Consider the following 576,716-nt stretch of genomic DNA (forward strand, 5'->3'; position numbering starts at 1 on the left):
TGTGGATAATAAAATAGTAGTGTGCATTTAAATGGCATATTTTATCTATAGCTGTTGAACTGCTTTGGCATAATGGCTTAAGGGACAGTACTGCCTTAATTAGCAGGAGAAACAGATTACCAGTGACTTCCCCAAGGTCATGCAAGGAACTGCTGAAAAACTGGGAATAGAACCCAATTAAACTGGCTCCTAGGTCTATGGTCCCATTTATGGATCAGTATTAAGCCAGGTCCTGCTCATCCAGGCAGAGGAAGAAACATTTCCCTGTATGCTCTTGCCTGGGCTAAAGTACATGGAAAAGCCAATAACCAGCAAAATAAATGTTACAAGTTTTTCCTTCTCTAAAGCAGGCTGTCTTTCATTAAGGTAGGAAGGAAAAAGTAGAGTCTCCAGTTAGCTGGGTTAGGATGGATACCACTGTTGGTTAGGAGAAGTCAATTAATTACAGGTGAGACGGAAGTGCCTGCAAAGAGGAGGCTGGTTGACCCAAGTTCCCTTTGCTGGCTGTGAGGTACTGTGACTATGTGATTGAGCTTTTCCAGGATGGACTACATTTGTAGGCTCCCATGCACCCAAACTTTGTGTAGCCCTGTAGGTCAGTATTTACTGTACTCATGGTAACACACATTGCTGTTGTTTGTAACAGCCCAGAGGGTCTGCAGGAGCTCTGTAAGGCCTCAGGACTTATGGCTTTGTCTGGGCTTGTCTTGGCCTGTCTGGGATTTTGCATTAGCTTGTTTAGCTGGAGCAGCAATTTCCAGCTGTAACCAGGTGACTATTACACAATTTGTTCTGCTTTTGCTTAGCACATAAATGGTCAATGACCAATGGTTAAATAAAGGCAGATCTGACAACTGGGTGAAAGTGCTTTAAGGAGTAACAAAGAAAAAGGATCCAGTATATATAAAATCTAATATATGGTAGAAAGGCCAGCCACCTTAGGATCAAGGTGGGCAGTGGCAAGGTGAGTGTAAAGTGGAGAAGGCATATAGGTACTATGAGTTTTGTGTTCCAGTTTCACCTTTATCACCATTGAGACTTAATAGCATTCTCCTTTTTATTTATTTCTTAAATAAGTAAATCAAGATTAAGATTGTGTGTTAAAGATTCAGTGACAGTAACAGTTGGTTTCACTCTTAAGTTGTGTCTTTTTGGCCAAACCAGGACTTTTGGACAAATTACATCCAAATTCCTTCCTAAAATGTGGTCATCACACATTGCAAATTCTAAGCAAAAAGCAGTGGGGGTGAACTAGCGCAGAAATTCCCTAAAGTTAATCCTGTGTATTTTCCTTAGCCATTTATTTGCAATAAAATAAATTGCTTATTTGATCTGTAGGAAGTGAAACAACATGATAAAATTCTGAAAAGGCATCCCTATGATTTAGCTGTTTCAGTCAAATATGAATCTTTTATTCAGGATGATTGCTATCAGTACATCAATAAGATTTGGGGAAAGTTGTTTACACCTTATGTTTTTGAAGGAAAGGAAGGTGAATGGATCACTGGTTATTAAGAAAAAAGCTGAGAAGTTGTTTGTTAGTGATTCATCCATTTCATACAGTAAATGTTTCATTCAGTTATTTCATGAGGCTTTATTCAAAATGTGTTGTATTTTGGTTTGCCTTGTAACATGGATATGCTACAAGAAACTTGCAATAAAACAAGATATGTTGTTATTTTTAGAATATGATTTGAATCATATGCCTTTGTAATGAGGTTTGGCACATGTACTTGTGACTTTATTTTCCCTGAGCAAATATAAATATTACCTTACCTTATCATAAAACAAGCCTCTAATTAAAAAAAATGTTTGTAATTTACAACAATCTCATAGTTTTATTAGAATATATCCTGATTTTTTAGTTTAGTTTAAATATACATTTTGACAAATGTTCTAGTACATCAGTCAAATTTGCCGATATTGAAATTTTCACTTGATGAATTTTAATGACAAATTTCACTCAATATAAAGAGATCTCCAAATGAAACTGTGGTTCTAATTGTCATAGTGCAGCTGTTGGCTATCAAGTAATTTTCCATTAAGATACAACTTGTATCCCACACAGTTACACTGTGAAATAAGCATTTTGAGTACCCGAGTACTCTGAGAAATAGAGTTCTGGATTGATTTCTGATGTCAAACTTGTAAAGATCTTGTAATGTGATTTTTTTTTTCCCCGTCAAATATTCCCCTTATAAGCATCTTGGGTTTTGAGCTGCAGCTCATATTTCTTCCCTGAATTATGATACTTGGCTTGCAACTTCGTATTACAGTACTGAGACTTTGGCCCAGAAAGTAGGACAAGCAGTGATGGGAGATTTGGATTTACCAACAGCATATGACTGTTTGCAAATTCTGGGATTGGGTAAGTTACCTTAAAAGCCCATGAAGATAAAAAAACAAGGTCAGACAGTGGCCATCCATCCTCATTAGCTACTGCTGATGCTGCATGGCAGAATTTCATTAGAGACTCTGTAGTGGCTGGTTGTACCAAAGTATCTTGCATGAAGTGACTTTTGTTCCTGCCTGCCTCTAAATTACTTGTCTGATTGCCTTTGGAAATGGGGTTTATAAACTCTTACCTGGCTCCCATGTGCTGACCTACAGAGTGTAGCTGGAAATGAGGACATCATTTGAGGAGTTTCAATTTATATTTCTCTGTCCTGCTGCCCTGTAGGTTTATGTGGCCTGCGAACATTCATGTCTGAAGAATATCTGTACAACATCTGACATCTTGCTTTATGCAGAGGAAAAAATATGAGCCCTTTACTGCTAAGCAGAGATGGCAACTTTTCATTTACATATTATCCTGGGGACCCATGTGTGTACTCTTGAAAAAAACTTTTATATACTCCACTTGTCTTAGCAAGAGCATTAAATTATTTCTGGATTTTTGCTATACTTCCCGTTTGCTACAAAAACCTACAGGTGATCAAGTAATGATAGAAAATGTAACTTAATAGAAGTATTGAAGCAGCGTACAAGTTAAGAAAAAATATGCATTTTATCTTCCCTGCTGCCCTTGATGGCATCTCCTGTGTGGATCCTAGCTCTCTCCCTCAGACAGTGTCTGCCACCATGTCACCTCTTGTTCTTGCTGAACCACAGAACAGTTCTGTTGGAGGACAGGAGTTGAATCTCCTCAAAGGGCTGCCCACACTTCAGCCTCATATCACATGATCGAAGGGCCTTCCTCCAGTGTAATTGGTACTCACTGTAACGGCGGCCGCTCTGTGACTCAGGAATCCTGCTCCAGACTTGACAGTGCCTCTCAGGGCTCACAGGGCACTCAAGGCAGCCCTTACCTGCAGGCTATCATGAACTTCATTGGAGACTCTAGTCAGCTCCATAGTTTTTTAGGGCAGATACAACTGTGAGGTGAGGTGCCCACAGCATGTGGACTGCAATCCGTAACCAACCCAGACAGAGATGTAGCTTTGAGGTAATGGGGGATAAGAACCAAAACAACTGAGCTTCTTGTTGCTGTGGCATTGTCTGAATCCCTTCTTCCACCAGCTGACTTCGCTATTTAAATTCCCATTTCCCTTTCTCCTACCCCTGCTTCTCCTTCTGCCATTGGCAATATAATAAACTTCAGTCCTGATTCTTGTCAGTGATAGGAAGAGAGCTTCTCTTTTTTTATGGGCCAGATGCAGTAGGACCATAAGGAAAAAGAGAAGGTTGCCTCTTTCTTTTGTTCTGAGCATCCCATGACAGCCTAGGATTGACTAAACTGTTGCTTGCTTCTTGCTGTGTGCATCTGTCTGTATGTGTGTCTGAGTAACATTTTTTCTGGTCTGCCTTGAAAATGGAAAAGGCTGGCAGCTTGTCTTGGTCTCAAAGAGAAGCTGCCTCCTCCTCCAGCACACACTTGCTTTTTGTGAAGGCATGTGGGCCCCCGTGCTTGCCTGCCTTGTGAATTACCTGGAATACACGGTCGATGGATAGTATCTGTCAGCACATTTCACCAGACAGTTCCAGAGGGGAAAAAAAGAGTTTAAATAATCATCTCTCTCCTCTGTGCATCAGGGAAGAGCGATAAAAAATTGGAGATAAAAGACTATTGAAGCCTTAGGACATTTCATCTCTTTTCTTTGGGGAAAATGCAGGTCTCTTTCCTATAGTAAACACATTTCAAGCTGTTCAGTTTTAAATTTATTTAGTGACAATACTTCTGAGGTTTCCCTGGAGAGGTTATTTTGTAATTTAATAGATGCCACTGTTGGAGAATATTTTTTGTTCTAACTTTCTAAGCACTCAGTGGTTTTCTTCTTTAAAGCATATTAAAGACATTAAATAATCTGCAGTTACTGAGAGGTAGCTAAGCCATCACCTTTCTCACCCTGAGCCTTTCTGTAATAACTCTGTGGGAAATCCATTCAACTTAACATATATTTCTGTAGTTAAATCAGAATTTGTAGAATGGTAAACTAGCAGGTCAGGCATAGATTTTTTTGTTTGTATGTTTGCTTGTTTGCTTTGTTTTCATTTGTCAATGTGCTACTTATAATTTCAGATATTTCCTAACATTCAGCATTAATGATATTTTTGGTTTCTGTCTGCATCTCATTGTTTTTAGCTCTACCCCAAACAACAATTCTTTCCTAGCCTGTTGAGTTCACAAAGTGTGCATGGATAGTTCATTTAACATTGCCTTGTATTTGCAGGGCTCAGCTCCCTCTCCTGGTGCTATCATGCTTACCCTCCTTCTAGGCCATCTTCTGCACTGACGTCAAACTCATCTGGCACCTCCAAGGACCAGCTTGTGGTTGCAGCTGTGTTTCCTCTCTCCTCCCAGCAGCAAAAGCTGCTTCATTGCCCAAAACCCCTAGAAAAATTGCTGCTGACTCTCCTACATGCCATTCCATGTAGAACGACAGCTCCACTGCATCTCGGAACCTCTGTGCCTAAATACTGGAAAAACTTATCAGGAGGACAGAGGTCTCTGGAGATGACAACAGTGCCCAATAATGTCCTTATGGGAAGGAAAAGTGTACAAAGACCTTTGATTATGGATGGTCAACAGATTGAATACCTCTAGTTAGCCTGTTCCCCAAAGTGTTCTAGAGCTGGCTTGGGGACCTGTTCACATGGCCTTGGTGAGCCTGTGTCCTTGAGCTTTTACCCTTGCTGCTAGGCTGTAGGCAAGGAGGCTGAGGTGGATGTTGACCTGCCTTCTGAGAGTCCTTCTGCATGAACCCAGAGCCAGTGCCAATGCAGAATTTAAAACAGATTGGTCAGAACTAAATTTTTCAGATCATAAAGGCAGGGAGGCTTCCTTGAGGGTCATATGGTGGCCTTGTTTCAACCCTTTGCCTGCTTAAACAGAGCCCCAGATAAAACCTTCCATTCCACTTGGCTGCTCATGTTGGAGGGCATATATATTTCCACTAGATTTTGATATGGAGATATTATAAACCAGGACCTGGCCAGGACTGTGGCTCTCTCTGTTCAAGCAGCAGTTAGAGGCTTGCATGCTCTCAGGGAAGAATTGCCTGTGCTGTGCTGGTGTGAATTGCCCTACATTTCTGCTGCCCTGCAATGTGTACACAGCTAAAAATAGCGCCGGCCTTTTAACCGTCACACTGCACACCCAGCACTTACCTGAGAGTAGGCAAACATGGGCACACGGAACTAGGAAATTCAAGGCAGCTTTCAAAAGAGCATTTGTCTGCTTTTTCTCCTCATAGTTCCTCCTGTGGATTGGGCTGTCATTTTAAATGTAGCAAGTGCCTGTGTATTCAGCTCATACCACTCCAGATGGCAAGTTTACCTGTTTTGCATTTTATAGTCTTGTATTGAAGGGCAGTGCCTAAAACTGTTGCCTTTTTAATAGTTAACTCTGTGACAGAGTTACATACTGCCTAAACCCCAGTAAATGGCTTAAAGAAGTATTTGCTATAGGACCATGGCTTTGTAATGTTCTAGTCCGCCTCCCGTTTTCACTTGGGTTGGCCTGCACAATGCAGAGCCATATGTTATCCTGACACATCTGACAGAGCAGATCAGAGTTTAGTCTGGTGTTAAATTTCAGGTCAGTCAGAAAACAAAGTTTCAGTCACTGTCATTGATGCATTTAAGTCAAAGTCTGAAAGAAAAACCCTCTTTATATTTGTATATTACTCACTAATTTTCTCTGCAGTATGGCACATAATGAAGTACTACTCACCAGCTTACTGGCTGTAAAACTGACATTTCACTTTTGGGGTGATGATCTTGGAGGAAGGCTTGTATCCTGCACAGTTTCACTGATAGCACGTGCCTTCCCCTGGCACCTGCTCTAGGAAGTTTGAACTCCATTTCATATTTGTCAGCAAGACTAATGCCAGCCCTCCTGAGCATCATGAGTCCAGAGACAGTATGTTCCCCTGACAAAATCCCCAAGTCATGCTACATTACCTGTTGTAAACAGACCTCCAGAAGATATTCCATAGTCTGTGAGTGTGAATATCTGTCCTGGGAGAATGTGATAGCATGGGACAGTTTTTTGAAGTGTTAGAAGTGGACATCCGAAAGTGCACCTCCCTATACAAAGCTGAAATGCACAACTGGGTAAAAACCCTGTTTTATTTAGCAATGTCAGGCATTTTAACATTGTATCCCCTGATTTGGAGTACTCCGAACTCTTGCTTCCATCCTTTGTCTTTACTACTCTCAAAATCTGTGCAACAAGGCAACAATCCCTTTTGGAGTAATTGGTTTACTTCAGTTGTTTACATTACCTAATGAAAGCAAAAATACGGTAAGCAATATTCAAATGGTCACAAGTACTTGGGGGTTTTTGGTGTTATTGTGATCTAGGGTAGGCAAAGAGTTATAGAGATATAAATCACTAGAGATATAAATCAAGGCATTGGAAGTAGCAGAAAATGTATAGGCAGGTGATCATTTGATTAAAATGCATGGTATTATAAAACATAGCAAACCATTCTGTTAGCATTCAGTCTGTATCAATTTTACTATTAACTTTGTAATGTAAACATGAAAATTGCAGTGTTTTGAATTTCCATTGAAAGTTACCAGAACCAGCAACCTGTCTGTTGCTCTGTGGTGCAGGGTTAGAAGGAGAATACATGATATTTTTCTGTCTCAAGGGACTTTGAATATGCTTGCAGAATACACTATGGTCACAAACATTTCCCCAGGCTATTTGGCCTGGTTGTGTCTCTTACTCTGTGGCATTTTGTTAAAGATGTTTTTAAGTATGTATTTCTAAAGTATGCCTGCTTTGAGAAGAGATGCTTTGATTTTTCAGTCCTTTAATTTTCTTCCCTTTTCTTGGCACTCCTGGGAGGGAATAAAGGGGTTGAAATAACCACTACTTGCATTGAGTTTTGCAAGTACTGTTATAACATCTAGACAGAAAGACTAGAAAAGGCCTTAATAAATCTCCCTAACACACCAGCTGGGACTGCTGAAATTCACTAAAGGAAGAACTACAGATGCATGACTGGGTCATATCTGTTTATCATGTCTGGTTTATCCTTTCCTAAGATAAACTTCCTACGCCAGTCAGTCTCTTTTCAAATAAAAGTGTCTATGCCTCCTGTTGTTCTCCTTACCACCTGACCATGTGGTCTAACTTTTGATCATAAAACCCAGTGAGTTAACTTAGATATGAGAGGTAAGAGTCAGTCTTCAAACATGAACCATACCAAAGCTTGAACATCATGAAGACGGATGTTTAAAAGGCTCAACACAAATGAGATCTAAATGGACACTTTTGTTAATGGGATGATAGCTAGTAAAGGCTGAGAAGGGACCTTTACACTTACACAGCATGCACGTAGGTACACAGGTTGTGGTTATTGGGAGAGGGGCTGCGGCAGAGCCTCATCCCCAGTGGGCTACAGCTGTGCAGGGCAGGTGACCAGCATTGAAGGTAATGAGGCATGGTGTGCTGAGGTGCACTGACCATTCACCAAAGGGAACAGAGGGCACACAGGTGCAGTGCATCAACATGAGGAGTATAAAAGGTTGGGCTAAAGAGCAAGAAGGGCAGACTCTTGCAGCCTTCTGGGGTGGAATGATGTTACTCTGTATGGGTTGGTACATGAAGCCTTCTGGTGTGGTGTTGCTCTGTATGGGTTGGCACATGAAGCCTTCTGGTGTGGTGTTGCTCTGTATGGGTTGAAGCTTTCTGAAGTTGTGTTGTGGTACTCTGTGTATAGTGGCTGTCTCAACTGCGACGTGTGCTATGGTGTATGCTGCGGCACATGCAGCTGGAATGTTCCTGTGAGTCTTCAGAACTTTTGTCTTCAGCAACTGTGGATTGCTAGGTAATAGATCTGATAGGAGCCCTAAAACCATTACCTAAATGCCCGTTCCCTCCTTGGTATGTCAAGCTATAGAACATTTCTGTAGTAGATAACAAAGTGACTCAATCAGTATCCTGCAGGATGAACCTTGTCTCTAGAAGAAAAGGCACAGTGTTGTTTTGCCATGACTCTTGTCCTTACAGCTGATTTTTCTCTGTGCCTTCCTTCTGGCCCAGGAATTACCTACAAAGGGAATGGAAAAAGAGGAAGGGACCAAAACCCTATACACCTCTAGTACAAAGACTTCCAAACTTCATGTACTTTATGTGCTAGCTGAACATAGCGTTAAAACAGCAGAGTATTGCCAGTGTGTTATATGAGGCATGCATCTTCAAGCACTGTGTTAATAATGTTGCTATTACATTTGGTAGTGCAGCTTAAATTTAAGAGCTAGATTTGCTCAGAAGGTCAGTATAAATAATTTAGAATAAATATTCTATTAGGGTAGTCACGAGAAAAGTATTTAGTATTTTTTTTAAAACTACACAGCATTTATTTGTTGCTGTATTAATCCCTCATAAACATTTTTTCATTAATGTTCTTTTTTTTTTTTGAATGCTAAGATTATTGCAAATGAAGGTCACAACAAAAGTTTTATGCAACACAAAATTGCAAAGCAACCCTGATAATTACTGCCAAAATTTTAGCACATGCATGCCAAGGAAAATATCTAGCAAGACTGCTGGAACAATGTCCTGCTGACCAAGTGGATCTCAACATTGCATGTATAGGCAATGAGAATGTCTCAGGGCTTCCCCATGGCTTGTGTGCAAGTAGCTAGGAAGAAGTTTGAGAGAGAGGAGAAGGTCCCACAGTGCATAAAGCTGTCAAGTTCACAGTGGATGTGGCTAGGATGGAGCATTTGTCTCCCCAGAAGCTGAGTGTTCTGTTCAGGGTAAAAAGTTTTGTTTTCATTAATTTCAACCTCTTTGTATCTCTCGGCTTTAAAAGTTGCCAAATGACTCTCCGTGAATTCTCTGCAACTTCATGCTTCACCCAGGATTCTGTGTGTGGAGGGCACTGTTCAGGAAGAAAATGCATTTCATTTGCTCATTACTGGATGGCCATGTACATATAGACAGATAGATAAAGAGGTACATGTCTTTTCTACATGGAAAAATTAGAGACATTTAAATAGACTATTGAAATCAGTTTTGTTACAGTAACACAGCCCTCCTGGATGCACATAGACAAGATAACACCTGGCTAGTACTGATTTTTTGGATGTCAGTGATGGGATGAAACAGGTAGTTTCCTATCTTGCAGCATAGTACATGTATGAATTGATTTTTGTAAACTGCATTGAAAAAAACCCATGTAATACAAATATATCATTTATGTGCCTTTTCCTGTTAGAGTTAAAAACATAAAAACTTGCTCTAAGACTAAAGCTATAGTGGTTATAGAGCTTTTTAGCTTCTTAGGGGGCAAAAGGATGGGTTTATTTTTTAAATATTAAAATTATTCAATTATTTTAATATTAAAATTATTCATAGGGTTAATGAAATACAGTGGTTGGATTTGATGATCTTAGAGGCCTTCTCCAACCCTAAACACATCTATGATTCTATGTAAGCTGGTTCTCATTTCCTGAACAGACTGAGGCATTTCTGAGATTAACAAGCTGATGCTAGTGGTGCTTAATAAAGTGCGCATTTTCTGATGGAGCAGGTATAGGTATGTAAGTTGTGAGGGAGAAAATGCAGCGATTTCCTTTTGGTGTGTGCAGTGCTTTTATTCATCCTTGCTCTGGGTGTGTGAGCCTATGGGAATCAGGAATGTGGTGCTTTCATGTATGAGATATCCCACATTTCTAGTGGGGGAGAAAGAGAAGGAAGGACAAGAAGTTTTTGGTGAGGGTAAAATATCATGGCCCTATCCAAGTACAAGTATTTTTTCTTTATTTTAAAAATCTCCTCCATCCTGCATTGATGTCAGAAGGCTTTGGCAGTAAGGCCACATGCTGACCTTGGACAGACACAGGATCAGAGAGAAGTTAAATGGCCTGCCTGCAGTCAGAAAGCAGAGTGTTTCATTCCCAAAAAGTTCCTGTTCTTCAGTCTCAAGACTATTTCTCTTTCCCGAAGGCAGTTGCCTTGCTGCCTAGGCAGGAGATATGACTACTTTGATGTTTACTGTTTGGAAAAAGAGCTTTTCAATGTGTACTTAGGCTGCTGGATTCTGCTGGTGCTTTCTAATGGCTCTGTGGTATGTGTGGAGGAAAATCAAAGTTGTTATTACTAGGCTAAACTGCAGTATATTGGAACCCTCAATCATCATGGAAAATTTTCAGTCCAACATACTTAGGAAAGATGGAAAATCATTGTCTTGAGATTGTAATTTCTAAGATCTGGAATAATATTTCTTATGGGTAAAAATCTGCATAGTAAATGTATCTCCCAAATACCTCATAATGCCACAGGAGATTCAGTTCTAGATGCTTATTTTTATAAATATTAACTCCTCCAATATTAGGTGTTTCAATCTTTGTAATGTAATATTATTTATATATTATAACTATTAGTTATATAATCCAATAGTATGATGATATATTTATTTCAGATGCAATATCCCAGTGACAGATTACATTTTGCATTCTCAGGGATGTAACTTTACTATGTGCTAATATTATTGTGCTGAAAATTTACTATCCAAAGCAAACAGCTTTCTGAGTACATCTGAAGCATGGTCAGCAGTTTTTAGTCTTTCTATTGAATTCTGGTTTTTAAAATTTGTGCAGTCTCTAATCTGGGGAGTTTAAATAGACCAGGATCCTTTGGAAGTGAATCTCTGGACAGCCTCCCAGATAGCAAGGTAAAGTTGGGCAATGCTCATTTCTTTTGTTAACATGGAGATATGCTAAGAAGGCAGTAATTCATTCTTTTACCCCAAACACTGTGTTGGTTGGGTTTCTTTCATTCAGTTGTGAAATAAAATCTTCTCTTTCTACAAAGCAGCACTAGCTCAACATTCAGGAAGAGTGGACAGAATAGTCAGTGAATGCAGTAAATGGCTTCATTTCCATCAATATTTTGAGAGTATTTTTTAAAGACTGGTAAAATTGTTTGGTTTATGGGTTGGTTTTTAAAGTTGCTGATGTCAATAGAGATCAGAGTAAGAAAATTAGTATAGTCTGACTTGAACCACAGAATCTGAAACAGAAAAACAGCCTTGAAAGTTTTTATATTGTTTATATTTAGGGCTCCACATCATTCAGTGGTAGTGAGGGAGGGTAGACACCTGCTTGGATTTCCTGTCAGATTTCTTTAAATATGAGAGTAATTTTAGCTCTGGGAGTTTGATTTGGGCCCATTTGGAGTTACAGGAGTACACAGCTGTGGAAGAGCATTGACAGAAAGGCAAGGGTTACATGGAGGAGTAATTATTCACGGCTACAGTGCAGGAATAGACAGGATGTTGGTAAGGTTGTTTAGCAGCTGTATTCTCTGCTGTGTTTCCATTGAGGATCTAATGTGCTTTCTGTTAAAGTTAAGCTGTTCATGGTGTAGGGGGATATATTTAAAGATAGAAGAGCTTTCTGGACTTTTCTTATAATTAAACCACAGTTGCTGTCCACTTACTGCTATTGCTAATACTCAAATTGAAGCTGACCATGTTAGTCTGCTTTTGAACCAGTGCTCATTACAAGAGACTGTGTCTCTCTTTTTGCTCTAACTGGAATCTTATAGCCTTGCTGGGAAGACTGATGGCCAGGTCTGGACCACTACATACACTGATGTGACTAGAAGTGAGGTTCTTGGCAATTTCCACCTGAGTGAAGCATTTGCTGCTCTCTGTTGACCAATGCTCCTCATGATTCCCCCTTGACAGGTAGCCCACAGGGATCCTAAGCAGAGATGTCTGTAGTGGATTCTGTCCCTGGCAGCCCATCCTATCCCTTCTGATTTTCCCTGCTGCTACTTGTCTAGCAACTGCTCAACAGCAATAGTTACAGGTACTGAGACAATTGACACTGATCTAAACTGCCAGTCTGTAAAATGAAATTACATATGCCAGGAGCTGTTTCAGAAACTGTAGTGGTGCCCAGGCAGCTGTGGGGCTGGAGTATAAGCTGTCCACCCTTCAACAGCTAAACTGTGCATCAGGTTGGGAACCTCCAAGAAAGGAATGAAGCAGATAACTGGGATGAAGATAGATTTCAGTCTTTGTGTTTGAAAACAGAGTTAGCAATACCAGCAGGAATTTTGCTGGTGGAAAGCCCTTTATTAAAACCAGATGTCACTATAGAACCTGACATATAAACAGTATATAGACTGACAGTTAGAAAAAAGTTAGTGGTGAAGCCACTGGCACAAGTAAGGTTGTGTCTCCAGTTTTTCCATGTGTAGCTTTTCAAAGTTCTGATACGTAACAGTTTTCTCTTTGTTTAAAATAAGCTTTGTTCCGACATTGGCTCAGTGTATGTGTGTGAGTGCAGCTTCAGTAGGCATGGAGGTATCACAGAAAGGCTGTAGGGAGAGACAGACAGGTAGAACTCCTACTTTTATTAACGACATTTTTCTACACTGCAATTCTAGCAATAAAGGTAATAGTTATCCTTCTTCTATTGCCTGGCATAATGGGCTCTGGAGTGTATAGAGCAAACAGTGGTTCTCCAGAGGGCTTGGATACAGCTCATCCACAGCCTTGATTACTGCTCTGAATATTGCATATCCTCTTGTGTGGCATTGTATCTCATTGTTCCTGTGCTGGCTATGCATCACTTGGGCTTTTCCTCTTTATTTTGCCCCACACCATGCACCAGACAATAGGTCTTACGCATCAGAAAGTGATGTGAGAAATGGTGTCACCTCTTCCTTCAAATATTAAGAAAAGCCAAACCAGTGAACTACCTTTAAATCATGTAGGATGTAATTGCTCCCTCCTGTACTTTTAGCTGTCTCATCTTCCACTAATGCTTGTAATCCATGCATGCTCTGGCCTGTGGGACCAGGAGAGGCTGGGGATAGGAGCATGGGCAGTGGATGCCTCCGTGTCTGTGTCATTGAACTCAAATTATGAGAGGCAGAGAGGGTTGCCTGTGCCTGGGATGTGTGGAGGAAAAGACAGGTCTAATTAAAGATGTACCCATCCACTGCAGCACTCTAGTTGTACAAATTCATGCCACCACATTTTCATGACGGCAGCTATGTCATAGTCTTCCTGCTGCACAATGCTTTAACAGAAGATCTGCTTTTCCTCTGTGATGTCAGGTGTGTGATCTCAGACATCAGCTACTAATGACTTGCTTTCAAAATGCTTGCCTTAATTTTCTGGTTTTGGGCTCATATTTAATGCCAAGACATCTTTTATTCATTCACTATGTACACAAGTGGCTGTAAACAACTTCAGCATTTTTCTCATGTCTGGAGAATTTGCTGCTATTCTATTATGGAAAAACTCTCCGCTCTTCATCAGTGTTAATGGTCAGATTTCACTCTAATGTTGTTTTGGCACGTCTCAATTTTTCCTTGCTAAAGGAAAATATTTACTTGTTTATTGTCAGCCATAAAGTCAAGGTTTTGCTGTTCACAGAAGTAAATTGCTTATTATCGTTGCAATTCTTTTCTTCTAAAGCCTGAGGAAAACAACTTTTAATGGAAATTAGCAATGGCTATTACTGATGAGGGGAACAAAGCATTTTCTTTTTATTATCTGTCTTACTAATAGTTATCAAGAAAAGTCAGGTGACAAAGTAGAAAAAGTAGATAATAATCAAGTCATGTTTTAATCTTAGTCTCTTGTAATGATGAACCAGAAGAAACCTTAATTATGCAGTTACATGACTTAGTCTTGCTATAGCAGATAATTACATTTGCAACATGCCTTGAAAATGTTAGTGGAGCTGATTCTAAAATAAATTTCTCATTTAATACTTCCATACAGAGGCTGTTACATCTCTGTTTGAAAATATGAATTTAATTTCTCAAGTAGTGGTAACACCACTTTTTTAAAGTTTAAGGTGATGTGTGCCTCAGAGACTGTTTATGTCTGTCTTCACATTTTATTCTGTTGGGAAAGCAAAACAGGAGGTTTTCCTATGTCTCCCAAATTGGGGAGTTCATCTAGCAGATTTACCCAAAGAACATGGTGTTTTCAACAAAATTACAGTTTGTAGGCAGAACACTTCACCAGTCTCCTGATTGCACTCAGAACTTAGTAATTTCCATTCCAGTAATTAGGAAAACCAGATATGGTTTTATATTATTTTATTTTGACCATGTCAGAGCAGCAATTTGTTATTTCAGTACTGTCTCACTAGGAACCTCCTCTGTCTTTTGTGTATTGTAGGGAGGATGGAAGTGCTAATGTGGGAAAATTTAAGCAAACATTTTGCTTCCAATTGTAGCTCTCACTCCTAACACTTCTGAATATTTATCCACGTGTATCTTTATAGCTTGAAATTACAGCAATTTTTAAACAATTATTGAATGATATTTTTTTTCTCAGAAATCTTTTGCCATTTATTGTATATATTGTACAGAGAGATCGTGGAATGCCAAGGGCAATGGAGAACTCGGAAATATAATATGTAATAAATGTTAAAGTGCATAAGAAATCATAGGACTTCAGCAGAAATACAGTGGGATTCAATGAGAGGGTCATCTTCTCAGCTGCTTCTCACATTATATTTTTTGTTTATCCTGGAAATCACTTGCAGTCAAATTACCAACTTGTACATAAGAATTAGTTAAAGGAGATAAAGAATATTTTCAAAAAATGGGATTTCAAAATTGTCCCTTGTTGATTGTACTTACAGGGACTTGAGAGATGCATCCTTATGCAAATGCTTTTTCTTTTATTTTCTGAGGGTGTCAACACCTCAAACTTCTAGTGAGTTCAGAACCACACTTTGTTCTCATTTTCTGGCATGTCAAAAAGATGGGTCAAAGTGCTGGATCAGAATGAAACTGTGCACCATCTGTTTTACTGCAGCAAACAGTGCTAGGAAAAGGTCATAATCTGTATAAATAGAATCATGGAATAGTTTAGGTTGGAAGGGACCTTTAAAGGTCATCTAGTCCAAACCCCCTGAAATTAGCAGGGACAACTAGATCATGTAGTCCTTGTAACTCAGTGAGAAGAATAGATGCAAGTGTTTTTCTTTCATGTGTTGTTTTTCCTCAGTGTGCCAAGTGCCGCAGGTAAAAAAGGCAACAGCATTTCAGGGAAAGCCAGGGAGATTAAAAGGCCACCACACTCCTGCTGTCATGAGGATGATACTTTGTCACCATATTCAGTTTTATGAGTAAAGTGCTTCCTTGTTCTGTCGCTGTTCACTTATTCAAGCCTTTGAGCAAACCAGCATGAGAGGCTGCACATCAGTATTCAAGGCACACCATGATATGAGGAATCTGGAAGGGGGGCTTGACTTGTTGCCTTCTAAATAGGATTGAAATTGCTGAGTATCTGGTTCTCACAGATCCCCTTTTTCTAAAGGGCCTGAAAGGGTTTCACAAAATTAGCCATATTTAGGGGGCAATAAACGGCTTGTTGAAAGAAAAGTGAAGGGTTAACCCCTGGCAGAGCCAGTACTTGCTTTTTCCCCTGGGCAGTACTGCCTCTCAGGAATGCCCTATGCACCATGCCTTGTCTCACTGGGAGCTGTGGAAGGAGCCTGTTGCACCAAGGACTGGGATGGCAGGTGCTTTCCCAGGGGCTGTCTGCTGTGTGCCTGTGCCAGCCCCTTGTCCTGCTGGGCTCTGCCCAGGTCTTCCAAAACTACCCTGCAGGCTTCCTGCATACCCAGCCACCATCTCTGCATTCCACATTATTAGCAGGATTGTGTTCAGGACTGTGGGAGGCAGCGGTTCTTTTCCAAGAGGTTGTGATGGATTTGCGGCAGGGGACCTGTGGCAGTTGGTGCTTGGCAAGTGCTGTTAGAGGCTGTGGGTCAAACGACTCAGGGAAGCTATTAACAGTCTCTGTTGAGAAGCTTATATTGCCCCAGTAACATGGATCATTAATTTTGCTTTTTAATCATTAAGAAAATGCCTTTGTTTGATGGAATGTTTGGGACAAAGTTAGATGCAAGAAACTTTTCTGCTTTTCTTACTCATGTGGTGCTAGCTATTAACTAATTCACTAAGCTTTTAACTAACTTATTTTTCATAATTTAAAGCTGATAGAATGATTGTATTTGTATGTATACAAATTAGTTGCTGCTAAATCATTATTTTGAGTTGTCTTGCTTCCTGAATACTCGGTGTCTGTTGATGAGAAAACTAGAGCAATAGAAATGTAATGCAAGCAAATTAAAGGAAGTGTTATAGGGATCTAGCCAAGACATTTATCCTGTATAAATACCAGTTACTAATGAAATTATGAGGAAATAAGTGAAATTTATTCCTGCTAATATACATTATTTTCTCCTTTTACAAAATGTTCACTACAAGATTAAGATGTCTTCTCCTTAAGTTCCCTCTCTCAGTATGCAGGCTGTTGTTCTCTGCTCAGTGCCATCTTCACTTGGTTCACTCTCCTAAAAATCAGACAGGTAAATAATCAGTCTCTGGGACAGGCTGTGATTCATAAAGGAAATAAGCAGTGCACCATGCACAAAAAATTCAGTGGATGGGTTAAAAATAAGATGTGCATCTCTCTGACTATTTTCCTACCACCACCCCCCATGCAATGAAGGACATAAATAGGTGTTGGTGGGCAACCTACATCCTTATTTTGTCTTAGATATATGTGGTTGTACCAAGAGTCACCAACAAGAGCAGGATTTGCAGCTCCTCCCAAGGGTCTTCAGCAGCTGCTGTGGTGCTTTACCCACAGAGGCAGGGCTGGAGCCCAGGCAGCTGAACCAGAGCACCAAGGGCTTGTGCCACAGTCTCCACAAGCTGACTGCCACCAACAGCACTCTGTAGAACAAAGCGACTGTGTGGTTTTTATGTCAGTTGCAAATGATGATTACTGCATCCAAAGATGCACAAATGGCAGCTGCCTATTTCTAAAGCCAGGTGTGACCTTGAGCAGGTAGGAGTGAATGCCTCTCTGGAGACACTTTCTGATTTCTGACCCAGTACAGGTGCCTTTTTCCTGCCCTTGTTCCCCATTAGGCTGACAACACCTGCTATACCACTGCCAGCTTCTTTCCCGGATCCCAGTCTGTTCCACTTACTGAGGTCTTCCTTGTGCCAGATTAAAAAATGTCTTCCATGTGTACTAGGCTTCCATGTGTACAACTTTCTTGAAAGTGAACACTTTACATTTAGATAACTGATGTTATTAATGCAGAAAATCAGTACCAGTTTGTCATGTTTGGAGCCTTTTCATGCTATGTTCATTAAAATATCACTGTGATGGATTTTTTCAGTAAATTCTTTGGGAGGCTTTTTATATCAACAAATTATAGAAAGCTTTTTAATATTAAAATTAATGTTATTGAGTTTCTTTTACTATCCGTATAACTCCTGAAGGCCTTTTTAACCATAAAACAACCTTGCCAATCTAGTTTCTAAACTTACTATGAACCGTAGAAGAGTACGGTTACGAGGAAGCAGTGCATTTCAAAGTATGACTTACAAAATTGTTGCTGTCTTAATAACCTGAAATGCTAAAAAACTCCAGTAACATTGTGGTGAACCTTAAGGACAGCCCCAGAGAATACAAATGGTAGTGTTAGAGGCAGAAAATGTCTTAACATGGACACAACTCTTACAGGACAGGGATGAGTTTTCCTTGGCCTTTCTAAAGGCTCATGCTTTCCCCACAGTGTAAAACATCAAGAAGCACAATGATGAGTAAAATCCATTCATATGGTTCATGATTCCTCACAACCTCCAAAATTGGACTTTATATTGCTGTTTTATCATATTTAATATAGCTATGCTCCAGTGCTGACAGCAGGGCAAATGCAATTACAGTGCATCTATATCTCCCATTGCCTGTTCTGCTGCTGCTCCTTATTAGGCTCTTTCCCAATGGAGTCTGGCAATGTACAGTTTTTGGTGTGGTAAATGAAATCATAAAATCACAGAATAGTTTAAATCAGAAGTGGGTCATCTAGTTCAACCTTCATTCAACATAAATGCAACAGAATCAGGTGATACTGGGCCTTCTCTAATCAAGTTTTACATTTCTACAGAGAAGGAATTTGTTTCCTGTTTAACTGGGATTTTCATTGGGTCCATTGATTCTCATCCCATCACCATCTGTCCTTGAGATGATTCTGGCTGTTTCCTCTGTTGAGCCTCTTAAGGCTGAACAAACCCAGCTCTCAGTGTCCCCTTGCATATGCTGAGCTCCAGTCCCCTGACCAATTTGGTAACCCTTTACCAGACTTATGTCAGACAGGCAGCTTGCAGTGAGCTTGATTGTGCTGTGAAGGAGAGAGATTAAACACTGCTGTGTAGGAGTGAGAATGGGAGGAGAGGTGGAGAAGAACTTACTTTTTCCAGGTTTCATAAAAATAGGAAGTAACTCTGGAGATGCTACATCCAGACTGGAGGGGGGAAGTGCTGTGGCAACTGAGTGAAGTAACTTCTCTGCTCTACAAGGATACCACTTATATCAACCTGTGCCAATGACTACTCAATTCATGAAAAGCAAAAGAGAAGAGCTAGTAAAGTCCTCTTTGGCATGAGAGGGTGGCTCAGAAAAGTGAGGAGTTCTTGAGAAAAGAGAAGGACAGGGGTTCAGAGGGCAGGATGGATCGAGAGCTTTAAGGGATATGCACCCTGATTCACCAGTTTTGATGAAGCCTGAGAGGCTCGTGCGCAGTCTTGGGGCAATGAATGAAGCTGATTGCCCCAGGTGGGTAATAGAAATGGATGAGGATGTGCAATGGACAGAATAAGCCACCAGCATGGACTGCTGGAAGACATAATCTAAAGTTGCTTTTGGGCTCTAAAATTCCCTGTTCAAACACAACACCAGAAGGATCACCAGCACCAGGATTAGAGCCACATGAGAGGGGAACTGTTACCTTGTCAAGCTCATTTTCCTTGAGCCAAACTATTGGGTTGTGACAGTGATGCTCAAGATCCAGTTGTCTCAAAGAGAAAACATTTCTCCTATGGCCTCAGGTCAACTGCAGGTTCAACCAGAGTCTTTAGTTCTCCTTCAGTGCTCTTTGCTCTGCTTGCACAATTCACAGCGCTTCAGACTTTGTATTTTGCACTTCTAACTCATCTTCTTTGATGGTGCTTTAAGGATAATGCAGTCAAACCCATACTGGTAGGTAAACTTTATTTTGCTAGCTGAGAGACTGCCTCTAACATGCATGACATAAGTCATGCATAGGCAAGGAGCCAGCCATGGCCTGTGGTTTTGAACTTTCAAAAAGACTGAACACTAAGCTGCACTAGAGATTGACAGTGGTAGAAGTTCTTGGAATCTTGGCCTGTGTTCCCCATGTCTGTCACATGCAGGTCCCCATCCTTTCTCTCCTTACTCATCCTCCCTGCCAGGTTGCCTCAAGCAGTATGTCAAAACCTTCTTGTTTTTTTTTCCATAAGGTAGATGTAGATAAACATGTTCCTGATACTTATCACTGCAGGGTGTTTAGGTGGTTGAAAGTGGTCTGCAATTCTTTGAGCCTCTGCCTGCCAGCTCTCAGCCTGGTCACTGTGTTTACAGCTGGTGCAGGAGAGAAGATGCCATCTTAATTCAATGTGGGTGTTGGCTCAAGCTTTCTGTGTAATGCTGGCCATTTACTCCTAAAATCAAACTTTACTGTCATTTTGCTTGCATGATTGTTGAACAGGTCTCCATGAAATGCAGCTGTTCTGTAAGAAATGTCCTCATATGGCATGGTAAAACTTACACAGACTCTCTCAAGATGAAAGATGGGGTGATATTACCATGAATATCCCTGTTGTTGGTTAGACTGACAATCTCTCTCCCTTCTTCATAATTTTTTTTTTTACTTTTAAGTACTGGTTAATACCCTTGATAATTCCAGTATCCAAAACATTTTTGGGACAGGCTGTGCTACTACTGTGTTCTAAGGGCAGGACTGCTGTTGGAGGAAGTGACCTCTTTCCGGTTTAGACGCTCCATGACATTCTACAGGGAATGAAGGGGCAAAAAGAGATGCTCCAACTGACTTGCTTTCAGTACCTGCCAGTGCATGTAAGTGGCAGTGCAGGCCCTCTGTATTTGGTATATTCACACATTGACCAGAATTGCTTTCTATGTGACTCAGGAAGAGTTATTTTAATTAAAGCATGTTAGTGAGTATTGAGGTATAAAATCTGACCATCAAAATTGAAGGATTATTTCCTTTTCATTTACCTTGTGTAGGCTTCAGGACATCTGAAACCTTAAGGGCCACATTTTGATTGCTGTCTATGTTAAATGGGAAACTTGCAGGCTTGCATTTCAGTAAAAATGGCCCAGTTGTGGATTTCTCCTTTCACAACCAGCAGAACCACAGCTGCTCTAAGCCTGTGTGAAGCACATTCCTTCTTGTCTCTTAGCTTGTCTCCTAGCAGCTAGCTTGTGGGTGTGTGTATATTTTAAAAATCACTTAAATGTGAAAAAAAACAGATTGATTTTGTTAAAGGAAAAGAATTCTTTTTCTATTTTTCTTTCTTCCTCTCCCCTAACTGGAACAGATGTGTAGAGGTGAGGAAGGCCCATCCCTGCAATCACAGCAGGATGTTGGGATAGCTTCATGCTTTCCCTGGAAGATCCTGTATGCATGCCAAGGCATTGTGTAGTCTACCAGCTTGTGAAAATTCAGTTGTGAAATCTCTGCCATGACATCGCTGCCAGTGGAAAAGGCAGCCCCCATTTACAGTACAAAAATATGTTAACTGGCTACTGAGATGTCGGTAGATTTTTGCCGCTTTGAGTTCCTCTCAGCACTTATTATACATGAGAAAATCTCTGCAGTAGTTTACATCGATCTTCCTGTAAAATTACATTGTTTTATTTTTCAGGCAGTTTCCAGTCTCCCCCACTTAAACTAGCACTTTTGCTGTGATATGTGTCCTGCTTAAGAGATGAGGGTTTTTCCTATTTGATTCATGTAATTGCATTTTGGCTTTGAATTTTTAAACAAGTGTAATAAATTGTGACAAAGTGCAGTGTTCATTCAACATCTGGATACTTTTGTACATTTCTTAACTCATTATGATAGTTAATACCAATTTACTGTGTTTCCAAGATTTTTACAGGCCATCTGCATTACTATAATTTCTTCCCTGCAACTAAATGAGGAATTTTAAAAATCCCTTTTCCCAGCTAGTGTTATAGGTGTATGATATTATAAATGTTGAGATGACTGTGGCTTAGGGTGAGCTCCTGAAGCTACCATGTATTCCTGTGGTTGCTCTGTCCTGCAGACCCTTCCTGTGGTCCCATCACAGTATCTGCCTCCCTACTCCCAGCAGTGAGGCATCTCCAGCTAGCAGCTGTGCAGGGTTGTGCCAAATCCTGCTGGGATTTTGTTCAGACTTAGGCACTTGAATTTGCTCTGTTTGTCCTCTTAGATCTGTACATGAAGACAGCACTCTGAATACAGAAAGGTCACTGCTATTTGCAATTCCCTCTGAAACTAATTATTATGGCTGTTTTCATAGAATCATAGAATTGTTTAGGCTGGAAAAGAACTTTAAGATTATCAACTCTAAACATTAGCCCAGCGCTGCCAAATCCACCACTAAACCATGTGCTTCAGTGCTGCATCTACATATATTTTAAATACCTCCAGGCATACTGATTGCCCCACTTCCCTAGGCAGCCTGCCTCCAATATATGAACATCCTTTTGGTGAAGAAACTTTTCCCACTATCCAATCTAAACTTGCCCTGGTGCAACTTGAGGCAATTTCCTCTTGTCCAGTCACCTGGGAGAAGAGGCTCACCTCCACCTCATTGCAACCTTCTTTCAGAAAGCTGTAGAGAGTGATAAGGTCTTTCTCAAGCTAAATGACTCCAGCTCCCTCAGTTGCTCCTCATCAGACTTGTGCTCCAAACCCTTCCCCAACTCCATTGCCCTTCTCTGGATATGCTCTGTGAGAACACTGTGGGAAATGGTGTCAAAAGCTCTTCTAAAGTCCAGGCAAAGGACATCCACAGTCTTTCCTTCATCCACTAAGTGGGTCAACATGCCACAGAATGAGATGAAGTTGGTCAAGCAGGATCTGACTTTTATAAACTCATGCTGGTCGTGCCTGACTCCCTGGTCGTCCTTTACATGTTGCATGGTGGCACTCAAGGTTATCTGCTCCATGACTTTCCCCAGCACTGTAGTCAGGTTGAAAAATCTGTCATCCCCCAAATCGTCATTCTGATCCTTCTTGTAGAGGGGTGTCACGTAGGCTAACCTCCAGTCTACTGGGACCTTCCTGGTTAGGACCTTCCAGGACTGCTGGTAAGTGATGGAAAGCCTTCAGGAGTTATACTGATAGTAAAAGAAACTCAATAATATTAATTTTAATCTTAAAAAGCTTTCTATGAAAAGCTGTCTCACTGAGCTCTTCTGGCATCTCCCTCAGTACTCTTGGGTAGATCTTCTGTGCTCTCGTAGGACTTCATTGCAATGTTTTGTAAGCTTGGCTAAAACCTACATATATATATATGGAAAAAATAGTTTTTTGTTCCAGCTGAAGCCCTGAGTCTGTGTTTTGAACCATTTGATTGGAGTGGGGACACCTTTTGTCCGCAGGTATGGAGGACTTCTTTCAGGAGTAGTGCTTAGCAAACAATCAAATCTCTGAGCCTCTACTGCTACGTAGCTCAAGAGAGATCCAGTATTGTCCGTTTTAAAGGTCCAGACACTGGCTAAATCATGACAGAGAGAGAGACAATAAATTCCTTTAAAATCTCATTAGGACTCTCCTTTTCCAGAAAACACAGTGAGGTCACTTTGTCTTCATTGTCCTGTCTGTTTTGACTGCTGTATATCTATAGTAAAATGTAAACTAGGGCTATTAAACTCATCACCAAAAATAAATAGCAAGGAAATACATTAAAAATCTAAGTACTCCAGAAAACAATGACTCCCATTTCAAAGACTAAGCACATGCACCCATTTCCCAGAACATATGCTTCAGGCAGACAAAATGGACAAAGTGGATAAAGCGAACAAGGGCAAAATTTACCTTAGAGACACTGCTGTCCTGAAGCAGAAGACTAATATTAGGTCTATGAACTGTCCCAGAATGGAGCACCTCTCCTCACGGGCGTGTGGCTGTGAACCTGAGACCAGCCTCCCCAAGGAAGAGCTACTATTTGTGAATCACACTCTTAATGTCAGCTGGACTGTTGCTTTCCTCCACATGATGTTTAGTAACAGCTGTGTAGAACATGTGCAGAGTTGTTGGATGACTACATATTCTTTAGTTTAAAACTGTTCCTTATTCTTTCAAGTGTCCCTGAGAGTAATTACAATTACTTCTCTCCTTTTTTTATGAGTCAACACTTCATCTTTTGCGTAAGTAAGAGGCAAGTTGACTCAACTCAACATTTTCACAGCCTGATAATATATTGATTAAGTCTTGTTTTAGGGCTAGAGAGACCCATGGTCATAAAAAAAAACCAAGAGAAAAATCTCAGATTTTTTTTTCTCCATAAGCTGTCCTTAGACTTCATTGGATTTCACAGAAGTAGGAAGAGTCACAAACATGGTTTTGTGTTTCTGGTTTGACTATTAGACATATATTCATGTTCTATAGATCATGAACAGCTAAAAGGATGTTGCATTCAGAACAAAAAAATCACTTATGGGAGTGTTTTTTTGCAGCCAGCAAATACTTGAGTGTTATACATTTTATTGTAAGATGGATTAGAGGTACATAAAAAGTTTTTAAAGTAAAATAGCTTATTATCTTTTTCTGAATTTGCCTGATTGTTCCCAGGTAGACCCCTCAGCAGTGCCCTGTGATGATATCCATGCAAATTTAGCAACTTTGAAAAAGAAGGATAGTGAACTGTCATGAGCTACTTGGTACTGATCGGAGGAGCACTTTCAGCATTAAAGCAGTTGCAGGGGAAAATCTTCTGAGTCCTGTGGTAGAAATGCACTGATAGCAGTTTTCCCTTGAAGCTAACCATACAGTCCAGGACTGAGTTGCAGTTCAGGAGACTTCTGAGGGGAAGAAACTCACAAATAAGTTGAATGTGAGGGACTCACTCTGACTTCGTTGGAAGTCTGCAGTGTGAAGATTGAATAGCCTGGTCAGAAAAGGATGAAGATTTGGGAATGGTTGAGAGAAGTAGTGCAAGCTGTTCCTCTGGAGGGAATTCTGAGTTATGTTTGCTGAAGGCTATTATCTTCACAGCAACCCTGTACAAAATAAAGTTTGCATACTTGATCTCAAACATTGTGATTTATATGAGATATGCACAGATAATGCACCCTAAATTTCTCTAACATATGGATATATGTTCTATTGCCTGTGAAACACAAAATGATACACCAGGATGAATTTATGGGAGAACTAAAGTCTACCTGAAAGAATTACAGCTAGAATTTCAGAAAAAGTACTATGAGAGTACTCTAACTTTTGTTAACTGAAGAAGAGCCATCATATATATCACTAGGGAGTAAATAATAGCAGTGTGGGACACAACACTTGGGGCTTGTTCACTCAATATGCATCAGGATATAGCTGTCAAAGTGATAATCAACTAAATTTGTGTCCAGCTATTGTTCTTTTATGTTTGATCCTTTGAATTATATTTTTGCATGGTCTGTGACTGTGGTCTGTAATTAAATCCTATCAAAAAGGAAAGCTATCCCCTTGCATCTAAAAACATGCTTTGCAACTTATAAGTTGCAAAGTTGCATTAATGAGTAAAGACAGGAGGACTGTCAGATCAAAACCAGTTTGTAAACACTACCCTGGACTTCATGAGAGAAGGCTTTGGTCTCTTCAAGGGTCTCCTTGGTAGAGCCATAAGATAGAGCCCTGGAGGGAAGTGGGGCCCAAGAGAGCTGGATGGTTTTCAAGGATTGTTTCATTCAGGTTCAAGCGCAATGCGTCCCTACAAAGAGGTAGCTTACAGAGGGTGAAAGCAGGGGAAAGGTAGCCTGAGAGGAATACAGAGAAGTTGTCTAAACAGCCAGAGATCTGGTAAGCAAAGCTAGAGTACTGGGAGAAGTAAATCTGGATGAATATAAGGGTAATATACATCAGCAATAAAATAAAAACTATTGAAACTGTGTGTTCTCAGAAAGGGTGTGGGAGACCTAGTTACCCAGGACATAGAAAAGGTTGAGGTACTCATGACTTGATTGCCTCACCAGTGAGCATTCCAGACACAGCATCCAAGTTGCAGAAGGTGATAGAAAGGAGTGTGAGAATGAGGATCCTTTCATTGTCGGAGAAGGCCAGAGATAGGCTTGTGTGAACCTTATGGAGTTCAACAAAATCAAGTGCACAAAGTCCTGCACTTGGGTCAGTATTGCATCCCGGGTGGGTTCAGTTAGGGGTTTTAATAAATGTTAGATCGGTTCTATGTACCCCTATTTCCCCCTCATAATAGTTCGCTCCTAGCTGTCTGCTACAGGAGCTTACATATGTCAATCTTGTAACCACTCCCTTCTTCCCCTTGGAAAGTTCTGTATCAATCACCCCACCTCTGTAATTCCATTTGTCCCGGAACCCTGTACACACCCCTGTTGTGTTCCCATAGGATGCCGTGTTCCGTGTCACTCCCCTGTTGTCCATCCCCAGTGGGCGAGGGGGGCTTCTGCCCCTGTCTGCCTGCCCCTTATTTAATCCCCTGTTCCCTCTGCCCCAGCGCCATTTTGACCGGGCGGGCTTGAGAACAGCGACATTGTCCACCGCTGCAGCCATGCGGGAATAAAGAGTTCTCAGCTGCGTGGGCAGAATGCGCCAGCTCTCACCCTTTGTCTCGCCTCAGCGTCTGGCTACGGCGTGGCAGACCCACGTGGAGGCTCAGCCCTAGAGCTCTGCACACACGCGGAGGCCCCAGTCTCGCCGAGAGCAGCGTGCTAGCCAGACACCCCCGCTGCCTGGGACTACGGTGAAGAAAAACCAAACGCCGCAGGTCAGGGCAGTCCCAAGAACAATTACAGGCTGGGTCAAGGTTAGCCCTGGGGAGGAAGACTTGGAAGTGTTTATGAATGAAAAGCTGGACATGGGCTGGCAGTGTGCACTCACGGCCCAAAAAGCTAGCCGTATGCTGGGCTCCATCAAAAGCAGTGTGGCCAGCAGGTCAAGGAAGATGATTCTCCCCTTCTACTCTGCTTTTGTGAGACCTCTCCTGGATTGCTGTATCCAGATTTGTGTCCCTCAACAATAGAAGGCATTGACCTGTTGGAATGAGTCCAGGGGAGGGGTACTGCATTGGTCACAGGATTGAAGCACCTCTCCTATTAAGATAGACTGAGAGTGTCTGGGCTGTTCAACCTGGAGAAGAGAAGGCTTCAGGGACACCTTATAGAAGCCTTCCAAAAGGTTAGAGAGGGACTTTTCACAAGGGCATGTAGTGACAGGACAAAAGGGAATGGCCTTCAGCTGAAGAAGAGTAGGTGTAGATTAGATGTAAGGAAGAAATTCTTTACTGTAAGGATGGTGAGGCACTGGAACAGGTTGCCCAGAGAAGTTGTGGACCCCTCATCCCTGGAGGTGTTCAAGTACAGGTTGGATGGGGCTCTGACTAAACTGGTTTAGTGGAAGGTTCCGGACAATGGCAGCAGGGTTGTAACTAGATGATCTTTAGGGTCCCTTCCAACCCAAGCCATTCTATGATTCTATAAATGCAGATTATAAAAATAATTTTACTTTTAAGAATTAAACTCTTGAAATATATTTGGGTTTGTATTTATATTTTGCTACTAGAAACAACATCATGACTGGTGCAGAAGCAAGAGAACTGCATTATAGAACGCCAGATATCTCTGGATATCTGTAGGTCTTCAAATAGCTATCACTTGGTCATGACAGAAAACTTAAAAGTACTGGTTTTTAGATTCATCCACAGTAAAAATAATACAGTGCAAACTGGAGTTACTGACAAAATAGATTAGTTACTTTTTTCAACTGAGAAAGCAATTAAAGGGTTCACTGAAAAATGTGTGTTACCTTTTGTGGTTCATGACTCCTTAAATTAATGTCAAAATGATTTTTGTAGCTTGTTACTAAACAGTCAAAAGAGAAATCATCCATTGTGTGTCTATTTTAAAGACAACAATGAAGCTGGAGAAATAAAATTAATATTTACTTTCACCCAACTGCTTTTCTGGCATCATGAAAGCATATCAGTGAGCAACTCATCATTTTACCTTGAAAGCTTTGCATCATAGCATCATAGAACCATAGAACAGACTATCCTGTGTTGGAAGGCACCTTTAAAGGTCATCTAGTCCAACCCACTGCCAATGAGCATCAAACTTTTTAATTGCTCTTTTTCTTGTCTACCAAAGGAGTTTTAGAATTACCAGGAGTTCTATCTTATTTTGTTAACACAAGTACATAGAAATGTTGAGGCATGTCACCTCTACAAAGTCATTGAAGGGATATGAAATTGGTTTTCAAACTGTGAAAGATAATAAGTTATACAAAAACTTCCTGGTTGACATAAAAAAAATTATATGAAATTTTAAGTTATTATAAAGGGGTAATGATGAAGAGAATGAAGTAGCTAAATACCATTTAAATTTATTTCACACTATATTCTGAATGTTGGGGATACATCCTTAAAATGAGAATCAACAATTCCCATATACCTCCAAATTTATGACTTAATACGTTAAGTGAAGAATAATAGTGAATTACTAGGAAGCCAAAGACCTGTGGGATGATTCAGTGATTTTTTTTTTTGGGGGGGGGGAGGGAGGTGGAACCCAACCAAAAAAAAAAAAAAAAGAAAAGAAACAAAGGTGCCAATTCTGTAGAAAGACAGAGAAATAGATTTATATGTTGTATTGGGGTTGAGGGGAATATATGAGCCTCTGTAACCAGACTTGTCTTAGAAGAACTGTTTGATCTTTGATCTTTGAAGAATAGTTGTCTTGGTATCAATAAGCTCACCAAGATTGTGACACTTCTATAGACCTTCATCCTTAAATCCAACAGCAGAATAATTAGTTTTCTTATGTACATAGGAGTTCATACTTTGAAAATGTGCTACATGTTGTTTCTAAGGCCAAACTTTCAATCACACAATTTCATCTGTATGCATAAATGCTTTTATAATCTTACTTAGAAAGAGATAGTGAAATAAACAATATGTTAAATTGATGTTAAGCACAGTTTTAAACAGCCTGCATCCCAACTGTGCCCTTTGCTTTGTGATTTCTTTACTATTTCTCCACAGACACTACCTTTTTAGTGAGTGCCTCTTTGGTAAAAATAGCTGAAGACAGATCTGAGGTCAGGGTATTCTTATAGACTGTCAGGGTATTTTTATATACTGTCGAGACAGATAAAACTGCAGTTTCATTTTATCTAACTTAAAAGACTTAACTGAGATATCTAGGCAGGCTCAACCTAGGTCAATAGAGAAAGCACATCCCAGAAATGAAGAGACATGTCATGCACCATAGTTCATGCTATTCTGGAAGTGGATGAAACATGAACTACTTATCTGTACATGAAGAAGTTAATACACTACTATCTGTGACACAACGTTTGATTCATATATATTAATCTATTAAAGATGTCTATTCAGCCAACACTTTTACAGTTTAGTGGCAGGTAAAAAAACTCCATCCAAACAGTTCTGAAAATCACAGTGTAGTAAAAGATGGCCTCAGGAGGATGTTTAAGTTGGAAAGTGGCTTTGTCCAAGAAAAAAGGACATGTGTTTAAGCAGCCTTCCATCAACCTGACCTCTGGATATGCAACCAGTGTTTCAGGTGTGGGCATCATGGATGCTCTTCTTCAAAACATTCTATTCTTGCATGCACATGGGCACAACATCTGAGGAAGAGCTGTTAGCATAGGATAAATGTCTGTTCTTTATCAGCATGTACATGCCTGTTTGTTCATGTCTTTGCAGTAAATCAGCTTAGCATGATATTAAAAACTGAAAGACGAAAAGGTAAGCAAACTGAGACAGAAAATGCCAGCTCACCCAGATTTACTAGCAAATCCAAAGGACCCAACAAAACAAATACACATCAAACTGTGCCTCAGCAACAAAAGGAAATTAAGTTGAACAGCCCGTGCAGCTTTGCCAGTCACTGCTTTCATGGCTAGCAGCAGCACAAGACCTTGTAAGACATATGAGAAAGCATCAATCAGGGAAAAAAAGAGTCCTAGTCTCAGCACCATGCACTTCACGTAAGGGAAAACTATTAAGGTGTGCCTGAATGTTCTGCACTTGAAAGTAATATGTTTCTAGAAATATATGTTTTATAGCACTTGATCTTGAGGCATCACTAGCTATTGCATTCAGATAATTTCCTTACCATCCTGGAGGGGCTGCTGACATTACAACAGATTGAGCATGAAGATCTGGCTAATTTTTCAGAAAGAAATACACTTTCCTACACAATACAGCTGAAAGCAGCAGTTACACAGGGCTAGGAGGGGAACAAAGAGCTGCCGGAGTCCAAGAGCTGACAGGTTGGACAGGAACCAAGGTCAGCGTAGTGCAAATCCATGCTGTGATCTAGTAGCAGATGCCTCATGAGGAAGGCACCAGAAAACAGCACATTGCAAGTGTGGCATACTTTCCACTCAGAAAGGTCTCTTGCACTGGCGGTGGAAACTGCAAATCTGTGTAGTTAGGAATCCCCTTAGCCACAGAAATAAGGAGGACTTCCAGATCACCTTGCCATTAGTTCGTGATAATACCAGGTATTCTTTGTCTAAAACCTACAAGTCTTCACATTATTGTAAACTCTTGGCCACATATTCTAGTCTTTTGTGTTTTGGCACAAGAAGAATCTTGCTGAAGTACCTATGGAGGGTGCAAGACACGATGCTTTTTTAATCAAAGAACAAAATATAACATTTATCTCATAATGAAACTAAGATGGAAACAGCATGTGTCAAGAATGATTTTTGAGGAAAAATTGTATTCTGTCTCAGTAGTAGATTCAGCCAATTAATAGGTTACCAATGGACAGTCTGCATTTGTTTGATTTTTTTTTTTTAATTTAGGTATTCTTTGTATCTCTTACTAAATTTGGAATGTTTTTTTGATTTTTGTCTTCCATGACTTTTGCGGCAGTATGCATCTTGTTGGTGATAGGGGTGATGATGTTTAAAGGAAACAGTTTATTTTTCTCATGGATTTAGTTCAGTCTTGATGGCAGTTATTTTCTTACAAAGATGCTGGGTTTGCTGGAACTTGTTCTACTGAAGTTTGTGTTTTCTTTAGGCACATTCTATATTTACCTTTTTGTTGTTGTTGCAATTTTTAGGACATTCACAGTATTATGAAGCAGACCATTTTTCTTACTTTTGGGCTTTTTAGATGTATGTACATAAACAGACAAACATAAATATTCAGTATGAATTATGTACATTGTGTGATGCATATGTATAGCTTGCATAATATTTCCAAGAGAAGGTGTACTGGATATTTTATTAGACTGTATTACCAACACAGTAAAGTGTTAAAAAATTATTTTCAGCATTTTTTATTTCATTTATCCTTTATTTAACTTCAGGACACGTGACTGAAAACCCTTATGTTAAAGGCTGCATCCTGCCAGCAGCAGAGGCCATTCAGTATCCTCTGAATTCATTTGGAATTTAGGACCTGAAGCACCTTGCAAGAATGAGCCATAGTCATCACTTACTGGCATCCCACACCATAAACCCACAAACCAGAAGCGGCCCCTATGGCTCCGCACAAACTGATGTGAAAGTCTGGAACATTTATGGTGATGGGTTGAACCAGCGCAGAACAGAGTGGGACAATCATGTCCCTGGAATGTCTGACAGTGTCCTGATGCACCCCAGGATATAATTGGTTAAGCATTTGCATTCACCATTAAAATCAGGCAGGCTATTAAATTATTTTCTTGTTTCAGTTTCATAACTGAGTGGTTCTGGTTTTGCAATAGTAGAAATATATCCCCTGCTGTGGGCTGTGCCATGATGAAGTGATGAGGTAACTGAAAGGTGAGCAGAGCCCTGTGTTGCAGAGCCAGCAGAGGTACAGCCATCATACTGACAGGTGGAAAAGCTCCACTTCTGCCTGATGTCTGGTCTTTGGTGTGGATTTTTTCCCCCTTGATTCTTGTGTGGAAGATTCTTTAGAGATTAGCTTAATTCTCTGGGATGTAGAAGTGCTTTCATGGTCTGTGTTGCCACACCACAGGGAACACAAGTTTGGCAAGATGAGATTGACTGAACATAATGCAGTGAAAAAAAGAGACTGACAGTGCTTGAGGGAGGTGCGGCCTGATCTGCAGGTTCTAGGATGGACATGGTATGGGATGCAAAATGATAGGAGCTTTCAGATCTTTTTATCAATTATCCTGAAATTGCCTCAGTTGTTACAATGCAAGCCTTTTAATTGTACATCTTTATAAACATTCCCAATTTTAGAGAGAAAATATATTTCTTTTAAATAAATTGTGAATTAGAACCCAGGAGAAAATTCCTTATAAGTGTGAAATGCTGGTGAATGATGCCATTTGGAGTTAGAAAATACATGCCACTCTCTGCTGCCTGGTGAGATGGTAGTTCTGGGAAGGGGCAAAGTGCTTGCACTGGAGCAGGGGTTTTCCTCCTCCTCTGTTCCATGGGCAGTCACCTGTAATGGGGTGCCTTTGTGCTCTCTCAGAAAGGGGTGCAACCCAGACCCAAGGGAAGGAGGGACAAGATGAGGAGTGTAACACTGACTGGCTGCAGCACATTGCCTCTTCACCTGCCTTGTACTGGCAGCCTGGCACTGCTCAAAGCTGTTGTCAAATGTGCTTGTGCTTCTGCTCTCATGTTGGCATCAGGAGAGGAAGACCAGAACAGTGCCCCAAATAATCTCTGTCTCTGTGATTGCTTCTGGGGTTTCATGAGCTCAAACCTCTTGTGATGATATCTCTCAGCACTTCTGAGACTCAGGATGGTCATGACTCTTGCATTGCAGCCAACAGAGCTCTGCTGCTCAGGCTTCTGTTTTTATTTTTATGGTAAATTACTGATATAGAAGATGCTGAATAATTCACTGGACTGGCTTCAAACTTCACTAGAAATTAAACATTAGGTAATGCCACATAATTTTGGCTTTCCTGCTTTGTTTCAGAATTGGCCAAGCTGACATAGGAGAGTTGGCAGGTGCCTGGGGCTGTGATGGGGTTTGGGTCAGAGTGGTTGGTACCTGCAGGAAGGACTGTGCAGAAGTGACTGGCCAGGTGCTCCATTATACTGCTGTAAAGGCCTGTGGGTGTGCATCAAGCCCACAATGGAAAAGCTCTGGATTAAAAATAGAAGCAACTTTCACTTTCTGCCAGCAGACTTTTCCCTAACCCCTGTCTTTTCATGGTTCCTGTTTGCAGTGTGGTCCCACAGACACCATGGCATATTGAGGAAAGTGAGTTGCAGCACAGAGGTGGAAAGGGATAGGACCTTCCTAAGCATTTTTTTTTAATTTTTTGGGTTTTTTAATTGGTTGAAGAATTAATTTTTAGCTAATTTTAGTTTAATTTTTTCTCAGTCTGGGGAAACAGGCTAGTGTCAAACACTACAGCTTACAGCAGGTCTCCTACTCCTTTAAACCTTGTACAATCATTGACACCAGTGTCAAGGGAGTATTAAAAAAAAGTGTAATATGTGTGGTTTAACTGATTACATAAGGACAAATTAAATGAAAATCAAACACAAAGTTACACCCTCACTCTTCCTGGCACCTTGCTCAGAAAAATCAGAGTAGACTTTTTTTTTCAAAGATTGTCGAAATATTACATAGCTTGAAAAATGGAAGATTGGTAAAATCCCTCATCCTGAACTAGAGAAATGCTGCTGTCTTCAGCAGGGATGCCTTCATCATCTTTTCTGTGCAAAGCAACAGCAATTTGCAAGTACATGTTTATTTTCTCTTAGCAAGGACAGATAGCCCACATTTTCACATTTCTAATGGTGAAGAAAGGGCCAAACAAATGAAGGAGAAATTGTCCATCTAGCAGAGCTACTGGTCCAGACATGCTGGAATAGGAAATGGAGCTGGGGAAGACTGGTTACAGTATCAGCCTTGTGTTCAAGGCAGAGACTTGTCTTTCAGACTGTGATTTATGGCCCACTAAAGACATGGTTATTCATAGTGCACTTGACTAGTCCCTGTTTAGTTCCAGGTGCTAGTGTGAGATAAGGAAACAGTTAAAAAAATTTCCATGTGCTTTTCTAGCACATTTTCCCCTACTGGGGTCCTTACAGTTGACAAGGTTGTTTGCAGTGAGTGAGGACAATTTCTCAGGCTGTGGCTAGTGAGGGAGATGGCTCTCAAGATTTTCTCTGCCTTGAGCTGCAGCTCTGACTGTGGGGAGGTTGAGAATGTGAAGTTGCTGACTAATGACATTTTCAGGTAGAGATGCATCTCCAGAATGGGTTTTTTTTTAAAAGCCCTAACATTTATTTATTCATTCTTTTACTATGTGATAATGCATGCAGTTAATGTTGAACTTCAAAGGCACTTCCATGCTTTAAGGGAGAAGTGTCAAATAACACCGTAGAGAGGTATTTTTCTATCTGTTTTTACTGTGTTTATTTTTATGTTACTTTTTTTTTTTAATGAAATCCAAGCTATTTCTTAACTGCAGGATCTGTTACTACACATGTTGTGTCTTTGGAGGTTACTTCTCTGAACCCTTCTACTATAGTCAAAAGCTGAAAAGAGAGTCTCACCAACAGCAAAGTAAGTAGCCACCTGAGGTAACCTCTGCAGGGGAAGCAGCTCAGAGTGTAGCACAATCCAGAACCCTGGGAAGAGGACAGTGATGCTGGTAGTGTGATAGAGGGTGATGCTGGTAGTTCACAGCGCACATGTACTAAGTTTTTTGTTATACTGTGAACATCCCACAGCAATCTCTATTCATCTGAAAAGTTGACCCTTTCCATGCTCCCACCTAACAGATGCCCAGGAGGAGACTGTTACTTTATGCTGATTGTCTGTGATTGAGGCCACAGGATCCGAGCGCTGGGGAAGCCTGTAAAGGAGCTGTGAGACAGGTGGTTATTTCTTCCAGCCTCCTCTGGTGCTGTTTCCATGCCTGGGTCTGACATACAAAAATCTCTGGTGTTAGAGTCTTCCCTATATTTTACTGTTTTTTTCCATTCTTGCTGCTACATAATTCCCCTCAGCTGTTCCTTGGATTTTTTTATTTTGAGAGTCAAATCCATTTGTTTTAATTTGACCAGCCCAATGCAGATATGGACAAATGATTGTTCTTTTTCACTTTGCAGCACCCATTTACATACTTGAGAGTTTTATTATATTTCTCTCAACCTTCTCTTTAGGCTAAACAATCCCACTGCATTCAGTTTTTCTTCATATGATGTGATTTATAGATCTGTGACCGTTCATAATGCTCTGCCTGTTCAGCTCCTCGTGAATCACTGTGCCCATGACCTTGTGCATCTTCAAGATGCAGTTCTGTTTTTATAATTGAGCATGATGATGTCTTTTTCGTTACAGAAAGGACATTGCTGAGTCAAGTCCAGCTCTTGCTCTGCAGTAATCCTTACATCACTCCAGCACAGTGACTGTGGTGTAATTAATTAATGGTTTCACATTTTGTATTTGCTGATGATCATTCCTGACTGGGTAAAGCAACTTGCATTTTCTTCTAGAGAGGCACATTTTTTGTCAAAAAGATCTGACCTTTGTCCTCTGCTGCAATGTTCCTGAGGAAGAATGTCCTGTTTAACCTTTCCGCAAATCAATTAACATTGTTTGTCAGTGTACTTTGGTTGTATGGGAGACACTTCTCTTTCCCACTGGGAGAGGGGCTGACTACTTTGGTCCTGCCCAGCTGTGAGGTTTCTGGATTGTGCTAAGGACCTTTGGGAATCTGCAGCGTGCCACAGGGTAACTATTCACAAACTGCAAGCTATGCTGTCAGTCATTGCCAGTCACCACAGTATTTACTTCCCAAACTGTTTTGCAGTAGACCTTAGCCAGTTACTTTACAGTCAAAAGACAGAAGTGAGCATCCTCCAGACAGCAGGAGACAATGAATGTCATCCTGAGCCAGGCACATAAATCACATCAGCTGAATCATCCTCTGAAAGTACCTGTCCCTCAGAACTGACTTCAAACAGAGCACAGGGTGACTGTCTCAGACATAGTCATGGCACAGATGAATCCTAGCCCATCTTTTTAGTGGTCATTTTACTCAGTGGAGTGAAAAAGGTTTGTGAAGAGCTTCATTTTCCAGTGACCTGTGAAGAAGGCTCTGTTTCTGGTTGTGTAGCCAAAATTATTGTAATAAACTGTCAGCTGTGGGAAACTACAGCTTTCATTCAAATCTGTGACTATAGACTTGATATCAATGCATCTGTTAGTTCTCTTTAGCCTGAAAAAAGGTGATCTATTCAGTGGACAATCACCAGAGTATTTCTGTGGACTCCAGAGGCTAGTATTCCAGCAAAGGAAAGACACATATTCAGACAAGGAGAGAAAACTGCTTCATGGGTGACATTATATTTGGTTCTTTGATATTTATTTGGTAAAACCAAGTTGCATTAGTGTAGCTCACTGCTCTTGTTGATGTATTCAGTGCATTTCCCTGGTATGCATTCTGTCCTTAGGAATGGAATTTACTCAGTAACACTCTACTTCATGAATATTCTGATTTCAATGTAATGGCTCATGGACTGTGGCAAATGCATATAGAATAATCTAATATTGCAATAATACCATAATGATAGAACATATTTTATATATGTATGTGTGTCTCTCCCTCAGAGCCTTTCCTATACTAAAATTTTCATACCATCTATAGTATTGTTGTGCTGGAGTAATCCTGCTGGGAAATTCTCAGGCACTGTCTCACCAGCAGTGTACATTTTTCCTTGCTAATGCACTCACTATTCACTGACCATACAGCAGTAAGCCTTCCACACAGCACAATTCACTAGAGACTCTTGTTTTCCTTTTGTGATGAATTCTTCAGGAGTTGAGAAGCTGCAAGGAGAGATACCTTGAAACTTGGTTTTCTTTTTGTCAGAGGGTTGTGCCTACCCTATTGACAGCAGTCAGTATGAACAGATTCCAAGAACTCTCTGTGTTGTTTCCTCATGCTACTTGGAGATGTGAGACCCTGTGAAACAGCAGAAATGAAAATGTTTATTTGTAATATTCATAAAGCTATATAAAAAGAAAATATTTTTTCTGGAGGATAACTGACTAATTTGAGGACAGAAAAACTCTCCACAGGGTAAACTGAAATTGTTCCTGAGCACTAGTAATGCTATTATGTTTTTGTGTATTGCTTTTTAGAGAGCTTAATGACCCTGTGGCACCAGGTACTCCATAACTATTAGGTGTTGTCATTGATTTCTACAGGGATGATGCATCAGTTAGCAAAGCTTCATCTATCATAACTATAAGATATTTCAAGTTGTAGCATGTGAAGTGTAAAGGCTTGAATCTATTCGTTATCCAGATCTTGCACAGTGGCTGCAAAATCCTCTTTGACCTTGAGAATCCCTGAGTTTGGGGTTTCCAACCCAAGCTGTCAGCAACAGGGGTGGGGAATATGCGGGTGGGATAGTAGTCCATGGGAAAACTTGCACTGCTCAGTGCCTGATGATAAGATCCTTTCATCAAGAAAAAGAAGTCACTGATATCTGATATCTTTGTTGTCATGTAAAGCAACAAGGAGATCAACAGCCCATACAGGTGATTAACTTTCCCTGCTCCCCCAAGGTCTGGCTGCTCACAAGCAAGGTCAAAAGCAGAAGACAGCATAGCCTGAGAAAGCTGACCCCGTCACTTGACCTGTATCTGTATGGTAGATAAATGTATGTTTGGGAATGCAATGTTTTGTGTTCTCCACTGAAGCATACCTACTGTTCACATTTGATCCTGGGCAACTGGCTCTAGGTGGCTCTGCTTGAGCAAGGTGGTTGTATTGGATGACCTCCAGAGGTTCCTTCCAACCTCAGCTCTTCTGTGCTTATACCTTAAAACCACACAAGCTGCTTACCAATTTCTCTCTGAATTGAAAGGATTTTGACTCAATGCCTAATAAGTGTTTCTTCCAGCATCAGCCTGGGATTATACCACACTGTGTTTGCATGCTGACAAGGTGCGCAGTTGGTAAGTGTCATGTTTGCTTATGGCACCATGACTTTTACTAAATGTGTGACAAATGCACTACAATATGAAATACTGCAAACCACATAGCGATTATCAGCTAAAATGTTTTTGATGATGTTATCTTTGCTTTTTATCTGTGCTTGTTCATTTGCAAAATGCAATCATTTGCAATCGGTCTGCCTATTGTTAGCTCAAGTTGGTTCTGTTGAATATTGAACTCAAATAATTTGAGAGTGTTATTCAATATGATGCCTGGTTTATTAGTTTCATTTTAATGTGTTGGAAATCTGCATAGAGAGCTTAGTCTTAGTGGCCATTACAAGGGAAGATCAGTTTCCAAGCCAGCTGCAGTGCTGCAAGCTACATTTTCTGGGAAAATGATAGAAAAACAATTTAGGAATATATATAGCTTGTCAATCTGTGCTTTTTCTAGTCTATGACGTGAAGGGTCTTGTAAAGACTGAACTCATCACATATCAGCTGGTATAAACAGGTCATGCTATATGCCATGAATTTTAGATTGTGTGTCATTTTAATTTATTTTTCTGTATTTTGAGTGCATCCCTGAAGTTTAAACATTAAAAAAAGACTAGTTGAAAAACCTAGTGGATTTATCACCCAGCAGGTATTTGGTGACAGCTCTTGCCATAGGGATTATGATTCTTCTCTTGTCACTTTCTCCTTGAGCACAAGATAGACAGCCTGGGAATTTAAAACACCAGCTAATGAGGGATTAGAGACATGTAATTTTTAGAACCCTTGTACTGTCAGGAGAAAAAATAATAGTAGGTTTCCTCGGTCATTCACACCAACCTGATCTAAATTAGCTGGAGAGACTTCAGTGAAGGACACTTCAGTTTAAAACTCTTATTTTCATGTCAACTACATGGCATTTCCTGGTCAACCTCTTTGCCTCCCATGAGGAATGACAAGGCACATTCAGCTCTAGAGGTGGCTGAGAGGATACTTGATTGCTTTTTGGACAGTAGTCTGAGATGCAACACAAAGTATGGTCCAGATATGCACCATTGTGCTTGTTAAACTGGGGGCTTTAGGCTCTTCCTGTGCACAGCTCCTTGGTGGTCAGAACTTTGGATTTTGGAGTTCGTGGTTCTAGCTGTCTTGGTTTGTCCTAACCTCCAACACCAGTTTATCCTAAAAGGATCTTAGAGATGTACCTCGCCAAACAGCAAAGGAGATGGCAAAAAGAGAGTGCTCTGGCCAGAGTTGAGCAGATCGAGTACAGCTGGTTTTACCCACACCCCAGTGAAGTTAACTCTTCACATTTCCAGGATGGGGGGGAGGTGTAGTAACTGTGCTTCTGCTTTTGAAAACAGGGTCTAAGGTTCCTATTTTTTTTTTTTTTTGTGTTTTCCCAGGGCTCTCTTTAGAGAACTGATGTGAAAATTTATGGAGAGGTTATGCCTTGTGAAGGCTGTCCTAGAACAGAGGCTAGACGGAGTTAAAGAATAAAGTAGATATTTATTGAAAGGCCTCAATGGATACACCTTGGGCAGTACAAGAGCCCAGCCAGGGCTATATCCAAGATGAACCCAAAATGGTCACCAAATGGACGACTGGTCACAAGGTCTCTCACATTTATAAGTTGTGGTCCTTTAATATATTGGAGTTAATTGTCCAATTATAGCTTTAAATTATGAAGTCACATCCTTCTAGTTTTTATGTCTTCAGTCTGCCATTGTTTATGCTCTTGAGCCTGAGATTTGGATCAGTTGTCCTTGGTCCCCAGCTAGAGAAGGAATTGTTTTGCCTACCTACTCTGTGAAGAGAGCTTACTATCCCCTAATATAAAGCTCAGAACTACACACTAAAGCAGTACAGAATCTGAAAAATATAAAAGCTAAAACTTAAGGCATCACAGGTTTAGACATAGTGAGACTAAAAATGTGTAAAATGGTGGAGATGATGTTTTAAAATCGTCTTCCACACTGATAAAGAAGAGGTTTGTTAACAGAGGAGTAAAAAAATGGTCTGGCAGCAGTGGGCTACTTTGACCTTGAATTCATATATCATTCTTAATACCATGATTCAAGCAAGTAGGCTAAATAACTCCATGCCCTTTGGACACAGATTGCTATACACAGCGGGTACTTTCCAGCAATGCGGATATTCTGTCCAATCTCCTTAGAGACAGAGAGACTTTGGGCCAAGCTCAAACCCCTTATAAACACAGTTGAGAATCCGTCTTTGGTATTCATCTATTTTAGCTGACATTTGTACTAATTTATCTTTTTTTAAGTCTGTTCAGCTGGACTGCTGCCTACATCTAGAGTGTGGAAAGTTGTTACAGAGGAGTGCTCTGAACAGACAGATAAACAACCCCAGCCACCAAAAGCAAAGCCCCTTTGACAACTTCAGCATTTTCAGGCACTGATTACTGACAGTGACAATCACTTCTAATGTACTCCCTGCCTGTAGGTATTGACATGTTTGTTCTGGTTCTCAGTCTTTGTTTAGGGCTTATTACTGTGATCACTTTTTCTGTTCTAGGTTTGCACATCAGCAGTTTAATTACAAAGACAGTTCTCTCTTAAATGTCAGCTTGCTATATTTTTGCCGTCCCTGTAGCCATTAACTCCTTTGTACTGATTCATGGGCACAGTTTTACACAGTAGACCTTGCTACCAACCTTGACGTCAAGTTTATTTGTCCTTCTCATTTAAAATGGGAAAAAAAAAAGAGGTCCCATTTTTCCTCTGATGCAGAAATGTTTGTGTCACGTTTACGTATGTACATTTACAGTTGCACGTGAGGAAGTTATATACTCATGAAAATGGAGGACATTTATTTTGATGAATGGCAGTATGTTGCTTAGTGATACATCAGGTCATATCAAATTGTCACTAAGCAACTAAATGTGATCTGACAACATTATGAATTCCTTTTCATGTGTTTACTGGTTTCTTAGAAGTGCAAGTATTTTTTTTGCACTCATCACGAGTAATTAACTGTAAGAATCTGTTTAATGCTTTTATTTTCACCAGTTTTTGGTTATTATTAAATCTCTTCAGTTTGTCATAATTTTTCTCATCCCAGATATCCCAGGAGGCAATGCACTCAGTTGCTCCAAATGTGAATTACAGCTAAGTGAAAATAAAAATAGTGTCTTTTTTATCATATTAGGTTTTGTGCCCTTCTAACTCTCATCACTTACACTAGGAAGTGACAGTCATCCGCTGTGTCAATTCGCTTACCAAATTACAAAAGTGTTTTTAGTTTGGCTCATGGTTTATTAGGTAGAAATAACTATGTTTTCATATGGTACAGACTGAAACTGAAAAGAAACTAGTGAACCAGAAGGAGCAGCTAATTGAATGTAGAATTACAGAAGCAAAGAATGACCTGAGTTGGGAGCAACCCACAAGGATCATCAAGTCCAACTCCTGATCCTGCACAAGACACCATAAATCACACCATATGCCTGAAAGCAGTGTCCAAACTCTTCTTGAACTCTGTCAGGCTGGTGCTGTGACCACTTCCCTGGGGAGCCTGTTCCAGTGCCCAACCAGCCTTCAGGTGAAGAACCTTTTTCTAATATCCAACCTAAACTCGATCGCTTCATGGTCACTGTGGCCAAACAGCCACCAATTTCCACTTAATTAATGAGATCCACTCTGTTGATAAGCAGATAAAGGAGGACATCTGAGTTAGTTTCCCTTAGGAACTGTTCCATAAATTTACCATCCAGGTATTTTAAGAATCTTCTGGCCTGGGCTGTACCAGCTGTGTGAGGCTGCCAGTGAATTTCTGCCAAGTTGAAGTCCCCCATTAGGACAAGGGCAGTTGACTTGGAAGTGTTCCTTGGTTCCTCAAAGAATAATTCATTGGTGTCATTGCCCTGGCTGGAAGGCCTATAGAAGATTCCCAAGGTGACATTTACATTATATGTTACTTCTGTGATCCACTTTGTCCTTCTTCCAAGCCACACCTTCTAAAAATTTGGAAGATATTTTTCTCGTATGAGCATTTCCCCTCTTCATACAAGCACCAGACCATGTACTTTTTGGAGTGGCTGGCTGAATCAGGTGCTACTCAGCCTTTTGGGTGTCCTCCTGCAGGAATGTCTTGTCACTCACAGCAGTGACCATTATGATCCAATTGTTAGAGAGATACCTCTGTCTGAATTGAGGTACAAACAACACCATAGGCCCAAGTCAATAGCACAGATTTTATTAAACAGTAAATGAGGGGGAGAGAAAGAGAGAGAGGAAGGGGTGGGAGGGGGGAGAAAGAAACACATTAGGTAGAAAAATGTGTCACCACTTTGTAGATTTCAATGATACTCTGTTGCTCCTCTTCTTCTAGTCTCAGTGGTTGCAGACTGTATTCATCAAGTTGTGGAGGGAGAGTCCAACAAACTTCCATACTGGTCCATTAGCACCAGTTTCTTACAGCACCTGGGTGGATACTGCAGGTGGTCAAATGTTAGCAGTTCAACCCCTTACACTTGTGGATACATTCCTGTCCTTTGACCTGGGATACTTGGACAATAGCACCACCTTATCTTATCTCAAGGTTCTTTTGCCATCCAAATTAGGAGACATATTCAGGGAGGGGTGGGCTTCAGTAGATGACCAGCTGTTTCTTTGCAGTTTGCTACAGTGGACAAAAGACTTTTGGTGTTCTTAACAATGATTAAGCCGTTAACCATTTCAGTGTCTGGCAGTGACTCCAATGTAGAGCCATCAATTGGCTTGAAACATTTTGAAAATGTGAATTATTGGGTAGGAAAGCTAAAATAGCTTTAACTTGCTCAGAAATCTCCAGCTATCTGTCTCTGCTTTCTTCTGTGCCATCTGGAGTATCAGGACAACAGAAGCGCTGATTTTCTGTGGTGGACAGAGACCAGCATGGGGGCACTCACCTCTCTTTCCTAGCTTGTGGATTTCACAGAGCCTCCTTTGGCTTTATGTCTATGTTTCAGGGAAAAGTTGAGAAACAAAAGGGAATGTTTCACGTTTGGGGTCCTCTTGGGTCACTTGGCCAGAAGACACTTGCTCATCTTAACTGAGACTAAGAATAAGGTAAATATTAATTCCAGGTGTCATGGTGATGAACCATGCATAGAATATGGATGTTGCTAAGAACAGAATTGTTGCCTTCCAGAAAAAAAAAAAAAAGAGAAAAAGATTAATAAAAGTTTTGAAGGGCAGGAATAACCATTAACTAAGCTGGCACCCTCCCAGACTTTGCTTGCACAATTTCAGTCTTAGTTTTGGTCAGGCTTTCTGAGCATTATTGGAATATAAATGTCACATAAATGAGTAGCAAATCAGGCAGCCCCTGCTTGATGAGAAGTAGACTCACCTGTCCTAAAAGAATTTGCTTGAAACTAGGGCAATTTCACGTTTCTTTCAAACATGCAAGCATTGGCATTGCCCTCAAATGGTGCTGTCTGTGTGGGCGATTGGCAGTCTATTTGTATTAGTGTTGCCAACATGATTTCACTGCTATGGTCTGCACTGCTTATCTTGCATGCCCATGTCTGCTGCTGTGTGAAGCTGATCCAGGTAAAGTGAGCCTGCTCTGCCTTTGTCACATGTCCCTCACCACCTGCATCTGGGTCCTCTGCTGCAAGCTGTGAAGGTGAGGGATGGTGGCAACTGCCCTGAGCGTAGCTTGGGTGGGAGTGCAGGGTGCAGTAAGAACCAGGCAAGGAGTGCCATCAGCTTGGATGGATGGCAAACTTCCCCTGCAGCCTCAATGACCCTGGGCTGAAGAGGTTAATAATTGCAAAAGGGCTGACTGCATTTTGCAGGGAACACTGTTGTGAATGCATCAAACAGCACAGTGTGGTAGCACTTTCCATGTGGTCCCAGGGCAGTCACTGGTTCCTGGTCCTCCCTCATCCCCCACAACAATGTTTTTTTCAGGACAGCTCCTGATATATATATATATATATATATATATATATATATCAGGAGCTAGATATATATATGATTTGACTTGTTCAGTGCAGCACAAGCAAACAGCTTCTTGTGGGGAGGCATCTCTTTCTATACATTCCCTCCCTGAAAAAACATTATCAATACAGAATTGCCGTGTTTTACAAAATCATGTTAACTGCACCATACATCTCTGAAAATAAAAAAGAAAATAAATATATTGGGTACAGAAGCCTTGCTATACAAAGTGTTGTAAATCTGAGGGTATCTGTCTCTTCCCATGGATCAGAGGGGAAATCAACAATGCTTGACTTATCTTACACTCTCCTTCTTGCTTTATCTACCTTCTCTGCTTTTCAAATGATGAAAAATTAAATCCTGACTGATTTTAAGACCCATGTTTTAAACTTATGTTTAGACTCCTTAGATAGGCTCTGTTAAGCTCCATTTGCCAAAGTCCTTCTCAATTTCAAGAGTGCTCAAAGAAGTATAAACTCTTGTAATTTAGATAATTGAAATTAATACAAATTTTTTTTAATGTTGTAGGCAGCTCTAAGTTACTCCATCATGGGTTCATTTCTACATCCATCTCTAGAGTTCAGAATATACACCTCAGGGAGGGAGGGCAGGAAATCCAGACTTTGCTCTTTTACACCTGCTCAGAAAGGGTTGACTTGGACTGGGTGGCATTGGACTAAACTGTACTGGATGAGATTGAGAGTACATAGCCATCTTAAAACAGTAGGGTTTGTTCCAAAAAAGGAACAGAAATGCAAAAGCAGCTGCATCAGCTGTAATACTGTTAATTCCATAGATGTCTGACTGATGGAGAATGCTACGAGTTCATGACCCACCAATACTGCACTTACGAAGTCAGAAGGAAATTCTGGGTGCAATTCTGGTTCCTGAGGCTTGCTGTCTACACTGATAATATTAAATCAGTGTCAGGCCACAGGCTCCAGCACCTGTAATCACCCATCCTGCACAGTCATTACTGTTTTGGCCAGGGCTGACTTGCACTCTTACCCTAGTCTAGATTTAGTGTGGGCTGGGGATGATTTTCAGCAGTCTGGTGTATGATACCCCATCATTGTGGAGGCCAAGGGAGTGGTAAAGTGGCTGTAGGCTGCTCCAGGGCCAATGAAAAGTACCATGAACATTTAATTTGCAGGAAGGAATGCAGTTATGGTGTTGGAAGCACACCTGATTTCTTGGAATAATTTGCATATTTGATATAATTTGATGTAATTACCAGTATAATTAACATTGATTGAAAGCATGTTTACATTTGCTGGGTCTTACACATTAAATATTGCTCACCACCATCTATCTTCCAAGAGGGAGCAACACTTTGATGACCTGAGCCAGCCAGATGCAACAACAGCTCTCATGAAAGACAAGCAACCTTCCTTTTGGGCTGTTTTTGCAAATTTTAATAAAATGTTTCCCCTGCAATACAGCTTTCTGGCCAGGGGTGCAAGTTTCTAGCATATATAAAAAGAATCAGTCAGTGGAGTTTTATCACTTCTCCTGGGGTTCTATACTGAAGAGCATTGAAAAATATTTAAGAAGCTACAGCAGAAAAGAAAGAGATGGTCTGGTATTTTCAGCAGCCCAAGGAACTGCGTGAATCCCTCTGCCTGTGCTTCAGGACAGACTGGTGCCTAAATTCACCCTGGAGCAAAAATTTTCTTGTGTCCAAACAATTTCAAACTTGGAAGGAAGAGGAAGAAATTGGGCAGATCAGCAAAGGACCATTACTTGATGAATAAGGCAGTAGTGGTTGCAATGTTGAAATTGTTTTAGCTGTCACCTATTCATGAACTAGAGGTGCTGGTCAGCCACCAAGCTGCTAATGGGCACTTCCTGTCCGTGTGTGAAAGAAGCTCCCGCTGGGATTGCTAAATTGCAAAAGGGTTTCTGTGAAATATATCACTGTGAATGGCACATAGGGATTTTGAGAAAAGTGCCATCTATTTTAATCCAACTTTCTTCTTATATTTTAGTGAGTTCTAACCCCTTTTTACACCTTTAAAGTCACAGCTTTTGCTTGTGGTTGTTATTCTTTATCCTGAAGGAGCAGCCACCCGAAAGAGCCCCACAGCTTTCTGTCCTGAGCTTAAATGTTTGTGAAAGCTAAATTGCCTCTGATATGTACCTCCTTAGTGTTACAATTGCTAGGAAATATATTTTCATTTAATTTCTAAGAAGAACTAATAGGTAATGGAGATTAGTTGGATGACACAGAACCAATTAACAGAAACATCCAAGAATTCAGAGGTCTGTTAGAGCAAGGATATTGGTTTGTAGCTGATAACATTTTGTAAAGTTGCAATTAGGATAAGACAAAATTATACAATTTCAAAAATATATTCTTAGAGCAGCAGGTATTTTTTTAATTCACACACAACTGTAAAAAGACTTTTTGATACAACCATTCAGGAGGGATGACTTACCGTGTCTTGTGTGCATGTAGACAACAATCCACAGCCACATGCATGACAAGTTGCTGTGCTGTGCAACTGTGTGTGTGGTTGCTGTGCAGTCTTGGTCAAAGTGGTGGTCACAGACCAGATCTCCCAGCTGGTGGGGAAAGATCAGAGAAGTTGTGGGGAAAAATCCCTGAGAAAATCCAAGGAACAAACACCGACTGAGTTTATATTCACTCAGGTTCAGTTGGGAAAGCCCAGGTACCTCACCCAGAGCAGGGGCTTCACACCGGGTGATGTAAATTGTAGATCATGTCCTTGACATCTTCTAATGCAACACAGCTACCATTCACACCAACTCATTATAGCCCATTGTGGTTCACCAGCAGATATGAATGATCTCAGGCCACACCCCAGTGTCCTGGTACTTCTCCAGGGAGAGGAGAGGGAGTGTCCCACAAGCCAGTGGTTTGTGCAAGGGAGGGCAACTCAGCATTAGAAGAGGCACCACAGGATCTGTCTCCTATCTCACTCATAGGCCATCATCTACCCTCTGCTTTATCAGATCAGAAGCTCACCTCCTCCATTTCAACAAAGCACCCTGGCTCTCCACAAAAAAGGGAGGGCTTTGAGTCATTATCCCTAAACAGTTTGGTCTCTCACAGTGGTGCCAATAATTTGACAGCCTTTCCAAGATGAGCTGTACTTGCTTGGAACTCAGACTGCATCCCATAGACCACTATAATAGAATATTGTAAAAGAAAATACATTAAGGAAAGAAACATTAATCAGGTTAAAATACAGAAATTTGTAAGGGGTCCATGACAAGGAATGGTGGGTCAAGTGTTACTGGGGTAACCACATGTCTCTGGAGGACTGAATTTAAATCTTGCTTTGGTTTCATCACAGGCCCTATTTGTTTGTACCACAAAATAGCTGACAAATACTGCCTAGCTGAGGTCCAGAGTTGGAATAATAGGAGATCTGTAAGCTAAAAGCACAGGAAAACCTCCATGGACACCATCTTTGATGCACACTTGGCACTTGCTAGTATTGGTAAAGCAAGTGACTCATCACTGCACTCTCAACCCCAGGAAAATAAATGGAGGTTAGAGTTTAAATGTCTTGTGTGAACCAGTGGAAAACCTGATTCATTCAAATGTAGAAAAGGAGAAGGCAGTTTAGTCATGCAAGAATGGCTCATGTTTCAAGGTAACTGTCAAAGCCTGGCAATAATTGATTCCCCCAATATTGGAGACAGGAGCCCTCTGTTGATAGGTCTGAAAGATTTGACTAAAGGAACAAGGATTATTCTTCTCCCAATGGTGTGCCTCTGTTGCTATGAATGATTTGCTCTCTGTCACATTTGAATGCTTTATATGAATATTCAGTTCTGAACAGATACAAACTTGGTATGAAAAAGAGAAGGGGAAAGTAGCTGAGGAAGTCTCTTGAACAATTTGCATCTCCTACATGTAGTCAGAAACTACTTGCTGTGCTATACTGAGAGTAGTGAATTCCTATTGCTGCATTGTGGAAGCAGAAATTGGGAGTTCACAGCTCTTTTCTCCCTTGGCCTCAATTTCAGGTGGAGCCAGTCCATTCTTAGGTCACATGGAGCTAGCTGATGTCTATGGCTATGCCATGTATAGGCTTTTTCATTTCCAGAGGCTAGTGGGAAAAAAGCCTATTGTGTATTCTAGATTTTTAAAATATTTATTCATTTTTTTATTGCAAATACTTGTATAATTTTATAAGTATGTAAATGAATCTATGAAACTCCAAAGTATACTTTCATTAGTAATCTAACAGTAACTATTTAGTGTAAAATGTGATATTTTTGCATTTATTCACAAGTAGAAGTCATTAAGTATTTTCTATTAAAAAAACAGATAAAAAGTAATACAAAGTCCCAAAATTTCTACATACTGTTTGCTTTATAAGCAATGCAATATTGGTAGTCAGACTATGCCCTCCACAGCAAGCATCCAGACAGCATTTCTCTTAAAGAAAGGGACATTGTGTTACGTTAGATTTTTGAACAGTGCAGGAAGGGCAGGTACTCAGTGATTTTCCATGCCTACCTTCATATTCAGCTTATTTACTGACAACTCTCTTAAGATTTGGTTGAGGCTAGAGAACAGTTCAAATGTTTAACTGCTTTCTCAGAATTTAGCCCCAAGTGTGGCTGTAAATCCGTGTGGTGATGTGCCCCAGAGGATTTTGTGCCCATCTCCTTGCAGACAAACTTTGGCAGCATACACCAAGAACAGCCTTGGCATTTATGTCCTTGGCATTACTGATTTCAGTCCTAGGTTTAAAACAGATCTGAAATATCGTGGAAATATAAAAAGTTAATAAGGGTTTCTCCTCTCTGCTGTGTGAAAAGACACTCAGTTTCAGCATGCATGGCCTAATAGTCTCCTCTCTGGACTGAAGTGGGTCTGGGAAGGTCAGGAGACTCCTGTGTTCTTTGTAAAGTCCTCTAAACACATCATGGTCTGTGGTCAACCTCAAACTGCTCTCTATAGCTCCACAAAGAAACTCTAAATTTCCAAAATTGCTGAGAAAGGAGGTGCTCACATCAATGGCACTGCACTCCAGTGTGTCATGGTTGAGTTTTCTCCTCTTTTAGCAGGGTCTTTATGTAAAAACACAGATAATTGCCTGTATACAGGCAATTATACCAATTTACATTGGTAGTTAATTTAGCCTTCCAAAACCAAAAGGGACCTACAGAAAAGCTGCAGAATGACTTTGCATGAGGGTATGTAGTGGTAGGATTAGGGGTAATGGCTTTAAACCTAAAGAGATCAGATTTAGATTAAAAATCAGGAAGAAATTCCTTTCTTAGAGAGTGGTGAGACACAGGAACAAGTTGCCTAGAGAAGTTGTGGATGCCCTATCCTTGGAAGTGTTCAAGGCCTGGCTTAATAGGGCTTTAACCAACCTGAAAGCTGTCCCTGCCCATGGCAAGGGGGTTGGAACTAGATGATCTTTAAGGTCCCTTCCAACCCAAGTCATTCTATGATTCTACACATTTCTATGGATTTCATAGGCTTCAGTAATCCACATGCAAAATAGGACAAAATAATACTGCTTTCCTCCTGGTGTTTGTATGTTTTATTGATTTAAATTTAAAGCTTTCTGATCTGGGACCATCTTTGCAATTTCTGTGTACATTGACTTTCATAAAGGGCTTTAGAATCTATCTGGGTTAGAGACATTGCTGCACTAGAAATATTTACCAATTATTGGCAATAATTATGCCTTCACAGAGATACACTGAAACACAGCAAAGACTGTTTGAGGAAAGAAAATCTCGCTATCAGTTGGCTAAATTGTTTGCGTTGGCCTGTGTAACAGTGTAGAGAGGAATTATTTTGTTTTACATGATTGTTCTTGTAACTAAGGAAACTTCAGAGCAGCTGTTGACTTATTGTTGATTTGTTTGCCAGTTAAATTTTCTAGAAAAAACAAAGAAAATAAATTTGGGGAAACTAGAAGATCAAAATGGGCACATGAATTATTTCTCTCTCTTTTCTTTATAACTGAGATACCCTGCATGCCTCAGCAAATTGTTGTTGAAGTATCTGAAGTACTAACATAAAAAGCTTTAATTGAAAATATATCTCCTGAGAATTTCAATTCTTTAGTTGTGGGCTCAGACCTCCATGATTTTCATACATATTGCTGAAGGCTAGTGCACTGGGACATACAATCTTCAGCAGCGGATGATGCAAGTAATTAATTATTATAAAAAGTACTCAGTTGTCAGATTTTCCTCCCCACTGAGCTTGGTAAAGCACCAAAGCAGATATGTTCTTGCCCCAAAGAACCTTCTTTTTTATTAGCATGAAATATGGAGAGAGAAAGCTTACCAGAGCCATGAGGATTATTTTTTAAAGATAATCCTCACAGTGTCTTCTTTCTCAAATATTTTGCAGTTTTGCTTTATTCTTAATTCTTGGATTTTATTAAAGAAGTAAAGCTTAGGAAATTGTACCAACTTTCTTTCAGTATGCCTGCTTACAGTATATAAAAGATACCATGTTTCTGAAAGTTTCAGAACTGAGAAATTCTGAGGAGAGCAAAGATTTAGTTTTTGTCTCTGTGAAGAGGAAGGCACGAAGAAGAGAGAGACAACATGTAGCTGTTGGGAAATTTACCATAAAAACACATCTCAGGAAAGCTATGCATATTTGTGCGGGGCTTTTCAAGAAAAATCAACAATGCATCTGGACATGGAAATATGAAAACTCTTCTTTTTTAATAATTAAAACCTCACTGCTCTGTGGTTTTGCTCTTATTTTATTTTATCTAAACTCATAAAAAGTTTGGATCCAACATGGATTAAAATTTTAAGGGCTGAGCTCTGAAACTTTCAATAGGGTTCCCAGCAGGACCTGATGGATTCAAACACTGTTGAAAACCCAAACAGAGACTGATCTGCTCTGAAAAGTCATTATCAGGATCAGATGTCCTTATTCATCTGGAATGTAGGTCCTCATCCTGGCAGCCCAAAGAATATTTTCAAGGGCTGCTTTAAAGATTTCCCCTATTTTCTTCCTGCATTTCTGAGAAGAGCAAACTGTAGACATCAGCTCCCTACTGGACATAACTGAAATAATCTCCACCTTAAAATCTGGATGAGAAAATATTTTCACAATGGGACTTTTTGATCTCCCACAGAGGTTTGAACCTTCAGATGTATGTAAAGCTAAATCCATGCCCTAGATATCGCAATGATGTTTTTCTCTCTAGTTCATATACTGTGGAGGAATGTTTTATAATACCTGACAAGATAACAGAAAGAGCAGTTTTCAGCCATCAAATGGTGTTTTTTTCTGATTAAGTTCCTCAGGAATCAATAGCAGCCATGCATCTTGCCAACAATTTTATCAACATTCTGAAAGTAAACCACAAATAAAATTTAAACGATTTGTAGTGAAAACAGGTCAACCACTTTTAGAAATGTGAGGTACTTGGTGACTGCAGGAAAGGATCACTCTAAAACCTGTTTTCTTCTCGGGAATTCAAAACTGTGTAACTAGAAATAGGAGCTGTGAAAACATTGTGGAAGTCATCAAAGAGCTGATAGGGAACATGGCAATGTAGAAGGCTAAAGCAGTTAATGAACATGGATGGGAAGGGAAGAATGAGGAGGTGTTTTGGTTTAGCATGTGGCATTATTGAGACTGATATAGGAAGGCTGAATCCTCTTGGCAGTATTTTTAGCAGATCTGAAAAACTGGAAAGCTCCAGAAAGATGCACAAAGAAAAGAACAAAGGGCTCTATTTTTCAGCCTCAGCAAGGGACATTTTTTTGGCTAGGCTGAAGGAAATGGGTTTTTTACAGTGGTAAAAATTTGGAGGAAGTCCCTTCCCTTCTTTTTCTTTTTGCATTCAATGTCTGTCAGTATTCTATCAAATGGTAGGATTTAAGCATGACAGACATCTTCAATAAAGTTCAGGGGTTGGTGCTGTGTGACCCCAGAGACAAATCTGATTTAATCTTTTTTGTTTCATGCAAGTATGGATAATTGTAACACTCAACTCCCACAGGACATTTTTTATCAGTAGACCTTGGAACACGTTGCAAATTATTTTTTGTCATCTCCTCTGTTTCTCTTTCATAGAGATTGAAATGCAGAGGAGTCAAGTGACAGAGTTTTCTAGGGGCAGGTGTGGGAATAGAGTCTGTACTCCCTCAACACCTCTGTCCTGAGCTGCTTGCCTGACTTCTGTGCCTCCTGCCTTCTCTGAGTAATACCATATCTATTGCAGCAGCTTTCAGCCCAGTCATTATCAACTCATTATTTCTAAGATTTAAAATGAATGGAGCTCAACTGCCCATTGCAGATCAGCACCGGATCACGAATGATATCCCACTGCAAAATTGGTAGAATCGCTAGTGCGTCTAAAGGATGGTTTTCTGTGAAACTGAAAGTGAGCTGGACAGATCTTGTGAGAAGGCAGTGCCCAGAAAAAATGTCAAAGTTCTGATCTAAAACAGCTGATAGCTCATAATTATGGTAAATATCCCAGTATAATTCCAGCTACATATGGGTATCAGATGTTAACAAGAGCAGTGAAGGTGAAAAGGTTTACACTGTAGAGACAAGACTATGCTTGGCTTCCTTTCCTCTATCTTGTAGTGTAAATGTGAACCAGCATTTTAACCTTCCTATAACTGTATTTTCACACTGAAGAAATGTGAATAACATTTCCCAAATTTTTATCAGCTCCTTGAAATCCTTCACTTGTGCGGTGTCAGAGGTCAGTGATTGTGTTTGTTGTTTGGTTGTATTTTTCCACAACAATCCATAGAGGAGCAGAGGATAATACAAAGCAGTTAATTCTCTTAAATATGTAGCTCATAAATATCTAGAACAAAATAATAAAAGGGAGATTCAGGTTTATTGAAGACCACAGGAATAATAGAATGTACATATAATCTTTGATAAATTTATTTAAATATAAATGTGATGGTTTAATTTGTGTGTATGAAGTATGCCCAACATTTTCTGTTAATTCAAACTGTATGATATAAAACAACAATAACTCTCTACTGTTTTGAGATTTAATTTTTCCAATTTTAGATGTGATGATCTGGGAAAACCTGAATCTATTTGCTAGAACCATTTTGTTTAGCTGCTCTTATAAAACTCCTATCACAATTCACAGGTTTTATCTCACAAGAAAATACTATTAAAGTCTGCTTTAAAAAGCATCTATGCTTAAGAAGAAAAAGAAATACCAAATAATAACAAATACAACAACAAAGCACAAAAAGAAAATGGTAGAAGTATGTTACTTTTTGCAGTAATGTGCCATAGAGTAATGGCTTAATTTCCTGAGGATCAGCTGAAGTTCAACATTTTGAAGATAACTTATAATTTTCAGTGACTTTTTCAAAGTAATACCTTGAAAAGGTACCCAGAAATCTTATCAAAAATTGACTTGAAGACCAGATAGCTATAAAGCTCCTTTTGCATTGTAGTCAGTGAACCAGGACAAGACTAAGAAAACAGGACCTGTACACAAAGTGTGTACAAAGTGTGTTTAGCTTCAACGATTACTGGGACTCTGAACCACTGTCATCCCATTAATTGTTAACTTGGGTAAATACATTTCAATCTATCTCAAAATTAAAAAAAAAAAACCCTCCCAGACTTAGAAAGTTTATAGTGGCCTCTTGGAGACCCTTTGGCCTCTATGCCCCAAATATTAAAATTTATATTTGGTGGGTATGGTGGGATCCTTCAGGATAGTCCAAGCCATGACCAAAGGACTGTCTGGTTTGCTTTGGAGGCTGTGCACTTCCAGATAACTTTGAATGTCCCTTGGCTGAAAGCAACATCTGTGTTGTAGAGTGCTCGATGCTACATATGGACAGTGTATTTGCAGAGCCATTACTTTAACGTTGCACTGATTTGAGTGGATGTGGGACTGGGGTCCTCAGGAAAAAATATTTTTGAATCAGTGCTTTGTGTGTGCTCTTTTCTTCTACAAAATACGCAAATGCATTTGATTGTTTTCTTCATGAAGTAAAAGTGAGAATTAATGTATTGTCTAAGGCTGTGTCTTGTTTTCTTGTAATCAGTAATGCAATAGTTAATAATTATTGTGTGTTATTTGTTATGTAAGTTTTCCCTTTGCTTTCTTTTATTTTGGTGAAGCAAATATTGTTCCAGTTAAAATGGAACACTTTATTGTTAAGACAAAATGTGACTGTGAATGTTTTTCTACATTTTTAACATCATTAGTATTGATTTACTAATTGTATACTAAATTTCTTCAAGTGAATTTACTACCATGGTGATTCTTGTTCCTTCTTCTTAGGAAGGAACATCTGGTTTATGTTCAACAGATGAAAAAGTATTCTGATTGTAACCAGTCAGTGAAGAAAGATATATCTATATATCTACATCTATATGTCTATATATACATATGGTACTGAAAAATATGAAAAACAAGTATTTGAAGCAAAACAATGTAAGAACAATATGAATATACTATAGAAGCCCAATTTTTAAATCTTTTAACTGTACCTTACCACAGTGCATATTAGTGAAATGATCTCGCTAGTCCATGTAGAGAAGTATATATGTTGCAATACTTCTGCTGGCAGCCACTTTGGCCTGCCTTATATTGGCACTTTTTAAAAATTTTTGCACAACAACCCTCTAAATAATAACAAAAAATAAATCATCAGCAGTTCAGTGCATCTCAACCCCTGAAAATGGCCAGAGCTCACTGTTCAGAGGCAAAACCTGTGAGATCAACAGTTTTGAAGCAGCCTGCACAGATGAAGTGTCTTGATGGACTATGTTTTGAGGCTTGAGATTGTTCAAATGATGTTATATCCCTAATGTGATTCTGAGTGCTTCTTTTTCCTTCAATATGTAATCATCTGAATTTCAGTTATGTAACATTTGTATGCAAAAATAAGATGCCCTCTCAGACTTGAGGTTTTTTTAATGCTAGATTTTCCTAGGTTCCAGTTAGATAGTTCTGAATGTGAAGTGGGCTAGTTTCCATCTGCTGCTCGGCAAGGTGGAAGAAGGGAAAACTAAGACATTTTAAATTTTATTGTTACTTCTCAGACATCAGAATACCAGATTAGAACTAAGGTCTTAAATTTAATAACTGCTTGCCCTGGATGTCAAAGTTACCTGAGGGCCTCAAAATGTTTTTCTATTCCTGATGATTGTTTACCAGCTCTTTTAGAAAGAATTGCTTGTGAACCTTATGCTTCCAAGAGAGTAGATCTAGATACTGTCCAGATGTGTTTTGTCATCTTGTCCATGCTGATCACTGTTGCTTTTCCCAGTAATCTTAAGCTTCAGGAGGCACAAGTTGAAAGTCTCACCATACCAATAACATGGTTGCACCATGAAATTCAAGTTTATCAGAACTTGCAGGCCAGTTTTCAAAATCTTTTACCATGATGAGACTGAGTGAAATCCAAAAGGATCACAAAAATAGTAACACAAGTGGCAACGTAAGTAATATCAGGAAACTATTTCAACTAATGTTGAAAATTCTGGTATGGAGATATGTCCTATTTTTCTCATGTCAGTCCTTTTTCAGAATAGCTAATCATGATATGGAAGAAGGAAGTACACAGAGCCTAGTTTGAAAAGTTTAATTCTCTAATATCCTTATCCCAGGGATACTGAGTACTCTCTGCTTTCTATGCAACAGCTTTTCCAGCTCAAATAATAAAGAAATGGCAATTAAGCTTCACTATTGAATCTTCTCTTCTGCCACTCTCAGACACAGCCCAGAGTATGCAAAACAAGAATGCAAAGCAGGAATTGTCTTGCTACTAATGGAGCAGGCAGGTGGTAACCCCGTTCTCAGCTCCTAATGTGTATGGGTGATGGAGAAAGGCTGTAATCAACCAAGTCAGAATAAAGTGCCTTTGCACGAAGCGATCTCTGAATGATGCAAACCCATGGTTGCCTGGCAATCTTTTTCAGCTTTTGATACTGGTAATTTGTTATGTATTTTTCACACAGCACCATCCTTAGATGAGTACTGTAGCTGATGCCAAACAAAGAAACCTTTAAATTGTCCATGTTAGATGGTTTTGCTGATAAGATTGCCTGCTAACAGTCTTCTTAATGTCCTGTGATGATTTAAAGTGATTTTTTACAGGGCATGAACATGAGCTGGAAGCCTGGGAGTTATTGGATCAGAGTTCTGATCTTGGCAATAACAAGACATATTGCATGGTGGTATGTGAATGGCAAAAATCCACTGTGTTCCCGTATCACTGGCTGTTCAGTGGAGAAATGACAAGTAATGATGCCTACCTCAAGCAGATGCTGGTAGACTGTATTACTGTAAGGGATGGCAAGAGTTCCTGCAGTCAAGCTGTGAGAATACACAGATGGTTATTTGGACATTTTATTAGTTTTCCTACAGGAAGTATTGAAAGCTTTGCTCTAACAGATAATTGTCACCTCTGCTATTGTTGCTTTGAATTTCCTCACCTTCCAGATGCTGCTATGGCTGACACACTTTTAAAAATAAACTTCATTTTTCACTTTTTCTTTCTTGTCACATGCTTCCATCTCATTTTACTTTCCATTTTGCCATTCAGATCTCATCTCCTCTTCTCCTATTTTTTCTTTTCCCACACCTCTGTTTTTAATCCTTGTGTCTCCCTCCTTTACATTGTTTTTCTTTTCCTTCACAGTATTTTGTCCTCTCTTCATTTCTTGTCTTTTATCTTCTATCTTTTTTTTTCTACCACTAAATTCTTTCCTCTTTTTCCTTTCTACTCAGTATGTTAATAAAACATTTGACCATTCAAACATTTTATGTCTCTGCTCTTCAGGCTTCTGAATTATTGCTATAGTTCTACCAAAACTTAATTAGCACATCAAAGAAGAGCTGTCCTCATTTAGGCAGGATTTCAGCCTTTCCAGATTTTTTTAGCATGTTTGACCTAATTAGAAGTCCCATTTAAAATGACACTTCTACAGAAGCAGGATGAAATTGTACAAGTTGTTTCCAGGATATTGAACAAGTCTTACACAAAATTTGAGAAATACAAAAATGTTAGATTTTTTATTGAGGTGTTAAAATAATACTGATGGTTAGATATAATAACATCCATCTTTTATAATAATAGCACATTCTTTCCCTATCAAGTAAATATATCCATTTTAATATAATAAGTAATAATCCTGTGTCAAGACCTGCAATTGCTCCATTTTATGACAGAAGCCATTATGCAATGAATTATGTGCAGGAAACCCACTTTTTTCATCATATACTTTTTATGGCTTTCTTGTTCCTAGTGAGGTAAATTCACTTTCCACAGAGCCTTCATAAAAACTGTATATAAACTGGTGAGTGCTATGATTTCCCTTCTGTAAGTATAAGTTTTTACATTCTCTAACTACGAACTCTTTGTATGTAAGCCTATGCTGTAACTGCTTGTTATTTTAATTCTGAATCATTACTGGTCCCTTCCAACCCTATTTCTGAGATGGTGAGTCTGCAGTTATTAAATCTGTTAAAATTAAGATTGGCAGTAAAATGAAACAAGTTGACAATCACACTGATTAATAAATCAGGAGAATAATTCACTTTGGAAAATGGAAAATTCAGAACTGCTTGGGAATTGTAATCAGGAGCACACATCCTTCTGAAATGCACAGGGATACTCAGGCTGGCAGATGTAGCTTGTTTAGCACAAAAAGAAATTTCTTCTGCAGGCAGGATATTCTGTGCTCTGTGTCATATAAGAGCCCAACACACTGGGCTCTCACTGACCTTAAAAATTATAAGCAGCAGCTTCTGCTGGCTTAGTTCTGTTGACTTGGAGGGAGTTAAAAGAGCAGAGAATTTATTACTGCATCCAGTTTCCTTAAATCCCCAGGAACATGCGGATGCCTCAAAGGTGTATCTTAAAACTCCACAGCAAAACTTCAGTGTATAAATAAGACAGGCTGCTGTGAGAATGAAGTACTTTACCTGTTCTCTCCTTCTGCAGCTGAGCTCCACAGGGCAGTAAGGATCCTGCCTTGCATATTTGCAATTATCTGAGATAATCACTTATAAACCCAGTATTTTTCAGACCTACTTTAATCTCTGCCTAGGGTTCATTAAACACTGCTATGACAAAATGGTAAAAAGTGGGTGTGTTTTTTTTTAATGAACTGTTCTATATCTGGAATGGCTTGGAACCAAAGGCTGAATGTGGGAGAAAATTAGAACCAACTGAATAATGTTCTAACTCTGCAAACACTAACCTTGAGTAGGTTATGTTAGGGTATGTTGTCCATTATAGTTTCTACATGTACAATAGCTATTTAATAAAAAATGCCCTGTGAAGGTCAGATTCAGAAGAAAGGCAGCCTGTGCTGTGTAGATGTTTGTAGCTAATTTAGCTACATAGGAAATATGCACTTTGAATAGTGGAAGATTTTGATGTCACAAGTCACTTTCATTTCAGTGGTCACAGTAGGGTCCCTGCATCTTCCGATGCACGAGATCAATAAATCAGAGATTGAATAAGTCTCACTGAATATGTTCCTTGGCTCTTTTTCATTTTCTCATGAAGTCCTTGGCCATCTGTTTACTGACTCCAGCTCAAGGGGGAGCAGACCAATAACATAAAACAGAACTTTCATGCCAAATAGCCTGAAACCAAATGGCTCTAGATTATGTATGGATTATGAATTTACAAGCAGAATACTGATTTCTTGAATCAGTTAAAACCTGAAAGAAATGGGCCTTCATTTTACTGGAACCTGCAGATATGACAATAATTTAAGAGTGCAATGATGCATTTCAAGATGACATTCAAAGTCTTGGGCACCTTCCCATATAAATTTGGTTATTTTCAGTATTTTCTAGGTGTTTTTCTGTGTGATTGATGATGTAATGTATATTCTGATTAAGGAAACCAGTCCAGAAATGGCTGCATTTTGGTCATCTCATGTTTTATCTGTGATCATTGAATTTACTCCACATCTTTCAGGGTGATGCAGAGTTAAGTTCCAGTTATTACAGTAAAGCAACCACTATTGACCAGTGGCTGTAGCTGTTTGTCATGGGGTTGGAAGATCATTGTAATTTTGGAATATACATTTTCATAATTTCCTCTATTCTTGTTCTCTTAGAACAAATGAGGGATTTGTGAACACCATATTCCCTTATACTAATGTATTTCTGAGCATCACACATGGCAGCGGGAATGCTGACAAAAAACAAACAAACAAACCAAAAAATAGGCAGCAAAATTCCACAAATTCTATAAAGCCACCATCTTCTTTTGCCATATAAGATGCGTATCAATAAAGTCAGATCCTGTGCTGTATAGTAGACTGTCAGATTTCCCAAGAAGTACAGAGCAAAACTAAATATCTTTCATTAAATACCATTAAAAATAGTTTTTGGTATCATTTCGTGCTGTAGCAGATTAGCTGTGTGAAGCGACTTACACAAGAAATGATACTGCATATTATGGCAGCCATTAAAGTAAATGTTGCTACTATTCCATTAATTTAAATGGGAAATTACGAGTGTAATAAACCATTAAGAAACTTGTCTTGCAGCAAACACACAAGGACATTTCTTTTAGAAACAAAGGACCTTTGATTGTTCCAAGCAGAATTCTGTTTGGGAGACTTACGGTCATACACAGAGTACATTTATTTTCTATGGTTCACCATCGGCTGGAGGTGCTCAGCATGCCCCAGTGAAACATCAGGTATGTGTAAAATGAGGCCTTGTGCTCCAGAGATATGTTAGGGACATAAGTCTTTTCAGATCTGAGTCAAGCTATTCATGGAATTTTCCAGGAATAAGCAGTTTTTGGTAGTGTGATAATCCTGATTGTGTACACTTTTTGGACTTAAACAAGTGCTGACTCAGCAAAATGGTCCCAGAAGAGCTTACTTTGAAAGTTATTGTCTTAAAATATAGCCTTTCTTTCTTAATAACCAGTATCAGAAAAAGAGATTTTTCAGTGTCATGTGAATGAACTCTGGGAGCAAGCAGTGGATATAACACCACAACAGAGAGAACTCATAGGCACAGGGAACAGGGCAGAACTTACCATTGCTTCCAGTTAAATCTTGAGTTTCTCTGTGGTAAATATGAGAAAATGCAGTAGTATATAAATAATTAATGCATTTGATTGCATTTTCAATAGCATTTCTATTGTGTCTTGATTACTTGTAGGAAAAGAGCATCCATACACTAGAAGTGTACCTGTGCTAGATACTGTGCAAACACATGAAAAAAAGTTAGTTCCTTTCATATATGCATTTTCTTTTAACTGTTAGAACAGGAAAACAGATTGCTCTGTTGAGAGCAAGTGGAACGTGCCTCCATGGAAGTATTCAAATCTCAAGTGGACAAGACCCTGTGCAAATTGCTCTCAGTTTGAAGCTCTGAGCAGTAGGTCTAGAGGCCCCTTCCAACATATAAATATTGAGTGATGCTACTCTATACTTTGAGTTATAGACACCTATGCACTTCTGCTATAATCTCAAGGGCATATGAAAAGATACTTAAAATGTATTGTGTTCCACGGAAGGTGTTTGAGGTGTACAGGAATAGTCAGAACACATTTTTCTGTTTACTCAGTGATACTGATCATATTCGTTGACACCTTTCACAAACTAAGTTCCAGTCAGGCTCAACAAAATTCTACTGAATAAACTTCATAAGGTGCAGAAAATAGAGCAAGCCAGAAAAAAAAAAAATAAAAAAAATTAATCACCTCTCAGATGCAGCTGGAATTTTCTCCAATTTGTAGCTTAAATGCAACTGTAAACTTTGTTTTGTCCTGTTTAGGGTGTTTTTTTGTTTTTGTTTTTGTTTTGTTTTTGTTTTTTTTTTTTTTTTAAGTGAGGTTTGCTGCACAGGAATGTCCAGCAAAATAAAATCAGTGTGAAGAGAAATGTGCTCTTGACCTCAGGTATGATAAGGTTCTCCTGCCATGAGGCTGTGCTGTGTCCCACGTATGCTTTTTGTATGTGTTTGCACTAGTTGAAAGGATTTGTTCTATTTGCAGTACCTTCAAAAGATGAGGACAGCAAGACCACAGAAACATCATATAATTAGGGATGCTCTTAGATTTGGAAGTGTTTTATCTCCCAGATATGATTACAGTGGTACTAATTCTGCTTCCATACCTGGCAGATATTTAGTGCTGAATATAGCCAAGAAAATACTGCACAATGCATGAAGAAAATTGCACTCTGAACATCTTCAGGACTATCAGGTTAGTTTCGTGTTAATGCCAGAAATCTGATTTTCTGAACTGTTGAGGAAGAAACAGAAAATAGGAATAATGTGTGAAAAAAGTAATGAAAACTCTTATTTTGTTTTAGATTGCCAAAGAAGATTTTCCATTATTTTTCTCCATTGCTTTGGGGAATAGAAAGCCTACTTTTAAATGTAAACTACACATTTCATTGAATTTGTTGCAAATTACAAAAAAAACTCCATGAAGTTATTCTTTATAGCAATTCTCTCAAGTGGAGCAGAACTGAGAACTCCCCCTTTGTCAAGTGGTCTGCAAGTCAAGCACTTCCAACAGGAAGTGCAGAAGCTTATACCCATTCACTGGAGCTAACTGGAAACACCAGAGCTCCCTTATGTATTCTCCTACCTCCAGGAGGTGTACAGATGGGATGTGTGATGTTACATCTCCTCAAGGTCACTGCCAGCCACAGGCTTCACACACTGTTCCTAGTTCAGTGGTGTAGTAGTTCACCTCATGCACATTTTGCATCCAAGGAGAAATCATATTCTCACTGGGCTAGGCTATGAAGTTGCAAATATGAGACTTTTTAGTGCTGTCTTTTTGCTCATACAAAAAGACACAATCTCAAAATTTTCCTCCTAATTTCTTGTTTCATGCTGATAGTGAATATATGTAGAGTATTTTATGCAACATAGAAAGGACTTTATTGTTCCCACAGCTCTAAAACAGGTGACCAAAGTTAGGTGACTTTAGACTGGAATCAAAGTTGTCTGCAAATACTACTTGTTTGCTGTTGTTTGTCAGAGATACAAGGGTTTTTATACTTTGATGCATTATGGAAAAAATAAGCAAACCTGCAGAATATAATGAAAGACTCAAAAAAAAAATGCACAGATTGCACTTCAATCTCCAGTAAGTTTTTCTACTGTACATCAAAACAAGAGTTTACAGGAAATGCTTCTTCATGTGGCTTAGCTATTGAAATTAATAGGGCTGCTATACAATTCAGAAACTTGAAAATGGAATTTATCTTATCATACTCTTTGGGTGTAAAGAAATGTATCAGGCAGACGATGTCTTCCAAAAGCTTCTATTGTAATGAATGTGGTATTCATAATTTTTCCTATACAATTTTATTTTAGAAAAAGAAAATTAATAAAAATGGGTTATTGAAAGTCATTTGTGAATTCACTCAGTATTTTGAAAATATAAGAAAAATGTCTTGGCCATTGCTAGATAAAATGGATATCTTTAATATTACAGAGAGATAGTTATACAACACAGACTGATCTCTTTCCTGTCCCTTGCTACAATTTTTCAAGTTGCTGGGTACCTGCATTGTGGCTTTCTAGCTCATCTAAGCCATGCATTGCAACTCTTCCTCAGAAGTGCACTGATAAAAGACCTGTCTGCATTTCAGGTTTGGCACAACATGGCTTTCATTTTCACACTCTCGCCTTTTATCCAGGCAAGTCAGGAATGGAGGGAATGCACCTTGTGTCTGTCACCTCAGTCTGAGCTGTGGTAGCTGGAAAGGGAGGATGCCTCATGGGCTGGAGGACAGCCATTAGCTCCCTGGGAGAAGATGGCAAATGGACCCTCTCCTAAACCTTGTGCTCTGTGCAGCTCTCACACCTGCTCACAGTCTAAAATGCATCCTGTCCCACATAAAGCTGCAAAAATTAGTATGGGAGGAGGGGTGTAGGGAAGGAATAGGAGGAATGAGGAAAAGGTGAGATAGTCAGAAGGTGGCAAAAGACAGTCTTCTGTAGGCAATTAACATTTTTCCATGATTTTGTATGAGTAAATGAGCACTTGGAACCCAGTTGTGTAACACACAGAATGAAAAGAAGGTCCCTGACTGTTAAAGCTTCTTCTTGATGTGGGATCTGCTCTGTGGCATTAGGGGGTGAAAAACTGCTCCAGCAGAGGCTTCTCTAGCAACTCACAGCTATGTTTTGTCTTGACAATGCCAAAGGTAGAACTGCATAAATCAAGCAATTTGTTGGTTCAGAGCTTAAAAAGGTACAGAAGAGTCATTGGTTTATATCCATCAGAAAAAAAGCCCCAGCCCCATGCCACCTTTTATTCTTTTGTTACTGAACACAATGGGTCATATGTAACAAAATCTAAGGAATGAGGCCATCAATTCACAATAGTGAAGGGGCTGTGGGCCTTTGTAATTTTCCAGTGGCTGAGTCTAATGAAAAAAACCAACCCACCTTCAAAGCCCTTCAGCATTTAAAAGCATTTCTCTCACTCTTCCCCTCCTAGAAGCTCCAACACAATGCTATTGCATATCCCAGGAGGACTGCTCTGATCTTGTCAGAGGTGTTCCATGGGTTGTAACAGGTACTCACAGCTGCTGAAGTAAGATTTGGAACTCACATATTCTTCCTTTTAGGTATGTGTCTTACTTACTGGGTCACAGGGAGTGGTAATAGCTAGGTTCAGCAAAGTAAAATATCTTAATGTGAGTGTTGTTCTTTTTCCTGAAAATTCAATAAAAAGCTGTTTAGAAACTGCTCAGTATTTTTGGTTAAAAAGATTCTTAGATGGCTTCGTAGAAAGCTTCTGCCCTCTGGGGTTTCCATCCTTTAGCCATCACACTTTCCACTATTGCTGTTATTAAGTGTTCTTAAGATAGCCAAGCAGCTCTATTTATGTTTGAAAGAGGTCATCTTTTTAATTACATACTTCCTATTATTGATTTTGCATGAAAGAGCATGGTAAAATTTGAAGTACTATGTTCGAAATGTTGCACCAGAAGAAACGGGAAAAAATGAACTTCCTGGGGATGTGGTGCTATCATCTGACATCAGCTCCCCAGAAACCCTGTTGTGATTTACACAGAATTATAAATGCCTGTAAACTTGGCCTTGAGCATTTCCAGGGATTTGGCATCCACTACTTCCCTGGGCAACCTGTTCCAAAAAAATTTCTTCCTCATAGCCAACCTAAATCTACCCTCTTCCAATCTGAAACCATAACCCCTTGTTGTGTCACTACAGGCCCTTGTAAAATGTTTTTCTCTCCCTTACAAGCCACCTTTATCAATCGAAAGGCTGCAGGAAGGTCTTGCTAGTACTTCTCTTCTCTAGGCTGAACACCCCAATTCTCATAGTTTTTACTTCACAGGACAGATGTTCCAGCCCCCCTGATCATTTGTGTTACTCCTCTGGATCTGATGGGTGTCACTATGTGCTACTCACCTCACAGATTGCTCTGATTCTTCCTTCTCTCTATCTTCCTTTAAAAGCAATTGTCTCCAGGTGTGCCTGGATTCCCTCCACAGAGATGCTCTGCTATTCAACCTATTCTCTTAAACTTTAGAGAAAAGCAATACAACAACTAGTAGACACACTGAAACATGGTAATGACATTTGATCTGTTTGTGCATGAACAGAACTAAAGCCAGGACATGAATCATGCGACTCCTGAGCTACAGCCCAACTTGTAGAAAAACAAACTAATTTGAAAACTAATCCAGTTTCCACAATTGCCATTGATGGAGACCCCAACACAAACACTTTTTCAATGGATAAGTATTTCATTATTTATTAAGTGTACTTGTCTAGATTCAGCTTTCAACACCAATAAACCTTTTCTTTGCAGGATTTCTGCTGGTTTCCTGTTTGTGCAGATAGTTAATCTGTGATCCAAACACCTTATAATCACTCTTTTTTTTCCGCTGTGCGGTCCGAAAGGCTTGAGTTTTTTTGTCTTCTCATCCGTTTTAATTTTCTTAAGCTTTTTTGCCATCAGTTTCCTTCTTGGATTTCACACACCGGTCTGTAGTGGGATATTCCAGGACCAGTTGTGGTAATGCCAAATACAGCAGAGAGCTCCCACAAGATAGGAAGTTTTCTGGACACTCTGATGGAGCCCAGCTCACTGGACTTTTTCCTCCTTAAGTCTCCTGGTGCTGTGCCATGATCTGTTATTATCATCTCCAGCAGCTATCACCTGTTAGCTGGGCACAGTTACTCAGGTTATTTTTTTTCTGTGAAGTACGCCCCACCAGCTCAGCCTGCTGATAAGTGTCACCTCTCCAGCACTTTATGCACAGTGACTCCCCAAATTTCTCTATAGTATACAATGAATTATTGCACACCTTTGGATAAGGATAGCAAATTGTCAGCTTAGACTTTGTATGGTATTCTTAAACACATGACTTAGATGTTGGAGGCAATATATTGATTGAAGCAAAGATTTTTCCCTGTTTACTTTCATTTACTTTTCTCAGTCTGGTGATATGTCGGCTGTTCAAAGCTGAAAGAGAAGTAAAAACCATTTGGAGCTAGGGCAACAATCCTTATATTTAGAGGAGAAGCAGTGGCTATTTTATGTCTTGTGTACACAGAATATTTGACACAGGCTCACATTCCTTCAAGCAAAGAAGGGAAAATTGTCTAGATAAAACATCTGTGGAATAACAGCAAAAGTGTTTGGAAAATTTTATTCTCAAAGTCATGATCAGCTTTTCCCAGCCAGAGGAGGAGGAGGAGGAGGAGGAGGAGGTATTGACTGCTGCTCTGCAGAAGGGCTGCCCAGCAACTGACACTCTAATCAATGGAGCAATTGAGTGGAAACCACATTTTTATTTTCCAGATGATATTAAGCTTGGAGGGACTGCAAGGCTACCAGTGAAGTGGCTCAGGTTTCAGAGTGGTCCTGACAACCGTGTGGAAGCCACCTGACCCTTCCCTTCTATGCCAATTCAGTTCAGCAGAGGCAGGCACATTTGACTGGGAACATGTGCAGGAAGGAAGATGAATGATTTGGCAGCAGCTCTGCAGAAAGCGTTCTGAGAATCACAGGGGACAAGAAGACCATGAATCAGCATTGTGCAAAAAAGGCAAACATCATACGGGGATGTATAAATAGAAGTCTTAAATATAGACCAGTTAAAATAGTCCCCCTGCTCCACTTGGCACTTTAGAGAACTTGGCTGCTATAAAGCTGTTCCTGAATTTGTAATTACAAAAAGACTCAATGATCAGAGTGTGGTTGGTTTTTGTGTTTGTTTTTTTTTTTTTTTTTTTTTTTTTTTTAATTTTTTAAATGAATAGGGAAGAAAATGCAAAAGATAATACAAAAGTGATAGAATTAAGCAGAATCAAAGAAGTTTACTGTATTAACTCTTGATGCATATCCTAAAGATAAGAGTAGTAAACACTGGTAAGTAAGACTGGCTATGAAATGATGGAGTCTCTTCTTGGCTATTTTTAAAAATAGGTAGGACAAACTGATATTAGGACTCCAGCTTGTAGAGAATGTGATCCTACCTTTTGGCAAGAGGGTGGACTTCAGGGAGCACATGTACCACCAAGAGCCTTCCCAACTCTATCTCAGCCTTTCACTGATTTGATGCTGGATTAATGACATGAGGCTGGAAACTGAAGCATGTGGGAAAGAGTAACCATAAACCTGGGTTGTTGTCAAGACCTCTCTACCGGCCAGAAGATTACAAGGAGACGTAGAAAATATGAAAATGATTGCATATCCATGCCACACATGACACCATTTTGTTATAAATAAAGATATGCCAGCTTGAAAATAAATTGCATGACACATGTTGTCTTTTGTACTGCATTAATAGCGCTGTAAAAAATGGACACATGTTAATATCAAGACATTTTCTTCGGGGCCTTGATCTTAAACAGCTTTAGGACAACTCATTCATCAACAGATTGTCAAGCTAAAAATTCAACAACTCTCCAAATGCCACTTGCATTTCCTAGTCTGCAGAAATCAGCCTAATTCTTCCAAAAACCTCAGTGTGTTGATATGCAGATTCACTTTTGTGCAAGGCCAGCAAGAAAATTACAAGCTCTCTTTATCCAGCCTAAGTATAAGAAAAATGGATTTGACAGCTGGCCTTAAACACTTTCTCCTTGATGATTCAAAGAAAATGGAATCCATCTAAAGCTGTTGATTAATTATTCAAATACAGATGGAGAGCAATACCTTGAATATCTACCCCTTAGAAGTATAACAAATGAATGCTTGGGGGTGGGGGAAGGGCTTTCTTTTACAAGATTTTCAAACAGCTCTTTCCAAGGGACCTAATACCTATTTTGTATTACAGGACGACTTTGCAATTTGTGAAATGTAAGAGAGGAACATTATAGATTCTCATAAAGGTGGTATGTACTACACAGAGTCTAGACTTTGAGGAGTTATCATGGATCCAAGCTAAATCTCTTCCACTTCATACAGTCCAAGTAATTAAGAGGCAAGAGGCTAGCTAAAAGACAAAATATTATTTCAGATAAAGTATCTTCTAAAATATATTTCAACATTTGAAAGAATAGCAATTGCCACAGACTGCAAGGCACATTTCTAGAAAGTACGAGAATATTTAATCAATTAATTCAAATCTATTTCAACGTATTTGAAACTATTTAATAAATTACATTATCTCTCTAAGTCTAGTTTTAGCACACAGGAAATTTTTACTGCTGCTATCAATAAATAGTACACACTGCAGAGTTAACCAAACTAAAAGTTTGAGAATTCCTCTAAATTCTTACAGCTGTATCAAAGTTTTCCAAACAGTTGCATGGAAGCAAAACTGAGCTTTTTATCATGACTGAACCAAAATCTTCCTCTAATTTAAAAATATGATAATAAATTTGGTGAAATGTAGTCTGTCATTCAGTGTTTATGTATACCTTTAAGAGTGATGAGAGCAATAAGAATTTTATTGAACACCCATATGTACACATTCAGTGTGCTACAAAATATCTGATTAAATCTAATTAAATGAGAACATTGCAATTAGAAAATCCCTCTTTTACTTCTTCTGAAAATTGCATATTTTTATTAAAAGGAATGCTGTAGAAATGTATAATTCGCAGGAATTAATTTATCTTCTTTTCTTTTATTTCTTGCAAAATCATAGGAGACTTTTAGAAGTAATTTCCTCCCCAGAAAATAGGAAATAAAATAAAGTAATTTTTGTTGCATCTGGAGGATATAGTTTCCCCAGTTGTGCCATTTAATGGTAGTTACATGACTCTTCTAGACATGCTGACATATAAAAACTAAAACAATTTTTGAAGGGTGAAAAAAAAAAACTTCAGAAATATGTTTTTCAGGTTGTCCACATTGAAGACTGCAGTACAAAACCCCAATATTTTTATGAGCCATCATTTTTAATAGTAAAACATATTAACAAAGGAAAGAAGCAAGTTAAATATATTCTTACAAGGCAAGGCACACTGCATGCAAATAAGATCACATAAAATCCCAAGTCCTTTCTTTTGGTGAAATATTGCATTGGAACTCTTACAGAATATAAAGTAAAGAGAAGCAAATATTGCATACATATGCCCTCTAAGCAGAGAAATCTTGTTTTCCTTTTAAAACAGGGATTTTAATCAGCAGTGATTAATCCCCAGATAGAAATGAAATTGATATTCTCATTCCAGTAATTTGAACAGTAACTTAGACTACTGTTGTAGTCATTGTTCAGCAGAGGACCAGAACTGTCCAAGAGAAAGTTGTTGCTGGACACCTCCTACACCAATACACTGAGCAGGACATTATGGGACACCTGTACAGGTCCACCAGGTGAACTGAGCTTGAGATTTGGTTCCAGTTCATTCCATCTAGCAAATGACACTAGAGATGAAATCCCAGTTTGAACTGGATGTCAACTAAGAGGTCATCTATACCTTACAAACATAAGATAAGGCAAAGAGCACAAGTGGTTTCAAAAAACACCAGTCCCCCATGCTCCAGCCCCAGCAGCTACAAACCAGCTGGCTTCACCTAACATAATCTCCTGCCACTCTGACTGTATAACTGGTAGGTGAGTTTACATTAGTGATGAAGTATCTGGGGTCAAGTACAGTCTTGGGCCAAGGCTCAGTTCAAGATCTGTGCATCATTTAACTCCTTCCTATAAGTGAGAATTAAAAATCCATAATCTATGTTTTAAATTTGTGGTGTGCATTCCATGCATAAAGAAGAAGCACCAGTTAAAAATTCTCAGAAGACTGATGTCTGTTTGATAAAAGGGAATGGTAAAGAATAGAGAAATGTTATTTTTTACACCAAGTCTTAGAGGCTTAGTATAAAGAATAAAAATAAATTTATAAGGGGCTAGTTAATGATTAATGAATGCTATAAACATGTTACATAGATACAGAAAATTACTATATTGTATTCTGGGAGACAGCAAACAATGTTTTCAAAGCAACCTATCAGGCCTCATGGTAGGATTTTGACTAAAGTAATAATTCTAATCTACTTAAAGCCATTTGTAATTGGATTTTAAATATAAAGTATGACTAGAAAAAAGATTAACATCATTATCTATAGCTATATCTGGTACATACAACAGAGTATGTCTGTGAACACTTTCATATATAAGGAAATGAAAGCTTGATTGGAAATACTTGAAAAGTGTTCTTGCTTTGCTTCAATATGAACTCTGGACTTTCTATATTAATCAGACAGAAACCAAGCAGACAAAAGAATTTGAAGTATTGCAGTGGGGAAGGGCTTTCAGCTGTTATCGTATGAATATATTAATGTGAAGGTCAGGTGTTCCCACAATACAAGGTACAAAAATCACACCTGTCAGGACAGCTTGTAGTGGGAAACAAAGCATTAAATTACCAGAAGTCCATTCATGGCAGCATGATTGCAAAAGGTATTTTTGCAGCACAGAAAGAAAGTGTGGGTGACCCTTCTCCACTAGGTATGAGGCTTCATGTTTTATAAATGTAATAAATTTCATTACAATTTTCATATTTAATTTCTGTCTAGATGTATTTTTCAAGGGGAGTGGCTACATTGCAAGTGGATGGATGATAAATCAAAGAGTGTGACTTACAGTTTGTTATACTCTTTGCAAAAGGCACATGTATACTTAGATTATGCTATCTACTCTTGTGCCTGGCCATACGAGATAACACAGTTGTTAAGCAAGTCACATTATTATCTTGCTACAGCGTGTTCTTTTATTGCAATGGCATGCTTACTTAGCTGTTCTGGATACCTGAAGAAAATCTGAAATGGCTGAATTCCTGCCAAGAGATAAGATATGTGGAAGCAAAAGCCTCATATTTTTACAGATCACAGAGTGTTTGTCTAGAATGTATCTATGCTGTCATCATCAGTCACTCCCTTGGAAAGATGAAATACTTTTCCCTACTTGTGTGTCTTCTCCATTTGTAGTCCTTTATTTCACTGGAATACCATGTTCTGACAGTGTCTGCTGCCAAGTGTATTTTCCATGCATACTGTGTCTGGCTGCAGTCACAAGATGCAATTGGAACTAAAATGGGAGAAGGCAGATGACTGAATCTTGTCTGCTATTATCTGACCAGAGACATGAACTCCCTTTGGTTTCTTTTCTTGTATGTGGGTGCTATCGTCACATTGCATCTCTGGCAATGACACTGCACATGTGAGTCATGACCACTGGGCTGCAAAGCAAACCTAATTTTCTCACTCTCTTGCTTCTAGATGAAAAACAACTCAGCACAGCTGGGTGAAAGGAGTACTTTCCTTGAGGGTAGAAAACAGATCTTCAGGCAGAGTCACTCACACCCAGAAATCTCAGTCTTCCCCATAGCTAGATAAGTGAGCCAAGCTAGAAGGCTGTTAAGACTTAGGCTTCTCTACTTCTTTGATATTTTGATGTGAAAATTCCATCTGTATCAAAGTTGGCATTTACATTTCCATTAAAAAACCCATGGTTTTGATAAAGCTGCATTTTCCAACCAAAAATAGTTTCTGCTGGAAAATTCCCAACATATCCTACAAAATCCCATTTGGATGACAAACTCACTAAGATAAAATCACCTTAATAATAACTTAGAGTTTAATATACATTTACCAGCAAGGAAGGCTAATGCTCAAAAATGTTCAACAGTCATTTAAAGAACACTGTGCCTCATCCATTTGACTTGTTTTTGAACTAGTCTTCTGAACTTGAATATTTAATGAGATCCTTTCTGTAGCATAATTAGGGTCTTGCACTCTGGAGACAAATCTCTGTTGGAAGCTACTGATATAACCACTGCAAGAACTTGTATTATTGTAGTGCCTTTCATCCCTTTCTAAAGCATTCACATTCACAATGATGACATCTTCACTTTGCCTTCTTCCCCCGAGTGCCAAGGAAAGCTTTAGGTGAATGTCAAAATGATTGTAGATTAAGGATTTTAAAGAAGCAATTAAATATTATTAATGACAGACAGTGTGCTACATGCTAGCAGCTCAAGTATAGTCAAGTTTTGGGGGCTTAAAAACAAATTTCTTTTTGTGAGCAAGGTAGGTAAACTTTGCAAATTTAAGGCATGGGAATAAAAGAAGCAATGTTCTACTGTATAACTGTGATCTAATGTTATCACTATTTAGCACCAGCTTTATCACCAGTGTTTAGAAATACGTCATGCATGTGTGTACACACTGAATTTCCTCCCTATCTAGTTGACGGTCATGTAAGTTTCTCAGAAGTGAGAGGATTGAAATGTTTGTAAACTTGTCTGAGATAAGGTAACTACACTATTCATTTAGATCATGAATATAAAATACATTAACTGCTATAAATTTTTCTCCTTCTCTTAACATATGTGAATCAGAGCTCTTGTTTACACTCCTGAGCCCACCAGCAAACATTTCATGGAATCAACAATGTGCAATTGCCCAGCTGGCCTGACAACTTTTCTTATACCTTCCTTCCCTCGCAGTTCCAGGAACCATGAGTCTCCTTGGCCTTACCTAGACAAATCTTATCCCACCTGACAAGAAGCACTCAAGATTTTAATCCTTGATGTTTCTGAATTTGGGAAATTCAGTCACTCTGTGCAGGTTGGCATCACAAAGTGTCTTGGAGCGAAACAGAGAAGAGTAAAGGGTTTCACATCACAGCAGTAACAGTGGTAGGCCTGTGTGTGGGGTGTTGTAATTTAGGCAGCAGTATGAACATAGAATCATATAATTATTTAGTTTGGCAAAAATCTTTAAGAACATTGACTCCAGCCATTAACCAGCATTGCCAAGTCTACCACTAAGCCGTGTCCCTCACTGCCATATCTACATGTTTTTTGAATAGCTCTGGGGATGGTGACTCAACCAATTTCCCTGAGAAGCCTGTTCCACTGCTTAACAACCCTTTTAGTAAAGGAATTTTTCCTAGTATTCAATCTAAACCTCTCCTGATGCAATCTGAGACCATTTCAACTGGTAAAACAAAGTGCAACAGCTGGCTAAAAGCTGGAAACAAAAGTTTGTAAGCACTTACATAGATGTTTATACCAACTTTCAGAAATCTGCACAGAATTTTGTGTATGTACAGATGTGTCCCCTGAAGTAGGCTAGATAAGCTACAGAGATGTTTTGCCGGTTATTGCTACATTTGTAGATTAAAAAATAAAAAATGCTTTTACCAAACAGAAAGGGCTAATTGCACTTTTAGCTATTTTCATGCTGCTGAAGAAAAGCAAATAAAAGAGACGGATTCCTGTGCCTAGGGCTAAACAGCACCATTTGGCTCAGGTCTGCAGTGGTTATGGCTGCTCCCCTTTGTAGCAGATTTGTCTCGTAGAGAGTTGTGCAAATGCAGAGACAGTGGCAATTAAACAGATTAGGTGATGAGTGTACATGCATGCCACAGTTCTCTTTTATTTACCAGTACAGTTGGACCTGTAGGTTAGTTTAGGACAGTGTAGATCTGGAAGGACCACTCTTGTTTCATGCCTATATGGCTGCTGGATTACTTTATTCAAACAGTGGGCCCATGGGGGACCAAAACATTTCCTATGTCCAAATAGGAATAGAAATTAAAATCCTATGCAAAAATAATTTTTTCTCCTGTTTATGGGTCATGTGTTGCCCTGACCCATGTCCCACTCCCTGGCTCCATTTGAGTGCATCAGAGGAGGGGTTACTGGAAAAAGAGGGTGCATGTGAGGAAGGACAAAAGTGGTTGGATTATTAGTCACATAATTTTTATTTCTTCTCATTAAAAGATGCAGGCTGCTCTGCTGAAGCAGAAGGGCTGAGTGTTGATGAGGAAGAGTTTGCTGTGGTTGAGTGCAAGTCCCAGACTTTGGAGTTAGGAATTTGCTCCAGAAGCCCTTATGTGTGACCTCCCTGGTCCCTGGAGTAGCAGCAGTACTGACTACTGGGGTCAAGCAGCTGGAGGAGGAGAAAGGGAGGGGAAGCCTTTCATTTAAGGCATGGCAACTTCACAGTTGCATGTGCCAAACACACCTGGACAGACTGCTACTGCAGATCAGATAGCACTTGTCACCAGACTGAGACCTTCTCATGCATCCATGCCCCCTGTTAGAGAAGCATAAAGATGCTTCTGTTGGTGAATATAAGTCCCATTTTAGAAGAGGCACAAACTAAGTCACCATTTACATAGTTATGCCCATAACAGAATTTTTACTAATATTACTATTCCATTGTATATTAAAGAGAATTTGCTAAAAGGCTTCTTCTTCTTTTTATACTACCTTAATATCACAAAATCATAGAATGGTTTGGGTTAGAAGGGACCTTAAAAATTATCTCCCTTATACCAGGGTGTAGGTGAAGCTGACACTTAAAGAAAGGCAGTCCTTCCAGTTTACATATGTTTCACAGTTAAGAGCCTTCCTAGCTCTTCTTTAAGGAGTGGTCACCACCTCATGGGTATTTAGCTGATATTTGTTGTAGAGAGAGTTCACTATGCAGCCCCATTTAATACTGCTCAAATGTAGGTCCAACGCAATGCTGACCAAAGAAAGCCTGAAGAGTAATTTGAGCATAAAAATGGAAATCCTTAACCTGAGCTAAAAAGGTAATGTGAGAGTATAGGCAGCACAAAAACAGTAATGTGGAGTGTAATGTCCTTCACAGTAATGTGGAAGTATAGGCAGTAAAACACTATTATGGAGTGTGATGTCCTTCCATGGTAGGAGTAGGAGAAGGGAATGTATTATATGGTCTGGGACCTAGGCGGAGAATGGGAACAGCAGAGGATGCAGCTGAGCAATGATAAGTGTAAATGAGACACCTGATCTGTTTTGAGCACTGCAAAAGAGGAGTTAGAAATCAAAATACATTGTGCTAGTCCTGGGGAGCTACAGAGGGCTGTGTGAACACCTTGTTACAGGCAAACATAAAATGCCTCACCAGGCAGATCATGAGTGTGTAAGGGACATGGCTTGAAGACACCAAACCAGGCAGATCCTTTGCCACTAAACCAAGCCTGTCAACATTTTTAAGAGGCAAGAGTAGTGCTGCAGTCTCTGGAGACCAAATCCAGTGACCTCGAGGTCTTCCAGTGCTGACTGCACTGACACCTGTGATATGGATCTGGAGGATGCCCATAGCTTTGGGAATCATGCTCTCCCCATGGTGTGAAATTTTGCTGAGCTTTTTTTGGAGACACCTGCCTCACTTTGAAAAATCTCATTTTCTGGCTTTCATTTGTGATCCTTGTGAAACTGCTGCTGTCCTGCTGAAATAATAATAGCAAACATGCTAAGACAAGCCTAGCACACTGCAGGCATTGATGCACTGCCCTCACAGCACATCCACTGTAAGGGAACATCCAGAAAAGCCCTTGCATACACAAGAGGGATTCTTGGATGGCAATGAAAAATAGGCATGAAAAATAAGTGGATGTATTTAGTAGATCACCTTCCCTAAATTTTCCAGCTTTTTAAGTTAAAAACTGATTTGAACTGAAGATAGAAATAATAAAGAGAAATGGACACAGATACCTTCCTTTCAGTGAACATGTGTTTGTCAGCTGAAAGCCATGCCTAGAGGAACTTAAATGCTAAGTTAATAAAAAAAGACCAAATTAACTTTTCTTTGTATCTATGACTAAGCATCATAAATCAGACAGAAAAGTGCCATATCAGCCTTTGTGACTATAAATTGCCCAAATGACACCTGATCTGACAGCATGCCCCAAAAATTGTAGCTCACTCAATAGCTACTCCTTGGTACCTAACAGAGAAATCAGTCTGGTAAATACTTTCTCCCCCATTTTCCTTGCAAAGAGTTCCTTCCCTATTTCAGTCTAAAGAAGGAATTGCTTGATGATGGCTAACTGTAGTACATTAAAAAAAAATTCTAATACATTTAAAAGTCACTTGCTGCTGCCTCTTATGAAGCATGTTTCACAATGGCAAGGGTCTGCTTTTCTCTCTAGGGGTGGACTGCCTCACTGTGTATAGATAAATTATTTTTTGCTACAAGGAAGTTTTTTTGTAATTTAAAAACAAAAATTTGTTTGGATGAAGCATACATGCACCATACTGGTAAGGGGGTACATTCTTCCAGCAAAGAATGCATTTGAACATAGTTACAGGGGCTGCAAACCATTTTTTTCAAGCTGAATTTTTGCATGGGTTATATTCTGTGCACATGTGAATGAACATTGTAAATCAAAGATTTACACTTAGAAAATGCTTGCTTTAGATGCAGCTCCAAATAGCAGATAACCTTTCTAGTGGCCCAACAATTCTAGAGAATAAGCATGCTTAACTTCCTTACCTATATCTCAAACATACGTATATCAAAGCTTAATCAATATCTCCTTCAGCCACAATCTGGGAGTTTCCTCATAACCAATGAGGAAATTGAAATACAAACCACTTTTTTCTTTAGAATCCCTCAGATGCTAGTATTTTCTGGAGTTACCTGATGGATGAGGAGGACTGAAACACTGATGTGCCAACATGGTACTTCATTGCTGTGGCACTTTTGTTAGTTGCACCTTAAGCTACCCACATTATAATTGCGGCATAGCTTGTCCCTCCTTATTAGATTGCTCATCCTTCTTTGATTTGCTGCAGATATGCACTGTAGAGGTGAATCAGAGAGGCTGGTTAAAATCTAATCACTGACTTTGAGAATATTCAAAATAGTCTCACAAACACTTAATCTCAGAGAACAGAAGGCAGTGGTAGCACACATGGCTTCTTGTTTTGCCCTTGATGGTTTGGTCTAAAGAAGGGGTTGTAAGTCCATCACTTTAAGGGGGACAACAACCTAAACAGACTGGCTCCTGCTCAGGAAGAAGTGTTAAGATCCTGACACTATTAAATGTTATCCTTTGTCTAATTTCACTCTAAGAAATAGATGGACATCTTACTGCTCAAAAGAATAGATCTCCTTAGATTTCAGATGAGGCTAAAGCAATCCATATATTAATGATAGAAGTAGATGTATGATGTATAGGAATATTATAAATGGTGTTAAGATAAAAATTTCTCTCAAAGTACTGGTAGAGTGAGACTGTTTGAGATTCAGACACCCACATGGCTTCAAAAAGAACTGGATGATGCAGAACTCACAGAAATCTGGCAATAGCAGATTGTGTAAGTGGAGAGGCAAACAACCACTATGGTCAAGGCTCCCATCTTTACACATGACACTGGGTACTATTCTGAACGTATGAGGGTATTGCTTGACTTGCAATGGCCATTATGACTGGACAGGGATCTCCCACATTTGGCTGACCACAGGAGGGAGATGGTGTTGTTCCACAACCATTGTGTCGTGCCATAGAGTCACCATATCGTTTACCCAAAGCTGATGGATATGACACAAGATCTACATGTGATTTGCATTGTTTTGGAATATTAAGTGGAAGACAGGTGAGATACCTAGCCAGAAGTAATTCCAACCATAGTAGGCAGATGAAACCAGCCCTGTGTGCAATATCAGCAACTCCAATGTGGATGTGCCAGACGCCATGGGCTGGCTGCTAGAGATGGGATCAGGCATACATGTTTGGGCAGGTGATTTTCCTTGGTGCTTACTTTAGGCTGACCTGAATCACTTTCTAAGCTGCACATATTACATTGCTTAGATCTCCTTGAACTGACAAGGGCTGGATTCAGTTGCTTGAACACAGGCATCTTTTGAGATGCCCTGAGGCCCCCAGGACATTAGCATGGAATTACCAAAGTATTGGGTTTTTGTGGCAAGGTTTTGGTAGCAGGGGTGGTTTCTATTAAAATTACCAGAAGCTTCCTACATGTTCCACAGAGCAAATGCAAATGGCTCAAGATGGACTTGGCACTGACTGAGCCAAGCCAATCAGTGATGTATGTAGAGCTCCCAGGACAATGGATTTAAGAAGGAGTTAATGTGAAGGAGCAATTGCAGCTGGAGAGAGGAGAAAGAATATGTGAGGGAAATATGTGAGAGGAACAGCCTTGCAGACATCAGGGTCAGTGAAGAAGAAGAAGGAGGATGTTCTCCAGGCATTGGAACTGAAATTCCCCAGCAGCCTGTGGTGAAGACCATGTGGAGGGCCAGCTGTGCCCCTACAGCCCATGGAGGTCCACGGGGAAGCCGAAATCCACCTGCAGCCCATGGAGGAGCCCATCCAGAGCAAGTTTCCTAGCAGGTTCCTACAGGAGACCCATGCTGGAGCAATCTGATCCAGGAGGATTGCACCTCACAGAAAGGACATTGGAGCAATTAATGCAGAACTACAGTCCATGGGAAGGATTCACTCTGAAGAAGCTGGAGGACTAGCTCCCATGGGCAGGACTCCACATTGGATAAGAGTAACTGCGTGAGGAGTCCTCTCCCTCAGGAGGAAGGATCAGCAGAGACAATGTGTGATGAACTGACCATGAACTTTTCATTGCTTGGCTGCAAAGTAAAGTACAAACCTTAAATTTCATTGCTGCAAGCCTACTTATTATGGAAATTATCAGACCTTCAGTTATTAAAGCAGTGTATTAGGTAGCAGCAGAAATGCTTAATGCAAAATGTTTACTGGCCATGCATCTATACTTTAATATCTCAGAGGTGAAGTAATTGCAATAATTGTAAAGGGTTTTTTTTTTTTTTTTTTTTTTTTTTTTTTTTTTTTTTTTTTTCCTTAGAAGAGTCTACTTTTCAAGTCTGGACTGTTGCAGCATACTCTGTCTTGGTTGGCCTAATCTGGTTCAGCTCCTCAACCACATTTGAAGAGGCAGACCCTGTGTAACTGTGCATACTTACTGTTTTGGTAATAAATGTCTTGACTTTCTGATGGTTTTCAGACAGTCTTGGAAATACAGGAGTAAACCCTTGGTAGACTAACTGGAAATGGCTCCCAAGTACATTTATGTTAGTAGACAGCAGCACTAAAAGACTAAATGACTTCTCAGTTACTGAAATAAGTCCCATTTCAGGTCTACACACTTCACACAGAACTTGGACTAAGTTTTTGCTCTTCAGTTGATTTTGTGTAACATAATAGTTGTGTTTATTAAAGAACATCATATACCTGTCACCTTGAAAAATAATTATGCATTTGCAGCCAGAGTTGCCTGTGCATTTAGTGATGCAGCAGCTTAGTGCAATATATTTAAAATTACTAGTTTACAAAGTTTAATCTCAGTTCAGTTTAATGTGATATAACTCTTAACTGCAAAAGAGACATCTAGGCAGAAAAAACTTACAAAGAATTAACACACTACAGTAGTTTTTTAAACCAATCTTATTTCTTTGTGAGCCAGCCTTTGACTTGTAGTAAATGAGACCAATATTTTAATGAGCTGAAACCAACAAGAAATAAGTATCTGAACTGCATTGTCATTCAAGTGCTTATTGAAATACAGACTAAGCAAGTACAGGAGTAATTCCTATCAATTTACCTACAGAAAGTGATCTAAAGATAGAAGCAATTTTGCAACACATTCTTCCCTTACTGAATTTAATGCATAAAAATTTCAACTTTCATGTATGTAAAACTCAGCATTGCATTTTCATTTTTGCATAGTAGTGTTTTTATTTCTTCATTTAAGTCCCCATGGATCTTTCTTTTCATAGAAGACGTGGCATTTTGGCAGAAGTTTTAAAATACTGGGAATTTGAAGAGTGAATAGAAATGCTTCAGTTGTGCCTGAACTGAAGAGATAGGATGTCTGTATATGAAAAGTCACCATACACGTCTCTAGAGTGCTATCAGCTCTAGACTAAGACACAGGATTCAAGTTTTTGAGCCATCCTGTGGAGACGGAATGAAATTGGTTCCAATATGATAACAGTGTATCACAGTGTATCACAAACAGTAATTAAAACACCAGTGAGAAGAATGAAATTATTTTTCTGGTCCTTTTTATACAGAGACCACAGACAGAATTTTCATAGGTCTGCAACAGTTAGGGTTGAGATCCAGTTCCTTCAGATCCCTCATCTAAATTGTTAAACCTGTTTCACCCTTGTGAGTGATCCAGTCACTCTGCTTTCCAGGATATTCTACCCTAAAAGAGCCAAAATTCATTAGGCAACTCCCTTTTTGGCCTGTAATTTTCCTGGGCACCCACTGTCACTTACTCATACAGGCTCAGCAGACCCTATGGAAATGCATCTATTTCTTCAGCCACTGCAATCAGGGTTCCACTCCCATCTAAAAACCAAATTAAGCCTGTGTTTCATGAGCTTCATGAGCTGCATGGCTGGAGGTGCCAAGGGGCATTCCTATCCTTTCTCTTCTCCCTCAGCTCTGAACTCCTCTTGCCAGACAAATCCATGTCTCCTGCCCAGGACTGGAAGAGCAAGGCTGTACCCACCTTTTCAATACCCCCTTCTTAGAAGAGAGGCAACTTCTTTTCCCTTGTGTCTTTGTCCATCCCTTCTTTCACCCACTCATTGACAAACTAGAGTGCCCATGATTCAGAATAAGGCATTGGAAAAAAAGAGTTGAGAGTGACTTGGTACTTACAGATAAGAGAGAGGAGCCTTTGACATCTTCCCAAGCATTCCACAGCATTGCATTTAGTTTATCAGCAAGTTTATTTTGACCCTAACAACACCCTGTTTCTAATTTCAATACAATGTCACCAGCTGTCTCTAAGGTAATTCTGAATGTACAGCGAATGCATTTAAGTAGTGTGATCATGTGAGAAAGAAGGAACAGGTATGGAAGGCTGCACTTTTCCAAGGAAACTGGACTTGCAAGAGAAAGAACTTATTTGCCTTGTAGTCTGTGGTGTTTGGGCAGGGATGAAGAAGGTAAATCTAGAATGCTGTTGGACATCTTTCCAGTGGAAACAGCTTTGGTGAGGAAGTGGAAGTAAAATTTCACAGCTCAGCAGTTTGCATTTAACAGACAGAACAAAGAAGTAGCACTGTTATGCAGTGATGTCAGAAGCAGAGAAAACACTCAAATCTAAATTAGGTGGTGATTTTTTTTAAGCAGTTTTCCCAAGTGTTAGTAAATACTTTTGTGTCCCGAGAGGAAATGCTGAGACTGGAAAATATATTACAGAAGGCTATTTTCAACTGGCTGTATGGCTGTATGCATTTGGAAGTATGTTTGTGAACAGAGAAGGGGCATTAAAACAGGAGATGGTGGTTTTAGGCACTGAGATCACTTGCTCCACCACAAATGCTACTGGCATATCGCTTCTAGCTCTTCTCTGGAGATCTTAAAATGATAAAGGGGTTTGCTGCATTGAAGCATGGTATTACTTCAGGGGAAGCTGTTAAATGAATCTAAAGCAGTAATAGAGTAATTTTACCAAAAATTACATATCCCAGAAGATCCAGCCCCTTTGGGATGTAAACAAAAGTGCTCAGTCAGAACACTTTTGAGTTTGATTGCATGTACTGACTCTATACCGAGCAAAGAAAACCTCAGCACAGCCTGAAGGAAGATTATAATGACACAATACTATACATTATACATATTATCAAAAGTTGAATGTTCAGTAATCACCAATACAAAGAGGCTGAAAGTCAAATCCTGATCTGCTTACCTGGGGCAGAATTGAAAGCGTGCTTGCTCAGCAACATGGACACAATGGAGACACACTTTGAACTCAAGGAGCAACGAGGGAGACATGGATGTCTGCAAGTGTTTGGCTGAGCTTTCTGCATGGTTAATATTGCACAGAGTTTGTTGGGCTCTCTGCTAGGAAAATAAATATATTGGCTCAGAGCAGTTGGTAATTGTATTGTCCTATGACAGGAAAACAAGATTTCTAAGAAAAAAGCCCAAAAACAACACATGGAACTGGAGGCCACACCACACATTTTCTGTCATTTACATACATACACACACAAAAAAAAAAAAAAAAAAAAAAAAAAAAAAAAAAAAAAAAAAAAAGCTTTCATCTGGTAGACATGCAGGTAAAGTCACAGATGAAGTGACAGCTTTGTGCCACCAGCTTATGGTGAGATTTTGTCCCACAAAAATGGGCTTCTTGCTTTGGGAGTACAGTCCCAAAGAAGTTGTCTAGGCTGACTTAGAGTAACACCAACACATCATTTCTTTTCCTTGACTGTTGAAAAGCTCTGGAAGAAACAAGTGAAGGAGCTTCAATTCAGTGTCTACTTATTGGTGCTGTCAAAGTACAAATAAGATTGATCTAGGTTTTAGTTAATAATTAGGAAATGAAAAAAGAATATACCATGATGTATTTTAAAATCTCTCAATGATATATTTTTCCTTAAATATTACCAGTAGACCTACCATCACTAATACCCTGATTTAGGTGATGGTGTTTCTGACACAAGCCTGTACATTCCTATTTTTAAAATACTTTGTCAGCAAAATCCAGTGAAGACATTATGCTTCCCTTGAAATCAGGTCTGCAGCTGAACTGGAGCCTGGCTCTCCACTCTTTGCACAGGAACAATTGCAGCAATGACCCAGTGTACTTAACAATTAATCTCCAGTTCCTGCAAGTACCTAGCAGCTGATGCCAACACTTTTTTCTGTTGTTGTATCTGAAGTTGTCATGTACTCAGACTGTAACTGAATTTCAGCACCTTCTCAGACTGTATCCCAAACTCACTCCTGGAAACCAATGTCCAGCCTTGGTTCTGGGCCTGCCACCTCCTGTTCCTGCTCTACAAACTTTCTCCTTTAGGGAAGGGCTGTCGATGGTCCCCTGAACTGTTCAGACCTCCATCCCCCTAACATGGCAATTAATTAATTGCCACAATGAAAGACTAATTCCAATCATCTCTCCTACATTTTTGGTCTCTTTAAAAACAGCACAAATCAATCCCCAAAACTGATCTGGATCAGTGCAGAAAACATGGAAGTTGGAAGTTATAGAAACGGGCACGGGCAAGCCAAATGCCCTGCCTGCATTTGGGAGAGGTGAGAGCCCATCCTGTGCACAAAAAGAAATCTTCATTAGTTCACAACTGGCATTTAAATCCATTGACTCATTATAAGCGATTACCTGTAATTTTTCCCTGAGGGCGTTTATTTTCTAAAAATAAAATGCAATTATCTAAAGGCCTTCATTGAGTAGTTAAACAACAACCTTATCTCCTGGGAACATTTCTCTGTGCTTAACAGCCTGTCTAGTAGCCGTATTTTATTCTTAGGTGTCCCAAATCCTGTTAAGAGTTCACACCACTGAATACCACGTTCTACAATGTGTTGTGCTGTTTCTGGCTTCGGCCCGGCTGCCGCCCCCGGCGGCAGCTCTCCCCGATGGTTGAATGGTTCTGTCCAGAGGAGACGCAAAGGGCAGTTTCAGACCTGCCTTTACAGAGCAGTCTGTGCCTCACGCCTGCTCAGCTGGTTACTAAATGTAACTCAGTAATCAAACTTAACTCGATTTGTTTTCTCTCCGTAAAGATCCGTGAGGCATTTCTAACTGGAACTTGTTTTTTGTGCAGCAAGCAAGCAAATATACCAACCTCCTACTCCAGGAAAGAAAAGAGTTGTTACTGGGAGGTGACAGCCCATGAATTCCCGGGGAGCAGGCGGGAGGAGTGAGTGTATGATGTCCTTGGACAACGAGTTCTCTGCAACTGCTGCTACATGAGAGATCGCAGGTGCGATGCGTCCTGCCAAAGTACCACGACGGAAACACTGAGGGAAGGGAAAAGCGCTTTTATTTCCTCGCCTTTCCCTCAGCCCAGCCCTGCCCCCTGATCGCTCCCCCCCGTCTCGGTCCGGCGCAGGGGCCGCTGCCCCACGGACTCCCCGACGACGGCACTGCAGCGGGGCACGGGAAGAGGGTACGGGAAGGGAGGGAAGGATCCCTCCCCTCAGAGGGGACGGATCCAGCCGTCGAGTCTCTCCCGGGGCTCTTCCGATGGGAAGAAAGGCGGCAGGGCAGCGGCGAGGGTCCCACTTCCGAGGGGACAATGTAGTCGCAGCGAGGTGCGGACACCCGGCGGGGAGGGCGAAGGGCTGCGGCACCCCGCCTGCCGCCCGCGGACCGGGATCCTTCCCTTTCAGAGGCCATGGGGGGTCCCACGGGCACCCGGGGGGCGACGAGGTCCACGTCTCCCCGAGGAGTCCACGCCCCGCTTCCCCCCTTTACTCCCCGCCCGCCCCGTCTCACGCCCTGGCTCCCGCGCCCGGCGGCAGCTCTCCCCGATGTAAACCGGCTGGGGATGATGCAGGCGGCAGCTCCGAGGTAATTATTAATGGCCGTGCCCACCGGGGCGGGAAGGCGGGGGCGCAAGGTGAGATAAAATGGGGCGGCGGGGAGCTGGGAGGCGGGAGCGGTCGTCGCGGAGCCCCGCCGGGAGCATGGCCATCGCCGCGTCGCTGCTGCCACTGCTGTTGCTGTTGGGGCGGCCGGGGCTGGCGGCGCCGGGGCAGGGCGCGGGCACCTGGTCCCGCTTTGCCCGGCTGCCCTACCCGCAGGACCAGCTCTTCCTCCACGACACCTTCCCCGACGGCTTCCTCTGGGGCGCGGGCAGCGCCGCCTACCAGACGGAGGGCGGCTGGCGCCAGGGCGGCAAGGGCGCGTCCGTCTGGGACACCTTCGTTCACCGCCCGGCCACGCCGCCGGGGGCCGCCCCGCCGGGGCCCGTGGGCGGCGACGTGGCCAGCGACAGCTACAACAACCTGTTCCGCGACGTCGAGGGGCTGCGGCGCCTGGGGGTCTCGCACTACCGCTTCTCGCTGTCCTGGGCCAGGCTGCTTCCCAACGGGACGGCGCCGCCCAACCCCGCCGGGCTGGCGCACTACGGGCGGCTGCTGGCCCGCCTGCGGGAGCTGGGCGTCGAGCCCGTGGTCACCCTCTACCACTGGGACCTGCCGCAGGCCCTGCAGGACTCCTTCGGCGGCTGGGCCAGCCCCGTCCTGCCCCGGCTCTTCCGCGACTACGCCGAGCTGTGCTTCCGGCACTTCGGCGGGCAGGTGCGCTACTGGCTGACCATGGACAACCCCTACGTGGTGGCCTGGCACGGCTACGGCACGGGGCGGCTGCCGCCCGGCGTTCGGGGAGGCCCCCGCCTGGGCTACCTGGCGGCCCACCACCTGCTCCAGGTAAAAGGCGGCTCCTCGGCCGTGCCAAGGTGCCGGGGCGCAGGCCCAGCTCAGCTTGCCCCACTGGCACACCTGTCCCCTGGTCCGACACTGGCATGGAACACAAGTCCATGTGCCCGACGGAGTGCGGGCAGCACATCTACGGGCAGCTGAGGCAGAACTCATGGTGTACGGCAGGTGCTTTGCGACTGAGCTGCTGGAGCGTTCAAGAGCTCTGTTTTGCAGAAATGTCCGCTTCTGCCCGCAGCAGTTCAGTTGCCATTCTAGGTGGGTGAGGGTCTGCAGTCCCTGGACTGTGCCAGTCCAGTGCTGCCTTTCTAAGCTGGAAATGCTCAATACGCCTGTAAAGGGAATTTGCGTATTTGATAAAAAAGGCTTGCTGAATTAATGGAGGTGGTAGAGGTGGCCAGTATGTCGCACAGAGACATTTTCTTGACAGAGTATGATGGTTTTTTTTGAGTGTGAGCACTTTTTGGAGAAAGACCGTTAGTCTTGTAAGTGGCACGAGTAGTTTTGTATACTTAATTTTTATTCTGTGTACTATATAGTGTAATTGTAGTATTTGCTGGGTGCAACGCATGGGGATTTTCTGAGAGAATTAAGCAGAAGTGTGTATCCCCTCACTGATAGGAGTAAGGATTCCTAACTGGAACTGGGTGGTCATTTAGGCATGATCTCTTGTACTTTAATATACATTTACAGTTCTGCTAATATTTGTCTGCTTAGCACACTTACTGGCAGGAGTTGTATCCTAATAAGCATTGTGTATTAGATGTGGGCATGAAGAAAACATTCAATGCATGCCTTATTTGACTTTTTTTCCACTTTCCAGTATTACTTCTGCATTCTTTAATGCTACAAACAAGTCAAAGGGAAAATAGAAATGGAGAAAATGTGGGTAAAATTTCAGGTTAATTTCCTTGTCCTGAAAACTTTAAGCTCTTCATGTAGTTACCATGGTATGTACTTGGCCATGTTTCATGCTTGGGTATATCCTGCATCGCCATAGTATTAGAGACCCTCATAATCTCAAGCATGTGCTTCTTCTTATAAAAGCTCTGTGAAGGAAGATACTTTTCTATTTAATAATTAGAAATTGAGGCATGATCTTGGCCACACCATGTCAAAAGTGCAATTATACCAGGAAGGTGTACCAATACTTGCTTTAGTGACAGAACCATAGTATTTAGTTTTGTCCCAATGACTGTCAGTCAGGATTTGCACATTAGTGACCATTTCTTTTTATGTGCAGTGGAAGGCAGCAAGAGACCACTTTTTTCCCCCCACAAGTTATGAAAGAGGAGCTGAAACACAGATGCAGTTAAGAGCCAAAGTGGTCACTAGTTGTCAGTGTCCTTTTCCTGGTGTGTGATCTTTGTAGCTTACTGGTCAGTTACATTATATTTCAGCTCTTCTGCAAGTCATATCCCCAGATCTCAAATCACCTGCAGAGCAAATTAGCGACATAGATTAAGTGCAGAGGACCTCACATCCCTGACTTCTCCGGGTAAGAGTCTTCATGGAGGCAGAGGTAGAGCCTAGCTCTTCAGCACAGAGAAGTGAACAGCTTTCATCTGTTTCTCCTTCTCCTTTTTACTTCTCTGTAGCATATTAATATTAGACCTTTCAACTTGTGCATGCAGTGAAGTAGGAGGAAGCTACATAGTATGGCTTCCACAGCCTAATATCACTAAAGTATATGCATTTGTGTAAGAAAAGATTAAAGTTCTACCATATATGGTAAAGAGAAAATTACATTTCACATGGAGATTAAATTGTCTTTTATAGGTCTAGAGTGATTGACTTTGCAACTTGAATGTTGTTCTTTAATATGTGTCTGTGGGTTGTATAATTTTGTAGGTGAGTTTGCTCATTTTTTGAGACTGCACATGTCTTTGGTTTGTATCAGAAGAGTGCACAGCAGCACTGCTTTATCACATGAGCTGCAGGTTGTGTGCAGCACTGGACAGTGTTGCTGAGAGAGAGAGTCCTTTTAAACCCACTGCAAAAGACGTGGCTGAATCCTCTCATGCATAGAAAGCCCCCTTTCATTGTCTAACCTTTTGCTCCTTATGTCATAAGATCTGGTCCCTGATTTCTTCTTAATCCTTTTTCCTTCTCTTTGCCATTTTTGTATTTTATTTTTTTCCAGGGAAATTGAATTTGCAGAACATGTTTGGTCTTTCTTGAAGTTAGAATATGTTGTCATAATTGTTTCTCAGAAAATGTACAGACTAGCTCTTAATATGCATGACTTCAGACTTTCCCCCCCCTTATTTACAATATGCAGGTAAAGCTGATGCCTCCTAATTTATTTTACTGGATTCTAATTATGTTAAAAAGCAAAATAATTTCCTTTAAGTTCTTTAAAATTCAACAGATATAAATGTGGATTTGGGGCTTTGTTTTTCTGAGTGACTTATTTATTATCTGAAGAAATAATCAAATAAGTATTTGATTCAATTTAGGTTGTTCAGTTCAGAGCTGGTAAAAACAGGGCAATGAAGTTTGATTTCAGTAATGATGTTTGAATTCAACTTGAATGGATTTCATCATATTGTACTGAATTTTTTAATTACCACTCATTTTTCTGAACTTCCTTAAGTGAGTCATAACAGATGCTAAATTGTCAGAGACATTTTTTTATAGTCAGGACCAAATAAAAATAATGTAAAAAATTTGTAAGGAAAAGTGATTTTATTAATGCATCCTTGGTATGTTTTTGAGGGGTGTTCATCAATATTCAGTGAAACTTTCACCCTTTTATAGTATTTCCACTGACGCTTGTCGCTTTCTAGATGTCTAAGCCCTTCAAACGTGGTAAGAAATGGAGGAAGCTGTTCATGTTTATTCACAAAATAAATGGAATAGATCAAGTATATTTCATAAAAGCTGGCATTCTCTCAAGTCAACAGCCAGAAAATGTAATGCCAGCAATCTGTCATGTATATGATGCATCTCTTTTCTCCAAATAGGAGTTGAGAGAGGTCAGTGTTTTAAGTTCTGGTTTTTGCAAATGCGTTTTTTTCATTAATGGTTTGCAGTATGTTGTCTGAGTTGAACATACTTGGATTTACTCAATATAAACAGCATTTGCAGAAACAGAAGAACATGTTGTTTCCCTGAAGAAGTGAGTGGAACTGCTGCCTGGAAACCAGTCACATAGCAACAGACTGATTTCTATTCCCAAACTTTCCAAAACAGAAGGTAAGTACTCTTCTGTTGACCTTCAGTGCTAAACCTAATAAAGTGTCAGTAATTTTGGCCTAGGAGAGTGGTCTTTTCTTGGTGTGTATTGTTTCTTTCAAAATTGAGACAGCCCTCAAACTTTCACTCAGTGCAAATGGAATGTTTTGGGATTTTCCTGAAAGTAACATAGCTCATCACAGGTGTGAAGGCATACCTAATTTTTAGAAAAAAGGACTACTGCTAAGTAATGGTATTTTTTTCCTATTCTTGCTTTCTTAAGGCATAATTCAAAGAAGAACAAAGAAGAAATTTATTTTTACCTGGGTTTGAGAATTAGTTGGGTGGCATATGTTTACACTAGTGATTATTCTACTCATTAATAATTTGAATCAGGTTTCTTTCAAATAACAGATTTGACAAAGAAGTGCAGTCAAGCTGTGGTGCAAGTTCTGGTCTGATGCTGCAGTTTTCTGTGCCAGTAGCTGCCAAAAGTTAGGCTATATTCTCAAATTATATTAAAAGCTATAGCAAGTTATGTTTAAGCTTTAATCATGAAAACAAAAAATGTGGCGAGTTTAATTTTAAAATGTGATAAACAGAGGAGTTTGGGTTTCAAGAATACTTGTTTTATTAAACTTATCTCCAAAGATAGATTACATAACTCTTACCTGATTCAATACAAGTTTGCAAAAGGATTGTTTTTTTCAAAAATTCCATTGTAACAAACTTTGTTACAAAAACAAAAATGCATTGTAAAAAATGATGGAGATTACAGGAAATTTTGGCGAAACTAAACAGGCAGGACCTGGAAAAATCACACTGAAATGGAATGGAAGCAGAATTTGTTCTCTGTGTGGAAGAAAATGAGGTCAAGCCTGTAGGTATGTTAAATCCCACCTCAACTCTTTTGCTGTTCATTATGAGGATGGGGATTTCTTGAGAGTCAGTTCGTTGTGAGGTTTAGTGCTTGGTAGTTGTGGCTGTATAGCTGTGAATCTCAGTAAATTCTATTGGCAGCCCCAAATCTACATTTACATGTCTTATTTTAAGTGCCACATGCCTGATTTCTAATTGTTGTAGCTGTTGCTGGAGGCATCTAGGTGTTGATATTTCTGTTTCCTGTCCAAGGTAGTCTAGTATGCTTCCTTTTTAAATAGCAGTTGTTCGTGTTGGGCAGGGCTCTGCTCAGTGGTGGGAAGATAATGACTGCTGGTTAACAGCAGTTTGATGCAGATAGGGGCATTTAGATTGGCAACACAGGATTCACATCTGGTAAAATCTCACTGGGTGCATGAGTTTAAAGCTCCTTGATACTGTTCCATTTTGCATTAATAAAGCCTCATAAGGTGTGAGAGATTCTTGGTTCTTCCCTTCAACCTCTCTCCTCAAGCAGAAGAGATTCTGTATTTGTTGTAGTTTTGGGGATTCCAAAATGAAGTTTGTGGTAGAACTCATGTCACTCTTTTCCTTTGTTACAAGCTTTTCCAGTTTCCATTTCACCTTGTTTCTGTGGTTGATTTCCAGTACTTAAAGGTAGTTGTTGGACATAATTCCTAGCTGTACTTGGGACCTGGGAAATAAAGCTAGTGAAACATCTCTTGTAGTTCAAGATAGTTCACAATTTTTTAGTGCCTGCATTTCCCTTCTGACTGAAAGCTAGGAGCTCTTAGAGCTTTCTTCCTCTGATAGGTCCGGTAGAAACCTCTGTTCTGCATCCAGCAGGTTGGAAGTGCAGAGATTGTCCTTCCTTTTGGAAATGTTGTCTTCTGTAAAGAAGAAATGCTCTCTTGTATAAGAGGAGGTTGTTTCAGTCATAATGTAACCATCTTCTAGAAGGTCAAATTCTGATTTCTCTTGCTTTGGTTGAAATTGTGCTTACCTTAGGTTTGTTCCTCACACTTACTAACTCTTTCCTTAACAGCATCTTCTTCCCAATGTGCTCTGGGGAACAAAGTGTTTTCCCCTCCATCTTTCATTATTTCTTCAACCAGTTAGAAGCAGTGAATATGTCAGTAAAGCTGCTGGCAATGTTGGCAAGCAGTGACCATTAGGATAGGATGTAGGCATTTAGAAGCATTTTGTTTTAATTATTTTGGTTACTGTGATGCATATCCTTCTAAGTTTGGGAGAAACAGGAAAGAGCAGATGTGTATGAAGACACATCTGTAGTTTGCTTAACTCCAGTTGTAGAGTCCTGTGGCTTTCAGTTAGTAATTGTCAGAGTTTAAAGGCAGTTTGATTATCCTTGCAAATGAGTGTGTGATTTGTGTGTTTTGTTGTTGGTGATGAACATATAAAATGCTGAACTTAATCTGAAAGTCCAGGGCTAGTGTTGGCAAAGTTTTAAAAAAGCCAAGAAGCCAGCAATCAAAGGAGTCTGCTTGTAGAGACTTGTAGGTAAAGAAATGTCCACAGGAGAATTTATTCTATTTTTTTTTCAAGATGGTAAAAATAAAGAGGAAATTACAAAGTCGTGCTTCTGAAGAAGTAGAGGGGGTGACCTGCACCTACAAGGATGAAGCCTGGTTGAATGGGGCTTTGGGCAACCTGGTGTACTGTAAAGTATCCCCCCTGCCCACAGATTTGGGGATGGAACTAGGATGGCTTTTAAGGTCCTTTCCAACTCAAGATATACCATGGTTTTATGACAGGTTTTAGCAATTAAAGGATGTGTGTTACCAGTTTTAAATAATAAATAAAAACTACTCATGCTTGCATATTTTCTTGCCAAAGTGTATAGAAAAATATCATAGTCAAATCTGTGGTTTTAGATTAAATCAGAAGAATGGAATAGAAGAATATGGTTGTAGGCAAAGTCTTAGGATTCTTACAAAATTACTGAAATGAGCATTGGACAGATCTCTCAAGGAGATGGTGACTCATTGAATATGACCATGAAAGAAGAGACTGGCTTCTGGAGAACAACTGAATTATTTCATATGAGGGAAAAAGTGTCAGCAGAAGGAGCAGGTGAGTTGTCAAGAAGAAAGAATAACTAAGTAAAAAAGAGAAAGGGATAATTAGCCATGGCAAGAAGCTGGAGCCTTTGGTAAAATGGGATGAGTAGAAGATGAACGATACTAAAGAAAGGAAGGAATTAGACTCACACTGTTGCTCTCTGTAAATACTCTTGGACATGAATATTAATGACAGGAAGAAAATTGAGGATTTAAAAACATGCATACACACACAAAAGGATATAAATACAGTTAGATTGATTGACTCTTAGAAGTCATGGATAGCTTTGGAAGAAAGCTGCTGGAATGGCCTTTCAGTATTAATGGTAGGAGCAAATATCTTAGGAGACAGTGCAGTTAGGGAAAATAGACTTGTTGCATTTGGTGGCAGTGGAGGTGACAGTAGCAGTAAATATGAAATCTTCCTCTTTGCAAAATTCTTAACAGAATTATATAAGACATGGGCTAAATCTAAGAACATCATTCAATGTAAAGAACAAAATGCAGTCTGTATTAACAGTAAACAGTTTAGTCAATCAGTGATGGCAGCTTTTGGCTTGCTGTAGCTTCAGCTCTAATCTGAGAGCACAAAACTCTCATAAGAAGCCTGGCCTGCTAAGTTTGTGGTGTGTATGCCTGGAGATTTGTTAGGGAGGATCCTTTGAGATGCACACTGAAATAAGAAAAAGGACTTTGAGAATATCTGAATTTGGCCACATTGAAGCCCATTTGTGTTGCTGCTTCTTTGTATGTTTAGTTTGAGAAGAGATAGACTTTTGTATTATGAAAACTGGCAAAAGTTTAAAGCTTAATGTTGTTTTGATTCTAAAAAAAACCCAACTCATATTCTAAATCCCCCCAGTTACTGAAATCTTTACAGATGCTGTTTACAACAGTTGATACAGGAACTGAGAGACTGGGGCCACAGGTGGTTCCAGTGCCATCTGACAGCTGGATCTTTGTGACATCTACATGATGGAAAGCATGGGGACTTTAACCCATCTGAGGATCTGGCCAGCCTGAGGGGCTGAAAGGCTGGGGAATGCTGCAAGATGCCCTGCAACACAATCTTCAGCGATGGGGGAGCTGACAGGGGGCCATGCACATTGCCAGGGGACTGTCATTTCAGTCTGCACATGATCAGTTTGTTACTTGCACAGTAGCTGTCATGCTGACAGCTAAGATTCGATTTTTGTTTTCAGTCACAACTCTAAAGACAGCCGAATGGTTCAAAATTGGCTGGGAGAGACTGTCTTATGGAAACGCCTTGCAATTTTGTGAGTCCAAAAGTCAACCCGAGGTATCCTTTTGTAGGTTTATCAGCTTAATGCTCTTACTAAAGGCTAGAAAATATTTGTACCACTGGGATTATATTTTACAAGATACTTGCTTTACAGTTGGGAAGACAGTAGCATCTGTTTTGATCCTGCTCCTAGGAAAGACTTCAAATGGTCGCATGGGGGAAGGGGACAGACTTGTAGCTGCTGGTCACACATTCTGGTAAGAGTTCACAGTGATTTTCCAATGCCTTTTCTCAGTCAGCTTTTTTCTTGTTCTCTTGAATATGTAGTAGCTTCACTGGAACAGTTGTTTTTCAGAGCTGAAGGCAAAGTTTACTCAGTTTGTTTGTTTAACTTCTAGCATTTTAAGAAATGAAATAATTTTTTTGCTGCAGGCATGGAACCGTTGAACATAGTTACTGATTAATTAGTCTAATTATGGTTCCTTAGATATATATGGAAATGGTAGAATTATGCAGCATGTATTTTCTTTTGAGAAAGTAGGTTGGAAAAATATTGAATTGTCAGCTTGGTGATTTTTTTATTAAAACTAATTTTGTAAGTAAGAACATATTGCTTAAAAATCAATTGAACAAATCTAACCTTACGGTTGAAAAGAAGGTTCAGCTGACACCTGGCTGTACAGTGGTGACATCCTTGACATGCTCTTTGTAGCACACTTATTTAATTCCTCATTTGTTTTCCTGTCATAGTACAGTGTTAACCCGGGTACAAATGATGCTTGCAGAGAGAACAATCACCACACCAGAATGTCCATGACCAGTTATGTACGCCCCCAGGAGGCAAAATCCAGGCCAAAAAGAGTTGTAACAAAGCATGGGGTGTGATAGGAAGGAGGAGTGTTGAGAAAACAGATAACGCATGAGGATCTGGTGAGATGTGGGGGTGACTGGCCAAAAGTAGGAATGCACGAGTTAGGTTTGTGAGGCAATACTCCATTTTCATGTGTGTATTTAGCATTAAAAATTAAACTTGGTGTGAAATGAGATGGCCTGGAGTCCTCAAGGATGAGTTGTTTGTTCCCTGTTTCATTTTTTGAAATAAATGCCATGTGAATTATTTTGAGGAAGCTGACTGGTGGTTTATGGAAATCACAGACCATGCTTCACAAGTATAGGGACTGCTTCAAAGTCTTCTTGGCTTATGGTGTCCACTTGCGGCCGGCACTGGGGGTGGGGGACACCGTAAGTAGCCTGCTAAAGAAAAGAGGGATGATACATTAAATCTGGGTTTCTCAAAGGAGCTTAAGGAAAATAAGTGAAAATTGATTTTCCCTTTAGCTTTTTGGGGAACAGTATCATTTTCAAAGAGTTAAGTAAATTAACAAACTGAATAGATGTATTCCTCTTATCTTGAGGAAAATGTGCATTCCCATATTCAATCAGCATCTCTGCATATGAAATGCAAGACCTTGGAAATACACTGAAGGAGCTCTTGACCTCAGTTTACCATTGTACTTCCCTTGCCAGCTATGAACATGTCTCTTGTTTTGAGAGAAGAGAATATTGGGGTATATCACACAGGGAACAGAGCTGTGGGCATATGATTCAGCTGCAGTTTTGCATCTTAATGATATGCTTGGTGGAAAAAACAATCCCTTTTTCTTCATACCCCCCTGTCATATCAGTTAGCTGGTTCTAATCTTCCTCATACCTCCCAAATTCACAAGTAATACAATGTCATTAGAGCAAGTTAGAAAGATCTAAAACCTTTGAAACTAGAATTTGCTGATTCATTGAAACTAAAATATTTGAGACTTCAGTTTTCCAGAAAAAGTTGTGAACTAGGGGAAATAAATATCAGTAATTTTATTTTGCTGTAGAAATTTTTTGTTTTCCTTTTTAATATGATGCTGAAAAAATAATTTTGATGTAATGAGTTAGTCAGTCATTTCACACTCTGCCTTCTGTATTCTTTCACTGGATGAGTGCCCACTGCTTCAAATTGGGTCAGTTTACCCTTGTGAAATTGCTGTTTAACCTGCTGCAATATGACTGACTTATTGAAGCTGGAGATTGATGCTTTTTATTCTTTGATGAAAAAAATAAAATGGAGCTGTCAGGACAGAATTCTTGCACTGTAGAGGTTACTCTGTGTCTCATATTTGTAGCTGGGCTGCTTGTGCCACTTTTGTGTGAAACTGTAATTACTCAGTCATTTATCCAGCTCCTCTTTCCTATTTCTGGTAAAAAGAAAAGTGGTACTTAAAGGAGGCAGTTGCTTAAAAGGGGGGAAAATTCTAATAAAAGCAGCATCCATTTGGCACAGTCATTCTTATTCTGAGTATTAGAACCAGCAAACTGTAGCACAGGGAAGTTCTGAAATAGCCTTTTTCCATAGCTCAGCTTAGGATAATGAAATAGAGACTACTTCAAAATTGTTTGGTGGTGAAATGCTTACAGCAAGAATATTGTAGGAGTAAGCCATGAAAGGCAGGAACCCTAAATCACACCAGTCAGATCTGACTTTACCCAAGCTGCACTCTTCTGGAGAGTGATGTTTCCTCTGTTACTGGTAATTTGGAATAGGTTTGTAGAAACCAGAGGGTGTGAGCATTGGTCTGGATTAGATAGTGATGCTGGCCTGTGGGAGCTGTTTTGTTGACTTGTGGTCAGGAAAGAATTTAAACTGTCAAGGAACAGTGTAGTTTTTTTCTTAGGCCTCTCTTTTCTCTTTCTGTGTGCTGTGGCCAGGTTCCCAGGCTTCCACTGAAAAAATTCTTTTACCTAAATAATTTGCCTTCTGTTGCAAGGGTTTGGCATTGTGGTAATATCTTTGCTTTTCCTGGTTTATTCCTGTGGCTCGCTGTGACATCTGGAGCATTTGGCATGGGTTGTTAAATATCTTAGAATTGGCTTTTTGGCTCATAATTCTACGAACATAGAATAACAGAATCATGGGATGGTTTGTATTAGAAGGAGCTGTAAAGATCATCTAGTTCCAACCCCCCTGCCATGATGTGTCATCCCACCCTCAAGGGGGAGGGAGCACCCAAGATCATGGATGCTCATCCTTGAAAAGGAATGAGAAAAATCACAGGGTCCACAGCTTATCTTCTAGACTTGTGCACATGGGAAGGGACACCTCCTGCTAGATCTGGTTGCTCAAAGCCCTGTCCAGCCTGACCTTGGTCAAAGGAATGGCACATCCAAAACATTTCTGGGCAGCCTGTTCCACTGCCTCACCACTTTCGAATTTCTCCTGAATATGTGATCTTCATCTTCCCTCTTTCAGGTTAAAGCCATTCCCCCTTGTCTAATGCCCTTGTGAAAAGTCCCTCTCCAGCTTTCCTGTAGGTCCCTTTTAAGCACTGGAAGGTGCTGTGAAGGGAGCCTTGGCTTCTCCAGAAGAGAGCATATAATAGCCATTACTTGTGTAGTGTTTGGGGCTAGAGGCTTGCTACAGTATTGCAGACAACGAAGCTTGGTGATTCTTGTATCTCTTATTTTTTGCTTTGGAAGTGTTCACTTTGAGTGAGTGCTCCTGGAAGATATGTTTGTAGGGGTGAAGTGAGTGTGGAAGACTGAACTACAAAGAGAGTGAGGATTAAGGAAGGGTCAAATGTACACTGGAGCAACACATTCCCAATATGGGAAAGGACCTGGAGGGTCTGGAAGGACCTGTGTGACATTAGCATTTTGTAGACCCAAGATCACATAGAAATGCCTGTGTGAACTATTTGAGTGTCTAGGAGCAAAAAATATACTGGGAGGTATACAGAGACAAGGCAGTTAATTGGTATGTGAAAAACAGAGTAATTTACCATAATAAACTGTTAACTGTCAGGGAGGGTTGCTGTGACACAAACACTGACATTGGACATAGAATAGAAACAGTAGCAATGACAAGCTGCCAGGCAGAGTCAGGTTTTTTTTTTTTTTTTTTTTTTTTTTTGTTACATAATAAAGTAGTTCCAGACTTTTGAGTGACTGGTGCAAGCAGCTGAAGATTTTTCTCTGAAGCACCTTGTTCTGGAACTGCTTCAATGATGATGAGATGGGCTGGACACCTGCTGTAGTTAACTCTTCTGTTATTCTTGTACAAGTGTAAGAAAATAATACATTCTCAGTCCCTACATTATGTTTCCAGTAAGATTAATTATCGACCCCACCCCTGAATAATTCACTATTGTTTTGTGCAGTAACTATGCAGAAGGTTTGGAAGCACCATCCTGGACCATCAGGGCAAAGGTTTGGAAGCACCAGCCCAGAGCATTTTGTGTCTCAAAAATCTTCAAAGACTAGAATGCATAGAGAAGACATATATATGTATATAAGCAGTGGGTGTCATTCTGGAATGTGGCCAATGAAAGCACTGCAGTTCTGCACCAGAGGAATGACACTGCTGATGTAAATGCTGAAAAAAATGTACATTACTGCAACTGTATTACAACATGGTAGTTCAGACACAGCTAAATACCTGTTCTAAGTGAAAAAATAGTATTTTGTTTTGTTGACTATGAAATGGATGGTTTAACTGAAGAGTAGTCTGGCAGATATGCAAGTTATTTTTTTTTTGCAGCTTGTGTCATCCAGATTGAGAGCACAGGACAATATGCAAGGCAAACCAGTCTGCCTAACCAAGGCTGGATATGGCCCATACAGAATGATCTGTTTTGGTGCCAGTTGGCCACTAGCTCTCCAGCCAGGTTTCATGGGGCTCATAGGAGAGCTGGGTGGAGATCAGAGCCTGCAGAATCCCTGCACTCATCTTTGTGTATCCTGTACAGCATGGAAATAATTTCTGGGTACATCTGGGACAGTCTTGAACCTGTAAAGATTATCAATAGCAAATGGTACATACCCAATGGCTGAAAAAACAATGTTAAAGTACCTGGAGTTCACCACCCCCAGCTACAGCTGTCAGTAGCAGGATATTTTGCTACTTTGAGTGAAGCTGTAGTATGGAAAATTACTCCAGTCCCACAGTTTAAAAGTGTCATCATTGTGCTGGTCTTCCAGGCAGTGTTTGCATCAGCTCTGAGACACAGTTTGGCATCTGCTTGGCCTTGCTTTCCAGTAACCATTATGAAATGTTGTTTAGCATAAAGATACTTCTTTTAAAGTGGTTTGGCAGCATTCCCAGTGATCCCAGAGGGAAGAGCAGCTAGAACTTGTTCTCCAGTTCTGAGGCAGCTGTCCACTGGGCTGACCAGGGTGGAGCTGGATGTACTTTGGCTCTGCACCACAACTAGTGAGTAAAGACATGGACTACGTTGTCCTTGGCTGCCTGCAATCCTTTTGCATAGGGCTATGTAACATGAAGTGATGGGCCAGCAGCTCCAGGGTTGTGCAGCGGCTCTGTGAGGGCTTGTGATGGCAGGGTGGAGAGGGAGGAGTGCAATGCATGGGCTTTGCTATTAGATGCAGAAGAGCCATCTCCCTTGAAGACTGTGGAAGTAAATGCAGGGGATAGCAATCACCCTTGAGCTAATTTTAGGATGTGTTCACCAGAGAAACCTACGTTTGAGCTTGCCACCCTAGGTTCCTTTTCCAGGTAATGGACAGTAGTGAGCATGGTATCTCTTGTTCTATGGCCAAAAAATACAATAATTGTCCCATTTCTATCTGTGCAGTATAGGTAAACCTGTGGTGACAAATTCAAGCCCAGACTTCTTGTAGACAGACTTTCACCTTTAGTCTAATTAGTGTGGAGAGATTCAGTAGATGACAGAGGAGGGAGTACTGAGGGACTAGTTCAAGAATTTGCTTAAGGTGCTTTCAGTTCCTGTCACTTCTCAGAGGATGAGCTCTGACATATAATCTGGATCAAATGTAAATTTTGCCTGAGTCTCCCCTATTTCATGCATGTGGTATCTCCTGCATGTCTGTGAGGAAGACCTGTATCACATACTCTCCCCTGGTTTTCCTGGGCAGGGAGCAGAGTCTTTCTTCTGACCCAGGAAAACAGCTGATGTACCCCCTTGCAAGCTTGGTCAGTAGCATCTGTTTGGTCCTGTAAAGCCAGAGGAGGCAAAGTGCCATGGTGTCCCGTGTAAGATGTCTTGGACATTGAGTAGCCCCATCCTGCAGCTCTTCATTCCTTTTTCCAGTCATCTGCTGCTGGCCCACTGTGGCTGCTGCAGGCATTTTGTGTTTTTTTCCAAAATATAAAGAGAGCAATCCTTGTAAAATATTGTTTAAAACATAAAAAAAAAAAAGAACAAAAAAACCAAACAAAGCAAACAAACAAAAAACCCTTTAAAATTACAGTCTTTTTACCAGTAGTTGGAACTGATATGCAAATGTAAACATACTAGATGCCACAATCTCCTTCTGTCTGGAAACAGATGTGTCTCCTTTAGGAGCTCCATTACTTTCTGAAAGGGCATTACTTAGCCCCACATCAAGTAATGGAATAGGTGTTTACTAGCTATGCTGAGGAGAAAATTTAAAAATGTACATCCAGTCTTAAAAATAAATAAAACCTCATTATTGCAAAACAAAATGTAGATATCTTCCAGTCACCTAAGAAAAAAGCAGCACAAGGAAAGACATACAGCCATCAGGTAGTGGGGAAAAAGAGAGTTAAAAAAATTGTACTTCCAAAATGCTTTTTGTCAGATCTATCAAGAAAACTGATCATGTTGAGCACTGGGATTCATAGACAGGAAAGGTTAATGACAGTGAGGATTAGATAAATGTCAGTAACTGCAGGTGCAATGAACACAAAATGCTATGAATTTACAGTACTGAAGCCAGGCCCATCTCATAGCTTTCTGTGATAACTGATTGTCTGGAAAAAGAAAATATGATAAATGTAATCAATCTGTATTTTCAGTAAGACCCTTGAAATGGTGGCACAAGGAGAGTTACTGTTTCAGTGGAGAAGGAGGAGAATGTTCAGCAGCAGCTAGGAAATTGCTAAAGCAAATGTCATAGTGAGTTGTGCTGAAAGTAGAAGCATCAGTCTCAAAGGGCAGTTCACAGCTGAACTTCTTAATGTATTTTAACTCCCATGCCTTAGCACAGGCTAGGATTGCACTACTTAGAGCATGAGCTAAAATTGAGGAAACAGTGTCAGTGCAAAGGATAATCAAAATAATAAACACATGGAACAGAAAGACTCATTTTTTTTTTCTGTAAGAAGAGAACTTGCTGATCACAGCATGACCATCAGATGCGAATATAATCCAACTGTGACAAAGACACATTTGTTTCTAGTCTGTATCAGGTGATTTTTCCAGCAGAGATGAAGAGAATATGGTTTATTTACCTGAGCAAGAACACTAGGAGAGGATATACTTTGTCTATAAATAGATCAGTGGTAAAAAAAAGTGAAGGAAAATAACTAAGTGCAGGGAAAGTTTTGCTGCAAGAACAAGTGTTTGGACTGACATGAATAAATTCAACCTGAAAGTCAGGGGGAAAAGAATACCATTTGTGAAGTGTGATTCTGTAGTCATCTTCCAGAGAGAGTAGTATGAACAAAATACCTAGCCTATGTTAAAGTAAATCTGGATCAGGTTATAAATAGGATTGTGTCATATATTGCCCATAGAAGCACTGTATTGGATCTGATACCCTTGAGGCTCTTCCTAATTTTATAATCCAGTTTCCTAATACCTGGCAGATAGTAGACACAGGATCATAAATATGGTAATGAATTTTTTTTCAGTAAGATATTTTTTGAATTTCTGTTAAAATTTCCTGAAAGTCCAAGTTATTCTAACATGGTAATATCACTTATCATCGTCTCCTCTTTACTGTATCACTTAAAAAAGCATTTGCAGTGTCTTACTTAGAATGTTTCCTGCTTTTTGTGACATCCATTGTTGGGTCCACAATGAAAATACCATATTTTAGGAACTTAGGAAGATTGACAATTAACAGGACTAACTCCTGGTCTGCAGTAGATCGGTCTTGTGAAAGGCCTCTGCTTTCATTCCTGCTTTTCTCCTGCAGCACAGTTACACCTGAAAGGAGGGATTATGGAGGCAATACTCTCAGAATAGCAATAACCTCTATATATGTATCTATATATAAAGTGTATACATATATATGAAGTGTACCAAATATGTCCAGTGACTCATTTGATAATAAACATCTAATGCATCTTATGTACCTGACTATAAATCGTATCCCAATATTCTTATTTTATGTTTCAAATTACGTACATAAAATCCCTGATGTTTCTTCAGTATTTCCAACATCTCTGCTTTCTTCCTTCTCAGTAGTATGAGGAAAGTGGGTTTTGACTGCTATAGGTGGAACCTTGCTTTATTTCCATGTGCTCATTTCTACAGAGATTATTTTTCCTCCCAGTAAGGCAGTAAGGACTTGTGTATGTGTCTTTTGCAGAGTATCTTAGCTCTTTTCTAAGAGTATTCCTGTATAAAAGAGTTTCCAGTGAAATAGTTCAGTTTATACAATGAAATTTCTTTGACTTACTCCCCTCCTTTGTTCCTGCCTTTCTTATTCCCTTCCTGCCTTCCTCTCATCTCAGCAAAGACATATGGCTCTTCAAGCCCTTCACACTCTAATTCAGGCCAACAGTTTGCTTTTCATCAGTGTTTGGGCAACTAGTTAATTGCTGCACTGCCCCCTGCTCTGCTTTCTCTAGCATCATTGATTGAACCATGATTCCACTTAAACTGTATAACCTGTGAATTTCTTAGTATCTAAAGCGTGATCCTGATTTAATGCCTGATTTAATGTATCTTGTCTTAGACCCATTTTTTTCAATATCCTTTGTACTACATACTTGTTGAAGGTTGTGTTGGCATAGCTGTGGCTACTGAAAGCCTTTGTCTCTAGGATAAAATGGCTGGCCAGCTCTCACTGCACTGTATGGGATCTCTCCAAGTCCAAGATTATTTTCCTATTTGATTTTGATTAAAAAATATTAATTTCTGTACTATGGTTCATAGCCTGAAATAGTTTGGGTTGATTTAGGATAAAGTTAACCTGGAAGCTGCTCTTCAGGAGCACACCTGGTGTAATCTAGCTGTCCATCACCTTCTGGTCCATGGGTTACTGTAGATATTGGCTCCCTAGCTCTGCTGTTTGCTAAAGTACATGTAGGTACTGTGTCTGGAAATTCAACAGCTACATATTTTATTAGTGATACACTTAATCTCCTTTTCCATCTAACAAGCCTGGAGTATCTCTAAGTCATCTGGTGGCTTACATGAGCTTGGTCTGGTCTAAAAATTAAAGAGGGTATTTAAAAAAAAATTGGGGCGCTTGATTTATGTCTGTTCCTGTCCTTCTGCATTTAAGCCTGAAATGTCGCTGTTCATTCTGTTGTCTGAGAGTGGGGCTGTAACAAACACTGGCCACTTTTACAAAAGCCTCTGTGGCTCTGGAAGCATTTCAATGGATGTCTTCATAGAAATCTCTTGGAATTTTTTGCTGTACCTGCATAACTCTTTGGTCAGTTTACTTAGAACCAAAGCATCTATACAAATTCTTTCCTTTTAACTGCCTTTCTTTAAAATAGGCAATATTTAAATGACAGGCATATGTCTCATGATTAGATATTGACCTAATTTCCACATTGTACATGGCCTCCTGAAAACTGCCGAGGTACCTGCCCTCATGGTAACTATGAAGCAGAGCATTGCTACATTCTGGAATTTCTATACCTTGACAAAGGAGGATGAATGATGCTGCTACAAGATCTATGTGATCATGCATTTCCGTTGTTCTAGTGTGGTTTGATATTAAAACTGGGATTTCTCCCAAAATATGTTTTCTTTAAATAATGGAAAATAATATTTTATTTTGATATAGTATATTTACATGCTGCAGTATACTGGCAGAATTTCCATGGTTATGCAGAAATAAAGGCCAACCTCTGACAAATTGCTTAAAAAGTGTACCTGAAGCTCTGAGTTAATTGATAAGTTAAGGTTTCAATGTGTCCTTATATTTTTGTATCTCTATTTAAAATAGCTGAGGAGTGAAAAAGTATTTAGTCATATCTGAAATCAGTAGGAATGAAAATAGGTAGATATGCATGCGTTTCATTTTTTATATTCATAATACAGTGATGTTTCTCATTTATGTATACAAGTGTCTTGTCATCACTGGCTTTATACTTTGTTCTAGAGCAATTTAAAGTTTAGTATTGCACTTTGATATAGTAGACAAAAGATTAAATTTGTTGGTTTCCCCTTGTGCCCATTCCTTCAACTGAGTAATTTTTTTAACAGTGTCAGTGTTAGCCAAAGGGAAAATAATATTTTGTTGGTTTCTTATGTAAAGAAACCCCAATATCAAAGAGAGACAACTGCTTTATCTCCAAAAGACAATGAGAACAGTGCACTGTCAGAGAGCAGTGAAATATGTTAAGTTGCACTTTAAAAAAGAACATGTGCTAGGCCCCCAGGAGTGCTCATTGTGCTGCTAGAGTAAAGTCTAAACTTTAAATTTTCTAAGCATGTTTAAAATTTATCCAGTTGACAGAATATTTATGAATACCTCAGTCTGTTAATGTGATGTTAATTCTGGTTGGAAAGTGTCTAGTACGGCGGTGGTGAGAGCACAGAGGCTGAAACAAGGATTGCTGAAAGAAGAGTAGCTAATTAGCATATTCAGCTATGTATTAACCAGCACACCCCCTTTTCTGTGTGTCTTAGACTAAGCACTCTAACAACACACCTCCTTTTCTTTTGCTATATTCTAGTTTCTTTTAAAATTCATTTTATTTCTCTAAGAACTGGATAAAAGCAGCTTTAGGTGTTTCACTGTGATTTTTTTCTTCATTGCAACAGCTGAGATTGCAGTACATTGATGTAGTAAATCCCCCCTATCCTATATTGCTTAATATAAAAGTATGGGATATGGCTTGAAAAAAAAGAAGAAACAACTGTAGCTGGTATTTTTATATAAATTTTTAACATTCAGCTTCTTATCAACAACATTTAAACATCTACTCACTATTACATCATCCAGACAAGTTAGATTCTTTGTACACAAACAGGCGAAACAGTTTAATTTCAACAGGTAATCAACAATATGAAGATTTTTTTTATAAATCAAGAGTTAGATATTTAATTTTAAATACTTTTAGTTTGATGCAGTTATCTGTTCTATAAGAATCCAGCTTTTACTAGAAATGGTGATTCTTATTCTGTTTGCTGGCTACAAGAGTAAAGCAGGAAAACTTTTATGTGTACATTTTTGAGTTAACACTTATCTCTGCAGTAAAGCAATTTTATATCTACCATTAAACATGTGTTTAGAAACAGACATAAAGGGACTTATTCATACCTCAGAAGTGTATTTTCATGGTTTCAGCACACTTTGGATGAGGTTCTAAATGTATTTCCAAAATCAAAGAAAGTATAAATTGAATCCAGTTTAATCTGTGACTGCAGTATAGTCAAAAGCTTGTAGAAAAAAATGGATAGATACATATAAATCATCCTTGCTGCTGAAGAAATGCAAAGATTCAAAGCTTGTTTCCAGTCTAAAACTGGACACCCCATTTTGTCTTCTGTCTCTTGATTCTTGTTGTTGCTCTAATTTAGAAAACTGATACCCCAAGAGTTTCACTTCTCCCAGTTAATAATTTTCCTGCCCTTTCCTTGCACTGGAATTTCTCTTTCCTCTTCTGAATTTTGATTTGAATAGGTGCTCTTTATCTTCTTGGTGGCTGCTGAGGAGTGTAGTGATTCCTCAAAATAAATATGTCTGACTAAAGTCTGTTTCCTTCAGTGACTGTATCCCCACTGACAAGATGTGAGTTTGCTGAGTAACCAGCTTGAATTCCTCCTATAATTTCCCAGATCTTCCTTTCATAGCCTAGCTTAGTGGAAGCAATAACATTAAGGAAGATTTATAGCTAGTAATAACCATTGTATTAATTAAAGCTTGTCAGTTAGCCCTGTGGTTCACTGTGCTGGTGCCAAGACAGACAGACCACTGAGATATCCAGACCACAAATTACGAGTCATTCAGTTCTGCTTGACTTATCCATCTGCAGGGTCCTATGATTAATCTTGTCAGCCTTTTGGGAATTGGTGCTGGTGTAAAACTTCTGGAGTGAAAAACTCTTACTTAGATTCTCTTGGTTTTCCTGAATCCTTTTAGAATTTCGATTCATTCTTATATATTGTTCAAGAGTATATGTCCTTCTCACTGTCAGAACTTCATGCATTCACAAGGCTACCTCTTAAGAAGCCACTAAGAGGAAAAAAGTGGCACATATAATAAATGTGTACCATTTGAGAAGCCTAGAGTATCCTGTCTTGCCTCCAGTTGCTAGTCCAAAAGACGCAGGTTTTTCAGAGGTCGTGTGTTGTGCAGGTATCTTGATAGTCCAGAACATCCCAAAAGGTACTGGGATGGCTCTGTTTGAACACATGGACATTAACTCTTCTGACTACTAATGCCATTTGTCAGGGTCAGGAGCTGCTTTCTTCTTCATAGGGGTGGGATTCAGTGTCTGGAGGACAGGTACCTGCTGCCATTTATGTTGTGGAATTCCCATAATATTTGCACTGGCTCACAAATTTGACAGAGATCTGCAGGTGACCCATACTCTTTTGTAGCAGCTGGTCCTGGTTAGGCAGGTTCTCTGTGGGATCTGAGTTGACACAAAAGCTACTCCAAAAGTTAATTTACTGTACAGTTTCAGTGAGTTTGCAATTGAGCATTCCTTTTAAAAGTGTATAATTGAAATCTCACACTTCAGTCATTTCTGTTACATGTGCCCAAGCCATAACATTTCAGGCAGGTTACACACAATGAGATAAGCCTGTAGTGGTTGTTTTTTATCAAGTGTGTATAGAAACACAGCTGGATCTGACAGAAACAGTTTCAGACTGACTGGAAAAAGAAGGAAGAATTGCATGTTCACATCTAGTCAAATTGTAATCTAAACAGTTTTCTGAAAATTGAAAAGTGGTACCTTCAATTTATATTGCTTATCCTGATGTGCTGCTTTCTGCATCCATCTAGAGGGCTGAATAGGACATTCCATCTTATTCCATAGCCTGTTGTCATTGATGCATACTTCTTATCTCAGAATGGTTAAATTTAGTGGCCAAGGTTATAGCAGAGTAAACACAGGTTATCATGTAAGTGACTGAACTAGATTATGGCATGAGTAGTCCAAGTGTTTGGTTTAAAAAGAATTTTGCAGCAATTGCTTCTAGCAAGTCTCCTTCATTCTGGTTTTCATTTGCCTATATTATAGCACAGATCTGTTCTAATATATTGGTTCCATATATTATGACTAAATTTGCAATTCTTATGACAACTGTGTTGAGCTGAATGCCTTCATATTACTCATTGGTACCCTCCAGTGATGGAGACTCTTCCACTTCCTTTACTGTTGATGTCCACTGGTTGTTTCTTTCTCACAGAGGAACTCGAAATAGGAAAAGCTATCCACCATCACATTTATCTGGAAATACATTCTGAAGCCATTTGATGTACCTGGGCACTGCAGTATTGGTCTGTTGTGAAACTGATTAAGGATCTTTCATTTTATATTTGCAACCATGGAACTGATATCTTTGAGTGCTGAAAAGAAAGAGGGTCTAGTTTACCTTCTAGAAACATTTCTTGTAATACACATTAAATAATTCTGTAGCAGTTGCTTAATATCTTCTCCCAGAGGGAGCTACCTTTCTCCTGCTCTAGCCTCTTTGAAGTGACGACTCTTGTGAATAAATTGGATGAGATCCCTATGATATGCTCTGGAGACCACCTATGCTTGTAGTTCCCTCTTCTGCTGAGCCCACCCTGTTCATGCACTTAAATGTGCAGAGCTTGGTAATTGCACCTTTCACCCACTCTGTAGTTTCTGAGTCACCGCATTAAGTCTCCCAGGAGCACCATGTGCTCATTTTGTACAGTGAACTGACTGACTTCCTTTGGTTTTGCAATAACACAACCTCTATGGCTTCTGGAGAGGGTAACAAAGTGCAAATGAAATGGCCATGCTGGAACATCATCCCCAGTGTGGCTACCTATGCCAGCCTTTTTGAATGCTGCGGAGGTCAGGTTTTGTCCTGATCTCCACTCCCATTCCTGCACCTTCTTTAAAAGCTCGGTTAAAGGCTTAATCATATCTGCAAACACTGATACAGAATCCTGGGGAAGAATAAAATTTGCAAAAGATTGCAATTTATGTGAACTTGTAGAGCAAGGAGCTTCTTACTAATTTTTCTCATTCATCTTTCTAAGGTCATTAGTCTATTCCTAAATATTTTTCTGTTTAATGTACCACTTGACCTGTTCATCAGCTCACTTAGAAGTGAACAGCTCCCAAAGTTATGGCTTATATTTGTATAATTCACTCTTTCAGTGGTGTTTGAGTCCGACTGTAGGTTAATGCATCGTCTGTTTGTGAAATTACATGGATTTGATCAGCCTCTGATAAATGTTTCCATGCTTGGTTGATATGAATATTGCATAAAGCTAGAGCACAGTGAAATCCTGGGGCAGTCGATGATTCTAGAATGCTATTGCTGCCCTGCAAATGTAGGGGGAAATTCTTCTCATCCTTGCCTTCATAACAAAATCCCAAAGACAGCATATGCTAAATCTGTTCTGCCAGACTGGCATTTTTTCCTACAACAGGTGTGGTTTATGGTGTAACAGAATTAATTGCTCAAAATCCAACCATTACCCAGTAAATCCTGCTGTCTGCTTTTATAATAGGCCAGATTGGAGCATCGGAAATGCCTCATCTTCATGCAATTATTTGTTAGTCCAGTAAGCTTTTTTTCTGTGGTTTGGGGTTATTTTTACTTCTTCTGTGGTTGATGGTCTGGACTCAAAACGCTTTGCCATACTCTTGCAGTCTAATTTCTTTTGAGACTCTGATTAGGGAAAATCCTCTACCTATTCATCTCTAGTTGAACTTCAGGAGCTTTTAGGGCAGCAGATTCATGCACCTCTGTCAGCCTTTCCCAAGTCTATGAACAGGGACCTTCCAAATCCAGTATAATTTGATGTTCTTGTAATAATAACATGACTGGGATTTTTTCTGTCTGTCTTTTGGGAGCCTTAAGTCACACTCAAAACATTCCAGTACCTCTCCAGAAGCAGTAGGGTGAATTTATTTTTAATCTACTGATGTGGCCAAGATAAGATTCAGGGTTAATTGCTAACACCAGAGCATCAGAGCATCTATTCTGGGTTCTTTAAATGCAGGGATGGTGGTAATGAGTAACCTGGTTTCTGTACCCTATAATATTCCTGCCAAACTGTAGGCTTTCTTCCAATCTGGGTTTTTGGTTTAGCTAGTTAGATTACATCCAGCAAGCTAAAATCTTTTTGTCACTTCCTTATCTGTCAGGTACACATATTGATGATGGACTTTAGTCTTATTTGTGTTTACCTCTTTCTCTTGCTATGAAAATTTTTCTTTCTAATACGCTATCTTGTTTGTTTAGCTTCTGCTAACCACTCAGATTTTCAAAGCAGTTTTCTTCACATGCTTCCACTAAACCATCAGAAGTACATTATTTCTTCCTATGAAAAACCTGGCTTAGCAAATTTAGAGAGGTGTGTTGAGGAGCTGAATATGAACAGATGAGTATTTGGCTTCCCTACATGCATCTACCAGAAAATCAGGTGATGCATCAAACATACATGCTTGACATTAGGCACCTCTTCCAGAATTTTTACCCTTAAAAGTATTGGCAACATTTGCCTTTTATGTTTATTTAGTTATTTTAATTCTGCATTTAACCAAAAGTAGTTACTTTTTTTTTAAGACTGATGTCACTAAAGATTGTGTGTGCTACTTTGGTTGTTCTCCTCACTATTGCTTCGGAGGGCAATAATCTCCTTTGGCTTCTACCTTAGCACAAGGAAAGTCGTGAATCCTGAGGCTTTGGCTTCTAAAGCTGTGTTCTGTAGTTTGAGAGCTTCTGTGGGCAGTCCTCTTCTTCCTCCTCTGCTGGTTTTTACTCTTTCCATTGAGTTTGTACAAACCTTTGTGAAACCGCAGGTTTGAAGTCTTAATGGATGCCTTCTCCTTGACAGTACTATTACAAGGACTGGGAGTTTCAGGTTTTAGCATTCATTTACTCTCAGTGATCTGACTGGGCATTGCTTTATCACTTTTATATATTCTGTCAATGTTTTTGATATATCAGTTTTATGTGAGTTTTATGAGAATTTTATATGCTTAACATTTTTGCTCACTGCTGATTCTAGCATCCTTCTTTCCAACCAGAATGTGGCTTAAAATCCACTAGTGTTCCATTTGTTTTTCTGGCTAATGATGCATTCAGTTGTTGTAACTGTTACCATCATTCCCATTATGAGTTTCTCTAAAGTCATAGTGCTTTTTTTTATCCTCCTTGTTCACGTGTCTGAAAATATCAGCTCCTGCAAAGTGCTGTTGTCTTGGTTTGTGCTGTTTACTTCAGCTTGGGCAGTTCTGTGTGCTTGCTTTTCTGGACTACAACTAAGTTCTTCATGTGTTTTCCCTTCTATCTATATTTTGTGTACTTGAGTATCATCATGATGATTGGAGCCTGGCCTGTCTTCCAAGAGTTTCATGTTTTGGTAGAGGACTTTGCAGGTCATTCTCAGTACTGGAGCTTTTGTATGTTTATGTATCTCCAGTAAGCCTGAAGCAATTTTGATGGCAATGATTTAATCTTGGTCTTCCCCTAAATACTGCCTGAGCACTGTGTCCCAGATTACAAGTTTTTATCAGTGACTATTTAGTCCAGTACTGCACAATTGTCTCTAAATCACTCAAGAGTACTGCTTTGTACTTTTATCTTCTTTTTGTACTCTGTTTAAGAATCTCTCATATCTTTAATATTCACATGGGTCACAACATTCCTTGAACTATTTTGGTGCAGTTCCGTAATTATTCTTTTCTGTCAGAGGTGAAGGAAAATGATTAAACACATCAAGTGTCTCAGAAGCACTTGTTGTCAGAAATAAAGCTATTTTTATCTTGTCTCCCATTTCTCCACAAAGTCAAATGCTGCTTAATTCTTTTATGGATGACCTTTATCTTTTCAGAGACTGTTTACATCTCATGAGACTTGAAACTGCTTTCCCACTCCACTTGTCTCTTGGTGCTTTAGTTTATTTGGACAGGATGTCGACTTCAGTGGTTGTGCCAGCCTGTGGTGAGTGGAGTGCAACAGGCACTTTTTCATCTCATTACTCGTCTGGGCATTAAAAATGGCTTCAGTGAGTTGTGGCCCAGAGGTGTCCCTGCCTGCACTGTGTGAGGAGTGCTTCAGATGCAGGTGATGGCAAAAATGGGGTGAGTGGAGTCCCTGCCAAAGAGTGTGTCCTGTGTTTGCACAGCCTCCGATGGTGCTGGTGGGGTTTGCAGAGTGCTCTGTGCAGTCCAGCTGCCTTCTCTCTGGCTGCCATGCCATAGGGTGCTGGCCCAGGGGGTGGCCTTTCAAAGCAAGGTGAGCCTGAGAGAGGTTTAACTCAGGACTTGTGCCATAACATCTTGGCTTTCTGTACTTCAAAGGAGAAGTTTCCTGCAGCAGCCACCTGACACAGTGGGATCAAGGGGTTTTTGTTTCTTTCCATCATGCTGTGGTCACTGTGTCTCCCTGCTGCGTATCTAACTCTGATAATGTTCATTGTGGCTGTGCATACAGTGTGTGAAAGTAAAATCCTTCCAAGACTTTCATCTGCTCTAAAATCCAATAGCAAAGTGTAAAAATAACTCTTACTAAGCCTGTGGCTTAGCTTCATGCTTTCAGGCTGCCTTCTCTCCTATTCTCATGCTAGCAAAACTCTGTTTTGCTTATGATGAGGAAAATGGTGTTCTATCTAGCCACTGTGCCTTCAGAAAAATGTGTAATGCTTTCTTGGGTATTTTTTTTTGTAGACATGAGTATCACATTAAACAGAGGCACTTTTTCTGGTGTTAATACACTGGTCTACAACTTGGGGTATCTGGTTTAATTTGTCTTTTTCTGTGCATATTTTAATATCTCTGTCTTTCCAGTTCCTAAAATAGGAATGGTATTGCTTTGTGCCTAATGTGTGGCTGCCATAAATTCATTCATGTTCATGTTCCAGTGACCAGCACGGTGTAAAAAACAGTGGCTAATGGTTATTGAGCAAGGAACTGGAACAAAGGGTGTAGTTCAGATGTGCGGTCAATACTTAGAGCTGTAATTCTAGCAAATTTTACATGGATTGATTGTAGACTGAAAAAAATTCACTTGGGATTCTTTGTACCATTTACATAGCCTAATTCTATTACAAGGTTGTTGAGATTGGTCAAAAATACTAAATTAATTGAAATTATCATCTGTGTAAATGTTTGCTAACAGATTGTAAAAGTAAAACTGGAACACTACATATTTGGGAAGGAATAATTGGGAAAAACCAGAGTAACTATATAACTAATGTATAAAAAATTCCTCTGCTTCATATATGAAGATGTTATTTTACTAGTTTTGAAATATGAGTAAAAAAAAAAAAGCAATTTCTACATACCTGTATCTGTTACTCAGTATTAAGAATATAGTTTGATTGTGAAAGAGAATGTTTGCCCAAAGACTGTGTGGGTCAAGCTAACTTAGGATCTAAGGGTGAAACTTATATTTAATGTGTCATCCTTTTGTTGTAGCTTTTGATGAAAATACTTATTTTTGGTGATATGGGTGAAAAAATACATTTTCCCCTTCCAGGTACAAGGCCCATTGTGGCTAATACATACTAGGTTCCACCATGTCATTCAAATATTATTTCCATTTCAGAAGGGCTTTTGATGTGGAACTGAATAATGATGTTATTCAGTATGATGTATATCATCCCAGTTTCTACTAATCAAAACCTCTTTGTACACCTTTTCCAATTAACTCTTCTCTTTGTATTGCTAAATCATAGAATCATAGAATCATTTAACTTGGGAAAAACCATCCTCTCTGGGCAGCCTGTGGCAGGGCTTGACAACTCTTTCTTTCAGTGACAAGATTTTTCCCACTGTCCAATCTAAACCTGCCCTGGTGCAACTTGAGACCATTTCCTATTGTCCTGTCACTTGCTACATGGGAGAAGAGACTGACCCCCATCTTGCTACACCCTTGTTTTAGGTGGTTGTAATGAACTGTAAGGTTCTCCCTGTCCCTCAGTTTCTCCAGGCTAAACAGCTCCTTCAGTTGTTCCTCATCAGACTTTTGCTCCAGACCCTCTGCAAGCTGCCTTGCCCTTCTGTGGACATGCTCCAGCACCTCAGTGTCCTTCTTGTAGTGAGGGGACCAGAACTGTAACACAGGATTTGAGGTGTCACCTCACCAGTGCCAAGTACAGTAACACTTTCCAATTCAGTTTCATTAATATGCAGATAGACAGTTAAACCAAGATAATTCATCTAAGTGTGGAAAACAAGGTAGTAGTGCAATTTATTTGTGAAATGAATGGTGTTATTACTGGCTCAGAAGATACAGAACTTAAAATTGAGAAAACTTGTTCTGGAGGAATGAACATAAATTATGGAATTGTGATGATTCAATTAAAATTCTTGATTTGCTCTTGTGAAGGCTGTGCATCATGATAGATATAAATACGGAGAACTTGCAGAATAATCCATATCAGTGCCAGATTAATGATCATGGAACTTAGGGGAGTAGTCAGGCAAACAAATGTCTTAGTATTACTACACTGTCTTCACATAGCGATTCAGACTGTATAGGTCAGTCCTGCCATAGAGTGGACAATCTCTGACACAGTAGGACTTTGTCAGATTATGAAGCTTGTGTGCCTGTGTTGAATTACTTCTGCTGTCACTGCAGGACTTTGGTAGGACCTGGCCCATGCTATGACATTGCAGGTTTTTTTTTCCCTGCCTTGGAAATGTGTTTGACACTTCCCAGGCTATTCAGGTCTCCATTTCTGCATGGAAATGGCAGGTGTGACCTTAGTCTTTATTATTCTGGGGTGGCAACTAGTTGCATGTATTAAGGCAGCTGGTGGAGCCAGAAATCTCCACTGGCTGTAGTAGGAGCTTGGGCTTACATGTGGACAGTGAAATATAAGGTGTCTTCAGCTCAAAAGGAATCCTACCCTAGAAATAGGATTAATTTGCCTGAAGACAGCTATGGGTGCAAATTATGATTTGATGTGTTCTGCAGTACCTCAGGTATCTCTGTGGGGATAAGAGATGCAATTTAGGGTTTATTGGGAGACTCACAGCTTTCTGAAACTGGCTGGAATTTGGGCTGGAAATCCAGTTGGCTCTGAAGTCTCTAAAACTGTATTAACCACCTAATTTTAGTCAAATGAATTCTGTTCCAAATTTCCATATAGACTCTCTGCTTTGTCACTGGCTTCTTCCAGCTTTATTTCTATGCAGTTTTTGACTGTTTCATTAATCTTCATCTGCAGGGGACTTTAATGCACTGTTTCCTACATTTAGCATTTTTTTATCAAAATAATATAATTCCGCTTCATGCACACTCCAGAGGGTAGACATTTAAGTGAGCTTCTTCTTGCCACCTTTCATCTGCCTATAGAATATGTCCTGTCTAAACTGAGTAACAGGTTTTGTCTGTCATCAGTGGAGAGAGATGGGCTTGCAAAGAATCAGATGGTCAGGCTCCATCATGTTTATTGGAGCTATTGATGTATTATAAATGAGAGCATCTACACTGAAGTCTGCAACTCAGAGCTTGATTTACATACATGCACATAGGTGTGGACTGTGATTCACAGTTTCTGAGATTCTTCTCTTTGGCTTTTGGTGACCACTCTGAAAGGTCTCTAGTCTCCTGTAGGGCCTGTGTCAGATCCATGCAGATGTTTTATATACCCCACAATGACTCAAAGGCAGCAGGTTTCTGTGTGAGGGCTGCTGAATTGAGCCTTGATCACTGATCTTGCCTTTAGTTGTGCTTTACTTCCAGTGGTTTTTCTCTCAGCAATGATAATTAAAATTCTGCTAGAGCAGTAAAATGGTAGAATTTGCTGTTTTCCTGGGTAATTAACAATGTTGATGTCAAAAATTATATTCCTAGTAATGCTGACAACTGGAAGTGATTGTACTTCAAAGCTTAAATGGTAAGAGTGTATGAAAATAAAACTGAACAGCAGCTATCAATAAATTAATGATAAAATTTGCCAACATGCCATCTGCATGGACTGGAATTATAAGGGTTTCTATATTATTTATATTTCAGGGAAGGCTAAAAATGCATGTGACATTTTGATATATGTTCATTTGATTGGTGACTCTGTATGGTGAGGGTGGAAGTTCATGTCATCACAGCACATATGAATGAATACTGAGTGATGAGTCTCAAAATACAAATGTAAACTGTTAGTAGAGTTATTAGGTAGGTTTTTATTCTAATGAGTGGATCTCAGAATTACAGAATCACAGGATGTGTCAGGCAAGAAGGGATCACAGTGGTTCATCAGGTCCAGCCTCCCTGCTCAAGCAGGATCATGCTGGATCCCATTACACAGAATTGCAACCATACAGTTCTTGAATATCTCCAGTGAGTGAAACTCCACAACACCTCTGGGCAGCCTATTCCAGTGCTTGGTGGTCTGTACAGTAAAAAAATTCTTCCTTGTATTCAGGTGGAACTTCCTGTGCATTAGTTTCTGCCTATTGCCTCTTGTCCTATTGCTCAGCACTGCTGAGCAGAGCCTGGATCCATTCTCTTGGCATGCTCCTTTAGATACTTAAAGACAACGGTGAGGTCCCATCTCTTGTGGCTGTACAAGCCCAGCTCCCTCAGCCTTTCCTTGTAAGAGAGATGCTCCCCTCCCCCAGGCATCCTTGCTCTTCTCCCTTGGACCTGCTCCAGGAGCTCCATGTCTCTCTTGTCCTGAGGAGCCCAGAACAGGACACAGCACTCCAGATGGGCCTCACCAGGGCAGAGTAGGGGGGCAAGATCACCTGCCCCGACCTGCTGGCATTGCTTTTCCATCCTAATCCACCCCAGGACACCAATGCCCTTCTTGGCCACAAGGGCACTGCTGGCTCAGGGGCACTTTATTGTCCACCAGGACCCCCAGGTCCTTCTCTGCAGAGCTGCTTTCCAGCAGATTTCCCCCAGCATGTCCTGAGATATAGGGTTATTTGGTGCAGGACCCTGTATTTGCCTTTCTGGAACTTCAGGCAGTTGTTCTCTGCATCTCTTCAGCCTCTTAAGGCCCTTCTGGAGGGTTGCACAGAACTCTGTTGTACTGGCCACTCTCCCACCTTTGTGTTGTCAAATCTCATATTTTTACCTTTTTATCAATGACCTAGGCAAAAAAAAAGGCAATTTCTACTAAGGTATAGTTTACAAAAGATTGAATATGGATTCACAGAACAGTCAACATTCTTTGATAAGCTAGGTTCAAAGAAAAGATATGTTTTACATGGTGAAGGGCTCTGGAGAAATGGTTGTTTAGATGTGCATATGCTCACACTGTACTTCTGTGGCCACATGAGCAGAAGTAGTATGGTAAATTGTCTCTGATTTTACTGCTGGCAGGACTGCCACTGGCATATTATGTCCAGTTCTGCTTCTGTAGTTGAAAGACAGATGATGACAAATTGGAAGAGAATCAGACGGGGCAGTGAGAGTGGTTAAAGAACATGAAGGTAGCGCCTGAAGATAATGTAAGGCTTCAGGAACTTAATATTTAGCTTTTGAAGGGAACATCAAGAGACTGTTATAACTGACATCTCAGGAAAAGATCTCAGGAAAGAAATTTGGTACAAAATATGTTCTTACGGTAAAAGATAAAATTATACCAAGATGAGTGCTTAAATTCTGATGCTAGGTGTAAATAGTACATTTTAATAGATTAAATGGAATTATTGGAATAATTTTTCAGGACCTGTGGCAATTTTTTTTCACTAGACTTTCTAAAGCCCAGATAGGTAGTCGTATATTCCTGTGTTGTGTGTTCTGATTCAAAGAGCATTAAGTTCAAAAGTGTTTCTTTGTTTAGTATTGTTTCAGAGTTTTGGGCAGTTTTTTAAGGTTCTTTTTTTATATATCCATGAATCTGCAGATAAAGTGATATTCCTATAATGAAAACCTTTTTTGAAACATATTTGGTTAAATGCATTTTCATTTTTGTAAATACTGGCAGTATGTCTGAACTTAAGAATATAAGTTAATAAAGCCAGAAGTGTGTTCAGTGCTTGTAATAGTATCTTATGGAAAACTGAGATGCTCTTTTCCCCAACCAACTAGCAATTTCTGGTTGATACGTGGTATTAATATGGTACTAAGAAGTAATTTAGGTATTGTAAACTATTGCTGAATTAATAAGACTGAGCCCCAGTACTTGAGAATAATTGTGTTACTTAAAATGGATTTTTGGGTCCATTAATTACAGCCTTTCTTTTCAACAGGCCCATGCTAAGGTCTGGCATCTCTACAATGACCATTTCCGTCCAGCTCAAAGAGGAAAAGTGTCCATTGCCCTTAGCTCTCACTGGATAAAACCCCAGCGTATGACTGAAAGGAACATAAAAGAATGCCAAAAATCACTTGATTTTGTGCTCGGCTGGTTTGCTAAGCCCATATTTATCGATGGTGACTATCCAGAGAGCATGAGGAGCAACCTCTCATCTCTGTTGCCTGAATTCAGTGAGGCTGAGAAGAAGTATATCAAGGGAACAGCAGACTTTTTTGCTCTTTCTTTTGGAGCTACCCTGAGTTTCCAGCTTTTGGACTCCCACATGAAATTCCAGCAGTTGGAATCAATAAGCCTGAGGCAGCTCCTTTACTGGATAAACAGTGAATATAACAACCCCCAAATATTCATTGTGGAGAACAGCTGGTTTGTTTCTGGTACCACCAAGAAAGATGATGCCAAATATATTTACTATCTCAAAAAGTTCATTATGGAAACTTTAAAAGGTAGGACTTACTTTGTATTCATACATGCTTGAAAAAATTGTAATGCAATATATCCTACAGAGGTGTGTTTAGGCACCAGGCTGAAAACTGATTTTAGTCTGTAGCATTCATCTTGGCACTTACAAAGTGAGATTTTAAATCCCTTTCCTGGGTTTGTTCTTTCCTTGAAGAACTCTCATATCTGCAGATAGTATTTGGTGAGCTTCATGCTGCTGTCCTTGAGGTCAGTAGGAAAATTTCTACTGTCTTTGGTAGGAGGAAGTGCAAGACAAGTAAACTATATTCTCAGTGGCCTTAGGAGAATTTACTGTGTTATATATTAATAGCTGCTTTCCTTATCTGAATGCATATGTACAAAACGTAAGAATATATATATGGGAAGGTAAATACTATGCAGTAGGAATTCCCCTGAAAAAACCCATAAGGCTGAAATAGTACATTTTAAAATTAAATATTGGAACCTTTTCATTCTGCATCTTGCCCTTGCCCAAATTTTACATTCGTACAGCTGTGGGCATCAATCACAGTAATTTGAATTTCCATCAGTTAAAGGAGAACTGAATGGTTGAGGATATATAATCAAAATAATTTAATTTGTTAACCTATTATTTTTTCCAGACAGTAAGGAATTACACCACCTTAGATAAGACTTATTTGCTGTTTTCCCATTTCCTTCTGGCAAAACATTTTTTCAATCCTAGTAGTAGCTGATAAGTTGTTGGGGTTCCCATTTCCACTTTCATTGTCTTCTAATTTCTAAATTTACAATTTATCAAGTGATTTACTTGTCTACAGTTTACTGTTCTTGGTTTAAAGAATATTATTGTATCTATTAGTCCAGATGAAACAGACGTTGTGTTACATTGCCATTTTCATATGGTGAATGAGAAAAAATGGCTTCATTTTATTCTCAGCAGTAATGAAGATGCAGAAGACTTCCAAACTGGTTTCATCTGCTATTCCAGAAACCTAATTATTGCAAGTAAATTAAAAGGTGAATAAATACCCAAGCAAAACATTAACTAACCGTTGCAAGTACGGTATCACTGGTTAGCATAAAGTCAGATGAAGAGCTCATCTTCATGAAGGGGTCATAGTCCAATTACCCCTTTTTCTGCTTAGATTTTAAATTGCTGGAAATACATACATGGATCTGTCTTTTAATCACAGCTGGTTAAAAGCAATCTCAATTTACAGTGTCCTTCTATTTATTATGTCATTCAGTAAATAATAATAACAGCAACAACAGTATTAAAGACTTGTCATAAGACACTAGCACTTGCCTAAACCTTTTATAGAAAAAAAAAATCCAACAAAGAAAGCAGAGACAGGCTGGGTCTGCAGGAGGGACTTTGGTATCATTAAAATGGAAAGTATTGCACCCAAATCATCTTCTGTTGTTAGAATCTGCAAAATCCAATATAAATACCAAAGTTCTCTATGCAGTACCTTGGGGAATTTAGTTGAGAAAGATCCAAAAAAGGCATCATGCTGGCTGTGAGCAGAGTTGTTGGACAGCATTAAAAACCAAACATAAAGGCACAAGCATTCTCTCTGAGACATGTAGATATGCCTATCCCATGCAATAAAGTATTGTAATATGAAGATTTTTGAGATATTTACCATGAAAATCACTCCAGTGGTGAAGGGACAGTAAAATGACACTGGAGCTGTAGCACTGAGAAGCAAGGATGATTAATTTAGACACAGGGCCGCATAACTGGGATTTTGCTACTTGCTAGATCTTGCCAGTATCTGTGCCTGGTTATGTGTATGCACTGGTTCAGACAGAGCTGCTTATTTCTGCATCTACTTTAACAAGTAAGTGCAGCCCAGTTGGAGCAAACCTAGAGTAAAAAAGAGTTGGTGTTGAGGGTCAGGTGTCCACACTGTATGTATTCCTGAAGCCCGTTTCTGGATTAGTTTCACCCCAGAGGAACCCAGACCATGCATTCTGAGTCCACTGTGTGATGTGAACTGAAGCATGTTGAGGGAGATTTGCTCAAAAGCGTGCTCCTGATTTCCCTTGAAGTGCTGATGGAGGTGTCCATTCTACTACTGCATGCTGTAGACAAGCTCTGTACATTTTTAAATTTATTTTTTTATTTTCCTTTGGGAAGAGATATTTTTTTGGGATTCATAGCCCTGTTTGCTATTTTTGGTATTTCTTTCTTTCTTTTTTTTTTTTTTCCCAGGCACCATTTAGAGTTGATTAGAGTAAATAGAGCTGTAATATAAAGTTGTTAAATATTAATTAGAGCCATTAATTGGTTGGACATGTCTTCTCCCTTGTGTGGGGATCTTACTCTGGGGTCATATTCACTTCCTTTGTCTCTGGTGCAACAAACAAATGGACTGGGCCTTGTAAATCAGAGCATGTCGCTTGGAAGGGCTCCTCTGGGTCATGTTGACTGGTGGAGGTCAGGTCATTGTTTGGGGGGTTACCAGGTCTGAATTCAGAGTCTTAAGCAGAAAAGGAATAGCCAGGCTCATGACAGGTAGGAGCAAGCTATTCTCAAGTATGTCCAGAGGTGAAATATAGATCCTGGGCACCTTCCAGATGGAAGCATGGGCTGAAGGCTTCACACACTTCCCCTTCAGGCACTGGGGTTGGAGAGGAGCTGAGGAGAGGGTTTTAAAGATCTGTATTTGATGCTTATGGGTCTGCTATGTTTCCTTTCATGACTTCTATACTATTGAGCCAAACAGGGCATGAGCTGAACTGCTGTTTAATTTTTAACCCAGATTTGGTCTGTACAGTATTAGACTTGTAGGCATGCCCTGGGGGATTGCTCAGATCAGGAGTCACTTCCAGTGGTAGTATGGACAAGGCCACTAAATTTCAGAAGCAAGGACAGTCTAGATTTCAGTCAGCCTTGCTTGGTCACCAACAGACATAAAGGAAAAAAGGGAGATGAAAAGAAAAAGAGAAAGAAGAAAAGAAAAAAGAAAGAAAAGAAAAGAGATACATTAATTTTCATTGTAGTAATATACAATCTGTGTGGGATACGGTGTTTGAGACTTCCAGACCTCTTGGAACTTCCAACCATTTATCAAGTTGCTTCTTTCCTCAGTGACACTTAAAAGTTAATACATTTAAAAAAAATAATTTGAGGAGGATTTTTACAAGGTGCTCAGGAAGTGTGGGAGTGCTGTGTGAAGTGATGACTTACAGAAGGGTGAGATGCTGTTCAAAGAAGTTTTCACTGAGACTGGTTCACACAGTGGACCCGTACTGGCTTTTACTCTGCTGTATGGCAGATGTCATCATGGGTGCATGCAGAGGTTAGAAAAATAGTGACATTTGCCAAACACAAAAGAATGATGCCTTTAGGAGGAGAAATATTCCATTTCCTTAGACATTTTCTCATGACCTTTGACAAAGACTGGGCCAAATTTGTTCCTTATTTAACTGCATTGTTCCTTTAATTGATTCAAACAAGGTTACAATCAAGAATCCATGTGGTGCCTCATAACTGATTGTAATGATGTACATTAGTAAATGTACCTCAGGAAATTAGGGTCTTGTTATTCTACTTGCCTGAAATAATGCTTGCAGTGTTACTAGGCTGGTAAATATTATCTTCAGTCAGTATCCAGTTTGGGCTGACAGAAAATGGTGAGTAATAAAGATAAACTTTGCTGGCTACAGAGCCAAACACCAGTTCTAAAGAACGCTTAAGAATGTGCTTAAATGCATTGCTGAATTAGGGTGGGTCGAATTAAGTAGTTAGAATTAGCACACTCTTTTGTGCTTTCCTGGAGCTGAGCCTTGACCAGGAACATTTTGCTGGATCTCAGTGTTTAATACAGCTAAAAGTATCATTTGGAATATTTTAATAATGCTGGTAAAACTAAGAGATGCCAGTAGATCCTGACATTAACCCTTAAAGCATGTGGTGATTTTAGAAGGCAAACAGTTGACCTAGAATATGCACATATTTTTAGAAACCCTTAAATATTTGAGCTGGAAAATGCTGTGCCATAGAAGATGTAAAGAGACAGAATTTCCAAATAAACAGTCTTTCTGTATTATCACTTCTACTTGGAATCTGTGATAATAAAAATTCATGTGCACACCAAACGTGCTGTCAGGTTTTTTTCAATATGTATTTGGAGTGGAGGGGGAGGAGATGAAAAGGAGTACAGCTTTTGTTTGCATACAGGGTAGTTAGTGCTGCAGTAACAGCTACCCTGGAGCTGCAGCATGAACAGAGCAGGGGGCAGTGCAGGGCAGTCACCAGCTCCAGGGCTGCAGGTGTCTCAGGCTCTACTCTGAGGCTGAGGTTTGGCACGTCTGATGAACAGCACTGCTCAAACCACTGCTGCACGGCTTCTCTTTCTAGATCTCGCTGCTTTAAAGCCAAGCCAGGTACCTCTGCTGCCTCCTACCATAATCTGGCAGCTCCCTGAGTGCAGCTGAAATATGTACCCTGAACAGGCTTTGAGGAAGGCCCTGAGATACTTATCTGACCTGTTGCATTGTTCTTACACACTAATGCTGCAAGCATTGCTGATAGGGTGTGATCTAGAGAGGAAAAATGAGCACCGTGCTAAGTTTGTGTTTGTTCTTTCCTCAGCTATCCGGTACGACGGAGTGAACGTGTTTGGCTACACAGTCTGGTCCCTCCTGGATGGCTTTGAGTGGCATAGGGGGTACAGCATTCGGCGTGGACTGTTTTATGTAGATTTTCAAAGCCATGACAAGAAGTTGATGCCCAAATCTTCGGTCTTGTTCTATCAAAAGCTGATAGAAAAAAATGGCTTCCCACCTTTGCCTGAAAACCAGCCCATAGAAGGTATTTTTCCCTGTGGCTTTGCTTGGGGAATTGTTGACAACTACATTCAGGTGAGTCTGATAATAAAGCCGACGGGCTGTCCAGCCAGATCAGTGCACAAGTTCACAGTGACATATTTGCTGAATAGAGTGTCTTTGCCACAGTGCCGCAAGGAGATGGGTACGCGGCTTTTGTGCCAAACACTGTGTCTGTCATTCTTCACCAGACTTGCTGTGTGTGACCAAGGCGAACCAGTCAGATTGAGACATTATAACATTTTAGAAAAATATATGGAAATGGAAAGGAGTCTGATGCTTGTCTTCCCTGAACATACGCAATCAGTTATGGGAAGCCAGCTCTTTTCAAAGGGAAGTCAATTAAATCTGCTAAACTGTAAAATACATGTTTTAGAAAACTTCCTGACAACTCCTAAAACTCCAGTGGCATGTTTCTTTATCTTATCCAAATACATCCTGGTACTGTTCTTAGAGAGATTTTATATAAAAGGAAGTGAACAATACTGGATTTAAATGAAATTTCTGTATTCCTTCTATTTCGTTTTATGTCATACTGTGTCTGATGAGGGCCTGCAGTGCCCCTGCATAGAACCTAGCTAGTTCACAGCCCTCAGTCTTTATTTCAACTGATTTGGTACTTTGTGAGAATTTTTCAAATTATAATACTTTACAACATGAGTAAAAATTGTACCTTAGATATGATTGCTTTAGCTGTTGGGCTCTGTAATTCTTGGATGCTATTTTGGGTTGCAGAGCTTCTCTAACCACAGTAAAGAGGTGTAAATTCAAAGCCAAGGCTTCATCCAAACCAGAATTTTTAATTTATATTTCCCACAAAGGCAGAATCTTTCTTAAGGCTTGAATGTGAGGAGCTTGTTTGTTTCTTCTCACTCCAGAAGTATGATTTGGCTTTGTTCTTTTGAGAAACACTGCAGCCTTCTTACCTCATGCACCGTTTTCCAAGAAAATTCAAGTCATCCTCCTAGCTCTCAGATAGATTAAGAATTGGAAATGGAATTGCTGCTTTTGGAGTCAGTAACAACTATAAAGTTGTGGAGTCAGTTAGCCTACAACAGCTAAAAAATCCTTCCCACCCCCAAAACCTTCAAAGCCGAATATTTTAGTTTCAAAAGGCCATTCAAACATTTTGTGCTGTAAGGCTTAGGTTGTTTGATTTGTAGATGCATCACAGTAGAAAAACTGTTTTGACAGCATTCCCACAGTATTAGTGGCAATGCATGCTTTAGTAATCTACAAGGGACAATTCTCCAGAAAAGCAATTTCCCTCAGACATGCTGTTTTTTATTACTTTCTTCTACAAGCACAGTACTGACCTCTCCAGAGAAAATAGCAACTGGTTTTCAGCAGGTTCTGTTATACAGTCTGCAGAGCCTCAGCTACAAGTTGAACACTGGTTGTAGGCTGACACCTGCTTTTCAAACAGAGGGCAGGACAAGGAATCTGAACTCAGGGAGAAGCCACACACCAAAGATTAAAAAGAAAGCGAAAAGGACAAATAAAGACCATGATACCACTATCCTGTGGTTTGGATCTAGGAAAAATTATAAAGAGTATGAATGAGGAAATTTCATACTGCGCATTATTATAAGTAGTTCAGTTTTTCATTTTCTAGTCCTTACTGTGCTGGTGATTTTCATTAAAAAGTGAAAGTATAATTCTGAGTGACCCTGAGAAGCTCATCTTGTACTGTGTTAATGTGCCATACAGGCAGTTCTGACATCTGAAACCCTAAGGCCTTCTGGGGAATGCATTTTCTGTTGGAGTAACATGCAGTGGGTTTACTCAGAGGCCCAAAAAATTGATTCAGACATCAACAGCCTGCTGAAATAACATGGAAATTATTTCAGTATGAAATAAATAAAAAGGGATGTCTTCAGCAAGAAGGAAAAAATTTGCTTGTCCACTGAATTTTTGCTAAAAATCAAGTGCAGAGCATTACTCATCTTTCATCATAGTTAGGAAAAGAAAAGAACACAGAAATTATGTTGTATTCATTATTTCTTCTCATGCATTCAGGAGTGGTCTTGAAACTGACTGTACTGTGTAATTCAGAGCAGACAGTCTCTCTGTAGACCCTCCTTAATCTTGAAAGAAAAACATTTTAAAAATTACTGTAGTCTTCGCTGAAGATCTTCTCTAGATATCTGTTGCAGACTTAGTGCCTTATCCCTGAGCAATCCCTTGTTTCTTTTGGAAACTGGAACAGCTTAGAGAAGACATAAACATGTTGACCATTAGCATAAATTTATTTGGAAAGTAGGGTGAAAATAATACATAGATTTGGTGCTTCTCTGACATCACTTGTTAACAGAAAAGTCATTCATACATATGAGCCCAAGATGCCAGTATCAGAGATGCTGAATGCAATGTTTTGACTCAGGATATTCTTTCACTAGGATGTGCCTGATGGTTAAGATGTTCCCGCCTACCTGAAACAAACAGCTTGAATCTGGTGTGTTTCCTGTTCCTCTAGGTAGACACGACACCCGCCCAGTTCCTTGACTCCAGTGTTTACGTGTGGGATGTTCACCAGACTAAGAAGCTCATTAAAGTGGATGGAGTTTACGCCTCAAAGCGCAAGCGTCACTGTGTTGACTTTGCTGCTATCAGGCTCCAGATCTCTCTTCTGCAAGAAATGCGTGTCACACACTTCCATTTTTCACTGAAATGGTCTTTAATCCTTCCTTTAGGTAACCTTTCTCTAATCAACCACACACTTGTACATTACTATCAGTGTTTTGCTAGTGAACTTCTCAGGGTTAACATAACTCCTGTTGTTGCTTTATGGCAACCTATGATTGAGAATCAAGAGCTTCCAGTTTCTCTTGCCAAATATGGAGCTTGGGAAAACAGAGAAATTGTTCAGGCTTTTGTTGAGTATGCCAGATTCTGCTTTACAAGTCTTGGGAACCATGTCAAATTTTGGATCACCATGAATGAACCATCTGTGAAAAACCTGACATACTCAGCAGGGCACAACCTGTTGAAAGCCCATGCAAAAGTCTGGCATCTTTATGACAAAGAATTCAGGAGATCTCAGAAGGGCAAAATATCTATAGCTTTGCAAGCTGACTGGGTAGAACCAGCTTGTCCTTTTTCCAGGAATGACCAAGAAGTTGCTGACAGAATTTTAGAGTTTGACATTGGCTGGCTTGCGGAGCCCATCTTTGGGAATGGAGACTACCCAGAGGTAATGAGAGCGTGGCTTCACCGAATAAACAGTGTTGACCTGTATAATTTCCACTTGCCTTACTTCTCAGAAGATGAAAAGAAGTTAATACAGGGCTCATTTGATTTTTTTGCCTTGAGTCACTACACTACTACCCTTGTGGGCTCAGAGAAAGAAGATGCAGTAAAATATGACCACTACCTTGAAGTTCAAATGATCAATGACATCACGTGGCTTCACTCTCCCAGCAGAGCTGCAGTAGTGCCCTGGGGACTGCGTAAATTGCTCAAGTGGGTGAAATCAAAGTATGGCGATGTCCCAATTTATGTTATGGCTAATGGGATTGACGATGACCAGAATATGGTCCATGATAAGCTCAGAGTGTATTACATAAAGAATTACATCAATGAAGCTTTAAAAGGTAAGGAACCACAGATGGTTTATATGTCACAAATCCCACTATCAGTATAGACTGTGTGATAAAGTATGCTTAGCTTTATTATACATGTCCTCTGTAGAATACTCCATAAATGAGATGTTACTACAGTGTAACAGGTAATTTTCCCCTTGATTTATAATTGATTGGTGTTACTAAACCTAAGATCTTGCTTATATTCTGCATAAGACAGCAGAAGAAGATTTTTATGCATTCAACAAATTTAAATAGAAGTTGTGTGAGTAGCTCCACATGTGTTTAGTCAGATTTTTATCTTATTGCACTTCTACTGTTAATTTGCTTTGTTGCTTTGCTCCACCGATGTGCCTCCGAGCTGGGTATGAGTTCTGTTCCTCAGTTGTCTCTGTATCTTATCCAACAGTGATCTTATCCAGCAGTGATCTTGATAATAATTCAGCTGTCTATCTCATTATGCCATTTCCTGGACTGTTTCCTGCTATTCAGAACACATACCAGTCCTTTTCTCTGTCTCAAAGATTCATAAATTATAAGGCAAAAAGCATTTTGAGTCATCCTGTCATACAGCACATACTGTTTTTTCAGGAAAGCACAAGACCCAAATGAGATAATTTTTACTAATGAAGAATCTTTGGTACCTCCCAGCGTGTGTGTATATATATATATATATATATCTTCTACTATTAATTGCTCTATCTTCAGCTTTAAGCAATTTTTTTGTGCATTTCCACATGTATTTTACCTATGTAGGTATTTGCAGACACAAGACAAGCTATCTCTCATTTATCTCTTTGATAGATAATACAGACAAAGCTCTTTGTGTCCCTTGCTATAAAGCATCCTTTCAAAGCTCTGAGTTATTAGGTTTTTCCCTGTATGCTATACTCCTCATGAGAGGGGTAAACCCACACCTGGACACATTGTTCCTGTAACAGCCACACTTACACAGGTATACTTACACAGGTATAACATAACCTCTTACCCTCCTCATTTCTACATGCAAGTAGGCTGTTGGCCTTCTTGGCCATGGCAGCAGGTTGGTTACACAGATTCTGTGGTGATTTACTGATATTTTAAACTCAGTTACAGATTCCTTTTCCCCATTCCAAGCAGGACTGCCTCTTCAAAAGTAGGTCTGCTTGTTCTTTGACATCTTCACATTTCATCATGTTCAAATGCCTGCTGCTTGTTTGTGCTTGCTACACTAGCTAAGTTATGTCTCTAATCTTTGTGACTTGAAGTCTGTGAGAAAAAGTTTTACATTTATTTCAGGTTGCTGATATATTTAAGATCATTAAATAACAGTACTAAAAGCTGAGCTCGTGATCATGGTAGAAATACACATACTGTGACACTTACCTTCAATTACATTTCTAGACTTACTTGTAGTTCTATTACTTCTTAATTCTACTTGAGACTAGTTGAAATCTGTTTATTATGGGCTTCCTTTGACCTCATAACATTTTTTTTCTGGTTCCAAATGCCATATAATATCAAGTCATTTGCCTTGTGAAGCTCTAAGTATTTAACGTCAAACATCATTACTTTTATTGATCTGGTGGTTTCAGAAAAAAAGATGTCAAGTTATTTTGACAAGACTTATTTTTCTTAAAGCCAAGCTGATTGGCATTAAATGTGTATTATCTCCTAAATTTTATATTTATCAAGCTTTATATAATCTGTTCCAATTTTTTGATAGGTAGTGAAGAATGGTTGGAAATTCCTGTCCACTTTATTAACTACTAGCTTTAATTTCCTCCTCTGTAATTTCCACCTCTTTTACAGATTACAGAACATCAATATTAAGTGCCCAAGAGTTCATTCTCCAGCGTTTTGTAGCACTGGATGCATGTTTTATAAATCTATAGTTTAAAAAATATTTTGGCTATATTTGGGCTTGTGGTTTCATGCTGTTTTTTTTTCGGTATTTCTTGTCTCCTTGGCACTTCTGTTGTCAAAGTGTCTGTGGATATGGACTTTTCTCTCAGTTCCCATTAGCAAGAACACCTACATGCCTCTGTTTTTTACAGAACTTTGCCCTTTGTACTGTTCTGGTACTACTGTCCCCCAGTCACTTCTTTCTCCGTCTTCTGTCCAGCCTGTCCAGCTCCTGTGTTTTTCAGCTTAACCTATTTTCTTATCTTTTCACCTTTTTTGTGATGGATAAATATGTCTCTGCTAACTAGCAGTAATACTTTTCCTAAAGCTTAATCTCCCCCTTTAGTCACCATATGCTCCTCCATAGTGTTTGGTCCATCAGCTTTTTCATTTCTTTCTTCTCCCTCTCTGATACTGCACTTTTGTCCATCTTGTTGTTACATAACCTTGGCATCATGACTAATTCAGGTTTCTCCAAAACATGCATTTCTTTTTTGCAAGACCTTGTGCAGTAACTAAGATGAATTAGAAATCTTGTGTCCTTACCTCAGTGTCACAGTGTAGAGGGGGATTGGTATGTGTATGCCCTGGCCTTAAAGTCCCTATTCTGCCTTCTTCCTCCAGCTGATTTCAGGTACTGCATGTAGCAATTTTTGTGCATGTAATATTGCTCACCTGCATTGTTCCAGGGGAGCCAGCAGTTTTGTGCAGATAAATGATTCCAGGATACAGTACAGGACCCTTTGGACTGAGGCTATATTTTGAAAAAGTCCTTTGTACTCTCTTTAAGTACTTCTTTGCCAATTGAAAACAAAGAACTGGAGTAACCATTTATGTAACACCATTAAATCCACCTGCAGTTCTGCAAACACAACTAATTATCCTGAGCAGCAGCTCTGTAAAAGGCCAGGTAAATATTTTTTTCATTTTACATGTGAAAAGTAGGTTAGAGGTGCTAAAGTCTTGCATGTGGCTTCAGAAAGAATTGTTTCCAGAAGCATATGAAAATTCCCTTCTGTGTGCATCTGCTTTAATTTGTTAAAACAGTGATTTTGAGAGATAAACTACTAGAGTTTGTGTTTATAACTTTGGATTGATTTTTTTTTTTTTTTTGTCAAGTAGGACGGATGGCTCAAGGTTAACACTGTAGCTGCTGGGCCTCTTCCAATAGCTGAGTTAGCAGTATGGATTGTGGACATGTTCTCAATAAAGGCTAATACAGATGATCTTGGATCAGAAACTCAGGTTAATAACAGGAGAGGGCATAAACTTTTGCATAAACTTTCCCCTTGCACCAGTGATATCCCAGTACACAATCTCAGTGTGGCTGTGTGATTTTTCTGGTGTCACTGTGCCTTGGCTAGTGAGAAGTGCAGCCTGACATCCTCTGTTTCTTCACTGTCCCCATCATGACATGCACTGCAAGGGAGAAGGAGCAATCAGAGAAACAGGCTGCAGAAAACTAGGGGCAGGAAACCTAAAACCTGTATTCTTTCATACATAACAAAGAGAGCCATCTTTTCATGATAGGCTCCATGCTGATCATTAAACACAGTCAGGCACTCACAGCTGTGTTTACCAAGCACAAGGAAATAAATTGCAGGATACTCACAGATCACACTGTCTGGCAGTGGCTGACAGATTCTTACTGTTTATGAAAAACACTTCACAGATGTGCATGTACCTTACCTAATTTTGGAGAGAAGTGCAGATGTGGGTTTAACATTCCCCTGCCCCTCCTTTACATATGGACATATGGTACTGCTCTTGAATGCAAAGTGACATTGATTCATTTCTTCAACCCTTTGTTTTCTTTTGCAGCTTACGCCTTGGATGATGTTAACCTTCAAGGATATTTCGTCTATTCTTTTAATGACAAGACTGCTCCTAAGTATGGTCTCTACAGCTACGTTGCAAATCAATACGAACCAAAGCCTTCTCTGAAACATTACAGAGAAATAATTGGCAATAATGGTTTTCCTGGTCCTGAAACTCCTGAGTTGCTGTGTCCAGAAGAGGTTGCCTCATGTCCCGAATGCCACTTCTTCCGAACAAGAAAATCGTTATTAGCCTTTATCTCTTTTGTATTTGTTGCTTTTATTGTTACTATAGTCTTCATTATTTACTACTCCAAGAGGGTAGAAAGAAGGTATAAATAGTGCTTCTCCTTTAAATACATCACTCACTGTCCTTTTTCTTGCATCCACTTGGGAAATCTGAAATAAAAATGCACAATACTGTGATTGTTTCAGCATCAGGAAGGCATTTACATTGCCTGATACTGCATGATGTTGACATTGAGAAGCTATTGCTTGCCTATGGCTTCCAGAAATAATTTTCTCTGTTATAGTACTTTTGGTTTATAACCAATCCTTGATTCCTGTGGTTGTCTTACAACTTTCCCTGGGACCTTTTGTTAAGCAAATGCTTTCCCCTTTTTGGATTTACTTTGCTGAGCTGTACAGGTGAAAGTAAGTTTTGAAAACATGGTGTGATGGAAGAGCCTAAATGTCAACTTCTCCAAGACTGAGGTGAAACAAGAATTTACTTTTCCAAATTAGGGTTTAGCACTGATGTTTCTTAACCAGAGCTAGAACCTAACTGGAGCAGGGATCATGACTGAGAAGAAGGATGGAGGAGAGCTGCAAAAAGCAGTGCCAGGGGAAAGATTAACCCCTTTCCTAAAGCAGATGCAGGAGGAAGAACAGGGGGAAATGAGTCTGTACTGTTGGGAGCTCTTGGTAAATCGCTAACTGGTACTGTGACTACATCTGAGTTCAGGATGCCATTGGGGAACTTAAGTTAAAGGAACTGTGTCTTTCTCAGGGGGGTAAGAAGCAGGAATATATCCAGGGATTGCAGGGGTCATGCCATCTACTGTGAAGGGATGGGATGGGTGAAAGGGCTTCCCTTTGTTTTGCTCAGAAAAAAAAAAAAAAAAAAAGACAAAGAACAGGAACTGGGATGTCTTCACTCTCACTTGGGAGAAAGCTGTGTGCCTGACCTCGAGCCTCTTGCCCTGTACCCAGGGACATGGCACAGCTGGGACACCCCATTTCTGCACTTCTCAGAGCCAGCTGAATTCAGTTGCCACTGCTGCTGCCTGGCTACTTACCTGCTGGAAACTTGTGGTAACTTAGCAGGGATGGTCTCTGCATGGTATTTATGCTGAGTGCGGAGACTTCAAAAGCCAGCATTTTGGTGTAATAGTGCAGCACTGCATTGCTGCCAGGGTCTGAGACTGTGGAGCTGTTGGGCCAGATCTCTCGCAGATTGGCTGGAGGTTCTCCTTTGAGCAAGTGGACCTGGCAGCATTTCATCCCAAAGTATTACTGGATGTCTGAGGGCCTCTTGTTTTTCTCTCAACAAGGTAAAATAGCAGAATGTTAGCACCATTGTTTATAAGTAGAAATAGAGAGAGAATGGGGAAAAAACCTGCATAATTTTGCCTGCCTTGTGAATTGCTGCATTCAGAGGGTCCTCAGTGTAAAGCAGTATGGTCATCTTTCTCTGCTCGCTAACTCTAGGCCTGCATTGCCTTCAGCTGTAATTGTATTTTTATTGTTATGTGAACAATGTCACTCACTGTAAAGAACATTTTCAAAGAAATATGTTCTGTGTTAATCAAGAATTACTTACCTACTAAAGCTGATTATGCTGTATTAAATGTGATGTTTATCTACTAGATTACTAGAAGATGACTAAATTACCTCCCAGGGTTCTTTGCAACCTGAACCCTCTATGATTCTATACTGTATATTAAAACTTACATATTAAATGTGATTTTAATTTGTAATTTAAGATTATATTTTTCCTTAAATAATGTATAGGAAAAAAATAGTGTCTTCTCATAGTGATTCATATATTTTTACTCTGGTTCCATTCTTCAAATGGTCTCTCTTTGCAATTATGTCTATTTTGGTATTGAGATTAAGGTGCACATTTCAGGGTAAGTGATGAAGTATTAAAAATATGTGTAAAAATTATTTATAGACTGATAGGACTTGCTGTAGAAGAGAACATTTCAAACTGCTGTATATTTATGCCTTGGTGCCTGGTGCACTGAGGATTATGAAGAAATAGCTCTTCCTGAGTGTATGAAATGTGGAATGGCTTTTCCCTGGCACAGCAGTGAATCACCGTGCAATACGTTATGCCAGCTGCCAGATGCCTTCGCAGCACATAACAAAAAGTGACGTTCATTTAGCACAAGCTGCACCCAGGTCACGCCTAGCTTGTGTGTTTTGTATGTGGTGTGTGTGTGGTGTGTATTTTTGCTGTTGGTCAAACATCGGGCCTGATGTTTCTGAGGAGCCAGGTGTACCTGCTTTGTACCTGCACCCCTGGGTTTGAGGGGGGCTCAGGAGGGAAATCCAGCAGGGCACAGGTGCCTTGGGCACAGTGCTGATGGACGCTGGCCTGACCTGATACTTCATGAGCAGTTCCCATCATTCCAGCTGCTGCCAGAAGCTGTGGAATGGCCCAGGCGCAGCACAATATGTGAAACAGCAGTCCCAGCACAGAGGAGACACGGCAGGCTCTTCCCATAGAGGCTGGGTGATATGTAACCACTGACAGGCAGATGGCACCAGCTGGATAGCTAATTTGTAGGTAAACTGGGATTTGTTGCTGTGTGATCGTATCCACTCATGGAGCCATGACCCATGGAGCTAACACAGCCTTTGGCATAGTTGCCTTCAGAAGAGGTTTTAAATATCACTGCAGAGCACAGCTGGCTTGAGCAGGGCACAGTGGTCACCAAATCCTTCTCCCAAGCATCCTGCCTGTGGTTCTGCCTGGGCCAGTGAATTGCACAATGATGGGCTGTTCTGATGGAGATAATGGTATAGTTTTGCCTCTGAAATCTGCTTTATCTTATGTAATCAGGGACAGTGCAAGTTTCCTGTCAATTGTCTTGAAAAAAATCACTCTTCAGTAACAACAAAGAAACCCTTGAACAGGGAAAGATTGGTTACCTGTCCAAGGTGTGCTTATGCAAACTGATGTGGCAATCACCTCCTTTGGTCCTGCTGTGGGGCACTTTCTGCCTTCGATGCCCACATGAGAGCTGAGAGCAGTGATCTGGCGCTCCCAACCCCATCTGTGCATCCTGAGCAGACTTGCAGGCAGCAGCAGCAAGGACTTGGAGCAGTGGGGGCTCCCTACTCAGGCTGCAAAGAAGGCTTGGTGGTGGCTAATGGTTTGTTTTCTGAAGAACAACAAGGCTCAGCATGTTCAACTTGCAGTTTTTTAGGTAGACCGCTTTCTTGATTTTTAACTATGTTTATAGAATGAAATATCGTTGCCAGTTTACTCAATGCTCCAGATTAAACATTATATCTGTTCAAAATATTTTTATGACATGTATGCAAAGCTTCTGGTTTATTTCTTGAAAAGATTGTGCAGAGTGACTGTGGGAGGGATGTCTTCGCTAAATGAAAGGATGAATGTTATATTGTTTTTATAACAGTTGCAGAAATGAACTAAACATACTGAATGTAACAAATTGTAACATGATCTTACTGTTTAATCTGTCCAGTTTTTTCGCCTGCAGCATGAAGTATAGAGCATTTCAGGAGAGGCTATTGTGATAACTCTGCAAGGAGTTTGTGTTGTTTGTTTTTCCAGTGACACAGAAATAACTCTAACTTTCGTTGGAGATTTCTGGGGCCTGTGGCTAAACAGATGTTTTTCCAACAGACCTAGGAGTTTGGAGGGTTTTTGTTATTTGAGGATTTTTTTATTATTATTATTTTTTAAAGTGACTGTTGCTATTTAGAAAATCTCTGGAAGTAACCATACCAATTTAAGAGTGCCTTGGTGCAATAGCTTATTCCATAGTAACACTGCAGTAAATCAGAAAACTCTTCTATTCCAGTAGAGTTACTCTCAGGTTCAGGGATTATGTCAGCATAGTTCAGCACTAAGCAGTCTGTTTGTGGCATTGTTGTTAAACATCCTAAGGAAAGTAAATGTCAAGATTAAGGGTAGTGGGAACAGAATGGGACAAACCCAATGAATGGAAGAGGTATCATACAAGCCTCAGCATGTCTAAACACACAACTTGTCCTTTTCTTCTTGCATTGTATGTGTTGCTTTCAAGTCACTTAGAAAACTCGATCTGTCCATTCTGCTTCCAGAGACTGATGAGGTGAAAATTCCCTTATTCAGGGTGAAGAAGCCAATTCTAGGTGCTAGACTTTAGCTTTGGCTAGGAAAGTTCAATAGTGTTCCTTTTTCTCTCAAACAAAGCCAAGAAAAAGAGGCATGGAAAAGAAAAGGGAAAGCTCTTCCTGTCTTTGATGTGCCACTCATGAATTGCCAAACTACTCTTCCTCAGCCCTCTCAAGGCTATGGCTGGTGCAGGCTTGTTAAGCCCACCCTTCTTATTAAGCCTACCCTTTATAAGAGATTGGAAAAAAGGAATAATGAGGTGAGAAGGAAGTGCCAGGGCCCAATGTATCAGAGCCTTTTACTTTGCTTCATGAGTTCAACAGAAACACCACTGTCAAGCAGTTCTGAGAAAAACTAATATTTTTAAGAAATCAGAAAATTGAAATAACAGCAGCCTGCAGCCAGGATGCTTGTGGGCGCTGACATTTCTCTGGCTATTATTTTGTGATGCTTTCTGTGTTTCTGAAGGAGTAGCAAGAGCACCAGTGAGGAAGAGAAGCCAGGGAAAATACTAATGAAGCAGGGCAGAAAAGCCACAGGCACAAGCAGATGTGCAAGTTTCTCATCCTGGGAGCTGAGTGAGCAGTCCCCTGCTGTGGGGATGGGCCCTAGGACTTTGAATATTCTTTGTTAAAATATGATTTTTTTTCCATATTTCCCATATTTCTCCCTCAATGATATACCTCCTTCAATGATACACCTCCTCCGTGAAGAATTTAACTGTCAAAAGCCTTTTTCTTGTCACAAGAATTATTCACAACATGGTGAAGCCTCATTCTCTGATCGCAGCTCTCCTGAGGTCATCAGAATCTGGCCCAAGTCCCAGGAGACCCATGGGAGTCTGAGGTGCAGGAGGGGTGGTCAGTCACCAGCACTGAGCAAAGCAGTGGGAATTACAGCAGTGATGTTTTCTAAATGCTGCAAGTTCACAGCAAGTGGGATTACTTTCTGTGTTAGTTCTTTTCTGTTAGTGGAAAGAGTTTCTTCCTTACTGAGAGTAACACACAAAAGGTGTTTGGAGGTTTTTGGTTAGTTTGTTTTTGTCTATTTTTGGTTTTTTTTATGGGAAAGGGTGAGTTTTAACATTTCCCCTTTAATCGGGGATGTATGGTGGACTTCTTCATGATGTTTTTTATAGCATCAGTCCTTGCAGGGGATGAGAGCACCTTGGTAGTGACTTCTCAGTCCCACCTGTTTGGTTCTCAGGAGCTTCCAAGCCAGAGCTTCCCTTGGCGCTGTGCCTTATGAGGTGCATTTCCAAGCTGAAGCAACACCTCCCAAGTGGGACACGTGCTGGGGCCTGGAGGCCGAGCAGGGCCAAGGGCATGTTCTGGTGAGATCCTGGCTGAAATAGTGGTTTGGCTCTGGGCACTCAGCTGGCCAGTGCATTGCTGCCTTCTGCATTCAGGGCTCTGTAAAAGGCCTTCAGCAGCTCTGTAAACCAGCAGGGCTGCACAAACACAACACCTGACCCAAGGAATCTGTTTTTTCCTCCTGCCAGAGGAAACTGTGAATTGGCTGAGTGTTCAGTTCAAGAGGTGTAGTGGTATAAACTACCTGCACTGTAAAGTTTTACGAGGTGACAAAGTTTTGTAGTTTGGCAATAGTGCAGTTGAGCTGGAGGCTGTCGGGTGCCCTGCCAGGAAAGGGAGGGGAGGAAGAAGGAGGAGGTCTTCCCAGCAGGCTGCAGCCTCTCTGGGCAGCCTGGAGGATGCCTTGAGGGGTGCAAGGCTGCTGCTGCTCCAGTCTGGGACATGCGTGGCCCAGGCATTTAGTGCTGTGTGAAGAATGGGGCAGAGAAAGCTCCAGCTCTCTCATCACCCCTTCTTTCCCCTTTGGGCACATATTTATATACACTTGGTCTATGAAATGGGGAGGTATGACAGAGGTATATCAAGGTGTATCGCTTACTTAGAAGGCAAAATGATGTTTACAGGCTTTAGAGATTTTTTTTATCGATAGTTTTCACTTTGCAGCAACTCTTCTGCCTCCCCCTGTCCACTAGGATTAGATGAGTCTTATTTCCAAAAGCTAGAAAATAAGTGCTCATAAAGGAAACTGCCAGTGGTGCAGCTGCCTCTCCCAGCACTTTCTGAGCTTTTAAGTCCAATTCTGATGCAAGTTTGTGAATTTTATAGACATTTGTAACTAATTTATCTGCCACATTGCTGCAGGATCCTTGAGCGGATATTGCCTTTCCTTGCACCTCACAGCAGGAGGCAGCGGGGTCCTGCTCTTGGCAAGACATGGTTGCTCCTGCTTGGTATTCATGGGCACATTCCTTTGGCTGATGATATATTATTATTGGGCTGGAAGAAAAATAATGCAACTAAGCTCTTATTATTTTCTCCTTTTATCTGTTTGGTCATATTAATGTGGGATCATCGTTACATAAATGAGCAGGAGATGCAGTCAAGGACGTTCATTTTTAGAGTTCTCCAATGCTCTTCTACTTCAGTCATTCATCTTCTGTCTTTAATTACAGCAAGTGATCTCAGAGGCACTTAAAAGATTAAATTACTCAATTATTTGAAAAACCCAAATGTAATAACTGTATCTTTTTGCTGATAAATACCAGCCATTGCTGGAAAAGGTTGCCCAAGGCAAAACATACTGGGAGGCCAAGGAGGCCATATTGTAACATTTTGTCTTAACCCAGTGATACCCTTTTAATTTTTCATCATTTGCAACCTTTATTTGTATTGATAAAAACCACAAACTTTTCCATCACTGTCCTGGTGGCTTCAGCAGTGTGAAGAATGTCACTGCCCAACACTTTACGAATGTCCTGGTACCTCCTTGGAGTGTGGAGAGAAGGACATGAGGATAACCATAGGTTAAAAAGGCATCATGAGCATGGCCAGGCAGTGAACCCCATCCAAGGTGATGCTTGTGGATGGGGGATGGTTCAGTGTTTGGGAAGGGGGGATGTAATTAAAACACAGGTGGTGGCTCTCTCCCTGATGAGGTGGGTGGGTTCCCTGTTGGCAAAGGTGAGCATCCATGTTGTGCTAAGTGGGACCCTGCTTGTCAGCATTGCTGCCAATACTGCATCAATGCATCTGCAGCAGCAGAGTTTGTCCTTCCTGACCAGCAGCCCCATTGCTCACTGGAGATCCCGAAGTACAGCCACTGAACAATGGGAAGTTTTCCCTAAACTTTTTTTCTTTTTTTTTTTTTTTGCATCTTTTGCAAGCAACCGATGAGGTTGAGCTAGTTCTGGAGCCTGGCTAAGGCGCTTGTGTGATCCCTCCTCCCTGGGCCAGGAGAAAAGCAACATGACTCTTCAGGGAAAGAGAAATCCAGGGTAAAGAGTTAAAATCCTTCATAGGTCCAATTCTGAGTTCCTATCTCACTGGGCTCCAGACAACACTGGGCAAAATACCAGAGCAGCGATGACCCCCAGAGTGCTCTACACTTTGGTCATGGTGGGCTTCTTTCTTGTGCTGCTTTGGCCAGCAGCGAGGCACAGGGCTGGGGTTTTGGTGTTGATGAAAACTTCCTGCTTTGGACTACTCCCATGGTAAGTCTCTAAACTTAAAGAATCTGGGGGCAAAAAAGGACTCTCTGTTTGTTGTCGAGCCAGACCAGCTGTACTGCTTCATGTCCTACTGCTGTGAAGAGCAAGCCTGGCTGGTATTATGAGGGAGCAGTGGGGTGGCCACGTGGGCTGGCAGACCCTGGGTGGGTCTGGGAGTCAGGCTGCCCTCAGCCAGCATCTGTCCCACACGCGTGGTGGGGCACTGCTGGCCCGCAGATGCTGCTGCTGAGAGGGTTACTGTCCTCTGCTCCACCACCTGTGGTTCCCATATTTATTTAATTAAAAAAAAAAAGGAAAAAAACAAAGGAGTAAGTAATTCAATACACATCCATCCTCTCAAGGAACAGCAGTCATTCCAGCAAGGAGCAGGCCAGTGGTCTGGGGAAGGACAGATGGCCCTCCGGCTAATTTGCTCCCATAAATCGCAGGCTGTTGCAAATCCTCCCTGCAGTAAATGCTGGCTCTGTGTTTGCGACCATGTGTCTATCTTGGGGTTGCTATGAGCAAGAGATAGAGCAGAATCTGTAGTTTTAGGCTGTGTTTCCCTTGTGTGTTTTGCAGAATTGACCATTTTGGATAAGAAATGAGCTGTAATCCTGTAGGTGGCTGCCAGCAGATCTCCATGCAACTGCTCTTGCAGCAGAACCAGGTATTCTCTTGTTGAAGCTCCAGCACAGCCAGGAGCTCATCCTGTCCGCTTGCAAACTGCTGCTAAGGACCTGAACACTGCAATTCAAGCCTCTGCTCAAGGCAGAGAGCATTTCACTGCTTTTAGCCTCTCCATCTTGCAGGATTCTCATCCCTGGGAGAGGATCAAAAACCCCAGTTTGTCATTGCAATGGGACTGAGGCTTATGGTTTTAGTGCTCTGGCCTTCCTGAAGAGAAGCAGAGAGACTCCTCACCCTGGTGTTTTGTCCCTATTGTGGGACACAGGACATTCTGTGCTCAAGGCCTGGCAGGCTGGCCACGACTGACTCCCTGTTGCAGCTGGAACTGGGACCACCTGGCCATGGTCACACTGCTCTAAAGGCTGTGTTCTCCTGTGCATCCTGGGCTGGGTTAGCAGGTGCAGGCTGGAGCTCAGCCTGCAGGCAGGCATGCAGGGACTGAGTGGGACAGAGGGCATGCTGTGCTCAAGGACTGGGCTCAGGCAGTGGAAAAGAGCAGTGGAAAAGAACTACCTGTGGGAGGTCAGTACTAAGACTGGGATAGAGATCCTTGTTTCAGAGTCGAAGGCGTGGAAGCAGCTAAGTGTCCAGGTTACTTTTTGTGCAAGAGATGCTGACCTCTGTCACAGGCGTAGAGGCTCTGGTGTCTGGGACCTGCTGTGGGGTTAGGGAGGTGTGAGACCTCCCCAACATCAGCCTATGTAGGACAGGCAAGTAGTTCTCTGCATTGTTGGGACATTTTCTCTTGTTTAATCATTAACCGAGACCCACTGCTCTGGCCTGCGTTTGCCCTTGAGTTCCACACGTCCTTGTGTTTGCTGAGCAGTCTTGCACAATGGAGCAGGGCAGTCTGCAGTTGCACAGTTTGTTCTGCTCCGCATCCATTGCTGCTCTGGGGGACTTGTTGGCTTTCTACATTGTATTGCTGAGTGGCCCAGGATATTGAGGGTCACAATTTGAAATGTACATTTTAGGAAAATCCAAACGGCTACCTTGTTGCAAATCTGTGGCTTGATGCCTTGTATTCCTGGTCCTGTCACACCCTGATGTGTAACCGCATTGTAACAATAGTCTGCCTGGTCTAGCACCCATCTAAATGAAGCCCAGGTGCAGCTGTGGCTGACACACATCTGGCAGGGAGACCGTGACATGATCATGCTGAATTCCCATGGGATTTTGAGTGGGTCATGCTGCTTTCTCTTTGGCAAGGTCTGTGTTCACTCCCCAGTGTTTTTACATCATGACTGAGCTGGAGCAGCAGTGTTTTCATCCTCTCCTATCTGATTGGCAGGCCCCAGCAGTCTTCTGGATATTTATTCCAATATTTTCACCTCACAGTCATCTCAGGGTACTCAGCCTGTGCTCTTGTCTAACAGCTACCAGCCATTTCAGAGAGCAACACCTTTTAGGCCTGCCAAAATCCTCTGGGTGTGACACCGATTCTGCAGTGTAAATGCATTAAGCAGAGGGATTGCCCTGCTGGTGACTCCTGCAAGTTGTTCTAGAGAGGACAGGCACCCAAGAATTCAACACTACAAAGTCTGTGCATACTGGGAGCTGAAACATCAGTGCTCCTAAGGTTAAGACAACCTCATTGCCCTGACATTGCTGCAGGTGGGTGGGAGGGATAAATGGGAATGAGAGCGCATGACATGCAGCATTTTTTTGCAAGAAAGGATGGACTTACACAGCTGACCATCTCTGCCACGGCAGACAATTGGAAAAAAGTTCTTCCTTTCAATTCAAATTTTAATACAGAGCTTTCTCTGAATGGTGGGACATAAAGGCTTATCCCCTCCTAGATGGTCTCTCATAGCTGACTCTGCTCAGCACCCTGTTTTCTGAGACTCTGCTTCTTTTAGTAAGTCAAGAGAGTGTTGGAGGGATAGGCAAATGACCTGCTTACATGTGCAATAGAGCTAATTTTCTTTTTGCAGTGCTGTGCTTTGGATTCAGTATGGGAATAATGTTGGTAATACAGTGATGGTTTGGTTATTGTTAAGTAGTTCTCACCCTAAGTCAAGGACTTTTCAGTTTCCCATGCTCTGCCAGTGAGGAGCCGCACAAGAAGCTGAGAGGGAGCATGGCCAGGACAGCAGACCCAAACTGGCCAAAGGGATATTCCATAACTCAGAACATCATGACCAGTATATAAACTGGGGGAGTTGGCTGGGGGAGAAAATTGCTGCTCAGGGATGGCTGGGCATTGGTCAGTAAGTGGTGAGCAACTGTATTGTGCATCATTTGAGTTTCTTGGATTTTATTCCTCTCTTTTTTATCCCCTCGTTATGATGAATAATAGCAATAATAATAATAATAATTAGTAACAACAATAACAATTTTGCTTTATTTCAATTACTAAACTATCCTTAGCTCATAGGTTTCACCTTTTTCTGATTCTCTTCTCTATCTCTCCAGGTGGCAGGATGAGTGGTACTTAGTTACCAGCTACAACACACATCTAAAGGAATATTTAATCCCTTGGTAGAATGTGTATGACAAACTACAGAAATCGCTATCATGCCACTGCACCTTTTACTCTTTTGCAATGGCTTGATGGATTTGAGATGGCTGATATCTGACAATGTGAACCCAGCACTCACCCAGCTCCAGTCACTCCTGTGAACCTAGACCTAAATTATTAACAAGAACACAGATGCAGAAACATGGCTGAATTTGGAAAACATAATCTTTGCCATGAAGCTCATGTATACATAAGGATACTACAGGCTAAGTATAATGAACAGCAATATAATTTTGAGCCTGCAGTCATTAATGAAGTCCCACACCAGAACAGTTTAGTGTATAGAGGCTGCAATAAAGAAATTGAGGGCTTAAATTCAGCATTTCTTGAGTCAATGGATAAAAAAAGAGCACAAAGGAACATGATTCTTTAGTGTATGCAAATTTATTCAACTCTGAAATTATTTATTTACAAGTAATGACTGATACCAACTGATGAGGTAAAAATATGAGGTATTGATATGAGTATAACATTTAAAAATGCAATTATCATAATGTATCAATGTAACAATACAAAATACTGTGGTAGTCGAACGGTAGACATGGCATAATGTGCATTTTGAAGAAATCTTATTTCAGCAATACATGGCTTGGAGATGCCAAAAGCTCACGACAGAGCTTCTGCAAGGAAAACAACCCTACCTTGCTACGGGTGGCAGATGGGCACAGGGCCTTTTCCAGCTGAGCAATGACTTGTGAGACAGGATAAAACCACTGTCCAGGTTTTCCCTTCTTTTCCTTAAGACATTGTTTATTGCCAGACACTGCCATTCCCAGGGCTAGAAATTCTGTGCCTGTTACTGCTGAGGCGCCGCTCTATTTATTTATGTAAACTAATGTAGCAGAAGTACTCTAATTGCTCATGTTTTGGAAAACAGCCGGCATGAAATCTGCTGCCATGGCCACAGGCATTTGGGAGGAGGTGCTGCTTTCTGGAATGGCATTCCCAGCTGGGGAGGCACAGTTTGCTCCTAGGAAGGCTGAGCCTGGGCAGTGGTGATACCCTGCAGCCAGCAGGTGACTGCCAGACCCCACTACGGCCACATAAGGGTCCTGTGAGTGCTCCCCTGTCTGCAGGACTTAAAGCTCGTGAAAGTTGCACATTGCAACTATTGCTGGCCAGAAACTCTGAGGCAGGAGCTCCCAGGCAGCCAACATCCCTGATGCTAGGACTTGCACAACAAAACATGAGTGACACAGCTCATGGGTGAAGATGACAGTGACTTTTTTGGAGTCCTGCTCCTTCACAAGGACATGCTGGAGCACTCTGGGTCACCTTGGGTTACCCTGTCCACCCTGAGCTCTCACAGGTGTGCTGCCTCAGCTCACAGGGCTGTCCCCTGCCAGCACAGCCCCATGTGTGTGCAGGATGGCATGTGGGGTCATGCTCTAGTAGCTGTCACCAAACACAGTGGCACAGCTCCCACACCTGGGGAATCTCTGGCTTGGAAGGGACTTCCTCATTCATTGAATTGGGGCACAAAGCTGTAGCTTTACATAGGAAATGCATCCTGCTTAATCAACCTCATACTAATTTTTCTGGATTTTGTTGGAAGGACTGAGCTGAAACACCGGCTGTGAGTGACTCTGCTGGTTTATGCAGCAATAAATAAAGTCTAAGTGAACAAATACGATTAATGAAGAACAGTATTATCAAGCTTGTACATTCTTATTGAGTCATAGATGTAATAACATTTTGGTTGTAGGTTAGTTAAAAACAAAATGGAACCCTGCCTCAAAGGCAATGTTGACAAATTATTATTATTACTTTTAAAGCATTCTTCCATTAGCAAAATAATAGGTCCCTGAAAATGAAATTATATAATAGGCTTAAATGGCTCCTACTCCTCATAGTCCTAATCCTGCTCCCACCAATGCCTACAGAGTTGGGATCATGCAGAACAGTGCAATATAAGATGAAAATTCTTGCTGTTACTATAAAAGCGATCTTTCCAAGAATAGCATTTATTTAGTCTCTTAAATCTCCAAAATGTGTTTAAAATTTTAAAAAAGCATAGTTATTTGTATAGTAAGAATATTAAAAGGCATGGTGTTCATCTGCATGTCTTTGTGTTCACTGGATGTGGAAAACCTGCTTTGGATTAGCCATCTCTACGGGAGAAGGAAAGAACACAGAAACACTCAGAACCTAGACAAAATGCATACAAAAATAATTAATTTACAGCTTAATAAGTTACCAGTCTGATTTCAGCCATCTCAGGACACACAGCATTACTTTGTGCTGTCCGAGGACGAGCTGTTACCTGGAACACTGCACACAGTGAGGTTCTCTACTGACAGACACCAGTCATTTAAGGCAACAGGTAAGTTTTCAACACCTTCTACTAAAAGTCACAATTCTGCAGCTGAACATAAATGGCCTCCACAATGTCTGACTCAGATGCATCTCCATGTACTTTATTTGGTGAGACTTATTCCCTCCTCATTATTTTTAAATGCACTATAACATCCTTCTTCCTTAGTTCCTGTAATTCTTCCCACATCTATTTCTAGGTACCTTCTCACAGCACACACACAACACGAAACATATTTGGGAACAGGCATTTGTTATCACACAAATTAGGCCTGGTAGCACTGATAACAGCAAATACAGCTTATGTAGCAGTGACACACTAAGAAACAAGTGACAAGTCCACTTAAGTTCCAGCTGATGCAAGTGATTTGCACTGAGTTATATACAAAATAATTAATTTGTACATATACATATATATATATATAGATTATAGATAAATATATACATACTGTACATTACTTATTTACAATTAAAATATGCTTCTTAGAAGCCTTTAAATACCAGAGTTATGTAACATACAAGTAATGGCAATAATCTGTCTTTAAAGTAATAAAAGCTCTCTGAAGAAATGTTTAGTTCAATGATCAAAATTAATATAGAGTGGATGTGGGGGAGGGGGGAAGGTGAAGTCTCCAGAATAAAAGAACTTTCCTATAAAATTCCTTTTTCAGCTTTGTATAGACCCAGGTCTGGTCAGATTTCTGCAGCTTAAATCAGACCTTTGCTTTCAGTATTCCTGTTCCCTGCCAAACCCTGATTTATGCTCACATGCTCCCAGGAACACTTCATCAGATTTTTGTTTCTGGTCCCTCAGCAATCAGAGGTTGAAATGAGTTTCTGATCCTGGCAACTTCTGCTGCACACAGATGTCCAAAGCCTTTGTTGTACCACTCTGGGGAATGTCCTCTGAAGAAAGGAAAAGAGAATTATTGAGAAAAATACTCAAGAAACATGCCCCACAGAAACGTGCTTGCCATGCTTCCTGCTCCGCACTGCCCACGGTGATGGTGGCGATCCAAATACTTGTCTTTTTAAGTGTACTCTGAAGTTCTCCCTTGCAGTAATCAAATAAGCAGATTCTCTTTCTAAGATCACATTTTAACAGTGGTAGGCACTGAGTGGAGAAAAAGCTGCAGGAAAACTCTGAAGCAGCAAAGCTACCCTAACCATGCCCTCTGCTCCCAGCGTGTGAGCTTGAGGGTTTGTCCTGCTGAATGGGCCTTACCTTGTGCAGGTGGGATACTTACTTTAGGTCAATCCTGCAGATGTGGGTCAGCCTGGCTTTTCCCGAGCCACAGGGCTCTATCAAGTACTGGGAGTCCATTACCATGGCTCGCACAGCTCCCATGAGCGGAGCCTCTTCATGCTCCACAGAGATGGCAACCAGCATGCACATCCCCTTGGGCAAATCCGTCCTCCATGTCCTGCAGGAATGGATGCAAGATGGAATCACGTTAGTGATGAAACTTTTGGGCGCACGAGTAAGAACCAGAATTGAAGTTAGAGTTTGCTTGTCTGCCTGTCCTTGTTGCCTGCAATGCTAGTGGACTGTCCTAGGAATTCTTGGTGGAGTTTCATGGCCATGTGAAATGGCCACCCATCTATGTGGCTCCAGGTGGAGAAATTTTGCTTCTCCACAGGAGTATTTTGTAACCATTATTGTTCTAGAGCATGATAGAGCCTTTTGCAGTCAGACAAAAGGAGAAAGGCCTTTTGGAAAGGAGAAAGACCAAGGATAAGCCATCCAGCAAAAGCTGAAACTGTGCATTGCACCCAGGCAGGCTTACAGAGCAAGAAATGCAGTTTAGCACAGCAGAAATCCTCACTAATATGAGGATATGAGGATACCCAGAATATGTTTCAAGGTTGTCTGAATTAAAAACAAAATGTCCTTCCATTTCTTTCCTCTCCCATGTTTCTAGCCTCTCGTACATGCTGGAGAAGTTTTCCACCAAGTTCAAGATTCCTAGACTTTAATACTTAACATTTTTTGTTGTTCTGTAAGCATTCTCTACGTACCCTTGTGTCTCACATCTTTCTCATCTGCACTGAATCTCAGAGGATAGGTCTGCACTCTTTCCTGTGCTGTGAGAAGAAATGAGAAATTCCCACTGTGCTGTGCAACATGCATCATCTTGCTGTGGATTGTCTGAGACAAGAGTTATGCTGCCTTGGTAAGTATCATATTTTAGCAGGTAAGCTGATTTCAAGGACTGTTGAAGTTAGGACTTCAGCAGATCATTTTAACATTCTGCATTTTTCTTTCATGAAACCGAGCTGTTTCAAGACACTGCAGGAAGATTCTGACCAGAAGGTTTTATGTCCCTGGGCATTAATAAAATTGATGAGCTATCTTGGCAGATGAAACATATGGGAGAAGGAAACCACAGCTCAGATCCAGGATGAGAAATGCTGAACCACCTCCTGCGAGTGCCTGCACAGTGTTTAGATGTGCTCACATAATTTTGGTAATTACCAAGCACTCCCTGAGCCATTTGGGAAGTGAAAAGTTCTCTATCCCAAAGATTTCAGAAGACTTAGGTTTCCTGTTCCCGTTTGTATGGATTTAGGCCAGTTTCAGTAGTTCTTTAAATACCTTACAGTAGTAAAATCAGGCATGGCACACCTAACTCACCAAAATGCGTTCATACTTAATGAAGATGAAGCACTTGTGACTTCTTTAATAAAAGTGATGCCTGTGCAGGGCAGATGAGACCTGTGTCATATCCCAGGCATATGAAATATTTCTCCTCTCATCTTACCATCAGAGTCTTCTCTAGGGAGCCTAATCTCCTTGTTATGACTGTCACATTGAAAAAAAAAGGGAGCAACTAAGTTGATCCTTTCACAGCCCAAAGTTTGACTGAGAAGAAGAAAATTGCAATCTGTTAAAATATATTTATTCATGTCCCTAGAGGTGTATTATAATTTCACTGTTCACTTCCCACCAATCATAACATATCAAATTGACTGCGGTATTGCTGGGTAACCTTGCTCTAGACTTAATGATATCAATCAAATGAGATAAACAACAGAATCTGACAGATCTGCTGGATAGCTGTTTTCAGCCCTTAAGAACCCACCAGGATTCATTTTTATGATATGCATTTCAGTCCTCGGGGGTCATTCTGCCTGGGTCAGTGAAAAGAATGAGAACTCGATAGCAGGATTTTCCTTTAACTGATGTGACTGCACAGCAGGTCTTTAAAGAACATAAACCACCACAAAACCTAATAGTAAACTAAGTGGCAAATGAGAGGACCAAATTACAGTCATCAAAACCTCCCCACCGCTTGCAGACCATCTTCTTGGTGCCATGCAGAGGGCCAAATTTATCACTGGTTCAAGCTAATGACATTATATAAGAAGATTATTTATAAAATAATGATAGATATATTATTATATAAAATATATAATATGTATTTGATTATAAAATAGTTAATTTAGCCCAATATACTGTGGTAAGGCAAAGGAAATAGAGTAATGGGAGAATTGGTTACAGAAAGCATTTTTAAAATCTTCCCCTAAGAGTTCCAATAATTCTTGCCTTATACCAACAATATCTGCATGTAGTCATCCTTTAAGAGACTACTGAAATTCATAAAAGGGATGTACTTTCATAATTATATTTTATTTGGCTCATCTTTTTCCTTCAATCTTCGTTCCCTTTAATACAATTCTGACGTCCTTGTACTACTTCCTTTGTCAAAACTGCTTTGTATTTCTCCGGCACATCATTTCAATCAAAGAAAACAGGGACCAAAAGCAGGAATGCACAAAATCATCCTACAATAAATAACTGTAGGACTGATCCTGTAAGCGAAATATGTCAGCAGCTCCTCAATAGCTCCTAGCAGGCAAAGGCCTGGATTTCAAAGACAGAAGAGGTTTGTTTTTTTTTTTTTTTCTTGACTATTCTGTACAAGCAGATAGACAATGGTAGAACTGGGATTGGTTGTGGAATACTGATACATAGCTATACATTTATTTGGGAGAAGTCATCCCCTGGAAGAGGGACTACAAATCTACTGCCTCTTTCTGTTCATTTCCACACTAGGATTTTTATGCATCAGCATTTCTTCATTTAAAAAGACTCCAACTGAAAATTTAAGATAATAAGTTATATAGACACTGTATAACAGCCTTAGCTTAAAAGCACCACTATCTTCTCTTCTAAACATTTGGCTCTTAAACATCAAACATTCCCCAGAGAACAGCAAAAGCAGCGTAAAAAACAATTGGGCTCTATTTGCACTGTTTTGACAACAAACAAAGCTAAGAGAGAAGAGCAGCCATTATCAGACATCTGTTCTGAGGAAGAAATTATATTTATGGCCTCAGGAGTATGTGCTGCTCAAATTACATCAGAGAAAAGGTCAGCATGCTGTAGGTGTATGACTAATTCAGTTTGAGAAATCAACAGTGCTGCACAGAAGTAGAGTTCCTGGAGAGCAATTACACAGTTGTGAAGGCTGAGAGAAATCCACATCTTCTTTAGGCACTGCAGGAGGCAAAGGTACCAGAGAACTGCCCTCAGCTTACCTGAGAACAACAAAGTCTCGGACGGGGTGAGGAGCCATGGTGTTCAAAACATACTGGTAAACTTCTGTCTGCTTGTCCAGGCTCTCCACCACCTTCCACTGCAAGAAGTCCTCGTCCCAGAGGTGACGTTCTCTCAGCACCCGGTTCAGGACAACTGATGGAGGGGCTTCAACTTCAACTGAGGCTTTCCAAAGCCTTAATGGGTTCCCATCCCCAACCTGGAGTGAAGTGACCAAGAACACAAACCCTGATAATTTACATGCCTATGTTCAGCAGATGATAACTGAGGACAAAATCTCAATGTGCGTGTCTGACTTCAGCTTAAGAGCATTCATATTTCCCTGCTAATCCATTACTATTATTGCTATTGCTGCTGCTCTACTAGTCCTGGGTGGAAATCTAAAGTGAGTCATTACTGTGGTCTCACAACAGAATATATCTGGACCAGTTCCCATAGTGCCAGTGAGGTTCTACATTACTTCTGGTGTGACAGACACTTTTCCAAGTCCAAACATCCTAAGTGCAAAGACAAATATGTGTCTGCAGAAGTAAAAAGAGAGGAGAGATTGAAACCCTGGGCTGAAATAAAGCAACTGCCTTAGGCAATCTTATACACTACCTGGGACTGAGGGCCCATTTACCCTCCTGGTTAATTCTGGGGGAGCAGAACATACATTGATTCAGTTATGTGTCAGGTACACAGATGTTTGCTCCTCAAAACAGCTGCAAGGGAGGTGTTGGGAAAACACCTTTCAAAGAGCACAGACTATTTGCTAACTCCTCCTTGCTCACAGATCCTGTTTCTTGGAACACCTCCACAGCTTACAGTAAAGGGAGCAGAAAGTGCTGGGCTATGCACAAGGTGAATATCCTAGACTGCACACATGCAGCTTTTCTGCATGGTTTTAGGGGTCCTATTTCAGGCAGTAAACAAGTTAACTGTAATCACTGGATCTTGCAAGCCCTGCTTTTCTAACCCTTCCCTACCCTACCATTCTCATATACCAATGTATACTTCGGAAACCTCTAGTACCTCCCACACACCCAGGATTGTTTCCCCAGAAACCCACCTTCCTCACATCCCACCTTAAATTATTTCATGTTGTAATTCTTTCTCCCCAAAGCTTTCAGTCCCCCATTTCCCCTGCCCTGGAGCCCCAGACTCCCAATCCTCTCTGTAGTCTTACAGGTCCTTGACCACCAACTGTAAAGGCCTCTCTCTATTCCCTCTCTCCCATCTCCCACATCTTGCTCCTAGCTGAGCTCTGTTACTCTCTCCCCAACCTCTCACAGTCCATCCCTGGAGAGGTCACTCACAGAAGCTGGCTACAAACCCCAGTAACTGCAATTTCTTTGCCCTGACAGAGGGGTTGCACTTTCCCAAGCTGGGGTAATGCTGCCTCCTGCCCCCTCACCATCCAGATCTCACATTCCTCCCAGTGGTCTTCTCCTGCCTAATTAGTGTCACCTACCCCTAATTCATCCCTTCCTCTTGCTAGCTGCTGCTGGTTTGGAGACCTCTGCTTTGCTATTCAATTTTCCAGCAGCCCTGAACTCCACTCTCTGCAGGGACCCTGCAGCACCCTCTGCCTCACTGCAGTGGTCTGGCTTTCTCTGAAGAAATGATGGAGCCTAAAACAAATTCAGAAATTTTAATAAAAGCTTCAGTATCAAAAATCCACATGAAAAAAAGGACAAAAGGATCAGGGATAAAACCAGCCTGCTTAAAAAAGCATAGGAGAGCCTGAAGAAGTTTTGGAATTACCTATGTTCTAGCTGTGTTCTCCAAACTGCTAACAAACATCAAGAGCTGGTCAGAAACTTTTCATGTCCTCCAGTCAAAGAGCTTGTCCAGGTAATGTTCTCTGTTGTTTAACATCTCAGCTCACTCTCTGGTTGTGTTGTTTGCTGTGTCACTTACTTGATCTATTTTGAAGACCCCAGCTTGCTTTGTGTGCCTTTTTCTGGAATCTCATACTTGAATCACTATTACATTACATTTTAACTGCTTTTGGTAATCTTTTAAAAAATAATAATAAAAAAGAGTGCCTTGCCAGAAAGAAGGGTGTGAGTTTTGCCATGCAACATGCCGGAGTGCCCCATAGCTGAGCTGCATTTTGCTTGGTTTCTTTACTGCTTCTTTCATGTCTCCCCAAATTACCTTTTTGTAGGCGAGTTCTGTGTTCTCTACACTGGAACATGTGACCCATCCTTTGAATTTCTCTTTTGCTTCTTTCTGGAGATTCTGCATGAGAGTTTCCAGGTACATCTGATAGTTCCCTCCTTCCTCATCCACTCGTTTCCCAAGCTCGTCCAGGGTAGGAGAATGCACTTCTGCATCAACATAGGAGTTTCGGGATTGGGTGATCATCTCGTGTGGGACCTGTGCCACAGAAGGGAGGGAAAACACACAGGGAAAATCTCCTGCTGAGAACTTTTCCTTAAGGCAATATGTTTCTAAGCTGATGGGCCATTCAGCATCCAATTGTACGAACCTAGGATCTGTAAAATGCACACCAATTTCTGTCTTTATGCAAGGTGAAACACCAAAGTAGTCTAATGAAACAGCCCATGGTTCTGAACAGCACTACTCACGCAGAACTATGTTAGATTGATCAGCTGGATGTGAATACACCACTGTTACTCCGTTAGCCCTCAGAAATATTGCCTTGTGCTTCTGGGGAAAGAAGATATCAGCATTTGCTCTCCTCCAGCTGCAGTGTATGTAGCTGCAGGATTGACTGCAGGTCTCTATGTGATTTTTTACTTTATTGCATGACACACAGAAATGAAGTGTATAGGCAATTATTTTTAAGATGAATAGGTTTTAATTGAGGCCTTAAAAGCATTGTAATAAAATTTTACACTAGCAGATTTTGATTTGAATTAGTCTAAAATTTCCTAATCCAGTGGTTTGGGTTGAAAACTGTAACAGAATAATTACCCTCCATCTTTTGAATACTAAAAGGGAACCACCATAAAGAAATGAGATAAATAAACTTTGGATGAAGTTTACAAATAAGTGAGGCACCAGCTAACACAAGACAGAAAATATAAGCATAAACATAAATACTTCAAAGGGTACTGCATTATGTGGCCATGAATAATGCTGATTGAGTCTCTCACTCACCTCAAAAAGTTTGTTGCATTCCATTATCATGTGAGCAAGTCCCTGAGTAGCTGCCAGGTTTTCACTGAGGTCCTTCTGATCTGGCTTCCCTGTTGCATATTTCTTCTGTATTACTCTGTAATTGAATTCAGTATCTCAGGTAAAGAGCTGAATCTTTTTAATATGAAAGCAAAAACCAGCAGGATACTCCCAACATCAGAGAGAAAAACCCCCTATCTTTAGTTTCTATTTATCAACAAGACTGCTCAAACTGTTGGGCCGTTTTTAAAGGAAAAATGTTTACCTAAAATATTGCTCAGCCAAAGGTAAAAGCAGGAAAGGTTATGCGTATCCTGCATGATGTGTTGTACATTTTGAAATGGATTTTTAACAGACATGATGTTAAGTGGTTTACATTGTTACTTCATAAAGCCCTTATTCAGACACAGGTTATACATGTACTTGACCAAGAATCTCAGTGTATTCTGAACCAGATGGGAGGGAAAAAAGTCAAGAGGGACCACTAATGTTTAGCTGGGCTATGCCCTGTTTAGTCTACAATCACCATGTTACAATTTTAATGTGGCCTGAAATAAACCCTGTTTCCTGAATGGCAGAATGTAGACAGTAAATTGAAAGTGAAAAAAAACCCTCATTTAAAATCTACATATCAAAATCCTTTAAAACATGGTTAATCTTTGACTTCAACCAGAGCAAAATCAACCCCTTTTCCTTTACAGAACATTCAACATTACTCATTAAAAACTCACTAGTGCCCTATTGAAAATTGCACATGGAAAGCAGGCACCGCATGTTCGCAACAGACAACCAGAAATGCCTGCTGGGCTTGTGAAAACAAGTGTGCTTCTGGCTCTGCAGCAGGGGTTTTCCCCTCTTACTGAAGCCATGCCCTGTTTAACATGTGCTGGAAAGCAGATGGCTTGGAAAATTTTTCCTGCATACCACTGAAAGTATTATTCCGTATTCAGGATGTGACTATTTATAATGCTGAGAAGAAACATACCTTGGTGAGCTTTCTTTCTTCACTATATTGAGATGGAAGAGGGAAGGGGCCAGGCAAACAGCGATGTTCATGGGAGTCATCTGATTTTCCTCCACGGAGGTGACGTCGCTGAGGAAGCAGAGCAGAGTCTGCAGAACCTCCCTGTTCTCGTCGGCCATGAGCATGATTGCTGCCTGCACCGCCTGCAGCCGCTGCTCCTTGGGGACATCTGGGAAGGAGCAAGTGACATCCAGGGGGTCAGTTGTAAGATCATGTAAGGAGCCAGAAAGATAAAGTTACCACAGACATTCACAGTCCCCCCAAGTGCTCAAAAACTGCCCAGATGTGGTGCTTAGGGATGTGTTTCAGTGGTGGACCTGGCAGTGTTAGGTTAATGCTCGACTCACAGAGGTCTTTCCAGACCTTAGCGATGGCTTTGTGAAGAGGCAGATGACAGGAGACCAAGGGGAAAAGATCAGCTGGCTTCTGGAGAGCTGGGTTTTGCTCCTCCACAAAGCACAGCTTCCCTTGCCAGTGTTTGGCATTTCTCTGTTTGTTTGAAGGGCTGCTCCCAAGAAAGGCACTGGACTTCATTTGAAGTTTATGAAGGGAGAATAGTACTCAGTACTCATAGCTTTAAATGGTATCTTTCAGGTTTTCTTTGTCCCCTGGCAAGACAGAACTTTAAGTCTTAGGGAAGGTTCGGGAACACTTAGATTTGTGTCCTAAACCATAGAAGAGTTTAATGAAAGAAGTAGTGGAAATGCTTAAATAGCATCTCAGACAGATTCATTTCTAAAACTACCATAAGTTCTCTCAGTCTGGACTTTGAGTCCTCCTCTGGGTATTACATACTCTCTGTAATTGAGTGGAAGAAGAACAAAAGCAGATTTACAGTAGAGGGAACAGCCAGCTTTTAAGATTTGACTGCTAACCTTGTACAAGCACTTTATTGTAAAAGCTTTCAGACATGAAAGACAAAATGAACACAACTCAATACTTCTAAAGTTTCTGAAAGCAGCAAGGCCAGGTTTTTCTGAGAAGTCAGAGGAGCCTTTGCTAAATCCATGCAATGTGTCTTTTCTTCCCACAACACCTCCTGGTAATCCCTCCCTCCCCTTTATTGTTGCTCTGATGGGTCTGGTACATGAAGCAGAAGATCAGCCAGTGCTTCAAGTCACAGGTAAACATTAATCAACTGGGAGTCTTAGGAAAATGGAGAAAGTTTCACTAATGCTATGCCATATAGACTACTACATTAATCTCATCCAAAATCCTATGTGTTACAGCAATTCAAGCCATTCTGGATATATGAAAAATATCTTCAGCGAGTCCCAGAAAATCAGAAATCTCCTGCCAATAACTAGGAGAGGAAAAATCCTTCCTGACTTCACATTAACAATTTGTTAAACAGAACAAAGGGCAAGAAAAAGTCTCAGCTACAGATTAGTTTAATTGCAGATGTTATGAAATACAATTGGTATCTCAGAAATTTTCAACTTTTTTTCTTTCTATGAAAGGAGTTTTGTCAGTACTGTCTGAAACAGAAAAATATACTTGTTGTTGGTCACATGGAAAAAAAAAAACCTTGCTACTCATTCTTAATCCAAACAATATTTTCTGGTGTCTACAGAGCCCATCTTTTCTTGTTCCTACCTTGGTTTAAAGAGACTCATCCTCAAGTCTTTCTGAAATCCTTTAACTCCTGCTGCATTTTAGCAATCTTAGCTCATCTTTTCCCCTTCTGACCAATGGAAAGAGAATTTCTTCAGATTTCCCACTGCAGCACCAAGCAGACATTACAGAGTCAGCCCATGCCTCTTTTTACATTTTTTGTTGGCCGGTGTCAATGTTTCCCCATTCAGCCTGATGTCTTGGAAAAGGGGAGCCCTTCTGACTACAGACCTGCTTATGCTGATGCCACTGGGATCTGCCATCTCTCTCTTCCTGTAGCAAGGGGGTAATTTACTTGCAGTCTCTTCTGTGCAAAGAGACATCCCCAGTTTTCATCAAGCAATGGTTTAGTGGTGATTTGTTTCCAAGGATATGCAGAACATGTCCTTGCAGTGGATAATCTTCTCCTTGGCCACCTCCCCATGGAAATGATTGTGACTGCCATTTTATTAGTGGCCAGAATTCCTGTTGCTTTTCTCAACAAGCTTATTAATGTGTGTGCAGGCAGACAACTTGTGAGCAGGAAAAAAGAAGGGGAAATGATGGTCCAGGGCTAGGCACCAACTCTTGCAGTTAACTTATGTCCCAAGACATTGTGTTCAGCCAAACCCACTGAATTTATTTGCAATGCTGTCTCTCACATGCAGAATCTCAGCGTTCTCTACCAGCTACAGACACTGTGGTGGTAAATTCATTAGTGACTGCACACCACAGACAGATTTTTACACTAAAGGGAAGCAACGGAAGTATCTGAGATTCTTAAGCACTAGGATTACACAGTGTTTTAAAATGGCTTTCTATTGTTTTGGCAGCTGAAACGTCTGCAAGTGAAAAGACTAGACATACTTCTCTTTAGTGCTTCCAATTATTTGGCTTAGGCTGGCTGAATCTGCCAGAGTGCTGGCTGACTGGCCCTCATAATAGACATTGTCAGAAAAAAGCCTCTAATTCCTCTGGCTGTTCAGTGTTTTCCTCGCTGTTTATTTCTCCCTCAGTCTGGAGAAGATACACAAAGTCATTTCCTGATTCACAGGGACTTTCATTATTCTGATGCACCTGAGTCTCAGATTTTTCTGAAGATTGCTTATGCTGGAAAGAAAAGAAGAAATCTTTCTTTCTCTATGAGTTCTTTACTTAGAGCTTATGATCCACATGAAGACAGCTTGTTTTTTCATGTACATTTTATTGACTTTAATGAAAAAACAAATAACCAAAAGTCACAGCAAGGAAGGGGACTACAGAGACACATATTCTCATGGTCAAGTACCACTTCTCCATGCCCAGAAGACTCACTTATATTGAGATATAAGTGCATGAAATGGGCACACAGTTGAATGAAATCTGACAAAAGTATGAGTCTTCATGCTTTTTGTGTCCAGCAGTCTGTTCTTCTGTCTTCTTTCTGATTGTGGGGCTGGTATGAACATTGTCTTTCCATTAAATTTGACACTGAAATGTTTAGGTGGTCCTAAAGACCTGTTCGTGAAAGATTTTGAGGGCAGATGGGTTTTTTATATCTCAAAGGCCAGCAGGAAGAAAGCTATCCAGTGTTAACACGCCAAAATCATTCACAGTATATTGCTATATAATAATTTCTAATTGTTTATAATAATATAAATATGTAGAAATATCAACTTACATTGATAGATGTGCAGAAAAGTCTCTCCTAGTTTACTTGTGAGGAGAGGTTCCGGTAAGTCCCTGAAGAATTGCTTGACCATGTCAGCCACATCGTACGCGGACTGGTCTTCATAGCTGACGTTTTCTGGGGAGCTCTCGTTCATCTGACGCAGGGCCTGGATTCGGGATTTCACTCCAGATTTCCGAAACAGACCCACCTAAAAATGTTCCAAAGGGAAAATGGCACTTGAAGAACATATATGTGGTATATACATTTATATGTGGGGACTTGGATCATGACCAAAGTTTGGGTTGCTTATTTCACTCTAGGCAAGAAGGAGGAAAATGTGCAAATGCAATTGATGGTCCTACAAGGCTTGCAGGCAAGCACAGGCCCCCACAGAAGGATTGCAGGGGTTAATAATGCTGCTGCTCTCTGTCCCATCCTAGAGAGAGGGTTCAGAGTGCCTTGTGGTTTCTCTGCTGCCTGAGAAGTTTAAGCAAGATGCTCTGCTGATATAAATCAGCCTGGCTTGCTTGGCTTGGGTGACTGTCTGTTGATTTACTCCAGCTGAGAATCTGGCCCCTCATGTTTATTTGGGTATATATGTTGAAGACTAACAAGAAAATATTATGCTTAGCTAAGTAATAAATGCTGTGGCAAAAGATTAGTACTTCCTGGTAGAGCTTTAAAATCAAGATTAAATGCATTTTTTCCCTTTCATGCTCTCTGCTTCCAAGAGTTCTCCCAAATCCCACTGAAAAGTACAGTTCGAGAGTGGGGGCCACAGAGGGATTACTTGTGCAGTGTCACTAAAATACATTTTTATCCTGTTTGCTTTCTATTTTGAAAGGAAGTGGTAATTCTTCAAATTATACCTTCAAGGCAGGGCTGCCCTTTCTTGTCCTTCTCCACCCTCGGAATTCCCCCTGGGGTGAATTCCTGGGCCTCAACTACATTATTTATTCCCAAGTGAGTTTACAGTGTTTCATTTGGAAAGTGTTAACACTGTTTTCCCCTCAGTTTTGCAGGGAAAAGGTGAAACATTGAGAGAGACCTATGGGAAAGGCACATTTCCCTTTGGGAATTATAGACCCGTTTTCCTCTGTGATTGCTGTCTCTCTGGTGATCTTGCATGGCATAGTCCATCAACAAGCAGAAAAGGCAAGGGGATAATGCCTTCTGGCCTTCTCCCCCTTACTTCTGAGTAAGAAGCAGCACAGAGTTCACAGAGGACCCTCCTCTCTCTAAAACACCTCCCATGCTCACCTGGGGGGTATTTAGGACTTTGGTTAACTTGCACGTTCATGACACTAATTACGTAGATCACAGCTCTGTGAGGAGGTATATTTATTTAATTAATTAAATGGATACTAACTGCTGCACCAGACTGGCTGTGAGGCAGCTCTTCTAGATCTTCTTACTGATGAATTTAGTGTCACTTGAGAGCTAAATTTCTGTACAGGAAGTAGAGAACTGGAGTGTGCTCTGTGTTCTGTATTTATGATGCCAAGTGAAGCTCTACTCTTCTTCCTGACAAGAACATACAAGAAAGAGCATCCAGCTCTTTTCATCTGGTTTTCCCTTTCTCTTCTTCTTTTTATATGCCTTTTCCTCTTAGAAATGTGTGATGAAGATGAAGAAGACAGACTTGCTAATTCTGTCCAAAAAATAAAGTTTTGGCCTGTGGTAGATAAATGTCAGACCAGAGGCTCAGTTCTCTCCTTTTGATGGAAAGTGTCCTTGCTGGTATAAACAACCATTAAAAACTTCTAGCTAAGTCTGATTTGAGAGGTCAGATGTCAAATCTCACCCATGCAATCTCCAGCTGTACATCATTCTACTACTCTTGATTTCTGTTTAAAGACATTTATCCAAAGTCCTATTTCCTTTTTTTTTTAATTAATGGAAAAGATTAATAATTAATCAAAAGAGTTCTTCACTCAATAAAAAGAGATGTTTTCGCCTCTGTTATGCATTATTACAGACTTGTTCTGTAAATAAAAAGGGACCAAAAATCCAGAGGTTAGTCTGCCCCAATCTCTTTACTATCCTCATGCTGTGTGGATCATCTTCCCTACAAGCAGCCATATGATGCATGACAGAAATAAAGATGCAGTTGGAAAAGGCAAAGCAGTTTTTATTTCACGACATGAAACTGAATTACACGTCCTACAAGTAACTGTGGGGCTCCTCCTGCAAGTTTAGGGATTTCAGTGGCAGGAGCCAGACCTTGCAATGGTTTAGAGCAACTTCAACTTTACCAAGTGTGTACAGTAGAAGCTCTGACACCTGTTCTGAACTCTAGCCCACCTTCTGCAGCGCACAGGAGAGGCACATAAGCAGGATGCTGAGGTTACCTGTGTCTCTGTCCAGGCATTAACAGACTTTGAATTAAATGGGAACAAAGGGAGTAACTGTAAAGCAGAGGAGCTGAACTGCCTGGAATGTTTTTGTCTAGAAAGGTTTTTGGTGGAAAGATATTTTAAAGGACCCCAATTTGTACTTCTCCTCCTTCTTTTTTTTAATCAGTATTTCCTCAATTTTACTCCAAGGAAGAAACCAAAGCTGAACTGAAATTCACAGAGCTCTGATGCTTCCCAGCCTGTAAACACAAATGGAACAGATAGTTGTCTGAGGCTTCCAACACCTTTTAATGGCCTCAAATCTCTCAAGAGCTTTTTCTTTCTTCTTTATACTCCCTTTACATTCTCTCCAATTAATCCTCTCTTTTTCTTCCTCTTGCTTTGCTTCTTAGCTGACAGGCCCATCCCTATCCTTACATCTCCTATTCCTCTTATTTGGGCGTCTCCTCCTCCAATCTCATCACTAATTCCAGGCTTGCTGCATCACTTTTCTTCCTACACTGGCTTTCCCAGCTCAGTACACAAACCCAGATGAGCACCGTGGCAACCAGGTATGTTAGCTCCTGAATATATCACTTCTATTTGTCTCTATGCATCTTTCCCTTTCATCCTCTCTTAATAAATTTCTGACAAGCTGTTCATCCCACCCCTCAGCTCCCACATTGCACATGGCTGGCAGAAGTCATCTCACCTCACTTTTGACACTCTGGAGTTAGATGTCAAGGTCTGACCACTACAGGATCGCTTTACAGAGAGAATGGTAGGAAGGACCTGTGTCTTCCTGACAGGAAGGACCTGTGTTTTTCCCACTGGCTGCAAAGGGAAATGGTTGTGATTCACTGGAACACCTATAATTTTCAGATTTCAGTTTTGGGGAAGATGACTGTCACCCAACAAAAAACCTGAACAGCAACTAGAATAGTGATTAGAAAATGTGAAGATTCAGAACAGACTAATTCCACCCTTTTTTGTGTGCTCAGAGCTAGGAAAGCAGCAAAGTCTGCACAGCAAAGTGCTGGTTGCTCCTTTCGAACTTACAACTATCTAAAGGCAGTTATGAAAGAGGTCCTATGACATGAGGTCAGTAACAGTAGAGGACTGTACATAAACAGCCAGGGGGCTTCTCCCAGTCCTATCTTCATAAAAATATACATCCTCATCCTTAGGGGAAGAACAATAAAAATATGATTAGTATGTCCCTCTGTAGCTAAAGGGAATAAAAAAATCTGAAATACTTTGAGCATGAGGGTGTCCCAGCTGGCTTGTTGTAGCTAAGAAAACTATAAAAGGCAATGTACCATAATGGCTTTGGCATTGAACCCCTGCTGACCTAACTATCTGGATGTATCTGACTCTGTCAACAGAATACTTGGAATATTTTGCTGAGTTTGCTCTCTTTTCTCTCTTTGCTAAGTAAATAAAACCTTTTGTACCATATCTTGTGAAATGGTGAATGCAGTTAACCCTCAATGGCAACAGTCAAGCATAAGCAGTACAAATACATGTAGAAGTGGGGAGTCCTGATCCCTTCCCGGTTTTCATTCAATATACATGAAGATCTCAAAAATGTTCTTTGAAGTAGAGTGTGGTATACAAATCAACAGGCCTGTTACAGCTACAAAATTTCAACAGAATAGCTGGATACAAATCTCAAAATGGAAAACTTTTAGTTTTGGCCCCAGCTATCAAATCACCAGAGGAGATTGAGGCCCAACATGAGAGATAATAATCTTCAAATAATCCTGGCACTTAGTACAGAAATGCTCACTGCTGCTTGCTTAAAGTGGCTTTTCAGAAAAGGCCAACGAGTCCATGGAGTAAAGCTCCTACCTGGTCTAGACAGTTGCTCCGTAGGTAGCGCAGGGCTTGTTGTATGCTCTGGGGCAGAGGCTGCCCTGTTCTCTGGACGTGAACTATCAGGGGAACACCAAAGACATTCTTGTCCTTGTAGTCAGGGACTTTCATCCTCTTCATGAACTTTGGCACAGACCTGAAAATTAACATGAACAGGCTGCATGAAAAAATCAGGGTATTTACACACCTTCTGAGTAACACTACTGACAGAAATTGGTAACTGGGGTCATTTTAATAAAGATGGTGAAATAATGTTTAATGTACTATACACAGACACTTTACAATTTGCATAATTGATTAATTTCTTAAAAAGTGGATAGCCTCTAATGTATAGCATTATAACCAGTTCTAACAAGAACTTTTTACCACTCAGGTGTCATCCAGCTGAAGCCAACAAAGTTTAAAGCATCTTTTAGGGACTCACAGGAATGGCAGAGCAAACCTGAGTGGAGAGGGTATCTGAGGGAAAAGGAGGTTCAGTCCTCTAACATGCTGAACGATCTTTGTACTACCAGTTACATGATTTAGTATTTCTATTGACTAAAACTTTACAACAAGAAATGATGGTGGGAAATCCCTATGTGTCAGATTCTTCCCTTGTGTTATATGATTTATTCTAGTTGAGTAACTTAAGTGAAGCTGGTGAGCTTGCTTTCTTCAAAAAATTGTAATGAAAACAAGAATCAACTGGATTCCCTTTTTGGGAGTCATGACTGCCATGGAATTAAAATTAAAAAGATGAATATGACCTGAATGTGACTAAGAGTTTTGTCATCTGTGTGGGAAGAAGTAAAAAATTTTAAATTACCTACTGAAGAAGTACAGCGTGTAACTCTACAGCTATTTACAGCTCCTCTCTTAAAAATCCTTAGAGACTGATTATAAAAACGGAAGAAATATCTCTCAGGATGAAAACCTTGTACAAACAGTAGGACCTAGAATTTGCTGTATTCTAGTCTGCTTATTTGAAGTTGGTAAGGTGAGATTCATTTCAGCACAGATACCAGCTAGCCAAAGGGAGTGCACCAAAGGAGAACAGTGAAATGGGGATTAATCTTACTGAATTTTAGTACTCTTACAGAGATTTAGAAAGAGTCAGATGTCTGCACTACCTCTATACCCACTTTAGAGAGAGACACCTCTGGAAGGTGACCCAAACCCTCAGCCTTGGATATAATGGGCTGCTTTGGGGTTGCCTGTCTTTTTTCTTCTGACCACAAAGAGCCAACCTGACTTTCTCAGATTAGATTTATACCAGATTACTCTTTTAACTTTTCCTAATGACTGATGTCAGTGAGGTGGATCTCACATGTATCAATTGTATCTATTTTTTCTATTTCTAAAGGAAAACTTGTCTGAACATAGCTCACAGATGAATTTAGTGGGATTCTGGGGAGGTGCTTTCAGCATAAAAATCACAATATAAATATCAAGTCATACTGTACGTGGACTGGGTGCCTTAGTGTATTAGGGAAAGATTCTGTCATCCTTTTGAATATTTCTCAGATAGTTTTATTATATCTCAGATTCTGTCATCCTTTTTTATTATTTTCTCAGATACTCTTAGCCATGCCCATTTCCATTTCTGGTGTACCTCAGTCTGTGGGGCCCACCAGAGGTTTTGTACCATGAAGCATACAGGTTTCTGTAGCCAGTTGCTAGAGAAGGAGCATTCACATCCATGCTCTCTTCCCTCCACTCCCTGAGTGACTAGGTAGCTGTCACAGCTGCCAGGGCTGCAAGCTCCCTCTAACACAGGTCCAGGCCTAGAACAAAGCCTGCATCTTTGATTTCTAGAGAAAAGTCCCATAACTATTCTAACCCTTCTTTCAAAGCACAAACAAAGCAATATCAAACACATGAAGCAGCAGCTGTTTCTTTTTGAATCACCAAAAGAATACTGGATAGGACTTACTGTAAACTTTTCCTACTTTATAGTCACTCTCTCCTATTCCTGTTTATTATTCTGGAACTGTAGCATTGTTCAAAAGGCCGGGGTTGTCTCTCTGTTAGAGATCAGGAATGAACTCAGATTCCTACGATCTATTTCTCACTTTGTCAACGAGCCACTAGGCAGCAATGGATTAAAAGGGACAGTTTCAAATCCCACACTTGAAGTCAATGGTTCCTTCTAATTGCATTTACTAACCAACAAGAGTAACAGAATTAGGAGAAACTATTTTCTTCTAAAAAGTCTCCTCCCAGTTACTAGTGGTACTCACCAGGTCCAGCCATGTTTGTTTGACATGGAGTACTTTTCCATGATGGCAGTGAGACGAAGCAGAGAGAATTTTTGCAGTAGATTCAGCTGGGCTGCTGACTGGTTGCTGATGTGAAGCGACGCAATGGAGCGGCTCAGGCGATGAGAGATTTGGAAACTCTGCCATCGTAATTGCCTTTAGCAAAAGAAATGATAGAAAAATCAGACAACTGCTTTGGTTGGGCAGAAAAGATGATGTACTGTGAGATAGGGCTGGGCAATGTATAAAACATACATAAACACACACATATGTGATGGCTTGTGGTGTGAAAAGAATGAAAATATACCTTGGAGATAAATACAACAATTTAGATAATCTCTTTAATTTTGGAAATGCCCAAGTTTTGTAATTTTAACATTAGATTCACAAGTGGATGTGGGTCCTGTCCATATACTTGGGGAAGCAGTGCTGCCTGCTGTGGTCTTTAGCCCACACACTTCCAACAGGATGTGGGAGATTTAGAGACAAATGTTCTTTGCCTGACTCAGAACTGGTATTTGATGTCTAGTCCCTCCTCTCCCAGGGGACTGACCTGACCACTGAGGTATTTGTAGATGAGGTTCTCCAAACAGATCTATTATTAAATGCTGAAGGATTTTTTTTGAAAAGGATTAAACCCTATGTCTCCTTAGCTAGAGCTATAACCACCAAGCTATTGAACCATTCACATCTTTTTACTTCAATGCACTTTCTCTGTATCCTGGATTCATCAGAAAAAAAAAAAACCAAACCAAAAAAAACCCCAATTTTACTTTCTTGTTTCACTAAGTATAAGTTCTGACTCAAATTCTAAAAAATTTGGCACTGCTCATTTTCTCAATAGTTCCCTCCAGTCCACTTTCACTTTTGTGGCGGTGGTGAGCAAGCACAGGCAGCAGCAAACCATGGCATGGCAGAGTCCTCTATGAGGGTGTGACAAGGCTGACAGCAGATCAGAAAATACCAGTATTATCAGAAATACCAGTATCACAAAATACTAGGTATGTTCTCCCTGCTTTTGCTACCCTACAAAGCTACCCTACAGTAGCTGCCGTTTAGACCCATAAAAGTTCTTGCCCAGGACCATTGGTACTTAGCTCAACAGGAGCTCATCACTCTGACTTAAAACAGGTCTGTAAACTATCAACAAAATTCCACTTTTCACTTTATTAAGAAGTCAATCATTCATCATAATTTCATCCCACCCATGTAAGGGGCTGGGGCAGCGTAGGGAAGTTCTCTTTGAGCACAAAGGGGCACATTTTTAAAGCAGATCAGTGCATTAAAAATGTGCATAAAGCTACAGATTCATAAAGACCCGGGTGCATAACTTAGAAGACCAATTAAAAATACATCCTACAATATATACAGGGTCCTGCTATGTAATCAATGGATCAAGGGATAAAAAATGCCTTAGTTTGCTCTATTAAACCAATTCTGCATCTATTCCATGTAAAAATCTCCACAGCAGGATGTCCCTTCCCTCAAAATCCCACCTTTCCCTGGGAAATCCCCATCTCCATATAGGATGAATACTACTGTAATGGTACTCTGTGCCTTCTGACTCCCAAGCTGAGAACCTCTGCTTAATTATACTGCATTTCACAGTCTGTGGATTTGTATACAAAAATTTGCTACTTACCTGCTTGGCCTTGTGAGCGATGCTCCCACCCCAGAGTCCCTCCTGTCCCTAACTCCAGTGGCTTCGGATTCATTCAGGGATGTTCCATCTCTGTCCATGTCGCTTGGGGTGGTCCGGCCATCAGACACGGAGTTTCCTTCAAAATCGAGAGTGATCTGTGTAGGTGACTGGAAGGGCAATGATGGGGATTCCCTGACTGACACGTCACCAACCGGCAGACCTGGCAACACCTTCTTTGACCAGCCGTCGACCACCTCCTGCAGTCCATTGACATGTTGCAAAATGTCATCTAACTGAGGAAAAAGGACATCTTTCTCTATGTCCAGGAGGTCCCCAGTACTAGCATACAAGTGGGAACCTGGCACATTGTCATAAATACTAATTCTGCTCTCTTTAGGACAGCAAGCCATCAGTCCGGATTCCTTTGGAGTAGAGCAGTTCTGCTTTCCCAAAGAGATGCTGCCTGTCCTCCAGTTTACACTGTTACTGTTGTCTGTAGGTGAGAGGCTTTCAATAGAAAGTGCCTTTGGGAAGGTCCCTGGTTTGTGATCCTTGGGAATGTGCACAACCAAGTTCTCCTGGGAATGAAATTCATTTTTGCGGTTTTGGTCCACCACTTGCCGTAAGGCCGTTCCTGCCAGAACATCCAGGTCCTCCAGGTACATCCCACCTCTCTTGTTTGCTTCATGGCACTTGCGTTCCTTCAAACACGGTGTGCTCACCCCACTGCTGCTGTTTTCGGACTGACTGCTGTCACTGCTGGATTTGGCAGAAAAGGGAAGTCCTCTTTTGACTGAATCTTGCCCCAGACTTTGGAGATCGCCATTGACTATCTGTACACAGTGCATGTCTTTCAAGGATTTTGGCTCAAACTGGAGAACCGGTCCACTGATCTCTAAAGGACCTGTTCTTCCCGAGCCTTTTAGTTTTCCATGCACAGCTTTTGCTTTTAGCGTCTCCATGCGTTTTAGAAAGGTTTTTGCTCTGGCTCGTGTTGGATTTTCATTCTTCAGGCCGTCCTTGGGGGACGGGGCGGTGTTTATTGCAGCGGAGTCCTGCAGCAAGGTGCTTTCCACATCATGATGGGCAGAGCAGTCGCAGGCCTCCCTGGCAGCACTGGTGGTGCCAGATTGGCTCCTGTTGTCACTGCCCCCACTGCTCTCGCTGTGAATTGATGAGAGCTCAGGTTCACTCAGATCTGTAAGGACGCTCTCACTGCTTGTCGTGTTTTTCATTTTAATGTCCCCAGAAGAGCCATGTCTGTCAGATCGGTGAAGCAGAGTGTCAATGTCGTCCACCCGAGACCATCGTTTGCTGGTTCTTTGGAAAGTCCATTTATTACTGATAGCACAGAGATCTTCTTCATCTGAATCTTCACTCTGGAAAAAAAGAAAGTGGCACATGTTAAAATTGTGTGCTTGAACTTGATATTTGAATTAATGCGATTGGGCTGCTCCAGATGAGCAAAAGGCAAGAAAGTCTCTCTGAGCCAAGTTTATGGAAGACTGGTCATCAATCATTTCATAACACCCTCTTTCATTTAATTGTAAAGACTGCAAACATCTTAACAAGAAAGGAATAAAAGCCTGCTCCATGTTAGGAGTCCCACTGATACCTCTTGGCTTCCATGGACTGCCTGTGCACTGAATTGTGTAGGGCTGATGCTCACAGTGACTGTTTAGAAAAAAAAATGTTTTGAAAGGCCAAAGCAAAAGAATCATGATTTGCAGGGATGGTGTTAAGATAGACATGGTAAAGACAGGGAACTAGTTGGGTACTACAGCAATGTGAGCTATTTAAAAATCCAAGACAGCAAATATCTGGTGCTGCACGTAGGTTTGCAGTGAAAACTAAATAAACATCTATAAACTTCACAGGCCAGACACATCTAACAGGATTTATGTTTTAAGAATATAACGACAGATAAATAATCACGATGCTTAAAATAACAATAAAAAAAAAAAAGATTTGGCAGTATTGCTTAGGGTGTGCCTGAGTAAAGGCAAAAGAGAGCAGAGAAGGCAGCCACAGGGGTGTGTGGGCAGGAGGAGAAGCCAGGCTCAGGCTGGCATGGGGCAGCATCTGCAGCTGAAGTGAGCTTTCCTACAGTGGGCAACCACCATCTTCACTGTCATCAGTAGAGGCACCCCAAACTTGATGACCTGCAGCCTGCCTCACTGTTTCTGGCTTCTACCGAGGCAGCAGCAGCCCACAGCCCTTCCTGGTCTCATCCCTCAGCCTCAGGCGTGCAGAGCTGCGCTTATGTTTAGGAGCTACTCTGCAATGCAGAGAATGTGTACCTTGAAAAAAAAGTTAGATAAAAATCCTCACCCTATGACATTTTACTCATCTGTTTGCTCAAACAAAAAAGATACATCTTCAGCATGAAGCCCACAGTTGCTAATGAATACCCTTTTCCTGACTTTGAACTGGACTTGTATTGTATTATTCTTGTGCATTTGTTTTAAAGCAGAACGAACTAACTTCACCTACATGACATCCAAACAGCTCTTCACATTCTTGGAAGCAGTATGAAGGCAGTAAAATATGACAGGCTGTCAGACTAAAACGAAGTGCTAAACCAGAAAGACTATTTTGGGACTGGAAAAATTCTCATTTTAAAAGTCTATTATTAGAAGTATTTTTATATGAAGTTTCGAGGGTAAAGTTATCTCCAATCTCTGACTAGATCTTTGCTGGCCTGTCTAATTGAAAAATGTAAACCAAATTTTACAAGAGCACCCAAAACCTTAAATAATGTGAAACCTCAAAAACTGGAGATTGGGATCAGTAGCGTGCCAGGTCTCACTGATGCCATAAACTTTTGCTAGTTTATCACTTCAAGTCAGCCAGATGTTTTAGATCATGTCCAAACCATAAAATAAAATATAGCTGTGAAATTTTGGGTTTAGGCATTCCTCTTTCTTTTGTTAACATTGAGGTGTGCAGTGCTCCCGTGAGTTTACAGGAATGAATGGAGATCCTCATTCTGTGGCTTGTTAAAGAGAAAAATTGGGCACATAATGAAATATGAGGGAAGGGGCTAGAAAAGGCTAATAATACTGCTTTGGCCATTTTGTCTGCAGGGAAGAAATGGCACTTCAGACAGTTCTACCTTTGTTTTACCTCCACAGCTTGCTGTATGCATATATGGACCAAAGGACTGCACAGCCTCAGGAACTTAAAAATCCATTTATTGTGGTCTTAATAGTGCCACAAAGTGGATATTTTAAAAACCGCAAGGGTACGTACTTTTAAATATTTAGCAGTGGTAATTATATCTACAAAGCATACCACTGCTGAAGCGTTGGTGGCACCAGCCAGCAGGATAAACATATTTTTAAAATTTGTTCTACACTGCAATATGCCAAAGGGACCTTAAGGAAGATTCTTGGCTGACATAAATCCCTGTAGCTGCACTGACATTACTGTATGAGCTGACAGGATTTAGCCTGTATTTTCTACAAGCTGGAATCGATTAAAGTAGCCAAAGTGGTAGAGACATTGCAAAAAACACCAAGAAGAGAGCACAGAGCAGAAGACAGAAATAAAAATAAATTCAGTGGTAAATATACTTTAAATCAAAGGTTTGTGGGGTTTTTATTTTGTGGGTTATTTTTGTGTTTTTGGTTTTTTTTTTGTTTGTTTGTTTGTTTGAGTTTTGCTTTTTGCTGTTTTTTTTTTTTGACAAAGCAGAGATGAACAGAAATGGATATTGGCAGTAAACAAGTTTTCCCTCTAACCACAGCAAAGATAGGATTACATTCTGCCCCAAGAATCTCTTAGAAAATACAGAGCCTTTTCAGTGTCAAAATTTGCAGCTCAATTAAATAAAGGCTTAGTTTTGGGTTCTTTTTAATTGATAAACAAACATGCTTGTGTTTCATCAGAAGCAAAATCAGGCAAATATGAAATGAAATATCTGGATGCCAAGATACTGCTATGGTGACTCACTACAAATTCAGCTGCACTGTGAGTCCCATGACATATTGTGCTTTTCTTTCGATGAAATCAATAGAAATTCTGGAAGCCATGAACATCCTAAATGACCCACTGTTCTTGTCAGATATCTGAGTGTCCTGACAAATTAAACTGTCAAAAAAAAAAAAAAATGTTGAGAGCACTTAGGCCACCCACGTGTCACCAGCTAGGGGGACAGCGGATCAAGAGAAGGTCTGAAAGCAATGATTCATCTGACACAGGCAAAGCAGACATTTTGGAGCAGTGACTGTATATTTCTTCGGACCTGGGGTGAAATCAAGTGCACGGCTTTGGAGCACATTCAAAAGTCCAGTTAATACCATTATATTTGGGAAGATGAGAAGGGGCAAGTTTCTTGAGGAGTGACTGGTAACATTTGCCAAAGAGAAAGAGGTTTTGATTCACAGATTTGTCACAGCTGATTTAAAATAGTACAGCTTTTTGACTGAGGGTGTACTTGCCTGAAATACAGAGGCATGCTAACAATAGGCAAATAGTGGATTTATTTGCAGTGGAATTCTGCCACATTTTTCCAGCTGGGGGCAGGAATTCTCATAAATCGACAGCTGCAGAAGGCAGTTAATCCAAAGGCTAATCTCTGTCTGTCCAAACCGCTTACGGACATATTTGCAACACATACATAAGGATTTCTGTTTGCATCTTGATGAAGCCAAGGGAAGACAGCAGCCCACAGTGGGAATGGTCCGGGTGGGAGAGTGGGCAGTAGGGAACGCTGATGCTGAGCTGTCTTTCACAGGAACCCTGCCTGGCAGCTTGGTTGGCCATATTTTTGTGAATCACTCAAGCAGCTGTGCTTGTCCTGTGTATGCCTGTTATGCGGAATCTCCAAAGCAGGCTGATTTTGCATTTCATTGTTCAGATCACCATAGATACTATTAGGAAAGGCAGTATCTGCAGCAAAAGATGGATTTAGTTCAGTGATCAATTTCAGACCCAGTTTCTGGCTTTTACATTTGTGTTTACATTTTCTCCTGTCAGCAGGCTCTCCCTCCTCTTCTCTCACTCACATTTTCTTCTACTTTCAGTTGCTCTGTATCTGTGGACTAAAATCTCCTCCAACTCCTCTTTGTCTACATTTTTCTGTGCTCAGCTTCTCTGTGGCCTTGTGCAGGTATGGACCCAACTAGCTTCTGTTCCCTTGAAAGAGTACCAAGTAGGGCCATGTCTCTTCCACCACAAATTAGCGGTCATCTGCAAGGAGAGCATCTGAGGACTTCAATCCATTCAGAACAGGGAGGAGTGGCAGCAAAAAATTAATGAAAAGCCAACATAACAAAAAAATCCTCCCTTTCTAACACAACATAAAACCCAAGAAAAAAAAACCAACCCTATATGCAGTGAAGAGAAGTCCCTGTAGCTCCAGGGAATGGACAAAATAGAAGCTGGTTAGTACACAGAGGAACAAGCAGACATGTGCCAAAGCAGGCTATCTGGACATTAAAACCATCCTCTGTTTATGTTCCCTCAAACACTGAATAGATTATGATGAGACTGAATTTGCAAAGACATCAAAAATGCAGCTCTTGGAGTCAGTTTTTTAAAAGCACTAGAAAAACACTCTAGGAAGGAAAAACAGGAACTAAGATTTCTCAGAGCTGACAACTACCATTGTATAACATTCAAGAACTTTGGGGAATTTATGACCAGAAAACCAAACATTCAACAGTTAATGCTGGACATGTTACAAAACTCTCAAAATCAACAAGCTTGTTCTGCAGCCCTCACTGAAACCCTTTACGCTCACATAATTCCCATGTTACACAGGAGCTTGTAAGGATGACAGAGTTTATTTTCATATTCTTAACTGGGAAGAAGTCAGTATAAGAAACAAAGAAAGGCTGTTGTTTTCATCTGAGCAGCTTCCATTTTTTCTGAGCAGGATTTTCCACTGTGTACTCTTATGGCATTGACAAACAAGCCAGTCTAATGAAGCTTTACTGTCTTTTCACCCACTAACTTTAATTGCACACATGTAGAGTTTAAGTACTGTGTGAGCCCTTCTAACACACCTAGTATTTACTCACAGTTTCTATTCTATTTATAATTTCAAGATTCAGGAATTCACATTATCATGCATCCAGATAATGCTCACATGCATGTTCAAAGTAAAACAAACTCAACTCACTTTTAAGAGCATTATTGAATTAAAGGCTAAATTGGGGTGGTCTTATCACAAAAGCCAGGGCATATTTAATGAGGTTCCCTTACCTTTTTTCTTTGGAAGTTCACATCGAGTTTCATTGAGGCGCACTTGTTCAGTGTGTTCAGTCGTCTACAGGGCAAAGCAAATTCAAAAGATTAGCAGCCTCTGACTAAAGGGCATGATTTTTGCAAGTTCAAAACATGTTCTCTTATCTTACTGTAGGGTGCCAACCACATATAACAGCTTCAGAAAGGATACTGGTCATCTATTCCAGCTATATGACCACTGTATGAAAAGGAACCCTTAGTTTCACTTCACTTGACAGCCAGGTTTGATAGATTGTTTTTCAATTTATAGACATTTCTGTACTTAGCACAGGAAAAACTATAAACAAACATCTGTGATAGCTGGGGAAATGACAAGAGAGGAAGGTGAGTTGCCTTATGCAGGACTGTAACATAATTGGTCTAAAATGGGGATTTCAAAGCACTAGTGAAAGACCAAATGAAAAACCAGCCGCAGTTCCTCACTTCTGGAAATTGGCACGGCTTTAAAATGTTGACATAAAGAACTGCTAACTGCTACTTATAGTTTCTCCAAAGCTGATAGTTTCTTTTCTCCTGTCTGTGGATCTTACACACAGGTTAACACTCCCAACGTGTAACAAATCTAGCATTTTAAAACAAATATTTTTAGCTATTTATGACCATGTTCATACTGATGTTACCAGAGTCTCTGTAAGGCTTCTGCTCCTTAAATCCAAGGATATCCTGTGAGTTAAAATGACAATGTGTGTGTGTGTGTGTGTGTGTGTGTGCCCATGTGCAAGGACAGCCAGAGGACAAGTAAACATGCTCTTTCAATATAGAACCTCCTGTGGTAATGATAATTGATTTGATTTGATTTATACTTAAAGATCCCGATACATGAAACTGTCCAACTTCTAAAAGCAGAGGCTTAAAGTTAAATGTGTTCAACTTTGAAAATTTTCCATATCTATTTCAAAATAAAGGGAGGCAGAGTGAGAGAGCCACATGCCCATAGCACTCCTCTTTTGGCTGCTTGCATCTCCTGTGTCTTTATGGCAACACTTGTCCCTGTTGCTTTTGGGTTGCAGGGAGAGACCTCCAATTTCCAGAACTTAACATTTGAAATGCATGTGACAAGTTACAAGGACACAGGAAAAAAGTATCAGATCAATAATATAATCTCTCACATAACATAAGAAGATTATGGCATTAACACATTCCTCTGCAGAACTTCTAATATTAGCATACCTTTCAGATTGCCACCACTAAAAAAAGAACCGACCCACCAAATGTGGATCTTCCTTAAAAAAAAAATCACCTGCTCATTTGTAGATCAAATATTCCTCCCTAAGTCAAGCCAATAAATCTGTTATGCTGCATCAGAAGAGTCCTGTGCTCGTGGTATTAATTTGGGTATAATGTATGCACAAGCACACCCTGAATGCATGATAGCAATGTTGAAATAAATTCCAGGGTTTGTGGCTGTGCAGCTATATCTGCAGCCTTCTGCCCACAAATCTTCTTCTGGGATTACATCTATTATTGCAAAACTCCTCTTTCGCCCAAACACAGAATTTCTCAACCCAAAGTGGCATTTTCTTGGGGCCCTGAGGCTGAAAAATGTTCAGTGCTTCATTCAAGCACAAAATGTTTAAATGTGTGTATTGATATCAATTTCAAGTATTCAGAGGCACATTTTCAAAGGACTCCAGCCTAGCTTTCTATCTCTGGGGACAGCTCCCTCTTAGTGCTGAATATTGGCCAATATTGGAGTCCTTGCACCTCTTTGTCAGCTGGCCTGTGCTGAAGGGAAAAGTCTAGCTACATTTCCACACTTGCTTCACCAAAATAAAAACTACTTTTTGCTGGGCGCCAGGGAGTTCAACCCCAGGTTTTAAATTCATAACATTGTTATGTTTTTAGGGGGCTTTTCCAGAGCTGTGGAAAGATTTGCCAGTGAAATTACAGAACTAATTATCATATTTGTGAGTTTGTCTGGTTCTAACAGCTCAAATCAGTGTCAGTCTGTTTCAGCTTCTTTCATCTTGTTGATGTGCCAGTGGTGGCAGAAAGCTTTTCTCATCAGTTTAAAGTCGTCAGATGACTGACAGTCAACTCCTCAGCAAGTCTTTTGAAAAGAAAAAAACCCAGAAGTTTCTGCTACAAAGGCTGTCACCAATGTCCCAGTTGAAGTGAGAGGAGCACTGCACTTTTATGCGACTGCTTAAATAGCATGAGAAAAGAATGCCTGTTTGTAATGTTAGCAAAACACAAAGTCTGGAATTGAAAAAAGGCAGGGAAAAATACATTAACTAAACACAAGAGAGGTGGCTATATAAAACCCAAATAATCTAGGATGCATTTGAAACTGCATCTGGAAATTTCTGCATTGTTCAGGGAAAGACTGCAAAACATGTACTACAGCAGGTGTTTCAGTGATGATAATTTTATTTCTTCTCCAGAGCATCAAAGGCGGTTTAAGACTTTGAAATAATTCTTTAAAAGTCAGCAGAGATATTCAGGTGCCCAAACAGATGTTTCTGGTACTATTTGAGATCCCCTGGAGTATCAAACCTGGCCTTTAGCTGCTGCAGGTACCTCCAGACAACACAGAGAAGTCTGGGCTGTCTGAGGAGATTTAAGATGGCCATAGACACAAGTACTTAGGGCTCTGAATCCCAACCCCAGTGCTGTAATTGTTAACTCTTATGATAGAAGCTCTTCAGAAGCAGGAAATCTCTAACTTTGGCATCCTTTACAGCACTGAGCAGTGTTTACAAATAAATACAAGCTTTAGCTATGCAGGCTCAGGCCAGCTGGAAAACCTTGTAGGGGACCTACTGTCCTGCTTTAAGAGCAATGCAAGTGATAGGGAGACAGCTCTGAAGTGAGTTTGAGTTCCAGGTGGATCCATGGACCTGTTCTGTCACTGCTTTCAAGCAGGTGTTTTGGAATGCAGCCATGAAGGAGAGGCATCATGGGGAGGACAAGCATGGACAGTACAGTGTCTCCTGCATCAGCAGATCAACAAATGCCCCCTCTTATGGATTTTGACCAGGAAAAAATACTATGTGGTTCTGTAAATGCCTCTCTGAGGGAACCACAACACTATTTCTTTCTTTTACTGTTATTCCTAACCAAGTTTAGGTGCTACGTACACGTCCGTGCCTGGCTTCTTCTGGTGCTGTCAGCTTTGGGAAGAGGATATCAAGCTCTTGATGCTGGGCTTTGCTGAGGTCTTAACACTGAATAAGAGTCCTCCCAGTATCATTAGGGCTGGTGTGCAAGGCTGGCACCGGCATGTCCCTGCTCCACCAGTTTTGTGCATGAAGAGAATATACTGTTTTCCAGTCCTATCACCTTTTTATCATGGCTGCTACTGAGGGAGTTGCCTTGTAGGCTCCAGGCTCACATGAGATGAGTAATCTCTTCTGGAAGTCAGTGGGAGCCATTACTGCCTCCAGAGCAGGACTTTCTGTCCTGCATGGGGAGAGTCAGGCTTATTCTCCAGCAGCACCTAGAGCAAGATAACTCAGCAGTTGGTACTGACTGCACACCCATCATTTCAGAACTCCAGTGGGAGGATGTCCCATCCCATACAGCAACTTTCATTTTGTTTACAAGCTGTCTAAGAGAAAACAGCTATGGAATAAAAGGCTGCTGACTGCTTGGCACAGCTCAAATTTTAAGAGCTTGGTTTAGGGAACTATGTATCAGACTGTTATATACTTGTTCTTCATGTTCTTAGTCACTGTATTTACGTGAATACAAAAAGTACAATGTGGCTTGGCTTCTCCTTCTCACCCTCTTATCACAGCAGCCACAAGAGTTCCCAGAGCAGAGTTGGTTGCTGCTATTTTGGAAGTGACACAGCTATAAAATTTTCATGCTCAATTATTGTTTTGGCAGGATGACAGCATTTGCCTGCAGATTGTCTGGCAATTCTCTATTGTTCATTACTATAATAAAATCTGAGTGGAATCTCTTGATAGATATGCCTCTAACCCAAAGGCCTCAAATTTGGTTTCTACTCTGCCAAATTTTCAAATTATATTGTAAACAGCAGGGATGTTAGAATATCTCAAAAAGGTCACTGAAATCTTTTACAGCAGGTAGTCTTAGACTTTCTGACTAAAATACTACCATCTGCCTTATAAAAAGGTTCCTCCTCATTTGTGCCTCGCGTTGTCTGGTATACTTCAATGCCGTAAGAAAACTGGTTATAAAATGAGATTGAGAGTCTGATTTCAACCCACAAGAGCAGAGAAATTCAGTGTTTATGCTATTACTATTCAGAGCTAAAACTGCTCAAACTGATTATCCATGCTGGCATTTCAGCTTTAAAATTATCTTCCAAAAAGAAGTGAGAAGCCCATTTTGTTCAGCACTATGTGCTGAATGCACTATTAGTCAGTGTGACGGCTTGGTCACGCACAGCTTTAAGGGCAGCTTTGAATGTTAGAAGAATGGAAGTTTGGCTGCCAACCTGGGAATCTGCACACAGAAATAATAACCAGCCTTTTTTAACTTTCTCTTTCCTCAAAGTGCATTACAGCCTGCAGCTCTCATGTGGCACATTGGCATGCACCTTGCAGTAACACCATTGCAGAGCAAAGGAAGGGCAGAGAACTGGCCACAGTGGTCAGCTGAGCTGCGAGGATTTCCATTGCACTGGACAACTTGGAAGATGCTGGTTTGATAGCTCATAGAGTAACAAAGCTGGAACTGGGGTCAGCAGCTGACACTGTTCACTGTTTCTGATGAATCTGAATCTTGGCATTTGGTACAATAGCTTTTTACAGCTTGCTTTCAGTGAAGGGTTTGAAGCTGCTGAGTTATATCCAATTAAATGTCTGCAATCTGAAAACATAACCTGTACATAATACTTGTATTTCTAATATTATGAGGAGCTATTAATTTTTAAGATCTAAGCTGTTTAAAAGCTCCCAACAAAAATTCAAGTAAACAGGTGTCTTCTGAATACAATAATTACAGAAGAATTTGTTACAGTCATAAACCCATTTATCTTTAAAGTGTGGAAATATCTGTGTCTATGCTTTTTTCTATAGGTCTTATCATTGTCCTTTGATTTAGGCTAATGTAAAGCATTTTTTCCCTTAAGTGCATCTATCTAGCTGCTAGTTAATTTTCCAAACCCTCGTATTTTAATAAAAGAGAAAAAACCCCAATGCAACCAAGTCTCTAGTTTCTCAGCTTCTAAAATAATCCTCATAAATATATCAACATAGTGTAACTGTAGGTATATCTGTGAGTCTACAGAAAGTCTGGAGGAGCAAGAGATGAGCTGTTCCCCATTTTAGCTGTGTAGGTGTTGGAAGCCTGGTGACCATGACTGTAGCAACACCATTGCCAATTACTCCAGAGAAGAATGATTAGGGAGCATCACAGAGCTATGAAATGACTATATCTCACTGTTTTCTCTCACAAGAAAGGGGCAGGAACAGACATAATTACTGCATTTTTAATGGTCCTTCAATTTTGTGGTAAAGGGCAGAGGGGAAGAGATCTCAATCTCCTATCTCTATCACTTTCCAGTTCCTAAACTGCAGCAAAGTATGTCTTCCATCATGCCAGACTGAAGCAGGGGGGTGTACTTATGTATGGGAAGAAAGCATCTCCCACGGAGCAATCTCTCTCAGCAAGCAGCACAGAACTGCAGTGTCTGCAGTTAATTCTGTTCTCAGCATCTGTGAGAGAGATCACTGGAGAATCCAAGTCTTTCCTACTGATTTACCTTCAGACACAAAGGCTATTACATAGAGAAAGAGAATATTCTATTCCCCAGAGCTATAACAGACAGCATGAGAAGCAACAGGTCTCGCTTGCAGCAGGGGAATTTTGGAAAAGCAATCTGACAGCTATGCCCAGAAACTACCTAGATCTGCCAGGAAGGGGGGCATAGCCTGGGACTCAGAGGTGGACTAGATGAAGTGTCTTCCAGCCCTATTTTTGGTGATTCTCAGAAACCTTCTCTGCATTCTTCCACCACAAACTCAGTAATCCTTACAATGTACAGTATGATGTCGAACAGCATCTCCTAAAGCCATCTCTGCTGACTTTAGCTGCAGTTGCAGAAGGGGAAATAGAGTCTTGTCCAATTATCTTGATGCTGGTGTTGTGAAAGTTTCCATAACATGTAATGAAGTCTGCTTGGTTAAGGGCCAGACGCTCCTTTGTCCTGACTTGAAGAGGAGAGGAGCGCAACCCAGCTTGAGCTGAGCATAGGGGAAAGAAGAGGGGAACAATGTCTCTGCAATGTGGTTTTGCAAAACTGCCACAGAATTGCTGTGTCTTGAGTCCTGGGGGACTGGACTTGAGCAATGCAGTACAGTATATTCATCACAGAGTATAAAAAGCAAGATAAACAGCAAACACGGGACTGCTGGGAGGGGCAAAGCACAGATCAGTTGTAGCATCTGTACTGCTGGGGGGTCTGTAGTACTGGGTCTGGTCCCACTTCTGTTACTGGTGCCAAATGAGAGTACCAAGGGAATCACAGCAGCATGAAAACCGTGCCTGCTACCAGAGAAAAGGGCTTGCTGAATTCTCTGCAATGAAATCTCATCTTTTTTGCTGGACTTAGATGTAAGAGTTATTAATGTGCAACTCAAATGTTACTCTCATTTATTCAAGGTTTCTTGCACTACTGCTAGTTCTTAAAAAGCATCTGTTTCAAATCCATTGGATTTGGGTCTTCTCAAATTATGTGATGCTTTCTGTGAGTGTAGTGGGTCTCCTACTGCAGCATCTTCGGTAAGAGAAATTAACTCAGAATGGTGGCATTCTCGAGCTCATCACTTAATGCACCTGGACAAGCACACACCTCAACTGCTGTTATGCCAACAGTTAAAAATCATCTCATGCTTTTAAATTATCAGAAAAGAAACTTGGAGTGTTATTTACCTGCAAAGAGGTTCTACAAGGTCCTTGTCAAGAAAATCATGATCTTTCTTTACTGCAGCAATGTCAATGGGAAACTGGGAGTCTGTAAAAGGAGACACAATATTAAGATGGCTGCTTGCTACTCAAATGAAAATACGTTGTCTACATTTAAATTGCTTTGCATGTGCTTGCTCACTGAAATCTAGTATGACCAATTTCACTTGGCTCTGGTTTCCTTCCAGCTGTATTTGTGACCCTTTCCGACACCATATTGGGTATTTTTTCTGTTAAAGGTACAGCTGAATGTCCACTGCATTAGAGTGACAGCAAAACTATTTCACTTTGGATTTAAAAAATACTCAACTATTAGCTGTTCATTTTAGCACCTTGCACAAATTGATGAGATCAGGGAATTACCACCACACTTACTTTACATGAGCATCAAGGTTTTCCCTTCTCATTACAGTGATTTAGTGAGTTATTTGCTAGATAGACTTTGCCAAAGCCCCAGAAATATTCTGTGCTTTTTGTTTTTTAAAACAGATCCAAATAACAGTGTTTTCAGACAGAGGGTTACTCAAATAACAGACAAAAAAAAAAACCCCAAAACTGAATTATAATCCCCAATATTAGCTAAAAAGCCAGAATAGTATGCTGGAAGCTGATGTATGCAATGAAAAGTGACACAGCTCTGTAACAGTGGGACGGGTTCCAGTGCTGGGGCTGCTTTCCAGACTGCTCTGCCATGCTTAGGTACCTCAGCAGGACGCTGGGATACAGGAACTTCAGCCAGCATTTTCAGACACTACTGCTCCACACTGACATAATAGATGCCTGTGAAAAACACCTTGTTTTCAGAGATGTAGACTGTCTAGAGCACATATTGACTGCATGGGAACTGTTGGAGCCCAGCACAGGTTGTTTTTTGGAGAGAACATCCTTTTGCATTAAGCAGACAGCAGGTGCTTCTTTCTCTGGTGGAGTCAGTATGTGACATACTCCGAATACAACGCAGACACAAAATTACTGCTGGCTACCCAGGGACTGTGCTAGATACACACTTGTGTCAGTTTTGGTCTGGCAGTCTTATTAGTCTTAGTTTCTTGCTGGATTTAACAAAGTATGCCAGCCTCCTGAGGCACCTGAACATCTCTGAGTGGTGCTCCTGTCTCCAGGCACCTGAGCAGCCCAACAGGACCCAGCACCTGAGCCCTGATGGAGCTCAGCTGGCCATCGGGGTGTCCTCAGCATCCTGCTCCCTGCCATTCTCAGCCCCACACGAGAGGAGGGATGGCATCCGAGCTGACTCCCTGCAGACTTGGCACTGACCCCTGAGGCTCCTTGGCCCTCATTCCATGTGTGAATCTGTGCTGCTTCCAGACTCATGCTGACCCTGGAAGGTGTCCAGAGGTGTTTGGCAGAGCTGCCTTTCAGCTAATAAGCCTGAGTGGGCCTGAGCTGGGTGTCTCTGGCAGGGAGAGCATGCACTTTGGGAAAAATGAGGCTCAGTTTCCCTCTCAGCATTGAGCTGGGGAGAGCAGAAAAAACTCAGCTCCAGTCCCCAAACTACTATGGAACACAACAGCAGTGCAACTACTGGCCCTGCCCTCTGGGACACTGCTTCCCTGGGCATGAACTTAAAACCTAGAAAGGGGACACCACCATTTGCACTGAGGTAGCACTGAACTATCAGCTTTTCATACTTTGCAAATGTGAAGTGCAACTCAGATTATTCACTTTTGGTAACGCTGCAGAATTTTCAGTCTTACTTTCAGCATGATTGAAATTTTCAATAACTTCTAGTGTTTTAATCTTTTTTCAGGCATGGTTCAGAAAGTTTTTAGAAAATAGACTCATGCTTTTAGATATTTTGTAGTTGTTTTTGTTAACCTTTGATGTTTACACAAGCTATGTCCCCCCCATTTTTTTTAACTTCCCATGGTTACGAGAGTAAGAATCTTTTCTTTATGCACTAGTATGACTCCAGCAGCTGAGGCTCTGAGAAGCATCGAGCCATGGCCATAACTCAGGCAAATGTGGAGTTGGCCGACTGCAAGCTCTCCTGGCGAGGGCCCAGTACACTTCAGAACTGCACAAAGAGGAGAAAGACCTACTTACCCTCATAGAACTGAGCATATTGCGGAAATCCAGCTGCACGTAACCAGTCACACGCTTCCTTTGCTTCGATTTCTGAGCAAAAAGAGGTAAGAGAAAACAGTTCACACTTTGTTATTTTGAATTAGAAGTTCTTTCAATGACAAAGAAATAACAAAGATATTTGGTAGGATCTATTTGCTGTTAGGGTACTGTCATCACTGTGAATCACACTTTATAGCATCAGAAGAGAGTCCCTCTAAGAAACCTGCCTGTCTCCACAGGACCCTGGGGTGCACAAAGCCACTTGGTGGCTGGGACAAAGTGTTAGCCATCTCCTCGTGGCAGAAGGTGTTCAGCCAGGCTTGTGGCTCTGTGATCTACTCTCCCTCAAGGGTAAGTTGCTGCTAAGATATGAAGATGGAGCAGGGTGAAAATGGGGTGACAGGGAGCAGGCACTGCATTCTTTCCTGTTCTGACATTTCTTACGGAGCAGAATGAAACATGAAATCCATGGAAATCTCTGCCAGGAAAACCCCAGTGCAGGTGTCATGATACTGAAAGGACAATTGCAGGGGCATCTCCATTTTTAGCAAGCTCCATGGGCTCACATTCTGGAAAGCAGCATGCTGGCTTCAGCTCTGCCCAGCACATGTACTGCCTGCATGGGCAGCTGCTCTCAGACCAGCTGGGGGAACAACTGAAAACAGAGGCTCATCCACACAAATGTGGGCTTCAGAGCAAACCTGGGAAACACCTCATTGCTGTCCAAACCTAGATCAGGATCTACCGCTTGAACAGTCTTGGTTTACAGGATCCAAGTCAAAGCACATATCTGTACCTCTTACATTTGCAAGACATAAAGAAACACAGCATGCAGGTGTTGAAGAAAGCAGACATTTTATGTTGTGTATTAATCAACCTGAATGAACCAGTCAAGGGTTTTGGCACATTTGTGGTTGTAAAATCTAGACAGTCATAATACAAAACCCTAACTATAAAGCAAACAATGGAACTGGAAGAAGATGATCAGGCTCAGTTGATCTTCTGCATATTTTGCCTTGCATGCGAAAAAAATTCCAGTTGTAAATCAGTTTTCTACTAAATGCATTTTTATATGTAAGACACGTTGTCATGAACTTTTGCCCATGTAATTCTGTTCAGATCACTCATCATACCCTTAATGACTTTACCCACTGAAGCTCACTATAAAATCTGCTTTGAATATACTCTGCAGTGTGTGACTTGCACACCTTTCTGATCCCCAAAAAATGAAATTCACCAGCAAATTCTGTAGCAGAAATCAAAATTCAGAATACAAGGTCTGTGTATCAAAAGCTCAATATCCCAAAGACAATTAGACAGGCAGGAACAGCTCTACAATGGTCACAATCATTAGCAGTGCTGAAAAGGATTTACCACCAGGTCTTCATTTGCTTTGACATTAGTTCATGTCAAGGCCAAAAAATGGAGTATGAAAGTACATTCAGTTCTTGACACTGCACAAAAGAATAAGCAGCTTACATAAAACGTGGCTTCACTACAGCACATCTGTGCTGAAAGCACATCTCTATTATGTTCCAGTTAGACTATTTCTATTAAATGCTTGGAAAAAAGACAAGTCTTTATATTTTTTTTCTTTTGCTTAATTCAATCTCATGAAACACAGACAAATCAATCCCATTTCAAAATGTATTTTACAACTCAGAACAGCTGTACGTACATTCTAGCTTCATCGGGCCTGGAAATACAACTGACAGAGGCTGTGGGTGATGGAGAATGCTACCATTTAATGCTCTTATACGCTTATCATATTTCAATGTTTTTTTGCAGTTGGCTACTCAGAGGAGCTTGCTGAGAAATATTCTTGCATCCCAAATGAGATCTAAAAAATCTCAGGTTGCAATGGGTGAGTAATTATGGGGAATAACCAGGAAAGTAGATCTCGCTCTTTTCTGAGGTTTTGTTTTTAGTTTTTTGTGGTGTTTTTGGTTTATTTTTTACTTTTTTGGGTGCGATTGTTTGCAACACACTGCATTCAGTCAAATATCATTGACTGATTAACTTCTGCCCTCAAAACTTTGACTCTATATCCTCCACGAAGGCATTTCTGGGGAGTATTCTCGTTTTCTGAATGACTACCTCAGCCTTGAATAAGATTTGCTAATCTTCCAGAATACTGAGTTTCAAGACAAGTATCAGTTCCCAGTTCCCTCCCATATCTCTTTTTCTGGTTTTACTTAGAGTACAGCTGGAGGAGAGAAGTCACCAGGCTGCTGGCACAGTCAAAAGCATGACTTTGCTCATACAAGTGTGTTCCTGCTAGGCCACCTGTTCCAGTCATTCCACTCTTGGTCCCTCCTACAGTTTAGGTGAAAAGACACAACAAAGGATTCACTCCTCAGCAGACATCAAAGGTGATTTCTACTATTTTGCCCTGGGCATGTAATTCAAGTTATAGTTCAGAATGCAATATAGATGCTTTTATTACTGCATACTGCAACGTTTGAACAATAATTTGACATGCAAAGTTTAACCTTCTTTTTTTTGTGCCCATATCCTAATATTTGCTTTTTCTTACTTCGTAGTGAAACATTAGTGAGGACTTTGGGACGACATGAGCAGCACCAAAAATACCTCAGTGGCTGTGTCAGTGGAGGGTGGTAGAAATACTTTTAGCAGTGTTGTCCCAGTTCTGTTCCCATGTCCAGGTTAATACAGGGGTTTGATTCTGCCTGCAGCAGATGCAGTGTCTTGGTGCAATACTGAAGGACTTGGAAACCCATGTGTGTTCACAGGTGTCACCAAGGCAGTTTGTCAACAGCACAGAGAAGGGCTGTCATGGTGAGAAAGTGATTTCAGAGAGGATATAGCTCAAGGCTGCCAGGAGGCACAGTTCCTCCAGCTCCTACCAGAAGCACGTGAGCAACCACTGACCCACAAGCAGCGTCTCCCCTGGCAGGACCAAAAAGGCTGCTTGCCCCAGCAGACCTGATGGTGGGTTTGTCCTTATGCACTACTGTTCTTTCTGCTCTCTGGCTGGAAAAAAAATGCCTACTGGTTTCCACCTGCTTGGGCAGGAGTTAAAAACAATCATTAATTATTAGGCTAGATATATAATTCAGTCCCAAATATTGGCAACTGTCAGTATGTCTCACAGGACTAGAATTCTAAGGAGTTTTTTCAGTTTCTAGTTGAATCTTGGAAGAAAACAAATTTCTCTTTTCCATTTCATTTTTCTACTGGTAGTGAGTTATAATTCAGAGCAAAATGAGGAGAGAGGTTCACTCAGGAAATGTGACAAGTATTCAGAACACAGCTGGGTCTTGGCTTTGAGTCCATCTTTAGTACTAAACAGGTTTGAGCTTGTCTCCCACAAACTGTGTGGGTGGCTCTGGCTGTTGTGGGGCTGAAATGGAGACAGTTGTTTGCCTTCTCTCCTGCTCTTCCAACACTTTCTCTGATTCTTCACAAACTGATTTGTTTCTGCTCAACACCAGACAGTCTAGCAACCAGCTGCCACTGAAGGGGACATCCTTGCCCTGCCTATCCAATGCCAGCTGGCTGCTTCTCCTGCTTCCCTTCGTGCCACACCAGCTCCTGGCTAACCCTTCAGAGACCCAGCTCAACCCCCTAAGCTGGTAGAAAACTAACCCTCCAAATTGGGAATGGTCTGGATTAGCAAACTGACTCAAATCCTCTAAGGGTTCTGTTTAATCTATATTCGGTGCATTTTAACCAGCTCAAGAAAGTCAAACCAATGGAACAGTCCTTCCCTCATGAAGGAGCACAGGAGAACTAAAAAGTCTAAAAAGCTGTTTGGTGAAAATCATGTAAATAAACTAATTCAGGAGAAACTCATGTAAATAAAATAATTTTCTGGCTTGGAATCTTATCACCATCTAAAAATATCAATGCTAAGACCTAGTTACTATAGTCCTTTCCTTTTTCCTGTCTAGATATCAGTATTTCATCTTATTTCTGCCTTTCTGCCATTGTCCCTGTCTCTTCTGTCTTCTTTTTTGGTGTTTCTCTCCTTTTTTTTTAAACTACATTTTTATTTAAAATGCAGATGTCCCTTTGCACAATGCACTGAAAGATTTAGCAACTAGAATAAATAAGGTACACAATTATCCCATCTATTATGTTTATGTCAACTTTATGTGAAACCTTTATTGTTCACCTTCTGAAACAAATCACTGTTGATGTTCACTTTAGTATTCCCCCCGTATTGCTCACCACTTAAATCTAATTTACTATATTCAGATAAAATATCTAGGAATGTTAAAGTAAATGATTAATCCATTAATTGGAAAGAAGTGCATTTGACTGTGGAGTCACATCAGTGAGCAAGTGGTTAGTCTGGTTACATCACCTTTTGGTCCTTGTCTTACTCTTTCCTGCAAGAGGAGGAAAACTGCTGGGATGAGTTTGTGCTGTATCTTCCAGAACAAAAGTCTAGGCTACCTGGCATTCTAGGGTCAGTTTGGAGGCTCAGCTGAACCCAGGGTGGTAAAATGCCCTTTGCTCTCAGGAATAGCTGCAAACCTCCATGAAAGGTAAACTCCTTTACTTTTCTGTAAAAAGTAAAACTCCTTTTTACTCCTGAGGAGTAAACTCCTGAGGAGGAAACACTGATGGTGTCTTAGATCTGAGGCATGCTCCAGGCAGCTGTAGACACTCAGACTGCCTTGTCTCACAGGTCCTGCTACAACCCTTATGTCCCATAAACCTGTCAAGTCAACAACAAGCAATGTCACCATCCTGATGTCTTCCCAGAAGAGCACTCATGAGGGAAGATGGTTTCTTTGGAAAAGTTCAGTTCAGGCTGAAGCTGTATGAGAACAGCTCTAGCACGATTCAGCTTCTTCTTGCAGCTCAGTCTGAGATACTGCAATGGCTGCCATTACTCCCTGGCCCCTATATCTCACAGTCTTTAGGACATTTATCTATTTTACTCTTCTTATTTCACAGATGGGGATTTACAGCACTTCAGAACTACATAAGCAGGTTAGAGGTAAGGTTTTTGGGAATTAGATGCCTGACATTTATCTGGCCATAAAAATAGGATTATGCCACTCCTCAGTTACCCTCAGCTATCTAGTCTGGACAATCCAAATTTCTGATACTTAAATGCATCACTCTACCATCCTTCTGCTATGATGTACCACTAAATACTAACAGGTTTCCACTGAGTGGCATTTGCAAAGCTTCTTCAGAGCTCTGAAATTAGATTACAGTAGGGTATAAGGATGCTGAATTGGAAAGAACATGAATATATTTGTAAATATCAGAAAAGATGACTTTTCAACTCACACAGGAAATTCACAGCAAAACAAGAGCTCACATGTGAGCAACCTGGTCTAGTGAAAGGTGTCCCTGCCCATTGCAGGGGGGTTGTAACCTTAAGGTCCCTTCCAAGCAGCACCGTTTTATGTTTTTATGATTCCACGATCTACAGCTTGCAATGAACAGGTTAATACCTTAATTACTGTCTTATCATCTCACTTCACTAGTGCAAGCAGCTGGTGTAGAGCATGGAAAAATTAAAAACTTGTCATATTCCCTAAGGAAAAATCCCTGTGCAATTTAATAAAAACAGATACAATTTTCAGCAACTGTTCATGCTTTTAGGTAGAGGTTTAATGGTTTACCCCATTCCCATCCACTCTGTAGGGCTTTTCCAGAATAATTCCAATAATAATGCAACAGCATTTGTACCATGCAGCCATAAAATTACCATTAATAGTACAAATATATAATAAATAAAATAAACCATAAGTATACAATGAATTTATATATTTTACTGCACTGTGGTGCACATGTGTCAATAAATCCTGATAATAAGGTTTTCAAAAGTGGAATTTCATTGGAATTATTTTATATCATGCCATATAATTAGTGTTAGAGACAAGGTTATGTTTTGCAAGGAAGGGACAAATAAAACTGTCAAAGTGTTATTTTAATAGTCCTAAACCTTTCATGGAATATTGCGGTACTAGTAATATTAAAATAAAATATGGACCTTTTAAACTACTTTGGCTGAATATAATTTAAATGTCAATAGAAAGAGATCTTTCATGAGTAGTTCCTTTATGTGTAATTCCTTACCCTTGGTGAGTAATAGTCAAATGTGTCCATTCATGCTCTGACTTCTTAGAGAGGTTGAAAGTGAGAAGCCTGATTATTTATGAACATGAAAAAAAAAATCTTGTATGCTGAGAGATTAAAAGAGTGTGACTGTTTACCTTGGAGAGCAGGTGAATAATGAAGGGTTATGCTAAAAGGGTATAAAATCAGGGGTAATAAAAAATAGGAAATTGGGAACTACTAGTCACTCTACACACAGCACAAAAGCAGGGAGACTAATAAAAAAGAAGGAATGCAAAAAGAAGGAAGGCACTCTGAACCGATATTGCCACATGACACTGGTATAAGGAGATGAGCTGGAGTTGGAACTTTATCTGACTACTCACCGCTACCACCACAGATTTGCAGAAGAATTCTCCAGAAAGGAATAAATGAAACTAAGCTAAAGACAGTGTTATGAAAAGGCTTTTTCCTGGCTAGATGATCAGCTTATTCAGCTTTTCCTTCTGAGCTGCTGACACTTCTCTTACTCATAGACAGTCTGGGACAGTATTAAATGTTTCTTTCAATGACTACAGCAATTGTTTTGTTCTCTACTGCAACCAAATTCTGTACAGGCCATCTGGGAGACTTCTCATTAGTCTTTTATCTTCAGCAAGGCTGCATTTCCCAAAGAAAAAATGTGTGTTATTCTAGCAAGGAGTTAGGAAGCCATGTCCCCCTTGGGTGAAATGATTATGCTGAATTCCTTTCCCAAATAAATGGAATACTGGTAAAACTGGTAGATCTGAGATTTATAGCAGGTTCATCAAGCACAAAACTTTACAGGTCTGGGAACAGTGTCTGTATTAGTATTTTGTACATCTAGGTATAATCAGAGCTAGGGGTACAACACAGTGAGTTTTCTCATGCAAATAACAAGAAGGTGGCTGTGCAAACAGTAACAGGGAAATCAGAGTTTGCGGTGCAGGAGAGACCTCTGTGCAATGTGCTACACTCCGCATGCTTTTTAAGCTGAGAGGTGACTTCCAGGGCCCACCACAGCAGGCAGCACACCAAGACAGCAGGCATGCAGGGACATAATAAAGACCCTAGGAGTAGGAAATGTCCTGAGGGAATCCTACTTCAGAGCAATTAGCCACTCTATCAGGCAGCCATTACTGTTCCTGAAAGTCTAGCATAAAATTGACTCCCTAGGGAATTCTCCCATTATATAGATTTCCAAGGAACTCCTGGTAACAGGGTGTACAGCACAATCATGGATCTAAACATAAGAATGCAATGAGATATGGACACCAAGTGGTTTAAACATTTGAACGTTTCAGAAATAACATTAATAACACTGCAAAGATGTTTAACAGATCCAACCAATGCTGAAAATCCCATCCATGTTATATGGTCCAGTAATGTGATAAAAACAAGAGATTCAGGTCTTTTTTTGAGTGTCCTCTTGAGATTTTTGGTTGCTTCTTATCATCATCATAATTCTTATTTACTGCTGGTTTCCATTTCCCCTTTCCTTTCCATGTCTTCCTCTCTGAAGCCACTTGAACTTTCTGTCATTCATTTCCCTGACATCTTTGCTACCCACTGTCCCACATTCCCACTTAGTTTATACAACCTTACTTCACGTTAGTTGGTTTCCCATTTTTTGCCATCTTCCTTTGAAATTCCTGAAACAGGATTTTAAATCCCTCCTAATCCCAAAAATCTCTCTCTATCTTCAAGTATCACTTCAAAGCCACTTTTCTTAGCTTACAATTGATTTGTACAATACAGCACTTTGTGACTACCCTAATAAAATAATAGCTTGCAACCCACATCTCATCTTGAGGCCCTTTAAACAGTTAAAAAAACTGAAGAGAAAGTTGTATATAGGGACCACTTCATCCCTGGGTGAAATGCAGCTGCATTAGGATGAAATGTGGCAGCTGCACAAAAGAATGCTGCAGCAGTTTATGACAAGAAACAAGGAGAATACTTTACCCAGCTGAAACCACTAGCAGGATTTAAGAGATAGAATAAATTTGCATAATATATATATATATATGTGTACTGGGAGGTGACAAGGACATCAGGCTCTCCTCCCTTTAGTCTTAAGAAAAATACTCTGGTATTGCTAATGGACAAAAGTGATTAAGAACCTGGTTCTCTTTACATCCTCCTCCTTCCGCATTAGGAATTATATTCTTTTTCTTGCCTTCTGACAGTGCCCATGAGTCTTGGCTTTGTATAGACTTGGAGGACAGAGTACCATCCCCCCAGTTCTCCAGTACCACACTGCCCATCCCACGTATTTGGCTTGTCATTCAAAAGCTGAGAACTGCTTACTTGAGAATTAACAGAGCTCTAATACATGAGCACTGTATACCCACTGAAAAATGTGTTTGGATAATGGTCTGGAAAATGTGAGTTTTTAAGGACTCTAACATTAAGTATATAGTATTTTTAATGTGGAAGAAGCACTATCAAATAGGTATAGAAGAGATAACAATCCCATCTCTTGGGATCTATTTCAAAATTTCTGGTGACTTCTAGAGTCACTATGGGACAAATTTTGAAAACAGACTCTTCCTTTAGAAGTTTCTGCTTTGGGTTCCTAAGTTAAGGGGATCTAGGCAGCATCTAAACTTCCACGTATTATGGATGAAATAGTGCCCTGAAGATTGGAATAGCTGCTGAGCTCACATTGAAAAGGGAAATATTGTGTCCAGCTGGTATTTAGAAAACATCTTGCTCCCTGGATGTGTTATAAAGCGATTTTTGCAATGTACCATTGGTAGTCCAATACCTACAGACATTATTAATAAGCAGTCAATGAAACTGCAGCTACATGTACCTATTCATGCTATATATGTCTGTCATATATTCTTGTCATGTATCTTCTACTGAATCACTATTGTTGAAGAGTGAAGAGCCCAAAGACTACAAAGCATCTTTGCAGAAAACAACATGGGTGTCTGGTGGACACCAACAGAACACGAAGCAGCCATATGCTCTTCTGCCAAGGAAGGCAGACAGCATGCTGGGTTGCACTAGGAGGGGTGACAGCAGGTAAAGGGAGGTGATTCTTCCCCTCTTCCGACCACTGGTGAGGCTACATCTGGTGTGCTGCATCCACTTATGGGTTCCCCAGTAAAAGGAAAATACAGATTTACTGGAGTGAGTCCAGCATAGGGCCACAATGATGATTATGAGCCTGGAGCATCTGAGAGATGAAGAAAGGCTGAGAGAACTGCAGCTGTTCAGCCTGGGGAAGAGAAGCCCCAGTGGAATTTCATCTGTGAGGATAAATATCTGAAGGGAGGGTGCAAAGAGGGCAGAGCCACGATGTTCTCAGTGGTGCCCAGTGACAGGCAGTGGGCACACACTGTCACACAGAAGGCTCTGTACATTATGAAACACTTACTTCCTGTAAGGGTAACCAAGCACTGGTACATGTTCCTCAGGGAGCTGGTGGAGGCTTCATCCTTGGAGATACTCAAAAGCAACCTGGACACAGCTGGTTATAGGTGGCCTTGCTTGAGCAATTGGGTTGGACAAGATGACCTTCAGATGTGCTTTCCTACCTCAACCATTCAGTGACTCTGACTATTTCAAGAAGTGTGTAAAAATAACCCTGAACTGACCCAACAGTAAGGAGGAAGGTATCTCCATCAGCAACATCATACTTTCCTCAGTGAACAATTTCAGATGAAGACTTGCTGTAAGCTCCTCTACACCTCTTTTCATCTTGAGGAAAAATAGAACTATTGATTTTTGAACCCAGAAAGGAAGGGCAAGAACAACACCAAGGAGAGGAACAGCTATTAGGAAGTATATTTGTACCAATTCCAACTGTGCCATTACTGGAAACTTGCCATAACTTTATACTTGGAATTATAAGTGTTATTATCTTTGTAGCTGGACCAACTCTTTTATTAGATTGCTAATAATTTAATCACTAGAGCAGTAAATTCTTCAATCTGTACACAAGGTATGTTTCTTCACTGCACATAAAATGCCCAAGGTGTTTTGTCTGGCACTCAGCCCTTGAGATCTGGTTTGAATTTGGATGCAGCAGATGGACCCCACTACATGTAGCTTGCAGCTACCCTCTGTCCTTGCAATGTTTTGAAAAACGTAATCTCTTGCAAGGCTAGGGGAGACTTCCAGACAGCCTGAACTCAAGCCGCATACTAGATGTCTCTGGAGTGCCCTGACATTCAGAGGGCTCCCAAGAGAATGTAGTGCTGGTCTGACCATTAGTTTTTGACTCTCATGTGTACTCGTAACTCCAATTAAATACAAAGATTTAATGTCTCTGGAAATCAGGGTTTTAAAGCTCAGTATCCTAAATGGAGGTCAAGTCTCAGACTTCAATGACTTGCTTAGATTTTCCACAATACCCAACATGGTTTGCATGTGTGCAATACTGAAGTTAATTGGTGAGACAGTAATTGGAGCTTGGCAGATGAAAGGTGCTATGGAATGCAGGAGAATGCTTCATGTTATAATCTGAATGAAAATATAAACAATACCCCAAAAGATAGATGTTGTCATCATAAACTTTCTCTCTGAATTGCGAAGATAAGTAGAACAAAATGTAATTCCTTATCAACATATTAATTATTCTTTGATTATGCCCTTCATATTCTGTAGATGTTCAAATTACATATGGGTAATCAGATATACATCAGAGAAACTCTACCTATCTGAGGTGGTCTTCATGCTGTGAATTTATATTAAACACTGAACATTAATATGAAAGTAACTCCCCTTGGAGATAATACTTTGATGTATTAATAAAAAAGACTTCACAGTTCTTGTTTATCATAAATTAAGATTAAAAAACTTTATTTTGCAGTTCTGTGTGAGATGAGTAATTTGTATTGCAAGGAACATTGATAAAACACAGCCCATACAGCAGAGTTCAAATATTCTAAACTGAGGTCCAAATCCATGTCTCATGCAGAGCAAATGCAATGCAGAGTGCTGAGATCTCACCTGGTGTTATCAGTGTTATCTGCTGTTATCAGCTGGTTAACACTACAAGCAGATCTGGCTTTAGATCTGTTTCCTTATTATCTCTTTTCATGCAAGGGCCTATGGAGAAAGATGTCCTGTATATTTCTTCCAAAAAAGAACCCCAAACAGCAGATGGTGACTTATTCACGCAGTTTCTAAGAAACTGTCATCTACATAAAATCCAGAAGCAGGAGGGCTGACATTATCCTGAAAGTACAGGCAAGACCCGTACCTACAAACCCAGATGTCTTTTTCTGATTCACAACCATACCACTATTGTTGCCACTGAAGTATATAAATATTATTAGCATTTCATCATGCTTCAAGACTAATGAAAAATCATTTATAAAATGTAGGTTAACTTTATTTGTGGATAGCTACTGTTTTATTATGATTATTTTTGAGAGGATCAAAATCCATATCTGTTTATTGCTTTATTCCAGCTGCTATTTTTCGTAAGAACATTACTAAAGAAAGGTACCATGATGTCTTTTATGACTCTATAAGGAAATGAAAAATCAGTAAATTAATATTCCGTGCAAATTATTATTTTGTTTTATTGGACATTCTGAACTTGGAATACCTTCCTTTTTGGAGCTGGATTGATCCTCTGGCAGTGCCTGATGTGATGTGGTAAGCTGGCTCTGCCATGAGGAGGGGTTGGGCGAGATGACCTCCATTGTTTGATGGTTCAACTAATTTTTAAAATTATTTCAGTGATGGAAGAAATAACATGTGCTTATGGAAAGACGTTATTGTGAACTAAATTTTAGCCTTTGCTTTAACTATGCAGTGCCTTAAGAACAGTGGAGTCACACCAGTGGGTGTTTCAGCATGATCTAGTCCAGAGCCACTAATTACATGGCTGTGCTGATCTTTGTAGAGTCATGAGAAAAAACAAAGAGATTAAAGGAAACAATTGCTCACCTACTAAAAAAAGAACATCTTTCCTCACTCTGTTTTCACAAAAGCACTCATTTTTACAAAAGTGCCTTTCAAACAATTTTCTCTAACATGTAAACAGTATTAACGTGGGAAAGTCAATTTAAGGTTCATTTTTAGAGAGCAGAGGAGCTACTGTTCAGACAGCTGTTTGGTTTCCATCATCCATCATGTGATGGAAATTTTATTTAATTTTACTGAATAGATACAGATAACTTTCAATATCCAGGGCCAGAATTTTGAGGATATTTAAATTTCCAAACTGCTAGGGTGCAGATTTTCAAAGATGTTCAAAGCATGTAACTCTCATTTACCTTTTCAAGCACAATGGATTATGATTTACCCAGTCCTGTCTTCTACTACCAGGTGGCTGCAGACATTTTTGTGTACTCCAGCACATACATATCTAGATGTTTTTTGAACAACCAAAGGGATGATACAGAAAAAACAGTTTTACCAATGAACTCAAATGTTTTGGATAGGTGACCTAACAAACTTCCATAAATTTTCTTCACACAAATAATTATATTTTTTTTGTTCATTCCCCTTTACAATGAAAGCTGCAGTCCATATGGCTACAGAGCAACACACAGAAAAGCTAAACCAATTCTTACATGATAGCTGTACATAAACATTTATTCATTCATACTGGAGGAAAGAAGGAACAGACAACTTGGCTATGATGGCACAGTTATTATTTTTAGCCTTTTGGCTGAAGCCTTTAGTTTCCTTTCCATACATTTTTAAATAGAAGGCCGTGGGGGTTTTATGTGCTCCTCCCAGTAGAGAACAGACTTCTAATGTGGCAAAAAAACTGATTTTCCATTCTGCAGCTCACCTAGGCCTCTTTCCATCTAATAAGCCATTGTACAAAATAACTGTTTCCTATAACAGGAAATTTTGCTATGACAGAAGTAACACTGGGTATCCATAGTACTGACACTTCTCATTTCCTCATCCCTGCTACACTGCAGAGCAAACGGGAGCCAGAGTCATAGGAACCCTGTAATTACTTAACAGTAATCATTGCCAGCAATGAAGCAGAGTTAGCAAAGAAGTAATTAGCGCACCACCCAGGACTAACAACTCTACACATTTTCCTCTTATTTTTAGCTACAAGCAGGAAAGACATAAATTGTTCTTTTATCAAAAAGCATGAAAGAGCTTAGATAAGTTAGATGTTTGTAGTTATCACTCTATAAAGCCAGACCCTCGCCTTCAGCTATGTTCCATATATTAGCCTGGAAGGAGACAACAGAATGCTGGAGACCTACCAGTGCTTGCCCCTTGCCGATGCCAGAGAATGGATCTGTGGGGTACCCATCAGGAGACACCAAAGCTACCAAAGAAGCACAGACCTCCTGTTTTCATGTCAATGTCTCTTGTTGGATACCAGGAGGAAATACAGAAGGGTTGGCTCGACAAATGTCAGTGAAATACAGACCCTGTCACTTTTTAAGCTGCTGGATGAATTTTAACTATTTCTTAATCTTCCCATAGTTAATGGGAAGTCACTTGGATAGTTTCAGTTGCCATCTCATGGATGGAGTCCCTTTGCTCTGACTGCTGGAGAGCACATTCCCACTCGTCTGAATCATTACTGGCCTGACAGTGGGCAAAGATGGTTTGGTCTCTAGACAGTGCTAGCAGCTAGATATTTGGAAAGTAAATGACTAATCCCTTGCCCAGCTAGACTTCCGATGGGAAATGAGACACATCACTTAATGCTTACACTTCAGTTTAAAAATGGAAAAATTATTCTTCCCTCCTTAGGAAGCAAAATTGTTAGACTACATATGCTGAAGTGTGTAGTATGCTCAAAATATGCCCCAAATCCATGAGGGCCGCATAGTTAGCTTCCATGAGCTTGTCTTCTTTTACTGCTTTAACAAATCATGGCCTTTTAAACCAGAGATATTTTTTTTAGTGCTACTAAAGATTTAATCCAGCCATTGGCTGACCTCTAAATTTACTTATTTTACGGTATCCTCTGCCCACAGACAGACACAAAACACATGCTTTTCCAGCAGATATTACCTAGTTACAGTCGGAAGTTGCCTTAAGCCATGACCTGATTCTGGACGAATTAGAGAGCATTCACCAGGAGATCAATGAATATAAGTCCATGTTATAATTTAATGTCAGTTTACTCCAAGAGAGAGGCTAGCAAAGGAAAAATAAACAAATAAAGACCATGGGTTTTTATAAAAAACTGAGAAGAGTGCTGAAATGCATATTTGAAATATTTCCTCTGAACTCCAAAACACGGCTGGCACACCTCAGGTTCAACACTTGGTGCCTGTTCAATGTGTGCTACGTGGGTGCACCAAGCCTGCACACACACACTTGCCAAGCAGAATGACAGAGTTAATGTGACTATTTCTGAAAAATGAAGTGCTTATGGCTTGTTCAGTTTCAGAGTATGTTTCATAATCTTCAACACTCACAATGTGTCACTCATGGGCTTGCAACATATTCCTTCTGAACAGAAGCTGCTTTGTGCTCATCACTGAAGAAGCATGTGCTGTGCAAGTGCCATACTGTATTTTGGCAGTAGCTGTTAGAAGTAAATTTACAGAGGATTAAGGAGATGGAAGGCAGCATGCCTCACTCTGTAATTCTGCAAAGCATTAAAACACCCTGTTTAAAGAAGAGATGAGAGATGGCTGCTATTCAAAATCTTTGGGCCTGAGGTTCAATTTGTTTTGACCAAATTTGCATTCAGTCCTTGAGAAGTCTCTGAACAACAATAGCTGCCCTTGCCCTGAAGTAGTGTGTGAGGACAGGTCCCTCCTTTGGAAGTCACCTTGAGTGCAAGGTGGGAGCTGTCCCCAGGGGCACAGAGCCACTCACACCTGCTCCAGAGGGAAGCTCCTGCCAGCTGCTATGCTGCCTCTGGGATCAGCCCTTCCCCATCTCCAGATGTACTCCATGAAGTACAGGATTCCAGGGCTGCCCTGGGTTAATGTCTCCTCAAGGCCAGAAGAATGAAAGTATGTGCTGAGGACATGAGACATTTTTGGCTATTCAGAGCTACAATAATGACATACAGACATGCAGATAAACACAAAGATTGAAATTTGGTTGCGTATGCTCTGAAGGAAACCTTTTTTTCCAAGCATATTTTTTTTCTAGACTTGACCTTGGTCTGCACTTTTAAGAATCTGACTTTTTTTGATGGTTTATTTCACTTTCAGATTTTGGCAGGGTGTAGCCTCAGATATGCCAGAAGTATGATGAGATAAGTTATTCTCCAGACAGAAACAGAAGCAGAAAGCAGGCAGTTGCCTACAAAAAACCGTCTCTCCTACAGATTTTACCATAAAAAATGCCCAGCTCAATTTCTGAAAGAAGACTAAATCTGACTATGAAATTTCAGCAAAATAGCAGTTAAAGACAGCAAATAACCACCTCAGAATCCACATGTTGCTCTGAAACCACTAGTTAAAACTGAAGGCATGATAAAGGTATTTTGATTTAGGAGATGGGCTTTGTTTGGCAGGGAGTGTTGGGGTTTTAAAGTTTCTCATGTTGTTTTGCCTGATGCTTTGCATTTTGCAGTTGATTTTTATGCTGTAATGGTAGTTAGAAACCCATTACCCACAGTATTCTGTGGCCATGGCACTAGGCTCTGAAAGCTTATTTATTGCTAAGGAATCACATTGGTGTACTGAAAATTACAGTTCTGTATTTTCTGGTACAACTTTATCTTTAAGGACAAACAATAACCCAAACAAATCAGCCTGGAAGTCACTGCTTTACCTGCACTGGAGGATGTGAGGGAAGGCAACACTGCAAAAGGTGAAAATTATAATTGTGATGCTCCATTGGCTGACGCTGATTTTGAGAAGAGAGCTGGGGCTTTCATTAATCTTTCCATAACTCCAAGCCAAAGCCACTTTGAGGCTGCTAAAAGTAGCCTCAAAACTGAGACTTCAAAGCTCCTATTTGTTAGATGTATTTCAAAGAATTTCCTTCATTTATTGTTTACCAATCTGGCCTTTCCTCATTGGGGGTAGAAAAACATAATGAATGCTTATCACCTGCAAGCTCAAATCCCACTGGAAAGCACTTTTTCAGAAAAATGTTATTGTGGTGAGGACTTTCAGGGAGTGTTAGAGTTTTAGTTTCTCATGATGTTTTGCATTTTTCTTCTAAATGAACAGGAAAAAACTCATCTGGCTCTCATTTAAATTCTCAATAGACTTTAGAGAGGAAATTCCAACCAGAGCTGTATTCCTACACCTAAAATCTACATGGGAATGATGCAGCATGCATGTTTCAAACCCACAGCAGCCAGAAGCAGCAGAGCTGGGTCAGTGACACACCTGCATGTTCCATACAACAGTAATGGTCTCAGCAGAGGGGCAGGTTTTATAAAACAGCCTTCAATAGGACATGTCAGAACTTAAATATGTAGATGACCTGCCTTCCATCACGCATGCAGAATATTTATTAACATACATGGGGATTTTTGGACATAAAGAATGGAAATCATCTCACCTATCTGCAACTGCAATGGAACTATTAATCCTAGGTGCTACTGAAGGCTAGGGAGAGAAGAAGGTACTTCCTTTAAAATATTTCTCTTATCTTATTGTGTGTAAGAGGTAAAATGGCTCATGCATAGAAAGAGCTCATTCTTCTTGTGGTCTATACAGAGAATATGGGATGTACAGGTAAACAAAGCCAAAGACATTTCCAGTGAGATTCTTCTTTGAGGCACATCCTGTTAACGGATGGTGTGACTTGAGGTCCCGAATTTCACTTATTTGCACCTCATATTCACCATTTGCAGTGGTGGCATAGTGATCTGTATCCATGTTTGCAATGGGATTTGAGATTTATGTAGGAACATTCCTGTGTAGGTGCTCTGTGTTTACCACAAACAGCATGTATTTCCCACACAAAGCATATCATGGGATTAGCTACCTGACCTCAAAATCCACTAATCTGAAACATAAACAATCAAGTAAGTACTTATGTTGTTCACCCCCTAATCACCACAATGCCTCATTGATGAACAATTCATCTGCTGGATTCCATATATATATCTATGTATATATTCCATATATATGTATGTATACATGTGTTATATATATATCTCACTAGAATTAAGCTCCTATTATCAAGATTCCCCCCTGCAGTTGTTGCTATGCATTCTTGGTATCCAGGTTTTCTTAATTGTTTTATAAGATGAAGTATCTGAAGCTTATAAACAATTCCCAGTACTTTAAACTTTTAGAATTTGCCAGCAAAATGCTTTTCTTTCCTTAAATATAGGGGCAGCCTCTAGACCAAGGTGTTAGCTCAAAGCACAGGGCTGGTTCCAAGTTCAAGTCAGGTTGAGAGCAGGTCTGCCCAGACTGAGGGGTAGGTATCTCCACTTTCCAGCTCCCTCAGAGCCCTGTTCCTAGTTCTCCCTAGACATGACAAGGGAACTAATTGCTCAGTGCACAACAGAGACTAATGAGAGAACGTGATCCTGGCAGAGCTTCACCAGAAGATTCTTGTAATTGATGTGAAGACAATATAACTGATTTGTAGACACATCACTCTGCATCATGCTTCCTGTATCAGCTTCCCACAACTGTTGCTGATTGCCTTCTTCCCCAAGCATTTTCTTCTCTCTCAGTTTTGAAACTCTGGGAAGACACTTATAATAGCAATTTGTTTGTGCTGTGCCTATTTGGCATGCTGTGCCGCACTCTCACACAAATAAACAGGGAACACGATGTAACACCACAGCAGCAGATTTAACTAAGATCCAGTTGTGCTCAGTGCCATCTGAATATAGGAAGAATGTTCCCTTAAATGAAAAATCTTCAACAGAAAAACAAGTTCACCCTTCACAAGTATGACATGGGACACATAACCATAACATGGGACAAAGTTTGACTTACGACTTCATTGGTAAGAAGCACTTCTCCTCCAATAGGCAGCACTGCTCTATATTGTTCCTTCTGCACAGATCTGAATTTGGGGTGTCTTTTAGAGCTAGTATGAAGCCAGTCTTTGCTAGAAAGTGGTAGCCTGTCCAAAATCACCTCTCAAATAAGTTACCTTTGGCTGAACCACCAGTGTTTGGCTGCTGGAGGCTACTGGCTCCTGATTTATATTATGAGATTCTAAGCAACTAGAACAAATAGTTTATATTTCAAGGTGCAATTTATGAATTTAACTGTCCCACTTTTACTGAGTTCCTCATACCAAAAGCTCAGTGACAGTCTGAGTAAATGCTCTGACTTGAAACACAAATCACCTAAAAATTAATGATGAGTTATTTTCCCAAAAGTCTTAAGGACAAACACATTTCCAGGGCCTCTGAAGAGGAAACACCTCAGGGAGAATATTGTTATTAGGTGACACTGAGCAAATGCCTAAGCAGGAGGGATTGAAGCAGGCTGTGTACCCTAAGAATTTAATGAGCAGCTTGAAGGAGTTGATGGCCTGAGGCATAGCCTCAGGTCATTAAATCTCAAATGGCTATTAATCCCTAGGAAATGCTTTCTGTCAAGGTCATTAGTGCTATTATACAGTGGAAATTGAGGATGTATCAAGGAATTAGCATATTGCCTGTTTGCAGGAAAAATGTTCTCAGAGAGCATGGGCAGGTTGTTTCCAGGAGGATGCTGCAGTGTCCACTGGCTTGACTGAACTTCCATCTATCTTTCTGCACCACTTCTAAGCTGAGTTGCTTGGAAATTACTTTTGCAGAGTGGCACTACAGGAACTTTACCATGCACTGAGCACTTGAATTAGCAGTTCGGCATAACTCCAAGGGATAACATTAGCTAAAATCCCTCCTACTTAGCATATGATTTTAGGTTGGAGTCCTGCCCTACTGTTGTTTCTTAGAATAAATCCAGGAAATCTGAGTCAGTTGATGTGTACACTTTGTAGCAAACATAGCATTTGACCAAAGGCTGAAACTGTACAGGTTACTGCTGGGATTACTGCCCTTTTCTCAGAATTTCCTAGTCTAAAGGAAACTTCACTGCTGTCAAGCAGAAATACCTGAAACCAGAATAAATATATAACAACTGGCACTTGTGGGGTTAGGGCCAAGAGCCTGACCGGCAGACAGGGAAGGGCAGGAGGTGGTGAGATCCCACTCTGGTGTCTCCCTTTTTGATCCCATTTCTACATGGGGCACCTTGTGAACAAAGCCTCAGTTTCACAGTCACTGCTATCACCTTCCCATTAAGCATGGAAAGTGTTGGTGCACAGATCCTGTGACTTTTCATAAACAGAGTCTAGAGTTCAGGTAGTTATTTGATGCATTTTATGTAGCTAAAGTCATGATTTGGTGTCAGATTTAGTGATTATTTCTTTCCAGATTCTGATACTGCTTTGTGATTTGATTCTGGCAAACCAAATCCTATAATTCTGTTAAATTGTCTTTGTGGATCAGACTTCCTACACTGGAATTGTATCTACTACAGTGGTTATTCTGAATTTTGAATTACATTTATTTACAAGTGACCTGGAGATCTTCTACAATATAACTATTGTATTATAATGATCAGTGCTTGACTTTTAAGGTAATACAAAAGATTGCAATTACCAAAATCTGTCCCTTCTCCTCTAAACTAAGTAGAAAACCCAGAGAATTTTGACATAGTAGAATAATTTTGATTACATCCCTGAGGATGATTTAGCACCCCAATTACGCAGGTGTCAAAATTAAGTGAAGAGATCTTTCTTTATTAAAGACCCTGAGGAGATTTAGAAAGCAACAGTATATTATACTAAATAAAGAGAAAGAACCAAAGGACATCATGATCTATTTAATTCTTCTGACAATGTCTGCATTAACTGATCAATGCTTAGACATGCATTGCTATTTACTGTTTGATTAAGTGTCCTCACATTCACTGGCATCAGCTAATGCATCCTTAGTAAATGGAATTTATGCAAATGTTATTTCAATTACACATTTCTACATAAGTGTCAGGAACCTGCTCATATATGGAAAGCTGAGGGCAAATTCACTCTTTTTTTTTTTTTGTCTGATCGCTTTCTTGAGAGATATTCATTGAATGGAATTGGTAAATTATTGAAGTATAAAAAACTACTTTCACAATGATATCAAGAAAAGAAAACGCCCTTGTAGGATATGACTTCATGGGTTTTTTTGCATGTATTGGGTCCTTGATTTCATTAAGCATATCATAGATATATTTGAGCACTGATACTGTACGAAATGAAGTTATACTTTTAAAATGTAAAAGATGAAATTGCACTTTAAAAACATGACTATAGCTGAATATTTTTAGAAGGAAACTTTTGTTTAATTTAAATGTTAGACATCATTCCAAATACCTTAAAAAGAACTGCATACATATCACAGTAAAGAAAATTTTATTTGGCACTACTGGCTTAGACATAGCTGTGAAGCCATAAATCAGATAAAGTATGTATTTGGACACTAAATTATTTTTGGACTTGGAAAATTCCAGTAATGCTATATTTTTACAGCAGTATATTCCTGTAACCTAGGTCACAATCAAAGGATACATGTAAAGTAATTTTCTTCTGAGGAAAAGATAAATTTAAACTCCTGTTGTAAGGGGTCCAACTGTGCGTTGCACACTGCTTAAGGAATAAGGTTGTTCTCCTGATGAAAATTTTCAACAGATTTTTGTCATTGAAATCACTGCACCTAAATATGTCTTACATGTATTTCCATGCTTGCTTTCCTGGATTGTGCCATAAAGCATGCATTGTACTATTTACGTAAGAAGCAGATCTGAAAAAGAACCACACATCCTTCATCTCTCCTGTATTTTCAACAAAATAGAGAATTCCTTACTGCTGAGCTCCTTTTGGGTTTTATTTTCACAAGTATCTTTTCCTTCTGGCTCTCCAACTGTGTTTTTTACTGTCTTAGTTTTCACAGCTATCCCACTAATGCTCAGGATACTTCAGTGAGTCTCTGTCAAATTTCATTCCTCCATGTGCTCCGTCACTGAATTTAGGAAAACGTTGAACTCCATTGCCTGTGAGGGCAGTCACATTCTCTTCACTGGATCTTATGCAAACACAGAGAAAGGAATAACTTGATAATGCCACCATCCGACTCATGTACTGGGACTGATAATAACTGCAGCCACATCCTGCAGAATGACCAATTTAAAAAACATTAAAATAAAGAGAGTTGGCTTTTTCTCCTCCTAAGAATGGCCATGCTAATTTTTATTATAAAAAAAACTTCATCTAAGAAGATGAAATAAACCATGGAAAATAAGGCCAAAGTGGAGAGTGAAAGTTCATCTAATCCACTTCCTGTCAAAACCTGCAGGACTAATATTTACACTTCCTTAGAGGAATCTTGGATTAAGGACAATTTCTGAGATACACCTGACTAAACAGATTACTTTGGTCTCAAACTGGCTAGGTGGCAAATTTACAGCTCTTTGCTGAAGTCGATGTTTTGATGATACAGTTCCAGCTCTGTTTTCAGGAGGAGACATTGACTTGAGGAGTGTGTGCCTGGAATGCAGGGCTTACTTTTCCAGACCTTGCACTTAACCACCTCTGGATTGTCACACCTGTAGCAGAAACCCCATAAACTTCTCCTTTTTCTTGCAAGCAGTATTTCATATTCCTGCCATACTGGCATCTCAGCACCATTTGCATCCCTGCTCACAGAAATAGTGCCATTTCATGAAATGCTGCTTTCCATGGTGTGTAAGGGGTGCTGGATGATAACCTCACCTGTAGTGGTCAGATTCATTAACCCTCACTTCTTCTGATTAATACAAAAGTGCAGATCTCCCCAGACTATCACAGGTTTGTTTGGATCAGAGGTCTGCACAGCTGTGAGTTTCAGAAGGCAGAAGAGTGGATTCCAGGAAAGCAAAACCACCAGTGAAGGAAAAGCTAAGAATATACTTTGGGCGAAGCATGGAAGAGGGAATTGCCAATTCCTCAAATAACATTGTTTATTTAACAGTATCCTGCTGGGGGGAACTACGTAACTGCAATGACTCTGAGTAACTGTGTGTACTTATGTCATGATAATGTGATGGATTATTGTGAAAGTCTGCTCTCAAGGGAGCAATATTTGTGTCAGGCAAATACTGTCTTCTAAATAGCCCGTGGTTATCCCACACAGGGCACAATGAACAAAAAGTGTGTCTGACCAGCCAGGAGTATGTTCTTCCAAAAAAAAAAATCCCTAAATTATAATCTTATTGATAAATGCCTCTCCAAAACAATATTTCAGAATGAATATTTTTATCAAACACCAGACACTCTCACTACTAATAAATAACCTGAAGAGTACATTCCGATTTAGTATCCGTAAAAATACCAGCATTTAGCCCTAAAATCTTTTGCATTTAAAACCTTGTGAATAGTTCACAGACGATGACTGCATTTCTCTGCTTTGGCAAAGAAAGATATTCAGTCGAATATATACTTGCTTATTTATAGTTCTTTGAAAAAAATTAACAGAATTCGAAGAACAAAATGTATATGTATAACCAAGTCTCTACATTTAGCTGGTGTCTGCAATCCACAGCACATGTAAAGTAGTAGAGTAGCATTAATTAGTATTACTTAATTGCTTTTTTGTCAAATTATTGTTTTTCTTCAATCTCAGTGCCTGAGCACTGATATTCCCCAATAACCTTCCAAAGCATCAATGCAGAGACCACACTCCTCCCCACTGCTGGCTCTTTTCTACTTTCTTTTAGAATATTTGAAGGCTGAGGTAGTAGAACACAGAAAAGATTATATTTAGTCTCCTTTCCAATATAAACAGGCTTGAAGGAAGGCAGTGTAGGCTTATCCCAAAAAAAAGGTTACTTTTTGGAAAATGTTTCAACTTGCACACACTGAGTGTGAGCTTTACCAAAGACACCTTCTGTGTCTTCCGTGTCAAAGCACTAAACAGCAGATCTCCTTCCTCACATAATACCTCAGTTTCATGTTTCAGTTTACAGTCTGTCTTGATAGTTCATCCTATGCGTGATGAACAAAATTCAAACAGAACTTGAAGGGAACTGCATGAAAAAAATCCTCAAATGTCCTCTCCTATTGTTTTCCATTTTTAATGTTAAGGAAGATGTCATTGTGGTCAGACGAAAGAAAAATACAGATGCAAAAAGAGTCATTTAGAAAAGTAGTCTTAGAAAAAGCAGTTACTCAAGTGTCTGTCAAGGGGATGAGGTACAATTGTTCTGTTCCATTAATTTTTAATCACATCTGGCAATTGGCCTCAAAAATCTCCAAGACTTTATGATGCCTCAAAATGAAAAGGGCAAAATGCTCTCCTCCATCATTTTGGAAGACATCAGGGCATCTTCCAAAGCAGCCTTAAGGGCTGAATGCTAAGGGAGCTGCTTGAAGGACAGCAATTAGCCATGAGACCAGTAGCATCAGCTCATTTTTATCACAATGATACCATACCCCTGAGGCAAATACTGCTTTCAGGAGATGAAAAAATGAGAAATGACAGCATCACACATGAGACCTCAGGAATGTTAAGACTGAAGATCCCTAACTGAAATATAATAAATAGTTTTATTGTGGGGTCTTACCTTTATTTATTTAATATTTATTTATTGTTTCACCCATAAATAAACAAAATTTGTAAGTTATTTAGATCCATTCTGCCATACACCTTCTCAAGGAATTTTCTACTGGAAAAAGCCTGCACTAGCCACTAACTAAAATTTAAAATCCTAAATATATCTAGAATTTTTTTCTAAAAAGCGGAGTCTGGACTTCCAAATCTGACTTAATCTATCTCTTAAATATTCTTTAATAAAATGGGCACATAGAGTTGATAACACTTATAATAGTTTGCCACTTTAAAAACTTGCAAAGTAGTAAATGACCAAAACAACTGTCATTTCATAGCTGCCATGTACTGATATAATATTAACCATCTGTGAGCTGTACAGGTGCTTACTACGCTTGATAAGTTCAGACCAAATTAATCACTGCTTGGGCTGGAAGATATTAAGGATGAACAGGTAGGGTGAGTCCCACATTTTCCTCATGATGGAGAAGCAACTCAATTGTTGAATTTCTTCAACAATTTTTCACTATAATAATTAAAAACATTTACAGGAAACCTAAAAATATATTCATTTTATGTCTTCCTTCACAACACAACTCACAGAGTTTCACCCATTAATTTCTTCACAAGTCCTTTAATTTCTGCATGCATTACAGTATATTTGTACAACAGCTTCTTAAATAATATTGATACCATCTGTCTCTCTGGGACACTCTCCTGCCTCCCAAAACAATTTCAGAATTTACTGGCCAGTTTAAGTTGAATCTCACAGGAGGAGCCATGTCTCAAAGATATTACATTTTAGAAAAGCTGGTGCTGAGCAGAGGAAAGTATAGATAATAGCATTCCCGTAAGGGAAAGGCATTTGTGAGGTGACCCACTATGCATGCTGAGAAGCAGCAGACAGTTGGCTGCAGAGTACACAAAATTCTGCATCAACATCAGTGTCTGTACCACTTTTCTTGCAAATATTTAAGGGATGAGAGAGAGATCTGGGAAGTGACATGGAGGAGGGGAAGGACTTGTTTTCAGTGAGGTGGGGGAAAGGAATCCAAATTTGTAGGAAACCAGGCTGCACTGATGTCAGAGTTCAGAAAGCAGAAATTCATTTAGCTCAATTTTACAATTATGTCTAAGATGGAAATAAAGGTCAACCACTAGTCATTCCTGGGTAATGGGCTGTTCCAATTTTCGGCAGCTCCAGGATGACTCATGCGAGGAACACATCACTGCTGCATTCTTCGCCAGTGTTGCAGGAGTGACCACGTAATGTCCCCACAGCACAATGTCCTCACACTGCTCTCAGCCCCATCTGTCCCTCCCTCCCACTGCTTTCTTCTTTAGAAATTCCAAGAGAAAAAGATATCGAGGGGCTGTGTCACTGCATAGGAGCTCTTCAGCCTACCCCTGCTCTGAGATACATATATACTTGCCTAGGTCCAAAACATCTCCTAAAAGTAATTTGCAAGAAAGGGCCTTGGAGCATCATATTTCCCAGTCCTACAGATCTACCAAGCTCCAGAATGAATGTCTCTAGAAGAGACCACAAAAATGAGGACATAATCATGGCCCTATCAAAACATCAAGCAACCAGCAACTCCCCAAATACACATCAAATTCAACATCTCTGCAGACCCATCCACTGTTTCACAAACCATTTCACAATGAAAGGCTGTACAAGGCCCAACTTTTATCCATACCAGCCAAAAATATGTAATGCATTCACGAGAACCAAGCTTTTACTCAGCATTTTTGTGGTGTGAAGAGACAAATCTGCATAACTGTTGTCATCATTTATATTTCACTACAAAGCCAAAATCAGAACCTTGCAACAGTCAGTGATGCTCAAATGTTTAATGGCAAACTAGCTGGTGCCCTACAAAGCTTACAGTCCTCACAGACAGGCAGAAAAGGAAAGGATAAAAAATCAAAAGCATGGAGACTTACGTATGGTCATCCTACAAAGGGAGGAATTTATCTCTTGAATTAAATGCAGGAGATGTGAGCTCAGCACACTCAGAACAAGTAGAGCCCAGGACTGCCTCTCTCTGAGGGGAGTGCTCTAATTCTTGGGCTATTATGCAAGAGGAAGATAAGTCACATCCATCTTCTAATGAGTAAAACCCAACTGTGTGGATGGAGCTGCCAGCATTTATTTCCTATTGTTCCTCTATAATCCCAGTGGAAGAGGCATTTACTTGGATGAGGCAGACTGAATCATCCTTGGGTGGGTGGGTGGGTGGGTGGATGGATGGATGGATGGATAGATGGATGGAGAGGGGGGAACACATCTTCTTCCTCAGATCTTCAGTAAGCAACTGCTGCTCTCCTTAGACTGTACAAGCAGTTGTGACAAATTTACTGGACCATCTGCTTAACCCCAGGTACCTAAATCTTGAATTAAATGGAGTGGCTTTTCCACAATCTTTCTAGCAAATGCCATTGTTTCTTGGTTTTTCAGACAAATACCATGGTATTGCTAATTACAGTGGGCCTGACTTTCATCTGGAATAAATTAGTGTTGTTGCTGCCAATGACTGACCTAGAAAATCTATGTAAGACTGCAAGATCCTTGCAAGAAAATAAGTGTGTTAGGTGGGGCATTGTTGCTAGGAAGACCTGTTGCTGAATGTTTTAATCCAAAAGATTAAAAACATTATTTTACATTATGGTCTCTGACTTAGCACAGCAAACAACCTCCAAAATTGCAATCTAGTAACTGTGCCTTTGTCCTTACTTGCCATCAATGGCAGACTCTTTCATCTTTCTTTTTTTTTTTTCAAAATTATCCAGAAAAATACAATAGAACAGACCCAGGAACCAAGCACTTTTTAAAAAGTAGAACATAATTTAATCTTTAATCTTTTAATCAGAGAATAATAATAATTTAATTTAATCTTAATTAAATTAAATCTTTTAATCAGAGAACAAAAAAGCATGGGTTTTCTCTGACTGTCGACTTCTTGTAATTTCACTGAAGATAAATATTTAGATAGCAGCCAATGGGCTATTTAATTGTCAGGAACTATTATATTTAAAGAAAGTGCTAGAAATTTTCAGACTTGTTTTCCTATGTGTGTTGACAACCCATTCCCATCATTTGCCTTCTGTATGACATCTAAATACAATCACTGCTGTAATTTGTAAATTGTTAATATTAGAACTGTAGGGATGGCCATGCTTTCAGTTGTACATAAAAAAAAGACAGCTTTTACAGCAACATCTGGCTGACCTTCACTACTTTTCCATCCATTATTTGTACTCCTCCTCCTTCTCCTTGGCCTATTTTTTTCCTGTTGTGCCCTGTCTGATTTCATCCAGGAAGCTGCACACCCTGACAGCTCTTGGCTGGCTCCTGTGATACTCATAAACCATGAGACAAATAAACACAGGGGGAAAGGGCAAAACCAAAGCAGGAGGAGATCTGGCAAACCTAGATATGTGAATCCTCCAGCTGTGCACATAATCAGTCCATGGCACCATGTGAACCGAGACACAGCATCCTGCTTACTCCTTCCATCCTCTCCCCTGCTCAGTTTGTGTGAAAATCAAAGTTCTTCAGGTTAGGACCAAAACTTCTCATAAACCTGACCAGCACTCACAGAAATAGGACTGGCAATGGGACAGCTGTTTGCTAAATGACACAGTCCTCTGTCAGGAACTAGCCCATAGTTCTGACAAATGCACAATGGGTAGAATAAGGGTGTAAGAGTTCAATTTCAGGAGCTATTCTCAGTACTATTTACTCTTTAGGGGAAGCTTTTCACATTGCAGCTTATCTAAGTGTCATATAAATTCTATATTAATATCTAGTTCAAAGAGATCCTGAGAAGTGTTACTACTTGGAACTTCAGATCTCTGGAGGAAAAGCACCCTGAAGGTATGTAATAACTGGAATTGCATGGATAGAGTCTCCAGTTGGTTACCAGTGAAGTTACAGATTAGATACCTGGTTAACATATGCAGCAAAAGAAGTTGAGTAAGAAATGCATGTATCAGTAGAAATGTATTTAATGACTTTATCAGCATTTGTCAAATTCTGTTGGGTTTTAAGTACAGCCTCAGAAACACCCCCAAAAGGATCAAAAGAACGTTATTTCTCATATCAGAAAAATAATTCTACACAGAGAATAAGAAAATGAAACAACTTCTTACGAAGAAAAATGACCTTGTAAGATGATGCAGCTCTGAACCAAATTACACACATTCTACTAATCAATAAAATACAGTTGTCATGGCAACAATGACATGAAAAAGTGAAATACAGAGGTCTGTCTTACATAAACACATACACATACCAATATGTTATGTGAACTTCTGTAATCTAGCAATGACTTCAAGGAAAAATATGTTTTTACAAAAGAACACATATTTTCCCAGGCTTGATAGAGTCTTGTGTAAGAGCTTTTATGAGATTTTAGACAAGTTGCATTTTGTTTGGTAGTCTTTGTTCTTGTTCTTTCTTTTTTTTTAACTGGAAAATAAACATTTCAAAAAAACTGCTTTCAGTGAAAATTTATTCTTGCTATAAAAGTGATTTAAAACAGTGACAACTGGATGGGAGTTAAAACTCAATCAAAGCATTTGAATATTGATCCTGAACATAGTTTAGACTAAAAAAAATATTGAATTTGTAGATCCTATCTGTATTATATTATGCAGACTTTAAGGGACAAGCTCTGAGTACAAAGACTAAATAAGAAAGGATTTTCTTTTCACAAGTCTTACAATTCTCATTGTATGTGTTTTTCACCTGCAAGCTCAGTTCTGCTGCCTTATTCAACAACTGTTATAATCTCAGTGATCTGAGTGTAACGAATCAGAGCAGGATGTTATTAAGCATGACTATATGTGATACCAGCCAGCCCCCCTCTAATCTCTGATTTTGTGTTTAATTTTAATTAAATTATTTCATAGCTTACCACCAGAACCTCTCAGTACATGTGCAGGCTTCTGGTACAGGCTGTTTCTTTTGCTGTAGCTAAATAAAGCACAGGTGTCCCAGAAATGTTCACAACTTCTTGCCCCTTTTTGCAAAAAACGTGGACAATACCTTCTGGTCACAGGACACCACCTCATGGCTCCCTAAATTACTGCTTATGTTTCACCCACCTGTGTACTCAGCCACCTGGAGCTGGCAGATACTTTCCCAACTTGGATGCCATAGCAACCAGGGCTGAATAATCAAGGCAGAACTATAGATGTCTATTGAATTTGCTCAGGAAGTTCGTGGGGACAATACAAATGTAATATAAATAAATAATATGAAGCATGAGGATGTTTGACTGCTGCCTTAGAGGTCTGCAAGCATGCTCATTATAAGTACCAGGCTTTCAAGACTCTATTTTCTGAAAGATGGTTTTCAAACAATTTTTAAAAATAAACTGGTTTAGCTCATTTAGCATCTAAGTTCACTGAAAAACTCCACTGGAGATATTCCACTGAGATCTGCCTCCTAATTTTCAGTTCAGTTAAAAAATGAAGCTAACTCATTATACAGCTGTCTCAAATATTCTTGTAACTGCAAAGCCATGGTGTTTTTACAAATAACTGAGAATATGGGATGGTATTTTCAGGTATGTACAAGCAATTATAATCCAAACAAAATAGTGTCTTCATTTCTCATTGGGTTAAGTGATGAAAAGACTGACTGCTATGTGTGATTACCTCTATTAATTTGGATGTATAAATTAGACATGTTCCTGCAGGCCTATGGAGATTAAATGCACTATGTAAGTGCTAAATATTAACATGAATCTACATTTTGAATTCAGTGGCTCAGAAGCACAAGAGAGGTGTACATCATTGTGCCTCTATCAACCACATTCACATCTGCTTATCTTGTGTACATATTCTTGCAAACCAAATTAATACAACAGAGATGCTCATGCACGTCATTAGCCACTGGTGGAGGGATGCGACAAATTAAACATCTCCTGAACAAATCTTCTAAATCTTCTGCCCGGAGAAGTTGTGGATGCCCCATCCCTGGCAGTGCTCCTCATTGGGTAGGGCTTTGAGCAACCTGATCTAGTGAACGGTGTCTCTACCCATGGCAGGAGTTTGGAATTAGATAATCTTTAAGGTCCCTTCCAACCCAAACCATTCTATGCATCTATTAGTCATTTGAAACCTTCTTCTGTGACAAGTGAGGGCCCATCCCCTGCTTTTGGTGCAGCAGCTGGGATGTGCAGACACAGGAGAGATGCAGAAAGAGCAATGCCTCAATGCTATGCTCTGCTGTGCTGGAAAAGAAGACACAGAGGTTCTTTTTGGAACTGGAGTTTAGGTACAGAAACGGGGGCCCCAAGGACATGGGCAGCAGAAAGTAGGTGCAGTCTCCAAGTATTTCCCTGAAACTAAACCAGTGGAGACCATGTTGTGACTTTTCAATGGCACAAAAGTGCTCATGGCTGGCAAAGGACTGCCATTTGCAGTTTTTGTCCCTGCTCAAAGCCTGTATAACAAGTGCTAAAGCACATAGTGCTCCTATTTCCCATAAAGTCACCCCCAAATGGAAAGCGACATGTCACACTGAAGGGGTGAGTTCAGCATCACTTCTCCCAGCAACACCCCATGAAGATGCTCCAGCCACCAACCCCTTTTGCAGGATTGCTGGTTCCCAGGCTCCTTCTGCCTAAACTTTGGCTGCACTGGCAGATTTCAAGAACTGAGACACCCCTAATTAGTGATTTCACAAGCCCTTCCATTCATTTGCAATTCAGTAGCTCAATTCCACCTTTTAGAGACATCTACCAGTGGTTTTACCATCTCCACAGAAGTTCCCTTCATCAACCCTTTCCTTTTGTCTATAATGTCCACAGATATAAGAGAAAATTTTATGTGACACAGAATGATTCTGTTTTACTGAGTCTACTTGCCTTCAAAAGCATCAATAAATCAACAAAGCAGAGGTAATTAAGGAACAAAAACAATGCTAAGGGCTTGATTTAAATACATAAACCCTGGAACATTCAGGACTCAACCTCAGCCCATCCTGTCTGTCCCTGGGCAAAATGTTTAAACAGCAAGTGAGCTTATCTCTTCTAGATGCGTTTGGTGGACGGAAACTGAATTTAATGTAGCTTCCCTGTATTTTATCTGCTTACATCAGAACCGTATTATTATTTTAACCTTACAATGACTTAATTAAAGTAATGTCCAAGCAAAAAAAAAAAAAAAAAAAAAAAAAAAAAAAAAAAAAAAAAAAAAAAAAAAAAAAAAAAAAAAAAAAAGCCTGGGTGGCCTGAATATTATACCTCCATATTTTTTTATGAGGTGACCTTTCTGAGTTCAAGAAACCATGTTTGATCACTGGTTTTGGGTGGGAGTTTTGCTTGTAAGGATTATGAGTGCATTACAAGGAAAGCCTACTTGATTTATGCATAATTTTTCTCTGAAGGTACAAAACAAGTAGCCATCAACTTAATGCTACTTAATGCTGAAGGCTTTAAAGGGTCACATAAAGCCATCCTTTCTACGGAACAGCAAACAATCACGATTCTAGGTTAGGGTTATAAATGTCTAAGTAAATCACTTATGCATTGCATTCAGCTGGCCCTCACTCTGAACTCATTTAGCACATAAGAGTTTGGTTGTTGCCGTTTGTCTTGCGCAGACATTCAGTGGGTGGTTCATAATGTTCCACAGCCTACAGTGCTCCTTTTTTTTTTTGTTTAATCTAATTTACTGTTTTTATCAATATCTGATAAGAAAACAAGAGGCAGCTGTAGTTCTACCACCCTCCTTGTGCTTGTCACGTGCTATATTACAAAGTACAAATGGACAAAATTTGTTCAAAAATGGGGTAATACGGCAACATGTCTAAAATATGGTCTAAGATATTTTATTTGTAAGAACTTGCATGCTCAGGAAGGCCCTTTTGTGGTGGCCACATGAAAAATTATTCCATGTAACGAAGAGATTTAAGAGCTGACTAATAAAAATGTAGGGACTGCATGGGCAGCAGACTAAAGGGCTGGAGCCTGACCACACCACCCTACCAATCCCTACTAAAGAGGAATGATTAGTGGCTAAAAGTCCTCAAACACGCTCCAGATTACTAGGAGAATGCAGTCCTATTGGATGGAAAGACAAACTTGAATCAGCTCAGACCACTCTTTTGCCCTCCTGCCCAAATTCAAGATTAAAGGGAGACACTGGACTTACAGCAGAGTTGTTTACCAGCATCCTCTCTCTAAAGGAAGAGAGACCCCATCAAGAACCCTTTGATAAAGACAGATCTAAAAAAAGTAACTGGGACATTAAATTTGTTCTGGATCATCAGGCAGTTCAGTGGCATAACCAAGGAAGGTACCAAGGTAATTGGTACCTTCCTCTGGAATCCATGGCACTACCCACTGTCCTCTTGAGTTAGATATGCCAAAAGGCAGGAAAGGTTCAAACTAAATTAATGAGGAGAAAAAGCAGCTATGCCTCTGTGAGGATGCTGACAAGGAACAGTTCTGTGGGAGGATAACCAAAACACATAGTGTCTGAGAAGGAAGTGAAGGAAATTAAGAAAATAGAAAAAGTAACAACTAATCTAAATTTCTGTAAACTTACAAATCAAAATCAGAGGTCAACACATGAGTAAAAACAAAATGTCTGATAGCCATAAGAACATCCTCAAAACACAGAGACAGAAAATGAGTGCACATCAAGATTGCATGAGGAGCAGTGAGAACGAAGTACCTGAGTAGGCTGAATGATAGTGCACATCAGGATGCTGTCCAGAAGAGAGGTAATGCTGAGTTTATTCTTAGGATACTGTTCAAGCACAGTGCTTATCTGCTCCTACTGCACTGATAAAAATACTTGGTAAATATAGGATACTTCCTCAGCAGTTAGGGTACATTACACAATTTTCTCTTTCTTTCTTTTCTTTTTCTCTTTTCTTTCTTTCTTTCTTTTCTTTTTCTCTTTTCTTTCTTTCTTTCTTTTCTTTTTCTCTTTTCTTTTCTTTCTTTCTTTCTTTCTTTCTTTCTTTCTTTCTTTCTTTCTTTCTTTCTTTTTCTTTCTTTCTTTCTCTCTCTCTCTTTCTCTCTTTCTCTTTCTCTTTCTCTTTCTCTTTCTCTTTCTCTTTCTCTTTCTCTTTCTCTTTCTCCTCTTTCTCTTTCTTTCTCTCTCTTTTTCTTTCTGTCAGTGAAAAATGTCTTGACTGTACTAAGTGGTTATGTCTGGGAAATTGAATGTGAAGGGGGACACACACAATAATTTTTCCTTTCCCCAAGTTTGTCATGTAATCCTGCATTGGCATTGTAATCATTAGTAGAGGACCCTGTGAAGAGCCTAAAGGGTACCAAATGAAGTAGTATTGTCAACTGAAAAATCCATTTTCCTTTCCACTCTTGTCAACACAGTAGCAGTGTACTTACTGACTAAAAACTATATCCCCCACCCTTTCGTTTCATCATATGAAAATCTTGGCACTCGTTCCCTGCAACATGAAAGCAAATGCCTGTAGACATGCCTGGTATATAACAAGTGCCTGTCATGCTGTGATGTGAGCTGAATTGATTTGAAGGCAAACACCTTGACAGACAGGCCATCAGAGCACACACAAAAATAACAGAGAGATAAATGAATAACACTGATGTACAGCATATCCCTGTTGTTTCTAATGTTCTTGGCAAACTCTTTATTCCATATAAATAAAAAAATCACAGGAATTGAGGCTATTTTAGCAACAAACATCAGAAAAAACAGTATCATCACCCTAGCATACTAATCTCTTGTGCTAAAGAGGGACAAGCTGTTTCTGCAAGCCTCACACACTGAAAACAGACTTTCCCCAGACCTTTCACAAAGTCTTTCCTCCCTCTTCAGTAACAGCACACACTATCAGCCAAGCTTTTAGCAGGTTACAGAGACCTGTACCCATTTCTGTCCATTCCTCTTCAAACCTCTGCAAATCATGATTTCCAAAATGTGCCTGGCAGTAGTGGAAGCACAACTTGTAACACTCAGCTTGCTGAGACCCAGAAAAAAGCAGCAAACCTCTGGCTGCGTGCAGTAGCAGATGCAGCAGTAAGACACGTCCAGCATGGTCCCTTCAAAAGGTGCCAATAACCCCAACCAGAACAGGATGTCAGGATAATGCAAAGAATTCACTTTTTGCCCCAGTTGTCCCTGCCATCAGTCACTGTGACCCCTCCTCCTAAGTAAATGAAATCAATCAGCAGGGATTTCTGTAAAATACATAAAACAGTCATCTTCCAGACTCTACCAGAAGATAAATGGTTCCAGACATTGGACTGCAGCCATTTTCCCACACATGCTACAGTGTTTTGTCATCCATATTGGGCCATAATAGTGAGTGGGTTTTACTTTTTGTTTTTTTTTTCTCAGTCAGCAGCCAATGCTTCTGCTTCTAACTCGTACACTAAAACCACAGCAACAAGAGTAATTTTTCTGTACAATTTGTAATAGAACAGTTTCACTCCCAATCAGACAGTCTGGGGTCTTGTACAGAACTTTGACACTTCTGCGACAGATATGATCTTATTACTCTCAGCTGGAGCTCCACAAACCTTTTTAGGATTAAAGCATATCACCCCAAATACAAGCCACTGAAGTGAAAAAACCATGAAATTAAGAGCAATGCAAACCTTATCTGAGAACCTGCTAACAAGAAATAATACGATTGCTTACAATATCTCACGCTGGCTTTTGTGCTAATTCCAAAGAAGAATACAAGTATATGACAAAAGATGCATCACAGTGTGAGTTTTCAATTAATTTTAACATATTTTCAATCAAGTCCTTAATAATCTGTTAACATAAAATGCACTTTAGAAAGAACCATGGGGCTTTTTCATTATTAAGAAATGTGCAACCAAATTCTATCCTTAATTAAATCAGGAGTAATTTTATTAACTACAGTAGACTTAAACCTGACTTACATCAGTGTAACTGAGGGTAGGATTTAGCCCCGGGGTGTTTATACACTGTAGTTCCAGTTAGTTTAGATCTATTTGGGTGGGAACTCCTTTCCCCTTTCCAGAAAAAATATTCTTGCCTACCCTTTTTCACCTCACAGCTGGGGCCAAAACAGCCTTTTCTTCTAAGATATTTTTCTGAAAGGTTACGAATAAATCTTATCCTCGATTGGAGGTGACCTTATTAAATAAAAACAATGCTCTGAAGTAAGGGGCACCAGCAGCTTTAAAGTTTGTTTACAAGTTTTGAAACATGCCACCTCAAACAGATAAGCTTATTTACATCTTACAAATAAATAAAAACTTCAAGTAAAAGCTATTTAATACAGGAGCTACGTATGTCTGTTCAAAGCTGAAAAGCCCTTTCAAACAGTATTAGCTGTTGTATTAAACATCCCTGTTCCAGTATAGACACTTACTGTCCACAGATATCCTTGGGCTCCACTGCACCTCTGAACCAAAATCACTTTCCTCTTTACTTCATTTTCTGCTCTCTTGAAATCGGATTCCCAGTTCCTGACAGATGGCTCCTCTGTCACCGAGCTCTGCTTCCGCCTCCTTATCGCTGCCAGCTAATACTTCCACAATGCTTAGCTGTTGTCTGTGGAGCTGTGCTCTACATCATTTCTACTCTGATCAATGCTCCGCTTGGTTTTAGGTTGTTCCTAGTCCCGCCTCCTCCTCTTGAAGAAACGAAAACTCACAGCTGGATTTTCTATAAATCATCCCTTTTAAGAGTAGCTGGGTAAGTATGGCAAATGCTACAGCTAAGACTTGCTGCTCTATTTGAAACTTCAAAAACAATTCCTCATCTTAATGATGCACACATGAAAGTTAATCATGTACTAAAATCACTAATACTGAAAAATAGTGGCCAGATAATTGTGACCTTCAGGGCTTAGATGCTGATTAATGTAATACAAAACTCCTCTCTGTTCCACGGGGAAAATATGGCAAAACCTTCTGCCTCGGTGAACTGCTTTATAAAGTGCTGTGCTTTAAAAAGGAGCTTGTTCATTCTTACAAAGATAAATTTACATTTGCAATACAGAGCTTTCTGACAGACCAGCCCAGTGTACACAGTGTTTAGGCTAGCAGCCCTAAGCTTGAAAGAGACTTTACCATCACAGCAGCTCTTCTAAATGTGGGCAGGAAATATTTTTATTTTCTGCACAGCACTAAGTGCACTACACAGCGCTGAGCTCATTACCATGTTTAACAAAGCATGGAGTATAAAAGCAAGGTGGCACCATAAAACCAGCACTATGAACTTTTTCCCACGAAAACAGCAAAACAGAGCTGAGTTTCTGTAAACTGTTAATTGTTCTAATCGTCCACCTTCCAGATCTTCTTAAGAAACTGTGCTGTGGAAATGAAAAATGACTGGACAGATCTGGATACAGTCTGAATAGGCTGCAAAATCCTGGTGTTTTCTCTTGGATTGTTCTATGGTGAGAGCTGCATTCCAGCTAAAGTATGGTCAGGGCTAAAACAACTCCTTCCTTACTAACAGCTGCCTGTGTCCTGGTGGCCCGTGAGTTCCCCTGACTGCTGCCCACACTGAAGAGCAACTGAGCTGCTGTTGGAGTCTTGATAAAGAACTCCTCAGGTTTCCAATCAGGGAAGTGTGCAAGAGCAGCGTGTGCCAACAGCAACTCTTCCCCAAGTGTGCTGCTCAACTCTCAGCAAGCTGGGACCTGTGGGCTTCTCCTACCAGCTGCTGGAGCTGAACTATTGCATCACTGGTCTTCTATGAGTGGATGTCATCCCTTTTTGAGTCTCGTCTACCCTACCCTACAGTGTTCCAAAAATGCAGTGGAAAAACACCAAACAAAGCACTTTTTGTCTATTTATTCTGACTCTCTAACCACTTCATTACATGCACAACAATTCTCCCAAGTTCAGTTTTTCCACATGATAGATGAATCTGTGCGCTTCTGTCAGATCCAATTTGACTTTTTCCCCTAAGCTGAAGAATCTCCTGTTTCATTCTGGGGCTGGTCAGCCTTTCTGCTCATCCCCGTAGGTACTGCTGCTCCCATAAGCACTGCAGCCAGCCCTTTTGTTCACCTGATAGAAGCTGATGCCACAGCACCCGAGCTCAAGCCTTGCTCCCAGTCCATGACTGATACTGTTGAAAATACTCTAACTTTCTTTGCTTTCAGTTCTGCAGACAGTAAGTGAGGACAATCAGTTGTCACCTTGTGATCTCCACCACCACGGCATGAGTGACCTGCACACAAAAATTTCAGAACAACCACACCAGACTAATTTCCAAATGGTTACTAGCCTGGCAGCCCAGGAGAAAGCAGTATGGATTAAGTAGCCAGGAATGCTCTGAGCCAAGGACAACACCACTGTGATGCAGCTACTAGTCTTTTAACCAGCAGCCATAAGACACAGGTCCTGAGCCCCTGTCCAAGCTGTGACTCAGATCTGAAGTGCTGCAATGACAGTTCTCTCCTGTGGATGCATTGGTTGATCAGTGCCAGTAATTTGATGATGGAGAGTGAAATGAGTGTGGGCAGAGCACTATCCCTGCACCAAATCCAAATATGCAATGGTAAATATAGCAAATCTGCTTTCCAGGTGCTGTGGTACATTCAGTACTTATCAGCTGTCAAAAACCCCCACATAACCGCTTAAAATTACTTGTTTGACCTTTAAAGTGTACTTGAAAATCCATAAATGAGACCCATCAGTAGTACATATCCAGTTGACTAATAACAGAATTTTGAATCTCTAGCAAAGGTTTCCAAAGAGATTAAATACTCAATAAAACAGTGTGACATGCACTATAAGATGGAAATCTTCCAAGGACTTTTATAGAGCATTTATTTTAATGTCTGGAGTAATGTCTATGGTACAGACGGCAAGATTTGCTCTTTCTCTGCTCTGAGATTGCTGACCATCACCTGAACAACAAGAAAATGTTTGCTGCAGGTGGAAATAAATATATTTATTATACATTGTCCTCCATGTGGTGTAGCTCCAGAAAGTGCACTGAGTTCTTTGGGGGTGAAAGGGAAGATCTGCTGCTACCACGACTGAGTGTTCAGTTCACAGGCTCAAACTAGAGTAAATCCCCAATAAGGCAGCAAAATGTGGTAGCATAGATGATGATTTATCAGGACTTTTTCAGGACTTTATCAGGACTTTTTCTCTCTGCAAATCTTTTACTGGGCCACAATACTTGCTAATTGTGAACAAAGTCCTACAGCAGCCCAGTATGGCTGACCCCAAGGCCATGGAACGATCCCCTGCATTGTTGGTCCCTGTTCTGGACCACTTCTACCAACTTCTTCCTAAGCAGTGTGAACATGAGTCCGTCTGTGTTCCCTGGCTGGGGGATCCCTCACTCTCCCTTGTTTGGTAGTACATATGCTGTCCCAGGGATGAAGGACATCAGGATAGTTCCTCCTGTCACTGTTGTGCAGCCTTCACTTCCCCCTCACCTGGAAATGGTTGTGAGATTTGCTGAGACCCTGCTGGCACACCAAGCTCACAAATGGTTTCGGCTCCCCATAACTGCACTGGGAAAGGGAAGGAGAAGGAATAAATAACTTGCCATTTCCCTCCAGTGACTTGTAACTCGAAGAGCTCAGACTTCTCCATGCAACCAGGATAGCCATGCCGGCTTGGCCCTGAACTCTTTTTGGGAATTGGGTATATTTAATATGTCAAGCCTTCTACCCTGAGTTTGTCTGCTGAAAATTTTTAACAGTTTAAAGGCACTCTGACTATAGCGTATTTGCCTATAATGTGGTAAATATAATTGTTAAAAACCTCACCTTTTGTATCTTAAAACTCTAAGGTACTCAAGAACACATGATTTCTTCTTACTGTCAGATTTTGCTTTGCTAAGACAGAATGCATGAGACACTAGACAGATGTGGGAAAGTCTTGAGTTCTTTGAGAAGAAACAACAGGTATGAGGATACTGATGGAAAGGTGAGCAATATGAAGATGCTTATGTATGAAGACAAGCACTTGTGTCTGCCTACAGATCCTCTGTACCACTGCTCTGAAGCTTTCCTTCTCTGATAATTTGAACATCCCTGTTCAGCTGAAACTTCTCCACAGATGAGCTACACTTGGGTCCTCCAGCTCAAGCTCTCCTCATTAATTTTCACCATCCAGTTGAAGGCAACAAGACCAGCCAGGAGATCTTTCGATCCTGGAGACTACAGCACAGCCCTGTTTCAGTCTCCTTTGATAAAACAAGCCACTTCCCCTCTAACAGCTTTTCTGAATCCCCTGGTGCCAGCTGAGTGGGGGCTGGATCACAGGAAAGGAGAACTGAGTGCAGCATTGCAGATGTGCCCCCCAGTGCCACGTACTCAGGGTCCCATGGGAATACACTGCCAGACAAACCCAATGGTTGGGCTGCACTGCCAGCCCACATTTCAGGAGTGACTTGCAATTTTTCTCCAGTCTGCAAACGCACTCAAGCCTTTGATCTCCTCTGTTGCTTCTAACTGCCAGCCTCCCAGATTTTGCCAGCATTTCCTGCTTCTGTTCCCTAATCACGCTACCACGCCACTGATAACCACGGTAAACTGCAGACTAGCTAGCTGCAGAGGAAGGGCACATGGAGCCAGTGGAGCCAGTGCCTCACTGTACGACCCCTTCCTTTCATCCCACTTTCTTATTGCATGTCCTCTGCTAATCCTGGCAGATTCTGGAGGAGAACTTGAGGCAAAGGTTTTACTTTTGTGCTTCCAGGAATGGATGAACCCTGTTTTCAGGTTTCACTTAGAAACGCACTCATATTTTCTCCTAGAGATGATGGAATTTGATCAGTTATAGAGACGAGGGAACATAAAGTGCTGCATCACTTTCAGCAAGAAGACAAGGGGGAAAGAAAAAATAATCCTGGGTTATTACTATTTGAAACTCTGAATCAAAATGAATTTTTTGAGGCAAAATCAAAATAAAAAGGCAAATTGAAAGCTTCCTATTTAAAACAGAAAACTTTAATAACAACATGTTGTCTGGGGGATTTTCTCCTGGGCAGCTTTCATGCAGCAGATGCTCCTACCTCTGACTGCCATTTCCCAAAGAGATCCTGAACTATTTGTCATTCATTTAGTATTGTGGTTGTTATGTAAAGTAGGACAGTTGTGCTATCTCCACCTGATGAGAAATCCATACACTTTTGCATTTTAAATCAAACACATTCTTTGAAGAATCAAAATATGCATTACCTAACTTACTTTTCAGAAAAACCTCTCTCATTTACACTTGGTCCTCATTTAGTCTTCTGCTGGAAAATCTCTGGAGTTAAAATGGCATATCTCTGTGCCACATGTGTTCCCTTTTAATAGCCAATATAAATGTTTTTCAGCTCTGGAATATACAGCTTGAGTCTCACTTGTGGAAGCCAAGCAGCGCCTCTCTGCTTTACTCATCACGCGACCAAAGGACTGCTGATCTCCCATTTGTCTACGGGCAAAGCAGGGGCTCCCAGAGCCCAGCCCAACACCATTCCCTTTGGTTTGATTGAACTGGTCAGCTGATAAACTCCATCCTGATTCCAAACACTCTTCACCAAGCTCTGCTTTCCAATATTATTCCCTCCCCAAGGACCAGCAGTGCCACGCTCAATTCAATGGCACCTTCCCCTTGCTCAGTGCTCCTGCAGGCTGGGCCTGGGTCAGTGTGGCTGTATGCTCCCACTAAGGAGACGCTGTGTGACAAGGCATCTCAACGGCCCTGAAAATGGCACTTGCCATGCTTCAATGACAGCAAGCCCTGCTTAACATGAGGTTCACTTTGTGGATGACAGAGGTACAGTATTTCCTTAGTATATTAAAATGCTTCAAAGAGTTCAGAAATAAAAATTATTGGAATTGCTGCATGAGTCAAAACTTTAAGAAGTTGATATTAAAATATAAATCACTGTCTTGCTTCAAGGGAGGAAAAAAAATCCTTGTTTTCAGCAGAAAGTTAATTGGGTGTCCTGAAAATCAGTAATTAAAAACACCATTAGTAGACAATAATCATCTGCAGTGCTAGTTTCCTTCTGTACATAAAAGGCTTTAAAAGGACAGAGTAAGAGAGAAATGTTCAGCATCAGCATTTGCCTCAAGACCCAATGCACCCGGGGGCTGGTCCAGCATCCCTTATGCAGGGAAATGAGAGCTAGAAAAGATATTTTTGTTGCTGTGAATAAAAGTTGGATTTCTGAATCTATATGCCTGCACCATTTAAAATTAACTGTTCACAGACAAACCTGAAATGTCATCCTGAGGATCAGCACCAACATTGCTATCATCCCCCATGCACATGTCAGAGAGAAGTGCCACCACCCGGTGCAGAAAATGCAGTCACTCCTTGCTGTGTAGCAATACAAGGCTGGAGGCAAAGAATATGGTTTCCAAATTAAACAGCGGGAGTAATTTCTGCCAACAGGATGTAATTACTCCTCTTGTAAAAGAGCTGTGGAACACTTAATGGTTTCGAGCACTAATACATATGGAAACAGTGTTCCACAAATACCCAGCCAAGTGCTAGAGCACCACTGGCTTGAGGAGCAGTAAAAGGACGAGAACACATCCTGTACTGCCTAAGACTTCAAGGGCCTCCTTCCAAATGCTGCTCTAGTGGGACTGCTGAAGTTTCTGTAACAGGTATGGTCACTGCCCAGGGTGAAATTTCTTGTCTCTCACAGCAGCCGTAGTTAAGGCAGCTGACTGTGTCAGCACTAAGTATAGATTAATCACCATCAAATCTCAATGCCAGGTCTGTGACTATTTCAGGTAATTTATCTGACTAGACTGCTATCTTCCCAAACATCTCTTTATGAGCAAGAAGGATCTGAGACTATGTCAAATAGATCAAGGTTATTCCATAGGATATATGGAATCTCAAAGTTGATGTGCTACTGATACTAATTTTCTTAAGGCCTGACCAAAATACATTTGCAGATCAGAAATAAATAACAGCATCTAAATGCAGACATTTTAAAATTATGGCCAGAACATTCCCGGCATTTAAGGCCTAACATCCTTCACTCAACAAATACACTTTATTGTATTTGTTGAGTGAAGGATGTTAGGCCTTAAATACACTATGGCAACTCAGCTCCTACATTTACATGCAAAAATTCATAGCCTTACTTAGGAAATCAGACAAGCAGATCTCTCCACAAAGCACCTCTCCTGGTACAAGTTTTTTTACTACCTTTACTACTGCAGACTGGAGCTTGGGAGGAAACAAATGTCCCAGTACCTCCTCTTTCACTTCCACTGAAAACATGAAGTTTTCACAACACATCCATATACATAAATCTCCTACTACAAAACCAGCTCCACTCACACCTCTCACAGAGTATCATGCATTTCCCAGAGATTTTAAGGCAGGATTTGTTAAAATTAAGAACAGTACTTATCATAGGAGAAAACTGTCCCTAACCAAGAAGAAAAGACAAAGTTTTTGTGCACATCCCTGCCTCAAACATCAGGAGAAAAAAATGCTTACATGCTGACAACTCATCTGAGGAATTGCTCTGAAGCTTAATAGGCTATAATCAAGACAGCAGAGGTTTATTTTGAACAATTGCTTAGGGGAATGGGCATGAATTCTCCTTGTTAATGATGCCCCTCAGTGTGTGATTCTCTCATCCTCACACTGACTGAAGAGAAAGCAAATGAGTCTGGTTGGTGACTATTTCACGATATAAAATTTATTTTTTAAACATGCAAAGATTCTTTTTGAGCAAAACTCAGCATGATCGAGGTATGAAACCTTGTCTTCCTGACCTTTCAGAAATCCAAGAAATCTGACTTTGGTTCTTTGGTCAGTTGTTCTATTGACAAATTCATTTTCTTTCAATGCACATAAGCACAAAAAGCTTCACTAATCATATTTCTATTACCATCATCCTTCAGATCTTTTAGCATGATTTACAGAGGGGGAAAAATGAAAGAAAAACAAAAACTGGCAGTACATTATGCAGCTTTGGGCAAAGAAGATGATGGATTCTCCCAAAGTAATTTCCTGCAAAGTGAGATTTGATATAAGGATCTTGATTATGTATGTCAGTGCTGGGAAGGCACCCAGACATGTGAGACTATCATTTACAACCAATGCAGCCAAGGCAGAGGCCACTACTGGGTTTTAGAAATGAAGAGCATTAGTACAAGGGATCAGAAAGAAAGGATTTTTCAGAAGAGTTGGAGACAGCAATATTTGATTTAACTTACAATACACTACTACCTCCTAAGATGGTCCCAATTAGACCTATTTCTGCATACCACATTTGGTGAATGATGCCACACTTGGTCTTGTCCTTCTCTAACTCTCTTGGCAAATTCAACAAAGACTTCCTAGCACTAAAAGGCCACACTGCGGTTTTGTTTACAAAAATCACTTCTAGGAAAAAAGAGAGTGTAAAAAAAACCTCTGTGAAATACTCTGTATCCAAGGACAAAGCAGAATGGTTCCATGTGAGTCATTTTCAGTATTTTCAGGCTTGGCATTTGTGGTACGAACTCAGAAAAGTCATTACCAGTAATTCTGTCATTTCAAGTGTTTGCAACACATGAGAAGTAAGTGCTTCTAAAATGAAAATCCCATCCTAACCACTTCAGTAACACTTAGAGATCAACTTCCTACAACTTCAATCTAAATCCATCTCACTATATTTAAAAATATTTTTGGATGCTCTAAAACCAAGGCATTCAACCTGTGACTTGAGAAAGAGATTTTCAAACACAAATGTTGCAAGAAGCAAGTCATGATTAAGGAGACAACACATCTCTGTTTGTTCACTTGAAGCACTGCTTGTTGGATTAACCCAAAGTGAGCCTGCAGTCCAGCCATATCTTTTCTCCTATCTTTAATACAGCCAAGCAAAAACAAAGAAAAGAAAATGCATCACATGTGCAGCCACTTTGCAGGACAATTTTAAGTGGTCTAAATTAATTCCTTTGTTCCTACTGACATATGGAAACTGCTTCTCTGAACTCTGATGAAGAATCCATCTCTGAGCTTCATTTTAATTTGCTATATTTAATGAGTGCTGTTATAAACCAGTCTAAAGAGGGAAGCTAAAAAAAAAAAAAAAGAAAATACAAGATTTGGGTCTTTCAAGCACCAGTTTAGTTTATAAGCAACAAAGCAGGCAGTGCGCTGTGATGATCTGGGTAGTCTCAGCAACATGGACTCTCCCCTCTCCCTTCCCAGCAGGACTATCTGACAGTGTCATGGAAAAGACATGTTCTTGAAGTCTCCAATAATCAAATTATCAAACAAAACTAAAAGTCAGGATTTCTATGGGCACATGTACTAAAGTGACTCACAAGGGATTTCAAAGCAGCTTTTCCCATACACGCAAACTCTCTCTGATGCCATTATTTTTGGTGTCTTGTACTGTGTGAAGTTGCACAATAATAATCCTGCTGTTAGAAAACACGTTAAAGTTCCCCCTTGGCACAGGCACACCCACTGACACAAACGCTGGAGGCACTGGTTGCGAAATCCCCGCACCTCTGTCAAATCAACCTGAAATCAGGCTCCGGAGCCGCCGAGGGCGTGGAGCCAGCGCACACAGAGGGAGTGTTTGCACAAGCCTTGTTTCCATAGGAAACCAGGGTAAACATATCCCCATTTCCAGAAAACACTCCGCTCCTTTCCATGCTAGCGGCTGGCAAGTCCTGCAGCTCTGGCCGTTGCCCACTAGAGGCCGTGAAGGCCTTACGCCTGCCCTGGCCCGGCTCTCACAATCCAGTGAAGAGGAGATGAGGAATGGGAAGCGCCAAAAAATGAGACCTATTTTCTTCTGACATTAAAATATTAACGCTTCCTCAGTGCAGCGAGGCACCCCAGTCCTGGCAGGCCAGTGGGAGCAGCGGAACCTGCTGTGGGTAGCTCTGCTCAACAACAACTGGAAACCTGAGGAGGAGATGGATGAGGAGTGTGATCAGAAAAATGAGAAGCTACAGCTGCCCGGAGGGAAGCTACTCCTCTGTGACAAGCCCAAAGTAAACAATGAGTAGCCAAATGTAATGGGTCACTTTTCAAATTAATTGTGCTTTTTGAACATCACTCACTGGAGCCTGGCAAGCCGCAGCAGTCAACAGCAAGGATGCCAAGCACGAGGGGGACTTAATGAGCAGCGATTGCTGGAGAACTGCAGCAACAAACACATGTGCACAGAAAAACACCGTGGGGCTGCTTTGTGGGGAAGAAATCCGAGGGTGTTTCTCACGCCGAGAAACACAGAGGGGTAGTATAACAAAAAAAAGCAATATACAGTTTCTCCAGTTTGACTCCAAGTGGGGCTTCACTGGTTATTCAGGGATTATATCGCACACCTCTGTGAGGGACACAGGGAAGCAGATGAAAATTAGGAGAGGAGACCTGCCCAGAGCTGTGCTGAAAGGGAATACATCAACCCTGGGCTTCCACAGGAGGCACAGGAACATGGCCCTTAGAGAGCCTAAGGCTGGAAATCACATCTAAATATATTCTTGCAAGCTTGTGACAGGTTATCTAAAAAACTACAAAGGGTCAATGTAGATCAGATTATTCTTCACAGCTATCGATTGCCCTGCTTTTTGCAATGTTGAATTTCATCTCTGCTGTGAACACACCTAGCTTAATTATGTCCCTTTTTTAAGTTCCTTTGTGTTCTGCCATCTGGATTAGTTAAATACTTTTGTGTCTTCTACAACCTTTGTCATGTTCCATACTTGTGCCACAGATCATTAAACAGCATAAATGTCACACAATTCCTAAAATGACATTTTAGGGCAGCCCAATAAAAACCAGTGACCTTAGTAAAAACGTGTATTTATTTGTCTTGTATTGCTTTCAAGTACTTGGCAACCTTGTGGTGAAACAGTCTATTAAGACTAGAGAATGTGGGTTTAAGTACCTTCTGGCTGGTAGTCATCCATCTCAAAAGCATTAAGGTATGACTCAAAATGTGAGTGCCACTGCATCCTTGGATGGCCATTTTACAGGAAACTAGTGATCAGGTAGTTTGTGTCCAAGTGTACAACTCAGGCAGTTCAGTGTGGAAGAAGAGGATTTTGGCTTTTGCATTTCGTAAGGATGTTCAGTGGTAGCTGTTGCTAAGTGCCTCAGTGCTGTTTGGGTTGATGCCCCTTGCCCTGGAGGAGGCTGACGGCCCTCCCAGCACAGTGTGATGGGGATCCTTGGGCTGTGGCACTTGGCTTGCCCCGAGGCAGCACGCAGGGATGCCACAGTAGAGCTCATGCTGTGAGAGCAGCTCCAGAGCAGGAGGAGACCAACACACAGTTTGTGAAGGGTGCAGCACACCTGCACACCAAACCAGTGTGCTGGGAGCAGTGTGCAAAGCAGTGTCTGGGTCTCTTGCTGGGGACTGGTCCTTTATCAAAGGAGGGTAAATAAATTTAAGACAGATCTGGCTGCATTCATGAAGACAACTTTTTTTTTTTTTTTTTTTTTTTTTTTTTTTGTTGCTATTAAGAAAACAGAAGTCTGGTGGTTTGCTGGCAAAAGAAAAATGTGGGAAGTGGCACGAGTGTTTTTCCACTTTATGAAGGCAAGTATGAGGGAGGGGGGTGCTGGGAGATGTGGAAGCACATTCTCACCTCACACTTCCAGCCCCAGCTCCACTGGGCAGCTTGCAGTCCTGCTGGCCAACACTCAAGTCAAAGCTGGGTCCTTATCTCTAATGTGTTCCAGTTAGGCAGCCCTGAGAGCAACCCCAGGTGTTCATACAGTCTCTAATCCCATTAAAGCTCTTTTAAAGCAAGTGGTTTGGTTGGTTTTATTTTTCTGGTGTCACAGAATTTACACTTAATGGGCTTGCAGTTATTAGGTAGTTAGAAAAGTTATTTGCACTTTGCAGTTTGCTGCCAGAAGTGTAGCAAGAGACAAGCATTGAGGTCCTTGTGAATCCCACAGCTGCTGTGACTTTTCCATGTGAGGAAGGAACAGTTGCCGGAGGCATTTCAGAGAAATGCAAGAACACAGGAACAGTTCATTAATACTGGAAGTGAATTTGCAATTACAGAGAGCAGATGGCCAGCTCACATAGTGAATGAACCTTAAACCATCTAGACTTACAAGACTACAGCAAACATTGAAACACTACCAAATTCACAAAAAAAAAAAAAAAAAAAAAAAAAAAAAAAAATTCCTGTGTGCTTGTGTGCTCACAGTCAGAAGTCAGCTCAGGTTTGGATCCCATATACAGTGGCTTAAGTCCAGATAAAGCTGTCAATATTAAACTGAGTCAGTGGATTTACCACAGAGTTCATGCCCCTTCTTTTTACTTGCATAAAAAACCTCTCAGAGCTGTCCAAGATAAGCAAAAATAACAAGAACCTTAATAAAATAACAGTATCAGCATCATTAATAAAGCTAGGAATCAAGCTAATCCTCCCTTGTACAACTGCAACTCAGCTCTATCAGAGATGTGTTAGCAGCATTAATAAGAATGGAAAACAAAGCTGAAGTTACATGACTAAGTTTTTCATTACTTTATAGTCCACTAACAAAAACCACCATACACACACTGCTTTAACAAACGTATCTGTGATGCACTCCAGAGCTGTTGAATTCTTTCCATACACATGCTGCTTGTAAAGGCTCTGTGAAGGAGCTTAAGAGAGATGTGTATCTTGAAAGAACTCCTCAGCACAGCTCATGGAGAAATCAGACTTATTATTGGTATAGGCATGTAACAGTACATATATGCAAAGGGAAGGACTTGCTTAGCACCACGTGCATTTCCCCCTGCCAGGTCTTCATTTGGCTTGGCAAACAAGACCATTATTACTGGGGGGAAGAGGGAGGCTGTAAGCAAAGTGCTCTGTTTCGTGGTCTTTCCTACATATGTCCACAGACTGAAATGCAATGGCTCCACCAGCTCTGAGAAGGCCATGCAGTCATCCTCCAAAATCTTTTTCCCTATGACATGGAGTTTCAGCAGCCAAGCTGTGTACCTCTGGACTGCAAACAGTGAAGGTTAAGATGCAGTTTACAGGTCTTTGCAAATGGGTGCACAAGAGCTGCAGTGCTGTGTGGATGTCAAGGCAGCTGGCAGGTATAGTCAACACATTAGAATTGCCAAAGCCCTGTGCAAGAAGATAACTGTAATTGGACTGCACTCTGAAGGCCAGCCGAAAGGCTGCAACAGCAACAAAGGACATAGGCAAGGTATGTGACTTTAAAAAGAATGGTAATTGGATTTTCAGCTCAGGAAGGGATGTTGGCTTGGTGGCACTTGTGATCAGTGCAACTTGCTGAGCAAGGAATAGCGACAACTTAAGAGACAAATCCCTCTAATCAAGATAGCTGCTAACAAGGCATCCAAAGATTTTTTCCTTGGTTTCCCTCACAGAGTTAAGGGTGTATGAATTTTTACTCACACACAGGATAGAATTTAAATTTTCAGGGATGTACTTGTGGCAAAAAGCTCAGGTTTATTTCACACAATCAACTTAATTCTTCTCTTAAGTCAGAAATCTGCATAGCACGTCAGTTTGTTTGTAGATCAGATTGTTTGTGATGTAATTCAGTAATTTTCTTGTCTGGCTTCATGGCACAATGTGAAAAATATGTCAGTGCATGTGATGATCTTATACTACCAAAAGGTTACTCCCATACCTGCAGCAACAGGAAGTGTGAAGTGTTTTAGCTACTTTCAGATTACTTCCCTTTACACTTCCTTTTCTAACACAAAAAGCAGAAAGCACAGGATACCTGAAGTGCCAGATATTACATTGTAAAGACCTTGGTATGTTGATTCAATATCTCAGAACTGCTTTAAAGTTTTCCAAAACTTTAGGAAAACAAAGTTTATATCAGAAGTTATTTTGACAGAAGGTGGTTTACATATGCATTTATTTAGTATGCTGAAATATAGCATTCAAAAACCTGTTGACTATAAAAAGCTATTTCTAGCAATATCTTAGTAACCCTGGTTATTCTTTGAAACTTTTTGCATTTCCCTGAAATTGTGTGATCCCAGAACTATTTTAAGCAGCCTATGCTATCGTATATACCATAGCAATTCCACCTAGCTTCTGGGTCCAATTCTGCATCTGGCTTTGGCCATTAAAAATTAAATAGAAATTCTTTTTCTCCAACAAATATTTATCCCATTGTAGACTGATTAAATATATGGTAGCACTTGTAAACTGTTGTGATGACACAATACTTGGACCTGTCTCCATTAGCAAAGACAGATCTGGAGCAGACACTGGCAGACACAGACTCAAGGATTTCAGATTTCCAGACACATTTCTAATTTTGTATAAATTTTTTTTTCCTTTCTAAATCTGACATTGCTCTTCATTAAGGACTGGGATTTGGAAAAAAAAACCAGAAAATCCCACGGGGTTGAAAACAACAGATGTTGTCTGTTTTAAGCTTCCTTTATTCCAAATCACTGAATTTCATGCTTTTGAGATTTTCCTGCTTCTCTTTTCAGAGGCCCATGATTTGTTCTTTAAATGGATTTTCAAGAGGCTGACTCTGACTGGAATGAATGTGAAAGAGATTTTCCACTTAAAATACATCTTTTTTCCCCATTGAAATAACTAGAAACATACTAAAAATATGACAGAAGCACTACCAGGGCAGTATCACTGTGTATCCATACTGTGAGCAATGAAATCTACAGGATACCATCCCAACAAAAAGGAGGCACATGCTACTCACTTCCTACCCAAAAGCCCTTGTGCTTCCTGCTCCTCCATTTCAACACTGATGAACTGCCAACCTCAAAATCCAAAATACTGCCCCAGGACAGCCACAAAGGGATTTTAAAGCTTTCCTTAGAATCAATTTTCTTCCCTATAATCAGCAACTTTCCTGCATTTGCCTGCCCTCCATCCAGGTGAAGAGCCCCTGCCCTTAGGATGTAATCTCATTCTTTCTTCAGGTGAGTGACAGAATCTTTTGAAAAGATGATGTGATCATGAAGTCATTGATTCCAAAATGGCCTGGGTGAAGAAATAGCTGTGTAATGCTGTGGAAAGAAATGCTGTGTAATTTGATCCCTAAGGATATGTCAGGGGAATAAAAAACAGGCAAGGATGTTGGGGACAGATTTGACATCCTTTTTTTAAAAATTGAGAGGGTTCAAAAAACAGCTATAGGAATTGTTTACATACTGGATTAAGTAATAGCATAGTGAGGAGCAGTAATTTTGCCTATCTAAAAATCTCAAACTTGATAAATAGTTCTATCAGAATGTAGTTATATCTGACAGTGAAAATCTCTTCATTCCAGAAAGAAAGCACAAATAAATGTCTGAAATGTGAGGACAGACAAATTCAAATTAGAAGTTAAGCATATGATTTTCATACATTATATTTTTTAAAATTTTTGTCTCCTAGTCAATACAGGCTGAGTTTCTGGGAAGGATATTGAAGCCAAACAACCAAATTCTGTTTTCAACACATTATATAGACAGGAGGCCAGGTTAAATAAACTAATGGGTTTAAGCTTTACAAGGTCAAACCTTTCTATTAAGTGTCAGAAACTCTATGTTTACAGTGTTTATATCCATGGTCATTAATAAAAATAATTGGAAGTGACTACCCCTTTAATTTAATCAGATTTTCATTGGTACAAGTTCATTGAATTGCAGATGGAAGAAATATTAAACCTCACCCCTTCACAGATGGCAAGATTTTAGCAATGCCTTCACAAAGCCTCAACTGATACTTTATGCCTTAACTTCCTCTTGTATTCCAGCTTTTTTGCAACAGCACATGCACCACAGAAGCAACAGAAGTTAAGCTGTAATACAGTTTTGTTTGCCAAGCTTGAGTGGATGCAAACATCCTTCCATTTGTAGTTAATGTGCTATTCATGTTCTTTTATAACTAAAAATCTATTTTCAAGTTAGAAAATAGGAAAAAAAGAGATTGATTTTCTGGTCTTCAGTAAGGCCATCTCTACTTCTACCTTCTGTAAGCTTTTGTTGGTCCTGAGGCTCTCAGATACTGATTTCTCCTGTTCTTCCATTTGCTCTGGCCTTGTTGACAAGCAGGGAAAGTTATGTGTCTGCACTACTTGGGACATGCAGGAGATGCAGAAATTCAGTTGCATTTTCTGTAGGATCAAAGGTGATTTTTCTAAATTTTCTTCCAAAATGAAATTCTAACTTATTCACCTCTCAGAAATGCCAGAAAAAGAGTGCTTGGCTCTGGCCTTTGCTAATGCCTCTTGATTTTCCAGCTAAAGGAAGGGCATGCAATGACACAATCTTTGATATGAAATCAAGACCCAGGTCATTGACAACAGCTACAACAGGAGCAGCCAGCACCTGTCATGAGCTCCAATCTTGGCACTTCTGAGGTGTTTTGAAGTCACTTGAGTCCATGAACTCAGAAGACCCTCATATGAACAGAAGTGCTCTGAGCTGCATGTCGGAAACCCTTTGCCATGATTTCCAAGATCATGAATAGGGCACAGGGAATCTGGAAACTTGGCCCTGTACAGCTCAAGGGACTTTGGCAGCTCTGGCTTCCTCAGTTCACCAGCTGAGATACTGAAAGACACGTTGGTTCACCAGAATATTGTCAAATATGGTAAGATTTCACCAAAAGTTTCATGCCCATCACATGTCTCAGCCACAAAAGGCCTGAGAGAGTTTAAGTCTGAGAGACTGAAATACCAGGGTGCCCAGCAGTACTCTGGTGTGTGTGTTTGGACTGAGCTGGGGCAGCTGAGGTGGTTGAAGTGTTAAGTAGCAGAACAGAGGGCAAAAAGACTTCAAACTTACTTTGAGCATGTATACCTAGATTAGACAGGAGGGGGAAATGCCCATTCAGAGATATGAGATATGCCAGCATAGTATAGTACTGGCAATGGAACCACAGCAGCTGGGGGGTCAGGAGTGCACAAAATTACACTGGATAACTACTGGTAAGGGACTTAGCAAATATGCAAATTTCTGATTTTCACTAACAACTGAGGAAACCCTCAAATACATGAGGCTGTTATCCCGTTACTCAGAAATTGCCTATGAAATGAACTGAAATTTGGAAAATTGTATAAAACCAAAAATACTGAAGTTCAGCACTTGTTAACACATTCACTCCTGATGTCCCTTCAGAAAAGATGTGTGGGCTTTGACATGTTCCTTCTTTCCAGCATTTTTTCCTCATCCATATAACTTATCGTCACAGCTCTGCAATTTTATTGACAGCTCTGATCTGTGAATTGCAGACTTGCTGTAGTTCTAAGGTTCATGGCTCATCTCTTGGTCTGGACTGTTTTTGTCCTGCAGAATATGGAACAGTTTTGGAAACAGCACATGCTGATAGTGATTATGATTCTCCACAGTAACTTCCCAGAAAACTTTGTGGAAACTGTATTTTACCTGACAATTCATGTGGACAAAGCATGTCCTATAAATTTCCATAACTGAACTTTATGAGAAGTATGCAAAGGTTTCATAAACCTACTTTGCAGTAAGGGGAAAACACAGTTGTAAAGAAAAAAAAATGTAAATATCTGTCAGTTTTAACACACTCTTCTGAGGAAGTCAGCTACTTAGAGAGAAACATAATGGTTACATGTTTTCAAGAAGCAGCAGCAAGTTGTATACTCCAGCCTGTTCCTGGGAAAACCCTAATGAGTGCGAAGAGAACAACTGTGAAACACTAAACATGCTGCTAATGTGCGAAGCCCTATGTTTTGGGGAGAGAAGAGCATTCAGAAATAATTGAATCATCCAGGGCTGTACTCAGTGCATACCCTAAGGTTATTATGTTCAGAATAGAAGCTTTTAGAATGTCATTTAGTAAATGAAAACAGAGTTGGATACCAGTAATAAACCAGTGCCCTCAAGCTACTCATTTTTTATAGTGACTTAATTGAAACTTACAAATCACTGACTGCCAGATGCCTGGGAAAGGGGGCAGCACTGAGACCAGGACCAGAAACACTGAGATCCAGCAACAAATCATGACTTGGCCTCCAGTAAAGAACTGTTTATGGGTATAATTTTCTTTCTCTGGTGATAAAAATGAGTCTGTCGTGCTCTGAGTGCGCAACTATACTCCCAAGATACGTACAGAGCTGGGTACCAACTTGTTTTCTACTTTCTAATTGCTGATTAATCCATTAAAATGAAACCAACCACGAAGTTTTGTTTTCTCTTTCTTTTTGTAACAAGAAGGCTTTTTAAAACTGCAGTAACTCCTTAATCTCATTTCAATTACTTAATTTGCAAGAAGCACAATTCTATTATCTTTAAAAAGTAAGCATATATTTATAACTCATGCTATTGTCATTCAAATGATATATAACCATTACATTTGGGATTTCTGCCTTTTTATATACAGTTAGCACTTCCTTATAATAAAAATGAAATAAAACTTAGGCAATATTTCCAAGTTTTTCAAATTAGTATTTCTTCTTGCAGAGAGATTTGCCTAACACAGTTGTTCTATTAAACTGTATACCACAAGAACTAAATTGGCTTTGAAAATGTAGCATTGTAGTTTTCCAAAGCTGAAGCCTAAGAAGAAAAAGCATTTATTTGGATATAATAAATCTTCAGTGATGAGTAAAACATGAAGGAAGCCTCTCTCTTCTTGAAAGCAGGGGACACTCCCTTCCTTTCTAATAACGTACTACAAGGCAGAACTCCCAGCCTTTCATTTTTCACACAAACAACTCATCGGAGTGGTTAGGAATGATTTGGACATGGGTCTGAACATGAGTTTGGGCACTGACATTACCTGCTTAAACCCGAATTAAATCATCCTGGGAGAGAAAAGTGTGTCAGAGAAGATCCTCACACTCCAAAGGCAAAGCACCACTCCCAGCCTGCCTGTGCAGCCCTTCCTACCAGGCACTGCTTCACGCAGGAGTTTTGGCTGCAAGACTTCTACAAACCCGAGTCTCCAGCCAGTGTCCCTCACTCTTATCCTACTTATTCTCAGCTCATTTTTCCATTGCTGAAGACTGAGCATATCGTACAACTGCAGTTAACAGAGGATTTTGCAGCCTGCCTCTCCCATGCAAGAGAGCTTCATCACTTCCTGCAGAAGATTAGTTTAGTGTTAGTTGCTTTGAAGATAATTGCTCAACAACAAATTCAGTTCTTAACCCTCATTTACATTTCCTAGAAGTTCTGTCAAGATAGCCTTTGAGGCTGATGCTTTCTGGGCTTAATCTCAGTCCAAAGGTGATCTTCATGCATGTAAATGTAAATTCAAACACTTTAATTGTTCTCAAACCAGACACACATATGACATGATTTTCTGCAGGACCTCTATCCAAAAAAAATCTGTAATTGTTCGGTATTAGGAAAATATTTCCCAGTTCTCACTGAGCTCTAAGGAATACTCTAAGTTAGAACAAAATCATATTTCAGAGACATGAAGATATAAAATAAGAAATAAAAGTAATGCAGAACAGCATTGAGCTGCCTGATTTTCTCACTGGGTTAGTGTGGGAAACTAGAGTGACATGGAGTATCCAAAACAAGTACTTAATTTACAGTCTGAGATGCTCAGTTCTGTCCCCAGCCTCTCTGAAGGAGCTGTGACAGCCTCTGGCTCTGCTCAGCACCCCTAAGTAGTTACATCTGCCCTAGCATGTGGATGGCCTGAGCAGCATCTGGATCCTGGGGCCAACAAGCCTCATAAACGTTCTTAGTCACCACACACTGTCAGAAAATAATAATTACTCAGGTTTTCAATACTTCAGACTCCTGTTGCATGACAGCAACACAAACATCCATGTCCATCCTGAGTTTATATATATACATATATATATTATTCACTTTCACTAAAACGTGTGAGCTGGGGTGTAAAATTTGTGTTTATTCATTGCACATCAACCCCCTGCCTGTGTGGTGTGCTATCACCTACTCAGGAGAAAGAGCCTTAATTATGGCAACTGGTGTGGAGAAATTAATCATCACTGAACAGTGAAAAATAGAAATCAATACTTTTGTGTCTTTGCGAAATGGTCTATTGCTAGATAGATATTCATGGCTGTATTTCTCTCATCCTGTGAATATTAATAAGGTAGCAAAAACTATATATATATATATATATCTCAAAGGCTTGGAAACAAGGCTACTGCTAATGCAGGTCTTTAGCAGTAACAGGGTATAGCTTCCAGCTAACTGATTTGTGGATGCTAAGTAGCAGCTCCAGTACAATACAATCCTTCATTTCCTATTCTGAAACTTGTTTACTTCTGTCTCCATTTATTAAAGTACTGTCCAGCTATAATTAAAAAGGACAGGACAACAATAACCTTTAGTACCTCCTTGCTGTGATAAGCAAGATGCTTAAACAAGAGCTTAGACAGTTGACAGGCAAGTACAAATGGGGCTAAATTCACTTAGATGAGCTGTGTGATGGCTTCTTCCACAAATGAAACACAACAGAGAGGCAGGTCATTAGAAATCACCCTGCCATGAGATGACTGGCACGTACAGCTTTTGCAATCCTATTAAGCTCTTGCAACTGAATGACAGCACCTGCTCATTGCAGGGGTAGGTAAGAGATTTTGTTTATACCTGGTGTGAGGGGCTGCCTGTGCCTGAGAAACCACGCTTGGATAAATACGCCCAATGCCTCTGTCTGGATTCAACCTGGGCGGTGATAAAGATCTTAAATGAATTTCCAGGCATGAAACTATTACAAAATGGATTTAATGCTGAAAGGCTGTCTTACTGCATCTGTTCCACTGCGTTGTATCATAATTTAATGAATCAGAAGGCACAGAGATGACAAACAGGTAAGCAGCCCAAAGGGCAAAGTCTATATTGGGGTGTCACCTAATGCATGGGCCTCTATGGTCCTGACATGGGGCCCCAGTGGCAAAGAAGCCCCAGCTTGCTTCAACCTCTGACCAGGATATTTGATCCACATACGAGGTATTTGCTATGTTAGCCATACCCCATATGACAAGCACACACAATGAAAATTCTGATTTTTTTGCAGCACCAGACTGTTTCTCAGATGCCCAGAAGTACCACCAGTGCACTTGGTGACCTGTTTCATGGGATTATCAGGCATTCCTAGTCAGCCCTGGGTGTGGGCTTTCCATACGGTCATGAAGACTTCCCTGCTGCAGTACAGTAACATAATGAAGCAACTATTCAGTTATGACTCAAGTCCATTGCTATTTATGCCCTAAGAATATTTTATCCCTATTATAGGGAAAGTGGAGACAAATGTTACATGATTGTCTCATTTTACCATCTAATGAAATCATATATAACTTTTTTAATGTGAGAAACCTACATTTCCCACTAGGCAATGTTTTAGTTTTTTTTAAAATTACTGAGTGTGGAAGAAATACTGCGTATGTACTCATACAGAAGCCATATGTACATATCATTTGCCTCTGGCCTTGCTATGTTTTCAATTGCTGATAGTAATATCTTAGCATGTGCTCCTCCCATCTGTTGTAACCAAATGTTGTTCCTAAGCCTATGCTCATTTTGGAACCTACAACGACTCACTCAGTTGCTCAACATTACCTCCTTTGTTTGGGTGGAACTCTACACAGTGCACAAAGATAAGGGTTAGAGCCATTACTGTAAGCTTTTTGAAGCACTAAAGTTATTCTGTCAAATGACTATTGAAACCCTGAAGCAATGGTACTCTGGCTGCAATGCAAATAGCACTGTTCTCTGAGCTGACATGGGCTGATTTAAGAGACTTACTCAGTGTGAGCAGATTTGAAACAGGTAATGCCAGAGCTCCTGGACAGATATGACAACATGAAATGTAAGTGATGGCCTTGCAGAAGAGGTCTGCGAACTGGCAAGTCAGATGTCCATGCCCATCAGGTGCAGGTTTCTGAGCAGATCCCACTGCCACAGCTGGACAGCTCCTGTAACTGAGCAGGTGGTTTTTGAACCACTTCTTGGTCTCAGGCCTTGTTTTGGTCTTTCTCTCATGCTGCATTTGAAAAATAGAAGAAAGCTCCCATTTATAGGGTGAAATTCTCTTCTACCTATTTTTATAAGCCAATTTTTAATTAAAAACTTGGAGAAACTTATATGAAAGGGATCTAGTCTACAAAGACTTTATGTAAGATTTTTTTGGTGCAATCTATGTTTAGACTGATTTCCTAAGGAAATGCCTCTGACATGGCCAGGCTTTGTGGTTTTGGTCTGTCTCCCTTTCTGTGTCAGAATCCTTATCACCTCCACCAATAACTTTTGAACAAATTGGCTGATTTAAAAGAGAGACAGATGGCTCAAAGGTATTAAACTCTTATAAGTTTTGTGAATATAAGCAGCAGGGTAATGGAAAGAGAGCCTCTTAGTGGCTCACTAAAGAAAAGGCTTCAGCAAAATCAATCCTTATTAAGCCAAAGAAAATCTGCACAAAGCTGAACCCTGACGTGCAAACTCACCACAAACAAGCCTTTATTGGGGGTGGTGTTCAAGAACTAGTTTGTATTATCTATTATCAATATAGATTGTGTTATATATTAGCAATAACAAGTCTGTGTTATCTATTGCAAAGCAAACATCATCTTGTTTACTGTAGAAATAGCAAGCTAAATTTTTAATAAGGACACTACTGAGTCAGTTAATATGAAATACAATGATATTAATTAAGAAGACACCATAAGCCACAAGCCTTGTTGAACTTATACACTGCCTAACTTTGACAGTGCATCTGAGAAAAGAGTTATATCAGTACTTGGGGCTCAGATTAAGATATTTGACATTGGCACATACATCTAACCTCACACAGCAGGTTTGGCATTAAACAAATCGTACTTGGCACTTGTTGAACAGGCTCTTGAACACTCCCCCCACCACGCACACAATATCCTACAAAGAGCCTAGGTGGAGAAGGTCTGCACTTGAATCTGACAGGAAGCTTTGATCAGTCAAATTAGGACAAGCTTTTATGCAGAGTTCCTGTCTCCACAGACTGTGTGTTTGATGGCAGCGTCCCTGCTGGAGGCTCCTCTTCCATTATCGCTCACTGCATGATGCTCAGCTCACAAAGAACACTACACTTCCCAATTTTCTTGCCTATTCTGTACCACTTAATTGTTATGAGGACACTTGGAATGTTGGTATTTTAATGCTTACCTATTTTTTAATTAAATGTTGTGACCCATAACTATACCAGTTTCTGAGAGTTTAACTAAGAAAGAAGAGGCACAGACCCGTATCTAGATCTTTTAACCGTATTTCAAACAGGGACACATAAACAGTGTCAAAATAAACAATGGTGGCATCACACAGCACTGCACTCCCTGCTACAGTGGTACCGAGCAGCTGCAGTAAGGAAAACTGCAGTTTCTGGGTACATTTGAAGACACTGAGCACACTGGCACCTTTGTAGGCACCACCACCTAGCCTTCAGTCAGGCAAATGTGCTCCCCACCAACCAAAACAGTGATAGGATTTTTTTCCTCTAGTTGCTATTATCCCATGATGCAGTTTCATACACAAAAGCAGCAGCTAACTGCAGGCACAAGACACTGAGAAAAGGAATTATTCTCTTCAGAGCAAAAGGAGATTCCTTCTCCTCAAGCAGGTAATACCAGACTTCCTGGGCATGTCAGCACCATACACACTGTCAGCAGAACCTCAGCTACCTGCCTTTGGGGCCACCTTACACCTGCAATCCTTTCTGGTGATGTACTCCTCAAGGCTAGCAAATATTGCCACCATTAGCCCAAGTCACCTAAAGTAACTCCTGAGGCATATAGCATCTTACATACTTACATGCCACTAGTTCATCATACCTGGGTCTTCTGTCAAATGCCCACAGGGTAACTGCTTATTGACTTCTAACACCAAGGCAGACACTCTTTGAGCCCGTGACAGTTTTGTGATGGCACCTAACTTCTGGGCTGGGATGGCGTTCAAAACTTGCATCTGCATGGTTGCCTCTGGCTAACCTCAAGAGCCTTATGCAAAACTACTCGATGGTTGTCTTAAACTCCATGTGCGTGTAATCCCCTCACTGGTGCACTCCCTCCATGCCAGACATTCCTGTCTGCATGCAGCTGTGCCACTGGGATTGCAATAGGCAACAGCTGCTGTCCCAGCCATCCCTCAGTGCTCATGATCTCACCATTCCTGTCTTGGGTCACAAGCCATTTTGTAATACCCCACAAATACCTCCTAGACTGAATCTACTCCATGTTGCAAGGAGGGCACAACCCACTGCGGAACAAACAATCCATCTCTGTGCACTGGCTCTGCACCTGGCCATAGCTATAACAAAACTAAGGGAGAGTGAGCACAGCCAAAGGTCTTTCAGTTACTGTGTTACCCAGAAGCTTAGCAGGGACAGCCACAGTGCCCCACGAAAAAAAAAAAAAATAGGCTGTCATACAATTTACTGAAGGGTCTAAGGTGCTAAGAGCCTGCTGTGGTACACTGGCCAGAGTGCTGTCCTTGGGTGCCCACAGGGCACAGCTCTCCTGCATGGGTCTGAGCTGGGACATTCACAGGTGGAACTGGCAATAAACCTTGCAGGAGAGAGGAAGGAAACAGGTGACTGACTGATGGATGCATTGTTGCTGGAGCGCTCCCAAAATTTTCATGGGTGAAGTCAGCAGCACAGAGTTTCTTGCATAGATTAGTTTCATCTTCTCCATGGCACATGGCAGAGTTATTCAGGGCATATTGAGCATATATTATGTGTTTGTATAACTGAATTGTGCTGTATTGCAAGTTTCTTAGAACATACACGGGGTAGACAAGAATCCTTAATTCAGTCTACCTTCTGTGAGCTTTAATTCTACATGTGCCTAAATTCTGCAGTGCCTCAACAGCTAAAATTATGGGAGGATGCACTCAAATGTGTGACATGGCAGTGTAGGGCTCCCAAGCAGCCATACTCCTATGGGTATGGTCCATTCTTGAACAAGCTACAGACAAGAAACACACTTGTCTAAAGGAAAAAGATCTGAGAACATCTTGAATGAAGTAAATCACTGTAACACTACAAAACTAGGAAATTTTCCTGATTCCAGTCTGGTAGTGTTCCTGTAGGGTCAGGCTGTTGCCAAGAAGAGCACATGGCCCCCAAGGGGACTTCTAGAGGGCCATGATGAGTTCCCCTCTATCACAGAAGCTCTGTTAGTGCTGCCTTGCACTCTGTCCTGCTTTCCCAGCTGCCAGGGAATTTGTACTACAGCCTACCCAAATGATACCACTTGGGAATGTGCTATTTTTGCTCATGAGTGTGTCTACATATGAGTATTCATCTCTCTGATTTGTAAATGTGCAGTAACGAAGGCTCCCAAATATAAAACTTGTATTTTTAACTACAGTTGATACATAATAAAAACATTCCAAATCCGTGATTTTTTAAAATGATGAGTTAAAAGGCATATTTCCATTTCCATTTTGTTTACAGAATAGGGAGGCAAAATGAAAAGAAAAAAGGGTAAAAGGGGCAACTATACAAGCAGACTCTCTGCAGCCAAATTAAGATGTGCATAAACACTGAAAAAAAATGTCCATAAAGTTAAAAAAAAAAGGAAGATTTTGTTTAGACAGCCTTTTTTAATGATCAGTGATCTTATGCACACTAGAGTTCTGTCAAACATGTAAAGGCACATTGCTAGCATACTTTCTTAGCAGATTTGGAAGAGGGAGCATGTGCATAGTGTGATAAGGAAGGGGAAAATACCAAAATGAAAATGGCAGTTACAGAAAGTTATCTCTGTAGGCAGATGCAAAACATAGGGACAAAATCTGCATTGTTATTTCTTATGGTAGAGAGTGATAAGGCAACAAAATAAAGCAAACAGAGGAGAAAAATCAGACTAGTAGATAGATAAGCAATTAAATCAAGAGCTTAGACCTGTTCTGAACCTCTGCATTTCCTAAACATGCTCAAAGAGCACTATGATATTACTGACACATTGCAGCTTCCTACCTGCTGATTCACATGAGGTCCCAGTACTTCTCTTTATGAATAATGCCAGAAGAATCTGGTTTTTCTCTTCCTAAGCACTGTGTGCTTTGCTTGAGCTGATCTCTCTTGAAATGTCAACTTTACATTTCCAATATCCACAAAGAAATTCTTAATAAAAAGATATGATCTGCATTTCAGAATGAGACCTTTAAATCCTTTAGCCCTGCCAGTTTCTAGGGAACTTTTGTTAAGAATGAAACACCCTGTTTAATAACTGCTTTCCAATAGTAATCAAGAGAGTTGCAAACATCAGTGGACCACAGATAACAAAGGCAGTACAACTCAGGCAAGGGAAAAGGGGGTTTTATACAGGATTCTTGTAAACAAATGTGAACAACAAAATATATTCTGTGCATAACCTTGCCATATTTTAATTAGATTTCCAACTAAGATACTCTGATATGTCTATTTAAAATAATTCTGCTGAGTTATGACATAAGGACACATTAGAAATGTGCAAACAAATCCAATATACCCAGCTGCTTTGTTGCCTTTCTCTGCATTGCTTATGCAGCTACAGTCTTTGCTTTTAATTCAGTAACACTGCTGATTGACATTAAACAGAGCTGTCCCATTCCTCACTACACATTCTTGCCACCTACCTTGTAATAAAACCATACAAGCACAATCTTTTGGGCCAATGATCTGAACAAGTCATCCTGTAGTCACACTTTTACCAGCCTCGATTCAAAGGAGGGAAGTGGCTGAGACCAAAACCAGCCCTTTTGGCAAGAATGTGCATTTCAGTTGGATTACATGCCCACTGACACTGCCCACTGGGGCTGAGCAGTGAGCTGCTCACTTCTCCAGACTAGCACCCAGGAAGCCCCAAGCCTTGCCCCACTCACTCAGAGACTCCAACCCATTTTGCTGCTAGAATAAGAAATTTCATTCAGGTCTTCAATGGAGATAATTTAGGTTAGAGTTTCAGTTCTGTTATAAGAAGTGTTGTATGGTGTAGCTTTTATATAAGGTCAAGGATTTCCCCCAGAGTGCTCCATGCTAGCTACTGGCACTGACTGATACCTTCTCTCTGAAGTGCAGAGATGTTATGCATCTCACTGGTGCCACATCTGTCATCTTGCTACTGCCAAGCCTGTACCCTTGCCAATTCCTTTGGAAAGAGCTGCAGGTGAAAGGCCCCATGAAATAAATTTTAGTATTTACTAGTATTCTAGTATTTTAGTGCCAGTATGCCTTTTGTGTGTCTTTCTATTTTGGCAAGGCAGTGTGATCTAGTGTACTTGAACACAGTGTTGGGGACTCTGGAACTGTAGCTCTGGTTTCACTGCTCTGCTGCCACCTGTACTCCATCAAAATCTCTGAGCTTTGCTGCGTCCATCTTCTGATCTTCAAATTGCAGTAGCAGCTACAGATTCCAGTTTATAGAGATGCTACCAGAGTTTTCCAAGGCTGCTGAATACCTGTCACTTCTGCTTACCTCAAAGGTTTCAAATGCTCTGAGGAGGAGGGTCAAGGAGATTGAAAAAAAATGCATCTTTAAGGTCATGCTTTACTTCAAAAGCACAATTTATAAAAATTGGTAAGCTTAATTATTTCTGCTAGCCAGTGGGAACTTTTTACAGTTTTTGATGTGGTACAAAACATACCAATTAAGAAGAGACAAGTAACGTTTTCTAGGTTTTCCAGATACAGAATCACAGTGGATTCCTGATAATCTAAAGTCCTTCAGGCTTCTTAAGGTCAAAATATTTTAAAATCAATACTTCAGAGGTGTTTTTTTTAAACTAGTGATTTACTTTATTATTAAAGCAAATAAAACTACTTATCTGGCTAAGCTAATTCCTACAGTCCAGTTACACTGATCATATAAAGATATCTGTGATGGCCTTTGGACTTTTAAATGCTTCCTACAAAGAGTAAGCAATTTTTTTAGTATGTTTGTTTTCTGGGATTTTTTTCTTCCTCTACTGATAGGACTTAGGACAGAAGATATTAAAAAAGTAGATAACAATAACTAGATGGCTATTTTTAGCTCCAAACTCTTCTCTCTTCATAGGACTAAAAACCTGTGTACAAGCATTTTCTTATGTGTACATCCCTGCAGTAGACCTGCATTTACTTGCCCTCCTTTACCTGAGTCATATTTGTAATCCTGGATAGATAATGGCAGTTTAAATACGGCTATCTGTTGCCTGGGGCAAGACTAAGACTCAGAAGCCAGGGTGGAAAACAACTTCTGATTCAGTATCCCTGGATATTTTTGGTGGACGCCTCTATCTCCTCCATTAGTGACAACAGTGACCTACCTACCTTGTCTGTCTCCTTACCCCTCATTTGCTTTGTATCTGATCTCCATTGTGGCTTGTTCAGTTGCTCTGCAGATGTGGCCTCATCTCATGCTGTACATTGGAAATAAAGATACTGGGAAGGGTGGAGCAGACCTGTTACTCCCCTCTTATCTCACCCTGTATCTCTCCTTTGCTCCAAATTTTCTTAGACTAATCTGCAGCTCTTCAGGCTGGGATAAAACAACATAATTCAAATGGCATCAACTCATTGGACTTGACTGACTACACATTAACAACTCACCAAGACAAATCACAAATAAACAAAGCTAAAAATTCAGTCTATTTTTCTCTGCTTTCATCCTATTTTCTTTTTAAAGACTGCAGAACCACAGGTTAGTTTCATTCAATGAATTATGGATCCTATACCATGTAAACTGCACAATTGGAAGGTCTACTGAGACTGACTGTGTAGCATAGTGCTTATGGCACAGATCAATGAAATTGGAGGTTCTGGTTCAATTATCTGTGCTGATGTATTGTTATTAATTTATATAAAATTGAAGCTGACAGAAGTTGCAAGTGAGAAGGTTTTCTGTTGCTTATGCCATAGGGCAAGATCTTGAACTTGGGTCATTCGCAGACACATCATTAAGTATACCATAATCCATGGGCTGTTAGGGACTAGTTAGGGAAGGAGACAGAACCAGGAAGTTTATCTTTAACTTGGTCTCCCACTGCATCCTCATAGCCAAACCAGGCAAGTGAACGATAGATTACATGGATGACAAATGGTGAGACAGATGACTGGATCGCTGGTCTCACAGTTTGTACTCAGCAGTACAAAGTCCAGCTGGTTGTTGGTTACTATTGCTATCCCTGAGGCAATGATACTGGGCTGATACTGTTTAATGTCTTTAATAACAACCTGGATGATGGAATAAAGTACACTCTCAGCAAATCTGTGGATGATACCAAACCATGGAGGAGTAGTTGAGATGCTGGAGAGCAGCTCTTCAAAGTTACCTTGACAGGCTGGAGGAATTGGCTGACAGGAACCTCACACATTCCACATGAGTCCTGCAGCTGGGATGGAATAACCCTGTGCAAACAGACAGACTGGGGCTAACTGGACATACAGCCCGCACAGAAAAGTCCTTCAGGGTTCTGTTGGCAACAAATTGAACATAAATTTGGCCTTTTGGCCAATAATACCATCCTCACACTAGGCTAATGCATTAGCAAGAATGTAGCCAGCTGATGAAGAAATGTGATTGCTTTTTTGTTATCCACACTTGTGAAGCTACAGGCTACTCCATTCATTTTGGGGTTCCCCAGCACAAGGACATATCACACCATGCCCTGCAGAGGGCTGAAGCACTTGACATAGAAAGAAAGAAAGAAAGACCAGCAGAGCGGGGTTTGTTAACCTTAAGAAGAAAAGGGTAGGAGAGCTAATTGTTGGCTTCATCTACTTAACAGGAAAGTGAAGCCAGGGTCTTTTTAGAGGTACACAGCTGTGGGATGAAAAGCAACAGAAATAAGGTTGCAGAATTTTAAATCCAATCAGACATAAGAGAAAAGAAAGGTGGTGAATAACAAACAACATCACAAGTTTCCCAGAGCACATTGGAAGTTGCATATCAGCCCTTGGAGAACTCAGAACTAAACCTGACAAGGTCCCAAGCAACCTGATCCTGCTTTCTCCATTATGAGCAGGAGCTGGACTGGACAACTCCTCAATGTCTCTTCCAACCTAAATTATTCTGTGATTCTGTAAAGTTCTCTCGTTGCCTGGGCAGTTCTTGTACACTAAAGTTTTGGAGGGTTTTAGGGTGCTTCAGTGAAGCAGACATATCAAACATGAAATCATGGTTTCTGAATGTGAGACTTCACCCAGGATTATTTCTTGCACTTAGTGGTGCTACTGTGAAGCTCCTGCATTTTTATGCAAACTAGAGATATTCTGTTTCAGCACAGTGTCTTTCTCTTCTGGGGATCTGAACTCTGGGTCTCTAAGACAGCAAAGGAATATTGTGCCTTACCCAGCTGGTGTGAAGTCGTTGTGTATCCACATGGACACAGCCTGAGAGAATGTCACCCGAGTCCTGCTTATAACTAGAACCTGAATTGTATTTCAGTAGATTGCAGTTTGATTAAAAACAGTCTGAGTGAAAACACAAGTCCAAAAGTCAATAGTCATTTCAGTGAAATAGGACTATGTGGAGTCTCATGCATATTTTTAATCCATATTAAAGGACTTCTTAAAATGTCAAGAGTCCAGTCTGCTGAATGTAACATTTCCCTCCAGGTTAAGCCACAGAATGGAAACCATCAGATCTATGTCAATCTCTCATGTGAACAAGAAATGGTCTAAAATTGCTTTGGTGCCAACAACACACTTTACAGATTGACTGATATATTTTGTATTTTCAGTGCAAAATTAAAATAGATCACAGAGAATATAAAGTAATGGAAAATAGAGCTAATCACAAATTTTCCATTTTAGAGAAGATGCAGGCCCAAGATAAATTTAAAAAAATCTACCATACCTATGTGTCTTTCTAATAATTTCTGAAGCATAAATGTTGCATGTATTTATTGGTGTCTCAGACTGAAGAGTACACTAGTGCCATTAAAAAAACAAACTCTGCTAAATCATGCAATAAACAGAATTGCAGCATCTGATTTGACAACTACCACTGCCATAAAGATCTCCACTTCTGCGAATAAAAGGATGACATGTAAAGATTTTGCTTAAATCAGCAAATTAATTTGTAACTTTTGTTACAAATTATTGTTTGTAGTTTGTAACAGGGAATCTGATTATTTTTAGTGGATTGTTAAAAAAGCACCACAGTTCAGTATTTTAAATTCCTGGTATTTGCATTTTGCAAATTTGCAATTTGCACTTCTTAAATATTAATCCTTAAAATAATTAAATAATTTTCTTATAGCTTAAACAAAGAAGCAGACTTAAATGCAGTATGAATTACATCAGTAGTTAAATATCTAACCAGAAATTAACATCACTATAAATCTATTTTACATTTTACAATGATTTTTTAGGACAGCTGAGCCTCATACATGCTGAAAGAGTATGTCAGCATACAACAGCTGCTGATAATAACCAGCATGTGTTGGCGGGAGCTTTTTGTTTTCTGAAGATAATTAAAACTTGCTATAGTTTTCCAGCTGCTACAGAGTCAATAAGGAATACTTTAAAAAAATGAGTGGCACTTTTTTGACTTGCTTTAATTGGATTGTGGCTATGTCTATTGAATATTCACTTAAAACAATTATTCTACCGTTTTGGGTTTTCCTAAGTTTTCTAAAAAAAGCAAGCTATAGTGCAATAGTTTCAACCAGAACATTTTTAACTGTCAGATCCAGGTGCCCAGGAGGAAGAAAGCATTCTGGTAACAGAAATGTTTTGCTGAACAAGAAAAGCTACCCACTCAATTACTTGTGTCCTTATCCTTAAAATTCTGTGTACTATATGTGTTCAGATTGCATTTTAAAAGCTCTCTCTATTGGTCTTGGCAGTTTTTTTGAAAACTTACTGTTTTTACAAACATTCACAGGCACCATGAAGCTGTAAAAAGCCTTGTCGGTGTGGGAGTCAGGGGCTCTGCAGAGCTACCATGAAAATGCCAATAGCTTTATACCGATTCTCACTGCAGACTCAAGATGGAGGATTTTCCAGGACTTTAGACCCCAGTCTTCCTCCTGTTTTCACCTAGTATCACACCTGGTGGTGGGTGAAAACTGTCTTCCTGCTTGTACAACAACTTTTAGGCCCCATGCCCAACGAGAGTCCAACGGCAATACAGCAACTTTCTTAACCTAAGTCTTCCACAGAAATAGTCCAAAATACAACTTTCTAGAACAATGCAACTTTAAAGGTCTGAGACACTTCTGAGTAACACATTAATTACTTAGCTGACTAAAGTTAGCTGAGCAACCTAAGTGACCTCTCCTTGCATCTCTCATTGCTGGTGGCTTTCCATGAGCACCTGGAAACAGGTGGAAACTGGTTTGCATTCTCTGACTAAAAAGATAAACCAAATAATGGAAAAAGAACTAAATTTCCCTCAGTGATAGTCCAGTTCTCTCACCCATTTTAATAAGCTGTGGATGTCAGAGGTCAGATTGCAGCCCTGAAATTTGGATCATCTGCTTTGTCAGTCTTAAAATAGACTTTCATTACCCAATATTAGAGAAAAATAAGTATTACTGAAATAAAATGTAATTTGATTTTTTCTTTAGTAGTTGCAATTGTTTCCTTTTAAACTTCAGAGGCCAGAACTAATGAATTGATCTTCAGATAAGAGGCCACTCGAAATAATAAGACTTTCAGCAAATAACACTGCCATTATGTGCCAGGGAGCTGAAACGCATATTATGCAGTTCAGTGAAAACTCAAAAGACACAAAGAATTTGATATGACTGGCAGCAGCACTGTCTAAAAATAGCTCTGCATAAAAGGGAATTAAAATGTCACCGGAAATCTCCTCCTTCCTTCGGAAGCTGCTGGTAAACAGAACTGTCAGTTCTTAGTCTGAACTGACAATTGCCCCATGCACAAATTCAAGGGCACCCCTTTGCCTGTTGCCGGCACCCATGGCCCTTCAGCAAGGATGTCAGGGCTGTGAGCTGCTGGGGAGGGATGGCCTCAGGGGTGAACTGCAGCCACATATCTCCCCAGGTAGCACCCCCGATGTGATGTCTGATCAGCCATCACCACGATGAAGACAGCTCCAGCTTTCAGCATGAAGCACTGGATGAAGATAGAGCAATCCTGGCCATGAATCAGTGCCTGTATTATTTGATCCAGGCTACAGCACTCAGGCAGTAGTACAAAATGCAGCTTTTGCTGCCATGGCTCAGGTTTTGGCAAGGGTGTCTAGTTTTAATGCAGAATCAGCAGTTCGAATAATAAAGTTTTGGAAAAAGTATTCTGATATCTCAGTCTGTTGATTTGGAAAGACAGATATAGACTGATGCTTGCTGAATTTAAGAGAAAAGAAACTCCTCTTAACTCTGGATAAGACCTAGGCAGACTGCCACACTTTTAACTAAGTGAAGCTGACAGGATGGCAGTTTTAAAATATCCTCAGAAATACATATAAATGTAGCTGTAAAATTGAAAAGAAAAAGGAAAAAAATGTAAAGCCAAGGACTTACTGCCTCACCCTCTGTGCCAAGCACTAACTTTTGGATTTTACATTATCCCTTTCAGATAAATGTTTGCAGGAAGAGAAAGCCATTACCTCTGAAGTTACAAAATGATTAGCTATTCAGCTGCTGCCATCAGATGCAATTAAAGACACAAAACTTAGATTCATCCTGCAGAACATTAAAGTTTGCCAAATATATTATGAAAAAGCCACATTGTGTGGCTCTGAGAGTCTTGTCCTATCCAGACTCCCACTCCTGTATCAGTGGGGACTACAGAACATGAAAGATTCTGTGCTTCCTGAAGCTGAAACTATGAAAAAGGACTGTGCCTTTCACACAAGTCTTGCCCTTGGTGCCATCTGAGGGTTGACAGAGATACTGCTTCCTCCTGAAATCTAGAGTCATCTTACATCTTTGGTCCCTTTTCAAATCTTGGGTCTTTTGAAAGGACACTCGATGATGCTGCAGTTATTGGGATCAGCAATATGATCTAATTATTTGGAATGATTTTTGAAAGTTCTGACCTTACACAGATTTGGGATACTGATTTCAAAAGGAGAAGGATGGGATTGTGGTTAGCTAATATGAACTGTCTGTTTCACAGTATGATATAATGAAAATTACTTAAGTACTTGGCTTTTTAACAGAATTTATTTCTGCATTTTTGCAGGAATGAAAAGGCACTTCATGACAGGATACATTTACTTTCACGTATTTTCATCAGAAACTTCAAGCTTTAAAATTGTTTTACCTCTTTTGGGGGATAATACTACAGAGACATTAATATTGGACCTTTAGACCTTGTGAGCAAGGTGTTTCCTTATTTTGTACCTTCTGCAGTGGCAGCAGCACGAGGGGTTACAATTACACTGCTAAATGAAACAGACCGATTCTTGGTTTTTGGTCAAGTGGCATCACTCAGCTCATGTCCTCATTACCCACGACTAGTCCTCTCTGAGGCTTAGTCTGAACTGAGCCAGCTGGAGAAGCCCAAAATAGAGCCAGAGAATCTGCTCAGCAGCCCAGGGGGTACTTCAAGCTCACCTCCCATCTCTTTTATATAGCAGCACAGATATGTCCACCCAGACTCAGAGGCACATTTTACTGCTGTACCAACACAGGAACATGATGTGTTAACACCTAAGATCTGCAAGCAGGAGTTTCTGGATAATAATGTGGATAAATGGACATTGAAGTAATTGGCCCAAAGGACACATGCAGTAAGGAAGGGGGAAGTGCTGTCAGAAATATGGGGAAAAAACACATGGTTCAGCATGTACTGGGGGGGTTCGGAGAAGCAGCAGTTCTTTGCAGGGAAGTGTTACACATTAGTAAAAGCTGTACCACTATCCTTACTTCCCAACCCATTCAGCAGTAATAGCTGTGTTGTCTTTTCTTAAAGCCGAGGGTGCCATATTTTCCCGCAAATGATTGCAGGAAGGAAGCTGAGAAGTCTCCCAGAAAATGGCAGGTCCGCTGGGTGCTGGATGCCAGCGGGTGTGTGTTTGTGATTAAAGAAGATAAAAGCTAGAATTAAATTAGAGATTTTGATTTGAATTTACTGCTTTTATCCATATTCCTAAACCATTCAAGTGGTGGAAGACTAGAAACAAGCAAAATCAATAAAATAAACAAACCATGAAAGACACTAGTGACACATTAAGGGGGAAAAAAAATCAGATACCCTCTAGGCTATTGGGACTAAAGGAGAGAGATGACAATAAATAGACAGCAATTTTGGTTCCAAATCCTGAAAACTTTGATCACACAAACAGACCTTCCTCCAACCGCAATCCAATTAAAAGAGAGTACAACTACTGCCATAAGGCTGTAACATCTAGCTCATTAAAACAATACCAGCTGACATTATTAGGATGTATTATTTTGCTCCTTTAGCACAGGGGAAGGTTCATCTGAGTAAGTAGCAGGGCTGAGTCCTTCTTTGGCAAAGGACTTTGACTGGAAAGCAAAATGTCTGGTATGTTCCAGGCAGGCAGTTTCCATGCCTGGCTGATGGTATTTACTTAAGACGTACTGCACAGCCCATTATTTTAAACCAAGTTACTTTGTCGACTTTACCTAACTTATCACAAGGACAGAAACTTTTGTTCATCTCTGCGTCTGTATTAGGCAAAATCCCACGTGTTCTGAACTGCTATGGAGTGATTGTTTTCTCCCTGTAGAATTAAAGTCGGTCCTGTAACAAATGAGAGGCGAAAACCCACAAGATGTTTTCAAACTGAGTCACACACATTCTTTTCAGCCAAGCCATAATACTCCCAAGTCCTCTGAATCATTACTGTCTACTCTTCAACAGCTTCTAAATAGTCCAGCTCAAAGTGCTCAAGCCCACCTCTCACCCACCATACTATGCTGTGCTCATCTGACCCATTAAACTGAACCTGAAAGGGGAAACTCCTCAGGTTTTTAAGCAAAAAGTGCACCACAAGCCTCAAAGATGAGGGTTTTCTCACTTGCTCACATTTTTATATCTACAAAATTAGTATAAATAAGAAATGACACAACTAGTATATACTGGATCAAGCTTACAGGACATATAATTCATAATTTTACCCTCAAAAGAAGCTATTAAATGCTGTAACAAACTCAACTACAGTCAATTGTTTAATAACCTACTAACAAGGGTCCTGTTTGCTCAGTCCTTTAGGCACTAATCCAAACATATGTGATGCCCTATATAGAACAGCTCATATATTTGTTTAAGTGCAATTAAACGTCTGAGAACATCATATGATAGGAGTAAGATAAAAAAAAGAGTGAGGCTAAGATGCTATCAATGACTACACAGCTTGCACGGGAATAAAAATAAAAAGTACACAACTATCTATTGCCAAGAAATAATAGTATCTTTTTGGAACATAAGACTGCAGATTTTTTTAAATTAACATTTACAGTGCTCATGGTACAAATACTGCACTTTATTTTCAGGGATTTTTGTATAAATAGGGATACAAGAAACTGAGTAACAAAAAATGCTATGTATATATTCTCTTAATTAATCAACTCTTGTGAGTAATTTCCATTTTACTTCTGTTATGTAGCATTTTATATGCCACAGTGACTTATCACTTCTAAATTTAAACTAGTTCCCCTTCTGATTATTATTACTCTAGTGATTAATTTATTGAGCATAAATCTTGCACTTATTGGTTTAAATGTCTTTTATTATTACTGTGTCTACTTATTCCATGGGGTTAATATGAAATTCAGTCTCCTCCATGATCAATGCAGAAGATATATAGCAAAACTACAGCTGTTCATTTCACAATTTCAAAACAAGAAAGTCTCAAGTCGCGATTTCACTTTGGCTGAAATCCTGCTTTCAGTGAAATTGAGAGTAAAAGTCTCCTAACCTATAAGAAGAACCAATATTTACTTTTTGGTGTCCAACCTGCATGTGTCAGGCGAAGTGCCTTTGACATTTTGTGGCTGTGAAGTTTTAAGACCAGAAATAGCCACTATTATTGAATCCAATCTCCAGTACCACACAGGCTACTTCTAGTTAGATATCTGAACCTTTTTGCCAGATAGTGATGCCAGTGAAGGTTTCTCCCTTTTAAATGTCCTGTTGTTTATGAAGAACAACTTTTTAAAGCTTTAATTAGTTGGACTGCACTCTTATAGACCAATATTGTTTTTAATATAAACACATCTCAGGGCATTCTGAGCTTATAAATACCTCTAAGGATGCTCACATTTTTTGTGTTAAAGTTTCACACAAATACTTCAACCATTTCAGAGTACAAGTACATAATAAAAGTATTTTTAAAAATCCTATTATTTAATTGAAGAACTCTAGTTTCTTCAAGTCCAGGTCTAAGGACTTGAGTAAAGAGTGTATAAGGAAGAAAAGATGATGAAGAAGTTTGAGGTGACATAGGGTCTCAGTTTCTAAGGGACCTTAAAGAGTGTATGAAACAACCAACCCAAAGATCCCTCTTCTGTGAGCACACACCTGCCCTACACAAATCTGATGGTGGAGGGGGTGGACCATGTCCCAGCTGAGGTCTGCAAAACAGCTCTGCAGTTAAGGATGTTCCTCCCAGAGCTCTGAGCAACGCCAGCCCCAGTTCTGTCCTGCCCTGCATGCCTGGGCTGGAGTGCAGACACAGAGGCACCACAAGAGGAGGCACTGGGGGCTGAAAGGTGGCTACAAGGTGTTGCTGTCCTGACTTACCAGCTTACAGGCTCAAGAGGCAGTAGACAACCAGCACTGGTCAGAGATGACATAAGTGAGGGTGTTTGTATCATTACCACCAAGGCTGAATCTTGTTGGTTAATCTTTCACTTTCCTGTGTTCAATCAGTAAGGTTAAAACACATGCAGGTAAAGTGGCCAGCATCCAGATCATGAGAAAGATCATGTTCAGGTTGCCTGAACAACTGTATTTTGTCCTCTTTGTATGTCTGACCAAACTCACAGTCTTTAATTTTTTAATTCTATCCCATTTCCCATCCTGCAATCCACACCTGTGTACATACCAGGAATTTTATGTGGGCTTTTTTAATGCAGCCTATGACTACAACATTTTCACCTACAGGTCTTCCCTGTTCTCCTTTGGAATACAAGAGCTTATTATCTCTTATGGTACAATAATCGTTGAAATTTAAGTCACTTGAACTGCATAATTTTGTCCAAGTCACTTGTATACCTCTGTAACATTTTCCACAAATTCTACTCATGCTTAGAAAAATAGAAGAATAAAACACCTTGAACTAATTACAAAGGGAAGACTATAAAACAGAAAAGTGCATTTGTTTGCACTTCTAAAACTCGCTCAAACCAGACAAATACAGGTGACCAAAGGTGATAGTAGACATACAAGATCAAAACTGAAATTGCAACACTTAAGAGTATAAAACATCTGCTGAGCGTTGAATGGAGAGTTTGCCTTGAAAAGTTTAAAGTCTGATTTAATATTGCTCCATCAAACAATTTTCCTCAACTGTTCTTGCCTGTGGACATAAACTGAGACAAATCACAGGACATTATACACTGTGGGCAGGAATTTGCTCACTGAGAATAGGAATTTGTCTTATTTTCATTTGTTTCTTCATATTATTGTCTTACTGAGCATGCAGGCTAAGAATCTAATTTTACTGTAGATGAAAGGGAACATTTCTTTACCAACCTTTCTATGCTGGGCAGATGTGGTTTCATTCACCTTGACTTACACTCTACCTGTACTGCAGAGTCAATGATTTCAATTTAACATTTTCAGGGTACGGCCTTAATTCTTCATTACTTTTTACCTACAGCTACTTTTTATATTTTCTGTTCTGCACTGAGTTTAGCCACGTACTGTAAAAGAAATAACAACTTTGTGACTCATGTAATATAAATTCTTGAAAGTCACCACCTTATTTATTTAAAGAAAACATGAGTAATCGTTAATGAATTCTCATACAGTTATTGCATACAGAGTTTGAATAAATACCTCAGACCAAGCATGCTACACCCTGTTCCTTTACACTGAGGCATGTGTCCCCTTCAGTGTGGAAACTAATGGGCTTATGGGGGAAAGAGAATCATCAAAAAGATCACATCTTGAAATTACCTGTTTAATATCAAACATAATTAGCACTCACATTCACAGGCCACCTCATAATTCTGCCTCAAGGAGTTGGTGGTGTACATGAACTAAATATTTAGGACTTTCAAAGTATGATCTGATTGAAATAACAGTCTGGTTCCTGTCATTTCCCTTGTGGTGATTTTCTTTTTTGAAATGATTAAATAGTATAATTCCTCTAATGACTCATTTAGTTTATTTTTAACTAACACCAAAGGAAAATACAAAGGAAATAGTCTTCAGCAAATGTGTTTTTCAGAGAGGAAGAAAAGCTGTATTGCGATATGATAGCGTAAATTAGCATAGTTTCAAACAGTACATGCAGCTAATGACTGAAAAGCTAGCAATATATGCAACACTTTGTATCACACTACGTTACTGACCAGAAATGGAAGCTTTCACTTTTTTATACACTGTAAATTGGATATGTTGTAATTTTGTAAAACATTCCTTCCACTAAGGTAAAAATTCCCCTGATATAACAATCCTACATTAGGTGCCTCCAGTCTGAAAACCAGCAAGTGAAAAATAATTGGGTAAGCAGCAGAGAGCAGGTATTCAAACAAGCCCCAGGGCAGCTTAGCACTTAAACATGTGGCAGATCTGTTTTCAGCAAAGTAATTAACAAGGCAGGATTCACCATTCCAACAATCTTAAAATGCAGGCTGGATCTTTTTCTAAACATATGCTACAATTCAAATTATTAGATTGGAGAGGTGCTAACACAAGAACTGGGGTAGCTATGCTCAAATACTTTGTCTTAATGGCCTTAAAATGTATGACTCAAAGATATACAAATTCAAGCAACTAAATAATGATTTAAATGCTTTACTCAACTGGATGACTGAAAGCAAGTTTTGGCTCTCAACTTGCGTCTCCTAATCTACTTTTCAATATATTATTGATAAGTTTGTGTGTGGCACTCTACTAGTTATGAATCCCATTTGTTAATGGGATAAAACTCATTCACCTCTAAAAGCACAGCCTGATAACTCCACCCATTTTAGAGTACTCTTCCAGTACCCTCTGGGAAAGGCATGGGGACTGATCCAGTACCCTCACACTGCTTACAGTCTGAACAAAGCAAGCAGAGAGGGTGACGTGCTGACCTAGCAAAACTTGGTGAAAGTCTTGAGAGGGATTGATGGATCCAGGTTTTTCATCCAGACTGTAAACCGGAGGTTTCAAACTGGGTCATATTAGCTAGGTTTAGATTTTTTGGTACTGCTAACACAACTATTTGTATTAAAATTATTAGTCATTACGTAAGGCACTATAGAAAAAATGTGTGCCTTGGTTTTGCACTAGATGTGTATCTGCCTGCATATGGGCTTACAGACAAACATGAGCATCTATCTGCACATATAATTTCCTTACTGCTAATGAACTGACACCTGCCCAACAGTGGATCCTGTCCCAGCTTACATCAATGAAATAAGTGATGTATTTATTCTTAGTGACCCAAAATACATAAATATTTCATATACGGAAAGTAACAGACATCACATGATCAAGGTACTATACAAATATAATTTCCACAGCTCTGTGTAGAACAGGTTGGAAAGCTGCGAAAGTGGAGCAGAGGTATTTCACCACAGACTGACCATCCATGCAACAAGCTGCAGGAAGAAAAGTTACAACTTTGAAACTCCCCACCATACAGTTTCTCCAGAGTCTCAGCATCATTGGCTGGCTTTGGCAGCCCTGGCTGTCCTGGACAGATTACAGGTTACAAGAGGGAATGTCAAATAGCACCATGACAGGTAGAAGAGGTGTGTTAATCCACCACATCCTCAGTTAATGCTGTTTGAACACTAAGTTGGTACTAGCACTGCACCCAAAACATTTTAAAATAAACTTGTAGAGAAATAAATTACCCTTTCTTTCCATTCAATCCAGCCCATACACTGGGTACACAGAATGACATAATATCCTTCCTGAAATCAGAGCTGCAGTGAGGACCAGTATCCTTCAAACACGACCAGTTCCTGAGACTGCCTCGCAAACAACCACACTTTCCTAATTGCCACAGAAACTATCTTTTTCATCTTTTTAAACCTGGCCAAAGAACTATGCATTGTTTTCTTTACAAATGCAATAAAATTTCATCACTATATTCTGTACTTCTCCCAGAGTTTGACAGCCACAGATCTAAAGAATCTTACTGAAAAGCAGCACACAAAAATAGCCACTCCATTTAACTGCTGCTGGTCAAAACCTCACACCAATTGCTATGATATTTGCCAGATATGAAAATGAATGATGTTATCCCTATACCTGTCTCTAGTTAGCAGAATTAAACACCTTTTTTGCAAGCTGTCCAGAAAGTGGCTTTTATCATCAGGAATTTTTTTTTCCAATATGACATTTTTCTGCAAGTAGGACCACATCTACTTTGGAAACCAATGCTCTTGAAAACAGGATTCCATACAAAATCATGATCAATACAAAACTATGTAATGATTTGTTTTATAATCTGGAAAAATCGGTACACTTGGTTAGGGTTTTTATCTTTTCATTAGCCATTGTGAAGATGATTTTAAATTGTGTGCACAGGCCAAAGGATTTGTTCTGAGGCCAATCTGCATTTAGCTTCAGTGCCATAGACAGACATTCAGGAAAAAACCAAATTGATAGATTTGTAATGACTGCTTAGATAACCACTTCAGCTGCGGAAAGCCAAGTCAGCAATTATTTTTAAGGATATGTGACGGATTTTCTAATGCCCTGCCAGTTACACACACTTGTTTCCAAAGGATGTTATCCCAGTTGCCTTCGTCCAGCCGCACTGGACTTCTGCTTCTTTTTTAATTGGGTGACCATCTATTCTTCTTTTGCAGGTTGCTACGGGCAGGTTTGATCTGTAGCAATCAGAGCAGATGAATGGGTGCCAGTAACTGCTCAGACAGTCAGACAAGACGAAGTTCAGCACCTAAGATACCACAGTAGTTTATGATTAAAAGGCAATTTAGTTAAATCGCTAATCATGCACTAGCATTTGTCTCCTGGTGGTCGGTGCATGTGTGCATGTGTGGAAACAGAGAGGTATGAATGACTATTTCAAACCCTGTCTCTAGCCAGATTAATTTGGAATAGAGACAGGAAACGAGCCTGAAACATGAAGCATGAAAACCTGTTCTCTTACGAAAGAGCAGACCGGCAGACCCCGCGCCAACGCCGGGCTACGGAGCGCTCCTGCCAGCAACTCACCTTGCTGAATTTTCGTCACCAGCTGGTGACGGGCGAGAATCCTGCTGGTCCTGTAGGGAGGGCGCCGGGCGGGCGGATCGCAGCGCCAGAAGAGCTCCTGGCCCTCGGGGGACACCGCGTTCAGGTAGAAACAGGCGGTGCCCGCGGCCCGGGGCACCTGCTTCAACATCGCCGCTGCCCTCGGCTCGCCCCGATCGGAACCAGGGCAAGGAGAGCAGGGAGGCTCTAAGCCCCAGGGAGCTGCGAGGAGCGAGCGCTTTAAATGCAAAAGAAATGCCAAGAGCTACTACAGCTCGGGATTCCGGCTCTCTCCCACATGATCCGCGCGGGCCAATCGCTCCCAGCGCAGCCTGTGGAAGTGAGCCTGCGGATCGGGACAGCCAGCCTGCCCCAGCCCGCCGCACAACCGCAGCCCCAGCCCCGCACAGCCTGCCCCAGCCCCAGCCTGTCCCGATTCAGCCCCGCACAGCCTGTCCCGATTCAGCCCCGCACAGCCTTTCCCAGCCCCGCACAGCCTGTCCCGGTCCAGCCCCAGCCCCGCACAGCCTGCCCCAGCCCCAGCCTGTCCCGGCTGCTCCCTGGCTGGCCAAAGTTTACCCAAGCACGGAGGGGCTGCACCGGGCCGCTTCAGAAAGCAAAGAAGAAATAGTTGAAGACGCTCGAAAATGCGGGGTTTAGAGTACTCAGGGCTGCCGAAACCCTTTTTCTCCTCTGCTCTACGCTGCCCAGCTGTTGACTCATCTCTGGAGATGATGCCCTTGCTTACTTTTCTAAAAATCGTACCCCCGTTTGCCAAGAAAAAGTCCGTTTACGGAAGGGCAGTCTGAATCTCCAAAACCGCACGGTACAAGGAGCACTGGAGCAAGCAAAGCCCTTGGGATGAAAAAAATTCAACAACACCTAGTAGCAGCAACTCAGCAGTAAACAAAAGACCCAAGAGTCCCTAACATTAATGCTACCAAGAACTGGCCTGGAAGAGGGAAAGGGGATGGAGACGTTGTCTGTTATTCAGGTTCCTTGCCATAACATCTTCTTTTTTGTTGCTGTTTTTTTTTTAAACAGAGAGAGGGGCCTGTGTTTTCATTCTATCCTCACATATCAACCACTGAGTTAGCAGAAGATGCTATTTCTTTAATCATATGGAAACAGAACATTGCCATTTTTATCAGCAGGAAGGCAGCAAATCTGAGTGAAAATATACTGAAAATACCCCCTAAGTCAAATAATTTTTCATTATATTTTTAAATACCAATATTTTGGATTAATACACCCCTAGTGTGTGCTGATTTCTAAGAATTACGGGAAATTTGTGATTTCTAAGAATCCCAGCTCAGGAATGATGCTGCCATCTCCATGCCCCTTCCCATGAGACCAGTGTCAAGCTGGGGCCTGGCAGCTGACAGCACTCTTGGAGTGGCTGCAAGCCCCAGGCAGCAAGGGCTCGACCCCCATCCCAACCCATGGGGGGATCTTGACCTCCTGAAACGCTACCTGGACATCTATCTCCAGTGACATTATTGGCTGTGTCCTGTTCTCCAGACTTGAGGCCAACAATATCTCACAACATGCCATGATACAATGGAGTACTCCTCGCACTCCCCGCCTCACAGGTGCTGACCAGGGCAGGGCCATCAGGTGGCACGGCCTGGGACCTGCCTCTTCACAGAGGACAGGGCAGATATAGTCACCTAAACGTGAGAGGGGGAAGGACAGCTCTTGTTCACAACTATTCATTAAAATTTTGCTCCATGCAAACCCCCTTAGGGCACAGTTTTACTGCGATGCAATCTGTTCTCATTACACCTTATGAATTTCATTCCTCATCAATGTGAGACTTGTGCAGTGCCATAAAATGGAGAAATATAATTCCAGATACTAGAAATTTAAAATGAATGCTGTAGACTGGAAGCCTCTATTACCTGTTATTACCATTAACAGCACCTGCAAGTGCTGTACATGCTGCCTTTTGCTCCAGGTATGCCTGCATGGTCTCCTCTGAGGCTCTAAGCAGAGACTTCAAACTCAAGAGCAAAGACATGGCACCACTACCATCTGTACTCCAAAAAAGGGCTGGGCAGTGGCATCCAGGCAGTAGGACTGACCAGTCTCCTCTCAGCCTTGCTGTGCAAAGAGGAGAAGCAGGATTACTTCACAGGTGTGAGCAGAGAGAGCCTGAACAGCAGGGAAGAGATGGCTCCCATTCCTACCCCAGCTTGCCAAGCCAGTGTGTCAGTCACTCTGCTGCCATCTTTTCAGGAATAAATATCCCAGAGACCCCCAAACATCAATAGCAGGCACAGTGTTTATCCAAAGAGACATTACTTCCATGCAGGGAAAATTTTATTTGATTAATCTACAGTTCTTTGATCTAATTCTATTTTAAAAATGCTATTGCTAATGCCATGCAAAGCAAATATTAAAATTTAATACCACTCTGCTTAAATATTCAGAAGGATTTCTTTTTCTGTTGGAAAATGCATTGACTTTTTTCAGCTAATGGGATTCTGCATTCTTCCTTGCAATACTTCCAAAGTCTAGGAAGCAGTTTAAGAGAAATGTAATGCTTCAAAAGCCAGTCCAAAGAAACAACAACCACGGCAAGAGCCTAAGTAAGGTATATATACTAGTGAACACATCCACTAAGGGCTCAGCAAGCCCAGTTATATGCTTGTGACAGAGAGCAGAGTACCAGCCTCAATGCCCCCGTGGCTGCCTGTCCTTCCCATGTCCCCACCAGAGGGTAAGGCAACAGGGCCCAGCTGCCCTGCCAGCTTCCCAGCAGCTCATCTCAGAGGTCACAAAGGACAGAATAAGAAGCCTCTGTTGCTGAATGATGACTTTCCTCTCAGACACGAGGGTCCAAACACAACTTCAGAGCCAGAGGGTTGCCCCAGGCTCGATGCTGACAAGTGCTGCCTGTGCTGAGGCTGAATTCTTTGGCTTCAGTCCAGTACTTGCATAGTAGTCAAATAAAACAAGAAACAACAAGAGTTAGCTGGTCTTGTGGTGCGTGTTTGAAAGCTCCTGTGCTTGAAGTTGTGCATGGCGAAAGAAAGAAGTAGCCCTCCTTGCATACTTTTAAAATTACTGTATCCTTGTTTGGTGACTGTCTTGACACTCACTGTTTATTTTCAAAAATATGTCATTGATGAGGAAACTCCTTTGCCCATCAACCTCTCAGACAAGAAGTACTAGAGAAGTCTAAGTTGTTATATAATAGCACTAATTAATATTTCAGTCTCAGTCTACAGACTGTTTCTGGAATAGTTAATAGAGCAACACTGAACTTCATGCTAATGCATCTCATAAAAGCACTTCAAAATAAAAGCTTCCTCGTGCATTTTACAAGGACTATGAGGGAGCTCCAGCATACACCTGAAATTGCTGCCAATCTTGACAGAAGCACAACCCATGAGAAGAAAACCTAACTTCATGCTTTCATGTTGTGACTGATCTATGCAGGAAAGGAGACTCCTTCATAAAACCACGTCTGGAATTAGTGGGGTTTTATAAAAATGGTTCAGAAATGTCCACACAGATATCCATAGTGTAGTAACCACATGTCACATCTAACATGGCAACCAGTGACTTGATGGATGCTTAAATACTGTGGGATATCAGGAATCTTTAGTTAAAGGCTTGTTCATATAGCACAGTGCTTCTGATGACTGCATGGACTTAGTATAACTGGCAAAGTCAGCTCAAGGAGTCATACTCTTCTCTATATGCATTCACAGGCAGAACTGCAACGCTTCATTTCTGTTAATTGATTTTAACGTCTCTCTGACAACTTTTCTCCCTGAAATGGCATTTGGTGTGAGAAAGGAGTAAACTATTGGCAGGAAAAGTCACCCCAGGGCTGCTTATAGATACTGCAGTATCTCAAGCAGTACAGGAGATCTGCTTCCTTTTCACTGTGAGTGGGGTACTGACATCAGCTGGAGAAAACAACGCAATGTATTGTAGAAATGCTAAAATATATTTGATAACAAACTACCTTAACAATCTACTTATGACTGGCTTTTCTGAGCAAGACAACAGGGTCAGTTTGTACACACCACCTTGGCCTTAGAGTATTACTCCAGGAGGCAGGGCTACAGTGGGGTAGTTGAGGATAAATTGAGATGAACATCAATTTCCCATAAATATAAATATAAATATAAATATAAATATAAATATAAAACTGATTTTATAGTCAGGAGTGCTGATTTATATCTTAGAATGCACACCTCCCAGTGAACTGTGAAATAGGTCTGTGATGTTGTACCTGGTGTGGAGTTCTCCAGGCTTGGATTGAACCTGCTGTTCTCACACAGTAATCAGCCACTTGATCTTCCCGAAGTGACCCATTTCCCTTTTATTGTTAGTTGCACTTATCTCATTATTTCACATCTAAAATTTAATGGCAGCTTGACAGCCTGTCTTCATTAGAAAGTACTGGTTCTATGAGAACAAAACAGCTTCCTATCCACTAAAGGAGCACATTTGTTATTAACATTAGTGACATGTAGTTAGAAGAAGCAGGAAACTCTTGTTTTCAAGTCACAGAAGAAACAACTCAGGCATGTGCTTCCAACTTTCTGATCTCTGGACTCCCTTCTATAATTCTGCAGGTAGAAGAATAGTTCAGTTTGCTGGATTATGGCCTAACTCCAATACCTTATATATGCAATATATCCTGGATACTGAAGTCCTATCCACCTATCCTTATCTTATCCACACATTTTATATTTCTTGCTTGTCTCTGCCTTTAGAGATGCCTGCACAGAAGCTCATGTACTAAGCACAAGTAGTTTCTCCCTTCTCAAATTCAAGAAGAGAAAAAATTCACATGTGGGGAACGCAAAGCCATGTTTAAGATGTAACTGTTACTTACTTTATATGTTTTGAACCCTATCTCTGGGACTGGGACTTTTAAAAGCAGAAGTTCATTGCCTGCTGTTTAGGAAAAGTGTTTTATGTTTGAACACAGACATTTGTTTGAGGGGATTACTGCAGGCTGCAAACTCTTTCATACAGGGCATGAAACAGCAGGGAGTCTAGAGCAGCCAGAAATGCTCCCCTCTGGCTCAGCGGCACTTTGACTTTCTTCCTGAGGCTGTGCTGGGGCACTGAGGCTCTGTAGCTCATCTGGGGCTGCCAGGAACTGTTGCAGTTCAGTGGGTGCCCTGCAGCTGGGCCCCACAGATAGGAATGTCCGAATGACCCTTAACCTTAGCTAGACCCCATTGGCTGAGTGCCAGATAGCTCCAGCCCCCCTAGACCCAGACCTAGATAAAAAACCTTCCCGCCATTGTTCGGTCTCTTTTCCTGCATACCACCAGAGAATAAACACCTGGAAAACGAGCCTCTCTCTCCTGGTTTCTGTGGCACTGCTCCTCTGAAGTCCCCAAGGCTGAGCTAGCAGAACAGTTTGGGGGGGGCTGAAAGAGGGCTCTGCCGCAGGTTGGCGCCCAACGTGGTCTTTTTAGAGTCCACGGACAGCTGGAAGTCCTGATTTCAGGATTTCAAAAGCATTTTGGGCTGTTCAGCTACCTTGTAACTTTTAGCAGCCTTTAAGGGGTTAAAAGTTAGGAGGAGAAGGTCGGGACCTCTTCTCTGCACCTAGAGAAGAGCCGGTCTGAAGCTGGGAACCCTAACTCCACCAGGACGACCCCACAGAGTCCGGGTAAGCCCCCCCGTTCGCGACCCGGGAGCGACCAGGGTGGGGTGGGACTGAAGTTAAAAGCGGCGGCGGGGAGAACGTAGGACCCAGGGCAGCCGCTTGTGGGGAAAAGTGGGCGTGTCTTTGTTCGGACCTCGGACCGGCGGAGAGCCGCTCCGACCCGAATAGCCCGAAAAATCGGGGGTGAACGAAACGGGGACGGGGAACCGAAGCCAGGGAAGGCGGCGGGACACCTCTCCCGAGCCGGGGAGACCGAAAAACCCTGCGGGAGGGACCCCCCGTGGCGGCGCGGCCCCCCCCCACCCCCCTCCCTTCTCCCCCGCGGCGGAGAGAAGGATATAGTCCTGCGTTAAGTTAGGGATAGAGAGTGAACAAAAAGACATCTAAAACAACAAGATGGGTGGAAAAATGTCAATTCTAGAGAAGAAAATAATTAAACACCTTAACGAAATTTTAATCAATGCTAAATTTTCAAAAAAGCTGATATCGGAATTCGTTTGCTGGCTAATAACAGAAATACCAGAATTTAATATTCAAGATATGAACTCAGTTTCCTTTTGGGATGAAATAGGACACACATTGACATTAAAAATTGAAGATGGAGAGGATAGGGCTTCTCAGTTTATTCCGATATTTTTACAAGCCCGAAAACAGCTTTTAGAAGCAGAAAAAAACACACAGTCAGAGGAAAAACCCCAGAGTAAACCAACACCAGATACCTCTGATCCTCCAAAGAAAAAAACAGCATCCAAATTATACCCCTCACTTATAGAGGGTTCTCCTCAGCATTCCAGTGAGCACATGGCAGAGGACAAAGAACACATTCCAACACCCCCCCAAAATTCTGGGAGTTTGCAAAACCCAGTCCTAAACCCTTATCTCTACCCCTATCCTTACCCATATCCCTACCCCTTCGGAGCACCTCCGCCCCTACCTCCCCCACCTCCTCTGTGCTTATCACCGGGTTACCAGGGAAACGGGGGAGGGGGAGGGGAGGGGGAGGCAGCCCGCACCACCGGCAGGGGGAGGGAACACAGGGACACAGGACAGGAGCAGCCTTTGCCCAGGCCCTGGGGGGAAGGTCAGAGCACAGATACCGACCCCGGGGAAGCTGAAACTGGAGATAGCTCAGACCTAGCTGCAGAGATTATTCCATCTGTTGCTCCTGTAGTTTATCTTGGGAGGAGAAACGGTAACAGAACCTACCAGCCACTCTCTTATCAGGATAAAAAAGAAGTCTGCAAAATTCAAAGAGAATTTGGCAGGTCTAGTGAAATTTTCAAAGGCATGATAAGAGCAACTTTTAATTCAAATGAAATGGTTCCCAATGATATTAAAGATTTATTCAGGTGCTTATTAACCCCTTCAGAATATGATTTATGGGATAGTTGGTGGAAAAACACTTTAACAACACTTTTACAGGAACTACAACAAAACCCTAATACAGCAAGTGATAATCAGGGAAATCCTTTGACAATGAGTCACCTGTATGGGGAAGGCGAGTGGCAAACTCCAGAGAAACAAACTAGAGCATTACCTAAGGAAATTCTAAATAGGATTTGCACAGCTGCACAAAAAACGTTTTATCAGTTACCAACCACGGAAGCTAAAAGCAGTTATGTTAAAATTAAACAGTTTCCTTTAGAACCTTTTTTGCAGTTTGTGGATCGTCTCAGAACACAGGTGGAGAGACAGGTATCAGACCCAGGGATACAAGCAGAACTGATCAAGGAGATGGCCTTAAGCAACGCGAATGATACCTGCCGGAGGATTATTTTAAGCTTACCTTTAGAACCACCTCCTACTCTTCCACAAATGATAGACGCTTGTACCAGGAAAGCAGCACTGCTTGGTAATCCTGACAGAAGTACAGGGACAGCGCATACGCAGCCTGCTGCAACAGAGATGCCTCGACAAAGGACGAATCCGAGGGCATCAGACCAACAACAACACCTCATTTGCCACCGGTGCAAGAAACCAGGCCACTTCGCCAGAAATTGTCCACAAAACCAGACACAGAAAAAGTTCAACAAACAAAAAAACTGACTAAACAGCGCGTTCCCGCGAACAATACAACTGCGCGCAAAGATATAAATGTAGCGGGACCCCCACGGGAGAACGCCACTCTCTCAACAGCTAAGGGGGAGGGCGGGACCCAGGGTGGGGGGGGGAGAAAAAAGAAAAATGTAAAAATTAATAAGAAACGGCAGCCGCCAGGCCGATATCACCTAGTAACTACTAAAGGTTTTCATTTCAGATCTACTGATTGGGAAGTCATTATAGTGGACCTGTCTAACAGCTCACAAGACCAGAAGGTTAACTCTATGGACCGTGAGTATTTTGTTCTTGGGGACACAGCACACACACCAATGGAAATTGAGATAGCTCCCATGAACACTAAGGGAAAAACAAAAGGTTTAATGCTTCTAGCCCGTTGTACACACCCACCATTCTACTTAGAAAAGGGGCAAATTATTGCCCAGGCTATTCCTGTTCCAGCAGATATCACTGCAGAAGGGAAGCCACCAGAAATTTACTGGGCAGAAGTGGTGGGAGAAGATAAACCTTCGATGGGATGTAACCTGGCCTGTGGAGCAGACCGCCTCCATGTGGAGGGGGTTTTAGACACAGGCTCAGACGTCACGGTAATACCTAAGACCATGTGGCCATCACAGTGGGAATTGCAACCTGTGGCAGGCAAAATTCAGGGTATAGGAGGTACCACCTTGGCGAAAATTTCAAAAAGCATGGTGCAAATAGAGGGACCGGATGGAAAAGTAGCCAGTGTCCGTCCATTCGTTGTAGATTACAAGGCACCACTGTGGGGGAGAGATACCATGTCCCAGTGGGGAGTCAAATTGGTCATTCCTAAGACACCCCAGGATTTTTAAAAATAGCCACTGTGAGGCGCCCCACTCACAAATTAAAATGGTTGGATAATACTCCGAAATGGGTGGCACAGTGGCCAATGAGTAATGAGAAACTCAAGGCGCTAGAGGAACTTGTGAAGGAACAATTGGCACAAGGGCATATAGAAGAGACAGATAGCCCTTGGAATTTCCCAATCTTTGTAATAAAGAAACCGGGAAAGGACAAATGGAGATTACTCCATGACCTTCGAGAAATAAATAAAATTGTAGAGGACATGGGACCACTCCAACCAGGGATGCCTAATCCAACAATGCTCCCTCGAGATTGGCAATTGGCTGTCCTAGATATCAAGGACTGTTACTTCCAAATTCCACTGCACCCTGAAGATGCCCCAAGGTTTGCATTCTCAGTTCCCACGGGCAATAGAGAGACACCAATGAAACGTTATCACTGGAAAGTTTTGCCTCAAGGTCTAAAAGTGAGTCCTTTCATATGCCAAAAATATGTAGCATCATTACTGTCTCCAGTACGTGCAGAGAGAAGGGATGCTATCATCCTCCACTACATGGATGACATACTTGTGTGTGCCCCCAAGGACTCAATACTCCAACACACGCTTGACCTAGTGGTTAAGGTTTTAACCTCTGCTGGATTTGAAATGCAGGAAGAAAAAGTTCAAAGGATGCCACCTTGGAAGTACCTGGGTTTGGAAATCACTGCAAGGACCGTTGTTCCGCAGAAATTGGTAATCGATTGTAACCCCAAGACACTAGCAGACCTTCATTCCTTGTGTGGGTCTTTGAATTGGGTAAGACCCTGGTTAGGTCTCACAAATGAGGAGTTAGGTCCTCTCTTTAAGTTATTGAAGGGGGAAAGGCGTACGGACTCTCCCAGGGAACTGACCCCAGAGGCAAAGAAGGCACTTGAAAAGGTACAGAAGGCCTTGTCAGAGAGACAGGCTCATAGGTGTGAGCCAAACACACCTTTTCAATTCATAATTCTAGGAAGGCCACCACATCTGCATGGCTTGATTTTTCAGTGGGTTAAGGGACAAAAAGATCCACTCTTGATCATAGAATGGGTTTTCATATCTCACCAAAGATCCAAGACCATCACTGAGCCACAAGAGCTCATGGCACAGCTGATTTGGAAGGCCAGGGTGAGATTGTGTGAATTGGCGGGTTGTGACTTTGCATGTATTCACCTTCCATTCAAAATTGCAGAAGAAGGGAAGGATTCTCCAGAGAAATTGACTAATGAAAAATTCGAGCATTTGCTCCAGAGCAATGCCAGTCTCCAGTTATCTCTGGATAGCTACAAGGGACAAATATCAGTCCATGCCCCGTCTCATAAGCTGTTTAATGAGGAATTTCACCTCCTTCCTCAGCAAAAGAGGAGCTCGAGACCACTCAAGGCTCTCACAGTGTTCACAGACGCATCCGGGGTGTCCCACAAGTCGGTGATGACTTGGAGAAATCCACAGACCCAGTATTGGGAAGCTGATGTGGAGTATGTGGAGGGATCTCCCCAGGTGGCTGAACTGGCTGCAGTGGTAAGAGCTTTTGAGAGATTCTCAGAACCAATTAATCTGATAACAGATTCAGCTTATGTAGCGGGGATAGTATCCAGAGCGGAGCAGGCAGTGCTCAAAGAAATAGACAATGAACAACTCTTTAATTTGCTCACCAAGCTGATTCATTTAATTTCCCACAGGGAGCACCCGTATTTCGTGATGCATGTGAGGTCACACACCGATTTGCCAGGTGAAATAGCAGAGGGGAATCGTCATGCAGACTCCCTTGCTGCACCAGTTGAGAAAGCACGTCTCCCTGATGTCTTCCAACAGGCAAAGCTAAGTCACCAGCATTATCATCAGAATGTGCCTGGCCTGGTTCGACAGTTCCAGCTAACACGGAGCCAGGCTCGAGCCATTGTGGCCAATTGTCCAAACTGCCAGCTTCAGGCTGTGCCATCGATGGGCGTAGGGGTTAACCCCCGAGGCCTTGGCAGCTGTGAGGTGTGGCAAACAGACATCACACACATTCCTAGTTTTGGTCGCCTAAAATATGTTCATGTAAGCATTGACACATATTCAGGCGCAATGTATGCTTCAGCTCATGCAGGAGAAAGGTCAGTGCATGCTAAGCAACATCTATTGCAAGCATTTTCTGTCTTGGGAGTTCCACGCACACTTAAAACTGATAACGGCCCAGCGTATGCTTCCAAGGAATTCCTAGAATTTGTCCAGCAGTGGGGAGTGGAACATAAGACTGGCATTCCCCACTCCCCCACAGGTCAAGCTGTGGTTGAGCGTGCTCACCAAACGCTCAAGAAGGTCTTAGACAGGCAGAGCAACTCCACAGCGTGGATGTCTCCACGGGAGAAGCTCTGTAAAGCCATGTTTACCATCAATTTTCTGAATTGTTCATTTGAAAACATGAGTCCACCAGTGACACGGCATTTTAACAGTGGTGAACAGTTCAAATTGTCTCAGCGTCCACCAGTGTTGATTAGGGATCCAGAAACTTGGGAAACCAAGGGACCCTATGAGCTCTTGACCTGGGGTCGAGGCTATGCATGTGTGACTACTCCCTCAGGCCCTAGGTGGATTCCACAGAAGTGGGTAAAACCTTTTATCCCCAAGAATCCAGGTCAGAAAGAAAGGGATGAGAAGCAAGCAGCCGATGCTGCAAAGAGAAGACGCCGTCGGACGGAGGAAGGAGATTCTTCCTAAGTGAACCTTCCGGCAGAAATAGAAATTTTAACATGTTCTGAAAATGTTTGTGTTTCCTTTTTAGAGAAAACATACCGTCCACTTAATCGTGGGATGAACCCCATCCAAATTGTCATCTTGCTAATGCTGAACAGTGTGGTAGACACATGGATCATCCCTCAGCCACGCCAAAACGTCTGGGTAACCCTGGCTCAAACACTTCAGCAGGAAAATATATGCTTGTCCACGGCAGCAGCAAAGAATCCTATGTCCACCTGTCTGGTAGGGATTCCATTGCAGGCTGGAGAGTTTCCAGCGGCCTTGGATAAACATAGGTCCAATGAAATTCCAGAATCCACTCCCCGACCTCAACAAGAGCAACAGAAGCAGGTTGAGGAGAAGAGGAGACTCTTAGGGGAGTGGTTGCGGAATTTGCCTAAGGCAGGGCAGGAACCCCAAGAATTAGAGTTATTGGGATCCTCACCTGCAGTTTACTGCATGCATTTTTCAGGTCTCTCTCAAGTTTCTAACACTCATGAGTACCACGTTATAAAACAATATAGAGGAGAGTTTACTGCAAGAAGGTGGTGTCGTAACATAAGCCATATTGCAGTAGACAATCCATCACATTCTAGTCCCAAAAGTCTCCCTAAGGGATTGTTTTTGGTTTGTGGGGACAGAGCATGGGCAGGAATTCCATCTCGGCTTCTAGGAGGGCCATGTACCATAGGGCGGTTGTCTGTATTGACACCCAATCAAACTTTAATAGGGGAATGGACTCACAAGAACAAATCGGCAAATAAAATTCAAAAGAGGAGTGCAGATATTTTGGACCCAAATTGTAATGCAGATATTTTCCATTGGGCAAAGTCAAAAAGAGTTGCTGTATCCCTGTTCCTTCCGTGGGTAGCAGCAGCTAAAGCTCTAGGTGAATTGGGACATCTAGAGTGCTGGGTGGTCAAACAGGCAAATTTAACATCAACTGCCATCAGCTCCCTCCTAGAAGATGAGGAAATTACCAGACAGGCCACTCTGCAAAACCGTGCTGCTATAGATTTCCTTCTGTTACTGCACGGACACGAATGCCAGGAATTTGAAGGACTGTGCTGCATGAACCTGACTGCAAAAGCTCCAAACATCCATGCTGCCCTTCGAAACATGAACAAGATGATAGGACAAGTGAAGCAAGAAACTGAGGATTGGTTCAAAGAACTGTTTAAGGGTGGGGGAATCACGGGATGGTGGATTTCTGTATTTAGAACAATTCTGTTATTTGTAATTATCCTTTTCCTTGTAACCATAGCGTTCGGGATATTGCGTCGCGTGATTTTCAGAGCCATCACAAATCTTATTTCTACCTCACAAGTCAATCACATAGAGTTGGCAAACCTAAAAAAGCATACCTACCCCAAGGACCGTAAGTGGTGGGGAAACCCGCGCTTAGGGTCCAAATGAATCAAATGTTCTTATAACCTTTTAAAACAAAAAAGAGGGAGGTGTTGCAGTTCAGTGGGTGCCCTGCAGCTGGGCCCCACAGATAGGAATGTCCGAATGACCCTTAACCTTAGCTAGACCCCATTGGCTGAGTGCCAGATAGCTCCAGCCCCCCTAGACCCAGACCTAGATAAAAAACCTTCCCGCCATTGTTCGGTCTCTTTTCCTGCATACCACCAGAGAATAAACACCTGGAAAACGAGCCTCTCTCTCCTGGTTTCTGTGGCACTGCTCCTCTGAAGTCCCCAAGGCTGAGCTAGCAGAACAGTTTGGGGGGGGCTGAAAGAGGGCTCTGCCGCAAGGAACCAGACTGGGGCAAAAGGAAAATAGTTTATGTGAGATTTCTGCCTTGCCAGGAAGTGAGATGGAGACAGCTAATAGCCACACAGAATTACAACAGAGGATTGTTTCACTGGAGAGCCCGATACTGATGTGTTCTGGAAGAAAGTCAGCTGCTGTGTCAACTGTCTGATAGTGAATTTTTAAAATGAACACTGCTACACAGGGCTTCTTATGCATGAGATACAGGCTTACACACTCCCTTGAAGATAAACTTCAAACCGGGAGATGAGGCTTCTGAATAGTACCTCATGTCCTTTTCTTTTCTTCCAGTGTCCCTGTTCCAGCATCAGAGGACAATCCATTTGCATTTTAAGACCCACATGTTCAATGGATAGTACTGCTACACATGCAAAAAGCCAGGAAGATGAGCATCAAGGCAAGAAAGTGTGATTCATCTCATCAATTCTCCTGTAGAGGTGCTCAGGATGCTAAATAAGCAAAATTAATAGTAACTGATTTGATAAAGGCTCCTCCAAGATCTTCTACCAAGCAATTGTAAAGAACCTCAGCTATCATAGATAAAAAGGAAAAGACCACTTGTGGTTTAATGACAGCTTGAAAACAAGAAACAAAAGTAGTAATAAATAATCTATGTTCACAATGGGATTAGGTTCCCAGAGGATTCACACAGACATTAGTGTTGGAACCTGTTTTGTCCACTATCCATACTTGGGTTTTATAACGGGATTGAATAATCAGTTGGCAAAATATATTCATGATACCAAATTAGTCTGTCAGTCAAGAGAAATTGGTTGTAAACTCTGAAGGTGTTTACTACAATATTGACTGAGAAGGCCTTAAAATTTAAGCTATTGAAGGCTGATAAATGTACGGGACCAAAAACACCCTAAACATAACACAGTGCACAGTGATGAGATTTAATGGGGCTGTTATCTCTAAGGAAACAGATCTTGGATAGGTTTATGGAAATCCAATACAAGTGCTCAGTAGGAACAAAAAAATAGCAAAGTGGATTTTAAAACATTGGAAAAGTATTTGAGTGCAAACCAACAAACAAGGTTATGCTGTTATAAATGTCTGCTCACCATTTGGCAATAATTACGAGGTCTCTTCTCACAGTGGATAAAGTTGGGAACAGTAAGTGGAAGTAGGTTCAAAATGAATGAACATAAATAGTTCTCCATGTATGTATAGCTGACCCCTGGAAGTCATTGTTAGAGGATACTGTGGTTGCCAGAAGTTGGCAGAACTCAAAAAAGGATAAAATTCCTGGAAGAAAAATTCAGCAAGGGCCATTAAGCACAAAATTCCAGCTTGTGGCTCAGGACCTCCTTGAACCATGTGAATGCAGGTAGGATACACAACATGTACAAAATCACTGTATGCCTATCCCAGCATTCTGTTTTTCCAAAAATAGCTGCATCTGCCCACTGGCCAACTGGCCATGATACTGGCCAGTTGGGTTGGTCCGACCTGTGGCCACCCCACTGGGGCTGTTCTGAGCAGGAGTGGCCAGTCTGTATTCTCACCTGAGCTAACCAGATGTACCACCCCACAGCCTATGTAAATGTGGACTCCTAACAGCACTGCTGTTAGGAGTGTTGATGCAGAAATGCATCAAAATAACTGCTCCTGTGGTCTGTGGCTGCAGCCTGTGGAATGACAGCATTTCCCTGGGCACAGCCTCTCCGTACCCTCCTGTCACATTTGCTGGTGAAGTGCAAGCTGCTGGTCTGTTTGCCACAATGTCAGGCTTAGAGAATGTGACCTCTCTGTCCCTTCTGCTCTCCCAGGGGCTTAGAAGCGACCAGGAGCTCCTGGATGGCTGGTAAGATCATTGGAAGGGGTCAGTTGTTTCATCCAGTGCCTGACTGCTAATTTAGGCATTATGGTCTCACTCTTGTTCAGTTTTTAAACATTTTTCCTCAGTCAAAGCAAACCAGAATATGAATAGAGACTCCATTGGGCTTAGCTGAACTCTTCACAAGCCAGGAATAGCCAGCATCCCAAACTGTGTAAAGACTCTGTTGAGTGGTTCTCAACAGTAAACTAAGGAAAAAAACACAACAGTTGGGTAATAGAGTTCAAAAGAGAGGGAGACATTTCACGTAGCAGCCTCTGCTAAAGTATTTGGAGAGTATTATGACAGAAATTAGTTAAAAGTAGTTTCCATACCCTTAGTGCAACTCCATATGCTGAATCTATACACAAGTTCCTATAACTAAATCCACAGAAGCTCTGTAAATATATTTAGGTAGTGGTAGGCTTACACACATCCTAATCTCTCAGTCTCACTAACAAAGTGTTTGGATAACACACTGATAACATAAGGAAGTGTTTAGATAAACTTAGTTCCTTATAGTTATCCAAATACATTGTAAATCCCCACACAGCCCTACTGCTGGTGTCACTCAGTCACAGACAAACATTCCTATCTGAGCTGAAGGTTCATGCCTTTGCAGACTTCAGGTAAGGGCTTTGCTATTTATTTTCCTTTCAACAGGACTCCAGTACTATCATGATCAAATGGGCAAGAGATTAAATATTCAGGTTTTGATCTGGTTTTGACAGAAGTCTTTCCCTCTCTCCGTGCTAGAGAACCAATGCCAAAGTTAGATTTCGTAAAAGTTTTTAAAAAGCAACCAGGCAGAACAGAATAATTCTTGGCAACACTATTTCAAATACAGCAGCAGGGGACTGGTGTCTGGGAACATGAAATTCTCCAGGCTCCTTGAAATCAATGAATACTTGTTGCATGATTTCAGTCTCTGGCCCAGTAAGGCAGACAGACACGATGGCTAGGGCACAGGACTGGCTGGCAGTGACTTGCTGGAAGATTTCAGGGAAGTTGTACAACCTGTCTCTGTACACCAGTTTCCTCACTGACAACAGTAATCTTTGCCTTTCTTAACTATTTTGGTACCTACATGTAAAACACAGAAATACAATTTTGTAGGAAGATTAATTTTCCTTACAAGTAATATCAGTCCACTAAAGGCAGACTAAAATCTACTGCAACTGCAAGAGCTAAGGAGAAAATAAAAACCGTTTTAAATGGAATTACACCTGTAGTGAATTCCTTCAGATGAGACACTTATTGCCTAAACTTGCAGATGGCCAGAGATTTCCCAATGTATTATTAAATGCATGTTATCAGATCTTATCAGTTCTGTTCTGTGTAACAAGGATGTAGGGTTGTACATGTGGCTCTGCAGAGCAGTGTGCACTAACCAATAAGCTGAATCTGGACTCTGGACTGCAGCCTTGCACGCAGGGAAGTACTCTGTAGGATACATATAAAGTATTTTGCTCACTGACGATTGGAACTCCTTTTTTATTCTACAGTCACCAGGCCATCACCACCAGGACAGCCACTAGGTACAGCAAAGCCATCCCTTGGCTGGTTATTCTTCCTGGAGACCCAGGAAAGCTGGGGCTTTGGCTGATGCATGGGGAAAATTTAGGTTACGGTGGGTGGCAACTGTTCCTGGAGAGAGATGTCCTCTGCAGAGGCTGGTGACCTGTTCTGCCTCTCCCATCTCCCTAATGAAGCAAACTGAATTAAGCCTTGTGGCAGCCACTGTCCCTGGTGCAGCCCGAGGACATCTGTCCTGACACGTGGCAATTCCGTGCTGTTGCTGCGAGGGTGAGTGGGGGCATTGAATATAGCACAGAGCTGAGGTCTGTCCCCATGGTGTCTGAGTATGGGCCTGTCCATGCCCTGCAGAACAGGGTGCATACGACATTTTCTTCCCGTCACCAGAGCCAGAACAAAGGCCCAGTACAAAAAACATAATGGATGAGCAGAGAATCTGGTCACTGTCCCAGCCTTCAGGCTGAGCCACCACCTCACAGCAAGTGTGACCAACACACCTGCACACTTATCTGGCTGCATAATATCAGCCCTACTGGTGTCTGATTAGCAAGCTCACAAATAAAGAAGCTGAGGGAATATGAGACATGCATGGATCACTTACTCCTTGCCCAAAGCTATAATTTAGCACAATCCACAGCAAGTGTTCTGTATAGCCCCATCCGTTTGGAGCAGAAAGAATGATGCTTATAGCTTTTAATCCCGAATTATTTCTTTCTTCCTATCATAAAATTTAGGAGTATAAGTTACATATATGTATTTTTTTTAATTAACAAAATAATAAAAAGCCCAAACAAATCCCCAGAATAATTCCTGGCAGAATTTCCACAATAAAACAGTAGTGGGACAGTTTACAATATTGATATTTAATTTTTCATTTTTAGACTCCATTTCATTTTTAGACTCCATATTTCTTGCATTTCATTTTTAGACTCCATATTTCTTGCATACTTCTTTTCACTCACATTTTGCACTGTGTTAAATACACACCACAGAGCTGATGTGTCTCACTGGATAATGCTGCAGGTGGCTGGTTTTTTTACAGAGTGGAAACTTACCAAATAGCAGGAGCAGTAGAGAAGAAAGGGCTTCCTGGAGCTCCCTTTCGAGCCACCATGCTGCTCCTTCTGAAAAAGGGCAGGTAAGCTGCAGCTCTCTTTCCCCTTAGCCTGCCTTTGGAGAATGCTTCCAGTGTACAGGAAGGGTAAGAAAAACCCTAGAACCTTCAGCAGTGCAGGCAAGATGAACTATTTTCCAGCAAACATTCCTTCCTTCTCCTCCAGTCCCCAATACAGGTGTACTTCCTTTCTCCTCCAGTTCACACACTCCCTTGTACACCCTCCTCCAGCAGCCACTTACCAAGACTCTTCCTCTGTTGATTCCCCCTCTGCTCGAAATAGGCACACCAAGAGAGTTGGTTGATAAGTTCCATTCCAGCTGTGAATTTCTTTTTACTCTCTCAATTACAAAGTGATGATAATACTGCTGTCTGCCCTCATGTTTATCCTGGCATCCTATCACATCCTTCTCACAGGCTTCCTCCCTGTCCCACTGTCTGAATATACAGCTCTGTTTCAAATCAACCTTACGGTGTTCCTCATTTGTTGTTGTCTACTTAAGGTGTTGCTCCATGTTTATGGAATGTAGTTTTACTGGAAAAATTCCTTGGCCAAAACCTTCAAAAGGAACTACTCATCTTGGGTCTATTTTCCATGACACTTGAAAAGCTCTGACTTTCTGGGAAGGCTGGTTTCCTCAGTCTGGACATAAGACCTCTTTGAAGTATCTCAAGCTGAGCAACAAAATATTGCAAAACTGAAATTGCACCTGACCTGTTAAGAAGGTTTGTCCTGTTTATGTTTGCCAATTTTTTTTTTTGCCTCTTGTTCTATCAGATTTTGACAGGCAAGTGCTGTTCTCAGCTATAAGGACATGAAATTAAGGCAAAACTGGGTCCTGAAGGAAGTTTCCAGACCATGCTCTCATGGAGTTCTTTTGCTCCAAGCCAGAATTCATTGAATACCCTGTATGTGCCCAGGGTTTGCACATTTGTAGCTGAGAGTGGAATTGGCATTAAAATACTTTGTATGTACTCTCTTCTTGGATTGCAAAAGAATGAAGCAGAGATTTGCGTATTTCAGTCTTTATTTTTTCTCCTTTTAGGTCCTGGGGAGCTTATGACAAATAATATACTCACTGGTTTCTAATATGTTACCAAACATAATAGGTTGGATGATAAATGAAAACCAAATGGTGTTCTGAATGTTTTGCTTTCAAGCCACTAGCAAGCCTGTATTGCTTTAAAAATAAACTTTGTTCCCACTTCGCTCAGATTAGTGGCACTTCACTTTGCTCAGACTAGTGACACAGAGGCAACTCTGACCATGACACCTGGGAATGACATGAAAATAACTTTTTAAAATAGCAATTGTGATGTGAGGGATTACACGTCTGCAGAACATTTCAAACGGGAAACAGTCGGTGTGTCTCAGAAGCTTAGGTGTAGCTCAGCTAGGAAGTGCACAGTCACACCATAAACCTCCTGTTCACTTTGCTCCTAACTGGCAGTCCTGTTAACAACATCAGCAAAGAACTATTTACTGAAACCTGGAAGCTAAGAGGTCATACCATAAACTTCTCATGTTGTTATACTCTTTCCTAGGCATTCACTAGCAGCTGTTGTGAAAAACAGGATACCTGAGCCTGATGGACTTTTGTGCTGACTGAGGACACAGCAAAATAAATATTCATACATCAAATAACTACCTACTAGGTTGAAAAGTGAACCTCAGAATGCGCTTTATAACATGCATTATGAATTCTGTATGGTGCTGCCCCTGTTGCTTAGTTAAGCCTGTTAGGTTTCACAAGTAAAATCATGCAGCATTTATTACAATGAATTCAGAATGTCTTCTAAAGATGTGTAATTCACAATCTGCCTCCCCAGAATAAACTGGAAATGAAGAAATACATTTATGCAAGGTTCAGGTACTGAACAGTTTACTGTCAGAACATGTGCCTTTAAGTGCATATACAAGTGCCACTGAAGTCTCAGGTGCCTCATCAGCTCCATCTCCTGCTTTGCTGACTTGAGATATCTTAGAATGAAGCCAGAGATGTTATGAGCAGCAATCTCTAAAATTAAATATCTGCATTGCTAGTGGCTCACTGATTTCCATATCAAAGGCATTTAGGTGGCAGCTGAAGGGATGGCTTTTCCCAGTCTGTCACTGCAAGCAGGTCTTTGGTGCTGTCACTTGGCTAGGATTATGGCAAGAAATAAGCACCACCGTAGGGCAATTCATTCCCCTTGTCTCACACATCTATTTCAGGATGACAGGACTGGCTTTCAGAGGTACCTATTTCTGTCTTGACTGTAAAGGACCTGGTGTGACTAGCTCAATCCTTTTAGAGAGCATCCCCACTAGAATCACTGCTTTCAAGTCAGGACAGATGCTTTTCACTCAGTATGTTATTTATAACATGAATCAAGATTGTGTGGATATAGCATAAAATAGAGCCTGCATTCTGAAGACTAAAAGGAGCCTAAGTGGAAAAGGAATGAATATTTCTTTTCTCAAGTATTTCTGTCAGTTGGCACAGCTTAGTTGACTTGGCTGCTATATTCCCATTTTGGGATCCAACCTTAATCTGGAGTTCAAGTTGAAGCTATGCTACCACAGGGCTGACAGGTACATTAGTGGCTGTGTCACACAACTTGGGAAGCCAAAGAAATGCCAACATGGATTGTATTCACACCTTCATTGGCAAGACAAGTCTAAGGATGCTGTCCTTGGGATAGGAGTCTTTGCCTCTACTATTTCACTAGCAGGGTCTGCATAGAGAATGCCTGAAAACTGTTATGTGCTAAGAAACCCAGGGAAGAATTAAATGTTAACTTCTTCCTACTCATTATTTCCTACTTACATTATTGCTGAGTGTGTCATCCCTGCAACTGTGTGAACATGTATGTTTTAGTCAGGCATCTACTGGCAAAACTGAGATGAGGTTTCCGGTGTAAAACAATGCCCTCTATTAAAGAAGTAAGTAATCAAATAAGGGCATCTATAAATAGAAAGGGTTGTAAAAACAAATAGGGGAAAGCATCTGGTTTGCAGCATCTTTGCACAATTTGCAGTAGCTAAATCTGGAGTCAATTAATGACCTGTTTATTTTCCAAAATTTCAGTAAAATGCCTTGGCAAAAACTTAATCTGTCTCTGGAGAACATCTTACTTCCTTCCATATGTTGCCCAATCTGTCACAGCAATAAACTTCTTCCCAGTTCGAAGATCCCTAATGATTGCACCAACTGATGCTTTCCGTAAAAGAAGAGATAATGGTTCCAGCCCTCTACAAGTTATGGTTCTCCCTTAAGAGAAAGCAACGCAAAGGAGTACAAGAGCAAGTGAGTGCCCTGTGTTACAGCCTCTATTGTGACCTAGAATCCAGAGATTTAAAACAGTTCCTACCTACAATTCATCCCGGCTGCATTATAATCCCTCTGAATTTGACAATTACTTTAAAATGCTGCCATGCCACGATTAATGTATATGCCTTGGCTTTGTAAACACTTGTCCTGCTGTCCTTGTTTTTTAGGGCGCCTTCCAAAGAAACAGCTTAGGCCGTTTAGTAACTATGCATATTTATGGTTTTGTATAAAACAAACCAGATGTTTCAGAGTCAATTTTATTTGGTGTTGTCTTGTCTAACCTAGATTCTGAAATGTATTTGTCCTCTATTTGAATCAGATTAGGTATAGTATCTTCTGTTTTATTATATGTTGGAAATATGGATGTTCTGGTACCTTCCTCTTTCTGATGAACTCATATATCCAACCATACTGATTTAATAGATAATATTTTTTAAAAGAATCTACTGTTGGCTTAAAAGTTAAATATAATAAAACAGAATAGTCCACACGATACAAATATTTAATAATTTAAATTTATACTGCCTTTAAGTGCTCTGCTGAAATCAGACCATAATCAAATTATCAGTTTTGTTCTGAAACAAAAGCACTTGGTGCTGTTAGGGATAGGCAGAGACTGCAAATCTAATCTGCCTAACTGATATAAAACTATGTGTTTCTGATTCTTTGTCGACAAATGTTTCTTTATGTTCTGGAGTGATGGAGTGGGTCAAGTCAGGATGATGAGTGGGTCAAGCCATCCTTACATCAGAATGCAGGGTGTTTCTGTTGATTTTAGAGAAGTTCTTTATTCTCCTCAAAGTGACTGACAGGAAAACAAATGATCCAAATCTTTAGCTGATAATGAAGCTGCAAAACTTTCTTCCCAGGAAACAAACTGTGCAAGTCCCAAACATCTGACCATGTGGCAGAAATTCACATAGAGGCTAAATGTATGTATGTTTGGTTATGCACATTAAGGGTTAGTACTGACGTTTTGGATTTTCACTGTGTCTTTTTGGTAATACAATTTCCCAGTTTATTCAAAACAAGCTGGTGGGCTCAATGCTGTCATGGGGCTTGAAAATTCTCAACTGAGAAAAGTAAGAGAAGATATGGTAAAAGTAAATGAAGTAATAAATAATGCTGAAAAGAGGAATCAGTTGTCATTTTACCTTCCTATGATATCAGAAATACAGTGATGCTGAATAAAAGTTTAAATCTACAAATTAAAGTTTAACAATTGAAGAGAAGTGTGTGCTACATGTTGGTTTTACTTGCAAGTACATGATTTGAGTCACTAGTTATACTGTTATCCAGCAGGCCAACACCCATCATTTTTCTTTGACTACCAAGTCCTCTAGCAGCTGAGCTATATATTGTATAATTAATTTCTGCTACTGTGTTTAGTGAGCTATTCTGAAAATGAACATATACCTTCTCCCAGATGGTGATTTCCACAAATGGACGTGGTGTTGGCCTTTGCTGAAAATCCTCACTTCATCACATTTACACAAACACCCAAACACCCTATCCCCTGTGACTGACACAGGGGCCAGAAGTGAAGGATTTAACTCATTGTAACTGAAAAGAGGAGCCTTAAGCCTCCAGAACCCACACCTAGCATGACAGCAGCTGGCTGAGGGCCAAAAATATAAAATAAGCCCTTAGGGAGCACTGGTGAGCAGGGTGTGGCACAGCTGTGTGCTGGAAGGATGCTGAGGCAGTGCCAGCCCAGCCAGGGAGCAGTGGTATCCACCTGGCAGAAAGCCACTGCCGCGCTGAGCTCCACACCCGGCACGGCTGGCACAGCTGCCCAGACAGCTCTGGCAGGAGCACGCTGCCAGTACTGGGTGGCACCTGTGAGCACAGCTGTGGGAGGATGCCCAGGTGGGGGAACTTCTCTGCTTAATGACAGGATGAGGGGATCAACAGCCCACCTGAGGTATATCTCACCTATACCCACAGCACGGGCAACAAACAAGAGCAGCTGGAAGCCACTGTGCAGCAGGAAAACTATGACACAGTTGCCATCACAAGGATGTGGGGATGTTTCAAACAACTGGAGTGCTGTGGTGAGTAGCTACAGACTCTTCAGAAAGGACAGGTCAGGAAGGAGTGGTGGTGGGATAGCTTTGTTAGAGAGAGGTTAGAGAGAGTTTTGATTATCCAAAACTTGATGACAGTGATAATTCAGTTCAGTGTGCATAGGTAAGAATCAGGGGGAAGGCCAAGAAGGCAGACATCCTAGTGGGACTCTGCTGTAGACCATCCAAACAGGATGAAGAGTCAGAAAAAATATTCTCTTAGCAGTTAAGAAAAGTCTCACTATCACTAGCCCTTGTTCTCATTGGGGATTTCTGCTCACCAGACATCTGGAAACAAAAGAATCTGGCACTTGCCATTATTAAACTTCATATTGCTGGTGATTGCCCAGCCCTCCATCAAGATATCTTGGCAGGGCTTCTCTGCCTTTGAGGAAGTCAACAGCTCCTCCCAGTTTAGCATCATCAGCAAACAGAGTATACCTTCAAGTTCTGCACCCAAGCTGTTTATGAAGACATTGAAGAACACTGGGCTCTCTATCTTTTATTGGATGCAGGGAAACACAGTGACAAAGGATGAGGAAAAGGCTGCAGTACTTAATGCCTTTTTTGCCTCAGGTATTAAATAGTAAGACTAGTTGTTCATGGGGTACTCAGCTCTCTGAGCTGAAAGACTGGGACAGGGAGCAGAATAAAGCCCTCATAACCCCAGGGGGAATGGTCAGCAACCTGCTATACCACTTAGATACACACAAGTCTATGGGATCAAATAGCATCCACACAAAAGTGCTGAGGGAGCTGGCAGAAGTGCTCACTGAGCCACTTTCCATCACTTACCAGCAGCTGTGGCTAAATGGGCAGGTTCAGTTGACTGGAGGTTATCCAGTGTGACACCCATTCAACAGAATGGTCAGAAGGAGGATCTGGGGAACTACAGGCCTGTCAGCCTGACCTCAGTGTCAGAGAAGGTCATGGAGCAGACCATCTTGAGTGCTGTCATGTGGCATGTGCAGGATAACCAGGGGATCAGGCCCAGCCAGAATGGGTTTATAAAAGGCAGGTTCTGCTTGACCAGCCTGATCTCCTTCTCTAATAAGGTGACCCACTTAGCAGATGAGGGAAAGGCCGTGGATGCTGTCCACCTGGACTTTAGTAAAGCCTTTCAAACCTTTTCCCACAGCATTCTTCTGGAGACACTGCTTATGGCTTGGACAAGTGCACTCTTCGCTGGATAAAAATCTGGATGGATGTCTGGCCCCAGAGAGTGGTGGAGAATGGAGTTACATCCAGCTGGTGGCTGGTCACCAGTGGTGTTCTCCAGGGCTTAGTACTGGGGCCAATTCTTCTTAATATCTTTATTGACAATGTGAACAAGGGGATTGAGTGCACCCTCAGACAGTTTGCACGTAAGGCCAAGCTTGGCAGGGGTGTTGATCTTCTGGAGGGCAGGAAGGCTCTGCAAAGGGATCTGGACAGAATGGGTTGAAGGACTGAGGCCAACTGTATGAGGTTCAACAAGGAGAAGTGCAGTATCCTGCACTTGGGTCACAACAACCCCATGCAGCACTACAGGCTGGGGGCAGCGTGCTGCCCAGTGGAAAAGATGGGGTATGCTGGTCAACAGCAGCTGGACATGATCCAGAACGTGCCCAGGTGGCCAAGAAGGCCAATGTCAGCATTGACAGAAGGCCTGTACCAGCAGTAATGCGGCCAGCAGGACCAGGGCAGTGATTGTGCCCCTGCACTGGTGAGGCCACACCTCAGATCCTGTGTCCAGTTCTGGGCCCCTCAATGCAAGAAAGACATTGAGGGGCTGGAGCATGTCCAGGGAAGGGAAACAGAGCTGGGGAAGGGTCTAGAGTGCAAGACTGATGAGGAGCAACTGAGGGAGCTGGGGGTGCTCAGCCTGCAGAAAAGGAGGCTCAGGGGAGATCTTACCACTCTACAACTACCTGAAAGGAGAGTCTAGTAAGATGGGGATTGGACTCTTTTTCCAAGCGACTGAACAAGAGGGAGCAGCCTCAAAATGCACTAGGGGAGTTTTAGATTGGATATTAGGAAAAATTTCTTCACGAACAGGGTTGTTAGGCATGGGGCTGCCCAGAGAAGTGGTGGAGTCACCATCCCTGGAGATATTAAAAAGATGTGTTGATGATGCACTGAGTGACATAGTTTAGCGGTGGAATTGGCAGTGCTGGATTAATGCTTGGACTTGGTGATCTTAAAGGTCTTTCCTAATCTAAATGATTCTATGACTTTATAATTTAAAACATTTATTGAACCAAGGCAATCTTTTGGGAGTGTTTTTAAACACTACTTCCTAAATTTCAAATGAGTACCATATGCATAATGAAATTATAATATTTTAATGTTACTCTTTAGTTTTGTGCCTTGAGAGAGATGGTTACATATTTGTTTCTGAAGTAACATTTGCAAGTTGGGATTGTAGCAAAATATTTGCTAAAAAAGAGTGTCAATAGTTCACAGACTTGTCAGAATCCATCTGTTTGTGTCTATTAATGGGTACATTCCCAGCTGTGGTGTTTCTAATGTAATAAATAAAAAGTTTCTTTCTTACTGTAAATCCAATGGCTGAAATCTTGTAAAATTTATTTCAATAAAAATCTGTACTTATGTTAAAAACACCTCTTAAAATGAGCATGACCAAGAGATGCCATTTGCATATCATTTCTGCAGTCATCTGACACATAAATGACTCAGTCTTAAATAATTTACTACAGCATTTTTCTGGTTAAGCCATGAAAGAGCATGCCATTCAGATCAGGATGAAGGGGACAGGGATGGGAAAACACAGGCGTATTTAGCAGAGGGATGGGAGGCACATCCAAAATAATCTAAAGGTTGGGACAAATGCTTAGTCCTCACTCCTTCATGCAGTGAATCCAACACAAATTTACCAGGTGTGCAACACACTTTAGTGAAGTCCAAGCTATGAACCAATGCAGGAGGTCCCTAAATCTTTAGGAACCCTTTTATGCAATGCTATGTGTAATTTTTTTTTTTTTGTATTTTGACTGAGAGAAGTTACATTTTTAGCTTTGGTTTTGACTTATCTCTTTCACCATTCTCTTAAGCTATCCTTATGCAGCTACCTTACCCTTATCCTATGCAGATACCCTACATTTCTTCATAAATTGCAGCAACAGAAGACTGTATACAATGACATTTCAAACTAGTTTTTGCTCAAATTCAGACAGATCTACACATGATCTAAGGTACATTTGAACTATGCTACTGCTCTGAGGCAAAATCCCTTTAAATTCTTTCTATAAAAAAACCAATACAACCTCTTTTGTGTCTGTCTTTTAAAGAGCTTCTGTATTAAATGACCTGTGAATGTTCAGTGCCCTTCTGCATCATCATGGCCTGGAAAACCAGTCCTCCCCAGAAAACATTCCTTGGTTTATCAAAGCAGCAGTGCCATTCATTTAGCTCAGGTAACAGAAGAAATTAATTATCCCCACATCATTTTACATCTGTGACAAGTAAAATTTGTGAAGTATTTATAAAATTAAGCAAGCTATTTTGAAGTTAATGAAGTTATCTTGCTGCTAAAAAAATACCTACGGTTGAGACAACTTTTTGCTAAGTATAAATTTTAAGCCATAGTATTTTGAAATAGATTATGAATCAAATTCTTACAACTTAAAGAAAAATAACATTTATAAGTTCCAGTGTCTCCTCTTCCACTGTACTACAGCATGTTGCTGGATCTGTAAAAAAGGTTTTATAGAAAATCTTTTCTATATACTTACTGTTCAACAGCAACAAAGAAAAAAAAACAGTATCTCTATGAAATGTTCAATTGAAATGAAATTCTCTCCGGTGATTATATACAGCAGAGTATGTTTTGATCACCATGCTAGCTGAAAACAACTTGTTCTTTAATTCTCATAAATTTTATTCTACTTCTACATTGCTAGGGGTCCTGCTGCAAAAGCTTAGGAAATAAGGCTCCGGGTGGCACTCTATCCTGGAGGACAGAGGATGCCTTGAATATTGCACTGCCTTAATAAAGCCAGCTGTTGTGTCTAATACTGAGTGACGCACGATGGGTACGCACACTAATTGACATTACTGTATGTAAATTACTGCCCTCTACTGGAATGACAGGCAGAGTGGTTCACGTGAAATGGATGGTTTGTGAAGTAATTAAATTGACTGTTGAAGCCTGGTGCTTTATGGAACCAGGTACCATGGATTCCAGGTGTTCTCGATCCTTTCTTGGAGCATAGCTGTTAAGTGCACACATATCTGTGTGCATTCAGCCTTTGCTTATTTGCAGTACAAGGTGGACCAGGTTGGTCTGACTGTCAAAATATTTTCCTTTTGTAACTGTAAACAGGATGTGCAAAGGAGCTACAGAAATGCATTCCTCTTGTGAATGCTCTAATGTCAGTCAAGGAATCCTCTACACTGTCATATTTTTAAGCCTGTAATAATCAAAGGAAAATATCACAAATTATTATTTAATTGAAAATAATATTCCCAAACCCAAATTTTCAGGAATCACAAGACAGGCATCACTTCTTTAAAATCATGAGGTTAGTTTGAAACTGACATTTTACAAAATGAATTTTCTTCTTGACTTTTCAGACTCTGAAGTTCACATTTTCTTTTTAAATTTGCTATGTAAATGTGCTTAAGTAGAAGTAAAAGCTGGTTTTCTCAATTGTTACTCAAGGAGATGATTTTTAAAGGACTTAGGATATATAGCAGCACAAAATTTGGCAATGGTATGACAGAAAAACCAAAGAAATAAGGAAAAGCAATACAGAACTTCTCTCTCTCAAGAAATCCAAGAAGTACAAAATATAACAAGACAAATGTGAGTCAAAGCACTGCTGTGAAACAAGGCCAATGCCTGGCAAGTATTGTACAAAATCAAATAGTTAAGTCATCTAAGTTCTCAGAATCCCTAGAAATATGACAATATCAGACATTTTGAAGGGTTTTTTCTTTCATTAAAGCAAAAAGACAAAATTCAGAATTGGGACTTCATGATTCCTGAAAGTAAACACAACATCCTACTGTAGCTGGGAAAGCAGAAGAATGGGAGTCCAGTCTCCAGTGCCTTCCTGAGTCCAGAAATTTCACATTTCGGAATTTGCTGGCCAGCCACCAATAGACTATTGACGTTCACTAAGCAGCTGAAAGTTTATTGTGGATATAAATGTTCCATATAAATGTTCTGGCATAGTTATTATTATAAATAAAGTCACTTGCATAGGGAAATGGAAGCAGCTTATAGGATTACAGTCATGTGAATAAATACAAAAAAACCTAGTAGGAAATAACTGAGAAGATACATTATTTAATATCCCATGACTGATATAAAGAAGCAATCTTAGAATGGAAAAGCATCATCACTGTTTAATGTCAGACAAATGCATTAAGTATTTTTATCAGTCTACATAAGCTCCTATATATCTTAGAAAAATATGAGCACCAAAAAATGCATCTGTCTAAATGTACAGGAACTTAAACAGTATTGTGTTATATTTACTGCTTCTGTAAAAAGAGTACTATAAATTGTTTCCAATATTTGGTCTGCAAACATCAGGATAAGTACAATGTTTACAGGAATATTCCATAAAGTCGCAGTGTAGAGAACTGACAAGGTATCAGGCTACTTCTTGTCACATAGAAGCATCTGCAGGTGGAATGAGTTGAGGCCATGTATATGTGCAGAGAAAAAAGGAGAAATATTTGTTTACTAGAACTGAAAGAACATTGTGAATGCTCAAGAAACCACAGAAAGCCAGTCGACAAAAAAAAAAAAAAAAAAAACAACAAAAACAAATCAAAACCCAAACCAAACAAAAAACTGTACTACAAAAAAGGACTGACATCATAACTCTCTAGGAAAAAGAAGTGTATTTTCTAAAGATTAATGTGTCACTGAAATCTGTGAACAGACAAGCTCCAGGAAGAGGGAGATCTGTCAAGAACATTTTTTAAAGCTATCAAATAGAAACTGACTGATTCAAATGGTATCCAGTTCTATTGCCAGCACTGATTCCCCATTTTATCTGCTGAGATTTGTATCTCTTACTGTCAGGAAATTAAGTAATCAAAATTGAATTTCTTTCAGGAAAGTAATCCCTGATACAACTCTCTCTGATGGAAGCAGTACCATTTCAAATACAAAATCTATGCATTAAATGTAAAACCAGAAGATGAATGCTGTTGCCACCCTAGGAACCTCTCCATGATCACTCCAAACCTTACATGGCAAATTGCAGCAGAGCCATAGGAATGAGCACGAGAAAAATACATCTTTCTCTGGACTTTGAGACAGTGGGGAGTCCTCCATCACCCCCCCCCCCTTCACAGTCTCATGCTGATACAGAAATACTTGGCAGGTCAAGCATATTGGTATTTTTGTAATTGTACTTCTGGAATTAACTTCTTGTTGCTGAGGGTCATGAGAGCCTGGCAGCAGCAGAACTAACAATGGTGGTATTTTGCCACCACTGCCCCCTTCCAGATTCAAACCACTGGTCTTCAAGGAGTGCCTGGGGAAGGAGATGGAACTTACAGGATACTGACATAATCCATAAAACATAGGTGCAAAGAAAAGCCTTTTCATAGTTTAATTAAACTAATCTAAAACCCCTCCTCACATTAATAGAGAATGTACGGTACAATTAATTTAATTTATGAGATCAATGACTACTTTTTTGGCTGCCACATTTTCTTTAGGACTGAGAGCAGAAAATTTCCTGGCATGCCTGGCCAAATGAATCACTCATAAGTCACTTTCTTTTTTCCCTAAAGCAGTCTATCATGAATAAAGAATGTCTTTCATAACTTTTCTCCTTGACAAAGGACAGTCTTTTCCCATTGATGGGGCTGAGTTAGGGAGGAATTTACACATATACATCTTATCAACATACATGAGAATCAGTATCTTGTACTCTCCAGTGCACTGGTGGGGACACAGACTGCAACATCTCTACTTTGCTTTCTAAAAATGTTATGTGCATGATTTTAAAATAGAACATAAAAGTATGCTCACCAAATACCACATTTTTCACACGTGCATCTCCCATACTCCTTAATGAAAACTGATCTTGCAAAATTATTTTACAAAAAAAATTACACTAATTTCATGAATGGTTTTAGAGTAGACTAATCTGCTACATTTGCACAACGGTCTTAATTGAGAATAAATTTCAGTAATGTAATAATACCAAGATGCAGCAGACTCAATGTTGGTCCCATACTGGGACACCTGCTTTTGCTCAGGGGTTCTCAGAGGACCTGGCAGCCTGGTACACGTATTTTCTTTGGGGTTTCCAGTGACTTCACCCCAAAATAAACTTCAGCTTTGCAGAGTAAAAACTTCAAAAATGAGTTCTTGAAAAAGTTTCTTTTTAAATGAAAACTGAAAAACTATGAGAAAGCTATAGATTTGATGGTTCTTTAATTCAGAAGCTGCAGAAACACAGCTGTTCTTGTGTCCATACTGGCATGACAGAAAACTGTGCTAAAATTCATACATTTCTGGTTGTGACCACTAGTTTTTTAAAAACCCACTTTTCACTTCTTTATTCCCCAAGATCAACAGATCAGCAGGTACCAAGGAGCACCATGCTGTCTGAGGTGCAATTAAAAACTTAGGCTTATTCATTTGCACCCAGAAATAACCCACAAACCAACAAAAAATTACTTTTGAGATGAGCAGGTGCATTGCCTTGTCATCTTTGCCACATGCTGAATGTGACAGCTACTTTCTGCTGGACAAATTATTCTCAATTTTCTACCTACATCAGATAACGTTCAGTTTCATCTCTGATATAAATGCATTTCAGTCACATTTGAAGAGACACTTGTAGCTGCTAATCAGTTTACAAGGTGATCCTGAACAGTTAAGGACACCTAAGAGTAGGACTTCTAAAGCTTTACATTTAAAGGTCTTAATTTTGGCTTCTTTAGACTTCTTAGAGATTTTCTTTTACTCACAAGCCTGCCTCATTCCTGTTTCAGTTTTGGAGCTTCAGGTAATCAATTTCTAAGAAAATATTATTCCATGGTATGTTGTCCCACCTCACATTTTCATTCTACTTGATTTGAGACATTAAGTGCTTCATCCCTTGGAACAAAACCCTGCAACCTCACAGCGGAAGTTCAAGAGTCAGTTTAGCACTGGTGCCTGAAAAATCTGTCCAAAATTGGACAAGTTAAAACAGTTTGAAATGTCAGTCTGAGCAAACCACTGGAGGTGTGGTGGAAAACTTGATCCCAAATTCCTTTTACCCAAAGTACGGCCAAGCCAAAAAAAAGAGTGGGAGCATCTGAAATTGGTCCCCCAAACCACCCCAGGCAGTTGCTTCTGGAGAGCTCTGTAGCTGAGTATGAACTGGAACAGTGCTCAAGGGTGCTCTGTCTGGTACGGCTGTTGCAGCAGGCAGTAGAGAGGATGTCAATGGATAGATAAGAGACATTTTGTACCAGAAGAGCTAGAGGAGATCAAGTAGGGATTTAATCTCTTAGAGAACACAGAACACACAAAGGACTATGAAGCTCAGGTGAGAAGAGATTTGTCAAAAAGACTGAGGGTGTATCTATGCCACAGACACAGTGGAGGCAGCCTTACAGAGCAGAAATCCTGACAGCAATCTGTGTAGATCACTAAATAACAGCTAAAAGCTAAACTTCAGAAACTAGAAGCAAAGCTTTCTTTTACCAGAAAAATGCTAGGGTCACAAAATTAATTTTTTAAACTTTACTAAGTCTCAGAATTGAAGTCACCTGCTAAATTCTAACTCAGCCCTCTTTCCACTAGGTAGTAAGAAAAAGTTTCATCTTCATCTGCACATGCAGTTTCCAAGAATCCCATCTGATGATGGGGTATGTTCACGTATCAGCCCTGCTGAAGTTCTTGCAGGTGGGAGACAGAAAAACCCCCAGGTTTCTGAGACTGTGACAAGCAAATGTTGCCCCTGTGGCAGAGCACCTTCCGTTCTTCTCTGTTTTACACCAAATTACTTGAAACAAAATCTGACCAGACCACCAGAAACTGCAAGTTACTCATTCCCTGGGTGCAGTACAGTTAGACCCCAAATGCTGATTTGCTCAAAATGTTGTGCAACAGCAGCAACTGAGAGTCATAATTCGAATACTAAAGTAGATAATTCAAGTTCTAACTCTCAAGAGTTGATATTCCTGGCGCTCAGCCTCACTTTGCCTCTTGCTTCTATCTGTAAAATAGAAACAATTTAACCTTGCAGCTTCTAGGAACAACTGAAACATTAATGGTATGACATATGCAAGCACCAGGCTCATGAAGACCTGAGGGAATTTGTAATTCTGTGCTTAGTCCAGTATTTCAGAAAGCTGCAGTACAGAAGGCTCTAAGTTAAGAGATTCAGCAACAGGGATCATCACTTTCTGCAGTAAATGAGGCTGAAAAATTCTGAGCAACAAAAAGGGTGAGGTGATCATGTCAGTCATGACAATCCTACCCAATGAGGGGGGCTGTGCAATACAGCAACGGGGTCCTTACCTCTGGTGCTTCCTGACTTAAAAGTACTGAATTTGAACACTAAATTTTATTTTTATTTCATTTTAGTGTATAGTAACTTGAAAGAATGCCAGATAGAAGGTGGCACTTTCCCCTTACTTACAAGGAATGTAAGAACTGCAACTTCTTGTGTTTTACTGTAACAGGTGATCATGATTTGAGCAGGGATCTCAGAATCACATTAGGTGATCACTATTGGAGGATCTGTTAAACACCTAAGTCAAATTCCTTAAATAATGGTTCTCAGTAATGGCAAAGTGGTTCAGGATTACATTAAGCCAAAAGTATTTTATATAACTTTTCAGGTGAATAGGTCCCCACAGGGAGTTAAAATTCTGGTACATTTCCCATTCAGTTTGTGAATTCCCAATTAAACCATAAGCATAATGGAAACAGTGTAAAAAACTCGGCAAAAATTACAAAAAGCACAAAAAAACCCTAAGGGTGCAATTTTTGGCACTATAGAGGGTACACCTATTGTTTGAAAAACAATAGGTTTTTCAGTCAATGAATCAGAAAAAGTGACTAAGAGCTGCTGGGCACCGTGGATCTGTCCTGAATAAGACACAGTGCGGAGCAGCCCTGTCCAGGAGCATGCCAGAAGCCAGGCTGCTGCTCATCACCTCTGCTGTAAAGGGTGAGGGAGGGAAGGAAGGAGCACACTGTAGCAGTCTTTTTATGCACAACCTACTTTCCACAGCAACCCAGTTATGCTCTCTGCCTCTTTGGGAGTAGCTGAGTCAAAGTTCAGCTCTCTCCTTGCTCTAGCCAGGATTCAGCTCCTTTCTCCAGCTCACATCCCTGCTGCCCAACAGTGTCCTGACATCTGCTCCAGCCTGGATGTCAGGGCAGAAAATCTTCCCAAGGAGCATGGGGAAAGCTCTGAGTAACCTGTTCTGCTCCCAGTGCTGATCCTGCTATGAGCTGGACACTATACCAGAGAGTGCCCAACACCTCATCCAACCCTAAAAATTATATCATTTTTATGAATTACAAAAATGTGCTTGCTTTCTTTATAGGTGTCTCTTGGGCAACAGGTGTTCTGCTCCTTAACAAATAGATAAAAGACTAAAGCAAACCAAAACAGTAACTATGTAAGTGCCTGCAAAGCTGTCATCATGATGGGGTTTTAATCACAAGTTTTTATTTGGCTCGATAGTTGGAGTATGACAACATACTAATGATTTCACTTTGAGCATTTCGCTTTGAGCATTGCTCTTGAACATCAGTTACCAGCTTCACTGCTGGTAACTACAATGCCAACTACAGAGCTGAACTACAATGCCAACTTTGAGGAAAAAGACAAAACTTGTACAATTATCTACCTGGTTGGGATCAGATCTATTGCAATGGATAACAAGTTGGGCTGGCAACCAGCAAATAGTTTACACATTTAGATCTGTTATTCCTAACTAATTTAATTAAAGGCCAAGTGCATCTCACCAGAGTATTACGAATAGTGGCATAGACTTAAACTATGGTAGTGCATAAACCCAGGACATTAGTATTCTTTCCACCTTAAATAAAGTTTTTACTCTGTCAATTTTAATACCCCGTTGCTTTAAGAAGTTGGCTACAGTATTATGGCAGCCTGCCTAGGTTCTTTGCTCAATCAAGCAATAGTTGTCTTTGACCAAAAAAGAAAAAAAACCACCAGCCAACAGTATCCTTGCTGAATGTCTGCTGGCATCTGCTATCAATACAGGAACAAGGGAATTAAAAGTAAATTAAAACATTAAAAGTTTAGTATTTTGGTTAACCATAATACAAAATAAGTGGTTTTAGTAATTAATTGCTGAAGCTACCCAGTTTAGATTAATTTTTCAAAAAACAACTACCATGCAATTTGTATCTATTACTTTAATTATATGTACATAAGAACTAATGTGCTGTAGACACAGTCTGAAAACCTGCATCATTTACCTCTGTATTATACAATACCAGCATGTCACAGTGCCCTAGGCAAGGTCACCAAACTCCTAACAATGCTGTAGGATGTGACAGAGGAATCCATCTTTACAAATTAGACTTCATTATACATGATCCTGATCATAAATCTTGATGTATTGTTTTCTAGTATAATAACTCTACATTGCACTTGCATGTACCCTCTAGATCTTCTAATTCACAGAGCAGTTTACAAATACGCAGTGGATGTATGCTTATGTGCATAAAGTGACTGCGCTGCTGCAGTAGCAGTGCTCTAAATGAGACCCGACCTCCTGGAGCACCTGCCCTGCTCTGTGTCCTTCTGGTCCCCACCTGGGGATGGAAAAGCTGCAGGAGGCTGGTTTTCCAGAGCAGGTAGGTGACCTGAAGCACCTGAAATTAAACAGACCATTTTTCTTTGGGAGTTGTGGTACTTCTCACATACAAACCCTATGAGGAACCAACCTGGTTGGTTAGACTTAGAAAACTGATCAGAGAAGCAGGTGAGCCTGCTTCCCGGAGGCAAAGCCAACCCTTTTCATTTCAGAGACGCTCAGAAGGCGGCTCCGACATGGAGCGACAGGGAGGCTAAGCCCCGAGCCCGACTGCGGTGTGAGCATCCCCGCGCTGCCCGCCAGCACCCGGCAGGTGCTGCCTGCAGGGGCTGGGGGCTGCGACCTGCCTGCGTCCGGCTCCCGCCCGCAGCCCGACCCGCCCGGACGCTGCCGACCGCGCTGCTGCCGGGAGCTCCCCGTCCCGCCGGGCCGAAGCCGCGGGTTCTCCCCGCTCCGGCAGCAGAGATGGTGCCCCCCAGACGTGCCCCTGGAGCGGGACCGCTCCGCGCCGCTGGGGCCGGGACGTCCCCGGCGGTGTCCCCTCGGGCGGCCGCGGGCAGGCAGCGGCGGCCGCGGCGCGGCGGGGACTGACCTGCGAGCCGCCGCTCCCGAACATTCCTCCACAGCAAGTCCCAGGCTTTGGCGGTGGAGTCCCGCAGCTGCTCGCTCAGCGACCTCCGGAGCTGCGCCTTGGCCGGGCGGCGCTGGCTGCTCATCCTCGGCGGCTCCGCATGCCGCCCCGGGCAGCCCCGCTCAGCGCCCGCGGCCGCTCTCCTCGCCGGGGACGGGCGCCGGCGGCCACATGGGGCCGCGGGGCAGCCCCGCCGCGCCGCAGCCGCGTCACCGCCGCCCGGCCGAGCGGCCCTTCCTTCACCTGAGCGCCGCCCGCCCCGGCCCCCGGGGCAGCGCTCCCGCCGCCAGCCGCACTCCCTCCCTTCCTCAGCACCCCGTCCCGCGCCCGCCGCTCTCCGCCCTCCTTCCCTCCCCCGCGGCCGCCGCGGGGCGGGGAAGGTGCTCCGGGCTCCGGCCCGGCTCCTGCCCTGAGCGGGACCCTGCGCCCCTCGGGCTCAGGCACCACCGACGGCCCGGGACCCCGCGCCTAAATTCCGTGACCCCGCTTGTGCCCGTGGCCCTTATTTGGGAACTGTCCGGCCAAGCCCCCGCGGCTGCCCTGCTGTCAGCTCCCGCTGCCGCCTCTGCGCTCCCTGGACAGCGACCGGGAGCTGCCCGCCGCCCCCCCAGCCTTGCCGCCCCAGCGCTGCGAACGACCGGCGTCCGCTGCTCCGGGGAGAGGTCATCCGCCACGAGGTGACAGAAAACCTGGCTGGCAACGGGCTGCCTTTTCCCCGGGAGGCTGTAATAGGTGCTTCGCCCATGCTTCAACTTTTGCGGAAAGAAAATTAGGGGTTTTTCTCTCAGAGGCCTAGGTTCATCAACTCTCCACCCAAGATCAAGCCATAGTCCTTGCAATACAGCCTCTCCCGTTTCTTTCCCACTTTCTCTGCATTCCACCCACTTATTCCCCACCTCCTTTCTCCTGCATGACTTCTCTTACAAGCTCTTGCGCTTTTGAAAAGGTTTCAAAATTAAAGCCTGGCAGACACTTTTTGCACACTTTACAGACTAAAATGAATCCTGATTTATTCAGCTGTAGGGTAGCCAGAAAGTAATAGCAGGGCCCTTATCCCATTTAGGAAAGCCATTTTGTGTCTCTGCTTCTTCTGTGCTCTGGAAATACTTTTTTAACAGTGTCCCCTTCCCTATCCTGGATGTTCCTCCAGCAGAGAGCCTGACAGCTGAGAAGGACAACAGCGGCTTCATTTAATTTAGTCACAATCACTTACTTACTGCTTGCTTTTTTGGCAGAGTATTTGTGATGTGCAAAGCAGAGGCTGATGTTCCTGCAAGTGAGTGCCCTACTCTGAAAGGGCTGCATGCCCAGGTAAAGCAGCCACGTTAAATAAACATTATTGATATCCACATCTTGTTTAGATTTAAACTGTAACTGCAATGTCAGAAGCTAAAAGCAAACAGACAGATGTATTCCATGTCACCACTGTTTTAATAATGTCTTCTGCTTTGTGGTGTGAATTTGTTTTCCTTTGTCCCTGTTCTTGAAAGGTTCACCTAAAAAGGTTCCTCTTAAACTACTCTACTTTAGCTGATATAGTGGAGACAATGTGCTTGTCCAGAACTTATGCAGATGTTGTATGTCACTCCTCTGCCTGCAATTCCAGTGTCCTCCAAATGACTGGACAAACACTTTTGAGAAAAGGGATGCCTTCCAGGGATGGATGCATTCAAGATCTGGAAGGGAGACACCATAATTGTGTAAATACTCCCACATCCCATGACCCAGAGCAAACACCTGCTGATGTTAATGGGAGAAGAGAGGATTATGGATCCTACAATCAGCTCCTCTGCCCAGTAAATCTGCCTCTGACCTCTGCCTCTCTTTATTTAATCTCTCACCAACACAGCCATTACCACTACATAAGACCTTCTATGCCTGTTTACTGCCACAGGCTTTTATCAGTTATGAACCAGGCAGAGATGAGAAATTAATTCCTGATACTGTACTCAGCTGCCCTATAAAGATGAGCCATGACACACAGTATAAAGGTGAAATAATAAACTCAGTTTTGAAGGTTTTGTATCATACTGCTGTGTCACCACCCACAAACACCAGCCCACGTCAGCCAGTACTGCAACCTTCAGCAGCGCTCTTCTGGCAGCCACACTTGGATGCACCAACTTAGCATGCCCTGCCTGTCTGGAAGATAGATATCCCTTTCTTCAGCTGCTGTCTGCGATGGCCAGAATGTAGCAATAGGACAAAAGATATTATCTTCCCTTCTGTAGCATTTTTGAATGTAGCAATAGAACAAAAGATATTCACTTCCCTTCTGTAGCATTTTTGAAGATCTTGCTTTAACAAAAATATCCCTAGACTTCCAGGTTTACTGAAAGAAGCTAATTAGTGACTAGATAGCAGCAATTGCTAATCCCATGTTATCTCACCACAAGTTACTAAGATAAACTACAGTGATATGGCTGTATTTCATATTCAGCAACAGAACTGAACTGGCAAGCCTAGACCAAACTCTGTGGCAGGCACTGACAAAAATCTTACTAATTTCAGGTAGTTTATTGGGGAAAACTAAATCCAGAGGCAAGATCAGATATTGTAGTTTTCTCCCCAAAGAAAGCAGTACGATTGAGTAATGAGAACACATCTCATGAAGCAACTGGCCTATTCCTATTTTATGCTTTTAATCATAGTTAGGTGTTCAGAAGTCTAATTACCATCACGAGTATTTTTGATGTATTACACCTTATAGTAGCAGTTAGAATAAGAGCTATTCTGCAGGATTTGCTTGAAGGAGGGTACGTGTTAGGAATCATTTATAGGTCAAACATGCTTCATTTCCTTTTAGAATATTAGAAAACCTGACAAGATGGTAAAATTCTGGTCTCAGTACTCGTGTTTCCTGCTTGTAACATTCTGACATCCTGCACAAGATGGCTAACATTTCTGGGGGAAGGAAAAGGCAAGCACATTTTCCACAGAATATGCAGTTTTTCTGCTTGATACTAGTCTTGCCAAAATGGTTCTTTTCAGAGTAATTGTAATGAAACCACTGTATATGATGAAGAGAAAGGAGGACGTTCCCAGCTGCCCTAAAAGAAGCCGAACTTTTATATTTGTCTTTGCTCATTGATAACAGAATATTGGCAGGAATAAAAGTACTGTCTTTAAATCGTGTAGGCATGTAAAATGTTGGGGAAAAGTCTAAACTAGTTGTACCCATGCTCTGGTGCCATTGTGGCACACAAGTCTGATACGCTAATGACATATTTAGCAAATTATAGTTCCTTCCAATCACCATGGTAATTAAACGCCAAGTTAATTGACACTGCGTAGTATTCTGGCCTCTAATTAGCAGTGTGCTTTTAATTTGTTACAGATTCCATTATGAAGCCTGATGTAGTCCTAGTAAAGTAACTGTACAAATTCCAATGCACCTGGTAAGAAGAGAATCTGACCAAAGGAAAGAGAAACATGACTACACATTGGTTTGCCACATGTAAACTACTGAAAGACTATGATAAAAGTACAATTTCTTTCCTTTCCATCCTATTGTCTTTAATTATCCCGAGTCAGAATTTTTTGTTAGTTTAATCTAATCTCACAATGTTTGCCTACTTGTAGAAGAACAAAAGACAGGATATGTCTTGTGGAGGAAAATGTGGGAAGAGTGCATCCTTGGTTACTATGTGCTGTTTAGAGGACACAGGCTCTTACCCCAGTATCCCTTAGAAAGTAATACTAAAGCCAAAGAGGAAATAACAGGATCTACAAGATCAATGATGCAGTCTGATGCTAATCAGTGCAATGCCAAATTTTATAATTAATTTCATTCTTCAGGAACTAACTGTAATGAAGCTTCTTGAAATTTGCTGTACTCAAAATGGTGTCGCTGTGCTTTTGTAGCTTCAAACAGTAGCTCAGACAGCCTAGATATAAACACATCAAGTAATATGTATAACTTTGACAGTGCTCTTTATCTCTTTGGGGATTCTAGAGCTCTGGAATTTGTTTTCTATCACAGCTTAAATGGTCTGAGTGGGATGTTGTAAGTCTGGGTTACCACTGGAAGGGAAGAAAAGATTTGAGGTTTTCCATTGCTTGTTTTCCTAACAGCAGACTCCAGTGAATTTCATACTAATTCTGTGGTTGAAGTTATGTGAAAAGCACCAAGGGCATATGAGTAGGTGTCCTCTTTGACATCTAAGTAAACAAATAAATATTTTGGATAGAGAAAAATAAGAATCATTGTGAATGAGGATGAAATGTTCTAGTTGTGCCCTGGCACTCTCTCCTTGTTTTTATTTACATATACAAATTATCATAATTTTAAGGTAGCTTTAATGAGAAAAAATTATAAATTTTCCCTCTTTTCTGGTTTATCAAGAGATTGGTATATATATGTTCATCCTACTTCATTTTAGCTTTCTGAAACTCTGGGAAAGGATTGCTCTGCACTTTGCCAACAGCAGAGCACTGCTGGCTTTCATTAGTAGGGGCCAAATTCTTTCACTTTTGTTCACAGTGATTAATGCTGAAATAAATGGAACTTCTTGCAGTATTCACTGTGAAAAGACTCTAAGTGTGCTCAGATACAGACGACAGTAACAAAGTGTCTGCTGTTTGACTGTGCTCCCTCTTCCTTGCTAGAACAGACATAGAGGGCATGGGGGGAAATTAATTAAATTAATTTAATTCTATTCATGCAATGGTTGGTACTTTATTGTTGTCATTATTAATAACAAACTGTGTTTTCAAAGTGCTTGGAATCAAAAACTGGATGGAGCTGAAGTACAATCTTTGCCCTCAGGAGATTACAAACTAAATATAAAACAGGACACCAATGGAGAGAAGTCCTGATTGGGGTAGGAAGGGTGGAGTATGAGGGAGCAATAGAACAGTACTGGCCAGAGTAGTAACTGCTGGTGTACTTCTGGCACACCAGAATTAGTGTCTGGAAGCACTGATGCAAATTGAGTCAGCAAGAGAGTCTCTTGGAGGTTAATGTGGTATCTTTATATATTCAGAGGACTAACTTTCAAGAACGAGGGGCATTTTTAACAAAAGCATGCAAATGTATATTTGAAAACATAATGAGTAGACAGCAAAAGCTGGGATCCTGTACACAACCAGGCTGTGGGAAGAAAGCTTTTAATATTGAACAGATAGATGAGGCAAGGGAAGGGCCTTCAGACTTCAGTCAAGCAGCCTCTGCTTGATGCACCATAAAGGCAGGAGGAGCTGCAATAAGCAGTTATAGCAGAGAACTGCCAGGGTATTTGTATTTGGGATGCAATGCAGTAGACCAGATTGTGTCTATCAAGGCAGAGTAAATGGGAACAAAAGTGAAAAGGTACATGTGGGATGAAATTTTTTTTCTATAGCAATCAAAAATTTTCACCTAGAAACCTCCTTCTGACAAAATTCATCGTTTCTTAAAGAATAAAAATTAGAGAAATCATACATTTTTCTGAAAAATAGCTGTTATTTTCTTGGGTTTAACATGGCAGGATTTTCGCATTCTGGCCAGCTTTAATGTGCACTTTTCTCTCCATCTTGCATTCTGCTTATATCTAGCTCTTGCAGGTTATTTTTTAATAATCCCTCTACCTCTCCAGTCTCTTGTACTAACACAGCCTAAATTGTAACAGGACATTATAAACTCCAGGTGAAGGTCCTGTGTGACAGGCAGGAGGTTGCTGTGTCATATGAGAATGGTGAAGAAGGGAACAAGGAGGCAGCTGTGGTACAAATGATGATTGGATGGATTGCCCTCTGAGTAAACAAGGCACTTCTATGGAACAGTAGACAGCAAAGCTGATGCTTGAGCTGAAATTCTGAAGAATTGCAGCCACAAGAGCCCTTACACATTTCTCAGATAACAGACAAGAAGAATGGACAAAACAAACCAAGTGCCAATAAACTTTCACTTCCTTTCGTAAGATGCTCTGTGGACATCTTTAAAATATATTACATTGAAAATATGAAGTCTTGTGCTGAGCAAAGCAAGTCTCTAGAAATAGCCAATGCTTCAATGATTAAGCAACTGGGAAAGTGCACTACATTTTATATGTGTAGATATATTGTTTTTTTTTTCCTGGAGCTGAGCTTGAAATTTTGAAGTGATTAATGCCGTTGAATAAGTGAGCAGCTATGTTGAAACACAAAATGTCTCAGCACAGAATATTGCCCCTGTTCTTCTCATTTCAGCTTCTGGTGTCTGATTTTCCCCCTCCTCTTCAGTCACAATAATATATTGTTTTAAACTACATCTTTCTTTGCTCTGAAAGTGTTCATTTCCTTAATATTATTTTGGGACCTTGTCTAAATCACAACTTTAATTTTTTTTTTCTAAACTTCCAACTGTTATTACCATCACAGTAGAAATAATTGGAACATTTGAGTAAAAAAGCCTTGCCTTGCAGCAGTCAATGGCAATTTAGCACACACCATAGCAGGATATTGGATCAGAGACCTGGGAGCTTTTTCTCTTTTTTTATAATAACTCTCCTGTATTGCACAGGAAAACATGATCAATCTTGACAGCAGGTTCTAACAACAATGCAAGCAAATTGTTCCCCAAACAAATTTACTTATGAGTAAGAACTTTTTTTCAGATACACAAATACTTCTCTGCACACACACCTTTTGAGTAATCAGACTACTGACTGATGGCAACATATTGCCAAGTATCAATATACCGCAACCTTCATCACTGGCCACACGGCAACTATTTTAACTTATTTAACAGATTTTACATGTATACATTTGATAGAATTAAAAAGCAATGGCACTCATGTTTTTGGCCAGTAAATAAAGAGTGTTGTGGCCAGTTGCAGTAGGGGATAGTGTAGAACAATTTCAGGTAGGAAGATTATAATGACCAGAATCAAAGTTTGGCTGGGGCCCAAGCCAATCCCTATTAACCTAAACTGTTCTACAGGATCTTGAATCACTAAAGCTGATTTAAAATTTCTTCTCGATTCCTCAATAAAGAAGGGCTAATTGTCTGTCCATAGTATTGTCTGAGTCTCATTTGAAGTGAAGGCTGGTGACAATTCGATTGTAAGCATCATTTCCCACAGCTCCATTGGGAAGGTTTCCCAGCCGGCTCAGAGCCTGCCTAAGCCCACTCCATCATCCAGCTCTGGCATTACAGAACTCTGTTCCAGCAGGCTGAGTGGTACGGCCATTCCTGGGAGTATAAAGGAGCTTAAGCTTAGGAAGAATGCCTGTTTCATGACATTTAACATATATGGGTATTCCCACTGAGAAGCAGGATATTCATGCTGTGAAGAAGGGGCTGGACTAGGTGGATCCACAGCTCTTTCTGTCCGAAAATGTCCCTGTTTCTGTGCGAATGTTTTGGTAGTGTCAAGCAGCACCTGTATTCCATTAACTCCAAAAGCATTTCAGTGTTTACAGTAACCAGGAAATGTCCATGTCTGTGTTATATTAACAAGTCAGCAGTAACAACTGCAGTTTCAGTTTTTAGAGTTATGCAGAGAAGGGTTTACTTTGAGTTGCTGAGGGTTTTACTGTTTTTGGGTGAAACACAAAGAGGCTTGTAGTACTGCCCTTGAAACCACTACAGAAAGCTTTGGGGAAAAAAGTTACCAAATGATGTCCAGTAATGCTTCAGTAATGGCTTCATATAATCAGGTAGGCAAAAGCATAGCGTGAATTGCAAGTCTAAAAAATACTTGTAGCTCCTTCACCTTAGTTTTGTTTGCTTGTACTCTTCCTGCCTACTGCATATAAAGGGGTTTGCAAAATGGCATCGTTTCATTCACGATTTGTTATGTTAGAAACAAAACTGTGTTATATTTTTATGTGGACTATACTACATATACTCAGAGAGGTAAGCCATAAGGTGTCACTGCATAATAGGCAGCAGACTTTATAGGAGCAGTGATGCGGTGCTGGAGAATTACAGTCTATGTAAAAAAATTCACCTATGAGAAATTAAAGCACAACTTTTTGTAGTCTTCCAAATAGGCTCCAATTTCTGCATGCAAGAGGCAAAAAATCTAAGTTATGCACTCATGTGCTTTTCACATAATTGAATTTTAATAGTGACATTAAATTACTATTATATAAATAGTAACATCAAAGACCATGGGAGAAAGCTAGAAAATATATTTTTCTTTTCTCTTTTGGATTGAAAACAGTACGTTGTAAAGCAACTTAATTACCAAGAAAGGCAGTAGCAGGGACTGCTCTGTAGCTGGCCAAGCATACCAAAGGTAGAGAGAGCTTGAGGAGATGTTTCCCCATCAAATGCTGCTGTGTAGACTGATGTGACCGGTTTGATGACAGGGATCACAGCCACAACTCTCTACTGAGTGTGCCACCACTTGCCTGCCAGAAAGCACCATCTTTTTTTATTTATAATTACTTGAAAAGCTGATTACAGAAAGAACAGAGCAGGCTTCAGCTCCCCCGAAACACTGTATTCAGCTGACCCAACCCCCCTCTTATTAACAGACAATTTTTGAGACTCCACCAAGACATTTCTCCTTGACTTCATTTAAGTGCCATGCAAATGAAGGAGATAGGCATTCAAGACTGTTCCAGGAGGCAAGAAAAGGTTGTTACTTTGCTTGTATGTATTGCTGGTTCCAAAATTAATTTTTTCAGTATTGCAGTGACTTCTAGTGAAATCAGCTCCTACAGATGATCTCGGAACACCTTTACAGTGCTGTGGGTACAGCTGTTGCTCATCTTGTTTACTTACACTACTGTCAGGAAGATTCATTCCAACACCTTTTTGTCATTTTGGGCTGACACAAATCTGTTCAGCAGTAATTACCTGAGATTCTTCTACATTTCAGGGAATATTTTTGACTCATTTACATTACAAAAACACATGCAAATTGCTTGGAGAATAGGTGCTAAAGGGATTATAACTCAGCAGGATCTTACCACAGTGGTAGCTTTTGAGACAGAAGATCAGTTAATTTACCTGACAGAGAACATTTACATTAAGTAATCCTTGGTTTGATCAAAGTATCAGATACATACTTTGAGAGTTCAGGCCTTAAAAATATGTGACTGTCAATGCTAAAGGGGAAAAAAAAGTGCCAGAAGTAAATATGAAAACCAAAAACTAGTCTACATCTGACTTATACTGGAGTATGAGTCCAGTATGAGGTTATTCCCTGTTTCTATTCTGAAATGTTGCTAAATGGTTTTGAAATTATTTAAAGTACTTCACTGCTGCCAGTCAAGTCATAAAGAAAACTGTTTCATGTGGGAAACATTTTCCTTCTTTAGGACTTAAGTAAATTTGGGTTTATCCACCTCTCTCCTCTTCTATAGCTTATCTTTTATAACTGAGCAAGATAATAGCAAAATAGGTTGTACTGAACTACTAGAAAGTAACAATAGGCTTACTTTGCTTTGCAGAAGTATAAATTACCCTTTTAATGCAAAATCACTGAAACTTAGGGTCTTTTCAATAATCACCAGGGACGACCTCCATTCCTAAAAGTACTCTAATCATTCTTAAAAAAACCCCCAACAAACCAACACCACAATTTAGACTAAACACTAGTGATGGTGAAGTTTGATGAAGCAACTGCAAAAATTGCCATATCCTTCAATGGAAAATTTCATCTCATATGTGTACTCTCACCACGTTTCCTAAGAATACATCAACATAAAGCCCTCTACTTCTTGCTGATTTGATGATCCTCATTAATTGGGGAAAATGGTTCCGCACAGAGAGTGTGCTGCTGCTTCTGTATCTTGCATACATTGGATATCCCTATGACTTAAAGGTGAATAGGAATTTAGTGCCACATTTCTTCATGGGGCAAGTAAAATGATTGTATCTTCCCTGCTTACCATCCTTCACTGACTTCTCTGAATGTTTCTTTTTGTAGACAGTTTTGTAATGTTGATGATGCTGGGCATCACTGTAATATAGTTCCATGAATTTACATGATTACATTATAACAATATCAATGCTGGTTTTTATAGTTCATATAAATCAGTGTTTTATTTGCTCTCCCAACTAGTGCTGCAAATTGAACAGCTGTTTTCACTGAGCAGTTTTAATTAAGCTGTCCATAATGCTGCCTAGATATTTTTCTGAGCTGGTAACACTTCGTTAAGTATGCTGTATCAGTGAACACTTCAAATCATTCCTGAACATGACCTCGCACTTAGGTAAATTGAAATCCCATCTTCACTGAGGTTGTCAAATCACCTTGTTTTGGTGATTTGAATTTGGTTTTCAGAAATCTTTCTAATCCTCAGGACCCTAGGAAATCTTGAATTTGCTACAGATTTTGCCATCTGTTCACTCACTTGTCAAGATAATGAAGCTTTAAATGATACTTGCCCTAGTAAAATCCTTTGGGCAACCTATTATTAGCCTCTCTTTATTCTGAAAACTGACAAGTTCAATTTATGTGTCTTTGGATCTTTTATGAAGTTTATGTTCTATGACCAAAATTTCCTTCCCACACTGATTTCTCACATTTTTTCATCTCTGTTTTGAATATCTCTGGAATATTAGTTTGGAAAGCCAAGATAAGTTTTATCTCTTCCTGTTTTTCTGTGCAAAAGCAGCTTCTTTTTTCTTTTTACAAACCCTTACTGGATCCTACATCTGTATTCTCATTTGGGAATGTTATAGATTGCTTTGTTGTTTTCAGAAACATATGATAATTAATGTGGGAACCAGTAATTATTTTTGTTGCCCACAATGATTTCTTTTCAACTTTAAAAATGGGTATAGTTTTATCTCCCTTGGACAGCTAAACCTGATGAATGTGTTCCAGCACTTCCAAGTTTAGCTCCATTTCTGACAGTGGAAATTTCTTTGTCTCTTATTTGCAAAAAAAGACTCCAGAATGTATTCACATCCAAGCATTAGGTCTGTTAAGGAAAAGGCATTAAGGAAATACTCTGTCCAGGCACAAAAATTTAATGGTTTTATAAACTGTGCCCCTAAGTCATAGAGTGTAAGTCCCTTTCCAGTTCTCAGAAGTGGTTGCAAGTTGTCATCTGGGAATATAAAAAACAGGAATCTGGAATTTCAGCTTTTGGTTCTCAGTTTTTAAACCCTGCTTGTTATTACCCAGAAAGGTGGCTAATCCCCAGCCAGTCAAGAAGACATAACCCACGTGTGATGCAATGATTGACCATGACATGTCCATTAACCAGCAGAAAGAAATGCAAGAATTTGTTTTGATTGCAAGGGTGGAGAAGAAGTATTATGCATGGGTTTAGAGGTCTTGCAGAGTGATTTGCCCATTTCACTGAGAACCAGAGAGCAGTAAGATATTCTGGACACAGGGGTATGGAGTAGAGGCAACAGGAAAGGTAGAAGGAAGTGAGAAGGAAGGGAGAAGGGAAGGGAGAAGCTAAGGGAGAAGGGAAGGGAGAAGGGAAGGGAAGGGAAGGGAAGGGAAGGGAAGGGAAGGGAAGGGAAGGGAAGGGAAGGGAAGGGAAGGGAAGGGAAGGGAAGGGAAGGGAAGGGAAGGGAAGGGAAGGGAAGGGAAGGGAAGGGAAGGGAAGGGAAGGGAAGGGAAGGGAAGGGAAGGGAAGGGAAGGGAAGGGAAGGGAAGGGAAGGGAAGGGAAGGGAAGGGGGGAGGGAGGGAGGGAGGAAGGAAGGAAGGACACTTTAAGGGATCATGAGCAGGAGAATAATCAGACTCTAAAATGGCTGTGACTGTAAGAGGAAAATAAATGGTGGTAAGAAGGAAAACTAAAACTGGATTTTGCAAAGAAGGAAATGCAGAGAAAGGGAACAGATACAGGGGAGTCCAGGAGACGATAACAGACAAAACCAGTAGGTGGGATTTGTGCATGGTGCAGAGAAGTGAGCTGAGCAATGAACAAAGTGCTCTAGATGCAATGATCTTTGTTTGCACTGCTAGTCCAGGTTAACAGAATTAACTGCGTTAACTTTAGAATGCTTGGTTTTGCACTTCATTCATTTTAACTTCATCTGTGAAACAGAAATGTTAATAAAATTTCAAAAGCAACAGATTTCCCTTCCTTGAAATTTGGACACCCATTGTTAAAAAAGAATAGAGGGAGGTTGAAAGATGGGTTGGAAACACATGTCCTTGAGAGGATATCTCATTCCATCCTAAACAAGCTGCCTAGAAGAGGTGCTACAGTAGGCCTATGGAGTAGGATTTAATCTAGCTGAAAAAGATGTTATAATTTGAAAATGCCTCTCTACCCCCAGTTACAGAAGAGGTTCTTAGAAAGCCATCTTGGACTGGAGGTAAACCTGGAGGTATCAATTCCATCTCACATTTCCTGTTTTGGTGGAATTCTAGTAGTATTTCCATATTCAACCCTTTTAGACTCATTTGAAAATCTCAGGTTGAGTGTGCTTCAGTTTCACTCTAGTCCTTTCAAAATCTCTAATAGATCTAAAAACAGATTTGTCATGACTCTCAATAGAATTTGTGTTCTGAAAGCCTATAACTTGTTTCTTCCTTTGTTGCTTTTTATCATGGTCTGTGTTTTGATGTGGAGATGTAGGAATTGTTTTGCTGTTGAATAACAACTTTTCTCTTGCAGCACCAGCTGTAAAACATGAACACCTTGTTGGATCACACTCGAAATCTGAAATGGGCATCCTGCCAAAGCTCCGGGCTTCCTTTTTGTTTTGACTGTTGCAATGTTCTTGTTTCTGTTAGTATCACGTTCCTACCACTTGTGCTTTTCAGACACCTACGGCCAAACTCAGTGTAACTCCACTGAGCTAACTGAAGCTGCAACAGAAGTGAATTTGTCTCAGTATGCCTGTAAATTAACCAGTCATTTAAGCTGGAGAGTGACATTGATAAGCAATAACAGCAGAGGAGTGGTGAAAGGAAGATATCTCCTAGTTAGTTTTGGACAGTTGACACTAACTCCGTTGTCAGATAAGTCTTACTGACTGTGGGAAAAGCTGAGTGGGAAAAGTCACACTCGCCGCCTGCTAACTGTAGGAGGAAAACAGATCTGGAATGCAGAGGAAATCTTGACATTATCTGTTCCCCCAACCCCTACCAGCCAGGCAATCAAAATAACTAGCTGAGTATCAGCTGCCTCTGTTCCTGGCTCAAATAAAGGTGCTTTCTTGACAGAGTTTTTGCTCACAGGAGAGGCGGCAAAGAGAAGGAAAGAGTCTGAAGTGGGTGTGGGGGAGTGCTTCCTGCCAAAACCCAGGAGCAGCTTCTCTGTGACATCTAAAAGAATACTGATGACATAAGCCTAGTGCTGTAAATGGATGTGGCTCTGCCATTTCCATAGGGCAGCAATTCTTGCCTGACAGCCCTGCAGCCCAGAACTCCAGTACTCCATCGCTCCACTTGGCCTCCATTGACATCGCCAAGGACAGTGTGCCAGACTCTGCTAAAAGAAGGATCAAACCCAAGGGAACAAAACCACTGGAAAGAATTTCTCTCTTCCTATCCGAATTGTGTTGTTTAAGAATAAAGTGTAGCTGTTTCAAATGAACACTTGCAGAATAAATTTATTTACTTCTGAGCCTCACAAGACACAGGGTTTATCAAGACCTAAGGCAGCACAGTATACTATGCTTACATCAATGTATCATATATACATCACAGCAAATTAGAGACAATCTCACATATTTCTGGATACACTCACTTACCTAGGTGTAGCTTAATACTCTGGATATCATCCCTATAAGATTGTTGTTATCCTTTAAAAAATCCAGAAATTTGGGGTCATAGAAGAGGATCACAGCAACAAAAGCAACAAATGAAAAGGTGCACTTTAAACTATGCTACTGAATATATTGAGCTCTCCAATACATCATCCAGCCATAAAGTGTACTGCATCCATTATGTCTGTCTTATAAATAGGTAGAAATATAAAACACAAGTTTATTTTAACTTTGGATACTCATCTTACCTTTTTCTTACCACATGAGAGTCCAGAGAGCTGTAAATTGAAGTTTGTGACCATGTGTTGGTCAGCAGACAAGAAAAGTGTGTGAAAGTAAGGGCTAACTTTATGTGCTATATGTTTATCAAACAAACAGATCTCAATATCAGTAGTCTGCTAGTGATGCCAAAGAACCTATGGCCTTATATCCGCTTTGCCTATTCAAAGAGCCTGGAAATCAAAATTTGTGGCTTCTCTTGATGGATGGCATGGATAATAAGGCAGCTAATTCTGGGGAAGGCTCAAAAGAAGACCAGTTGGTTGGGGGATGTTATAATTATTTCTTTCCATATTCCTTCTTCACTGCTTTGGGAAGCAGGCAGAGAAGAAACAATTTTTGAATCTCTCCCTCCTATTTTGTACCCCAGACCCTTCTGTCTTTCTTTGACAGAAATGAATCACCAACATCCCATAGACACTCCTTCTCTGATTTTTCTGTACTAAGAAGCCGTGAGCTGCAGCTGGCTGAGCCAATGCTTACCACTCAGGTGGTTTTGGGCATGCACGAGCAGGTACAAAGGCTCTCCATACAGCCACAGTGCTACTGTAAGCCCTTCCTGGAGCCAAGCTTAGCATGAATAAATGACACAGTAAAGAGCACCTGGCAGGATGGGGACTGTAACCTGAACACCAATCAATTCATGGACCAACATGCATGAAAATAAGCTCCTGAGAAATTATTTGAATGCTGAATTAGAAACAAATGTAAATGTTTTAAGTCATCTTTTTGTATGAAAACAATCAATGATAATGTAAGGCTATAAGGTTTGTGAGGGAAGGACTTTGTTCTGCCTGTACAGTGCTCACAAGGACACTATTCTGGGCCTGAGGCCAGTTGTCACTACCTCAGTTCAAAAAATTTAAAAATAATAAACAAACAACCTTATTAGCAATCCAAATAAGCAGTGTTTTTAAGAGTTCCCTGAAAGAACTACATACATCTTATGAAATATAATATTTCCCATTATGTAGATATATATGTCTCCCTTTTCCTCAGCTACTTAGAGGTGTTGCTTGATTCGGAAATCTGTGAAAAGTAGAGGCTATTTTTTTTTTTTATAGATACAAATAATTTTACAGCTAAGAATGCATCATTAAGAGACTAAGTATAATCCCAAAAAGTTGCTGGTGACTGCAACTGGCAGAGAGTTTCACTCTACAAAGAAAAAATCCCTAATTTCTACAGGATATACCTGCAAGATTCTATGCTAGAATCAGTTTACTTCTCAGAGTTAAATCATAGAAACCTTATATAACAGTGTCTTTGGGAACCAAGAAAGACTCCAGTGTAGGTATATATCCAATATAAATATCAAATAAAAACCTACAGCCATTACCTTCCCAAACTCTATGTCAAAAACCTACACTTTATGAAGACTGGAATAGCAGATTCAGATTCACTTAATAATACCAACTTGTAAAGCAACCTCTTGGTCATCTGTTTTCTTGAACTTGCCTTTCGTGAAATTGCTCTGCCTTCATAAAGACACAGAGCCAAGATCACAACTGTCAGATGCCATTGTATGCAATGGAATGATATATGGGATGGCTTTGGTATGTCTTTTGCATTCATATGCAGCCCCAGTCTCCTCCTCTGGCTGCATTTCAGTGGTGGCTTGACAGCATGGTGGAATTTACTAATTTGTTTATGCCTTGTGCTGAGCACTCAATTAATACCAGCATCTATATGTGCATTTCTGAAATAGCAACTTGCTGGCCTGGGTGGAATCTAATACAGAGAACAGGAAGGGCAGAGACTGAATGGTTTTCAGCTGAAAAGCCTTCTAAAAAGGCTCCTGTTTCTTAGTGGTTGACATCAACTCTACATAGCTCTTTGTCCTCCTCTAGTGGTCCCATTATATTTAGGGAGAGGGTTATGCAGTGATAACTTCCTTCCAATTAAGGCAGTCATTACCCCGCTGCAAGCTGTTGAGGCTCATGCCTAGAGGTCCTGTGCTCGGTTCTGGCATGAGCCACAGTTCCATGGTGCTCAGGGAAGTGGAAAGAGGCGCCTCTGCTCATAGCCAGTCACAGCTACACAGATGCTGTGTGTCCTTGAGCCATGGCCATCTCCTCTGAGCAGAGGCTGCACCACGGCAGGTTGTTCAATAGCAGAAATCAGTGGCATGGTCTGACTGCAGCCCCACAAAAGGTCCTATGTTGCAAAAGCCAGAAGCTGACTGCTTTGTTTGATTGCTTTATTGTCCCAAATGCTCTGCAGTATGTTCCAGCCAGAAGCTTTTCTCTGTTGTCCTGCCTGACTTGCAAACAAAGAAACAGCGCAAAATCCATCTTATGTGCTGAGATGTTCAGAGAGATGATGCACGTCACTCTGATGCAGCATAAAACCTTAAACCTTAATCCTTAGGAACTGATACTATAGAGTTAAATAACAGAAGCTGAACGTAATGAATGTTTGTAATGGAAATGTTTTCTAATGGGAAACACGAAAATTGTTGGAACTGATACCCATTAGAAATGCTTTATGTGAAAACAAAAGGTTCCTACCATATAGATTATTCTTTGTTTGTGTGTGCCTCAGAGCTTTAATGCTTAGTTAGCATAATAAAAAGCTAAAGGTTTATTTTGCTTCTTGTATACTTTAACATTGGTTAAAGGTTGTCTAACCTTCAAACTTTTGCAGTTATGTCTTGCACAAGAAATAATACACAAGGACATGGCTTGCATTGTGGCTATCAGAGAGGTCTGAGGGAAAGGCCTAATTGAAACAGAAAACAAATATACTTTTAAATTATTATTATTCAGTGAAAATTTTCCAGGCATTTGTTGCTTTTGGAATAAATGTTAAATGGCAAAATTTGCTCTCTGCCATGACTCTTGGAAGCCCCAGTTTAAAACAAGTTGGTTGCTTAGGAGCAAGGGAGCTGAATATAGTTTTCTGTCTGCAAACTCTGTCAGGCAATTGCTCAGTCACAGAAATAATTACTCGAGAATCCTGTGTCTCCATGAACTTAGTTACTGGAAACCAACACCACCAAATTCCAACAGAGGCAGAACTTTATAGCAATTATCAGTCTGAATTAGATCACCTTTTACAGCAAGGTTCCTGTCACATCTCAAGAGCTGTTACAAACCCAAGCTCATCTACCAGCTGCTTAGTGTTCAGCTCTCCTTAGAAGTCCAAGCTGTAACAAAACTGAATTAGGAAAAGTATTTATAATATCTTCATTCTGAAATTACCTATATTTTGTACAATTATGAACTAGATATTATTTTTAATATTTATCATCGCTATTTTCAGTATTTTTCTTTCTTATTTAAAATATTGACTAAAAATCAAAGTCACAGAAAGAACCACAGAGCAGAAAAATAGAAAAATATATTTAGAATTACTTTGAGTAGTTGCATGTGTATAAAGTGTTTTTATACATTGGTGCTTTATTGTTTTAGAAATGTCATATAAAATTCAGAGTACTTCTTAATGGATCAAGCTTTCGTCTATAATTCATATACTAAAACAGTAAAAATATAAATTTCTAATCTATACTTGGCTGTTTTGGGTTTTTTTTTTTTTTGAGAAACAGCAATATCTCATTTTCCTCTTGCTTTTGAGAGCAGAAGATCCCAGTGACCTCAACTACTCCAATACATCAGTAAGAGCTGACTAGCAAAGATTTGCCTTTTTAGAAGCACAAAGAAGGGCTTTGTTCTATCATTTCTGATTATGAAAAGAAGAGGCAATCTCACTGCCTAATTTTGGAAGCCAAACTGGCACTGCAGAAAAGTTAGAACTGGAGCCAAATGAAATGACCCTCTGATGTACTGACTGCAGGACAAGCACCAACTCTACCTACTTCTAATCTGAGCAACACAGAGCATAACTAGTTAAGAGGCCAAGGCCACCAAACAGCTGGGTTTATTCAGTAGTTTACTTCCACTCCTTAGGAAAACAGCCTGTACATTTTTCAGTCCAAAGAAAGCACCTCCACTTTGTGCTGGAAACATGTCAAAGTGACCCTGCTCCACTTTCTAGTAAGTGCACAGGATCATTGGATGAGAATTTTTTATTTTCTCCAGTTATTTAAGGTCAGGTTTTCATCTTGGGTAAACTTTTATAGCTGCAGTAATGACAGCATGAGACACAAGTACTGCCTAGGTCTTGTAAGGCACTGCTGAATGTCTAATCCAGTGCTGCTCCCTCCTGAAGAGGATGAGAAGAGGGGTTTCATAGTCACAGCTCCACCACCAGCACACTTGCCAGACATCCATGGCAAGTGAAAGGCTGAAAGAGATCCCCTCCACCCCGCTACGAGCAAGAGGAAAATCCCAGAATAGGATATGGCTCTGTGAGCCACATCAATTTCCCTGTTCAGAGTGTGATTAGCCCATAATTCCTGCCCAGGGACTGCAGCAAAGGTAAAATAAAACCAGGAGCATAAAACCTTTTATGACTAAGGAAATATAAAAATATGTAATCAGTTGAAAGTACTTTACTCAGGTTTGATTTTGTGATGAATCAAGCACCTTTAGTTTTTAACAAGAGCCAGGTGGAGTTACAGCTCCCTCCCATTTCCCAGAATCAGGCCCGTTGTTGGCAGTTGCACATATACAGCTGCTATATAGCACAGTTCTGTTTCTTACACTATGGAGACCTCTCCTTGAAGTCAATTTGCATTGTGCCTGGGAAAATATTGCAGTATCAGGCTGCTCATTAAAGCCCTGGGACCACTACTGCCCCTGTTTGAATTTTGCATTATATCAGTCAAGGATACACAATTATCCGTGGAGTACTTCTGAAATGGCCAAGGTCACATGAGGATTTTATCGTATTACTGCAGTGCACCATCTTCCTTGCCAGCCCATTGCTGTTCTGCTACAGACTACATTACCATGCATCAGCAAATACATGAGCATGCTGCTATATTTAGTGTTTCATACATACCACTAAAATAGAGGATGTGTCAGCTTTTAATCCGACTTCAAATTTTTGTCAGCAAAGTGAGGGCTCGTTTTCCCTAGCAGTGATGAAGTGTGCTCTGTGTTAGTCATCTTGAGCTATGTGGTGATAACTTTAAAATACATTAGGCAGCTAGAATGCTCAATCTGAGTGGAATGTTTTTTACTAAGGCATATACTGGGGGATAGTAAGGACACACCGCATCAGGCAGCCAGGTTTTAGTAGTGACTGCCACAGGCTACCTACAAACCCAGCAGCAATCTGATGGCAAGAGGAGCAGCTAAGCATGGTGCTCTCTAGGGTACCACAGCAGACAATTAGGACCTCCTACATTGCAAGGGCAGAAGAGATAGGTAGTGCAGACTAGGTTTGGTGTTATGTGCCTGGCAATATGAGAAGAAAAGCATTGGTGATGATGACTTGAACAGGGTGGTCTGTTGCACAGAGATAGGACCAGGGCAGTCCTATTAATGGCATCATCTATTAATGACAGCAGGAATGTAGTTTAATGGCTGAAACCTCAGGTACCAGCAGGACAGCCACATTCATTCCCAAAGAAAGCATAGTTCAGTGGATAAATCTGGTGTTTTCACAGGTCTTGGTAAACTCACAGAATATGGTATTTTTCACATATTTGTAGCACTTGCTTATTAATGCCATCACATACAAGCCGTACAAGTGTGAATCACCTTCCTGTCTACCACTTGAACAGAAAGCCAACAGGCAACTTGCTCACCTCAGGCCAAGGGTGAGCCTGTCTGTGTGAAACCAACTTTTCTACTCCAAACTGCTCGTCCTCTCTTGCACCTGTCCCTTGCACTTTGCTAACTACATCTTAAAGGGTGTGGGCAACACCACATTTGCAGCCTAGATCTAAGTCCAAATAACATTGTATTTATTTAATAGCGTGAAATTATATAAATATATAAATTTCTGAGTCTTTGTGGAACTCCATTTCAGCCAACTCAGAGCTGTCCATCCCAGCCCCATGATGCTGTGGCAGGGCTGTTCTCTGCCACAGCCCTGCCCAGCCATGTGACCCAACTTGCAGACTGACATCCTTGTCCCCAGGGCTCATCCTGGAGCTGTCTGACCTCTGTTCCTGTGTCTGCCCCATTCCCCAGGGAGCCACCAGCTCATGCTGCATCTTGTCATGATTAAAGAAAACAGAAAGCAGAATAAATTCGTGCCTCAAGAATCACATCTAACCATTATTTAATTTTTTTTGAATGGTTAGATCATCATTAATTCCAGTGCATGTACTAAGTACCAATGTTACTACATCTGGAAGTGATGACACAAGGCTGGTAAACATGCAGTGACACTGCCAGCAATGCTGGTACATCAGATGAGGTTCTCTGGTGTGGCTGGATGGTCTGTGCAGCTGTAGCTTTTCTTAGACACGTTTTGGGTATCCTGCTTAACATATTGCGAGGCACCCACTACAAATCCAGGTAATGGAAGCCACAAAATATTGCATTAATTTGGGGGAAAGAAAAAGAAACATAAAATTCAACAAGAACAGCATTCCAAAGGGCAGGTTTTTTCCCTCTCACATGCAAAATGGTTTACATGGAGAATGACTGGAAGCTGAGGACAGCCCAGCCTTGGGGAAAGGGCTGCAGAAGTTCCCACCCCAGCTGCAGCAGCTCTGAGCTGCCCTGTGCACCCCCAGCTCCTGACAGCATGGGGTTATAGGTGCTCTTTGGTGGAGAGGGCAAGGTGCCCCACTGGCACTCTGGCAAAAGACTCTCCTGGCCTCTGAGATCTCTAGAGCTCTTACCAAGAAAGGGGTCACAACAATAAATGGCAAAAGAAAATGCGAAAGAATAAGAAGTAAGGATGTAAGGGGAGAGTGATGCAGAAAACAAACTTGAGAAAAATATTGAGTGCTGTGTTCTGTGTGTGCCTGAATGGGCAGGATAGGTTTTCTTCTCATGCAAGAAATTTCAAAAGAGAAAATTTATTATCCAGAAAGCACAGAAAATATCCAAAATATTTAAGTAACTGCAAATCTGGAAGAAACTCTTGTCCCTTAGTTCAAGACAAAGATTTTCCCTTTTTTGTAATTTAAATCAGGTTTTCTCTTTTTATCTCTCTTTTTTAATACTTCAATGTAACAAATTTCAAAGCCAAAAGTTTCAAAGTTTAATAAAACTATACACTTCTCACTTTGAAGACTGGTTAATCGTTGCATGTTGAAAAGTGTGTGCCTATTTTACAGAAACAATTTGAAATGGATTAATGGATGCTAACCTTTTCCTGTAAAATGTTCTATTTGAAGAAATGGACATTTTCTGCCAGAAGCATTTTAATGATAAATTTATTACCAGCTTTACCATATACTAGATTTCTATGACTAAAGTTTCACCTCCATAACCAAACTGTGTCAGGAAATGACCTGTCATTCTTCTTTCATGCCTGCAGTCATCAGATTTTCAACCATCATCCTACAGTTCTCCCATTAGGATGGGCACTAAAACTTTATCTCTCTGACAAAATTAATATTATCATAAAAGTAAAATAACTAAAAATCAATCATACTATAAAATAGAAACACTGCCAAAATAATGCTTTGTTTAAAACACATGTGCCATTGACAGGTTTTCCTTTTCTTTATCTAGTGAGCCTTCAGTGGCACAGAGAGGTTTTGATCCAACAATGAATACAATTAAAACAATTGCTCAAACAATCTCAGAACTTCTGAAATTTGTTTAGCTTTGGAAAAGCCCGGGCATGTGTTTCCTTGGCAAATACCATCATGGAATGAATCCACATCCAAATCGTAAGGCAGGAAAAGTTAATGTGTATAGAGCTTGAATGAAAATACGTACATTTACACTTTGATCAGCAGCCTTCATGTTTTGTTGACCTGAATTAAAGTACATGAGGGTGAAATTGCCTATGGAGACCTGAGTTTTCTGGCCCAGAATTTCTGTCATTTTGCTAAGCCACTACATTTGCCAGCAGAGCCACTGAACCAGTGAAATTGACTCCAGAAAGCTGTGTTCTGATTTTAACTGAGTTAAGGTTGGCCCCTGGAAGGAACTGTGGATGCAGTTTAGATCAGAGACAGATGCAAGAAGAAATCACTCAGTGAGCAAACTGGCTTAAACTAGTCCTTCAGGCCAAAAAAAAAGATGCTAAGTCATCTAGGGACAGAGAGGTAATTACAGCAGTGATGTCCAATTGCTTTCCTTTTAATTGGCACACTTTGCATACATCCTGACTAACAAAACAGAAAACGCAGTCAGAAATGGGTGACTCCAGAGGTCAGTTGGTTTATGACTGAAATATTTCTAGCTGGTAAAGACTTTTGTGGGAAGGTGGATTCATCAAGACTTTGGGAACATTTCTTTTTGCAAAACTGTGAGGCTGTTATTAAACCCCAGTAACCCACATTCTGGGAAGCAGTTCCTTTTCTCTGTATTTCTTAATTGTGCTTCATTACAATTTAATAAGGACATTTACTCTCAATTAAGCAAATCATCCAAGCAGTTTCTTATGCCTGTTGCAATTAATTGGTTTTGTCAAATGTGGGTTTAATTGTGTGTTAAGTATCTTGCTGAACCAGGATCTGTATGTGTGTGTACATATCTGTCTATCCAAACCTTTCCTTAGCTCCTGGCATGATAATGTATGTGCAGTTCAGGGTATGAGTCTTTAGCTCTGCTCACTGCTCTGGTCTTGGTGCCTCACTGGCCCTAAACAATTCCTCCATAGTGATGAAACTCACTAATGCTGTTAATAATGAAAAATTATTCAACCAGATAGTGGGCTCCTGCTAAGGGAGAAATCAGGCATAGTGACTCTGCCACTTGGGACATATGGGTCCCAAGGGGCTGTTAGATTTTTTAGAAAATATGCCTCTGTAACAAGCCTCTTCATCAGATTCAGCTGCTGAGTGACCACTGAGAAAAAAAAAGCTCCGAGGTGTTCCTCATCTATACTCATCTCTCTCATGCATACACACACCAGTGCCATGGCAAGACCTTCAGTTGCACTCTGACACTAGTAACAAATGCTTGGGTTTATCCCCCATTTCAGAACTTACCTTGCAAGGTGTAAGAGAAAAGGTGATGAATTATCAGCTTTAAGAACCACCTTAATCCTACACCAATAGGTCATAAACAGCAGCATGGCAGCGATTATCACAAATGCACTGAACACTCATTTCATAGCAGAGACTCCCCAGGTCCTCCATCAATGCACACATGGTTACACAAGCCACCAAGAAAATTTCAAGAAGTAATGCAGCCTTACCTGCTTTTTCCTTGCACAGCTTCTGAAACAGCATCTGTAAGAAAGTGATTTTTCTTTAATAATGGTACATTTTTTCCTTCAAATAAATTGCACGTTTCAAGATGACAGTCGATGTAATTATTAATTGTCACTACCTTACACAAAGCATAAAATCCATAGATCAATAAAAATCATGCAGAATAGCTAGTTTTGCTTGCTAATGACAACCTGGTACCCATTCTCAAATCAGGTTCACCTGTCTCACAGTGAGTGAGTCTAGGAGCATACTCTACAAGCAGAGTATGTGCTACAAGGATACATAAGGTACAACACACTGGAACATGCCTGAAAGGGTCTTTCAATGCTGGTGGGGCTCAGGGAGCAGACAGGCTGCTAAAAGGTTGTGTAGGCAGCCCTACTGATGGGCAAGAAACAGGATACTGTGACTTGGAAAGGTAGATGCCTGGTTCCTGTTCACCTGTGACCAAGAGAGGGTTGCTCTGCCTGAGGTCGTGGGCAAACTGATCTGCCACGTTGTTTTCTTCATATTTTTCACCTTGCTGCTTTGGGTTTGCCACTGTAAATGAAAGGGGTGCCATTAACACCACACTTGGATGCACCTCTTGGTCCATTACTTTTCTCTTTAATAGCTTTCAGTGCCCAAATGAGGAGGTTGTTGACAGTGATTAAATGCATTTCCTTTCATAGATCCATCCATTGTCTCAGCAATGCAGGCTGTAAATGAAACTAGCATAATAGGTGAAACTGCACCTAATTTTTTTTTTTAAATTAAACAGAAGGGTGAACTGATTCCTCCAGGTACCAATGTGAAAAGCCCAATATGCAGACAGCTGAAAAGACAGACACTCCTGTGCCTTGCAGTGATACACCCTGTTCCTGTTATCTGTTTGTCCCCACATGGGCAACCATCTGCACCTTTCCATTAGATGCACCAAGTGCGCCTTTATCTCTTCAGTCAATATTGCTTCTGCAGCCTTGATAGGAATCTGTCTATAAAAACATGCTTTTTATTTACCTTTTATTTAATGAAGAATTTTACTGAGATATTGAAAAATTCCTCCTCTGAGCATGGAACCAAATTGATTAGGCATCGCTCTTAATAATAGGGAAAGCACAGCTAGGCTACAGTTTTTTGCCTTCTGCAAGGCAATTTCATTCTAAAAGAGCCTCTTGCTCCATTGCAAGGTCTGCCTGAGCAGCAGCTGAAGCTGACCTATCTTTAGCCAGCAGGGATTAAGTGGAGTGGTCACTTCTGATGGGAAGATAATGAGTGGCTGAGTCCAAATCAGGTTTCATTAGTGGCCAAGCATCTCATTTCCACAGAGAAGTAGGAAATTCAGGCATGGGCTGTGTCAATTGGCAAGGGACAGGCAGGTCCCACATGAGTGTGCCAGGTTTTTGGGATGCCTTTCGGAATGAGGCATATCATATTGTCTCTCAGTCTTCAGTGAGCTGCAGTGTTGTTTATCACCCCGCCTGGGGACAGGCACCTGATTTTTAGAATCACAACTCTGGCATAAGCCTGGTTGATACCTAAATTGCTATACTGAATCTTTGGATAAGCACTTCTTAAAGAATTCATAAATGATACATGAATCGAAAATAAATATGTCAGTCCTTCATGGATAACTGGTTTGTGTGTTCTAGTGCTGCCAGGACACCAGCTATTAAAAACACACTCAGGCTATGTTAACTTCCAAGATCTTTTTAGGATGCCATACAAAAAAGGATGCAAATTATTGCTGGAACAATCTCAAGAGGCAAAAGAAAGCTGCCAACTAAAAGTGATTTATGGAAATTATAATGCACTGTATAACTGATTGTGTAACAAAATCCATTTATTGGAGGACTAGCAACCCGTCTGAACAGCATGGCACCAGCTAATCAAATATATAGAAACCATAGACCAAGAGAATACAACTCTAGCCAAAAGACTGCTGCAGCACCTGCTGCTATGAATAATACAGAAATCATTTGCGTACAACTCCAGCTGTAACAATTTTGCAAGTGGAAGTGTCAAACAGAAGCCAAAGATAAACTCTGCTGATATAGCCATGTTTTATTTGCTGAAGCATGTAAACCAGTCCACAGAAACTAGAAACGTTTAAATGCTGGGTCCATTCCTCCCCCTCAGCAGTCCCGTGTGTCAACAGGGCCATCCCACGTTCACCTCTGTGAGCAAAGGTCTCCAAAAGCTTGCCTGGACAGTGTCACCCTGTGCTCCATGATCAGAGCAGGATGTGCCTGTGACATAAATGAGGCAACTGTACTCTTAGTGTCAGTGCAGGCACCTTAAGAAAGGCTGTAGGTCTGTTGGTGGGAGAAAAAAGGACATGTTGCATTTATAAAGAACCTGACATGGCCTCAAGTTTCACCAGGGGAAGTTTTGATTGTATTTTAAGAAAAACTTCTTCACAGAAATCACTGCCAAACATTGAGACAGGCTGTTTGTTCAGGGAAGGGTGGAGTCACCATCCCTGGAGGTATTTAGAAGATGTGTAGATGCAGATGTGGCACTGAGGGACATGGTTAAATGGTGGACTTGACAGTGTTACGTTAGTGGCTGGACTTGGTGATTTTTGAGGTCTTATACAACCTAAATGATTCAATGATTCTGTGATTCTCTTGAAAGGCATTCTGTGTGGAAACAAATTACTCAAATGAACTCCTCAGATGAAGTGGAAGTGAAGGTAGAAGCAAAACACCAGCATTATAAAGTCAACAAGGAAAATAAACATACACATCAGAAAACTGTTCCTCTGAGGTATCCATAATCTTTCATGTCTATAAGTGATCAGGGCATGGAACTCATCAAACTGGATTCAATTACTTAATAACATCCCAGAAACATTATTGTCACATAAAAGCTTTTTTTTTTCTGACACAGATTTTGAAATGGTTGACTTGAACAACTTCAAAACCATTTTAATTTGCATCAGCACAGGGATTCTGTAATGCCAGCCAATCCTGTAATATCATACACCATTTCAAAGAAAAAAAAGACCATTTTGCATCCACATCTTTTGCTTCCCTCTTCCCCATCAACCTCTATTAGTTGTTAGCTCCTTTATGCTCCCATTTCAAATATGCCCTTATCTTCCACTAATATTTCTGAATACCTGTCAAACTGTCATCATTCACTCTCAGGAAATCACACCCTCCAAAAAAAAAAAAAAAGGTAATTAGCGATTAGCATATCTGTTCAGCATGCAAATATCTCTTCTAGACATTTAATAAAAAAGCCAGAGAATTTATTCAACATAGATATGGTATCAGAAATATCCTTGCTATCAAATAAACCCTGGCATTTGGACAGGGCTACTTTACATCTGCTGTTAATAAAAATGGCTTTGAATTCTGTAAGCTTATGTTCTGCAGTGAGCAACTGGCAGCAGCACTCTGAAACATGACACTCCATGCAGAGGAAAAAGGATAAATCTGTATGACTTCCTACTGGTTCACTGATACTGAAGGAAAGCACTCTAAACTGAAAAAAGTCCTGCAAAGTATAAAGACTGAAAATCATGCTGGTTCTTCATTCTAGCAATTTAATGACCTGCCAGGTTTTAATTAGAGTGACATATAGGCAGTTTTAAAGGAGGAAAACAGCCATCCACATGCAAAGCTCAATCATCTGTGTAGCGGGTTTATTAGCTACTTTTGGAAAGATGTTTACAGAGGAAAGAAAATCCTAGTTACTACTTCAAAATAAAATTCTACTGCCCAAAAAGGGAAGTAATATGATACTCAGCAATGTTACCCTTAACTTGAAGTTACCTGGCCCCTGCAATGAGATCTTCAATCTGGAAGACACTTGCAAGTTCCCTAGAGCATGTTAGTCAGCTGAGAATAATGGTAATACTGAAGCTGTTCCACAGAAAATACTGTTGAGATTGCTGTGTCAGAAATTTGATTTCTCTCAGACTTGGCACCCATCTTTGGTACTGCGTTGAAACGGCTGCTGGATTTTCACGCTTAAGATGCATCTTCAAAGGCTGACAACAGAGCTCATAATTTTCCCTTCAAATACAACCACTGCAGAGGTGTTTATTAGAGACCACACTTGATATACGACCTGAGTTCTATTAAAGAATTTCCCCTTGTGGCATGGAAGACAGATCTTGGTTGGATGTGATTCTGCCTCATACCTGTTGCAACACAACATGTTGGCCTCCTCATCAGGTTAGAAAGCAGGGGGAAGGTGAAATTCTCAATTTCTTCCATTGAACCTGAGCTACTGTGCTGCAAACTATTCATGGTGGGGTCAAAGAAGTTTAAACAGTTCCCCATTCTGCAGTCAAACAAGTCTTCTTGCTTGTTCACAAGAAGAGTGACCAGCAGCTCAAGGGAGGTGATTCTGCCCCTCTACTCCACTTTCATGAGACCCCACTGGGCGTGCTGCATCCAGCTCTGGGGGCTCCAGCACAGAAAAAGCATGGAATGGACCCAAAGGAGGGCCACAAAATGATCAGAGGGCAGAAACAATTCTCATATGAAGACAGGCTGAGAGAGTTGGAGAAGAGTAGGGTCTGGGGAGACCTCACTGCAGCCTTTCACATGGGCCACCAGTTTGTGGGAACCCTGATTAATTTTCCTGAGGTCATGGAGCCCTTTCAGTACCTACAGGGGGGTTTCAAGCTTCTGTAATAATTCAGAGGACACAGACATGTCTTTAGAAAACCCTCAACTTAATATTCTGAGCTGTATTCTAAAAAGTTAAAACTGTAAATATTGCCTAGAGATATTAAAGCATATTTAATAATTGTGCACAGCTGTTAAAAGATACAATGAAATTTTGAAAATTATTTTCCCTCTTTTAGTATTTTAGTTGGCAAAATTACCCTCACTCACAACTTTTAAAATGCATTTCACTTTAGTCTAAATATTTATTATATTTTGCACCAAGATCAGTGCTGGTTCAAAAAACTGTCATAGAAAGAAAGAGTTATTAAATTGCTTTTTCCTCTTTGCTACAAATATGTATCTATTTTGCTTATTGATAGACGTTTAGAAAATAATGTGACTTATGGCTGCTGATTTGAAAGCTTTGATCAAATAGAAAACTGCCTGGAAACTATTTTAAAGTGTAAAGTTTTTGAACAGCATTATAAAAAAAAAGGTTTACAATATGTGGAGCAGGGCAATAATAAAGTATACAAAAATTAAAGCCATTGCAACAATGTTCCAAGTGAGATTAGAAGAAAACGAGCTACAAGACTAACAGTAAAGCAACATGCATTTCAGTAAGTGTAATAATTTATCATACTTATCTAAAAGAATTTATTATATCAACAGACCAGGGAGATTTCGCCTCTGGCAGATGCTAATATGATTTCCAAATGTTAAGCAATTACAGCCCAGGGGGTTATAACCAATTTTTTATTGAGGAAGATTCAGTTCCAACACATGAGGTGCAGCCACTTGTAGTAAGGGCTAGGGTGTGCCTCCATGGTATTTTTTTACTATATTAAACCGTTTCAATTGCTCATTTTGCCATCAGATTGGATGATACCATTCATCCCTGTGACTCAGCTGGCCATGCCTATCTTGCACCAGCACTAGCACTCATCTTGACAAATGAGAATCAAAAGCAGCAGAACATTAATTTTATCACCAGTTTCTGCTGTTTAATTTGTTGCTTTCATCACAAGAGCTCCATTACAGCTCCACTTCCTCTGTCTCACATGTTGCTCTAATGCAAGCACTTTGTTTAATACTCTGTAATCTCTTGGGTTTTTTGCTGTCATTCACTCTGTATTACCTTTGCTTTTCCTATGATTTTCCCTGTGGAATAAAATGACTGTGTTTGCTATTCTATGGTCTTGAAGACTGAACTGCCTGATCTCCTAAAATTGGCCCCAGTACTACTAGTGGAAGTCTGAACATGAAAAATTTCCCATTATTTAATGGCTAGCAAAAAGCCTCCACGTTGACAATGTTGACAACAGCCTCTTTGTTGCTGACTATGCTGCACCACATATGCAGGTATGGTCAGATACCACCATTTACTTTAGGGTAAAAAAAATGGTAAAATGGTGCAGTAGTTTGCAACTGATCCACAAATCCCACAGAAGGATAAGAACAATAGTATGGGAATCAGCAGAAACGATATTTTGGAGCTTGCAACTATTGAGGACATTTTCCACCTCTTTTTCCATTTAAAAATTAAATTGACATAACTTTTCAACAGAGAATTTGAATTATCAAATAAAAAAGCAAATTGTTAAAAGGTTTCATTTTGATAGCTTTGAAGGAAAAATACTTTTTGTGTTGAAAATGTGTTTAATATTTAACTCATTGTATTTCATTACATAAGAAATTTGCAAAGCTTGGTCTTGAATCATATAAGAAAATTTTACAAACTGGCAAAGCATTTCACAGAACAGAAGTATGTTTCTACCAGTATTTGTATTTGAAACCATGAAAAAAGGGCACCAAGGTATCTTAAGTTCAGATAGCTTCTTCACCTTCAAGGATTTTATTATACCTGTGATTTTAGAGGTCACTGGAATTAATTTAGAAAATAGCTCTGAACAGGTAAAATTATTTTTTTTAGTATTATTTTGGAGATGTAGATATTTAAAACTCCAGAATGTTACTTTGCTGTAATATATCCATGGTAATTTTGTTAAATTTTCAGGGATTCTATACTGTGCTCATGGAAGTTCATGTTCTAACCAAAGCAAGCCGTGAGAACAGCTTCTCTGTTGTCACTATTTTGCCCTTTGTGGCCAGCTGGATACACCTGAGAGACAGACCACAGATGTTTTACTGCAGAAACAGGAGTCCCTCAGCCCTTCAAGGTGACCAGGGCAGCCAAACAGGTCTGGTTCCACCTGGTGTAAAGTGGTGATTGACCCCCATTCTCTTTCACTTACACAAACTCTCAATAGCACTTCCCACTTTTGTGCTTTTAGATATGCTTTAATAATAGCCAATATGTTAAAATCTAATTAAAATCTAACCTGACACTTGGGTATTATGTTCTTGCAAAGCAGGTACAGGCAATCTCAAGAGTTTAGCCAAGGAAACAGCTTGTGGAATATGTATACACTTTTTGTTTGCATGGTGTTCTAAATGTTCAGTTCATCGTGCCCAATTCCCAACACCCATCCTTTAAGGATCACTTCCTTACAGGATACACAGTTCTGCCACATCTCAGTAAATTTCATCCCGATAAAATCAAACAATGTCCTCTTCATTATGCTTTTACCTCTACCACATCCCAGAAGCACTGAACTCTCAACTCTGCAGCAGGACTAACATCAACATGCTCAGAACTGTGCAAATAACAATTAGTGCTCAGTCCTCTGCTAAGATAACCAGCCATGCTTCTGTATAAACAAAAACATGAATAAAAACTGGAGATAATGTAGGTGTCACAACATATGCTTGGGGATCAGGTGGAAATGTGATGGGGTGGAGGTGGGAGGAAGAAAGACAAATAAGAAGAGCAATGACTGCCAAACGGAGATGAACAAAAGTGAGAGGCCAGAGAAGCCCCTGCTTTTTACAATCCTGGAACAACACAGTGAGTCACACATTGCTATCATTTTTACCCTCTTGAGTAGGAAGAAGTGTTGTATCTATTTTAAAGATAGAATGAAGTGGGAAAGGTACAAGAGGTCACATAACAACAAAGAGAGGCATGAAAGCTGGGGACTGCTATCCTGCTCTGGGAAATGAGTGACTGCTAAAGCAAACAGCAGTTAGCAGTAATCCATGGCAGAACATGAAAACCAAGCCCTACGAGCTCTGGCTACAGCTGTGGTGTTATTTTAGTTTGGCCCAGAGCGGTACTTAGCTGGGAATGAACTTCAGACTGCCATTAGCAGCAGCTTGTTTGTTTTCACTACTGAGTGTCCACAGAAATGTTTCATGATGGCTAGGCTCTAAGTGGATATCAGGTATTCTCCTTCACAGTCAATAAAACTCATCATTGTAATTTAGTCTTAAACAAAAATGCACTTTTCCCAGTAAACTGATGTATTAGCCATCAGTTAAAATCTTGGTCAACTTTTTAGGTCTCTTGAGGAAAACCAACACAGGTTTGTGTAGTGGTCATATTTCAGTAAAAGGTAAAGCAGGGATAAGTGAAGTGAATTGTTTTATTCCAAAGAGTTACTGAAAATACAGAAGCTGTGCACAGCAGACAAGCTGTGGCCAACTTTGTGAGAGCACCTGTGGAAAATGTTAGGCAGCATCTCTGCCCGTTCTGGCATCCCAGCAAGGGCTGATGCCCTTAGGAGAAACAGACATTCTGATTGTTTTGTATCTTGTAATTTATAAATTTTAGTCGTTATAGAACATTTTAGTACTGGAAACCTGCTGTAAATCCTTTTCAATCTGTGATAATTTTTTTTTTTGTTTGCCTCTGTGGTTTTGTCTCTGTTTATCAGAGCTGTTTTGCCGGATTTAAAGAAAAACCTTTTCCCATGCAAATGACATAGTTTCCCTTTGGGAGGTTTCATAGTTCTGCCTTTCTAAGAAAGAACAGAATACCTTCCAGTGTACCAGCACCAGGTTAGAGGATGTCACCTACCTCACCACCTTCACAGCAAACACACACAAGATGTGTCAGAAATGACAACTCCACTGCAAATTCCGGTGGAGCCCATAGGAAAACCAACACTTGTGGTGTGCATTGACTTCTGTTGTTTATTTTCAAAATGAACACTTCCACCCATATAAATAAAGGACAGTGCACTTTTGTTTTAGTTGAAAAGTTAATATTTTCATAGAAAAGCATACATTTCCCTCTACAGTGGGGTTCACTGCCAGCAAATGCCCAGGTGCAATTCAGATAACTGCCATGTGAACACTTAAACAACTTCAAAGCCCTGTGTTCCCAGATGTTTGCCTTACTTTTTGCCTTATCTGCCAAGATTATGCACATGGTGAGAAAAGTAGGGTGAAATTATGCTGCATCAGGAGTTGAGAACTCTTTATGCACATATGAACTAAGAACAAGAGGGCTGCAGTGCACCAAAAGACAAACAGATATGTATGGTTTGAAATTATTTAGACATGGCATGCTCAATGTTAATACCATGCTTAAATCCATTTTTTAAAATACACTAACAGTGGTGGTGGGCTGCATTTGACTCAACACACTCTGCAGAAAACGGATCTAGAAGTCTTCTCTACAACATACGCATCATGCACCCTAACCACTCCCTCTTCCCCTCCCCAGGTAAGCATATGCACACATATATAGACACACACAATTTAGAGATATATATATATGTGTGTGTGTGCCTCTGATTCACCCACCTTTCCTATCTTTTCCCTGCAAAAATTGCCGAGGTTGTAAGAGAGCATAAATTTGTGTGCTCACATACTGAAGGGGCTGCTGCCTTAATCTGTGACCTCCAGCAAGTCAGTGCAGCACTGACTGAACAAAGAAACAAATGTTCTTCAGCTAGTCATGAACATCTCCACTGCTACAGTGACCCTTGGATTAGTGCTAGCCAGAGCAAACCCTTAAGCAGCTTGGTCTCTAACTTCTGCAGCTATATCACTCCCTAATACACAAGTCTAACTGCAAGTCAGAGATGTTACAGTTTCCACACCCACAACCATATTTTATAATTTATAATTTACTGTCTTACAGACATCACAAAATGTCTGTACAGAAGCATTGACCTTGACTTTTCTCTGTCATATCATGTTTAAAGTCATTGGCAAAAGTCATGATGAGGTACTTAGTCATGTGCATGCATCCTTCTCTGACAACAGGAGACAGCAGAAATTTGTTAGGGACTAGCTCAAATTTCCCCTCCTTGTGCCCTATCCTCCTCACCTCCCCACCCCCCATTCCTGCATAGCCTAAAGCAGATTCAAACTCATTTCAATATATGAAGTACTGGCTAAAGCTATTTAAAAGCAAATAAATAAAAAAAAAAAACACACAACAAAAATACAAAACAAAAAAAAGCACTTAAGTTCTTGAAAAGGAGTAAAATAACTGCACTACCACAGAGGGGTTATAAAATTGGCATGTATTACTTCTCAGCTGTCATGGACAGTCAAAACAAATATATTCACAGAAATATCTCCATACCTTGTACTCCTATAGGAAGAACTGTTTTTATGCTTCTCTGCAATGCAGACAAACAATAATTTCTGTTCCTTTTTTTTTTTTTTGTAGCTAAGCACCATGACCTTCCTAGAAATATTCAAGGATCCTTTAACGGAAAACTCCATAATCTCTTCACTGTGTTACTGTTCTCCATAGCTCAGAATGATTCTTAAATGTAATAAACTGAACTTGAAATTATAGAATTATAAAATGTGGTATTAGGCAAGTTTCAGACAATTGAAATAAAAAGAAAATTTTCATAGCATTTCTTAACATTTATGACATGTTTGTTGAACAATTTTTATACCACTCATGTGCACATCATGGACTACAACTAAAGGCTGATGGAATTAATGGAGATTTTTCTATCACATACCTTTACCTTTTTGTCCTTAATCACTGTGAGACAAATATCATCATTCTCTGTTTTTTGTTGTGTAATTCAAATTAATGGCCACTACCTAATTTTTTTTTTTTTTACAGTTAGATTTAAGGCACTATTAGTCTTTCAAAAAGCACTGATTTTACAAAAAAACATCACTGCTACAGCTGATCTTAAATCAAAGTAGGTCTGATTTATATCAGACCTACAAGTCAGGTCCAACAAAAATAAACTTTTAAAGTGAAAATTATTGTGTCAACAAATGAGAAATTTGAAAAAACTCCATAGTAAAGGGTGCATCTAGTGATCCACATATATTTTCTGTCCAGTTTTATTCACTCAGTCACAGCAACTAAAAATAATGCCAACTCATGACACAACATCTGAGATCAGAAAGCAGTTATTGCTACTCTGTTTCAAAAAGTTACCTTCTAATTGATGTATTCGAATGTTCCAAGCAAAAAAAAATAGAATGGAAACATTTGAAAAGGGCTTCTCAGTGGGCAAAACATACTAATTAAGGCAAGAAAGGATTTTCAGCTAGGAAGCTCTTTGCTCTTTGGCTAGACTTCTGGACTATTGTCAGAATGCACATCTGCAACAACCTTGGTGATAGCAGCTGCTGAAAAACTGGATGCTGAGATGTCTCTCTAGCTTTACAGCTTGAATTCTGTTTCAGCATGGAAATGCCCATTTGATTAGTAATTGTTTTATTAATTATTGAGGGAAGTGAAGGCTGGTCTCTCAAAGTCTCATGGCTGTAAGATGAGCCAGTTCCCCATTCCTTGGGACCTCCATGTGGTCTGTACAAGGAACAATAGCTCTGAGTTATTGAGAGACTCAGTTTGCTCTGTTATGGGACAGATTTCCTACACAAATCCTTTCTCCAGAAGCTGGAGCAATCATTTTGCACTTCATGGTGTAATGACATGAGAACAAAGGAGAGATGCCACATTACAGTCATTCTGCTGCCTGTGCTACAATTCAGTGACATGTATCTGAGGACTTGTCCCTACTGCACTAGGAGTAAGACAGGACTTTTACATAACTATAAGTAGATCTTTAGCCAGATAAGCATGTAAATTCATGTATGTAAATTAATGCAAATGAGTTTCCAAAATTTGCTGACCTCTTGACATCTTATGGAAAAAAGTTCAAGGGCTTTCTCCCAGGATTAGCTGTACCTCAGAACTGGAGGCTAGGTCCTGGTTTAATCTAGGACCTACAAGACTCACGAGAGCTTGAAGGAGACCATCAAATACATAGAACCTTGCAATGAGCTGCTAGAGTTAATTATAGAATATCTGGAATTTCTATCTGCTTATTATGTAACTTCAAATGTTTCATCCTTTGCAGCAATATCTGGGGCTTCATGGCCACTTCACATTCAGAGCCCTCCAGTGTCTTAGGCTGTCTTTAAAACCCATTTATCACTAGAAATACCTACTAATATTTTACAGCTGATGAAAAGAAGAAAAAAATCAATTGAAACATTAATGTTTACACCACGCCAAACAGGACAGTATCAAAACAGACTCAACAACATACTTTATGACAGCATATTTTAGCTCACCAAATATAACAGCCAGTGTCAAGCCTCCTTATCATCTACATGATTAAAGAATGAGAATATGTAACTCTAGGCAGATGATTTAAGAAAGGAGAAGAAGCCTTACATATTAATCGACTGTGAGATTAAGGAACTATCATTATTTCAATTTCTTTCTATTTCAGAATCTTTGTACCCCTTTAGTCTGAACTCATAGCTATACAAACCCAAACAGGCAGCAAATGCTGGGTGTATATAGCACCATGATGCACTACCTGGAGTTCCTCCAGTTTTCATGCTAAACATTCTTATGGCTCCTTATAGATAAAAGTCTGATTTCTTGCTGCATTTTTTCCATGATGTATTGCAATGTTCACCTTCATTCTATATCAAGTCTAATATAATAATATCTAATCTTGGGCAAGACTAAGCTCTCTCTTGACTAAAATACATTCCAGCATGAACCTTTTTATTTTAGTAAATAATCAGACAATGACATTTCTATGGTGACTTTTATTTTAAAGAGTTCTGAAGGAAAGAAAGAGACACTCAAACTACCTTCTGCACAAGGGCTTTTCCACATTTGGTACCAGAATGTACCCACCTCTCTTATCTCCAGAAGTTTTAGAGTTTTTTATCCTGTGTTGTAAATTTTCAGTACACTAACTGTCAGCTTTTTGCAAGTCACAGTGTTTTGGAGCACATATTGAGAGCTTTATCCATATGAGATTAAAGTAAAAATTCAAGATAGCAACACAGAGAATGCAGCAATTTACCATTTATGTAGTGTTATGTTATTTTATTGCTTACATTACAAAGTGCCTCACATTCAGGATTCAACCAGAAATAAGGCCACTTTTTTATGGGAACACACAATATATGAAAAACTAGGTCAAACCCCTGCATATGTATAGGATCAAAGGATCATCCTTGGATTGAAGACCTCACAGCCTAGCTTAGACTTTCATTCTAGATGCTACACCAAATGTGACATTTTGCGAGGGGAACACTCATTGCTCAGTTGTGTGCTTATTCTCAAAAGTGCAATCCAATCTTGGATATTGAGAGGATGGAGAAGAAAAAGGTCTAGTCAGGCACTTGTGCTCCAGAGAGGACAAGGAACCCAGAAACCCCCAGAGCTCAGCCAGCTGTAGATTGCTATGCCAAGATTGCAGCTGTACTTAGGCCTCTCAAGAACTGTGGTTTTCACCACTGCAAGGATCTCAAGTCCCTGAATGTCTCTCAATTCCCTGAACCTCCAGGTGGGAGCTGGGGGGGTGAAGTCTCTCCCACTATAATAGATAAAGGAGGTTGAGGACCACTTCATGAAGCTGAATAGTCAAAAGCTCATGGGATTTGATGATAAGCATCCCAGGATTCTGAAGAAGCTGGCGGATGTTGTTGCCAAGCCACTCTCCATCAAATTTGAAAAAGCATGCCAGTCAGGCAGAGTCCATGGTCACTGAAAAAAGAGAACCATTAGTTGTTATTTTTAAAAAAGATAAGAAAGGAAGACATATGAAACTAGAGAGGCTCACCTCTGTACTTGGGAAGGACGAGGAGAACAATGTTAAGGCACATGCAAGACAAGGAGGTGATCCAAGACAGCCAGCATGGCTTCGTAAGGGCAAATCCTGTCTGACCAATCTTCTATGATGGAGTGACTGCAACTGTTGAAAAGGGCAGACTGACAGATGTCATCTGCCTAGATTTGTATAGCCTTTAACACAGCCCCATATGACACCCTCATCTCTGGAGAGATGAGGATTTAAAGAGTGGACTCTTTGGTCAATAAGGAATGGGCAGGATGGACACAGCCAGAGAATTGTGGTCAATGGCTCTATGTCCAGGTGGAGGCCACTGACAAGTGCTGTTTCTCAGGGCTCTGTCTTGGGACCTGTGCTCTTCAATATCTTCATCACTGACATTGACAGTGGGATCGAGTGCTCCCTCAGTGAGTTTTCAGATGACACAAAGCTGAGCAGTGCAGTTGACACAACAGAAGGACAGGATGCCATCCAGAGGGACCTGGACAAACCTGAGAAGTAGGCCCACAAGAACCTCATGAGGTCCAACAAGTCCAGGTGCAAAAGGCTGTACCTGTCAGGGCCATCTCAGACATGAGCTCAGACTGGGAGAGGAACTCATTGAGAGCAGCCCTGTGGAGAAGGACTTGGGGTTTCTTTTGGATGAAAAGCTGGACATGAGCCAGCAGTGTGTGCTCACAGTACAGAAGGCAAACCACAGCCTGGGCTTCTTCCAAAGCAGTGTGACAGCAGGATGGGGGAGGTGATTCTGCCCCTCTACTCTGCCCTCATGAGACCCCACTTGGAGTGCTGTGTCTTGCTCTGGGGTCTGCAGCACAGGAAAGACATGGATGGACCTGTTAGAGCAAGTCCATAGGAGGGCCGTGAAGATGATCAGAGGGGTGGGGCCCCTCTCCTATAAACACAGGTTGATAGGGCTAGGGTTGTTCAGCCTGGAGAAGAGAAGGCTCCAGGAGGACCTCATGGCAGCCTTGCAGAACTTAAAGTGGCCTATAAAAAAGAAAGGGAGAGCCACTTTTCATACTGATGGGAGCAGGAAGTGGGTTTAAACTAAGGAAGAAAAAATTTAGATTAGGTGTTAGGAGGAAATTCTTTACTCAGCGGGTAGAGAGGCACTGGCACAGGTTGTCCAGAGAAGTTGTGGATACCCCATTCCTTGAAGTGTTCAAGACCAAGTTGGATGGGGCTCTGAGCACCTTATCTAGTGGGTGTGATCTCTGCCCGTGGCAGAGGTATTGGAAATACATGACCTTTAAGGTCCCTTCCAATATAAACCATTCTATGATCAGGATGCTTAGGTGCCTACTAGAGATGTTTACAATTTCTGAACTGGTGCCAGTGGATAATGGATACAAAAATAGACATGACCATCTTTCTGCCACTAGTTCTGCCTCTAACAGTGTAATTAGAAACTGAAACATGCCATTTTGCATACACAAGGAAATAAGTATTTACAGGTGATTTCAATACTGCTCTGATTTTTCAATATACTCAGCAACTACTGTAGATCATGAAGCACAAGATTAGGAAAAAAATTTAAGAAAAAAAAATTAAGGAATTCCTGGCAAGTTTTACATTCCCCTTTAAAAAAATTACATGCAACCTCCCTTCCTCCCTTCCCTCCAGCAAATACCACTCATGTTTAAGATTAGATTATTTTTCTCCTGATTCCTCTTTAGCTGCCAGAGACTGACTCATTGTCAGAATGATCTAATTACAATTACAGACCTTGTTCTTCTGGTGTTACAAGGGAAAACTAGGAAACATAAAGGGAAAGGTCAATACAGAAAGATTCTACAAGTCAGGATATGTTAAACAGTGCCACTAGTGATTTCTGTTGATTTTTCTACAGCTTTTTTTTTTTTTTTTTACAATAATGCAATCAGTTACACTTCTCAGACACCTACCTGAAAGGTTGATTTTGTTTTCATGCAACACATTAGATTTTAGTTCTTTCGGCATGAGTGAAAAAAGAGTGTAATAGTTTAATAATATAGTTTAATAATAGCATCATATAGTTAGTAGAATAATAAATATGATCTATGTAACATTCATGTGATATTTTGAAAGATTAATACATTTGGTAGCAGAGATAATTTAACACCAACTGTTCTCCTAAGACATTAGAAAAGCAGGATTTCTTTAAAGTTATATTTGCAATGTTTAGCTTTTTAATATAATTATTCTGAAGATACTATAATGCAAGGTCTATGTTAACTTATAAAACAAAGCACATTTAGCATATCACATAGTGTCTAAGCAATGGATGTAGTTTACAACTCTAATTTATACACTTTGAAGGCAAAAGTATACTTTAAAAAGAGTGAAATTCTTTTCCTGAGAAGACCTATCTTCTGTTTCCCTTCAAGTTTTTCTAGGAGCCAAAGAGAAAGGTTGAGTCTAAGATCTTGTTTTGTCAGAAAGTTTATTTAATATTAGTAACCAAGAGCATTACATTTGTACATTACTGTAATAACTTTTGTGTTTTCATATACTTCTAATTTTCGCAGAGAATGTAATTAGAGAGTAGGTATTTAACTGCTCTATCCTTGTCACTGCCTTTATCTAATAGCTGACATTATGCAGCTTAATATGTCACCCCTGAGAGTCTTCTCAATTTGTTTTGAGATGCTGACATGGTTGCAAAAAAAAAGCATAGCTACCTTAACAGTTTTGCAGGGGAAACAATTAGTAAATCTTAGTGGTTTGGCATTTCAGAATAAATCAGTTTTGCTGGAGAAGTTCAAAATACTGAACAAACACAATACTGATGCAGTAACACACTGGAAGACATTATTAATTGGAATTAGCAAAGCAGGTTGTTAAGGCTACTTACTGCTTAATTTTATTAATTATGTTTCATTTTGGTTAAAAAAACCAAAACAATAAGCCTCATAATTTCAGATAATAAGATCTTGCCTTTTTTGTTTTGGAGAAGAAATATGAAGTATAGCAAGCAATTTTGTTTTTAGCGGCTAAATAAAAAAAACATAAAGGAGGCTAGGAACATAAAATACAGGCCACCTGAAAATCTTTACTGCAAGGGGACACCTCCTTGTAACCCAAACTCTTATTCCCAGGAAGATGGCTGTTACAGAACATGACTGTCTTCAGCAGTGGCTAAGGCAGTTGCACAGAAGAGACTCAGTTCAAGAACCGAATAGAATAAATGAAAATGAGGAGTCAAGAGAAAATCAGAATTTCCACTGCAACATTTTTGTCATAAATAATGAAGAATCAAATTAATGGAAGGTATGGAAAAAACCCCAAACCTATATTGAAAATACGTGATTCATTTAACTGAAAATAAGTGCTTTTATATTCCAAGTCATCAAGATGTTAAATTTTGGCACTGTAACAAAACTTTGAATTAATCTAACAGTACATTGCACATGTGGGATTGACTTCATCTAGTAACAGGTGTCAACAATGCAAACATTTACAGCTGAGCCAGTTATTCTGTATGGGGTATTGGTCATCTCACAGAATAATCTCCTGAATAAAGCACTCCCTAAATGTGCCTGGTTTTGTCTTTAAAGAGGATGACCACCTCTCCTTACATGTAAAAAGTCCAAAAAATCATATGCATTTTGTAGAAACAGCATTTTCCACAGAACTGCAGTTCTGTGCAGCTTTTGTCTTGCTGCACTGATTAGTCCCATGAAGGTCTGCAGTGGTACACCCTGACCTCTCTGAGTCAGAACTAAAGTTTAATAAACATGGAAAATTTGAAACAGACAGAAAAAATGTAGCAGCATCATGAGAGGTGTGAAAAGCCTATGTGAAAGTAGATGCTAATAGAAAAAGTCATACATTCCAAGTTGCTTTCTTCAGTGTAAATACCTCTCAGTGAAAAACATAAAGTTGGTACCAAAGCCGCCTCCAAGGAGAGAGTAGACATTTGTGTAAGTTTTTCAAAACACTTATATTTCCAACAATCTGAAACTTAAGATTGGATTCATGTAGCAGAGCTAGCCCTTACAAACATATTTATTGAATGCTCAGCAAGTTCCTCTGTCAGAGGAACTGACAGAAAAGATGTTGCTAAATAAGAGGTGATGCCTTGTAATGCAAAATAATGTGTTAGAGGCTGGTAAATGGCCTTGGTATGCTGACATAAATTCTCTGCTCTTGTGGCAGTCCTCCTGCAGGTCCTGGTCCCTGCTACTCAGATACTATCCTCAAGGCCCTGCCTTCATCATATTTACCCCTACTTCCCCACTTCATCTCCCCAGGATTTGCTGTTGGAACAGTTCTTGCAAGCACCTCCATCACCTCTTCCACTGAAAAGGCAGCAGGTTTCCCAAGACCTACCATTAAAACCACTGCAGCTGAAACAGGTTACAGCATCTGAAATGAGCAGCCTGAAAATGAGACCTGGGGATGTAGTAATTGGCCAAGTGGTAAAGTGTAGGACAATATGGAAACATCTGCACTTGGGAGAGCTACAGCAAGAAGAGAGTCCATTTGTTTCCTAAATAAATGGAGCAGTCTGTCACCATCACAGCTCAGTGACACTCCACTCTCTGGCTTGCCCAAGTTAAAAAAAGTACATGAGATGTTCTTCACAGAGAAGAAAGGAGAATAACATGGATAACAAGGCAATGACTTTCTGTGAATTAGTGTGGAGTGTCATGAAGGACATCATGGAAGAAGCATTGACCATCTCCCAGAAGAATCACAAATTTTCTGAGGATTCACAAAGGAACCACTCAGAGTTGTTAAAAACTGTGGAGAGAGCATGAAAAGAAAAGAGCAGTTACTCCTAGAAGGAAATTATAACATGGAAGACGTTATATGCGTATGATGGAAATGCGTACTTATAAAAGGTATATCAAGACCTCTGTCTTAATTTGTAACCCCAGAACACCAACATCCAAAGCCATGAATTTTGAAAATGGGAATAGGAAAAAGATTTTTCGTGAAACAGGAAATTATACTATGACATACATTTCTTATAGGAGGTTTTGAGTGCTAGCGTTTAGCAAAAAGAACTCAGACACCTTTTTGGATGTCAGAAATATCCATATTCATTACTTTCAAGCCACTGCATTTTTGAAATGAAATTGCTTGAATAAACCTATTTCTACACAGGAGCCAAGTCTTCTGGGTGGAGGTTAAGTCCCATATTGTTAGCAGCATATTCCATGCCTTTGAAATTTGTGTTTCTGGCCACCCTGAAAAAAGACACCGTGGATCTTACCCAAATAACAAGCCTCCCAAAATGCCTAGCAAACATTCAAAGAAGAGTTAAACAGAACACTACAAGGTGCTTAAAAATTTTAATTTCAATTATGTTTTAAAATAATAAATAACAGCCACAAGTGAAGTACCTTAATTTTCTCCACCTTAGGTTTTAATTTCCTTAGTAGAAAACTCTAGATAATATGGTCTGTGCAACAATCCACTCATCAAACTAATTACAGTATAAATTTCTACTCAATCTGTTTAACTAAGCATTAGTTGGAAAGTTCTTGGGAAACCCTTACCAACATAGTGAAAACCTTCCTTTATATAAATCATTTGAAAGAATATAAGAAAGGGAAGAAATCCATTGAAATTTAGCTCTTAGAAAGCTGATGAATAAGCTAATCTGTTACTGAGTGACTCAACGTTCAACTGTTTAAAAATGGCATATGAACAAAACCCCAGGGGAATGCCATTGTTCTGAGCTATTTTCTTTTCTTAATTAGCCCAAATGCTATTTTATAAAACTATTATTCTTTTTTTTAGGTATCTTCGATCTGAACACATAAATATGCAAAATATAGAAAAATAACAATCATAACAAACAATTTCTGAAGTTAAAACTTGCCCCTTAAATTGGAACTGCAGTACTGAATTTAGGCTTCTTTTAGGATATGAATTGAATATGTTAATCTTATTCATCAGAAACAATGGCACAGTGCACATACATACAAAATCCACCAGATATAAGGGAAGGTCACCAGGCTAATCACTTTGGCTTATTTCCCTTTTCTGTACTCCCATCTGCCTATTTTCTCTGCTCTTCATATTTAAAAGGAACAACTTGAACAAAGTTAGGCCAAAATTGACCTACTTTTTTGTTAGTTTTAATTAATTTCTTTGTTCCTTGCAGCATCTCTGTAATTTCTATACCTTCTACTTCCCATATGGTTTCTCTTTAAAGCCAACTAAATAATGTCATGTTTTTTTGCCACTGATGAGAAAACCTGTAACAGTACAGTACAGAATCATCATCAACCAGGGATGGATCTTTGCATTCAAATGGTGTTGTATGTAGGATGGGTATCTCTACATTGAGAAACAGGTCACCTTAAACCTACATGAAATTAGAATTAGCAAATCTGCAGATCAAACTAATAGAGGCAGAAGAGCATGTTTCAATAATATGGTTTTCTAGAAGTGTATTCTTTCCACATAATTTTGTGCAAATAGATTCATTTCACTTCATATTAAAATGCAGCACTTTGCTCTGAATCCTCTGCTCCCAAGCCAGCACAGTCCATGTTACTTATTAATCAAAGACTGTAGAAAAGGAATTTTATCAGTAGGTAAAGTACAGTCATTTGAGAGGAAAGAAAACAACCTAAAGTACAGAAATCAAATCAAGTGCTACAAAAAAGTACTCTGTTCTGGTATCAGTGATGCCAACTAAAAATTTCTCCAAGATGGGGAGAAAAACTCACTGCAGAAACAGACAAACCTGGCAATTGCTTGTAATGCAGCTCAGGACCTAATAACAGGCCAATCTGTCAGTCAGTTCCCGCAACTGGCAGGAATTTTCAGATCAGTTCAAGAGTGACTGGGGATGCACGGACCACAACAGCTGCCAGCTCACGAGGGCTCAGCATGATGAGACGAGCAATGAGGAACCCAAGCTAGAGACTGAAATTGGAAGAGATCCTAAATTGCAGCTTTCTTCCCCAAACTTACTTCTCCAAACTTTGTATTATATTTTGGTATGAGAAAAGTATAAATACTTTAATGAGCTTTAATGAGGATTGAATACAGGATAAAGAAGAGATTATGTAAGCAGACGTAACTGGAAAGGGAAAAAATATAAAGCAAAGACTCTTTAAAAAACTGCTTTTAGATTTATTGGCTCCACTCAGAAATCAAATTCCAGCTCTGACTGAACCTGTCTTTCCAGCTACTTTTTGTGCTTGGCAGGTAAGCTGCATAAGGAAACAGTTTGAGTGCAGTTGCCAACCTGAGTTTTATGGGACTGTGCTAGACTATCCTAATCACATTCATACCATTTTGCTTTGGCTTTGTCAAGTCTCTAAGAAGAAGCAGATTTGCAGTGCAAGGTAGCTCAGTGAAAGCAAAAGAAATAGAGAGCCTGTAAACAGACTCTGGTTCTGAAGCAGAAGAGTTGGTATTTCCTGTTATTTCACATGGATCCGAAACAAAATCAATTGTGAGACAGTTCAGTTCCACTCAGAGCTCACATGATATAATCTGATGGTGGCAAACCAAGTAGCTGGGGCTGGATTCAACTTTCAACCACATCACATACAGGAGTGTCCTTTCTACCACTGCTCGGTTAAGCAGAGTGCAGCTCTGTTAAGTACTCTGAAGTGCATTTCACTGCACAGCTACATTCACATATCCTCCAAGCAGACAACAATGTGCTCTCCTGAAGGCTGTTGTGGTGGGTTCTGAAACCCTCCAGAGAAGTACTATATGAGGGCTCTGGATGAAAAGGAAAGACTTAACAGGACCTCCATCCCACTTCCTTGCTGGCGGCTGGAACAAACTTCTGCACCTGTATTTCTGAAATTACAGGAGTTCTATCCCATTTGGGCAGTACTATACAAGGGAGCAGAATGGAACAGCCTGGTTTCTCCAGAAGGGGAGAGAGAAGAAAGATATTGCAAAGCAAGGAATTCTTCATCTTTCCAGCACACCTGCAAAGCGGGTAAGCTGTAAACTGTATATTCGGTAAATAGATATGGGCAGAGTTTCTGGAAGTGGTAGCTCTACTAACTACTCAGACAATCTTGTCCAGAAGACAAGAGTGGACATCCTATACTACAGAAAATTCATATGATTAACTAAATCACATAGAGCAGTTCCATCATTGCAGTCTTTCTTTCCAAAAAAGGAAAGCATTACACTATCGTGTGTCATGCATCCTGGACAGCCGGCAAGGAAAATGTGATAGAAAAACTGTTTATTCTTGGAGAGATACTATCTTCCATCCTCTCCAGAGCCATACAGTTTCATAGGGTTAGGATCCTGTCCCAGACAGCGTGGTTTGGAAATTTGCTGTTCTTCACTGGAGAAATGCTAATGAGCACAGCCTTTCACCCAAAACATCTTGCTGTCTGAGGCTCTTGCCAATTTGTTTGTTTGTTTTTTTTTAATTAAGAAATAAGTTTGCTCCTCATGCTGAGAAGCAACTGGAGAGCCTGCTGTACCAGGGAACAAAGAGAAAACGTGAGTCACGTTTGGCAGCATCTGCCATTACACAAAGCAGAAGCTGCACTTAAGCCAGTGCTTGCTAAAGCAAGTGAACTAAAAGAAATAGAGCCTTATCCATCAGCATCACTGCATAGGTCAGAGAAGGCAGATGCAGCTTATCAATTTGATGTGGGATCCTGTATCAAAAGACCTCTGTAGGGCTTTCACAGAATGATTCGTAACTCTAGAAATCCCCCAGGCTATTTGAACTGAATAGCAGATGTAGGGATAGATGATATTCCTCTCAGGTACAGAATGGATTTGCTTTATTGGAAATGGCACTAGATATTCAAAGGAAGTAAGAGTACAATTAAGGCTGTCCTTTCCCTTTTTCCTGAGGCTATAGGATGGAAACTGGGATGCAGGTTTGCAATCAGAAGCATTTTTGCCTTTGACCACAAAGGAAACAGTCACAATCTGGATCACAATTCAGCCTGTGTCTAGAGTCATAGCCTGGAATCTGGAGTAGGAAAAAAATAACCACTTGGAAGAAAATTTTAGTGCTCCCTTTGGTGCTCCTTTTCTTTCCCAGGTACAAACCTCAGACATTTGGAGGTGTATTTGTACACCTCACTCAATAAAAAGGTGCTTTTATATTTAAAAAGTATCAAACATAAAAGTACTGCAAAAACTTAAATGTGCAAAATTCAGCATAGAGAAGACAGTGACCAGATACCTGTTTTTCTCGTAATAAAAATAAGACAAAATAAATCTAAATCAGCTAACCATCATTAAGAGAAACAAGATAACACATATAATCGAATCACTAAGGTTGGAAAATATCTTTAAGATCATCAAGTCCAACTGTTAACCCTGTACCACCACCATGTTAACCATCAAACCATGCCCTCAAGTGCCATATCCACACGTTTTTTTTGAATACTTCCAGGGATGGTGACTTCATCACTTCCCTAGGCAGTCTGTTACAATGCTCTCTAGCCCCTTCTATGAAAATATTTTTTCCTAATACCTAATCTAAGCCTCCTCTGGTGGAAGTTGGAGCCCTTTCTTCTCATCCTGTCACTTGTCGCCTGGGAGAAGAGGTAATGAAGAAGAGCAGACCTGAAGACAGGTAAGATACAAAATATAGAGGCAAAAACTCTTGATTTTCGTAGTGCTGTATAAAAACAAGAGTGAGAGCACTGAACTCTTACTTTGGCGATGAAAGTAGGTTTCCTAAGTTGAAATGATGGGATCTGCATCAAATAGGTGGAGAGGGCTGCTCTGTGGAAGAGTACATATTCTAGGAAGAAGTGAGGCAGGGAATACAGGGATGGGTATTAATTTGAAGGGATTCACTAGTACATACATAAAACGACCTTGTTTCTGTTTGGGAGTTCCTGGATAGAAGGATGCACAGAGGTGTTGTGCACCATATAACAATAAAACAGGTAGTATCAATCCTCCCTTACGCACATAGCAAAGTTGACAGTCTACTGCCAACAAATCTACATTAAATGTAAGTACATAAAGCAAATTTAGTTTTCTGGATGTCTGATTATCTTTCCTATTTATCTACATATATATTTATGGCAGCAGGGCATATTTAGCAGCCATTATTTCTTTATGTCTATGTGCATATTTACATAGGCCTGGATAAATGAGAAACATTTATGTCTTCTGACCTTCCTTCCAGTTATGTAAATGTTAAGTAATGTCTTCAGTTGTTACCCCTCTAAAACTCTTCTTCTGATCCTACCTCACTTACAGTTTGCTGCATCTTGTTTTCATTATGCTGTAAAACTGAAGCAGTGGAAGAGAAGGGAGGTAAGAAAACCATTTCTTCAATCAAGAGGCCCTCAAAATAGAAAATACATTTTATTGAGCTCTTTTGGTAGAAGCCATGCCCTTCTGAAAAGTTAACAAAGGAAGTTTTGACTCTTTCCCGATGGAATGAAATTTAATTTTTCACACACACATAGATATCAGAAAAAGATGCTTGATTTCTCATAAATACATCCAAAACCAATTAACTGTTGTACTGTGTGATAAACATAGTTCTGTTTTTATGAGTGTCATATCTTTTGCTGATTGAGTGCCAAAATCTCTTCTCAACCATTTCACTTCCAGGACAAATTGTCAGTATCCCCAGTGGCATGTATTAATTTATAGATGAGCAGGATCTTCATGGGATTACCAGCTGTTCTTCACATTTACATCCTTTGCCAAGATAATATTTCATAATGTTTTCTTGAACCACTCAATTACATGGAAAAGCCTCCGTAATGACCGGTCCTTGGCTCACCTTGCTCTCCTGTGGAAATACCATTAAAGCATAATTCTATGGGTTGGAAAAACATATGTGAAGATATAAGAGTTCTCTTGGAATACTTGGCTCCTTGTACAAGGAGCAGTAGGATCTGCATAGGGCCATATCTGTCTAGCACATTTACCAGTATTGTTTTCAGGATTATTATGTTAACTCTAGACCAATCTAGTGTGTGAAGTACTTCTCATTTGACACTTAAATCATGGCCTATATTCCAAAAAGCTTTCCTCATAAGCATGAAGGAGAGATGAGGCAACATGCCTGCAGAGAAAAAAGAAGCATCACAGCTGTGCTGGGTTGTGTAGTGTACAAGTGGCTCAGCTCCCACCTAGGCTTGCAGAAACAGAGTTTTAAGAAGGCTTTAAAAGGAAGGGTGTTGCTGTGCCCTGGCTGTTTACAAAGTATTTTCCTAAAGTGGGAGGCCCCAACTAAGAGAGATCAGAAAGGAACTTTTAAATCTAGGAATTTGGGATTAGGGAATTGAGAGATGGAAGGTGAGTGAGTATGCCAAGAAGTCTACATGATAAGAAGGGAACAGGCTATTAAGGAATTTGCAAGTGAAAATAAAGACCTTACATTTAATACAGCAAAAGACAGAGGCATGGCTTGGGGAATGAAAAAATACAACTGAAGTGATGGATGAGGAAAATGATCCCTGCAGTAAAGTTTGGTAGATCTGAGTGGCAGGACTGCACTCCTTTCTCACAAAGAAGCATTGAGTTCAGTGTCTCTGCTGAATCCAGAGGGGTTACTTTTGTGAGTTAAAAGTCTCCTGTGTCAGATAGAGCTCCATGAACTTTAGTGTGCTTCCTACTGAACTGCATTTATCTGAAGAAGTCAGTTTCAGGCAATGCATGTCAAAAAGAGCATAGATCAGAGACCAGAAACAAAAAAATTATCATGGATATTGAAAAAGTTGATTGCAAAGGAAAACTAGATGAAGTAGGACTGTTCATCTAGAAAAGAGTGGGCTGAAACCTGAGAGTGGTTTCCAAATGTATGTTATAACAAGAAAGGAAAAATCTTTTTTCCACAGCTGAGGAGGACAAGAGGAAATTATTTTAATGTGCAAGAAACTTCAGATTACACTTTCAATAATGTAATTTTTAATGTTAAAACATAGAAAAACAATGGTTGCATGGTGAGGTTTTGGGTCTCTGTCATGAGAAGTCTTCAAGAAGAGAGCATACAAACATCTCTCAGAAGTGACATAGATCTACCTGATCCTACACTGTGGCCAAGGAAATGAAATATAGTTTACAGGAATTCTTTAAAGCTTTCTTTTTTTTCATCTCCTGCTCTATTAACCTTCAAATAACCAGTTTATAACTTGTAATACAAGGTATTCTTCATGACTTGATCAGTACAATGAGATTATATCATCAAATTTTACTTCTGTAATTTCATTTAAAATACTGTTTCACAAGTCCAAATACCGTGCTGTACTTTTTCAAGTGTCTTTTACTGATTAAGGTAAGAGTCAGTTAGAAAGCTGAGACCTGAAATGGATCATTACTTTTCAGGTCTTGTTTTACAACTACTTCACACACTGACAATGGCAGATGTGGTACAGAAGTTTTCCTTGCAAAAAGGTAAACAGTAAAGGTATAGTCCCTGGAGCTGTGACAGAATGGGATAAGAAAGGAAACGAGTATTACCTGGGATCAGTTTTGTCCCAAGGAGTAAAATGAAAAAACTCTCCAGCAAAATGAACCACTATCATAGTAATTGTTGCTGATTCCGAACTATCATCTTTCCTATAAATTAAGCCAGAAACATAAACAATCGTATTTTAATTTGAAAATAACTTTTAAAAAGCCCAAAGACTACCTGGTTCCCAGTAGGTCATGTTCTTAAATAACTATGGCTACACTTAAAATGGAAATTTGATATTTCTTATTTCTTCAAATGTGACTTTACATTGAAGTTCTGTGGGCACTGTAATATTTTCAAGAAATGAAGTTTCCTGGACAGTTGGAAGTGATTAACCTTTATGATACTTTGAGATTTTAATGGGGTTGAGGAACTACAAAAAGCAAATACCAAAGGACTCAAATTTGGAAAACACTATTGCCATTCATGTCACTACAGATACTTGAAAAGCAATGATTAAAAATAGCTAGACTAGATGCATGTGTGTCAAGCAGCAAGTGTTCCCAGAGGGTAATTACACAGATGTCCAAGCTCACACAACGGAAATTACGAGGCAGGGTGCCTGCCACTAAAGAGACATTTTTCCTTCACACAGAAAATGGTAGACAGTCTTCAGAAAAATGCTGAGGCCTTGTTCACACAGATTAAATGTTTCCAGTCCCTGAGGGTCCTTATTCTAGCAAGAGCTGTGAGATAAATAAAGACAGAGAATCTGAAAACAATTTTTCCAAATAAACCAAAACAGCATTATTGGAAAGCTAAATACAAACAAATCGCTGCTGAGGTCAGGATGCTGCTTTTAGTTCCCATGCCAAATCTTCCAAAATCAACATTGTGGTTTGGCTGTATGTTATCAATAACCGCTTGCCATGCATTCATCTGACATGACTCACTGACACTCAGCTTCCTTCCTGCACTTCCTTTGGCTCTCAAACATAGCTCTGTATTCAAACTTAATTAGTACTGATGTCACACACTGGCCTCTTGCAGCAGCACCGAGTCAAGCCTGGCACTCACACAGGCAGAAGCCGACAAGTAGGAATGGCCATGCACACTGGTAATGTGCCTGGCTTTGAGAGCCTGCCAGGGATACAGAAAGAGTATGAAATTATTGAAATCTGAATTTTAAAATCAATATTAATGCTGGGTAAATGTAAACGCCTGAATGAATCTCTCTGCCTTGTGTGCAAACACACAAATGCAGCTGAGACGCCAGTCCATATGGCCCAGGCAGCTCAACATTTACACTGCTAATCTGCACAGTAATAGTCTTTAGCTCTTAAACTTTCTCACTTTAATCATGAGCACATGACACATTTTTTGTGGTTTTAAGAACTTCAGATTATGACCCAAATAGAAGTTTTACATAATTTATTTGAGAAACCAGTAGATAGCCAGGAAATTTTGTTGGAACACCAGACAATACAGGATGCACTGTCTCTGACAGTCTATGAATTTCATTATTTTGGCAGGCAGGCAATACTAGGCTGCAGCTGAAAAAAGAAAAAAAAAAAAGAAAAAAAAAAAGAAAAAAAATAGTACAAACAGCAAGTTACTGCTGTCAATGCAAAGCAGTTGCTTTCAGGGAAAAGGAAGGCTACACTTTCTGAATAATGACTTCCAAGCTATTTTGTTGAATGTATGTTGTTATTTGGAACAACTATTTATTACAGACATGTTTGCCAGAGAAGTACAGCAAACATTAAGTATAATATAAAAACAAACAAAAAAGGTGCTCTGCAATTTCTGTTTCTGGACACAGCTTTGAACTGGCTTTGCTACTGGTGAATGCTTTATACCAAAAGGTTTTTAGGTTCATAATTCTTCACAAACACTAAGTAAAAATAGACATCTGCCCTTGAGTCTTAAGCCAACATAAAATATTTACAAGGATGGCATGACAACCAGCGTGCTTCAGTTTCTGTAAGAAGTTGGAATTCCCCTGATAAGTGGAGGTTCTGTGAAGTGTTATCACACTATTTATATCAAGTGTTATAAATGAAATTCTTATGCTGAGGTACATGTATCCAAAGAAAATACAGCCTACTTAAACAATATTTTTGCTTTTGATTTTCATACAAATTAGCTTTTTCATCTGAAAGCAAGTTCTTTCTGATTATTCTGCAATTATTTTTAATTTCTCTGAAGCGGCAAATTAACTAAACAGAAATAAATTTTCTTCTATGGTGAATAAACTGACTCTGTATCTATGAAATCATTTGTACTGGAGTGAAAATGTGAAGGAGTCCTATTCTAAGTTTTCTGAGGGATGAGGGACCTGAGTGGTGACTTATGACCACGTCACAGATGAAGTAGAGAGATCAGATCCATACAGATCCTTATGAAGCAATGTTGGATGTCTATGTTATATATTCCTATATCATAATCACATGACAGCATGGTGCAGAGACACCCCAGTGGCTCTGGGTGATGTTAGCCAAATAAAGTCCAGTTTTCAACCTCACTTTTAGTCCTGGATCTGTCAGCAAAGCTGGCAATGGAGAAGTAAGGATGCAGAATGTGTGAGGAGAGTCATGGAACAAGAAAAATTATAAAGAAGACATACAGTAGACCAGAGAGAGATTTTAGTGAAGATGAAGAGATGAAACAAGACATAATACATTATCAATGTACTCTAGTGAGAAATTAGTTATCTAAAAGTTGGGAACCTAAGGTCTACATGCTTGCAATGCTGCTGAACTTTCCCCTGGGCATGGTGCTCTGAGGCCTTGAAGAAATTCCTGTAGAAGGGCTCCTGCGAAGCTCCATGGGAACAAATGTATCCCCGGATCTGCAGGACTAGAATTAAAGCCTTCCTTTACACAGTGTCTTCTTACACGATGTTGACAACACTGTTCTCAAATATTCAAGTAGCCACAATTTTGCCTGATTTTGCATTATGTGAGAAGCAATTTTAAGTTACAAGTACATGTCTTAAATTATTGGTCCCAACAGTGAGCCTATAATGTAGCAATGATTTGCAAAACACTTGAAGAGAACCTTCAGAGGAGCAGTTAATGATAGGATGTTGTGTAACATCAATATACTCACTCAAAAGCCATGAGTCAAACAGAACCAATAAACCACCAACTCTAACCAATGTCTTCTTGGGAAGTAAAAAAACAACAACAAGAAAAAAGAAAATCTTCCACAATAAAAGCCATTATGCATAAACATCCCAGATCTATCTTTTGTCTTTCAATATGCAAAGTTCATCAAGAGTTCCTTGGATAAGGTAGGGCTAAACAGAGAAAATAGATGCCTTCACCACAGCCATCAGTAGAATTGCTGCATTCTACAAAGCTCTTGCAATTTTGTGCCAAAGTCTGCTGGAGCTCATTGTGCTGAAGGATGTTCAGGGATTGAACTGCCTCCAGTAAGCACTATGCCTTATGCTTTACGTGTGCATTCCCCAAAAGCCCAGTGCCCACTGCCTGGCTATATTCATCCCCAAAACTGAGATTTTGATCTACTGTATGCTTTGCTGAGGAGTCAGTTTTGATCTTTACAATATGAGATTCAGGGCATTAATAGTTTTCAATATTAAAAGCGGCCTAACAGGACACTGGTAAAATGTCAGGTAAATACATAGGCTCATTTCCATACGAAGCAGCATTATCATTAGGAGGAGTCTGGAGGGAGGAAATGCTGAGAAAGGAAACTCAGAACCAGAAGTCATTACAGTCATAACTCATACACAAGACAAAGCAAAGTGTTTATATTAAAAATTATTTAGAGTGAGATATGCCTGAACACATAATTTCCCCAGGGATAGCTGGGTCTCTGACAAACACTTAAAACATCCATGCTCCTGGGATAAATTTTATTGAAGACAAAATGCTACCATGTTGATTACCATGAGAAGGAGAATAATTGATTTTCAAAAGTACATGATTACTGGAAGTTCAAGCTAGTCAAGAAAAGTGATACCATATGCTAAGTGTGATGGACACTGCTGAGGATCCGGCCTTGTCTCTTAGGATTTAGTTAGAATTTAACAAAAGCAGAGTTAGTGAGAAAATAGTAATGATTTAGGAATTTTGAGTCATTTGCTGCAGGAAAAAAGAAACAAAACCAGCAGATAGCAAGCAAACAAAGCCCTAAATCTCAAGCTATCCTTACTTCGGTTGCTTTTCTTCTCCTGCATGCATGGTGCATGAACTGCACAAGTCTGAAAAGTTTAAATAGTTTGGGAATCAGAACCTGTCTTTCCCACCCTTAACTGCAACTCCGCCTTGTTCTAGATCCTCTCAGAAGGAAGGCCCATATGGGGTCTTCTCATATAGCTCCCCTCATAGCTCACTGAGAGCTTCAGGGAAGGCAAATCTGCCAGGTATGGGTCACATACCATCCGACAGAGCCACTTCATCATTCCTAGCAATCCACTGCCCCTATTTATATCCAGATGTGTCTATGGCTCATCCCCAGTTATTTATTACCATATTGTTACTTCTAAGGCTTCCTAAATTCCTACACAGGTTCCATCTTTACTGTCTGTCACTCTAAAACTCAACCTTTTTCATACCCGAGGAGTTGTTTTTGCCAGTCCATCTTCCACATGTGCATCCTGCAGTGGATGTGGGAGCTGAGCATGCTGCTGACAATATGGCAAATCTAATTGTATAATTATAGCCATCTGAAAGGGAAAGCCAAACTTGCATATGCCTAAGGGGAGTGGTTTGACAAATATATATGCAGATGGAAGCATATCAAGAGCAAACAGCTAGTCATTCACAGAATAAATATTCCCACAATAAGTGCATAACGAGGAGCAATGGTAGAGCATGCAAAGCAGATGGCTGATCTGTGCAACTAAATGTGTGGGTCCCAGCAGCCTCATTTATGCTTACATTTTGCCTTTTTCAGACCCTAAAGAATGAAAATAACTAAACAAGCCATAAAAACAAAACACTGCCCCCTCTCCCCACCCTCTTTCCCCCAAAAACAAAACCAAAAAAATGCCAGGCAAAACCATAGGGAAAGAACAGGCCATTCCAGGAGATGACCTGCTGCTCCAATGAATGAGAACTGCCAGATGATACACACTGGAAATCAGCATGACCCAGGACCTGCTGTGTTGAAATGCCTACCACAGCTGTGTACCTGTCAGTCAGACTGGGGGAACTCTTATCCTTAAGACCCTCATCTGTGTGCTACAGCTGAGTGAAGGATCTTCTTAGCTGCCAGAAGACTTTGCTTTGCAAATGCAACCTTTGCAGACAGAACAGGGTATAAAATGGGAGGCTGTCAACCATGTTACTGGGATGCTGACTCACTAAAAAGTACAACTACGCTGATTTTAGTGTGTATTACAGTACCCTGAATGCCTCAGACAGAGATGTTCAAGATGTACCATACTGTATTGGAAGTTTGAAGGAGCAAATAGTATTCTAGATAATGGTATTTTGTATGTTCTGGGTTAGGCAGGAAGAAGCAAACAACTATTGATGGGAGTGCATAAGAGAGTCCAGCAGATCAGGAAAGACAATCTTGTGACTGATGGTGCAGGACTGAAGATGAAAAGACCTGGTTGATCCTTTCAGTTCTGTGAAAGACCTCATGGAGGAAGCTGGGCAATCACTTCCATTCTGACCTTCTGCCTTCCAGCTGCAAAACAAGGATAGTGTCCTTCTTGGGTCTTAAAACTTAAATATTGCAATCTACCTCTTTGCATGTGGCTTTCTGCTGACAAAGCAAGCAGGGAATGCCAACATTCCAGAATCAGATGAAATGTATTATTACAGAAATGCCTGTCAGGAAACACTGGGTGTGAACTCAGTCATGTCTACAGAATGCTTTCAGGTCCCTACACTAAAATGCTAATCATCACTGGCTCATAGTTGAAAAGGTCTCATGCCTGCTTATGTACAATGAAAAGAATATAATCATTCAAATCTACATTCAAGAAGTGGGACAGGGTACACATTTCAGTGCTTTGCCCTCTTATTTCTTTCATGGTGATATTTCAAAGCTATAGAAAATTTACAGCTTGGTTTGCTGTAAAATTTTTTTGAGCAAACCATCTCTCCAAATTACAGAGTATTTCAGATGTGCCATATGGTACATAATTTTAGTTTCCCACATAATTTTTGTTTACCCCATAATGCACTTGAGCTTTAGAGCTGGAGAATGTCTGATACCAGTAATTCCTTTAAGAGCTTGAGGGGACCTTTTTAACATAATTTTTAGTATCCTAGAGTATTACATGTCTTAAAGGGAAAAAACCCTTCCACAGGCTTGTTTGATATAAGAATGTCTACCAGGCACACGCACGTCCTATCAATGTGGTTTGATATCAAGATTGGCCCAGATGACTTTATTGTCTGGGGAATCTGGACCTACTCTAGTCCTCACTGCAGGTTTTTAGTTTAGCCTGAGATCATGCATTAAGTCATGGAATTCATCTCTATTGTTGAACCTCATGAACCTCTGATGTGGTGAAAAAAATTAATCTTGAATTTCAAACACTATGGGCTGTATCTCAAAGGATCTGGGAATTATGGATATTTAATGGATATGATACTTATTTCTCAGAAAAGGTCACATCATGTGCATACCTGCTGTGAATAAAGCAGAAGTATACTTCCTTTGACAGCACTCACCACGTAGCCAACCCAAACTAGGGATGTACACTCTTTGGACACCACCACCTCAGCCACTGTGAGAAAGGCTGAGTTACTTATTTTGCAACCTCCTTTGTAAGACTCCGCACTAAAGATCACTCTTGTCCAATAGGCAGTGACTGGGTGGGCAGCTTGGCCACAAACTTCCAACCCAGCTACAACAGGGAAAAAATTCCCTGTCCCAATGTACTTTGTGTCAGACAGTCAACAAAACCCACGATACTCTCATTTGCCACATCCTAAGAGAATGGCATTGTAGGAGGACAGCAAGCGTGTGACACATGTGCCAGTGAAGAGGAATGGAGCCACAGGTATGACACCCTAGCCAGGGTCTGGGGAGCAAAAAATGTTTTTGTTTCCCCAAGAAGCACAAGCTATTCTTGCTGATGGGATTTCAATCTGTTCACAGGAAGTAGAACTCCACATCACAGAGGCATATACAGCAGTTAGGCATCAAAATCAGTCTCTCTCAGTGTAAAAGAACAGGCCAGCCAGTAGCACATAAGTATATTCAAGCTAGATGTCTTAAGGAGCCCTCTCAAAGAGGTGCATACAAAAAAACCCCAGTGATTAGTAAAAAAATAAGTCATTCTTCTGATATGTCTTAATGAAAATATACCCTGAGGAGAGAAATGCCAATAAATCAACACAGAGCTACCTACTACCCAAAACTTCTGAAGAGACTGTAACAAAGGGAGGCTCCTTAATTAAGCAAAGTCAACAACTCTGCAAGCCTCTGTCAGCAAAGAATCAGAAAATCCTGACCCTGGGTTGAATTCCTACTGTGATACAAAGGCTTAAATGAAACTTCAGATATACTGTCAGAAAACAACACTTAAAGAAAGCAGACAGGAAATCTTTGAGGCTTTGGTACAGGTACAGCTTGGGGATTAAAACTCATTATAACCATTTATTGCCAAAATTTCTTTTTCTTTTCTTTATATTGCTGCAAGGGATAGGGTTAGGGTGAACAAAACACCCAGATCAGGTTCCCTATTTAAAGAGTTCGTTAAGAAGTAAGGGTACAATCATACCACGTTACACTTTGAGTTTATGTTGTTTAAGCTCTCGCTAAGTTCACTCTGCGAACAGACTGACTGACTGGCTGAAAAGCCAGCACAACACAGAACACAGTCTGTAAGAATACAAGGATTTGCATCTCAAAATGCTCCAACTGTACAGTCCAGGACCACCGCTGTCTAGAAAGACAGTGATGTCTGACATCAACGCACAGTTGGGTTAGGACTGCACTGCCTGAGCAAGGAGCAAGGAATAATTTACAGAGCCATGGCTATAAATAGACATCTCATTAGGCAGATTATCTGAGTTGCAATTTCAAGAACCTTTAGTAAACTATTTTTATACATGAATCAAGGACAACTTCATAAAAAAAAACCCCAGCGATCAAAAGAGGTCAAGGCTTTGGATTTCGCACTGCATCCTGAGCTGGTGTGTCAGCAGAGTGATGCTGTGCATTGCTGGGAGCAACTCCCTCCCCACGCTGATCCAGAGGGAAGAGTGCCACCTGCTGAGGTCCTGCCAGCCTTCCTGCTTCAGTTCTCTCATCATCTCTGTCACTCTGTCCACATCCACCCTCCTCTGCCTGCGTGATATTCCAGAGTGCTTGGGGTACCTGTGCTGTGCTTGAGTTAGTCAAGGGAGCAAGGAGACATTCAACCTAGGAACTTAAAAAAGAATAAGATTCCCTTTTCACCTGCATCAGGCTGCAAATCTCCTGAGAACCAATCTCGCAGGAACTGTGTTTTAATTAATTTTCTATTTATCTGTACAGGGATCCTTCATAGTGTAGGCACAACCTTGGATCAGTTTTAGTCAATTTACAAAAAATATGAAACATGTTTCTTAGGATACTCTAGGAGCAAGAAAAACATGCTACAGGAATTAATATCATTAATGGAACTGTGACTTTTGCAACCATGATTGCAGAGAAGATGAAAGTGAACATGAAGGATAACATCCATGTCAGTGTCTATGCAACTTGCCAGTCCCATGGGCATTACAGAGAGCCCAGATTCTGCTACGGCCTCAACTGCTAGAAGTCTTTTTTGTATTTTTTCCAGATGAACTTGTGAGACATGTAACTAGCTCTGAACATGCTCTAATTAATATTTAGTGTGCAGGTTGAGACACTAGATGAAACAAGGGGTCTGGAAACCAGGACCTACAAGAAAAAGTTAGATGAACCAGATTGACCTGCAGAGGGAAGGCAGAAGGCAAAGAACAAGAACACAACATGTTCTGCATACTGATGATGAACAGAAGAAGATATTTTACACTACGAAAACATAGTAAAACTTTCTAATGATCAGTGTAGTGCTGAAATGTATCATTTGAACAGGCTCTATAGTCTGTCAGTGAGGGTCTTAAAAAAGATGTTGGAGAAACTTACATTAGGGTCACACAGGTGTAGGGGGTTCTGATTTGGAGAGAGGAATAGCCTAAAAGTCCTCTTGAGGTCTCTCAGACTGTAGGTTACTGCAGTTCCTCTCTGAGGCTGTGCTAACTCTGTTTCAATGCAAACTCACAGTCTGAGATGCAAACTCCAATTTTCTTGCTCAAGATCTAAGACATGAAAGGTCTTCTGGAAATTTTCAGCCCAGTTTACAACCTTCTGGCTAATCCAAAATGTTCTCAAGTGAGTTCTTAGTCTGAAAATTTCTATTAGGACATTTTGCAATAAAGAAGCTTCAGCCACTTTTATTTCTGAGCACTTTGGTTTTGTTAATAATTAGTTATCGTAAATTTTAATGCAATGCATGCAACACCAATTTAAAGGTCATCATTATGACACATGGCTGCTTCAGATAACATGTGACCTTTCTCCTACAGTGGATTATCAGCAAGCCCCATCTAACAATTGATCTCAAAATCACTCTGTGTTGCATTCTGGGAATTTACAAAAAATGGCCCTATGAGTGGTAGCAAGATACAAAACTTCACCAAATATTTTTTCTGAAGTTGTACTTCCCTTGTGTAAGTGCACATCCTTTCACAAAGGGCTACATACACCCCAGGACAAGGGGGTGGCAGTTGGGCAAAGCTGCCTCCTCCCAGTAGAAGCACAAGAAAAAGTTGCACCTTGAGAGGGATTATCTCTGCTAGAGAGATGGGATGCACAATTTTCTCCATTCATTTGCATAAAAAATGCTTTCCCTGTGCATTGTGCTGGCCTCTGTCTCTGGTGTGTTATAGATGGAAGCTCCTTCTTCCTCAGCGTGGGAAACAGGCATGAGCAGCCTACAGGCTCTCCAGAGTACAAAGAGCCAGAGGCTGGTATTATGAGAGACCTTTGCACCACTGCTTAAGTGGGACCAGGGGTCTGACTATGCCCAAGCTCTGAAATGCCACAGAAGCACTTTGTCAGCACAGGCAGGACACATTTTTAATTATACATCTCTGGTAATATTTGAATCTCTTTGCTCTGCTCTTGCTGTGAACAACAATTGTAAAAGTCAAAGGCTCCGTCTCAATCATGCGCTGTCTGATCAACATGTGAAACAGCCGGGAAAACCCTGCCTGAATAAAAATTACAGAAGTACTAAAATAGAAGCCAAGATGAAGAAAATGAGTAATAGCAACTCTAAAAGAGGCATTATGATAAAATGATAACACAGAATATATTAACTCTTTTTTGTTTTTTTTTTTTTCCCATGCTATTGTAACAAATATATCACAGGGCCAGAAAAAAGAAAATGCAAACAGACAGGTAAGGTATGCTGTACATACTTCCCTGAAGAAAACTGTGCTCAACCAATCCCACAAGTAAAAATACAAGAGATGGCCTTGTAGGGTTGAACCCAGCACATTCCTGCCATTCTCATCTATGGGAGCTGGCACACTCTATCATCTGTTCTTTCCTCTGAATGCTATAAAACACAGTAGAAAATTGTACTGTCACCCAGCTATATAAACCGTGTGTTGCATCTAAAAGCATAAGCCCAAAAAAACATGCAAAGAAAAGACAAGAGAGGGAATTTTTTTCCCTTTTTCACTTCACTGAGTACAAAGTTAGCTGCACAGAAGTGAGGTTCTCTCTCTTTATATTTGGATAGGCTTGGTATATTTTACTGGTATGGTTTCCAATCACCTCTTGTTATGCATGCATAGAGATTCTTATTTTGACAAATTGAATTTCCTATCTACGGACAAAGAGTCAGGACATTTCAATTTGTCTTGAAGAGCAATGCATTTCTGAGGCTGTGTGCTAACACTGTAAGTCAGCAAATTTAGTGTTTATTATTAGCAAGACTGCACTACTATGAAATGAAATTGTGTTCCTGCAGTGTTATCAGAAATAAAACACTGAAGTGTTTCTGCAAAATCATTCAGTCAGAAGATCTGAAAATTAACATAACAACAAATTTCATTCTAGAATATTTAAATTTACATATGATAAATATTTCTATAAAAGTCAAGTAGCACACATAGGATTAATTTGGGATGTAGACACTAATTAATCAATGCCAACCTGCAACTTTTATTTTGTCACTACAGCTGGATCTAGAAGGCAAATCTCACTGTGTGAGTTTGGGACAGTTATAATGAGAAAGGGATTGGGCTGGCTCAGAAAAGTGCTCACTCAATAAATTTTGCTGGCAGTCTCTGCTCATGGGGTTTTGGCAAAATCACCACCAAGCCCAGCTGCTCTGCTGCTACTGCCATCCCTGTTGGACCTGCTGGCTGCCCTTGCAGAGGTGGGTGACCTCTATTTTCCAACTGCTCCTGTGGTTCCTCCCTTGTTCAAAGCTTTTCTTGCAATATAAACAGACATTATCAGTTTGAACTACGTAAATAGCCATGCAAAGCCAAGCAATAAAAATAACAATTTCTAGCCTCCTCCCGGTACACATTTGGACTTCATATACCTTTTGAACTACATTAAATGAACTTTACTCCAAAATCATTTGGAAACTTCAATTTTACTTTATACTGTATGCAAAAAAAAAAAAAAAAAAAGCATATAAATTATCCCGTCTACATCCATCAGAGAATAATTAAATGTTTTAAAATTATTTTTTAATGGCATTTTATGAATAAGACAGCTCTTTCATTTCCTACATAGATAACTCAATGAGTTTTAAAAATAAAATACACAAAGTATATCCCTAGCCTCCAGGTAATCCTTATGAAAACTATATTAAAATAATGATTTTGATGCAAAATACTGTTTTAAAAGGATACCATTAACTTACTTTGAAATTAAATAAATATTTTTATAGATCAAGTGATTTAACCATAGCAGTTTGAAGTAATTTTAAATGCTGCATAGTTTCATTAGGATTATCATCTTCAGCTGGCGACAGCATTTTTGTCAGAAAAAAAAAGGTGCTTAGCAATTAACTAAAAAAAGAAATTGTATTGGTCTGGCTGAGATGGAGTTAATTTCCCCAGAATTCGCCCTCAATAGGACTGTGCTTTGTAGCTAGAAAGATGTTGATAGCATGCCAATATTTTGGCTACTGCTGAGCAGCCATTGAACAGCATCAAGGCTCTCACTCCAGCCTTACCCCCTGACTCTCAAAGGCCAGTGGGCTGGGGGTAGACAAGATCTTCAGAGGGGACACAGCTGGGACAGCTGACTCAGGCTTGCCAATGGGATATTCCATACCATATGATGCCTACTCAGCAATAAAAGCTAAGATAAAAAAGGAGGAAGTAGGGAAGGGCCTTTGTTATTTAGGACATCTGTTTTACAAAGCAACCATTACATGTGCTGAACCCCTGCCCTAGGCTGAACATTGGCTCCTAATGGGAAGTAGAGAATAAATATTTTGTTTTCCTTTGCTTCTAGATGCACAACCTTTGCTTTAATAAAGTGCCTTTATCTTGACCCACAAGGTTTTTTTTTCATCTAATTTCCCCACTGAAGGAACTGACTGTTGGGATGAGGGAATGAAGACAAAAAGGAAAAGAAATTAGCTATGCTGGGTTCTTATGTTTGTTAGAAGCACACTGTCCAGAGTGCTGTCAAGTGCACTGGACCCAAAGCAGATGAGAAAGCCTGGAGTATTATAGATATTGGAATATACAGCTCTCTGGAAGGAAGGGAGGCATCTGCCCTTCACTCCTTAGTTTTGATTTTCATTAGAGTTAGTACAAGCTCTTCCTGGGCAACGAATTCTTTTACTACCAAAAAACTACTTAGTCTTAAAGCAGGGAAGATTCTGTCTTACAGGAGCACTTGATCATCTCAGAAATGACTGCAAGTCTAGAGTGCTCCTGGGAAAGAAGGGTGTCTCAATGTCCTCATGGTGCAGGCAGAGCAGAAGAAGAACAGGAAGGCAGCCATCCTGTTCAGAGGCACAAAAATCCACCATATGGGGGTACACTCAGAAGTGGGGTGGGTCACCTGACCTGACTACTTCACCGTAACTCTGTCCCAGTGAGACACCGGTAAGATTAAGTACTGAACACAAGAAAAAAGGTTATGCAAAGACAGGGTTTCAAACTACCTGCATCTGTACTGGAGAGCTATTTTGCTGACATAATAAATAGCAACATTAAGGATAAAGAGGAAAGAAATTCACATGACTAAAGAACACAGTTTGAAATTTGTTCTTCCAAGAATAGGAACGGTGGAGTTAGCACTCTTTATGAGGGAGGATGGTCTGGTAAGCAAAACCAGAGACTGTATACAGGATTCTGCTCTTAACCATGTTGCAGCCAAACAGTTAGTTTTGAGACTTTGAGAAAGTCAGTGAAAACCTGATTTCTGCAAAAATTTCTCTACCCCGTCTGCATGAACGATGCTATTTTTACAAGTGTATTTAGTTGAAGTATAGACAGAAATCTTCAGCACCAACATGGCCAAATAATGGTGTCTTCAAATACACTACATCGTTCAGGAAACAGCATTGAATGCAATGTCTTCATCATACAAGTCTAGGTTTCTTAGTTCATCTTCTTGCACTTTGTGGGTCATATAAAGTATCCCAGAACCAGGATGGGTAAGTATCCCAGAACCAGGATGGGTGTAAGAAATCTTTGGTCAGAGATTGCACAAGTCTTCTTGAGGCTTTACTATCAATTTTGTCAATGGGGAGCAAAGCCAGAGTAAAGCGTGATCTGCCTAATATTCATGTTGGGAAACACATCCTTCTAGATAATGGATGTAACTGTTGCTATAAATTCTACCATGAACTGATATATTTCTGACTATATCCAGCAGTGACAGTGAGTGAAACTTATTTTGGATTCAGGTTTAGGCACTCGTAATCTCAGATGTAAAATTAAGACTGCTTATATATTTTGTGGAGAAATGAAGGATCAGCTCAAGGTTTGTAAATATCTTAAGATCCTCAAAATTCCAAAGAATGCTAGTGAAAGTAAAAACTGTTATGAGTTGCCACATGATAACCTTTTCTGCCCTGCATGTTGGCAGCTATCTGATAAAAGGCTTGTCACACATGCTCACCAATGGAATCATCTCTGATCCCTGGTGGTCCCAGGCCAGAAATATTGAACAAGGAGCACACAAGAAACACAATGATTCTGACTTTGCTTCAGCTGTTTCTGTTTTTTAATTTCTCTGCCTCAAACATACTCAGAGGGTCAGAAAAGCATTACACTTACTACAGAGAGATAATAGCCATAGATTACTGCCTTATTAGTTTTATATTTCTAAACAATGTCAGAAGATATCAGACATCCCTGGAACATCTGACCTAAAATGTGAAACACTATTTATAGCATCAACTAGTATTTCTCAGGAAAAAAAAATCCTAAAGGAATCATAAACAATTCAGTCATGTAGGCTACAAGACAGTTTTGCTCCTCATTTTCTGAATCAAGTGGCTTAGCATAGATAAACTATAGTTCACTAACAGTTTAAACTCTCAGAAGCTGGCACTGATGTGAAAGAAGCAGTTTGCCCTGCCTCATCTCCAGCCACTCTGACCCTCTCTTGCACCAGCCTACATAAACAAGTCTGAGCGGTGAATCAGACTGAGAATCCAGGCTAAAACACATCTCAAAACTGTAAAGTAAGTAATTTTAACCCTGTTGATTTAATATGTTCAAGCCATTTTTCAAATTAAAGCATAAGAAATCAAAACTGTACTCTTCAACTCTACTTAAAAAGAAAACAAAAGTGCAAACTTACAACAGATAAAGGAAAAAGCTTTTTTTACCAATACATAAAGTTTGGTTTCTTGCTCGTTCCCAGATTGCATAGTGCAGAGGATACTGTGTTACCTGCAAGAGCTAGTGGGTGTTTACTGATGGGTTTTTCACAACCCCAGTAGACTCCTAAGTTAGACTATTAATGTTTTCTCTGCTCAGAGCATAGAGAGGCAGGCACTGCCCATCATATGCCAGATTGTAATTTATATGCCCTGGGAGGGATTTAGCTTATCTAGCTCTAAGCACTGATGCCCTGGGCAGTCACTTCAAATACTTGACCCAGCACCATCAGCACTTTGGGTGCACAAAGCATGCCAACAAGAGACCTCCATTCCATCGACTACTTCAAGGCAAGGTGTGTCTTGCTGTAGATGGGCTTTTTCCTCTCCATTAATGGAAGCTATATAATGTAGACATGGATTTACAAATGCCAGCAATTGTCAGGTGAAACTTTGCTGTTTGTTTCTCAAGCAGGTGGCTTCCCTGCCAAGTACATATTTCCCTTAGTAATCTCAAAAAGAAAGTTTCAGTGAAGCAGCCTTGTGGGGGGAAGGAAGCTCAGGAGACATCAGCCCTATACCCATGAATTGCTGCTTTATTCCACTAAATTATCATAAGAAGTGCAAGTCATAAAAACAGGCATACAAACAGCACACCTACTATGACAAGTTTGTCACAGGACACATCATTGTACCTTTTAGGCTTTTGGCCTAGTTGGTATCCGTGAGAAGTGTGCAGCTAACATCACTGCTTTGTATTGAGAATTGAACAACTGTGTGCTCACTAATCTCTGCATGTCATTCCTGAATTGAAACATCCCTGCTATTTCTAGAACTGGTCTCTGTTATATTTGCTAATCTCAATAATTTATGAGGTATTTGTTTCTTTAAATATCTTGGGTATATGAGCTCCTGGGAAGTGGACACAGATAAGTTCTTTTGGGCCTTCTGACTCACAAAAAATTGGAAGAGAACAAAAATTAGATCAAAAAAATACAAGAGGTCTGAATTACCTCTGTGTTACTCCCAAGTTATGTATTATACCATCTGGATCATGGGACTTAAACAGCTGTAGCCTGGGTGTGACATGGGAGGAATTAGACCTTTTGTCATTTGGTCCCACCCTGTTTACTATAATAAAAGCAACTTCAGTATATCCTTTTTTAAAAATCTGGAATAAGCACTGAAAATCTGTGTATTGGAGAGATATGACAGACTAATGCAGACTGCATGCTTGGAGCTAGACATAGCATTATTTGAATTTGCATGAAAAAGAACACCAAAAGCAGCACTTTGAAGGAAGTAAAATGATCAGCTCTCCTGAATGACATTTGCAAACACCAGACATTTATTTCTAATTTAAAGCATTGTCCAATGAAAAAGCAGGTCACTAATTTCTCAATAAATTCTCACCTTCAGTAGTTTTCTAGACTTGCTGGTGCCCTAAGAAACAGTTGTACTTTCTGCATTACTCTGCTCTTACTCCAGTATACAAAAATGATTGATACAATGCACGGACTGTACTGATGAGGATTCATGGAACTGCTTTTTTTTTCATGCTACTATTTCCTGATATGCAACAAAAAGAAAAAAAAGCAGACTTCAGATAAGAAAAAAAAAACAAACCTTAATTTCTCTGCCTTTCCTCCCACACATCAGTAGGCAAACAACAGTATTACTGCAACACCACTTTGAAAATATTTACACAGTACTAGTGGGAAGGCAGCTAAGCTGTGATACTTGTACATGCTTGAACATTTGGCCAAGATAAAAAACAAATAAAGTTGGCAAGTTTCTTTTTAATTAATTCTGTTATCTATTCCAACTAGAACAAGCAACAAATCAGAACAAATGTTCGTGCTTTTGCAGAAATGGAAAATAGCAAACCTATTCTCCAAGGAAAGGAAATAGCTAGTGGGAAGACAATAATGTTTCCAATTAGCAAGCAAGTGGAGCCAACCTTCAAATTTCCTTTTCAGTGCACAGGAGTAGGTTCATTTAATGAAATAGAGAATTTTTATGGTGGTATGCATATCATTCTTTGGTAGATGAATACGACAGATATCTTTAATACAATAGATTTTTCTTTAATCCAAAATGCATAGATAACTTAAAATAAGCACCTTGTTCAGGGAAAGAGAACTGCTCAGATATTGGCTTAATGTGTAATTACTGCTAACACCTATTGGCTTAGGGATAGGAGGAAAAGAGGATGGCAAATGTGATGCCAATGTCTGAAAATGCCTCTGAGGTCATTTGTGGAAGAGATGCCAGTAGAACTGACACGTGTGGCAGAAAACTACCAGAAAGTATGCTTAAGAACACATGGACAGTAACACAGGATAATGTGTTAGAATAATTGGGATTTTTGAGGCAAATTTCTTTGAATGATCATGCAGATACAGGCAATTTGACTGCTACACTTCCATTTCAAAAAGCTTCTGATGAAGTTGACCATCAAACTCAAACTATGCTATGAAGGAGGAACTACAAAAAAGATGCCAAGAAATAAAAATGGATTTCCATTGCTACCTAAAAGTGTAAAAAGAAGGTTAAGAATAATTGATTATTTTCTTTTTTTCTATTTTCTTCCAGGTAATATCCATCCACTGTAAAAAGAATAATTGATTATTTTCTTTTACAGTGGATGGATATTACCTGACAGTCTCACAGATATGTTTTCAGTGAGAAATTAACAAATTAACAGTCTCACAAATTAACTGGAAAATGGAGGAATAAAAAGGGACAGAGTTTTCCGATGATATTCAACTACAGAGGTTAATAAAAACAAAAACTGACTGCATATTGCTGCAAGAGGACCTCATGAGGTTGAATGATTGCAAAATAGGCACAAACATGTAAACCAATAATAAATATAGTCCCTTGCTGGAGGAAAAAAAAACAACAAAAATGCAATATAGTGTCTGTTTTCAATGTACCTGCATGATAAATACCTCAAAGGAAGTTGAGATGGTTTACTATCTGCTTACTCTGTCCTTACACTTCTTTCCTGAACAGCCAACACTGGCCACTGGCAAAGAAAGGATACAGAGCTATAAGTACTTTTGATTCAAGCCAGTGCAGCCACTTTTTATGTTGTATGATGATCACAAGTACTGCTGGCACACAAATAATTTAAAAAAGGGAGACAGAAACCATTTACATTTCCAAATGAAGACACTGATCCTAAAGTAGCTTACATTTAGCTATTGGGAAAGTAAATAAAAGCCTTTTGAGAAAACCTTCTGATGGATTTTGATGGCTACAGCCATCACCTTGTAAAAAAAAGAACCCAAGTAAATATTTCTATTATTGGTTAGAAATAGGATTTAACTAAAACTCCAGAGCTGAGCATTCAGGCTTGCAGAGAATGCAGTGCAGAATTCACCATGATTTGCGCATAGCCAACCACCAAGCTAAAAAATCCCATTAGAGTACTTCTAAAATAAGGCATGAAGAAAAAGCTGTGGTAGTGGCTCTGATGCCTGGAATCCATCACATGTTACCTACAGATGAATTACACTTTAGAACTGCCTGTTTCTTTCCATTGACTATGAAGGTGATTCAAGTGACTAGTTCAGATATAGAAGTTTTCATTAGTGGTCTAAAATCAGATTAGGTGAATTCCACAGCCCTGGAGCCTCATTAACTGAAGTCTGACTTAACTTTTATCTGTACCTGCTTTGCAAACCAAACTCCTCCATGCACTGCAATATTTGCATGAATCAAACATTTGATATATGTGGAACAAATTATTTTGAAGAAATGCACAGACAGTTTTAATGAAACAAAGTAAATTTTGAGGTTACTGAATCTGTGAGTCAGATAATGTTATAGCTACTTACATCAGTTTTAGGTCGTGCTCCAGTCAACACTCGGTAAGGTAAAAAATTTAGATACTGGTAGTCTCCTCTTCTATTTTTCCAAGACCCTTTTTCTTGATGATCTCCATAAAGGCCTGTCTCTACTTGAACAGGGCACTGTAAGAGAATTTTTAAAACCCTGTAAATAAAGACAAGTCAGAAATATTTTTAATGTGAACTCTAAGATAAAAACTTCGGAATTTTATCTTTTTCTTCTGATTTTATCTTTTCCCCTGGATTTTTTTTCGTCTGATGTAAGGCAAACATTTGGTTTCAATCTTTTTTTTTTTTTCTTAAAAGCACCTGCTGCATCATTTTTACACTTTGCTAAGCTAGACATCCAGCCATTATGGAAAGTCTCTTCCTTAACATCCAGTATACACAACTGGAGAACAAATCAATAATAGTACACCTTCCCTTAACTTAAAGGAAATGAATAATTTTGTAGAAAGAGAAATTATTTAATTAAAATTATTTTTAAACTTTCTTTTAACTTTATTTCATGTTTATTTTTGTATATTAAACAGAGATCCAGAAAATTCCTATTTTCAAATTACAGATTCTGAATTTTTCAAATAAATTTTTCCTTGTTCTCTGAAACCTGGGGAGTTCTCACTTCATTGTTCCACTCCCACACCATTTTTTAAAAGGTGGATGTCCTAACTCTGGGCCCACACTGAATGCAGTGTCAGGACAAGACCAACTGCACAACATTCCCTCATGTATCCTGGTTTGCTCAAGGAATAACTGGGAGAGTGAGCAAGAAGCAATACATGCTGCAATCCAGCAGAATTCATACTACAGACAATCAGGGAAACAGGGTCATGGGTGCACTGCAGAGCAGTCCCAAGCTATTGGGTACAATCATTCTAATCAGCCCATTTTCAGGCTCTTCCCCTTCACAAAGTGACAAATGTGCTGCTGATTTTTAACAGCAACTGCCCAGTTCCCATTTAGTACATTTTGTAGGGATGTAAAATGAGGAGGCTTTGAAAAGGTGACAAAAAATAGTATGCAGCCCCCAAAAAGTTTGAAGACAATATAGAAATGCAAAAGAATTAAATGACTAAATAAACTATAATCAAACAGGATTTCCCTGTCACTCATGAATAATGAAAGACTGAAGCAGAAAAATATGGGATTCTCATTCTTAAGATTTCCTGATTTTTCTGTAGTGAAACTGAGTACAAGATACTAAGTGGCAATGAAGCAGATACATTAAACAACAGGGAAACACTCTGCAGCAAGAGTGATTTATCTCTGATGTATCATTTACAAAATGCCTCCTTCGATACTGCTACGAAGATTTTTTTTTTCATAGGAAAGGTACAGATTTTACAGGAGTGGAACTATTAAATGTGTTTTTCCAAAACTAGCAGTTTTGTTGTTAGTACATTCAGACAGTACAGCTTTTTGCACTTAAATCATGTGTTTATAGCATTGGTGAGAGAGTGTTTCAGAAAATAATTTGATTACAGACAATTATTTTTAACATCTTCTCTGGATCAGCTACTGAGGAATCCAATCAGTGCTACTTCCTCATGATATTTGCCAACAAAAAAATGACCAGTAGTAATTTGTAGTTTACATAGATGTAAAAACAAATCATCCCTTAGCCTTCATGCAAAAGCTACTATGTTTTAGGAAACACCTTGAATTTTCTCACCAAAATACTGCAAAACTCTCTACTCTCACCCAATAGCTCCCATAGTATTTATTCACCCAGCACATATTTTGGTTTCTTCTGTTAAAAAAAAAAAATAAATCTGTTTAAATGAGTATTATTAATAACAGATACATTCACAACAGGAAAATGCAAAGAGTAAAAAAAAAATCAAATAATTACTTCCATGAACAGGTGAAAAACCCTTCAGTAGAAAACTGACTGGCTCAACCTAGTGATTAAATTACAATATATATATCTGAGATACAGCATTTGCTATAAGAAATAACTCTGTCATCTGTTAAAAATTGTCTACACCCTCAAGAGAACAACTTTCAGAGCAGCAGCTCCAACAAACCATGTTCCCACTCACACAGTAGTCACCTGCTTTGGAGATTTCGGGCCTCCAAAGCCAGCCTTACATCTTTAAACAGTTCAACCAAAACCGCTGCCAATCATAATTTCTTCTGTTAGTACCCAGTTGAGGATAAAACCATATGAAGAACAAAATTGGTTCATTTTATAGAAGCCAAATTTACACAGTTACTAGTAAACATATGTTTGAGATAAGCCTTCTTTTTATTCAAGTTTCATGGTAAGTGACAAGAAGAAAACATTTGATACGTGTGGAACAAATTACAAACTAGTTAGAAATATGGTACAATTAGCATGAACGGATAGAATATAAACTACTCATACAACTTGTGTGAAAACCAGACTGTTATTTTTTCCACTGCAACTGTCATTTTGAGATCTGCAGTAACTGTTTCTTCACAGTATATTTATGGCGAGATTTATGAGGATCTATCTCTTCTTTCACTATAAAATAGAACTAAGGCCACCCATTCTGAGGCAAATTATTCATTAATATTTAAATCAGAGCAGATTATTCCCTTGCTCTACAAATTCTTTTGCAGGAGACAGCAAATGGTATCCCACCATCAGTTCCACAAGAGATTTTCCAAGACTCTTTTTTGGCTCTGATCTTGCTGGTCTCATCAGAAAGACTGTGTATTAAGTGACATGTTCAGCTTCTGCATTGAAATTGGCTCTTGGAGGTTTAAAGGTCATTTCCAGTTTGCCAAAGAAGGCTACAATAAAATGTGGCTGACTCACATATTTGCCTGTCCACACACAACTAAAATGAAGAGATCACTTCTATTCTTTAGAGTGTGAAGAGGTGGCTTGATAAAGAGGACTGCAACTTCTCAAATATTATATTAAGCAAAACAGTAATTTTGGTACTGGTGTTGGGAACATCCTAACACCTAAGCAGAGACTTTTGGTGGGAGCATATGTCCCAGGAAAAAGGCTGTGATGAAAGTCCTGGCCTCTCTGTACTCAGAAGATGTCTTGCCACTAAGCCTCAGGAAGAGAAGTGCAAGCACCTGGGGTGCTGGTGATGACATTCTCTACGCAACCATTTCTGATGATGCTGTTTCTAATTATTAAAGTTCATTTGAAAATGTCACCTATTTAGATTTTTCTGCTGTTTATATGCAATATGCCCTTCAGCAGAGGATTTGAAGTAATATCCTATGATCTTCAAGCCATCATGAAAAATGAATGATGACTAACCAAAACACAGCTTTTACCTTAGTAGAATAGGCACAGCCATAAAATAATGGGTATTTGGATCACTGGTTACCAGACTGTATCACAATGGGAAGGGTTTAAACTCTGCTGGCTGGGATTTCACTTTCAGACGGAAAAGCAGACTACACTGTCACTGTATTTTGACAGAAAACATTGCGCATTCTCCTGCATAAAGACAGAACACCATCCCTTAATAGGAAAATTAATTATGAAATTAATTCAGCTGGACAGAGCTGGTTCTAACTGGTTGACACATACAGTAAAAAAGAAATGAGAGATGGCCATGGCCACTCTGTTACTAACACTCTCTCTGTAGAACTTGGAAACACGGAACATTTACATTGTGATGATCCACAAAGATGCTTACTTTAAGAAATTACTTTTACAAAATGAAGCAGCAGTGACAGCAAAAACATTTACAAAAGATCACCTTCCATGAACTTCAAGCCAACATTCAGAGCTGAAAATCCACACAATTCGATCATAAGAACTGAGTTTAATCATAGCCTGAAGTAGAGAACAAATACTTCTATTTCTCATGCTGCTCATTCTCCATTAATTGCTTATATAAAACCTTTGCTTATTCAAAAATTAATAAAATAATATCATTGCTCCTTTAATCCTATTTGCCCTCAAAATAAAAGCTTGAGAAACGGTCATCAACTGATGACAGCTGTCATCACAAAATATTCTTAACTAGAGGATCGCAGCTCTAAATTAGCTATTCAAATGAAAGAAAGAAAGAAAGAAAGAAAGAAAGAAAGAAAGAAAGAAAGAAATCTAGTTGTCCTGGTGTGAGGGACGCTAGTTCAACTCTTAATGAAGACAGTGTCTCTCCTGCTGTTATATCTTCAAATAAATATGACAAGTATTAATAGGCTAGCACTTAAATTAACAGTCTGAAAAACATACAAGCAAATATCCCTAAAAAAAAAAAAAGTGTACATTTTTTTTAAGCTATCCTGACAGAAAATGTACAAGTTTCACCCTATCCGAGGTCTGGTTATTTGACCATTAGCTATCTAATAAAGTTAGAAATTTCATTTTATTGGGAGAGAACTTTTAACTTCACCCTAACACCTGACCTCCTCGGCCTATTCAGAAACACAACTGGATCTGAAAACTAAGGCTTGAGGAGTATTGTAGCTAAATGTTAGAGAAGCTACCATATGACACACATAAATTCTTACCAGCTGCTTGTGCCTTTTAGAAGAAGGAGTACTGGAGGGAGAAGAGCCAGCACTCAGAGCTTCTTCAATATCTAAGTTCAACCGTTCCAGTTTCTTCATAACCCATGACATAGAGTCTGGCCATTCAGATTCTTTTTCTGGTTGGGTCTAAAAGAAATCAAACATATGTAAAGTCTTAAAATATGCAAGCTGTTTGTAACTTGAAGATGCTTATTTTCTCTTCCAGCCCCCAAGGAAAAAGCTGACCAGTTTTTTCTCTGTCCTTGAGTGACATTTTTCCATTTAGAAAGCTTCAATTATCACTCCAATCCTGATGACACATATTCATAGATGTTCTACATACTCAAGTGACTTTTGTATATCTGAATGGCTTTCTAACACTTCATCTTGGATGACCCACTGCTATTTCAAGCTAAGCAGAATCAAGACTAAAACTAAAATCAGTTCAATGCCTCTTCTTAAGCCACTTCTATTTCAGCATCTCTCCACTGATTGCTTGTTGCCAACAGGAACCAGAATATCGAAGGTCATCATGTGCACTGTATTATATTCCTTACTATAATTCTAGACTTGTAAAATCTCTGCCCCTATGGTGGGAATACTTTACTGGTAACTTTGTCACTAGGGTGCATTTCTCCTTTTTATCTGAAGAGCTTTAGTGTATGAAAAAAAAATTAATCTATTGTAATGTAATCGACAAAGATGCTTTTCTTATTCCTTAGTCTCCTCAAAATCCTTTCCAGTACTCTCCTAAAGCACCTTTCCATGGTGGTCCCTACGCATACTGCTGCATTATTCCTTGTTTTCATTATTCACATCACTTCTAACGATCCACTAAAAAAACCAGTCACACTGACCTCCCTGTCAACGCAGGCAGCTACTGCTCCCCAGAAGTGTCTGTCCTGAAGCTACTTCAGTTTTTTCATCTTCCTTCTTTCACAAGCTATACATATCTTTGCACAGAAGATAATTCCATAGTGAGCACGATCAGACAAACAGTAATAGGGCATTTTCATCCTGCCATAATCCTAAGAGCATCATACCAACACTCCTCAAAACCTAAGGGAGATACATGAGTACTGTTATTACTCTTACCTGGTAAATCTTTATGGTGCTTTGTTTCCTTAGAGAGTTTCACAAGTGGAACAGAAAGATAAATAATTGCTTCACTATTGTAGAAAAAAAAAAACCTTTACAAATAGAATCCAGGAGATTCAGTCCGCTATTACACTGACATGTATTATTACTAATGGAATTACTCATTTTCTCCCCAGTAACTGAGGTCCCAAATCATACACTGAGTCCCATATTAGCAACAGACAAATGACCCCTTCAGAGGGGCTAATATGATTTTTGTAGGGATTGTTTCAAAGCACAGAAAAATAAATACCCCAATTTTTACTTTTCCAAATCTTTATTTAGAATTTCACAGTTTTTACAACCTCTGAGTACTTTGCCTGAAATGCTGTAATAAGTGCTAAGCTGTACTTCAATTCTACAGCGATTAAAATTATTTAAAGAGATACTGTGATTGCTTCCCATTTTCTTTCCAACTATTCCCAAGTAAACTACAGGATGTTCCACAGAAAATGAGTATCAAATGACACTTCTCATACTGAATCCATTCTGAGTGAGATGACTTCACACAGGAAATGTGCATATTGATATATGTCCACAACACTTATTTGTGAACAAAACAAATGTTTTCCTGTGGTCTTGCTTCCTCACATACTGGTCTTTCCAATACTAAAGAACACTCAAAAAAAAGACTCAACGAGGACAAAACATGGAAACCCACCCACATTCCACAAACAATAATGTATAAATTCTGCAAAAATCTAATATGAATGTTGTATTTCTCAAAACAGTAAAAATGCAATTTATTAAAAAGGGGCTCTAAGAATATGTTTTCTTACTTAACAATAGTAAACAATTCTGAAGCAACAATCACACAGGAAAATGAGTAAAGCATGTTTTTTTTCTGTGAGCTATGCAAAAATTGCTCTTGCCAGGTGACAAGCACTGAAGGCTACATTAGAAGTTTGGATTTCTGAGTTTAACAAGATGCAGGAGCAACTTCCACACATTGAAACAGACCACTTTCTGTTCTATGACAGAAAAGAGTATTTTGGGTGTTGGAGAGGTGTCTGATCTGGTATTTTCCATGGAAAATACAAAGATAAAAATTCATGAAGACTTCAAAAAATTTCTAAGACACTCCAAATGTATGCAACAGCAAACATGATATCCCATTACAATAAAAAGTACAGCTCCATGCACAGGGAATCATGTTTTGCCTTTATCTTGACAAATATTTACCTACTGGAACAATACCTCCAATGTTCACTAATTTTTTCAAACAACTCTATGAGCCTAACCCTCTTATTTTTAAAAATTTCTTGTTTTAATGCTACAGAATTCAAACCACAGTAATTTCTAAAAAATACAAGTCCTAAGGATTTTCATTGAACTATAAATCTCCTAGCATTCTCCATTCAGTTCTTTTTTTTTTAGTTCAGTAAGACTCTATATTGTGTCTATTAAGGGGATGAGGAAAAAGATGGGGTTTCATTATCCTTGAAGATAAAGCCAAATGGGCCTAGTTAGCAAATGCCATTCACTAATTGGAAATTTGGCACAAAAGCACCATTTGGAACAAATGCTGATTGGCTACGTATTTCAAAGCTTGCCTGAAATCCCTGCTAAACAGAAAAAACATGATGCTACTTACATTCAAAAATATACAGGCTGCACAGTAGGACTTCTAACTGGTGAATAAATTTTGCCTAATCCATTCATGAGGAACACAGCTCCACAGTGTTCAGCCCCAGTAACTAGGTTGGACACTATCAAAGTGCTCTGAAGATCTGAGTACCAGGGTTTCCTGCCCATAGCAACTGCACAGGCAGTAGGGTCAGGGCGCCTTTGGAAGCTTTTGTGTCTTGCCCTTCAGAAGGAAAAAAAATCTCACTTTAAATTATCTAGGGAATCATGGCCTGCTTTATTCACTTTTTTTTTTCCCTGAAAGGTTACAGGGAGAACACTCCTTTCCATGTATTCTCAAGGTCTTTCTTTGTTAGAGCCATAGCCATTCAGCAATGCATAGGAACACTGTTACCTTTTGAAGAACCTTGAAAGCATAGAGACAGAAGTGCTTTACAGAAACACTTTTTACATGCTACCTTCAAACACAGAATCATTTAGTTTGGAAAAGACCTTTAGGATCATCAAATCCAACCATTAACCCAGAACTGCCAAGTCTACCACTAAACCATGTCCCTCAGTGCTGCAGCTACACATCTTTTAAACACCTCCAGAGGTGGTGACTCCACCACTTCCCTGGACAGCCTGTTCCAATGCTTGACAACCCTTTCAGTGAAAAAAAAAATCCTAATATCCAGTCTAATCCTCCCATGGTGCAAATTTGAGACCATTTACTCATGTCCTATAGTAGAGAGATGAGCAGTGACAGAAAGTGAGACCAAAGAATCCCTTGTCAAACAAGTGTTTTAAGGTGGAGCAACACTGTCTATGAAGATCATGGCATACCCTAGGCCAAGAACAATTTATTGGCCTTGAAAGTGAACCCCTCTGCTATATAGATTTCTCAAGTCCCACATACTCATGTTAGATTAAAAAAAAATTGTAATCATAAAACAAGCATCATCCTCCACGGAAAACAGAAAATTAAGTGGTATGAACTTCCTAAAATCAGTTACAGATGCAGCTATTGTGCTTAAGATAGCTATTGTATAGAAGAATTATCCCAACAAATAAGATTTACTAAGACATATTTAACAAGCAGCCAAACATAAAACTCAGTTCTATGTAGCTACTTCCTACAGCAACCACGTCTGTTTTAGAACAGCTTAATGACTTTGTTACATGTACACATTCATACCTATCCTGACTAATTTGGATACATATGGATACATTTGGACTCATTCATTTGCATAGCTGAAATTTCATTACTACCAATAACAAATCAGAAGTAAAACAAGGTGTAAAATTGTGCCCAATCATCTAAACACTGAAAAGAAAATACGTTCCAGACATTCAGAGGTTAGTGCCTTTTGGACCAAAGGCTTCTGCACATTGTTTTTCAGCTTTCAAGTATTCTTCACTAATCTTATTCGGCCAAAACATTTGTGATAAAAGGCATATTTGTTTCAATGTCTGGTCATGAGGCTTATTGCAAGAGGCATAATAGCTGCCAACAAATCTAAATTTAAACTGAAAGAATGTGGTAGAATGAACAAGTCCATATAGAACACTCAGGGGTCAGGGTTAACCCCGCTGCCAGACCTCATCCTATACTGGAAGCAGAAAGGCTTTCCAAGTGAAGGGTTATGAGAAAATTACACAACTCCAAATTTATCTGATAATTTGTGGCTTTCACTTCAGAACTTCAATAGGTCCAATTGTTCTGGTAATTAATGTATTGTACAATTTTGGGTAGTAAATCAGTAACCACCAAGTAAAGAATACCAGTGCTATTTAACCCTCCTCTCTATTAAATCTGCTCAGATAAAAATTCTCTCTGATGTACAGCCTAGATCCATAAAAAATGATTTTGTGGAACAATTTCAGGGACCAAATATCATATTCTGCTCTTGCTGCACGGATGGGGTCCCTCTGTTCTTAAAAGAATCCCTGTAAAAGAAGGTCTCTCAGCTGCTGAAGCCAGATTGATTCCCGATGCAAAATCCTTCAAAAAATTATTTAGAATACAAAGGACTCCTTAATTCAAAAATGAGATTTATGTGTGCCTCCTCTATTGAAGATAAAATATTTCAAAGGGAATTTTCCTTAATATCCCACTACAGTGTTGCTTAAGTATTTACAGAGCTGTTGGATGGACAACTAATTTGTGGCACCTTCATCCTGGAAAGCAGGTGAGTAAACTCATCAGTTAGCAACCTTTTCACTTCTAAGAACTGTATGGCTATATATCTGAAATTATCAAGGAAGACTCTTCCATCTCCCAAGTCAGCAGGCAAGGCCATGCACATAGGTTTCTGGGAAAATGAAAGCTCTTCAGGGATATCACATAAAATTCAGACTGGATCCTTCTGATCCCCAAAACATTCACCTAAGATGGCCTGTAAGGACCTTAGCAGTTTTGCAGAAGAAAAGCAACAGAAATACCAATATGAAGATATGTGTTAATCTGTTTTAAAGGAAACACCATTTCCAAGACAAATAATTTTTCCCTAAACTTATTACACTACTTAAATACATCTGTGTATGGAGCTTTGATTTTCATTCCTGTCCAGACACTCTCTTTTTGCTGCTTTCCTGCCTGAAGGCTGCTGCCTCAAGCTACTGATTTCTTCAGACAAGTTTTCAGAAGTGACACAAGCAACTCCTGTAAGAATGATGAAACTTTCTGTGTTTTTTTGATGCTCTAGAGCAAACCAAACTGAATTTTAAACATATTTAAGGTTGTTTCCAGCTTTTCTGTGTTTTCCCTTAGAGTGGCCCCACACACCTACCTTAATTTTCTTTCACTAAGCTCAACTATGCATTTCTATGACTTACGTGTCTGTATGTAAGCACACCACTATGTCTTTGTCTATGTCTTTGATCAATCAATACAGGAAAGTATAAAAAATACTGTAGAAATACTAACTTCAAGATATAGTACAATAAGAATACGTGCTTGGATTTTTTTAATGATTAACAGGTGCACAACATGGGAGAAAACGGAACCCAAAGAAGCCATGAGAAAATAAAGTAACATAACCCTGACTTCATTACATGTGTTTGACTACTTGACTTTTCAAAGTCAAAATAGCTCAGAAATTGACTAAATTCTTTTTTTATAACTGCTTTTAATCTTTCAGACAATAAATTGGCAAATTTAATCTTTAATTTCTATTCAACACGTTGGTCTTGCATGGTGATAATGTCCATCGTATGAAAGAAAACAAAATTCTGAAGTCCTGTCTCTCATTTAAGGGTTCTTGCATCAGTTTTTAAGGAGTATTGCTCTAAGCTAGGCGGGACAGGACAGAACCCCTTGTATCAATGGAATCTTCCAAATACTAAGTTTATGGAATATTTCCCAGATGAAACCCAAACTAATTCCTAGGACTGAAGGACACAAACTGTATAAGCATGGTGTTTCACCCGAGACAAGGGCAAAATTGGAAGGGGAGAAGAAAGGAATTTAGTTGAAGACAAGGCTTGGAGCAAAACATTTTGGAAAACAGTTTCACACCACTGCAGAAGTTTTAAAGTGCAGTAACCCAGACAGTCCAATACAAAAATTCTGTTGCAGCTTCATTTTGTTTATAGAAAAAGCAACTAATTTTGTATTGAATTTCTCATTAAAAAAAACCAAAACCCTAAAAACAATAACAACTTAAAATGGCACCTAGTTGGTTTTAACATCAAACTGGAATTTGCTCCAATGATTAAATTTTCCAGATTCTCAAAGCCTACAGCATCTCTACCTTCTATCAAATTATGATGTCAAGCAACACCAAATTTCACAAACAGGCTGTTTGTCAAGCCTGTACTGATGACACATGCTACAGAACTGGCACCCGTATAGCCAGACAGGCTGTCTTAATTGACATCTGCTCCTATTTCAGCACATGAATTATCCTCTTGGGTTATCCCATCTTCAGCTGCTTCACAAAAATGCCAGCTCATCACTTATCTATTCTACCATTTCCTCCACCTGGTGAGGTAGAGGAGGTGAACTGCACATCTAGTATCCCAAACACCTGTTCCAAGCAGTAGTCAAATTCCTGATACTGTCCATATTCCTTTGGTTTGGCACCATCAGCAACAGCGCTTGTATCTGCACATCACAATTAGTGACAATGAATGTCAAAGTACTTTACACACATAGGTATTGAGATACAAGTAATTTCTTCATTAAAAATTACTAATTGCAGAATCCTCTCTTACCATGTCTCCCTTGAAGAATGTAACCAGCTTGTGTCTGTTCACAGCAGGTATCTCCCTGCAGTGCTCCCTGACTACTAAATTCTAGGTTTCAGACTGCATTCCATGAGACTGAGGGACCTCACGCCACTAAATCCACAAAAAGTTACAGACCACAGTAAGTTAACTTACAGATCCTTCTCCCAATGTGGTTAGTTGCACCTTTTGAGATTGGGTAGGACTGAAAACAGTTTTCCTAAAATAGAGTTCTCTCTTTAAAAAACATTGTGGTTAGAGCTGTCCAGGATGTGTAAAAGCTAGGCTCAGCTTCACCTTTTGCCTCATATATTTCATATGCTTTAAGGGGAAGAGATGTACTTCTGAGTGACAGAGAAGAACCAGAAGATACTGACACTCTAGAAAACAAGAAGGAAATACCTGTAAATCATCCCAGAGAAATTAGGGAGGGCTCCTTCCAAAAGGTGGGGCAGCCCACAGCCCAAATGAAATGCCTCTATGCCTATGCACATGACATGGGAAACAAGCAATTGGAGTTGGAAATCATGGTACAATTAGAAAACTAGGACATATCAGGGAAAGAGGCTGGGACAGAACTGTAGTCAAAGACCATGAGCTTTTTAAAAGAGGCATGTTTTTGTCTCTATGTTTTGTACTCTGTGTAAGGGAAGGAATTGATTGTGAAGAGCTGCCTCTGAAAAACAGCCACAAAAAGGTTGAGAGCCTGTGGGTAAAAAATTCAAAGAAAGGACCAACAAAGGACACCTGCAGGTGTGGGTCTGATCAGGGGGAGACCAAGGTCAAGGCCTTCTGCTTCAGATACAGAAAGCATGACAGTTCAAGACCTCATCCTAGCAGAGGACTTCACCACCCAGGCATCTGTCGGGAAAGCAACACAGCTAGATGTAAAAAATCCAGGGGATACGTCAAGGACAACTTCCTAGTCCAGGTATTGGACAAACCAACCAGATGAAGAGCACTACTGGACCTGGTGCTCACCACAGTGGATGAGCTCATTAAAGGGTTTAAGACTGGAGGCAGTCCAGGCTGCTGTAACCTGGTTGTGAGCTGACAAAATCAATGAGGTTGGAAAAGACCCCAAGTGCATCAAGTCCAACCTATGACCAAACACCACCATGTCAACATCAGACCATGGCACTGAGTGCCACATCCAGTCTTTTGTTAAACCTCTCCTGTTCATGATCTCGAAGAACATGGGCCTGGTGAGGAGCAAAGCCAGGGTCACTAACTTGGAAAAAAAGGACACCTGGAGTTAAAAGTAACATGAACTAGAAAACAGTAACACCAGACAGGAGAAGTACCAATAGGGTGTTTTAACTGAAAATGTTTTTGTGACCCATGAAACATTCAGGAGATCCCATCCATAAACCTTTTGAAAGGTAAAACTATTTTGGAAAGGTTTTACACTTTGGGAAAAAGCCTTCAAAAGTGCTAGGGGAAAGCCAGCAATGGGCTTATCTACAGCATAAAGCATGGGAGCCTCAAAAGAGGAAGCACTCGTGCCTTACTTTTGCTGCTGGCCCCAGAATGAAGAGAGCTGTGTGGTGTGTCCCAGTGGGGAGCAGGGGCAACACTACTCCCCCAGGATCAACAGGAGTCAACGTGGGTGCTCTCCTCTCCTGCCCTGTCAGCTCCAGCTGTGAAATAGCACACACAGGTCACTTATTTCACTGTTAACTGGGGTTTTGTTTCATATTTATTGGAAAAGCAATAATCTTAATACAGCACTTGAATTAAGCAAGGCTTTGTCTGCTGCCTTTGCACACTTGCAGCCATGGTGATCAGTCACAACTGTCAGAACTCATTTGGACACAAGTTGGTGCTTGGTGTGTGGGCACTCCAAGGCACCGAGAGCTGGGAATAAATTCCTGTGCTGGTACCAGGGCTGCCCTGGCAATCCAACACACAAGCTGAGTAATTTTTTCTAAAAATTCCAGTGTCAGTGTTTCCTTGAAGAGCTCTGGAGGAGATTCTAAAGATTAAGATGGTAAAAGATAAGACAGAGATATCAATGTCTGGCAAATTTCTAATTGTAAAGAAAGAGACACCAAATGCCAGCGTACTTTTATTTAAAAAAACTGATGTAGGTAACTATAACCTTAACACTTTCTTATCTTAAAATACCAACATTCCTGTCGCAGTTACTGGAATTTTAAAAATTCATATCTACAGTGAAAGAATGTCGAAGAAAACTCGTACTAGAGATTGTCTCAAGCTACTTTGGAACTTCAACTGTTTTCAAAGTAAACTGCTTCTTTGAAACCTATATTACACAGAAAAACATAACTCATAAAAGCACTATTGATAATACAAAACCAGTAAAATCACAGCAATACTCTCGTTGTATTTATGACGAGCTACCATACAAAACCCTCAAACCCACTAAGGATTAAAAGGATGCTCCAAAATTCACAAGCATTCATGGAGGTCTGTCAAACCTGACATTGTTCCCTGCCCAAGTTCTTACAATGCACGAATGAGAAGATACATTAACGTTAGCAAGCCATTTATATACAAAAATCTGAAATGAATGGAAAAAATAAAGAGCAAAAGGCACCTTCTGGAATTCAAGGGTATTTAAGGATAAAGATGAGAAAGCTTGGCAGAAGAGATGCTACTTTTATTGGCTAAGGATAGGCAGTGATGGGACAATGGATGGAACAGGAATTTATGGGAGAACAAGAGAATAGATGAAAATTGAAATAATGTCAACCTTCTAAATTATATCCTGAACCAATTTTCATCATGCTAACAACGAAGATAGGGCATTAATCCTATGCCCAGAAAAGTAATTAGGCATGATTCCTAGATCTCCGCTGGAAGTTTGTAACCCAAGTATCCAGGTTCAACCACTGGACTTTAGTATTATTCAAAAACAATCTAGATGCCATCTATGCGCTTGTTGTAAGTATTTAATGATGCTTATAATGCATTTTAAAAATTCACAACCATTCCTCAAACTGTTGAAATTTCTAAAGCAACAAAAGTAACAAAATTTACATAGCTCATATTGCTACCATTATTTTGAAAACTTACACAATGTGAAAACCACATTACTCAAGAAATACAGCTACAGTTGCTAAAACATCAGAGAATTATCTCACATTGAACTCATGATAATTTACACTTATCTGTGAAGTAACAACAACAAAAAAATATGACAAGTTATAGCCCATGTGTAAGCTGTACAAGAGATTAATCCAGGTTTCCCCATATTACTGTGAGGGTGGTGAGACACTGGAACAAGTTGCCCAGAGAAGTTGTGGATGCTCCATCCCTATCAGTGTTAAAGGCCAGATCAGATGGAGCTCTGAGCAATCTGGTCTAGTGTAAGGTGTCCCTGCCCACAGAAGCAGTGTTGGAATGAAATTATCTTTAACGTCCCTTCCGATCCAAACCATCATACGATTTTATTATACCCACGTAGTTCCACAAAAATTCTTGTGGTTGTCCCAAGACAGCATGCACATGCAAGTCTTACAATCACCTTGGTATCTTCGCACAAAATGAGACCTGAAATATGCTTTAATTGGTTTATGACATGCACGCTCAAAACGTCATGTAAGATTTGCAAAGAAACCAAATTTTGCAACACCAGCTCTTGCAGCAGCAGGGAACCTCCCTGTGACTGGGACAGCAGCACCATCCCACGAAAAGGCTTCTTCCTCCAAAAGTCATGCCGTGGAGAAAGAACAAAGAAAGGGTTTCTCCAATCAAAAACTAATTTGTGAGCATTATGACCTGCAGGCTACCAGATTTTCTCAGATCCCTCCAAATATTTTGAGTAGCATACTTTACAAAATAGAAAAACAAACCCAAAGCCAACCAACCAGACAAACAAAACCAACACCAAAAATAAACCGAAAACAAAAGTGTCGCTCTTCCAGATCCTTCTCTAGGTGGAAGCATTCTTTCAGAAAAAAAAAAAAGAAAAAAACAAACAAACAAAAAAACCACCCAAAAAACTAAAACAAACAAACAAAAGATCAAGAAGAAAGCCTCCCCTAAAACAACCCCACAAATCGTTTCCACACGGTCGTGCTCAAGGTCACAGGACACCGGGTCCGGGGGCAGGGCGGGGGCCAGCGGGGCCGCGGCAGGAGGGCTCGGGGCGCCTTTGGGGCACGCTCGCCCTCCCCGCTCCCGCCAGCGCGGGCGGCCCTGCGGCAGAGCGCGGCCCTGCGGCAGAGCGCGGCCCGGGCGGGCGGAGGGGAGGGGAGGGGAGGGGAGGGAGGGGGAGGGGCAGGCGCGGCGGGGCCGCTGAGGGGCGGCCGCGGCTCCCCGCCCCCCCCGCCCCCCCCGCCAGCAATGGCGGCGCTCGCGCGTGCCCCGCGCGCCCCGGCCCGGCCCCGCCCCCTCCAGGGGCTCTCGCGGGGGGGGATGGGAGGGGCGGGGCTCGCGCCCGGCCAGCGCCCCGAGGTGCGCGCGCAGCGCCTCTGCTTTCCCTTTCCGCTCGCGCGGCTGTGACGTCGCCGGGCGGGGCGGGGCCGCGGCGGGAGGGCGGGGGCGGCGGCCGCCGGCGGCTCGCGGGGCGGCAGCGCCACCTGGCGGGCGGCGCCGCGCCGGCCAGGGCGCGCCCTAGCGGTCAGGGAGGGGAGCGCGCCCCCATCGGGTAGGGGCGGCCGGAGCCGCCGGGGCAGCGCTCCGGGACCCGGCCGTGCCTCGCTCGCCGGCCCCGCTCCGGGAGGCGTCGCCCGCACGGGCTCCTTGAGGAGAAAAGCCGCTGCCAGCAGGAAGCGGCTCCTGCAGGGGGCGAGGCTGAGCCCCGGAGCCGCCGCCCGCTTGGCCGTGGGAGCGCTCGGCCCGCCCCTGTTGCCTTCAGGGGCGCAGCGGCCGCAGGGGAGGGGACGAGGGGCCGCCAGGGTGCCCGGGGCCTGAGGGGCCGCCGAGCTGTCCCTGCCTCCGGCTTGTCCCGAGAGCCTCTCCCCATAGTGTGGAAACTCTCCCAACCAGGTCTGGCTTTGCCCCTCCAAGAAGCGACTTCTCCATAGCGCCCTGCCTCAGGTTCTGCGTGTATCAGAGCGCTTCAGCTGGAAAGACTTGCCTCATGCCTTGGCTGGGCGTGCGGAGGCTGCTGCTGATGCCCTGGCTGCACAGCTAAGCATAGGTACACAAGGCTAAAAAGTAATCCAAAGACAAGCACATCTTTCATTTCTGGGCAAGAGAGACACAGAACTCCTGGAGCAGATCCAGCGGAGGGCTGCCAGGCATTGGAGCATCTCTCTTCAGTGGAGGGCCGCAAAGTGTATCAAGGGACTGGAACACCTCTCTTGCAAGGAAAGGCTGAGGGAACTGGCCCAGTTCAGCCTCGAGAAGAGACAACTAAGAGAGACTTCATCAATGTTTATGAGTATCTCAAGGGAAGGGTCAGAGGATGGACCAGGCTGTGTTCCATGCAGCCAAGCAATAGGACAAGAGGCGAGAGGCGGAAAATGATGCACAGGAATTTCCACCTCAGTATGAGGGAGGACTTCTTTTCTGTGTGGGTCACCAAGCACTGAAACAGATTGCCCAGAGGGGTTGTGGAGTGTCCCTCAGCAGAGATATTTTCAGAAATATTTTTGCAATTGCATACACTGGTGACAAGTTCCTGCTTTTATGTTGCTTTGCATTGCTCAGCTGTTGTGACATTTCTCCCACAACTTTTGAAAATTTCAGATACCTTCAAGGCAATTTGGAAGATGGGAAGAAACATCAGGGACAACCAAGTTTAATTTTGACTGTACAAGAGACAAAAGTGAGGGCCCACTAGAAAACTGAGGATGAGATAACAGACAGTATAATTTTTGAGTAACTGCTGCTGAAATTATGTATGTGTGTTAATTTGCCAGGCAGTGGGAAGTTACCACTAGGTAAAGCACATACTGATTGTTCCTTGCCGGAGTCATGGAAGGGGTTGCTGGGGACATTCTGGAGGAAGGGCAGTAGAGAAGACATTGGCCATGTTAGGAAAATAGCAGGAAGTAGGAACTGCAAATAATGCAAGAACAGGAAAGGACTGGAGTATCATAGAAAGCAGTGAGAGGTGTGGAATAGTTTGGGCAACAGGAGGTCCTGGAAGGGGTGAGGCAGGAGGCATTAATTCTTCATTAATTAATGAATAAAGAATGTCAGGGTGGTAATCTTAAATCTGAAAAGCATTTTGGAACAATTAATTACTTTTCTGATATAATCATCATGGGGTGATTAGGTGAATTCTGTAGAAACAGTAGGACAATAAATTTTTACTTCCTTTCCTGAGATGCTTGATTTTATAAATGACTTTTTTTTCTCCTCATGAAGGGCAATTAGTCTCTGATCAAGAAACTGAAGAAAAATACATTACAAGGGTTGTTCAGAGCTTATTTGCTGATTTTACAGGATTTGTATCATTCATGCCACATGCTCTTTTATTTTTTCATAAGCAGCAAAGGGGTTTCTCAACAGCTTCTGTTTAGGTGTCAGCCTTGCCAGGTTGCTCCTTGCAGAGCACTTGGGGAGTGCAGTGAACTTCATTAGATGCCTGTCTCTTGTGGCCAAGGATCAAGACAGGGATTTAGTTAGTCCCTTTCTGGATGTTAGGCAGGAGAAGAATAGTGGATTAAAAAATAGTCACATAAAAGAAAATTATTTTTTGTGGCAAAATTGCAGCAGATGAGTGCATTTTTGAAAATCTTTTCTGGGAAAAAAACTTGTCATTGGGAATGAGGAAGGAAACAAAATACCTCTGTAACTAAAACTACAGTGTAACACAAAAATACATTATATATTTTTTGAAGCTTTGAGTTGGCCAAAGTTAAAGGGAGGTGGGAGTAAGTTTGAAATCAGAAACCATTGTGCTTGGTGACTAGATAAAACTAGCTCCGGGTATAATTTATAGTACATGTGTATTGCTCAGTTTTAATGTTTTGTCTCCCTTTGTTTTGAACGGGCTGTGGGTTGTAGCATTTCAATTATAAGAAGCTTGTCAAAGTGACATAAGGACACTGATCAGAGCAACAAATAAATCTCCTTGTATAAATTTTTCAAAGTGAGAACGATGAGTAAAGAGGCACATTTTTCTTTTCATTGTCTTAAGTTTTTTAAATGCCTGCACTTAATCAGATGGGATCTCCCTCTGGAGCTCTTCAAAAACATCAGTGTCTTTTCCTCAACTGTATAAGAAATTTATGTGCTTCATTTGACAGCCTGCTTTCTCTATAGCATGGAAACTGGATACATTCCCTAACACCCAGATCTAGGTAATATTCTGCTGATGTCTTAACTCTGTGTTAAGGCAAGACGTGCTGCGCTCCATCCCTGCTTTCACTCCTTCTGGTCTTCCTCCTACATTCCCAATTTCTCTGGAAGAAAATTATAAGAGCTGCTGGCCTACCCCAGCAGCCCCCATGGATGATCAGGAACTATAGATATTTAAATATCTGAGTGTCAGAGAATTAATCACATAAACTATAGAGATCAGATTTCACTCCTCCCTGCCTTGTAAAACTGGCAAAAACTTATAACCTGGAGATGCAAAGAGTCTTAAACATAACATTCTGAACAAGCCACTGGCTGTCCCAGGGATATGTCTTGCAAGTCACCTCTCTATGTCTATGTTTGGGGTTTTTTTACCATCTTTTGTTTGGTAAACTGAATTATCTATTTCTGCTACCTGCCTATGCTAAAAGCTACAGCATCAGGTGTTCTACTATAATAATCTGCTGTGGTTTATGCTTTTTCTTTTTTCTCTAAATGACAAGAATAGCCATGACAAATATAGAAAGTAAGAAGCTGAAGGAATTGGGCAGAATTTAAATGCTGAATTAAGATCATAACATAATGCACAAGAACAGTCATCTCTCTGTGCATTCATACCTTATTAATGTAGTGAGTAGTTTTATGTTTTTAATTATTAATGCTAGTTATGTTCCTAAAGTGTTCAGAATTTGAACTACATTTCTTCTTCCAGAAGAAGTACATAAATACCATGTGAGTGATCAAAACAACTTTCATAACTTTAACTATTCATGGTATTTGTAGTTATTAATGGTATCTGTAAACAGCTGAAGCCCTGTCTTGCTAGAATTAAAAATTAAAAAATAAACTGTGAAATAAATGTTGTATTATTTCCACATAATACTGACTGCATAATATTTTGCTGTCCCTGGACATCTTACTTTTTGAAGACTCTTTTGTGACTTTTTTAGTCACAAAACAGAAACAAAATAGTGACTATATATTTCAGCAGGTCCTTTTTAACTTGGGAAGAAGATAGCTCAGTTAAAAAACCTAAAACACTTTCTGTTAAACAAATCAGTTTGATCTCAATTTTCGAAGAAAGCATGCTTTGATAAAGCAGCCTTAGGCATTGTTCCTGAAGGAAAAGAATTTTTTTTTGTTCCCAGAGCTTGTAAACACATTGCTTATACCATGTAAGTGTTTTTGTATGACACATAGGTTGGAAAATGAGGCCTGGAGCTCAAAAAAATCTATCTTGCTGTAAGAATATGATGGTCACTAAATAGCAAAAACTACTGTTACCAGAACTTTAAGGTTCAGGTATGTTCCCTGTCCCTCGATTCAAACATCATCTCCTGGAATGAGAAGGGTTGAGTGACAACAGTGACCAGTACCAACTATTTTTAAAATATACAAAAGTTCTGCAAAATCTTCAAAATAAAATGCACTGAGGAAGTTTTGAAGTGGGTGAAGCTGAAAGCATGAGCCTGTCCCAGGGTTCAACTTACCAAGATTTAGCCTGACTGTTACTGGCTTTCAGTTCTAACATAACTTGTATTTTGGAGTACTTTAGTTTTATTTGTATTTGCTTGGCTCTTTGTGAAGTACCTTAACTGAAAGCATTCAAAAAATTCTGTTTATACTTGTTAAGGTATTTGGTAAGCTTTATTTATAAAAGTAATGGTTATTAAAAAGAACAGGAAAACATTACTGTTTGGAATTACTAGGAGAATTATAAGAAAGAGTGAAAATAACCGCTGCTGTGGGATGATTACCAGTAGCGATAATTGTATTTGCAAATATTTCAGTTCCCTGTGATATGGCATATTTTAGAAAGACCCCATCAACCACAAAAATTCACATAAAGAGATCTATTGGTATAACTCTGCATATAACTGAAACCAAACAATTCCTAGGCTAAGTCAAGGATTTCAGCTAGTTTCTCCAGTTACATACTTCAAGCAAGTGTATTTTGAAATGCAGGATACTTAACAGTAGCAATAAAAAGCATAATCTTGCTAGCAAAATAGAGTATAATGTAGAATTGCAAGATTTGCAGGTTTAGGAAGATCTCTAGATCTCCTTGAGAGGAAAGCTTTATGTGCACCTGGGGTATATCCAAACATGCCAGGATAAAAGCTGGAAGGATCATAGTTTGTATTTTAGCACGCTGTCTTAATGCAATGCTTGAGGAACTTAAAAAAGTGACAAGTTCTCCCAATTGCTCTCCAATCCTGCTCACCTCTGTATAGTCCCAATATGATATTGCCACCCATAAAAAAACCCAAAACCCCAAACAACAAACCAAAACCCAAAACCCCAAAACAATTCCAAAGGGAATTGGTCTAGACAACTCTGAGTGGGAAAATGTGCATAAACTGATCAATGTACAGTTTAGCCCTGGTGGAAAACCCCTGCTTAGACAATGTAGAAACCAGCCTGGTTGTAGCCCACCCACCCAACATATATTTGAATTTAAAATTTAAAATGCCAAAGTGATAGCAATTTCATATCTTACATGACAAATGATTTTCTTTTTCTTTTAATTGATGTCAATGCATCAGACTTGAATTACTTTTCAAAGACAGCTTAATTTTGACAACTTTCCTCTGGGTAAAATACCTTTACCTGCCAAGCTCCTTAGTAGCCCACCTAGCAAGCTGCTGGAGGCTTCTGACATATCACAGCTAGGGTAAGGAATTATTCACTGTCATGGAGAATTTTTGAATCTTTGGGGAGTTTTTTTCCTGAACTAAAGTAACCCCAAATTTAAAAAGAATTGCTTCTTTGCAAAATGGAATGCTTTTATTTGTCATGCTATACCTAGGAGGTTGGGTTTTTTTATATAAACTGTCAATTTTAAATTGGATGCATAAGCCAAATATTCCTTCTCAAATTTGTACAGTTTTCAACCTCATACTTGCTCCTCTTACAGATTTCTTTTAATTTGCATTAGAATAAAATGCTGTGTGTTCCAAGGTGCTTGTGTGAGCACTCCTTAGCATTTGCAACCATTTGTACACAATTTCCAAATAAGAAAAAAAGCACTCATCAAGAAGGTCTAGTCTTTTTAAATTATTATTTTAGCTTAGATATCTTCATTCTGTTTAATGCAACTTAAACTCATATTCTTAAGAACTATTTACAAAACTGGAAACATTGCACACAGGAGAAGATGATCAGAGATAAAAACTCTGAATGTATATATTCCAATTTATAGCAATTCTAACTATTTTAGAGTTTGCTGGTTTTTTTTTTGTTTGTTTGTTTGTTGTTTTTTTTTTGTATTCTTGGTAAATTCTTTTACTTGAAGAAGTGGCAATTTTAGAGTTTGCTGTCTGTCATTCACATGCAAAATGCAAGCTTCATGTCAGAAAAGTTTGGTTTCAAAAGCATTTTCTGAACTTCTATAATTTGTTTTTGCCTTTATTTCAGAAAGACCTGAGTTTGTCTCTGCTTGCTTGGAATATTGGGGGTTTCCCACTAAGGCTTCTTAATCTCATTTCTCTCTTTCAATTTTTTTTTTTAGCCTCAGTGACATTATGTGTCCCCCAAGACATGTCTTGGACAATTCAAGATAGCACATGATCTGTACTACACAAAACATAAAACAGGGGTATCTTGAAGTCCCCTTGCATTAGAAATGCATCATAGTATTGCAACTTTTATTTAAAAAAAAAAACAAAACAAAACAAAAAAAGGGTCTTTGGAATGTTTCTGTCTTCCAGGGATAATCTTTTTTGCTTTAATCATATTTTATCTTGCAAACATGATAATTTTCCATATATAATTAGTTATTTGTACTATCTTGGGAAAATCTACAACACAGCAGATAAAAGTACAGCTTGAGGTGAACTCTCAAAGTCTAGTCCCTTCGCTGCACAAATTCTCGGTACTCCACTTTCTCTCAGTTTAGGCATCCATCTTGGCATGTTAATAAAAGGCAGTCTGTATATTCTTTCTTCTAGCTACTGACTTTGCGTACTTTTCTCTTGATCTTGATATGTGGTGTACATCGTAAAGAATAAAATGCATACAAGTTGAATTATTCTCTTCTGTTGTTTTTTGGCAGGTTTAGCAGCTTTTTTTTACATTTTAATTTAAGTAAATCAGACCCCAGACTAACTGCCAACGCTTTTGCCACAGTGAAAAGTCCTCATTATGTAAATACTGAAATGTCACCATTATACTGCTTGAATAGAAACAATAAATAGTAACTGCAAACCTTACATTAGTTTATCTACCATATCACTAATTGCTTCATCACAAAGATTGGATTAAAGCCAAGCAAAGTTTCTCTGCACATACATCAGAAATGAGATGTTAAATCTATGATGCTAAAACATTACTTATTCTAGACATGATCTTTGATAGTCTAAATGCCAAAGAATTTCAGAATCCATAGCAAGCACACATAAAGAGAGCCCAGTAATATAATGCAAAAAATCTGGTGAGATTTTACTGAAGTTAATTTCTGGAAGAAAAAATATTTTAACTGCAGACATAGACTGCATGTCCTGTCTGATTTATTTCAGGAGACCTCCAAGCTAATTCAGAGAAGATTTTCCTTCACTGCACTGCAAAAGTCTTAGCTCTGAGTTAATTCAAAATTAGGCAAGAGTTTTACAAGAGCATCAGTTTGTACAAAAGCTTGGATAGAAAGAACAATCTGTTTCCATTTTTATTACAATTTGAAATACTTGTAGAGATTGTTAAGGAAAGACTTGAGGCTTATGACACTTTCCTATAGAAAGTAACCACAGAAGAATGTTGTAAAATGAAATCTCAGATCCATCAACTCTCAATGAAGTTCATGACATTTAAAATTTTTTATGTATCTCTAAATTGGGTTCATTCATGGATCACAGTGTTCACACAGATTTCTGGTTGTATGGTAGCCTCTGATGTGGCAGTACAAAAATGGTCATAGATCCCTTAGCATGTCATTTCATATCAGTTGGGGTCCCATGGCCCTACCAAAGAAATATGTCTGTTACAATATCAAGCTAACATTACTTTATTAAAATTTCATGCCAAGAAGGACAGAGGGATCTTAGCTGTATCACTAGAGTCTGATTGTCATTAACTGGGCATGTGTTACCTAGGAAGAAGTTTCAAAAGCACCTAAATGCCTTATAGGAAGTGCTACAACCTTCTGGTGGGACTTCTGTGTATGAAGAGATCTGTAACTCATTTTTCTTAATCCCTTTCAAGAACTTTTACATATTATAGAATATACTTTGCAAGGTTGTTGATTCAGTAAAGTTCTGTTTCTTACTGTTTTTTGTTTGTTTGTTTATTTGTTTGTTTGTTTTCTCTGCTATACTGCAGTTCTATTGGCTGACTTGAAAAGCATACCAAATCCTTGTTTGTCAGCCAAACCAGCTTTAAAATGCAACCCTTCCCTGGTCTCCTCATCATTTGTGCAAGTTTCTGATCTCACAAGTTCTGCTTACTGCCTGTCCCACAGTTTATCCAGTGTCTCCATCTGTTCCTTGAAGAAATATCTGAATTTCAATGATAAGCATATTAACAGATTTCTACATGTTTCTTCTGGTTTCCTGCACCTAAGACTCAATCTGTAATTGGTGCCTCTTCCCATGCTCTGACAGAAGAATGTTGTTCATCACAGCCTTGACTTAGACAGGGCATATTTTCTGTTGACTTTTTCTCTCCTTCTGTAGAAATACATTAAACACTTGTATGGGCTCACATAGCACAAGATCCAGATATTTTGAGATACTTTTAAAGAAGAATCTTGATATACCTCTTTTATTTTATAGTCTCAGTGCAACCATAAGCACATAATCTTTTTTATGTTTTCTGGCAAGGCCAATAGTAATATTGCTTTTTCCTGAGGCAGCCTTATGAGTCTAAAAAGAGTCAAATACACAACAAATAAAGTAGTCAATATTTGGAAAAAAACATAACTCATAAGTAGTGAATATTCCCCCCTTTTCGTATAAAACATCTATTGTGTTAACTATTTAGTCTTCTGAAGCTTTACCAATAAATAAAAACCATAACAATAAATATAAACAATAAACAGTGCACTAATGCTCTTGAACACGCTAAAGCAAGGGTTCCCAAAATGCTGTTTGTGGGGTCTTTTAATGTGTGCATATGGGCTTTGATGAGGCTGTACAACAAAAATTCATCGGCAGTTCAGTTTCTTCTTGGAAGGACAGCTATAAAGTTCTACACATTAACCTGAACAACCCAATGTTCACACTGTGCAAGGTAACTCAGTAATCTCACCTTCAATAATGTATATATTATATATATAAAACATATGTATGACCTAATTCAACATCAAGTTGAAATGAACTTTGTAAATTTTCTAAAGGAATTTGAAAGTCAAGATGAGTTCTCCTTTTGACTAATTATCCAATTTTCTTCATTAGTTTTTCCTAATTTTAATTTTCTCAGACTCTCACTATGTCAGTAATTTATACTATTTCCTACACATTTTTAGAGTGATGGTATTTTGCAAACCACAGAAGAATCAACTGCAATGCAGTTGCAATGCACTCTGAATTTTTTGAGTGTTAGTCACCCCATCACATGGAGATTTGTTTATCAGCTCTGCTTTTGATAAAGAACAGATTGTGTCCCCTCATATTACAGCTTTTCCCCAGGAGGATTTTGGCAGAGCCCAAGCTGAAAGAGACAGCTTGTGGGATGTAGTCTACAAAAACCAGAGCGCATCCTTTCTCCAACCTCAACCTTATAGCCACTGATGCCTCCCAAAGATGATCTTGTGATTTAAAATAAGGGTATTTGCTAATGGCAAGTAGTGTATCTTTTCTAAGGCCATATACATTTTTATTTTTTAATTCTATATTAATCAACAATGAGTGATGCATATTTATTAAAACAGGCAAGCAGAATGAAAGTATGCTAGAGAGATAAAAGGCAGTAATATTGATAGCATCTACATGTTCTCCTACATAATTTTAATATACCAATTTTTTTCAATATGATTTTTAAGCATATCCTTAAATTACTATTATTCTTATAACTTTACTGTTATTTTCCAAAGTTGCTATATTTTCTCAGTAGAAACAGTAATGTAGCTAATGTCCACAACAAGCAGGACACAACAAATGCCACATTGTAATGGGAAATGGTTACACTATTAGGAACACTGATGTGACAGAAAAAAGTACTCAATGCAAAATGCTATATCCACCATTAGTCCTTCAAATTTGTGAAGGTAATAAAAGATCCTTTCATTAACTTAATTATTAAAGTCCCTAAACCAGCATTTATCTGACTCTTAATAGTAAAGAGCTGATTGTGATTATTTATTGACTGACAATAATGCATCATTGCTAAAATAATCATCAGTTCTCCAACCCCTTTTCCAAGCAGGTAGGAAATAAGCATAAACACTAAAAACCTTGCAAGGTTTGAGTCACCATGTCCTTATCTATCAGCTCTCAAGAATGTGTCACTGAAATACCGAAAGTACAAATAATACAGACACACAAAGGAAATTAGAATGTAGAAAGCTTAGTGCATCACTCCTTTTTTAGACAAGTAATTTCCCATTTTTCTGCCCTTGATTTCATAGCCTTTTCTCCCTGGATATTGTTATTTCAGTGCTCAGCTCTCCTACCTGGGTAGATTTCCAGTGTCTGAAGAAGATGACTGAAAGGAGATAATAATAACTGTATTATTCCTCATGAAGAAGTCATCACAAGTTTGCAACCGTTCTCCTCCTCTAGCTTTGGAGTCTCAGTTTCATAGGGTAAAATGAAGTACAAACTTCCAAAGTATGGGAGGAATGAGAGTAGGAATTTGTACTTTACTCTAATATGTTCCTCTCTAGTTTTTGCTCCTGTACAACTGAATTAGAGAAGAAGGTATTATTGCAGAGCAGTTTTCAGATAGCTTGAATTCCACCTAAGTTCCACTGCCTCATTAATGAAAACAGAATAGTACCTCTCAGAAAAGTACTTCAGAGTGGCTAAGCAAGGCACTGAGCAGAGTATAAGCCACCCAAGTGCAAGGGTAAGAAGCTTACTTTGGCAGCTGTAAAGTACCTGATCACAGATGTAGGCTTGACTGCTGCTCTGTTTTGATCATTTAAATTGAATGAACTCAATATAATCTGAATAATGAAGATTGTCTGTGACAGGATCACAGAGTCATTAAGGTTGGAAGATACCTTCAAGATCATCTAGTCCAACCAGCAACCTAGCACCACCATAATCACCCCTAAACCATATCCCCAAGTGCCACATCCAGATGTCTCTTGAATACTCCCAGAGATGGTGACTCTGCTACCTCCCTGGGCATGTTATTCCAACGCTTAACCACCCTTTAGGTGAATTTTTTTATAATATCTAATCTGATCCTCTCCTGGCACAACTTAGGGCCATTTCCACTCGTACTTTCACTTGAGACATGTCAGAAGATATTGACCCCCACCTCACTACATCATCCTTCCAGGGGGTTGTAGACAGTGATGAAGTCTCCCCTGAGCGTCCTTTTCTCCAGGCTAAACACCCCCAGCTCCCTCAGATTCTTCTCATCAGACTTGTGCTCCAGACCCTTCCACAGCTCCATTGCCCTTCTCTGGACATGCTCCAGCCCCTCAATGTTCTTGTAATGAGGGGCCCAGAATGGAACACCAGATTCGAGGTGTGACCTCACCAGTGCAGAGTACAGGGGGATGGTCACTACTGCTGATAAAGGCCAGGATGACATTGGCCTTCTTGGCCACCTGGGCACACTGCCAGGTCAAATTCATTGTCAAAGACTTAAAACTTTCTGATTCCTTTCTCATAGGGTATGATTACTTGATTAAATTATTTACAGTTCACACAGAAGGATACATATATTTTAAGGAATGATAATTGACTTTAAGAACTATGGTTTTTGAATAAATTATATAGGATTTATCTCCTCTTCTTGTGACTGCAGCAACTGACAGAAGACTGACTGATGTCATCTACCTAGACTTCTTTATGGTCTTTGACACAGTCCCCCATGACATCTTTAGCTCCAAACTGGAGTCAGAGGGATTTGAAGAGTGGACTGTTTGGTTGATAAGGAATTGGCTGGATGGACACAGCCAGAGAATTGTGGTCAATGGCTCTATGTCCAGGTGGAGGCCACTGACAAGTGCTGTTTCTCAGGGCTCTGTCTTGGGACCTGTGCTCTTCAATATCTTTATCACTGACATTGACAGTGGGATCAAGTGCTCCATCAGTGAGTTTTCAGATGACATAAAGCTGAGCAGTGCAGTTGACACAACAGAAGGACAGGATGCCATCCAGAGGGACCTGGACAAACCTGGAAAAACCTGGGAAGTAGGCCCACAAGAACCTCATGAGGTCCAACAAGTCCAAGTGCAAGGGGCTGCACATACATCAGGGAAATCTGAGACATGAGCACAGACTGTGAGAGGAACTCATTGAGAAGAGAAGAACTCAGAGTTTCTTGTGGAAGAAAAGCTGGAGATGAGCCAGCAGTGTGTGCTCACAGCACAGAAAGCCAACCACATCCTGAGCTGAATCAAGCAGACAAGATGAGGGACAGATGCTATGGAAACTTCCATGTTGCATTTCAGCAAATTATTCCAGCTTAAATCTTGTGATTTAAGCTGATACAATGATTATCAAACTTTTCATTTGGCAATGAGTAATGAGGATAAAATTTACCTAACTGTAGTACAAGGATGGAACAAGGAAACTAATGACAGTAAGTGAATAATCAGGGAAAGGGAAACTGATCATCCATTTTTTTTTCCCAGTAAATTACTGTTTTCTGAAAGAATTTCCAGAGTTCAGTTGCCTTAGCTTTAAATGTCAAAAATAATGGAGCTTCACAAACCTCTTTTATGACACTACCGTTTTCCTTGAAAATTTACTGATGGTGAAAGGTGATGGCACAGCTCCTCTGCTAACACAATACAGAGCTGCACAGAGAGGCTGTCTCTAACATTGTACTGGCCACTCCCATGCCTGTGCAGCCTCCTCCAAAAGTCTTTGAACTTACAGTCTAAAGGCCAAATCCTGACAAAGATATTCATTGTGAATGCTATCTTAATTACCTAAATTATCTGTTTCAGTCATCTTGTCTCTCCTGGGGAGTGGCACCTCACTCTTTCTTTGACCCAGCTGAACATGGTAACATTCAATGCAAATATTAGTCCATCATTGTGGTGCTTTAAACAAACAAGCAGGTTTGGTTTAGGTCTTCCTAAATGCGTTAAAAGAGGCATGATGTAAATATGAGTGAAGACAGGGAGGCTTCAGAGGGGCTGCTGGAGCACCTAGCGGTCCTAATGGTTACTCTAAGCAGCTCCTTTCCAGCACATGGCTTTCCTGACTTACCCCATTGTCTTTCAAGGGAGAGAGAAACAATAGAGGAAGCTGTGACAACTCTCTTAGGTGTCCTAAGAAATGTCAACTGCAACAGAAATGCTTTTGGTTATTCCAGTTGCTAATGTGGCCTGCCCAATGAAACGATTTGAAATTGCCCCAGAAAGGATTTTCAGTTTGCTGCCATGTTGATAGGACTATGTTTGTCTTTTTGCAGCAGCCGACAATATTAGCAGGGTTTCTATACAATCCCCAGGGTCAGGGAAGATCCATGACAAATCACTCTGTCAAGGGTATGATTTCATAATACTTTCTTATTGCCTAATATCTCTCAAATACCTTCAATTATTTACTTGCCTGAAATGTTACTCCTGTAAGTAACACATACTGTTTTCAGACTATGTAAGGATGGAAACTTGAATAGTAGTTGCTGGTTAAATGTGGTCTTCAGCTGTGTCCTGCTCAGTATAGTTTGAAGAAATGACAATCTAGAAAAACGTTATGTTTCAGAAGCTATTCTGAATAATTTATTGCCCCTGCACACAGAGCTGGCTGCATGCACAAATGCTGTATCAAATTTGATATGAAGACTTGAAGTTAAACAAGAAAGGAAAAATGGCTGAAGGTGCCACTTCAGAGCTGCAAAAGTATCTCTGGACAGAACTAACCAAATAATCATAGAATTATTTAGGTTGGAAAGAATCTCTAAGAACATTTAGTCCAACCATTAGCCTAAGTATTTGGGCAGAACTGTGTTGGGCATTAAATGTACTGCAGATTACAGACTCCTGACAAAGAAAAACAGATTGCCAAATTTAGATTTTATGAGAAAACACAGGAAATATATGTGGAACTGCTGTAAGGGTGGAAAGTCAGGGACCATGCTGAATTCATAAATTGAACAGAAGTATCATTTATCTTGTACCACTCAGAAGAGGCAGAAGCTGTATGCCTTTGGAAAAGGAAGAAAGAGCATTTTTTTAAAGGGCATCATAATATTGTTTTCAGCAGTTTCTTCCACTTGACATGGAGTTGGCAGCATACACAAGTTGAATTTTTTCCATCTTCCTCTACTTGTTTACTGCTCAGTGCACTTGAAGATTTGTCTCTACTTATTAATTAGAATGAAACAAGAAGTTCAAGAGTTGTCACCTAAATGTGTGTAACAACTATTTAAGAGGAGACTGGGACACTGACTCTGCTTGTGTTGACTGCCTGCAAGGGCCAGCGCTTCCATCTTGGAGAAAGTGACAGCCTTTCCTCCTTTCTAGAACTCAAACAGGAGGTTTGCAGTCACTAACAGGTGCATCTGGCTAGGAATGCCCCTGCAGGATAGATTTTAAACACAATTTCACTGTGAACCCCAGTAGCAAGGATTTAGCCAGGATCTTGTGCAGGGTGCTCTGTATGATTGTCTGTATCTGTAAGGCCGAAGTAATCTGTTTATTACATGATTTTTAAGTTTAAGATTTAGCAGTAACAGTTGCCCTTGTCAGCATTTTTACCCCATGTTGTCTTTATTTATTTAACTTCTTTCCACTAGAAAGGCATTTTTCCCTAACACTATATCTAAACAATAGAAATAAGTAACCTGACAGTGACATACATTTGCTTCAACCGGAGTCATGGGGGGAGATTTCAGTCTGCATAATAATGCATGACTGCTGCTAAAATTTGAGAGACAAGATAATCTTAATATTTATTTTTAAATGTTTTTAATTCTTGGAGGCTTTCCTGGAATGATGCATACTTATTGACATACTTATTCATGATGCATACTTTACTTATAGAAAAAAATCAAAACCAGGACTGCAAGATTGCATCCAGTTTTTGAAATGTTTTGATACATTTACTGAGATTTACTAGGTAATTTCACATGCTTGTCTGGCAATTTATAATCCATTATTTTGCACTGTAAACTCAAGCTGCATCCTTGAGTTTATTTTATGGCATAGACATAAAGTGAACTAAATGACAACATCTCTTGGCATCTGCCTTTTATCCATGGGAATGACCTTCAGTAAAGAAAATCCAAAGGATGTTGTGCATCCATTTGGAGATATATTATTTTCATTAATGTGAATGTTTCTGAGTAAATGAGGAAGTAAGACTTAGCTTAGGTTAGAAGAACAATGCAATTACTTAATAAACTATGTGTCATGAGAATCAGAATCAGTATTGCATCAGAAGTTGCACTGTTTGGGAACCATCTATGGGCCTTGGTCTTCTCATACTATCTGCTGAGAAAAATATCTAAAAATCTAGCTTATTTCTTTATGTGCTGATGGGTTACTGCAGTGAAGTTGAGATATGTATGAAATACAGCACAAAACTCACACTCAGTTAAGAGCATAATTAGTCACACCAAACTGGAGATAGATTAGTACTAAAGGAGAGAAGCAATTAAGTATTTTACACCAAAGTTTTGATTAGTATTAAATGAGAGAAGCAATTAAAGATTTTACACCATAGTTTTGATGTAAATATGGACATTATAGTCCAAATTCTACTTCCCTTCATTTAATCAGAAACCAGTGAAGCAACTCTGTGTCATAAGCACTAGAAGTAAAAGGACAACTGCAGGCAGAATAAAATAAAACACACTGGGTAAAAGACTACAGGACTACTGCCTGGTTTTCAAGGCATAGAGCAGATTTACATGAAAAATAACTTTTAAAAGCTGGAGGAAGGATAAGAGAGGACTGAAAGGTATGCCTGACCTGCAGGTTAAGATAAATTTGTGCTGCAAGGCCAGGAACATTGGAATTCTAAGGGTTTGGTTTTACCCACTATTTGGAGTCACTTCTAATTTTTGTACTAGAACTGAACTTCTCCAATGAGAAATGTGCTAACTCTAGTCATTTGGTTTGTCACCAGCTGCGAGCAGGGGGAAACCGTGCTTATTGTCCAGACTAGTGACAATTCAGCTGGGAGGCTTCTGTTCCTCCAGTTCCAATAAACAAAGTTGATTTACTCAAAGGTTGTGTTTGTTTGTTTGTTTGGTTTTTTTTTCTTTCCCCTGGAAAGGTTATATATAGTTGGATGTTTTTTATTACCCAAGGTTTTTAATTTTGTCCTGAAAACTTCTGTTTTCATTTTGGCCACTGGTCTATAGAATGTCATGATATATAACAGCACAGATTAAAAAAACCCAGAAAACCCAACCCACCAACCAACCAACCAAAAAATCATTATATACCATTCTTTAACTTGTCCTCTATATTGTTCTAATGAAATAATAGTACAGAAAACAGTTATTAAATGAAAACAGTGCTGTGGTCAGGTGGCTCAGTTCTACAGTGCCACCACACTAAAAGCCCATCTTTCAGCATGAAGCAATATATCTGCTCTAAGACTAAACATGAGCTTTATCTCTTTGGAACAGTCCTCAGACTGTGTGCTGTACATGGCATGATATATGATCTTTTAGGAATGTAGGAAATGGAGCCAATGTTCCCATTTAAATAAAAAAGAAACCAGAAAACCAAAGATTGAAGTTCAGGCTAATAGAAGTGTGGTCAATCTGAAGTAAGATTTGTCTAGTGAAAAAAAATAGTATACTTTTACTGTAGATTTAGGTTCTTAATTTTGTAATTCACAATAATTATCACCCTATAACAATTTACACAACTCCTTTTCCTCCTGTAACCAACCATAAATGACACCACTTATCTAAAACACACTTGAAACTAAAGAATAACTTGTATTACCTCCAGCTCCATGTGTTTTTCTTCTTTGTCATGGTCCTTTGATGCCTTTTCAGAATGATTATTGCAGTCTTCTAAATGACAGATGTGCTGATATTTAGTAAGTTCATGTTGAGCTTGCTTTCTTTGGGAAACATTCCTTCTCTGAAGACCTTTGAAAAATGCTTCATAAAGTGGCAGTTCTGTAAATGTGTCATGATCACCTCTGTTACCTTTCTCTTCCTCTTCAGAAGAAAAAACATCTGCTTCTCCTGCCTCACAAATATGGAGCTTAGTATCAGCTTCATGTGATAATTCAAAATCAGAAAATGTGATAGCACATGGTTTGTGTTCTATGACTCTCATCTCATAATTTGATTCTGGTTTCTTGTCTGAATTTTTTCCTGTGAGGACTGGCCATTCTGTGTTCCTGGGAAGGTTTAAAAGATCTTCCTTTGACGTGTGCTTTGTAGAACAGGATAATTCTTCACAAAGGTGCTTTGTCTCAGGTTGGCTGGTGGCACTGGCACGCCGTGCAGCCATGCCAAGTTGTAAGGATGTCTCATTGTGGTCCAATAAGGATGACACAGAGAGCAAGCTCAGCTCAGGTTCCAGTAATGAATTCTGAAATGCATATGGACCTGTCTGATTTTCTGCCTTTCTTTGGTATTCTTCATACTTGGTTTTCTTTGGAGTTCCCAGGCACTTGGCAGATGTAAGATAAGGTGAGCCCTGTTCTTCTTCATAGATGTTAGTTTCCATTCCAGTGGGTTTCATCCATCAGAGATCAAAATTACTTCATTCTTGCTTTTCTTAAGAAACATAAATCTGCATATGTAGCCAGGAAAAATATTCTTAGTTTTCCAAAACCATGATCACACAGTCATTATTAATGCTTGGATTCTCATATAAAAACATCTGAATCCTTTCAGCTTCTGAAAAAAAGTAAATAAATTAATGACAACATGCTTGCAATGGAGCACACCAGCAAAAATAACACTGAAACTTGAAATGTTCATATCAAATTTACTTCAGATTTACTTGTGCCTCTTCAAAAATATTTCATGTATGCAGATTAAATGAACTTAAAAATTAGAATTTTGACTTGTTTTGCTTAGAGACTGGGAAAAATGGCAAGTGCAGAAATGTTTTTTAATTAATGACTCTAAATTGATTACTGACACAACAGTTCAGAATCATTTGAAGTGATGTTAGACATATGCTCTTTATCTAAACATGCCTCTGTTCACTGTATTTTCATTGTCTGTTAAATCATTGACAACTTTTACACTGCTATAATAAAGTTACTAAAATGCCATAGGGAAGACTAAGGGACAAAACACATGGAAATGTCATAGGAAAAACAGACAGAAAAGATGTCAGGACAAGGGTGATTGTCTTGAATTCAGTGAATTGCCAGTGCACTGCAGCACCTGCCCATTTCCAATAGATTTGAAAAGGAATAGGAGGAGGCTAAAAATAACAGAGAGCTTTAGTACTACATCAGAGTTGGCCTTGTCTGCTTCCAAAGTCTTAACATCCATGCTCACACCCAGGCAGTGCACCTCCAATGCACTGGGAGAAGGGAGCAGCTGAAGAACTGATCTTGCATCACTGAGTAGCTTCTGTTCACCCATGCATATAATTTACTTCTTGTGACAGATTGAATATTGGTAGTATTTATTTTAATGATTGTTTCAGTACTCCATCTGTGAGAGAGCAAAGCAGAACAGAAGCTTTTCAAAATAAAAAGAGAAGCTTAAGCCTTTGATACATGCAGCAAACCTGTCAGTGATGAGGAAGATGTGTCAGAAGGCAGCACTGTGACTGTCAAAGTGGGAAGCAAGCAAAGTAAGATGCTGGCATGTGATGTGCCTGTTACTGCATGTGCCATAAACTAAGCAATGCACACCAGCTAGGCATATTTTAGTGCTGGTTAGTGTATATTTTACTGTTACAAGCATGTCTTTGGTAATAGAAAGAATACTGTAACACATCCAGAAAATTTGGATTTATTGTATTACCTTTGTCATTTGAACTGCAGCTGTAATGGATGTGAACATGCAGGTACACACTGTTTATGCAGACCTCCTCTCAGCTACTGATAGCTATTTAAACGCCAGACATTATTGTAAACTGTCTAACCTCCTGCTGGAGAGGAGAGAGAAAAATGCTTCCAGAAGGTAAATGCTCTCACTTATCTTGTTTACCTATTTTGATGTGGGAGAAATCTCCATCCTGGCTTGACTGCCTAATACAAAACTATTGAGGATGTCTAGACAAAAACTTGCACCAGTCATCCAGCCTTTAGAGGGACGAATAATACCAAGAAGAATTTCAGCCCACAGCTGTGATACACAATAATAATAGATTACATTATCTATGCATGAATGAGAGACTTACTCCTGAAGGCCTCATTTTCTGAGGTGCCTCAGGTTAGTCATCTACACAGAATTGACTTCACTTCCAGAGAGGGGAGAACTAATTGAGCACAATGAAAAAGAAAACATTTAGATGGAATGATTTGGAAAACTAACTTTTTGCACAATATCTTGTACATTGTGGGCATAGTGGAAAAGCCTCTTGCCATTTCAGATGATTTTTATCGGTGCTTCACTATGAGCCATCACCTTTGCTTCTGAGTCCCTGACAGCCAGCACCCTGGAAGAAGCCATGCTCTCACCACACAAAGCCAGCTATAAGCCAAAAAGTTCTGCCTACTCTAGCAGACTGCCCAAAAGGCAGCAAAAGAGCTTTGGCCTGGCTGCCCACATCAGGTGAGACCGTGGGTTGTGTTCACCAGCCATTGCTGTGGTGGCTGTCCTGTTCTTCATCTGATGGTAGTTCCAGAAGAAGTAGCAGTGCTCAGGTCTCCAGGTCTCCTCCAGAGCTTGTCTTTCCCAGTTTTCACCCCTTCCTATTGTCACTCTTTCTTCCTATCCTTGGCCCTTTTCCTGGTCTCTCTTTAGTTTTTGTAATGCTGCCAAGCAGGATCTGCTGTGATGACATCTGCAGAAATACACCTCTGTGTTCATAGTAACATCTTTGCTGTAATAAGCCAAACATTTAGCAAAAAATGCTCCAGAAACAGCTACAGAAATTCACAGGATCACAGGATGAGTTGGGTTGGAGGGGACCACAGGGGGTTATCTGGTCAAACCTCCCTCCACAAGCAGGGCCATCCTGGAGCACGTGGCACAGGATTGTGTCCAGACACTTGTTGAATATCTCCAGTGAGGGAGAGATTCCACAATCTCCCTGTTGCCTCCCTGGCAATCTATTCTAGTCAAAGAGATTAGTGCATTAGAGAATAATAAAGAAGTTATTACACAATAAAGAAGTTCTACGTCATATTTAGGTGGAACTTCCTGTGTATCAGTTTCTACCTTGTACATTAAATTCTGCAGTAGGTATGCCCAGGATAAGTGAATTATATTTTTTTTTAGTACTTTAGGATGATGCTTTAGACTCCCAAACATGAATGATCATCCAAAATATTGTATTTTTCATTATCTCTCTATATAACTCTATGTTACTATCATTTAAAATCAATACCCAACTTCTTTTAAAACTTTGCTAAGTTATTTCTTTCAAATGAGTTTTGGTTTTTACAGGATATGATGTAAAGCTGTATTTTTTACAGTTTATTGCAAAAATCATGAAAGAGTTTTTTCTGTTTACTGGATTTGCTATTCTATTGTACTCTATTTTTCCTCGGATGAGACTGGAACAAATCAAGTATGCAAAAGCAGGCTGGTTTTGTGCAAGTATGGCAAGAAATCTCTGAGGAGGAAGTGGTAAGAAGAATGTCAGTTTACCCTTGTTCATCCTGTGCAACATTATCCTTTTACTCAATCTAGCATTGACTATGAAAAACCTCTTACTTTAATGTATAATATTAAATTACACATTTATAATGAGTTACGCATAGACATTTCTAGCTCCTAAAAACTGAGCAATCTTGGCAAAGCAGAGAATTTAGACAACCTACCCATAGCAAAATTTGTAACTCAGAGTGCTCTGAACATTCAGAGCTAAATCTGTACATGTCACAAAAAGCCTCTAAGACAGTCCTGCAAAAGAATGTAATTCTCACCACAATGAGGAATGTATGCAACATACAAGTTCTGAAAACTAGTAATCTTTCTGGAAAAGGTCTTGAAAGCTTTATAAAAAAGGAGATTACTTTCATATGCATGCATAATTCTAAATATATACTGTAGCATTAGCTCTACTGGTAAAAGCTGGTGTAGATAATGTGGAATATTAAAGTATATGCAGGTTTTTCAACAAAAAAGGGAATTCAGGGCTACCAGAGGTAACTGTCCAACCAGAACTGACTCCAAGAAGCATTAGTAAGAGCAAAAACATTAAAAAGCAACACACAGGATTATTTTTCGCTAAATGTGAAATGCATACCTGAGTGTAGCAACTTCAGCTGCTCACATATGTGAGTTTAAAACTTATGAACAGAATATTATTTATTAATTAAAACTCCTTACAAATCAGCAGTAAATGAATACAGATTTTTGATATAGCTAGTGGCATGCCATGGAAGGTAAGTTCTCATATGGTCTGGCACACACAGGTGTGTATGTGAAGCCTCACAGATCAACTTCTGTGTATCATGCTCTACTGGTTCGACTCCCCTTTGCCTGAAATCAAATTATTATGATTTATTTCATAGTGTTGCTCTAACAGCAAGTCACCTAAAACAGCTTTTCAAGCATGGCTTAAATTAGTGCATTTCAATACCCATGATGTATTTTGGTGTTAAAGAACATGTGAATACATGTAACTTTTTCAGTTTAAATTCAATTTAAATCTGAACTGACATAGTAAACCAGCAAATCAAATCCTAATCTTGGCTGGAACAGTACACCAGTCATCTAAAATATAAAATTTCTACCTTTCAGGTGCTAGTGCATTTTTTTCCCATTCACAATAACTTTGCTTAGTATTTTCTATTGACTTATACAATATTCCCCTGAAAAACTAAAAAAACAAGGCAAGAGAATGCAAGATACATAGACTAAGAGAAAATGATGAGATTAGGATTTTTTCTTGAGGATAATTTTACCTGTTTTGCACGGTAACCCCATATTTTTCAATTCAGTTAATTTCCATAAGCGCAACAACAGGAATTGCGTGAGCAACCAAAAGATCCTCCAAGCATTGGGGAAGAACAGAGAAAGAAGTGAGCAGATCCTTAACAAAAGACATTTCAGCTTCCTTGCTGCACAAGAACTCTGTCAACAGAAGTATGTGTGAGAATCCCTGGGGCAAAAACAGCCTTCTGCAAGCATTGGCTGAATTATTCACAGAAAAAGACAGAAAAAAAAGGAGAGGGGAAGGAAAAAAATAAAAAGAGAGAGTAAGAGCATGCTTCATAGGATCACCAGGCATTTCTAAAAATACAGAATGACCTCATTCTTCACATTATGCCAGACCTTAACATCGTGCTTTGCTTTATCACCTGGAGCACCTGGAGTCAGGTTCCCACTGCTCGAGTTTGGACGCTGTCAGATTTTGAAAAGGTAGGCAGTAAAATACCTTTGGATGTAGTATAAAGCCACTGTAAAGCAGCACCAAAATTAGCTTCCATGTCACTTGCAAATTCTAATGATTTTTTGCCTATGTTTCATCAAGACCTATATTTGCTGCCAAAGCTTTACAAGTCTTTCCTTTTATATATATTAATAGAATCATAGCTTGCAGACAGACTTCTGCATATGCTGCAAAATGTAATTGTAGTGCAAGTTACTGGACACATGAGCCTCTAAGTGTGATTATAAATCAGTTATTTGCGAATCTAGCCTGGAAAGGAGAAGGATGTATTGTCACTGGAAATATGGGGTGAGAAGTCTTTGAGTTATAACTTTTGGAAGTGTTTTTCTATATTGCTTTTAAACAGCAAAAAGCAAAAATGAAAATGCTGCAATACCCTTCTACTCGTGTAATGGATGTATTCATGTACCCAGGCTTGTAGCTGTAGATTACGTTTTTCACCTTGAGATATCCTTGAGGCACAGATGCTGCCACATGTACTTCCATTCTGACTCATTTCAGCGAGTGAAGGAGGTGGCACTGAGATGCTGGTATCTCTTACACCTCATGCTCCTGATTGCCTTCACTGAAGTTAAGCAGTATTTTATTCAGCAACAAATTTGGCATAGTTATGAATGAGTCAGTCAGCAAATGAAGCAACATATTGAGGCAAATATTTTTCAGGAAATATTTTATGTGACAGTTTGGTGAGCGTTGTCTCAATTCAGAAGTGTTCATTATCCCAGGGCAGCTGCACTACCAGGTCTGCCTACCACCAGCTTTGCCATCACTGCTCCCACCTCCACTGTGTCAGAAGCTCATTCTCATTGCCAAGGAAAGTAAAATATCTTCTCAAATGCAATAAACTAAAATGATAAAGAGACATTTTGTTAATTTAATAGTGCTTACATTTATATTTGTCTTAGGTACAACTGCTGGTGGCAGATGTGCTGTTTTTCAAGCACTCTCTTAAACACAGCAATGTCAGCAATTTATTTACAGCTGGACCTACTTGCAGTGTATAGAAAGAAAGACTGCTATGAGAGGAGTTGTTGACACACTTTGTGCCATTAGCTGAGCCTGAGGCTGAGTTTAACCCAGCACAGACACTAACATCCTGCCAGTATGCTGTCTCAATTGTAGTTCTGCCTAAACCAGCATTTCCAAAGGCGCTGTCATTGTCACCTTACACTACATGGTAAGTGCAAATAAGGTGAGAAAATACCCTCTGCAATATGCCTGTTGCCCTTTCTAAAAGCTTAGATCCATGGACAGTGTTTATTTCTAGTTAGTTTACATAAAGTGGGCCTTGATTTTGCAAATCTTTCTGCTCTGTGCAACCTGTGAATAGCATGGTTACAATCCTGAAAAAAATCAAATGATGGGAATGTGTGAGCAGTAGTACAGTATCTTCAAAGAGTAAGATCTATCTTTCCTTCTGCCAGTAGCCACCTTTTACCTAATTGCTTGAGAAATTAAACCTGTGTAAAGATATTGCCCTAAAATACTTTGTCTTTGTTTTTATATGGGCAGGGCAATCAATGTGGAAGAGGAAGAGTAGCCAGCCATACATGGACACTGTTCATAAACACAAGCTCCAAAATTAACCAACACCTGATAAAATAATATAGAATAAATGTTTTTAAAATAATACTGGATAGACCACATAGGGGAAAAAAATTCTGTGTCCCTTAGGCTGATGAGCTTCACATTGGTAAGATACCAAGGTTTTTATCTAAGCTGCCAGTCCACACCAAAGTCAGGAAACATCCATTCTGCAAGCAAAGACACACAGGTATGAGCTGCTTCTCCTTCCTGTTCCTTCAGCTTTTAAAGTGAATTCCATCATGTATGTTTATGGGATGCTCAATGGACTGTTTGGAAATTCCTCTTCATTTTGCACAAGCAGAAAGAAGCTGGAAGGACCAATTTTTTTTTCTTATTGGAGGATGTCAATGATAACATTTAGTTACATAACACAGTTCTATTCATATCTTTTTATTTTTAAGCTCCTGAATGAGAAATGATGTAAGACAACCACTTCTCACTCCACAAGTTAGGTAAATAGCAAGCAGCTTGGTTTTAGTTTTTTTTTTTTTCTGTTTAGCTCTTCTCTATTCAAAATTGTTTATCAACAAAAAATTATCTTTCACAGCCTGCAAGTGTCTTCCAAAATTGTACATATCTCTCTAAGAAATCTCTGCTGAACCTGTGACACCAACTAGCAGCCAAAAGCAGTTATTTTGGCAATTCACAGGGTCAGAAAGTGGCGTGGTCTGATTTTGTATGGTTCATAATTCCTTAAAATGAAAGAAATTAAGTTCTTTAAGTTTATTTCCCTCCCTGAAAAAGAAAAACATTTCACTGTCTTGGGTGCCTTCATGAGAAAGTATCGGTTCATATTAATTTCACTTTTAACCATTATTATCCACGATCTGCATATAAGGAATCGGACGCTTGCATTTGCTATGACCACACAGCCAGCAGAAGAGTTGTAAGCCGGAATTAGAATTCCTCCATCACTAAAGCATTGTCTTAATCACTTTGCATCTTCCATCCATAAAAAATGTTTTATTTACTAATTGTCATGATTAAATTTACACAAAGAACATAAGAGACTGAGGCTTCGATTTTGCTGTAGAGCAGGATGGTAACGAGAATGACTCCAAATCAAAGGCTAGAGAATGAACTCTGATTTATTTCAAATGCACCGCTCTATTTATAGAGAACATCGTGCAGACTAATTTCATTGGTCTTAGAGTAAAAACATCTCACACCATTGGTGTGCAGTGAATGACGCACGGTGGCAGAACCTATCTATAAACAATGTGAACAACAAGATAGATTAGAGAATTATTTACATTCTTTCCCAACTGTCTCCCAGGCTCTCGCCTGGTTAGAAAACCTTCTCATTTTCTCTCTGACTGAACTGAGAATATCCACATTTCATCAGGCATCATGACTGAAGATCAGCCCTTGTTTTAATAGGATGAACCCTTCTTGCTAATATTGTTTATGGAAGAGAGTTGCATTTCATTAGAAATATGTGCCCTTTTCCCCCTTAACTGGGTTCTCTTAAACAGGGATAAAAAGCTAATCTTAAGAAACTCCCTATACCTCTCCAAGCTTCTGATTTTCCCATAATCTATTAAATTCTCCCAACAGCTCCAACACCCTTCAGTAACTCTTAAATGCAGTGCTTCTGCTTCAAGCTTCCTTTACACCCACGAGTTCAATTTCAAGTTCTGGTCCTGATTTTCAAAGTAATCTCGATGCCTTGACTCTTGCTTCAGCACCCTCTGTCCTTGCCACCATGGCCATGGCCAACACAGGGGTGAACACCTGGCGCAGGGGAACAGATGCCCAGCAGCTACCAGGAGCTACTACATTCCAGGAGAATGTAGTAGCTTTCTCATTCCAGGAGAAACCACATAAAAATATGTCTCTCCTGCTACTTTCTGAGTGAAGTACAGAGAGAAAAATAACTCACAGGACAGTGGGGTCTGGGATAAGAACCGCCTCAGTTGCTCTGAAACCAGCCAGTCTAGAGAGTGGGAAGCAGCCAGACCCCCGCAGCTTCTGAACCCCACCCAAGTACATTAATCCTGATTACAAGACCTGATTTTTTCTGATATCTAAGCCAGCTGGCTGAATACCTGAAGGAAAACCAGGTAAATTCAGTTGCCTAAACACAGGCTTCTAATGTCCTTTGAGACGTCCTGAACTAATCCACTTGGCCTTCAGCTGGCAGCTCAGAGATGTGCGAATATCCAGCTCCTCTGACATACCTACTGCATGGATGTTGTAGGACAGCAGGGCATCTCAGGGGCAGTGCTTGACACCTGCAGGTAGGCACTTGTTTAGGCAGATGAATTGCACTTTTAGATTCCTCAGTAGGCTAGTCAAAGAATTTAACTTCAGGCACCCAATTTTGATGACTAACTTAGGTTTCTTAGTTAAGAGCCTTAATCTCTCCTTTCGCTATACAAAAAGCCTGCAGTCTTAATGTATGCACCTCAGTTCAGCTGGCATAAGTACTGTATTGCTTCTAAAAAAAAAAGTGTATGTTAGTGTCCTGATTAAGCAAAGAAGCTGCTGTAGGAAGCCAAATTGATAAAAATTGCCAGCAGCTCCCTGCTGCTTAAGGACCTGTTTCTGTGCTCCAGTTCGTTATTAGGGAAACTTTCAAGGCTAGATCAGAACATACTCAGAAAACAAACAAGAACAAGCACTTTAGTGGCAGGTTTGTGGCACTTCAGCTCCCCAGGTTTCTGCCCCTATCAGTCTTATAAAGTTTCTGCAGTGTTTTGGCAACATGCTACATTTCTCAGTTGAAATATGCTGCTTAATGCAAGACTAGTAAACAGCTTGAATAGGCAGGGCTTTGATTTATGAACTGCATCAATATGGTAATGAGCACATTGGCTGGGCAATTAGTTTTAAATTGTATAGGCTCACACCAGCTCTTGTTATTATGAGCACAAAGGTTTGTCAGAGTACCTCTGAGTTCAGTATCTCAGAATCCTCTGGTGTCTTTATGCCTATTAGACCAGAACTGAAGCAAATTAAAGTCTCTGCTACATCTTCTGAATCTAATACGGCTAAACCATATGTATGAAAATATCACCAGCGAATAGATTAAACAGATGCATCAATTTAAAAATGCTACTTTGCATGCTTTTTTGTTTTCCCAGTCCAAGATGGGCTTTGATCTCCAGTGATGTCTTTATCACCCTCTCTAATCAGTGTCTGTAATGAATGCTAAAGAAATGGTGACCCTGCAATAAATGTCAATTATTACAAAGGCTGTGCTGCAGGGCAGCCCCTCCTCTCAAGACCTGCTGGGTCCATAAGATATAAATGGGCAGCAAGGGAGGACTGTGTCAGCTCCAATGAAGATCAGTTATTTCAGAGGGAGCAGAAGTTGTTTTAGAGGAACCTGCTGTGATCCCTATCTGTATGTGCAGAATGGCCAAAATGAGTCTTGCTCAAACAGTTTTGGTCAAGCAACACTTTTTGACACAAGGACTCTTCTTTCAAAACCAATGTATTTTTGATGGATAACCCATGCATGTTTGTTTCATCAAAAAACAAAAACAAAATAAAACAAAAATAATACTTATGTTGGGAGATATTTACTCCTTTTGATTAATTTTCAAAGCTTTCAGAAGAAAGAAGTGTTCACGCATAAAGTGTTCAGATGAGTACTTCAATATTTTCAGCCTTTCTATCTCTTGCTCCACTGTGTGATTTAAAAAATTGTATTGTTAAGTATGCAGTTAATTTGACAGAATCTCATAGTTCTTTCAAATTCTTCTATATGAGGGGTAAGCTTTGTTTTGTATTTTTTTCCCAGATAAACCAGACAAAGGCAAAACATCCAGCAATACTTAGTAACCGCTGCTTCAGAGATGCTCAAAGTTTTATTTAGGTACAAAAGGAAGTGTTTCTTAAGCCAAGGTGCATATTTGAAGCATGAATAGCTATTTTGAATGAATTCCCTGTTTGCCTTTCTGCTTTTAGGTTATTTCTTCTCCTGTTATTTGGGATCTTCCAATAATTAGTTACAGTCATCTGTTTTCCAGTCTCAGTTCTTTAATTCCAAATTTCTACTTAGTCTAATTTCTTGTTTTGCTTGCTAAATTAAAGAGATTTATGGTATCAGATGTTCCTTTCCCATAAAGTGGCTCACTTTTTATCAAATAACAGCTTTCCTTTTTGGATAAACTCAAACATTTCAAGTGGTTTGACAAATGTAGTCTAAAAATATCTAAACTAGCTCTAAGCTTACTAGCCTAGGTCTCACAGTAATGAAGCAATGGAGCTGAGACACACTGCTGTGATGCACATTTTTTTAGGGGTGTCCAAAGAGTAACTCAGGTCTCAACGTGATACCAGGTTCAGAGGTCATTTTTGAAGCAATTCCCTGGAGCCTTCATAAGTTTGGTTTCTTATCCTATTTTGTGAGACTTCCTCAGATTTCGCCATCTGTGACATCTTTCTTCTATGCAAACTGAAACTGCCTGGGGTGTTTGCACATGACTTTAATGAACAAAGTGGCAAATAAGAAAATGAAAAATTATGAAAAATTATACAATCTACTAGCAAATGCTCCTAGAAATTTTAAAGGGTCTGCTACACCTGAAGTGTAGTCCACAAATAAAGAAGAGATGGATTTTTTTTTTTCCAAAAAAATTGATTTGGAGTAGGAAAAATACCTAAAATACTTTATATACAGTCTAACAGCTATATAAAGCAAAAGTGTAGGATAATTATTTCCTAACGTTTTCTAGTTTTCCTTTCCTATATAAGCCATTTCTTTCCAACCTTTAAAAATAAAAACAAAAGTTAAGTAGAAATCTTAATCAAATGGGATGTCAATTGCCTGGCAGGATGAGGCTCACACAAACATGAAATTAATTTAATCTGATTTCCATGGAAATGTGGTATTGATGCAAATTCTGTTACTGAATCCCTTAAACAAGCAGAATGGTTATGTCCAGGTTCCACACAGCATACAAGTTTTAAATCAAATGATCACCACCCTCCCCTGGCCATGCAAGGGCCTCTCCCACTTTATTCAAATAAATGAATCTCTGACAGAGATGGTGTGTTTCACCTTAATTTTTACGAGTTTTGTGTTAACGTAAGAGAGATTTTCTTTCCTTCAGAATGCTGTAAGTCATTAATTCAGATATCAGAGAGTAGCAAAAATAGTCATTTTTCCCCCTTTGTGACAAGAAAAAAAGACTACTTGCTTTGACTGACTTTTAGAAGTGGCACAAATTCAGTTTCACTCTTCTTTCATTAAAATTTTGATGTGTTCATCTGTGCATATTGCATGTACTTTTACAGAGACCCTCTTACGACTGAGGATGCCTGTGCCATCTTAGTGGGAGTTGAAGATCAGTTTTTCTTGAAGCTCAAACACTGTAAATCATACCAGTCTAAACTGTTAGAGTATGTTTGTAATGCTAGATATAAAGTCTTATTTTAACACTGAGGAATAACCACCACATTGGTAATATTTAGTTTAAAAGTATAAAAAAGAAGTAAATATTTGACAGTTTTATTACCTCTCTGCTCAAAAAACAAAAAAGGTAGAACAAATGCTCTAAGTTTAAGCACTCTGTGCCTTCCTACCCTAATGCTCCAAACAGCTTAAGGCTAAAGTTTTTGATGTTTTTATCAATAAATATACAAGGAGGCTTGATCTTCAAAAAGCTACAGGCCTTTCCCTTTGTAAAATGTCATCCACTTCTAAAGTGTATTTCTCCAAAGGGAAAATGTGTCTGGCAGTAAACACTCTGATTTCAAAACTTCAAGCTCTCTCTGGCTTTTTTTAATACATGTCTTCATCCCCACTGTTTTTAAAAGAAGCTTAAAAATGGTAAAATACTCTAACTAATGCAACTTTGTTTCCCCAAGCCAAAGTGATGACAGGGCAAAGCAGCTGTAGGAAATACAGGCTTCCCTGCACACCTCATCCAGGCATAAATTGTAAACCACCCACACCCACCGCAGGCAGAATGGCCATGACAAGGGACCAGCAATGGCACTGCCTCTGGCCACCCACACCAGGGCACTTACTGCTGACAGGTTTTTCTGTGCCCTGTTAACACTGCAGTAAATGAGAAGTTTTTATGCTTTTTGCTGGTGGGGGAACATGGAATCAGTCTTGCTCATCTTTCATCGCGAGAAGTTATGTGAACACATGGCGGTGCCTGCAGCCACAAAGGCAATATGTATTATTAACCACAGGGCTGCATTGCTTTAGTCAAGCCACACTTTGCAAGATGATGCCCAAAAGCAGTGAAAAGCAGAGTTACTTTTAGTCTTTTCTGGGGAAAACCAGAGCCCTGTGTAGAAACAATGCAAGGATGCACAGTAAGGGAAAAACTAGCTGTGCCACTTCCCAAAAAAGATGTCCTCAAGGCTTCAGTGAGCCCTGGAACAACCATACTCTGAGCTCAATAAAGAGGCTGCATGATAACAAATAAATGCACAATTGAAGATTTGTAATAATTTGAAATTTCCGTTGCTCCAGCAGACAAAAATTAACTACCTTGATCAGTGTCAGATTGTGTATAAATACAGAGAAAATTGTAACACCACTCTAAAATCGCTTATATTCACAGCTTAACATACTTATTAACATTTTCCCATTGCATTTTAACATATTGATATTCTTAAAACATAACGTCTCATATGCTAATGGAATATTTGCACATATGCAAATACTCAGGCAAGGACTCTGCTTATAAGACAACCTGGGATGGAGTCCCCATGTGTTAGCTATAATGCACTACTGCCATCCCTTTAAATCATTGGGAAGGCTGTCATGATTTTATATTCCTAGGAGTTTCCATTGCAGTGAGAGATTGACAAATATCAGACTGACAACTGCTTGACAGACCTTCACCTTGCTCCCACTGAAAATGTACATTACCATACGGATTTTAATGACTTGTCCCTACCATTCTGTAGCCTGGGATTTCCTGCTGCACCCTGCACACAAGACAGGCAGCCAAGGACATGGCAATACAGGAAAGGCAATGGAGAAACAAGACATGGTAATCTTTGACTGTGTGCTGTGATAAGTAATTAACATCACTTCTGTGTGAGTTATTTGCATCTAATTGTGTAATTTTGCAAAAGGTTTAGCTTCCCATTAATTTGGATGCAGTACCTACCTGGCAACATCACATTTTTAGTAAATTCTTGTCATAGATGACCTTCAGCTAAGTAAAGAAATGTTAACTTGCATAAACAATTCCAAAGATATTTGAAAGTACCCTAAATAAACATCATACCTGTGAGGGTATAGGCAAGTAGAAGGCCTTTATGAGCTTCTACCTGAAATACTGTTGAGTTTCCTCTTCTCAGGGCAAGATGCAGAGTGCCACAGAGTTTACCTGCTATGTGTTTACTGCTACAAAGCCCCCTTACCCCACCCTATTATACAATGTGGATATATGGGAAAGCAGCAGTGTCCACCACTCACTGGCATTTTCGGGCTGATTACATTGCCAGTACTGTGTGTGTCCAAAATAACTCTTTCAGTTATGAACCTCAACCTGTGCAAGCAAGATAAAATACTGGGACTAACTAACTTCCAGGGTTTGTTCTGGGAGAGTTTTTACGTAATGGTGTCAGTTAAATAGTGTATATGAAAGCAATTTTTCAGAGACAGTTAAAATGCTACTGCAGAAATGCCTACCAGACTGGAAACCAGACTATTTTAAGGGGTATTAAAAAGATAACAAGGATGGTTCCCTCAAGCATGTGTACTCTGTTCATACATGGTCATGACAATCAGTGTAAATGCTCTTTATCAAACACCATTTTATCTCAAGCTAACATTTGTGTGGCAAGATTTCAGTTTACTCTGATAGGTAATTAAAGAAATAAAAATATACTAATTTCAAGATTTTTGAATTATCCATTTCCACTTGTTTCAAGAAAACTTGATAGCTTTATTTTGCACAACATTTTCCATATGGGGGTGTGCCTCACTAATGCATATTTGAGGAGCTTATGACAAACAGGAGTACACAAGTGAAGATAAGTAGTCACATGTTTGTGTGTTGTTATGAATTCAGAAATGCTGAGTGCCTCCCATGCTGTAACAGATGGTATGAGACTTAGGAATTTCAAAACACTAGGTGCTTCTACATTTCACCAGAAAGAGTGGCTAAATTAAATGCTTTCAATTTTTTCCCCTCTCCCAAAAGATATGTGACAAATCCACTGTCAAAGAAGTGCAGAGGAGCTTAGAATTGTCTCTAGCCTGAAAAACTGGCTGGGACAGCCCAGGTAAACTGACCACTAGTGATGCAGAGGAACCCTTTCAGGTTTCCTTTGTCCTATTTATGTCAAACACCTTGGTGCTCCTGATGCTTCCCTTCTCTTGATGGATGCTCTGCAGTGAAAGATACTTTGCAAGCAGGGCCAGGACTCTCTGTGTAGCATTGGTTGGGCAGGCAGGAGGGAGCTGCCCATGGCCCATAACCTCCCACCACCTCTAGAAACAGCTCTCAGGGCAGCCCAGAGCCAGGCAAGAGGCAGCTCAGGTGCAGCTGCCTTCAGCAGGCCAAGCTGCTTGACTCTGGATGTTCCTGGATCATGGATTTGTAAACTTGCTGGACATGAACAGCATCTGTTATTAGGTGTCTCTGTCTTGACTTGCAAAGCGAGCAAAAAGTCTAAAGGAAGGACCCAAGGACAGAATTGTTTAGTACAGAGAAAGAGGGGTTTGGGGATGGCTCACAGGATTGAGACGAAGGCTTGCTTTCACAGAAAGTTGGAAATGCCTTAGATTTAGGGTAAAGGTTGATATTTTTTAGCTATATGTCACTTTAAGTGATCTGGCACTGGTCAGGTAATGGGGGAGCTCAGGCTTTACAGTTACATGTGGAGCCATAACTCAGCCCATTTTAGCAAAATTATGAGCCTCAGTCATAGTCACCAATAAACTGCAAAAAATAGATAAGTGGGAGCAAGGAGCAGGGCCTGGGACTCTCCCTTTCCAGGGAGATTCTTCTCACAACAGGCTAAAGACCCCAGTATTTCTTTGCTCACTAGGTTTAGCCCTGTAAATGTCATCTCCCTTTCAGTGTAGTGCTTGTTGCTGGTAGGAGGATTGTACCCTGCAGACTTCAACCTTCATCAGCCACCAGGCTTCAACATCCTCTGGCAGGGCAACTTTTCAGGAAAAGTATGAGCAGCGTTTTAGACAGTGGGTCTAGAAAGCAAATGTTCCAGCTCCTGGGCAATGAGAGGCCTCTTCTGCTGCTACCATTAGAGCATCATTTCTTCTGAGTTCATGAATGTCATTAAGCAGATCTGCTTCCAGGAAAGAAGGTCCTGCTTTACTCACACACAGCCTGGGCTGCTCTCAGCAGAGGTCACTGGGCGGGTCTTGCTGTGGGGTGGGGGCACTTGGGCCAAAGCACTGGGGGCCACCGGCCCCAAGTCTTTGCATTCCCCAGGCCCCAGCGTCCCTGCCAGTCAGGGAGAAGGTCTGCTTTCACATGTAAACCGGGATGGAAGCCAATGGACAGGCGGCACTGATGAACCTGGGATCAAAAGCAAGGGCATGTAGGAGCTGAGTTAATTGGTGCTTAAAGTACTTAAAGCAGAAGTTCAGGAATTAAGATCTGATGCAAAGATGACTCAGAAGCACCACAGTGGGTTTAGCAGGCATGCATAGGGAGCTTCCCTATTAAAGGGAGCCAAACATTTGTCAGTGCCAGAGGGCTTTTATAACAGGAGAGTTGCTTTAGCCCCAAAATCGTGTTTTTTAACAATGTCCGGTCTCCCAATAAGGGAACACCAAAGCTGACTCAGAGAACTCTGAGCTGAGACTCTGCCCAGAGGAATAATATGAATAATCTAAACCGCTCTTACGGCTCCCCCTGTCAATTTACTAAAAGCATCATATCTGTAGTTGGATCTGTGGCTTAAAAAATGTGGCCTAAGGCAGGATTTTTTTTTTTTTTTTTTTTTTTTTTTTTGCTGCTATGTCAATACATTAAAAGATCCAGAATGTATTTAAGAGTAGGCTGATTTAGATTGAAAAAAAATCAGTAGAATTCTCAAAATATTGTTCTTGCTTTCTCCGGATAACATCTTACAGAAAGACATGCTTCACACTACATGATTTTAAAGTGATGAAATGTTTGCTTCTTCACTGCTTCTTTTTGTGACTCCTCCTTTGGCTCAAAGGAGTTGTGCCAATATAAAAAAAAAAATTATTTATATTGTGGTAGAGCCAGGACACCACATAAAGAACCTGTTCTTTATTGTGTGAAGTGCAGTAAATTCACAGGAATGAGTCCCTGCCCAAGGAACACACAGCCTATAACTCTGAACATGGCACAGCACAAAGAACTATGGAAAGCACAAATGACCATACAGAAGCCAGATCGTGATGGGCATAAATAAACACAAATGTTGGCCAGCGAGCCCCTAGAGGCTGGTTGAAAGCTTTAGAAATACTGATACATCACAAAATGCTAATTTTACAGTCACATTTGGGATAATTTTTTAAAAGCATTAAAAAGCATTTTTAAAAAGCATTCATAAAACCATTACTTCAGTACTAAAGACATGAGGAGGTTCCAGGGGGTTTGCCATTCTAAATTCAGGTGGAATCAGGAAGCAAAGTATAATTTCAAAATATAGATGAAAATATTTTCAGTGATCTTGTGTGAATACCATTCAGCTAGTTACTGCCTTATGCTTCTTTGTGCATTTTGACTTAGGTGAGATTTGGATAGTTTAACTCACTCAAGCTACTTCAGCCACCTAAGTATCTGTTTGTAAAGTCAGTGCAACCCCACAGTTTGCTGTTATGTATTTAATATAATTCTTTCTTCTAAGTGGATTTTCAATCTATTTTGAAGAGTAAAACATAGTTTATTCTCAGTCAGAAATTTATTAAACCCCATTCATTCAAATGAAGCTAATTCCATCTATTCAAGGACATTTTCTATGTTAGTGCCTCTTGTCCAAAGTTCCATAGAGTACTTAACAAAATAAGTATCACAATTATGGAGGAAAGACCATGGAGGAAGCAAAAGAATAAAAGGCTGTGTACATAATTTCTAGAATATTTTGCACCTTAAAACTTCTGAAATTAAATATTACATCACATTTAAAGAGAAAAACCAGTATATTTTACACTTCATCTTACTTAATGTGTTACTACAAACAGGATTGAATTTTAGCCTCAGAGTGTCTTGTGAAGTAATATTCAGTCTGTCAGTATGTTTACCCTTTAAAAAAAAATTCTGGAAAACTGCTCCCCAGAGAGATGCAGCTTTTTTTGGCAAAAGATGTCCTCAGCAAGCTTCTTTTGCTACCTTAACATAAACAGTTTCCTTAGTGAAATAAACTTTGAAAATTCAAAGAGAACTGTTTGCTATAATAACTGAATCCAGAGTTTCTTCCATGAGAAATCTCTTGGTCAGAGATATTATTTTTCTCCGTTAGCTACTCAGCTCTTATTAAAGACAGTTCTTCAGATGATACCACACCAAAGAGCAACAAAAACAACAACAACAACAAAGGATTAAATGTGGTGGTTTGCTCCAAATGACTGGCTGAATCAGAGCAAAACATTGCTGAGGTGTGTCTTCTGCTGAGGCTCACAGAATCTTGGTTTGGCGTGTTTACGGCTCTACTGTCTAGTTGCATTTTGTTAAAGTTGAATAATAGAACTAGATTTTATAGATATCTCATTTCATAAAACAATCCAAAACAATCCATAGCAATCCCTCAAACTTTTCGTAAAAAGTGTCACTGCTGCATTATTCATTTTACTGAAGAGTGCACATAGGGAATTAATCAATTTGATCTGCAAAATAAAATTAGAAGTAGTATGGATTTTAGCATAGGTAAAAGATTTGGCTGAGCAAATATGTGGAGAGATGGGATGGAATAAAAATTAAAGCTATTCAAAATTTATTTATTTATTAAAAAATTCTTTTCATGGAACTGTGAGAAAAACTATTGCAAACCAAACTAAACCAAACCGAACCAAACCAAAACCAAACCATTTTAATAGGTCAAATACTCTGGTTCCTCTTTTTAAAAAGTAATTCTGGGAGGCATTTTATCAGCATTAATAAAATGCCTTTTCTGAAATAACAGAAACTCATTTGAGAAGAAAGTATTTTTTAATATGAATTATTTCAGGAATTCCTGCTTTGAAAGAATTAACAAAGTTGTTCCCATCCTGATCTTCTGTGAAATATACTTTGAAATGTTAAATTGTCTTGCAAGGTCTAATCTATGATTTCTCCTATTCACCAGTCCAAACCCTAGAGAAAATAGTCTCTGCTCTAGAAAATTTACAAAATTGAGAGAGAAGCATTAATAACAAAATTTTAAATATTATTATTTCAGTCACAGATACTGGATGAAAAAACCTGAGGCTGGTAGATGAAAATTTCAGTTTTACTTAAGTTGTCTTGGAATAGAAGTGTCACGAAAAGCCTCAGAGAAGACAAAACTGCTACTCCATAATCCAGGCTTGGAAATAGGGCCTGTTAGGCACAGTCTGTGTGACCAGTGTTCTCTGTTTTTCTGAAAATAAGCTGCATATTAGAAGAGTTTGTCTCTCTCCAGGGATAGCAGAAGGAGCTTAGGATGACAACTACTATTGACAGGTTATCTTTGGTGCCCAATTGAATCTCACCAGGAGGACTCTCCAGCCCAGAACCACACATTCCACCGTGAGACACCAAAACTGATCTCCTAGGAGCATTTGATTTAGCTTGTCACATCTCCATTTCTAGAGGGGACCAGCACAGTCCTCTGAGAAGCTGGGGCAAGCAATCAAAGTCTCAGAACTTCTGAAGGGACCTTTCAAGGATACAGAGGTCCTAGGCATACCCCATCCACAATTAATCTACAGATGCTGTAGTGTTGTGATTAGTCTATCAAACTTGTTAATAGGACATTTGCCATTAAAAAAAATAAATGGGCAGAGCATACATAGTGATATTGGCAGAAAGAAGTGCTGCCTTACTCATTATTTTCTCATGCTTCTGGTGGAGTGAATAAATCAACTCTGAACATTGTTTAGGAAACTTGCAACACTGGTGTAGACTGCCTAAAATAACTTGCTTATTGATGACCTATAAATCCAACTTAAATCTCACATTAACCTTTTCTCTGAGTAGCTTTTTCATTAGTAGATGATTAAGTGATTGGAAATGGCTGAAAATGAAGCCACTCAGCTTGCAAAAGGGCAGACAATGTCCCTGCTGCATCCATAAATCCTGGTATTTTTCAAAGTTGGAGGCACCAGCTGAAACTGGGCTGTTTCCTGCACAAACTGATTCAAAAATTTAAACACAAACCATTGCAAGTTAGTGGAGAGACACCCTTTTTGAGTTTTTTTAAAGGAAGCTTAAGGTCATACTTCCTATACTGTGCTCAGCTCCCAGACTGGATCTCTTATTTTTCCCCTGCTACATAAATATTAGTAGGGTGGAATTCCCATTAATGTTAGTACCACATTACTATTTGTGATGTCACAGAAACGTTCCTTTTTACCTGCCAGAAGCTCATCAGAATTGCACAGTATTAACTGTGTTCTTGTGCAATACCAGACCCATTAGAGGGAGTGATGCCATTTTGTCAGACCTACTATACTATATACATAAACATCAAAGCATTTAATGAAAAAACCCTATATATTTCTTACTATTAGTCTTTAAAAATTGCCTGTTTTTAATCTCCAGAAGCTCAGTTTTGAAGAAGCCTCCCAAAATAGCACAGTATATTGAAACACCAGAAAATACAGAACAGCCACTTTTAACTGACAGGAACCATCAGCAGGGCCACCTGGTCACACTGCAGTGGTAATAAATTGGTTCCTGCATCTAACACCAGTTTCCACTACCTTGTCTGCCAGATTATTACATATACAGAGAAGCCTTCTGCTAAGACATATACACTCCAATTTCGGCCCATGACCTCATATTTTACCTTTTTGCTAGAGATTCAGACCTAGTTCTGTGTTCTACCCTTAGGTACTTGTACACTGTAATTAAATCCTATCTCACCTGCTCCTTTTTCACGGCCCAACATGTTAAGGTCTTGGAGCCATTTCTTGAAGAAATTTATTTCTTGAAGAAGATATATTCTCTTGCCTCCTAAATAAGCCTTGTTCCTTGGACCCCTTCCAAGTTTTCCTTCGGGAATGCACCAAATTACAAACCTCTTGAAAGATTTAGAGGTCCAGCAGGGCTTCACGTGGTGCAGTAATTGGGGGAGATTGGCTTTAAAGGATATGGCTGGGCAGGTTAAAGTCAATGGAAGTTCAGTGTGTGGAGAGATTGGAGGATCAAGGCTTGGTAGGCTGAATGCAGTATTGGGCCTAAAAATGTTAGTAGGGATTCAGACAGCAGTGTCTGTTCAAATCCTAAATCTAGGGCTGACTTTCATTCTTTGGTGTGCTTTTAAATACCTGTGTAAATAGCTGTGGTTGTGGGGAAGCCCAAAGAAGAATTGCAATTTGCTCCAAGTGTTGTGCAGCTGCAGAGAGACACCTGAGTGTGTATAAGATGCTGCAGAGACAGAGGACAGTAGGAGTCCCAGCTGCACAGTCTGAAGTGGGGCAGAAAGGTAGGAGCAGGTATGGAAGCTCCTTCATTCCCATCCTATCTGGAATTAGGGTGAGGATGCTGCCTAAAGTCACCTGACCCTGTCCTTCAAAACTGCTGGCAAGTGAGAGAGGGATTGGACCTGAAGGGTCAGCACCCCCATCTCCTTACCCAAAACCTCCTCCTCCCCACCCTACACAATGTGGATGTGCAGGGGATCTGCTCCCCAGTCAGATCAGCTGCCATCCATCCATCCATCCATCCATCCATCCATCCATCCATCCATCCATCCATCCCACTTGGCTGGCCTCGAGTCGCAGGTCTGTGCCACCACAGCTATCATAAAGCACTTACAGAGGATGCCTGAAAGCAGCGAATCCATCACATAAATAAACCGTAAGTGTAATTTGCCCTGAAAGTGAACGAAATGCTCTGTTTAACGATGCCCGGTTGTTCGATGATTGCAGCGAGCACAGTGACAGTCACAATGATGAACTGTGTTCCTCTGAATAGTCTCTCAATAACAGCTGTGTGACAACTCGTAAATGACATTTCTCATATACAACACCTGATAATGTCAGCTTCACTACACTAATGCACTCATTGCTTTAATATCTCAGTCTTTCAGCTGGAGAATGCTGCCTGCCTAAAAAGCAAAGCAATTTTTGCACTATTTATCAGAAGACTTTGTATTTTGTTTTCCATGGAAGATGGGACTGTCCTTTCTATGTTGTAGGATAGTTCTTATTCCAACAGTTAATACAAAAGATTAAATAAAAATAAGGATAGGAAAATAGATGATAGTATTTGCCCATTTACCCCAGGTAAATGGGTTCAATAAAAAATGGAATTTCTAAAAAGCAATACTGAAAATCTTCTAGAGGGAAGGTCAGGAATTTCTGAAACGTTATGCAAAAGCCTTTCCTGTGAGAAGTGAACTCCTAGGGCTAGACAGCACATTTCCAAAAACTGGGGAGCTCCATGAATGTTGCATATCAAAAGCAGGATTGTTCCTTAACATCATCCTGTGCATATTGCACTAAGAATCCTTACAAAATATTTCTGCTAAGGATCCCTATAAAATATATGTCAAATCTAGTATTTTGTGTCTCAGCCCTGCCCCCTTTATGAAAATCCCTGTCCACAGAGCAGCTAGTCTTGTTTAGTCTTTATCTTTCAAATATGTACTCGAACTCCTAGAATCTCTCTTTCCTTCTACCTTTTATTCTACTTTCTGTGGTTTTTATTGCATCTCCTTCCTTTACATTATAGGTGGAATGAAGAAATACAGTCTAATTCAATACCAGGAGAGTATTTCTTTCTAGAACACCTGCTGAAATGCTGTTCATTTACTTGTGGTCTCTCATACTTGGCGACCAGCCAACAACACTTTTTGATTTTTAAAATGTTAAGGGAAAAAGTTCAGATAATGAAACAAAGTCCAATTAGAGGGACTAATGTCACAGGGTTGATGTCTTTGCAATGGATTAAAATGTGCACAACACCAGAAGTGGCCTTATTTCCATGTTTCAGACAAAGTGGAATAGAACTGCTGAAATCCCCCACGAGTGGCAGGCTTTGCCTTTGCAGCCTTCATGGTTGTTTTTCTTGCAGCACAACCACATATGACAGACTCTATAAATCTGTGGTGAGAAATGGACCTTGTCTGAAGGAGCTTGCAATTTAAACATGCAAAACAAGAGGCTGGAAGAAAAACAGAGTCAGAAAAGACAGGCGGCAGGTGTGTGATAAAGGCAGCAGCTGCGCAGGTCCAGGTCCTGTTCCTGTTTGGTTTCAAACAAGTATTCCAAACCGAAGGTTTTTCTCACAACAGTATGAACAGAGAGTTGGCAAACTAAGGCAACCAAAGTGATCATCACTATATCTAAAAGGTGCTAATACCCAACAGAAGATTTTTTTTTTTCATTATTTAAATTAGTTTTAAACAGGGCAGGAACAGGCACTGCAAGGCTCCTACCTTTGGCAAACCTGGTTTAGGAAGACCAGACTTGGTTACAGCCCAAGCTGCTGCTGAATCCGCCTCACTGCCACCTTCTTAGTCCTTTGCTGCTCTCTCCAGTTTAGATGAAGGATTAAAAAGGAGAGCACAATTGCATGCTGCATTGATGTAAATCTTTATCCTCTGATTTTCTAAAACTACATTTTCATTTTTGTTTGTTAAAAGATTTAATGTTTAATTAATCTGTTTTAACAGACAAGAAAATGTGTTCTAGCAAAATGTTTCTCCTGTGTATGTATGGTCTGTTCAAATAACCTTTTTCCCAACTTCTCTGCAATCAGAAGATTTGAATTTTAATGCAAAATGTTCATGCTAGAACCTGATCATATCCCAGAGCTACAATTCTGAGTGGCATCAGTCCATGGTATCTGACAGTATTTGCCAAAAACATGTCAGGACTCCCCTATAGTTCAAATCACCCCATAAATTCTACACTTACACAACATTGGTGACCTCATACCCAAGGCATGCCTTAATGATCAAGCAAGTGGAAACGTTCAGTAAATACATTGAATGTTTGACATTGTTATCAGTGGGTGTTCCCTGGGTCTCTTGTGAAACAATCACAAGATTAATGCAAGGCCGAGAAGTGTCAGCCAAGTGAAAACCTTAAATGTTAGTTAAGAAATTTAAATAGACAACAGCAGTTTTCCTGCATTAAAATTCAGCAAAATAGTTCTTAAAGAAGTATTGAGGAAAAAACCCTGAATTTTCTTAAATGTGAATTATTTGTGTTGTTTTGACTGACTTTCTTTTAAATTGTTGCTTCTGACATTGTGGAGGAAGTATGCCAGTCTCATGAGGAGTTCTGAGAAATGAAACACTAAAATATCTCAACAAAAGTTTTGATGAAGTCCATGATAAAAATTAGGCTCGATACAGACAACTATTTCAGCCTTTCAGCCTCTCTAAATCAGGTCTTAGAAATACTCCCAGTGAAAAGAAGGTTGATTCCCTAAACCAGAGCACAGTGCCACCTCTACAGTGCACAAAATCTTGGCTACTTCTACTGATTCCCATGTCAGCAGAAGGCATTGACATGCTGTAGTAAAATAACATAGAGGGAAAGGAATAAAATCAGAAATAAAAGCATATTTTTAAAACTATTTTTCTTTCTCTGTACTTCACTTTACAGGCTAAGTTGAATTTAAATACATGTGGTTGGTTTTGCACCCTGGGCATCCAGTGCCATCTAACCTCAGACCTGTGGGGCCGCCTCTGCAGGGATATGTGGGGTGCTGGCAGGGGGTCCATCCACACCGCTTTGGTGCCCCGAGCAGCACATAACAGAAATATTTAGCAGCTTTGTGTTGCAACCACCATGCTCAGCATAGCCTTTATTTGGCAGTCTTGCAAGGAATGAAAGCCTTACCCTGTAAATATTACATGCTCCTGAATATGAACCTGATTAGGCTGCTGAAGAAAATAGGACAAATCAAATGCTTTAAGTACACGTAGGAAGGATATACAGGGCAGGGGTTGAGTTTAACAGAAATTAACATTTGTGTTAATGTATCTTATATCAATACAGAGATGTAAAAGAGTAATTAAAAAAGAGTCACATAGCTAAATTTATCAACAGCAAAAAAATGCAAAACCGATTTCCCAACCTGCTGGCTGAGACTCAGTCACAAGCATCACCTGATTGCCTTTGCACTGAAATGATTTCCATGAAATAATTCACATTCATAAACTAAAGAACATAAATGGAACACTGCAAATGATGGATTTGCAATGGCCTGAGCTGAAAAGAACTTACTGCCTAGGTCATAGAGGTACTTGGATGACCCTACAAGTTGGCTATAACAATGTTCAAGGCGATGGTAAAAATGATGGATTACAATCACATTTGTGTGCTACATTACTAAGTAATGAACTGCACTGTACTATGTGTTTTGCTTCCAGGAACATCTACTTATGTCATTCTTTTTAGTCATCTTTTTGCAGCAGAACATCATTGTTTGATAACCAACATCTTTAGTTTCAGGAGTTCAGAATTGTGCCAAATCTTTAGTGTCAATTACTGTGTGTAAAATGAAATATTTACAGATTCTATGGACGAAAAATTTAAAAATCCAGCATGAATGTCCATTAGCAGAAGTTTTTCACTTTTGCTCCCTACCTCTGAATTCAAACCTTTGACATGTCAATGAGCACATTCACAAGTAAGTAGGTGTGAGAGGAAAAGCAGGGCAGTGTCCTCCCAACAGCATCCCTGTTCTCAGCTCTCTAATGCCTTTTGCATGGTCTTGATGGCCTGACTTCCAGCAGTGTCCAAATGCTTAAAGAAGTAGAAAATCATTTTAAGGGATACAGCAAGCACCTGAATGAATTAAGAGTGTCCCAAACAGTTATCTACTTCAGGAATGAGCTTGCAAACTTTGGTGTGAGGAAAAGCTTTTCCTTAGGAAAAGAGCTGAACCTGCACGAAGAAATGAGTAGGCTGACATTTGCTCCTGCCCTGGATCCCAGAGTACTGAAAAGACCTGAGGAGCAGCCTGGTGCAGTTCTCTGGCCTAAGGTAATGTCTTTATTCCTCAAAGATGAATTTTCGTTTTTATCATAGTTTTTTCAACTTAGGGACTTGACACGGATAACACCTTATTGGAGTAAGTGATACCAGCTGTTATGTGATAGAGAATGTCTCAGTAATGATTTTTAATGTGGGTAAAAGACTGTATTACAATAAACAGAAAATATGTTTATCCTATTACAGCTAATGCCAAGGATAAAATCCTCTGTGATTCCTCTGTGTGCACACAAACCAGATGCTGACAGGCCCAGCTGCAGACCCTATTTTACCAGTTTATCCAAGTCATCCTCAGTGAATCATTGCATCTTGTCTTGTTTCTAATCTAATTCCATCCATTATCCAAGATGGATAATTTCCAGGGCTACATTATAGCAGCAGAAATGTCTGTGAAGAATAAAAATTGTGCAAATCTACTTTTTGGTGTATGTAGTGCAGAAGTCTTCTGCCAGCCCTTCTTCCATTTGAGCAGGTCTGCACATGCAGGAAGAGAAAAATGAGAGGCATGAGCCATAGCCTGAATATCCAGTGTTTGTGCATCCCACGTGGCAAAAATGAGTGTATGGCAAAAATCACTGATGCTGGTGGTGGCATGCTAAGAGCGCTGCCTATAGCATGAACTTACACATTTACCCACACTCTCTGCCTCTTCATACCTCTGTTTATTGCCTTGTGTTAGATGGGAAGCTTATTCACTCAGCTGCCACTTTTCTGTTGTGTGCCTGTATGGCAGCCAGAACAGGGAAGTCGTGGCTCAGAAAGGATGGCCTGTGTCTAAGGGTAGCCCAAATTAAAATGCCTCCATGTAAAAAAGACATGCCTCAGGTCATTGTCTATTTGAGGTAAAGCAGCCCAGCAGGGTAAAACTGTCCAGTTCTGGTGGGGCAGAGGTCACATCTCTCCAGCACTCTTTTTTCTCCATTTTTGTCCATACAAAGCCATCTGGGGACTTAAGAATGTCCTAGCACCTCTCAATAAATGCTCTCTATCACAGTGTCTCAAAATTCAACCCAGTGTTTTAACTGGGAAGTGCCTTCAATTGAAAGAGAACCTGAAGGAGCAAAAGGTAAGATAACTCCTTGTCTCCAGGAAAAGAAAAGCAAAGAAAAAAAGCAAGGAATCCTCTTTTCCAGAGGTGTAAATCAGACTTTTAAGCTTACAGCCCCAAGGGAAGTGCATGTCCTAGCCACAAAACCAGATTGTTTATGAAATTGGATGTTTGTTTAATTCAACAGCATTCATGTGCCTGGCTCATCATAAATCTTAATATGTAAAGCATCTATCTACATGGATTTCAGCAGGAGCAGATTTCACACTATTTCCATGCAGAAGACATTAGAGGATTCCTGGTTTAGTCATTAGGACTGTTTTAAGGGATATTTACAAAGGCAAAAGTGTGTCTCCTGTTCTCAGTCATCCACTCAGTGGCCTCAAATCCTATAAGCTGAGGGTGGTGTTAGGGACCACTTCAGGTGCAAGCCTGGATGCCAGTACAGACTCTGCCGTCCAATCCCTAGCTGGGGCAGACATAGCTCTAAACCATGCCCACGCCGTGCTGGGGCCTTAAGCCCACTTTGTGGTTTGGATCCCTTGGGAGTCTCATTTGGGCATTAGGAACCTCTGTGCCAATTTCTGAATCAGAGAAGGGCCCCAAGCAGCCAGTGGCATTTAGGGCATCGAGCAGATGCACGTCTCTGTGCTGCAAGGAGGATCACATGGACAGAGGGAAATGGAAGACATCACAAACTCTGCTAATAGGTGGTCTGAGCTGCATTTTGAACACAGAGTTTATCATGACAGCTGATGTATTTTAAGGTTGGATGCTGCTGAGCACATTCATCTCACAGAAGGCGGCAGCATGATGGAGCATAGAAACACACCACTGACACAAAAGCAGACTCAAAAGCAGACTCAAGTTAATTTAAAAACAAAGCTTAAACATCTGCTCCAAGAACCAGCTCTCTAGTGCATAGATGGGAACACTAAAGTTTGAAACATTACAGAGTGTTTAACCAGTACCACACCAGATGTCAGACGTTTTTGGCAATGGTGTAGATATTATCTGGCAAGTTCTCATGAGCAGCTGACAGGAATGAAGAGTGACATATAAGAAACAGAAAATACCAGCCATATGGCATGAATATTATGCTAATGCTTCAGGTGTCAAGCAGTAGTCGCTTGTGTTTAATTTGAGTGAGCAAAATTTATATGGATTTTAATGATTCCACGATGTCAAACACAATTTCATTTACATTCCCATATTGTTACAACTGTAATTTTGCCATTTAACAGTAATAGACACTGAACTAAATGTCTCCACTTAGGAGCAATGTTGTTATCTTTATGGCTTTAATAACACACCTCCACCTCACAGGTGTAATGTTTATTCCTACAGTGCCACTGCAGTCTGCGAACGAGCTGTGATGCAGCCTGCAAGACACCGCTGGCTGACGCTGTAGCCTTAGGCTGAGGTAAATACCAACAGCCTAAGAGAAGTGCAGCACCCAGGCTTTTTATGGGTGTGTCTCCAGAAAAATAAATTGCCATGATTTGACCTCCAAACCTCTTTGTGCTGGTGTTGTATTAGCTGTGCATTTTCAGGAGGGAGTTCTCGCGGCAGACTGGGTGTCTGAGCTTCAGACACTGAAGGGGAGCCCCGCTGGCAGCTCAGCTCTGCCACATTTCCTGAAGGAACATGATGACAAGTTGCTTTACAGACCACATGCCACATCAGAACTAGATTTTTTTCACTGAGAAGTGGAAGTAGCAAAGACTGGTGCCATAAAATTGTGTGTTCTACTTGTTCTGCATCTCACCCTTAAAGAAGCTCAGATCAGCCTCATATCTCTGACAACAAAAGGAAAGGAATATCAGCCTGAGTTGCTGGATTGTCAATAGCTGTTTCATATAGACAAAGCATAAAAATGGCTGAAAAGTGCATTTGTTTGATGGCTCATTTTGGGCTGAGGCTATTTCTTGGTCAATGTATAAAGCAGTGCATGACACGTGTGACATCTGTGCTGAGGCACAAGGGTGATAGTTGGACTGACTGTGAGGAAGGCCAGCACCACTTCTGTGTCTATTTTATAGAAAGAATAAAAATTATAAAAATTAAATTAAAAAGAAAGAGGAAAATATTTTTTTTTTCAAAAAGGATGGAGGTGAATTAAACAGCAGCAAAGGTCCTGCTAGGGATGAGATCACAGATTTCTTACTGTAATGTTATTTGCATCCATGCAAAAGGTTTAAGTGGTAAAAAAAATCTCCTTATAAATATATTTGTGGGGGAAGTTTCCACTCCTTGTGGCATTATATGGTGACTATGTAATGAAGGTATAATCAACATAGGCTGAAATGTGTTACGAAGAAAGGAATTAGACACACAGAGCAAATTGTGGAGGACACCTGGGAAAGATGCAGGTGGGCTAGGAAGGCTGGACCCTCTCTGGTTCTGAGAGTAAAAGAGGAATTCCTATGTCTTGCAAACACTCCTTGATGTATTTGTGATGCAGGTCTTTGCTGTGCACTCAAGCTATGGTGAAGATTATTTGGGTAGGTAGAAAATGTCTGCCTGGTGCCACCTGCCACAGTCACAGGGTTATTATTAAGTGGATGGAGGATATATTGGCTGGAGTGAGCACTTTCTGTCATGAAAGCTCCAAAAGTTGGCTCAGATGTTGCAAGACAGACTATCTGCCTGGAGCTACAAGTTGTGCCATTCTCTGTCAAGCTCCTCATTCCAAAAGCTCAATGAAAGACAGGTTGCCCTCCACGTAACTTTGGCAGTGGTGTTGCCAGTGTGATAATGTTTCCATTGAGCTTAGACACAAGACACAATTTCCAGGTTCTTTGAGAGCAGCAACTTCTGCTGTTTCTAGCAGGCTTTGGAGTCTAGCCAGCATCAGAGTCTCCTGTAAGCCCTCACTGCAAGCCCACTAGAGCCCCTTAATTTACTACCTACTTGTCACCCTAAATGCCATTTCAGTGTGCCTACTCTTGACTACTGCACTGGTGCTTCTATGAGCAGTATGAGACAGAGCACCTCTCAGTGGTTTTACTTCCTTGTTTTCCTAAAGGGCATAACCAAGTTTTTTGTAAGTACAGTCTGGCTTCCTCTTTGAAAATCTTCAGACCAAGCCTGCATCCCATTTTTCTTCTCTATATAGTTTTTCACTTACAGGAATGTTAGGTCTACAACATTTTCAAAGCATTGTTCAATATATTATTAATATAAACTCAGGGCTGATGCTTGTCCACACACCCATCTTTGAGGTTAAGCTCTGTGAACTGCATTTTTATATGCAGAGAACAGCTCTGGTCATAATGGCAAGTGCAACAACAATTACAAAAGGTGGAAAAATGTTACCCTTCAATTATCCCCTAAGCACTGCAGAGGCAAAGCAAGGGCAGTGTTTGGGTAGAGCCAAAAGTGAGGTCTAAGCCTCATAAGTGGGGATAGGATGTAGCTGTCAAAGAGTATGGCTCTGTGCTTTCAGTTTAGTACACTGTTAGTCTTGCACTAACAGTGCAAGATATCTTAGATCTCTATACATAAGATTGCAATCATTTTAAGTTACCTTTTTTATTTTGGTCTGAAGAGAGATGAAGCCATCTGGTCTCACTTTGGAGGTGACAACCAAAAACTCCTGGTAGCGACAGTTATCAGCTCAGTGGTGAAAACGCTCTCTTCTCCCAGGGTAACAAGTGACAGGATGTGAGGAAATGGCCTCAAATTGCACCAGGGGAGATTCAGATTGGATATGAGGAAAGAAATCGTCACTGAAAGGATGGTCGAGCACTGGAACAGGCTGCCCAGGGAAGTGGTGGAATCACCATCCCTGTAAGGCTGCAAAAAAAACGGTAGATTTGGCACTTGGGGATGCGATTAAGTGGCAAACACAGGGATGCTGGATTAACATGGGAGCTGGGTTAACATGGGAGCAATGCAACTGCAGCACCCAGTGGGGGAGGCAGGGATGTGTGCCCTGGGCAGAGTTGTGGTGAGGCAGGAAGGTGCCAGCCCCTTCACAGCCCCTGGAGAGGAGGACATGGGGTGGAGTAGCAGATGGCAGCATGTGGACATGGGCAGGCAGGAGCCAGGGGACAGGAACACTGCTGCTCCCTGCCCTGGTGCTCTTCCTCAGGTTACACTGGGTATTGCATTTCACATCTCCAAGATTCTGTTCATCCTCCCACCTTTTGTTTGTGATCTTTTCAGAGCAGGACCATCTCCGAATACATGTTTTTTCCGTGACTTGCACTGTGAAGCCCTGATCTTGCTTGAGGCCTCTAGTCATGACTTTAATACAAATGATAAATCATCATCATAAAACAGGACTGCACAAATCCATAACTCCTGTCATAACTCAGGGATGAAGTGTCAGCAGCTCACAGACATGTGACAAGGGTCAGGGAGACCATGAAGGGCAAGAAGAAGTAAAGAGGAAGTGCTGCATGGCTTTGGAATATTTCTAGTATATGTCAGTCTTATATCCATGTCAATTCAGAGCTGATTTCCTTTATCCACGTCACCTCCTGACAGTGACATGGCCAGGAAAAGGACTGAGCCACACATCACAGGCACTCACCGAGGTGCAGCTGCATGAAAACGTGCATACACAGTTGATGGGTGCTTCCCATCCTCAGGCTGCTGTGAGAGCACCAAGCTGGCAACCAGGCTTCAGCAAAACCATTCCTTTGTCCTTTTAGTGATGCCTAGAGACACTCGTGTCTCCTGTCTTTTTTTTCCATCTGTCCCATAAAGGAAAGCTATGTGGGTATGTCATGCAGGGGATTTTGATAGTTCTGGAGACTCTCCCTCTCACCTGTGAGTCAGCTCAGACATACACAAGAATCATTGGCCAGGAAACTGCTTTGTCAGGCAGCCTCTGGACCCATGGCTAAATTCCCTGAGAGATCCCATCCCATGCTTGAATATGTACAAGTCAACAACATGCTTTGCAAAAGCTGTCATCACTCTCTAGGGTTACACATTTTTTCAGTGTCCCCTAACCTGTAGAGGCAAGGAGTTTGCGAGACCCAGAGCATGACAGGAAAGATTTGATGCAGGAATGTGAGGAGATGAGGGTGAAAAATCCAGTGGTTCTGTCCATTCACAGCAAATCAAATAAGCATAGAAATATCTTTAAGCCATTTTATCTGGCAAGAAGCCATGCTGTATTTTCAGCCAAAGTGTGATGCTTGGAGAAAATGTAGCTTCAATGAGCTGAATAACAGGTGAAAAAGAAGCATGAGGGGAGAGTCAAGGCGTATTTATGGAAAAATATTTTGTCCTTGATGAATTGAAAGATTTATGCTATTCCTTCCTGTAGCTTCAGAACTTCCAGACAACAATTCCCAGTATTCCTCCTTACTCCTGAGATTAGAACTTTCAAAATATTTTTAAGTGTTTCAAAATAAATGTAGTCTTTAGAGTCTTCCCTGCTGTAGGCTGAAGGCTACGCGGTCTGTCACATTGGTTTAATGGCTTACACAATCAGGAAAAATCCATCTTGTTCCCAGTTATGACTGCATTGTAAGGAACTTCTCTAATGACTCCTGTTTGCCAGATGACATTGTTTGTAGACAGACAGTTACAATACAATGGGGTTTTTTCCCCCAGAATTTATCGTCATTAAATTTTACATTTGGTATTGAATACTCTAAATGAAAGCAGGTTCATTATTCAATATTGCCAAAATCACGCATGCTATTGCAAGAAAGCAATCAATCCCAGATTCAGGTTCTGGTGTATCGGCAACACTAGAACAACTGCTCTCACTCCATCTTTGTGGAGTAAATTTCCATAATTAGGATGAGAATTGGGCCAAATAGCTTTAGCACAGATGACACAGTAAATCGGATGAACACAGAGAATTAAAACAATGAAGCAGGAAGGAGAAAAGCAGGAAGGGCTGAGAAGTGACATCAAATAAAGAGATGTGAAACAGATGTGCTTGAACCTGAGCAAGGATATGGTTTGGGATGAATGAAACAGACAACAGTACATGAGACAATTTTCCCTGGAGAGCTACCCAGAAGTAAAGTGCTTTAAAGAAGAACTTGAAATCAGAGAATATGCCATAGTCAATATGATAACACATGAATTAGGCACTGAGAGAGACCAGCACAGAAAGTGATCCAGAGCAAGAAAAGGAGAAAAAGCGTTCAAGAAATTGGAAGTCCAGTCAGAAAGCAAAAGCTTTGAGAATGTACAGGAACCAGACTTGGGAAAGCTGGACACTACCTGAAGGAAAAAAGCACATTCGTTTTCATAAAAAAAGTAATTACAATAATTTGGACTGCACTTCAGGATGATGTAAATGGGCTACTGACTTGCTTAGCATTTGAGGCACTGCCACTAAAACATTGCTTGGACATTCTTGTCCTTCATTTTACTGCTGTGACAATGCAACAGCCTATGAAGCACCACCACAAGGATGCTCTTCTCTGGCTTCCGAAGCTTTTATCTTGCTCTGTGAAGATCAGATCCTGGCAATGTTAGGCCAGCACTCCATTCTCATTGTAAAATTCAGGCACCTTCTGAACAACCTCGTTTAAATCCATACAAGACACAGCTCTTTGCATCCTGGTTTCAGGAGATCAAATTGCCATCCTCTCTTATCCTCCTCATGGACACAAACTTGTGGTCTCCCTGCTCTGAGCTCATCTTTTCTATCAAAACTTACAGTTATGAGACTGGCTATTCTTTACTTATCCCAGTTAACAGCAGCAGATTCAACTTCCAGACTAACACCTGCGTCTCTGGTTTCCTTTTCCTTATATTTAAAGTTAACATAGTGAACTTTAAACAAACCTTTTATATATTTATATTATTTATATAATTTAAATATTTAAATACTGTTAAATTTTAACTTTTAAGATAACTAACATAGTAACAATCTTCAAAATAACATCTTCAAAACCTACTTCTTTAGTACCCTGCAACTCATGCTCATCTGACCATGGTTAAGTGAATGTGCACTTTCATTCTTTCTACTTTTTATTTCTACTTCTACCTGTTGGGGTTTGTTTGTTTGTTTGTTTGTTGTTTTGGGGGTGTTTTTTTGTTGTTGTCATCTTATCTCCCCAACCCTTGAGTGAGTTTTGAGCAAAGTGGGGCTGTGAAGTCATCTGTCTGTCCAGTCACTGTGCTGCAAAGTCCTCCTACCATAGAAAGCCTTCACTATGGGCTGGGCTAGGAACTATTTGCTCTCATTACCATCATCTCCAGGAAGGCTAGGAGACATCTGTTGAATGTGTGTAATAGGCCTGACTTCCATTTACCCTTTGTCTTTCCAGCTGTAGAGACCCACCCTGACGTCTCATTAACAAAGTAAAAATAATGACACTATTTTGTTTTCCCACCTCCGGGCAGCTGCAGAACCTTCCCTAACCAACTGTAAGCCAAGTCTCTTGTCCCTGGAGTCCTAATGCTTGAGAAACTCACTAAGCAGTCTTAGTTCCCAGTTTGTTTCACTTGTGTTCTGTGCCTTTCAGCTGGCTTCATCTGGGACCAGCAATGGAGGGTGATGATATGTTGTGGGGGAGATGATGCAGACTGAACTCATAGCAAAGGAATGCAAAGGAGACAATGTCAGAGGAACAAACTAGATACTAGGTAATTTCATTCCTCAACTGTATAAACTGATATTTTAAATGACGACTACCATGAGTTGCTCTCCCTTTTGTGGATCCCAGTGTTTCTCTTTCTTTACTGCAATGGCCTACAAGGCTTGGGCTCCTCGAAGCCTCCAAGAAAATGTCTTTTCTTGTCTATCTTGGCTTTACAAGCTGTAGACAGTGAAGCTGTTGGATGAATAACTTAGCTGGCAAAGGCTGGCCCCCTCAACTAACTCAGCCACAGACACCTCATGCAGAAAAGATGTGGGATTTACAAATGGGTGCCACTCTACCAGGAGAACCAGGTACATGGTCACTAACATTTTAGCAAGCTTTCTAAGCCCTGATAAATTTCCAGAGACTTTCCCATAGTGTATCTTGGAGAAAAGACATGGAGCTGGCCAGAGCACAGAGAATAATACTCCCCCAGGTCACAGAAAGACTTCTTGAGGCTGCCTCAAGCAGACAACCTCATGGAAAAAGGAGGAGAGGGACAGGGAGTTAATCACTCCCACTTACACCAGGGCTGCATCCTCACTAGCAGGTGTGGCCTTATGTCCATCATTTTCTTGGCAGTTTGGAGGTTTATCATCAGATAGGATTGCTGGCCAGATTAAGGGTGGGTGTCACAGCTCAGGAAGCACAGCACGAGGAGTTCCTCATCCCTGTTCCTGCTGAGATTGGGGCAGAGTCTCCCTAAACTGTCACACACACAAGGACATGACCTTAAATCAACAATTTTTTTGAACATTTTTGAGGAACACAGATTGCTGACAGAGAATTTGAGGCAATCAAAATCTTAGATGAGGACAAAAATTTTGTGAAGCTAGCTTCAATAAGGATTTAGTTTGACCATATCTTTAACCTGGGGGTCGATTAAAAGAAAAGAAGTTTCAGTGACTAATTTCTATGGGGTTTGAAATATAACAGGTTATTAAACACACAGCCCAACAGCTGCAGAATCTGACAGAGACATTGTTCTCCCTAAACATTTGGTAATAGAGTATTTCAGATGATTGAATAGCTAATAAAGTCAGAGTCTTTGCTAAGTAGATGGATACCAGCAATATTGCAAAAGTAATTATAGATTTCTATCAAAAAATTCTTGACTCAAAATATTTACTCGCAGACTGAAGCTAATACGCAGATCTCAGTTACAAAAAAAAATATTTTAGCTGCTATTTAAAAGGTTTCCAATTTGCTCTACCGTAGTGGCTTCCAATTACAACCAATTTCAAGGTGTAAGTTTTCAGACTGAGTATTCCTTTTTTCAAGCTAAATCCCCACCAGTTGTCACATAAAACTAGTTTTCCCATTACTCATGTTCTTATGCTTTTTGGCAGCACAGGGATGCTTATTTCCTTTGCTCCTTCTCAGGCATTAGGCAGTTGGGATATCTGTACCTCTATAAATTTACAAAGTGGTAAAAAAGGGTCAGAGGAGCAAAAAACAGTGTTAGGGATGCTTGCAAAAAAACCACAGGAGAGTCCCTCATGCACAAAATTATTAATGTGCTTCTTTGTTGCTATTTCAGCCTTTTTTTTTCATTGATCTTTCAGATCCTTTACTCATTCTCTGAGAAGTCCACTAGAAAACCAGGGTATGTATTAAAATCTTAGCATACTCAGCTATGCCAGCTAATTCACATTCTGCAGAAAAAAATTCTTTACATCTGTAACTTATCCCATTATCATGGAGGAGCATGCAGCAGAGCTTGTACTCACACTCGAGCTAGTTTATCTGTAACTCTGATTATTTTTGCCTGGATTATAAAAAATAATGGATACTCATTTCCATTTAGTTGAGCCAACCCACATCATACAGCACTGCCCATGACTGCTTTGCTTTGCATTTCTTAGTGTCACCTCCTTTGCAGTCTTTATTAACCCCATGCCCTGCCTCAACACACTCCATTTTCCTCTTTGAAACCCGGTCTTGGGGACTCATTGCTGTTGTAAAAACTGTGAGAAATGAAATGGCAATGGCTCAAGTGTAGAACAATCAAAAATATTGTAAATATATACAAAGAGAAGATGTTGTTGAATTCTTCTCCTACCATTTGGATAGTGCTGCATTCTCAGAGAAAGCATTTCCAAGAAGCAGAGAGTTTCTGGGCACATATGTGTGGTACCTGGGCTGGAGGAAGAACACTGGAGGCCAGTCAGCTCCCACTGTGAATGTGGCTGCCCCTCCCACCTGTGGCTCCAGCATCACCATCCCTGGGGAAAAGGACAGCCCCTGCTCACCTATAAAATGCAGCAAGAACATGACAGTGGCTACAGCGGCGTGGGCAGCTTAACCTGCTCAGATGTTGCTGAGCAATGCCCACAGAGATTTCATATCCACACATAGTAAAACACACATCAAGATGCCGGATCTGAGCTCTAACCTCTAGGAAGACCTGCTAGGATTGAAGAGAACTGCTGGTGGGCTCTAACGTGCTGATGAGCTACAAAAATATCAAAACCATAAGCAGGATTGTCTTTACCTATCCCTTATGCACAGGAAGATCAGTGTCAAGAGCTAACTGTAAATAAAGGATGCCAACAGCACACATGGTCAGAGAGGGGTGTTGCACCAAGGATGCAGGCACAGGGTGCATTACAGATCACTGAAAGATGTACAGTTTGCTGCAGACTGGTGCAAGTACTTGTGTGTGCAGGATCCAACAGGTTTCGCGGGCTACTACAGTGCATATTAACATATTCATATCTAAATGTGGTTTCCAGATAAATTGAGAACTAGGTCCAAGCCAGAAATTTGTATCAAAATCCCAATTTATATGACAAAGTTCAAGGAGACATGTTTGTTTTGGTGTTTTTTGGTTTTGATGTTTTTTTTTTTTAATTACTAGCTATAGAAAGAGATGCTAGCTGCTAAATATTGGCTTAAATTTTCAAGACACTTTCCCTTCATGCTGTGCTTGTATCTAGGGTTTTGTTCCCATTTCTAGCAAAATTTGAGCCTAATAAAAAGTATTCTAACCTTCATTTATTGCAGTGGCCATCAGATAGCTAGATCTTTTATTTCTATTGTCAGTGGCAATAAGAAATTGGCAAGAAAAATGACTATTGTGGCTGTAACTGCAGTGTTATTTATAAACAGCTAGATGCAGAAGAAATGCAATTTAAGTTTCATTGTGAGCAATATTCCGTTCTAGAGCTCTCTAATGTACAAATCGTAGCTGCTTAAATTGTAGTCATTACTCTCATAATACAATAGTCTTTGTCATAACAAAGGGAAATTACTTTTCTGTCAATTACGTCTGCAAGATTAGTTAATTTGCACTTGCAAAGGGTTTGGAGCAGCATCTCAGTTCCATGGAGATGTTTCACAAAAGCATTTGGCAATTAAAGTTTGGGGAAAAGGAAGTCACTTTCAAAATGTAAAGAAAAGGACAGTGCATGCATCCTGAGGTGTCATATGCCAATGAAGAGCAGCAATGAAGAGCAGATCTATTACTGACAAACTGCCAACCTCAGTGCTGCAGAAACCTGTACTGAGGACCTGCAAGAGGAATGCTCCTCTTTTTCAGTACTGAGCAGCCACTGAAATGACTGGCAGCATTTGAAATCACTGCCGTGACTACACATCAGCTATGCAATTATCTCTAAAACATCCTTCTCTTTGGTATCTCCTTCTGCTGCTGTGTGTTTGCTTAATCCATATCAGAATGGAGAGAGCAAGAGCCAAAAACATGAAGAAGAATGTTATTTTTACTTACTTGCTTGGAAATTCTGTGGGAGCTTTAGCATGTCTGGCTTGGATACCCACCTAAGGCATCACATCTCCTGACCCTAGCAGCATAATTTAAGGTGTTGAAGTTTTAATGCCTGAATTCCTTGGAGGGACGATGGAAGAACTGTGTGCAACATTGCCTGAGACACAACACAGTGTTCTTCCACCACTGCTGAAAAAATGCTTCAGGAAGGTTCCCCCTTCTTTTTGCTTCATATGTCTCCACAGGTAGGTGTGGACATTAGGGACATTGTTTAGTGGTGGGTGTGACATTGTTAGGTTAAGGCTGGATTCAATGACCTTAGAGACCTTTTCCATACTTTTCCACTAATTCTGTAATTCTATTAATGAGTTCTGGGGTATCACCTGAGATCCTTATTGCTAAGATCAAGGGTATTGTGGGCAGGAGGTGTGGCTGTGCGTTCTGCAGGCTGTGAGATGCTCCGAGGGGTGAGGGTGCTGGCTGTAGGCTTGGCACGACATGGTACTGTCGCTCCCCAGCCTGCAGGGATTAACACCCACATAGAGAGAGCAAACAGGACCCAACAGAGACAGCAAATCTTCTCTTCCCTCCATGAAAATAGTGGAAAGGCCTTTGGAAAATGGAACATTCAAGAAAGGCCTCAGATTTAGGATGAAGAGTAGGCGGGGTTTTATACCTTACCTCTTTCCTGCAGCCAGGCAGAGTTGCTTAAATCACCTCAAAGCTGAGGTCACAGGTATTTTTTTTTTGTAAGTGGAGCAGAATAAGTGGAGTGCTGACACACTGTGTAGCTGTACTGTCATGCACTGCATGAAGCTGGCACAGCACAGCTTCACCTCTAGGTATTATTGCAATTAAAATGATGAAATAGCAACAGCACAGGCATCCTCGACAATGATGTCTGTGTTTAGGCATGTCAGACTATGCTGATACTGATATCCCGATGCTATATTGGCATCACAGCTCTCATGGAGTTTTGCAATGTTTTAAATCCTAACCCCTACCAAATTCCAACAAATACAGTCACAGTCCTCCTTCCTGATACCGCTCTCTTGATACAACAAGGGGCAGAGCATCTTATCTTTCCTCCCCATCCTGAGCTGCCTGTAGGTGCTGTTGCTGTGCTTTGGTGCAGAATATTTCAAAGGCAGAAATTACACAGGAGGGAGTTCTCAGCAAAGTTTACAGAATGTTTCAGGGCACCTTAATCATATGTTATTTCTGTTCCCATTCGGTAAATGAATTTGCAGCACTGCTCAGTCCAAAACTAGACTCTGCTCCATAAAAACTATGTCATCCATAGTCATCCATAAAAACTTTAGAAATTGCTTAAAAATCATGAGTGTTTATGTTGCCTTTAATTATTTTCCATTTCAGTTGCCTGGATTTTCTTTTGAGACACTTGTTCTTGGTTTACATCAAGGCTATGATCCTTCCTTGCACAAAAGATAAATCCACATTTGTTTCCAAGAATTAGAACTAGGTGGGGCTAAATTCTGCAGGATAATAAAGATAGGTATGAAGACATAAGCACAAGCATAAGGATATAAGAGTGTAAAGATATATACCAGGTATAAAGATATTGACTGCAATTTTCAAAGTTTCAGCTTGAGACAGTGACAGACAATATCCAAAATTACTTTCCTTTATTTTTTTTTCCCTTTGGCTAAATTCCAAAATAATAGAGTCAGTCCCACTTGTTTTTTCACAATCAGTCTTTAAATGCCCCCTCTTTAAAATATACTTAGTTTACCTATTTGTGTCATTATAATAACACGCCAGGGAAAGAGCTCTTAGCTCTTTATTCACAGAGGAACAGAGAGAAACCACATCAATTTCTGGTTCTATATGATAAGAAAACTACTGAAAAAGTTGGGGTTTTTATGATTTCTAGATATGCCATTCAGACTCCTGTAATTTCAGGACATAATGCAGTGGCATTAAAGCATCTGGGGTTTGAATGTTGAAAAAGCCAGTTGTGGCTGTAAAGGTTTTGGGATCAACAGTATTTGGGATCCCTCTAATTTTTCTGGATACACCCAGGGAGCTTGTGGTCTGGATTGCTCAGTGGTGCACCTCCGTCCAGCCCTGCACATTCCTTTTACATGTGTGATCCCAAAAGCTGCCCCTACCTTTGACATATGAATACAGTTGTGTTTTTGGCTTTTTTTTTTTTTTTCCTGAGAACATAAAACCAGCAATTTAATTGAGGTAATTTAATTTGTCTTCAAAACAATGCATAATGCATTAATTAAAGTAACTTAATTTGTCTTCAAAACAGAGTATTATTCATTTACCCTAAGGCATGAGACACATAGTACAAAGGGCAAAAAACATCAGAGGTACATGATTCTTACTCATACCTTCATGTTTCCCCTTGACAGCTTTTGTGCTTTCTCATTTTCAGCTTCAAGGAGCATTTGTGTTGTATTAGCACCAGTCTGTTTTTACAGCGCTTTCCTTTGCCCTTAACTCCCTTCCTTTCACACATTGCTTCTGGACAGCTTCTCTCAGGTGACTCAAAGGCCCCAGTTTTGCAAAGCTTTTGTGAAAGTATAGTGTGATACTTCTCAGTCCTGAAAAAACAGAGATATTAGCAGTGTTGTGACCAAGGTGTTATCTTTTAGGTCCACAGACCTCCTTGACTTTGTGGACTCTTTTGCATGTGTTCAGCTTCTCTTCAACTGCTTGATCATTTTCATAACCCCTATTGACTATGCACAACAAATATCCTCATCTCACAAACGCACATGTGGAAGCAAAATATTAATTAAAAGAAAAAAAAAATCAGGCACGTTTTTCTAGTTTCCTAGTGGAACTATTTGTTCCAAAATAACAGCCTGTGTTACATATCTATTATCAGCAAAAAAAAAAATGCTACAGAATACTAAATAGTTATAAAAGGTAAGGTTTTATAAAACTTTAAAGTTTTGATAATTAAAAAAAAATATAAAAATTTTGTAATTAGGCTGCATACATCATATGGGTATTCTGTAAGGTAAACCTTGTGCCCATACAGATAGAATTTAGTAAGTTTCTTTTATTAATAGAGTGCTGTTGTTGATAATGTGGCCACATAGCACAAAAATATCTGGTATGTAATGATAAAAAGTACTTAAAAAGAAACTATTTTAGTTACAGTTCATCTGAGTCTTAGCTTCATCTAATACCCACTTCAGTGGTAGATATGAACACACTTCATTCTAGGAACTTGGGAAACTCCAGAGAAGAACAGGCCAGTTGGCTTCACTGGTGTGTTTATTTCTTGGTGATACTGAATGTTTAGAGACTTGTGTGTTCCTGGAAGTTCTCACAGCAGGTAGCATTTGTAATGAACTCCTTAAAATCTGAACATACCATGTTCTTGTTTGCCCTTCGGAGTAGCTAGGAAACCAGCCTCACCCCGGAGGCATCTCTTCCCTTCAGACCTTTTCATAGCTTTGGCATTTCTAACTAGCTGAGATGAATTGCTATTGGTAAAAATATCACAGAATTAAGTTCTTTAGCTGCAGCAAGAGAGCAACATCCATAAAGTGGATGTTTCTGACCAGCAATATCAGTCAGAGCTGGCTCTCCCATTTGAAACAAGGCCAGCTAATGCCTCTGGGATGGATCTCAGGAGATAGGACAGAGCCTGCAGAGAGCCACACAAAACCTCTCCTCTCTGTAGCGCAGGAGCTCAGGACTGTCCTCGCGTGCAGAACAGGGAAATCAAAACGGTTGCAAGGAAGCCCCACCTATAATACAAAATAACCCCATTAGTCTCTCCATGACAAAGACCTGGGAGTTATTTTGCTGGGTAGGTGGCCATGGGAACAGTGTGGTTATCATCACACAACAGAGACGGAAACCAGAACTTTCTCCAGGAATGGGGAAGCAGCCTCCAAGAGTATCACAGGGAGCAGCACTTTCACAGTGAGAAGCCAAGCTTCCTAAGATAACATCACCACTACAGAACACCACAAACATAAAAATTATCAAGGGAAACCTAAAATCTTTCTGAGCAGGAGGAAAGAAAATAAAGAGTAACCATACATTTGCTTTCTAGAGATAGATGTCAAAGGTTAGGCAAGGTATGAAGTCACATAGCTGGATTTAGCTTCAACCTTGCATAGACTGGAGACACAAAGCTGAAGTTCCTGAAGTAAAAGTGAGATTGCTCTATTTAATCTTTGCTTTTGGAAGAAGCTAGAGGTGAGAGCACAACTGAAAGCTGGCAGGTCCATCCTTCTGCTAGAACCATGCACAATTGCAGTAACTCTTCGTTCATCTCCTCGGCCAGCCTGGCAGGGACGGCAGCTGCCTGTATTGAACCACATTCCAACTCTGGTCACACTGGAATGAATCCAGGGTCATGTCATTGACTTCAATGAAGTTATTCTCTATTCATTCTTGTTAGCTGAGAATCTGGCCCATTCTATCTAGGCAGCAATATCTAATAGAGAAAATACTGCCAAATTAGGGGAACAAGAAGAACTAAACTATGCGACATGAAGAGGAAACATTTTATGTTATAAGGATTATAGAGGCCCTGTAGTTTAAGGACTTTATCAGCATTGAAAGGACAGTTGGCTGAAATGCATTTCTATATATGCCTAGATTATCTTTTAAGCCTCATTTGCTGTTTAGAAAGTGAAAAGAAAATGTATTGATTTTAACATTATTGAAATAAAAATACTGCAGTTTGTTCAATACAGAACACTAATTCATTTTACATCTATGAGCAGGACTCTTCCATTTCGGATTTCCTCTACATCAATTAAGAAGGCCTCTCTGGCCAAAATATATTGAGTTTCATGATTTTCTCTGTGGGACCACTTTTCTGTTGGTGCCAAATTCAATTTTGGGAAAAGCGCTGTGTTTTGCTCTGCTGGATAAACCCAGGTTGTCCCTGCTGTAGTGACCAAAAAAAGATAGAGAAAAGGAATCAAGGTAAGGGAAATTTATCACCACTGTATTATTTCCAAATAAGTTCAGATTAATTCTCAGCAGGGCTTGATGATACAGTATATCTGACTTTACAGAAGCCAGTGGTATAAAAAAGACTCTGCAACCAATGATATAAGCAAAAAGTTACAGGTTTACTCCAGCAGTTAATTTGTTAAAGAAATACTGACATTTACTTTTTAGCAGGCAATGGACTGAATTGCCTCACTGCCTGTTGTACTAAGCTGGTATCATCCCATGTTATGTGCTCTGACTAATGCAGCAGAAATGCACGTGTATGCCCACACCTCATCTGGATGCTGTTTGTGTTGCTGCATGATCTGGAGGCACACAGAAGGAGAATGAGTGGTGATGGACCCACCAGGGATGGGGTTTCTGCTGAGAGTGGTGACGGATCCACTAGGGATGGGGTTTCTGCTATACCTACCTAGCAGTAGCATGCCACTTACCCACAATTTTCACTTAACCTTTGGATTTCACCTCGACTTACCAGAATATAAATTTATAAACTGATACAACACCCTTGCCAAGAAAGAGAAACATGAAGAACAGAAGAGAAGTGAAGTGAAGTGAAGTGAAGTGAAGTGAAGTGAAGAGTAGAGAAGAGAAGAGAAGAGAAGAGAAGAGAAGAGAAGACAAGTGATGCCTGCTTACTAAGGAAAATGTATGTTAAATTGAGAAATGTGTTGGTTTGTTCTGGGTAGCTAGAAAGAGCTGTGGAACAATCCAGATAGGATTTAAGACAACTTAAAAAAAAATTTTTTTTACAGCATATATCTCAGCTTGCACTAACATCAAAGTGAATCAAGAAAAGTTGTAGCATGTAGCTCTTTTCACACAAGATTGTATATAAAATAACATCCTAAGATGACAGGGTCCTGTTAGACCATCATGGACAATTCCCATAAGGAAGTGAAAATATCACAAGCCTGGAGTGGCAAATTGCCTGCTCAGGTTTGGACTTCTGATCTGGGTATCAACCCCTAGAGCTGTCCCACAGAAATTATTTTCATTTTTCCTATGCAAGAAAGACCAGGTTATTAATGTTTCAGCTACAGAAATGGTCCTCCTGTGCTAGAGCAATGTATCTGTTAGAATTAGTTCCGTGAATCTGCATAATAATGGACAATATTCTCTTAAACTCATTTCTTGCAATCATCATTAATTGGCCAGCTTTCTAACACCTGGTACCAACAGATTTTTCATCCAGCAAGTGCAGTGCCACACAATGGTAACAGCAGGTTTTTACCTAATCCCTCTCCATACACAAGCAAACATCAAATGTGCCTGTAACAAAGACACACAGACCAGCCTGACATTTGCTGATAACTCCCAGGAGATTCTCCCTCAGTACAACTAGTCCTGCTCAAACAGATTTTCCAGTGGAAAAGATGATTTGAAATAATTTCAAGCTAGACTAATTGCACTCACTTGAAAAGAACATCCTTCTCTTCCTCAGTGTGCACATATATTAGTCCAGCTGTAAGTGCAGCTAACACTTTGCAAAGTTTTCCAAAGTAATAATTATTTCATCTTAGGACAATTCACAATAGCTTACTTGATAATGAAGTTATACTTCATGCAAAGATGCACACACACATATACATGCACACACAAAATAAAATTTAAAAAATTTTAAAAAGTAGGCATTTAAAACTGCTTTTAAATTCCACTCACAGTTTTAAAGTTCAAGCATAAAACTTCTTGCCTTGCATCTGTAGCTCCAAGCTGTCTGTAAAGATAACACAGACCATCAGATATCCTGGTTTTGTTTCCTTGCATAAAAATATCATCTGTGACAGGCACAGGAGCTGACTTCAAGGACCAGCCCCTTCAGCGGAGCACACCAATCGGGAGACCCGGGAGCACATGTGGAATGCTGCTTGCCAGCCCGCCGGTCACGGCCACGGGCAGCATCTGCTCTGCGGGACACGGCTGCCAGATGAGCTCGGGTGTCACCGAAACACCGCGCTGGAGGTGCCACGGCCCCCGGCGGTGCCCGGGTGTCCCCAGCCCAGCCCAGCCCGGCCCGGCCCGGCCCGGCCCGGCCCAGCCGGGGGAGGCTTTCACAGCGAGCGCCTCAGTGCCGCTGCTCCTGCTGCACCAGCCACAGGGACAGCGGAGCCTGAGGCCAGGCGTTGTGCCTTGCCCCTTTCGGCATTATTCTTTAATGTTTTAATAAAAATAATCTCATTTATCATTATATTTAATGCCTCTTCACTTTTTCTCTTAGTCGCTATTCTAACCCAATTTAGAGTTTTATATTCCAAATCTTATCCCTGGAAAACCATGGCTGTGGAAAAGTCCTGGGCATTGAAAGCCCCTCATATCAGGGGCCTGGCAGTGCTCCTAACCCTTTGGGTCAGCCTCACCTGGGATTTCCTCCCTGTCCTGACGCCGCAGGGCTGTCTGCCCACAGGCTCCCCGCCCCTCCTGCCTCTGCCACAGCCGCCCGGTTGTTCCGTGCAAGCTCCCCCCACAGCTCTGCTCTGTGCCTGTCAGCCAGAGAGGTCATTTTCTTCTTGCATCCGTTTAACTTGGTGACACTTAAATGCGCACCGCTAAGAAGTGGTATTTAGGGGCACAGACCCCGCGCCTCCCTGCTCCCTGCGTGCTCAGCCCTCGCCCCGAAGCGGGCTGGGAGGAGTGCGTGCCTGGTGTCTGCTAACGCGGCTCGGGAGCGCAGCCGGAACGCTGCGCTCGAAGCCAAAACTCAGACCATACATAGGTGAGCGTGATGAACTAACATCTGTAGGTCTGTTTTCACTCCTGGAAGGGCAAGTCGCAACATGACGGGAAGGGAAACCAATAAACACACAGTGCAAAAGCCGTGCCTTTTCCAGCTGAAGTAGGAGACCTAAAGGCCTTCCCCTCCTCGCACCTCTCATTAACCTCAGTGCTGGCTTTATTAACTCTGAGTAGCAGCTTTACTTGATCAGATAACCTGACTTTTGCATCCAGGGTGCAGGTTAGAGAGGACTGGCTGTAATAAATACTGCCGTCTCTAGTCTGAATAACTTGCTGGTTTAATTACATTAATTTTGCTTCTAATTTCTAGTTTAGTAGATTAGTAATTCACTAAATGGTCATTTTACAATGTTTTCCAGTGGTGAATTAACCAGGCTTGTTAAAAACCTAGACAAAGCTCTGTCTTCCACCCTCAGAAGCCACTGGTTTCTCAGAGGAAAAATTCCCACAGAATGTCACTGAGACAGGACGGACTTCAGTCAGTGAAATAAGTTCCCGCCGGATTCAGGGTGGAATTTCCCATTTCCAGAGGCTACGGCCAGCACACCCCAAGCAGGAAATAACTCTCCGTTAGCAAGAGCCAAGAACCTTGGTGGAAGCGCTTTCTTTCATCAGCCGCCGGTGGGGCGGGGAGGAGCCAAGAGGGACCGTCTTTGGCGTGTGGAAGGTCTTTTGCAAATCTGCAACAAGGAGCAAACTCCTTTCCAGTTCCCAGCCGAGAACATTTTGTTCAGAGGTTTCCGAGCTGGGAGCAGCTGGGGCAAGGCAGGCCAGAGGTTTTCCTGCCTGATCCTGATCCTGGTTCCGCACCCAGGGGTGGTTCCGCAGAGGGGTAGAGTTGGGTCAGCCTGCCTGGCTCTACCTGGAGCTGGGACAAACCTTCAGCCTCTTTTGCTGCTGAAGAAGATGCACTGTCTGGCAGCATTTTAGAGGGAGAGGTGGAGGAAAAAATGTTGAGCCTTGTAAAACGGGTATTTCCACTGTGTCTGAGACCTTGCTGGGGTGATGCATTGGAACCTGAGCAGAAATCTTCCTGTACAGCCAGGGCAGAGGCTGTTCAGAGGCTCACTGTCTTCCCACAAGCTTTCAAAGGGTCTTACTTCACTTCTCATTTTTTGGTCCTACACGAGGTCAAACCTCCCAAAGAGACAGTTTTGCCACACCCAGACCCATGCCCACATGGCAGTGACAAGTGGCACCCACCGCGAATCTGCAGTGGCACATGGGAGAGCTGCCTGAGCCCTCTGCCTGTGGGTACTTGCTGTGGCTGCAGAGGGGATGGCACAGGTGGCCCAAATTTGCATTGGGCCTGGGAAACTCAGCCTGATAGATGGTGTTGAATGTGCAGACAATACAAGTTTTGAAAGCTAAGCATGTATACACATAAATGGCTGAGATTTAACAAGTCACCTTACCACAGCAGTGAGAGATGGACAGTCCTGACATCTCTCTCAGCCTATTTACTTATCAGCACTTTCTTCCCTGCAGGACAGGTGTGCCTTTTATTAATTCCCAGCTATATTGCGTCTCACCGAACTGTCCTTTTCCTTTACTCTCAGCATGCATTTTTTTCCCTCTCCTTTTAGTCCTGATTATGTCTGACTGTGTCCTACCAAATTTCTATCCTTGGTATTTACAGCTTGCAAATATTTGTTGGTTTATTACGTTGCCACTGAGCCACCACTTCACCAAGGTCTGTGTATATTTTTCCTCATGTATCAGTTCCTCTAGACCCCCTATTTTTTGCTGCTCTTCCCTGTAGTGTTTGCAGACTTTGTTTGGTTTTAAAAGGCAGCAGAGGGAAGTTTAATTCTCTTTTCTTTAAAGAAGGGCAATAGCAAGGTGAAATTAAACAAATATTAAGGAGAGTTTCAGGAAAAGTTGCATTTGAGATGGCCAGTTCTAAACTTCATACTTGTTCCCTCTTATTTGCCAGATTTATTTGGATCACTAGCATTTTATGCTGCAAACCTTCGCAGCCCCTTTTGCCAAACACATAAATACATAATTCACTGTCCTGGGTAAATTCATTGACTTGCATGAAGCCCCCTGGATAGGCAGGTGCATCTGTGGGCAAACAGCTGTGTGACTGCAGTCTCAGGATGAGACCTTCAGTGATACCTAGGAATCCAACCTGCACCATTGCCAGAAAGGTGGGGTTTTCTGCAGCCAAAATGCAGAACCCAGGAGGAGCTTCAGCCCTGCCTGAAATACCAGTCACAGGCGGCTTCTGGGTCAGTGGTCACTGAGAAGGTCACACTGGTACCTGTCTCTGTCTCTGTATCTCCCCTGCATTACCCCAAGGCCAAAGTACAAACAGGCATCTGAGTAAAGAGAAATCTGTTGCAACACAGTGTGAGTACAACAAGTCTCTCCAGCCTTTGCCACCAGACGCTGCCTGGTTGCCTTTGGCACAAATTGTACTTCAGTCAGCTAAGGATCTCACTGGAATCTCACTATACTTACTAAGATTTAGTGAGAGATGAAGAAGAAAAAATAATCTCCAGAGAGTTTAAGTAAGGTTTGATTATTCATGGGACCAGCAGGGGAATGGTAAAATTCTCATGGATTTGTTGTGAGCCTCTGGCATTGCACCAGACTGCTGTTTTCCATCCACTCTCTTTTTCTGGATGCTCTTAAATCCAGACTGTAACTTTAGATAAGTGAAATTCTGCATAGATGATGAAGAATCAGAGGACAATTCAGGGCTGCCCTCCATCTAGTGTATTTTAAGTACTTCAAGGAATTTTGACTCCTTACAGATCCTGGAAAAAAAGTTAAATCATGCACCTTTTGTATAACTCTCTGCACCAGGGGCTATTCCCTGTGGACTCTGTCTGCAATGCAGCAACCAGAGAGAACAAGGTCTGTAATTTTAGTTCAGGTTAATTTGGGCTTATTTTTATTTACACAAGCTACAGCAAGCCGTAGCAGGGCTACAGATGCCGCAGTGTTTCCATTAAGGCTGATTAGTAAATCAACTCAAAAGCAAACAAAAGCAACTTAAAAACAGACAAGAAAAAGGCAACTAAATAAGTGTTTAACAATGATATCTACTTGTCTTTGTAATAGTTTTCATGGTCTTGTGGTTTAGGCCTGTTTTATGGTCCTTTTAATTTCATGAAATGTGTGGCATGCTGTCAGTATTTTTTTCAGCTCTCGAAATAACTGATAAGCAATATGACATTTTATCAAAAATCTCATAGCAAGGATTTTAAAATAATACCTGAATGGAATTAAATCCTATCATGTTGCCCTACAATGATTTCTTAAAAGTGTGAAAATGGGGGAAAACAAATTCCTCTCTAAAATTCTTCGTAACTTACACCAAGAAAAGGGAAGAACGCCTTCCAGCTGGTCTGATTAACAGCTAAAATGTCATATAATGATATCAGTGTAACAAATATGTTTCATTTTTCCCTAGATAATTTTAGTTAGCAGCTAGAAGTATCACCCGGGTCAGAAATTAATTTTTAAAAATTAATATAATTAACTGCTGAACTGCATTTCTCTCTCAGAAAGTAAGGTCAAAATTCTGGTTTAAAAGACTTTTTTTCCAGTAAAGTTAGCAGTTTTCAGCTTCCTAAAACCAGCACTTTGAGGATGAATCCAAATATTCTAGACTGAACTTCTGAGGGAAACTTTCTATGAATCAGCTCAACCAGCTCCCCCCAACAATAAAGCACTTGTGACTGCAATAGCAGCGTCCACTTTTCATTAATATGCAGCTATCAGTGTGGTGAGTCACACTATAAAGTATCTAACAACTGTTCTCATAAATACCATACACCATCTGGTAACTGAATCAAAAGGCTACATGCCAATTTTACTTTGGGATAGAAAGGTCTGTTTTAAATTTGCACACATAGTCTCAGGGTGCACAGATATTACAAAAAAATTAGTATAGAGACAGGTCATCCCACCCAATTCCCTAAAAGTACAGCAGAGAATGAAAAAAAAAATCAGTGGGATATTTTGAAATTCTACTCTTTGTTCTCATTGCAAGACAGAATTACAGGATTTGAAATTTTCATTATTCATGCCAAAAGATGCCAATCTTTTTTTTTTTTTTTTTTTAATATTCTTAGGGAAGATGTCTACATTGAGTTTCATACTAAATTATATTGAAATGAAGTGTTCTGACATGCCCAAAATACAAAAAAAAATTTCTTCTGAATTTGCTGGAGTGACATAAAATACTTTGCTTCATAGCAATTCAGTTTGAGATTTCCACTTGGTGACAACATCACCTCATCTCGCAGGAATGCTGGCTCCTGCCATCATCCCATCACTCAGGCTGGACACTGATTAGGTCACACAAGAAGTCCCCTGGAAGTCCCCTGATGCAGCTCACTCAATGACAAAGCCTAGGAGACTTAACAAGAGGAAGCTTTGGACATTATCACTGCATTGACAAACACTGCACAGTTGGAATTTAATTTCTATAAAACTCAGATAACTCAGACTGCTGAGGTTTATTGTGCTGACATAGAAGTTAAGGGCATTTCGGTCAGAAAGGGTTTGAATGCTTATAAGATGTATTAATTAGTCTAATGAAATGTACTTGTCAGAATACATTTCTGCCCTGTTACCCATACATTTTTCAGTTTCCATTTCTCAGAAATAAACCAATTATTATCTAACCCCTTTCACTGAAGCTGCCTCCAGTCAGTTATAGAGTATGAACTTAAACTGGCTGCACTCCAGAGGTTATAGTGGGAGGGAAGGAACTGTGGAGGTGATAGAGGGACTGAACATGACTCGAATAACCCATGGGGAGCTGGAGCTGAAGATGTATTATAGTGCGTGGGCCCAAAGGAGCAGATATGCAAGAGGTAAGCAGGAACAAATCAATATGTAGAGTATAAAAATAAAATTCTATCAAATGATGTATATCTCCTTTTCTCAAGTGAATGTTAGAAAAAAAAACTATTGAGAGGTTTCCCTGGGCACACTTTCAGAACAAAGGATACAAACTCCCAGGGAAGGGGAACCTGCTATGTGCAACTTACTGTCGGGCTCTGGGGTAACTGTGCCCCTCAAAAACCAAGTGTTGCCTTCTAAATGCAAGCAGAAAACTCTACCTTCTAAATGTTCCTTTTTCTCCACCCCCAACCTGTCAGCTGGCTGCAGCACAATCCTGTTTCTGAACGCCAGGTTCACAAGGTACTTCACAGACATGCCTAAAAGCCTTCCACACTGCCCATATAGAAATGTTGGCCCTCAGAGGCTGGCACCATCAGCTTTGACCAGTCTTGCAAAGCACTGGCAAGTTTTAGAAAGGAATACTGAAGTACTGAAAACTCTCAATTAACTCTGCAAAGAAATACAAAATTGAAACAACTTCCCTCCAATTGTGACCAACGCTCCATTGCTGGTGATCTTTCTGTAATTATAAAACTGCAGGCAGCAGCACTCTTGTGTGTTTATTTCTTGCACCGGTTTTGATGGTTGTGCCCTTCTGATTCACTAAGGCAGCTATCTACATTCTGGCTTATTTGAGACTGGTGGCTATAGCAGTAAGAATTTATACAATGTCTAGGAGATCATCATGTGCAACTATGAACAAGAAGGACAGCCCTTTCATTCTCAGATAATTTTTACACAGGGTAAAGCTCACAGAAATGGAAGTAGGAGAAGATTCAGAAGAGAAAGATACCCTTTTTCTTCCCAGTCTAATCACAATAGTTATATTGAAAGCAGAGGTGAGAGAAAGTGACTGGCATGAAATTTACCAAAACAGGGCCCCAGCCTGTGTGGGGTACATATTTCAGCACCTCTGGAGGGCTCATACCATTGTTCTTTATAGGTTATGATATACTATTATTAATTATCCCATTTAATGTAGTGTTCTTGCTTCTTAGAGCACCAACTTATTTATTGAGCATAAACATTCTGTAATTAATTGTATTTAAAGAAATCACTTGAACCAATTTGGTTTATGAAGTTGTGTTTCCATTCACCTCCTCCTTGATCATCTCTGTCTTAAAGCAAATGATTCACAGCAAGTGAGATAGTTCCCTGTCATGCCTGCACACACCAGTTCTGGCACAACAGAACAGCTCTGACCCTTCAAACTCGCACCTAAACTTTCCCAGGGACAGACTTTTGGCTTGGTGTTCAGGTTTCTTGAACTCCCAGAGTAAGAGTAGAGCTGTGGTATGGAGTTTCATCACTGAGTCCTGGGTTGCAGCCTGTGTACTCCCTGAGAAGCAAAGCCTCCAGCCACATATCTTTGTTCTGAGAGCTGAACTTCTAATGCTGTCAGAATCAAACAGAATTCAGAATTCTCGAATCTGTGTGTAACATTAAGATCTCCTTGTTCTACGAGTATATTAAAAACACTGAATGTGTCAGATCAGGCTCAGTCTCGCCACCAGTGTGCATATTGTGAGAAACACGTGTCCTTGCCATGCTCTGGGCAAAGCTGAACTACTTCTGCCTTTGATCCAAGCAATAGAAGGGAAAGTGGATGCCTTAGGAGCATGCCAGCCGTAGGTTCATGCATTATGCTTGCCAAGATTGTATGGATTTCTGCTTTTGGCACAAAATTGTGGCATGCTTTTCTCTTTTTGGCAAGTGGACGCATCTTGGCAATGGCACATTTCAGGCTTGTGTGTGCTTGCAACGTGCATGGAAAATGTACTGTCCCAACACCCCACCCCAGCACGAATAATAATTCTATTTTTTTTTTTCCATAGGAGCATTCTCAGGAACATATCATAAGCTCACAGAAATGCTGGTTGCGAGGGACCTCTGGGGTTCACCCTGCAGCTCTATTGCCAGCACTTGGTCAGGTTAGCCATGCTTTTTCTAATTGAGTTTTCAGGACCCATTCCAAGGATAAAGATTCCACCACCACTCTCATTAGGCTTTCAAACTGTTTCCCAAACTCTATCCTGAACCTCTCAGAACACAGTCTGTGGCCATTGCCTCTTCTGAAACTGGGCATCTTCCACTTCGAAGAAATCCTCGATTCTGTAGTATTTTTAATACCCATTAGCATAGCTGTGGGCTGCTATTTCATTGCCTCCTGGTGTCCTTTTCACCCTAGACACCTCAGCATCTCCTTCACGTAATGGGCTTTAGGCCCAAAGCTGGACACTGTTCCAGATAGGCCAGTGCCAAGTAGAGGGGATAGTAACAGTCCTGGCTTTGTCCCAGCAATGGAGCTGAGAAAGCAGTCTTCTTCCTCTGGGATGGAAGCTTAGGCTGGATCATATTTAACCTAGCACCTGGATCCTTAAGTTCTTTTCAGTCAACAGGGCCAGGCTGACTCAGCCAGTTGTTTCCAGTCTCTTCTGGTGCAGGGGTTATTCTGCCACACACACAGGGCTTTGCCCTTTTCCTCGCTGAAGGGAAAGTGGGATGACCTATCAAGGTTCTCAAGGTTCTCAAGATAATGTTGAACTGAAGCACAGGAGTTGAGTACCAGCTTTTTTACCTCACCTCCAACTAGTGTATTGTGAAGTTTTCTGTTAGTCATTTCAGAGACAATTATCAGCATTTAGCACCTGTAGTGGTAACCACAGACCTCAACTAGAATTATGGAGGCTTTATGCCTCTTTAAAAGTAGCAAAACTGAGCTATTTTATCTTAGAAACATAATAGTTCAGGTTGGAAGGTTCCTTTAAATGTCATCCTGTCCAACCACCCTGCAATAAGCAGGGACATCTTCAACTAGATCAGGTTGCTCAGAGTTTGATCCAGACTGGCTTTGAATATTTCCAGGAATCCTAAGGATTTGCTTTCAAGAAGAGAAACAGAAGAAAGTACATAGAGAAGAAAGTACATGAGGTAGGTTTTGTTGGTATTACACATTCAGAGACAGTCAAGGTCATAGAATCATAGAATCAAAGACTCATAGACTGCCTTGGGTTGGAAAGGGCCTTAAAGATCTTGTAGTTCCACCCTCCCTGCCATAGGCAGAGTCATTAGACCAGGTTGCTCAAAGCCCCATTCAAGAGGGCCACAACTTCTCTGGGCAGCCTGTTCCAGTGCCTCAACACCCTCACAATGAAGAATTTCTTGCTACAATCTAATCTAAACCTATTCTCTTGCAGTTTCAAGCCATTCTGCCTCATTCTGTAAGAAATTTATCTCCTTCTTTCTGGTAAACTTCCTTCAGATGCTGGAAGATCACAATTAAGCCACTCCAAAGCCTTCTCTTTTCCAGGCTGAACAATCCAAATTCTCTCAGCCTTTCCTCATAGGAGAGGTGCTCTACTTCTCTAATTATCTTGGTGGCCTCCTCTGGCTTGCTCCAACAGGTCAGTCCTTCCTGAGCTGGGGACCCCAGATCTGGATGCAGCACTGCAAAGTGGAGTAGAGGGGCAGTATTCCCTCCCTCAGCCTGCTGGCCACGCTTCTTTTGGTGCAGCCCAGGACACAATTGGTATTCTGGGATGCAATCCCACACTTTGCTGGCTCATATCCAGCCCCTCACCCATCAGCACCCCCAAGTCCTTCTTGACAGGGCTGCTCTGCATCTGTTCATCCCTCTGTACCAGGGGTTGCCCCAACCCAAGTGCAGCACTTTGCACTTGCTCTTCTTGAGCCTCACAAGGTTCCCATGGGCTACTTGTCCAGCTTATCCAGGTCCCTCTGGATAGCATTCCAGGTGTGTCAATTATACTGCTCATCTTGATACCATCTGCAAATCTGCTGGAGGTACACTCAGGTCATTTGAGTGTTCTTGTCCATGTTTGTATGCTTAATGCTGTAGCCTTTTTTTAATGAATTATAACCCTATCCTGAAGTGTGGCAGGATGCATTAAAATTCCTGATACATTATTTGAACTTTACAATCACATTGAACCACTTCACTGCCAATATACACTCAAATTTTGTTTCAACTGTTTTTTTCAGTCTTATGACTACAGACTGCTTTAGTCAGTATAGTAGCATTTATGGAATCCAATAGATTGTTAAATAGAATTGACCTTGTCATTAATGTTGTCTGTTCTAGCAAGCAGGGAACATATTGTTTACAGCTCTTTCCAGTGTCCTCACATAAGATCACAGAAAATACAAGCAATTTTTCCTTTAGCTAGAGAGAACATTTCAAGAGAAGATGGCAAATGCTGTCACATTGGTGTTAAAATCAGACTGTGGTGGTCATAAGAATAAGAAATTCTATTGGGTAAGAGAGAGAAAAGCTGCCTTGTTCTTAATATATCCCTTTCTATTTTCCAGAATGCTGCAGCAAGATCAATCTCTCTCTGTATTTCTTTGCAGCAAAGTTGTCACTAATGGCTTCTGCAGAAAATTTTAGCTGTAGAAGACTTTGTACCGTACTTCTGCAAGTCAGTACTATTTTTATTTTCCATGCATATGAATTACTGGTGCATGCAGTGGTGACAACAGCATTTTAGCATGTGCCTCACTTCAGCAAAGTGATACTGAAATACTCAAGAAATATCTAAAAGTTAGGCACACAGAATTTGTTACAAAATACAGAGTAGTAAGAGGACCACTCAACATGAAAAGGAGAGAAAATTTCCAAAGAAAACCAGAAGTAACAAGCATGGGGTTTCTATATTCCAGTATGTAGCTTGAAACTGAAGCCCAGTGGCCTTATTACAGTACAGTTCAGAGCTCTCAGCAATGTGTTTTCTCTTGTACAGAATAATATATTATTATTCTGTACAAGAGAAAGACACAGCCTATAACTTGTAGTAAGGAGGATGTACAAAGACGGGGTGCTCAGAGAAATGTGGAGTGAGAGATGTTCAGTTCTCACTCAGGTACACAATGAGCAGCAATCACAGCAGCCTGCTCTGTAATCCAATTGTTCTTCTTAACTACAAGGTTGCTGCATCCTCCAGTCTCCTGAAATAGCCTCCTGCCAACTCATTATAATATGATCCATCTGCTAGATTTGTAGAAAAAGAGATCATCTTTAAACACAGTCCCATAGTCACTGTCCATGTTTAATCTCTCTCTTGCTCTCTGAGATATTACCTTGCCATGATTTCTAGAGTCCTGGTACTAGGTCTATATATACAGTAGTAAAGGACCTTTGAGATATTTGACAAATTCTTTAATGTGTCATCCTTATAGCCAAGAAGTCCTTGGAGAAAAGACAATGAATAAGTGAAAAATGCATGAAGTAAACTACAGACCCCAGCTTGGGTAAAAAAGATGCTTATTCTGTTTTAAATGGGATGTATCACGCCAGTACGTGACAAGGCCGAAGTATTTAATTTAGACAAGGAGTGGTGAGCTCAGCTTTAAAACAGGATGCATAGAGATAGCTAAATCCTAAGCAGTGCTGATTAGTTCAGCTTGTCCTTTGTAGCAGAAGGTTGAGACAGCCTCAGGCACCTCAAGTGTTGGCCACCGAATAATTTGCCGTAAGTACAAGAGCACCACCTTGTGATCCCTGAAAGCCAGCATGCCAGCTGGAGGAGGAGGATGGTAGCAGTGGGCTCCTGCCACCCCCAAGACTCCTCTGTCCCTGGGACAGCCATCACCATGCAAACCTGGATGCACTCCTGCTTCATTGCTTACTGCCTTAGCAATGTGAAAGACCACAGAGACAAACGTAGAACAACTTACCACTGATATTTGATCTGGGAGAAGATGTAGTCCTGCTAACATTTCCTGGTGTGCATGGCTGGGAGGGGAACATCTTCCAGTGCAAGCAGTGTTATACATCCACCCAAAAGGATGTGTCAGTAACAGTAATAAATCACCTGGCTGCAGCTGCAGCCACCAACCACATGCCCATACAGCACAACAGGATGCAAGATTTATTAAATTGGACTGCTGTAAACCAGGCAAAATCCTAGGCTATGGCAACAGATTTATTTTTCTGGGTTTCTGGGCTATGGAAACAGATTTATTTTTCTGGGTGCTAACACTTGTTAGACAGCACAGTCTTGCTCTGCATAGATGATCAGCCTTTGTCTTTTGCTCTGTCTTCCGTAGGACCATTAAAATGGCCAGCCCTGAGTTACAGTTCCAGCTCTTAATGAAAAGACTCTGCTTCAGACAAAAAAGAAACCTATTTTCCAATTTTTAGAAATCAGCACATTTACTCAGAGGTGCCTTTCATGTTATAGCTAAATTTCCAAATGCTGTGGGCAATTTAAAAATGTTTGTACAAACTGAGGATACTTGTCTGGCAAATAAGGTGTAAAGATCATATATAAAATGCAAAACAGTACCTAGATGTTATCTGAAACAATATTCTGGGACAACAAAAATCTGGCCTCAGAATCATGTTTGCAAAAGAAAAGTTGGCAAAGCAAGAAGTCCTGAAATATGTTCCAGAAATTTTAATTTTTTTAACATATAGCTATGGTCAAATCAATGAAAAGCACTTTGGAAGTGCTGGATTAATTTAAGTCTTATTCTGGTAATTATGTTAGGACAGTGAAGGAATCTAAAAAATCCAAAACATCGTCTCCTACTCATTTACACTGAAAAATCGGAAACCATTTGAATCCATGCCATATTATTGAAGCAAGATATTTTTATAAATTCAAATAGTTAGGAAGAGATTCCAAAAGCCTTTAGGTGCCTGTGGCATAGCTGAAGCAGAATTTAGATGCTTGCATTCATGGGAGTGAGTCACAACAATTCTGCCTGTGGCAGGCATACCTGAAAGGCACCTAAGCTGTCATCAGTAAAGGTCTTCAGGCACCTAAAGTACTTCTAATGTGTATTCCCAGAGGCCTTCTTATCTTGGATGAGATGTGTGTCTCAGCAGATACTTTGTTTCACGGTGTGTTTAGGCATTCTCTAACTATTTGGTGGGCTGCCTAGAATCCTTTGTTTATTAGGGATGGTTACACAACACCCAGCCCCTGCCAACACCACTGAGCTCAGCACAAAGCAGGGAGTTCATGTGCCTGCTGCTATTCCAAAGTCATCCAGATGAACTCCCCTGTGAAATGATGTCCATCATCTGCTCTATGTGTAAGATGAGGAACAGCTCCATTACTGTAGGCATCTTCTTTTAACACATTTATTCAATCACAAGCAGCAACTGAAGTGGCTGCAGGTTTTCAGAGCTATAAACCCCTCTCACGCAGCTGTCAGAAGCTCTGGGACAAGGAGAGGGAACTTCAGACTCATGTCTTTTTTCAGCATTTTCTCAGCATCCCTTCACTTGGTGCCCCGTCTGTTGTACATCCCACAGTCTGGTGCCTAACTCTTTTCATCAGCTGTATAAGATAACTAAGGTGTATAACTCAGAACTGCAAATTTCTACCTTTGAGGTGGCATTGGAAAGTCAGGTTGGGTGTCATCATGCTAGGGTCCCTGTGTATCTGGGCTTTGGTGACTTTTCATCCTAACATATGTGAGTACAAATCCAGATTCTGGCATCCACTTTTCCAGAAATGCTAAATAAAGACAAGGCTGTCCTTGTACTGTCATTCATTCCCTGAGATGGTTCTGGAGGCCTCATAGAGCATCAGTATGCATAACATTTCATGATCAAAGGAATAATCTCAAACACTGAGTTATTACTATTTAAAAAATAAAATTTAAAAAAAGCAACTACCTTTGAAGGATGTCCCTTCAAAGACTAAAAAACCCTAAATGGAGCATCCTAGATCACAGCAATCTTACCAGGTATTCCTTCTGCTATACTGCAAAATGCCCTCATGAATCTGAAATCATTACTGGGATGTTTTTAGACACTAGACAGGATGGAAATACTCTCTGTAAATGAGAAATATTCTAATTATAGAGCAGCAGTATAGGAATTGTAATGGCAAGGACCAAACCTCGTATGTCAGTATCCCAGCACTGTGGCTGGGAAGGACCAAGGGCACTTGTAACTCGGCAGACCCACAGTGAGTGTTATAAGCAGCTGAAGGAGGAAAAGAATGGCTAGTTTGCATCTGTCATCTGACCACCTTAGGACTTAGTTTTTTTCCCTTTCAGAATTAAGATAACAGCTTCTAGAAGAATGTGATCAGAAATGTGATTAAAAATAGCACATCCATAACAGACATATTCAGATTTGTGATTAAAAATAGCATATCCACAACAAACAGCTCTTAATGTTGTAAATAAATATGTTCACATCAGTTGGAAGAATCTTTTCTTACATGAAGACACTTGAAAATTATTGTGCCCCAAAACATAAGCCATGGAAAATGTTCCTTTGCTTAGGGCAAGAAGAGAGACACAGTGAAATGAAGGTCATTATTTCTTTAGGTATCTACTCTAATGGTGCTATTCCCTCTTCACAATTTTTTCCCTGTTGGTTTGGGTCTACTACTGTTTGTTTTCCCTACTATGGGCCACCGCAGTACTATCAAAACCACCCCAGTGGCACATGTTCAACAGCCTATTCCACCTTCTCACAAGCCCACAGTCCTGACCACTTGCTGCTCCGGACAATCAGGCACCACCCCCTCCTCCTGAGAAGAGACTATCACAGGCCCAGGGACAGCGGTTGAAATTAAAGTTACAGCTAACAGAGCTTCCACAGGTACTTGAAATGCTGCACTAATTGTGGCTCTGTGTGAATCTACCTCCCGGTGGCAGCTCTTTGAGCTCTGAAGGTCACGAACACTCACAAATATTTAGCAGTAATAGCCCACCAGAAATGTCAAAGCCAGGAAGTGAAATGCTACACCCACAATTCTCTATGCATTGTGTTTCACTTTCAGTAAAGCATAACAAAGCAAAGCAAATAGCCTCAGAAAAGTTCATTTAGCCAGTTAGAGAAAGATGGCATTTTTCTTTAGTATGATTCTGGCTTATGTATGTATCTATTTTCTCTGCCTGACCTTTTCCAGATCAGCCTCTGTTGCTCAGAAAATAGGCTTTCTTTTATTCATTCTGGGTTTCCACCTGACATCAAAGAGGTTTGCATATGTGGATCAAGAGATCAAAGGTGCTGATAATCTCCCAAAATCTGCTTGGTTATGCCATTCAAATTAATACACTGGTAAGAGTTAGCTTCGGTAGTTATTATATTAAACAGGGAGTTTGGGAAGTTTTGCTTGCAGGGTTTCTTGCCATTCACAGGTTTGAGACAAACTCGACTGCTAAGTATCCCTAATTAGCCTCTCATGTTGATTTCTCTCCTTTAGCAATTGGTGCTACATTTAATTTCTTTTTTAAAAAAGTGAAATTATGAGCTAGGAAAAGTTTGCAGCCTGTAAACAGGCACACTCAGTCTGTTGAGGCTTGAACAGATGCACAATTCATGAACTGAAACTACATGATATAACAACTCAACCATTTATTGACTTGATGAAGCAAAGCTTGTTACTAACAATAGGCTATTCATACCATCTCTATTTTCTGATAAACAGGACAAAAAATGATTTGGAATTCTGGTTTTTGAAATAGAGATGAACCCAGTTTAGCTTTTGCCATAGATGGAAAATATTTTCTGGTTTATTCTTCAGATAATTTTGAACTTAAAGTTGTTTTTTAAATACTTCTGCAGCTTTTCCTAGAGAAAGATATTCCAGAGCTATGGAAAAACTTTACATTTGTTCATATTCTCCATCAGCTTGCTCATTTCAAGGTTATAACAAAGTTCATCCCAAAATGATCTCAATAATTAATGGCAGTAAACAGCTGTGGTCCTAATACATGGAATAGTTCATAATGTACATGACTCATAATTAATTCATTCAATCCAAGTCCTTGAAATATCAAATGGAAAATAAGAAGCGTGGAACAAAATTGCTGCAATGTTTTAAGAGAAAATCAACTTTGAAAAGCTCCAACATTCTGAATAATCTCACAATAATTTAAGATGGTCTGCAGCAACAAGAAAAAGCAGTAAATGGAGATCTTGTTGCAAAATGTGTTGCAGTCCATGTTAGATTCTCAGTGATGCTGGAAAAGCATGTATCTTTATATCTGAGAAACATGCATATTGAAAAGCAAATAGTTGGATGAAAACAAGTACCAGTCAATACTGATACAAAGTTTGACCTCCTGATTTCACTAGCAAAGCTGGAAAAAGTGCTGCAATCACTGCATCAGAGAAGAGAAATGCACTGCATGTTCAGCCATCTAAGACCTGCTATAGATGTAGTTTTTTAATGCAAAGCAGACACTGAATTTTTTTGCATGATTAAGAGGCATTTGGGGAAGGATGCAGCTGCATAAATGAAGATTATTCAGCCAAATGACGCAGGAGGTCACTGCTGCAGAAACATGTTTTTATTTGGGTGGGAAGACACTATATATTTGGTAAAAAAGAATTGAGACTTTTTATTTCCATTTATTTTGGCTATATAGACACTTCAAGCATCTCCAACAGGAAGGATTGGCACATACCCGTAGAAACTGTGATGTACTTCAGATTGGAGAAAATTCTCTTCAGTAATCCCAGCACAAATTCACTTGAATAAATAAGCTTTCCAAGAGAATTATACCAACATTTTAAATTTGTTGGTAGTCTAACAATTACAAGCCTCTATATTATCCTTAAGTGGGAACTGCTTTTGTCCTTCTTGTGGTACTTGGTTGATTTTTATGACACATCCAAACAGACATAGAAACATGAGCGTGAGTGTCAGGATGCATCTCTAATCCTGTGGGTTGGGTGTCCTCTTGGAAATCTGCTGCCTTGGGTAATGTTTCCATGTGAAATCATGTCATCAGGAGAGGAGGACTACTTTCTCCTTCCCTCTTGCCACATTCAGTAAGCTGAGATACAAGTCCAGGGTATGGGAAGCTTTAACTTGGCCCCCACATCCAACACTATGAGCTATATGTCAAGTTCCTGGAGAACTAGTCTGGAAACCTTTGGGTAAATTCAGCCCAGCTGAGGTGATATGAACAGTTCCCATCCCATGAGGCTTGCCCTGCAAGGTAGGATTGCCCTGCTCTTGGATTGCCCTGCAAAGGTAGGGCTGTGGGTCCCTAAGGCCAACCCTGGCTGCCACAGTGGCAGAGGAGAACAGTGGGTGGCCTGTGGGCTATGCTGCCCCTTTCACTGCTCTGCCAGGCACTGAGGCTGCCTTGGGATCTCTGCTGTGGACAAAGCCTTGGCGCTGAGTCCCTAGGAAGGTATGGTTGCAAGGACACAGGAGTACAGTGCCAGGCTTGCTGTGCACTCCCAGTGGTGTGGCTTTGGTAGAATATTTTCCTGCCTGCCTGGAGACTGTGCTTGGGCAAGGGTCATCTGCTGGGAAACAAAAAGCCACATGCAGCTCCAGGCCCTGGTAAGCAGTCCCTAAGAACAGAAAAGCCATAGGTGCCTTGCTGTGCCTGCTGCTCTGACACCAAGGTCAGGCAGGAAGATTCTACTATCAGTTCTTAAACAAGGACATGAAGAAGCTAGAAGCTCATCTCCCAGCAGAATGCTGGGATTAGTTCGCTTACTTCCCAAGAGATCAATTCTGGTGGATATCTTCTCTACTACTCTGGCTTTTTGGTGTGGAATTGCAAAGATACTTCACATTAGCACTTGCGATGTACACATTGCTTTAAACACAGCATATTATTTGTGAGATCTTGTAGTCAGACCCATTTTATAAAACAAAGAATGTAGCAATTCCATTATTTGTGACTAGATATTGCAAAGACTAGGTGGGTACCAAGGAGAACACATTTCTAATGCAGATCCTGTGTCAAATCTTATAAGATCATAAAATTCCCTAGAAGTATCTTTTCAAACCATTATTGTTTTCTGCCTTCACCAGTTCATGAAAGCTCAAAAAAGCCAACTAAATTCCTTTTGAAAGGAATTCTGAAAAATCAATAAATACAACTGTATTCCCAGCAGAACATTTTTATACTGTGCTAGACAAGGATGAAGATGCATTTCCTGTAAACTTATCTATGAAAAAGACAGCTCAGTGACTACAATTTAATTACTAAGCTATAACAAGACATCTGGGGAAATTGCTAGATTGGCAGCTTTTGAAAGTGTTTATGAAGTGATTTTACAGAGAAAAAAAGGAAACTATTAATTTTTGTGTAGTTTTTTTTTTACTAAGGAAGTTTAGATGTTTATGCAGAATAGAAAGTTTGTCAATATTTTAAAACAGGAAACAAAAAAGATTTTAAACTAAAAGGCAGATATAACTCAGTAGAAGTATGCTACTTCAGAAAAGGTGTCCTTTCATAGTCAAGTATTTGTTCTTCCTTTTTTGTATGGATGACATTTATAGCAGATTCTATAGCACAGTGTTTGTTAACATGAAGAACCAGCAGTTGAAATTATCACTCTCTTAGCCTTTGAAAAGTTTACTGAGCAGTGAATTTATCATCAATGACATTTCTGTATAAATAGCATTGCTAATTTTTCTAACCTAATAATATGTTCCATGTTCTCACAGTATTTATTTTATTCTCAAAATAAGCAAAGTAATCCTTGATCTTGTTTTCTCTTTGAATTCAGAATGTCTTTTCTTTTCCATTGTGTTTTCAATGCTGGTGAAATTCCATTGAATTTATGGGCAGCTACTCTGCTATAAAAGTGATATAGCTTTTTCTGTATTAAGCTTTTCTAATCAGCTTTTATTCTATCATCTCAGATAAATAAGACTCTTTATAGAAATTCACTCTATTTTTTAAGACAACTCCCCCTTGTCTACTTTGTTGTTCAGAAGCTTTAGTACATGTTTATCCAAATAAAATGTCATTAATTTCTTTATCCTCCAAATTCACTTCTCTTCCTCAAAATCTGCAGATACTTTTTGTCTACATCGTGCCCTAAAAGTAACTTTGGGAGATGTATGCAACTGGTCAGTGTCCCCAGCTCGCCTTGCAAGAGCTGCCCTGATCTTTGCAACACCAAAATCACAGACCTTAGTTATGAGAGGCCTTGTAAGAGGCACTGGTAGGAAACCAATTTAGATTTATTGGTCTAGGTACCAACAGGTCTTCAGCATTCCAATTCATGAATGAACTGGCAGTCACCTAGCATTCAGGAGTGCTCCAGGTTTGTTGATTTCCCCATAATGGTGCCATAAGCAGACAGGAGCAAGGCACAGACCTGAGGCCCATCAGTCCATGAGACAGTAAACTCCCATTCTCCATTATTTGCACTGTAGTTTCTGGTGTCTGATGAACCCAGTCATGTCCAGAGAAATCCACAATCATTGCCTGGACCACATCAACAAGGGAAGCAGAGAGTACCACATAGGAATAATTTTGCTTCTGAATTAAAATGAATATTATGTAATCTAGCAAAATCCCTCTATTGGCACCATCAATAGCTGGGAACAAATCAGAAATTATAGCCTTTTGATCACAGTTGCCAACAACCAACAGTTAAAAATGTGATGCACAAGGGGCAACAGTAGCTTGTCAAAATCCCTGCAGATTCTTGACTCGGAGACAATCAAGAATGTGTGTGACATTGGGACACTGGGACCAAATCATGCTGGATTTCCTGTCCATCATGGGCTTTTGTCCTCACACAAACAGCATTCTTAAGCAGCCAGTCATGAAAACCTCCTAGCAGCATTGTGCCATCAAAGCAGCACAAAGTAGCTTGAGTGTCCTGCTGAGTGAGGCAGCAAACCCCCTTGCCTGCCCAGACACAGTTTTGGAAAGATCTGATACATTCCGTACTCACATGATATTCGTTACTCATTCTGAGCACAATATAGCAAGTGTTACTCTGTGCTAGGGTGACTGCATGTCCTGTACTGAACACGGTAACAAACACAGTGTTATAACAGCCCTTTGGCAAGAGCTTGTGTCTCTCAGTGACAGTATCACCATTAAAGCTACGCCTGTAGGCCTAATCTCTCTGGCTGCTCTTTTTAAGCCGGCAGTTTCTTCTGAAGTCCATTTTCCTTCCTTACGATGTTATCATTTATTACTGACAAAGGGTGAAAAGCTCAAACATTTGCAAACAAACGTGGTAAGACAGTCCCTACCCTGAAGATAGCATCATTTACTTTGGAGATAGATAAATTAATCGTTTATTCAGAACTTTTGGCTCCTTTATCCAAACTTTACCCGCCCTGGTGCTCAGTCATGAGTGCCAGACCTGTGCCATGGGAGCAGAACAAACCCCAGCCTGAACTGTGGGGCAGAGGGGAGATCAGAGCAATCCCAGCCCTGGTCAGGATCTGAGCCCTGACTGCAATTCACATTGAAACTGCTTCTGTTTTAATATTCCCACCATCAGCCAAAAGGAACTGCTCTAGATACAAAATTCTTTTTTTCTCAAAATCTGGCCATGCTGAACTGTTGATATAACCTTCTCTAAAATAAAAGGCATCTCTAAATAATTCAGGCTTTGTAAGGAGCTGAGAGGGAAACACAGGTGAATCCTATTTTTTTAAAACTTCCATATTAGCAAACAAAGGCACTTTTAGAAAAAAATAAAATAAACCTCCCTAGCACCTTGTTGTTCAAACACTTATTTTAGACAGTTGGCTTCACTTTCTAACATGTTTTATAACAAGAGCAAATAAACTCAAAAAAATTGATGGTAACCCATCCAAAGTGCTTGGAGTTTTTTACATGCTTTCACATGTACTTTTGGCTGCTATAAACAGCAGGTTAGTGTCAACATGAGTTCCTCCCGTCTGTTGCCCTTCTGAGTTCCCAGGAGGCAAAGGCACTTCATATCAGTCTTCCTGAAGGTCACATTTGCCCCTGCTCACACGTTCTGCAAATACAGATCGTGGGTTCATAACAGGCAGGGTGGGGGCACTGGTAAATCCATGTGTTCTGCAACATCAGATGAGCTGTTGTTACTCCAGCACTATATTGAGATTCACTCTCTCTGTGTCCTGACTAATCAAACTATGCACAAATTCTTTTCTGCTTTCAGCTGCTGTGATCCCATTTGGACTTCCTGTATACCTGCAGGAGAATAAAATCAAATGTTACTTATGAGAAGGTTTGAACCCCTCTCCTGGTCTCTGTGTGTTTGTGTAAAGGTTTTTTCATGCTTTTTTCCTTTGTGCCTTTGCCCTTTATTAATGTTCTACTTTTGACTGCACAAATATGATGCTTCCATTAGGACTACACTGCTTGTCCAGAAGTTCAGAAGTTCAACCTTTCAAATGGTACATACAAAGGCAAGAAGTGGTGCAACCTGCAGGTGCAGGTAGGAGCACCTGAAATTTTAGGCATGCATAAACTGAGGCCAGTGTTGGAGAGAACAGGTCCCACTCCTCACAGTAGCTGTGCATTTACATACTCTGACAGGCTTCTGGCTGTAGGCAGCTGAAAATGATGAGCTGTCTCAACAGATTAAAATTAAATTCTATTGAAGAAAACAACATAAAAAAAATATGTTTCTGTATAATCTGTGTGATTAAATGTTACTTGTTTCAAAGCTAATGTTTCTGTCACTTTCAATTACAGCTTTTGGAAGCTTTATTCTGCATCATTTAATCTTTTTAAATAACTCTCCTGTTCAGATTTGTGGATTGGCACACTTAGTATGAACATTGCACTGCTACTAACTCCTGCAATAACATCGCTGACTCTGATTTAGAATTCGGTTAATCATATCTGCTCTCCCTATCATGTCTGGAAGTTGGAAAAAGGAATATGTGTTCTGCAGTCACATGCTGGAACTTCTTTACTGGTCAAGTTATATTGAGCAGGCTCATGTCAAATATCTGTGATAAAAAGATGAAAATTTACTAATTTCTAAACTGTAACAGATATTTCTTGTTGGGGAATGGTTTTCAAAGCTTTTTTAAAAAAACTTTGCTACTCTAAAAGCTGAAGGGTTGAATATTTTTCACTTGGTTTTGCCGTTTCTAAATTTTGAGACAAACGCTGAAACTGAGTTAAATTTTAGTGAGGTTAAACAAATTACAACTTGTTCAACTAGTTTGGAACTCCTGACGTAAATGAACTTAGACAAAAAATCCTATATTTGTTGACAGAAGAACCTTTGAATCAAAATCAATGTAAAAACTGATCTTCATGTCTACATTTGGCTGAATATTTTCCTTTATTTGTCTAAGGAAATTACGATTTATGTGCAAAAAGGAAACTACATTTGCAATTAATGAGCAAATGGAAGAAAGCGGGGGAGGGAGCTTTGCTAGCAAAAAAAAACAAAACAAGTTTTTCACCAAAGGCTGCTCTCCAAGGCGAGCTCTGCCACCTCGTGGGCTGCAGCCCTCTTACAGGGTAGCGCCCAGAGCTGGGGCAGGAGAGCACAGTCGGATAGGAAGAGGTGGGTCTGTAAAAAAACCCAAACGACCCAGTATCTAAAATAAACTGTAGAAAGAATTTCAATAACACCAGGGGTTTGAATCATAATTATTAAAATCAGTCTCTTGCTGAAAAGGAAATTATGTCAACAGGACAGCAAGGTCTATTGGTCTAGTTGAATTTTCCAACCATATTTCCTGGATTTAAATCCTTTTAAAGCAGCATTAGGTACAGTGTAGACAGACAGTGTCAGTATTGCTGGATCTGTGCAAGTCCCAGCTCCCTGCTGCTGTGCCCCAGGCATGGGCCCTGGCACCCTGACTCACTGGTATGTGAATCCATACAGACCCCAAAGCATCACAGGCTGCACCCTGGCAGGCAGAGGTAGGGGCAATCCTAGTCCAGCTTTGTGACCCAGACATGCCTTTTTTGTAGATTTTTTTTATTGTTTTCTACCAGAAGGTCACAAAACCATGCAAATCACTGGGTTTTTTTTCAGTTTGCTGACCTAAACAGAAACCTGGATCAAGTTCCAAACAAACAAGGAAAATCGTGAAATTAAGAGCTGGAAAATAGTTTGGATCAACCCACAAAACTTCTTTGACTGAAAAGAATAATCTCTAAAAAGCTGAAAATACAAGCTTGGTGATTTCCAGCTGAGAACATTATTTAGTAGATTTTCCTTTTCAGAAATGTTGTGCTGCTCTGACTTTTCTTGCATTTTCAGGAAGCAATAAAATCAAGACAAAATAAGTAAATACTTTCAGTGGCCCCCAGTTTTAGCATGTTCCTTAATCGACAGCTATACTCGAGGAGCACAGACAGCTTTGGTCTACAACTCAAGATTCTAATTGTGACCTTCCTGGCTGGCAGCACCAAATGGGAAGGACTGGAGAAGATTGGGAGACCCCTTATTGTACAGGGCTTTTGGTGTTACCTCAAACAACAGTCTCATCTGGTGATATAAATATAGCTGTCACACTCACACATATGCTATTTTAGCCATATCGACCTACCAACAGTTTGCAGGTAACCTATCACTAGAGGAACAAACAGATTTTTAATATTTAGTTTAACCATTTAAACTGAAAAGGCATGAGAAATGAGGAAGAAGAGCATGTCTGTGATCTGCCACATTTACGGGACTAATCTTTTTACTACAGAGTTTGACTCTTATTGACTACACAAACATGCTCAGGTCTCAAAGGAAGTGGTTCCTTTGTCATTTCTCTGTGACAAAACTAAAAAAAGAATTAGATGGATGAAAATTCTCAGATATACCCATACAGCTTTGATCATTTAGGGGTCATTTCCAAAGTATGTTGAGAACTTCAAACATCAGGTGCTTTTTGGAATTTTAACAACTTCTTATAAGACAAATGTCTGAATTTTGAGCATTTGACAAATGGCTAATGAAAATAAGGAGCTAAAGGATATGTCTACAAAATATATTGCTCAATTTTGTTTCTTGAGTGACCAAGCACATAGACAATTTTGCCTGAATAACTGGACATCCCTGTAATAGAGTTTAAAAATAAGGGAAGAAAAAGTGTATTTCAATAGATGTTAAGCAATATACTTGGAATGACATTTATCTATTATATATTTTAAATAATAAATTAAATATACTGAAGCATCAGAGATTCTAGGTGACTTTGCTATTATAGCTGCTTTACCGTTGAAGGCACATAAAATACTTAAAGGGTAACAGCAGATAAGGAAGATGTGATTCTGCTTCATTTATTGATGAATCATACTTCCTTGATGGGGGCTAGAAACTAGCCACACTTCTGTGATGATACAAAAGTGGGAAATTCTAGATTTCTACTAAATATTTTTCAATGACCAGTGCTTTTTAAAATAAAAATAGTCATACAAATTCCTGAGCTAATCCAGATTTTGCTGTTAACTGTAGAGAGTTTACATGACAGTTTGTTACATTTATTTTTATTTTTATAATCATTTAATAGTATGGTTGATGAGATGGCTTTGAGGGTCAAAAAGTCATGTAGGTAGCTTGGATAAGGAATACAGATAATTGTTTACCATTAACCAGTGGCAGCAAGACCAAGTCTCTAAGTGATGGAGCAGAAAGTTAAAGATCTGTAGGAGCTGACAAAACCTTACAATTGGATTTCAAGTGAAGAAAAAACAAATCCTGAAGAAAGCCTTTTTCTTTCCTAGCACCACTAGCAGAGCATTTATTATGTATAGGACAGTTATATTTTTAATAAGCACTACATATTGTATTTGTAGATTTAAACAAGGGACCTGCTGCCTCCCCAGATACTGGAAACAGCAGGCAATGGACTCTAATTCTCCCTCTGCATTCTGTCAGCAGCTGTGTGACTCCTACCTTTCTCACTTCAGAAGGACTGGCTGCTCCGGGAAATATGAGGTGTCACTGGACCCTTTAAAACATGGCCAATATTCACCATCATAACATTTATATTTTAATGGGAATATTTTAATCTTGGAAGCAGAAGCACAGCAAGGCAGATTATTTGCATCTTTTCAGGCTGGTTAGGACCAGGAGCAACTTAGATCAACATTACTGAAATTCAACATCTCTGTGGTGGTTTTAAAAATAATTTGGTTTAATGCTTCCCTTGGTTGTAGACAAGAATTTACATCATAGAACTGTCCCTGAATCATACAATACCCTAGTCCAGAGAGAGGACAGCAGAGAAATACAGAAAAAGGCCTCAAAGGGCCCACAACATGCTGCCTTCTCTGATTGTAGAAAGGGTCGATTCTGTTTGGCTTGGGGACATAAGGCAAGGCTTGCAAGAGGTAAAGTCAGGACCAGAGGAACATACACAGTGGCAGCCAGATTTGTATCACTTTACCAATGGGGAAATGACCTGATCACTTAGGGCAGTGCAATAAAATCTCCTGTTCTGTACTATAGACGAGCACTTAAATTTTTGTTAACATTTGAATTCTGTCACAGTAGGAAGCTTCTTGTGCTGTGCATTATTCTTGTGTCAGCCATGATAATAAAACGTCTACCTCCTGAAATTTTTTATGAGCAATAATTTATTTTTACAATAAAAAAGCACTTTAGATTATTTTTAAACAAAAACAAACCTGTGAGTATATGACTAGCAGCAGCTATAACAGAAGGATCTAATTTGTTTTTCTCATCCAGAACCTCATGAAGTGTCATTTTTCTTTTTCACATCCCTGTGCTGTTCAAAACACCAGTTTATAGAGCTTACAAATGCACTTTCCTTTGGAGTCTGGTATGTATTCTACTGAGGGTCTCAGACAATTACAGTAAAAAAAAGAAGCATCAATTGCAATATTTTTGCACAGCATGGTATTACACCTGCTGAGTTTTTAATTTGCCCCAAGACTGCATATATCAGCAGATTTTCAAAATTACATTATAAACTGATATTTCATTTGGCCTAAAATTCTGCTTAGTTTCTTCTTGTACCAAGGTTTCCCAGACACCAAAATCAGTGTGATTCCCATGCTCACAGGCAAAGGAACTTGGGATTTGGGATTCAAGAGTAATTACGGAACCTTGCTAGAATTGGGAAGCAGCAAGGGGCTAAAAATCTTCCTCTGCACATCACACTACCACTACCAGCAGAAAGCGTTAGAGTTAGGTACAAGACAATATTATATCCTGGGACAGAGGGGAAGAGAACAGGGAGGTAAACTAGAAAAGAAAGGGAAGAAAAAATCTCCCACCTGTATTTCTGTACATCGCCTTTGCTATCCTGTCTAACCCAAGTTTTTGAAAGCCATCTCCTGTTCTCTGCAAAATCTGTGGGATTTTTACTCTACTTGCAGTAGCATGATGACTCTGCTTGAAACATCCTCTATTCTAATCAGTAGGAACACTTGAATTTACACAGATTTGAATTAGATTGCATCTTTGCATTTGCTTTTAATATAATAAAGAATCCCCAGCTGAGGGAGCTAGGTTTGTTTAGTCTTGGGAAGAGGAGGCTCAGGAGGGACCTCATTGCTCTCTACAACTCCCTGAAAGGAGGTTGTAGTGAGGTGGGGGCTGGTCTCTTGTACCATGCCTGCAGTGAAAGAACGAGAGGAAATGGCCTCAAACTGAGACAGGGGAGATCCAGATTATATAGTAGAAAAAAATTTTTACTGTTATGGTGGTCAGGTATTGGAATAGTCTGACCAAGGATGTGATGCAGTCACCATCCCTGGATGAGTTAGAAAGGCATTTGGATCTGGCACTGGGTGATCTGGTTAAGTGTCTTAGAGGTGATAGTGATACTGCTGGGTAGACTGGATGATCTTGTAAGTCTCGATGATTCTATGATTCTATAATTCTGTGTCATTAATGAAAACATTAAATAACACTGGTCTGAGTACAGAACCCCGAGGGACAACACTGACATCAGGACTCTGAGCCATTGATCGTTACCCTCTGGATGCGATCTTTCATCCAATTCCTTATCCACTCAATAGTCCGCCTACCAAAACCGTCTCTCTCCAATTTAGAGAGAAGGATGTTGTGGGTGACAGTGTCAAAAGCTTAAGAGTTCAGATAGATAATAGCTCTGTCCTTGTCCACTGATATAGTCACTCCACTGGAGAAGGCCACTAGGTTGGTTAAGCAGAACTTGCCCTTGGTGAAGCTGTGATGGCTGTCTCAAATCATCTCCCTGTCGTCCATGTGCGTCAGCAAGGCTTGCAGAAGGATCTGCTCCATGGCCTTCCCAGGCACAGAGGGGAGGCTAACAGGGTGCTGGTTCACAGGGTTCTCCTTTCTAACCTTTTTAAAAATGGGTAAAACATTTCCCATTTTCCAATCACTGGGAACTTCATCTGACTGACATGATTTCTCAGATATGATGGGGAGTGGCTTGGCAATTACATCAGCCAATTCTGGGCTGAAACTCAGCAAGTTCTCCAGACTTACAAACAATCTGAGGATTGCTCCCCCAAAACACAGTGTTTCCACCCAGTATCAAACCACCTTTCATGATAGGCAAATGTGATGACCACGACACTACAAAATGAAACTCAGTCCAAATGAACCACTATGTAATAGAAGTGATTTTAAATTCCAGGATTTCCTCATATGACATATAAAAACCAAAGAAGAGTTTCAGACAGATCAGGAATAAAGCAACATTTAAATAGAACACACTTTGGAACAGATAATAAATATCAAAAGTCCTAAGAGTAGATCTATATTAATTTAAAATGAAAAAAAAATCTGTTATTACTTTCTTAACTCTTATATCCTACTGAATGCCTTCAAAATATTTCCATAGAAACTTGTAACTTCTACAATGCTGACAAAGTGTAAATTTTGCTATTTACATCTGCCCTCCTCCTTGGCAAGCCTAATAAAGATGACTGAATGACTGAATTGCAAAATAACTTATTCTAGCATGCCTGTGTGTTTCTTAGTTACCTACAATATAATTCCAAGGCTTTAAAAGCATATGATTCTAGAACAGAAATACAGTAGATCAACAGATAAAATCTTGTTTCAATCTCTGATCAGTATCTGATATTGCAAGAAGAAAAAGCCCTGTTCTTAGCCACCCACCTACTTCTCAGTTACTGGATGGGAAGAATGATTCTTATCTATTTGGGCAATCTATATCCTCTTTGATGTATAAGATATAAATCGCTTTATTTTTTATAAATTTAATGGGAAATAATTAAGTTTATGTAAATAATTAATCAACTGTGTTTGATTGTTGGAAAAAAAACCTTTGGACAATCCCTTTATTCTAAAACCAGGATGACTGACATCAGCATGTACAACAGGGGAACAGAGTGCATGATGCTATATTGATGAATGATGTCAAGAACCTGCACCATATGGCATTCAATGAGAAACACAAGTTGCAAAACCAAAAGGGAGAAGAAGGCAATGACACTTTACCTGAGGGTGCTTCTGTAGCATTTAGCAGAACAGCTGGATTGCCCAAAAATGAATATTCCACTATATTACTAAACATATTGCAAAGTTAGTAAGATTTTAAATCTAGTAAATCAAAGTTCCTTTGTACATTGTAGATAAAATCCTGAACCTATGGAAATCAACAGAAAAATAAATATTTCCTTCACTGTGATAAAAATCTCTCCCATTTCCATATTGATTTAATAATTAAAACATTTGATAGTACCAGAAACTTTAAGGGTATAATCTTTTAAATTTGCATATCTGACTTTTCTCAGGGGTTCTCTGACTACAGATAGACTTCACATGGTCAGTGAAGCTGATCAGTCGCCTTCTGAAGTCAGTGGAAGGTTTCAGAATTGTTTTGACAATAACCAATTTGATAAAACAAGTTTCCTGAAATGATGTTAAACCTTCTAGAACAAGATTAAGACTTCAGATGTCTATTAAAAATACATGAAAATTTCTATTAGAAACAGAAGCAAATTTTATTTGTATATTTAGCATTAAGAAGATTTAGATAAGGCACTGCATGCAAGATAAAGGCAGTAATATGGTCTTGAATCTATTTCATGTCTATGTCTTTGTCTTTTTAAACAGTCTTAAACATCTAGTGCCTATATAAGCTTGTGAGTTCATACTTGTATCTATGTGCAAATAAATTTTCCTCTGTGATACTGCTATAACTAATTTACCCTTATCATGTTCTCTCCTTGTTGTTTATTAGCATCATTTGTTATGTCGCATTTAAAATTAGATTGGGAGATATCTGGGGGAGGAATCATTAGCAGGTTGCAATCAGAACTCTAATTATGCTGCTACTGGAGGGTGTTGAGGAACCCATAGCTGAGTGAACAGATGTACTCATTTTTAATAGGAGAAGTCATGTCATATTAAATTACAGCTCTATTTTCTAGAATATGGGCCTATTGAAGGATTTGCAGGTAAGAAGTGGTAGCAGAGCTGAAATTGAAAAGCCGTGACATATCTGACACGCTAAGTGCAGACACTTCATGCTGCTGCTCAGACACTGCACACTGATGCAGAATGCAAATAGGCCAAAGATTTCTTCCACCGACTACCAACAAAGCTTTAGAAAGGCAGACTTCGTGGAACAGATAAACAAAGTGCTGACAGGAAAAGTTACAAGAGAAAGGAAGAGTTTATTGCCTGGCAGTGTTAAAGAATTACACAGCTTTTTCTGGAGGCAAGCTAATTTACAAGCAGAGGAACTAATGGGCTAAAAAGCTACATTTCTGCTTCCTAGAAGAAATAGTCTGCTCTGCTTGAGTTTCCACTCATAAAATGAGTGGAATGACAGAAAAGTTAAAGAAGAGCCTACTAAGCTAAGCAGGAAACTTATGATGACAAAATGCCCTAGGTCTGCAGGTGCTGAAAAAATACATTACTTGATCCTGTCTGGACTAAATCCCCACAGAAAGCAATGGAAAAATAATGAGCAGTCTGAGCAGCAGACTCTGTATGTCTTGAGTTCACTAGAGGCATGCACTGTGATGGAGATGAGACTGAAGATAAATATGGGAGAGCACTGCAGCTGGACCAGACAACTCCAGCTCAGCATCCTGTCTCTGACAGCAGCCACAGAAGGTGTACAGGGCAGATTATATAAGTGGGGCAAATATAGAGTGGTAATTTCTCTGAACATTCTCCCAAATTTCAACAATGCTGTTTTAGGGGCTCTCTGTGCCAGGTGTAACTTCCACAAAGCCAGTAAACACGGCAGCTTTTTCTTCTGTGAGTTTATGTGGCTCTAAACTTCTGTAAACTTTTAGCCTCCCCAGTATCCTGTGTCAAGGACTTCTAAAGCATAACTATGACATGTGTGAAGAATCACAGTCTTCTTGTTTTGAACCTTTGAAAGTGCTACTTTGAGTTTGTGCCTCTTAGTTCCCAGAAGCAACATAAGCAGTCTGCTTGCAGTGCTGACGGTTTTCCAGGAGGCCATCAGCAGGCTGGCCAGTGAGTACTGCTGGCTGCTAGGACCAGCAAGTCATAAAAGCCTCATGTTCCTGTACATGAGTAAGTGACAAAGGTCAAAGAAAGTGTGTCAGCACTATACCCCTGCTCATTCATACTTGCCAAGGCTAAGCATGTTCCTTGGCATCATTTTGGCCCATTCTAATACTTCCTAAGCCAATGCCAAGGCACACTCTGGAGGACAGCATCTGCTATTTCTAACAGGCAGTGTAGAAAGACTGCACCACGTCCAGCTTCCTTCACGCTACCCTCTTTCCTCCAGCGCTGCCCTGGCAGGCCCTTCATGCTCCAAAACAAGCCATATGCACTTATGTCATACACCAGGATATCCATATGTTCATCTCATACTATGAAAACTTTACTCTGGTGGGATACAACTCAACCCACAATTCAGCATGTCCCATGGATGAGAACAAACATTTTGGTGTCCTCCTCCATAACCTTTTGTGATAGCTCATCTTATTTACTGAGAGTGGCCATTCTCTGCTTTCATTTACTACTACAGGTTTTTGTTGTGATTAGCAAGAAAAGGCCACTTGCACAAGTAGAACTGCACAAGTTTATGTAGCCTTCCAGACGTGATCTGCAGGTAGTATGTCTAGAGCACTCCAGAGGAACCCATTGGCCAGGTCCTAAAAGATGTAGCGGCAGCCAAAGCTGATCTTGCTCTTTACCTCTTTCCTATCAAGCTTATTAACTTATCTTAAAGGTACAAAGAATTTATCACAGTTTTGACCTCTGTTACAGATGTCAAATTAACCATCACGCAAGGATATTACGGACTAATAAAAGGAATGACACCTAAGTGCAGAGGACATACTAGAAATAAAAACCAAAACAGATTCCAGAAAGGAAAAATATGTAGGAGGCAGAAAAAGAGACAGTCTGTGCTTTGAATGCTACTCACATCCACAGTATCCCTATAAACAACTGACTTAAAGAAGAACTGCTTACAAATTGCGAGGTGTCTCATTAAATAATTTTAAAAAATGAATTGTTAGCCTATTATTCTGTATTTCTTTATTTCTGTATCACTAACAGTGCTGTCACATATGTGCAGCTAGAAAATAATCCATAAATTTTAACTACTGCATCTCCAGAGGATGGACTTAATGGTTCTTCAAGACCTGCATACGTTGCTGGTTTAAACTGGTTCTTCCAGGTGAGAGACGTCTGAGACAAAACAATATAAGAGACCAGCTTTGTCATGAATACAGCAAATCATTCATATCAACTCAATTCTACTTGCACTAAAGCTTGAAAAAAGGCTCTTCACACAGTTAAAAATGAGTTCTCTTCACCATAAGGAAGTGTAAATTAAGACTGATACTGAAGAAATGGAAGGATAAAATAGATGAAGAGAATGAAAGCAAAATATTTAATATACTATGTCTTGTTTTCCTTAAAGTCAACAGCATAATAGACTCTTCCTCAAGGTGTGCTTAGCATTTAGAGCTGGGTTCTGCATTGCCAACTTTAGAAAAACCCACTAATTTTAAAGCGTCCTTGTGTAAGAAATGTAAGAACCAGAGGAATGATCAGAAGACCTGATGATTCTGTCCTTGTTTTTGTTTGACAAAGAGAAAAGCAGCAGTTTTTTCACAATAGTGTTGTAATGCTGAAGAACAGAAAGTCAATCACTTAATCTCCGCTGGTAAAACCTGCCAGCACCAGGAGCTCTGGGACTGTGGTTCATTCCCATTCACATCAATAGCAATAGAGCAGTATGAAGATCTATCAATACTAATAGATTTTCATGGTGGGTATTGCTCTGTGGTAATTTTCCAAGACCTCAGCTAGGTAATAGTGTTGTGTGCACAAGTCTCCCGTTACCAAAGGTGGATAAATCTGTGGTAAATGTTTTTCAAACTACATTTCTACTCCAGATTTCCTTTGCCATTGTGTATTGGACATTTTAATGTATAAAACCCAGAATTGTAGCACGATGTAGCTTGTTATGTTGTTATAGATGTGTTTATAACAGAAACACATCTACAGTGAGGATGTGAGAATACACTGCTTTTAAGATTCCACCTACTGACACATGAACAGGGCTGGCCTCAGAATTAGCTAGTAAATCTGAGTAAGCCTCTGATGACTGACTGACATCAAAACAAAACTTGAAAGATTAGCAAAATTTATGGGAACTGATATTAAACATAAGATGAAAGCTCTTCTGAAAACAGAGTCTCTGGAGAAAACTAGGAAATTCAAAAGTCCATTGATTCAATAAAAATGTAATTACTCTACAAGGGAAAAGACAAATTAGGAGACATGAGCAAGACTGCTGTGGCCTGAATAAAAGAGATTCTACAAGTGTAAGTTGTTGATTTGATAGGAGATGAAATTATGATAGCCAAGATGTGAAATATTACTGCGTTCATAAAACACAGAATGTGCTGTAGAACCTTTGAGTTTCAGTAAATGTATGAAAACCATGATTAGGACAAACAATGTGCTCTGCCAGTGGCACAAGATAGACACAAGCTTGGGTACGGTTGTTTTCTAGTAACTTACTTTATAGGAATTCAAGAGAAATCTGATTTTTACATGCCACATTTATTGCCATCTTTGGAAATACACCAAGATGTGGTCAGAGGTGTCTGAAATTAATTTATTAGCATTCTATGAATTCAAGGGAGCTGAGACATTTATCATGAAGAGAAAAATTTTAATTTTTTTTTAAAAGTTATCAAAAGTTAGAAATCTAGAAAACTTATTAACTTCACCCCATTAGCTAAGATATAACAGGCAAAGGTATCTAGCATGCAACTTCTTTCCTCTGCATTCATCTAATTTTTAGCAGGAGTGCATTATTTGTCATTATTTTTTTCACTGTAAAAGTAACTAGCTCAATAAAAAAAAATTCTAGGACAAGTCCTGATGAGAATGGAAGAAAACCACCTACATTTAAAAATAATCCTTAGCCCACTGTCAGTGATATTTACCCTTATCTAGAAAAAGACAAAAATCATCATATGTCAACATCTTCACAAAACTGATTTCTAATTACAGGACAAGCAGTACATTTCTTTATATATTTAAGTATCTGACAACATGTCATTCTTTAAAGATCTTATGGACTAGTTTCCATAGGGTACTTTTGTGTCTTATGTAGAATACACGCTGAAAAGAATGCCAAATATTTCTTAACTTACTGAGTCAGGCTCAGAACACTTTCAGGAGACTTAAGTTCAAATCTGCAATCCTTAGTGGACAAGAGCTTCCTTTCTGTTCCAGTTCTGTTATTGCAAAATGCAGGCTGGTGGAAACTGAAGAACATAAGTGTGTATTTTAGTCAGTGACCTTATAAATCTCTGGGGGAAAGACCCAAAATACATATGAAAATAGCCAATGGTTTTTAACAACACCCTCAGTAAAAAAATGGGCATGAATTCAACATAGCTGAACTTAATCTGAAGAATGGATCTGTAACTCCACATGTCCCCAGATGCATGTTTGAATTTATTTTCAGGCTATTTAAACAATGTCAACAGCCTTCTTATGTTTTTCTATTATGATTAACTATGCTGTAGATCTTGCTTTAAACATGTAGCTGGACAATTCTTACTGCTGGAAAAAAAGGTCTTAGGTTTGCACAGCTACAAACAATTGAGGCCACAGAGGACATAAGAACAGCAAGACATACCTCACTTTTTTCCTTGGCTTCTCCAGGTACATTAGAGACTAGGGAAGCTGAGCAAGGTCTGGTTCTTAGCAGCAGGATTTGGAACATGAAAAAGTACCTGTTACATCAGAACAAGTGCCCTGGGTGGGTTTTTTTTAACACACCTAATTATTTTCACCTTTCCACATCTTTATGAAAGGACTTTTTAAAATATTTTCCAGATGGACAAATGTACAAAAGACTTTATGGTAATGACTGATGCACTGGATGTATCCTCTAATTAAATATTAACTCCATAGCCTTTTCCAGAATACAGTTTTAATGGTTGTAAAGAAGTATCTTGCACCTTTTTAGTCCCATCCCTGCATGGAAAACTTCTATAAGGTTTTTATTACTTTAATTTTCCAGATTAAATAGAGGATTGTAAGATAAACAATCAGACTCCTGAAGAAAAAGGCTTTCTTGGTTTTACTTCTCTTATGATGAAGTAGCTTCTTTGGTGCTGTCAAACTACATGAGATGGGTTTATTTTAGATTTTTATTTGGCTGTCACCATTAGCTGTTTTTTCCTCTGTCAAATTCAATCTGCATGACATCAGCATGTCACCAGTAGAACAGATGTCACTTTATTATGGTCTCTTTTTTAATTAGTGATCTAGTATTCCTTGACATACTACAATTTTCTTACAGCAATATAGGTGCTCTGATGGGGACATAACCTAGAGTGACAGCCAACAGAGTGGCAGTAATCTGTTGAAATATTTGAAACTGAAAAGAAAAATCGATCTCAGTCAGATAAGCAGCCTGAAGGATCAAAGGATGCCAAAAAGTCTTCTGTTTGAAAAATACAAGTCATTGTACAGCAAAATGGTACTAGGACTTTTTAATGGCTTACTTGGATTGCTAGCACAAATCATGCTGTAAATATATTTAAGAGATCAGTGTAACAACTCTCTAATTTGTTCTAATGCTTCAATAATTGGTTTAAAGGTGTTAAAAAATATACATATATATATATATATATATATATATATATATATAAACATACACACACATATATATGTTTAGACACAGGACACAGGTCTTACAGTTTTGCTTCAATTTGGGTTCAAGATGGAGCTTCTCTTACAGTACCTGACATTGTGTCACTTTCTGATAATGTGGCTGCTGGTAGTAAGAGGCTCAAAATGCCATTTGTAGTTAAAATCTCTATTTTCAGGTATATTGTCTAGTTTACTCATGCAGAGAAGTCATTTTACCTTTTGACCTTTCTGCTGGACTGAAGAAAATGACTGAAGACATATTCTAAAAATCTTTGTGTTTGAGTGAACTGTGACTGCAGCTGAAATTGCCAGAGTCTCCTGTATCATTCACATTAATTTATTTGTAATACAGTTGGCCAAACGATTCCATTTTATATAGTTACTGCATTTTGTTTAGATTTATAGTGAAATTAAAAAAAATAATGAAGCAGAAAATCAAAGCATTGTAGAGCATTTTAAACAGGTATGAAGTACCACATCTGCAATGATAAGATTTTTACTTATAAATTAATTTTGTTCATTTGCCTAATTGCTTCCTATAGCACAAAATAACTGAAAGTTTAGGTATAAGCCCATGCTTAAACCCATTGCTGAAGTAGGGCACAATTTCCCAGATTTTCTTTGCAGCATAAGAAGAAATCTTATGGAATTTTAATAATAAATAGAGCTAATAATAAAAAGAGCCTAGGGCTTTTCAGACATGGTATGTCTTCACTCCTTGATGTCCTCAGGAGCTGAAAGAATTGAAAAGGCTGGATTCAGTCCTATCTGCTTATGTCTGACCTCTTGCAAAAAGGATTTGTTTCCACTGGTACTTTAGGACCATGGAATACCTGTCAGCGCACTTGCTGGAAGTTGGTATGAGTTAGCAAAAGCTCTCTGGCGGCTGGAAAAACTGTGTAGGTTATAAGGAGTTATCAAGAAGTTGCAGTGAAGTGACATCGATAGACACAAGAAGAGCACTACATCATTTAGAAATTATTTAAAAGTCAGGCATATGAGCTAAGGATCTGGAAAAAACATTAAAAAAAAAAAAAAAAGTAATAAATACAGCTAACCAAAGAGAATACCAAATAAATTACTAGTCAAATTCAGAGATTACTTTGAAGAGCAGCAGGTGTGGAGCAGAGGGAACAGCCACACACGAGAACACTGTAGACCCAAACTGTCAATGTAGCAAAGGGCAGAGAAACAGGACATCCTGTGGGGCTGGTAGAAGATAAGCACTGGGTAGGATATTGCTGCTGCAGCTATCACAGAGTCGGTCATGCACCAGGGCAGTGCTGACAAAGAAGTACCAAGAGAATCACAGATCCAACTAGATCGGAAAAGACTCTGGAGCCATCGAGTCCAACCGATGGCCCGACACCCGCTCGTCCCTCACACCACGGCGCTGAGTGGCTGTGGCCCTCGCTGCCGCGGTCTGGTTGAGTTAATGGTGTTGGGTCACAGGTTGGATCTCAGAGGTCTTTTCCAACCTAACTGATTCGTGATTCCGTGAAATGAGCCGCAAGAGGAATGATTTCAGACGGGGCTCGGAGGGCTCGCTCCCGCGACGGGGAGGCATCGCGCTGGCTTGGGCTGGCGGGCAGAGTTAATCTCTTGCGCAGCTCCTGGTAAGGGGCTCTTTTGTCAAAGCCTTCAGGGAGCACAGTGGCTGCCGCTGCCAAGGCTCAGGGGGTGTCTCTGTCCCTCCGGAAGAGAAAACCCCGCAGCTCCGGCGCGTCTCGGGCGGGCGGCGCTGGCATCCCTGCCTGGGCCGGGCTGGGGCGCGGCGGCCGCGCGTCCCTGAGGGAGCCGCGGGGGCGGGGCCGCCGGCGGGGTTTGTCCCTTGGCGGCCGCCGTACGGAGCGCGCCTCCCGCCGCCGGCCCGCGCGCTTTCGGAGCGCCATGAGCCTGTGGGCCGACAAGCACCGGCCCGGCGCCCTCGCCCGCCTCGACTTCCACCGCGAGCAGGCGGCGCGGCTCCGCAACCTGGTCAGTGAGGCACGGGCTCTGCTCTGCCCGGAGCCGCCGCGCTCCGGCGGCCTCCCCGCCCCGGCGGCCTCCCCGCCGGACTCTGCCCGGGGCCCCGGCGGTCTCCAGGTCCTCTCGGTCCTCTCCTCCCCGCAGCGAGAGTCCCCCCGGAGTCGGCATTGCGCCTAAATGAGGGGGAAGACTTTACTGAGCGGGTGACCGAGCACTGGAACAGATTGCTCAGAGTGGCTGTGAAATCCCCGTCACTGGAGATAGTCGGGAACCATCTGGATGCAATCCTGTCGCCTGTGCTCTGGGATGTTGGACCACTGTGGTCCGTTCCGACCTGACCCGTGCTATTATTGGGATTCCTTCCGGGCCCGTGGCGCTGCTCCTGTGGGGCCGGGATCGGCAGCTTTCCCTCCGTGCAGGCCCTGCCTTTCCGAGGAGCGCCCGTGCCGCGGGAAGGTGTCCCGGCATCGGGCCCTGCTTGGGAGCGAGGCCTTAGTGCCGAGGGAAAGGCTGCGGGGGAATCAGTGGCTCGACTCTTTCGGCAGTGGTGTGCACATGTTCTTCCTGCTGGTTTCAGTGTCCCCGAGAACAGGGCTTGGCTTCTTTGCCTAATGCTAGGAGAACTTTTTGAAGCGAGCAGCTGGGAATGAAAGTCAGGGCTCCTTCCCCTGCCAGATGTGCCGGCTGGCACATTCACTTCTTCAGGGATGAGTGATATCTAACTAATGTAAGTGCTTTCTGTGAGGCATGATCTGATGTGCTCCAAGTCATGTTATTTAGCTTTCCAGGAAATAAACTTCGAAACGTGTGCATATATATATTACATATATATATATATGTATTTATACTTCTATATATAAGCATCTGCTTTAAGCTTTGTTTCAACCCTTTTTTTCTATGTGTTTCTCACAGTTGTCACTCTAGTAACTATGGGAAGCATATAAATGTTGGAGTGGAGTTTTTGGGGTTTGTTTTATTGTTGGTTTGCTTTGGGTGTTTTTCGAGCAGTGAGGTGTTTGAAGTTAAATGAGTTGCACATGGCTGTCAGAAAAATATGATGTTCTATAGAAATGTTGGCACAGGGAAGGATTTCAGTAGTTTTAATTCTAGGTGCTATGTTGTGATGGAGCTGGAAAAGACATTTAATGTAAATTTGATGCAAATGGAAGGATAAGTGATCTTATAAGGAAAATACTGTGGTAGCTAACTGATCTTGTTTCTTTTTTGTTCAGGTTCAATGCGGTGACTTTCCTCATTTGTTGGTGTATGGACCATCAGGAGCTGGAAAAAAGACGAGAATAATGTGTTTATTAAGGGAATTATATGGTGCAGGAGTGGAGAAACTGAGGATTGAGCATCAGAGTATAACGGTAAAAAAAAAATCTCCCATCCTGTGAAGTAATGTGGAAATACTGGCATATTTCTGTTGTGAGACCTTTGTATTTACTTGAGTTTTAAAAAATATTTTTTATTTTGTACTCAGTATCTTCAACCTTTTTATGTAATTAATCATATCAGTTTGGTTATATGAACAAATTATTTTCCAGATGTTTTTCAGGCCTTCAAGATGTGGGGTACTCTCTTGTTTTCTGTGCCTGGTTGGCTGTTCTTGTGGTGTAGTTTTTTTTTCTTCATAGTGGGTTTTTAAATTTATTGTTTACAGTTCAGTTTGGACAATAGCATCTCTGCTGTTGCTGTTTTACAGGCTGGATGATGTGTCAGTATTCCTTTTTTTCTTTGGAGGTGGGGCTGGGACCATAGGAAATAAGCAAATCTGTCTCGGGGGTTCTTTGATCTCTGAGACTCTTGGTTTTCCTGTGACTTAGCCAGGTGTAAGCTCTAAGAGATTTTTAGAACACTTTATGAAACTTAATGTGCTTCTTTTCTATGTAGGCACCTTCTAAGAAGAAGATTGAAATTAGCACCATTGCAAGTAATTATCACCTTGAAGTTAACCCAAGGTAAGTGTGCAGTAAAAATGCCTCACTTTAAAGGTGAGCCACTGGCTGTGTTGTGAGTCCCTTCAGCCTGGGTGTATGAGGGACTGATTGCCTGATTTGTTGCCTGAGCAAGTTAGGCAATGGTCTATGGGTTTGGTCTGCAAATGAGAGCAGGGAGAGGATTTTTAATTGAACAACTCTGAATAAACAAAAATTTGGATTGCTTTGTACTTAAGGCAGAAATGTTCTGTTTAACTGGCTGCATAAGCATACTGATGTTGAGGAATGGGCACCGGAGACGATTCTGGATTGACAGATTTCACCTTTTCAGTTGAAATTAAGAGCTTCTACTGGAACTAACACCTCCAAATCGTTAGTTCTCTCACAAATACAAAAATTAAGGCATTTGAAAGAAAGAAAGGTTTACCCTGTAACTCTCCAAATGAAGTGTTCAGAACATGGGAAAGACCACCACAAAATACTGTGGATCCGGAGGTCAGATAGTGATTTAAAAAGAGAAGCTCTAGTGGGAGCTATCTACATCTTTGGCAGTTACGAAATTGCAGTTATGAATTGTTCGGAGATCCAAAGCAAATATTTGTATTTACCTGAAACCACATAATGTTGCTTTAAATCACAGTGAGTGAATGTCATTGTGCACTGGGAGGTGTTAGTTACTGCTGAATCGTAGCTCATGCTGCCTTGTGTTATAGAAGTTATTCTACACTGCCAGGTCTCCTTTCGGAACTCATTCTTCAGCTAATCTGTTTATTGATTAGTGAGTGTCTGCTGGTGTTCTGATAGAGACACAAATAATTATCAGCTAATTACCAATAAAAGCTGAAGCTTATTGGTAATCACTGTTTTGAATATGTCATTTTGGTGATATCAAATGTGTGACCATTCAATCCAGCTCTGATAACCTGAAACTACTAAAACTTTTCATGTTACTCTGTATAGAGTACTTAGCGCTTGAAACATAAAATAATTATATTTCAATTTAAATACAAAAGTGCTGAGTTTTGATTGAGGATTAATATCCTGATTTTTTGGCTTTCAGTCACTGAGCAATTGTCATGTTTGTGTCTGATCAGACAGTAAACCTCTGTGCTGTTCAATGGCCTATGAAGTTTGACTGAATTATAACAATGGTGAAGTCATGTGCATCTTGAGCAACATGGAATGGGGTGAATGGCTAACAGGGAGAGGAAGTCAATTTCTGGGAAGGACTCTGCAGAATGAAACCCCACATCTACATGTCAGACATCCTGTTATGTGGTTAGGCTTAATTGTTCTACCCATAATGAGTAAAAAGGTGTGTCCTTGTTCAGCTGTGTGTCCTTGTTCAAACTAGGTAAAAAAAAGTATAGGTTTCTCATCTGAAGAAAATAAGTTCTATTTTAATGAGTTAATAAAACATTTAACAATGGTTTTACTACACTTGAATAAAGTGCTACTAACCCAGTTGTGCCTGCATAAACTTTGGGTTGTTTTTATTGTAGAAGAGGTAACTTTCAACAAAGTATTTGGGTATTAGTTTAATTCTAACTCAGCAGCTTCTGAATTCTTTTAGCATTCTTACTCATTTAGTTGACTTTTGGGGGATGTATTTTATATGCAATATAAAGTTGTTTTAAAACAATATTTATTCAAATTCCTGGTACAGTGATGCGGGAAACAATGATCGTGTGGTAATTCAGGAGCTCTTGAAGACAGTGGCACAGTCCCAACAGCTTGAGACAAGTACTCAACGAGACTTTAAAGGTGAGTAAAACAGTTAAAACCAGTCAAAATACCCTTTTAAACATGGAGAGATTTCAGTTCACTGTTTTGTTTGTACCTGTATATTGCATGAAGATTGTACAGTCAAAAAGGCACACAGGCACACAGGTAATCTTAATTTTCCTGCCTGTGGAACCATACTGCCTTTTTCTGTGTGTTATCACTTATTTTGGTGTTATTCCTTGTATGTCAAAAGTATTTTTTTCTTAGAAAGATTTGATATTAATACAGAGCCCCACTATGTTTAATCCTTTTTTCAGTGGTGCTGTTAACAGAAGTTGACAAACTTACTAAAGACGCTCAGCATGCTTTGCGAAGAACAATGGAGAAGTACATGGCGACCTGCAGGTTGATCCTGTGCTGCAATTCAATGTCAAAAATTATAGGACCCATTCAAAGCAGATGCCTGGCTGTACGAGTGCCTGCTCCCAGCATTGAAGATGTATGTTGAAACAGAAGCAAAAATAAGTTACTATAAAATTCTTATTAGATAAGTTCTTGCTGTGGACTTACATTTTATTTTCACATAATGACCTAGTTTTCATTTGTGTTGGATGATTTGCCAAGCATGGCTTATGAAAGACTGGTCCATCTCTGGTCCAGAAATCTTTCTAACAGGAGAATCTGTAGGTGCTGAACACTTTGCTAAGTGTTGTACTCCCTGCTGTTTTCTGTCTAGATCTGCCATGTCTTGTCCAGTGTGTGTAAGAAAGAGGGCCTCACTCTTCCTCAGGAACTGGCTCGAAGAATTGCAGAGAAATCTGGCAGGAATCTTCGGAAAGCACTACTTATGTGTGAATCATGCAGAGTACAACAGTAAGTCACTGCAACGATTAATGTAAATTATATTGTCAGACACATAAATGACCTTGCTTCTGAGGCCTTGTTAAAATAGGCAACAATTTGCTTATATTGTAATCTCTAAAAATATAGTATTTTTCAGGTATCCTTTTACTGCTGATCAAGACATTCCTGAGATGGACTGGGAAGTTTATTTGAGAGAAACTGCAAATGCTATTGTTGGTCAACAGACACCACAAAGGTGGGTGAATGCGCTTGTTAAGAGCTATAAATGATGTTTTCCATGTGCTGTGGTATCTAAAAAAAAGAGTTGTATTCAAAAATGTGGCGTCTCCAGTAATGTGTAATTTTCTGTATTTCTACTGGAGCTGGTACTTTGCAGCTAGAGGAGTTGAGCTTTAAAATTGACAGAGAAGGCTGAATGAGTATCAGGAACTGAAGGCCTGTTGTGTTTCCCGGTTTGGTGGTTTTTTTGGTGTGGGGCTGGTGGGTGTGTATGGTCGTCCTGGTTTGTTTGTTTTACGTAGAGTTTCTCTTTGACCATCTTTAGCATAAAGCATCTTTGTAAAAGAACTGGAAGTGAAAAACCATTGCTTTTTTTGAGCACATCAGGGGATGACTCCTGTGTCCATCTCACTGTCATACCCAAAGCCTGATCCTTTTAGCCTGTTCCATGTATTATTTGCACAAGATGTCATTTAAATGCTTGTAGCATTTGCCCTTCTGTTTTCAAAAGCTGAGTGTTGGCTAATTGTGTCAGCTCTGCCACCTAATTGTCTTACCCCTTCTTATAAACAATGAAGACAGAAAAACAGCATAAAGGAAATCTCTGGCTGTAGTAAATTGTGTCTCCTCACTAGTCTTAAGCATGAATAACAGAATTAAAGGGAAACAATCCTGAGACAAATTATAATAGCCTTGTATCTTCTAGATTAACTGAGACCATTGTAACTAGAGTTTGTGTCATTTATCTTTTGAGTAAAAGGTGATATGCAGCCTTTGAATTGAAATTGTCTCATGGAATGCTTTTGGTTTTAAAATAACACCCAAAACTAAAAGCAAGAAAGAAGTGTTGCTTGGATTGCCTCTTCTGCAGTGTATTTCACTAGTTGTGAAAAGACATTAGTATGCTTTAGGATGATACTTCTCATATTTTGTGGTGTCTTTCCAATAGGCTTTTAGAAGTCCGTGGACGACTTTATGAACTCCTGACCCACTGCATCCCTCCTGAGATTATAATGAAGGTAATTCAACTATCTAGCTCTTAATGTGCTATAAATTTTAATATTGTGGCTGTTTCAACGAAAGCTTTTTTTTTAAAAAAAAACACCAAAATATCATAAATTATCCAGATACTGATGAAAAGCTGTGTCCTTTCCAAACAGACTAAAACTTGTTCAGTAGTCAAGGAAAACAGCATCATAGCTAAGTAAAAATAAAGGAGGACATTTTTAGTCCCCTTCACTTCTCAGGCTAGTTACTGTATTAAAGCATAGTTGAGGATCTTGGTGATCTTTCACAGACTTTATGGTTCTATGATTATGTGGGCTAATCTTTATATGATTGTTTTTCTTTTATAAAAGTTGTGTTGCTATAAATTCATTATTTGCAATGTCTTTGTGGAGAGGTGTGCTGAAGGATGCTAGACCAGCAGGGCTATTCAAAGACAGATGTCACCCTGGGAGGAAGAAAGCAAGTGGGATGTGCATGTTTTTATTTTAAAGAGGATGAAAAGATGCTGAAGACAGCTAGAACAAAGATCAAAAATAATGTTTGCAACTTAACCTAGTAATGTTTGCTTTGCTGTCAGACATAATTTTTTTTCACATTAACAAATTTCTGCTTTTTGATGGTTTTGGTACTTAGATGTTTCTTTAACCTTCCTTTCTTACAGTAGGTTAGTGGATATTGCAGTGCTGTGTTTGAGAGGAAAAAGGTGCACGTTCTTTACTCACTCCCTCTTCATAAACTTGAAATGGTCTAGAGATACTTCTCACTTAATCCTGGCTGTTTTAATTGAGATAGATTTGCGATGATGAATGTATTTTCTGTTGGAATAATGAGTGAACTATTGGTTAATGGTTGGCTATTTTCAGAGAACCAAGGTTATCTTCTTAACAAAAAATATCTAATTTTTCAAATACTGCCCTGTTTTTTCCCATTTTAGGGTCTCCTGACAGAACTTCTAAATAATTGTGATGGACAACTGAAAGGAGAAGTTGCACAGATGGCGGCCTTCTATGAACACCGCTTGCAACTGGGCAGCAAAGCCATTTATCATCTGGAAGCATTTGTTGCAAAGTTTATGGCAATTTACAAGAAGTTCATGGAGGATGGGCTGGATGACATAATGTTTTAACTCTGATGCCTGAAGTCATACACAGAATGTTGTGTCAAGATACCAATGGTGTTGCAAATGTCTAGTTGTCAGTGCTTGATTACGTGTGGGTCTAGTTCTAAGTCAAATATTTTTATTTTGCTGTTTAATAAAACAATGTTTGTTCAGCTTTAGAAACCAGATGGATTGTTTGACAGCCACAAATCCATCTTTAGATCCATACAAAATGCATTGGCCTTTCAGAAAGACAACACATTGCCTTGGAAGATGTGTAAGATTAGAGCTGCTTTGCAGTATTTGTTAGCTGACATTAAGAACAGAGAACACAGGTGCTGTATGCTTGGTTTTTGTTTGTTAATCACAGATGGGCAAGGCTGACGGAAAAATGTTTTTTCCATGTTCTGCCAAGTTCCACCTTGAACATGTATGTTCTGCCTTCTGATCTATACATCTTAGTGTTTGTCTGGCTTCTTTTTTTTAGCCTGAGTGTTTTCTGTGGTGTGCTCACGCCAAATGTTTCTTTTTTTCTTTGTAAGCAGTTGCATTGAATTTGTGGAGGAGCAATATTTGGTGTTGCTTGTAAATCACATGTAACGCCTTGTTTAGAAGGATTATACCTTCGTAAAGCAAGTTCACTTGCTGTCTGACACTCTTGGGTTTGCCTCAACCTACATGCTGTTCAGGTAAAGGTTAGTACTTTGACTATTTTTTAATGAAAAGAAAAGTTTCAGCTATCAACAAGTATCTTTTACCTCTTAAACTGATATGTGGCATTTTTAAAATGGCAAATTAAATTGTAGCAAATAAGAACAAAAATGCTGAATTGTTTTTTTACAGTGTCTGTGACAGCCTAGGTGCATTCATCTGCTTTGATGTATGTTGTATTGTGTTTTTATATCTCTGTAACAGTTCTGTCATGGTTTGCCCCTTCACCCCCCATTTTCTCCCAATGGTTCCACATTGAGTTTTCCCGCCTTTCCATCAATGCCAATCTCGCTGAAAATGCCTAATCATTCCCCTGTCCCCTCCCTGGTACCTTGATCATCACTCGGCTCCTCATCCCACTCTCCCAGAATCTTCCACCTTGGGCATCGAGTGAGTGGATGAGGGCCAGGGGTCCCTCCCTTGAACTTCCCCTATTGGTTTATGTATCTAAGGAAGGTCTATCCTTCCACCTTGCACTCCCCCAAATCTCCTCATTGGTTAATGGGCATCCCTTCCTCCTTGTTACTGCCCCTGTATTTGAGATGATTGCGAAAGCCTTGAAGGTGCTTTTGGCTGTCAGACGCTGTGCCCTTCGGAGCTCCTCAGAGCTTGGATTAAACCTGAGACTTTTTCCCCAGCCTTGAGTCGACTCCCTTGCTGCCTGCTCGGACGCCGCCTCTCCTCCATACAAGGCAGACAGTGTAGCGCTCTGTTTTAGCCGCTCCCCGACTCTCCTCGAGACACAGGGGAGTGTCCCCTGCAGCCGACCGTGCCTCTGCCGGGCAGGCGCAGCCAGGGAGCTTCAGGGTGGGCCCGGTGGCAGATGTAGACATCTTTTGAGAAGGTGACATATCCCACACATGCTGGAAGACTGAAGGGAGCCACTGAAGTTTAAAAAAATACAAATCAATACAAGCAACAAGAAAAAGTGAAAAAATAACCTCCCGTAATAATAATAACAATCATAATAGTAGAAAACCAACAATACCTGTGCTGCAAGTCTTTAACATGTTATGTCAATGTACCATGGTACTATAAAAATTACTGAGTTAATGGTCTTTTTTTTTTTTTTTTTTACTTCACCATGGTAATTTAGGCTATTACTAGACGGTATTTAAAGCTTAAGTTAGTTAAATACTGCTGCTGTTCTCAAGGACTTAAGAGTTCCATGTGGGGTGTTAATGCACAGCTTGCATTCAGATTCATTCTCAGTAAGATGGTGCTGCCCTGTTTCCTGCTCAACGGGGCTCCTGAAGAAGTAGATGATGAGTTTTTTCCTTCCATATGCTTGTCACCCAAATCTACAGCACTGGTAACTTGTCATATTGTGAATGTCTTCACTGTCAAAAGATCCTGTAGAAACATTAAATTAGTCAGTGATAGTGGAAAGGAATACTTAAATTCATTACAAAGTAGGGCACAACTTTGTAATAGAGGGGGCATAATTACCATACATAAAAACTGCCTTGCTCTGTCTGGAGCCTTGTTTTACCTACTGATTTTTAAAAGCTGAACAGTTTTTATGATTTCCCTACTACTAATGTATATTGTGTGATAAAGTAAAAATGTGAGTTCAAAGGATGATGAAACACTTCTCCCTCCCAAAAAAACCAACCCCAAAATCTCATGTGTGAGAAAGAGGAATGTATGTAGGGGGTTGCAAAATGCTCAGGGGCGGTGTTGCTGTGGAGGGTGGAGAGGCAGGAGCTGTATTGGAGGTTTGCTGGGGCAAAGGAGCAACTTGCTCTTACAAAAGGCCTCAGCAGCTTTGTCTAGGAGTCAGAAACCCCAGTATGAATCTCTGTAGGTGTTCTTGCTGCTTCTTGTTGAAGTTTCATTTTTATCCTTTTCTACCTGGGATGAATCAAGAGTAGCCAAGGATGGAAAAATGGTATAATGACAGGATTTCTGTGAGGGAAAATGGCTATCACTCATCCCGAGGGCCAGCATTTCCCCCTGCTGATCCTGACTCTTGTTTCCCACAGTCTAGAACACAAATATAAACACATGGGCACAAGTATCTTATAAGTCTCTGCACATGTCTTTCCTTGCTAGTAATTTTTCAAGAAATTTTGACTTAGTATCCATAACAGGCTTCAGGGGAAGTGGTCATACCACCAAGCCTGTCAGAGTTCAAGGAGTGTCTGGATGTTCAAGGAGTGTCTCATGTGATTAGTTTTAGTTCATCCTGTGAGGAGCACAGAGTTGGACTTGATGATCCTTAGGAGTGACTTCCACCTTGAGAGATTCTGTGATGATGATCAGTAAGTGTTGTGCTTTCTGAGAATGTTTTAGAGCCTTGCTTCCCCTCCCTTAGGGGTAGCTGCAGCTCTTGCTTAGAGGCAGTGTGATGCAGAACTGAGGTGCTGGGCTTTGCAGCAGGGAGCAGGGACCGTTGAGCTCATGCAGGTGGCTGTCAGAAATAAAACTGAGTTTTCTGCCTTTTTTTCCCCTTCATGGGGCTCCCGTGCAAATCCTTTTACCAAAAATACAGAATGTTAGCCTGGCAAGTGACCGTCTCCTGGGTGGGCACAGCTGCCTCTCCAGGCTAGAATAGAATCACAGAATCATTTAGGTTGCAAAGACCTCTAAGATTGAGTCCAACTGAGCCTGCATACACACGGCCCAACAACAGTGCTGTGCTGGACCTACACTGGGCACAGCACACCTGCCTTGTGGATCAAGTGGAAGAGGCAGTGCAGATAGACTCCTGAACACTGATTAGCACAGGACCAACCTCTAGATGATCAATTTCTTCAGCCAATTTCATCTTTTGAGACCTGCTTAGAATTGCTGCTGAATTGCATGCTGAGGGGATTACCCTCGCTTTTATCCAGCGACACCTCCTGCTAGCTGGAAATGAAAACTCCGAGCTACTCCCTCCCACATGGGCCTTAAGCACTGAAGGTGTCTGAGGGGTTGCAGAGGAGTCAGCATCGTGATAGCGTAGAAAGCCAGAGGTGAAACCAGTTTAAGAAACAGGATCAAGAAACTAAAGGCAGCAAGTACTTCTGTTGAAACTTTCTCTGCTCTGCAGAGATCAGCTGTGCAAAGGGTGAATGGTACATTCAGACTTTATTCCCCATCTCTGAAGCCCTAGTGCTAGCTCCTGTGAGAATGTTATTTAAAGAATTTGACTTCTATTGTTGAATGTACCCTGAAGGCTAATCAATAGTACATCTTGCAAGGTGCATGTCAGGAATTAGTTACATTTCACAAAATAGCTAAGATTAAAATAATTTGCCATTAACTTCAACACTTTGAGAAATTGACTCAGAATTTTCTCTGTCATCAAAATTGAAATTATTTTCTGTCCAACTTAACCAGGACTTCTGGTTCCTGCTCCAGGTTTTTGCTTTTTTTTCTTTTCTTTTTTCCTTTTTAAAGCCATGGATGCTTTGCTTGTTTGCAAGTTGTCCCCAGTAACAGTTAAACATTCCTATAACAAGTTGTCTGTCTTCTACAGTTGCGTACAGTGTGTGTGCTGAACTTCTGGAAGAAATGGAATGCTCTGTTTCAGCAATCCTGGTGTTAGTAAATTGTGTCCCAATCATTTGAGCCTTAGGTGGTGTTTCAGTAGATGTGGGTTTGGCTCCTCCTAAGTAAGAGTGAGGCACCAGCTATTACCAGCATGTAGTTTCACCACTGACACCGCTGGTCCATCTGTGTTTCTCCTAGCAGCCACCACTGCTGTCCTGGCACCTTCTTGGAGCTATCTCCAGCTCTGTCTCAAGACATGGAGTAGCTTTTGGTCTTTCTTATCTCTTTGCAAGCCACTGTATACAGTTATAAAGAATAAAGTTTGGGCATGGGGAAGTTGAAGACTGAGAGCTGGAGACCTACTGTGCTGCTCTCTCTCTTGGCTGACCTCATGTGTCCCCAGATAATTTTTCTTGGTTTTCCCTGGGACAATCTACTTTGCTGTATGAAATGTGATGCTTTTAGTTGGCAGTCTGTGACAGCTAGTGAATGGCACAGTTTCACTATAGCTGAATGTTGCCAATGTGGGCTTTCACTGCAAACAAGCTGGTGTTCTTTTTTTAAACTTGTGCTAGTATGTTCATGTCAAATGATTTTTGTGCCAAAGTATAAAGGCAACACTTAGCTCACTCCTGGTCACAATGAGATATGAAAGGCATGCTAGTAAAGCACATGTTTTGAGAAATCTATGGAATATTTTCTGTGCTTTTTACCACTCAGAATCCTTCTGCAAAATATTATTTCAATTTTGAATGAGAAGGAAGGAAAGAAAATCAGGAGCCCCTTCAAAGAGAAGAAAAATAATCAGAATGCCAAAGCAGGCAAGGACAGATCCTGAAGGAAGACAGGTACACTCATTAATTGTATTTACATTTCAAAGACTAGTCACCTGCAGTGTTCTCAATCATACCCTACACTTATATTCCCTGCCACACACCATGAATAATAAATGCACTTTTGAAGATAGAGTAAGTGACCAAATAGGCTTCTTCCAGTTTTAATTTTGTGGATGATCTTAATTTGAGAGGTCAGTACAAATGCCTATGGTAAGTGACAATTTTAGGCCAGTAATTGCTAATTAAGACAGAAAGCAAGATGCTGGCTAAAGCACTTTCAGATAGATCACAGATAACCTTGCAGGAGCTGATTAACTCAAACAGAATGCCTCCTTAGGTGATAGCTACCAAATGATACTTGGAACAATTTTTAAAATTAAAAAGGATGAGGGAAAAGGATTTATGAAATTATTGGAAGCATTTTCTCTGGAGAAGGAATTTTGATAATAAGTGGGGTTAGCTGTTTGCTAATTAGCAAACAATTAGAAGAAAGACATTTACCCAGCGGGCAAACATCTTTTATGATAGGCTCACACTCATCAAACCTGTTTATGCTGAAGGAGGATAAACATTGTTGTGTTCATGGTGTCTCAGCGATGTGAGCAGCACAGGCTGCTGCTCCTTTGCCACCTTTGCATGGGCTGGGTGCGATTTGGTGTGACAGTGCTTAATGTGGCAAGCACAGAACAGAGGACCACACGCTGTGCTTGTGATCCTGGGTAGCTGAGAACAATTTCCCGGAGCTCCACAAAATAAATTAGGAACAGCACAGCAACCATCTGTGGAGAAAACAGAAATCTCCAACATCGGGGAATTTTTTGGGACCTGCAAGTCAGAAAAAGTGAGAAGACATTAGTTTTATTTATATTAATATAAATTATTATATATTGTAAAGAAGATCATCGTTGATAGATCAGATTTAGTGTCAGACAGTGAAAGCTTTTCTGAAAGTGTCCCTTGGACAGGTGAGGCCTCAAATGACCATAAATTCAGAGTGGTGAATGCTGTAAAATAAAGCAGATATAAGACAGAAAGCAGCAACCTTTCTACAAAACAGGGATGTGTCAGCACTGCTGGGTGAAAAGGTGGAGGGGATGATGAATCTGTCTGAGTGTTTAAGGCTGAACTCCTCTTCATGCTCCTTCCACAAGCAATGCAAAGAGATGAGCTGAACATGAGCTTGTTAGTCCAAACAAGTCTTCAAGGTGTATTGTGTTGTTCATCCTCTAAAGGAACTATTCCTTGCCATTCACTCCATAGGCAATAAAGGAGTACAAAACTAGACTTACATACAGATCTACTGACTCGATGCCTAAATGAAGCCAGAAAAATTGTACCTGTCTATTCTAGAATCCAGTGCAGAACAGCAAAGAGCACAGAGGAAAACAAATTGAGATGAAGTGCTGCTCAGGAGTGTAGAGCATTTCCCTCCTATATCCCTTGGCACAAGGTAGTGCCTACCTTGCAGACTGCAAATGCAGACTGTGTTGAAGAAATTAAAGAATGCACTCAGTCATGGTTTTGCTACTGGCATCCTAATCAAAACGAGAATTTAGAATAGAGCTTATGGCTTTATCACATTTCTGACATGCATAAATGTGAGGATTTATTAATACATGATCTTTGAAAGTAAATATGTATTTTTACTTTCTTTCCACTTTGAGGGCTGTGTTTGAGAGCAGTTTCTTCTTCAAGAGTCTGAATTTAGTCTGATCCCAAGAAGCCCAGAGGCAGCCATTGTGAGTGCAAGACATCTCACATGGCAGCAGGTCTGACCCATCTCTTAGGCAGAACTTCCCTGCAAAAGTGGCCCTGTGCAGTTCATTTAATTCAAAACAAAGACATTAATTCTTTGTTGAGGTGAGAGCTGCTTTTAGAGCTGCTAACAGTTGTCCAGAGATTAAAAAATCCTTCCAGCTAGGCTAGCATTGCCCTGTGACATGGATCTTGTTTGGAAACAGCAGGTGTGGCTCAGGCAGACAGGGTTATCAGCATTAGGAGAAATCTAGTGGTGACTCATTGCGCCTGAGGGAAGAACTGGAGATGATGAGCTCTAAGGGAATCCTGGAACAGGCTAAAACCTTCCAATAGGAGTAGTCAGGTTCAGTTAAAATACCTGTGTTGTTCCAGGAAAAAGCTAAGTATCAGGTGTGCTTTAGAGCAAGGACTGGCAGCTACCGTCAGAGGCATTTTTCTTGTGCACCATGTAAATAAACAGCCTGTTGAACCGGGGAGCAAATATGATGGAGGGGCTCAGAGGTGCTTTGGGCGACCTGAAGATGCACTAAAAAATACGGAGATGCCGTTAGGGAATGGTGTTAGTAAGGCTGAGGCCATTCCATCCCCATATGGGCCACTCGTTTAAGAGTTGGACTGGGTTATCCTTGTATGAAATGAAGGGAATGGTGTCAACAGAGCTGAATGGCAGCAACATTTTGTGGCTGAAAATTATTTTCTCCATTTTCACAGTGATGCTAACATTTAGGGGGAAAAAGGAGCCCTGCAGAGGCAATCATTACAGATGGAGGACACTGATTAGCCTATCTAGCTCTTCCACCTGAGAATACAAGATGTACTATGACGGTACCATGGAAGGAAGTAAAGGAAATGTTATTACAGATATTATATCCAAATTGAATTAAAGCTGCATTAAAAACCAGAGACTGCTGCACTTTTTCATGCTAGGTCTGAAAACATGATAAACATCTGCTGCTGACAGGCACATAAAGAACATGCAGGGGCTTATTTCTCAGAAAACAAGTTTGATCTCTGACTTGCTGCTTCACAAATCCATGGAAACAAAACCAGGAAGCAAAATTATGGACAGACATTAATAAATAAACATCAGCAAAGCAGCTGTGTTGTTTGGGATTATTGTTTGTTTTGCTTCCAAATATTTACTTTACATTGCAAACTCTAACAGTAAATTGTTACATTTTCTTTATCTATAAAAATCAGGTAATGAATCTGACTTTCTTTGCAGATAAAAGCATTATGTTAATAAATATTTTCTCAGTTGACTAGCAATTGCTGGAACACTTTTCTGTGCTGTGCTCATTCACTGTAGAGATTTAAATGAGTTACTAAATCCTTCTGACTACTAATGTTATTGGCAGGGCAAGAGCAATCCTTAAAACATGAAGCCCCCTTTTAAAACTGTGTTTTTGAGGGGTCATGGAGTGGCATGCAGGGAAGCAAGTATCTCTTTGCTTCCTTGGCTGTGGCTGCTCCAAGACTGTGAAAACATCTCTGGAATGTGACAGTGTCATGAGTTACTGCCTCTGCCACGAGGGCTCTGTACACCCAGTAATTCTCATAAAAGCCAGTCTGTCTCGTATGACTGGAAATATCATATGGGCTGACAAAGTGGAACTGGAATAAAATGGTGTATCTTTCACTTACTTCCCACATTATGTTATATCAAGTGACAGAGTACAATAAATTTTAATGTAAAAAGTTGACATGAATGATTATATAGTAATAAATGAACAACAAAGACTTTTAATGCACACATAAAAATAATCCAGCAATCACTTTCCAACTGTATTTGATCTATTTTCAATCAACAAAACACAGCTGGCAGCTGTTTATGAAAAGGGATCAGTGTGCTAAAGTGTGCTCAGCCTGAAATAATAACTCTAGGAAAAAAAATCAATAAAGATGTATTTTAAGAACAAAATCAAAGAAAACAAAGTCACAGAACCTGAGAATTTCAAAGCAGCTTCTTCCTCATACATGCCCTTCTCACCAAAACACACCCAAGGCTATAAAAAATTCAGGAACTGTTTTCAGAGGTGCTGACCTTTCAAAAGAAAGAAAACCTCTTAAGTATTCCCTGTGCACTTCAGTGAGGGAATTTTCCATAGAACTTCCACACTTTAGTGTTTTCTGTGATCATGCACCTATTGGTGTGGTCAAAGTACAAATGAGTAATGCATAGCTCAGGAATATGGTGCTCTATCAGCTTGGCCAGTTTCTTGTCTTTAAAAACATAGCAGTAGCTCTGTCAGACCCCACCAGGACCTGTCTGCTGTCAGCTATGCTTGGTCAGGGCACTCTCACTGACTTTTTTTTGCATAGAAGCGCCTACTCTGCTTTTGCTCCAAGGTTAGCAGAAAGCTCTTTGGTTTTGGTGATGGTCTATTTTAGTTGTTTTCTGACACCTAATTCTTTCTGACGTGAAATCAGGTCAGGTAAATACACTCTGCTGCAACCACGATGACTACCTGCTGCCGTTAGGGAGCTGTACAGTTGCTTGCCCTAATTCTGCATAGCAGCTCCTGAAAGCCTTTGAGCAGCGTGGTGACATGGCCAGCACAAGCTTAACAGTCACTTCAAAAGTTATTGTAATTTAAAAACTCAGTTTGCAACATAGAAAACATGAGAAGTATGTTTCGGAAAGCCACATGCTCTGGGTTTTTTCAACATTTTCTCCCCTTTTTAATTCATTCAGCTCAACTCTGTAATTGTCATAACTAACGAGCCATTCCTGCTGCCATTCATCACCCAAATCTAATACTGAATCAACTGATCTTGAGAACAGAGACCATCTCAGAGATTTCTCTGACACTGTGCACAGTGCTTTTTTCTTCCCTCTGCAGGATGAGCCCCTTGCTGTCCCGCATAGCTCTGAAGTCTCATCCAGCTTATGACAGGGCTGTTTCAAAGCCAGTTCTTTGTCCCTGTGAAGAACTGATTTTTGTACTCCATGTGAGCAAGGCTCACCTAAGGAGCAGGAAGGAGGTGAAGGTTTCTAAGGAACAAAGTTGTCTTGCTTTTCAAGCCTTCCCCATTTTTGCTCCACTGCCCACACATATATCATTATCTGGCCTCCTACTCTCAAGATGTGAGCCATCTCTTTTATTACTTGCATGCACCTCTCTTCCAGTTGAAAAATGGTGTAGCACTAGAAGTGAACAGATAAGGTGAATAAGTATCCCTTGAGGCGCTAATGAATACAGAGTGTAGGGACAAGGACTGGCTCTGACACACTAGAAGTCGATGGTTTGCACTGCAGGAATACATCAATTATCTTCTGTTGTGCTACGTGTGGTTGTAGAACCTTTATCATCTCTGACATGCTGCTAACTTTAACTTTAAAGAGTCCCTACCACACTGTTGTATTTTAAAAACACAGCAGAATTTATAAATCTTGAAACAACTGGCATCTGTCAGACTGGCAATAAACAACAAAATGATCTTTTCTCAATGAATGGCTACCACTTGGTCAGTGGCAAAGCAACCTGGAACGTTGGTGAAAGACACTTGGTCAACTAGCATTTGTCTACTTCTTCCCGGTAAAAAATATCTACAAATAAAACAAATAATTAGATAATCTCACTCCTGTGTAATACCCACCTCTCAGCAGACAAACATGCAAGATGTGGAGAACACCTCATCAGTAGGATGGTGAAACTCAAGCAATGCACTTTCCCTTGAGCCAGAACCCAGTTTAAAATTCTCTCTCATTTCAATAAAAATTTTTGCATCAGAAAGGGCAATTGGTCTCAGACTTTGGCAAGAATTTGCAGAATGACAGTACTGCAGGTTAACTCCTGCTCTCAGGCTGAGCAGCTTTGGAGGAATTCACAACAAACATGGAGGTTGATTGAGTCTTGGTGCACAGCAGGGACTCTGGCAAAGGTTCTGCTACATCAAGGGAACATTAAATCCTGTAATAGTGCTGGAAAGGAAAGGGCACATATTAAAGACACTGAAAACAAAAAGCAATAGAATTAATGATAATTATCCAACCTTACATTTCCCTCAATGAAAACACTCTGTGCTAGATCGAGCAGAAATGATGGATTCTACAGAGGAATAATGTGTCTTTCAAGGAAAAATAAATAAAGGCTTGATTCTTTCTAGAAACATAAGTACAGGAAATACTAGCTGAAGCTCTGTATGTGTAGCCTCTAAGTGCCTGTCAGGGTAGCCATTCACCATCAGATCCATTTTGCCTCAGAAAAAGAGGCACTTTACAATTAAAAGATTAACAGCATGCAGTCCAGCTGTCAGAAGAAAACACTGCAATGAATGATGCATTCAGAGTCTCAGTGGCAATGTGAGGATCAAAAGGCAAGCTTTGAAGAAATATGGTGTTTTAACATTCAGTTTTTTGACTGCTCTGCCTGTAGGTTTCAGTTTTCTGAGATCAACAGAAATTAATTCCAAAAGCCTAGGTCTTCTAGCACTAGTTGAGATGTTGGTACTGAAATATTCGGGCCTTTGTAATTAAAAATGCATCAAGTATCATTAAGGAAATTACAGTTTATTAATACAATCTCACACTGAACAAAATTTTAGTGTTGTCAAGATAAATATGTCAGGTAACTTTAAAAGCTGTGGGTGATGTATTTCATTTAAAAAAATGCCTAAATCTAGGAAACAGACCATTTGCATGGGGCAATATCACACTATCCAGAAATCACAGATTATCACATTAATTACTGCACATGATTGTTTTTAATCAAAGCCAAGCCTGTGAGACTCCAAGACCACCATTAAGTCACATTCACTTAAAGCAAGCAGCTCACAATTTTTTTTTTCCTTTTCCTTGACATTGAAGTCATTGTCTATTGAAATTGTTTAAACTGAACAAGTTGCACTCTGGAGTATAGGTGCTGCTTCAGAGATGGAGCTGAGCTGGCAGTGAGGCACAACCACCAAGGCGTGACTGCAGCCCAGCTGTGACATGAGCCTGCTTCCCTCCCCTCCAGTTGAAACAGTTCAAATCTGCTTCTCCTGCAACTCCTTCCACAGTGAACAGTCAATGGCACTGGAGAGAATATTTCATAGAATCATAAGATAGTTTGGGTTAGAAGGAACCTGAAGATCACCTGCTTCCAATTCCCTCACCATGGACAGGAACACCTTCCACTAGACCAGTTTGCTCAGAACCCCAGCTAACCTGGCCTTGAACACTTCCAGGGAGAGGACATCCAGAACTTTTCTGGACAACCTGTTCCAGTGCCTCACCACCCTCATCATAAAACATTTGTTCCTATTATCTAATATAAATAAAGTTTGGAAAGTCCCTCTCCATCTTTCTAACAAGCCCCCTTTAATTGTTGAAAGACTACAATAAGGTCTTTCTGGTCCTTCAGTGCTACCTCTAGCAATCTCTCACCATCAGTTCAGCATGTTTTAAGGTGATTTTCCACCATCCAGGCACTATAAAACAAGGGTCCAGATGCTTGAAAGTGCATTTATTATAGTGAATGGTACTTTAAATCAAAAATAGCTTTGTCCTAGATTGCAATAAATACAGAAACTTGAAGGTGGCTCAATATCAGAACCGAGGAAACTTATTCTGGGTCAGAAGAAATGTCCCTCCAGCATGGTGCTGTGGCAGCAGCCAGCACCAGAGGTACAGGAAAAAAAAAGAAGGGAAGAAGAGTGATGCTTTGTCCCCTTGCCTCCTGTAGTTGGCAGCCCAAGAGCTGTATCTGATAGCAAGGGATGGATCTGCCCTCCATGGATACTTTCTTGGACTCACTTGTACTTCTGATTACAGAAATTCACATGTCAAACTAACTTGCAATTTAATTAAATAGATTTTTTTTCTGTTTTAAATCTTTCCCTGTGGTTCTCCTGTTGCAATAAAGCATAGAAATTTACTCCTTATTCACTAATTTAATATAGTTTTTGAATTCCAAGATGCTATCTCCCTCAGAAGCAGTATGAGTTATACACTTCCTTTAAGACAGTTTTGTAATGACACTCTATTTAATTAGGTAAAGAGCCATAGCCCATTAATCTGTCCTCATACATAATCAGTTTGCACCTTTGATCATTATAAAGACCTTTACTGGTTCACCTGTATCCTTCCAGAGATGGAGAAACCCTGAATTTCATGAAGTATTCAAGATATGGGTGCATCAAGTATTTATCTTCTACCATTCTTCTGCATTTTAATTTTTGTTCTTATTATTTGAATACTGTTTTGACCAGGTTTGAACACTCATTTAATACTTTTCAAGGCAAGGAAAATGTGTCTTATGATGATTTCAATAGCTTTCCTGAAGAAGAACAGAGAGTACCTCTACCTCTGCCTGTACACTTAGTGATTTTTTTTCTATGCACATAACCTGGCAGTTATCCACAAATACTTTTCTGAGATTTTACACCTAGTCACTGGTTTCATGTGAGAATTTTTCCTGCAAATCCTTGCAGCTGGTAATCCTGAATAACTCTGTGTCACCAAAGCTTTATCACTGGCCTAGTAATTTCCTTTGTAATTATAAATTGGTGTCTTTTGAAGAGCAACCTTTGTATAGGTGCTGTACACATACGCTGAGCATTCGGCATTGAGTCCTTCACCACTTTCACACTCCTCTACCAACATTTTACCCTCCTGGCTTTCCCTTACAATTTTCCTTAAGAGTTTCTTCCTTTCTGGTGGTAAACTTTTATGCAGTGAATTTTTAAAAGCATTTTCTAGCAGGTGGTTCGATTACAGTCCCATTAAATTTAGTGAGAGGATGTGGTTCTTGCGATTACTTATTGATGTGGGCCTGATGCACTGTTTCAGACTAATAAGAGTTTTTGCCCTTTTGGGGGTTCTCAGATTAATCTTTTCAAGAATCTGTGTGCCCCTGTTGTACCATTTACACAACCTACATATGGAAAACTGTGGTTTCTCAATATTGTGTTTTCTGCCCCCACTGGCCCTGTAGTCTCTTTCAATAATCTGTGGTCATTTTCTCTAAGTTTGTCAAGGAGTTAGCGATACGTCCTTATTATTACACTGCTCTCCTTTCTAGCTTTCTACCTACTGTTTTTTCTTCCAGAAACTTATCCTCCTGCTACTTTTTCCACGGAGGAATATTTAGATATTTTATCTTTTTAGCTGTTATGCAAGCCTGGTAACAAAAGGTAGAAAAATCCCTTAAGGGCTTTAATGAACATTATGTCATTATCATACTAAGCCAAATAATGCCCGGGTGATGAAGACAAGTAGGGCTACTTTCAATTTTTCAAATATCCAAACAGATCATTGAAAAAAAAAAAAAAAAAAAACAAAAAAAACCCAAAACTGCTTGGGTTGAGCACAAATGCTTGACCAAAACTGCTGACAGCTCTGTAGCAGCAAAGCCTTGCTTCATGGATTATTGGTTGTTTTAAATCAAGCATCCATTTCCTTTTGGCAATACATTCCTCTAACTTACCAAAAAATCAATCAAATTAATTTTGTGTCATATGCTACTCATTCCCACTGCTTTTGTTTAAATTGAAGACTGAAAGATTTTTCATAGCTGAAAAATACATAATGCAATTTTGTATTTTAAATTGAGAAGGTGAGGAGGAAAGAACATTTCAAAGATTCTTCTCTTCTTCATTTCACAAGGATATAATTAATTGCTCCTTCTCTTAATTGAATACTGTGACTAATCCTACTAAAAGAGATTATTTAGAACAAGCAGACAATGCTAGATACATTTTTGTGCCATTCAGCTGTCTTCAGAGAACAAAACTGAAAGCGTAAACAACTTTTCTGAATTTTTTTACAAGTCACTTTCAAAATTAATATTTTAGGTCAGTGATTCAATTTAAACCCTGCTAAATGGCGAAAAAGAGATCTGTGCAATCAGCAATTGCTATTCTCTGTTAAATTTCTCTATTGAAGTTTAATCCCTTTGGAGACTTTTGAAAAGTATTTAAGGATCACAGAATTTTTATCTCAGAGACTCTTTTGTATATACTATATATACACTTCACATGCCACTTTATCTCTGTCAGCTATAATAATGGGAACAATTGGAACATATATAAAGACATGGTTCTAAGCTAAATGTTATTTTAGTCTTGCTATTATGTTGAATATCAAAAATAAAAAGGGGAGGAAAAATGCAAATATACCAAGGAATTATTTAAAAGCTTTATTGAATAAACTTCAAACACTGTTTCCACGAAAAACTTTTTCCTTTTGAAAACAGAACTCAGTTATTTAAGATGGAAAATTTGTTCATTGTTTTATTTTTTTCACATTTATGGTTAACATGAGGAAATATAGCTGCTGCCTTTATAAAAACCATGATAATTGTGAAATTTAATTAACTTATTAAAGTCTTGATTCAGGAATCATATGCTTTATTTTAAGTATTCGAATAGCTACACTGCTTCAGCTGGATTACTTCTGTATTTATTAAAGATGATTCTGAAATATTTGTCACAGCAGCATAAAAGTGGGGACACCTGTAACTAAAACCAGCAAAAGAAGGTAATAAAATAAGATCAAGTAAAGCAGTCTTCATCAAGTCATCCCTCTCCCCTGCTTTGTGTCATCCTTGAGGTGCCTATCCTGGATTACTTCTTCCCTCTTGCCCTCACAGAGCAGTGTGGCCCTTCCTGGAGCTGCTGGCCCGGTCTCTCCAGCTGCAGTAGCTGGGGTTCACCCGGCTGGGCTCTCAGAGATGGCTCTGTCTGCCTTCAAGCACCATATAATCTTGCTTATATACTTCATACTAGTTATTGCATAGAGAGAAAATAATGCAGACAGCTGCTCTCTCTCCTTCCCTCACAGCTCCTTTTCCACCTCCTTTGGGCTATTTGGATGCAGGTTTCAAGGGTTGATGGTGGTGGTTTCCCCACCAGTGTAGACGTGTGTTGAAGGATGCCCATCCCTGAGGAGTTGAAATGTGGGTTTAAAACCCCTCCAGCTGTGGAAGGAGGTGAATCGAGCTCTTCTGCTTTCTGGGTCTTCTTCTTCCTGAGCACTTGGCTGTACTAGAAAGAGAAAAAAAGCAAAGTCTCTGTAATAGTCTGTTAGACACCAATCCCAAAGAGGCCTTGTGCTAGGGATCTTTATTTAGTGAAGAAATTGTAAATGTGCACCCAGCTCAGGTGCCTGGACACTATTCTGGATCCATTCTGGATCACAATTGCTTATTCAGGATTACAACAAGCTTTTGGCAGTACATGAAACCCCCCTACTGGGGAACCGTGCTCTCAGGTGACAGCACAATCCTGACAAAACTGTGATGTGGAGGCTGCTCAGCCATCTCTTCTTCCACAACCACAGCTGTGTTGATCTGCAACCTGAGAGAGAGAGGAAAACAGCTGTACACAGGCAGCTCGTGCAGCTGCTGAGAAGCTGTCATGTCTTTTATTGACACTCAGCAGCTGGCCAAGACCTTGCAGACAGCTAATACTGTTAGGAACATGTAGGTGAGATTTAAGGCAGATATACTGTCAACATGGTGACAGCGATAAGTCCACAGATTGTGGTCTAAAATAAATTATTCCATTTAAAAGTGATAAACTGGCTGCTGGCTGTTACTGTGAAAATTAAACTAAATATAAGGGTGTGTTTGGAGTTTGCACCAGTTCTGCACTCCAGTAACTTGGAGCAGAAGACTGAACCATAAGGAAAAGAGTTCCCTCTGCTGCAATGTTTATTTTCCTAAGTAAAAAACCCCAAAACCAGCAGAGTCCAGTTTTCTGACCTGAACACATCCTGAGATAACTGTATCGTACACTGGAAATAAACTTAGGATATTTTTGATAAATCAGTTATAGCCAGCATGAAAATATCAATGCAAGAAACACAGCTCCTGATTTGGTAGAGATAGAAATCCTTGCTGTGGGTGATAATTGCCTAAAGAGGCAACACTGTCAGCTGAATGATTCCAGAGGAAAAAAACTGTGGAAATGACAGAAAAGCCGGTAGCTCCTATGGAGCTTCTTTGTATCTCTAAGAATTTGTGATTACTAGCTTGAAAATACTGCATTATTCACTTTTAATCAAACACTAACATTGGTGAGGCCAAAGCTGAAATCAGGGCTGGCAGATGTCTCAGAAGCAGCTGAGGTACTCTGTGGATCGCCTCATAAAAACCAGAAAATCCCACAATGGGTGGTATTTCTCCTGAGTCTCTAAGACCTCTTGTGATATTCAGATTTTGTTAATATTTTGCACATCTGACTTCCACCAGGGAGGAGGGTTCACTGCTGTGAGAGGAGCTGTATGAACACTAGACAGCAACTGGTTATAGAAGAGTCAATGAATTTTTCTCAAAAAGCTCAGATGGGCTTTATATTACAATAGATGCAGAAAAAATAGAGGTTATTCATTTTCCGCCTCCATGGAAGACTTAAACACTTGGCCCAAATGTGACCCAATTTCCTCCAACCTGCTCTTAAAATCCTCTTAATATGTGAGGTAAATAACCTTTGCTGCAGGGTAAGATGATTATATTTTTTTCTTCCTGTGTCAAACAAAGAACAGCTTTCTCTAAAAGTAATTTATGTATTTGAAGAACTGTTTCCTTCAGTCTTTTATTTTTTTTGTCTTTCTTGACAAACCAAATCCAATTCCTTCAGCTTCTTCTAACAATTTAGATTTTCTAAACATCAGTTATTTAAAATGTCTCAATACAGATTGCAAACTTTCTAAGGCATGGTCCCTAAAAGCAGATAGGATATTCCACCTAAGATCTCAAACACACCAAGCACAGGAGAGTTTTCTGACCTCCGTGAAACTGTTCTGTCACCATCCCAAGCACGTGTTTGTGTGATTTTGCAGCAGCATGACACTAGTACGTTTTTGGTCTGTGGTCCATCTTGCCTGGTCATTATTTGTCGTTTTGTTTGTTGAATGTTTCCTTGCCAAGCACAATATGTCTCTTTTGATGGTTTCTGTATAACTTCTTGATTCTGGAGAACCCTCTGTTATTTGCCCTTGTCAAATCTCATCTTCCAAAAGAATTCCAGCTCCTCCTATACAGGAACCATTCACAAACTGTGCAATATGCTCTTGAACAGCCATCAAAGTTATTAATTAATATTTTTCGTAGAAATAGATGTAGTGTGGCTCTGAAGAGCATGTCCTTTTTCAAATGTGTACTGTGTGGAGAGTGAACCACTGACTCATTTTGAGAACGATTTTCTTTCCATGTTCTTAGCTCCATTTACTTATTTTACTTGCAACACTGACACAAGAGTCAAGATGTATCATGCCTTCTCCTGCTACCTTGTCTATTGGGATGATTACCCTGTCAAAAACAGAAAACAGATTGACTTGCTTTTGACAAACCCATATTGGCTGTTTCCCCTTACATTAGTATTCTGTAGGTTTAAATAATTTATTCTATTTAAATTAGATAATTTAAATTATTTATTCTACTATCTTTGCATAAATCTGAGCTAGCCTGGCTTCCCTTTAATGTCCTTTCTCTCTCTTTTGGAAAAAAAAAATCTTATATTTGCTTTTCTTCACTTGCTGGAGATCCTAAATATGATCCGCCTGTTCACAGGAGTTTAAGATTAATTTCATGATTTCCTAGTAATTTGTCCAACTAAATTTATATAAGTTCTTTTACTTTATATAGTCCAAACACTTGTTCTCTTATTAAAACTCCCTTAAATTTTTGTGACTGTTACTAATTTTTTGTGAAGGCCTAAGAAAAATGCAGGTTTCCCTCTCATCTCTTATTTGCTCTTCTTTCTTTTTGTTTTCCTCTTGCTCTGTATACATTTATAAAACCTTAATCTAGTTCTAATTCATGTTATTTTGTAATCATCCTGATTTTGGTTCTTCACACCATACCATGTAATTATTAACAGTCATGGTTTTTGTTGATTTTTTTTTCAACATCTATGGCATTAAAGAGTTCCTGTCAAACCAGACCTCTCTGCTTTCCTCTGGGACAGATTTCTTGTTTTGCCTTTAACACTGCCTGTTTAATGGAATTTTCTGACCTCAGTGCCTATAGTTGGAAAGAGTTAAAAATCTTTTAGAAAATAATCCTGATTGATCCTTTGGAAAAATGGAATATAGGAGGACTGGCAGGTAGTGGTGCATCTGATAGATCTCTGTGCCGTGACCCAGGTTGCACAAAACATGAAGTTTCTTTATGGCATAAGGAAACTTTGTCATTATGGCAGGGCAATATTATGCCCATAATATTTGGCAGAGCATTGCAGTGTAAATACACTGAAATCTGATATTAACTCTTGGTTTCTTCTTGCTCAGTATCTCTGTGAATTTTACCATGAAGACAGAACTTTAAAGACTGAGGAAACTCTCCCAGAGCTTTTATTTGGACTTTTTTTTTCTTCCCAGAGACTCTTCCACTTTGTGTATTTTAAAGAATTATACTATTTGCAATTATACAGACTATTTTCTCAGACAGTGTAAATTAGAACTATTCATGTTTATGACCTTAGGTTTGCTTCACTTTTTCTGTTAAATTACCACTAGGCTAAAAGATCACAGATTAAAGCAAAGTTTGTTTTCATATATTGGTATTAACACTGAGGAAAGCAATTTGATGCTCTTCACTGCAGGAACCCTTTTTCCCACTGGGCTAAGAGTCTGATCAGATATTTCTGTAATATAAATTAACTTTACTGACTTGAGTATCTGACACTTAATTGGAGAGGCAGATATGTCTTCACCGTTGCATTTGCAGGAAAGAAATTTCATATCTATATTAACAGAAAAAGCTTCTTATCCCTTGGCCATCTCAGAGTACAAGAGCTCAGTATATACAAAACTTTATTAACTCAGAACATGATTTTTCCATATAAAAGAAAAAAACCTCACATTAACAGAGGTAAATCCATGATAAAAGAAGTCAGCCCTGTATTGTGATTCAGAACAATTCTTTGACCAAGGGGAAAATAAGAGTGCCAGTCCTCTTTCAATTACTGCAAGTGGCAAAAATCCTACTAATTTCAATAATTCAGCAATGGCTTCATCATTTAAACAATAAAAAAATCTACCAGTGTATGGTAAAGGGATGATTTCTGCTGTTTGGTGATATTAAATCGCAAATACTGGGAAAGTGAGTATGATTTCTCTCTTAAAGCAGTGAAAACATTGTGGAATGAATTGCAGTACAAACTGTCTCCTGTAAAGAAGTTAAGCATTTGAAAGTAGCATATTTTAAACTTTTTCTAATATAGCATGTCTGTATTTGTTTCTTGTGAGGTTACTCCATGGAGCTGGCAAAAAATACTTTGTTATATATGGATATGCAATAGGTGAAAAGTACAAGTTAAAATCATCAAGTTAGGCCATATCTTCTGCTTTCCTTTAGACTGTTCACAAGCACTCCTGGGGCACTGACTTTACACCTTCTGAACATTTCTGCATATCCTTATCAACAAATCCAGCTTGTCCTTCACTTACTTAACCCAGATATCCAAAATATGCCAAATCACCTTTGGGCACAGGATGATCTCTCTGGGCAAAGGATGTGAAAAACCAGTAATAAGGACTATTAGCTATTGGTAATGTTTCTTAAATTGTGACTGAAGAATTTTCAGGTGGTGTAACTGAGCCTGGTTCCCAGCTCCGTACAATGACATAGCAGTGACAATGACACAAAGTCAGACTTCAAGATGGATTTGGACTTGAAAAGTAAAGTCTTTCAGGGTTAAAGGAAGATCACCTGAGACATGGAGAAGAGGATGTGCCAAGATATTCACTAACTTCAAGAGATGTGAGACATTAATATTTTGCTTTGATTTAACATGGCTTGGAGACCTTCATATTCCTTTAGTTGAGAAAAGGAAAATCAAGTTTGCTGAGCACTGTAATTTGTTTTATTTACAGTACTGTCTAGCTTTTAATCAATATAGGATTAATACCAAACTTTTAAAAGGTGGTTGAGTAATTCTAAGACTCCCAAAACAAAGATTTCTCAAAATGTAAAAGAGAAAAAAGCAGAGGTTAATGCTACCATTCAGTGTTTGCTTTAAATGTGGCCAAAGGCAGGTAGCTGCTCTACTGTTAAATTGGGATGAAAAGGGCAACTAATCAAAAGGGAAAAATCTGACAAGAAATGCAATCTGAGGTTATTCAATGAATGTTTTGATGTGGCAGTGCTGAAGTGAACACTTCTGCTTGATTTTTCATCAGCTCCATGTTCTTTTTCTACATTATGCCCTGTTTTGCTGAAACAGGTCTCTCCGCAAGAAGGAGAAGGAATAGGTAACTGACTTGGCCAAAAAAAACCTTTCTTTTTGCTGGCTTACTTTCCAGCTCTGTCAGTGTCATGGTCATCCTTCTTCATAAACACAAAAATGATTGTACTGGCTGACAAACCATGGAACATGGATGTAAATCCAGTGTTTGGGAAGGTTCAGAAGGATATAATATTGAACTTGAGTATGTTCAGTGTTCCTAAGCAAGCTTCTTTGTTATATCTTCTTCCTGACAGAGACAACACTTCAAATTTCTGCCATGTGATAAGGCACAAGCAAATCTTGCCTCTTCTGTTTTTCACATTGTAGTTTAGATGTGCTTGGGCTGCAAAAAAACCTCACATCTGTGTGACTTAGCCATTTTATATTTTTTTCTCTGCATTTGCAAGAATACACATTTTTTGTGCTAATACAGATTTACCTGGTCTTCACAACTCAGAATATTCTGCTGGTCAATGAAAAAATCCCAAACCTAGAAGAGAGAGCAATGCCAGCCTAAGTGGTTTAGACTATTCATAAGTCTGTCCTGTAGCCACTGGCAGCACATAGAACTTACCAGCAATGGACAAGACAGTGTTGAAGCTCTCATTCCCACAAGGCAGATAGGAGCTGTGGCAGAGTGCTGCTTCATGGCCTCCAATTTGAGCCAATTCCACTGATGGGAAGCAGCAGTTGCAACCCATCAACTTGAGAGCTGATGTGAAGTTATTTGCCATTCCTCCAGCCTGAGGGAATAATGAGGAGGAGAAAAGAAGGGCATTCGGTCTCTGTACAAAAGAAAATGTATTCCTGACATATGCCATGATGTATACTCTTGACTGGCCTAGCTTGAAATTCTCCCTCCATTTTAAAGGAGATACAACTGCAGTGGAATCCAGGTTATTTTTTACCCTCACAGTACGATGAGCACAGACTGCTGTCTCCTGCCTAGCAGGCTCTCTGCTGTGTGACGGGAGGTGCTCAGCTGAGATCGCTACAGAAGGCCATTTACCTTGGCCTGCCCAGCACATATGAAATCAAAAATATTTATGGTAATGATGCTACTGCAATTCTGCTTGTAATAGACTCAAAATGCTAAGTGAAGGCATCATGTAGTGGGAGCAGAGCACTGAATTATTCCTGTGTATTGAAATGCTGATAGACAAACTAGGCTGCTAAGTAATTAAGTCACTATTAGACCAAACCATTAAATCCATTGTCTGCTATTCTAACTGCTGCTAATTGCTGTCACCATGACAACAGGGGAGTTTCTTTATCTGATATCTCCATGTATTTTCTTTTTCATAATGGAGCCTGCCACATGGAAACTGAAATCTTCCCAACTAGAAATACTTGTGTTGAAATAAAGACAGACATCTTTAGATAAGAACAACTTTAATATCAGTGGATCTTATCTAATTTTTTTTTTTTATAATTTATTTGCAGAATTATCTGGATCTTAACACAAAGTGCATTTTAAAATAGATTATTAATTTAAAAAGCTTGCCTTCTCACTTGCATAATAAAATTCATGGTTCATCTTAAAATCAGGGAGGTAAATGCATCAGGCTAATATAATACTCTGTACCTTGTGCAGATTTCAGTTCACATCCTGTTTATGGCTATGCTTGCATCAATATTAACCTTGGTCAGAGCCCAGATTTTATCTCTAAATCATTTTTTAAAAAGAGAAATAGTTATTTAGGAGCCTTTCAAATATTTAAATCCTATATTTAAGTTATTGCCATCCCATAGCACCTGTTCTGGAGCCCCATCAATCTGTTATTCCATTTGAATGGGAGGTGAATCATTGCTGAGCTGCAAATAGAAGTCTGCTCTGAACTGCTTGTCTAATATTAAGTGCTGATGCCATCTCTGAAGAATGAAGGAAGGACATCCAGAGAAAAGCTGAAGCTCCCTCAATCCTTCCCATGTCTTTCTTCAGCATCAGCTGAGAAGAGGTGCTGTGAAACAGTGCCAACACTTGGCTAATATTAGACTCTATTTTCCAAGGAGAAAGGATAGAAAGAGGACTACCTGGGAGCTCTACCTGGAAAAATAACTTCAGGACTTTTTCTGTGTTTGTCTTTTGAAGGAATAGGCTCTCATATAAACTGAGCAAGAGCTACTAAAAGGATTCCCTCTAATCTGACATCAGAGGCTGCTTCCCAGAGCTGGAGGGCAGAGGAGAATCCTGCAGGTAGATCCTTGTCCAGTGCCATGGCACCACTCTTGGCAATTGTGTTTCATCTGAAAATCGTCTTTGTCCATGGACACCACAACAGTTTGGCAACAGCCTGAGCTTAAATTGCAGCAATCAAGAAGTTCAAAGCCTGTGACATTGGTAAAAATTCAATGTGATGGAGCTCTGTGTGTGTTTTATTTGTCCATATTGTAAACATAGTGAAATCTGCCAAGAACTGGTACAAATATGCTTCCCAACATGGATGGAACTGTGATAAAGTGGGAAACGTGCATGATAAAGTTTGACACCCACAATGTGTCCTAGAGAAAGGGAAGAGAGAAAAACATCCACTCTACATTTCCTTAACTTAAGCACTATGACATTGTTTATTTAGGAGACAGTATTTCCAAATATTATGTTGCCATTAAAGAGAAATTGCTGAGGCTTTTAAGGGAAGAAAGGCCATCTGTTACACATTTTTATACAATGTGTTGTTTTCTCATACAAATCTGAAAGGAATTTTATGATCTTTAACACAATGTTGATTAACTTGCTTATACTGTACTTAGAAGCTGTTAGCTTTTGCTTCGTGAAGGCTTCCAAAGTTTTTAAGTCCACCCTTGAAAAAGATATTTTCTAACAAGTCCATTGTTTATAGACACATCTTTAAAAATAGCAGCTGAAAATGATGATAAATACCAAAAGAATCTCAGAGTCTGAAACAAAAACTCCAAGACATGTAATTTGTCCTCTGCTTCACTCAGCGCCCAGGAATATCTGTATCTACAGGCTTCCTACTGCACAATTCATTGACACTGTCTGTTGCTAGGGTCAAAAATCTTTCCAGCTTTCCAAACATCCATTTTTCTCAGCTGTTCTGGGTAGGCATGGTGCACAGGTATTAGCAATACCCCCAGGAAAACCCTGTGATATTGAGCATAGCTGATTGCATACTAAGCCATTTTCAGTTCAATGTAAAGTTTTGTATAGACAAGCTGTAAAAATTGTGATCTTCATTGTACATATACTGGCCATGACAAGATTTCATTAAGTTATCAAAGATTTGGGCCACCAAGACAGATTGCCCCCACTCCAACAGCATGATTCTAACAACTGTATTGCGAATAAATTCTCTGAAGCAAAAGTATTGATGGTAGAGCCTCACCGAAGATCTCTGCACTGTAGGCTGGCCATTAATCCAATTCCTCATACAGTCCTTATCTGGTCCTTGTTTTCAAATCCATGCACATTTTAAATCCCATCAACTCAAGAAATTACTGTTCTGCATTTTCCTAGGCAATTACATCACAGCAAAACACTGGAGCAAACTAAGCCCAAATTCAATCTTGCAGCAGCAGCAAGAAACTAACTCTAGAGGTGGTTTGGTTATGACAATTATTTATCTGAAAAGCTGTGCTAAAATTAAATCTTGTAGCCCTTGGTGTCTTCTGTCATATCAGATATTCAGTCAGTATCACTGGGAAATTGCCTAGATCAAGGTGATGACAAGTATTGGAGTGGGATGAAGAAATTCTTTGGAAGTTCATCACTGTTTTCTTCATTATATGTGTTCCTAAATAACAGCCACTCTAGAAACACAGATAATAAAAAAAAAAAAAAAAAAAAAAGACAGTGTAGATGAGTTGCCCTGGTTTAGTCTCTCCCGCAGAGCAATGCATATATTTTTAGCTTCTAGTGAGGTTTAAAGCCATCACCTTGCAAGCACTTACACAGGTGTTTAACTCTGTGTGTGCAAACAATACTGACGAGTGACTCCAGTGGGGATATTCCAGGCACAGAGTTCACGACATGCATCAGTGAGTACAAACCTGGCTTTCCAAGGCAGAAGGATTTTTTTTTTTTATTGTTCTTCATTATAACCCAGCTCTGCTGTAGAAGCCAGTTTTTAAAAAAATGCCTCCAGAAAGACCCTGGTTGAAATAGCTGAAGTGCTCTACTGGGGATCGTTTCAAGAGGAAGCTGATGTACTATCAAATATACGGGGAAAGGCAGAAGGAGGCTAGAGCAGGAAAGGGAAATTGCTCTTTGGAGCAGCCGCAGCATCATTTCAAAGCTTTGCTATTGCTTCATTTGACAAGGGGAAATAATAACCGGTGAATTGATGTAAGATCACAGGAGTGAAGAGCACAGAGCTGTTTAACTCTAGCACACACTTAGAATAGCTTGCTTAGAATGAGGGACAACCTGAGATTTGCTATTACCTTGATACTTAACTAGCAGGAAAAGAAAGAAGGTGCATATCAAAGCACCTAGCAAGAGAAACTACACAGCAAGACACCCTTTCAAATTAAGGCACAAAAATGTTTAAATGCAAGAAATCCATCTTGAGCTGTGTGTAATGCAGTGTCTCCTCTGCAAAGGGAGAGAAACAGATCTTGCAGCAGCTGTGATTCCCTCCTAGAATTATGAAAAATACTATATTTTTTGTTTTAAAAGAGTAGCTCCAAGAGTGGGGTAAATGCTCTGGACTGTCTGAAGTCTAACAGTCCAGTTCTGAAAGGCACTATTAAAATTAATTTTCCACAAGATTCTTTTGAGAAAATAACCCTCCTGGGAGAGGCTGGAGGGAAAAAGTCATCAGGCTGATTCCCAGCAGCCACCAGCAGTCCTGCTATGGACATATCTGCCTGGAAAGCTTCAGCGGATGTCCATTTCCCACACTTATCAAACTATAAACCACCAAAAGCTCAACAGCTCTCCATTCAATGCTTATAGTACAACAGGCTGAAACCTGTATAAAATATAGTGCACCAGAGGAAGAGAGGAGAGAGATGTTTGAGGGCACAAACACTGATATTAATAAATAAAAAATGTTCTGACAATCTTAGGAAGCCAGTTATTACCCACATCACAGAAGCAAGGAAAAAAACCCAAAACCAAGATTGAAAAGCAAAGGCGAGTCCACCATTCTTGCCTGGGAGAAAATAATTTCTAGGGGATTGACTCGGGTTCAAACACATGATTTATACATGCCAGTCTGAACCTCAAAGGTTTTTGGTTTCTCTACCATCACCAACATTCTTTCTCTAGTCACAGGGAAAGCCATAAAATAATCTGGAAATCAAGCTATGCTTCAGGACAAAGGATGTTTTCTGCCCAACACAAAATCAGATATTTGCTGCTGCAAATGTCACACAATGGCATTTTACATTGCTGTTGTTTGCTTACTTGCATAACAAAGGCTTTGGCTTTGGGGAATACAGTTTAGGGTTTTTTTTTTTTTTTTTTTTTTTTTGAGCACACTCACCCCTACCTTTTTGTGAATTAAAAAAAAAAAAAAAAGCAAACCTGTTCATCCAGGGCTGACTGGAAAGCAAAGAGCAGAGCAGCAGTTCAGTCTTAATGCCTGTCACCTTATCTTCAGCTAAATTTGACACAACTTGATTGAAAGTGAAATTAAATTAGAGTTTAAAAGCCATTGAAAACTTCTGAGTTCATAAATGATTATTAAGCTCCTGAGCACTGTGAAGGCTCTGACTGTTCATGTGGGATGTGAGCCTTGTGCAGGTTATGCCTGACGCTTCTGGGAGCCCTTACATCTCACAGCATTGCTCCCCAAGGGGGAACCACAGGCTGCTGGTGGAGGGAACTCTGTCTCCTGCATCCAGAACCAGAGCTCATCCTCTGGCTGTGGCATGGTAGCTTCTGCAGTGTTCTTAATGCCTTAAATTTATTTTTGAATTTGAAAATAAATTATTTGGGACTGTTCTGTTTTTGGCTGGTAGAGGTAATTTTCTTCCTAGTAGCTGATACCTTGCTGTGTTTTGGATTTAGTGTGACAGTAATGTTGATAACACAGAGATGTTTTGCTGAGTAGTGCTCACTCTACCTTAAGGACTTTTCAGTTCCCTATGCTCTGCTGGAGAGCAGGTACACAAGAAGCTGTGAGGGAAGCTGTGTTAGCTGCCAGGGCAGCTAACCTGGACTGGCCAAAGGGATATTCCATACTGTGGAATGTCATGTCCAGTGTGTAAACTGTGGGAAGCTGCTGCTTGGGGACGGGCTGGCATCGGACATCAAGTGGTGCATTACTTGTGTTTCTTGGGTTTTATTCCTTCCTTTACTACTACGACTACTATTAATATTATTAATACAAAAATCTCAATCATTAAACTATTTCTTTATCAACCTATGAGTTTTCTCAGTTTTACCCTTCCAATTCTCTTCCCCCCCATCCTGCTGGTGGAGAGGAGTGAGGGACTGTTTGTGTGGTACTTAGTTGCTGCCTGGGATTAAACCACAACAGGGAGAAGAATAGGCTTTCTAATTCTAAATAATGTCATTCTTTGGGTAACACCCAATGATGTCAATTTAACTCAGCAGCTTTGTGGTTCAACCTAATAGCAGAGAATAAACTGAATTGGTAATAAGCTTGCTTTTGACAGGGACAGTCTTCTAGAAGGATGTGTCATCAGAAAGCTCCCAGATGGAATGAGTAACTCCTGATTTAAAAGAAAAGCCTATTCTTCCCCTCTGCCCCTGAGCACTTGCAGCTGTGGGGGCAGCCACAGGGCCAGACTGCCTGGAGCAGCACAGTGGCTCTTGCCAAACTCTTGCCAGCTCTGCCAAGGCCCCTCTGGCCCCTCCAGAGCCCCATGCACATGGGATATGCCATGGAAAAGCTGGCAGGGACATGGGAAGGGGGGCTGACTCACAGTTGTGTCCCAGCACCACTGAGCCCTCCCTGATGCCAGCCAGAGAGACAGAACAGGAGCTGCCAGGCTGAGCTGGGCTTCTTCAGAGACATGATTAGCTTAAGTCTTACAGCAATTAGTGCCAGCAAATGATGTAACACCTGCCCTATCATAGCAGAAAATCCAAAACAGCAACTCCAGGAACACACTATTTCCAAATACCTATGAAAGAGATGATGATGACCTACTCCCCTCAGTTAAATGAGTATTTTTCTGATGACACATTTGGAAAGCCTGCTTAATCCTTCTCCCTCTCTGTGTCCCCTGCACCATCAGTGTTCCTGTCTTATACACAGACATCACATTATGACTGCACTGAAATAGCTTGCCTGTGAAGCACCAAATTGTGTGAAACACAGCAAATGTTCATCTGGACCTTGTTAAGGTCCCTTCAGAGACCTTCACCGAGTTTATTCTTCCACCAGCAGCTGCAGCCGCCACTGGAACACCGCCAGTCAGACTATCAGCCTCTACCCCTGCCAAGCAGATAAGAGGAGAACAGGAGAGGACAAATCAGCCTTAAAGCCCTTGAAGGACAGCTCCCATGAGGTGTCAGAATCTGGAGAAGGACTTATTAACAGAAAGGGAAATGCAATATGGGGCACAGAATTGCTACAAGAAAAAGAGAAATGAAAGTACTAGATGGGAAGAAATGTGATAAAATGGAATTTTATAAATTATAAAGATGGAAAATTAAGGACAAGGATGTAAATGAAAAGGCAAAGACCACAACTGAGAAAAAGAAAAGGGGATAAAAAAAGCAATGATAGGTAGAGAAACTTCAGGTTAGTATTTCAATTAATTGGCTTTGGTGCATTTTTCTCAGATACCACCACACACAGGCACAGCACCACAATTTGATAGTTAGTCAGCTATATGTGAATTCCTCTTAATGTCCTGTTAATATTAGTACAATGTGGTGAAACCTTCCTACAGCCTCCCAGTTTCTGCAGCACATCATACTGGACTTATCCTCACCCTTTTAAAAGGCTGAGAGGCAGCAGAGCTGCATCTTTTGCATATTCCTAAGGCCAGCATTTGGTACATGCCTTTCCAAATCACCCATGTGCTGCAAGTGCAGTCAGGGAGGTGGCTACATGCAGAAGAGAAGCAGGAAAGAAGAGCTAGAATGGAAGGATGGGATTTGTGAGACTGAACCAGTGCTCACTCAGAAAAAGCCACAACTTTTGGGAAACCTGACATGGGAACATGCTCACTTAATTCAGGTAATTAACTCTGAAGAGCAGTCTCACTCATTGTCAGTACCCAGCACAGCTTCCAATACTGCAGGAGTGGGCAAGGAGAGAAACTGCCCTCAAGAGGCCCAATGTATTTTGAAAGGAAAATGAGGACAAAGCTCCAGAGAGAAGATGGTGGTGTTATATGGGTATTGTCATAGAAGGCTGGATTGTGAAGCCTGATCCATAGTCCTGGATTCTGAAATGCAACCTGGAAGCAGGGTTGGAAGCTATGGGAAAACTTTTTGGCCCTTCATACTGAAGAGAGTGGTGAATTTTGAAGACTTGAGTTACACACTGATGCCCTTTGTGACTTTCAAAATATGAACTTCGGTTGTGACATAGAAACTAATTTTACCAATACTTTTGTAATGAAGGCAAAACCTGTTTAGAGAATTTGGGACACTGGATACCTGAATATTAAACCAGATATTAATTCACACTGTTAAAATTGCAGTGAGGGTTGCAGTCTGGGGGAGTCGCCATCCCTGGAGGTATTTAAAAGATGTGTAGATGTGGCACTCAGGGACATGGTTTGGTGGTGGACTTGGCAGTGCTGGGTTAATGGTTGGACTCAATGACCTTGGTGGTCTTTTCTCATCTAAAAGATTCTATGATTTGATAAGTGTCAGTGCTAGGTTCTTGGACTTCTGCTTTGTTTCCATGCTCTCTGCACTGCTTGACCTCAGGCATTACCAGTCATAAGATTCCCCTCTATGTTCTTGATGCCTTCATGGACAGACAGATGTCTTCCTGCTCACTAGCCCAGACCACTGTGGTACAGTTTGCTGCTCCCAGCCCTTTGGAGATGTAGCACTACAATACATCTTTTCTTAGGAGCCCCTTGCAAATCTCTAAGTAAACACAGTGCATGAAAGAACAAGTAAAGGAAGAAAGAAGCAAATCCAGAGCCTGAAAAATAACAAAAGCAGACACTTTTTCTTAACCCTAATGTGGGAAGAAGATTGATTCCACAGTATTTGAGAACCTTCTGGTGGAGTGGGGATGTCACTTCTAGAAGCTCGTCTGCAGTGCCAGTTAAAGCTTACTCTCCTCAGCTGCACTTGTGACATAAAATTCACATCTTGCCCAATTCACCGGACATCTGAGAAGAATTTTTATAAACACATGTTGGCAGCAGCTATGGGTAATAAAATAAGTTTGCATCACCACCACAGCTCCCTCTTCCTGACATGGAGCTGTCACTGGAAAGGAGGCTTAAGCAACAAAAACTTCCCCTGGAGATGCATCTGTGCATCCCTTAGAATGCTGATGCTGTCCAGGCAGCATTACACTAAAGGGGGCAGAAAAAAAATTCACCAAGAGAAGATTGACTCTGCAAACTCTGCAGTGTCTAAAAACAGATACATGTGAAAACAAAAGCAAACAAAGCTTACTTATGGTGCCAAGTGTATATGTCAATCCATAAAACCATCACATTTGATGGTTTTCTCCTATCTAAGAATAAGGCATGCCTGAGAGAGCGAAACAGTAATTGGATTAAACTGGATTGAATGTCTCAGTGCTACTTTATGCCATTACAAAACGGACATGATTATACAAATGGAAAGCATAAAATTGGAAATATTAACCTGAAGTTCTTGTAAATTTAGTGCTTGATTCTTCCTACTCCAGAGACCTTGAAAAAAAAAACATATTTCTGTAATTTGCATTGTGGCTGAACGTTCCCTACCAAGCCTGAGGTACTAAGAAGGGACTGTACCTGGGAACAAAGAGGAGGAAAGATTTCTAGCACTCTGTTTAAGGTTTTATGCATTCCATTTACATTAATAAAGCTAATATTTACACTCAGAATTCCAACCTTGAAGAAGTGAATTGCATTCAGAAAAATAACAGTTTATAAAAAAATGTACATAACCAATGAATTGTACTTTAATTTCCAATGTTTTATTTAAAGAGTTATTTAAGGGGAAGAAAATAATAAGATAAGCCTCTGGCCACTGAAGATCTGAATCATTTTATAGATGCAGATGCAAGTAGTCAGCAGAACAAAACAGTACATGACACCATTTCACAGTTCATGGACTGCTGGGAACAGAGACATCATGTGAAATAATTTTCAATATATAACTTTCTGTATAATAACAAAGAAGCAAAGAAACAAAGAAACAGAAGAAACTAAAGGCAAAAAACAGATAGTCAAGAAATCACACATTCACCACAGCTCAGTGAGCTGGTTGTTGCAATGAGAATTGCTAGAGAAAAATTGATTATCGATGGCATTTTTAGAGAAAAATGTGTTTTCAACGCTTCTTTTTGCAAAAACTCAGATAATTTCCTGAGTGCAAACCAGTACCAAGCTTCCTCAGTGCTAACACAGTAGCATGCAAAGAAAAGAGATGAAACAACATGAACATGCAGCTTAAGCACCTGGAATTAACCAGACACCAGGTATTTTTCTGTAGCAGAGTGTCAGTCATGTAGCCTTGATATAAACAGGTCAGAATAAATTGCTTGCATGTTGTAAATCTGAATGTCTGGTAGTCTGCTCAAAGTGGCTAATTATGTGCTTGAAATACGTGTTTTTGCACTACCCAAATTCCAACACTTTCCAGCTTGGGTTAACAGACATGGTAAGTTCTTACCCTGTTTTTTTCCATCCTGACAGACCCCAAAGTTACAGTAAGGGTCTCAAATAAATATGGATTTTATATAAGATTTGATGAAGGTTATCAATTGACTTGCTTAAGTTTTAATGGGATTTATATTCCTTGGCAGCTTTAAGTTGATGGTTGGACTTGATGTTCTTGGAAGTCTTTTCCAATGCAAATGATTCTGAGTCTCTCCAATACAGAATGAACATGGATACATATCCCATGGGAAAATTTTGCTAAGACATTATTGAAGTATCACATCTCCATACTTTCACCTCTTGCTTTGGACTAAGGAGAGGATGCTGTGAAACAGTGGGACTGGCAGCCTTTCCAGCTCCTAGAAATCCCTGTGAGACACATTGTCCTTCATGCAGACATTGGTGCACAAGGTTATGGTAGAGTGTGGGCAGTGCAGGTGGATTTGTGAGATTCCCAAGTTACACAGCATTATACTCTTTAATTCCTTCTCCTCCCCATCTTGGGCTCGAGACAGTGCAAAACTTGGATTAAAAGGCTAAATCACATGAGAATGGCTGAAACATTTCCACTAACACAGTTTACAATGAACTAGGCAGGAAAATACTGCCAGTTGCCCATGTTGGTGACTTTTCCACATCTCCCTGTGACAGGTTTCACTTCCTTCATGTACAGAATCACAGCCTTCACTTCTTAATACTACTACATCCTTGGTCTCCAGCTATATAAATGAGCACTGCCATCTGTGCCTGGTAATCCTTTCTTGCAGGCATCCGGCATCCCCTTACAAATCTGTGCTTTTCAGATAGAAGCAATCTATAGTAGCACTGGTCATCTGCACTCAAACACATGTCATCTGAGCCCTGTTTATTTAATAAAGAGCTTGTATTGGAAACCCCTGGCAGTAATTCAACAGTGAAGGACTGTGGATTTAAGCATTATGGATTTACGTAAGTGGAGAGAAAACCAATCTAGTTCATGCTTAAATGATTATGTTGAGTCCTGCCAATTGAGCTGGGGGGAAGCTCTTGCCTTGCAATTCCCCTGTTTACCCTGTGGGATATTTGCCACGAGGGAAAATGGGAACTCCTTGTATCATATTCCCTTGAGGACAAAAGAGCAGAGATGAAATAGAAATAAGTTTATCTTCATTAAAACTTTAGTATTGTAAACAAGGCATCTTATAATAAACTGGATGTATTTTCACAATTTAACCAAATTGAATGATGTACTTCTGTTACTGACAGCTGCAGTTTTGTCACTGTAATAGTTAATTTCTTAACTTTTGATTTACAATCATTTAACAAGCTTTTCCTTTCCCCACCTCAATTCCTACTTTCTTTTAATTGCAGAGCCTGAAACAAGAAGAGAAAAAGAACCATCAAAGCAGGTATGGATGCATCATCAGGTCCTGAAACAAAAGCCAATAACCTGATTTCGCATTAGTTTGGATCATCATTAAAACATCACATCCATTTAGAAATGGTACATCTTCCCTGTATAGAGGAGCCATTCTGAATTTCCTTATGCATCTCTCCCTACCCCTGCATCTTCTAACACTACTGCATGTGCTTGTATAGTGCATGACAAAAACACACCTCTGAAAAGGCAGCCAAAACTCCAAAATGACAGGATGGCTATGAGGCAAAAGGTGAGACAGTGAGAAAAAATAAATTTGCATGCATATATATAGCAACAATATCCACAAATAAAGTCTGGGAAGAGATGGGTAATCTAATCCATGTAAGGGCAGGAATAAAAAAGCAGTTGTCCAACATATTAGGGCCCCTGTGAAAAAAAAGTAAGTAGTGCTAAAATTTGGATTCTACAGAAATCCTGAATAAGATACATTTGTGTGAGTGGATGCAGTGAGGGGAGAACTGCACATCAGCCCAGGACTATGGCCAGGCAGGTTTTGAATGTCTCTAAAGATGGAGACTCCACAGTTTGTCAGGGCAACTTTTTCTAGTATTCATCACTCTTAGAGTAAAAAGATGTTTCTTGTTGTCAAGTAGATGTTTTGAGAAGTGTCTGACTGTCCCATCTTGTATTTAAATACAACACCAATAAAATCCCCCTCTAAACTGAAAGACGAACACACAGAAACATCATCACAGAATGTAATGACAGAAACATCACCCAGGAATCAGAAAAGTGCTAAAGCCATGGGCCATGTAGTGTGCATATGGCCAACCTGCTGCAAGAGGAGCTTAGTCCAAAGTAGCATGGACACAAGTCAGACTGCCACGTGACCTGTGGGTCAGGAACTACTCCCATGACCTCTTCCCTTTGGCATGACAGACATAACCCTCAGGTCCAGCCACACTGAGTGGCTGTTAGCTCACCTCTGGTTTCTGACTGGTTTTCTCTAGTCTTACTGCTATAAAGAGGAAGCCCATGATGAAGGGTTTAAAGAGCAGTGTTGGCCTAGGGGGCTCACCTTTTAATTAGCAGTATGGATGCAGCTGAATTTTAAAAAAGGCCTGGTGTTTTCACACAGGATATCCTACTAACTAAATATTAGACACTGTAGAGCAGAGAGGCTGTGTGAAGCCATCATCTCTTTGATGAAGTGCTCTGAGAAGTGCAGTAATTGCTCTGCTGAAGTTGAGAGCTGACATTTCATATTGTCCTGAGGTCTGCTCAGGAGGAGAGTCTGCAGTGTGGATCTCAGGGAGATGGAGACTCAGATTTCCTTCTGGCTTCACTTTCTTTCCACTCAGACAGCCAAATACTGGGTTTGAGCAGAACGGAGGTGTCCATTATAGAAGTGTGTCAAGCAATGCAGTATTAACAAGGAAGGAATCCACAGGCTATGTACAGTCAGTGGAAAGACAAAGACACTGAATTTAAATAGGAGAATCCACTAATGCTGAACTGTGTTGTCCTATTGAGTTGCCTGATCCACTCCCCCTTCCTCCTTGCTCTCTCCACCTCAAAGCATGTGGAAGTCTGATTGGTGTACCAGTGCCGCAGCTAAGCAGGAAGGATTTAATCCTAAACCACTGCAGCCCACTGAAATATGTACATCCAACCCCATTGAGGCTGGCAACAGTTTCCACAATGAATTCCAGCTGCAGACTCCCCTTGCTGTTTTTACAATGCTCAGTTGATAAAATTTACAGGGGCAATATATACAACCTGTTCTGCTCTCAGAGATAGCTGTGGGATTGCAGTGAGGCCTCCGATAATACAAATTTTTTTCCTGGATTTAATACTCGAGGGAAGAATAAGGACTGGAAAAGCAGGAGACAGTGCAAAATAGCTTCCTGCCTCACAGAAAGGATCATGAGAATTTAAACTAAAATATCCCAAGCAGGATTTACTAAACAGCCCCTGGCTACAGAACTTCCTCTTCTGCAGCTGCTTTCAATAATAAAGCTTCAATGCCTATTGTTTTTTTCCTTACTTACAAACAATTCCAAATGGTTGATTTAATTATGCTGAATACAAAACTGCAATGTCTCATGCCAGAATTGCTTCTGACAGTGCAGCAGTTGCAAGGGCCCAGTCTCACAGACCTCCAGAATTTAACCTTGAGGTGTGCAAAGAGTAGTTTGCACAGCCCCCAGGTTCTTCTTTCTGGGATGAAAACAGACAAAACGTTGCTGACCTTTCATCCTAAAGAAGATAAAATTTTAAAAACCTTTCAGAAACTGAAAGCACAGGAGGTCTTGCCTGCTACCTCATATAACAGGAATAATGGCATCTTGTTTGCTATTTTCATTTCAGAACAAAACAAACCTCTCTACAACTGAATTAAGACTGAAGAAAGGAGGAGTTGTGCACAAATTCTGAATTATTATCTTAAGCCAAAGCAAACAAATATGATATGGGGAGAACAGGCAAGATAAAAGGGAATCCATAAAAATTTCAAAGCAGTTTGGAGCCACTTGTGAGCTAAGGTTTGATCTGTGTTGTGATAATGTAGTGCCAAAGTAACTCCTCCAATGACATCAACAGAACTACTCTGGCTTTATACCAGCATGGCTGGATTCACAACCTGGCACTGAATGCATTTGTAATTAAACCACTAGTGCACTTGCCATACTCCCCTGGTTTATAGATGTTCTAAAATTGTTCAGTAAGTGGTAGTTATATCCAGGATATGGATATAGTAAAAGATATTAGCCAAAATGGTCTAGGCCAAATCTTAAACTGATGGAACTCTACCAATTACTGACTGATGCAACCTGTGCATCTGCCCCATGTGTGTTGTTGCATATCAGTCATGGCAAGATGGATCTGCAGAGTGGTCTCATCTGAAAAACATAGTGGGAGCAGTGAAAATTAAATGTGAGGTCAGCAGAGACTCAGACCTGGGACTGTGAATATCCCAGCCAATTCTATCCTCTGGCATGCAATTGAGGCTAAGCCTAACATAAAGACCTTGTTTTGCTCAGTGAACTTATGGGATTCTTTTCAGCAGAAGCCTGGGCTTGACTCAGGGTGTCCCTTCTCTTCTGGTGGAGGCCCTGTAATTCTCAGCTGAGAAAATGACTGAATTCCAGTCCATTAAAGCCTCAGTGTGTGAGAGATTTGGAACTCACACAATATAAAGGAGCCCTGGCCTTGGCTGCTGTTGTGGAGAAGTGGCGGGTCGGTGGTGGAAGCAAAATGAGATATCAAGGTGAAGGAAATGCAGGGCAAAATGGAGGAGAGGGAACTGTTGGAAGTCAGAGCTCTGTTTTCTGCATCACAATAGCAAGAAATAAATTTTTATTTCTATTTGTATTTCTTAAAGGATCTGGCCTATCAGTAGTAAGTCAGCTTTCCAACATTTCTAGGTAGCCCAGAAAGAGTCAGACTCTCCAGCTATTGCCTGAAGAGTGCTCCATGCCTTTATCTCATTGTTTTTCCCCAAAAAACATTCCAACAGGTAAGTTCCATATTGTCATCTGTTAACTCTTCATTCTATATTGTCTCATTTGGCTGAGTTCAACCAGCTGTGGTCATTCATTCCATAAGGACTCACTTTGGGAGCAGCTGCATTGTTCTTGTGCTTCCAATGTCTCCTAATCACCTCCTCACTTTATACAGTAGCTAATACTATAATTTGGCTTCACATTTTACTTTTATTTTAAGTTCATAATTTTTTTTCTAACACTGCTTCAATTGACACTTGCAGACTTTGGAAAAATTTTTATTTCTTCTGTCCCAAGCAGCTTCAGTCAAAAGCAAGAAGAAACAGGGTTGGATGGCTGATACCCACCACTGGCTGTGGATAAAGGTTGTCACTGTTTAGAAATAGTACAGGACAATATGCTCCTGTAACAGAGAACAGCCAAAATCTCTCAGCAACTTTAGCAGAATATGAAGTATGAAGTAGTTTTATACTGGCATAAAACTTTGAGAGAGGTCACCATTCCTTTCTGCCCAATTCAGTGATGTTGGCACAACTTAGCCTGAAAAATAAACAAATAAAGTCAGAAAGAAGCCATAAATAGATGAAAGTGGTGTGATCTGTAAAAAATATATTTGGTGATATATGAAGTTAAAAAGTTACAAGTCATCTTGCACTATAGAATCCTGCACATTAAGTTTTAAAGTCAAATGAATTTTCTAAAACAGTTTTGATATACAAATCACTAAACAAAACAAGCTTCACAACAGGAAAGAGAAAAGAAGTAATAGGAGTTATTAGCAATTTATTTCTCATGAGTGAACTTGCTGCCAATTCCACAGTGCCTTTACATAAAACAATATAAAGAGATGAGAAAAACACAGACTGCTGTAGGAAATTCATTCTGAAATAAATATGGTTTTAAAAGTCAAAATAAAGAAGGTCGTTCTGAAGCCAAAGGGAAATTTCAAGTCCCCAACAGAGCTATAACTGATGACAAAGAATAGTAATTCTCATGCTTGTGCAATCTGTCCTACTCAGTGTCCTTGGCCTAAGGAATGATATAGGATATAGGGTGCCAAAAATTCAGTAGCATTATATTCTGAAATTAAAGGCAAAAATAGCAAAAGAAAATATCTCATAACATTTTCTCCACATTTTTTTCTTCGTTGGAACAAGAAAAGACAAAAGAATAATGACCAGCTGGTGAATAAAGTGGCCTATATCTTCTTGAATGGCAAAAGCACCAGAGAAGTTCAATGTCAAAGCATCTGCTCCATGCAGGATGTCATCAATCCAGGTTTCCAAGGGAAGGGAAAAACCATTGCTGCTGAGACAGATATTAAACCTGCCTAGAATCTGAAATATATGTCCCATATTACAGCAGTCATTCATGCTCTTCAGAAGAATTGTCTCCTACTGTAGCTCTTAGATGAAACCAGGACAATTGAAAATATTTATAAAAGATGGTTATGTTTGATATCATGACCTATAAGAGCTTGATAAATCAATAAAAATTTCAGTGTCCACTCAGGAGATGAAATTCCTAGTGAAATATGGCAAGACATTAAGATATTTTTGTAATAATAGAATATAGATGATTCAGATCTGCAAGTCATTTTAAGGGTTCTCATTTCTCTTTGAAGGACTCTAGTGAGAAGGGAGCTTGGCCTTGTTGCAGAAGCATTTCCAGTACGGTGCTTGGTCCCACCTCATGGCTTGGGCAAATGCAACATGCCTGTGCACAAGTGAACTTCTGCAGCAAGAACGACCTTGGCAGGGTTGAGGGCACACACAGCACTGAATGAGGCAGCTGCAGAACCACCTCACTACAGAGGCAGACAAATTTGTGGGGCCATAAGTGAAAAAGATGGAACAAAGATACCTTTTTCACCCCTCCCTTTTAGCTGTATTTTAGAAAAATCTCAAATATTTCTCAGCAGTAAAGATTATGAGACACATGAATGAATGGGTTTGATTCCACTAGCACATAGCATTACTATGCATGCAAATTGGTGCTAATTATGAGATAGTCTGTCTTTCAGTATAATTCATATCTTGGGAGGCCCAAAAATTTATTTCATAGAAAGTAAAGGTGCCTTTCTTTTAATTACAAACTATAACTTATGCATTTGGAAAACTGAGAATTCTTAGAAGTGTAGTTATTCTCTACTGACTACAAAATTTTAAAGCACCATTAACTCAAACAGATAAAATAAGATTAATTTAGATCATATTATGTCAGTAATGGCTCATAAACATTTCTGCAGACCGCAGTTCTATCCTAGAAACCGAGCAATTGCTGCACTGGCAGAAGTCAAAGGTGCCTCCTGCCCTGAGGTGTGGTTCTGATGGTACCATATCCGAAACCTGTGGGGAAATCTGTAGGTGACACTATGGCAGCCCCACAGGAGGGAGGGGAAGAATGTCTCTGGTCTCCTGAATTTCTGGAAGTGACAATCTTTATAATTACCCTACTTAGAATCAGTTTGGGATTGATCCCTGTCCTTCCCCCCAGTTTGAAAGCAACCATGAAAAACTACAAGAGGAAGCCATATGTTAAATGTCACAGAATATGCTTACTGATATATGTATCAGTATGTATGTATTTCGTTTGCTTTCAAACAAAAAATTATTTGTTTAAAATTAATATTACTGATTTTATTTTTGCCTCTTTTTTCACCCCACATGGTGTTTTTCCTGTTTAAAAAATATCCACTAACTTTGTACAAAAGTGGGTTACTTCTATTTTATGACATACTTTTTATTCTTGTTTCTACCTGCTCTATATGACTTTTTTACTGTGTAGCATCCTCTGTATCTTGCTGTTCTATTCTTCCTAGAAATATAAATGCTACCTTTATTAAGTCTGCTGTGACACCAACCCTACACAGAAGTATTTGGGGCCCTAGTCACATCTCATTAATGCCTATGAGAAAATAATTGTCCTGCAAATCAATCACTGTTGGCCAGGCAATAGGCTTATCACGTCAATAAAGAGAAAGCTTTTGCCCAGCTGTTAAATTTAGAATATTTACAAAGAAAGAAATCTAACCATTTTTTCTAGATGACTTATTCTTCCCCGACTGCTATCTCCTTCCCTGTGCTCCTGCAGTTTGCTGCTTCCTATCACTTGTGTGATTCTGGAGAGGGCTAACGCAGGTTGTCTGCATGTGATCAGATCCAAACCCTTGCAAAATAAACCAACCAGACAAATCTTGCTGTTTTGGAAAGTTATAAGAAGACCAGGTACATGCTGACTCAGTCTTAGCAGCCAAAAACCCCACCAGCCCCTTGATTCTTGTATCCTGAGGATTTGGCTAATGTACAAACATGAACTAAAGAGGCAATTCTCCAAGTTGCTCAACTATTTAAAATATAAGTTAAAATTTTAATGGAAATGCTTTGTTTGCCTTGACATCCAATTACTTATTGGAAAGGTTAGATTTAAGTCTATAAACATCACTGGGATATTTGCCTATTAGCTGTTTAACCTATGAATACATTTACCATTGTCTCAGCTCACAGGACAACACACCATGAGCTCATCTGCAGCCTAGGGTGGAGAGTTTATTACTGCACACATTTTTTTCTATAAACTAGTCTGTTTCTAGTATATGACAAGACTTCATCACTCTGTGTTTTTTAAGTTTACTCAAATGCCTCTAAAAACGTTTATCAAACCTTTTCAGAAGGGTAAAACTATGTCCCTCTGTTGTTCTTTCTGCACTAAATCAAAAGTGCTTTCAAAGAACACTAAGATACTAGAGAAACACAGTCTTTCGCAGCTGGATGTATTCTAGTTTTCATTTTACCACTCCCTACTACTTGGCAAAGTTTTTGTGATCTGTGCCTCTCCCAGAAGCAAAGCAGATGCTGTGAATTGCAGGTGGATGATGGTGCAGGAAGACCTGAGAGCACCCATCACAATGATCATACTTGTTGATCAGAAGAGGTTATTTTTCACTATCTCCCTAAGCTAAGTAGAATCCCTCCACACAGCAAAAGCAAAATGAAAATTCCTGGGCTTTAACTCAGGTATTAGGTTCAAATCATTGAACCAAGCATCTTCTTTTTTCTTTCTTTGGGAGAAATTTCCCATCTTCCTACTGTAGAACATAGGCATTGCTATGAAGGAATTCTTTCTGTGCAGACATAAGCCCATCTTTTTTTACAGCCTGCTCCCTTTGAAGCTTGCCTGGGGCCCATCTGTTTGAGCAGGCTGATATACAAAGACACTGAATCAAAAGGAGGCAGCAGGGCACTGCAGAGAGTATGAAGTGACTTCCCAGCCTTATCCCTGTTTCCCTGACATGCAATATTCCCAGTGAAGGCTGGGAAATAAGTACAGAATCTATCCTGACACCACAAAATACTAGGCAGTATTATTACAGACAGTTTAGGCCACTGTCTGAGACTGCTGCTGACCCAGAATTTTCTCCCCATTTCCTTTGCTACCCTTCCTACCAGAAATCCTGTGCTGTTTCTTGAAGCACTCTCCAGGCCACCTTCATGGTAGACATGAGCACACTGTTCTCTGCTGACGTGAGTTATAAAATATTTGTTCTGATGCAGTTACACAAGAGTAATCCAATTGTGCTGGAAATTGAATAACTGAATTAGCTGAGCTAGTACAGTTTTCCTTCTTTGGGCACAGCACTGTGCCAAGGAAAAACCCAGTTCCTGGACCATGGCCATTCACGTTTGCATGCAAAAGACTGCAGAGGTGAATTGTAAGCTCTTTTGTTTGTAGCTTACCACTGCTCTGCACAACAGGGAGCCAGTCCCTGGCCCAGCATCCTAAGTACCCCAAAAGTGCTGCTGTAACTATGCAACAATAATTACTAATGCTAGCAGGCCTAGAAAAATTCATTTTAGCCTCTGATTTTATATGGTGTTCTGCTACGTCTTTTAAAAAAAAAGTATTTAAAATAAAAAAATTCATACCATTCACCCAAAATCAATTAAACAGTACCCTCTTATCTTTGGACTACACAGGCAGGAGTCTGTATAGACAGGGACCAACAATCTAAAACTATGCTGCTAGAGAAGAGGTCACCCCATATCAAGGATGAACAGTGCTGATGCTCCAAAAAGTACTGGTACTTCACCTCTGAAATGCTGCAGAACCACTCACAGTGTGCATGAACACAGTGAGGTTTTATCTCAACAAACTGTATGGCAGCCTCTTCACTGAAGACCAAATTTCCTCTGAATACTAATTCTGGCATTGTGTTGACTTTACAATGCAGAGTTCTCTCACTCCCACTATCAGCTCAACCACTATACAAATTTCCTTCATTACTGCTGTGACCTCACATTCCAAAACTTTCCCTTGCAGGAAATTACATGCATTTCAACAGTGGCAAAAAGCAAGGTTTGAAAATATTCTGCTGCAATGGGATTTGAAATCTGGACTTTGAATGCTTTCATCTCCAGATGATATCCTATCATAGGCTTTTTCACAGAAAGCTTTAAAATTGTGTGTCCTCCTTTGCAAAGACACAAAAAGAATCACTGAAGGGTGTGACATTGCAATTGATATTGGCTTCCAAAAGTTAAGCCAATTGAAGAAAGAAATTCAGTTTATATGCACCTTTTCATTATGATGAGGATTAAAAAAAATCTTAAAAAAACCTATTTTGAAAGAGAAAGAAAAAATTCCTGTCTTCTCAATTACATGACTGAAAACCCAAGTGTGTTAGAGTTGCTACTTCAAGTTGTACATGTAATAAGAAAAAAAAATCACAATCAATATGAGTACTGTTCTCATTATGCAACAATAAGAATTTATCCCACACAACCAAACCCAAGTTCTAATTTAGGAAATAATCCTTCTTGTCACAGATAATCTTGGTCAGTACTTTAACAATAACAAAAGCCCTCATTGGGGGAACTGTTATCTACCAAAGTAGGGAATGATTGTGGATTGAATGTGCTGTGTTTTGCCAATCCCAGGCTGAGAAAAAATTCCTTTTAGGGTCACAGGGCAGGTTTCAGTATTTTTCAGGCCGTGATATACTGCAAAACATCTAGAGCCTACCAAAAGGAAACACAGCTTACTCCATCCTGGCCTTCTCCTCTGCTGTTCCTGAAATTGAGCACCAGTTCTAGACAACAGAATAAAATTCAGCTCTATGGTACAAGTAGGAATAATTTCCATCCTTCAGACTCTTTCTGCCATGACTCTGTGCCACTATGCCTATAATGCCCCAAGGTCACTTCAGTAGACAATAAGCTGCACCTGAACTGTACCACAGGCACCAGCAGTGCACCACACTTGCCTTACACTCCCCTTTTATGTTTCAGCTATTATCTGTGTGGGAATAAAACAGCTTTCCATTTTTTGTTTCATATGAACATCATAATTTCAGTGTCATATTCATATTTGTCCCACTACATCACCCATGCCTATATCTAGGCCATGGTAGGCAGAAAACACATGAAGGGGCTAAATGATAAAGGGCTCTTGTGATTTTTCCTCTAACCTCATTTGGCTCAACATGCATGTTGGAACATGATAGCTGGGAACCTTGTACCTGTCTGCCCCTTTGGTTAAAATTAGACAACACTTCAAGAAATTGCTGGAGAAAGGAGACTGTGCAACACAGTTTCATGAGCCATGTATCCTTTGGAAATCAGGAAATGAAATAAGTAATTGGATTTTGTAATAATTGACTTTGTATAAGTGGGTCTGAATTGATCCAAAGGATTAATACTTGTGAAAACTTTGAAGGAGAAATTTATGAGCCCATATATTTTTCCCTCCCCAACTCTTCTCTCTTTTTAACTGCAGTTAATTTGCTCTTCAGGCAGGTATATATTTTTATCTGAGCTGTTCCAGGAAATTCTGTAGATATTTTGGAGCTGCTGTACATTTTCACCAAGGTAACTAAACTCAGAAGATATATAAATATATATTTTGTTTCACTATTTTGCTTGTTTTTCACTTCTGTGCCCAGCCCTTCAATTCTTTACATTTGCATTCCTGCATCAAGTCTCTACTTCAGAGGCATATTCCCAAAAGTTCCTTGAAACACAGTATTCTGTTTAAAAGGCAGAAATGACTTTGCGGTCTGACACTTGAATACCTGAGGGATTTCTCCTGAACTTACTGTGTGAATGTTGACAGAATCAGCAGGAGACAAATAGAAGCTTTACTCTTCTAAACAGGGTCGTGGAAATGCCACTGTATTTATAACAGGAGGTATAAGTCCCCAAACCCCTTTGTTCATTGTTCTGCAAGCACTTGCTTAAGCAAAACTTAACAAAAAACACTTGTGAAGAAGTTCTGTTAGATTACTCCAACAACAAAGGAAAAAAATGATTGTGAAGACACAATCTTTTTCCAGAATTTCCTTGTTTTCCACCATACTGATTTACACCTACTGAAGAGGAAGACATATCATGCACAGGTGTATTATTAATGTTATGTTAGAAGTAATATATGGCAAGGTCTGCAATAATCAGTCACTGGACTCTTGTTGACATAATAGGAAAAATTGCTACATTTGAATACCTCGTGTGTCTGACTAGTTTGACTGAGCTGGCTGTGCTTCCAGCAGTGAGAAAGTCCCTGTGGAACCATGCTCCAGTTTACTAAAATACTCTAGTCTAATCTTCATTTGGAGGGCATATGGACAGAAGAGGTAAAACAGCCACATCCAACTGTATTCGTTCCTAAGTAAAGCTCAACACCAAGCAAAGATGAACGACTCCAGAAAATTATGCAGTAAGCATGGTGAGAGAATAAGAGGACAGGAACAAGTGAATAAACAACTAAGATTAGATTAGGATAGATTTGTACCTCATTCTGATCCACTTCTCCTTGCAAAACAGGATGAATTACTTCAGACATGTTTTAAGTTTTATGTGTGCACTCTCTGTCCCACAACATGCCTTCTGCCATCTTTACAGGCAGAAAAGAGACTCAAAAAATTGAAAGGAAATGCATGCAATTCCTCATCAGAAAAAGGCTATGGGGCATAGTGAGGTATGCAAGACCTTTGCCATTTAATCAAAACTGATGACCAAGTTTGCATTTGGCATATATGAGCACAACAAAAGCCAGAGTACAGAGAGCAGAAATTCAGCTGCACAAACAAACACACACATAAAAATAAAATTGGAGTAATCTGCAGGAGCCTTACAGTTCAGAGAACCGTATTAGGGAAGGATAACATGATGTCTCTCCCATCTCTTTCTGGGTTGCATTTATAAAAATATGACTATACCACGTCTGCTCCTTTGATGCAGAGAAGCTTGCAGCAGTGAAATTGAGGGTATGTCAACAGAGTATTCACAGGCGTAATTTTGGATCGTATGGGTATACCCAACTTTTAAACTGTGTAGTTCATGTATTCAAAGCACTGTAACTGTGGATAGAGTCCAACACATATTTTCTGACAGTGTTGCCAGAAAACATAACTACTGAAATTCTGTCCAGACTGGGTCTCATTTTGGAATTCATTCAGCCTCATTTTCTCTCCAAACCCAGGATAAACTAGCCACAGAGATTTTTTTTTTTCAATAGGAGATAACTCTCTATCTGGGCTATTCTAACCATAGTACTGTGACACCACATCTAGCAGCATTACTTCTACAGCCAGCAGCAGTAAATTGAATGTGCTTGAGGCCAAGCTGGCACTGAAGCCAACAGATAGCCAATACATGATAGCCAACAGAGACAGAGCAACCATGCAAACCCTCTTACCCCTCTGTAGTGGATGGCTGGACCCATACTTCCACTGAGACAATTCCTGCTCCATGCCTACTCCTGATCAACAACCAGGATTTGTGTATGATTGCAAGCATGCTCATAATTGTGCCAGCACAGCTCTGAAGTGAGTCAGAGACCAAGCTAAAGACTGGATCTCTGCTCACTTCTGTTACTTGACTCTTAGAGCTTGTTTTGGGTAACTCAGGAGTGCTCAAAAACATACAGGGACAGCTTAGAGGACAGCTCACTCCAGGGACTATTTGCAGCAGGCAGCAGAGGTGTAACTGTACCTGGAATGGCTTACAACAATCCCAGTTTCAGCTCCTCACACTGTCCTGACATATCTCAGGGTGTCATGCCCCTTGTGTCACACTGCACACACACGACTGCAGAAAACTACAACACAGGTAGCACATTATTTCAGGCAATCCAAGCTGAAAAGGAAAAGACTCACAAAATAGTAATTACCTCTTTGGGCCTCAAAAGCATCACTTGAGAAGTCATTGTACTAGGTAAAGAACAAGTATCTGGATGTGAGCCAGTTTGCCTCAAATTGCTCTATAGGACCCTCCTATTAAACACTACAAAACAGCTTTTAAGGTGTTGCAGAGATTTGGAATAACTGACTGATTCTTCCATTTCCTTTTCTATGTCCATTATACTTTGAGCCTTCCCTTCCTCACACTAAAATGTTGTCTCTGAAACTTTCATAGCAGGGACAATATGAACTTCAGTGTAGTGTTCCCTTGAAATCCTTCCCAGACACTTTTTTGCACTGGGAATTAACAGAAGGGACATGGGGGCCTTTGAATTGTTAAGTACTTTGGGTCAAATTTAAAGTGACTCACATCTAGGCCTGCAATTCTATCTATACCATAAACATCTATATTTGCCCTAGAATACCCAGTTTGAAACTACCATGCTTCCAACTCACTCTGATTCACTCTTTGTCTCATCCTTCAGTTTGTTCTGCTTAGGCTGAAGATTTGAGAACGAGAGGCCAGTAAGTGCCTGAACCACAGTCTCCCTCATATTCCTCATTTCTGACCTTCAATACCTCTCTCTGTTCTCCGTATGAAGAGACCATCTGGAAAAAGAGCCAAAAAATTCACACACCACTTGTGTGTGAGCTCTCTATTTTGCAGCTAAGAAGCACAAAATGTGGGCTCCTCTGCTGTGCATTATGAAGAGAGATACAGATGGTGTAAGACAGCTCACATGGTTCAGAATAATTGAGAGGAAACCTCAGGATAGACCTGACATATCAATGCAGACATATTATAGTTCCTCTGCAGATGGTGCACACCATGGCATATAGATGTACCAGAAGCTCTTCACCACACAAAAGTGAAAGCTGCAGGCCTTCTAAATAAAAAACCCCAAACAGAGCCACACAGCTAAAATGAAGCAATCAGTAATCTTGCCACTAGGTCTATTTCTTGAGCTTGACAAGGAGCCTGACCAAATAAAAATTAAAAAAAAATGTCTCTTAAGTTATGGACACAAAGTGATTTCTGTTTCCTGGGTACATGCAGAAAGAAGAGGATTCTCTCCCTTCTTTTTAAATGGCACGGGGAATATTTTGTTTAATAAATTAAAGTTGCTGCTACACTGCAATTAGAAGTTCTGACTGTATTATAATAATTTTGTTCCTTTTTAAAAAATGTTTCTCCTTCTTCACTGCAAAATGCTTCAAGCTGCAAATTTTTTCTGTATTTCAGATTTATACAGAAATGTGTACAAAGCAAAATAAGAAAAAGGAAAATATATTCATGCAGCTGTTTCTGCCTATCACCTTTAATCTTTCATACACTTTAAAATATGTGCTTCCCACAAAGGGAGATAGATCTATTTTTGCTTTATGTGAATATAAAAGTAATTTGTTGCCATAGCAATATTTTTTCCATCCAAATGCTCTGAACACCACAGTTGCTTCATGTTTTGAGCAAACTGTAACTATCCCAAAAAAACGTGTAAAGTATTATGCTTCAATAACCTTTTCAGTTCCATTACAATTACATTTTTCTGCTAAACATTATTAACAAAAATGTAATTCAATAAAGATGTTTACGTCTATACAAGCTTAGTCCCAGAAATCACTTTCAAAATCATTTGCTCTCATCTTGTTTAATTCAATTTGCCCTAAATTTCTGCTGAATGGACTGAAAAAAACTGTATCCAGTGGGCCAAATTCTGAAGCCCACAGGAACAGTGAACAGATTTAGAGCAAGATGTTAATCCCCTACATGCTCTACTTTCTTGAATTCCCCACCTCACGTAGCACTCTTAGTAGGGCTCTCAGAGATGTTAGCCCTGTTCATTTCCATAGCAACCCTCTCCACAGAGTGGAACAATTTGTTAAAATTGTTGCAGTTCAGCCTTTGAAAACAGCAATACCACAAAGATTTGTAGGAGAACCCTCGCAGAGCTTGGGCTATGAATCACCACCAGAACATAATTTTTTTTTCACCTTAATTTTGACCCTGTCCTGGAAACAGCAACTTCCATGGCTCTGGGAGAACATTTCATGCAAGTTGGAACTATGGATTATGCTGCACAAAAATCCAGCACCTTGTTGAAGTTTACTATGCATTCTTATTGCAGTATTATGTAATGTTTAAATAAAAATAAAACAGAAACCAGATGAAATATGTAATCTTCAAGATCTTAATAAAAACCCCAGTCCCAGAACATGGACATGTTGGCAGCTTTCCCCCCTCCACCTACACCATAAGAGCAATTTCACAACATGGGGGATTTTTGTAAATTAAGGTCAACTGCTCCAGCTCACTGATGGTGCTCCCAGGCATGATGACACATTAAACTCCATCAAAACCTCCACACTGGCCACCTGGTGAAGGTCTGGTGAAGTTCTCCTGATGTGACAACAGGAGAATCCCTGTGCGATTCATTTGTAAAGAAGGCACTACTGGTGTGTGTGTATCCATTTTTTACTGTTTCTGACTGGATGAGAATTGTGTCTGCCTGTCTTTGTTGCCTTGCACACATTTTCACCAGCCCTTGAATGCTTGTTGGTCTGTTTTGCTGCACATTCTTGAGCTTGTAAACCTGTTGGGGGCTTTTATGATCTATCCCACAGGGCCCTAGCCTGGCAAGCTTTTCTGTAAAACTACAACATAAACACTAAATAAACATGCTTATTTACAGCCCAGACACACTAACACAATATCTTGTTTCTTAAAAAATCTATTATGTGTTTTCTTAATCCAAATGTAAATCATGATTTACTGTTGTATTTAAATTATCACCATCTGTTTAAACTGGACATGAAAAGCGAAATGGTCTTTTTTCCATGCAATATGCATTTCGTACTTCTGAATACTCTGAATCTGCTGTGGACAGCTGTTCTGTGCAGTCATCTGCATTGATAGTGCCTACGTGTTTTATACAGGGGCACAGAGAGGTAAAGGAGACAGCAGAAAACAGCTTTTGTAATAGCAAGAGTGAGAAAAGTGATCAGGAAGTCTTCAACTGACAAGATATTTGCAGTACATGAACTGCCGTAACATATTTGTCTTAAGGTGAATTTTCATGGTTGGCTGAAGACAGACTATATCCGCGTACTATTGTAAAAACCTGAGCATTCTTGCCTTCCCTTCAAGTTTCTGTGTACTCTGTTCTTCCAGCATTAACACAAGACTGGGAGAATGACCTAGACAAAAGCGTTTTTCTGTTTTTGAGTTTGGCCAGGTTAAAGTAAGGTCACTTTCCAGAGCTGATCTTGCAACCAGCCATGTAAGCCCCAGTACAGGAGTAAAATTACCCCTTTCAAGGGCATCACGCCTAGCGCAATGGAGGTCACTGAATCCCTGCTGTGAAGGGACAGTCTTAACTGACTAAGTTTCATATGGATAGTGCTCTCTAAGGGGGAGTGCACAAACTAGCTATCCATCAGTATGTGTCAGGCAGTTTACAGCCAGAGGAAACAACTTACTGTAAACAATGTCTCTGTAAGACAGACACATATTTAAATCACAATTTTACAGATACGGGAAGAAATTGAACCCATTAACTTTTATCCCTAAGGTCAAAGAGGAAACACAGAAAGCATGAGAGATCTCCTGCCTTTGTACAAGGCTCCTTTTCTTTGCATATGCACCTTTTTTCATGTGTAAGTGCATACACAGATATATTTATATTACATAAAGAATTGGGTCTAACACTATCAAAAATTGATTTCTGTGGTCAAAAACAAAATAACAACTGATTTTAGTAGCAAAATTGTAAACCAGCTTTTACATCTTGGATTAAGCAACAAAGACACATTCCATATTTTACACTGCTAACTCCTAAATGTGTTTCAAGATTTTTTAAATGTATAATTCAAGTAATCCTGCTTCACCAAGGAATAACAGATGTCAATATTATTGCAACAAGTCATAGTGCTTATTAATATTATTTTATTGTTAAGTTCACCTTAATACCACTTGATATGCAGTGAACATTAACTATTTTAAACACAATGGCTGGTGAGTTCCAGTTGTGCTTGTATCAATGTCATAGTTTTAGAAACAACAGCTAACAACAAGTTTTATTATACCAAATCATGCACTGAACCATTTTCTTTTTAGCTGTCTGCTTTCTCTCCACAGTTAGGCAGTTCCTCAACTGGCAAAGCTCCAAACGACATGGAGATTCATAAATGCAAATATGTATCAAATATGCAAACATTATGGATCTGTGAGCCCTGATATATTCATGCTCTTAAAACACAGCAACATAGTTTCCTGATAATACCTAATGACATCTGACAGCTCATATTATAAACAGATTTCCTTCTGGAAGAAGAATTAGTGGGGAATACAAATGGAGGGGCACAAGAAAGTAAAATAAGTATGTTTACAAGAAGGAAAATAATGCAAGGACAAGTACAAAACTCGCCAGTGTTGATCATGCTGCAGAAATTCCTGACCATATTGCAGTACACAGGGTGGAAGCTCTGTGTCCCCAAATCGCACTGCAGTGGGTTTGGGAAACTCTGGGAAAGGAGAAATGTGAACTTGGGAGCAGAGGTAGGTCAATGAATCTGCAAGCATGCAGGCTTCCCAGCCAGACTCTTCTGGAAAGAAGGATGAAGCCACTGTGAAGGTACCTGAGGGGCAGATACCCAACCTGGCAGACCTCTCCAAGCCACTGCTCATTATCATGAATTAGGTCAGGGCTTTACGCTTCATGGGGTCAGGGATTTGTTCCTCCTTCCACACAGTGAAGCATCCATCAAAGTTATGCAGTAAGCAGTTTCACCAGCTGGAAACAATGAGCCAGAGGAAGATTTATTTAAACAGGCAAAATACTGGGAGGGCCTCTCTCACAGTAGCCTAAAGGCCCTTCATGCCACCCTGACAGCCACAGCCAGGCATGTGGAATTAAGATCCCACACAGCAAAGGCAGCTTGGTGTCGGAATGGCATAAAAATCTGTACTTGTTGCCTGTGTCCTTGAGAAGTCTGAGGAAGGGGAGCCATGGGCAGGGCGGTGTGGGCCCAGGAACTTCTCTCAAGGGGCTCAGGAGGGAGTAAACCCACCCTGGCTAATGGCTCCTGCTGCCCTGTGCTGGCTGGGCCCCTGAAGCCCATCCTTCCCCTGCAGCTGGTTCTACACCAAGGAAACCCACTCAGCACTCCCTTTTGTGGGCCTGGTTTATGCTGGGATCCAGAAGATTGGCCCTGGGCCCTGGGGAGTCACAGCACCACTTAAGGGGAGATGCCAGTGGTGTCCGAGCCTCCTTACTGCACAGAGCCACTGCCCAGCTCTAGAACGTTCAGCACAGTACAAGAAAGGGTTCAGGTCACTGAGGTGGATATGGAAGAAAAAAATCTTGGGGCGTGGAGAACACTGTCATAAAAGACAAAGCTCTCAGACTTGACACATCTAATGAGCTAAAAGAAATGGAGGATCACACATAGCTCAATCCAGCTCTGGCTCTAGTCACAGTTTCATCACTGACCTGCTGCACAAAATTGTTCAGATTCATTGACTATCCACGTAACATTTTTTCTGTTACAAATGAAGATAACGTGTTTAGCCTTCCTGTAAGGTGCTTTGTCTTTCATGGAGGAATAGCAGAATGAATGAATATATATTAATCTTCTTCTTAATTAATACATGAAATCTGCCAGGCAAATTTAATGATTTTACTTTGTATTTGTACAGCACCTTATGCAATATGGACCCTTTTTTTGTTTTAACTAAGGCTTGCAGGCCCTTGCAGGTCAGCAACAGTACACAGAGTTAATTATTCCGTTGCATGGGTGCAAAAGGAAAAATATCTTTGAGAAATAAAAGTTAAAAAAAAAAATTCTGGAAGGCTGTCCCCTGAGGCAGCCTATTTGCATCAAACCCCTTCAAAATAACTGAAAAAGCAGAGCAAACACAGGATATAAATTGGAAAAAAAAAACCAACAACAACAACAACAAAAAAACCCCAAAACCTCCAAAACAACCCTAGCAAATATAATGTCTAGATAAAATTTTAAAATCATGGCCTTCCTTTGAAAACTAAACAAACACACATATTTTAATTTCACCATTTTTTCAATTATTTATTTGATATCATGCAAAAAAACCACCCAAAAACCCAAACCCCTAAAAGATATCCAATTAAGATCCCAATACTATGAATATATGCATGAGAAGGTTTTCTGATTTAGTAAATTCAGTTGATCCATTTGTACTTGAAGAAGTTAGAAATAAAACTTTAGTTCCTGATCATGCTGATTCTGCAAATACTTGCTTAGATGAGTAGTACTCACTCATTTAAAATGAGGGTTTAGTCCATGTTTTTTCTCCTTCCTTCCTTCCTTCCTTCCTTCCTTCCTTCCTTCCTTCCTTCCTTCCTGCCTGCCTGCCTGCCTTCCTGCCTTCCTTCCTGCCTTCCTTCCTGCCTTCCTGCCTTCCTTCCTGCCTTCCTTCCTGCCTTCCTTCCTGCCTTCCCTCCTGCCTTCCCTCCTGCCTTCCCTCCTGCCTTCCCTCCTGCCTTCCCTCCTGCCTTCCTTCCTGCCTGCCTGCCTTCCTGCCTGCCTTCCTGCCTGCCTTCCTTCCTGCCTTCCCGCCTTCCTTCCTGCCTTCCCGCCTTCCTTCCTGCCTTCCTGCCTTCCCACTCATTCTGTTTGTTGTTTGTGCCAGAACGTTTCTCTGATCACAGCACTTTGAGGTTTTCATCAGCATGTACTCTTGGCAGTAGTTTTGTTTGGGCAGATAGAGAAGGCTTACCTACATGAAAGGAACAGGCTTGTCATGCCAGATTTCAGTAGAACTGGACTTCTGTTGATCTAATGATGTTTGTAAGCAATAAAAAACCTGACCTTGCTATTGGTCAGTGGGTGAGGTCAGTGGGAACCAAAACATAGTCACCAGACTATGATGACTAATATTTAAGAGAGACAATTTAGTTCTAAGCATCCCAATTCTATTTTGAGTCAACTGCAGCTTGGAGAGCCTCCAAAGCTGTCCCAGTCCAGCTAAGTAAGCCAAGAACAGGAGTTATCTCCTCCTGGATCTGTCCTGGTCTTTTTAAAGTTTTAAGTCCTTTAAAGGCCTGTATTTTTTTTTCTTACTCTTACACTGCTGTCCTCCTCTGTGCTCTTTTTTCACCTTCTCACCAGTAAATAAACTTCTCCGTCAGTACCACAGTTGCTTACAGATTTTCAAAAGCAAAACTCTTTGTTCAGACTCCAAAGGTCTTTAAGAAGTGGCTGCTCATTCATATGCAAACCCCACTGAAAGCATGAGGGCAAACCCTCTGGGTACAGGATCAGAGCTCATTAAATTCAGTGGAACCATGGCTCCAAGTCACCCAGAAGTCTGCTGTACACAGCTTTCAAAGACAAGAATTCACAAATTAAAAAACAATCTGGTAAGAAAATTATTTGGTAGAAAAATAAAAATCTTTAAGGATGTGTCATCACACATCTTGCTAACAATTTTATATACATTGATTGAATTCAAAGATGTCAGGGAGGGAAAGTCCTGCAACATTAGAATATGAAATTAAGTAAAGGATTATGTTATTTCTCTAACATGTAGTCTTTTATTTTTCATTATAAACACTGTCTAGTCTGTGATTATGCTGACCCTTTGCTTTCTCTGGCTGTGCACTTATGCCCTTATTCTACAAGGCACCCAATTTACCTAAATTGGATATTAATTCAATACATTTATAATATATTTGTAACCTAAAACACAATTGAAATGCAGTTCAAGTATACAACTTTCTTGGCTGGTAAAACTGTTTTCAGTGGTGTATTTTTATGTTACAGAAGTGACTGAAAAATTATAAGGGCCTGACTAGACATTCCTGACATTTTTTTGTTGATCTGGGACTTGTTTCTACTGAAAAAAATGTGAGGGAAGACATCAGAAATTTCAGAATGATGGTTGGAAGAATTTTTCATTGGTTTGGAACTGAACTCAAAGACCATTTCTGTCAGTCAGGAAACTCCTATTACCTCCAGATATATTGCTGAGAATGTCATATAAAGCAATACTGTGAATGTGCAGTACACTTAAAAAGCATAAGCAATAATGCTTCTTAGCACTGTTGATGCTAGAAGTTAAAAGGAATTGAATAGAGAGGCTGAACTTGGGAATCAAATGGCTCAGAAAACATATCTTGACATGTGCTACAGACTGGAGTTATGCACAGATGTAGCATTCTATTTTGGCATGCTAGCATTTAGGTAACGTAAGGCAATATTTAACAAATAACAATGGATATGCCATTGTATTCCAGTGAATTTTGCTTGTGTTAAGTTTTATCCAAAAGCCTCTGTAATGAGCTAAGAGACTAAAGTTACTAGTGAATTTTCCAACTCCTGTTAATTAAACAGTTGAGATGAATTTGAAACCTTGTCTATAGAAGAAATAGTATTATAAGATCTCCTCATGTTGTATTTATCATAACAGGAGGAAATATGATGTTTTTTTTATATAATAATATTTTATTTTCAATAAACCCCATTAATCTGGAATACGTTAGTGGCTTAGTGTTCTGGTGATTTTAGTGACTGTTAAGGTTTGGGAAAGTCACACCAATAGTACCATGCATAAGCAGAATACAAGCAAACACATAGAGGATTTTCTCTGATATCAAAGAAGTTCTGGAATATCAGAAAGGCAGAAATTTTTACCCACTACTATAAATTCTAACAGATATTTTTACAGTTATCCCCCTAAACCCATTCATATTATCAGATACCTAATAATGAATACTATAATTACATTTTATGCTAAAGGATTAGTGGGCCATAAAATTTGCTGATTATGTGACTGATGATCATAGGATAGATGAAAGGTAACAGATATGCTAACATTTGGTGAAATGCTATGCTACAATTATTTATTTAGCCATGTAAAGGATGATACTCAGTTGTTTTTCAAAGTTTTACTTTTTCAGCTGAACTATGATATTCTCATATGAGATAGTATTTTTAAAGAAAAACTTGTTAACATATTTTCTAGATGGAAAGAAGATGAGAAGGTAAAAAAGCCCTTTTATTCAACCTTCATCTAAACAACACTCATATTGCAATGAAAACTGCTGAAAAATTGAAATTGTCAGAGACATAGTTCTGGAATGTAGATATGCCTTTCATTGGTCTGCTGAATAATCAGATTTAAGATTATGGTGCTTTAATAACATACATTATAGGCAGATAGTAAATTATATTAAATGGATAAAAGAAAAAAATCTTCCATTTTTATGGCAGTCTATGCCTGTGAATATATTAAATAAGTGAATATTGATTAGATGATGTCTCAGGATTCCATTAGCTATGAAGATGCAAGCACAAAAAGGTGGATAGAATTTAGTACTTATTTGAGGATTTGAAATAAGATCTGTGAAAGATTATATGAATGAACTCTAGGTTCCAAAAGATGCATGATACACAGAAATAGCATATGGCAGAAATACACAGAGATTTCTGCTGTGATGAGGAATATGTAGCATGTAATGTTGTGCATTAATTCATTATGTAAGAAATTGCAACACATGACATTTTTTTCCTTAGACTTAAATGAAATGTGAAAAATCCCACATTTTGCAATAAAGCACTTGGTAATTGGGATGCTTTGAGGTAAACTTTGCCTCTCTGGGCTAAACCTTCCATATTTTGCATTCTACAAGAGTTTGGGGTGAAGAGTCTCACCACACTCTGGCTTTCATTGTAGAAAGCCCTGTGCGTTGGCATGGAGAAAAGTGGGAGTGGTAGGGATGCTGCAGGTGATTCAGGGATTGATACAGTCAACATGGGAGCTGTGCAGGGCACGCCAGAAGATACATCATCAAAAGCTTACGAGAACCCTGTTCCATGGTTTCTGACTTCTTTTCAAGGAAAAAGCTGTGACAGCTGTTTGCAGTATGGGAACAGTGTTTCTAGGAGGGTAAATTACTGCACAGAATCTCTGTACGCAGAGTTCTGCACAGAGCTCACCACAGTGACTTCTGAGTCACTGAGAAAAAAACAAAATGCAAAGACATGGCCCCATATGCCCCAAGTTAAAAGGCTGGAGCAATTCCTGAGGCAGTTTGGGCATCCAGGGTTTAGCTAACTCCTGAGTCAGATCCTTGCCCAAGAGGGACGTTGGGTATGGCTATGCTGCCTTGCAGTTAAAACAGCCAGATAGTATGGCCATGGCTAGAGCCTGGCAATTCATGTGAAAGAACAATTCCTGGCGCAATGTTGCTAGGAGAAAATTAAAAATTTTAGATTTCAGGAACCTTTGGTGACTTCTGAAGCTTCTACTTTCCTAAGACAAGCACTTAGGGAGCCCAGTATAAACATAGACATATGCTGTAGGCTGTTAGCTGTGTCTGGTTTAAAAGCTTGTTGGTCCTTCCTTGTGTAGATATGAAACACTTTTCTTCTGGTATTACCCATAATAGAATGAGCCGCCTTCCTTTCTTCACATTCATCTCTATACCCTTCTTGAAGTTATTTGCTTTCCAAGGTACACCTCTCTACTGACTGCTTTCTTGTTCCAAGCTTTTGGACCTCGAACTTGCTTTTCTTAAAACATATTTTTAATGGTCCACCTTATAAATGTCTTCCATGACTTCCCTGTGCTTGTTACTGTTTTTTCAACACGTATAATAGTTGGCTGTTTTCTAATACTCACATCTGAGAGGTTTCTTTTGAAATGCTGCTATCAGTTTATTATTTTTTTATTGATCGCTGCTTTCTGAAATCTGTCAGTTTCCAACTGTTGTTGATTAGGATTTTGCAGAGCTCATGGTACTCTTACTCCAGGGGAAGCAAGGTGCCTATTTTTGCTTTCACCCCACCCCCCACAATATTTTTTGAGGTTGTTTCTAATTTTCAAGCACATTTGCTGAAAGATAAATATCCTAAAGACAAATATTTTTCATAAAAGTAGATATGTGTAGGAGAAAATTACTAAAGTTCAAATACCACTCTCAATAATTTCTGAATCCATTGGGTAGTTTCTGTAGTTACAGATGACAGAATGTTTGTCATTTTGAAATATACTGCAGCAAGAAATAATAGCCCTGTGTTGATATATGCAGAGTAAACAGAAAATCTAAGTGTAATACTGTTGAACAGTCAATTAACCAAGAGAGACACAATTCCCTAGAAAGGCAGGTTTTGTTAGCTCTCAGAACTACTTGTTTAATCAGATTGTCATGTGATTCTAAGGCAAATACCTTGCAAAAGTCTGCCACACATCTTTTATCAAACAAATTTGTAGTAATAAAAAATGAGATTAGTTTAACCAGGCTGTTTTAGCCCTCTAAAATGATCTTCCTATCTCTTGCTATAGATTCAATCTGTCATTAGTTTTTCTGTTATTGGGCCCAGGCTGACTCCCTGCTGAAAGCCTTATCAGCCAATGCACTATCCTTTTGAACATTGACTTAACAATAGCACTGTTTTGTCTTCCCGAATTTCCTTAGTAATTTGATATTTATTAAAAATTAACCTAACCCATTTCTTCTCTAATGTCCACACCTCAGAGGCACTCAGTTAAACATTCTTCTTTACTAGAGATGGGCTGGAAAGTGCTTCTTTGACTTCTTATGAAATTAGATATTTATTGAGTTCTTCTGCCTTTTCTACAACATTATTTAAACATCTCCTTGATTATATGTCTTATTAATGAAACCAGTGTCAAAGTGCTTCCTGAATTATTCATGGTAGTTTGTGGTGATGAAACTGTGGAATATAGCAGAAGATTAATGATTTTGTGGTTATGATATCCTCATATCATTAAGAGATTTAAGTTTTATTCCTACAGGCTTCCAATGAACATTATCAAAGTAAAACCCTTTTGTGTCATATGTCCACCTCCTTCTGGAGTTGTTAGTGAAGAATTTAAAACATTTTGTGTTTTCCTTGGTCTGTTCCCTCTGCTTCCTTTTTGGAAGTCTTAATTCAGTAAGACTTTCTATTCTCAGTTCTCAACCTCCCTCCTTCCTACAGGCGATCATAATCCATTGTTCTCTCATATCAAAAGACCATGAAAGATAGTCTCAGACATGCCCTAAGATCTCATTCACCTTTGACCTTTTTCTCCTTGCTTCTCTTCATGTCCCAGATAATCAAACACGTGGTGCACAACCCTTAAACTGAATTACCATTTATCAGCTTTCATGTATGTAGGCCTGACCTCCCTGTGCTGTGGCCTCTCTACCCTTTCCTGCACTGCAACTTTTCTTACATGGTCTTCTGTGTTCTCTTCTTGTGCTGTGGACATTTTCTGCATCACCACATTCTATTTTCCATGTATACCATGGCCATCTTACATTGGAAACGCCCTTTTATTAATTTTTCAGGTTCTTAATTTCAGGTTTTATCTGTAGCTCCTCTTGCTAAATATTTTCTTTTTGCAAATAATTTATTAGTTAAGCAAATCAAGACATTTTAAGTGCTTAACCACATCAGTTGTTATTTTATTCTGTTTTCCTGATAATCTTAATTGTACTCCATATACCTGATAATGTTTATGTCTTTTTTGCATTGCAAATAATCTTGATGATCATTAAAATTTCTATTACCAGCTTCATGCAAGAAATAAAAAGGTTCACTGATAATCCAGCAGGTCAGATTTGATGATAACTGGAGCTGGTGAGGATATCTCTGTGAGCAAGACTGGCCCCATCGGTAGCAGTGATCGAGGGTTGTCTCTGGACGAGTGGTTTGGATGACAGCAAAATGGGCTATCTCTGTGTTCAGGTTCATAAAGATCCCTTCCTCTCCTCTTTCTGGACATGATTACAACTATTTGCATCCACAACCAGCTACTTTATTCAAGTTTTACTACTAAAGATCATCAGCAAGTTTTTATTCTTCATGGCCAGCATGTACCTGGCCGTAGTGCAAACAGGTCACCACTGCTATTTTTGAGACTTCCTGAATTTACGTTCTGTTCCTTTTTGGTCTTGTTCCTGTTTTGTTCTATTCCAATTCTTTGATTTCAGGAGAGTTTCAGATCGAAAACTCTATTCACCATTTGAACCACAAACTATACACAGCTTACCCCTGCTGTGACAGTTTAAAGATAACTTACTGGCACATGAAGAATTTATCCAGGAAAGTGCTCCAGAATTGCAGTTGAGCACTGTCTGTAGTTCAAGCCTGTGGAATCCAAATACTCTAGTGTGGGCATAGAATTCACAGTTTGGGTTTTTGCAATGTGCCCTACTCAGCACTCACAGCACATAGGCTTTTTCTCCCCCCCTCCACTTTTCAGAAGTGTAATTTAACACAGACAAGGAGATGATCTCAAGGAGGAATCCCAGGTTCTGAGTAGAGCTATCATGGATCAGCTGCAATCAGTGAGACTCAGACAAAATAAAAAAGCTGGTATAATAGATGACTTTAAATAAATGGAAGATTTACATAGTGACAGATATGGGAATGACACTAGGGCCCAGGCAAGGGCAATGCATGGACTTGAAGTACATCCACAGTTCATCCACCATCTATCTTATTTATTGCTGCCTTTAAGCCCATACAAATACAAATGTATTTGAGAAAAAAATTCTGGGTTTTGTCCAATACATTTACTGCTACAAGAAACAGAATACTTCTGGAGTGTGCTTAGTTTCAGTTAAAAACAGAGAATATAAAGTGATTTTTCAAAATTAATTTCCTACTTCCAGCTACATCCTTCTGATCTCATATGTTCAAAATGATGGGCAGAGAGAGAAAAAAATCCCCTCAACATTCATTCCTGCCTGTTTCCCAAGAAGACTTTTGCAATCTTTACCATGATTACAGAATTATTTTCATAGCCTGAGTAGAATTTTATATATAATTGATTTCATAGAGTGGGTACATCAGTCATTGCTGGTGTTTATGTCTTTGCTGTAAAAGCACCGAGCAGGTTTTAAGAGCATGTCAGCTAAAATAATGTGAAATGGTGATAAGTGCCAAATTGTTCAGGCAGTAGCTATAGCCAGTCTTCCTCATTTTGACTGCTCCCTGGGATGAGATTCCAGAGGTCTGGTATTTCTTGCTTGGCTAATACTAGGCTTAAAATGTTCTGATTTAAATATTCTGGGAACAGTCAAGATCTGAAAGAAAAAATGAGGCATAAGTCGTTATGCATCTACTAAGGAAAACCTGTGCCAGCAGAAAAACTGAGGTGGAGTGTGTAAGGGACATTCTGCCCTGAAGAATGGTGAGTGTGGAGTGTGTAAGGGACATTCTGCCACTATCAGTTCCCCCTTTATCTATTTAGGATTAGACTCTTTTTCTGATCACAGAAGATAATTCCTGAAATAATGCCTTAGTCATCAGCTCTGGACACTCTATTGAGCTCATTATTCACAATAATTTTTCCACAGGCAGTAACAGTAACAGTAACATCCATTACTGACACATGAATACTTTTCAGGTGCTTATACCTCCTTACTTCTAGGGCTCATCCACTTTCGATTTTGTGTTCCTCTTTGCAATAATGATTTTTAAGCTATCATTAAATAAATGGATAAGAGAAAGAGTAGGAGAATATAAAAACAATTTCAAAACATAAAAATCATCAAGACTTCACATGGGATGCCTCATACAACTCTCAGACAAAGGTGTTGAATGAAACTGATTATGGCAATCCCTTCCACATCTAAAGATCAAGACAAAAGGCAAGGCTGAAACCTGAAATTCAGAAAATATACTTTATTCTTCAAATAATAAGAGCAGCTCTCCCTACCCATCCTGTGATAATAACAGCTCTTTCCCTGTGCTTTCATAGCATTCATGCAGTACAGGTATATTTACAAAACGTTTACAAAAAAACTCATGAATACATTACATAACAGAACATATGGAATACCTCTTTTTTATTTCCTTTTTGAAATGAATTTATTAGGACTTCCATTGCACTTAACCAATAACATATAGCATACTTTTCTGAGTTTCTCTCCCCATTATCAAGCTGTTGGAGTATTGGTGTGCTAGCTCTGAACCTGTCTCAGTATTGAATGCCACAGTTTTCTGTGTGTGCGACCGGTTGAAAAACCCTGTGATTCTCTCAGAAACTTCCTTATAAAAGTGCTTAAATTTACCCCTGCAGTTCTATTGCAGAGTTCTACAGTCTGGATGATATCTTTCACAGTGGAATCCAAATGCTCTTTTAGTTAATGTCTGCTATGTAAATGCATACTCCATTTAACCCACTAAATGTGCCTGCCACTGTATTAATGGAAACTGCTTTGTATTTAACCAAAACTCCTTGTTCTAAGACATATAAAGCCAAAGTCAGCCCTTCAGAATAGCTGTTGACACTAATACCTCATTGATAACAACAAAATCAAGATGAAAATTAGTTCCTATTTGTCCTACCCTATAATTGCCAGGCTTCCTCAATACCCTGGCATTATATGTTTTGCCTTTGCTTCCCACTTAGATATCAGTGAAGACCACATACCTTGCAGACACAAGGTATCTTTTGCCTCTGACATTTTTGGCTCCTCCTTCCTCAGGGAAAATCCTAGCCATATCCATGACTACCAAAATGTTTAATTTCACTAACTTTAAGTTATATACCTTATCCCATCCAGCATGATTCCCCCATGATAAGATCTTATTGCAAACTTCCAGCAGTTCACTGGCCAGTACCAGACTGATTATACATTTACCTGTGCTCTTGTGTCTTATCCTGTTCCAGCAGTGCACAGACATCAACTTGTGCACCAGAGCAAATACTATTTGTTTGGAACTAGGACAAAGTTTCACTAGTAGTTTCAGGATAGTCTGATTCTTCAATTGAGGTATCTGCTTCCACTGCTGATATCCAAAATGGGATGGCCCTAGTCTCTAACTTATAGCTGGGACAATTTTGTGAATCACAAAGCTATAGCTGGAGCTATAGCTATAGTCTGGCCTCTTATGAAGTACACCTTCTCATATGCCATGTGAAATGAAGATTTCTGCTCTGAAGAACACACTCATTCACTATGTCCATTATCCTTTAGGCAGTGCTTTCTATATTGCAAAATCATTAGCAAACAGCACAGCAACCTGATCCCAAGACGTAGCCTAGCTGCCAATTTTGAAGCACCATGTGCAATGACACAGCAAGGTGTAATAACTTTTCCTGAAATCTATTTTTAAAAATGTTCTTTGCTTTCCACAGTTCTCCCTCTTGTAAAGAAAAAAAACCCCAAACAACAAAAGCAAACTCAGAAGCGATCACAATGTCAGCGAGAGTGAAAAGCCCAGATTAGTTATTGCTATTGTCAAGAGGAAGCTATTGTTGAACAACCACCACGACTGCCCTTTCCAAGCCTCTTGACTCATTCTTGAAATTGTGTACCAAATAAGTGTAACAGAGAGCAAGTCTGATGCAGAGTGTGCAAACATACAGTTGTGGGAGCAGAATTCAGAGTTCAGCATAGTCCCTGAAATCAATGCGGTTGCACCAGAGTAGCTGAGAACAGAATGTACTATATGCTACACATTGGAAGTCCTGTCATGAGTTAGGCAAAGAAAAAATACATGGCACACACAAATTGTAACATAATTAGTTGGAACTAGCCAGAACTAGCCATTTTATTCGAGGAAATCTTCTGTGTTCTGGGAAAATAAACCTTAATTTTAGAATACTGAGACTGTTGTACAAGGCATCTATGGAATGGTTTGTTAAAAGTTATTTTGAATTTATTGTAATTGGTTTGCTTTTATTATAGCAGGAGCCAGAAGCTGCAGCAAAGGCTGAAAAAAAAGTTAGAATTTCCATCTTCTCTGGGACAAGAAGTGAAAATATCAACATGCTCCTTGGAACAAAATGTTCTGAAAAATATGGATTCAGAAACAATTTAATATTTGATCTTTTCCTAGCTGAGCACAAAATCTGCAGGTTTCTGCAATGTTACTCTGCCTGGTGAGGTTTGGAGGTTGAATTACCTATAAGGTCACTCTGTCCTGGGCGGGTAAGACTAACAGGTTCATCGCAGTGGTGGGGCTGGCAGCGAGAGGAGAGCCAGCGCTGTATCCATGTAGAGAGAGTCCAACCTGGGAGTTCACTACCACAGGGACAGATGAGGCTAAAATACAAACCCATGCTACAAACTCACTACACTGTAAAATACAGTGTTGTTATGAAACCAAGTTTCTACTGAACCAAGTTAAAACACAGTATCTTGACTCAAAGAAAAGCCTCAGAGCCATTTGGGAGATGTGGGAGAATGTTTTAATTTTTTTGTGGATATTTTACTTTATTGTCCAACGGTGCCCTCATGGTATTAGAGGCAGCACAAAGCTAATTAGACAAGACAGCATATTTTTAGGTGAATTAGGTATTCCTGTCTCCATTTCATGAACCCAGCACTGATGCACCATTAGAAGATATTTCTCTCTCTCTCTTACAGTTCTCTGTCTACACTAATAAACTGAACAGGCTCAGGCTGGGCCACCACAGCTAGTTTTTACCAGTATCTGTGTCTGGCCATGGCTCGGGAGACTTATCCCAGTAAGTAGGATGGATGAGATCTCCCTGTTTTGGGTGAGAAAAAAACCTGTGGGGGTCCATAAGCAGGCAGACCTCACCACACCTCTCATCTGTGTCCTGTCTGTGATCTACTGCATGCACTTGCATGGTAAGACAAATAAGTGCCCATGTGGTAGGTAGGATGAAAAGAAGGTCTGAGTGGTAGGAATCCTTGTTTTTTGCAACATCAGTTTCAGTCCAAACCTGTCCATAGTTCTCTTCATCAGGCAAATCCTGACTGCTTGTGCAGGGGCATGAGAAGGGGAGGAGCAGGTGCTGATGAGTGCCAGGAGGCAGGGAAAGAGTGAGACTGCAGTATTGGCTTAAAATATTTGTGAATAGTAATTGCCACACCTAACTTTAGGTATTTAACCAACTAAGTTTTTTGACCTGTCTCTGCTGGGGCTCCACACAGCCTTTCATGAGCAAAAGGAGATACCTCATGCAAGCACAGAGCACACTGGAGAGCCACCACCTTCTCAATTTGGGGACTTTGCTAAGTGCCTGTGGTCAGGCTGGAGGAACAATTTCCAGGTGGCTTGTTGCAAGAACATAAAAAAGGCCTGTGAGAGAGCAGGAAGGTGGTCCAAAATGCCTGATGGCAGCACAAATTATTTAACTATAAGAACATGTTTATCTTCTGGTAGAGGTTTTCTTTATTAATGCAGTCATTTCTATGAACATTTTATAATTGAACCAAGTACCCGAAAATGACTATGAAGTATTGAAGTTACCGAGCAGATCATGCATGTACTTATGAATTGAAAGAAGAAATTCTAGCTGACACATGCTTTACTGAACATTAAACCTTTCTCCAGTGACAATTAAAGGGTTGCTTAGGACTACCTACTTTTGCTATCAAAGGGTACATCAGATGTTGAAGTGCAATTAAAATCCAGCGGGGCCAATTTTGCAACTAATAAAAATTTGTATAACTCAAGTTCATTGGAGCAATTTTGATTTTCAGCACCTGAGGATCTGCTTCTTAGTCTTAATTATTTTTTCAAGTGTTCCTCTGCTGTGGCAGAAAGAAATCAGTATGAAAGAGGAAAGATGTATGTCTCTATTACCTTACAAAAGCAAAGGTAGGGAAAATGGAAGCTTTAATCTGGACTAATACTAATAGATGTAGGAATATGTGTTTTCTGTTTTGTTTTGCTTATGTGTTATTTTGGTTTGTGCTTTACGTAAAAGGGATGAAAATACCCTTAAGAAATTAGTCTTGAACAATTTGCTAAAGAGGCACTTTTATCTCTGCAGAAATAGATATTTGTGAGATAGGCTTATTGAGAAAATCATAAAAGGCTTATTTCTCACTAAATGAAAGGATGGCTCTTCCTTCAGTTATCATTATTGTAGTTTGGTGCCTTCCATTTCAACAGTAAATATAGCTTTCAGTAAACTGACCTGCCCTTTAACATGAGGGTCCTCCTTGGGGTCACATAAACGCAGTGATCTGTGTAAGAGCACGTACCCGAGGGACAGGGAGGGTATATAAAGTACTTATTACTTGTGGTCCTTCATTTGTATTCATCCATCTATAATAATTTTCTATAGAGGGAATGCAGTCTTAAATCCAGACTTTTGTCATCAAGCACTTGCAAAATGATGCTTTTGTGTTGCTTTATCAGTAGCCAAGGATAATATTTGATATGATCGAATGACATCTGCACTGACTGTATTTTCTCTTCTTTCTAATATGGTAGTGCAAAACAGCTTTGATACACAACACACTGATGAACTCTTGGAGACGGTTTGGCACAGCTTGCACTAATTTAAGACAATATTTTAATAATTGTTGGCTCTGCATCTGCAGAGCAAAAATGTGTCCTATATAAAAATCAAAACAGATGATTTGGAGTCATGGGGAAGTAATTCTTCTAAAAACTTTCCAAAGGTGGACGATGTCAGGAAACATAGCTGCCCCCTTGCCTGGCTCTGTCCTTGTCCCAGCCAGATGGCAGGCAATCCCTCTGCAGAACTGCCAGGGCTGGGGATATTTCTTCCCACCCAAGCCCAGGAAGTAGGGAAAGAAAGGCAAGGCAGACTGAGGGGGAGCACAGGGCTGCTTTGGAGGCCACAAAACAGCTGCTCATGTCCCTTACTGCCCATAAAGAAGCAATTATTGAAAACGCTGAGTGTAATTAATAGTCCATAAGAAAGTCTTCAGAGGGATTTTGTAGGCAAGGGAGGCTTGTTTCTGACCATAATGGTTGCTGCATCTGATCAGCTCCACACACTGGATTCAGCAAGGGTATGTGGAGAGCAGGGGTTTAGAAAAGGAAGAAAATGGTCATTTTGAAAACGTTTCAAATCCTTAGTATGCGCATAATCATTTGATCATTCAGAGAAAACAATAAACCTTTTACTAGACCCGGAGTCCTAAAACTAATCTACAGAGAGTAAACAAAGGAGAGTGGGAGAGAGGGGAATAAAAAAAAAAAAACCAAAAAACCCTAGTCTCTACCTGCTACTACCATCTAGTGGTAAAAAAAGAAATAAAGGACGCTTTTGCAGGAACACTGTGGGAGGGAGGAGGCTGGTGAATAGAATTAAGAAATCAGAGACTTGTTATCTGTCATCCATTTGCTCCCTGCAAAACAAAACACACTCATATAATCACCCGTCCCTTGCTCCGGTCATGAAAGTAAGCACAAAGCCAGAGCTGTGAAGAGAAAGATCAGTCAGGGAAATGTATTTATCTTGACCTCAGAATTCACATCTTTGCTTTCATCATACAGATATGATTGAAGATCTTCCACCCACAGCCATCTTTGCACTCATATCTATGTGCAGTAGCTAGCAAAATAGAACCTGGGCTTTCTCAGTGAACTACAGGAAAATACAAGGCCATGTACATAACCTGAGAGTTGCTCGTCTCCTGGTGGCTGTGTGTGGTGGAAGTAGTGAGTTTACAGCGATGGCCTCAGCTGTCCTCAGTCCCCGCTGCCTGCCAAGGGCAGCCCTGCCACCCTGCCCGTGGCACACTCTCTGCTCCTGGCCTGACTGCCCTCTGAGCTGGCCCCGCAGGGGAGCAGAGCAGGAGCTCGGCTGGTGCTCCTAGCTGGAGCCTAGGCGCTTCCTCATGGGAGACAGCTGGGACTCCACCAGTACCTTACCTTCAGCAGCACCTTTGAAGGATCTCCTTTGAAGCTGCCAGTCTACCAGGCAAACTTCTACCTCTCAGGAAAATGAGCTTACCAGTCTGAAATGCAGGGCTAAGAAACCATGTACTCTATTTAGGGCAAGTACAGGGAGGGGAAATAATAGCAGACTTTACAGCTGCCTTGCACACCTGTTTGGCTTTGAGATGCATTCCCTTCAGCTCACACATGAGCCACTTCTCAAGGTGATGCACATCTCTTCACAAACCAGTGGGAAAAAATTTCAGTTCTTCCAAGCTGCTTCTGTCCCCATCACAGCCTGCTTTCTCTCTATCATTGCTAACCCTAATCCATTTTAGTTTGGTTGGGAATATAAACAGAAAATTCAGTAGTAGACATTTGTGTCTACACGTGTATAGTGAAAAGGAATTTTAGAAGTAAAAACAATATATATAGCTAAAATATAGCTATTCATTTTTAAGACAATGATTGGTGGGCAGGATTAATTATTTTTTCTGCACGTGGAAGACAGAAAAAAAATTGTCATTGTCACCCAATGACCTGGACTGAAGTCAGCTGCTGCTCTCCCATATTTCAATAGGGTTCCTGATGCGTACATATGAACCTTGGCAGCTTCCTGCAACCTTCAGTAGTTATTCCATCAAGGCATCAGGTTCAGTGTCAGGTGCAATTGGAATCATGCATACCATACCTGCATCCACTGGCATGTTGTGTGTCCTCAGATCACCTCTTCCTTCTGCCTGGAGCAGGACAGCTTCCACACTACTGCAGCTCACTGCAATAAATACATCTATAAAATGTGCCTTTTCCTTCTAGACATGTCTGAGTACAGTCAAAAGTTTATGTACCTCAGTTCAGAGCACACTGGTACTGTTTGGGCAAAAGTGATTTCAACCTTAAATTCAATGCCTGAAGTTAGAGTTACCAAGTGCTGTAAGTGCAGCTGTACCCTCTCCAAGGGGAAAAAAAAAAACAAACAAGAAATAACCAACTAGAATCAGTCCTGAGAGACATATTTATTTTAAACTTATTGTTCCAAACTTAAAGTTGATGCCTAAAATTGGTCAAGAAACCAATAAAGTGCTTCTCTCCACTGAATGTAGCAGAAAGTAAGAGTGAACAACTCCAGTGCAAGATATCAAACTAAAGCTACTGAAGTTCAACATTAGGTGGATAGGAGTTTTCACTCCTTTTGGGACACCAAAAAACAGGGAGATCTGGACAGGGAAGAAGTTCCCTATTGACAATTTCCCTGAGGAAAGCAGCAGTTACCCAGAACCTGGTGCTAGAAGAAATCGTAAGGTATAAACTACTGCTCTGACAACAGCTCTGTAGGCAGGTTGGATGTCCTTATACACGCAGACAGGAGATCACTGGAAGGCTCATCCATAGCTTATCACTGAGATAGGTCCTGGTCCTTCTACCAGCAGTCAAATTCCCCCAAGTTGGGGGAAAAACTCTGTCCCATGTCCCAGATGGCACTCAAGCATTATTTTTTTGCAAACAAGCTGTAGCAGTAACAATGATAAATAATTAATGATCTGTCTCCTTTACATCTCTCTGGCTGTATGTCCTACAGTCGTTTATTAGACTGATGCTGTCTCACATTTATTCAAATATCTATTGCTGAGAGATCCAAGAAAATAGAAAAATAATTATTCTTCATCAGGATGCAGTTGCATTTATAGAAACATTTGTAATATTTATAGTAGTGTTATTTACCTAAACACTTACTCATGTAAGTGTGTATGCTAAGAGATTCTATGGTATTTATAGTTAAAGGAAATAAAGAACTTGAAATAAAAATTACATGCATATTTGTCTGATAATAATTTAGTTCTGATAGAAATTGCTTTTGCCATTACATTTATTTAATTAATCTATTTATACATTTATTAATCTCAAGCCTTAGCTTAGATGCTCACTTTCTAGATGGGTACATTTTTTATCATCCTTTTTACTGGTAATTGTATATTGTTCTTCTCATGAAACACCTAGAAATATGTTCCTCCTTCATGAGACAGCCACAAAGACCTTTCTGACCAAAATGTGTAGATTTGATTTCTCAACCTCCCACATAGAATTAAAAGAAAAATAATGAACACTACTGAGATCCCCTAATCATTTTGATTAGATGGTTGACATCCTGGTGACTCAGTTAAAAAGGATTTTTATACTTTATTTGCAAAAATATTAAGCCTTCATGTCAGTATTTAGTCCTATGATGATGGCAGGTTTTCCTCTGTTTTCCCCTAATGAATGCATTACACACTTTAATTTTTTTTAGTCTGATTTCATGAGAAATAACGACAATAAAATTGTTTTATCTCACTGTTCTCCTCCACCTCTTCTCCCTCTTTGTCCCTTTTTAATCAATTTAAGCAGAGGCCTAAAGACTATGAAGTCTTAAAAATTTTAATAATCAGTGGCTGATTAGAGAACACTGACTTTACTGATTTTGCTTTTAAGTGAGATGAACAGACGATTTGGTCATGCCTCAGTTCTGGTTATCAGCATCCCCCGCAGTGGGCCAGCATGGGCAGTTGGTGTGACTATGGTCCTGTCTCTTGCTCGTGTTGCCTCTTGCCCAGGCAGTGAGCCCCGAGAGGCAGATGGGGAAGGGATACCTGGGCAAGTGGGGTACTGTGCTGTGGGAATGTGGGGAGCAAGGCAGTCCTGGGAGCACTATGGGGCAACGATGGGACACTGGAGAGACTCTGTGTAAAATGGTGGGACTTGTAGTGTATTGAGAAGCTCTTGTTCTTGAGGTGAGCAGGTGTGAGGTGTCACTCAGCCACTTGCAAGACAAATCCATGTGAAGTAAGATTTCCTTAGCTCCCCTCTTTATGTACAGATTTCCTTTCTTTTCTGCTCAACTTCTGCTGTTATTTTGTCCACTGTTCCTGCTCTGGCATACGTCACACTACCTACCCAGCCTGTAATCTTTTCTGCAAAGGATGTGCTTTTATTGTTTTCCATAACTTCCTTTCAGAAGGAAGCTCCATGTATCCTAGGTTATTGTTATAATTTTTTTTCATGGTCATCATTTTCTAATGTGCAAAGCTACAGAAAGTAAATGTATGCTGCATTTTTGTTATTACATTTACCAAGAGTATTTTTTTCTTGTGCATAAATGCATTGTGTCGCCTTTAGTTTTCTTTGTGTTTATTTTAGCTCCCCATTTCTTGTTTGCTGCAAAATATAATTTATTACCCTCTTCTCTGCAGTTTCTAGATACTCAGGAAGTGCAATGTCATGTGCAAACTGCATAGGTACTTCTCATTTATTCTCTGTAATCTTAACTACAGTACAACTTTCCAAAAGCTTCTGCCAGGCATGGCATGTGGAGAAAAGGAGGGTGGATAGAACTGCACTAGAAAATTTCCTTTTCTTCTTTCTCTTGCTTTTACAAAGTAGTTACCTCATGCTCTATGATAATTGTTACTATGAGGAGATAAGTGCTACTTTAGCCCCAAATTGATGAGCTTCACATGGCAATTACTTGGTGGAATTTCATTGATTATGGTATGCAGGTCAGATTAGATGATTCTTCTGGCATTAAAATTTATGAACCTATGAATTTCTGTTTCTCACTTGTTCTCATAACGCCTCCTAACATTTCCAGTGAGTAACGGCCCTCTCATCTATCAAATACTCAAAGCTTAGGTAAATTATCCTGCATGACCTTCAAAGCTTTTCTGTCATTTTAAGTCTGGTCTTCCAGATGTTGCGCCCCTAAAGCTCTAAGTAGGTTAGGAATTATGAGTGCCTAGGGATGCTGGCTGAGTGTTTGATAAACTGCTTCAGTGAGAAAAATCAGGTGGCTTGTCCTAGCCATAGGTTGCTTGCCTTGTAAAATCCTCTTTAACTAGCTAGCTTACAGGAGTAAGATGTTTATTACTCAGAGGAAACTTTATTTTTGGTGTGTGTGTCTGTGGATACATTATGATGATAGAAACTTATATTCATGTGTTTAGGAAATTATTATGGTTGTTTTTAACCAACTCCCTTTCTGCAGACCCAGTTGCAAGTTCTCTCCTGCCACCCAGGGTCTCTCTGACCATGTATTTGGACCCAAGACTCAGCTCTGATGCAGCACAGCTGCATAATCTCCACACAGACACGTCTGAAAGAGATGTGAGGAAGTCTGTATGGAGATAAGAAAACCAAAATTTCTGGCAGAAGTAGGATGGTTGAGATAAGATCAGAAGTAGTTGGTGTATTCAAGAGGAAAAACATCAGTGTGGAAGGATATGAAAAGTAAAGGAAAGATTGTAGGACATTGATTGTACCAGTTGGGACTGCTGGTTTTGAGTGATCAGCTCACCAGGTAGGAGTGGTCAGTGCCATCAGGAGCAGGTGGACATGGATAACCCTGTGACAAAGAAGACCTCCTTTGTGAAGCTGAAGAGGCCAGCCCTTCCCCTCCCTGCTCGGCAAGCCAAAGCACTCGGGGTGCTTTGTTAGGGGTGGGGAGCACATCTGTGCTCGGCCTTACAGCTGGTTAAATACTGCCTACCCTCTTCTCTCTGTTTGCCATGTTTGCTCTGTGCTTTAAGCTGTTTTTTTTCATCTTTTTGCATAATCCCTTGTACTACAGCACCAGGATGCTGGAACAAATGAACTCAGGAGAGGATCAGTAATAAGTTCCTTAAACACCAAGTTCAAAACCTCTAAGTATGTTGCAAAAATTACATTTTTTTAAAAGTTAATTAGCATTTTTAAGTCTTCATTCTAATTTTTCCTTTTGTCACGATTTTAATAATGTTCCTGTCCTTGCTTTCTGCTGCTTCTATTGTGTGTGTTGTGTCACTCAGTAATTTGAAACTGTTTATAATGATTCATCTTTTTTCTTCAGGAAGAAGACTTCTCCTGTAGTGAAAGCTTTAAGTTGCAAGCAGGTTTAACATACAAATTTGCAACATCCTGATGCACCATTAGCTGAAATCTTCAGAAAAAAACCTTTGCATTGTCACTGAAAAAGATGTTTGGACTACAAGGCTAGATCCTGGCAGATGACAGACATGTTTCTAAGTCTGTGCCAAGCACAAATTCTGCTTCAAGTTGCCCTGATTAGGAACTGAAGATTCCTCAGAAGGGAAGAAGGAGAGTGTCTGCTGGTGAAAGAAAACTTTCAGAAATCAGAAAACTTTGCAGCCTGCCTGATAATTTTAATTGCTCTTAAAGACCTCTTCATTATGGGCTAAAGGAAATTAAAGCTTCAAAATCACTAAGAAAGCCTGTGTGGGAGGGCTGAAGGAGGGAGTTTTTGGTGCATTCGGAGCAGCACTCAGATACGTAACACTTGGAGAGACCAAGCTACAGCTGCCATTAGGTGTAACTGTCTGTAACTGCTTGCTTGGCAGGGCAGGCAACCTCAGCATCAGAACTGGCTTATCTAAAGGAATTTTCTAATAAGTGATCTGTAGAGAAATTTCAAAGGGTGGAAAGATGCTGAGGGAAACAAAGAAATATAAGAGGGAGATCTTGAAATAGGCTGAAAATACTTTTCTTCCAAATTTGTGGGAGAGGAAATTGGAAAACACCTTTAGAACATATTTAATACATATTAACAAAAACCAGCTTTGTTAAATGAAAATTGTATAGTGACTGATGGATGAGGGCTGTTATAATCATTTATAAAGACAGACCCACACAACTGTCAGCATAAAGACATGGAAGGCAATGAGAGCCAAGATTTTCTCATGGAAGGAAAATTGAAGCCAGAGAAATAAGACATTTGTGTGGGCACATGGGCTATTAGTTTTTGATTAAAATTTCACTGTTGAATCAGTAGCTCTATTGTTTGCTAATGAAGGATCATTTTTAGCAAACATTTTTATTATCATTTATGTTTAATAGTGCAGCATTTTTGATAATAGTGAGCACTAAGAAGTCGTGAGAAGATTTAAAATCTTACTATTTTAGAAGTATTGGGTTCTCTGGATTTGTTTGAATGTTCAAGTTTTTAAAAATTTCTTTCTATAAGCTCAAGAACTAAGAACCTGGCTCCCTCAAATTCTTATTTAATTCCTTCAGCCAAAGAGTTTAGGAACTTCAGGAAAAACACCAATTATCTGTGAGTCAAATAAAAATGGCACAGCTGACAACAGCGATTATCTCCTTAAACCATGTACAAGGATAGATCTCAGTGTAAATTTGAAGAGGAAAATACCCAGAAGGAGTTAGGCTTTAAATAAGTAAAAGAACCAAATGGTTGAAGAAGAAAGATATTTTCCCAGTGTCTCAGCTGTAGATTACTGACAGACTCCTCCAGGGAGACTTTATCAAATAAAATGCAGATATCAGTTGTTTTGCAGTTTGGAGGAAGAGAGTTTGCAGCACATATCAGTTGAGACATAAACCAAATATGTCTCAGATAAACTTTACTTTCTGGGTAAAACTAAATCTGTTTCTGAATGTAGTAAGCAGGAAAACATTTGGCATCTCCTCCAGAGTAAGAATGGGATTCTTTGGCTATTGAAGCTAAGAGGAAGATGGTTGCAAGATACTTTTAAAATTAACTAATTTCTGTGGGTATTCTAAATAAGACTGTCTCACATTAGCCACAGCTTTTATCAGTGTATTCACTTATTCTTCTGATGTCTTCTTAAACAAGGCAATAAATTTTGTATAAGTATCTCATGGTCCAAGTCATAATCCAAACAGCAAGTGAGATGGGAAAAAAAGGAGAAAATATTAAAAGCATTCATTTGTGGTTTACTTTTTTTTTTTTTTAAGCAGAAAAAAAGAATAATAAGTTTTCCACCTTAATAGTTAAAACTATACTTCAGCTATGGCATTCTTTTACTTGGAAAGCAAAGGACCATTAACAAGATTTTAGGATTGCTTTCTTTGAACCAGTCAAATAAAAATACTATCCCTTATGTGAGCCTGACATGGTATTTACCTGATGAGCTAAAATGTTTAATTTCATTTTGTCCCTCAGGGAACTTCTGTCCCAACAGATTCCCCCTTTTCTTTTTTCTTTTCCTTTCTTTTTTTTTTTTTTTTTAACTTTGTATCTATACTTTTACCAGTTGATAAAAATAGAACAGATAAATCAGTTTTGCTGGAAAATAAAAAGAAAAATAAAGGTATAGGTAATTAGATTTGTATACATATAGAAACTAATCTGCAGAAGACATAAAACTGTTACTTTAGAACCTGATAATTTTAACGTATTTTTCATTTACTTTCTACAGAATTAGAGGCACATAAAAAATCCTTTAGAAAGAGCTTCTAAACATATTTTCAGAATTTTTTTCTTCACATATAATCTTGCTGCTTATTCTTACAAATCTGCGTTCACCATTATCTGTCTAACACATGATAATGAATCCCTGTTTCCTTCCTATACCTGTGAAGGTGGGACCTTTTCCTATGCTGTCCTAACTCAGTAAGGGACACTGAATAACATTCTTATTCATTGCCTTTTTCTATATGTGCTTTAAAGCAGGATAAAAAAATAGCAATAATTAGCAATTAATAGCAATAATTAGCAATAATTACCATTTGCCTCAAAGATGATCTGTGGAAATTTTCTTTGTGACTTTGTGATCTGGTAACTTTTAGTTAACTTCTGACTTTACAATAATTTCTACTACTATCTCTCCTAAGGTTTTTTTTGTTTGATTTGGATTTCACTTTTCCTTTAACAATATCCTTAGGCAGAGAGCCCCTCATGGGTCAAATCCCATTTTCAGAGGTAAATGGTGGGATATTCAACCAACTAAAGTGCAATTTGAAAGCACTGCTCATTGGTCTTTACCAGAGCTTGATTTTATGTTTTACTTGTTGACCACATTGTTGCTTCAGGGCCCCAAAACCATCTGTGCCAAGAGTTAAATTTGTATTTTCCCATCTATTCTTCATTCTGCTAAAAATTTCTGGTCTTTCAGTTGTAAACAAAGGGTAATTTATCTTCATGGCTAGAAGGAATGGAATTAGCCCATCATAAATTCAGGGTAATCTGTTTTTCCATTACTAGCTTTAGTTCAACAGCTAATGAAGGAGAAGCCAGTACATTAGAACATTATTGTAAGGTGACATTTTAATGAGAACATAACTTTTGTGGAACTCAAAAAGGATATACAGCCACAAACCCCACTAAGACATTGAGGGCTAGACTGACTTTCTTTCATAGGAGGCAAATGAAATGCTGGATTGGTTTTACTTAAATGTGCCTCAGACTAGCTGTACTTGCTCTGCATAAAGAGCAGGGCAGCCCAATTCTTTGCACAGAAAGAAAAGAATGCCTCCGTTCAGGCCAGGCATGGCTGCCACACAGCATTCCAAGTCTTGAGAAAAACACTCTTTACTTGAGGCTAGACATCAAGTATGATGTTTCTTATGACCAGTTTGCTATAAATGATTCATTAAGAATATTTCAGAGCTATACCCTTGGGTGAAAAAATAATCCCATTTTCTTTTTATGCATGCATCCAGACTTAAATGTACATAGATACATCTTTCCTATTTAGAAGTGTGCTATGTACATAAACCTAAGTCCTCAATCAACTTGCTACATCTTATTTATTCTGCAGTTAGATTTCCCTTCAGTTTGTGACATTAAATACCACACTGCTTAAATAAAATGCCTATATTTCTTTATTTCCAGCCATTGAATTGGCAGTGTCCTTCTTCATACTGTGTGCTTTTGAAAGTCTTCTATAATTTGTACATTTCCTTTTTACAGTTACCTTTTGCCATCAAAGCTTGCCACATTTCTGTAATTAATCTCTATTATAAAAGCACACACATATCTATGTGAATATAAAAACAGAAAACAGGGCTCAAAGACAGGAGTTTTCTTTCCTCCAGAGCAGTGTAAAACAGACTGTGGGGCAGTACCCATGGAGAAGGTGTGTCTGTGTCCTTGGGTGCCAGGGGGTATTGCTGTGAGCCTGGGGGGACAGCGCTCTTTGCTGTCCTATTTCTCCAGCCAACAGTGGCCCTGGTCAGCAATGCCCTGCTGGAGCTGGAAAGCATCACCATGTCCATTCTAAACCAAGGGTGGAAATATCCAAACTCAAGGGCTAAAAATCAAGTTCTAAATACTGGCCAAAACCTTTACATTCCTATATTTATATGTATGAGGCTTCCTGGCTGCCGAAATCTGGAAACCCATCCCAGGCTGGCACTGGAACCCCATCAAGTCCTTCCTCGTGGCAAACTCTGGCACAGCCAGGCTTGATGAAGACATGAGGGTGGAGCTGCAAGCAGAAGCCTCAAAGAGAATAGTTCTGCTTGAGTGGTGGTGGGCTGGAAACCCAGCTTGGTGACCCTACATATACTGGGGAGATTTCTGCTGAGTTTAGTGAAAAACATGTCCCTTTGAAGGATGTTTTCAATAGTTGTAGTGTTTTAACAGCCATAATTAGGCCAGGAACTCTGTGACAAATTGGACCTAAATCAGCAAGAACATTTTAAAATATCTGAATGAAGGCTAGAACAAACAAAAAAGAGTAACCTTCAGTGAAGAAAATTAAGTTTAGAAAGACTTGTTCACTCAAATATATCTTATTTTAAACAGCCATGCTAATCTTAAAGTTTACAATTATAAGAAAGAAGGACAAGTGCAAATGTCTTTGTAAACATTATATTCAAATGTGAGTAACTGAAGAAATGAGAACATTCTGTCCCTCAGAGGAACTGCGTGAGCTTTATAATATTTGCTCAGATTTAGATAACATAGCAAACTGAATGCAGCTCACATTGCAGTCAGTGAGAAGCATTATTTTCAAAATCAAAAGAGCAATTATGAATGAAGAAAAGAGTAAAATTACACAGTGCTATTTTATTGTACTAGCAAAATAGAATCAATGAAGCAAAGTCAGAATTTAAGATATCTGGATAGTTGTTATTTAGGTTGTCTGGCTTTTTCTAAGGGTGCCTGACAGATATGGAATTCCATAAATGCTCATGAAATGCTGAGGATGAGAAGGCTAGTGCTGTTCTACAGCTGTTGGGGCAAGAAAAAAAAATTTCCATTTGAATTTTGATTACTAATGTGCCAGTATAACTGGAAAAATCCACGTGTAATTTTGAAATTCCTGTTACTATTTGGAGAGTGTTGGGACTCAGCCATGAGATCCTGTTGGTGAAATTTCACACTCTCTAAGAAGCTACAGAACAAAATAAGTTGTGACTGTAAAAGCCGGTCTTTAACATATATGAAGAAAGGAAAATCAAAGAAAGGAAAGACAAACTGACAGAGCTGACCCTGTGGGACCCCTCCCACAAGGAGCTTTATCAGGGAGGCTACTGTCGCTGTAATGAAAGAGTTTAAAAATGCAGCTAATATTTGGAACGAAGGAATTAAATGAGAGTGTAGTTTTTTTTGAGATACTGGCAATTTCTCTTCTCAGCTAAAGTTGAAGAAAGTAGTTGTGAGCATAATACCTACAGCAACCTGACTGTTTATAGTCTGAGGAGAATAAAGATCAGTCTCCAACAGAAGATTGTAGCTGCACTCAAAGGAGTTTAACAACCCGCTGCCCCCAGGACCGAGAGGTCCAGGAGACATCAAAACTTGATCCAAAGATCAAATCCATTGAAAAACTTCCTCAAAAGGCACACATTTCTACATAGGCAAATAAGTGAAAATGTGGGAAAAAATAGAATCAATGTAGATGTGGAAAACCAGAAATAATAAATGACTAATCAAAGCTTAGGTTAAATTCTATTTGGCTGTTAATGAAAAGGAGTGATGTTTTGCAAAGGCATGGTGATTTTCAGCTTAAAAAAGTTGAGAAATAGTATCTGAAGCAGCACCTCTCCTTGGTCTGTCGCATCATTCAGTTTTCCAGAAAAATTTATGGAGCTTGAAATGTCTTTTGATTTTCCTCTTTCCTGAGCAACATAACTCAGCAGCTACCTCCTATAAGGAATCATGAGAAAAGTTCCTCATGGACTGCAGTCAAGCACTGGCTGTAATAAAACTGAGGAACTTCTTGACCAAGGAGCACTCAAGAATGACCAGAAAAATGAGGCAAGGAAGAACAAGCAGCTCCATTACTCTTTTCACTTCCATCTGTATGTCTCTCACACTAACGTGGCTAGTGATAATCCTGAGTACTTCATAGAGCAGCTGTGTTGGGGTACCCATGCAGACTAGATATTGCTCTGAGGTAAGGGAAAGAAGCAGTTTTGCACTGCTGCTGTTCTGCCCATGGGAGACACAGGAAGTCGGGGCCCAAGGGATGACTGCCTTGGAGAGAAGGGATGCTTTGCGGCTGTGCGACAGTCATTTCAACAAAGGTCATAAATTTCAAAGTTGGAAATTCAAAGCTAAAAAAGAAATGCTGCAAGGAAGGATTCCTTACCTTAAGGTTGTCCCACTTCCAGCTGCTAGTGCTGTATTTTTACTCCATCTCTGCAAGCTTCAGGCATCTATCTGATATTGGGAAGGGCTGTTTTAAGACAAGCTCCTATATCTTTTTCTCAGGAACTTTCATGTGCTGAGTCAAGCACTTTGCTCTGTTCTCATTATCTAAAGGGAGAGGTAACTGAGCTCAAAGTACTTTTGTTCCTCATGAAAAAGGAGAAAATTATGACTTTAAAAAAGAAGGTACTGTTGCTACTTACATAATAGCTGCCATCTTGGGCTAAAACAACTTTGCAAAATTTTCCCAAACAAAATGTAGTGTCATTTCATATCAGTATTTACATCTCCTTATGGCTTTAGGGGAGATATGAAAAACCTTGGACTATTTGCTTCATTCTCAGCCTTTCAGCTGATGCATAGCACTGTAAAACTGTCCGACAAGACAAGTTATCGTGTCACTCAGTTTATGGCGAGGATATGATAACTTTATACCTGTGCAGAATTACATTTCTTACCTGAATACAAAGATGAAAAGGTGGGAGGAGGTAATGAAGCCAAAGATATTAATAAAATCCACCTGACATAATCACTCCATGCAAGAAAGTCTTTTGAAGCAAAGATCTATGGCAGAACCTGTATCTGTATACATAAGTGGTGCAACCCAAGAGTTAGATCTGAAACCCAAGAATGGATGTGAAAAGACAAGGCTGTGGGCTGGGTGTTTATTTGCATTTCAAGAGGCCTTCCTTGGCCTAGCTCTAACCTTCCTGCTTGGACTGAGCACCTAAGAGTGGCTGCTGTGCTTTGGGTTCTTCCCTGAAAGGCATCTGAGAGTTTAGCTCCACTGGGAGGGGCACAGCTTGCACACAGTGACTCCACTCATCTCCATGACATCACCCGAGGTACTGCAGGTGGGGACAAATGGGAGGCTTTTGAAATTGTACACCTTCTACAGACTAAAATTCTGCTGTAGATGTAGCCCATACAGAGTGATCTGAAAAAAAGTTTTGCAATTCTATCAATTTGAGTCACTGGACACAGATGAACTTTTAACTGTGTTTGCGCTGTTGATGAGTGGTTTGCTGTAGTTTTTCCCCTCCTTCTGCCCTTCCTTACTTCCCTTTTTCATCCTCTTTTCTTTAAAATCTTCTAGAATGAATAAGTAAAGCAAGATAATTCAGGGAGATGAATTACCATGCTATGAACAGGGGATTATTCTTCAGGAAAGAGATATATTACTGTTTGCATATTTCCAATGGAATGAGAAGAGATTTGTTTCACTGCATCTATTGATGATTGAGTGGTTTAGTTCAGAGCATCTCTTCATGCAAAAATGATTTCCAATGAACTATGAGATGAGATTGGCTAAGGACTAAGTGCCTATATTTTCCACTTCATCTTCTTCCTTTATTGTTTAGAAAAAAGAGGATGGGGGTACCAGATCTTACAACTGCATACATGTCTTGTCTTTTTTGGGCCAACCTTCTGGCATATTTTTACGAAATCAGAAATGAATCTAAGACAATTTTCAAATTGAAAGTGTAGGTGTTTGTTATGCTGCTGTCCTTTCTGATATTTTTGGCCATCTCAATCGTATAAACATAAATAAGATAGAAGGATCCAGACTGAAATTGCCATCATAGAGGCAACAGATGGCTATGGGAACATTAAGTAAAGTCTGATTTTTTGCTGATTACAAAATAGAAAACTGTCAACAACAGCAGATTCTGATCATCTCTCCAAGTTTGAAGACCAATTGGAGACTACTGTTAGCCTGGACAGGTTAATATGAACAGGTGAGATGCCCCTCAGTATGAGTCTGCACAAAACCAGTAACTCTTCAGGGTGCAAGATCCAAATAATACATATTTTAAAGATTCAGGATGTTAAAATAATGTTACCTAATTGAGGATGCACAGCCCTTATTTATTTGTTTTCTAGTCCAGCTCTGGAGGCACTGACACTGGCTGCCTTTAAGTTGCTTCTAAAGAAAGATTAATCACTAACCAGGCAGCTGTTGCATGCTGCAGATGGATTGTTCCCAATGAACTTTTCTTCTGCAGTCTGGACCAGGATTTGGAGGTGAGTGAGTGTATATTGCTGCACTGCAAAGGCTGGGGATCAGTAGGGTTTGGGACTCCTCTTAATCCACCAGGGCTGTGTAGCTCTGCACAAAGGTTTGTACTCTGTATTATCACTCAGTTAAATTGATTGAAAACCTGCCACCTTGAAAATGAAAATACTTACAAATTATAAACACCACCATCACACAGATATATAATGATGAAATTAAATATACACTTGCATATAAGCATATGCCTCGGGTCATTTGTAATTGCTGAAAAAATACATCTGATTTTAAAAAATCATTGGGAATCCACGCCCAAAATGACAGCTACTCTCCCTATCATAAAAGCTATTGGCTGAATTGGCTCAATGTAACAGTCTCAACAAATAGGCAGAATATATTTTAAGCATGGATTCAGCAATACCTTAAAGTGGTCTTTTCAGGTCATGGGAGTTTATATAAATAAGGAGCAGAAAGTTCATAGAGTTCTGATCTTGAAGTTAAGAAAGAAGCCATGGTATGATACTAAAATGCAGTTTTGACTCAAGTTTTTCTGTAACAAAATATATGCATATGTTGTTTGAAAGTGGAGTTACTATGGTAATTTGTTATTTACCAGAGAGGAGTAATTGAACAATTTTTTTTCCTAACTGGTTTATGAACAAGTCACACCTGTTCCTGAGTGGGTTTAAATTACTTACCCTTCTTTTCTATGCCAAACTTTTCATGTTCAATTGCTTTGCTGTTTCAGATTCTATACACTCCTTCCTTCCTCTGATGACTGATGCCACTTCTCATTTGCAAGAAGTAATTTTTTTTCTATCTGATACCTCAATAGATAAAACATATTTATTTTATTTATAACCTCTGTCTATAAATTAACAAAAAACCTATGCATCGATCATATCTTCATATGTATATTAAATGTATATATCTAGGTAGATGTATATACTCATCTGTATATCACTGAAACTTGGGTAAGCACTACACTCTTTAAGATTGCAGTGATTTAATATTCATCAGTTTCACCTCTTCATGTTGAAAGAATTCCCTGAAAGACAAGAAATTTGATCCATGGAAGAGAGTGTATAAAAAGAAATTTTTTCCAAAAGTAATTGATTTTCAACTTTGCACACTGTGGTGTGCACTAAGCCAGCTGCAGAAAAACACAGAGAGGTAAATGTCATACCTACTGAATTATAACAGCTGGAAAGCTTCCTCTGCCCTTTAGTTAATATGGAAATTTCAGGTGGGGTGTTGCTTTTTTTGGAGGGGTGGGGTGTGGGTTGTTAAGCTCACACACAAAAATAAGTTGCAAAAATCAGCTTACTTTGTAAAACATCTTTAGGTTATAAGAGTACATTAGTATCTGTTGACAAATCCTTGCCAGAAGGGAGGAATAAGATCAGCAAATCATTGGCATATTATGATTTGATCCTACCACATACTCAATTAGATCAAAGCTTACCAGCTCCAAATACTCATTTTTAATTTTATAGTGATGCCTCGGGCCAAATGGGTGCCATGGCAGACATGTTCTGTGACGATAACTGAGACATTTAAGACTCAAAATATTAGTGATTTTTAGGGCTTTGAGGATTTTTAATTAACACCTTCTGCATTCATTAAATATGCTCCTTCACCAACAAAGTTTTTTTTTTTCCTCTTGAATTCTCTGAATAGAATTTTGCTTCAGGTCTTTTATCACTATCAAGAAATAATAGCAAGCACTGCATTAAAAAGAAATTACCCGACAAAGTGAAAGATTTGCTTGGCTGAGAACATGAGAGAATGCATACAGTTGTGGGGTAGCTCTTACTATTAATTATATTGCTGCATTCTTCAAAGGAGGAAACAAGATGTTTTTGTCAGAGTGCTGGAGAATTACAGGGTCTATGTTCAGGTTATGGTAAAGGGGTAGACAAATGCAGAACTGCCTCCAGAGAGACTACAAGCAACTTCAGTCCTATGCATTTAAATGCCAGATGTGTTCAAGGCACATGTTTTACCTGCATGCACAGAAGTTGGCACTCCTGACTGGTACTGTCCTGTATCTCATGAATCCATGAGCAGCAGAGGTGGGGTTCTCCTTCCAACCTGCTGGTCTGTGCCCCAGAGCACCCCACACACCACCGGTGGGTTACTGTGAGATTCCTCTTCAAGGCAAGGTGTGTAGGGGAGCAGTTTTGCTGCAACCATACTGGTTTTTGTCAATGGATTAGAGAAATGTGTAAAAAAATCCATTGCTTGCTTGTGCACCAAACTGCTCTGGCACACAGGGCACCTCACTGCTGAAAAGTTATCAGCCTCCAGAGAATGTACCAGCTGTTCCAAGGGAAGGCAATATTGTCTGTAAACTGTAAGAAGGAATCACTGATTGCCAAGAAAAAAATACCATTTCCTTCTTGCTTGTCCCCACCTCCACTTCCCCAGCATTTCTCTTTCTTTCACAGATGCTACTTTCCTCTTTGGTCTGAATCCTCTTCTCACCTGCTTCTTTGCTTTTCAGCTCCAAAACATGTCTTCTCATTCACAGTATTTGAACCTCTTTTTCTCCAAACTCTTTGGAGCACAGCCCTTCTCTTCCCGCTCTTCTTAATCACGTTACCATGGAAAATGGCTTTCTCAGCCCCTCCTTTTTTCTCTCTCCTCACTCTTGCTTTTCCTTCTCCCTCTACATCATCCCAGAAATGTCAGGTTTTATGTGCTCTTTATGAGACTCCAAAGGGGTCTGACATGAGTAATCAAGTCCAAAATTTCAGGCTGCTCTTTGTATGTGTCACACTTTTCAGTAATGACCTTCCCAAACTCCTCCTCCCTGTCCACAGACAGGGAAGCTCCAGTATTTTGCCAGTGTGGCTTGGGGATGTTTTCAGAGACCAGCTGTTCATTAGTATGATAGTAGAATCAAAAATCTGATAAAAAGCTTAACAATTTGGGACAAAATGTTATTGATTAATCATGTCAACTACCTTATATTACTTTGTGTATGCTACTGAATTCTGCTGTAACACTGCCCCTGTAAGTGTCTCAGGAGCTCTACTGTGCTAGGTATTAAAGGAAAGGAAAGACCCTATTGGGGAATCATGTTACAGTTTTGCAGGATTCGCGTGGATTTGGTGTGAATCCCTGGCACACTTCATTGCAAGACTGAGATTCTGCAGGCCTGTCATCGTATCCCTACATGATGTTCCAGCAGAGAGACCTGTGATATCTACCTCTGTGCAGGATCAGCTGGTATTTATTTGTAGTTCTGGAGAATCTCTCCCTCTTTATAACAATATGATCTTGGTGAACTAGACAGAAATTAAATCAAAGAAATAGATTGTTGCTTCCAGCTGGAATTTGCAATTTGAGATGAATAAATTGGCATGGCTCCTCCTGTGCACAGGGAGTGCTCAGTGACAAGAGGACACACGAGCAATGTTGAAGGATTGTTATGCTTCATGCAATGCAGTGTGCTCCACTTAGGCCCGTAGAAGCACTTCACCAATATCAGCGCTCTCCAAGATTTGAAAGAGACAGCCTCTTCAGTCTTCCTACCTTTATTCTTTATTTTAAAACAGCCGTTCTCCTCAGATGCCTTTAGCTCCTTATAAAACACTTCTGAACTTTTTACCCCCCCAGGTCGTGTGTTTTGAGTGCCTGTCTTGTGGCCAATACCTCTTTCCATTTCAAATGCTCTTTACAGTGGGATTTGGGGAAGGCTTTGTCTAATGGCATCCTTCTGGAATGGCTCCAAATCAGCCTGGGTCTTTCAGGTACCTTTCCCTCTGGGAACTATTAATCTATTTATATCCTGAAAGGTTGGGCTTTGTATCTTTGTTTTTGATGTTACTCTGCAAGCTGACAAATATGAATGCTGAAATGCCCCAAAATTGTGGAATGAAAAGAAATCCAAACCACTTTAGCAAAGCAGATTCAAATACTCATGACTTCTAATTCCTACAAGAGCTGTTGTTATCATATCCTTCAGCTGTACAATGCAGGCCCATGGCACTTGTCTTGATTGAGGTAGAATATGTTTTTCAAAGATTTCCAGGCCAGACTTGTCTTGATTGAGGTAGAATATGTTTTTCAAAGATTTCCACACTTTATTTAATTACTTCAGGTGATGGCAAATCTAGCACATCACTTCATAGGTTATGCCCGTAGTTCTGTATTTGCAGTTCTGATCATCATAGGTGCAAACAATGACAATGTAAAAGATGCCACTATCAGAAATATTCTTCCCCTGCTACTCTTTACAAATGGATGGAATCATTACGAGGACTATTTTTCCAGATTCAAGCTCTCACTTTGTTACTGACTTACTGAAAAAAGCCCAAAACTGTGTAGGGTTGTTTCTTCAAAAGAATTTTCTCAGTGTGGAGAAGTGAGTTTCATCCCACCTTTGTAGTGACACACATTTGTTAACCCAAAGCCTCAATTCAGAAGCAGCCCATCTCCGATCTGTGGCTGCTTTGGAAAAGCTTTTTTTCTTTGTTCCTCTTCCATCCTGTTCCAAGCCCAAGGGAGCACTGACACAGTTACAGCTTCAAAGTGGTGGCTCACTTTTGTCCCCTCTGTGCTGGACAAGTGGTGCAGGAGGACCTGAGCCCGTGCACAGCCGCCTATGAGGGGAGCAGAGCTGGCAGCCAGCCCTGGACAAGCCAATGGTGGGGCACAGAGAGGGCGCCAGCAAGAGCAGCACTCCAGCCTGGGCTCCTCATCCTGCTGGCTGAGCACGCGCTGGAGTCTGCTGGGGAAAGCTGGTGCCTCAGACAGCTGATGACCTCTCTGCTCTCCACTGTTGGTCTCCCACCTGCTCTGTGGTGCCTTTGTTAGCCAGCATGACTAATGCTGCAATTACATGCCAGGATTTATCCGCGCTGTGAACTGACAGCTGACAATGTGAATTTCTCTCTCTAAAATCCTTTTGTGCTGGCATTTTGCAGGCAATATACTGGAATTTGTTTTTTCTGTCTGGGTGCTTACTATGTATGCTTTGGTTAGTCTAAATCAAAATGTTAGACACAAACAAAGACTACAAATTCCTCCTAGTTTTGTACAAATTTGCCAGATGTCAGTGTGAGTCCATCTTGGCCAATAATGCTTTTAACATTTACTTTGGTACTAGATATACAAGCTTCCAGCAGAGACTTGAAACAGCCTTGACCATTCCATTTGGCCTATATAACATTCAGCCTGCAGCTTCATTTCCATGCTGTCTTCAGAAGCTCTTTTTATAAACCGCTGCTCCATGTTAATAGGCATTTATGTACTGACTGTCTTTCATTGATGGAAGAAATAAGTATTTTTAAAAATTTATTATTAGTAAAAAAAGTGAGACTTTATCTGGAGAAAAACATGTGTTTTATAGCAATATTATATGCTATATTTTGTAACATAGCCAGTACCATTAAAGGGCTTTCATTAGTGCAGAAGTCACTTGCTCCTGATGTGAAACAGAATTTTACTATTGACTCCAGTGGAGCCAGGGTTTCAACCATCATTTAAAGGCTTGTATTATAGGAAGAGGTTTATTGAGTGATTTTACAGTCTTGAGGGAAGAAAATCTGTCCAGTTTCCTGCCTTTTTTTTACACCTATGTCTCAGAAAAGAGATGCAGACAAAATCTATAAAACCCACATTTCTTTTATAGACAATGGAAAATTAACTGGGTTGAATTTATCTTGGCTGTGTTTGATCAGCTGTTCCTGACTCTGCATGCACTGTCTGTGCATAGTGGGCACATGGCCAGCCTGCTGTAAATGAACTGCACCAGCAGAAAATGCAGAGAAGCAAGCCTATTTTTCTTGAAATGGCACTATGCAATGTGATCTTTCATGTTACTTTACAGACAACACACAGTTACAGCAAAGTGGCTGATGTCTTCCAGCTAATTTTTTGACTAACCTGAGCACAGGGGGAACAAGCTTCATGTCATTCAGTTGATGTGTTTCTTGGATAAAAGAGACCATGAAAGGAACAGGGAGTAAAATATTCAGTGAACTTGTGGTGTGCAGAAGAAGGGTAGAGGGCAGATGGAGAAAAAAGTACAGAATGATCACAGCAGAAGAAAGGCATTCAGAAAAAGAACTAATGAAATATTAAATGCCGCTAAGTAGTCAGTGAAAACTGTGCTGTGTAGAGCAGCATTACTATTATGCTAACTCTTGAATTAAGACACATCTGCAAAGCATTCACCAAAAGCCTAAGTGTAATTCTTCTCTGTCATTAGATGATTTTTGAAATGACTGGTTTATGTCAGTTTTGATGAAGCTCCATGAAACACAAAACCTTACATGTGATAAATACCTTGTGCCTAGTATCTTGTTAAATTTTCCTCTGGACACTGGGTTATGAGGGGTGTTCCCTAATGACTGAGATATAACACAGGCTAAATAAATGTGTAAGTTCACTAATTTTTCCCCTGGATATGGATTTAAGTGATGCAGAACAGCTTGCTGGATCCTGCAAGCCCTTCCTAGTAGTTTTTCCTGTAGGTGCTGATGCAACACAGCTGTTGTTGGACTGCTGTACTCAATATGCCTGCCTGGATGAAAAGTAATTTTCTAGCCTTATATTTTTGACAGATTTGTAATGGATGCTTATACGAATAGTCTTATTTTCCTACACAGTCAATTAATAGTTTTTGGCTATAATCTATATTTCCAGCTGTGGTATACAGACTCTGCTAGAATGGGGTTCTACCTTCATGTCTGAAAAATTAAGAAAGGCTCCAAAAGAAGGATTTCATTTTTTCCTTTTGTGCTTACAGCGTCTCTGGAAATATGAGGAATTATATGAGGCTTCTAGAATGATTTCTGTATTTTCCCTCATGGGAGCAAATTTCTAAAGTCATAGACCAGTGCATACAGGACAGCTCATCTTGGCAAGGAAGAGCTGGAGACTTCCATGGTGGAGCTGGGATGCTCACTCCTTGTGCAGGTTGGCAGCAGGTGCCAGTCCCCAGGATGTGTTGGGAGGTATGTGTGCATGAGAGGCCACAGAAAATATGCCAGACAACCAAAGGGGTTGATGGACACAGCTTCCTACATTGCCCACAGAGAACTGTGAGCATCAGTGTTTTCTTTTGCCTCTCGCTTTGCAGCAGTGCAGGTGCTCAGGTAACCCCTGCCAGCTGTGCAGGCAGAGTTCGTGGACTGCAGCCCAGATGTCATCTCCAAAGGAACAAGAGTTTTGGGAAATGTGTGACTCTGTAAGCATGGTATTGTGAGATTTACCCTGCCAGATGATCCCACTGAAGGCCAGCTGGAATAGCTGCTCTTGAGCATAAGACATGAAACAATGGCTGCCAGGGCCTCGTAGTAGGCATTTAATTTTGCTTGGCTTCCTTCAGGATGGGAGAAGCCTTCTTTTTAATAAATTACTCAGTAGACCCATCTGAAATTATTTTCTTCTTGAGAAATTGCTCTGAGGACATTGTTTATAAGCTACTGACCTTTAAATGGCCTTCTTGTTCCATTACCATGGTTCTTGGGTTTTAAAAGCTCCAGGTCACTTTCACTTTTAATTGTGCTTTATTATTCTCCATTGTTGCAGAATGTTTCAGTCAATTTAACTAGAAGGGAGTCTTATACACTTCCCTTAATGGATTGAATTTGGGTCATAAAAAAATGAACAATTATCCTTGCCTATTTTATTAATCTTAGTCTGGTCACATTTATTTTTAAGTTTCTGTGAACCTCCTTTGAAGGCAGCTATAAGCAGAGTTTATTGCAGGTTATCAGGAGAGACTGTTCTATACTGCTGGGGGTGAAAGTGTGATGAGGAAGAAGTAAGAGATGGGGAGAGTTTAATGCTGGTAGGGTTTTGAAATAATTGCATGGTTCATATATTTTGTTTCAGTGTAAAGTGAAAATTAATAAAGGAGAGGCTTTATCTGACATTTAATCCTGACTGTACATAGAAGCTTGTTGAGCAAAGCATCAGCTTGCTTTCCTTTCCTTCCAAGATTTACTAATTAGACTTCAGTGGTAAAGTACTAAATCCTAGTACAGATGAAATCTTGCATCTTCCTATTAACAAAAGTGATTATGAAACACATAAAACACATGATGGTAACTTCAAATGCTGTTTTTGTAATACCCTAGCAGAATTGTAAGATGCCAATAAGCTTACTAACTGTGAGCTTTCAACATGAAAAGTGGCTGAAGTTTATCTTTAGTTATAATTCTCATTTCCTTCCACTCCATCCTAATTCTGCCTTTCTCTTCTTAAATATTTTTGCTCAGTTTCTTCTCTCACTCTACCTTTATTTAGATTCTATGTCCTTCTAGTATATTGTTCCCCATGTTAATTTTAAATATTATGTTGCTTCATCTGCGAGATAGTTTCTGTTTCAAGTGATATGAATATTGCAGAAAGGCATTTGACCCTAAGGGAAAAATTACATGCCTGAAATTTCCCAAAGCCCGAAGTTTCAGTCTAAACCCACCTGTCTAGATGCCACTGAGCTGTGGCGTATGTGAGCCATCCTTTGAAAGTTTCTCTTTATGACAAATTTCCCACACTCTGAGCAATCTACGGTTAGTTGATGCCTTAGCCCAATGATGGCCCAGAAAATAAGAATCCTTTTGCCTCTGAACTCTAGGGTCCTGAATTCAATCATCCAATCTATTCAATCAACTATTCACTCAATTCTCCAAACACATACAGTATATGTGCAAAGATTTGATTCCTCATTGAATGAAGTTGTGGTTACTTCCCTTTAATACACAGTTATAGACTCAGTGCTTGAGCTTGGTAGGTAAATACCACGAGGTGCCTATGAAGTAGGAGATCTGACTCCATCCTCAGCATCAGTAGTTTAACACCTTTAGCTCCTGTGTCCTACAGGACCACCCAAGCCAACAAAGGAAAAGGATGAGGAGAAAAAATCATGCTCCCAAAATTGTTTGTGAATTGTTCCAGAGGACTTGAATATTGGAACTGGAGTCCCATCTTTTCTCCTTCCTATTCCTTTTCTTTTCCCTTCCTGAAGGGAAACTTCATGAAGTTTCTACTCATGCTCCCTTTCTGACCTCATTCCCGTATGGTACTTCTGTGGGATGTATTTCCGCTCCTCCATCTCTGCCCGTCAGCAGGTTTTGTTAAGGGAATTATCTTGGAGAAGAAGAGTGAAGCAAAGGAAGGAAGTGGCTCCAGTGTGTGCGAGGGTGTGTGCACCTAGAGCTTACTCTGATAACAGCATCAGGCCAAGGCTGCAGCAGGTACTGAGCCCTGGACACTGAGTCCCACAGCTGTGGCAATCTTCAAGACCTGGGATGCAGGCAGAGGAAAGCCCACGTCCTGGGTTGTGTCTCAGCTGTCATCCAACACTCTCAGCTCATTTATGCCATTGCTTGGCCTTCATGCTACTGACTAATTCCCACATGAAGAAATACTGATGTAATGAGAGTAGTTTTGGTGTCTGGTGTCATTTAAAAAAAAAAGACCAAAGTGAGTTTTGTTTTGCAGAAATAATATTTTTTTATCAACACTACCAATAATGTTGGAAAAATGTGACATGCTTCTGTGTGCACAAGCATCCCTGCAACAACAGTAGCAAATGGAAAAGTTCTTTTTATGGTGAGTACCATGCAGAACTTAACTGCAACACAGTCTAGTCCAACTGATGAAGTTACTGAATCATGTAAACTGCTGTGGGATTCACCACACTTAATGATAATCATCTATTGCAGTTAATGTTTGAGGTAAGTCTCAGTGGAAGTCCTATAGAATTGATGGAAAACCAGTTCAAGCCATTAGATTTCAATTAATCGATCTGTAGAGGTCTCTATTCCCTTCATGACTGATTAAGAGAATGTAGACAAGTAAGTCACATCAGATCATATTCTCAGAGGCTTACCTTTGATTCAACAATTCTCTGCTGATGTGTTTCAGTTGCAGGAGGATCATGTGGTGGTTGGCAAGATGAACTTTTGGTATTTAGGCCAGATGACATATTTTGCCAGGAGACAGGCAAGGGTTGAAGGGCTCAAGTCGAATCCTGAAATGCTTAATGTCTCCTACTCGTACTAAAGGAGTTAAGAACACTTATTTCATTTAGAAAGCACTTGTTAACAGCGAATTCATGCACCATAGGAAGCTCTTGTGAGCAATTTACATATTCTAATTTAATCATATGGTATCTCATGCTGGAAATAGGTTAATGCTTTACATTCATAAACATCAAAGAAACCAGTAATAGCAGAAGAATTATTTGACCATCATGTGTTAAAAGGTATGTTGTTAGCTGAACAGAAACATGACTGGATACCAATATTAGAAGCACAAAAGTTTTCAGATTCAATCCAGACAGTGGGATGTGAGATTTGTACTAAGCAAGTTGGAAAACAATTGTGGGCAATTACCTATTTTATAAACTTGTGTACGTGGTAGTTTCTGCCTAATCACAGGAATTTTGCTAACTTCTACCCTGAAACATGAGGATTCACAGCAAAGGTGATGTTTATTTTGTATCTGATTTATCTGTGTAGGTCCTGATGCTCTCTTGCAAACCTCAGATACTTTTTTGGTCCTTGTAATTTATTGGTCTCATTGATTACATCTACACTGGTAAATAAAACTGATGCATACCCACTGTCTGCCTGAGGGTAAAAGATGTGGCACATCTCATGGTGCTGGAAGGCCAGGAAATGAGCTCCAGGACTGATGGTACCAACTGGGTTGTACTTACACTGCCACTCTGAAGCAAAGTGTGTCTGCCATACTGTGTCTTGGCCCAAATGGTGGTTCAAAGACATAAGAATGATTCTTCTGTGGTTTCTTTTTTTCCTTTTTTTTTTTTTTTTTTTTGTGCTCAAAATATATGAGATAATGTCAGCAAAATGTCAGATCTTTGAAAGTGACATTTTCACAACATGAAACTGAGGACTTATCTCTTATAGCCTGGAGTGCATCTGGGAATATTTGATCTTTTGAGGATATCATTGGAAAGCAGAAAAAGACTAACTGGTGCATTGTCCATGCAAGAACAGCTGTTTAAAGGGAACTACTTCCAAATATGTCTTTGCAAGAAACCAAATTGGAGCTACTGAGAAAGGTGTAATCTTTAAGCAGAGGCAATGCCTGAATGTCCAGTGTGTGAGCAAACTTCCTGCTCCTCTTTTTGCTCAGAAGTGGAAATTCTCAGAGGAACTTTGCAGCAGTGAATTCCAGAGTCAATTGCTTTTCACGAAAACCCAGGTATCTTTGTAGCAGCTGGTTATCTGTTGATTTCATTGAATGTTCTTTGCCTATTGTGTAATGAGTGGAGACAAAGCAGTGCAGGCATCTGTAGTCCTTATATTGCTTGTTGGTCTCTCCCTGTTTTTTGCACAGATGTGTCCAACAAAGAGAAGTGTCTGGCTTCTAGGCATTACTCTATTAGAAATCATGAATTGTAGTTTATTTTTATTTAGTACCTTCCCATATGTAGTGGATTGACCCTGGCTGGATGCCAGTCATTCATCAAAGCTACTCTATCACTCCACTTCACATATGGACAGGGGAGAGACAATATAACAAAGGGTTCCTGAGCTGAGATAAGGACTGGGAGAGATCACTCATCAAATACCTTCACAGGCAAAACAGGCTTAAGAGATAAAATGCGAATTTATTGCTAACAAAACCAGAGCGGGATAATGAAAAATAAACTAAATCTTAAAAACAAATTTCCCTACCCCCTCCTCTCCAGCTTTACCTTCTTCCCCTCAGTGGTGCAAGGAGTTCATTGCACATTGTTCCTGCCTCTGCATGAGGTTCCTCCCATAGGAGATAGTTCTCCATGAACTTCTCCAATGTCAGTCCATTCCACAGGCAACAGTTCTCTGTGAACTGCTGCAACGTGGGTCACTCTTCCATGCATGCAGTCCTTCAGGCACAGCCTGCTTCCGCATGGGTCCCCCACGGAGTCACAGGTCCTACCAGGACACCTACTGGCAGGTCTGCATGTCCCTGTAATCCCCTTTGCTACCAAAACCTGACCACATAAACCCAATACACGTTATAAAAGTCTTTCCAACTTCCTGATTGCTTCCATTACCTGCAATTATTTCAAGAAATCAGTTAACCAGATATAAGCCTAGAAGACCTTTTTGGTCATTCAATGTTTTGTATTAATTTTGTGAACTACCTTGAACTAAGAAAAAAACCTCCCAGATTTTGGCTACCCCAAACTAGGTGTCTAACCTCAGGGCAAGGCATGAATTCCAATTTTCATAGACACAAACATGCACTCCTGTGTTAATTGGGATGTTTGCTGCCACTGGAAACCTGGCCACTTTTGCTTGTATGCTCCCACGCAATCTGGAATGTCTACCTTTAGAATTCCAAATTGGAAAATACAGACCCAAAGTAGTTTAGCTTTTGAACCATCTCTAACCTTATATTTTTTGTGAAACAGTAATCTCCACTATTATTGCTATATGCACTGTTTCCAGTGCATTTTCAGTAAATCTTGTGATATATCCACAGAAAATGGGATGATAGTTACAATACAATGCAGTGTTGGACTAAGGCATATCTGTGATGGACCTGACAAAAACCCCCAACATCCTTTCAGGAGCACTTTTTCCATAGAACTTCTTAAGTACTTAAATGAGTTTATCTTTTAAAATCTCTGCCTTTTTTCTTGATTTTTTAAAAATTTTGTAAATCCCTTACATATTGTCCCATCATTTGGTGTGGTTGCACTTATAGCTTACATTAAACAGAGTATTTTTTCTTTAGGAAACTGGGAAGAAGGACCTGTTAAGGCTCTGTGAGTGATATCACAATGAGAAATAGATATTGTGTGCTCCAGAAAATAGACTTAATCTGCAGTTCTGAATCTTATTTGTTAATAAAGGCAATCTATTCATGTGTTCAGCATAATCGATGGCACCACTGGTGCTACATAGTCAGGTGGCTGTTGTTGGGGGAAAAAGAAATATATTTCCTCCTTGCCCCTTATACTGATATTTTGTTCTTGTATCTTTAGTCAAGATTGAATTGTAAGTGCCTCAGAATACAGTCCAAGATCCAAGAACTGTTCTTGTGAAGTAGATAGGATACTTGTTTCTAAAAAAATGAATAAACTCCTAATCTATTTTTGAATAATAAGTCTTGATTTGCATTAATTTTTTGCTAAAATTTGCATTTGCAAAGTTGTCTTGAATTGAAAATCCTTTCTAAAAATACTTAAAAGGGGGAAGACAGTAATAAGTATTGAAAGAATAATGAGAATAATCAAATTATGAGTATCTTAAATTAAAAGTAAATTAATAATTACTTTAAGAATTATACCATGTTTAAGAAGGGAAGGAGAGGAAAGTGTCATAGCAGAAAAGTCCCAAGTATTCTGTGGTCTGGGACTTCCCAATCTGCATAATAATCTGTCCTATAAGGATAACACAAAGCATTCAAAAACTGAAAGGTAATGATGGGAAGAATACCATAAAAATTTAGTACAACTGCTGGCCCCATGGTACTTTATCCCAGACGGCGTGATGGGGTTTCAGAACGAGCTGGGCAAGTCAGTCCAGTTTAAAATAAAAATGCAGTAACACATAGCAAAAAAACATCTCCTTTGTCTTACATTAATTCTGTCATTTGTCAGAATTCTGTCAAGTTGACAAGAGCTGGATAGGAGTTTTCTGGGAATACCTTTTTAAGTGAAGCACCTTTTGCAGTCTGTCAACACAGAAATATTTTATGGTAGAAAAGCTAGTGATTTCATCCATGTTCTCACTTAATTGCTCATGTAGCTTTTAAAAAAGTAGCCCTATTTAATGGCTCCCTTGTGTGAAGCAGAGGATCAATGCTGTGTTTTAGTGTCTCCTAAAATTACCTTTTCACATTATTTTCCTTTCAGTTTTATTTGTGATGTGAGATTATATTCTTTGCATCAAGCAGCAGTAGTGCATCTGAGCAATGTTTATAATCTGTGAAGATCCATAGTTGTCTAATCTCAGCTAAACTTTCAGCTCCCAGATAATAAAATCTTCACAAAATGTAATTGACCCATGTCTGATCCCTTATTGAACCGGTGAAGGCCCAGGGCTTGTAGCTGAGCTTAAGATACAATTATGTGTATTCAAACTATGCCACTTTACAACCCACCTAAGCATCTTATTTCAGCTGCAGCCATATGGAATGATGATGCCAAGGCTATATAACCTACTTAGTGCAATTTTGAGAACTCGGATGGCATAGTAATTGTCCCAAAGCCCTCAAGAACCATGAATTATTTGCATTTCTTTGGGGAGTTGTTTTCCTGCAGGACAAATAGCAGTTGGCAGAGGAGTAAGCCCCCAAGACTAATTTAATTCAAAAGCATGAATTTGGATACAAATAAATGGTTCAATATGAAACATAGCTGTGCATCTTTAGGTGCAATGGTACTAGGAAAACCTGTGTTTTCAGAAATTATTTTGAAGTACATGATTAAATGCTAACAAGGGAAATAAAAGAGGATCACCTCGTCTTTATAGCCTGGATGATATGACTGTATTTTTGTCAATACCTCTTACCAGATAATGTAATACTAGAAAAATACTATTCCCTACTTTCAGGCGGATCAGAAATAAAAGATACGGAATGCTGTGTTTCAATGAGATTTCTTTGCCCTTTGATGAATTAAATAATTTTGAAGACATGAGGTGTGCTTTTGCTTATTTCCCAAACACCTTCTACATCTAGTACACTCTCAGAGGTCTGGTTGTTCCTTTCTTCAAAAATGTAATGTATTTTGCATTGAAAATCCAATTTCTTGCTAAGAAACCTTCACAAGAACAGGCAGTATTTAACTCTAGCTATATTTGCCTGGTCTTTTGAGGTTATCTCAGGCACATAATAAGCATTATCAGCCCATCCATTAATAAATTACTGTGAGACCAAGACAGCAGAAATGCTTAGCCCATCAGAGCATATTACAGACCTCATACTGTGGTCTGACTACAATGCCTTGTCTATTTTGAAAGCAACATCAAAATGAAAGACAAATCTGAGCGTGAAGTTTAGAAAGAAAAATGTTTTGATATGTAAAGTACTATAGAAAATAGGTAGGCATCTCGACCAACATATCTGTCACTCTAGAAATTTCTGTTTTAAGTCGTATGTGGCTGTTGGTTTGTTTTGCTTCTTTTTTTTTTTTGTTGTTGGTTTTACTTGTATGCATGGTTTTTTGTTTTGGGTTATTTGGGTGAGGCTTTTTTTTTTTTTTTTTTTAGTGGGTAATGGGGTTGCGTAGGTATTTACTTGCATCTTATAGATCTAATTACAATGACATCAGGCTGCTTCCACAATAACATTCAGATTTCTTGAGAACTGATCTTTGTGGCTATAGAGAAGCAATTCTGACTTTCTTGTTTCAGTTTTGATTGTAACAGGCTTTGTTAAACTCATGCTGTGGCGGAAGGTAAATTCCAGGTTCTGATATAATCTCCTTCTTTCCAGGACATCTTTTTTGAAATACATATTTTGTTCTTAAAATATAGTAGTTTTTGTTCTCAGCAATGATGTGCCAGAAAATCCTGAATCCATCATTCTTTGCTTATCTCTGTACAAATTCATTAAAATGCAATGGTAGTGTACTGCACTTTCAGATTAATTTTCAAAATTTTACCCCAAAGCACTTTGCAGAATGAAGTCCAGAATATCAACCTTATTCAAGAAACCACATAAGAGTGACTTAATTACTTTGCTGAGATATGTTTATTTTCATGGTTAAAAGCATGTATTAACTTATGCTGGTGTTTTATCAATACTAGAAACTGTAATTCTGAAATAAAGAGGTTGGTGTTGTAGCACCATATTTTAATGTTTTTCAAATGAAAATAAGTCAAACTCTTTCCTTTAGGTGTATTTTGCCTCCATCGTTGAGTGAAAGAAATACCCTTGCATTTTTCCCTTAGTTTACATTATTTCCTATTCTGAAACCTCACCACCATTTCTGCAGCTGTTTCTCCAAAACCTCTAACTGACTCGGATCCACTTTCTTTTATATCTGCTATCTTTTACTATGGGGTAACTAAATAAATTAATGGATAAACAAAGAAAGCAAATTTACATCTATTTTACAAAAAATATCTTTGTCAGAAAAATAAACCTTCAAAAACCTGCTGCAGATGCTCTTTTGGGTCATAATTAACTAAATTATAGAGAAAGAAGTTTGGTATTCATCTTTAATTTTCCCCCTTGCATGGTGTTTTCTTTATTGAGAAAGGCATTTATATGAAGTGGCCAGCCTGGAAATTGCTGTACATAAATGTTGGTACATCCTATTATTAAAGTTCATTAGGAAGTAGAAAGGAGGACACTGAGAACAGGAAGTGTCATAAACCATTTTGTTGCTTCTGGACTATGTCCTGGCTTGTTTATATCTTGGCTGCTAAGATGACTTTTTGTGAATGCTGCCTCATTTAAAAAATATAAATGTGATTACCTTGAATAGGCTGCTTGGAGTGCACTGTAACAAGATTTTCCCCTGTTGCATTATGAGATGCTTCTGAAATGTGTATAATATTTTCTTCCCCTGGCTCAGGACTCACCTCCCAGGCCAAATAAATGGAGAATCTGGTGAAGAAGCCATTGGAGCTAAGGAGGGCAGAACCCAGCTTCTCAGGACAGGCATCCTGCAGACTGCTGTGCATGGTAGAGAGACTTCAATGGTCTCATCACTTCTGTCTCCTAAAACTAAAATTTCTGAACATCTTCATCGCCCCCAGGATTTTCAGTGTGAAACCAAGGCAAGAGTAAGTCTGGCTGTGTAGTGAGGGAGGAAATCTGAAGCAGTGTAATTCATAATGCAACTGATTTCCCTAAATGCAAGGCTGATTCTTTATCACCAGCTTCATTGATTAAAAAGATAAATAAATTCTCCCCTTCAGTTGGTTGTTAATGGGTATAAGAACCTGATGCATTCTGTGCATATTCAGAGAAGGCACAGGACAATAAACTTTTAACTTGGACACAAACCCCATGGGACATTAGAGAGCCTTGCACAACAGAGGAATAAACATACGGAGGGTAAATACCAGACATTAATTTGATTAGAAAATCAATACATAGAGCAGTGTCCTTGCACTTCAGCCAATTAAGACAATGATCAACAGAAGTCCCTGGACTGCTTACGCATGTTACTTTAGATCTTTATCAGATAAGGGCCAGAGGAAGAAACCAGAACTCCCTTCTCCTATCTGAGTGCCATAATATTGGGGCCACAGTCCTTTGCTCCAGGTATTTCTGGCTTGTGAATATTCCTCTTTGGCTGCCCAGAAGAGTGATTGCCACAAGAAGAATCTCTTCCCTCTCCTCGCCATCCAAATGCCCCAAAAGTCTTGCGCTTTAGTGCACCCCTTTCACATGCATTCCCTCAAATCCAGCAGGCAACACAGTGTGGGGTCAGGATCTCAGACCCCTGGTAGGTGCATGCTCTGCCTGCCAGGGTCACTGTGTGTAGTGCTCATCTCCATTTGCTCTTTTTGCTTTGCTCAGAGCCCTGTGCATGCAGGTGCCTCTCCCTACCTGGGACATCTGCACTCTGAGAAGAAGTATTTTGTATTGGTCTGAATGTCCTCCCCTAAGCTCCACAAAAAGCTGGGAGTTTTTTTATAGTGATTTTCCTATTGAGTGTCTCTGGTACAGAGCTCACACACAGAGATTCTCTCTGGTTCTGTTTTATCTTCTTTACTGCCTACAAAGGGGACGGATCAAATCTAGATGTCCTTGTTGACAGTCAGATTCCAAATTTGCATACTTCAATTCACAGTTTGAGTACCAGAAGAGGATGGGTTGGACCTTGCCCAATGTTTTACCTTTTTTCTTTGAACTCGATACTTTTTTTCCTCTCTGAAACATTGGAAGATCTAGTGCCCATCCTGATTTTTTTTTTTCAGAATCCAGGTTCGTTATGTGAGTGCAAATACTATGTGACTCCTTTCTTTCTGCATGAAGAAAGGCTGCATTTCCTTGCCTGTGAGTAAGCAGAGTCTAGAATTCTTTTCTTGCAAATCAAGTTTTAGTCATTCAAGATTTTTATAATCTGAATGCATACTGGATATATGGATAATGTAATTAGATATTAAATTTCAGCTCATGTTCTCCATTTCCTTAATGTGATTGGATGGTTTTTTTTTCCTGATTTAAACTATTGGTTCTGGATGTCAGGCTCCTAAAAAGCCATTTGATTGGTAACTGCAGAATGGTGGATTAAATCAATGATATGAAACCGAGTGTGCATTTCACGCATTAGCTGAGAGCTGTACTCATCTGACCTCATTCACTCTCAGTTTTATGCTGCTGCCCTTTTGCTGCAGTAATGGAGTTATTCCAGACTTACGTGGCTGTGTAGAGAAGAGCACAAAGAGGATGAAAGAAAGGATTTGTGCAGCTCTGGCCGTAGATGTGCGCGTGGGGACAAGGTGGATGCCACTGCACCCCCATGTGTCTGCTCCCTGGGAGGCGACAGACACCTGAAGCCACAGGGAAATCCTGAGGCAAGAGCCCCCAGTATATTCCTAAGCAGGGACCTCCTCTGAGAGCCATGGACTGAGGGAAGTAGGAGGAACCTCATAGCTCTTTGCCTGGTGTTTTCCTAATTTAGAGGTTTTCCTTGACCTATTTTACACCATCGAAGTACCATAAAAAGGCCCTTAAAAGAAGACTAAAGCACAAACACTTGAGTCTTTTGAGAGACACATAATTTATGTGAAGTATATTTTCCTTCCATTTTGTGCAGCACTAAGTCTTTGGATTGATGCTGTTCATTTTAGTGATAGCAATTGTATGCCCAGAAATCAACTGGGGTGCAGTTGTTGTTCAAAAATTTATACCTGGCTGAAAATAAATTGATTTGTTCTTGGTCTGAGTTTCCTCTACTTGGCCTCAGACATGGATGGAGCTCGATGAGCTCCTTGCTTTTTGTAGTTCAATACAATTAATTTAAGCAAATGAATTCCATAAAGAATTCTTGACTGTGAGCTTTATTTTAGTCTATAATCTCTTGCACTATTTAGTTTTTTATCACCTTGGAAGTAGCACCAGAATTAGATATTCAATTACCCCAGCTGATGTTACAGGGCTCATTTATGTGTCGATAACTAGATGGTCCTTTTCAGCTGTTTGATGTGTGCACTGAGGGTGATGGTAACATTGTTGAATCAAATGTGTGAGCATGCTGGAGATGTTGTTAGTGTTTGGTGTCAGTGAGAAATGCAATGGTACTGGGTAATCCCTTAAGGCTGGTCCTTTGTGGACTGAGAACTGGTTGCTTAATGTGTTACTTGTTTGTCCACTGTGATGGAACACATTTGGAGGACTCTAAATCCACCCTAACACACCTTTTGTGAAGGAGTTGCTATTACATTATCTCAGATAATATTTGTATAGTGCTTATAGCATCCTATGTGTCTCCAGGAGTAAAGACAAAGTCTGTGCCTTGCATGGGTGGCAAATTAATGTTTCCATAGAGCTCAGCAGTTTTGTGGATTGTAAATTGCAAGGACAGGCCTTAAAAATGCAATAAGATGGTGCAGGGAAATGTATCAAATGGTGTACAGTGAAACTGCAGGGTAGCAGCCATCAAGCTCGTGATTTTTCAGTTTTGCAATTTCTTTATTGATTTTTTAGATTATTTTCTGCTAATTTTAGACATTTAGCATACATCTCATCCAAGGATAAAACAATAGCAGTGGATCATGGAAGGCAGGGCCAGATAGAAGTTTCTTTCAGGCAAATTAGCATAAAGAGAGGAAAAACTCTCTACCACTACTACCTCCTTCCTTGGATATAAGTTTATTAAACTTATTTTTAACAGAAATTTTTTCAAGAATTTGCAGTTATTTAAAAACATTTAGAGTTAATGCTAAATGGTGCTCAGAAAATACCCTCCTGATTGTCAGAATCTTCAATTTCTCAGTAGGATGTTCTTTACCAAGAGTTTTCAGTGGAAACAAAATACCTCTAACTTTTTTATCTGGGACCTCAAGCAGATCTCCTGCTCTGAATTTCTCTGCAGAACTTGCAAAATTTTCACCTTTTTTTCAGTATTTTTCCTCTGTCTCTGTGCTGCATGCCCAGGCTTCCCTACCTGCACACAAACAGTTTCGTGGGCATTCACATGGCTCTTCTGCTGCCTGGCCACTTCATAAACATTGCTAAAGTCATTCTGGATCTCACTCAACTTGGCCACCCAGGAGTTGGGTATCTGATCTGAGAGAGAGAGATCTCTCTGTAGCCAGTGGAGTGAGATGGGAAGGAAGGGAGCTGGCACAGGATAGTATGCTACATCTGAAGAGGCCTGTCTGAGGTGGGTAAAAGAAATATTTATCTGTGGAAGAGTTTCTCTCTTTCTACTCTGCTTTCGGTTCTTTCATTACTGATTCTTTAATGTTTTGAACA

The 576,716-nt window shown here is 40.1% G+C and overlaps 3 protein-coding genes and 1 long non-coding RNA gene across 13 annotated transcripts; 3 read left to right on the top strand and 1 right to left on the bottom strand.

Moving 5' to 3' along the window:
* Nucleotides 1–82,533: 82,533 nt before the first annotated feature.
* Nucleotides 82,534–129,156, top strand: KL (klotho). 4 transcript variants are annotated; one of them, XM_068181993.1, is made up of 5 exons: nt 82,534–82,904; nt 114,477–114,987; nt 119,568–119,836; nt 122,277–123,393; nt 127,087–129,156. In XM_068181993.1, exons 1-5 carry the CDS (start codon nt 82,578–82,580, stop codon nt 127,422–127,424), a joined length of 2,562 nt encoding a protein of 853 aa, XP_068038094.1. In that variant the 5' UTR covers nt 82,534–82,577; the 3' UTR covers nt 127,425–129,156. The 4 variants fall into 4 exon arrangements, with proteins under 4 accessions (XP_068038094.1, XP_068038093.1, XP_068038091.1 ...); XM_068181992.1 differs by having other exon boundaries at nt 82,794–83,764; nt 127,854–129,156; XM_068181990.1 differs by having other exon boundaries at nt 82,795–83,764.
* Nucleotides 129,157–138,538: 9,382 nt separating this feature from the next.
* On the bottom strand, nt 138,539–441,980 carry STARD13 (StAR related lipid transfer domain containing 13). Of its 6 annotated transcripts, XM_068181983.1 has the most exons (19): nt 441,603–441,980; nt 433,083–433,137; nt 387,925–388,835; nt 359,745–359,891; nt 355,278–355,412; nt 310,737–310,770; nt 175,733–175,804; nt 173,636–173,717; nt 166,748–166,811; nt 160,538–161,916; nt 158,878–159,051; nt 156,632–156,791; nt 152,454–152,652; nt 149,162–149,369; nt 148,159–148,273; nt 147,190–147,411; nt 145,029–145,246; nt 141,734–141,910; nt 138,539–141,392 (listed from the first exon to the last, which is right to left on the bottom strand). In XM_068181983.1, exons 3-19 carry the CDS (start codon nt 388,675–388,677, stop codon nt 141,275–141,277), a joined length of 4,257 nt encoding a protein of 1,418 aa, XP_068038084.1. In that variant the 5' UTR covers nt 388,678–388,835; nt 433,083–433,137; nt 441,603–441,980; the 3' UTR covers nt 138,539–141,274. The 6 variants fall into 6 exon arrangements, with proteins under 6 accessions (XP_068038084.1, XP_068038085.1, XP_068038086.1 ...); XM_068181984.1 differs by lacking the exons at nt 433,083–433,137; nt 441,603–441,980 and adding an exon at nt 411,544–411,560; XM_068181985.1 differs by lacking the exons at nt 387,925–388,835; nt 433,083–433,137; nt 441,603–441,980 and adding an exon at nt 360,840–361,168.
* Nucleotides 299,257–301,102, top strand: LOC137469345 (uncharacterized). Its single transcript, XR_010996453.1, has 2 exons — nt 299,257–299,876; nt 300,179–301,102. It is a non-coding gene; the product is annotated as an uncharacterized lncRNA (long non-coding RNA).
* A 27,327-nt stretch (nt 441,981–469,307) lies between the features above and the next one.
* Nucleotides 469,308–476,808, top strand: RFC3 (replication factor C subunit 3). 2 transcript variants are annotated; one of them, XM_068181995.1, is made up of 9 exons: nt 469,308–469,418; nt 471,003–471,140; nt 471,664–471,731; nt 473,377–473,474; nt 473,753–473,934; nt 474,172–474,308; nt 474,436–474,534; nt 475,468–475,537; nt 476,461–476,808. In XM_068181995.1, the coding sequence occupies exons 2-9, from the start codon at nt 471,072–471,074 to the stop codon at nt 476,650–476,652; spliced, it is 915 nt and encodes a 304-aa protein (XP_068038096.1). In that variant the 5' UTR covers nt 469,308–469,418; nt 471,003–471,071; the 3' UTR covers nt 476,653–476,808. The 2 variants fall into 2 exon arrangements, with proteins under 2 accessions (XP_068038096.1, XP_068038095.1); XM_068181994.1 differs by lacking the exon at nt 469,308–469,418 and adding an exon at nt 469,634–469,779.
* The last annotated feature ends 99,908 nt before the right edge of the window (nt 476,809–576,716 follow it).

The sequence above is a fragment of the Anomalospiza imberbis genome, chromosome 2, assembly GCF_031753505.1.
Source record: "Anomalospiza imberbis isolate Cuckoo-Finch-1a 21T00152 chromosome 2, ASM3175350v1, whole genome shotgun sequence".
In the NCBI taxonomy this organism is placed as follows: Eukaryota; Metazoa; Chordata; class Aves; order Passeriformes; family Viduidae; genus Anomalospiza; species Anomalospiza imberbis.

Bases quoted from the DNA above. Each gene is read 5' to 3' on its own strand.
- KL (XM_068181990.1), top strand. From the start codon at position 82,964: ATGGGGCGGCGGGGAGCTGGGAGGCGGGAGCGGTCGTCGCGGAGCCCC. The intron at 114,988-119,567 runs GTAGGACTTACT...TTCTTTCCTCAG, and splicing joins CATTATGGAAACTTTAAAAG to CTATCCGGTACGACGGAGTG. The intron at 119,837-122,276 runs GTGAGTCTGATA...CTGTTCCTCTAG, and splicing joins TTGTTGACAACTACATTCAG to GTAGACACGACACCCGCCCA.
- STARD13 (XM_068181983.1), bottom strand. From the start codon at position 388,677: ATGAAACCCACTGGAATGGAAACTAACATCTATGAAGAAGAACAGGGC. The intron at 145,247-147,189 runs GTAATTTGGGGA...ACTTCACTCCAG, and splicing joins CAGAACTCGCCTACAAAAAG to GTTGGGGATGGGAACCCATT. The intron at 141,911-145,028 runs GTAAGCTGAGGG...CCATTCCTGCAG, and splicing joins CGAGACTTTGTTGTTCTCAG to GACATGGAGGACGGATTTGC.
- RFC3 (XM_068181994.1), top strand. From the start codon at position 469,693: ATGAGCCTGTGGGCCGACAAGCACCGGCCCGGCGCCCTCGCCCGCCTC. The intron at 473,475-473,752 runs GTGAGTAAAACA...TCCTTTTTTCAG, and splicing joins TACTCAACGAGACTTTAAAG to TGGTGCTGTTAACAGAAGTT. The intron at 474,309-474,435 runs GTAAGTCACTGC...AGTATTTTTCAG, and splicing joins GAATCATGCAGAGTACAACA to GTATCCTTTTACTGCTGATC.